The 576,716-nt window shown below is 39.8% G+C and overlaps 3 protein-coding genes, 1 long non-coding RNA gene, 2 other non-coding genes and 1 pseudogene across 9 annotated transcripts; 4 read left to right on the forward strand and 3 right to left on the reverse strand.

The window, feature by feature from the left end:
* Nucleotides 1-1,917: 1,917 nt before the first annotated feature.
* On the reverse strand, nt 1,918-10,091 carry BMP15 (bone morphogenetic protein 15). Of its 3 annotated transcripts, XM_086388759.1 has the most exons (3): nt 9,957-10,091; nt 9,302-9,491; nt 1,918-3,856 (listed from the first exon to the last, which is right to left on the reverse strand). In XM_086388759.1, exons 2-3 carry the CDS (start codon nt 9,420-9,422, stop codon nt 3,000-3,002), a joined length of 978 nt encoding a protein of 325 aa, XP_086244885.1. In that variant the 5' UTR covers nt 9,423-9,491; nt 9,957-10,091; the 3' UTR covers nt 1,918-2,999. The 3 variants fall into 3 exon arrangements, with proteins under 3 accessions (XP_086244885.1, XP_086244886.1, XP_086244884.1); XM_086388760.1 differs by lacking the exon at nt 9,302-9,491 and having other exon boundaries at nt 9,957-10,065; XM_086388758.1 differs by lacking the exon at nt 9,957-10,091 and having other exon boundaries at nt 9,302-9,921.
* Nucleotides 10,092-10,291: 200 nt separating this feature from the next.
* Nucleotides 10,292-90,424, forward strand: LOC147340377 (uncharacterized). Its single transcript, XR_015159390.1, has 2 exons — nt 10,292-10,770; nt 86,985-90,424. It is a non-coding gene; the product is annotated as an uncharacterized LOC147340377 (long non-coding RNA).
* Nucleotides 90,425-140,551: 50,127 nt separating this feature from the next.
* On the forward strand, nt 140,552-409,538 carry SHROOM4 (shroom family member 4). Its single transcript, XM_086388761.1, is given in 12 exon segments — nt 140,552-140,949; nt 273,053-273,204; nt 357,987-358,121; nt 360,421-362,908; nt 370,010-370,071; nt 394,147-394,959; nt 399,218-399,409; nt 399,411-399,648; nt 399,650-399,744; nt 400,254-400,434; nt 404,293-404,562; nt 405,449-409,538. Coding segments are annotated over 12 exon segments (5,013 nt in total). The 5' UTR covers nt 140,552-140,832; the 3' UTR covers nt 405,719-409,538.
* Nucleotides 322,807-322,879, forward strand: TRNAG-UCC (transfer RNA glycine (anticodon UCC)). The gene has a single exon. It is a non-coding gene; the product is annotated as a tRNA-Gly (tRNA).
* LOC147340380 (U6 spliceosomal RNA) lies at nt 344,334-344,436 on the reverse strand. The gene has a single exon (XR_015159967.1). It is a non-coding gene; the product is annotated as a U6 spliceosomal RNA (small nuclear RNA).
* A 47,823-nt stretch (nt 409,539-457,361) lies between the features above and the next one.
* LOC147340381 (V-type proton ATPase subunit D pseudogene) lies at nt 457,362-458,157 on the reverse strand (annotated as a pseudogene). Its single transcript, XR_015159391.1, has one exon. The product of XR_015159391.1 is annotated as a V-type proton ATPase subunit D pseudogene (transcript).
* A 55,708-nt stretch (nt 458,158-513,865) lies between these two features.
* LOC147340382 (histone H2B type 1-H-like) lies at nt 513,866-514,246 on the forward strand. The gene has a single exon (XM_086390170.1). It carries the CDS (start codon nt 513,866-513,868, stop codon nt 514,244-514,246), a length of 381 nt encoding a protein of 126 aa, XP_086246296.1.
* The last annotated feature ends 62,470 nt before the right edge of the window (nt 514,247-576,716 follow it).

Here is a 576,716-nt window from a genome sequence, read left to right on the forward strand (position 1 = left end):
AGACTTAACTGAAGACATTTGAAAAGTTTTACAGAATTAGGCACCAAATATTTGGTGAAACTGAAGATAAGTTTCACCTGCTCCCCGACTTTGTCCAGAATTGGACAAAATATACTACCTAGGTAAATGCAACAGAGCTCCAGGGTCAGAAACAAGCTCAAATACCTGCTCCTTAGGCACTGACACATTGAATAGAGTTCAAGCCTATTCAGTGGGGGAGCTGGGACAAGGTGGACTTTACTCTCTGCTTTCTATTTCTGGACCAAGTAAGTATTTCTCTCCACCCACTTTGGCAGACAGACTGCCATCCATACATCCTCCTTCACTAGCAAGCATATCTCCTTTCTCCCAAAGGTTTGAGGTATAGATCTCTTACTTTGGACTTGAGAAAAAGTGCTGATTTGAAAGCAATGTTTCAAAAGAAAAGAATCTGTAACATCAATCACAACTGATTCCATCTTGCTAGTATTTTCCTTGTATATTCTGACAGCTCAGGGCTTAATGGATAATAGGGCCAATTAACCCTGCTGCTGCTGCTGCTGCGTCGCTTCAGTCGTGTCCAACTCCGAGCGACCCCATAGACGGCAGCCACTAGGCTCCCCCATCCCTGGGATTCTCCAGGCAAGAACACTGGAGTGGGTTGCCATTTCCTTCTCCAATGCATGAAAGTGAAAAGTGAAAGTTAAGTCGTGTCTGACTCTTAGCGACCCCATGGATTGCAGCCCACCAGGCTCCCCCATCCATGGGATTTTCCAGGCAAGAGTACTGGAGTGGGGTGCCATTGCCTTCTCCGAATTAACCCTGAGCCCTCCATAAACAGATTAAGTTTCAGACATATTCAGAAATCAAGGCTAGGAGATCATGATTTCCTGAAAATTCCAAAGAACACTGAGATGTTGAATTCAGAATCTGGTCCTGGGACCGAGGTCTGCATTCAGGCCTGTTAGGTATTTGTGCCTATCCCAGCTGGGTTGCAGAAATCACTGGCCTGGAAGCCAACATTTACTCTCCCATTTTAACTCACAGACTAACAATCCCAAGAACTGCCTTACTCAAGAACACAGCTGTCACATTCTAATTTGAATCATGATTTTGAAATAACGAGGCACAAAAATTCACCCTGCTTTATATACAAAGTTTATCTTTTATTGCATCTATTCCAGTGGAAAATGAGATATGTGAACATTGAAATATTCCATGTTAGGAAGAATGCATCCCTCACAAAAAAAGTGTGACTGTCCGATGCTTGTATCCATCAAGGACCAGTCTCCAATAATAAGGAAATGGGTAAAACACAGTTGAAACTCTCAAAAGAAGCTTCATCTTTTGGCAACAAGCACAGTTACACTAGAGTGTCTTCAAGGAAAGCAAACAACGCTGTGAGCACAGATAGTGAGATCCTACCTGAGTCACGGGTATCAGGAGGGGCTTTGAGATGAAGAGAAATACCTGAGCTGATTCCTAAAGATACAGTAAAGAAGGTAGATGGACAAAAGGATGTTAAGGAATAACCCATCAGGCAGAATAAAATTTATATATTTATAGACATGTAAGATATTTCATTTAATTGGAACCAATTATTGAGAATAGAGTGGTAAAAATAAGTTAATGTATGATAGGTAAAAAAGAGATAGGGATATATGTTTGGCAAATATTTCAATATATGAAACCACCCTAAATCTGTCTCATTTCATTGACAACAACCATAAGATTAGTCAGTTGGGCAGGGGAAATGCCTTACTGGGCTACTTCAGTCCCTTTGGTGAGAGCTGATTGTTAGCAGTGCTGCCTTCAGGGAGAACTCCAACTACATGCTGGGGGATTGGGGTTGAGTTCCTGGCCATAGCCTAGGGAATAAAGGAAATAAATTCCTTCCACCCACTGTCTCCCAATTTCCCAAACATTCAAGACTCTCTATAACAACAAAAATGATTTATTTGCAACACAACCCGGTCCCCATTACTTCAATACAGCACAGGAATAGAAGAGAGTCACAGTGCAAGCATTATTTAGTCCAAGGCAGAACTCCATGCCTCCCAATACAGCAAGCCTGTCTCCCCCAGAGACCCATGCTCAGAGCCCAGCTGAACACACAAACAAGCAAGCCCAGTATGAAGTCAGCCCCAGGTCTCAGCACATTTCACCCTTCCCCCACTGCCCTATTAACCTTCCTAACTGCAGCCTTCTATGCCTTCCACTCCCAACCAGGCCAACTCTCAGGCTCTGAGCCACCAGCAAGCTTTCTCTGTAGGATTATTAACAAGGGTTTAAGGATTACCTAAAATGAGAAAATACCCTGTGAAATCTATTGTTCCAGAGAAAATTTAAAATGACTCCCCCATATATAATTCTAATCAACAATGACAACTCTTCATTTTTTCACTATAGATATAAGAGGTTTTGAAATGATTGTCATCTCTGCTCCATTCACATTTCCCTACTGGCTTTATTAACGGCTGCTCTCTTCACAGCAGGATAATAAAGGGATCATCCCAGGCATTTCTGCCAGGTTCAGAGCCTGAGAGGAAAAACCCTGATGGCTTAGAAAAAGATTCCCTTCTGTTTCCTTCAAAAGATTTCTAGGGAGATTACTGCTTAAAAGTTTCCTAGTCCATCTAAGAAACAGTTTTAGATTTAGAGGGAAATCCAAACACAGAAGCAAGCGGTCTCTTCAATTAGGTAATAGTTTCTAGGATTCAGGAGGCAAGGAAGAGGAGTATAAAATCTCAAGTTGCTGTCTTCACCCCAAACCTTCTAGATCCTCAGAAGACAGACTAGTGGTCAAAACATACTGATATTTGGCATCAGAACTGTTTTTATAAAGTGAGACACTCATAAATAGGGGAAGAAGACTTAAAGTACAATGCTGAAGGCAAGGAATAGAATCTACAGAATGGGTAGAGCACTTGGGTTGAGCACTTTCAGATTTAACAATATTTGTTTACTATAAATCCTTTTCTAATTTCTTGGGCAAACCTGATCTATCTGTACCTTTGCTGTCACCTGCATGTACAGGACTGGGCAATCATACCCTCATACTCCTTGTACAAGATACTCCCATTTGCCTCAATCAGAAGGATGCTAATGGGAACATACTTATAAGGGACACAGGAAGGCTGAGGGACACTCTGATCCACCAGCTCATTGACAAGGTTCTGGATGATGGCATGATTGGGAGAATTGAGACCATAGTGTAGTACCCGAGGACATACTCCCTTACAGTAGTTTGGGGTATAGAGATGGGGAGCGATGATCCAGTGATCCCAGCCCAGCTGCTGGAAGCTGACTTGAAAAGGGTGGAGGGAACACAGATTACTTTCAGGCCCGTCATGCTCCCTGGAGGGGCCAGGAACTTCAGATGCAATACTGCCTGCTTGACGAGCCCTCCTCAAGAGAAGAGAAGGGTCTTTTTCTGTAAACTCTTTCAGGCCTTTAGGGAGAGGTTTGGTCTTCTGAACACTCTGAGTGTCATTGAAATACAGTAACAAGAAGACAGTGTCCAATGATGAAGTGCCATGCCACCAGAACTCACGAACCTCACTACCTCTTGGCTGCTGACACACGAAGCGGAGTCGTAGAACCCTGCGCCCCTTGTGATTCCAGAGCTTTTGCCCAACATGTTCCATGATATCCATCTCTGTCCAAGCTTTGGGCAACAGGGAAGGCTTTGAGGAGCCTCTTCCTGAAGAAGGAAAGTGATTGGTTGGGCTTTTCTGGACCCAGGGCTCCACATGGCAGGAGAGGTGGGAATGAGTTAGGTGAAGTTGATGGCGGTAAACCACAGTGGCTCTGACTAGTTGGTATGCTACCCGGTTTGGTCTCAGAGGAAAGTCCAGGGTCTGTATGTGCCAGGAGCCTGTATTAGTAAGAGGGAACAAGAGCAAAGCGTTAGCTTCTTACCTCCTAGCCTTAGTCTCCCTAACAGACCGGCTCAGTACAAACTGACAAGCAGCCCTGAAATGAATTTAAGATCATAATAGTGATCTATTGAGCACTTATATAATGTATTAGATGCTTTACATGCATTAGCTCTTGAATCCACAATAGCCTTATGAGATAGTTGTTATTCCCATTTTGCAGACAAGGAAACTGAAGCTCAGAGAAGCTATGCCAGAGGACACACAAGCCAGTGTTTGTTAGAATGAAGATTTGAGTCCAGGTCTTTTTCCCTTAAGATGACAAATTGTGGCTCATTTTTAGATCACTCATAGTCCTAGGTGGAGAAAAACACTTCAAATACAGAACTGTCTGTATATATTGTATTATTTAGTTGACTATTAAAAAGGTGACCAATTAAGAGGGTCATTGAAACATATGAATTAATAATAAATCCTCATGCTATATCACTATATAGTGGCAGCTTTAGGGTGACAGTCCAATATTGGGGGGTATGGTCTGCTATCGCTTCAAATCTGGGTTGGAGATGCCACGGAATAATTTTTTCTAGTTGGGACAGGTGTTTACTACTTTTGCTTTCTATTTGAATTTCTTCTTGAGCAGCTATTCCATTATTGGGCAGGTTCTCCCTTAATCCTCAGTCTCCCCCTTTTCCATTTCTTACCGGCAATGATTCTTCGTTTACCCCATTCATTGTAAATACCGTATTCAACAAGGCCCAGTCATATAAATGACCTCAGCTAAGAAGTCTACTTAAAAGCTGCATCTTTTGAAAGTGAAAGTCGCTCAGCCGTGTCCGACTCTTTGCGACCCCATGGACTATACAGTCCATGGAATTCTCCAGGCCAGAATACTGGAGTGGGTAGCCTTTCCCTTCTCCAGGAATCGAACCCAGGTCTCTCGCATCGCAGGCGGATTCGTTACCAGCTGAACTACAAAGTGATTGTTTTAATCTAAACCGTGACGCTGACACCTAGTGGCCAAAGCATTGAAAAGTGGGACCTGCAGTGCTCTGACCTTCTGCGCCCTCTCCGGGCAAAGGTCAAGAGCAACGATTACAAAAACCAGGCATAGCAAGAAAAACCCTTCTGTCATCTTCAGCTATCACTAACCATCAGTTCAGTTCAGTCGCTCAGTCGTGTCCGACTCTTTGTGACCCCATGAACCAAAACACACCAGGCCTCTCTGTCCATCACGAACTCCCGGAGTTCACCCAAACCCATGTCCATTGAGTCAGTGATGCCATCCAACCATCTCAGCCTCTGTTGTCCCCTTCTCCTCCCGCCTCCAATCTTTCCCAGCATCAGGGTCATCTCAAATGAGTCAGCTCTTCACATCAGGTGGCCAACGTACTGGAGTTTCAGCTTCAACATCAGTCCTTCCAATGAACACCCAGGACTGATCTCCCCCAGGATGGACTGGTTGGATCTCTCAAGAGTCTTCTCCAACACCACAGTCCAAAAGCATCAATGCTTCGGCGCTCAGCTTTCTTTATAGTCCAACTCTCACATCCATACATGACTACTGGAAAAACCATAGCCTTGACTAGATGGACCTTTGTTGGCAAAATAACGTCTCTGCTTTTTAATATGCTGTCTAGGTTGGTCATAACTTTCCTTCCAAGGAGCAAGTGAGTTTTTTTTTTTTTTAAATTTCATGGCTGCAATCACCATCTGCAGTGATTTTGGAGCCCAGAAAAATAAAGTCTGTCGCTGTTTCCCCATCTACTTTCCATGAAGTGATGGGACCAGATGCCATGATCTTAGTTTTCTGAATGTTGAGCTTTAAGCCAATTTTTTTCACTCTCCTCTTTCACTTTCATCAAGAGGCTCTTTAGTTCTTCACTTTCTGCCATAAGGGTGGTATCATCTGCATATCTGAGGTTATTGATATTTCTCCCAGCAATCTTGATTCCAGCTTGTGCTTCTTCCAGCCCAGCATTTCTCATGATATACTCTACATATAATTTAAATAAGCAGGGTGACAATATACAGCCTTGACGTGCTCCTTTTCCTATTTGGAACCAGTCTGTTTTTCCATGTCCAGTCACTAACCATGGCCATGCTAATTTACATATTATCTACCTAATCTTCCTTCTCCACTGAATCCATGACCCTGGAATTCAGTAAGCTTGGGATGTTCAACATAGAAGCTCTTGAATGTTTTGATGCATCAGGATTTTAGTTATGTATCCAAGTTTCAGGTGCAAAATTCGTAATCATAATTTATCATAATTCAACATCTGTGTACACTACAGAGTGATCACCACCACAAGCTTAGTTACCATCATCTGTTACCACACAATTAACTCCCTTCACCTATTTCGCTCACTCTCCAACCCTGGTTACCTGCTGGTAAACACTAATCTGATCTGTTTCTGAGTTTTTAATTTTTGTTTTTCATTTATTTTGTTTTTATATTCCACATATGAGTGAAACCATACTTCAAAGTGAAGTCACTCAGTCGTGTCCAACTCTCTGCAACCCCATGACTGTAGCCTACCAGGCTCCTCCATCCATGGGATTTTCCAGGCAAGAATACTGGAGTGGGTTGCCATTTCCTTCTCCAGTACCATACTCCAAGTTTTTTTAAAAGTTCAGGTTCCAACTCATGCTTAATACACCCTCAAGTTTGGGGCACTTGGATATCATTCAGACAGAGCTCAAGCCAGGCTTGTAATTGCTTTCTCAAGTTACTCCATACTCCCATCCTGTAATAATCTTTCCAAGACACCCACCCATACATCTGCCCCACCCTGCCTGAAAAGGAATCTAAACCGAATCTCTAGCAGGCAGTCTGGTTAGGAACTGCCCTTTCCTTTCAGACCCTGACATCACATATTTCCTGAAGCAGGGTGGGGTTGCTAAGGATCAGGGCCAGGAAGGGTCTGCTCAGAACTTTTCAGGGAAATGTCTGACTCACACATCCTGTGCGATTGAACCTGGAATAGCTCTCAAAGCAAGCTTGATTCAGCTGGATCATCTCCTGATGGAATGATCAGACCCAACTCTCTTGTCATCCATTTCTGGATCCTTTCCAGAGTCCCTAGATACCAGTATGTCCCACAGTCAGACCAAGATACTGGCCTAATTCTAGACATTCTACTTTCTAGCCTCATATCATCTGTACAGAATTGATTTATGCAGCTTATGAATGAAATCCAGATTCCTTGTAATGACCACTGCATCCCTGAGTCTCATCAGTCTCATATCCCACCACTCTCTACAATCTCACTAGGCTCCAACCATCCTGATCTTCCTTCTATTCTTCAAGTACTTGTTTCCACCTTTCAGCCTTTGTACGTGTTGTTCCCTCTGCCTAGATCAGACTTCTCTCTTCTCTTCTCATGCCAAGCTTCTTACCTTACAGACCTCAGCTCAAATGTCACCTCTTCAAACATGCCTTCACTGACAATCCCATGCAAAGGGAAGATTTCTTTGCTATTCTCTATCAGAACCACCTATTTCATTCTTTGGTAGCATTTACCACAATTTACAACTATCCATGTTTACTTACTTGTCTCACCCAGAGAACCATACCTATCTTGATCACATCCCAACACCTAGAACAACGCCTAGCACTTAGCAGTTGCCAAATAAATACTTGGTGAGTGAATCTCCAACCACATCAAGTTATCTTTTTCCTCAGTCAGAATGCACTTCCCTCCCTGTATCCATAGTCTCTTTACTCCTTCTGCAAAGTCTGGCTCAAATGCCACCTCTCCAATGAGGCCTTTCAACTATTTCAGCATTTCCCTCTCCTTTCCCTAAGCAGCAACCCATTTCTTCTTGGAGTCCCAGGAATCCTACTGCTTATCCTTTTCAAAGCATTTGCTGTGCTGTACCACCATTATGTTATTACTTATATATCCATTCTACTATAGTGGGGGCTCCTAGAGCAGTTATTTGCCTTCTCATACCCAACCCAAACACAGTGCTTGGTGCTCAATTAAAGTCTGTTAAGCAGTCAGCACAGCAGGATAATTAAAAGCACAGGCTCTGAAGCCTGAAAGCCTGGGTTAGAAACCCAGCTCTATTAATTACTAGCTGTGTTACACTGAGCTTCATTTTCTTCACCTATATAATGGGTATATTCATAGTATTCCATAGTGGAGCAGTAGTAAAGAATCCTCTTGCCAATGCAGGAAACACAGAAGATGTGGGTTTGATCCCTGGGTTGGGAAGATCCCCTGGAGGAGGAAATGGCAACCCACTCCAATACTCTTGCCTGGAAAGTTCCATGGACAAAGGAGCCTGGCAGGTATAGTCCATGGGGTCGCAAAGAGTCAGACACAACTGAGCTCGCACACACAACTACTTCATACGATATTGGGGAGGATTAAGGAAGACAATGTTTGTAAAATTACTGTGCCTAATGCCTGGCATATGGTAAGCACACACTAAAGTTTAGCTTAGGGGAATAGTGGTTGTTTTACTTGGAGGAGGGAGGTAAATCATGTCTGTTGTCATCTCTGAGACTAGCAAAGGCTTAAGATTAATTTCGCCAGGTTCCCAAGATTTCCTTGAGATTGATGGCTTTCTTCATTCCCTAGAGAACCCTGCACTGCATAAGCCCACTACTGCCCTAGATCAGTGTCTAATGAAGATGTTTAAAGCAGAAGGGAACCATGAGGGAAACAAAGAAAATTCCAAAATACATTTGGTAATTTGGTACCACAAACCCAAACTAGCAACATAGTCTAAACAGAAAAACTGCTTCGTATACCAGGATATCAGGGTATGACATTCAGAACACTTAAGTAGTTATGGACAGACTATAAAACAAGACGGACTTGAAGCTCAACTCCTGCCTCTGCCACCCCATCCTTGCGACCTCTGCAAGTTATTTAACTTCGCTCTCTGCTTCCCTTTTCTTTAAAAATTAGGCTAAGCCTTTCAGGACAGCTAAGCAGAGTCCCTATCATTAAGGATTAAATAACAGACTCTCAGGTGTGAGCCTGTTTCTGTCCTTTCTGAGGCCTTGTAAATTTCCCCAACTCAACATCCTGTACCTTTTGTCTTCTAAGAATAAAACAACACAAACAGCCCTCCACAGAACATGAGTATTTCTCAATTATAATTTTCAGTAATATAATAAGCATTAAGACTTTCTTTGAAAGCTAGGAGCTGAGACATCACTCAGTTGCCCTGGGGCCTGAGAGAAAGTCTCAGGTAGACCCCAAGGCAATCTGTTCTTAAATTGGAGCCCTAAAGGGAAGCAAATTTGGAGCCAGGTTCTCCCAAGGGTGTCATCTTTTGAAAATCAAGAAACCAAGCCCAAGAAAACCACCCACCCTGTAGGCAATGCGAAGCCTGACAGAAAACTGACAGATCCACTTTTTTCTACACTATTCTTCCCCATTTTTCTCTCCCCCGCACCAGAACAATATAGTATGATAACTCACCTCTGAGAGGCCTTGCTACACTAGCCAGCGGCCTCACCAGCCTCACCATGGTGGCCCCAACGGTGCGGTTTTCCCTAGGGTGTCCACTTGCGTCAGCTGAACGCTGGTACAACTCCAGCATATACCGTAAGGGATGCCCTAAGATCCGAGGCTTCCTCTGCTGCTTGCCAGGGGCTTCTTCCAGCAGCTCCTGAATCAGGGGCAAGGTAGGGGCCTCAGGCAGGTGGGCAATAGAGGGCTGCCCTACCTGTGTCATTTGGACCCTATGTTCCATAAAAAGCACCAGTCCCCAAAGAAGAAGGATTCTAAGGATGCTCAGAAGGACCATCTTGAAAAGCTTGGTGTTCAGCAACATGTTCTGGTAAAAGCCCAAAGGATACCACTTTAAACCTTTCCTTTTACATGGGTAACAGCATCCAGGCTCCACTACCACAAAAGATAGAGCAAGGAAAAATGAAAGGCTGGCAGGCAGGTCCTATGTTTCTTCCTCTGGTAGGATCTCCTGAACCAAAAAGAGGTTTTCTAAATTGTCCTCTTTGCATCAAATAAACAGAAACAGCAGGTGGGACAAGGCAGCGTGCCCATCCTGCGCTCCAGAGCTGGGAACAAGATCGTATTTAAAAGGAGAGGCCCATTCCAGGACCTGCTCCCTTACCTTATCCACTAGATGAAAAGAAGCAGCCCTAGCCTGCTCTGCTTCACAGCTTTAAAGGTAGTCTCTTAATCAGTCCTTAAAGGACCAGAGGCCTCCTGTTCCCACCCCACTTCCATGCAATGCTTTTCCTAATGTGGCATTTCCCAAAATGTGGTCTGCTAAGGACTTGCAGTGGAACTATTTGAGGGGATTGTTAAGAATTTGGGCTTCTGGGTCCAGACAAAAACATGGACTTTCTGAGCGTAAGTGCCAGAAATCTGAATCTTAAGTCCTCCAAGATGTTCGTATGAGTACTAAAACGTGGGAACCTCTCTGTGAGTATGGCTGCTGGAGCTTGAAGAAGATGCCCGAACAGTGGTTTTCAATCTTGACTCTATACTGGGACCACGTGGGGAGTTTTAACTATTATGGATGCCTGCGTACCATCCCTAGAGATTCTGATGGAGTCAGTATGGGGTATTACCAGGGCATCAGGAGTTCTTAAAGTTCTGCAGGTGATTTTAATGTGCAGCCAAGTTTGAGAACTCTGACTTAGAATTTTCTGGTTTTTCCATGGAAGGTGTTGAGATTTTGTGTGGGTTTCATCAGAGAAGCACAGGGCAGTGGGAGCTGAATCTATGAAACTTGGTTAGGAGCTAACCTAGCTTGGCTGGTTACTGGAGGCATCAGGGCTGAACCAGTTAGTTAAGGCTACCCCAGACCAGGATTCTGCAGAAAAATGGTAGGTGTAGTCCTGGCCCTGTCCAAGAAGAAGCAGTTTCCTGGATCTCTAAGAAGGTGGGACATTAGGTCAAGACATGGCTCTTTGGAACAGGTACGGACTTTGTAAGCAACGGACCTGTGTTTGGATTGTTATTGATACTGTTTCTTATTAGCAGTCATTTAAGCTCTCCAAAGCAAATCTCTTCATTTCCCTGAGCCTCAGTCTCCTCACCTATAAAATAGAGATAACATGTTTTAATCCCACAGCTTGTTGTGAAGATACAAGGAAATAATCTGTATTCATCTCAACAAAACCTAATTAGACATACATGGTTACATGCTGGAAATTATTTCTTCCCTTCTCTGTTTTTTTCCAACTAGGCCTTGGTCTCTGGTATGTATTGTAAAACAAAAGATATGGGTCCCCTAGGTCTCAACTCAAATCCCAAGTCAACAACCTATTAGCTGGTGACCTCTAACAAGATTACTCCCAGTAATCTGTAATGAGTAATGAGTTTCTTCGTTTGTACCGCCAGCTCCTGCAGAGAGTTGTTGTGAGTGTTGTATTGTGTACATTGTTATTGTATACAATGATATACAAGTAAGGGATATAAGCAGATGATTCACAATAGGCAAAACCTGAATGGCCAAAACATGAAAAGATGTAAAAGAAATCAGAAAAATGTAATTTAAAACCACATAAGATACAACTTCACATCTAGGATTGGTAACATATCAGAAGTCTGATGTTATTAAATTCAGGTTAGGATGTAGAATGCAGGTAACTTTCTTACAGCCCTGATGGGAATGTGATTGGGTACAGTTGTTTTAGAGAGCAATCTGGCATTATCTCTAGTGAGTTTGAAAATGTGCAATTCAGGCATTGCTACTATTGCTAGAACAGTAGCTTTTAGACACTTTTGTCTGATTCACAGGAATAAATACACTTTACATCCAACCCACTATAAACACAAGCACACACGTGCATGCACACACACATATACCTGAAGTAAACATTTCCTTAAACAATTATTATCTTTACATGTTAGGAGGGATACTATATCATGATGAGTAAGAACATGGCTCTAGAGTCAAAATCCTAAATTCAGACTCCAGCTCTACCATTCATTAGCTTGACCTTGGGCAAGTTATTCAACTTCTCTGTGCCTCAGTTTCCTCATGTGTGAAATAGAAACTGTAGCCTCTCTCTGCTTCAGTTTTCTAATATATATGTACAATGAGGTTAATCAAAAGACAACTCACAGGATTGTTGTGTTAAATGAGTTAATACATGTAATGGACTTAAAAGAGTGACTGGCACAAAGTAAATACTAGACACAGGTTAATTATTATTACATTTAATGCAAGTTGTGCTCTCCAGAAAGCTGGGCTCACCTTGAAATGACCTGTTATGAGCTGTGGAGAGGCAGCCCAGAAGTTTCTCTGTCTTCCATGTCCACACCACTTCTCCCTTCTTTCTTACCCCTTCTCTGCCTCCTAACATTCTCTTTGGCCCCTGACCTCTGTCTGTTACCAATTAAACTTCCTATTTTCTATCCAACATAACTCAATAAAAGTACAAGTTGTCAGAACAACTAGTAAAGTGTTCATAGCCAGTTTTCTTTGATGTTTCTCTGGTATTTGAGTGGAATTATATTCATCAAGAACATTTTTCTGCCATAATAGTGAGATTTTGATTCAGGATCAAAAGAAGTAAAGAGACAATATATTACCCTGGAAAGAACATGATTTGGGTTAGAATTCCTGGTTGTGCTATTTTTTTCTGTTGCTCAACCTCTCTCAATCTCAGCTTTCTTTTTTTAAAAAAAGATTTATTGATGTATTTATCGGCTGTGGTGGGTCTTCATTGCTGCACTTGCGCTTTCTCTAGTTGTGGCAAGTGGGGGCTACTCTTCATTGTGGTGCCCTGGCTCCTCATCGTAGTGGCTTCCTTGTTGTGGAGCACAGGCTCTAGGCACACAGTCCTTGATAGTTGCAGTGCATGGCCTCAGTAGTTGTGACTATCGGGCTCGGTTGCTCCGTGGCATATGGAATCTTGCAGGACCAGGGTTTGAACTGGTGTCCCTTGCATTGTAAGGCAGATTCTTAACCACTGGACCACCAGGGAAGCCCTATCTCAGCTTTCTTAGCTGTAAATTGGGGATATTCTTTAGGAGTGTGGTGAGATTTAAATGAGATAATGTGTACAAACTATTAGCATATCAGACAGTCAGTTCAGTCGCTCAGTCGTGTCCGACTCCTTGCGACCCCATGAACTGCAGCACGCCAGGCCTCCCTGTCCATCACCAACTCCCAGAGTCCACCCAAACCCATGTCCATTGTGTTGGTGATGCCATCCAACCATCTCGTCCTCTGTCATCCCCTTCTCCTCCTGCCCTCAATCTTTCCCAGCATCAGGGTCTTTTCAAATGAGTCAGCTTTCTGCATCAGGTGGCCAAAGTACTGGAGTTTCAGCTTCAACATCAGTCCTTCCAATGAACACCCAGGACTGATCTCCTTTAGGGTGGACTGGTTGGATCTCCTTGCAATCCAAGGGATTCTCAAGAGTCTTCTCCAACACACACAGTTCAAAAGCATCAATTCTTTGGCGCTCAGCTTTCTTTATAGTCCAACTCTCACATCCATACATGACTACTGGAAAAACCATAGCTTTGACTAGACGGACCTCTGTTGGCAAAGTAATGTTTCTGCTTTTTAATATGCTGTCTAGGTTGGTCATAACTTTCCTTGCAAGGAGCAAGCGTCTTTTAATTCCATGGCTGCAATCACCATCTGGAGTGATTTTGGAGCCCAGAAAAATAAAGTCTGTCACTGTTTCCCCATCTATTTACCATGAAGTGATGGGACCAGATGCCGTGATCTTAGTTTTCTGAATGTTGAGCTTTAAGCCAACTTTTTCACTCTCCTCTTTCACTTTCATCAAGAGGCTCTTTAGTTCTTCTTCACTTTCTGCCATAAGGGTGGTGTTATCTGCATGTCTGAGGTTATTGATATTTCTCCTGGCATATAGACACTCTTAAATAAATGGTAAAATTTACCATTAATAGCCTATGATTTTAAACTGTGTGTAAAGTGTTCCTGACTGAAGGAAATATCCACTTAGCATCCTCCTAAAGTTCACCTTAATTTTTATTCCATCCCTCTACTCACCAGGGCTTCAGGAGACTTGCCCGGTTGAAAAGGTCAGCTTTCTTATTTTCAGAACTTCCTATTTCTCATTTCAGAAAAAGATCCCAAAACTAACTCCTTTCCTATGACCAGAATTGAAAGAAGTTGACATGATTATTTCCTGGAAATATTGCCTGGTGGGCCTGATACATGCTATTGCCCTAATCCCCCAGAAGAGGGCAGGAACTGTCTTTCTAGCCTTTATGGTTGGAGTGTTGAGTTGGAGTGGAGGGACAGGTTATAGGCAACTAGAACAGATCTACTAAAGGATATTTAGAAGGTCTTTCTGCTTTAGAAAAAGTAATATGTGAAAACATTAATTATGTAAATTGAACAGTTTAGGAGGTGATTATTGACATAACAAAAAGGGTTCTTTGAAACAACAAAATGGGTCACCTCAAATTGCTCTGAGCAACAAGAAACATTAATGTACAGTATGGGTTAACTTTTCAAACTATAATGTGCTGGACTGGTAAGAGGCATAAAAATTTACAAAATTTTACATGAATTATGCATGTTACAGGCATATGTTCTAGACACTACTAGACCCCAGTAGTACAGAAATTAATAAGACAAGTCCTCTGTCTTTCACACTCCTAGTACTATGCTAGGCACTGAGATAGGTTGAGGTACACCAAAATAAAACAGGTAGTTTCTATCTCAAGAAGATAACAACTTTAATAGAGACATAAAAGATAGGATATATTTCCCATAACCATGATATTTCCTCTAAGTAGTCTTCTGAGTTCTTAAAAAAATTACCTATTTTCTAGATGTTATGTTAAAAAAATCATTTTCCTTAAAACAAAGAGTATCATATATTTTATAGAAATCTTTATTAATTTGGCATTAGACTATATCCTTTTGCATATTATATCTTATTTTTATCTTCATATCAACTCTGTGAGTTAAGCATTATATTCCCATTTATAGGTAAGGAAGTTTATCAGACAAGAAAACTCGTCCAAGGTTGTACAGTTCTTAAATGGTGGAATACATTGGGATTTGGATCCAACTAAGAGGAGACTTCGGAGAAGGCAATGGCACCCCACTCCAGTACTCTTGCCTGGAAAATCCCATGGATGGAGGAGCCTGGTGGGCTGCAGTCCATGGGGTTGCTAAGAGTCGGACACAACTGAGCGACGTCACCTTCACTTTTCACTTTGATGCGTTGGAGAAGGAAATGGCAACCCACTCCAGTGTTCTTGCCTGGAGAATCCCAGGGATGGGGGAGCCTGGTGGGCTGCCGTCTATGGGGTCGCACAGAGTCCGACATGACTGAAGCAACTTAGCAGCAGCAGTAGCAGCAGCAGCAAGAGGAGACTTGAGTCCCTCTCTTTGTATCTTATAGGTTGCTATATAAACTGTCAACTAGTATTTAGCACCTTAAGAAGACTCAGTTTCCCTGTAAGATAATCCCACATGGATTCCTGAGTATAGAATTTTGACTCTTATTGTTGCTTATGAACCATATGACTCCCAGACAACCAGAAGATTATGTTTTCTTTTAGCTAAGCATGACACATTCTGAAGGTCTGTTTGGCATCAGAGATACCTGCTATTTTTGGAGTTTTTGGTCATTTTTGGATAATCAAGGCATCAGTAACCAATGGACCACATTCTCATCCTATCAGTTTAGTTCAATTGCTCAGTCATGTCCAGCTCTTTGCAACCACATGGACTGAAGCAGGCCAGGCTTCCCTGTCCATCACCAACTCCTGGAGTTTGCTCAAACTCACGTCCATCAAGTTGGTTATGCCATACAAACATCTCATCCTCTGTTATCCCCTTATCCTCCTGCCTTCAATCTTTCCCAGCATCTGGGTCTTTTCCAATGAGTCGGTTGTTCGAATCAGGTGGCCAAATGATTGGAGCTACAGCTTCAGCATGGGTCCTTCCAAAGAATATTCAGGACTGATTTCCTTTAGGATTGACTGATTTGATCTCTTTACACCCCAAGGGACTCTCAAGACACTAACACCACAGTTCAAAAGCATCAATTCTTTGGCACTCAGCTCACATCCATACATGACTACTGAAAAAATCATAGCATTGACTAGATGGACCTTTGTTGACAAAGTACTGTCTCTGCCTTTTAATATGCTGTCTAGGTTTGTCATAGCTTTTCTTTGAAGGAGCAAGCGTCTTTTAATTTCATGACTGCAGTCACCATCTGCAGTAATTTTGGAGCCCAAGAAAATAAAGTCTTTCACTGTTTCCATTCTTTCCCCATCTATTTGCCATGAAGTAAAGGGACCAGATGCCATGACCTTCATTTCTTGAATGTTGAGTTTTAAGCCAGCTTTTTCACTCTCCTCTTTCACTTTAATCATAGTGTCATGTGCATATCTGAGGTTATTGATATTTCTCCCGGCAGTCTTGATTCCAGCTTGTGCTTCATCCAGCCTGGAATTTAACATGATGTACTCTGCATATAAATTAAATAAGCACAGTGACAATATACAGCCTGGATGAACTCCTTTCCCAAATTTTTTTAATTTTTTAATTTATTTTTTATTGAAGGATAATTACTTTACAGAATTTTTTTTTTGTTTTCTCTCATACCTCAACATGAATCAGCCATAGGTATACATATATCCCCTCCCTTTTGAACCTCCCTCCCATCTCCTTCCCAATCCTACCCCTCTAGGTTGATACAGAGCCCCTGTTTGAGTTTCCTGAGCCATACAGCAAATTCCCGTTGGCCATCTATTTCACATATGGTAATGTAAGTTTCCATGTTACTCTTTCCATAAATCTCACCCTCTCCTCCCCTCTCTCCATGTCCATAAGTGTATTCTCTCTATGTCTGTTTCTCCGTTGCTGCCCAGTAAATAAATTCTTCAGAACCATTTTTCTAGATTCCATATATATGCATTAGAATATGATATTTATCTTTCTTTTTCTGGCTCACTTCACTCTGTATAATAGGTTCTAGGTTCATCCACCTCATCAGAACAGACTCAAATGTGTTCCTTTTTATGGCTGAGTAATACTTTGCCAACAAAGGTCCATCTAGCCAAGGCTGTGGTTTTTCCAGTAGTCATGTATGAATGTGAGAGTTGGACTGTGAAGAAGGCTGAGTGCCAAAGAATTGATGCTTTTGAACTGTGGTGTTGGAGAAGACTCTTGAGAGTCCCTTGGACTGCAAGGAGATCCAACCAGTCCATCCTAAAGGAGATCAGTCCTGGGTGTTCTTTGGAAGGAATGATACTAAAGCTGAAACTCCAATACTTTGGCCACCTCATATGAAGAGTTGACTCACTGGAAAAGACTCTGATGCTGGGAGAGGTTGGGGGCAGGAGCAGAAGGGGATGACAGAGGATGAGATGGCTGGATGGCATCACCGACTCGATGGACATGAGTTTGAGTGAACTCCAGGAGTTGGTGATGGACAGGGAGGCCTGACGTGCTGCAATTCATGGGGTCGCAAAGAATCAGACACGACTGAGTGACTGAACTGAACTGAATATTCCATTGTGTATATGCACCAATACTTCTTTATCCATTTATCTGTTGATGGGCATCTAGGTTGCTTCCATGTTCTACCTATCATAAATAGTGCTACGATGAACAATGGGATACATGTGTCTTTTTCAACCCTGGTTTCCTCAGGGTATATGCCTAGGAGTGGGATTGCTGGGTCATATGGTGGTGTTTTATTCCTAGTTTTTTTAAGAATCTCCATACCGTCTTCCATAGTGGCTGTATCAATTTACATTCCCACCAAAAGTGCAAGGGTGTTCCCTTTCCTCCACACCCTCTCCAGCATTTATTGTTTGTAGACTTTTTGTTGAAGGCCATTCTGACTGGTGTGAGGTGATATCTCATTGTGGTTTTGATTTGCATATCTCTAATAATAAGCAATGTTGAGCATCTTTTCATGTGTTTGCTAGCCATCTGTATGTCTTTGGAGAAATGTCTAGGTCTTTTCTCCACTTTTTGATTGGGTTGTTTGTTTTCCTGGTATTGAATTGTATGAGCTGCTTGTATATTTTGGAAATTAATCTTTTGTCAGTTGTTTCATTTGCTATTATTTTCACCCATTATTAGGGTTTTCTTTTCACCTTGCTTATAGTTTCCTTTGCTGTGCAAAAGCTTTTAAGTTTAATCAGGACCCACTTATTTACTTTTCTTTTTATTTCCATTACTCTAAGAGGTGGGTCATAGAGGATCTTGCTTTGATTTATGTCACTGAGTGTTTTCCTCTAAGAGTTTTATAGTTTCTTGTCTTACATTTAGGTCTTTAATCCATTTTGAGTTTATCTTTGTATATGGTATTAGGAAGTATTCTAATTTAATTCTTTTACATGTAGCCAGTACCATTCTGGAGGAGGCAATGGCACCCCACTCCAGTACTCTTGCCTGGAAAATCCCATGGATGGAGGAGCCTGGTAGGCTGCAGTCCATGGGGTCACTACGAATCGGACACGAATGAGCAACTTCATTTTCACTTTCAGGCATTGGAGAAGGAAATGGCAATCCACTCCAGTGTTCTTGCCTGGAGAATCCCAGGGAAGGGGGAGCCTGGTGGGCTACCGTCTATGGGGTCGCACAGAGTTGGACACAACTGAAGTGACTTAGCAGCAGCAGCAGCAGCAGCAGTACCATACTGTCTTGATGACGGCAGCTTTGTAGTATAATCTGATGTCAGGAAGGTTGATTCCTCCCTCCCAATTCTTCTTTCTCAAGACTGCTTTGGCTATTTGGGGTCTTTTGTGTTTCCTTATGAATTGTGAAATTTTTTGTTCTAGTTCTGTGAAAAAATGCCATTGGTAATTTGATAGGGATCACATTGAATCTGTAGATTGTGTTTGGTAGTATAGTCCTTTTCACAATATAGATTCTTCCTATCCAGGAACATGGAATATCTCTCCATCTGTTTATGTCATCTTTGATTTCTTTTATCAATGTCTTATAATTTTCTGTGTACAGTTCTTTTGTCTCCTTAGGTAAGTTTATTCCTAGATATTTAATTCTTTTTGTTGTAATGGTGAGTGGGATTGATTCCTTAATTTCTCTTTCTGATTTTTCATTTTTAGTATATAGAAATGCAAGTGATTTCTGTGTATTGATTTTGTATCCTGTAACTTTGCTAAATTCACTGATTAGTTCTAGTAATTTTCTGATAATATCTTTAGGGTTTTCTATGTACAGTATCATGTCATCTGCAAACAGTGAGAGCTTTACTTCTTCTTTTCTGATCTGGATTCCTTTTATTTCTTTTTATTCTCTGATTGCTGAAGCTAGGACTTCCAGAACTATGTTGAATGATATTGGTGAAAGTGCACACCCTTGTCTTATTCCTGATCTTATGGGGAATGCTTTCAGTTTCTCACCATTGAGAATAATGTTTGCTGTAAGCTTATCATATACAGCCTTTACTGTGTTGAGGTAGATTCCTTCTATGTCCATTTTTTAAAGAGGTTTAATCATAAATGGGTACTGAACTTTGTCAAAGGCTTTTTCTGCATCTCTTGAGATTATCATATGGTTTTTATTTTTCAATTTGTTAATATGGTATATCATAGGGATTGATTTGCATATATTGAAGAATCCTTGCATTCCTGGAATAAACCCAACTTGAGCATGGTGTATGAGCTTTTTGATGTGTTGCTGAATTCTGTTTGCTAAAATTCTGTTGAGGATTTTTGCATCTATGTTCATCAGTGATATTGGCCTGAAGTTTTCTTTTTTGTGTGTTGTCTTTGTCTGGTTTTGGTATCAGGGTGATGGTGGCCTCATAGAATGAGTTTGGAAGTGTTCCCTCCTCTGCAATTTTTTGAAAGAGTTTTAAGCTTCCCTTGTAGCTCAGTTGGTAAAAAATCTGCCTGCAGTGCGGGAGACCCAGGTTCGATCCCTGGGTTGGGAAGATCCCCTGGAAAAGAAAATGGCAACCCACTCCAGTATCCTTGCCTGGGAAATCTCATAGACAGAGAAGCCTGGTGGGCTGCAGTTCATGGGGTCCCAAAGAGTTGGGCATGACTGAGCAACTAACACTTACTTAATTACTTACTTAGAAGGATAGGCATTCTCTAAATGTTTGATAGAATTTTCCTGTGAGGCCATCTGGTCCTGGGCTTTTGTTTTGGGGTAGATTTTTTATCACAGCTTCAATTTCAGTGCTTATAATTGGGTTGTTCATAATTTCTATTTCTTCCTGGTTCAGTCTTGGAAGATTGGACTTTTTTAAGAATCTGTCCATTTCTTCCAGGTTATTCATTTTATTGCCATATAGTTGTTCATAATAGTCTCTTGTAATCCTTTGTATTTCTGCATTGTATGTTGTAACCTCTCCTTTTTCATTTCTAATTTTGTTGATTTGATTCTTCTCTCTTTTTTTCTTGATGAGTCTGGCTAAAGGTTTGTCAATTTTATCTTCTCAAAGAACCAGCTTTTAGCTTTGTTAATCTTTACTATTGTTTCTTTCATTTCTTTTTCATTTATTTCTGCTCGGATCTTTATGATTTCTTTCCTTCTACTAATTTTGCAGGTTTTCTGTTCTTCTTTTTCAAATTGTTTTGGGTGTAAAGTTAGGCTGTCTATTCAATATTTTTCTTGTTTCTTGAGGTAGGATTGTATTGCTATAAACTTCCCTCTTAGAACTGCTTTTGCTGCATCCCATAGATTTTGAGTTGTCATGTTTTCATTGTCATTTGTTTCTAGGAAATTTTTTATTTCCCTTTTGGTTTCTTCAGTTACCTGTTGGTTATTTAGAAACATGTTGTTTAATCTCCATGTGTTTGTATTTCTTACAGTTATTTTCTTGTAATTGATATCTAGTCTCATAGCGTTGTGGTCAGAGAAGATGCTTGATGTGATTTCAATTTTCTTAAATTTACTGAGGTTTCATTTGTGACCCAAGATGTGGTCTGTCCTGGAGAATGTTCCATGTGCACTTGAGAAGAAGGTATATTCTTCTGCATTTGGATGGAATGTCCTGATGATATCAATGAGATCCATCTCATCTAATGTATCATTTAAAACTTGTGTTTCCTTATTAATTTTCTGTTTTGATGTTCTGTCCATTGGTGTGAGTGGGGTGTTTAAGTCTTCTACTATTGTGTTCCTGTCAATTTCTCCTTTTATGTCTGTTAGTGTTTGTCTTATGTATTGAGACTCTCCTATGTTGGGTGCATAGATATTTATAATTGTTGTGTCTTCCTCTTGCATTGATCCCTTGATCATTATGTAATGTCCTTCCTTATCTCTTGTAACCTTCTTTATTTTAAGGTCTATTTTGTCTGATATGAGGACTGCTACTCCAGGTTTGTTTGCTTCCCATTTGCGTGGAATATATTTTTCCTTTCTCTTACTTTCAGCCTATATGTGTCTTGAGGTCTAAAGTGGGTTTCTTGTAGGCAGCATATATATGGGTCTTCTTTTTGTATCCATGCAGCCAGTCTGTGTCTTTTGGTTGGAGCGTTTAATCTATTACATTTAAAGTAATTATTTATATATATGTTCATATTGCCATTTTCTTAATTGTTTGTGGTTGATTTTGTAGATCTTTTTTCTTCTGTTGTATTTCTTGACTAAGTCGCTTTAACATTTGTGGTAGAGCTGGTTTGATGGTACTGAATTCTCTTAACTTTTGCTTGTCTGAAAAGCTTTTTATTTCTCCATAAATTTTGAATGAGATCCTTGCCAGGCACAGTAATCTTGATTGTAGATTTTTCCCTTTCAGTACTTTAAATATATCCTGCCATTCCCTTCTGGCCTGCAGAGTTTCTGCTGAAAGATCAGCTGTAAGCGTGTGGGGTTTCCCTTGTATGTTACCTGTTGCTTCTCCCTTGCTGCTTTTAATATTCTTTCTTTGTGTTTAGTCTTTGTTAGTTTGATTAGTATGTGTCTTGCCATGTTCTCCTTGGCTTTATCCTATATGGGACTCTTTGTGCCTCTTGTATTTGATTGACTATTTCTTTTTCCATGTTGGGGAAATTTTTAACTATAATCTCTTCAAAAATTTTCTCATACCCTTTTTTTTTCTCTTCTTCTTCTGGGACCCCTATTATTTGAATATTGGTGCATTTGATATTGTCCCAGAGGTCTCTGAGACTATGCTCAGTTCTTTTCATTATTTTTACTTTATTCTCCTCTTCAGAAGTTATTTCCACCATTTTATCTTCCAGCTCACTGATTTGTTCTTCTGCTTCAGATATTCTGCTATTGATTCCTGCTACAGTTTTTTGTTTGTTTGTTTGTTTTAATTTCAGTAGTTGTGTTGTTTGTCTCTGCATGTTTATTCTTTAATTCTTCTAGGTCTTTGTTAATTGATTCTTTCATTTTCTCCATTTTGCTTTCAAGGTTTTTGATCACCTTTGCTATCATTATTCTGAATTCTTTTTCAGGTAGTTTGCCTATTTCCTCTTCATTTTTTGGACTTCTGTGTTTCTAGTTTGTTCCTTCATTTGTGTAGTATTTCTCTGCCTTTTCATTATTTTTTTTAACTTATTGTGTTTGAGGTCTCCTTTTTCCAGGCTTCAAGGTTGAATTCTTTCTTCTTTTTGGTTTCTCCCTCTAAGGTTGGTCCAGTGGTTTGTGTAAGCTTCTTATAGGGTGAGATGTGCTGAGTTTTTGTTTGTTTGTTTGTTTTTCTTCTGATAGGCAAGGCTGAGTGAGGTGGTAATCCTGTCTGCTGATGATTTGGTTTGTATTTTTGTTTCGTTTTATGTTTAGATGAGGCATCCTGCACAGGGTGCTATTGGTGGTTGGATAATGCCAGGTTTTGTATTCCAGTGGCTTCCTTTGTGTGAGTTCTCACTATTTGATACCCCCTAGCATTAGTTCTCTGGTAGTCAAGGGTCTTGGAGCCATTGCTCCCACTCCAAAGGCTCAGGGCTTGATCTTGCATTTTGCAGGAGTCTATATATTCTTTTCTGCTGGACAGGTACTCCTGTCCACTCTCAGCTGGTGTTCTGCATGTACTTCTGTGTCTGAAGGTGTATTCCTGATGTATCCATGGAGAGAGAGATATTCCATGTCCACGTACTCCTCCGCCATCTTGCTCCTCTCCTTTCCTAATTTTTAACCAGTTCATTGTTCCATGTCTGGTTCTAACTGTTACTTCTTGACCTGCATACATATTTCTCAGGAGTCAGGTAAGGAGGTCTGGTATTCCTATCTCTTTAAGAATTGTCCATAGTTTGTTGTAATCCACAAAGTCAAAGGCTTTAACATAGTCAGTGAAGCAGAAATAGATGTTTTTCTGGAATTCTCTTGCATTTTCTATGATCCAGCAGATGTTGGCAATTTGATATATGGTTCCTCTGCCTTTTCTAAATCCAGTTTGAACATCTAGAAGTTCTTGGTTCAAGTACTGTTGAAGCCTAGCTTGGAGAATTTTGAGCATTACTTTGCTAGCATGAGAAATTAGTTCAATTGTGTGATAGTTTGAACATTCTTTAGCATTGTCTTTCTTTGGGATTAGAATGAAAACTGACTTTTTCCAGTCCTGTGGCCACTGCTGAGTTTTCCAAATTTGCTAGCATATTGAGGGTAGCACTCTAACAGCATCATCTTTTAGGATTTGAAATAGCTCAGCTGTAATTCCATCACCTCTACTAGCTTTGTTTGTAGTGATGCTTCCAAAGGCCCACTTGACTTTGCATTCCAGGATGTTGGGCTCTAGGTGAGTGATCACATCTTTGTGATCTGGATCATTAAGATCTTTTTTTATATAGTTCTTCTGTGTATTCTTGCCACCTCTTCTTAATATCTTCTGCTTCTGTTAGGTCCATACCATTTCTGTCCTTTCTTGTACCCATCTTTGCATGAAAGGTTCCCTTGGTCTCTCTAATTTTCTCGAAGAGATCTCTAGTCTTTCCCATTCTATTGTTTTCCTCTATTTCTTTGCATTGATCCCTTAGAAAGGCTTTGTTATCTCTCTTTGCTATTCTTTGGAACTCTGCATTGTGATGGATATAGCTTTCCATTTTTCCTTTGCATTTCACTTCTCTTCTTTCCTCAGCTATTTGTAAGACCCCCTCAGACAACCATTTTGCCTTTTTGCATGTTTTTTCTTGGGAATGGTTTTGATCACAGCCTCTGGACAATGTTATGAACCTCTGTCCATAGATCTAAGTCCATAGTTCTTCATGCACTCGACCAGATGTAATCCCTTGAATCTATTTGTCACTTCCACTGTATAATCATAAGGGATTTGATTTACGTCATACCTGAATGGTCTAGTGGTTTTCCCTACTTTCAACGTAAGTCTGAATTTTGCAATAAGGAGTTCATGATCTGAGCCACAGTCAGCTCCCAGTCTTGTTTTTGCTGCCTGTATAGAGCTTCTCCATCTTCGGCTGAAAAAAATATAATCCGTCTGATCATGTCCATGTGTAGAGTCATCTCTTGTGTTATGTTGGTGGAAGAGGGCATTTGCTATGACCAGCACATTTTCTTGGTAAAATTCTATTAGCCTGCTTCATTTTTTACACCATGGCCAAACTTGCCTGTTACTGCAGGTTTCTCTTGACTTCCTACTTTTGCATTCCAGTCCCCTATGATGAAAAGTACATCATTTATTTGGTGTTAGTTCTAGAAGGTCTTGTAGGTCTTCATAGAACCATTCAACTTAAGCTTTTTCGGAATTAGTGTTTGGGGCATAGACTTGGATTACTGTGGTGTTGAATGGTTTGCCTTGGAAGTGAACTGAGATCATTCTGTCATTTTCGAGATTGCACTCAAGTACTGCATTTGGGGCTCTTTTTGACTATGAGGTTTACTCCAAACCATGCTGTGTAGGGCCACCTAAGACATATGGGTCATGGTGGAGAGTTCTGACAAAATGTGGTTCACTGGAGAAGAGAATGGCAAACCACTTCAGTATTCTTGCATTGAGAACCCCATGAACAGTATGAAAAAGCAAAAAGAAGAAGTTTGGCCTTAGAGTACAAAATGAAGGAAGGCAAATGCTCACAGAGTTTTGTCAAGAAGACACACTAGTCATAGCAAATACCCTTCTCAAACAACACAAGACATGACTCTACATGTGGACATCACCAGATAGTCAACACTGAAATCAGATTGATTATATTATTTGCAGTCAAAGATGGAGAAGCTCTATACAGTCAGAAAAAAAAGACCTAGAGCTGATGGTGATTCATCAGTTCCTTATTTCAAAATTCAGGCTTAAATTGAAGAAAGTAGGGGAAACCACTGGGATATTCAGGTATGACCTAAGTCAAATCCATTATGATAATACAGTGGAAGTGATTAATAGATTCAGGGGATTAGATCTGATAGAGTGCCTGAAAAACTGTGGATGGAGGTTCGTAACATTGTTCTTGAGGCAGTGACAAAAACCTTCCCAAAGAAAAAGGAATGCAAGAAGGCAAAGTGGTTATCTGAGGAGGATTTACAAAGCTGAGGAAAGAAGAGAAGTGAAAGGAAAGGGAGAAAGGGAAAGATTTATACAACTGAATGTGGAGTTCCAGAGAATACTGAGGAGAGATAAGAAGGTCTTTAATGAACAATACAAAGAAGTAGAGGAAAACAATAGAATGGAAAAGACTAGAAATCCTTCAAGAAAATTGGAGATACCAAGGGAACATTTCACGCAAGTATGGGCATGATAAAGGACAGAAATGGTAAGGAACTATTAGAAGCAGAAGAGATGAAGAAGAGGTGGCAAGAATACACAAAAGATCTATAAAAGAAAGGTCTTAATGACCCAGATAACCATGATGGTGTGGTCACTCAGATAGAGCCAGACATCCTGGAATGTAAAGTCAAGTGGGCCTTAGCAAACATTACTATGGACAAAGCTAGCAGAGGTGAAGGCACTTCCAGCTGAGCTATTTCAAATCCTAAAAGGTGATGCTGTTAAAGTGTTGCATTCAGTATGTCAACAAATTTGGAAATGTCAGCAGTGGCCACAGGACTGGAAAAGGTCAGTTTTCATTCCAAACTCAAGGAAGGGCAATGCCAAAGAATGTTCAAACTACCATACAATTGCACTCATTTCACATGCTAGCAACATTATGCTCAAAATCCTTCAAGCTAGGCTTCAACAGTATGTAAACCAAGAATTTCCAGAAGTACAAGCTGGATTTTGAAGAGGCAGAGGAACCAGAGATCAAATTGCCAACATTAATGGAATCATGGAGAAAGCAAGGGAGTTCCTGAAAAAAATCTACTTCTGCATCATTGACTATGGTAAAGCCTTTGACTGTGTGGATCACAATAAACTGTGGACAGTTCTTAGAGAGATGGGAATATCAGACCATCTTACCTATCTCCTGAGAAACCTGTATGTGGCTCAAAAAAGCAACAGTTAGAACAGAACATGGAACTATGGACTGGTTCAAAATTGGAAAAGGAGTATAACAAGCCTTTATATCATCACCCTGCTCATTTAACTTATATGCAGAGTATGTCATGTGAAATGCCAGGCTGGATGAATCACAGGCTTGAATCAAGATTGCCAGGAGAAATATCAACAACCTCAGATATGCAGATCATACCAGTCTAATGGCAGAAAGCAAAGAGAACTAAAGAGCCTCTTGATGAGGTTGAAAGAGGAGAGTGAGTAAGCTGGCTTGAAACTCAACATTCAAATAAGATCATGGCATCTTGGTCCCATCAATTCATGGCAAATAGAAGGGGGAAAATGTGAAAGCAATGACTGATTTTATTTTCTTGGGCTCAAAAATCACTGCAGATGATAAGTGCAGCCATGAAAATAAAGATGGTTGCTCCTCAGAAGAAAAGCTACGACAAACCTAGACAGCATATTAAAAAGCAGAGATACTACTTGTTAACAAAGCTCTATACAGTCAAAGCTATGGTTTTTCCAGTAGTCATATATAGATGTGAAAGTTGGAACATAATGAAGGCTGAGCACCGAAGAGTTGATGTTTTCAAACTGTGGTGCTGGAGAAGACTCTTGAGAGTCTCTTGGATAGCAAGGAGATCAAACAAGTCAGTCCTAAAGGAAATCAACCCTGAATGAATTTGGAAGGACTGATGCTGAAACTGAAGCTTCAAAGTTTTGGTCACCTGATGTGAAGAGCTGACTCATTGGAAAAAACCCTGATGTTGGGAAAGATTGAAGGCAAAAGGAGAAGTGGGCAGCAGAGGATGAGATGGTTAGATAGCATCACCAACTCAAAGGACATGAATTTGAGCAATCTCCAGGACATAGTGGAGGACAGAAGAGCATAGCATTCTGCAATCCATGGGGTTGGACATGAGTTAGCAACTGGAGAACAACAGCAACAGAAATTCTCCACCAACAAGTATGAGAGCTAATATATAGATTCAGTAAATTGCAGGGTACAGGATTAATATACAGAAATCTGTTCCTTTTATATACAGAAATAATGAACCATCAGAAAGAGAAAACAAGAAAACAATCTTACTTAAGATCACATCAGAAAGGGTAAAATACCTAGGGATAAATTTTACTATGGAGGTGAAATACCTATATTCTGAAAACTACTTTGATGAAGACATTTAACCATAAAGCTCCTAGAAGAAAACATATGCAGAACACTATTTGACATAAATTTTAGCGATATTTTCTGGATCAATCTCCTAAGGCAAAAAAAAAAAAAAAAAAAGCAAAAATAGACAAATGGAATCTAATCAGACTTAGCATAGCACAAGAAACCATTGAGAAAATGAAAAGACAACCCATGGAATGGAAGAATATATTTTGCCAATGATATGACCAATAGGGGGTTAATGCCCAAAATATATAACCAGCTCATAAAAATATTAAAATACCAAAATGTCAAAAAAGCCAAAAGTGAAATTGAAAGTGAAAGTTGCTCAGTCGTGACCGACTCTTTGTGACCCCATGGACTGTAGCCCATCAGGTTCCTTTCTCCATGGAATCCTCCAGGCAAGAATACTGGAGTGGGTAGCCATTCCCTTCTCCAGGGGATCTTCCCAACCCAGGGGAAAAAACCAAACAATGTTATTAAAAGATGGCAAAAGACCTAAATAGGCATTTTGCAAAGAAAGCATACAAATGACCAATAGGCACATGGAAAAATACTCAACATCGCTAGTTATCAGAAAAATGCAAATTAATACCACAGTAAAATAATCACACCTGTCAAAATGGCTATCATCAAAAAGAACACAAATAATAAATGTTGATGAGGATGTGGAGAAAAGGGAAACTTACTACACTGTCGGAATGTAAATTGGTTTAGCCACTGTAGAAAACAGTATGGAGTTTTCCTCAAGAAACTAAAAATAGAACTACAATATGACCCAGCAATTCCACTTCTGGGTATATATCAGAAGAAAAACAAAAACACTAATTTAAAAATACATGCACTCCATGTATGTACAATGTTCATAGCAGAAGTATTCCCAATAGCCAGGACATGGAAGCAACCTGAATGTCTATCAGCAGGTGAATGGATAAAGAAGAGTTTATACACACACACACGCACACACACACACACACACGCACACACACACACACACACACACACACACAATGGGCTATTACTCAGCCATATAAAAAGAATGGAATTCTACTATTTCCAAAAATATGGACGGACTTAGTAGCAGCAGCAGCAGAGAGTATTGCACTTGGTATAATAAGTCAAAGAAAGACAAATAGCCTGTTATCACTTATGTGTGAAATCTAGAAAATAAAGCAAATGTATATAATAAAACAGAAGCAGAGTCTCAGATATAGAGAACAAAGAAGTGGTTACCACTGGGGAAAGGGAAAGAGGAAGGGGCAATATAAGGGTGGCAGATTTAGAGATACAAACCTCTATGTATAAAATAAATAAGCGACAAGGGTATATTGTATGGCACAGGGAAATATAACCATTATTTTGTAAAAACTTTAATGGAATATAATATATAAAATTATTGTATACCTGAAACTAAAATAATATTGTAAATCAGGTATGCTTCAATTAAAAAAAAGAAAAAGAAAAGCTGGTATAAATCCCCGGGGAGAGGCCTTGGGCCAAAAAAAAAAGAATAAGGGAGTATAACATCCAGCTCCAACTTGGGAAATGGTTTTAGAAGTGTTTAGTATCGTGCATCGAACCTGGACTGGCGACTCGTTTCATACATGATATTATACATGTTTCAATGCCATTCTCCCAAATCTCCCCACCCTCTCCCTCTCCCACAGAGTCCATAAGACTGATCTATACATCAGTGTCTCTTTTGCTGTCTCGTACACAGGGTTATTGTTACCATCTTTCTAAATTCCATATATATGCGTTAGTATACTGTATTGGTGTTTTTCTTTCTGGCTTACTTCACTCTGTATAATAGGTTCTAGTTTCATCCATCTCATTAGAACTGATTCAAATGTATTCTTTTTAATGGCTGAGTAATACTCCATTGTGTATATGTACCACAGCTTATCCATTCATCTGCTGATGGGCATCTAGGTTGATTCCATGTCCTGGCTATTATAAACAGTGCTGCGATGAACATTGGGATACACGTGTCTCTTTCCCTTCTGGTTTCCTCAGTGTATATGCCCAGCAGTGGGATTGCTGGATCATAAGGCAGTTCTATTTCCAGTTTTTTAAGGAATCTCCACACTGTTCTCCATAGTGGCTGTACTAGTTTGCATTCCCACCAACAGTGTAAGAGGGTTCCCTTTTCTCCACACCCTCTCCAGCATTTATTGCTTGTAGACTTTTGGATTGCAGCCATTCTGACTGGCGTGAAATGGTACCTTATAGTGGTTTTGATTTGCATTTCTCCGATAATGAGTGATGTTGAGCATCTTTTCAAGTGTTTGTTAGCCATCTGTATGTCTTCTTTGGAGAAATGTCTATTTAGTTCTTTGGCCTATTTTTTGATTGAGTCATTTATTTTTCTGGAGTTGAGCTGTAGGAGTTGCTTGTATATTTTTGAGATTAGTTGTTTGTCAGTTGCTTCATTTGCTATTATTTTCTCCCATTCTGAAGGCTACCTTTTAACCTTGCTAATAGTTTCCTTTGTTGTGCAGAAGCTTTTAAGTTTAATTAGGTCCCATTTGTTTATTTTTGCTTTTATTTCCAATATTCTGGGAGGTGGGTCATAGAGGATCCTATGGGGAGGGAGGAGGGAGGAGGGTTCAGGATGGGGAACACAGGTATACCTGTGGCGGATTCATTTCTATATTTGGCAAAACTAATACAATATTGTAAAGTTTAAAAATAAAATAAAATTTAAAAAAAAGTGTTTAGGAACTTTGTTGAGAATTTCACTGAATTGTCAGAAACAGATGTCAATCTTTCAGACTATCCACTCATCAGATACTGAAACATGCCACCCAATTTCAGATGGCCTTTCTTCTTCATTTTAAAAACATATTTATTTATTTGTTTTATTTGGCTGTGTTGGGTCTTAGTTGAGGTGCATGCGCTTAGCAGTTGCAGTGAATGTCTAGTTGCCCCATAGCATATGGGAGCTTAGTTCCCCCACCAGAGATTGAACATGTGTCCTCTGCATTGAAAGGCAGACTCTTAACCACTGGACCACCAGGGAAGTCCTGGCCTTTCTTCTTTAGTAGGAGAATATATGCTGTATGAGAAAAACCTGTACTTTCACTCATTCATATCTATATTCACTGAATGAATATTTATTAACTACATGCTAAGTTAGTTCTCAGTGTGGAGGACACAGATGAGAACAATACTTGTAGTGTCCCTGTACTCATGGAATTTACAGTCAAGTAGGGGAGATAGATAGTATGTAGACAACCTCAAAAGATAAATATTTCAAATTGTAATGGAGTGCTATGAGAAAAATTATGGACTCCCAGGAAACATAATTCAGGGAGAGGGAAAGGTGTGATTTGTTGTTGTTGTTCAGTTGCTAAGTTGCGTCTGACTCTTTGTGACCTCATGGACTGCAGCATACGAAGTTTCCCTGTCCTTCATTATCTTCCAGAATCTGCTCAAATTCATGTCCATTCAGTCGGTAATCCCATCCAACCATCTCATTCTCTGCTGCCCCCTTTTCTTCCTGCCCTCAATCTTCCCCAGCATCAGGGTCTTTTCCAATAAGTCAGCTCTTCACATCAGGTGGCCAAAGTATTGGAGCTTTAGCTTTAGCATCAGTCCTTCCAATGAGTATTCAGGGTTGATTTCCTTTAGGACTGACTGGTTTGATTTCCTTGCTGTCCAAGGGACCCTCAAGAATCTTCTCCAGCACCACAGTTCAAAAGCATCATTTCTTCAACACTCAGCCTTCCTTATGGCCCAACACTCACATCTGTACATGACTACTGGAAAAACTGTAGCTTTGACTATATGGACATTTGTTGGCAAAGTGATGTCTCTGCTTTTTAACAGGCTGTCTAGGTTTGTTATAGCTTTCCTTCTGAGGAGCAAGCATTTTTTAATTTCATGGCTTCAGTCACCATCCACAGTGATTTTGGAGCCCAAGGAAATAAAGTCTCTCACTATTTCCATTGTTTCCCCTTCTATTTGCCATGAAGTAATGGGACAGGATGCCATGATTTCAGTTTTTTGAATGTTGAGTTTTAAGCTAGCTTTTTCACTCTTTTCTTTCACCCTCATCAGAGGTTCTTTAGTTCCTCTTCACTTTCTGCCATTAGGGTGGTGTTATCTGCATATCTGAGGTTGTTTTGTTATTTCTCCTAGCAATCTTGATTCCAGCTTGTAAGTCATCCAGCCCAGCATTCCATATGATGTACTCTGCATATAAGTTAAATAAGCAGGGTGTCAATATACAGCCTTGATATACTCCTTTCCCAATTTTGAACCAGTTTGTTGTTCCATATCCAGTTCTAACTGTTGCTTCTTGACCCACATGCAGGTTTCTCAGGAGACAGGTGAGGTGGTTTTGTACTCTCATCTCTTTAAGAATATCCAGTTTTTTAAGACCCACACAGTCAAAGGCTTTAGCATAGTCATTGAAGCAGAAGTAGATGTGATGTGTGTGATGGAAGAGCCAATTTAGTCAGATGGGTTCAGGAATATTTATGCAAGGAAATGACATTCAAGTTGAGACATAAAGCTTAAGTAGGAATTCATCAATGGCACCCCACTCCAGTACTCTTGCCTGGAAAATCCCATGGATGGAGGAGCCTGGAAGGCTGCAGTCCATGGGGTTGCTAAGGGTCAGACACGACTGAGCAACTTCACTTTCACTTTTCACTTTCATGCATTGGAGAAGGAAACAGCAACCCACTCCAGTGTTCTTGCCTGGAGAATCCCAGGGACAGCGGAGCCTGTTGGGCTGCTGTCTATGGTGTTGCACAGAGTCAGACACGACTAAAGTGACTTAGCAGCAGCAGCAGCAGGAGTTCATCAGGTAAAAATTCATGGAAAGGATGTTCCAGGAAAGAGGTTTCATAAATATAAAGAGTTTGAGGCAAAAACAAAATAAAACCCACCCAGGTGTCCTGGAAGAATGGAAAGAAGGCAAGTTTGGCATGAACACAGAACATAAAATGAGGCCAGAGAATTCAGCAGGGATCAAACCATACAGCCACCATTTAGACTATAACAATTATTTTGTATTTAGGAAAGGAAGCTCTCAAGAATAGTTGAATTCTGGTATGCATCACTGGAGGAATGGTGGTCTTTTTAGCAAGTTTGAAAAAGAGGGAAGATGAGTTTGGTTTTGGATGAGTTTGATTTCAGATGTACATCAAGTAAGTGATTGGATATATTATTTTGAAGTTTAAAAGTGAAGTCCAGAAATACTGGGAGTTGTTGGCATATATGTTATTATTGATGACATGGGAATGGTTGAGTTCATCTGGAGGAGAAAGCACAGTATGAGAAAAGGCAAGGGTCTAGAGTGAAACTTAGATGATTCCAACATTGTGATATAGAGTAGAGGTTAAGAGGGTAAAACATGCAGGAAGAGAGCCAGGGGAAGGCTGGACTCAGAAGCTAAAGAAAAAGTTTCAAGAAGGAAGTGATTAACTATATTGAATTATGCACTGTATTGAATTAAGAAAAGAATATGAGAACAAACAAGTGACCATCAGATTTAGCATTAAAGTTATTGATAACCTTAGTCAGAGCTGTATTTGGTCAAGTAATGGTAGCATTAACCTGATTGTATCAGGGTGGGGAGTGAGTAGGAGGTGAGACAATAAACAAGTGAGACTAGAAATACCTTTCAGAAGTGTGGTTGCAAAGGAGGAAAAAGAGATAAAGTGATAGCTAGAGGAATGTGTGGGATCCAGGAAGTTTGTTTTGTTTTGTTTTGTTTTTTAATGGGTGATGCTAAGTTTTTTTTAATGGGAGAAACTCGTAACTGCTGATGGGAAAGTATCATGTACCAACTCTATTTTTCAGGCTCCAAGGACTATAAATTAGTCAAGGTCAGGTCATAGATAGAATGCTTGGGCCCACTGCCAACAAAAGCAGAATCCCTTGGGGTGTCCTGAGCAGACACAACTGTACTACTCTCAGCTGCTTTTAAGTAAGCTATAATTTAATTTTTCTGATGACCCTTATAAAAGGAGAGGGATTTTCTGGTAACTTTTATAGGCTAAGGACCTGTTAATACATTTGTTTGATATCTTGAAGCTGTCTTTAGTTTTTCTCAACATTATCCACACTGTGACTACTTGAGTAATTTTTCTAAAACATACATCTGATCATCTCACTGTCCTGCTTAATGTCTTTCAACTGTTCTCCACTACCTTCAAGATAAAGTCCTAAACTCCTCAGAATGAAAAGCAAGGCACTTTCTGATCTGACCTGTAACTATTTCTCAGGTCTCATCTATATTCTCATGCACATTTGCATCCTGCATGTCTGCTAAGTTGCTTCAGTTGTGTCTGACTCTTTTTGACTCCATGGACTATAGACGACCAGGCTCCTCTGTCCATGGGATTCTCCAGGCAAGAATACTGGAGTGGGTTGCCATTCCCTCCTCCAGGGGATCTTCCCAACCCAAGGATTAAACCTGTGTCTCCTGCATTGCAGGCAGATTCCTTACTGCTGAGCCACCAGGGAAGACCCACATTTGCATCCTACACTTCATTTAAGTTCAAGAACTTACAGTTCTTAGAATCAGGCAAGCTCTTCCTTAAACCGCCCCCCCCCATATTTTTGCATGCTGTTCCCCTTGCCTAGAATGTCTTAAGCTGAGGTGTTTGACCAAAAAAAAAAAGAAAGAAAGAAAGAAAGTTAAATGAATAAGTAAGTGAATGATTGTGTTTGCCTGTTTCCTTGGCCATTTTTGAGAGTGGCTACATGGCTGTACATGGTCATAAGTAGGGTATTTATTGGGGGAAGTCAGAGTATATTTACATGGTAGGATTTCAAGATATCACTGAGTTCCTCACTGTATTAAACCATCACTCCTGTTAGCTTCCCTAGTGGCTCAGACAGTAAAGAGACTTCCTGCAATGCAGGAGACCCGGGTTCAATCCCTGGGTGGGGAAGACCCCCTGGAGAAGGGAATCGCAACCTACTCCAGTATTCTTGCCTGGAAAATCCCATGGACAGAGGATCCTGGGGGGCCCCAATCCATGGGGTTGCCAAGAATTGGACATGACCAAGCGACTAACACTCACTCACTCACCTGTTAGCTTATCACTGGAACTTATCCCATGAGTTTTGTTTCCCTGAGCAAGGGTTTGGTATTACTCAAAGTCTCTGAGGAAAGGAGGAGTGCTAAAAAAGAAAAAGGGGGCCAGAAAGAGAAATTGAAAGTGGAAGGGAGCTGATGGGAAAAGTTAATAGTAACACTTTGCCCAGAACTGATATTGTGATGGCACTGGAGCAGAAACAAGCCAATCTGAAATATAACCAAGAGCAGGGGGAAAAAATGACTTAAAGCCTAAAAAAAACTTTGAGCAATTTTAATTATCCTGTTGTTGACCTAGAAAAGGCAGATTGAATCACGTATACTCCCAATCCCATATGCCCAGGGTAGAGAACTAAGTGGGATGTAGCAGGGAGTTGGGGCTATTTCCAGAGATAGATCATTTTCAGTAGAGCCCTTGGGCTTGATAAGGACAGACATGGGTGGATTAGGATCCCCTAGCATAAACCAAGTCCATAAGACAAACAGATTAAAAAAAAAAAAAATCTCAGTTTTTTCCTAGTACCCATGGAGGGACAAAAGTCTGGCTCACAGATATCATAAAACCTTGTGAAAGATGAAGATACCTCCTCCTCTGGCCATTTTCAGACCTACCCTAAAGGAAATCAAACTCACCCAGTCTACCAGGCTCTCCTTGGATGGCTAGGATTGATGTTTATGGGAGGCCAATATCCCAGGTCAAAAGATGTCTACCCTTTTCCAAGAACCTGGACTAGACTAGGAAGGGAGGAATAAGAAAATCAAATTAAGCTCCATTGTACTTTTCCCCTATACTCTAACTCCCTACCAACTAAGAATAATTTTCTTCCATGGGTGAATTTTGTTAGTTCTTTGAAGAAACAGGAAGTTGGAGAACTGGATAAGAGACAAAGCTTGGGAAACATAGGATACAAATGAGCCTGGTAAATAAAATTCCCATAGAAGTTATCAAAGGGTAGTGGAAAGAATATGGACCTTGGACTCATTTTGTTCAAATTCCCCTTTGCCAACTTATCAGGTACATAACCTTAGGAAAGTCCCTCAATGAGCCTCAGCTTCCCACCTGTAAAACGAAACTAATAGTACCAGCTTTGCCCATATGAAGATTGAAGCCCTGGTGCCTAGGTGATAGTCAGTCAATGTTAGTTAAATTTCCCCTATTTGTGGAAAATGGTGGAGTGGTGAATCATGACCTGAGGGATAAGAATTTTGAAATCCTGAGGTCTGGGTTGAGCAGATCTTATAGACTGTGTATGTAGAGGGGAGGGTCATTGCATGGATGAAGTACACCTCTAGCTGGCAACTATTGTCTGGATACTTTTATGGGTAAGCTGAGTTTGGGGGTATTATGTAAGTGGATGATGTAATAGGCCCTGTGATATCATAAAATCTGGGTTTCTCACTCTGTCTGGCTCAGCTTAGCTTTGTTGAGTTGTCTTGCATAAGCCACTATGTTTTCCCAATTCTAATCACTTTCTCTTCCCTCGTACCCTCACTCCCACCATCAAATCAAGATGTTATACAGAGTAATTATTATTTACAAACTATGAAGCTCTGAATACTCTGTGTGTAAGGAGAAAAGAGGGTAAAATTGAGAGAGAAAGGAAAAAGAGAAAGCGAGGCAGGGTGTCATCAGAGGAAGAAGGTGGTCTAGACAGGTGCTCTGGAAAGATGTTTTGCATAAGAAGGGATGTGGTTTGGCATTTAACATATGAAACTGGAGACCAGAAGTCATAACTATTTCTTCATCAAGAGTGTAATTTTATTGATTGACTCATTAGGAAGATTTTGCTTTCAGCCATGTAAGATAGAAGTTGAGAATATGAGATTATATTGCTTGACATGGACATTTTTACAGGATTGGTAGGAGTTTGTGGTATGCGTATGAGTTTGTGGGAAGGACTGGAAAATACTATTTGCCATGCAATCAACTGAGTGATTTTTAAAAATTGATCAGTCGCTTATGTAAGGAACTCTACAGTAAATAGCCATATTAAACATGCTTTTCTCTCTCCCCTTATACTCCCTAGAGATGTATTTCTGTCTCTCTCCTTCCTTTTGCCATCAAATTTCTGACTTCATAATACATAATTCTGAACTATTTGCTTTTTAAATTAACTAATTAATTTATTTTGGGCTGTGTCATGTCTTAGTTGTGGCATGTGGGATCTTTCGTTCCAGCACACAGGCTTCTCTCTAGTTGTGGCCTGGGGACTCAGTAGTTGTGGTGCATGGGCTTAGTTGCTCCACAGCATGAGAGATCTTAGTTCCCGACCAGGGATTGAATCTGTGTCCCGTGCATTGGAAGGTGAATTCTCAATGACTGGGCCACCATGGAAGTCCCTCTATACTGACTTCTAATCCTGTGATTCAAACAATACTATTAATATTATCTCAGATGTTTCAACAACCTTCACATTGTGCAAATCTCTGTTCTCTTTTTTTGTGATCCTCTAATATTGCTGATTTCTTCCTCTTTGAAATTTCCTTTTCTTCCCCCTAGGCTTCTATGAGCCAGCACATATCAGGTTCTCTTATTATCTTTCTGAGAGCTCTTTCTCTGCTTCTCAAGGCATCATTTTCTGCCCCCTTGGCCCACTCAGAGCAAATTTTCCTCATGACTCTCTTCCCAATTATCTTCTCTTTCTGCAGACTCTTTGCCATCACATTTTCACAGCATCAGCTATCTCCTCTGAGTGAGTTTGATCTCCTTATCTCAATCTCAAGCTCCAGTTAGTATTTTTGCCAGCTGGGCATCTCTGCCTGAATTTCCTGATGTCATCTGCTACTCTGGTCCTAACAACACATATCTACTTTCCCGAGCCAGTTCTCCATCATGTATTCCCTTCTTTTATTGCACCAACACTTTTCTCTGCCAAAAAACCCAATCAATTCAGTCATTCTTGACTCCTGTCTCTCCTTTAGCCTTCAAATTTGGTCTCCACATTTCTATTGATTCTACTTCTCAAAAGTATCTTTTTTTTTCCATAGCACCGTTCTTTATTTTCTATTTTTTATTTTATTTTTAATTTCAGCTTTGTTGAGGGATTGACAAATGAAATCATGAGATAATTAAAGTATATGTGGTAATGATTATATATATATATATATATATATATATATATATATACACACACACACATTGTAAAAGGATTCCCCCATCTAGTGATGGCACATCCATCACTCTGCAAACTCACATATTTATCTTTTTTGGTGAGAATATTTAAGGTCTACTCTTTTAGTGAATTTTTATTATATAGTATGGTGTTGTCAACTTTTAGTCACCATGCTGTACATTTAATCATCAGACCTTATTCATCTTGTAGATGAAAGTTTCTACCTTTTCACCAACTTTCCCTATTTCCCCCACCCTCCAGTGCCTAGAAACTACTTTTCTATTCTCTCTTTCTGAGTTTGACTTTTTATTTTAGATTCCATGTATTAACCTCTTTATTACTATATCACGATGTGCTTTTTCTCTTGTTACATTCTTTTTTTTTTTAAATCTGTTTATTTACTTGGCTGTGACAGGCCTTAGTTACAGCATGTGGGGTCTTCATTGAATCGTGTGGAATCTTTCCTTGAAGCACATGGACTCTCTAGTTGTGGCTGAAATAGTGCAAGGGCTCAGTAGTTGCGGTGTGTGGGCTTAGTTGCTCGGTGGCAACTTAGGTATCTTAAACCCATTCCTTCTTTGCCATTCCCATTGCCACAACTCTAAGTCTGAATCTCATACTTCTCCCCCAAATAATTAAAATAACCTCTTTACACATTTCATTACTGTTACATATACTCATTTCTTCGACAAACATATATTGAGTCAGTTAACAACATGCTGGGTGCTGGGTATACATGTATCTGATCTCAAGAACATGCAGTTTAGTAGGGAAGACAGATATTCAAAAAGGAAATAAACACACAGAGATAAGTGTCAGACTAGATGTAAATACAGGAAACTGTGGGACACAGAAGGACAGTTCCTAAACCAGACTGCAGGGTTAAGGAAAGCTTCACAGAGAGTTTATCTAGCACAGGAGGATTAATGGGGTATTCTAAGCAGAGGGATAAACATGATCAGAATCATGGGAGTGAGAACACACTTTGGGGAAATTTGTGTAACTTATTAGAGATTACTAGTTATGCACCAAGAGAGGTGGGTCAGGATGCTAGATTTATTGGCAGGGATCAGATCATGAAAGGTCTAGTATCCCTGCTGAGGAGTTTAGAGAGTTTGGGAATCTCAAAATATTTTAATCAAGAGAAGAACAGCATCTATTTGCACTTGAAGAAGTTTTCCCTGGCAGTAGCGTGCAGGCTAAATTAGATGAAGGAAATTTCAATGCAAATCCTAGTAATAATAATTAGAATCCAGAAAAATACACTTGGAAAAATAATCAGCAAATAATTAAGAAAGTTGTACAAAGGGCCAATTAATAAGTATCAAGGAGGGTGACTGTTGGTAAAATAATTCCATGGTTAAACCACTGTGATGGTCAACTTTGTGTCAACTGAATTCCCATACATTTGGTCAAACATTATTCTGGGTGTGTTTGTGAGGGTGTTTCTGGGTAAGAATTATGTTTGAATTGGTGAAAGTCATTCTGCTGCTGCTGCTGCTAAGTCGCTTCAGTCGTGTCTGACTCTGTGCGACCCCAGAGACGGCAACCCACCAGGCTCCCCGTCCCTTGTGATTCCCCAGGCAAGAATATTGGAGTGGGTTGCCATTTCCTTCTCCAGTGCATAAAAGTGAAAGTGAAGTCGCTCAGTCATGTCTGACTCCCTGCGACCCCATGGACTGCAGCCTACCAGGCTCCTCCATCCATGGGATTTTCCAGGCAAGAGTACTGGAGTGGGGTGCCATTGCAAGTCATTCAGTCGTATGCAACTCTTTGTGACCCCATGGACTATAGCCTGCCAGGCTCCTCTGTTCATGGAATTCTCCAGGTCAGAATACTGGAGTGGGTAGCTATTCCCTTCTCCAGGGCATCTTCCCAACCCAAGGACTGAACCCAGGTCTCTTGCATTGCAGGCAGATTCTTTACCACTTGAGCCACCAGGGTTGAATTAGTAAGCCAGATTGTTTTCCCTGATATGGGTTGGCCTATCCAATCTGTTGAAGGCCTGAATAGAACAAAAAAATGCTGATTCTTCTGTGAATAATAGGGAACTCTTCCTGCTTGAGTACTTGAGATAGGACATAGATATTTTCCTGACTTTGGACTCAAACTAAAAAATCAATATGTGGAGAGGGGGTGGTGGTCTTGAGCCTGCTGGTTCACAAACTGGAACTTACACCCTTGGTTATCCTGGTTCTCAGGTCTTTGGCCTAGGATTGGGTCTACACCATCAGCTCTCCTGGGTCTCCAGCTTGCCTATGACAGATCTTGGGATATCTCAGACTCCATGAGCATTTAATATAATTCCTTACAATAAGTTATATATATAAATATCCTATTCTCTCTCTTTCTCTGGAGAACATTTTTAATACAGATTTTGGTAACTATAAGTAGAGTGCTGATATAACGAGTGCCTAAAAATGTGGATCAAGGTAAATTGGAAGTGGTCAAACAGGAGATGGAAAGAGAGAACACTGACATTTTAGGAATCAGTGAACTAAAATGGACCGGAAAGGGCAAATTTAATTCAGATGATTATATCTACTACTGTTGACAAGAATCCCTTAGAAGAAATGGAGTAGCCCTCATAGTCAACAAAAGAGTCCAAAAGGCAATATTTGGGTGCAATCTCAAAAATGAAAGAATGATCTCAGTTTGCTTCCAAGGCAAACCATTTAATATCACAGTAATCCAAGTCTTTGCCCCAACCACTAACGCTGAAGAAGATGAAGTTGAATGGTTCTATGAAGACCTACAACACCTTCTAGAACTAGTACCAAAAAAAGATATCCTTTTCATCATGGGGGACTGGAATGCAAAAGTAGAAAGTCAAGAGATACCTGGAGTAACAGGCAAGTTTGGCCTTGGAATACAAAATGAAGCAGGGAAAAGGCTAACAATTTTGCCAAGAGAACACACCAGTCATAGCCAACACCCTCTTCCAACAACACAAGAGACAACTGTACACATTGACATCACCAGATGGTCAATACAAAAACCAGATTGATTGTATTCTTTGCACCTAAAGATGAAGAAGCTCTATACAGTCAGCAAAAACAAGGCTGGTAGCTAACTGTGGCTCATAACATAAACTCCTTATTGCAAAATTCAGGCTTAAATTGAAGAAAGTATGGAAAACCACTAAGCCAATCAGCTATTTCAAATCCTAAAAGATGATGTTGTTAAAGTGCTGCACTCAATATGCCAGCAAATATGGAAAACTCAGCAGTGGCCACAGGACTGGAAAAGGTCAGTTTTCATTCCAATCCCAAAGAATGGTAATGCCAAAGAATGTTCAAACTACCACACAATTGCACTCATTTCACATGCCTGTAAAGAAACCCTTAAAATTCTCCAAGCTAAGCTTCAACAGTACATGAACTAAGAACTTCCAGATGTTCAAGCTGAACTTAGAAAAGGCAGAGGAACCAGAGATCTAATTGCCAACATCTATTGGATCATAGAAAAAGCAAGAGAATTCCAGAAAAGCATCTACTTCTGCTTCATTGACTATACTAAAGCCTTTGACTGTGTATATCACAACAAACTGTGAAAACAGAGACTTCTTAAAAAGATGGGAATACCAGGCCACCTTACCTGCCTCCTGAGAAACCTGTATGCGGGTCAAGAAGCAACAGTTAGATCTGGACATGGAACAACAGACTGGTTCCAAATTGGGAAAGGAATACATCAAGACTGTATATTGTCACCCTGCTTATTTAACTTATATGCAAAGAACATCATGAGAATGTGGGGCTGTATGAATCACAAGCTGGAATCAAGATCACTGGGAGAAATATCAATAACCTCAGATATCCAGATTACACCACCGTTACGGCAGAAAGTGAAGAGGAACTAAAGAGCCTCTTGATGAAAGTGAAAGAGGAGAGTGAAAAAGCTGGCTTAAAACTCAACATTCAAGAAATGAAGGTCATGGCATCTGGTCCCTTTACTTCATGGCAAATAGATGGGGAAAGAATGGAAACAGTGACAGACTTTATTTTCTTGGGCTCCAAAATCACTGCAGATGGTGATTGAAGCCATGAAATTAAAAGACGCTTGCTCATTGGAAGGAAAGTTATGACCAACCTAGACAGCAGATACATCGCTTTGCCAACAAAGAGCTGTCTAGTCAAAGCTATGTTTTTCCCAGTAGTCATGTATGGATATGAAAGTTGGACCATAAAGAAGGCTGAGCGCTGGGGAACTGATGCTTTTGAAATTTGGGTGTTGTTGAAGACTCTTCAGAGTCCTTTGGACTGCAAGGAGATCAAACCAGTCAATCCTAAAGGAAATCAATCCTGAATATTCATTGGCGGGACTGATGCTGAGGCTGAAACTCCAGTACTTTGGCCACCTGATGCGAAGGGCTGACTCACTGGAAAAGACTCTGACACTAGGAAAGATTGAAGGCAGGAGGAGAAGGGGATGACAGAGGATGAGATGATTGGATGGCTTCACCTACTCAATGGACATGCGTTTGATCAAGCTCCAGGAGACAGTGAACGACAGGGAATCCTGGCATGCTGCGGTCCATGGGATTACAAAGAGTCAGACACGAATGAGCAACTGAACAACAACAAAAAGATGTGGAAGTGGCTTCAAAATTCGGTAATGGGTAGAGGCTGGAAGAGTGTTGAGGTACATGCTGGAAATACAGATGTTAAAGGAGATTTTAATGAGATCTCAGGCAGAAATGAAAAGCAGGCTATTGGCAATTGGGGGAACAGTGATCTGGTTTTAATGTGGCAATGAACTTGAGTGAATTGTGTTCTAATGTTTTGTGGAAGGTAGAAATTGAAAGTGATAAAATCAAATATTTAGCAGAGGAGATTTCTGAGCAAAGTATTGAAGATACAGCTTGGATCCTCTTTTATTTTTATAGTAAAATGTGAAAGGAGAAAGATGAATTTAAGAAGGAATTGTTAGTCAAAAAGGAAGCTGAACCTTGAGATTTTGAAAACATTTAGTGTATGCATATTGCAGAAAATGAGAAAGCTTGTTTTGAAGAGAACAGTAAGGGTGTGGCTGACCAAACATTTGATAAGGAGATCATGGGCACACTCAGAAATTTGATCTGATCTGCTGAGCCATGTGGGCAGAAGCCAGGAAGAGTGATGAGATTACACCAATAGAAACACTGCCAGGTGGACCTAAAGAGGACAGAAAAAGTGAACTGAAGGAAGGCTGTCAGACTTCTTAAGTCCCGCAGGACCAGAACACAGAACTCTTTGGCTTGAAACATGCACTATTCTTCAAGAAAAGAGAAAAAATGGTTCTGAATGTGATTCAGAGACCACCAGGACTACCTCTTTGGTTTCAGAGTGATGTTGTACCCTCAGTGCAAACAAGCCATATGACCTTTGACTAGAGCCACAGGCACAGGGCTGCCTGGAGCCTTGGGGTGGGATTGCCACCTCTGTGGGTCCAGAAGGTGGGGCTTTGAGCCAAAGAGGATCATTTTCTAAACAACATTTAATGAATTTGCCTTGCTAGGTATTGAACTCACTTGGAACCCTTTACTCCTATCTTCTTTCCTACTTCTGTCTTTTGGAGTGAGAATGTGTATCCTTTGTTCTTTCCATCACTCTATTTCAGAAACATATAACTTGCCTGGTTTCACAGGTTCACAGCTGGAAAGGAATTTTGCCTCATGATCAATTGTACCTTGAGTCTTACCCATACCATATTTAGATGACTTTTAGATGAGACTTTAGACTTTAGAGTGATACTAGAATGTACTAAGTCTTTGGGGGCTTTCAGGATGGAATGAATATATTATGCATGCAATAAGGATAGGAATTTTGGGGGAAAGCAATAGAATGCTTTGAATTGATTTGTGTCTCCCCCAAATTCATATGTGGAAGCCCTAATCCTCTGTGAGACTTCATTGGAGATAGAATTTTTGTTGTTGTTTTTCAGTTGTTCAGTCAAGTCTGATTCTTTGCAACACCATACATACCACAATTCACTGTCCCTTACTATCTCCTGGAGTTTGCTCAAACTTATGTCCACTGAGTTGGTGATGCCATCGAACCATCTCATCCTCTGTTGCCCCCTTCTCCTCCTGCCCTCAATTTTTTGTAGCATCAGAGTCTTTTCCAATGAGTCAGTTCTCTGCATCAGGTGGCCAAGTATTGGAGCTTCAGCATCAGTCTTTCAAATGAATATTCAGGATTGATTTCCTTTAGGATTGACTAGCTTAATCTCATTACAGTCCAAGGGGCTCTCAAGTCTTCTCTAGCACCACAGTTCAAAAGCATCAATTCTCTGGTGCTCAGCCTTCTTAATGGTCAAACTCTAACATCCGTGCATGACTACTGGAAAAACCATGGCTTTAATTATATGGACCATTGTCAGCAAAGTGATGTCTCTGCCTTTTAATATACTGTATAGGTTTGTCATAGCTTTTCTTCCAAGGAGCAAGCATCTTTTAATTTCATGGCTGCAGTCACCATCTGCAGTGATTTTGGAGCCCATGAAAATAAAATCTGTCACTGTTTCAACTTTCCCCCTTCCATTTGCCGTTGAGTGATGGGACCAGATGCCATGATCTTAGTTTTTTGAATGTTGAGTTTCAAGCCAGCTTTTTCATTCTCCTCTTTCACCCTCATCAGAAAATCTTTAGTTCCTCTTTGCCTTTTACCACTAGAGTGATATTATCTGCATATCTGAAGTTGCTGATATTTCTCCTGGCAGTCTTGATTCCAGCTTGTGATTCATCTAGCCTGGGATTTCACATAATGTACTTTGCATATAAGTTATATAAGCAGGGTGACAGTATACAGCCTTGACATACTCCTTTCCCAATTCTGAACCAGTCCATTGTTTACATACAGGTTTCTCAGGAGGCAGGTAAAGTGGTCTGGTATTCCCATCTCTTTAAGAATTTTCCAGTTTGTTGTGATCCACACAGTCAAAGGCTTTAGCATAGACAATGAAGCAGAAGTAGATGTTCTGTAATTCTATTGCTTTTCCAATGATCCAACAGATGTCGGCAGTTAGATCTCTGGTTCCTCTGCCTTTTCTAAAACCAGCTTGAACATCTGAAAGTTCTCAGCTCATGTATTGTTGAAGCCTATCTTGAAGGATTTTGAACATTACCTTGCTAGCATGTGAAATTAATTGTGTGGTAGTTTGAACATTCTTTGGCATTACCTTTCTTTGGGATTGGAATGAAAACTGACCTTTTCCAGTCCTGTGGCCACTGCTGAGTTTTCCAAATATGCTGGCATATTGAATGCAGCACTTTCACAGCATCATCTTTTAGGATTTGAAATAGCTCAGCTAGAATTCCATCACTTACACCAGCTTTGTTCATAGTAATGCTTCTTAAGGCCCACTTGACTTCACACTCTAGTATATCTGGTTCTAGGTAAGTGACCACACTGTCGTGGTTATCCAGGTCATTAAGACCTTCCTTGCATAGTTCTTCTGTGTATTCTTACCACCTCTTCTTAATCTCTTGCTTCTGTTAGGCCCTTACTATTTCTGTCCTTTTGTCCTTTATTGTGCCCATATTTGCGTGAAATGTTCCTTTGGTATCTCCAACTTTCTTGAAGAGATCTCTAGTCTTCCTCATTCTATTGTTTTCCTCTATTTCTTTTCATTGTTAAGAAGGACTTCTTATCTCTCCATACTGTCCTCTGAAACTCTGTTTTCAGTTTGGTATATCTTTATCTTTTTCCTTTACTTTTTGCTTCTCTTTTTTCACAGCTCTTTGTAAGGCTTCCTCAGACAACCACTTTGCCTTCTTGCATTTCCTTTTCTTTGGGATGGTTTTGGTTACCACCTCCTGAAGAATGTTGCAAACCTCAACAATAGTTCTTAGTTCTTCAGGCACTCTGTCTATCAGATCTAATCCCTTGAATCTATTCATCACCTCCACTGTATACTCATAAGGGATTTGATTTAGGTCATATCTGAATGGCCTAGTAGTTTTCCCTACTTTCTTCAATTTAAGTCTGAATATTGCCTTCAGGAGTTCATAATTTGAGCCATAGTCAGCTCCTGATCTTGTTTTTGCTGACTGTATAGAACTTCTCTATCTTCATCTCAAAGAATATAATCAATCTGCTTTCAGTATTAAAAAGATAAAATCTTTAAGTAGGTGAGTAAGGCTACATGAGGTTATAAGAGTGGGGCCCTGATCTGATAGAACTGGTGTCCTTAGAAAAGAAGCTGAATCACCAGAGATACAGCTCTCCACTATGTGAGGACACAGGGAGAAGGCTGCTGTCTGCAAATCAGGAGCAGAGCTCTCACTGAAAACTGAATTCTGCCACGACCTTGATCTTTGACTTTTCTATCTCCAGAACTGTGAGAAAATAAATTCCTTTTGTTTAGGCCACCTGTCTGATATATATATTTTTTTATTGTAGAGTGACCAGACTGACCCTGATTGCTGCATTGCTTGACTTCAAGACCCTATTTTACCATTTACTAACTGGGTGAACTGGGAGAACTGACTTGGCTATCCTGGTCCTTTAGTTTCCTCACCTCTCACATACAGTTTCATGTTTCTACACAGGTTTTATAACTATAATTTTAAATTTGAAGAGCCCTTACCATGTTGTTGAGTTTCAGGTATTTTCTGTATTTTTACTATTATAAAAATATTCACACATTTAACTTTTTCTTTCTATTGAATTACCCCGTTAGGATTGACTCTCAGAAGTAAGATTACTAGGTCAAAAAATATAAGTATTTTTATTGATTATGCATATTGCTCAATTGCTTCCCAAAAGGACCAAACCATTATGGACTGATTTAATAGGTATCAAAAACTTCCTATTTATTATTTCACTTTACATTTCCTGTTATTACTGATCTTGAACTTGTCCCCACATGTTTATTCACTTTTTACATTTCTTCTTTTGTGAATTATTTTCATGTTCTTTGTCTACTTTTCTAGTACATTCTTGATATTGCTATACATATAGGTATTACTCTTTTTCTGTTGTATTTTATGTACATATTTCCTTAACTATTTCTTTACTTTTTAGTTTTGTTCCTTTTCTCTATAAAGAAGATCTTAAATATATAGTAAATTCTATTGAGCTCTACTTCTGTAATTTTTAAAAACTGAATTAAAAATTTGAAATCATTCCAAAGGATATCTAAAAATTATTCCAATTCTTTTTTCAAAGTTTCTTATGATTGAATTTTTAAAAGTATACCTTAAATTTACTTCTGTGTACTTAAGATGTAAATCTAATATTTTCTTTCCTGCTTGTTCAATTATTATCCTAATACCAATAATTAAATATCCTTTCCACACACCATCAGTATGTATTTTTCACTTCATCATACAGGCAAATACTTTAATAATTATTAATATCAGATCAGATCAGATCAGATCAGTCACTCAGTCATGTCCGACTCTTTGCGACCCCATGAATTGCAGCACGCCAGGCCTCCCTGTCCATTACCAACTCCCAGAGTTCACCCAGACTCACGTCCATCGAGTCAGGGATGCCATCCAGCCATCTCATCCTCTGTTGTCCCCTCTCCTCCTGCCCCCAATCCCTCCCAGCATCAGAGTCTTCTCCAATGAGTCAACTCTTCACATGAGGTGGCCAAAGTACTGGAGTTTCAGCTTTAGCATCATTCCTTCCAAAGAAATCCCAGGGCTGATCTCCTTCAGAATGGACTGGTTGGATCTCCTTGCAGTCCAAGGGACTCTCAAGAGTCTTCTCCAACACCACACTTCAAAAGCATCAATTCTTCAGCCCTCAGCCTTCTTCACAGTCCAACTCTCACATCCATACATGACCACAGGAAAAACCATAGCCTTGACTAGACGAACCTTTGTTGGCAAAGTAATGTCTCTGTTTTTGAATATGCTATCTAGGTTGGTCATAACTTTCCTTCCAAGGAGTTGCGTCTTTTAATTTCATGGCTGCAGTCACCATCTGTAGTGATTTTGGAGCCCAGAAAAATAAAGTTTGACACTGTTTCCACTGTTTCCCCATCTATTTCCCATGAAGTGATACGGTCTATTGATCTGTATTTGGATAAGCACCACTGCCTTTCCATTATTGTTACTTTATAAGAAGTTTTAAAATCTTGTGGGAAGCCTACCTTTACCCATTATTGTTCTGCCTTTCCAGTTTTCTTTGATATTATTTCCTATTTATTTTCTCAGTAATATTTTAGAAGTCATCCAGAGTAATAGATTGGATCATGGTCCCAGTGCTTTCTTTTACATTCTCTTCCTCTAGGTGCTCAATAAACATTTGTGAAATTAAAAGATAGAAGAAATTATATAGCGTGGTGTTTGCTGAAGGATTCCAAGATAAAAACAAGTTTCTATCTGCTTCTCCAAACCCCTTACACTTCGAAAAAACACTTAGAATCTAGAATGTGTATTTGAGAAACCCTACTCTGCTGTTGGAGATTACTGTTTGCTCATGCACTCAACAAATACTTATGGAGTACCTATTTTATCCTAACGTTGTTCTAGGTACAGGGGGTAAAGCAAATGAACAAAAGAGACAAATAAATTAATATATTATGGAAGCCATTTATATATTGGTCTTCCCTGGTAGCTCAGCTGGAAAGAATCCACCTGCAATGCAGGAGACTCCAGTACCCACTCCAGTATTCTGGCCTGGAGAACTCCATGGACTGCATAGTCCATGGGGTCGCAAAGAGTCAGACACAACTGAGAGACTTTCACTTTCATTTTCTTTCTTTTATTTTTATACAGTACATGAATTGACCCAATGGCCAGGCTCCTCTGTCCATGGGATTTCCCAGCAAGAATACTGAGATGGATTGTCATCTCCTTCTCCAGAGGATCCTCCCACCCCAGGGATCAAACCTGTGTCACTTTCACCTCCTGTATTAGCAGGCAGATTTTTTTTTACCACTGCGCCACCTGGGAAGCCCCAAAATAAATAAATACACATGCACAAATAAATAATAAAGCATAAAATAAATATATAATATTAAAATAAGTAGCCATATAAAATAAATAAGAAATATGAAATACAATATCTGGTTGATATAGATGCTCTAAAGTAAATCAGGGTGAGGACACAGAGAGCATCTGGGGTAGGGATAACCTTAGAAGGGACAAAGATTTCTCTGAAAAGGTGCCATTGGGCTAAGACCTTAATGATAAGAGTCAGGCTTGAGAAGCCCTGAGAAGAGCATTCTAGTCAGAGGGACTAGCAAGCATAAGTATTCTTAGGGATACATTTTATGCTTAAGGAGGAAAGGATAGCTATTGCGATAGAGTGGCACAGACAAGAGAAAGACTGGCAGCAGATGTTGCTCAGGTCTGGGTTCCTCTTTGACTCCCTAGTCTGAGCTTCTCTTTTGATGACAAGCTTGCTGAGCTTGAGTGAGGAAAGTCCTGGGGAAAGGCTGGTTTTTTTCCATGGTTATTAACCATCCAGCCAAACTATATTACAATTGTCATGACTAGCCCCCTCAAGTCATGTTTGCAAGTCAGCATCTGGAGAGTTATTGGCTTGGAACTATCAGGCCTTGGATCACCAGCCTTTCCTCTGTTCTAGAAGAGGCAGAATCAAGCATTGCTATCCATCATTAAAAAGTCTGCAAATAATAAATGCTGATGAGGTTGTGAAGAAAAGAGAACTCTTGTACACTGCTGGTGGGAATGTAAATTGGTAGAGCCATTGTAGAAAACAGCATGGAGTTTCCTCAAAAAACTAAAAACAGAACTACCATATGACCCAGCAAGTCCATTCCTGGGTATATATGCTAAACAAAACCCCACTAATTCAAAAAGATACATGCACCCCAATGTTCATAGCAACATTATATACAATAGCCAAGATATAGAAGCAACCTATATCTTGGGCTGCTCTGGTGGCTCAGATGGTAAAGAATCCACCTGCAATGTGGGAGACCTGGGTTTGATCCCTGGGTTGGGAAGATCCCCTGGAGGAAGGCATGGCAACCCACTCCAGTATTCTTGCCTGGAGAATTTCATGGACTGAGGATCCTGGATAGGCTACAGTCCATGGGGTTGCAAAGAGTCAGGGACATGACTGAGCAACTAAGCACACAGAAGCAACCTAAATATCTAACAGCAGATGAATGGATAAAGAAGATGTGAGATATATATATATATATATCTCACATCTTCTTTAGTATGTATATATACTAATATATATATATATATTAGTATACATACATACATATATACAGTGCAATATTACTCAGCCATAAAAAAAGGAAAGTAATTTTGCCATCTGCAACAAGATGGATAGACCTGGAGAGTATCAATGCTTAGTGAAAAAAGTCAAGAAGAGAAACATAAATATTCCGTAACCTCTTATATGTGGAAGCTAAAAAATAAGGCAAACCAATTTGTATAACAAAACAGAAAAAGACTAATACACACAGAGAACAAACTAGTGGTTACCAAAGGGGAGAGGGAAGGGGCAGGGGAAGGCTAGGGGTATGCGATTAAGAGATACAAAGTACTATGTATAAAATAGAGAAGATAAAAAGATATATTTACAGCACAGGGAAATATAACCATTGTTTTGTAATAACTTTAAATGGAGTGTAATCTATAAAAACATTGACTCACAATGTTGTACACCTGAAACTAAATAATGTTGTAAATCAACTGTACTACAATAAAAAAAAAAGTAAGTTATCTGGGAGAATCAATAATTTGGTTGCCCCCAAATTATTTCTATGAGCCTAGATAGAAAAAAACAGTGAAACTAGTTGTAACTGTTTTGCTCAGAGTGACTAGTTATCAGCTACACATGGTCTTTGAGAAATCAACTTCAGATCTCAGAGTTGATTCTCTTCCTATGGCTGAGCGACTAAACAAGAAGAAGAAGAAATGAATAACACACTGTGTAGCATAGAAGTAGCTTGTTGATTTTTCTATCTAGCCTCATTTGTCTCTATCCACCTCCTTATCCTGCCACATTTGTTCTTCCCACCAGCACCCCTACACACACACTTGCTATTCCGGAAATACTACACTGTTTATAGACTCTGAATTCTCTCAGAATCCCCAGGCCTCCATCTTTGCACATCCTGATTTCTCTGCATCAGTTCGGTTCAGTTGCTCAGTTGTGTCCAACTCTTTGCAACCCCATGGACTGTAGTATGCCAGGCTTCCTGTCCATCACCAACTCCCAGAGCTTGCTCAAACTCATGTCCATCAAGTCAGTGATGCCATCCAACCATCTCATCCTCTGTCATCCCCTTCTCCTCCTGCCTTCAATCTTTCCTAGCATCAGTCTTTTCCAGTGAGTTGGCTCTTCACATCAGGTGGCCAGAATATTAAAGTTTCAGCTTCAGCATCAGTCCTGCCAATGAACATTCAGGACCAATTTCCTTTAGGACGGACTGGTTGGATTTCCCTGTAGTCCGAGGGACTCTCAAGAGTCTTCTCCAACACCACAGTTCAAAAGCATTAATTCTTCAGTGCTCAGCTTTCTTTATAGTCCAACTCTCACATCTATACATGGCTACTGGTAAAACCATAGCTTTGACTAGATGGACCTTTGTCGGCTAAGTAATGTCTCTCCTTTTTAATGTGCTGTCTAGATTGGTCATACCTTTTCTTCCAAGGAGCAAGTGTCTTTTAATTTCATGGCTGCAGTCACCATCTGCAGTGATTTTGGAGCCCAAGAAAATAAAGTCTGTCACTGTTTCCATTGTTTCCCCATCTATTTGCTGTGAAATGATGGCATCAGAAGCCATGAGCTTAGTTTTTTTAATGTTGAGTTTTAAGCCAGCTTTTTCACTCTCCTCTTTCACTTTCATCAAGAGGCTCTTTAGTTTTTTTTTTTTTTTTTTTTAGTTCTTCACTTTCTGCCATAGGGGTGGCGTCATCTGCATATCTGAGGTTACTGATATTTCTCCTAGCAATCTTGATTCCAGCTTGTGTTTCATCCAGCCCAGCATTTCACATGATATACTCTGCATATAAGTTAAATAGGCACAGTGACAATATACAGCCTTGACATACTCCTTTCCCAATTTGGAACCAGTCTGTTTTTCCATGTCTGGTTCTAACTGTTGCTTCTTGGTCTGCATACATATTTCTCAGGAGGCAGGTAGGGTGGTCTGGTATTACCATCTCTTGTAGAATTTTCCACACTTGTTGCATTTCTCTGCATGGCATTCTCTATTGCCACCTTTCAAACCCTTAATAATCTTTTAGAAGAAGCTGAAGACATGGTACGTTCTGAAATAAGGCTGCCTGAATTTTTTTAATTAATTTATTTTTTTATCGAAGCATAATTGCTTTACAGAACTTTGCTGTTTTCTGTCAAACCTCAACATGATTCAGCCATAAGTATACATATATCCTCTCCCTTTTGAAACTCCTTCCTGAATTTAAGTTCCAGTTCTGTTTATTAGCTGTGTGGCTTCAGGCAAATTATCTAACATATCTGAGTCTCTGTTCCTCCATCTGTAAAACAAGGCTAATAAAAGTATCTACCTAATGGGCTTTTTATCCAGATTAGATGAGTTAATAAATTTAAATTGTTTACAAGCATATTTGGTACACAGTAACCTCTCATTGCCTGGAGAAACATCAATAACCTCAGATATGCAGATGACACCACCCTTATGGAAGAAAGTGAAAAGGAACTAAAAAGCCTCTTGAAGAAAGTGAAAGAGGAGAGTGGAAAAGTTGGCTTAAAGCTCAACATTCAGAAAACTAAGATCATGGCATCTGGTCCCATCACTTCATGGGAAATAGATGGGGAAACAGTGGAAACAGTGTCAAACTTTATTTTGGGGGGCTCCAAAATCACTGCAGATGGTGATTTCAGCCATGAAATTAAAAGACGCTTGCTCCTTGGAAGGAAATTTATGACCAACCTAGAAAGCATGTTCAAAAGCAGAGACATTACTTTGCCAACAAAGGTCCGTCTAGTCAAGGCTATGGTTTTTCCAGTGGTCATGTATGGATGTGAGAGTTGGACTGTGAAGAAAGCTGAGTGCCGAAGAATTGATGCTTTTGAACTGTGGTGCTGGAGAAGACTCTTGAGAGTCCCTTGGACTGCAAGGAGATCCAACCAGTTCATTCTAAAGGAGATTAGTCCTGGGTGTTCTTTGGAAGGACTGATGCTAAAGCTGAAACTCCAATACTTTGGCCACCTCATGCGAAGAGTTGACTCATTGGAAAAGACCTTGATGGTGGGAGGGATTGGGGGCAGGAGGAGAAGGGGACAACAGAGGATGAGATGGCTGGATGGCATCACTGACTCGATGGACATGACTTTGAGTGAACTCTGGGAGTTGGTGATGGACAAGGAGGCCTGGCCTGCTGCGATTCATGGGGTCCAAGAGTTGGACACGACTGAGCAACTGAACTAAACTGAACCTCTCAATGGAAGAGTTTGCTGTTATAATTTAAATCTTAGCATCAATACTACCTTATATATATGCTGGGGTCACAAATGGGCAGTTTGCAGGCTATATTTTACTAGGATCACATGGTGTTTACATTTTTTATTACAAAACTCACTTTGTTATTGTTTAGTCAATAGGTCATGTCTGATTCTTTTGTGACCCCATGGATTATAGCCCATCAGGCTCCTCTGTCCATGGAATTTCCCAGGCAAGAAAACTGGAGTCTGTTGCCATTTCCTTCTCCAGAGAATCTTCATGACCCAGGGACCAAACCCCCATCTCCTGATTTGGCAGCTTCCCTGGTGGCTTAGATGGCAAAGCATCTGCCCGCAATGCAGGAGACCTGGGTTCGATCCCAGGGTTGGAAAGATCCCCTGGAGAAGGAAATGGCAACCCACTCTAGTACTCTTGCCTGGAAAATCCCATGGATGGAGGAGCCTGGTCGGCTACAATCCATGGGGTTGCAGAGTCGGACACGACTGAGCAATTTCACTTTCACTTTCTTTACTACTGAGCCATCAGGGAAGCACACTATACCCTCTAGTTTAGTAGAAATTCTACTACTCCCTGTATCCACCTGTTTTATTAATTTGCCTAGTCTTGGAAGCTTTGGGTTTGAAATCTTTTGTAAGCACACCTCTTTTCTGATGCCCTTGGACAGAATCCCATGGGTTCAGTGCATACCTCCTTTAAAGCAGTTCTACAAATAAGTTCATTTGTATCACTTTTTTTTAGATTTCACATATAAGTGATGTCATATGATATTTGTCTTTCTCTGTTTGAGTTACTTCACTTATTATGATAATCTATAGGCCCATCCATGTTGCTACAAATGGCATTATTTCATTCTTTTTAATGGCTGAGTTATATTCCAGTGTATATGTATACTACATATTCTTTATCCTTTCATCTATCAATGAACATTTAGGTTACATCTTATCTTAGCCATTTACCAAAGGGGAACATGGGGTGGGGAGGGATACATTAGGATTTAGGGATTAACATATACATATATAAAATAGATAATCAATAAGGACCTACTGTATAGCACAGGGAACTCAATTCAATATTCTGTAAAAACCTATCTAGGAAAAGAACCTGAAAAAGAATGGATATATGTATATGTATAACTGAATCATGGGCTTCCCAAGTGGCTCAGTGGTAAAGAATCCACCTGCCAATGCAGGAAATGCAGGTTCAATCTCTGGGTAGGGAGATCCCCTGGAGAAGGAAATGGCAACCCACTTTAGTATTCTTGCCTAGAAAATCCCATGGACAGAGGAGACTGATGGGCTATAGTCCATGGGGTTGCAAAACAGTTGGACATGATCTAGTGACTAAACAAAAACAACCGCAAATAACTGAATCACTTAGCTATACACCTGAAACTAACACATAGTAAGTCAACTATACTGCAATATAAAATAAAAATTAAACTTAAAAAATAAATAAATTACATGTGCTATAAATTAATGTCTGACTTAATCAAGATTATAATAGGTTATACTAATTTTGTGTGGTATATTTGTATTTAATGATTCTTAATCACAGCGGGTAAGTACATGTATAGTGGGGAAATTGTGAAAGCACAGGTGCTAGTCTTCAAATGACTCTGTAGCACTGATTTCCAATTATAAAAATTTATTTTAGATGATCAAATTAGTAGTAGAGGGAAATTTTACAGTGCTAACTTGGGAATTTCCCCCTACACCTGAGTTTTAATGTCACAAGTTATTAATTACCTAGAATATAGTTTAGATGTATTTTTCTGTAAGACTGTTTAAAAGAACTGCAGGGCTACTGATAGTATCTCACACAATCACCACTGTGCAATAAGCCAGATAGTATAATAAACTTACGTTGTTATTCCAAACAAACATAAAAGCTGTTCTACAGCCTTTGATTATTTTCTTGTTTGAGTCTTCACTGTGAACTTCTTGAGCAAAGGGATCTCAGTATTGCTAGTACCTACATGGCTCTGGTGGTAAAGAACCCGCCTGCCAGTGCGGGAGACATAAGACATGTGAGTTCAATCCCTGGGTTGGGAAGATCCTCTGGAGAAGGGAATGGCAGCCCAATCCAGTATTCTTTCCTGGAGAATCCCATGGAGAGAGGAGCCTGACGGGCTGCAGTCTGTGGCGTCACAAAGAGCTGGACATGACTGAGGTGACTTGGCATGCATGCATCCAAAATAGTGCCTTAAACAAAGAATTGCTCAATAAACATTTATCGTGTGGCTGACTGGGTGAATGAGATGAATAGTTGATGTAGACCCTATTGTCACTTAAGAACAGGCTTCTGGAGAGAGTTATGGGGTTTCTTTGCAGGCAAACCTAAACTTAAGAAGCCATTTACAGAGAGCTTTCTGGTCCTGGCTGACTGATTTAAAGAGTTCTCTTTAACTTCTTTCCTCCAAGGCCTTATCTTCTTTGATAGATAATGGAATCAAATATTTGCATGGCAAATAGAAGGGGAAACGGTGGAAGTAGTGACAGATTTCCTCTTCTTGGACTCCAAAATCACTGCGGATGGTGACTGCAGCCATGAAATCACAAGACGACTTCTTCTTGGCAGGAAAGCTATGACAAGCCTAGACAGTATTGAAAAGCAGAGACATTACTCTGCCAACAAAGGTCTGTATAGTAAAGGCTGTGGTCTTCCCAGTGGTCATGTACAGTGGTGAGAACTGGACTGTAAAGAAAGCAGAATGCCAAAGAATTGATGCCTTCAAACTCTGGTGCTGGAGAAGACTCCTCAAAGTCCCTTGGACAGCAAGGAAATTAAACCAGTCAGTCTTAACGGAGATCAACCCTGAACATTCACTGGAAGGGCTGATGCTGAAGCTGTTGCTCCAGTAGTTTTGGTCATCTGATGTGAGCAGATGACTCACTGGAAAAGTCTCTGATGCTGGGAAAGATTGAGGGCAGAAGAAGAGGGCGTCAGAGGATGAGATGGTTGGACAGCATCACCAATGCAATGAACGTGAACTTGGACAAACTCCAGGAGATGGTGAGGGACAGGGAGGCCCCACGTGCTGCAGTCCAAAGAGTCAGACACAACTGGGCAACTGAACAACAACAATAATGGTATAAAACTAGTGGGACTTAGCCACAAAGGCAAAAGAGGCAAAACACAGTGCAACTCCCTATGCCTTTATAAATAACTTGGAATTTGTCAGAATAAGAGGCGTCTTCTAAAATGAAAGGGCATGAATCCTTTATTGGAAGACCACAAGCTCAGGTTTTGCACAAAATTGTCCCAAAACAACATTCCATCTTTAAAAGTGATTAATTGTTTTTTCCAAGTTAAGAAAGTAGGGATGTGTCCATCCATCAGTTGGTTAAGACCCCAGAACCTAGGTCTCTGTGCTTAGAAAATGGACCTTTAATAGTTGTACATACATTTGGGAGTAGTAGGACTGGATGCCATGCATCCCTAATTGTAACAGCATGATTCAGTGGAAAGATCACTGGATTTCAGACAAAGCTAGGTTGGAGTCTATGGCAAACAGACATTAAGATGGCAACCATAATCTCAATTTCTATCACTCACATACCTGTGTAATCATCTCTCTTTGAGTGGGAATGTAACCTATAATTTGCTCCTAACCAATAGAATATGGCAAAGGTGAGGGAATATTTATTCATGATTACATTGCATGATACAGTTGTCCCTCAGTATCTGTGGAAGAGTGATTCCAGGACTGCCTGCAGATATCAAAATCTGAGGATGCTCAAGTCCCTTACACAAAATGGTATAGTTTTGGTACAAAACCTGTATAATCCTCTTGTATACTTTAAATCATCTGTAGATTACTACTTATAATAAATAAGAAAATATAAATTCTATGTAAATAGTTGTGAATACAATGTCAATATTAATAATTACCAAGCACAACAAATTCAAGTTTTGCTTTTTGGAAGTTTCTGGAACTTTTTTCCTAATAATTTTTGATCCATGGATGTGGAGCCTACAGATACAGAGGGCCAACTGCATATGACACCACCCTGGTAGCTGACTTGTTCTCTTCTTCTTGACTTTGAGGAACAAGCTACCATGATTCCTACAGTCACAAGGAACTGAATGCTGCCAACAACCACACAGGTGGGGAAGTAGATTGTCCCTTAGTTGAGCCTCCAGATAAGAACTCAGCCCTGGCCAGCACTTTGATTGTGGCCTTGCAAGACCCTGAGCAGAGAATTAATTTAAGCCCTTCTGAACAGACTTTCAACAAAATTAGTTATGAAATAATAAATATTTGGAATTTTAAGCTGCTAAGTTTGTGGTGTGTGCATGCTAAATTGCTTAAGTAGTGTCCAACTGTTTGGAACCCTATGGATCCAGGCTTCTCTGTCCATGGGATTCTCCAGGCAAGAATACTGGAGTGGATTGCCATGCTCTCCTCAGGGGATCTTCCTGACCCAGGGATCGAACCCATGTCTCCTACATCTCCTGCATTGCTAGGCTTGTTTGTTAGCACTAGCGCCATCTGGGAAGCCCTAAGTTTGTAGTGAAAGTATTAACATTCAGTTCTGTCCAACTCTTTGCAACCCCATGGACTATAGCCCACCAGACTCTTCTGTGCATGGAATTCTCCAGACAAGAATACTTGAGTGGGTTGCCATTCCTTTCTCCAGGGGATCTTCCTGACTCAGAGATGGAACCTGAGTCTCCTGCATTTCAGGCAGATTCTTGTGTTTTTTTTTTTTTTTAATTTAAATTTATTTATTTTAATTAGAGGCTAATTACTTTACAATATTGTATTGGTTTTGCCATACATCAACATGAATCTGCCACGGGTGTACACATGTTCCCCATCCTGAACTCCCCTCCCACCTCCCTCCTCATACCATTCCTCTGGGTCATCCCAGTGCACCAGACCCAAGCATCCTGTATCCTGCATCGAACCTGGACTGGTGATTCGTTTCTTATATGATATTATACATGTTTCAATGCCATTCTCCCAAATCATGCCCCCCACACAGAGTCCAAAAGACTGTTCTATACATCTTTGTCTCTTTTGCTGTCTCGCATATAGGGTTATCGTTACCATCTTTCTAAATTCCATATATATGCATTAGTATACTGTATTGGTGTTTTTCTTTCTGGCTTACTTCACTCTGTATAATAGGCTCCAGTTTCATCCACCTCATTAGAACTGATTCTTTACCATCTGAGGCACTAGGGAAGCCCAGGTTTGTGGTAACTTGTTACAAAGCATAGCAAACCAATAATGAGTCATAGTTCCACCATTAGCTGCGTAGCTCTGGGCGTGCGCCTTCCTCTCTCTTTGCCTCGGTTTGCTCATCTATAAAATAAGAAATGATAACCATGCAAATGCTTGCCCCATCTCCTTTTGAGGGGGACTTTAGAAGCCAATGAATGTGGGAGTTCTTTGTAAATCATAAAGCCCTATACAAATGTGAGGAATGCCTATTGTTTTTCTTCCCAGCCTCTCCAGAGCCTAGCAGCTCAAGTAGGTGACCTTGAGAAAAAGAGAAGATTGGAAACAAATAACCAAAAAACTACAGTGGCCTTAACATTGACACTGGCTTGTCTGACCCATGTTGGAATATATGATTTAATGAAAAAGAATCCCTGTGGGTAGATTGAAACATCCTAACTGTTTGGAAGACATCCTAGCTAGATCCTTAAGATGTCTGGCTCCTTGTCTTCAGACTGTCCAGCAGCCAGGTGGACAGTCCTTTTTCCATCCTTTTTCTCTCTACCCCCTCCCATTCCCAGATTCTCACTTTACAGACATCAGTTCTAAAAGCCATTGTACAATAACCTTATTGCTTCTAGATCACTGCCTGAGGATGTGGAGGTTATATAGGGATGTGATGACCTGCTGGGTGGAGCAGAAGGCTGCTGACAACTGAGGGAGAGTAGAGTTCCTTTCAAAACAGACCAGTAGTTCATATGTTTGTTTACAGTTATTCAGCCTTGTGAGCCTGAGCTAGCGAAAAAGGTTTGCTGCTGAGGGCACTACACGACATGCACAGGTTGATCACCCAGCCTGCTCTTCCTTGAAATAGCAGAAATGTAGGTGTTAATCAACCACCTCTTCAGATACCCTGCTCCAAATTCATTCTGCCACATAGCTTTCATGGTATAATGTATGGCATTCAAGACCATGAATGATCTCGTTCCTGCCTGTTTTTTCTTGGTCCTCCTTCCGAAGCATCTTCTGGCTCTTCCTCAGACGCTGGTTTAGAATCTTCTCTTAGCCATTAGGTCTCTACCATAGAACAGAGAAAGCACCACTAACAATAACAACAACAATATGAACATCTAACACATTATGTGCTGGGAACCTTCCTAACTTTATTGTATATATTAATCCACTCATCACCATGACAAACCTAATAAGGAATGTACTGATATTTTTACCTGTTTTATGGATGAGGATATCAAGGTGCAGGTCCCCACTGCTAATGTGTAGTGGTGTGATTTGAACCCAGATACACTGAGCAAGAGAGCTATGCTATGGTTTGCTTTTTGTTTATTTGTTTGTTTCTCCCATCAGCCTGCGTGTTCCTTATGAGCAGCAATTTTGTGCCTAGTGCTTAGTACAATGTTTGTCACATAGTCGTGCTTAAAAGATGTTTATTGGATGAGAGGATGAACAAATACACAGAGAAAAGAACACAGAATTTGGAGTCAGAAAGCCTAGTGTCCAGCTTAGTATCTATCATCTAACAGTTTTGTGGATTTGAGCAAGTGAGTTAACCTTTCAAACTTCCAAAGTCCACATAGCATTGTGTTTATACATGTGGACTCTGAACCAGGATACCTCTGCTCAGAATGAGGCACTACCACTTACCATCTGTATGATCTTAAGCAAATCCCTTAGCCTTTCTGGGCCTCAGTTTCCTAAACTTTAAAATTAGAAAATTGTAGTAACAATGTCACAGGTTGTTGTGAGGAAAATATGAGTTAATACATACAAAGTGCTTAGAACACTGCCTGGGACATAGCAAGTGCTTGATACATGTTGGTCATTAATGTTATCACGCTTTCATATTTTCCCTTATGAAGATGGAGATGAGAATATTTATCTCACAAGGTTGTTTTAAGGATCATATGAGGCAAGATGTGGAAATACCCGTCATCTTAATAGCGCAGTGTAGCTACTACAACTAAACTTAGAAGTTCAGGCCCTGAAGCTCAGTTTCTATGTAGCTTAATTTTACACTCACAGGCAAAGTGGCAATCCCCCAAAAGTTGGGTAAATACTCTAGTGTTGATTCTGCCGGTGGTAAGGGGCCTACAACTCCCAGATTATGTGTGAGCATGGTGTTATATAAATAGAGACCTTCCCTCGTGTAAGTTGTAGGCCACAAAGTCTTCCGAATATGTGACATTTACCCCTAAAAGAGGCCAGGAGGTGGTCAGAGTTTGGCAGAAAGAGTGATATGACAAGAATAAAGGACTGTTAGGTCTTAAGAAAAGTTTCCACCCTCTGCACTGTCTCCCCTGAGACAAGAGAGTGACTAAGGCACAGAGCAAATGAGGGGCTTGTGTTAGATGAATGTGTTACAGTCCAGGCTACACACTGTCAACTCTGGACGCCATGAGTGAGAGAGAGAAGTGGGGAAGAGGATAAGGACTCAAGCAGTGGTCCAGCAACCCTGGTTCCCAAGAAGAAAGGGAATAGGGAGGAAAATAACCAAACACTGCTCTAAAATATCTTGGGCCCAAGAAGATGATTGCAGTTTACACATACTAAGGTTCCCAGAGACAAGGGTGGCTAGATTTTGCTCAAGCTGTGACCCTCTTTGGCTTGCCTAGGACAAGGGCCTCATCCACTTAGCCTTACTAAGAGAAAGAGGGATATAATAACTTCAAGTGAGAAAAATGCATTTTTTAACGGTGAGGGGAAAGTAGAGTGTCTGGAAAAATCTCCATTTGGGTTGTTGGAGCCCCTTAATGCTGGCAGCTGCTGACTGAGGTTTGAGTGGGAGGGTACAAAGGAAAGGGAAGGGAGGGAGAGATTTATGCCTGGACTGGACTGAGGGACTGGTCTAAGGAAGGCTGGGTTAAGTATAAGTACAATGCCTGGACTGGAACCAGAGGGACAACAGTGAGTGAAGGTTGCAGACATTTTTTCCCGTGTAGAACCTGGAGCAGATCTTTTAACATTTTCTTTTCCCTTTGTAATGCCTATAGTGACTAGAATAGGGATGGCCACACAAACAGCTGACTGAATGTTTAATAGAGGAGGGGCTGCTGAGGGAGGCCTTTAGTAAGGTTTGGAAAGCATAGGAGACCTCAGACTGGACGTCAGGGCTCTGCTATACATATGCAATTTTTTTTTCCTTTTAAAATAAACTTTTATTTATTTTTTTAATATAAATGTATTTCTTTTAATTGGACGTTAATTGCTTTACAGTATTGTATTGGTTTTGCCATACATCAACATGAATCCGCCACGGGTGTACACGTGTTCCCCATCCTGAAGCCCCCTCCCACCTCCCTCCCCATACCATCCCTCTGGGTCATCCCAGTGCACCAGTCCCAAGCATCCTGTATCATGCATCGAACCTGGACTGGTGATTCATTTCATATATGATATTATACATGTTTCAATGTCATTCTCCCAAATCATCCCACCCTCTCCCTCTCCCACAGAGTCCAAAAGACTGTTCTATACATCTGTGTCTCTTTTGCTGTCTCGCATACAGGGTTATTGTTACCATCTTTCTAAATTCCATATATATGCGTTAGTATACTGTATTGGTGTTTTTCTTTCTGGCTTACTTCACTCTGTATAATAGGCTCCAGTTTCATCCGCCTCATTAGAACTGATTCAAATATATTCTTTTTAATGGCAGAGTAATACTCCATTGTGTATATGTACCACAGCTTTCTTATCCACTCACCTGCTGATGGACATCTAGGTTGCTTCCATGTCCTGGCTATTATAAACAGTGCTGCAATGAACATTGGGGTACACGTGTCTCTTTCAATTCTGGTTTCCTCGGTGTGTATGCCCAGTAGTGGGATTGCTGGGTAATAAGGCAGTTCTATTTCCAGTTTTTTAAGGAATCTCCACACAATTTTAATGTGGTTTCTACAAAAATATACAGCTCCAGCTATGTGGCTAGCTGCTTGACTGCCTTGTACTGCATCCACTGCTCAGTACTGGATTTTAATCGGGATTTCCTAAGCACTTCATTGGGACCTAGTCTCAGGAGACGGGGATTATAGTAGATAAAAAAGGTTAAGACAGTCTTTGTTCTCTAGCTGGAAAGATAAACTCATGTGTCCCATTATAAAACGTATCAAAAGGCCAAATGAGTGAGCTCAGAGACCCTGGAAGGTGAAAATGACTGAGCTGCTTGACCTTGAAGAATTATTAGATTAGTGAAAGGAGAAAAGGGAAAAGGCAAGAATGGAAGGGAAGAGAAACTCCAGGCAGGGGAGCAACTTGAGTAAAGGTTTGGGGGTAGGAATGAGCATAGTGTCTATTCCAGATACACAATCCTCATGTGATAGAACATATGACCTGTATTCAAGACATTTCTTCTACTCTTTAATCAAACACAGGTTTGGCTATGTAGATAGATGTACAGATGTTAGATGATAGATAGATGACAGATAGATAGATAGATAGTAAGTAATCCTGGGCCAATAAACAGAACCATGTTTAATTATTCTAGGTTGGCCATTAATTCACTATATACTAAATCAGTAATCCATTATGACTTTGGACACATCATTTATTCTCTGTGGCCTCTGCTCTCTGCTCTACAACAGAATGGGGGCAGGCACCCAGACTCTTTAACGAAAGAGATTCACCCTCTTACTAGCCTCTCCCTCACCCACACACCCTTTATAATGCTGTATACTCCCAGGAACCCAGAGAATAACTGTGAAGTGAACAATGTTTCCCAGATATAATCAGAAGCAATGACACCAAGAGCCAAAGCCCATGACAGCCTGAGTCATTTTTAATCTCCTGCTCCTGGGATTAAACTTTAGATTCAAGGCACTGGGCAGAGGAAGGGGCCCCAATGTGGACATGGTGCCCTGGCTGTGGCAGGAGAAGCAGCCCTGTGGCTTTGGGAGGCAGAGGTTTCAGTCTCCCACCTTGAACCTCAAAGGCTCCCCTTGGCCACCCAGGAAACAGGTGGGGCTGAAGTTGGGCAAGCAAGAAACAGCTGAACCAAGGCACCCATGTGTGAGGTACAGAAGGGTCCACTTCATCTGTCCTCCTCCCTCCAGGCCCTCATCAGACTTGGGCTAGAACATTTTTCAGCTCACCTGCTCCCACCTCTACCTGGTGGAGGACTCACCTTCTCTGCCTTCCTGCCAAGCATCCTCACCCAGTTTCCAAGTGAACTGGGGCAGACCTGGAAGCTTCTTGTCTCAGCTGGTGCAGGATTCTGCTTGACAGAAAGTTCTTCCTGCTGGTAAGCCAATCTTGCTCCCCTGTAACTTCCTTCCACACATCCATGTTCTGCCCTCAGGACAACCAACCAGACAGGACTGCTCCTTGTTCTCAGGAACTGTCCTTCACATATTTGAACACAGCTATAGCTGCCATTCTTGCTCCCTAGCCAGGCTTCTCTTTCCCTCTCTCTCTCACAGAGTTTTAGTGATATATAATTAACATACTTTATGATTTTTTTCATCCATTTAAAGTATACAGCTCAATTGTTTTCATTGTCTAGTTGCTCAGTCGTGTCCAACTCTTTGTGACCATGTGGACTGGAGCTTCCCAGGCCCCTCTGTCCATGAGATTCCCCAGGCAAGAATACTGGAGTGGGTTGCCATTCCCTTCTCCAGGGTGTCTTCCTGACCCAGGGATTGAAAACACATCTCCTGTATTAACAGGTGGATTCTTTATCGCTGAGCCACCAAGGCAGCCTGTACAATGCCATACTTTTAGTTTATTCACAAGGCTGGGCAACCATCACCACAATCAAAAAGAAATCTTGCACCTACTATCAGCCCATTTCTCCCCAGCACCTGAAGCCTAGGCAGCCATTAATTTACTTCATGTCTCTATCAATTTGTCTATTCTGGAAATTTTTTATAAATGAAGTTGGAAACATGGGTTTGATTCATACTCTATGAAATTTTGGGTAACTCACTTGACCTCTCTATGACTCAATTTTTCCAGCATAAAAATAGTAATATTCATTTTAACTTCATAGATTAATAATGAGGCTTAACTGAGCTAATGAATATAAAACACCTAATAGAGAGTATGCTTTTATTACTGCTTTTTACAAAGTGAATTTCCGTATCATTGCTCTCACCTTCAACTGATATGTTCTCATTGGAATGGAGCAGAGCAGGACTTAGAGTGATAATGTAAATATTTAGGTGATATTCAATACATTTAGCAGCCCATTAAAGCGTGACCCATCAGAGTGACCTCAGCACTAAAGCAGGTCCTATATATAGGCTTTCTGTTGAACTGTGCACTAACTCACTGATTTCTGAACTATGGAAAGGTCAAGGGTTCGGGGGATTATTAGGGTAACAGAAGAGACACTTGGCAGCTTCTGTGGTACTACTGTTTACCAATCAGGGTGGAAGGATTTCAATATTTTAACAACTGCTATGGCTATCCAGAGGCTTCCCAGGTGGTGCTAGTGGTAAAGAACCTGCCTGCCAATGCAGGAGACAAGTGAGGGTTCGATCCCTGGGTCAGGCAGATCCCCTGGAGGAGGGCATGGTGACACACTCCAGTGTTCTCTCCTGGAGAATCCTATGGACAGAGAAGCCTGGCGAGCTATGGCCCATAGCGATACAAAGAACTGGACATGACTGAAGCAACTTAGCACGTATGTATGGCTATCCCATTGTGTACTGGCTGGAGGTTGGGCCTGAGCAGGATCATCATCTTCCTTGCTGTGGACACTGTACTTCTCACTACTGTATCCTCACCACTTTTTAATAACCACCTCATGCTGCACTGAGAATTGAGATTGAAGCCCTTAAACCTTTTCTATTCAGGCTGCTGCTAAGCTCTCTCATCCCTTAACAACCTCTACTAGATCATGTTTTGAATCTAAGTTAAGAATCTTAGATTTACAAATGTGATTCACTTTGATCATTAAGCTCCTTGACTTCAACTTCATACCCAACCTTCTAGAGGGGCTTCAAGGCTGCCATGCAGGCAGGGCTGGCAATGGCAATAATGACCCCTGGCCCCCACATTTTTTCCTTGGCTCCTCAGAAGTGGAAAGGGCTCTGTTAAGCTTTGCTCTTGACCACGAATTTAGAATATACTACACATTGTGAGAAGAGGAGATGGCTTGAAGAAGGAGGAAATGGAAAGACTATACAAAAAAAATCAAAACTCCAGTCTGAATAGAGATGTGGCAACACCAGACCAATTTCAGTCCCAAGCAGGTCTCCAGGTGGAGGATGATCTGGGAGCAGCACCCAGGAAGGAGTCTTCCAAAGTACAGAAAGAAAGAGCCTCAGGCCAAGTAGAGACATTCCAGGAAATCTAACTGAGAAGAAGAGGAAGGTAAATAGAACAATGACCCCCAAATGAGGACAGCAAATAGGCTTCTGGTCCAATGGTAGTGTGTGAAGTAATGAGTGTCAGGGGCAGATAAATGGGGTAGAAGTGGTATCTAGAACTTCTTTCCTGGAACCCAGACTAGCAAGATATTTCCAATTTCATTACTTGTAAGGTTGCTTTTTGCTATCTGTCTGACTGACCTCTTGGTGGTGGTGAAAGTGGGGAGAGAGAGGGCAGCTAGTATAAACAGCTGGGGCATAGCTCTATCTAGGTTGTGGACAGATAATCTAAGGGTCCGATGGGGTGATGAGTGCAGCCTGTCTAATGAGGAAAGCGGAATCTCTTTCCAGCTAGGCAGTCGGTGTGCTGAGAAGTTTAGTTGGCATCTGGGGACTGGAAAAAGAAAATGTATCTCCTCAGAAGTCAGTGTAGCAGCTTGGAAGAGAAGAGGGAGGGTAGAATTTCAGCTTCATTTCTTGCTCAGCTCTGGTGGCTGAGTGTTGCAGGGTTGGGAGCAATTGAAGGGACCATAAGATGCTCTGTATGGGCCTCCAAATGTATGCTCACTGATGCTAACACCTACTCATGAAATGTCTCTTGAATTATGCTAGGAAGACTTGCTAATGAAAACTCTGACCTATTTAACAAGGCAAAGGTGTCTTTCCAGTGTGAAACCCCCAAATGTAGATTGGATATTTTTCTCCAGAAGACAGGGCTAGGAATCTCCACCCACAAGGCTAGATCTCTCTTCTATTTTGTTTGCTTTCATAATGTTGTGATTAACAGCAGTCTCACCTGGGTTCAAATTCTAGCCCTGCCACTTACTGTTACCTTCACGTCTCTGTGACTCAGTTTCCTCATCTGTAGAATAGGTATAATGAGAAAATCTTTCTCTTAGTGTTATTGAGAGGAATCACATTGTAGATCATACACAATTAGAGCAGAGCTTATCATGTATTAATAATTCAACATATGTGATGATTTGGATTCTGACTCATGATCTGACTTAGTCATAGCCCTTCTTGCTTTACATCTTCTGTAAATATCCCTAACTAAGCCACTTAAAAAACAAGGTTGGCACAAAGAGGGATCTCCTTTTTCCTTCTTACCAGCTTCCCACTCAGTTCTCCAGCCAATCTGAATACATGGTATATACCTGTATATATCCTGCAGTTACTGTGGTCTCACCTCTCACCTCTACTGTGTTGTTCTAGGACCACTCCTCTCATCCTCTATTCCCCTATATTACCACAGACTTGATCCCCTGGGAAGCTGCTCCTTCTATCTTTTCTCCTTTCCTGTCTGCCTTTTTCTTCCCCTACATCCATCCAATCCATCCAGTCATATAAGCCAGATATCTAAGAGAATAATCCTAGATTAAGAGTCAGAAAACTTTTCCTGTAAAGAGTCAGATGGTAAGTATTTTAGGCTGTGAGGGCTAGATATAGTCTCTGTCACAATTACTCAAGTCTGTCATTGTTGTACGAAAGCAGCCTTAGACAATGCTTAAACCAATGGGTGTAACTGTATTCCAATAAAACTTTATTTATAAACACAGGCAATGGGCCAGATCTGGCCTGTGGGCTATAGCTTGAGGATAAGAATCCTTGCAGCGCATTATTTTATGAGTAAAATCCAGTCTCTTTTCCAATTCATTAAAAAAATATCTCAAATCTGTTCACTTCTTGCAAACTACCTCCACCCTGGACCAAGCCACTGTCATTTCTTCCCTAGACCATTCATTGTAGGAGCCTCCTGTTTTGTTTCTCTGATTCCAATCTTGTTCCCCTACAGTTCATTCTTCACTTGACAGCCAGAGTGTTCCCTTAAATTTAATCATGTTACCCTTCTAATTAAAATCATTCAATAATTTCACACTTTTCTTAGGATAAAGATCCAGATCCTTACTATGGTTTATATCATGCTGCATGATCTGACCCTGCCTATCTTTGTAGATTTTTCACCTACCACTTCCTTCCTATTCACTATGCCTGAGTCACCTGGCCTTCTTTTAGTTCTTCAAACATGCCAAACTCTTATATCCTAGGGCCTTTACATTAGCTGTTTCCTGTACTAAAATTCTGCTTCCTCCTCACCCCTCCACCTCTGTTAATCCATGCTTAATTAATGGCTATTTATCCATCAACCCTCAACCCAAAGGCCATTTTCTTTGGAAAGTCTTCCCTAGTCATTCCCAGACTACAATAAGCTTGATATTAATACAATTTCAGAACTCCCCATAATTTTCCTTCCTATAATACATCCCAGTTTCTAATTAAGCAGTGGTTTGTATGATTGTTTGAGTAAAACCTATCTTCCTTACTAAGGTATAAGCTTCATGGCAGCAGAGATTGGGCCTGTCTTGTTGATTATACAGATGTAGCCTTTATATTATGTTGATGAAACCAGAAGGGAAAGAGACACGTGTACCCCAATGTTCATCACAGCACTGTTTATAATAGCCAGGACATGGAAGCAACCTAGATGTCCATCAGCAGATGAATGGATAAGAAAGCTGTGGTACATATACACAATGGAGTATTACTCAGCCATTAAAAAGAATACATTTGAATCAGTTCTAATGAGGTGGATGAAACTGGAGCCTATTATACAGAGTGAAGTAAGCCAGAAAGAAAAACACCAATACAGTATACTAACGCATATATATGGAATTTAGAAAGATGGTAACAATAACCCTGTGTATGAGACAGCAAAAGAGACAATGATGTATAGAACAGTCTTATGGACCCTGTGGGAGAAAGAGATGGTGGGGAGATTTGGGAGAATGGCATTGAAACATGTAAAATATCATGTATGAAACGAGTTGCCAGTCCAGGTTCCATGCACGATACTGGATGCCTGGGGCTAGTGCACTGGGACGACCCAGAGGGATGGTATGGGGAGGGAGGAGGGAGGAGGGTTCAGGATGGGGAACACATGTATACCTGTGGCGGATTCATTTTGATATTTGGCAAAACTAATACAATTATGTAAAGTTTAAAAATAAAATAAAATTAAAAAAAAAAGAAAAAATAATTGCAGTTTCGGGTCATGAATTTTAAATCATTATAACTAGGTTCAAACACATCTTTATTCATCAAAATAGGAACCATTACAATCAACACATTTTTGCCAACGAGAAATAAGTTTGTTTATTCCTGCAGTGCAAAACTCTGAGCTTCAGGATTCAACAAACTCTTGGAAAGCATTTTCTGCCTTCTGCTGGTTGTTGAAGCGTTTTCCCTGTGAAAAGTTGTCAATATGCTTAAAGAAGTGGTAGTATGTTGGTGAGAGGTCAGGTGAGTATGGCAGATGAGGCAAAACTTCATAGCCCGATTCGTTCAACTTTTGAAGCCTTGGTTGTGTGATGTGCAGTCAGTTGTTGTCTGGCAGAAAAATTGGGCCCTTTCTGTTGACCAATGACAGCTGCAAGCATTGAAGTTTTAGTGCACCTCATTGATTTGCTGAGCATACTTCTCAGATGTGATGGTTCTGCTGGGATTCAGGAAGCTATAGTGGATCAGACTGGCAGCAGACCACCCAACAGTGACCATGACCTTTTTTTTTTTGGTGCAAGTTCAGCTTTGGGAAGTGCTTTGGAGCTTCTTCTCTGTCCAACCACTGAGTCGGTCATTACTGGTTATTATATAAAGTCAACTTTTCTTCACACGTCACAATACGATCAAGAAATAGTTCATTGTTGTTGCATAGAATAAGAGAAAACAACACTTCAAAACAATGATATTTTTGATTTTGGGTCAGCTCATGAGCGGAGAAGGCAATGGCACCCCACTCCAGTACTCTTGCCTGGAAAATCCCATGGACATAGGAGCCTGGTAGGCTGCAGTCCATGGGGTCGCTAAGAGTCGGACACGACTGAGCGACTTCACTTTCACTTTTCACTTTCATGCATTGGAGAAGGAAATGGAAACCCACTCCAGTGTTCTTGCCTGGAGAATCCCAGGGATGGGGGAGCCTGGTGGGCTGCTGTCTATGGGGTCGCACAGAGTCAGACACGGCTGAAGTACCTTAGCAGTAGCAGTAGCAGTAGCAGCTCATGAGGCACCCACTTACTGAGCTTTTTTATTTTCCAATTTGCTTCAAATGCCAAATGACCATACAATGGTCAACATTGAGTTCTTTGGCAACTTGTGTAGTTTTAAGAGGATTAGCTTCGATGATTGCTCTCAACTGGCCATTGTCAACTTCTGATGGCTCGCAACTGGACTCCTCATCTTTAAGGCTCCAGTCTTCTTTGCAAAACTTCTTGAACCACCACTGCACTGTTACATTTGCTAGCAGTTCCTGGTCCAAATGCGTTGTTGACCTTTCAAGTCGTCTCTGCTGTTTTATGACACATTTGAACTCAAATAAAATCACTTGAATTTGCTTTTTGTTTAACATCACTTCTATACTATAAAATAAATATAAAATAAACAGCAAGTAATAAGTCATTAGCAAAAAAAAAATCGAGAAATGGTCATTAAAATGTATATAACATAACCACATTTATTTAAGAATGTATTTCAATATCCAACAACAAAGTTCAACAATGCAAAACCGCAATTATTTTTGCACCAACCTAATGAAACTGTTTCCATTTTTTAAAAAAACTATGTTGTTGAGGTGTAATTGGCATATAATAAACTACATGTCTTAAAATATACAATTTAATGAATTCTGATGTATGTATATGTCATGAAACCATCCCTGCCATCAGCATAATGCTTATAACCATCACCCCCCAAAATTTCCTCTTACTCCTTTGTATCCTGTTCCTTCCCAGGTAATCATTAACCTGACACAATTATTTCTGACACAGTAAGTTGGCTTGAATTTTTAAATTTTTATTTTTCACAACTAGGATATTATTTTTACTGTTGTCATTTTTTCTCATCCAATTCACCACCTCCTCTCCCCACCCTTTTATTGTGGTAAAATATATATAGCATAAAATTTTCCATTTTAACCATTTAAAAATGCACAATTCAGTGGCATTAATTACATTCACAATGTTATGCAATCATCACCAGTGTTGTTGTTGTTATTCAGTCACCCAGTCACTCTTTGCAACCCTGTGGACTGCAGCATTCCAGGCCTCCCTGTCCCTCACCGTCTCCTGAAATTTGCCCAAGTTCATGTCCATTGCATTGGCGATGCCTTCCAACCATCTCATCCTCTCCTGCCCTAAATTTTTCCCAGCATCAGGGATTTTTCCAGTGAGTCAGCTGTTTGCATCATGTGACCAAAATACTGGATCTTCAGCTTCAACATCAGTCCTTCCAAAGAGTATTCAGGGTTGATTTCCTTTAGGATTGACAGGTTTGATCTTCTTGCTACTCAAGGGATCCTCAGGACTCTTCTCCAGCACCACAGTTTGAAGGAATCAATTATTTGGCACTCTGCATTCTTTATGGTCCAGTTCTCACAACCATAGGTGACCACCAGGAGGACCATAGCCTTAACTATACAGACCTTTGTTAGCAGGCTGATGCCTCTGCTTTTCAACACACTATCTAGGGTTGTCCTAGCTTTCCTGCCAAGAAGCAATCGTGTTTTGATTTCGTGGCTGCAGTCACCATCCGCAGTGATTTTAGAGCCCAAGAAGAGGAAATCTGTCATTTCTTTTACCTTTTCCCTTTCTATTTTCCATGAAGTAATGGGGCCAGATGCCATGATCTTAGTTGTTTTAGTATTTAGTTTTAAGCCGACTTTTTCATTCTTCTCCTTCACCCTCATCAAGAGGTTCTTTAGTTCCTCTTCACTTTCTGCCATTAGAGTGGTATCATCCACAAATCTGAGCTTGTTGATATTTCTCCTGCCTATCTTGACTCCAGCTTGTAACTCATCCAGCCCAGCATTTCTCATGATGTGCTCAATGTAGAGGTTAAATAAATAGGGTGACAACAGACAGCCCTGTCACACTCCTTTCTCAATCCTGAACCAATCAGTTGCTCCATATACAGGGTTCTAACTGTTGCTTTTGACCTGCATACAGGTTTATCAGGAGACAGGTAAGATTGTCTGGTATTTCCATCTCTTTAAAGGATCACTACCAAACAAAGCTAGTGGAGGTGATGGAATTTCAGTTGAGCTATTTCAAATACTGAAAGATGATGCTGTGAAAGTGCGGCACTCAATATGCCAGCAAATTTGGAAAACTCAGCAGTGGCCACAGGACTGGAAAAGGTTAGTTTTCATTCCAATCCCAAAAAAAGGCAATGCCAAAGAATGCTCAAACTACCACACAATTGCACTCATCTCACACGCTAGTAAAGTAATGCTCAAAATTCTCCAAGCCAGGCTTCAGCAATACGTGAACTGTGAACTTCCAGATGTTCGAGCTGGTTTTAGAAAAGGCAGAGGAACCAGAGATCAAATTGCCAACATCCGTTGGATCATCAAAAAAGCAAGAGAGTTCGAGAAAAACATCTATTTCTGCTTTATTGACAATGCCAACGCCTTTGACTGTGTGGACCACAATAAATCGTGGAAAATTCTGAAAGAGATGGGAATACCAGACCACCTGCCCTGCCTCTTGAGAAATCTGTATGCAGGTCAGGAAGCAACGGTTAGAACTGGATATGGAACAACAGATTGGTTCCAAATAGGAAAAAAGTACATCAAGACTGTATATTATCACCCTGCTTATTTAATTTATATGCAGAGTACATCATGAGAAACGCTGGGCTGGAAGAAGCACAAGCTGGAATCAAGATTGCCAGGAGAAATATCAATAACCTCAGATATGCAGATGACACCACCCTTATGGCAGAAAGTGAAGAGGAATTAAAAGCCTCTTGATGAAACTGAAAGAGGAGAGTGAAAAAGTTGGCTTAAAGCTCAACATTCAGAAAACTAAGATCATGGCATCTGGTCCCACCACTTCATGGGAAATAGATGGGGAAACAGTGTCAGACTTTATTTTGGGGGGCTCCCAAATCACTGCAGATGGTGACTGCAGCTGTGAAATTAAAAGACGCTTACTCCTTGGAAGGAAAGTTATGACCAACCTAGATAGCATATTCAAAAGCAGAGATATTACTTTGCCAACAGAGGTCCCTCTGGTCAAGGCTGTGGTTTTTCCAGTGGTCACATATGGATGTGAGAGTTGGACTGTGAAGAAAGCTGAGTGCCAAAGAATTGATGCTTTTGAACTGTGGTGTTGGAGAAGACTCTTGAGAGTCCCTTGGACTGCAAGGACATCCAACCAGTCCATTCTGAAGGAGATCAGCCCTGGGATTTCTTTGGAAGGAATGATGCTGAAGCTGAAACTCCAATACTTAGGCCACCTCATGCGAAGAGTTGACTCACTGGAAAAGACTCTGATGCTGGGAGGGATTGGGGGCAGGAGGAGAAGGGGACGACAGAGGATGAGATGGCTGGATGGCATCACTGACTCGATGGACATGAGTTTGAGTGAACTCTGGGAGTTGGTGATGGACAGGGAGGCTTGGCGTGCTGCAATTCATGGGGTCACAAGGAGTCGGACATAACTGAGTGACTGAACTGAACTGATGTTCCTATTGCCATTTTCTTATTTCTTTGTGATTGATTTTGTAGCTCTTTTTACTTCTCTTGTATTTCTTGACTGTATGTCCCTTTAACATTTGTTGTAAACCTGGTTCAGTGGTACTGAATTCTCTTAGCTTTTGCTTTTCTTGACTGTATGTCCCTTTAACATTTGTTGTAAACCTGGTTCAGTGGTACTGAATTCTCTTAGCTTTTGCTTTTCTGAAAAGCTTTTTATTTCTCCTTCAATTTTGAATGAGATCGTTTCCAGGTACAGTAATCTTGGTTGTAGATTTTTTCCCTTTCAGTACTTTAAATATATCCTGCCATTCCATTCTGGCCTGCATAATTTCTGTTGAAAGATCAGCTGTTAAGCATATGGGCTTTTCTTGTATGTTATTTGTTGCTTCTCCCTTGCTGCTTTTAATACTCTTTCTTTGAGTTTAGTCTTTGTTAGTTTGATTAGTGTGTTTTGGCCTGTTTCTCCTTGGGTTTATCCTGTATGGGACTCTTTCTGCCTCTTGGACTTGATTGAAAATTTCCTTTTCCATGCTGGGGAAGTTTTCAACTATAATCTCTTCAAAAATTTTCTCATACCCTTTGTTTTTCTCTTCTCCTTCTGGGGCCCCAATAATTCAAATATTGGTGCATTTGGTATTGTCCCAGATGGCTCTAAGACTATACTCTGTTCTTTTCATTCTTTTTACTTTATTTTGCTCTACAGCAGTTATTTCCACCATTTTATCTTCCAGTTCACTGATTCAATCATCTGCTTCAGATATTCTGCTACTGATTCCTTCTAGAGTATTTTTAATTTCAGTTATTGTGTTGTTTGTCTCTGTACATTTATTCTTTAATTCTTCTAAGTTTTTTTTCTGTATTTATTTATAAATTTATTTATTTTAATTGGAGGCTAATTACTTTATAATATGGTAGTGGTTTTTGCCATACATTGACATGAATCAGCCATGGGTTTACATGTGTTCCCCATCCTGAACCCCCCTTGCACCTCCCTCCCCATCCCATCCCTCTGGGCCATCCTAGTGCAACAGCCCTGAGCACCCTGTCTCATGCATCGAACCTAGACTAGAGATCTGTTTCACATATGATAAAATACATGTTTCAATGCTATTCTCTCAGATCATCCCACCCTTGCCTTCTCCCACAAAGTCCAAAAGACTGTTCTATATATCTGTGTCTCATTTGTTGTCTCGCATATAAGGTTATTGTTACCATTTTTCTAGATTCCATATATATGCGTCAGTATACTGCATTAGTGTTTTTCTTTCTGGCTTACTTCACTCTGTATAATAGGCTCCAGCTTCATCCACCTCATTAGAACTGATTCAAATGTATTCTTTTTAATGGCTGAGTAATACTCCATTCTGTATATGTACCACAGCTTTCTTATCCATTCATCTGCTGATGGACATCTAGGTTGCTTCCATGTCCTGGCTATTATACACAGTGCTGTGATGAACATTGGGGTACACGTGTCTTTTCAGTTCTGGTTTCCTTGGTGTGTATGCCCAGCAGTGGGATTTCTGGATCATATGGCAGTTCTATTTCCAGTTTTTTAAGGAATCTCCACACTGTTCTCCATAGTGGCTGTACTAGTTTGCATTCCCACCAACAGTGTAAGAGGGTTCCCTTTTCTCCAAACCCTCTCCAGCATTTATTGCTTGTAGACTTTTGGATAGCAGCCGTTCTGACTGGCATGAGATGGTACCTCATTGTGGCTTTGATTTGCATTTCTCTGATAACGAATGAGGTTGAGCATCTTTTTGTGTGTTTGTTAGCCAGCTGTATGTCTTATTTGGAGAAATGTCTGTTTAGTTCTTTGGCCCACTTTTTGATTGGGTCGTTAATTTTTCTGGAATTGAGCTGCAGGAGTTTCTTGTATATTTTTGAGATTAATTCTTTTTCAGTTGCTTCGTTTGCTATTATTTTCTCCCATTCTGAAGGCTGTCTTTTCACCTCGCTTATAGTTTCCTTCGTTGTGCAAAAGCTTTTAATTTTAATTAGGTCCCATTTGTTTATTTTTGCTTTTATTTCCATTACTCTGGGAGGTGAGTCATAGAGGATCCTGCTGTGATTTATGTCGGGGAGTGTTTTGCCTATGTTTTCCTCTAATAGTTTTATAGTTTCTTGTCTTATGTTTATATCTTTTATCCATTTTGAGTTTATTTTTGTGTATTTGATTAGAAAGTGTTCTAGTTTCATTCTTTTACAAGTGGTTGACCAGTTTTCCCAGCACCACTTGTTAAAGAGATTGTATTTTCTCCGTTGTACATTCTTGCCTCCTTTGTCAAAGATAAGGTGTCCATAGGTACGTGGATTTATCTCTGGGCATTCTATCTTATACCATTGATCTATATTTCTGTCTTTGTGCCAGTACCATACTGTCTTGACACTGTAGCTTTGTAGTAGAGCCTGAAGTCAGGCAGGTTGATTCCTCCAGTTTCATTTTTCTTTCTCAAGATTGCTTTAGCTATTCGAGGTTTTTTGTATTTCCATACAAATTGGGAATTTATTTGTTGTAGTTCTGTGAAAAATACCGTTGGTAGCTTGATAGGGATTGCATTGAGTCTATTGATTGCTTTGGGTAGTATACTCAATTTCACTATATTGATTCTTCCAATCCATGAACACGGTATATTTCTCCATCTATTTGTGTCCTCTTTGATTTCTTTCATCAGTGTTTTATAGTTTTCTATATATCAGTCTTTTGTTTCTATAGGTAGATATATTCCTAAGTATTTTATTCTTTTCGTTGCAATGGTGAATGGAATTGTTTCCTTAATTTCTCTTTCTGTTTTCTCATTGTTTGTGTATAGGAATGCAAGGGATTTCTGTGTGTTAATTTGATATCCTGCAATTTTGCTATATTCATTGATTAGCTCTAGTAATTTTCTGGTGGAGTCTTTAGGGTTTTCTATGTAGAGGATCATGTCATCTACAAACAGTGAGAGTTTTATTTCTTCTTTTCCAACTTGGATTCCTTTTATTTCTTTTTCTGCTCTGATTGCTGTGGCTAAAACTTCCAGAACTATGTTGAATAGTAGTGGTGAGAGTGGGCACCCTTGTGTTGTTCCTGACTTTAGGGGAAATGCTTTCAATTTTTCAACATTGAGAATAATGTTTGCTGTGGGCTTGTCACATATAGCTTTTATTTTGTTGAGGTATATTCCTTCTATTCCAGCTTTCTGGAGAGTTTTTTTTATCACAAATGGATATTGAATGTTGTCAAAGGCTTTCTCCTCATCTATTGAGATAATCATATGGTTTTCATCTTTCAATTTGTTAATATGGTGTATTACATTGATTGATTTGCAGATATTAAAGAATCCTTGCATTTCTGGGATAAAGCCCACTTGGCCATGATGTATGATCTTTTTAATATGTTGTTGGATTCTGTTTGCTAGAATTTTGTTAAGGATCTTTGCATCTATGTTCATCAGTGATATTGGCCTGTAGTTTTCTTATTTTGTGGCATCTTTGTCTGCTTTTGGTATTAGGGTGATGGTGGCCTCATAGAATGAGTTTGGAAGTTTACCTTCCTCTGCAATTTTCTGGAAGAGTTTGATTAATACAGGTGTTAGCTCTTCTCTATATCTTTGGTAGAATTCATCTGTGAAGCCATCTGGCCCTGGGCTTTTGTTTGCTGTAAGATTTCTGATTACACTTTTGATTTCCATGCTGGTGATGGGTTTGTTAAGATTTTCTATTTCTTCCTGGCTCAGTTTTGGAATGTTGTACTTTTCTAAGAATTTTTCCATTTCTTCCAAGTTGTCCATTTTAGTGGCATATAGTTGCTGATATTAGTCTCTTATGATCCTTTGTATTTTTGTGTTGTCTGTTGTGATTTCTCCATTTTCATTTCTAATTTTGTTGATTTGATTCTTCTCCCTTTGTTTCTTGATGAGTCTGTCTAATGGTTTGTCAATTTTATTTATCTTCTCAAGGAACCAGCTTATAGGTTTGTTGATATTTCCTATGGTCACTTTTGTTTCTTTTGCATTTATTTCTACCCTAGTTTTTAAGATTTCTTTCCTTCTACTAACACTGGGGTTCTTCATTTCCTCCTTTTATAGTTGCTTTAGGTGTAGAGTTAGGCTGTTTATTTGACTTTTTTCTTGTTTCTTTAAGTAAGCCTGTATTGCTATGAACCTTCCCCTTAGCACGCTTTTACAGTGTCCCATAGGTTTTGGGTTGTTGTGTTTTCATTTTCATTTGTTTCTATGCATATTTTAATTTCTTTTTTGATTTCTTCTGTGATTTGCTGGTTATTCAGCAGCATGTTGTTTAGCCTCCATATGTTGGAATTTTTAATAGTTTTTCTCCTGTAATTGATATCTAATCTTACTTCATTGTGGTCAGAAAAGATGATTGGAATTATTTCATTTTTTTGAATTTACCAAGGCTAGATTTATGGCCCAGGATGTGAACTATCCTGGAGAAGGTTCCATGTGCACTTGAGAAAATGGTGAAATTCATTGTTTTGGAGTGAAATATCCTACAGGTATCAGTTAGGTCTTACTGTGTATTGTGTCATTTAAAGTTTGTATTTCCTTGTTGATTTTCTGTTTAGTTGATCTAGCCATAGATGTGAGTGGTATATTAAAGTCTCCCACTATTATTGTGTTATTGTTAATTTCCCCTTACATACTTGTTAGCATTTGGCTTACATATTGTGGTACTCCTATGTTGGGTGCACATATATTTATAATTGTAATATCTTCTTCTTGAATTGATCCTTTGATCATTATGCAGTGTCCTTCTTTGTCTCTTTTCATGGCCTTTATATTAAAGTCTATTTTTTCTGATGAGTATTGCTACTCCTGCTTTCTTTTGGTCTCCATTTGTGTGAAATATCTTTTTCCAGCCATTCAGTCTGTATGTGTCCCTTTTTTGAGGTGGGTCTCTTGTAGACAACTTATACAGGAATCTTGTTTTTGTATCCATTCAGCCAGTCTTTGTCTTTTGGTTGGGACAGTCAACCCACTTACATTTAAGGTAATTATTAATAAGTATGGTCCCATTGCCATTTACTTTATTGTTTTGGGTTCAATTTTATACACCCTTCCTTTGTTTCATGTGTTTGGAAGATCCTTTACATTTGTGAAGAGCTGGTTCGGTGATGCTGAATTCTCTTAGCTTTTGCTTGTCTCTAAAGCTTTTGACTTCTCCTTCATATTTGAATAAGTTCCTTGCTGGGTACAGTAATCTGGGTTGTAGGTTTTTCCCTTTCATGGCTTTAAGTATGTCCTGCCATTCCCTTCTGGCCTGAAGAGTTTTTATTGAAAGATCAGCTGTTATCCTTATGGGAATCTCCTTGTGTGTTATTTGTTGTTTTTCCCTTGCTGCTTTTAATATTTGTTCTCTGTGTTTAATCTTTGTTAACTTGATTAATATGTGTCTTGGGGTGTTTCGCCTTGGGTTTATACTGTTTTGGACTCTCTGGGTTTCTTGGACTTTGGTGACTATTTTCTTCCCCATTTTAGGTAAGTTTTCAACTATTACCTCCTTGAGTAATTTTTTATGACCTTTCTTTTTGTCTTCTTCTTCTGGGACTCCTATGATTCGAATGTTGGGGCGTTTCACATTGTCCCAGAGGTCCCTGAGGTTGTCCTCATTTCTTTTAATTCTTTTTTCTTTTTTCCTCTCTACCTCATTTATTTCTACCATTCTTCTACCTCACTTATCCTACCTTCTGCCTCCATTATTCTACTGTTGGTTCCCTTCAGAGTGTTTTTGATCTCATTTATTGCATTATTCATTATTGATTGATTCTTTATTTCTTCTAGGTCCTTGTTACACATTTCTTGCATCTTCTCAATCCTTGTTTCCAGGCTATTCATCTGTAACTCCATTTTGTTTTCAAGATTTTCGATCATTTTTACTATCATTATTCTGAATTCTTATTCTGGTAGACTGCATATCTCTTCCTCTTTTCTTTGGTTTGGTGGGCATTTATCATATTCCTTTACCTGCTGAGTATTTCTCTGTCTTTTCATCTTGTTTAGACTGCTGTGTTTGGGGTGGCCTTTCTGTATTCTGGCAGTTTGTGGTTCCTCTTTATTGTGGAGGTTCCTCCCTGTGGGTGGGGTTGGACGAGTGGCTTGTCAAGGTTACCTGGTTAGGGAAGCTTGCGTCGGTGTTCTGGTGGGTGGAGCTGGATTTCTTCTCTCTGGAGTGCAATGAAGTGTCCAGTAGTGAGTTTTGAGATATCTGTGGGTTTGGTGTGACTTTGGGCAGCCTGTATATTGAAGCTCAGGGCTATGTTCCTGCGTTGCTGGAGAATTTGCGTGGTATGTCTTGCTCTGGAACTTGTTGGCTCTTGGGTGATCTTTGGTTTCAGTGTAGGTATGGAGGCTTTTGGATGAGCTCTTATCAATTAATGTTCCCTGAAGTCAGGAGTTCTCTGGTGTTCTCAAGTTTTGGGTTTAATCCTCCTGCCTCTGGTTTTCAGTCTTATTCTTAGTGTAGCCCCAAGTCTTCTCCATCCATACAGCACTGATGATAAAACATCTAGGTTAATGGTGAAAAGATTCTCCACAGTGAGGGACACCCAGAGAGGTTCAGAGTTACATGGAGAAAAGAAGAGGGAGGAGGGAGATAGAGGTGGCCAGGAGGAAATGAGGGGGAAATCAAAAGGGGAGAGAACAATCTAGACAGTAAACAATTCCCTATGTGCTGTCCACAGTTTGGAACCTTCAGAGAGGTTCATGGAGTTACATAGAGAAGAGAAGAGGGAGGAAGGAGATAGAGGTGAGCAGGAGGAGAAAAGGTGGAATCAAAAGGGGACAGATAGATCTAGGCTGTATTCTGTTCCCTAAGTGTTCTCCACAGCCCAGAACACACACAGAGATTCACAGAGTTGGGTTGAGAAGAGAAGGGGAGGGAGGAGATAGAGGTGACCTGGGGGAGAAATAGGAGAGTCAGTAGGGGGAGAGAGTAATCAAGCCAGTAATCACACTCCTAAGTAAAAATCATACTGAAGATTGGATTCTTAAATGTATAAAATTGATAACAAATATGATAAATCAAAGATGAAAAATCTAGAGTAGATGTTAGACTCTCAAAAATACAATATTAAAAAAAGATCACAAAAAGTATAAGAAATATATGTGAAGTTTGCTTTAAAAATAGGGGGGTTTTTTGCAAGGTAATAATAGGTTATAAAAATGGAAATTAAAGGAGTAATAGAGGACTTACAAAAAGGAAAAAATTAAAAAAATTTTTTTAAATGATAATAAAAATGTATCTAGGAATCTCTCTGGTGCTGTTGCAGGTAGTGTGGAGTCAGTTCAGTTTCAGATAGTTCCTTATTCCAGCTTATATTTCTCATGATTTATGCTGCTGCTGCTGCTGCTTCTGATAAGTCACTTCAGTCGTGTCCGACTCTGTGTGACCCCATAGATGGCAGCCCACCAGCCTCCTCTGTCCCTGGGATTCTCAAGGCATTAGTAGTGGAGTAGGGTGCCATCGCCTTCTCCGCTCATGATCTATAGGCCCCTTCCAATGTAGTCAGTGTTAACTCCAGGGAATTTAATCTGTTGCACCTGTCACTTCCTAAGCGGTTCCCTCTGTTTATTTGTCTTCTGTTTGCAGGTCTCTTCAGTGGCTAATTTCTGCCCTGACACAAGGGGGCGAAGGTGGTCTCTTGTTTAGGCTCACTTGTTCAGTCATGCTGTGGGGAAGGAGGAACACTGTAAACAAATATCACTGGCGTGTGTGGGGAGTGCTCACAGTGTATGGACCACACTGGGTTTGCCCCTGCTCACGGAGTGTGTGCTTTCCCAGTCTACACTGCTTAGGCTCCAGGTTGCTCTGCAGGGAGCGGGCCCAGGTCTAAGCCACTCAGGTTCAGGTTCTCAGGTACTCCACAAAGGCACAGACTCAGGTGGGCCTGCGTTTTTTGCCCTTCTCCAGTCCGAGCAGCTCAGGTGACCAGGTGCTTGGTGAGTGCACTCTCCCTAGGTGAGGTGCGTCTTATTGCCTCCCCCGTCCCAGCCACTCAGTTTCCAGGGTGCACCCGTCTCAGGTGTGCTGTGTATCTCTTCTGGGGAGCTGATCTCTGGCTGTGACCCTCCCGGTGGATGTCAACCATCCAGAATCTCAGAAAGTCTTGGTCAGAAACTGGAAGCCTGTTTGCAGTTTGGTAGGGGATGCCCTCTCGGGGCTGAGTTTGCCCCTTTCCAGCTCCGGCTGGCACCTGCCTGCCCCCTGCCTCCGGCGGGGGATGGGCCTGTCTACAGCCTGCTAACTCTCCTCCCATATTCGCTCAGTCCTTTGTTCTGCGAGCGGGCTGGCAGTGCCTTCAGTTCAGTTCAGTTCAGTTGCTCAGTCGTGTCCGACTCTGCGACCCAATGAATTGCAGCATGCCAGGCCTCCCCGTCCATGACCAACTCCCGGAGTTCACTCAAACTCATGTCCATCGAGTTGGTGATGCCATCCAGCCATCTCATCCTGTGTCATCCCCTTTTCCTCCTGCCCCCAATCCCTCCCAGCATCAGAGGCTTTTCCAATGAGTCAACTCTTTGCATGAGGTGGCCAAAGTATTGGAGTTTCAGCTTTACCATCATTCCTTCCAAAGAACACCCAGGACTGATCTCCTTTAGAATGGACTGGTTGGATGTCCTTGCAGTCCAAGGGACCCTCAAGAGTCTTCTCTAACACCACAGTTCAAAAGCATCAATTCTTTGGCGCTCAGCTTTCTTCATAGTCCAACTCTCACATTCATACATGACAAGTGGAAAAACCATAGCCTTGACTAGACGGACCTTTGTTGGCAAAGTAACGTCTCTGCTTTTTATTGTTTTTATTTAATTTTTTTAATTTTTTAATTTTTTTACTTTATAATATTGTATTGGTTCTGCCACACATCGACATGAATCCACCACGGGCGTACAGTATATTAATGCATATATATGGAATTTAGAAAGATGGTAATGATAACCCTGTATGTGAGACAGCAAAAGAGACCCAGATGTCTCTGGTTTTTAATATGCTATCTAGGTTGGTCATAACTTTCCTTCCAAGGAGTAAGTGTCTTTTAATTTCATGGCTGCAGTCACCATCTGCAGTGATTTTGGAGCCCAAAAAAATAAAGTCTGACACTGTTTCCACTGTTTCCCCATCAGGGGATAGTTCTCTCTCTCTCTCTCTCTCTCTCTCTCTCTCTCTCTCTCTCTCTCTCTTTTTCTGTCTCTCTCTCTGGCTATCCCAAAGTTAAGGTTGCTATCTCAGGTTAGCTCCCTCAGATTTTCCTTGGGGCATTCAGGCCTGGTCCTTACCCTAAGCAATGCAACCCGCTCCTCCCCATTCAGCCCCTGCTTACTGGTGATAGATGCAAGCGTCTGGGGTACTTCTGTGCTGGGAGTTGCCATTAGGCACGCGTAATCTGTGGGTTTTATTTATTTATTTTTCCTCCCAGTTATGTTGCCCTCTGAGATTCCAAAACTCCCCACAGACCCACCGGTGAGAAGGTTTCCTGGTGTTTGGAAACTTCTCTTTTAAGACTCCCTTCCCGGGACGGATCTCCATCCCTAACTCTTTTGTCTCTTTATCTTTTATATTTTGTCCTATGTCCTTTCGAAAACAATGGGCTGCTTTTCTGGGTGCCTGATGTCCTCTGCCAGTGTTCAGAAGTTGTTTTGTGGAGTTTGCTCAGCGTTCAAATGTTCTTTCAATAAATTTGTGGGGGAGAAAGTGGTCTCCGCTTCCTATTCTTCTGCCATCTTAGTCTCACCCCTCTTCTAGGTCTTTGTTAATTGATTCTTGCATTTTCTCATCTTGTTTCAAGGTTTTTGATCATCTTTACTATCATTATTCTGAATTCTTTTTCAGGTAGTTTGCCTATTTCCTCTTCATTTATTTGGGCTTCTGTGTTTCTAGTTTGTTCCTTCATTTGTGCAGTATTTCTCTGCATTTTTATTATTATTTTTAACTTATTGTGCTTGAGATCTCCTTTTCCCAGGCCTCAAGGCTGAATTTTTTCTATATTTTGGTTTCTGCCCTCCTAAGTTTGGTGCAATGGTTCGTGTAAGCTTGCTATATCAAGCTTTGTGCTGAGTTGTTTTGTTTGTTTGTTTCTTTGTTTTTCCTCTGATAGGCAAGGCTGAGTGATGTGGTAATCCTGTCTACTGATGATTGGGTTTGTGTTTTTTTGTTTGTTGTTTGGATGAGGCATCCTACACAGGGTGCTACTGGTGGTTGGGTAATGCCAGGTCTTGTATTCAAGTGTTTTCCTTTGTGGGAGTTCTCACTATTTGATATTCCCTAGGGTTAGTTCTCCGGAGAAGGCGATGGCACCCCACTCCAGTACTCTTGCCTGGAAAATCCATGGATGGAGGAGCCTGGTAGGCTGCAGTCCCTGGGGTCGCTAAAAGTCAGACACGACTGAGCAACTTCACTTTCACTTTTCACTTTCATGCATTGGAGAAGGAAATGGCAACCCACTCCATTGTTCTTGCCTGGAGTATCCTAGGGACAGCAGAGCCTGGTGGGCTGCCGTCTATGGGGTCACACAGAGTCGGACACGACTGAAGTGACTTAGCATCAGCAGCAGCAGGGTTAGTTCTCTGGTAGTCTAGGGTCTTGGAATCAGTGTGCCTACTCCAAAGGCTCAGGGTTTGATCTCTGGTCAGGAATGAAGATTCCACAAGAGGTTTGTTATGGCATTAAGTGAGATTAAAACAAATACGAGACACCCAAGATGAACCCCAGACAAATGGCAGTTACAAAATCAGGCAAACAATAAATAAAATAATGGAATATACACATATACATATACACCCATAAGCAAAGTCAAAACAGTCCAACAAAAATAAAGTACAATAGATTGACCCAGTGAACCGAGAAAACAAAAAATTATATCTACCAGTTAAGAACAAAACTAAAGCACAAACTGGAAAACAAAATGAAAGCAAATTGTTAAGAGGGAAATAAAGCAATTAAAACAAAACTAACAAATATGTTGAGAGGAAAGGAAAGTAAGAAAAGAAAGAATAGATATGCAAAGTTAAATAGAAATAGATAAAGAAGATTTATATACATTAAAGATTAACTGCAAGGGGAAAAGAACAGTAGGAAAAGTGAACAAAGGAATAAATATAGAAAAAAATATAAAGTTTTAAAAAGTTAAAAATTAAAATTGAAAAAAGAGAAAAGAAAAAAGGTAGATGAAAGAAAGAAAAAGAAAAACTCCACAGAACTGTCAAAAGCCCAGAAGTTGATAACAATAAAAAGTATGATTAAAGAAAAGCTCTAAAGTGCAATTAGTTTTCATAGTACCAACAAAATTGACAACTACAATGGGGGGTGTAGGGAAACAAGGAAAAAAAACAAACAAACAAAAAGAAAAAGAAATCCAAAAGAAACTGCAGAACAAGTCAAAACACAAGAATAATAAATGTTTCTCTTGAGTTACTGCTGTCAGGATCCTTTCCCTCGCTGGGAGTCACAGTCCACCTCACCTCCCTAGGATGCCCTCCAACACTGTGCTGGTCTCTGGACCTGCTGTGGGGGCAGCTCAGATTCTAATCTGGTCCTACTCCTGTATGTTCTTCCCTCCAACGTCCACAGCTATCAGAACTAGTGTGTTTTCTTTTGTGGGAGCTCTCAATGGCCTTTTATATATTCCATAGACACAGAGTCTGCCTAGTTGATCGTGCAGATTTAATCTGAAGATTGTACTGCTGGTGGGAAGGTTTTGGGACTTCTTCCTTTGCCGCACTGCACCTGGGTTTCAATTGTGGTTTTAATTCTACCTCTGCATGTGGGTCGTCCACTGGGATTGCTCCTGAGGCTGCCCTGGAGGATTGGGTCTGCCCTGTGAGGGCCAGGTGCAGAGGTGGTGCCGCTGCTTGGGTTGCAGAGGTTCTGGCAGCACCAGGTACTCAGGGGAGTTGGTGGCTAGGGCAGCAGGAAATATTGTGCTCTAGAAGGGTATGGCAACCAGTATTTGCCAATACACTCCCTATTTTTGCCTGGAGAACTCCCATGACAGAGAAGCCTGGCCGAACTCAGTCCACAGGTTTGCAAAGAGTTGAACACGAAGGAAGCAGCCCTACATGCATAGACACAAGACTTTTTTTGCCTGTAGCAGCTCTGCCCCAGTGAGGGTTGAGCATGAAGATGGCACAGCTGCTTGGGTCACAGGGACTCTGGCAGTGCCTAGTGTGCAGGGACATGGACTGCCTCAGCCACAGGAGTTATGGCCCTATCAGAGTCTTTTTTCTAGCCTCTGTTACTTGGTGATCCGAAGTCCTCTTTGGCTAGTCTTTCTCTGTAGCTCTGCCCGTTCAGGCACTTAGAGGTCCTTCTGGGGTCCTTCTATGTTGTTTGGTGCATCAAGCACATAGAGGGGCCCCCTTGGCTGGAGTCCTACTCTGTAGATCAGCACATCAGGCACTTAAAGGGGGACCCTGGGTGGGATCCTACTCTGTAGTTCTGTGCATCAGCCACCTAAGGGAGCACCCTGAGTGGGTTCCTACTCTGTATCTCAGTGTGTCAGGTCGTTGATGGGCCAGCTTCTCTGTTGTTCAGCTGCCAATGTTGATGGGTGGGGAGAAAGAGGCTATGGTGATGGCTCCACCCCCTATATGTGACGCAGCAGTATCGCCTTGCTTCCATAGCTGCCTGGCTTTCATCCACAGATATTTCCCACCACAGTCTTATCCCTCACATTCCCTCAGTCCATCTCTATGCAGTCAATAGCAGCCCTAGCCCTGGGATTGCTCCACAATCCCTAAACTCCAGCTCCCAGCTGCCGTGCCTTCTAGGGGACCTGAATCCCTGTCCAGAGTACATATGGCTGTGGCAAGGACTATATAATTGTCATTCCATTTAGGCTGCCACAGATCAGCTGTTTCACTCTCAGCCTTAAATGTTTCTCCTCTAACTCAGACAATTGCCCTGATATGGGAATTGGACCCCTGCTTCAGTTCCCCCACCTGCCAAGGATAGGTTGAGTCCTAATAACACTCCTGTTTTTCCCCTTAGTTCCTTCATCCCACCGAGTTTTGTGTTGTTCTGTATATTCTTTTCTGTTGGTCAGGGACTCCTCTCTGCTCTCAGCTGGTGTTCTGCATTGACTCTTTTTGATTATAGGTATTTACAGCTATAAATTTCTCCTAATCACTGTCTTTGATGCATCCCATAAATTTTGGTATATTGTGTGTGTGTTCACTGAAGTGTCTGTTCTTTAGCTTGTGTTCAGCTAGTATTTTCGCAGAGATTTCCTTGAATGACCACAGATTAAAACAAATACCTCTTTCAAACTTTGCAAACTGGTTTTTAGCTAAGCTTGCACAAAGCCTAGGTATCAGCCCAAAGGGAAAGTTTAGGGTTTTCTCAAGTCTTTTCTGAGCTTATGTCTTGCCTTAGGCATGTATGTGGCCTTTTAGATTCCCCTGCACGCATGGTGCTTTTGAATGTCCTAATTTCCCAAAGAAACTCTCCTCAGTATATGTTCCCATGCTTTAGACCAATCTATTGTCTGTTTTGAAAGTTATCTTTTGCTCCAGGTATCTGTGGGTTCTTACTTGAGCTTGCTGTGTTTTCAAGAAGTTTCCAAGGCTTTTTCAGCCTGAGTTTCAAGTTAGATGAGATAGAGATGAGCATCTTGTGTCAGTCTTTCAGGTAACCCCAGTCAGGTTAAAACAGACATGCTCAATAATTTGTAAGCTCTTGTCTTCTTCTGGAACTAGGGACCAGTATCCCACACTGGCAATATGGGCTAAAAATGCTGCTTCTCTGGGGAGGAGTTGAGAGAAGGGCAAGTAAAAGTACCACAAAGATCTCTTACTACTTTGAAGTTGTGTTTTGTTGATTAAGCATTTGACTGGTTGTTGTAAACCCTTGACTGTTTGCCACAGTTCTCAGAAAGTTGGTTCTATTTTACTTGCTTTTGGATGTTTCTGAGGGAGCACAGAACTCCTACAAAATCACTCCAGGTGATTCTGAGGCAAGATGAATTTTAAGAACTTATGTGGCCCAAAAGATGTGGCTCAGATTCCTGGGGCATAGTAACTGGGGCTTTGGCATCTCCGTGTTAGGATTCTTTGTGAAATTCAGACCAGGAGTCAAGCAGTAAGTTGACTTCCACTCATATTACCCTTTTCTACTCCCAAACAGGACAGTCACAGCCGCTCCACCCTGGCTTTATAGCCCTGATACTAGTACACTTTTTACCTAGGTGAATCAAAGTCTGAGTAAAGCCAGACCATGTATGGATGGACACATGAAAACTAGGACTTGATCTTGGCCTAATCCCACTCTATAGAGTCTCTTCAAGAAAATTAGAGGTACCAAGGGAACTTTTCATGCAAAGATGGGTATAATAAAGGACAAAAGTGGTATGGACCTAACAGAAGCAGAAGATATTAAGAAGAGGTGGAAACAATACACAAAAGAACTCTACAAAAAAGATCTTCATGACCCAGATAACAGGTGTGATCACTCACCCAAAGCTAGACATCCTGGAACATGAAGTCAAGTGGGCCTCAGGAAGCATCACTACAAGCAAAGCTAGTGGAGACAATGGAATTCCAGTTGTGTTATTTCAAATCCTGAAAGATGATGCTGTGAAAGTGCTGTACTCAGTGTACCAGCAAATTTGGAAAACTCAGTGGTGGCCACAGGACTGGAAAAGGTCAGCTTTCATTCCAATCCCAAAGAAAGGCAATGCCAAAGAATGCTCCAACTACTGCACAATAGCACTCATCTCACACACTAGCAAAGTAATGCTCAAAATTCTCCAAGCCAGGCTTCAACAGTATGTGTACCATGAGCTTCCAGATGTTCAAGCTGGATTTAGAAAAGGCAGAGGAATGAGAGATCAAATTGCCAACATCTGCTGGATCATCAAAAAAGCAAGAGAGTTCCAGAAAAACATCTATTTCTGCTTTATTGACTACGCCAAAGCCCTTGACTTGTGGATCACAACAAACTGTGGAAAATTCTTAAAGAGATGGGAATACTAGACCACCTCACCTGCCTCCTGAGAAATCTGTATACAGGTCAGGAATCAACGGTTAGAACCAGACATGGAACAACAGACTGGTTCCAAATTGGGAAAGGAGTGTGTCAAGGCTGTATATTGTCACCCTGCTTATTTAACTCATATGCAGAGTACATCATGTGAAATGCCAGGCTGGATGAAGCACAAGCTAGAATCAACATTGCCAGGAGAAATATCAATAACCTCAGATATGCAGATGACACCACCCTTATGGCAGAAAGTGAAAAGGAACAAAAGAGCCTCTTGATGAAAGTGAAAGAGGAGAGTGAAAATGTTGGCTTAAAACTCAACATTAAAAAACTTAGCTCATGGCTTCTAGTCCCATCACTTCATGGCAAATAGATGGGGAAAGAATGGAAACAGTGGCTGACTTTATTTTTGGGGTCTCCAAAATCACTGCAGATGGTGACTGCAGCCATGAAATTAGAAGATGCTTGCTCCTTGGAAGAAAAGCTATGACCAACCTAGATAGCATATTAAAAGCAGAGACATTATTTTGCTGACAAAGGTCCATCTAGTCAAAGCTATGGTTTTTCTCAGTAGTCATGTATAGATGTGAGAGTTGGACTTTAAAGAAAGTTGAGTGCCAAAGAATTGATGCTTTTGAACTGTGGTATTGGAGAAGACTCTTGAGAGTCCCTTGGACTGCAAGGAGATCCAACCAGTCCATCCCAAAGGAAATCAGTCCTGAATATTCACTGGAAGGACTGATGCTGAAGCTGAAACTCCAATACTTTGGCCACCTGATGCGAAGAACTGACTCATTTGAAAAGACCCTGATGCTGGGAAAGATTGAAGGAGGGAGGAGAAGGGGACGACAGAGTGGCATCACCGACTCGACAGACATGAGTTTGAGCAAGCTCTGGGAGTTGGCGATGGACAGGGAAGCCTGGTGTGCTGCAGTCCATGGGGTTGCAAAGAGTTAGACATGATTGAGTGACTGAATTGAACTAAACTGAATAGAGTCAAGGTTACTACTGGACTTAATAGCCATGCAAAAGGCCATAGACCCAAAATTTGGCTACTGAAGGAAATTCAAATGAATCTGCAATAAAAGATGTTCTGGGGGCAGTGGAAGCTCCTGAATTTTCATGTGGGAAAAGCTTGAATAATTGTTCTATTTGTAAATGCTAAGGGTGAACAAAAAATAGGAACTTTGTTCTGAAACTGTGTTTGTGTAGTATAGAGTGTATTTTTTTCCTCTGGGAGCTTTAGGAGTGACTAGAGGAGATTTTGAGTTTAAAGCCAGCCTTACCTCTGTCCTGATGCCAAGCCAGGTGAAGTTTTCTTGGCCAGTAATGAGTAATCATTTGCAGAAATGGACTTGAGAATGTGGTGGAAAAGACCAGTCCTATGAGACAGCAGAAATTTCCAGGTTCACTGTCTAGGGTCAGTGTCCTCATCCTCCATGAGAGTATAGATTAATAGCCTAAGCTGGAGTCACCAGACTCAAAGGCATGCACACCCAGTCCTCTGCACTCACGTGCTCCCCTTAGAGTCTGCATACCGCACCCTGCACACATGCTATGAGCCGAGACACTGCATGAGTCTACTCTAAAACAACAACAGCAAAGCATTTATTTCCAAAAAAGGGACAAGGTCACAAGAAAAAGCCTATAATAATTAACTAAGTCAATGGAAAACTCATTTAAAAAAAATACCCCCCATGGAGGCTTAGGACAAAACAACAGCCTAGTGAATGTTTGGTTACAGTGTATAGCTACTTATTTTGCCCTTGATACACTGCTGTGATTTTTCAGCTTCTTCTGCCAATCTTGCTCAATACAAGTGGTTCAAAGATTAAAGTCCAGGTATGTGAATAGCCCTACTTGTAGCTTTGATGTGTGGGCTCTTCTGAGCCCTGTACCCTGTGTTGATTTTTGTCATTTTTACCCTGGAAAAAGAAATAAAAAGTACACCAGTTAGAATCTAGCAGGAAAACAGAGACTGTATCAAGTGTCTAACAGATGACATTTAAAGAGGGAACAAAGTGGGAGGGCTGAGAGACCAGAGAGGAGAAAGCAAGGCAACCCAGATGTTAGCCATAGTAGAAACCTGCCTATCATCCCAAGGACTGCAAAAGGACAGGGAGGAAGCAGTGTTACTATTGCCTGGGTGCCAAGTTCATTTTAGAGGCTGCCAATTGAGAGAAGGTTCCTCAGCAGAAACTAGAACTTAGGAAGAGATGTAGCTACAGTCAAGAGGCCACTTGAATTAGAAAACACTGTGCTTTTAAATCTTTTGTTGAACTTCCCTTCTCCCATTTGTTGCAGTTTTGGTGATACAGTCATACATAGTACTCTGCTCAAGTCTGTACATGGCATGGATGGGTATGTGATAAATGGCATACCAAACAAATCCTCTCTCAGTAATTGCAATCTTGAGTTCAAGGACAGAAAACAGTTGGAACTGTTTCCGCCATATGGTGGTATCTTGAAAAGGTCACACATCCATTCCTGTCTACCTGGATGCCCAGAAACACTCTAATTTGTATTTTGTTTTATTTTCCCCAAAACCTCTGTCAAATCTTCCATTAAAATCCTTTATGTGTTCACATTTGCTTAAGTTGCTTTCCTGATAGCTCAGTTGGTAAAGAAAACAGACCTGCAATGCAGGAGACCCCAGTTCAATCCCTGAGTTGGGAAGATCTGCTGGAGAAGGGAAAGGCTACCCACTCCAGTATTCTGGCCTGGAGAATTCCATGGACTGTATAGTCCATGGGGTCACAAAGAGTCAGACACAACTGAGCGACTTTCACTTGCTTAAGTCTGGCAATTTTTTTTTTTAATTTTTTATTCCTTTATTTCTCATGTGTTCCCCATCCTGAACCCTCTTCCCTCCTCCCTCCCCATACCATCCCTCTGGGTCGTCCCAGTGCACCAGCCCCAAGCATCCAGCATCGTGCATTGAACCTGAACTGGCATCTCGTTTCATACATGACATTTCACATGTTTCAATGCCATTCTCCCAAATCTTCCCACCCTCTCCCTCTCCCACAGAGTCCATAAGTCTGGCAATTTTTAACTATGATGCTTGCCTATACATCAAGTCCTTGTTTCCAATATTCAGAATGCCCTTCCATGGTTCCTTAGTCTTAAGAGTGTCTCAGTTCAGTTCAGTAGTTCAGTCATGTCCTACTCTTTGTGACCTCATGGACTGTAGCACAGCAGGCTTCCCTGTCATCACCAACTCCTGGAGCTTGCTCAAACTCATGTCCATCAAGTCGATGATGCCATCCAACCATCTCATCCTCTGTACCCTTCTCCTCCTGTCTTCAAGAGTGTCTGCTGCTGCTGCTAAGTCACTTCAGTCATGTCCAACTCTGTGTGACCCCATAGACGTCAGCCCACCAGGCTCTCCTGCCCCTGGGATTCTCCAGGCAAGAACACTGGAGTGGGTTGCCATTTCCTTCTCCAATACACAAAAGTGAAAAAGTGAAAGTGAAGTCGCTCAGTCGTGTCCAAATCTTAGTGACCCCATGGACTACAGCCTACCAGGCTCCTCCATCCATGGGATTTTCCAGGCAAGAGTACTGGTCAAGAGTGTCTACTCATCATTTAATACCAACTCACATGTTTTTGGAGAAGGCAATGGCACCCCACTCCAGTACTCTTGCCTGGAAAATCCCATGGGTGGAGGAGCCTGGAAGGCTGCAGTCTATGGGGTCGCTGAGGGTCAGACACGACTGAGCGACTTCACTTTTACTTTTCACTTTCATGCACTGGAGAAGGAAATGGCAACCCACTCCAGTGTTCTTGCCTGGAGAATCCCACGGACAGGGGAGCCTGGTGGGCTACCGTCTATGGGGTCTCACAGAGTCAGACACGACTGAAGTGACTTAACAGCTTAGCAGCAAATGTTTTTTATTATGTGAAAATGTCCCCAGGCCTCACTCTTCTTAGAAAACTTTAGTTGCTTACTGCTCTCATTTTCTGTAGCATTCTATGCTGCTGCTGCTGCGTCGCTTCAGTCGTGGCCAACTCTATGCTACCCCATAGACGGCAGCTGACCAAGCTCCCCCATCCCTGAGATTCTCCAGGCAAGAACACTGGAGTGGGTTGCATTCTATACATATTTCCACTTCAGCACTTATCATAGTATCTGATTATTCCATATTTACTTGTCTGTCTCCCTTTCAGACTGTGAGGTTCTTAAGAACAGTCTCAGGATTCTCAATACCTAGCTGCTTGGCCGGAGAAGGCAATGGCACCCTACTCCAGTACTCTTGCCTGGAAAATCCCATGGATGGAGGAGCTATGGTTTCGCACAGAGTCAGACACAACTGAAGTGACTCAGCAGCAGCAGCAGCTGCTTGGCACATAGTAAATGCTTGACAAAAGCTTCTTGAATGCGTGAATAAGTGAAGAGATAAAGTTGCCAGCCTATCTCCACTGATTACAGTGGAAACCAAATTTTTTTCCTTCTTTGCTTTTAAAAGGGTATGGAACTCATGGCTTTAAGGGCTTTAAGGGAATAAATTAGTTCAATACATGTTCCTAAGAATAGATATAAAGAGATACTTTTGTGGCTTAGCTGGTAAAGAATCCGCCTGCAATGCGGGAGACCTGGGTTCGATCCCTGGGTTGGGAAGATCCCCTGGAGAAGGGAAAGGTACCCACTCCAGTAATCTGGCCTGGAGAATTCTGTGGACTGTATAGTCATGGGGTTGCAAAGAGTCGGACATGACTGAGTGACTTGCACTTTATAAAGACGAGATAGAAGAGAGAGACAGAGAGAGAAAGGGAGGGAGGAAAAGTGAGAGGGAGGGAGAAGAATGAGAATGAGAAGAAGGCAGTGAGGAGTAACAACAAATTACATGGCTGTACAAGGAGATTCTGTTTGGGGTTCAGAGATATTGAGAGAGGTCTTAGTGTGCCACTTGAGATGATGGCCATCAGATTCCCTAGAGATTTAAGGGAGGTAAGTCCAGTGGTATGCTGGTAAATATTTAACAACTAGTTCTCGGGGGTGGGGGGATGGGAGAGGAATACCTTAATTTGTAGCATATGCCGAAGCTCCAATACTTTGGCCACCTGATGAGAAGAGCCAACTCATTAGAAAAGACCCTGATGCTGGGAAAGAATGAAGGCAGGAGGAGAAGGAACAACAGAGGATGAGATGGTTAGATGGCATCACTGACTCAATGCACGTGAATTTGAGCAAATTCTGGGATATGGTGAAGGACAGGGAAGACTGGCATGCTGCAGTCTGTGGGGCTGGAAATAGTCTGAGTGACTGAACTGAACTGAAGTACTCCCACCATGGCCAAATTGAAGCTACCAATGTGGCGTGACTGAATGCAGAGTTGAGAAGAGATGTTCTGTAGTATACCATGATATCGTATTTCCACCATATAGATACAGCAGCTATAAATAACTTTGAAATCACAGATCATAAAAAATATAGTAAAATAATTAATGAATAATGAGAATTTATTACCCTTCTTTAAATGTGCATGCTTGCTCAGTCACTCAGTCGTGTCCGACTCTTTGTGACTCAACCCCATGGACTGTAGCCCGCCAGGCTCCTCTGTACATGGGATTCTCCAGGCAAGAATACTGGAGTGGGTTGTCCTTTCCTACTCCAGGGGATCTTCCTGACCCAGGGATAAAACCCATGTCTCTTGTGTCTCCTGCATTGGCAGGTGGATTCTTTACCACCGTGCCACTTGGGAAGCCCCTTCTCTAAATGTAAATTTATATATATTTTTTAACTTGTGTAATTGATTGATATAATTTTTAATGATGACTGAGTTTAACCACTTCCTTGCAAAGTTCCTGAAAATTTAACTATGGGCTCTCATGAGCAGATGTGAGGCAGTAGCACAGTACTGTGGGTAACTCTATCCTTGGGCTACCTAGGATTCAGAGAAGCCCAAATAGGCAGAAATATACCAAAGTGAGATAATGGATGTTGGTCAACTGTCATTGTAGTGTAATGGATAGGATCAAGCCTGCTAGGTTGAAAAGTGCTGGATACTGAGGCAGCAAATCTATAAACACTGGTTTCCTGGTACCCAGAGGAGAAACTATACTTAGTAGCTCCAAATACTACATAGTTTCAAAATGGAATACCTCCAATTCATTGTATAATCTGCCTTATTGCTGAAATTTATCTTTATCACTGAGATAGAGGCAGTGAGCAAAACAATGTGTTCTGTTGAGACCATCTACTGAATATCCTGGAACTGAGATGGTGCATATAGAGCTATGTTGAGGGCTATGCTCTCTGAAATTTGTGCAACCAATAGTTTGGCCTTTCTCCTAAAGTATTCAGTTCATAAAGAATCCCCTTTTACTCAAATAAGAAAAATGTATTTGGATTGCCTAGATACTGGTTCAGATTTTATGCATGAAAATAAAAGGTGGTACCATTTAGAGTCTGCCAAGAAAGTCTCAGCTTCACAAACTCAGATTGTCTCTTTGCAGTGAATTGGGCGTATTTGTGGTTCCTCACTTCAATACTGTATTTTCAGTCTTCCTTAAACCTTGGGTTCCACTTTTACAGGACATTTTCAATACCTTTGAAATGAACAAGGAGGAAATACAACTCAACATCTGGTATCGTAATTACAAAAACATCTACTATGATGGCTCAGTGGGTAAAGAATCTCCCTGCAATGCAGGAGACACAGGAAACACACGTTCGATCCTTGGGTTGGGAAGATCCCCTGGAGGAGGGCATGGCAACCTACTCCAGTGTACTTGCCTGGAGAATCCCCAGTGACAGAGGAGCCTGGTGGGCTACAGTCCACGGGGTTGCAAAGAGTTAGACAGGACTGAGCAACTAAGCACAGCACATGTGCTTAACATACTATATATATCCATCATCTCATGTAAGTTTCAAAAAAAAAAAAAAAATCCTGACAAATGGGTATTATTGTTTCTTTTTTTACAAATGAAGAAATTACAATGGATAAGAAAGCTATTGTACATATACACAATGGAGTATTACTCAGCCATTAAAAAGAATACATTTGAATCAGTTCTAATGAGGTGGATGAAACTGGAGCCTATTATACAGAGTGAAGTAAGCCAGAAGGAAAAACATAAATACAGTATACTAACACATATATATGGAATTTAGAAAGATGGTAACAATAACCCAGTGTACAAAACAGCAAAAGAGACACTGATGTATAGAACAGTCTTATGGACTCTGTGGGAGAGGGAGAGGGAGAGGGTGGGAAGATTTGGGAGAATGACATTGAAACATGTAAAATATCATGTAAGAAACGAGTTGCCAGTCCAGGTTCGATGCACGATACTGGATGCTTGGGGCTAGTGCACTGGGACGACCCAGAGGGATGGTATGGGGAGGGAGGAGGGAGGAGGGTTCAGGATGGGGAACACATGTATACCTGTGGCGGATTCATTTTGATATTTGGCAAAACTAATACAATTATGTAAAGTTTAAAAATAAAATTAAAAAAAAAAGAAATTACAAATCAGTAAGGCAAAGTACCTTGCCCAAGGTCACATAGCTCATCAGAGCAATACTGGGGTCTGAAGCCAGGTGTGTCTCATGGGCTTTCCATTACACCCTGCTGTCTGAAGTAGTGTTTCTCCACTAGAGAAGATACTGGTGGGGCCAGGGGGTATGCACAGCGTCAAAGATAAGTAGAAAAGCATATGTCTTTCTTGAGAGTCACATGGGAATTCTGAACTCTGGTCCATAACGTGGAAGCAACCTAGATGTCCATCAGTAGACAAATGGATAAGAAAGCTGTGGTACATATACACAATGGAGTATTACTCAGCCATTAAAAAGAATACATTTGAATCAGTTCTAATGGGGTGGATGAAACTGGAGCCTATTATACAGAGTGAAGTAAGCCAGAAAGAAAAACACCAATACAGTATACCAATGCATATATATGGAATTTAGGAAGATGGTAATGATAACCCTTTATGCAAGACAGCAAAAGAGACACAGATGTATAGAACAGTCTTTTGGACTCTGTGGGAGAGGGTAAGGGTGGGATGATTTGGGAGAATGGCATTGTAACATGTATAATATCATATAAGAAACGAATCGCCAGTCCAGGTTCGATGCAGCATACAGGAAGCTTAGAGCTGGTGCACTGGGATGACCCAGAGGGATGGTACGGGGAGGGAGGTGGGAGGGGGGTTCAGTATTGGGAACACGTGTACACCGTGGTGAATTCATGTTGATGTATGGCAAAACCAATACAATATTGTAAAGTAGTTAGCCTCCAATTACAATAAGTAAATTTAAAGATTAAAAAAAATAAAATAAAAGTAATTAATTGCCCTGCCTCCTTATATCAAACATATGGCTAATCTTAAAACAACTTGAAACCAATATTTCCTTTTAAAAGTTGGTACTTCAGGGCAGCTTTTAAATAAAGTTATTAAATAAAACAATACATCTTTGTTCTCTTTTTCTTGTTCTTATTTGTTTTCCTTGCCATACTTTGGAAAGCTTTTCCTGGCAGTTTAGCCTGCACCTCTTGTTCGGCATAAAAATCTCTTTAGTCTTCATCTCAGCTGTCAGACCAGGTTGCCTTCCTATTTTATCTCTCCCTCTTTCAGCCTGAAAGAACACCTTACGTGAAGGCAAAGAGGTAGGAGAGAAAGACTAACAGTGATGTCCCTCCTCTAACATGTCTCCTTTCCTTCCATGAGTAACATCAAGTGCCTCACTACATTTACCTCAGTCATACAGTTTTATAGCCATTTTGCCTGGGCAGTTTTTTCATGTGTGTGTGTGTGTTTCCTCCTTCCCTATTAGCATTCACTCCGCATTCCATCCTTCCCCAAGAGCATCTCAGCAGAGAGTTGCTTACATACATCGTGGCTACCAACATTTAGCAGTTTAGGTTATTGCTAATTTCTTAGCTGGTTCCCTTTAGAAACCCCTTAATAGTGGACATATTAACAAACTGCTCCACAAAACTGACAGAGACCATATCTATTCCATCTTAACTAAAGAATTTGAATAATATTTGAACTGAAAATTAAACCAGTTTTATTACAAGGGCCCATCCTACCTTCCTTTTCATTCCTGCTCTTTTCTTCCCAGCATCTCCCCTTTTGCAGCCCTGTCAGGAGCCCAGGATCCACTCCCTCCCCTTAACCACCAATAAAAGAAAACTGACTGGAAGCATGTGGACTAGTGGTTCTAAACCCTGGTTGAATAATGGAATCATTTGCAAACTTTTAGAACTATTATTATTTGATTGTCTAGGATGGAGGTTGGGCATCAGTATTGTTTCATAGCTTCCTAGATGATGATTCTAATCCTATTCTCTGGGCCTGTCTTCCTTGCCCCACCTTTTTCACTATTAAAATTCATTCTCATCTATCAATTGCTTGGGAAAAGGTTTAATAAATTCATCTGAAATAAGGCATTGATAACTTATAAAACTTAATGGGCTAGATGCCAGTGAGACGTTTCATTTTGTTTATGAAAAGATAAAAAGAACCAACTCTGGTGGCCTAAATTTAGGCTTATGGGAGATATTTGGATTGAAAAAGTTTCCCAGCCCCCAAATCATATTATATAGGTTAGTGTCTTGCATGTTTTCCTCTCTCACACACAAAATATCCATTACAAACCTAACTAAAATGAGAGAACTGAATTTTAAAAATCAATGAATAATGGTAATTGATTTTCAATATTTCACAAAGACACATACCCAGATAAATAATGACTGGAGTTAAACATCCATCTATATCCCTTCGGTTTCTTTGCTTACCTATATTTTGATTAAAAAAAAACAATTCACAAATTAAAGTTGTTAGGAATGGTAGTGAGTATTTGCTGGCTCTGGCAGATAGTTTTGGATATTCATGTTCAGACAGAACACTAACCTAGAAATTATGAAATGATTTCTCACTACAGGCTACATTCAGCACCCCATCAGACAGGGAGATGATAAGCATTTACACTGGAAAGCTGAAAAGGTGGATGTTTCAACTTGGAAGATAGTAGCAAATTAATCTAATCCTTTATTTGATTGAATTAAGCTCTGAAAGATATTTTTTTCACATTTTATTACAGCATTTTTACATGCTGATTTTAATATATGCCGAATTTCTTTCTCCAATAAGTGAAGCTTATCCAAGTCAAACTCTTAGTGACTGAAACATTTGTATCACATTTAAGTCATCTAAAGAAATCCTGATACCATAAAATGGTAATATTTAAGCTCTGAAGTGAAAAGCTCAGGCTGTTCAAAATGCAAAATATCATGCTGAGATATACCACTTGAACTATTCTATTGAAATACTACAGATTGTCTTTGGTATTATCACTGTTATGAAGAAATACTTTGTTTCATTCCTCAAAAATCTTGAGAGTTTATCTTTGTTGAAGATAGACTTCTACATACTGCCCATTTCTTCACTTAGCATCATGAAAAAAGAACACTCAATGGGAAGTTGCTGTTCAGTCGCTCAGTCATGTCTGATTCTTTGCTACCCCATGGACTGCAGCACGCCAGGCTTCCCCATCCTTCACCATCTCCCAGAGTTTGCTCAAACTCATATCAATTGAGTTGGTGATGCCATCCAACCATCTCATACTCTGTCATCTCCTTCTCCTCCTGCCTTCAATCTTTCCCAGCATCAGGGTCTTTTCTAATGAGTCAGCTCTTCATATCAGATGATCAAAGTATTGGAGCTTCAGTTCCAATGGGAGGTATCTTATCATAATTCCAATATTGACCCTCATTTTCAACAGTGAATCAAAAAAAAATCAAGACATATATTATTGACCACTAATTTTATTTGAATACTTGTAAGTATGAATTGACATTCAGGTGCAACTTCTTTTATTCATATGGCTGCAGGATCCTTTCCTGTGGCATGCATACCTGCTGCTTTGTCAATATTGATTTTAGCCTTATTTTTTTTCAGTTATTATCACACATTACAAAATGATCTTTATGTAAATGAATATTAAGACTATACTTTCAGGGATCATTTCTATAGTTCAGATGAATATTATCTTCTCTTGAAGGCTGGTATTTCAGTGATTAATGGAACAAAAATTCAGCGGCCTTTTCTTGAATATGTATATCAAGAACTTGCACTGTGTCATCAAATAATATTATGCAACGTATGATAGTAACAAAAGGCTTATGCCAAAAGTTTATTCTCAACGTTTATGAATATAATAGTTGCCACAGACTTTGTGGTTAGTGTTATAAGTATCTTAGAAAAGAATGTTGAATGCAGTGCATATGTTCTAAGCAGAGCAATTTTTTTGATGCCATTGTAATTTGGGCCTCTTACCTTGTTAGTAATAATATTCATCAATCTAGTATTAGAAAGTATTATTTTATGCCATTTCTGGAAACATGACTGGTTACCAGAGTGGTCCCTGTGCTTTCCAAGAAACTGTTATGAAGGCTATGGTGGTGTCAGTGGATCAAGTTTAATAACACTATGATCTCCACACAACAAAAGCCAGTGTTCAAATAGCCATTGTTTTAAATTCCTCTTTCCTGATTTCTGCTGCTACATTAGCAGAAATGTTTTTTTTTAATCTTAGAAAAGCCACATATTAATTCTATTAATCATGAAAAAGTAGCAATGTAAATTAAAAGCTTTTTTGACTGTTATATAAAATCATCATATTTTCACATTTACTTGTCCTAATGCATTGATTTTCACATTGTATATTTATACCAAAATCAAGTTCATTATTTATGTTTTTAATATTACCTTGAGAGGTGGCACTAGTGGTAAAGAACCCACCTGCCAATGCAGGACACATAAGAGATGTGGGTTCAATTCCTGGGTCTGGAAGATCCTCTGCAGAAGGAAATGGTAACCCACTCCAGTGTTCTTGCCTGGAAAATCCCATGGACAGAGAAGCCTGGCGGACTACAGTCCATGGGGTCACAAAGAGTCGGACACAACTGAAGCAACTTAGCATGTTGAACTACTGTGGTTTTTCATCACTGATTTTGTACTAGAATGAACCACTTTTGAGCCATTAATAATTTGGAAGATTAGAGAGAAAATGCAAAAAATGGTAATGTGGAAACATGCAAAATTAAGAATATAACCAATAACATGACAAATGACATGACACAAACATCTTGTTAGCTATATGTTAGCTGACATGAACCAATTACTGAATTCTTTGTAGTATATGAGCAGTTTCACCTATTAACACCACATTGAGATATCTAGGGAAAAAATATGGTTAGTCAGGTTTAACCCTGAATACTCATTGGAAAGACTGATGCTGAAGCTGAAGCTCCAAAACTTTGGCCGCCTGATATGAAGAACTGACTCATTGGAAAAGACCTGGATGCTGGGAAAGACTGAGGGCAAGAGGAGAAGGGGAAGACAGAGGATGAGATGGTTGGATGGATTCACCAACTCAACGGACATGAGCTTGAGCAAACTCTGGGAGATAGTGAAGGATAAGGAAGCCTGGTGTGCTGTAGTCCATGGGGTCACAAAGAGTCAGATACACCTGAGTGACTGAACAACAACAACAACCTTGCCATTATGTCCCATGAGCTCTGGCACAGAATGTAAATACGTTCCATTACCACGAAGAAAACCAACATACACATGGGGGAAATGAGTCTTAGAGAGGCAAAGTGACTTATTCAAAGTTTCACAAGTATGAATCAAACCCAAGCTGCACAAGTTGGGCAATTAGCTGCCTTATTTAGTCATCAAGATAAGCATCATCTCCTTTGGCATTGATAGGGAGTGGTTGAAAGAGATGGGGGTATTTAGTTTGGGAAGGAGAAGCCTGGCTAGGGAGCAAGAATGGCAGCTGTAGCTGTGTTCAAATATGTGAAGGACAATTCCTGAGAACAAGGAGCAGTCCTGTCTGGTTGGTTGTCCTGAGGGCAGAACATGGGTGTATGGAAGGAAGTTATAGGGGAGCAAGATTGGCTCACCAGCAGGAAGAACTTTCTGTCAAGTGGAATCCTATGACAGCTGAGGCAAGGAACTTCCAGGTCTGCCCCAGTTCACTTGGAAACTGGGTAAGGATGCTTGGCAGGAAGGCAGAGAAGGTGAGTCCTCCACCAGGTAGAGGTGGGAGCAGGTGAGCTGAAAAATGTTCTAGCCCAAGTCTGATGAGGGCCTGGAGGGAGGAGGACAGATGAAGTGGGATAGGTGGACCCTTCTGTACCTCACACATGGGTGCCTTGGTTCAGCTGTTTCTTGCTTGCCCAGCTTCAGTGCTGCCTGTTTCCTGGGTGGCCAAGGGGAGCCTTTGAGGTTCAAGGCGGGAGACTGAAACCTCTGCCTCCCAAAGACACAGGGCTGCTTCTCCTGCCACAGCCAGGGCACCATGTCCACATTGGGGCCCCTTCCTCTGCCCAGTGCCTTGAATCTAAAGTTTAATCCCAGGAGCAGGAGATTAGAAGTGACTCAGGGCACTATCTGCACTTGGCAGCCAACACTGGAGAAATGTGAACAGCTGAGAGGACTTACCTTAACCCTTGGCCATTCTCAAACCACAAGATACCTTCTACTTGAAAACCTTCTAGCTTACCTCTACCAAATCAGAAAGTTGCAATCCCCATATCCAGTGACTCCACATTAGCTTTAAGTATAAATGAAGCAGCAACAGAACAGCATGACTTAGGATGAGGTGAAGAAGACAGGTATTACTGGATTACAATTTATTCAAAGCTTCCTTGGTGGCTCAGACAGTAAAGAATCAGCCTGCAATGTAGGAGAACCAGGTTTGATCCCTGGGTTGGGAATATCCCCTGGAGAAGGGAATAGCTACCCACTCCAGTATTCTTGCCTGGAGAATCCCCATTGACAGAGGAGTCTGGCGGGCCACAGGCCATGGGGTCTCAAAGAATCAGACAGGACTGAATGACTTTAGTAGTGCTATCAGCACACTTTTCAAAGGTCAATGGTAGAAGATTTTAGAGACTTATTTAAACCATCTTTTTGCAATACTATTGTATTATCTATGGCTTCCCTGGTGACTCAGATGGTAAAGAAACCACCTGCAATGCAGGAGAACTGGGTTTGATCCCTAGGTTTGGAAGATCCCCTGGAGAAGGGAATAGCTACTCACTCCAGTGTTCTTGCCTGGAGAATCCCCATTGATAGAGGAGCCTCGCAGGCCACAGTCCATGTGGTCATAAAGAGTTGGACATGACTGAGCAACTAAGCACAGCATAGAGTACACATGGTACTATCTATAGGCAGAAGGAGAAGAGGGTTTCAGAGGATGAGATGGCTGGATGGCATCACTGATGCAATGGACATGAACTTGGGCAAACTCCGGGAGATGGTGAGGGACAGGGAGGCCTGGCGTGCTGCAGTCCATGGGGTCGCAAAGAGTCAGATACGACTGTGCAACTGAACAACAACATAGTACTATCAGTATGCCTAATTATATTTGACAAGAGGATCTCAAGGAATTCAAGAATTCTCTATGTCAGTGCTAGGGGTGGACACAGACTAGATGGCTAAGAGTGTTCTCCTAGGCCCAGGACTGATATACAGCTGGTATGCACTGTGATTAAAATTCTCTGGGGTTAAAATATTAAAATACTTCTGTACTGGCTTGTAAATAGCACTGCCCCAAGCCTCCCAGATGGCACTAGTGGTAAAGAACCCACCTGCCAATGCAGGAGACATAAAAGATGCCAGTTTGATCCCTGCATTGGGAAGATTCCCCTGGAGAAAGAAATGGCAACTCACTCCAATATTCTTGCCTGGATAACTCCATGGACAGAGGAGCCTGGCAGGCTACAGTCCATAGAGTCACAAAGAGTTGGGCTTGACTGAAGCGGCTTAATACACACAAGCCTCTCAAGTACCCCATTGGCCCTGGCCACTTGAGCCTCCCCCTCCCTAGGCTCCTGCCATGCCTTCCTACAATCTAGGAACTATGGGGAAATGACTCACATGCAGGGGGCCTTCCAGATTCAGCTCCTGCTGAGACCAAAGATAGTTAGATATCTTAAAATATTACCCCTGATTAAGTCTCAGGTCTTTGGGAGAGGGGACATGAGACTTAGGGTCAAATACTCCAATGGTGAGAAGCCAAATTTGGAAAAATTTTAGTGTAATATATATATATATATATATATATATATATATATACATATATATATATACATATATATATATATACACACACACACACACACACTATATAGAGAGCAAATTTGGGTGCTAAGAAAGAGTCAGTGAAGGGCTGGGTTCTAATTCCCAACACCATGACCCTTAAGCTCTTTGTAACAAAATAGATTCAGTGTTATAAAGCTTAATAATATGTCCTAAGAGCTTCTGATGAAGGACAAGAAAGGTTTTCTTCAAATCATAAGTTGGGATTTGTCAATTACTATTATTGTTCTTCTGATAGTTCTGAGTACCAGTTTTTTTCATAATGCAATGATCATCCTTGAAATACCTGTCACATTAATAATATCAGCTAACATTTACTAAGCACTTACTCACCCAGACACTATTCTAAGCACTTTATATGTAGTGTCTAATTTAATACAACTATTCAGGTAGACTGGCTTCCCTGGTGGCTCAAATGGTTAAGAATCTGCCTGTAATACAGGAGACTCAAGTTCTATCCCTGGGTTGAGAAGATCCCTTGGAGAAGTGGATGGCTACTCACGCCAGTATTCTTGCCTGGAGAATCCCATGGAGAGAGGAGCCTGGTGGGCTACAGTCCATAGGGTCAAAAAGAGTTGGACATGAGTTAGTGACTAAGCACACACACATTCAGATAGATTCACTATAGTCACCATTTGATGTTGAAGAAACTGAAATCCAGGCATTATTTAACTTGTCCAGTGGGAGACCTGGGTTAAATCCCTGGGTTGGGAAGATCCCCTGAAGAACGGAAAGGCTACCCACTCCAGTATTCTGGCCTGGAGACTTCCATGAACTGTATAGTTCATGGTGTCGCAGAGTCAGACACAACTAATTTCACTTTCACTTTCAAGTCATTCAGCTTGTAAGTGGCTGAGCAAGGTTTTCAACTGAGGGAGTCTGACTTCTGAGCCCACATGCCTACCCACTATGCTATATTGTGTATCAACCGAGCCCACTACACCTAATTTAATCCTGCAACATCAACCTTAAGATAGGCATTATCACCCTCATTCTACAGACAAGGAAACTGAAGCTCAGAGATAAAACCACTTGCCCATGTTCACCCTGTCAATTATGATCAGAATTGCAGCTCCAACTCAAGTCTTTTATGCCAAAGGCTGTGAATTCTTGCCTCATGTGCTTTCCCATCTCCCAAATAATTTCCTTTCCTCTAGCACATTTATTCTTCCCTAGCTTTATGTTCTCATGGTCATCTTCAATTTACTAGATTAGTAATTCCTTTCTTGGTAGCCCTGGTAACTTTCAGCCTTTAATATTGACCATATAACTAGTCTATAACCTGCTGCTGCTAAGTCGCTTCAGTCGTGTCCGACTCTGTGCAACCCCATAGACGGCAGCCCATCAGGCTCCACTGTCCCTGGGATTCTCCAGCCAAGAACACTGGAGTGGGTTGCCATTTCCTTCTCCACTGCATGAAAGTGAAGTCGTTCAGTCGTGTCCAACTCTTCACAACCCCGTGGACTGCAGCCTACCAGGCTCCTCCGTCCATGGGATTTTTCCAGGCAAGAATACTGGAGTGTGATGCCGTTGCCTTCTCCAAGTCTATAACCTACTCCTCATTAAAATGTCCTCTCAGATTTAATGTCCATTGACCTTCACAGGAAGCAATTTTTACTGTGATGGTTGCAAAATGATTTTCTGACTCTAGCACTCTCATTTTCCAAAACATGCACAGCTGAAATCACAAAGTTAACCCTCTAATTACTTCCTGAGCCAGTCAAGCAAACTTTTTTAATGACCTCTGTTTGGGCTGCAACTACAGATACCTGATTCATTCATACCTAGAGAGTAAAGACATTTGATGATCTCACATAGCAAGAAGTATGGAACATAACCAAGTAAATTCCCAGGTTGCTTAATTCAGCAATTCAGTGATGTCATCAAAGACCCAGGATCAGAGGTCAGCTGCCCAGAGGAGACACATGACACACCTGAGATTGCACTCCCACAGCGCACCCAGGAAACCAACTGGCTGGGACCGGGGAGATGATTAAGATGCACAGCCCACCTGGGACAGTGTGCTTGCCAAGCACCTGGTCACCTGAGCTCCTCAGACCTGCTGCTATTGCTACTGCTACTGCTATGGAGAAGGCAAAGGGCACAAAACACAAGCCCACCCAAGTCTGTGCCTTTGTGGAGTACCTGAGAACCTGAACCTGAGCAACTTAGACCTGGGAAGTGCACAAAACTCAGGGCCCACTTTGGACAGTTCCCCTGCAGAGCAACCTGAAGCCTGAGCAGTGTAGACCAGGAAAGCACACTGGGAAAGTGCCAATGAGCTGGGGCAAACCCATTGTGGTCCATACACTGCAAGTACTCCCCACACACACCAGTGATATTTGTTTGCAATGTTCCTCCCTCCCCACAGCACAACTGAACAAGTGAGCCTAAATAAGTGACTGCCTTTGCCCCCTTGTGTCAGGGTGGAAATTAGACACTGAAGAGACTTGCAAACAGAGGAAGCCAAAATAAACAAAGAAGAGGGAACCGCTCTGGAAGTGACAGGTGCAGTAGATTAAAACCCTGTAGTTACATTGACTAAACGTTGGAAGGGGCCTATAGACCTTGAGAAGAAGTATAAGCTGGAACAAGGAACTATCTGAAACTGAAATGACCCCACACTGCCCTCAACAACTCCAGAGAAATTCCTACATGTATTCTTATTATTATCATTTTTAAAATTTTAAGTTCTCTATTATTCCTTTAATTTTCCTCTTTATAACCTACTATTACCTTGCAAAAAAAGACCCTACTTTTAAAGCAAACTTCATATATATATTTTATAATTTTTGTGACTTTGTTTTGTTTTTTTCATATTGTATTTTTGAGAGTCTAACCTCTACTCTAGATTTTTAATCTTTGCTTTTTGGTTATCAATTTTATACCTTTAAGAATCTAATCTTCAGTACCATTTTTACTTAGGGGTGTGATTACTGGCTTGATTGCTCTCTCCCCTTTTGACTGTCCCTTTTCTCCCCAAGGTCTCCTCTATCTCCTCCCTCCCCCTTCTCTTCTCTACTTAACTCTATGAATCTCTCTGGGTGTTCCAGGCTGTGGAGAGCACATAGGGAATTGATTACTGGCTACACAGCTCTTCTCATCTTGGTCACCTCTATTTCCCTCCTCCCTCTTCTATTCTCCATGTAACTCTGTGAACCTCTCCAGGTGTCCCTCACTGTGGAGAATCTTTTCACCATTAACATAGATGTTTTATCATCTGTGCTGTATGGATTGAGAAGTCTTGAGGCTACTGTAAGAATAAGACTGAAAGCCAGAGGCAGTAGGCTTAAATCCAAAACTTGAGGACACCAGAAAACTCCTGATTCCAGGGAACATTGATCAACATGAGCTCATCCAAAAACCTCCATACCTACACTGAAACCAAGCTCTACCCAAGAGCCAACAAGTTCCAGAGCAGGACATACCATGTTAATTCTCCAGCAATGCAGAAACTTATTCCTGAGCATTAAAACACAGGCTGCTCAAAGTCACACCAAACCCACAGACACCTCAAAACTCACTACTGGACACTTCATTGCACTCCAGAGAGAAGAGATCCAGATCCACCCACCAGAACAACAATGCAAGCTTCCCTAACCAGGAAACCTTGACAAGACATTAGTCCAATCCCACCCACAGGGAGCAGGCTCCACAATAAAGGGGAACCACAAACTCCCAGTGAACATAAAGGGCATCCCAAATATAGCAATGTAAACAAAATGAAAAGGTAGAGAATGTAAGGAGCATGATAAATGCCCACCACACCAAACAGAAGATGAGGAGATAGGGAGTCCATGTGAAAAATAATTCAGAATAATGATAGTAAAGATGATCCAAAATCTTGAAAACAAAATAGAGTTACAGATAAATAGACTAGAGACAAGGATTGAGAAGATGCAAGAAATGTTTAACAAGGACCTAGAAGAAATTTTAAAAAGTCAATCAATAATGAATAATGCAATAACTGAGATCAAAAGCACTCTGGAGGGAATCAACAGTAGAATAACTGAGGCAGAAGATAGGATAAGTGAGGTGGAAGATAGAATGGTAGAAATAAATGAAGCAGAGAGGAAAAAAATTAAAAGAAATGATGACAACCTCAGAGACCACTGGGACATGTTAAACAGCCCAACATTCGAATCATAGGAGTCCCAGAAGAAGAAGACAAAAAGAAAGGCCTTGAGAAAATGCTTGAGGAGATAATAGTTGAAAACTTCCCTAAAATGGGGAAGGAAATAGCTACCCAAGTCCAAGAAACCCAGAGAGTCCAAAACAGGATAAACCCAAGGTGAAACACCCCAAGACACACATAAAACAAATTAATGAAGATCAAACACAAAGGGAAAATATTAAAAGCAGTAAGGGAAAAACAACAAATAACACACAAGGGGATTCCCATAAGGACAACAGCTGATCTTTCAATGGAAACTCTTCAGGCCAGGAGGGAATGGCAGGACATACTTAAAGTAATGAAAGAGAAAAACATACTACCCAGATTACTGTACCCAGCAAGGATCTCTTTCAAATATGAAGGAGAAATCAAAAGCTTTACAGACAAGCAAAAGCTCAGAGAATTCAGTACCACCAAACAAGTTCTTCAACAAATGCTAAAGGATCTTCTCTAGACAGGAAACACAGAAAAGGTGTATAAAGTCGAACCCAAAACAACAAAGTAAATGGCAACGGGATCATACTTACCAATAATTACCTTAAATGTAAATGGGTTGAATGTCCCAACCAAGACAAAGACTGGCTGAATGGATAAAAAAACAAGACCCCTATATACACTGTCTACAAGAGACCCACCGCAAACCAAGGGATACATACAGGCTGAAAGTGAAGGGCTGGAAAAAGATATTTCACGCAAATGGAGATGAAAAGAAAGCAGGAGTAGCAATACTCATATCAGATAAAATAGACTTTGAAATAAAGGCTGTGAAAAGAGACAAAGAAGGACACTACATAATGATCAAGGATCAATCCAAGAAGAAGATACAACAATTATAAATATATATGCACCCAACATAGGAGCACTGCAATATGTAAGGCAAATGCTAACAAGTTTGAAAGGGGAAATTAACAATAACACAATAATAGTGGGAGACTTTAATACACCACTCACACCTATGGGTAGAGCAACTAAACAGAAAACTAGCAAGGAAACACAAACTTTAAATGATGCAATGGACCAGTTAGATCTAGTTGATATCTATAGGACATTTCACCCCAAAACAATGAATTTCACCTTTTTCTCAAGTGCACAGGGAACATTCTCCAGGATGGATTACATCCTGAGCCATAAATCTAGCCTTGGTAAATTCAAAAAAATAATTAACATTTCAAGCATCTTTTCTGATTACAATGCAATAAGATTAGATGTCAACTACAGAAAAAAAAGATTAAAAATACAAACATATGGAAGCTAAACAACACGCTTCTATATAACCAACAAATCACAGAAGAAATTAAAAAATAAATCAAATTATGCATAGAAATGAATGACAATGAAAACATGACAACCCAAAACCTATGGGATTCAGTAAAAGCAGTGCTAAGGGGAAGGTTCATAGCAATATAAGCTTACCTCAAGAAACAAGAGAAAAATCAAATAAATAACCTAACTCTACACCTAAAGCAACTAGAAGCAGAAGAAATGAAGAACCCCAGGGTTAGTAGAAGGAAAGAAATCTTAAAAATTAGGGTAGAAATAAATGCAAAAGAAACAAAAGACACCATAGGAAAAATCAACAAAGCTATAAGCTGGTTCTTTGAGAAGATAAATAAAATAGACAAACCATTAGCCAGACTCATCAAGAATCAAAGGGAGAAGAATCAAATCAACAAAATTAGAAATGAAAATGGAGAAATCACAACAGACAACACAGAAATACAAAGATCATAAGACACTACTATCAGCAACTATATGCCAATAAAATGGACAACTTGGAAGAAATGGAAAAATTCTTAGAAAAGTATGAACCAGGAAGCAATAGAAAATCTTAACAGACACATCACCAGCATGGAAATCGAAACTGTAATCAGAAATCTTCTAACAAACAAAAGCCCAGGACCAGATGGCTTCACAGGTGAATTCTACCAAAAATTTAGAGAAGAGTTAACACCTATCCTACTAAAACTCTTCCAGAAAATTGCAGAAGAAGGTAAACTGCCAAACTCATTCTATGAGGCCACCATCACCGTAATACCAAAACCAAAGATGCCACAAAAAAAGAAAACTACAGGCCAATACCACTAATGAACATAGATGCAAAAATCCTTAACAAAATTCTAGCAAACAGAATCCAACAATCATTCTAATAAAAGATCATACATCATGGCCAAGTGGGCTTTATCCCAGGGATGCAAGGATTCTTCACTATTCACAGATCAATCAATGTGATACACCACATTAAGAAATTGAAACATAAAAACCATATGATTATCTCAGTAGATGCAGAGAAAGCATTTGACAAAATTCAACATCCATTTATGATTAAAAAAAAAACCTTCAGAAAGCAAGCATAGAAGGAACATACCTCAACATAATAAAAGCCATATATGACAAACCCACAGCAAACATTATCCTCAATGGTGAAAAATTGAAAGCATTTCCCCTAAAGTCAGGAACAAGACAAGGGTGCCCACTCTCACCACTACTATTCAACATAGTTTTGGAAGCTTTAGCCACAGCAATCAGAGAAGAAAAATAAATGAAGGAATCTATATTGGAAAAGAAGAAGTAAAACTCTCACTGTTTGCAGATGACATGATCCTCTACATAGAAAACCCTAAAGGCTCCACCAGAAAATTACTAGAGTTAATCAATGAATATAGTAAAGTTGCAGGATATAAAATTAACATGCAGAAATCCCTTGCATTCCTATACATGAACAATGAGAAAACAGAAAGAGAAATTAAGGAAACAATTCCATTCACCATTGCAATGAAAAGAATAAAATACTTAGGAATAAATCTACCTAAAGAAACAAAAGACCTATATATAGAAAACTATAAAACACTGATGAGAGATGATACAAATAGATGGAGAAATATACCATGTTCATGGATCGGAAGAATCAATGTAGTGAAAATGAGTATACTACCCAAAACAATCAATAGATTCAATGCAATCCCTATCAAGCTACCAACGGTATTTTTCAGAGAACTAGAACAAATAATTCCCCAATTTGTATAGAAATACAAAAAACCTCGAATAGCCAAAGCAATCTTGAGAAAGAAGAATGGAACTGGAGGATCAACCTGCCTAACTTCAGACTATACTACAAAGCTACAGTCATCAAGACAGTATGGTACTGTCATCAGACAGTATGGTGCTTGCAAAAAGACAGAAATATAGATCAATGGAACAAAATAGGAAGCCCAGAGATAAATCCACGCACCTGTGGACACCTTATCTTTGACAAAGGAGGCAATAATATGTAATGGAGAAAAGACAATCTTTTTAACAAGTGGTGCTGGGAAAACTGGTCAACCACTTGTAAAAGAATGAAATTAGAACACTTTCTAACACCATACACAAAAAATAAACTCAAAAAGGATTAAAGATCTAAATATAAGACCAGAAACTATAAAACTCCTAGAGGAAAACACAGGCAAAACCTCTCTGACATAGCAGGATCCTCTATGACCCTTTATTTGGGTCCATGCTCTGGACCCACCCCCCAGAGCAATGGAAATAAAAGCAAAAATAAAAAAATGGGACCCAATTAAACTTAAAAGCTTTTGCACAACGAAGGAAACCATAAGTAAGGTGAAAAGACAGCCTTCCTAATGGGAGAAAATAATAGCAAATGAAGCAACTGACAAAGAATTAATCTCAAAAATATGCAAGCAGCCCCTACAGCTCAATTCCAGAAAAATAAGTGACCCAATCAAAAAATGGGCCAAAGAACTAAACAGACATTTCTCCAAAGAAGACATACAGATGGCTAACAGACATATGAAAAGATGCTCAACATCACTCATTATCAGAGAAATGCAAATCAAAACCACATTGAAGTATCATCTCAAGCCGGCAGAATGGCTGCTCTCCAAAAGTCTACAAACAATAAATGTTGGAGAGGGTGCAGAGAAAAAGGAACCCTCTTACATTGTTGGTGGGAATGCAAACTAGTATAGCCACTATGGTGAACAGTGTGGAGATTCCTTAAAAAGCTGGAAATAGAACTGCCATATTACCCAGCAATCCCACTGCTGGGCATACACACTGAGGAAACCAGAATTGAAAGAGACATGTGTACCCCAATGTTCATTGCAGCACTGTTTACAATAGCTAGGACATGGAAGCAACCTAGATGTCCGTCAGCAGACGAATGGATAAAAAAACTGTGGTACATATACACAATGGAATATTATTCAGCTTTAAAAAGAACACATTTGAATAAGTTCTAATGAAGTAGATGAAACTGGAGCCTATTATACAGAGTGAAGTAAGCCAGAAAGAAAAACACCAATACAGTATATTAACACATATATATGGAATTTAGAAAGATGGTAATTATGACCCTATATGCGAGACAGCAAAACAGACAGAGATGTAAAGAATAGACTTTTTGGCTCTGTGGGAGAAGGCCAGGGTGGAATGATTTGAGAGAAAAGCATTGAAACATGTATATTACCATATGTGAAATAGATCACCAGTCCAGGTTCGAAGCATGAGACAGAGCGCTCTGGGCCAGTGCACTGGGATGGCCCTGAGAGATGGGATGGGGAGGGAGGTAGGAGGGGGGGTCCAGGATGGGGAACACATGTACACCCTTGGCTGATTCATGTCAATGTATGGCAAAAACCACTAAATATTGTAAAGTAATTAGACTCCAATTAAAATAAATAAATAATTAAAAAAAAAAGTCCCTGGCTCTTTCTATATTTATGTTCTACCATCCTGAGAGTGTAGTAATGTCTCTCCTTTCTTCTATAGCACATATTGTATAAAATTGAAACAGTACAGAGATGACATGGCCCCATATGAAGATCCTTGAATTCATGAAGCATGCTATTTTTTTCAAATAACTCTCTTTTAATTGGGGTGTCCTCAATATCCTTTTTTTTTCTTTTCCAAGTTGTGTCTAATGGTAATTTGTCTTTTTTTATTTTTTTTTAATTGGAGGCTAATTACTTTACAATATTGTATTGGTTTTGCCATACATCAACAGGAAAAGGCAATGGCACCCCACTCCAGTACTCTTGCCTGAAAAATCCCATGGATGGAGAAGTCTGGTGGGCTGCAGTCCATGGGGTCACTAATAGTCAGACACGACTGAGCAACTTCCCTTTCACTTTTCACTTTTCATGCACTGGAGAAGGAAATGGCAACCCACTCCAGTGTTCTTGCCTGGAGAATCCCAGGGATGGCGGGGCCTGGTGGGCTGCCGTCTCTGGAGTCGCACAGAGTCGGACACGACTGAAGCAACTTAGCAGCAGCATACATCAACATGAAATATCCTTTTAAAAAATTACAACCCCATCTCTTTATTCCATCTCTCCCTTCCCTGTTTCACTTTTTCCTTATCACTTATCATCATCCACCATGTAATATATTTTATTTGTTTCTTCTCCCCCACATTAAAATGTAAATACCAAGAAGGCAGAGTTTTTGGTCTGTTTTGCTCACTCTTACATCCCCAGTAATGAGAACATTCCCAGCACATAGGACGCACTCAATAAGTATTAATTGAGTTAATAAGTGACCACAAGATGATTGCTACAGCATTAACATCACATCCTTAACAACATTCTAAGGGGAAAAGAGACATGAGACAAAGATGTTGTTTTCTTTCAAGGCTTGTAATTTTATCAGAGAAACCCCACAGCAGACTTTTCTTAAGTTCTCATTAGCTAGAACTGGTCATATGCCCATCAGTAGGTCTCACTAGGCAAATAGGAATGGGATTCCCATGATTGGCTTAAACCAATAATGACACATTTCATAGGGCTGGGCAAAGAACAACTCTGGGTTCTTCCTTGAGCATATGAAGTGAGCATGTAAGGTTGTCATTTGAGCAACTTATAATGTTTGGCCTAGTAGCTGCACATACTCAAGAATGTCATCTAATCCCTGTTTTCCTATCTTTCCCCCATATCTGGGAAAGCCCTCTTCTATCAGGTCAGCTCCCATTGGACCTTTCTGTCATTCAATTCAGCACACGTAGCATCTAGATCTTGATCTCTAATACCATTTCCCACTAAAAGAAGTCAGAACTCTTTAGAGAAATGGATGATTCCAGACCTGGAACAGAGTAATTACAAGGTAAGCCTGAAACATCTCATTATGCCAGAAACTAAGAAAGTGCTCAAGAAAACAATTGGAGACATACCACAAGGATACAGGAACTGTATGTTGAAAGGGTTCCCACTGTCTAAACTTGGAACAATTTAGGCACCAAAATAATTAAGAACAGTAATGAATTATAAACCATTGATCAAAAATAGGAATCCATGAGTGGGTTCATGCTTACAGTTGAATACTGAGGATTGACTAGTAAATGTGGAGGAAGTGCTAGAGTTGGAAAAAACCATCATTTTGCAACCATCATGGTAAAGATTGGTTTAGGCAGGGATCAATGGATACAAAATATGGGGACATTTTAATGAGGAGCAGTTTATTTGCAGGTTATTATTGTGTCTTCCTACAGATGCAAGAGAATAAATAGTAACTATACAATGAAATGATTGGGCAACATCTTAGTGTGGGTGCCTCCATGTACAATTCCCTAAGAAGGACAGAGCATCACCTATGTGATATTCTAGCCTGGAATATATAACCTGAACCTAACTGTGAGGAAACATCAGGCAACTACAATCAGCAATATTATACACTTTTAAAAAAGCATAGGATGGAAAAGAGCATATTCTTCAAAAATACTAATATCATAAAATACATACAAAGAAGTGCTGTATAAATGTTCTAAATCAAAAAAAAGAGTAAAATGACTTGATAGCTAAATTCAGTACCCGGTCCTAGACTTGATCCGGTACCGGCAAAAATTTTAAAATAAAAGCTATACATAGCAACCAATTGACACAATTAGAATATGGAATATCTCATATATGAATATGGAAAGTAGATGATATTAAATGTGTGATATCAAAATCATATTGATGTTAATGACATTGATAACTGTGCTGTGGTTATGTAAGAGAATACTGAAGTGTTTATGAGGAAAAGGGTCATGATATATGCAACATGCTCTCAAATGGTTCAGGAAAAATCAGCTATGACATATAGATAGATAAAGAGCTGATAAATGATAGAGCAAGCAAATGATAAAGCAAATGGGCAAAAATGTAAGCAATAGGTTAATCTGAGTAAAGGATATTTGAGTCTTCTTGGTATAATTCTTATTCTTACAGTTTTTCTATAACTTTGAAAACATATCCAAATAAAATATTAAAAAATACAGCTCATGGTCCATCCCATCCTGTTTAGAAGCCTTTCCTACTTAGTTTTGTGAAGGCTCTCAGGGCTCCAGAATAGCGAAGGTTGTCACCTGGGGATCTACATGTTTTGGCCAATGTGAACTCATCACAATTATTCATGGCAGCTCTTCCAGGAGAATAATTACTCAACGAACCTTTACTGTCTTCCAGGCATTGTGTTATGTATACGCTGGGATAAAAGGTGACTAAGCCAACTTCTTGCCCTCGAGAAGTTCACAAATGGGCACATAATCTATGTGTCAAGTACTATAATTAGAGGAATGCAGAGGTTCTAGGAGACACTAGAAGAAAGAGAGCTTATTCAGCTGGGGGTGGGGATCAGAGGTAGCATAGGCATGTGGAAAGGTCAGGGAATGTTTCCCAGATAAGATTCTTGGGTTAAGCCTTAAAGAGGTTAGCCTGTAGACAGTGAGAATGAAGGAAGGACGTTCTTGGCACACGGAAATGAATGAAAGAAGTAGGATAGTATTTAAGAACACAGACTCTAGAACTGTGCTACCTGGGCTGAGATCCTGAATCTGCCACTTATTAACTGCATGACCTTGGGTAAATGAGTTAGCCTTTCTCTGTCTCAGTTTCTTCATCTGTCACATAAGGATAATGTCACTATCTACTACAATGGATAGTTGCTGATGATTAAATTTTAAGAAGTGATATGCCTGGGCCACAACCTAGCACATACATAGGTGCCAAATAAATATGAGCTCAGTTTTTGTTCCTTTCAGGAAGCAAGAATTTTCAGTCAGTAGACTGCAGAGTTCATGACAGGGAAGGTGGAGAGAAAGGAGGGCAGAGGTAATGCCAAACTAAGAAATTCATACTTTAGCCTAAAGGCAATGGAAAGTTATTGGAAAGTTTTAATAATTTCATCTAACTTGTGATTTAGAAAGGTCCTTCTGGCTTGGAGAATGAAGCAGGATAAGAATGGAGGCAAGAAAGCCAGTGAAGAGGTCATTGTATCAGTTCAGATGACAGGAGGTGAAAATCTTGGATAGGGTAGTGAGGCAATGTTATTGATGAGGGAACATTCGAGAGACTCCATGGGAGTAGAAGTCAAGGTTAACTCTCAGATGCCTTATTTGAGCACCAAGATGGATAAAGACTCTGTCCTCTGTGATAGAAAAGAGAGAAAGAACAAGGTTTGGGAGGTAGGGGACAAAGATAATGAGTTCAGTTTTCACCACAGTAGCCTGAAGGGCCAGTGGGACATCCAAGTGGGGAAATCTATTCAAAGATAAGATATAAAGGCTGGGATTTGCCATTGCTTAAAACTCACAAGGCAAATTCTACCCTTTTCTACTTGTGTGGCCTTGAACTAAGTATATGTCTTTGCCAAGTCACCTTTTCCTCCATTAGAAAAGTATTGCAATGATTAAAATGCCATAGTATAAGTGAAAAGCACTCTTTATTGAATTACCAAGTATGATACAAATGCCAGATATTTTTCTCTTGGAGGGAGCTAACACAGAGAAAGGGGCTCCTCTGGTGGCTCAGACAGTAAAGAATCCGCCTGCAATGCAGGAGACCCGGGTTCGATCCTTGGGTTGGGAAGATCTCCTGGAGAAGAAAATGACAACCCACTCCAGTATTCTTACTGGGAAATCCCATGAACAGAGGAGCCTGGCAGACTATAGTCCATGGGGTCACAAAGAGTCAGACACGACTGAAGCAATCGAGCACTTAACTAACACAGAGTAAAAGATTTACATTTTAGATTATCTTTTGGTGAAACTTTTCCTCTCTAGGGCAATAAAAAAAGTTTCAAGAATATAGAGGAACAGACCTGTCCTAAGGACCTCTTAGGACCTCTGTCCTAAGCCTGGGTCTTTCTCCCCTCCTATTTTATATAAAATAGAAATAGATCAGAAACTTGAAAATAAATCCTCAATGGACTGAAAGAAACCAAAATTGAAATAAGGGACTATGGAGGCCAAAACTTAAGGTAGAATTCAAGCATTCTGGTGGTGCTTCATCTGTATTGAGATCTGGCCAGCTTCCAGACACAATAGCAACAACTCAGACCCTGACTAGAGACAGCCTTGCAAGGCCTTTTGCAAAGTGCTTTGTTCTTATCTACCCTAACGGGGAGGTAGGTGTGGTTTAGAACTACAGGAGCCATACAACAGGTAATCTAATTCTCTGTACCACAAACTTTCTCTGCAAATCCTTAGGGACTTGTCTGCAAAAACAAAACAAAACAAAACAAACGTACCCTTGGTCCAATGGCCTTGCTCATAATTTTCCTATGGAAGTCCTCACAAGCCCCCAGATTCTTTTAGAACAGCAGATATGGTATTAGCTATTCAAGCTATAAAACTGTCCTCATTTGTAGAATGTGGGAGTATACAGTCTCCCTGGGAAGAGAGTACACAGTCTTTCTATTAAGTTCAGCTTGTCAGAGATTTACTTATTAACAATGTTTTATTGGGCTGGCATTCATGTTGCATCCCCAGATCTTGTGGCCCTGATCTTTGAGTCAATCATCTTTGAATCTTAGGCCCAATAAATATACCAATTTCTCAAAATCTCTGTTATTCTCTGTGGGGGATAATGAGGAACTTTATTTTCCTCACTTGTAAAGTAGAAACATTAATACTTACCTTACAGGTTTATTGTGAGGACTAAATGAGATTATACATTGAAAATGCCAGCCCTCCATATTCATTCAAAAATATTTACTGAGAACCTACTATATGACGTGCTTAGTTGCTGAGTCATGTCCAACTCTTTGGGACCCAATGGACTGTAGCCCTGCAGGCTCCTCTGTCCATGGGGATTCTCCAGGCAAGAATACTGGAGTGGGTTGCCATGCCCTCCTCTAGGATCTTCCCAACCCAGGGATCAAACCCAGGTCTCCAGCATTGTAGATGGATTCTTTACTGTCTGAGACACCAGGGAAGCCCATATGCTAGACACTGCTGTATGCATTGAGGATGAAGCAATGAACAAAGACACTTATTACTACCTTCACAGAGGTTATACTTTAGTGGAAGGAGTCTAATCACAAACAACTAAATAAATAAAATCTATAATATGACAGATGATGATAAGAGCTATGAAGAAAAATAAAGTAGAATAGGGGGCTAGTGAGTGCCAGTCAGAGGTGAAGATCATCACGCACAGGAGGTCCTTTATAAATGGTAGCTATTTCTAAGTCTCTTTGGTCTTTACACCTCTAGCATTACTTGGATACACAACCTAAGTGCTTGTAACAGTTCAAAGACACATATGAAAACATAACTATGGACAGAGACTCACTAGATTTTAGGAGTGTGAAGAATAACAAGGCATGATCCATAGCCATGTGGATCATTTCAACATGCTATAAGTGACTAGACATGGGATGAGGAGGACAGAGTGTAGAGGAGAGTCAATTAGCAGAGTAAAGGGTCAGGAAAGGCTTTCTGGAGGTATTGATGTCTAGATGACACTTAAAGGTTGAGAGGCAAGAAATTTAAAAGGGTGAACTTGGCAGAAGAAATGATACTGGCAAAGTCATGAGGACCATAGACTAGTGAGATGAGTAAGAAGGAGCTGTGTGAAGTTCAGGGGATAGAGAGTGAAAGGAGATGAAGCCAGAGAAGTAGGTACAAGTCGGGAGGACATGGAGAGTCAGGTTGTGGACATCACTTAGAAGAAAATTATGGAACAACTGTAAGTTCTTTGGTAGAGAAATCATAGGGTCAGATTTGCATGTTAGCAAGATTATTTTGTAGAAAAAAAAGTACAAGAAAAGGGATCATGCTGGCTGCAGTTTGTAAGCTAGATCACAAGAAAGTCAAAACTAAAGGCAGAGCATCCAGATAGGACTCTACTAGAATAGTCCATGTTGGAGAGAATGAGAACTTGAATGACAGGAGACAGAGAGGAAGTGATAGATTTCAAAAGCATTTAGTAAGGCCTTAGTGGCTGATTCGATTAAGAATGAAAAATCAAGGTGACTCCCAAGTTTCTGGCTTGGGTTGATGCTAGTGCTCTGATGGGAAGTACACAATGAAGGATGGATTTCCAAGGGAAAGATGATGGATTTCCAAGGGAAAGATGATGAATTCCATTTTGGATCCTCCAAACCTTATTCAATAGCTTATTCTCGAAAAGTACTCTTTAGAGACTTGGTATACTTTAAGGTTTTGTCATCAGGCATAGCTGGGTCCTGACTATAATGTGGGAATAATAATAAAAATTTACCTCATAGCATGATAATGAAGTGAAGTTGCTCAGTCGTGTCTGACTCTTTGCGACCCCATGGACTGTAGCCCACCAGGCTGCTCCATCCGTGGAATTTTCCAGGCAAGAGTACTGGAGTGGATTGCCATTTCCTTCTCCAAAATATTTATTTGAGCCCCTTTTTTTGGGGGTGGGGTGCAAGAATACTGGAGTGGGTTGCCATTCCCTTCTCCAGGAGATCTTCCTGACCCAGGGATTGAACCTGGGTCTCCCACACTGTAGGCAGACGCTTTACCGCCTGAGCCACCACATGATAAGGAAGACATAATGATATAACAAAAGAATTGCTTAGCACAATGCTGACACATAGTATGGATTCAGTACTAGCAATTATTATTAACATCTTTCTTTTGTGGGCTCAGATCCCACCTCCCACTTCTACTCAACTCCTAAGTTTGCTTTTAAGGTTTTCTAGCTGACTTGTCTCTGACCTCTTAGCATATTCCTTTGGGGGCTGCCCCATGAATTTCTACAATCTGCATTAATCATCCTGTTTACTTTCTAGTTTCTTTATTGTTTTGAAAAGAGCTTCGTCTTTATTCTGCACATGTTTTCCCTGCTGAGTCACCATCTTGGGCTCCCCTTGACCTTCAGATCACTATGATTCATACTGCTTGCTTAGAAGGAATTTTTTAACAGGTATGCCTCTCCAGGCACCAATCTACTTGGTATCAGCATGAGCATTAAATACCCCCTTTATCATCTAATAATTTTGTTACTAGATGAGACTACCCAGTGCAGCAATTTTTTGATGACAGCTACCATATATTTAGCACCTATTATGCCAGGAGCTTGAAATTTATTCTCCCATTTCATATCTATGAACCTTATAAGGTAGGTACTAGTACTATCCCTGGAGAAGGCAATGGCACCCCACTCCAGTACTCTTGCCTGGAAAATCCCATGGACGGAGGAGCCTGGTAGGCTGCAGTCCAAGGGGTCGCTAAGAGTCGGACACGACTGAGCAACTTCACTTTCACTTTTCACTTTCATGCATTGGAGAAGGAAATGGCAACCCACTCCAGTACTCTTGCCTGGAGAATCCCAGGGACGGGGGAGCCTGGTGGGCTGCCATCTATGGGGTCACACAGAATCGGACACGACTGAAGTGACTTAGCAGCAGCAGTACTATCCCAATTTTTTAGCCAGAAATGAACATTTATTTAGCATTTACATGATACCCAGTACTACATTAAGCCCTTTGCATATGCATATTTAATTCTCACACCAAAATGTAAGTACCATTATTAGCCCCAGTATTCAAATGAACAAACCAAGCAAGTTAAAGTAACATGCTTAAAACCACACAGCTGATAGTGACAACTTGGGGATGGAAATATGAGTGTATTTGCTCCTGTGTCCTGCTGCAAGCCATAATGGGACAAGAAAAGGAAAGGCTTGGGAGTGGGAACCAGACTGAGTATGCATATTTGATAGGATGAATAGGTATGGCTACTGTATGTCTTTGTATTGAAAGACAAAATTGTGTGTTTCTCAGTTGGCTTTACTTGTAAGGTGATGATCAGGAAATTGAATTAAGGGGGCTGGCATTTGAAATACTTTCTCTGGCTCCTTTGCATTTCCCACCTTCTACTCAAACACACATTAAAACTTCTGAAGTCAATAATCAAAGACATATGTATACCTATGGCTGATTCATGTTGATGTATGGCAGAAACCAACACAATATTGTAAAGCAATTATTCTCCAATTGAGGTAGAGGGGAAGAGACTATTATTCAACCCATTATCCTAATGCAAGAACTTTCATTTTCTATAGTAGTTTCTAAGTTGTGTCCATATAAAGACAGTTGGACCTGGTTGTATCTATTTTGTATTTTGCTTTATTCATTTAACATTATAGAGTTAATGTTTTATCTTTCCTATGTCATTTACTGATGAGTCCTAATGTACATCAAGTTGTTCAACATTAAGATCATTTCCAGTTTCTCATTAGTAAAAATTATACTGTATTGAAAATATTTGTGCCTATAGACTTGTGTTTCCCTTCTGCTGAAGTCTGTCCTTAGGATAGAACCCCCAGAGGGACTGCAGTGTCAAAGGCCAGGAACATAATTATGGCTCTTAATGCAAATTACTGAATTGCTTTCCCAAAGAATCAGACCTATTTGCATTGAAGTTGTGAGAGTGCAAGCTCATCACTGGTATATGAGTCTTTTTTCTATTTTTCTTTCTGTGTTTTTAGTTGAGTCTTAACCTTTATTATTTCTTTGATTAGCTATATATTCAAAATAGTGAGAAGGTGGCAAGAAAATAAAAATTACCAATGAGGAATGAAACAACTGGCCACAATTTAAAATCCCTTTCAGATGTATTTGTGTCCATGAAGATTTGCCAGCAGGCTGGTATTTCAGTCATTTTCAGATCCATTTTTCCATAATGAGATGACAGGTAGAAATATGGCCAACCTGGCAGGAGTCCCAGTTGGCAAGGTTAGATGGAGAGTGGGAGGGACATCAGCCAGTGTTGAGGGACCTGGTGGGTGGCACATGTAACCAGGACACAGAAGACAGAATCACAGTTTAAGGAAGAACTAAAATCATCATCAGCATCAAAATTTCTTCCATTGTGTAATTAACCTGGTAGTGCCTCCCTTATACAGAAACTCATTTGTGGTCATACTAAGTAGCATCAAGAAGCCGTGCCGGCAACAAAGTAGGAAAGTCCAGATCTACTGCCCCTAGGAACAATATAGAGACAGAATGATAACAACTCTTATTCAGAGCTCCTGCCTCATGTTCAGTACTGTATGAAATGTTTCCTCCAGCTTATCTCTAATCCTTACAACAACCCTATGAGTTGGGTGCAATTAAGCTGATTTTTACTGATGAGGAACCTAAGGCTTGGGGACGTTGAGTTGGCAGGCAGCATGAAAAGGTAGTTAATAGCATGAGTTCTAGGGCAAGAGGGTCTAGGTCAGAAACCTGCATTTCCCATTTACTAGTTATGTGATCTTAGACACATTAGTTCTCTGCCCTTCAGTTTCTTCTATATACTGGTAGAAGATGGTAATAAAAGAAGAGCCTTGTTTGCAAGGATTGAAGGAAACAATATATGAAAAGTGCTTTGAACAGTGATTGCCACAGAATAAGCATCCCCAAAAGTCTGACCTGTGATCATTGCTATTACCCAAGATGCCACAGTTAGTAAGAGGGACGCTTGGATTCTGGCCCAGATTTGCTGGCCTCCAAATCTCATGCTCCTTTCATTAAATCAAAGAACCCACTTAGCACTAGTGTATGATCCCTGGGTTGGGAAGATCCCCTGGAGAAGGGAAAGGCTACTGACTCCAATATTCTGGCCTAGAGAATTCCACGGACTGTATAGTCCATGGGGTTGCAAAGAGTTGGACAAGACTGAGCAACTTTCACTTTCATGTTAGTAAACTCTGTTTAGTCACCCAAATTGTTTGCTTGTAGTCTGATTCTCCTAGGAGCCACCCGCAGTGGCAATGTAAAGATTTGAGTCATCTCCTAGCTCTTGTGGAACACCAATTATTCCCAAAGGGAAAAGGTCACTAAGAGAGTGAAGATCATAGGTTCTATGTCCAAATATAACTCTTCCAGGGCTGAGACAAGCTTCTATTCTATACTTTTTTTTTGAAAACCTAGAAGTTGTGTTCACATTCAATTTTAAATTCCTAACCAAGTGCTTTGCATCAGGCCAAGTATAATGGTTAAAGTGATATTCAAGTAGAGAGGACCTTCTGTGAATGCTAATGATAATAGTTAACACTTACTAAAGACATTAAAGTGTTCTGGGTACTATTATCACCTCCTCACCATTTCTACATTTAATCGGCACAACAACCCTCTATGGTAGGTACTATTCTTGCTTAACAGAAGAGGAAAGTAGACACAGTGGTTAAGTAAACTGACAGGTCACTTAACTAGTAAATGTAAGTGCTTAGATTTTAATCTGGGCCCTAGAGCCCACACATACAATCACTATACACTACCAGTCCCCAACATTTTGGCACCAGGGACCAGTTTTGTGGAAGACAGTTTTTCCATAGACCTGGCCAGGGCAGGGGGGGAGGGGGCGGATGGGAGGCGGGGAGGGTTGGATGGTTTCAGGATGATTCAAGTACATTACATTCATTGTATTTATTTCTGTTATTATCATACCAGCTCCACCTCAGATCATTGGGCATTAGTTCCCCAAGACTGGGGACCGCTGCTATACACTACTCTCTCTCATTAATGGTAAAAGGCTAATAGGGGCTAACCTTAATCTCTAGCATAGTGCCTGACACATAGAAGGCATTTATAACATAATTTTGAATGAACCATTCATTGTTTATGTCCCCTTGCCATGCAACCCAGTAATAATTGTGCAATTAATTAAATAAATTAGTCATATTATTAATTTGCCTAATTATCAAATTGTGTGCCTGGATTAGCCTTCAGTAGGGCTTCATGTAATTTAATCATCTGTTCAAAATGCACTGCAAAGTCATTGGTTCATCCTTCATTGGTTGAGAAAACCTACTAGAAGCAAAGTCCCGATACTATCTTCTGGGATACAGAGATAAATAGACATAGGAACTCACAGTCTAGTGCAGGAGACAGACATATATGCAAATACAAATGATACCGTCTGATCAGAGCATTGAAATGGAGAGGAATATGAGAGGACAGAAGAGGAAAACTAAGGATGAACATATAGTGCTTCTGCTGCCCAACATGTTTTCTTCTGATAACAGAGCTCATTCCACCTAAATGGATACATTACCCAAGGCTGGTATGATGATTAATTTTAAATGTCAGCTTCACTGGGATGAGGGATACCAAGACAGGTGATAAAACATTATTTCTGGGAATGTTTATGAGGGTGTCTCCAGACACCTGAATCAGAAGACTGAATAAAGATCACCCTCATGTATGCCAGTGGGCATCATCCAACCTGTTGAGGAACTGAATAGAACAAAAAGAGAGGAAGGACGGATTTGTTCTTTGCTTGATCTGTCCTTGGACATTGGCACTCCTGGTTCCTAGACCATCAGAGTCAGACTGAATCACACTACCAGCTTTCCTGGTTCTCCAGCTTGCAAGTGGCAAATTAGGGAAATTCTCAGCCTCCCTAACTGTATTCCTATAGAAAACAAACAAACAAAAAGAATTGTTCTATTTCTCTGGAGAGCCCTCATTAATACATCTGGCTGATCAGAGAATTCTGTTTCTCTGGCTGTTATTAGTTCAAGGATAGACTCAATTCAGGAGCTTTTGCTGGGACTATTGATAAAGTGGGTCTGTGTTTCTACTGGGGTTGCTAAATGGTAAGATGCAAATCTCTAGCTCTTGGTGGCTATCTTGGCCACCATGTAGAGAAGGCCTGTGTGAGAACTGAGTCGATATAGAAGAGATCAGAGCCAAGAAATAGAAACATAGCTGATGATGTCATTTGAGCACCTGGATCTAGCTATGCCTAAAATCATCCCTGTGCTTTTCTATTAGTATCAATAACCCTTTTCTTTTTTCTAAAGCTTATTTGTACTGTGTTTCTGTCACTTGCATGCAAAAGAGTTGCGACTGATACAAACATACATCTAGACTCTGTGTATATGCCAGAGTATGCACACATATACAGTGGTGTGTTGGTTAGTTAGGAAAGGTTTACTGGAGGAAATAAGGCCTGAGCTAAATCTTGTGTTGGTAGGAGCTACCTAATGGAGAAGGAAATGGCAACTCACTCCTGTATTCTTGCCTGGAGAATCCCATGGACAGAGGAGCCTGGTAGGCCAAGGTCTATGAGAGTTGGACATGACTGAAGCGACTAAGCATGCTGCTGCTGCTGCTGCTAAGTCACTTCAGTTGTGTCCGACTCTGTGCGCCCCCATAGACGGCAGCCTACCAGGCTCCTCTGACCATGGGATTTTCCAGGCAAGAGTACTGGAGTGGGTTGCCATTGTCTTCTCTGACTAAGCATGCAGGAGCTACCTAAAGCTAAGAGAAATGTATTTTAGACAGAAAGACAGCATGAGTAAAAATATGGAAGTAAGAAACACTGCAAAATGAGGGAGGTGGGGATATTGTAAGCAGTTTGGCATGGTTGAATAATTGAGTGAGAGTCAGAAGAGGAAGTAACAAAGCTGGAGAGCAAGGCAGGGGCCAATTTGTGGAGCACCTGGAATACCATGTTAAGAAGATGGTAATCTGTGTTCCTTATATTCCTTTTCTATAGCTCAGCAGAGTTTTTCATTGTTTCTCTTTGTTATCAGTTCTCCAGTAACATGTACCAACAAAGAATATCAAAGTAGAAAGCTTTCTAGGCTTGGAGTCTAGTCAATCTCGGGATCCGCTTTGGATTCTGAATCACCAGAGGAGCCTCTTTGTGATGTCCTATTTGTTGAGCGTTCTATGGGAGGCAATCATTATCTTCCATTCCATGATTAAGAGATATATTAAGACACTAACCAGAATGTTCCTTCCTTATGACAAAAGTGCCTTTGGTCTTCTAAGCCCAGGGCTATAATTTCAGTGATGATTGAGCATCAACTATATTCATGCCCTGTGCAAGACATTGGGGAGCATATTGAAGAATCAGGCATGGTTCCTGCCCTCAAAGAATATCCAGCACAAGGGAGGAAACAATTACAATAAAATATCATCAGGGCCACAGTGGAGTAATATAAAGGGAGCAGTGGGAACATCAAGAAAGAATACCTTGATCAAAGAAGATATCTTCTGCCAGTGTGACCTTTGAACTGACTTGAAGTGGTAGTAGAGGTTTTCCAGATGCTCAAGGATAGAGTGGAGGGTATTCCAGGCAGGAAAAAAGTTTGTGAAAGGGCCTAGAGGTACAAGAGAACAGATTGTGCTTAAGGTGACTGCCCATAATTTGGTACTTCTATAGGTCTAAGTGTGTGTTGTGCAGGGAGGTTGGCAGAGAGTTTTGGGTGGAAGAGGGGAGAGCAGTATGTAGTGAGGAGCCACAAAAGAAGGATCTTAGTCAAGAGACTTAGATTTTATTCTGTAAACAATGGAGAGTCATTGAAAAAAAAATGAACAGAGGTGTTACATACAGTTTGTGTTTTAGAAAGAGCATCCTGGTTACAAAGTCCTGCAAAGCAGAGAATGAATTCAAGGCATCTGGGTAGAACTGCATCAGGGAGCCCAGTTAGGAATCTATTCTAATGGTCTAGTTATAAGATGATGATGGAATGCCAGTGGGCATGGAGAGAAATAGATGGATATGATAACTATTTTAGGACTATAAATGACATATCTTGATGGTTGAGTGGATGTCAGTGGTTGGGAAGAAAAAGGGAAAAGTATGCTATCCAGGTTTCTGAAGTTTAACTGAAACCAGTGAAAGAAAACACACTGAAAATTCCCCCAGTATTAGAACATCAGGTAATTGTCAGGTTCCTGACAGTTGTTCCAGAATTTAGGAATTCCTTTCTTTATCAATTTGAGTTGCCAGACTCTGAGAGAAAGGAGCCAGGCATTCCCAAATTTGAACATGAGTCCTTATGTGTGGCTTTGTTCATATATCTATATAGGTGAAAGGGTGGATGTATATACATCTAGGCACACATACACATGCCTGGGACTACCTTTCCTAAGAAAATATTTGGATAAAGTCATTTTTTTTCTGAAGTCCATCTGACATTTGTGGACAAAGGCAACTGGTTATTCTTTCCTCTTTGTGCTAGGTCATTCTAAGATTTAAGTTAAAGCAAAACAGTTTCCTTTTAGCCAATACTTAATAGATAGCATTCATTTCTACTTACTTTAGAGTAAAAATAATCTATCAAAGAAAAGAAGGATATCTATATCTATATTTTTACTGTTAACTATATGTATACTTCCCCAGAACTTCATGAAGACCGTAGTGGGGGTTTTGTTTTGCCCAAATGCCCATTGCATTGGTATACCTTCTCTGCTACTGTAGGAGGGTAAAATGATGGAAACTATTCAAAAGTAAAAAGGCTGGAATTTGTGTATATGTGTATGTGTGACTTTTTTTTCTTTCCAATGGCTGAAGTAATTAAGATAAGAGCTTGATATGCACCAAAATTTTGTTTTATTGATGACTAAGGAGTAACAAATGGCTCACAGAAAACAGCATTTGAGAACTAGAAACAAATGGTTAACAAACAGCTCAAAGCATGCCTTGGACCCTGTCCAAGCTGGGTACCAAGAAGAGGCCATCTTCAAGCCCACATTTTGGATCTGAGCATTCATCTGATTTTCATATCCTTGATATGGAGTCAATCCCTGGCTAAAACTTCTGTAGAGCAACAGTAAACATCTATCACAGCTCAGCTGAACCTCTACTAGATGACTGATTTCCCCAAGGGCAAATTGAAGGTTTCCAGTTGGGCTGACATTACTGTGAGCTTAGAACACAAACAAACCAACTCCTGCTCCAACAAGCCTTCCCAGAAAACACCAACCACAGCAGATAGCAGCCTGGTACACACACACACATACACACACACACACGCACACAAACTGTCTAGATTTGTCAGCTCAAGAAGGAAGAAATTCTAAATCTATAGTCTCAAACAGAACACGAAGTCAAGATACTGAGATTCCATGACATAACTGGTATGTTTCTAAATGGGTAAAAGCATGGGTTGAACCAAATGGCAATAGAAGGATTTTTTTTTTTTTTATAAAGTTACCCAAGGAGAAAGCGAAATATATTTCTCCAGAGGCATGTACTCACCAGCATTTATTTAACAAAAGTAGTGACTAATATTACAATAGCTTAAAACAGGCCTCTATCATAATATCTTTCCCTAGCCCTAGGCAAAATTCCCCAGGAATCAAACTCTTTTTGTCCTTTGTTGCAACACTCACGTCCCACTCCTCGCCCCCCACCCCACATAACATATACACTATTTGAGGTATACTGGAGGGAGGATCTTGCTATCATTTTCATGTAATCTGTATATGAATAATACCAGCCACATTAGACTTTTTCCCCCTCTCCAATAATGATTATCATTGCCATAGATCTCTTCTCTGTGTTGTTGTTGTTCAGTTGCTAAGTCAAGTCCAACTCTTCGAAACCCCATAGACTGTAGCACTCCAGGCTCCTCTGTCCTCTACTATCTCCCAGAGTTTGCTCAAATTCATGTCTATTGAGTCCATAATGCTATCTAACCATCTCATCCTCTGTAGCCCCTTCTCCTTCTGCCTTCAATCTTTCCCAGCATCAGGGTTTTTCCCAATGAGTCAGTTCTTCACATCAGGCCAAAGTATTGGAGCTTCAGCATCAGTCCTTCCAATAAATATGCAGGCTTGATTTCCTTTAGAATTGACTAGTTTGATCTCCTTGCTGTCCAGGGAACTCTCAAGAGTCTTCTCCAGCACCACAGTTGAAAACATCATTTCTTTGGCCCTCAGCCTTCTTTATGGACCAACTTTCACATCTATACATAACTACTGGGAAAACCATAGCTCGGACTATATGAACCTTTGTCAGCAAAATGATGTTTTTGCTTTTCAATACACTGTCTAGGTTTGTCATAGCTTTCCTTCCAAGGAGAAAACATCTTTTAATTTCATAAATGAAATTAAATTTCATCTTTAAAAAAAATTCATCTTTTAATTTCACTGCAGTCACTCTGTCTGCAGTGATTTAGGAGCCCAAGAAAATAAAATTTGTCACTGTTTTAACTTTTCCCCTTCTATTTGTCATGAAGTGATGGGACAAGATGCCATGATGTTAGTTTTTTGAATGCTGAGTTTCAAGCCAACTTTTTCACTTTCCTCTTTAATCGTCATCAAGAGGCTCTTTAATTCCTCTTCACTTTCTGCCATAAGGGTGGTATCATCTGCATATCTGAGGTTTTTGATATTTCTCCTAGCAAACTTTTTTTTAAAATAAAACAAAGATGAATGTTTTTAATGATAAAAGGTACAGTTCACAAAGATAGACATCATAAACCATTAGACACCTAACAACAAAGAAACAAAGATACATAAAACAAAAATCAAAAGAAATATAAGGGAAAAGAAAAATATACATAATCATAATGAGACATATTAACATTTCTCTGAGAATATTTTATCAAGTGCAGAAAAAATAATAGGAGTACCTTGAATGATATCATTAATAATTTAAACATAATAGATTTATATTATATTAATTTATATTAATCTTATATCCTACACAAATATATTTAAAATTTTGTATCCCACACATTGTTATTAGATGTCCATAGGGCATTTAGAATAACCAGCAAATCTCCTGGCAATCTTGATTTCAGCTTGTGATTCATCTAGCTCGACATTTATATGATGTACTCTGCATATAAGGTAAATAAGCAGGGTGACATTATACAGCCTTACAGACTTCTTTCCCAATTTTGAACCAGTCTACTGTTCCGTGTCCAGTTCTAACCGTTGCTTCTTGTCCTACATACAGGTTTCTCAGGAGACAGGTAAGGTAGTCTGGTATTCCAATCTCTTTAAGAATTTTCCATAGTTTGTCATGGTGAAGAGGCTTATGTAATTCAATGAAGCTATGAACCATGTCATGCAGAGCCACCCAAGACAGACAGGTTATAATAAAGAGTTCTGATAGAACGTGGTCCAGTAGAGAAGGAAATGGCAACCTACTCCAGTATTCTGGCCTGGAGAACCCCATGGGCAGTATGAAAAGGCAAAGATATGATGCTGGAAGATGAGCCACCACCCCCGCCCCCAGATTGGAAAGTGATGAATATGCTACTTGGGAAGAGCAGAGGGCAATTACTAATAGCTCCAGTAAGAAGGAAGCGACTGGGCCAAAGTGAGAACAGTGCTCAGCTGTGGGTGTGTCTCGTGATGAAAGTAAAGTCTGATGCTGTAAAAAACAATATTGCATAGGAACCTGGGGTGTTGGGTCCATGTGTGTGCTCAGTCACCCAGTCATGTCTGACTCTAGCCCACCAGGCTCCTCTGCCCATGCAATTTTCCATGCAAGAATACTGGAGTGGGGTGCCATTTTCTACTCCAGGGTATCTTTCCAACCCAGGGATCGAACACACATCTCTGCCTTGGCAGGTGGATTCTTTACCACTGACGTCACTCATGAATCAAGGTAAATTGGATGTGGTCAAGCAGGAGATTAGGAAGATTGAACATCAACATCAACATTAGGAATTAGTGAACTAAAATGGACAAGAATGGGCAAATTTAATTCAGATGACCATTATTTCTACTACTGTGGGCAAGAATCCCTTAGAAGAAATGGAGTAGCCCTCATAGTAAACAAGAGTCTGAAATGCAGTGCTTGGTGCAATCTCAAAAACAACAAAATGTTCTCGATTCGTTTCCAGGGCAAACCATTTAACATCACAGGAATCCAAGTCTATGCCCCAGTCTCTGATACTGAAGAAGCTGAAGTTGACTGGTTCTATGAAGACCTACAAAATCTTCTAGAATGAACACCAAAAAAATATGTCCTTTTCTTCACAGGGAATTAGAATGCAAAAGTAGGAAGTCAAGAGATACTCAGAATAACAGGCAAGCTTGGCCTTGGAGTACAAAATGAAGTAGGGCGAAGGCTAACAGAGTTTTGTCAAGAGAGCACACTGCTCATAACAAACACCCTTTTCCAACAACACTCCTCTGTGAGAAACAGCTGAAAGAGCCAAGGTAATTGTTGGGCAGGGTGGGGATAAATGAAGAGAGGGCTTTATAAATCAAAGTAGAATAGTCCAATAGATACAATTGATGAGATTAAAAATGAACACGTTTTGATATCATTTATGAAATAGTCTTGTTTCATTAAAAAATGCTCCAAGTCTCCCTTTGCCTGTGAGTCAACTAGCCCAGGAATATTCTGGGCCCACCAATAATTTTTTTTTCCAAGGAAGCATGGAGAGATGATTAGTAAAGAAGGAATCTATTCTCCCTTTGGTTTCACCTGTAAAAAATGTGACTCTAATTTTGACTCTTACCTTATTTTTCCCAATGGAGTGATGAAATTAAAAAGATGATGATAAAATGTGCTGAGTATCTTAGAAATATGTGCCATAGTACACTAGATAACAATCACAAAACACAGGTTAGATTTCTCTAATAGGATCATTTGCCAATGAGAAATGGGAGCTTTCCTGCTGCTGCTGCTGCTGCTAAGTCGCATCAGTCATGTCCGACTCTGTGTGACCCCATAGATGGCAGCCAAGCAGGCTCCATTGTCCCTGGGATTCTCTAGGCAAGAACACTGGAGTGGGTTGCCATTTCCTTCTCCAATCCATGAAAGTGAAAAGTGAAAGTGAAGTCGCTCAGTCGTGTCCGACTCTTCATGACCCCATGGACTGCAGCCCACCAGGCTCCTCCGTCCATGGGATTTTCCAGGCAAGAGTACTAGAGTAGGTCGCCATGAGCTTCTCTAGTCTGTAAATAATCTTCCAACAGTCTGTGAGCCAGCACAGAAAGGGTTTCTGAAATAGTGACTGCTAGCACACAGACAGGAAGTCTGTGACTCCAGAACAGAAGGAAATGGGAAAAAAACGGAATTAAGTAGTTTTTTGAGGTAGAGCCTGCTTCTATGGCAGAAGGTAGAGCCTGCTTCAAGGACCATTATGATCACCATAGGAAGGTGGCCCTCAAAGCCATGTTCAAAGAACACATCTTCATTCTCTCTCCCTCTCTCTCTTCCCTGCACATACTCAGATACGATCTCCCTTGAGGACTATATGCAACTTGGGTGTAACACCCACATACCTTTCTTGCTATATATATGTGGAGAAGGCAATGGCACCCCACTCTAGTACTCTTCCCCGAGGCACCTAGGCAATGTGAGCTGCATTCAGAAACAGGTCCATATAGACATTCAGAAGAGAACATGGAATAGCTAGCTAACTGACCCAGGACACACAAATTGCATAAAATGAGTTGAGTAGGTATATTTGGGGGGTAGTGGTGAATATTAACATTCTCATCCACACTCAAGTTTAGAACCAATTGAGAGACACAGGAAGCAGAGAGGCAGAGATTTAAAATATCTGTTTACTACTGTTAAAAGCTGATTAGAGAACCTGGGAATATGTAGACATCCATAATAGACTTCTTCATACCCTCTTCACTTAGCTCAACAGAATAGACAACTCACCCAAAGGTGGGGAAAGAGGCCAAGAAAGTTATTCTAATAGAAGCACTTCCAAAGGGAAATATGAAGAGAGCAGAATGGAAGATTCCAAACCATTCCCTCACCTGCAGAAGAGGGGAATATGACAGAGACACTATTAATAAAGTTATCATAGGATACTTCTCCAGCCTCCCTGCCTTGAAATCCTGGTTTTACCACTTCCTGTCTTAGTTTCCTCACTTGGAAAGCAGTTACTAAAACCTACTTTGCAGGGTCTTTGTAATCTTTGCCAAAAATATATGAAAAACTGTGTTGAATGGTATCTAGCAGTTAGCAATTGTTTTCTGAATGTAAGGTAAATTGGCAGGTAAAGAACCCGTCTGTCAATGTAGGAGATGTAAGAGACTTGGGTTTAATTCCTGGGTCAGGAAGATCCCCTGGAATAAGGCAAGGCAACCCACATGAGTACTCTTGCCTGGAGAATCCCATGGACAGAGAAGCCTGATGAACTACAGTCTGTGGAGCCACAAAGAGTTGGGCATGACTGAAGAGACTTAGCATGAATGAATACCAAGTTTTCTGTTGAAACATTGTTTTAATGAATATGTAAGCTCTTTAAAAGAACTGTTATGGTCAGATGACACTATAGACTTAATGCAATCCCTACCAAAATTCCAATGGCATTTTTCAAAAAAAATAGAAAAGAAATCCTAAAATTGGTATGGAACCACAAAAGACACCAGACAGTTAAAGCAATCTTGGGAAAGAAGAACAAAGCTAGAAGCACTATAGTTCCTGATTTCAAAATATATTACAAAGCTAGGTGCTGTGTGCTGTACTAAGTCGCTTCAGTCATGTTCAACTCTTTACAACCTTATGGACTGTAGCCCACCGGGCTCCTCTGTACATGGGATTCTCCAGGAAAGAATACTGGAGTGGGTTACCCATGCCCTTCTCCAGGGGATCTTTCTGACCCAGGAATTGAACCCAAGTCTCTTACATCTCCTGCATTGGCAAGCAGGTTCTTTACCACTAGTGCCACCTGGAAAGTCATAGTAATCAAAACAATAGGATACTAGCATAAAAAACAGACACATAAACCAGTGGAAGAAAATAGAGAGCCCATAAATAAACTCCTGCATAGACTTTCAACCAATATTTGACAAGGGCAATGAGAACATCCAATAGGCAAAGGATAATTTCTTCAACAAATGATATTGGGAAGACTGGATATCCACATGCAAAAGAATGAATCCGTACCCCTACCTTATGCCATTCACAAAAATTAACTCAAAATGGATTAAAGACTTAAATATAAGACCTGAAATTGTAAAACTAAGAGAAGAAAACACAGGGAAAATTTTCATGATGTTGGTCTTGGCAACAATTTCTTGGACATGACACCAAAAGCATAGGAAGCAGAAGCAAAAATAAATATATGGGACTACATCAAACTAAAAAACTTCTGTACAGAAAGCAAAACAAACAAAAACAACAACAAAAACTGTAGACAAGGCAACCTATAGAATGGGAGAAAATATTTGAAAACCATATATCTGATAAGGAGTTAATATTCAAAATCTATAAGGAAATTATACAACTCAGTAGCAAAGAAGAAAAAGAAAAAAGAAAAAGTAAATAACTAGATTAAAAATGGGCAAAGGATTTGAATTTTTCCAAAGAATATATACAAATGTCCAACAGGTTTATGAAAAACACAGCTCACTAATCATCAGGGAAATGCAATGCCTTTCACATCACACCTGTTAGAATGACCATTATTTTTAAAAAAATCATATTAACCATTGTTGGCAAGGGAGTTGAAAAATTGGAATCATTGTACATTGTTCGTGTGAATGTAAAACAGTGCAGCCAGCATGGAATACAGTATAAAAGTTCTTCAAAAACTTAAAAATAGAACAACCATGTGATCTAGAAATCCTACAACTGGGTATTTATCCAGAAGAATTTAAATCAGGATCTTAAAGAGATGTTTGCACTCCCAAGTTCATTGCATCATTATTCACAAGGGCCAAGAGGTGGAAACAGCTAAATGCCCATTGACCAATGAATGGATAAAGAAGATGTGAGATATATGAATATATATATGAATACATATGTGTGTGTGTGTATATATATATATATATATAATGGAATATTATTCAGTCTTTGAAAAGGAAATACTGTCATACTACAATGTGAATAGACATTGAGAACTTTGCTAAGTGAAATAGGCTCATCACTAAAGGGCAGCTACTTTATGACTCCACTTATATGAAAAATCTGAAACAGTCAAGTTCATAGAATCAGAGTGAAACAGTGGTTGCTGAGGGCTGAGGAGAGGTGGGAATGGATGCTACTGTTCAATGGGTCCAACGTTTCAGTCATGCAAAGTGAAAATATTCTAGAAATCTGCTGTACAACATTGTGCATGCAAATGATACTTTACTGTACACTTAAAATTTTGTTCAGAGGGTAGACTTCATATGTGCTTTTGACACAACAGAAAAAAATCTGATCTTTTACTAGAGCAAGAATTCTGAAGCTAAGGTTTATAAGCCTTGCTGCTGCTGCTAAGATGCTAAGTCACTTCAGTTGTGTCTGACTCTGTGCGACCCCATAGACCACAGCCCACCAGGCTCCCCCATCCCTGGGATTCTCCAGGCAAGAACACTGGAGTGGGTTGCCATTTCCTTCTTCAATGCATGAAAGTTAAAAGTGAAAGTGAAGTCGCTCAGCCGTGTCCGACTCTTAGCGACCCCGTGGACTGTAGCTCACCAGGCTCCTCCATCCATGGGATTTTCCAGGCAAGAGTACTGGAATGGGGTGCCATTGCCTTCTCTGCTATAAGCCTTAGCACAAACTATATACAACATGGGATGATCATGTATAGATTTCTAGGAATTTCTAGGGGAGATTGTGCATAGCTTTCCCTAGACTCTCAAAAGAATCTTAATTTAGAAAGGAGCTAGAGGCACTGCTTTGAGGAAAATTGTATTCAAATTGAGCTAAAAAGTAAAAAAGTTCAGAGAATAATTGCTATTTCAGTCTCCTTCCTTCCGAAAAGGTAAACTGGTCAATAGATTTCTAAAGAAGAAAAGACTCTTGTGAGGATTTTTTTTAAACTTCTCTTTCTTGTTTCTGCTGAAGGAGTTTTGCCCACCTCCCCTGTCTGCTTCTTTTTAGATCCTTTGTGATCCTTCTTGACTTTTAAATACTAGAATGATTTTAAAAATACCATAATCCAAGATTTCATCTTAATCTTCCTTTTCCTATCATTCTATCATTCCTACCATATATCCCTGCATGAGATTATCCACTCCAAATGGCTTCAACCATAATCCAAGTGTGTTTTATCAATCACTATTCCTTGCTTGATATGTGGTTTCCTATTTCTACCTGCCTACTGGACTTTCCAGGCTTCCCTGATGGCTCAGCAGTAAAGAATCTACCTACCAATGCAGGAGACATGGGTTCAATCCCTGGGTTGGGAAGATCCCCTAGAGAAGGAAATGGCAACTCACTCCAGTATTCTTGCCTGGGAAATCCCATGGACAAAGGAGCCTGGTTGGCTAGAGTCCGTGGGGTCACAAAAGAGTTGGACATAACTTAGAGACTAAACAACCAAAAAAAACCAAACTGGACTTTCTATGTTTTTACCCAAAGGCAATTTAATGTATTTTAGAGTGAATTTATTACCTGTCCATTGACCGCATCGCACACAGACACACACACACAGAAATACACCCCTGGTCTCTTCATTGCTTTATTTTCACATGGTTCATCTCCATCATTAAGGCTTCGTTTGCACATATACTATGTTTAACCGCTTGCCAGGAAGTAATCCCAGAATTTTTAAAACTGTAGAGGAACTTAAGAAATCAAGTAGCACAATCTTTTCCATTTATAGAGAGGGGCAGTCATCTGCTTAATATCATACAGCAATTTAATGGCAGAACCAGCTTAAAATCCAGGCATCTCACATTCTACCCAGTATCCTTTCCACTACATAATCATGCTCCCACAAACTGTGGAAAGAATGAGATCCCTGCTACTAGAAGGGATTTTTAAAATATACTCTATTTATTTATTTTTGGTTGCAATGGGTCTTTGTTGCTGTGCACGGGCTTCTCTAGTTGTGGTGAGCAGGGGCTGCTCTTCATTGTAGTGCATGGGCTTCTCATTGTGGTGGCTTCTCTTGTCGTGGAGCACAGGCTCTTAGGTAGGTGCGTGGGCTTCAGTAGTTGCAGCACCTGGGCTCAGCAGTTGTGGCTCAGGGGCTTAATTGCTCTACAGCCTCATATGGAATCTTCCCAGACCAGTGATTAAACCAGTGTCTCCTGCATTGGCAGGCAGATTCTTATCCACTGTACCACCAGGGAAGTCCTAGCAGTGATTTTTATCAGTAAAGAAGATTATCTGTCCATCTGATGTTCAAAATGGCTACTTATGTGATGTTTTTCACCAGGGATTAGATAATTTATGTTCTTTTGCTGTAATAATGGAAAGGATAAACTGAAGAGTGCTGCAAGACAGCATGGAGTAAGCCTTGCAATGAAGATAGACTGGTTAAAGGCCAGCTCAGTGCTTGCTTTCATAATAATGTTGTGAGGATTTTGACTTTTTCCTTGCCAAAGTGTTTTCATATGTATTATTTCATTTTAGTCTTCAATAGACCTGGGAGGGATGGAGGTCAGGACTTATTAGTTGATGTTTACAGATGAATAAAATGAGACTGAAAACAGTTCAGTGATTTGCCCAAGATGACCCATTTAGTTAGTGTCAAGGCCAGGGCTCAGATGTGTGTCTCCTGCTTCCTAATCTTCTTTCTTTTAGTCTAGACACATAATTCTAGTAGACCTTGAGTGATAACTACAGACCCCGTGAACTGAAATTTATGGATTTCAATATGCTGAAACTGAAACATGCTAAGTTCTAATCAAGTGACAATCATGGAGATAGAAGTCTTAAAAAGAAGGGAAAAAAGCTCAGTTGCAAGGTGGAACAGAGCAAATGAGTGTTATGTCATAGGCTGACATGTGATCCAGAATCAACAAACCCAGCTGCCATTTTCTCAAATTTTCTGCTTTCTAGTGGGAGAAATGCAAACCAAAGAAAAAAAAAGTGAACATGATTGAAATGATTTTTGCAGGTCTAAAAATCTTAAAGATTGAAGGTGGTTCCCCATGTGAATCATCTTTAAAGATTCTTTATTTTTTTAAAAAAAATATTGGAGTATTGTTGATTTACAATGTTGTGTTAGTTTCTGCTGTACAGCAAAGTGAATCAGTTATACACATCTAAGGAATTTTCAAAAGCAGGTTATAAACATCAAAAACTGCAGTTTTATTAAAGAAAAGTCAGGTCAGCATCATATAATGACAATCCAGGAGACAAAGAAGAAACGATTGGGGGAGGGAGGAGAGCCTGTGAGAGAAATTTCAGTGGCCTGAAGAGGCACACACAGGCTGAAGTGTGTTGAAGAGGGTGTGACAGGTGAGGAAATGCAAGCAAAGAGTGACAACCTTGTCTGCAGAAAGCTGACTGTGGAAGGAAGGGTGTCATGGTGTGTGTTCTTGACGATGAAGAAGAAAGTGCATAAGAAGGCATCAAGAGACTGAACAAGCAAGAACCTTGGAGGGTCCTATGGAGGAGCCACGACTGAGTTGTCAAAACTTTCCTTGCTACTGCGAAGCTCTTTAAAAACTCACTGCCTGAATGTGGCTCCAGAGAAAACGTCTCAGAGAGGGGTGGTAACTGTGTCCAGGTGAAGACTGAGAAATCAGCCCAAGATTTGATAATAAATTCAAATATTGTGGAGACTACTAGCGTGGGTATTTGTTTGGTCAGTTCTAAAAGCTCGGCTCTTAAGTTTAATTAGGTCCCATTTGTTTATTTTTGCTTTTATTTCCAATATTCTGGGAGGTGGGTCATAGAGGATCCTGCTGTGATGTATGTCAGAGAGTGTTTTGCCTATGTTCTCCTCTAGGAGTTTTATAGTTTCTGGTCTTACGTTGAGATCTTTAATCCATTTTGAGTTTATTTTTGTATATGGTGTTAGAAAGTGTTCTAGTTTCATTCTTTTACAAGTGGTTAACCAGATTTCCCAGCACCACTTGTTAAAGAGATTGTCTTTAATCCATTGTATATTCTTGCCTCCTTTGTCAAAGATAAGGTGTCCATATGTGCGTGGATTTATCTCTGGGCTTTCTATTTTGTTCCATTGATCTATATTTCTGTCTTTGTGCCAGTACCATACTGTCTTGATAACTGTGGCTTTGTAGTAGAGCCTGAAGTCAGGTAGGTTGATTCCTCCAGTTCCATTTTTCTTTCTCAAGATCGCTTTGGCTATTCGAGGTTTTTTGTATTTCCATACAAATTGTGAAATTATTTGTTCTAGCTCTGTGAAGAATACTGTTGGTAGCTTGATAGGGATTGCATTGAATCTATAAATTGCTTTGGGTAGTATACTCATTTTCACTATATTGATTCTTCCAATCCATGAACATGGTATGTTTCTCCATCTATTAGTGTCCTCTTTGATTTCTTTCACCAGTGTTTTATAGTTTTCTATATATAGGTCTTTAGTTTCTTTAGGTAGATATATTCCTAAGTATTTTATTCTTTTCGTTGCAATGGTGAATGGAATTGTTTCCTTAATTTCTCTTTCTGTTTTCTCATTATTAGTGTATAGGAATGCAAGGGATTTCTGTGTGTTGATTTTATATCCTGCAACTTTACTATAATCATTGATTAGTTCTAGTAATTTTCTGGTGGAGTCTTTAGGGTTTTCTATGTAGAGGATCATGTCATCTGCAAATAGTGAGAGTTTTACTTCTTCTTTTCCAACTTGGATTCCTTTTATTTCTTTTTCTGCTCTGATTGCTGTGGCCAAAACTTCCAAAACTATGTTGAATAGTAATGGTGAAAGTGGGCACCCTTGTCTTGTTCCTGACTTTAGAGGAAAGGTGAAAAGACAGCCTTCAGAATGGGAGAAAATAATAGCAAATGAAGCAACCGACAAACAACTAATCTCAAAAATATACAAGCAACTCCTACAGCTCAACTCCAGAAAAATAAATGACCCAATCAAAAAATGGGCCAAAGATCTAAATAGACATTTCTCCAAAGAAGACATACAGATGGCTAACAAACACATGAAAAGATGCTCAACATCACTCATTATCAGAGAAATGCAAATCAAAACCACTATGAGATACCATTTCACACCAGTCAGAATGGCTGCGATCCAAAAGTCTACAAATAATAAATGCTGGAGAGGGTGTGGAGAAAAGGGAACCCTCTTACACTGTTGGTGGGAATGCAAACTAGTACAGCCACTATGGAGAACAGTGTGGAGATTCCTTAAAAAACTGGAAATAGAACTGCCTTATGATCCAGCAATTCCACTGCTGGGCATACACACTGAGGAAACCAGAAGGGAAAGAGACACGTGTACCCCAATGTTCATCGCAGCACTGTTTATAATAGCCAAGACATGGAAGCAACCTAGATGTCCATCAGCAGATGAATGGATAAGAAAGCTGTGGTACATATACACAATGGAGTATTACTCAGCCATTAAAAAGAATACATTTGAATCAGTTCTAATGAGGTGGATGAAACTGGAGCCTATTATACAGAGTGAAGTAAGCCAGAAGGAAAAACACCAATACAGTATACTAACGCATATATATGGAATTTAGAAAGATGGTAACGATAACCCTGTGTACGAGACAGCAAAAGAGACACTGATGTATAGAACAGGCTTATGGACTCTGTGGGAGAGGGAGAGGGTGGGAAGATTTGGGAGAATGGCATTGAAACATGTGAAATGTCATGTATGAAACGAGATGCCAGTCCAGGTTCAATGCACGATGCTGGATGCTTGGGGCTGGTGCACTGGGACGACCCAGAGGGATGGTATGGGGAGGGAGGAGGGAGGAGGGTTCAGGATGGGGAACACATGAGAAATAAAGGAATAAAAAATTAAAAAAAAATAAATAAAATAAAAGATAAAAAAAAAAAATAAAAGCTCGGCTCAGACACTACAGCCTCAAGGTTGAACAGATGAGCAGAGATGTTCTGGCCGTTGTCTAAAAGCCGATTCTTCCAAAAGGAACAACATTGTTAATTGACCAGCTTATCAATGGATGCTCTTTCCTGTAGGTTTCTTTAGAAGTGAAAACAATACTGCTAGTCATAAAGTTTGCTGATTCCTGGCTTGGTCATCTCAGTGGGGCAAGTGCAAGGCCGTGCCAGAAACTCCAGATGACTGGAATATACACAAGCACAGTGCTACCCATAAACCATAAACGCCAGCGCTGAGCCAGGGTGCGGCTGAGCCTGGGCAGGGGGCATCCTCAAAGTGCTTCTTTATTTAAACTATGCTCCAGGGCAATGTTTCATAATGACCCCACACACCTAGCTCGCACACACAGAGCAGCCTACTCACACAGCCCCACTGTGTTCCCTGGCGTGCTTGCTTGACTTTCCATCCCTCTAGGCAAGATCCACAAATTAGCAGCTTTGTAACCCTCCCAGGACCCGGTTCTCGGGGCCTTCAGAAGAAAAAGGCAGTCAGAGAAATATGAACGCGCTAATCGGGAAACCAGCATTTCAGCCCACTCAGCCACGCGGGCCATCTACACTAACGACTTTCACCTCCCCTGGCCTTGGCTGGCTGGAGGGGCGGGGAACTAGGCAGTAAGGAGGAGGACCAAAGCGGGGGGGCGGGGGGGAAGCTGCTTGAATGAAACAATGTAACAATTGATGTGAAGCCTCGCCTCACTCCCACTCCCCAGCGCTCTTATAGGCGAGGTCCCACTGACTGACCCTCCCCATTGCTCCGTTTTCTTGTCCATTACGCACTATCCTTCCGCCTCTCCTTTTCTTTTCTTTTTTCCTCCTTCTCCTCCCCCCTCCCCCTCTCTCCAGCTCCGTGTCATTTCCTCCTTGCGCTCTCTCTCTGCCCGAGCGTCTCCAGCCAGGAGAGTAGGCGGAGCTGGGCGGTGAGGGGTGGCGTAGCGCTGGAGGGCGATGGTGGCGGAGCCGCTGGGGGCGGAGGCAACGTAGCCCCCGCAGAAAAGGAGTCCCGCCGCGACTGAGCCGAGCGGAGGATGGAGAACCGGCCTGGGTCCTTCCAGTACGTCCCTGTGCAGCTGCAAGGGGGGGCGCCCTGGGGCTTCACCCTTAAGGGGGGTCTGGAACATTGCGAACCGCTCACGGTGTCTAAGGTAAGAACTGGCTGCTCTGTCTGAGCAGTGCCCAACTTTGAATGGGCGAGCGGGTGTTCAGGCTGCCGCGGGACGCGGCCCTCAGACCAACTTTGAAACTTGGCCGGAGTTGGGGATGAAAGCCCGCTCCCCCCGTCTCCCCCCACCATGGAGCATTAGCTGCACTGGGGGTCTGGCCACCAGCCCCGGCGCAGACACTCCTTCGGGGTGGCGGGAGCGCGGGATGAGAGTGCGGCCGGTCCGAGGCTAGAGTCCCGCGCGCAGACACCCCCGAGAGGGCTCGGGGGCCGCTTCTGCTCCCCAACGTCTGGCGGCTTGCTTCCCTCCGTTGGAGCTGGAGGAAGTGGTAGCTGTTGGGAGTTGCTCCTTGGAAGTTCCCGCGCCCTTGTGGCACAGCGAGGGGCTGGAGGGACAGGCAAGGCGGCTTGGCAGCTTTCTTTGCGGTGTCTGCTCCTGGATCGACCGCCAGGCCATCCCGCCTGGGCAGATTACTGGGCGAGGGTCCGGTGTGGGAACAGAGATGAGGCGTCGGTGGCTTTCGTCAGCCTCACTTCCCACGGCCGGACGCGCGCACATCCATTCAGCCGGCGGGGCGTTGCGGCTTGGGCTCGGCCTTTCCTTCCCACCAGAGTCCTGCCCCAGCGCCGGCGAGATTTCCTGCACGTTGAGGAGCGTGGAGGAAACTTTTGCGCCATGGAGCGCAGCTGTGTTGGAGCTGCCGCCGCTGCCGCCAGAGTTTGTTTGTTTTAGGAGGCTGTGGTCTGCTGGAAGCCAAGTTGCAGCTGAGGACAGGGGAGAGGTGCTCTCCCGAGCTTTCCAGAACCCCCCTGAGCAAGCCACCCCCGAGTAGGGGTGAGGGTAGTGGGTGGGGGCCGCCGGGGCTGTAACTAGGAAGAGAGATTTGCAGGACGACTCACCTTGAGGCACCAGATGGCCAAGGGAGTGAACTTCACGAACTTTATTCTGATTTTTTTGTTTGTTTTAAGATTGTTTTTGTTTCTCTGAAAAGCCCTTCCCCTTCCAACCCGCTCAAATTGCAGTTGAGGTGGAAAACGTGAATTTGTGCTGGAGACAGAAAGATGTGGTTTCTCTGTGGGTAACAAATGTCACTTTATTGTTTTAGCTTCTTAACGTAGGTCACATCTCAGGAGAGGGAGGCGAATGCCCCCCGCCACACCCCTGCAGAAACCTGTGCCCTTTTGCCAGGCACCAAATTGCTGGTTAACTTATTAGTGTAGGGGGTTCTTCAGGCCTTGAGGCCACACTCTTAGCAATCCTGGGGAGTTGTCACGGGGTGTGCCTATCACCTTGAGCTGCCTGAGGTATGCTGAGGCAAAACTTTGAGGAGCTGTCAGGGAAAACTGAAATCTTTAGCTTCTCCAAACACCTATAACAGCCTATAAAGGCACCCCTTTTCCTCATACTAGTCATTTATTTCTAACCAGCCTAAGATGACTTTGTCACCTACTGGCATGTCACCCCCCACTCCAGTATTCTCTGGAGGGAGTAATAAGCCTTTTTTTTTTTTTTAATTTGAACAGTCTCAAACAACCCCTTTGAGGAGGGGAATCCTGGCCTTCAGGACTTTCTTCTAATCAAACTCCTCCTCTCCCTCCATTCCACCAAGGTCAGAACAGTCTATGTAGCCCTCCATGGTCTGGCAGTTCCTCCCTTTCTTTCCTCCCTTTCCTAACACTACTTGCAGACTTCCCAGTCTGCCCAGACAACCTGCCTTGGAGAGGTCATTCTCCACCTCTGCCCAGGGCTCACCCATCCTAAGAGGCACCACAGAGAGTGGTTGCTGCTGTGCCCTGGGTTGTTTTGTGAGCCAGCACAAACATGGCAGGGGGTGTTACTAAGCACAGGGCAGCCAACAATTTGTGGTCTACCTGGGGGATTATTTGAGGGTAGATGAGGCTTTCCTTGGCCAAGCTGTTGAGGAAGTGACTCGTGTGTTGAGAGGCAGGGTGCCTTTTACTGATTCCCTTTCTGCTGAAGGTACGCTTGACCCCTGTTATATATGAAGGGTCATTATTACACATATTTGGTTATGCAGGGGGTAAAATCATTTCTCCCATATATTCCAAATGGCTTGAATCCTTACAGTAAAAGCCAGCTATATATATAACCTAGTTTGTTGTTGTTGTTTAGTGGCTAAGTTTTGTCTGACTCTTGCACCCCCATGGACTGTAGCCCCCCAGGCTCCTCTGTCCATGAGATTTCCCAGGCAAGAATACTGGAATGGGTTGCCATTTCCTTCTCCAGGGATCAAACCCATGTCTCCTACATTGGCAGGTGGATTCTTTTCACTGAGCCACCTGGGAAGCCCATATAACCTGGTTGTGTGTTACTCAGTCATGTCTGATTCTCTGTGACCTTACGGACTGTAGCCTGCCAGGCTCCTCTGTCCATGGGATTCTCCAGGCAAGAATACTGGAGTGGTTTGCTATTTTCTTCTCTAGGGGATCTTCACAATCCAGGGATCGCATTACAGGCAAATTATTTACTGTGTGAGCCACCAGGGAAGCCCATATAACCTGGTTAGCCCTATATTTAAAGGGGCCATGGCAGTTTTGTAAAGTTCAGTGGTTACCTGTATTTTTTTTTCTTGCCTAGATAGTATGTGGCATAGTTCATTAATCCCCTTTTAATTTTCCTCCCTTTATGCTTCAGAACGATACAGCTTTCTTCTTGGAAATAGACTCAGTCTGCACACGTTGGTGGGGATGGGATAGAAGGGTATAGAAAGAGAACTGTATTGGCAGATTGAAAACTTGGGTTCTAATTCTTGCTCTGCCATTCACTAGCACCAGGATCCTGGGTACTTCACTTGCCCTCCCTGGGTTTAGATGTCTCCATGTCTACTGTGAGGTTCAAGTCTTTAAGTAAGACTGTGACAGTCTAGTAGCCAGTCTTTTCTGCTGTGCTAGCTTTGACCCTTTTCATCCTAGAAGGGTTTCTGACTGAGGAAGATGACACTTTGTTCTATTTGCACGCAGTGTTACTGTTTTATAGTGTATTTCCACATCTCTTTTTTTCATTAGCCTTCTACAGCCACCAGGTGAGACAGTCAAGGAAGGTTGTGGAGAAACTGATGGAAAAACTGAGGCTGTGATGCACTGACTGGCATGCATAGGTATGTCATATGGTGAGTCAGTGGTAGGCTCCAAATCTATCATATGTTCTACTACTTGGAGAATTTCTTTGTTAAAAATTTTTATTTTTCATTGAAGTACAGTTGATTTGGGGCTTCACAGGTGGTGCTAGTGGTAAAGAATCCTCCTGCAATGCAGGAGACACAACAGACGTGGGTTTGATCCTTGGGTCAGGAAGATTCCCTAGAGTAAGAAATGGCAACCCACTGCAGTATTCTTGCCTGAGAAATCCCATGGTCAGAGGAGCCTGGCAGGCTGCAGTCCATGGGGTCTCAAAGAGTCAGACACGACTGAACACTCTGCAATAGTATAGTATAGTTGATTTACAATTTTGTGTTAGTTTCAGGTATACAGCATAGTGATTCTTTTGTTTTAGGTTATATTCCATTATAGATTATTACAACATAATGAGCATAATTCCCTGTGCTATATAGTACATCCTTGTAGCTTATCTATTTTATGTATAGTAGTTTGTATCTGTTAGTCTCGTACTCCTAATTTGCCCCCACCTCCCTATCCACTTTGGTAACCATGAGTTTGTTCTCTGTGTCTGTCAGTTTGTTTCTGTTTTGTATATAGATTCATTTGTATTATTTTTTAGATTCCACATATATATGATATATAGTATTTGCTTTTGACTATTTCACTAAGCATAATAGTCTCTAGGTCCATGCATGTAGCTGCAAATGGCAATATATCATTCTTTTTTATGGCTGAATAGTATTGCATGCGCGCGCGCGCGCGCACACACACACACACACACACACCCCACATCTTTATCCATTTACCTGTTGATGGAAACTTGGGTTGCTTCCATATTTGGCTATTGTAAATAGTGGTGCTATGAACACTGGTGTGTGTGTATCTTTTCGAATTAATTTTTGTTTTTTCCAGCTGTATACCCAGGATTGAAATTGCTGGGTTATATGGTAGTTCTATTTTTAGTTTTTAAAGGATCCTCTATGCTATTTTCCATAGTGGCTACACAGATTTACATTCTCACCAACAGGGTACAAGGGTTCCCTTTTCTCCACACCCTCTACTTGGAGAGTTTCTTGATTTTTCTGGTGGTACTGCAGTTTGTGAAGAGACATGGGGCAATACCACTGAGGAGTGTATTCAGTCTTGGCAGCCTCCCACCCCATTGACCCTTTGCATGCCAGCCTGTGGTTCCATAGTAGGTGAGGACTGGGATGCAGACACTCCCTGGTGGAGTCTAGGCTCGGGAAATAGGAGAGGACTGTTTTGGTCACTCCAATCCACTTATGATGATCTCAGGTCAGGCAGATACAGAGGTAAGGTACCAGAACCATGGTGAGAAATATTGGAGAACTTCCTTTGGTGTCATGGGAAAAAACCCAAAAGAAATTTAGATCTGGTGTGGCATATATGCTTGGAGATAGCTTGTGGAACAGGTGGAGACATCTTGGGAGTGGAGGAGTTTGAGGAAATGTGATAAGTGGGAAAAGAGTGCATAGAGTGTGAAAGTATATTTCATAATTGTTATGGGGGAACATTTGGATCAGGAAATGATCAAGTTGAGGAAGTCATCAATTTCTATATGCTCCAGTGATATCCCTGAAGGAGGGAATCACCTGTCAAAGTTGTGGAGACTGATATAGTCTTAACTTCTCTTCACTTCTTTTAACAGTTAAGTGACAAAGAAGAAATGTTTAAAAAAAGACAAACAGCAACCCCTCCCCCTAACAACTATTATTATTGATTATCCTGGACATTAAGGAATGGTTTGTGATTTCCTCATACATTGTGGTGTTTCTAAAGAAACATGACCCACTAGAGAATTGGGCCCATGCCTTTGGTTAGCATCTTATACCTTATTGACCCAGGGAGCCTGTCTGAAAGAAGTGGAGATTCTCTTCTAATCAGATTTGACTATTTGGGCTGTTTGCTACCTAGGGCTCTCCCTTTGCCCCCTCTACAGTGTAGACAGTCATCCATGAATTAGGCTCCATGTGCTGGAAAGGTCCACTTTGGGGGATGGGTGACCTTTTCAAGGTTCTGGTGCCAGTGATTATGCATCAAATAGGGCTTCTCAGAGGTCTCAGAGATTCAAACTGTATCCTCCTGTGGTGTGTGTATGTGAAAGAGAGAGAGAGAGTTACTAAGCTGTATTGTAAGATTCCTATACTCATTTTGAGTTCTTGGAAATGTGCCCTGAGGTTGGCTGAGGGTGGAGACCAGTGGGGGATGTAGGAAAAGGAGGAGGAGGAGAATTGGGGAGGAGGACAAGACATGGCAGAAACAGACTCATCCTATGTATTTGCCATCTTCCTGGTCCATTTTTGTGACAGTCTCTATCTGGCACAGTAATGGAAGTGGCCACTAGTTACTTACTGTTCTGAAACAAAGTAGGGTCAGGTGGGGCAGTAGCCTGGAGGAAAAAGAAGTTTCACCTCCTCCGCTTAGTGTGCACTGATGTATTATTTTATCCTCTTTGGACCCAAGATTTCTATATGCAACATGGGGATAGCCATACCTGCGCCATCTTTATTAGCACAGATGAGGTGAGAATAAATTGGGCAAACCTTAATACTGTGTGGCATCCTTAGCCTAGGAAGAGGGCAGGGCATGCTCTTTAAGTTTTTAGTCTCTCCTTCATCCCCACTGAAGCACACAAAGTGGCAGCTGAGATTTCAAGAGGATGCGGATCAAGTCAGATTGAGGCCTGGCTGCGATTTGGCTGCAACTTTGAGTTCTTGTTGGGTGCACAGGTAGTGTTATGTGAGAAGTGATAGTTCTGTGAAACCTTCTTAGTTACGTTGCAGGCCAGGACCACCCCCAGACCAGGACTTGGCATTCACAAAGGGACCTTCATGAGGTCTGCTTCTTTGTGAGCTTAGTACACCCTGGTTACTTAGATGAATCCCTTCCTCATCTCTGCTTCTAGAATCAACAAAGATGTCTACTGCCTCAGCTCCCCAACTGCTCCTCTCTCTCAGAAAGTAGGCTTTTGGGTACATGGGGTAGGAATCCATCCAAAGGAAAACAAATCAGGTTGGTGAAAAGTAGTAAAGCAAAGAAAGTGGGTGATATGTCTGCTAACCTTTGGCTGAGCTTTGGCTACACACTGCTTTGGGGCCTGCTGGGCTGTTATAATACAACTGGTAACCTATTGTGATCCACACGTGTGCTCCCTGAAGTGAAAAAAAGGCCAAGCCTGTTAGAGGCTTTTCCTTCTCTAAAACCTCAGACAGAGAAAATTCAGCTCCAGCTGGAAGACACTTGAACATTGCCTTTAAACAGAATTCAAATGATTTTGCCTCATGCTCTCTCCTATCTCCTCCTAGGACTTGTTTTTAAGAGAAAAGAGAAACTCAGATTTGAGGTTGGTGTTTATGGAATGATTATCTAGAGGGAACATCACAGTTTTTATAGTTAGGCTCCTTCAGAACGAGAGGGCAAAAAGATGCTGACCTGTCTAAGAAAAGTTAATGAAGAACAGCAGAGATTAAGTCAAGGGCTACCCTCACTAGCCACACACTCTCCTGCACCCCCACCAAAGGGCAGACTAAACTGAGGCCTACTAACTGAATACTGTTCTTTGAGGTGGCTGGAATCACAGATTCTCAAAGTGAGGCGGGTTTTGTGGAAGTCACCTGGTCTCAGTTGATCCATGAGTCTCCTATGCAGTATCCCTGAGCTTGTTCTCCTCTGGTCATGGGGGAGCTCATTTCCTTCTTAGCCAGTCCTATTCAGTGTTTAAAAAAAAAAAAAAAAAAAAAAAGGTTTTGACTGTAGACAGCTTTTTCTCATGTCAGGCTGCAATCATTCTCCATCTGCCTACTCTCTGTGGGTTCTAGTTTTGCCTTCTGAGACCACAAAGAGCAAGTTATCTGACTTAGGACAACCTTTGGGAGGTCTGAAGACAAAGACTATGTCCCTTTGTCTCAGTTTTCTAGGCTAAAGAGCCTTAGCTCTTTTAGCTGTTCTCTATGGGATCTGAGATCCAGCCTCCTGCTCCCACTCTGGATACACTCCAGCCTGGCCATATTCCTCTTGAGTTAGGGAGCCCACAGCTGAATGCAGTAAGTGAGGAGCGTCTGACTGAAGTTGAGTAGGACCATTCTTTAAAACAACTGAAGACTACTTTGGTTCTTTCTGGCATCCATGCCATATGAAGACTCTGTATCAAGCAAAGTGTTCTAGTGGAAGTATCTATGCTGCTGCTAAGCGACACCTGTCCAAGGCCTCTACATAGGCACCTACATGGGGACAACTACGTAAGAGATTTGGGAGGGGCACATCTCTCACTGTGTATTTAGAATTGTCCCTAGCCCTGTCCCTAGCCCAGGTCAGCCTTAGAAAAAGTGTTCTAAGGGACATGATAGAGAAGGCATAAGCCCTGACTTCCAGGAGCATATATGTTTCTACAAAGAGTTACAGCCAAGGAATTTGTATAATAGAAGAAGGAAGTGGTATTTGGTCAAAAATCAGACCTCCAGAACATCAGATTGTTTGATCTTTAACCAGTTGCTGGCTTTGAATTTGTAGGAATAAACTCTATGAACTTAATTTTCCCCTTGTGGAACAAATAGGTGTGTTTGAGATTGAAGATGCTGACCGTACGTGACATACAAGAAGCCTCCAATTTACAGAAACCCTGGGTAGGAATTTAGACACGGCAGTCTCTAACCCTGTTAGGTTTTTATTTCTGTGCACATTGTCATTGGCACTGGTTGCAAATCTGCTATTGTTGCTGCTATTCCTCTGTTCTGAGGTCTTCTGGCTGTACCTGGAATACCCAGGGGAGTCACTCCTGCTGAAGGTCTTGCATCCACAGTCTCGTTGCCGCCCCTTCTCCATGTCCTCACATCTACCAGATTGTCACCTGAGTTGAGCAAATGTCTTTTCTTGGTACTAAACTCCTGATGGGGGAGTGTATTGAAATGGAGCTTAATCCTCATTATCACTGAAGGATGAGAGGCTTGGAGAAGAGAGTTAAAGTCTAGGAAACATGTCCCTCTAACACAGTTATTGATAGTTGCCACGTTCAGAACATTTCTGGAGAGGGCTCTTTGGTCCAGAGTATATCCTTGATGAAATCACAGAACCTAACCACCATTTTATAATATTCTATCTACAGGGAACTGCATTCAAATCTCCAAATAAGCTTGCTTATTTACAATTTTAGTCTGTCTACAGGGAACTGCATTCAGAATTTCAAATAAGCTTGCTTATTTACAAAGGTAATCTTGAAAAACAATGTGGAAGTCAGGGGTAACAAGTGCTCTAGGTATTTCTGTCACACAGATCTAAGTGGGTTTGGGGTTTCTACTACTCTCACTGCCCAGGTGCTCATAGCCTTCGTGCTGGGGCCAGGATTTGTGTGTACATGCAGTGTTTGCATTGTTAAATCTCTCTGAAACTGAACTTCACAGGTTTACCTGAGTTATCTTGTAATCAGCAAGTGACCCTTTTTTATTAGTTATGTGGGTACCTAGATCACTTTCACTGTTTCTGTGGGGGCAGTTCTTTGTTTCCTGATGCTTCCCTGAAATACCTGCTTTAGACAGACTTCAAATAAGTCATTAATGAAAAAGTTGAGGTATTATATTTCCCTGCTAAAGAGTGTGCTGTAAGAACTGGGAATGGGATAGATGTTTGTCTCTTCACACCCCTTCACCCCATCTAGTATAAACAGGCCAAATGGAAAGATTGTCTTAGGCATTAGTTTTCCAAGGGATGATTTGTTCTTCCTCACATCACACTGGCATGTTTGCTTGGGCACATAGCCATCCTGGCTGGGCACCAAAATTGCAAAGATCAAGATGACTTGGTTTCTCAGAGACTAACTGCCCCCACCCCCGCAAGCCCCACTTTGACTTCATCTCTACTCCCTCCTCTTTCAGTGAAAGTCCATGACTGTGCCATGCCACAGAACGAACACTGCTTGGTAGCAACAGAGACACATTTTCCATGCATCTAGGCTACCCTTCTTTCATGTCCGGCCTTTGGTTTGCAGTCCCCACCTCCAGCACCAAGTTGCTTGAGGCCTACATGTGGGACTGTCTCACTCAAGTGCCACTGCTTCTTTGTTCATTCATTGGCTTCCCTGCTCACTGTCCAAAACCCAGCTTGTTTTTTTTTTTTTTTTTTTTTTCTTTTTTGGTCACAGTGGGCCCTTCTAGTCTGCTGTACCAGCTCTGTCCCTCTTGGCTCAGCCATGCATCTGGTGTGTGTGGGGGGAGGGGAGAGAAGTTCAGCATTAAGGCTGATAAAGTTTGACAACACTCAGCAAATTGGTAGCTGGGTCAGGGGGAACTTTTCTCACGCTGTGTCTCTATCCTGTTTCAGTGGAGGACCAGACCTCTGTTCCATTCCTGATACTCTCTTATCAACTCACTGAGTAATCTTGGCATGTTACTTCACCTCTCTGTACTCTCCTGTTTCTTCTCAGCCTCTCTGTGGGGCAAGCTTCTGCCTTATTGAAGGGATGCTATGGGCTCCAGGATCTTCTCTCAGAGTTTAGGCTGTGGAGGTGTTAAGGCTGACTGACATTAGGCAGTTCATCCAGGGCTTTGCTTTCCTCTACACTCCTACTTCCTATCTTTCCACAAATGGCTGTTTCCTGGTATGTTCTCAGGGACGACATGTCTCATGGTCTGTTAACTTTCACTCAAGTCTTTTAATGTTACATCTGTGAGGAATGCAGGAGGTGGGACTAATTTGACAGGATCAACGGTTAAGCCCAGTGATGGACAGACTCTTTGTGGTGTCTTCTGGCTTCCACTCTAATGCCACTTAGCAGATTCCCAGCTGTATGGTCTTCTCTCTTCCTGAGTCCCTGGCAGGGAAGTTTTGAGTGGTTCTCCTATACTGCCTTTCATGGTCCATCAGAAATTAATTTTTCTTTGGGGGGAGGACGTTGGGGGTAAGATGAGGTAAAGCTGGGAGGAAAGCTGGTTCAACTAGTTATTCTGGAAAGGTGTTAGAGTCTCATGGCTTCTGCCCCATCTTTGCTTATGAGAGGATGACAAGCTAAAGCCTTGTCTTTGTTGGGCTGCCTTGTTGCTTTCCATTTATGTGTGTATGTGTGTGTGTTTAATATAAGTGAAAGCTCCTCTACAAACTTCTGTAGGTAGGCTGTTTTTGATGTCATCTTATCTGACTGAGAGGGTGACTGATGACATTTTGGAGCCTCGGAGGTAACTATGAGGTCTTGACTCGCATGTTCTTTGAAGGACTTGACTGAGAGTTTGGAGCTCTGTGTTAATTAGAAATTGTAATCAGGGAGTAGCAAGGCAACAGGCAGAAAGTGGACCAGGCAAGAATCTGGATGCACTACTTGTGTGCTTGTGCCTCACTGGATGGAGGGAATGCTATTTGGTTGTGTCTCAGCAACCTCTTGAAACAAAATGGGCAATCCAGGCCTAGTATGATAGGATAGGAGACGTAGTGGACCTGCTGTGTGGGAAATACTGGTACTTTTAGGAGTTTTACGTATATTCTTATCTAATTTTACAATAACTCTTTGAGGTAGATATTGATCTCCCCATAAGTGATAGACTCCACATGGATAAACTGACCTTCAAATTGACTTCTGTCTGACTCCACATCGCAAGCTATTTTCATAAGTAAAAGAAAGAGAAGAAGAACTAGGTAAGAGTATGATGGGGGAAGCTGGGAAAAGAGAGAAAGAAAAATTAAAGAAATGTAATCTGCTGCAAAAACTGGTAATGTTACCGATATATGCCCCTCAGGGGTCAGGGTCAAAGGAAAGGTATTGTTTTATTTTGTTCTAAATCTCAAATCAGGGTAAGAAGTATAAGCTTGGATTCAGAAGACCCTAAGTTCAGTCTTCGATTTGCCATTCAATATTTGTGCATCAATGGGCATGTCATTTTCCTTTCTGTGTCTCCATTTCCTCACCTGCAAAACAAAATAATAAAATTCACACTTTTTTCCAGTAGGGAGGGAGATTGAGTTTATCCTTTTTTTTTTTTTTTTTTTGAGTTTATCCTTTACCTCATATAAATACTAGATGTGTATGCGATTTAAGAAGAAAGGAAAAGCATTCCACAGATGTCCCTTATTAAACAGAAATTTTCTTAGGGGAATTCTGAACTTAAACAATGAAGTGTATGAAGTTACCAAATCTTTGGAAGTTGTATGAAATGGCAGGACATCTTTAATGCAATGTTTGCTGCTGGCAGACATTGGAATACCAGACATGATTTCTGGCTAATGTTTGAAGAGACAGCAGTTTGAAAGGTGATGCTAAGCCTTGTTTGGCTCCTACCTAAGAGCTCTCAATTAAGCCTCCAATCAATCAATCAGTCCGCCAGTCAACACATATTTGTTGAGTACTTTGTAAAGTGCTAGAGAATACAAGAGAGAGTCACCATGGAAGACCTGTTCCATAGAAATGACTGTTTTGTTGAAGAGGAACATTACTGCAAGCCTAGGGAACAAAAACCTTACTTTAAGTGCTGAAACCATGGGCTAGGTTCTAAGAGCAACATTTTCAAAAACTTTATTGAAGTATAGTTGATTTACGATGTGTTAATTTCTACTGTACAGCAAAGTGATTCAGTTGTATGTATACATACATTCTTTTCATATTCTTTTCCATTATGGTTTATCACAGGATATTGATTATAGTTCCCTGTGCTATACAGTAGAAGCTTGTTGTTTATCCATTCTGTATATAATAGCTTGCATCTGTTCCCCACCCACCTCCTCCTTGGCAACCACAAGTCTGTTCTCTATGTCTGTAGGTAAGAGCAACATTTGTTCAGTGAGAAGAGATTTCATTGTAGGCTGATGTGGTTGGAAGCTTTGTGGAAAAAGGAAGAATTGAAGCTAGGTCTTGAGGGCTATATAGGATTTAGGTAGGCTGGGGAGGAAGAAAGGCATTCATTCTAGTTAGTACAAGTGCTGCATGTTCTAAGGACACAGACAAGTGACAGGCTGGTTGGTTCACCCTACAGTGAACTAACAGTATGAGCTCCTCAAGATCTGGGTATGTGTGGTTTGTTCATTTATTCACTTGTTAAAGCATCACTATGAACAAAGCTAGTGGAGGTGATGGAATTCCAGTTGAGCTGTTTCAAATCCTGAAAGATGATGCTGTGAAAGTGTTGCACTAAATATGCCAGCAAATTTGGAAAACTCAGCAGTGGCCATAGGACTGGAAAAGGTCAGTTTTCATTCCAATCCCAAAGAAAGGCAATGCCAAAGAATGCTCAAACTAACACACAATTGCACTCATTTCCCATGCTAGTAAAGTAATGCTCAAAGTTCTCCAAGCCAGGCTTCAGCAATATGTGAACTGTGAACTTCCAGATGTTCAAACTGGTTTTAGAAAAGGTAGAGGAACCAGGCATCAAATTGCCAACATCTGCTGGATCATCGAAAAAGCAAGAAAGTTCCAGAAAAACAGCTATATCTGCTTTATTGACTATGCCAAAGCCTTTGACTGTGTGGATCACAATAAACTGTGGAAAATTCTGAAAGAGATGGGAATACCAGACCACCTAACCTGCCTCTTGAGAAACCTATATGCAGAACAGGAAGCAACAGTTAGAACTGGACATGGAACAACAGACTGGTTCCAAATAGGAAAAGGAGTACATCAAGGCTGTATATTGTCACCCTGCTTATTTAACTTATATGCAGAGTACATCATGAGAAACACTGGGCTGGAAGAAGCACAAGCTGGAATCAAGATTGCCGGGAAAAATATCAATAACCTCAGATATGCAGATGACACCACCCTTATGGCAGAAAGTGAAGAGGAACTAAAAAGGTGTTGATGAAAGTGAAAGAGGAGAGTGAAAAAGTTGGCTTGAAGCTCAACATTCAGAAAACTAAGATCATGGCGTCTGGTCCCATCACTTCATTGGAGATGGATGGGGAAACAGTGGAAACAGTGTCAGACTTTATTTTTGGGGGCTCCAAAATCACTGCAGATGGTGACTGCAGCCATGAAATTAAAAGACGCTTGCTCCTTGGAAGGAAAGTTATGACCAACCTAGATAGCATATTCAAAAGCAGAGATATTACTTTGCCAACAAAGGTCCATCTAGTCAAGGCTATGGTTTTCCCAGTGGTCATGTATGGATGTGAGAGCTGGACTATGAAGAAAGCTGAGCACCGAAGAATTGATGCTTTTGAACTGTGGTGTTGGAGAAGACTAAAGTCCCTTGGACTTCAAGGAGGTCCAACCAGTCCATCCTGAAGAAGATCAGTCTCTTGGAGGGACTGATGCTGAAGCTGAAACTCCAGTACTTTGGCCACCTCATGCGAAGAGTTGACTCATTTGAAAAGACCCTGATGCTGGGAGGGATTGGGGGCAGGAGGAGAAGGGGACGACAGAGGATGAGATGGCTGGATGGCATCACTGACTTGATGGACATGAGTTTGAGTGAACTCCGGGAGTTGGTGATGGACAGGGAGGCCTGGTGTGCTGCGATTCATGGGGTCGCAAAGAGTCAGACACGACTGAGTGACTGAACTGAACTGAATTCATGCATTAAATTTATCGAGTGCCTGTTGTAGGAGCTGAGCTATTCTTCCTATGGCCTGTGAAACCAGCACAGAGCCCCATAAATGCCACTTTTATTTGTTTTCTATTAATATTTTCATAGTACATATCTTGAGCCAGGCACTGGTTTTCTATCTTAATACATATTAGCTCCTTTATCAACCCCGTTTTTACAGATGAGGAAATTGAGGCACAGAGAGGTTAAATAACTTGCACACTGTCTTACTGCTTGTGTGCCTGGATAAGTGTATCAGTGGAGATATGCTTGATTGTTATCGAGTAATGAGATATAAAGGTGAATGGATTTGAGTCAGTTATTCTGAAGCACCCAGAACATCAGGCTGTGGGGTGGACTCAGGTTGGAAGTACATACCCATTTTGTTGTTTTTTTTTGGAAGACTACTGTTAATGTGTTAAAAATAAAGCACCTAACACAGTACCACAGCCGTATATGTGCTTCCACGAGGAAAGACCTACACTGAACAACTGGAGGGGGCAGTTTAAAGGATCAGTCATCTTGGCAACATGTTGACTGTTGTTAATACATTAGCAAGTTGCCAGAGGTAGTGGTAATATATAACATTGGAATCTGAAGAAATGAGGGAGAGGCAGGAGTTGAGATGAATCCAATATTTCTAATCTAAAAGGCTCTTGGTGGTGATGGAGGTTGGGAGGGCTAACTGGGTTTAGTTCAGTTTTGGATCTTCTGAGACCTTAGGATTATCGAGGTAAGGTGTTCCATAGGCAGTTCAGGAAAAATAAAAGTTTATTTAAGGCCACTGGTCAGTTAAAACAACAAATTATTGTTTCAGGAACATAATGATTAACACAGATGATTTACTAATCTGCTGATTGTTGTGGAAATCAGTGAATTGCCAGACAATCTCATGCCCCAGCAGACATCGGAACAGGCCAGCATTGTTATTTAATGGGCTTTTCTGGTCATAGTTTGGTCTTGCTATCTCCAATCTGCAGGCTGCCTAGTCACCTGAGGTATTACTGGCTGCAGTTCTTTCTGCCTAACCGAGTGTTTTCAAGTGATGGGGAAGTCCAACAATCGAACAAATAAAAAAGAGAAGAAACTCAAAATATGAAAATTCAGACAGGAATTTGGAAATGTTAAAAGGTTTGAGGCTGTTAAAAAACATCAGTTGTCTTGCCAACTTGTTTAAGGATTGTTTTCTGTATATGAAAAGTAAAATGTGTGGGCTTGATAAGGCAAACTCCACTGGAGTTTCAAGTCTGGATTGCATTTTTGGTGTCAGTAGTTTTATGCTGTCTACATAGTGGAGTATTATTAATCTGTGAATATCATTGTTCATATTTCTGCAGTAGCAAGGGATCTTTGAAAAAACATTATTAAACTTGCAAGTATGATTTGTTTTCAGTGGTGTCTTCACTGTACTTTCATCCTGAGTTTTACATTAAAATAAAAAGGAGATAGGGATTTATTTCACAAATTCATTGCTGCAAATCTGGCTAGAAAACATCACTGTATTAAGAGACTTTTGCATATTTGGAATGATTATCTAACCCGATGCCCTGTATCCTTACAGAAAATTCTCAGGAAAAGTTAACTTTGTGTACAGGTGGGTGTGCCAGTCCCTTGCCTACCTCCATTCTTCTTAGATTTGCTTTCTATAACTGTAATTTTTTTTTTTTTTTTGCTTTTCTGTGTGATGAAAAACTGAAATTCAGAATGTTGTAAAGATGCTTGTGCCATGGAACTTGGTCTCTTCACTCTCCTTTCCTCCCTCGTAGACAAAACTCATTTCATGGTAAAAATCTAATGGGCACATGGGTTCCTTTACCTAACTCTTCTCTCTGGCCGGGTGAAATAGCTTGTAATTTATATTTGAAACTGATTGGAATATCTAACTGCTGGGGGTATTTTTGTGACTACCCAAGTGCTCTGGCTTTTACAAGAGCCAGCTTGCCAGTTTCTCTCTGCTGTATGAGGTCTGGTGGGAGGATGATATTCTCCCTCTCTGGATGTAAAGGGTTAAATATGTAATTTTCATGTTTTCCCGTGCCTTTGGCTGGAGAAATGCACAGTGTTCTGAAACCTGCCCAGGCCCTGCACATACTGTATCTGCTTAAAGAAGGCTTTGGCTCTTAGCCCTTCTCAGCTGCATTAGGGTTCAGGTTTCATCTTTCTCCCCTTCCAGCCACTAATAAAAGCCAAAAGAATTAAGGATCAGGGAGAGTTAGTTCCCACTGCTAAGACCCAGGTGGGGCCCTTCCACATCCCATCCCATCTTCTAGGTTAGAGCTCTAATTCAGGGCTGAGCTCTAGTCTAAGCCTGTATGTGACAGCGATCTGGAACAGGCCGCAGAAAAGCACTTGACGATCAGGTTTTGCCTTGTGCTGGCATATCTCTCTCTCCCTCTCTCTCTCTCCCCTCCCTCTCTCTCTCTCCCCATCTCCCCGCTCCCTTTCTCCCTATCTCCTATCTCCCTCTTTCCCCATGCAGCAACTCTATTGGAATCTTAGAAGAGATGAGGGGTCAAGCCAACCAATGCTATTACAGAGATGGAAATGATGTATCATTGTTCTTTTCTTCTAAACTAGGAGTTTGGGATGAAGCTTCTGCTTTTTTTTTTTTTTTTAAAGTCCCTGACCCAACCTCAGTACAACATTAGGAATCTCATTCAGAATAAGAAATGTCATTGATATTTCACCCAACTTAAAAGAGATGCATAATAATGAGCTCTAAAATAGTGAGCTCAGTCAGAGAGGGCAACTTTGAAGGAGGATTTTGTAAGAACTGGGATAGGCAGGAAGAAGCTTCCTTCTGGAACAACTACACTATTGTAGTTGCCTCCTCAATGGTTTCCCTCCCTTTGATCACCCCCTCCCACTTAAAATTATTTACTGTTTCCCTATTACCTCCAAAATAGAGCCCAAACTACTTTAGCCTGATGTAGGGACTATTGTCCACTGGGCTCAAGTTTTACTTTCTAGCACTCCTTCCAGGACACAGATTTTCAGGCAGAGTGATTTCCTTTCCAAACCCCACCCCCAACACAGCCAGGAAGTTCTGGCCTCCAAATTTCTCATCCTGATGTTCCTTGAGTGACTTACTGGCCACTCAGAAGACCTACTCCCCTCCACTTCCTTTCGGGCCTAACCTTCAAGCCCTACTCAAGGGCATCATTTCAGTCTGCTTTTGGTGAGGAAAGTCTCTCCCTTTTTGAAATCCTGGACCTCTGATTTTCTAGTAGAAATCTTTGACTGCCCTGTGTCCAGTTTGCTAGACCCAAATCTTCTAGAGGACAATGGCTATGTCCCCTGTATCTTTACTGTTCTCAGCACAGAGCAGAGTAGACTCTCCATAATGTTTGCTGAAAGAGTCAAGTAAAACTTTTGTACTAAATAACAGGTTATGTCCCCCTTTCTTCTCCTCATTCCAAATGAGAAAGAGGAAATGACTTGAAGAGCTGGATATACTAGCTGAGTTTTCCAGTCTCTCTGTGACACCTAGTAACTGGGGTGAGCCTTGGATCACACAAACACACACATGAACTCAGGACAGAGGGAACAAATAGAAGGAAATAGTGGTACATGTGAACATGGAGAGGAATCCCAGACACAACCCTGGATGAGAAGGGAGAGGGCAGCCGTGGAGGCTAGGGCCATCTAACTGCTTGTCCAAGACCTGCCTGCAGTTGGGTTTGCTACGGTTGGGTTTCTTGCCACTGCAGCTCGTGTGCGTGAACTGTGTTCCTGAGGCTCGCCTGTGGGAGCGGCCTGCTGGCTGATGATTACAGCATTCCCTTGCTGTTGGGAAACGTTGCTGTGAGACTCTTAAAACAGCAGCCACCCCTCTTGTTGCTATGTGTTCAGGGAGGGTCGACTGTGAGTCTTTGGCCTGACTCAAGTGTTTCATTGCTTCAACTGAAAGGAGATAGCTTTATGTGAACCTACTCTGTGTGTGTTTGTGTGTGTGTGTATTTTCACTTTTGCTTAAGCAAGCCCTAACGCGTTCTGTCTGACTAGCCTTGGATATGAGTCACCGTCTGGTATTTATACCCAGTGCCTTTTCTCACTGTTTTATTCAAAGCTGAGAATGCTGAAAAGAGCCAAAAGGAACCTTCTCCATCCTCCTTCCTAATGGGGGTCTCATCTAATTGGCAGCTGTTTCTGTGGAAGCCAATTAGGTTATGTTAAGGCACTAAAGGAAACACATTGAAGCTCACACTGGCACTACTGTGACAGTTTAAAATACACTGTGGGGCCTTCTCTTAATTTGGTCCTGCCCAGACTATAGTTGGAGAGTTTGGTCTCTGGAGCAAAGTTTAGGAACAGGCCTCCAAAGGGACCCCCCCCAGGGAAATGTTTGTCCTTATCAGGATCACATAGTAAGTTTGCAAGGAGTACAAGAATCTGAGAAAGTCTTAGAGGAGGTAATTCAGTCTTTGCAGGCATTGGTGGGAGAAACAGAATGTTAGCATGCTCCTCACTGCTGTTCCCATTAAGGTTCTTCCAAAGTTGACAGTTTTGTCTTGGGAGCGTGCTCCTAGAGTGTGGGAATGGTAACCCCATCAGGGCCACTGTTGTTATCAAAAGGACAGGGCCTCAGAGAGGAAGGACATGACTTCTAGCATGGTTATTTGGAGGCCAGGCAGCCAGTAAATCATTTGAGAATGAATTAAAAGTTCAAAGGGCAGGCAGGAATGCTTTGGGTGACCTCATAGGTGCTTGAAAAATCAAAGGGATAGCTGGTGTGCTTTTATTTTTTGAGGGCTGGTTCGAAGAAGCAAGGGAATAGAAGTACACAGTAGGAAATTGGCTTTCTGTTTTCATGTGCTTGGGAGCCTTAACTCTGGGCTAGGGATGATCAAAGCTACCATGATTAAATGCCAATTACGTTCTGGGAATTTTATGTGCACAATCTCTAATCTTCTCATCATTTCTCTAAATTAACTGATAGAACTCCTGTTCTACATATGAAAAAAAAAGAGGCTCAGAGAGGCCAAACAACATTCTCAAAGTAACAAGGCCAGAAAGTGGTAGAGCTGTGGTTTGAACCCAAATTGGCCTGACCACAAATTCTATGCTTATCCCACTGTAGTTTGGAATTTTGTTTCAAATCCTCTTTTTGTGCCTCATGTTCTCTAATACCAATATTAACTATTACTCTGCCTATGTCTTGTGTACCATAGCATTGGAGAAGTGGGGGGTCATACAGACCAGTCATTCCCAAGCTTTCCTAGGAAGTTTTTAAATATGTGGATTACACTCCTAGGATTAAATAATACAGTGTATGAGATATACTTAATAGTGTCCCTATTCTGTGCTGTGCTTAGTCGCTCAGTTGTGTCTGACTCTTTGCAACCTCATGGAGTGTAGCCACCCCACCCCCCTAGGCTCCTCTGTCCATGGGAATTCTCCAGGCAAGAATACTGGAGTGGATTGCCATGCCCTCCTCCAGGGGATCTTCCCGACCCAAGGATCAAACCCAGGTTTCCCGCCTTGCAGGTGGTTTCTTTACTGTCTGAGCCACCAGGGAAGCCCAAGAGCACTGGGGTGGGTAGCCTATCCCTTCTCCTGGGGATCTTCCCGACCCAAGAATTGAACCGGGGCCTCCTGCATTGCAGGCGGATTCTTTAGTAGCTAAGCTACCAGGGAAGCTCCCATCCCTATTCTAAGAGACAGAAATTACAGTTTAGAGAGTTTCCATAATCCACTGGACCAGTAAGTAGCAGAGCTGGTATTCAAATTTCGGATTTTAAAGTGACTATTCTTCGTAATGTCCATGGTGCCTCTCACTCTGGGACAAGGTAAGTGATAAACAGAAAACTCTTCAACTGTCTGATAGTGTCTACTTGAACAATCTTTCTCTTTTTAAATCTCAAACCCCAATATATCTAAAGTGGAACTTGTTATCTTCCCCTTGCCAAACAGGCTCTGTCCTTGGCCTCCTGCCTCCCAGTCAGCTAGCACTGAAATCTTGGAGTCACTGCTTATTCACCCCCTATATCCAATCCATCACCACGTACTGTCAGTCCTTCTTCCTTCAAAATAGCCCTCTTATCTACTCCCTTCCTTTCAATTCCTGCGACTCCCACCCTCTTCCAAGCCCTTATTTATTTCTGGACTTCTGGATTCCTGGCTAGCTTTCCCACCTCTAGGCTCACCCATTTAAATTTTACCCTCTAAGTCACTTCCTCTATCTGAGAATTTTAATTTCCCTATCTGTACAGAGAATAAGCTGAACTGACAGGTTGATCTCTGCAGTTCTTTCCAGCTCTGACATTCTAGACGAGCAAATTATCATTGACACTCCTGTACTGCCCTCTCACTTGAATAGTTGCTCTGGCTCCATTCTCCTAGCCTTGCATAAATCTTTCCTCCATATTGTTCCTAGAGTCTTTATGTGAAATCAACTTACAGTTGAAAGAGGCATTTCAAGTTGGCCAACACTCACCCACTGCCTGACTACCATTTATGAGGCCCTTGAATTTGGCTGACCAGGCTGTGCCTGAACCCTTCTGCTAATAGTAAAAACTTTCTCATGAGTCAGCCCTTTGCATTGTTGGGTAGCTACAGTTGTAAAATTCTCCTACCACAAATTGACAACAGTTAATTGGCTTTTGTGACACTCTGTTATTCAAAAACTTTCTTCAGTTTTGTTTAAGTACCAACCCTTCAAATTTGGCAACCCAAGTTCTCTATAATATGGTTCTACCTTCTCTCCTAGCCTTACATCCTCTATACTCCCTTTGTATTTCTTCCAAATAAAAAAAATGGCTAATATTTATTGCACACTTACTGGATGCTAGACACTGTTCTCAGTCATTTTGCATGTTTTATCTTATTTAATCCATATAGCAACTATATAAATTCCTATTGTTCTCCCCCATTTTGCAGAGGAGGAAAATGAGGCATATAGAAATTTGAAACATGTATAATATCATGTATGAAACGAGTCACCAGTCCAGGTTCGATGCATGATACTGGATGCTTGGGGCTGGTGCACTGGGACGACCCAGAGGGAGGGTATGGGGAGGGAGGAGGGTTCAGGATGGGGAACACAGGTATACCTGTGGCGGATTCATTTCGATATTTGTCAAAACTAATACAATTATGTAAAGTTTAAAAATAAAATAAAATTAAAAAAAAAAAAGAATTGTAAATGTTTTACCCAGAGTCTCACAGCTAGGACTTCCCAGGTGGCACTAGTGGCAAAGAACCCTCCTGCCAATGCAAGAGACATAAGAGACGTGGGTTCCATCCCTGGATTGGGAAGATCCCCTGGAGAAGGGCGTGGCAACCCACTCCAATATTCTTGCCTGGAGAATCCCATGGACAGAGGACCCTGACGGGCTACAGTCCATAGGGTCGCAAAGAGCCGGACACACTGAGTGACTTAGCACACACACACACACAGCTAGTAAATAGTAGAGCTAGGATGTTAATCCAGAAAGGCTGTCGAGAACACATGTCCGTAATCCCTGCCATACACAGTAAGCCCCAAATATGACAACTCACAATTTCCTATACATACTTATTGCTTTGTTCATCATCTTCTTTCAGTGTCTTCCTAGTCCTACCTACCTGACTAAATCTTGCCTATTCTTTGAGGCCCAACAGAAATTATGCTTGCTTTTTGGTGCCATTCTACTCTTACATCCCTCCATTCTTCTCCATTTTTCTTCCCACAAAATCTTTACAGTTTTCTTTACCTCTCTGCTAGAGCTCACCATGTTCTTTCTAATTAGCAGTGTGAACCTGTTTTATATTACTTGTGGAGATTTTTTTCATATTTTAAGTTTATATGAATCTTTGCTTTCTGAATCTGATTTCTTTCTTAGGCTCAAAATTTAATTTCTCTCATTGCCCTGTGATTTGTACATTTGTTCCCAAGTACCATTAGTGACTGGGACAAGAAAGCCAAACAGTTCAAGCATTGCCATCTGTAGTAATATTGTATAGTATGTATTGCATAGTTATTTACATATGTATTATTTTATATATACATTTATAAAATGCAATATAAAATTTATATATTTATAATTTCATATTATAATATTAATTACATATTGTGATATTAAATATTTATTTTAACTAAGAGCTGAATGAAGAACAACCTAAAAATGAAGGAGGAATTTTCTTAGAGCCTCTGTCCCCAAATATGACTGCCTTAATATTTATTACTTCTCATTTTCCCTCTTCCTAGCCCTTAATATTTATTGCTGTGCTATCTACAAACTAATATAAATTTTGCTTTTTTACATCAATGGATACGTAGATAGAAGGATAGATACTTTACTGCTTAATCTAGAGATTATGAATGTGTGTGTGTGTGTGTGTGTGTGAAATTTAGGGGGAGTAGGTGGTGGTAGTTGTTGGCTGGTTGGACATAGGTGGTTCTTTGGGAATAGAAAGGTTCTTTGCCTTCTGTGCTAAGAAAAAATCCTTAATTTTTCCCCACAGTTTTATTGAGATATGATTGACAAGCAAAGTTGCACATATTTGGAGTGTGCAATGTGATGATTTGATACACTTTTTTTTTGGTGAGAACCCTTAAGATCTACTCTCTCAGCAAATTGTATCTATGCGATACAGTATTATTAACTATAGTCACAATGCTGTACATTAGATTCTTAGAACTCATTCATCTTATAACTGAAAGTTTGAACCGCTTGACCAACATCCCATTTCCTGCACCCCGTATCCCCTGTCAATGACCATTCTACTCTCTGTTTCTATGAGTTTGACTTTTATTTTTAGATACTACATGTAAATGATACGAGGCGGAATTTGTCTTTCTTTGTCTGGCTTGTTTCACTTGGTATAATGCCCTCCAAGTTCATCCATGTTCTCATGACACTTTGTTTATCCATTTATGTCAATGAACATTTAGGTTGTTTCCATATCTTAGGTATTGTGATTAATGCTTCAGTGAACATGGAAGTGCAGATACGCTATGAAATATTGACCATATTTCTTTCAGATATATTCCCAGAAGTGGAGGCCATCTGGTAGTTCTGTTTTTACTTTTTCTGAGGAACTTCCACAATGTTTCTGTAATGGCTGCACCAATTTGTATTCCCACTAACAGTACCCAAGGGTTCCTGTTTCTCCACATCATTGCCAACATTCGCTATTTCTTGTCATACGTTTTCATGTAATCTGCTGGTCCTTTGTATTTTAGGTCTTTTGCCCATTTTTACCTGGATTGTTTTTTGTTTTTCTATTGAGTTGTTTGAATTCCTTATAAATTTTAGATATTAACCCATTATCAGGTATATGGTTTGCAAATATTTTCTCCTCTGTAGATTGCTTTTTAACTTTGTTGATTATTCTCTTTGCTGTGCAGAAGCTTTTTAGTTTGATATAATCCCACTTGTTTAGTGTTGCTTTTGCTGCCTGTCCTTTTGGTGTCATTTCCATGAAATCATTGCCAAAACCAATGTCATGAAGCTTTTCCCCTGTGTTTTCTTCCAGGAATTTTATGGTTTCAGGATTTACATTTATGTCTTAATGCATTTGGAGTCTATTTTTGGGAGTGGTATAAGATAAGGATTCAGTTTCATTCTTTTGCATGTGAATATTAAGTTTTCCCAATGGCATTTATCAAAGAGGCTATCCGTTCCCTGTTGTATGTTCTTGACACCCTGTCAAAAATCAGTTGACTGGATGTGCATGGATTTATTTCTGAGCTCTCTATTCTATTCTGTTGGTCTGTGTTTTTATGTCAGCATCGTACTGTTTGGACTACTGTAGCTCCATAATATAATTTGAAATCAGGAAGTACAATGCCTCTAGTTTTGTTTTTCTTTCTCAAGATTGCTTTTGTTATTTAGGATCTTTTGTAGTTCCATATGAATTTTAGGAGTTGTTTTTTCTATTTCTGTGAAAAATTCCACTGGAATTTTGATAGAATCGCATTCAGTTTGTAGGTTGCTTTGGATAGTTTAAATGAGTTATCAATATTAATTCGTACAGTCTAAAAACGTGGTATATCTTTCCATTTGTGTCTTTAATTTCTTTTATTTTCTGTTCTTGATATTCAGCTTAGTTACTCCTTTTTTAAAAAATTGAAGCATATTTGATTTATACTATTTTGTTAGTTTGATGTATACAACAAAGTGATATACATATATATGTTTCAGATTATTTTTCATTATAGGTTATTACAAGATACTGAATATAGTTTCCTGTGCTATGTAGTAGGTCCTTGTTGTTTACCTATTTTATATATAGCTGGAGGAGGAAATGGCAACCCACTCTAGTGTTCTTGCCTGGAGAATCCCAGGGACGGCGGAGCCTGGTGGGCTGCCGTGTATAGGGTCGCACAGAGTCGGACATGACTGAAGCGACTTAGCAGCAGCATGTATCTGTTAAACCTGTAATCCTAATTTATTCCTCCCCTCTTTTCCCCTTTGGTAACCATAAGTTTGTTTTCTATGTCTGTGAGTTTCTGTTTTATAAATAAGTTCATCTGTATTATTTTTTAGATTCTGCATATAAGTAATATCACATGATATTTGTCATTCTCTGACTTATTTCACTTACTGTGATATTCTCTAGGTCCATCTGTGTTGCTGCAGATGGCAATATTTCATTCTTTTTATTGCTGAGTAATAGTTTATTATATATGTATACACACACACACACACATACACACACACATTTCTATGTTGAGTAGAAGTCTTGAGAGTGAGGAACCTTGTCATGTTCCTGATCTTAGAGGATAAGCTTTTAGCTTAATATTTATTACTTCTGATCTTCCTTCCTGCTTACCCTTAACATTTATTACTTCTGATCTTCCTTCTTGCTTACCCTTAACATTTATTGCTATGTTATCTTCAAACTAATATGAATTTGATTTTTCACATCAATGTATGGATAGATACTTCAAGGCACTTGAACTTGTAAAATTTAGTGTGTATAAGAGTGTGTGTAAAAATGGACTTAGAGGGAAAGAAAGGTAGTGGTGGTGAGAGAGTCACTGAGGGGGTGATTCTTTTTGGATTAGAAAATTTGCTTGTCTTCTGTGCTAATAAAGCCCCTTTAAGGCGCTGCTTCCTACGGAACTTTCTCCTCCCCCTCCCCTCCTGTTTTCTTTCTTCCCTATGCTCTTCTCTATTTCTGTCCTTCTTTTGCTAGTATTTGTGGTCTCCCATTTGTATTTTGTAAATGACTTCCATCTGAAGAAACTTTAAATTTATCTGCTTGAGTGAGATATGCCTATCTAGCATGTTATACAAGAACATGATTTACTATCCAGAAAGGGCTTCCCTTGTGGCTCAGCTGGTAAAGGATGCACCTGCAATGCGGGAGACCTGGGTTCAATCCCTGGGTTGGGAAGATCCCCTGGAGAAGGGAAAGGTACCCACTCCAGTATTCTGGCCTAAAGAATTCCATGGACTGTATAGTCCATGGGGTTGCAAAGAGTGGGACACAATTGGCTGACTTCACTTTTACTTTCTTTCAAGACAAATTCAGTGTGTAACACATTGTTCTCTAAAGGATCAGGATACTTTTGCTAATTCCCTGTGTGTACCAATTTAATTAGATTTCAGAAGTCAGAAAACTTTATGCAGTTCCAGTTGCAGTGTTCTAGTTCACTGAGCATTAACTAGAAATCACTAGTGGGCACTTTAAAAAAAAGTCTGTTGATGGATTGGCTGGTATTTTAACATGAATATAAGCAACCTAACCTAAGGATCTCTTAGTGGGTTTTGCAAAGTAAAAGAATGGGCTCTTGATATCTCTCTCTGGCCACAATATCTTTGTCAACCCCCACTATATTCCTATACACTTTGCATAAGGCCCCTTTTCTTCTCCCTTCATATATTCCATCAGACTCTTTAAGGGCATCATAGACTGGTTGTGATTATTACTGAACCATATGGGAAACACATGTCTTCTTTTATTCTTCTTCTACTTTCTTGAATTATGGTTATGTCTCCATAAATAAATTTTAAAAAACCCCTAAAACTAGTTTTTAACTATTGAACAACTTATTAGTAAGTTCAGTTCAGTTCTGTCACTTAGTCATATCCAACTCTTTGCGACACCATGGACTGCAGCATGCCAGGCTTCCCTGTCCATCACCAACTCCTGGCGCTTACTCAAACTCATGTCCATCGGGTCGGTGATGCCATCCAACCATCTCATCCTCTGTCATCCCCCTCTCCTCCCACCTTCAATCTTTCCCAGCATCAGGGTCTTTTCAAATGAGTCAGTTCTTTGCATCAGGTGGCCAAATTATTGGAATTTCAGCTTCAGTATCCGTCCTTCCAAAGTAGCCCAGTCTTAATTACATCTTTTGTTTCTGTAATATGTTCTGAAGGAGGATGATACTAGTTATTACAGTATGTATTAGTGTGCAGCCTTGATGACCTCTTATTGTTTTGACTAACAATCTTCTGGATTAGAAGAGTCTGGGAGTTATTATTTAGACTCATTTTCCATACTGCGTAAAGCTTGGCTATGAAATAAGTATACTTATTTTTATTTGTTTGGGAAATCAATTCCTATTATACAGGTGTTTTTTTTTTTTTAATCTAGTTATTTATTTTTGGCTGTGCTAGGTCTTTTTGCTGTGCATAGCTTTCTGTAGTGGCAGCAAGCAGGGCTACTTTCTAGTTCCATTGTGATGCACGGGCTTCTCATTGCAGTGGCTTCTCTTGTTGCAGAGTATAGGCTCTAGGGAAAGGGCTCCAATAGTTCTGGCTCATGGACTTAGTTGCTGCACAGCATGTGGGATCTTAGTTGCTAGACCAGGGATCAAATCTGTGTCCGCTGCATTGGCAGGCAGATTCTCAACCATTGGGCCACAAGGGAAGTCCCTACAAGTGTTCTAACTATTTTGTTGAGGAAATTTTGATTGATTTTATATTTTACACCTTTATTAGAGATACCAAGGGAACTTTTCATGTAAAGATGAGCACAATAAAGGACAAAAATGGTATGGACATAACAGAAGCAGAAGATATTAAGAAAAGGTGGCAACAATACACAGAAGAACTAAACAAAAAAGATCTTCATGAACCAGATAACCACGATGGTATGATCACTTATCTAGAGCCAGAAATCGTGGAATGCAAAGTCAAGTGGGCCTTAGGAAGCATCACTATGAACAAAGCTAGTGGAGGTGATGGAATTCCAGTTGAGCTGTTTCAAATCCTAAAAGATGATGCTGTAAAAGTGCTGCAATCAATATGCCAGCAAATGTGGAAAACTCAGCAGTGCCCACAGGACTGGAAAAGGTCAGTTTTCATCCCAATCCCAAAGAAAGGCAATGCCAAAGAATGTTCAAGCTACTGCACAATTGCACTCATCTCACACGCTAGCAAAGTAATGCTCAAAATTCCCCAAGCCAGGCTTTAACAGTACTTGAACCAAAAACTGCCAGATGTTCAAGCTGGTTTTAGAAAAGGCAGAGGAACCAGAGATCAAATTGCCAACATCTGCCGGACCATCAAAAAAGCATAAGAGTTCCAGGAAAAATCTACTTTTGCTTTATTCACTTTGCCAAAGCCTTTGACTGTGTGGATCACAACAAACTATGGAAAATTCTCAGAGAGATGCGAATACCAGACCACCTGACCTGCCTCCTGAGAAATCTGTATGCAGGTCAAGAAGCAACAGTTAGAACCATACAGGGAACAACAGGCTGGTTCCAAATTGGGAAAGGAGTATGCTGGTAAGTCACTTCAGTCGTGTGCGACCCCATAGACGGCAGCCCACCAGGCTCTCCCGTCCCTGGGATTCTCCAGGCAAGAACACTGGAGTGGGTTGCCATGAAAATGAAAAGTGAAAGTGAAGTCGTTCAGTCATGTCCGACTCTTCGCGACCCCATGGACTGCAGCCCACCAGGCTCCTCCATCCATGGGATTTTCCAGGCAAGAGTGCTGGAGTGGGGTGCCATTGGGCTGTATATTGTCACCCTGCTTATTTAACTTATATGCAGAGTACATCATGCAAAATGCCAGGCTGGATGAAGCACAAGCTGGAATCAAGATTGCCAGGAGAAATATGAATACACAGATGACACTGTCCTTATGGCAGAAAGCAAAGAAGAACTAAAGAACCTCTTGATGAAAGTAAAAGAGGAGAGTGAAAAAGTTGGCTCAAAACTCAACATTCAGAAAACTAAGGTCATGGCATCTGGTCCCATCACTTTATGGCAAATAGATGAGTAAACACTGGAAGCTGTGACAGACTTTATTTTTGGGGGCTCCAAAATCACTGCAGATGGTGATTGCAGCCATGAAATTAAAAGACACTTGCTCCTTGGAAGGAAAGTTACGACCAACCTAGACAGCATATTAAAAAGCAGAGACATTACTTTACCAACAAAGGTCTGTCTAGTCAAAGCTATGGGTTTTCCAGTAGTCATGTATGGATGTGAAAGTTGGACCATAAAGAAAGCTGAGCGCCAAATAATTGATGCTTTTGAACTGTGATGTTGGAGAAGACTCTTGAGAGTCCCTTGCACTGCAAGGAGATCCAACCAGTCAATCCTAAAGGAAATCAGTCCTGAATATTTATTTGAAAGACTGATGCTGAAGCTGAAACTCCAATACTTTGGCCACGTGATACGAATAACTGGCTCGTTTGAAAAGATCCTGATTCTGGAAAAGATTCAAGGCAGGAGGAGAAGGGGATGACAGAGGCTGAGATGGTTGGACGGCATCACTGACTCGATGGACACGAGTTTGAGTAAGCTCCAGGAGTTGATGAAGGACAGGGAAGCCTGGCGTGCTGCAGTCTATGGGGTCTCAAAGAGTTGGACACAACTGAATGACTAAACTGAACTGAAATTATACATGTGTAAATGCATATACCATTTGATGAGTTTTGACAATGCCCAAGAAACTATCACCATAATAATGTTAATAAACATATGCATCACCCCAGAATTTTCTTTGTGCCCCTTCAGTATCTACCCCAGAACTCCCAGGTAACTGCTTTCTATCACTATAGGTTAGTTGGCATTTTCTAGAATTTTATATCAACAGAATCATTTAGTATGTACTTTTTGTCTGTCTTCTTTCTCTCAGCATAAATATTTCTATGTTTTTCCATATTCTTACATGGATCAACAGTTTCTTTTTATTGCTGAGTATTATTCCAATGCATGATTGTATTGCAGTTTGCTTATCCATTCAGTTGTTGAACATTTGGATTGTTTCTGGTTATTATGAATAGTTAGCTATTATGAAGAAAACTGCTATATGTATAAGTCTTTGTGTAAACATAAACTTTTATTTTTCTTGGTTAAATCTACAAGTGAAATGACTGTCATATGGTAGGTATATTTTTATTATTTTTAAAAGCTACCAAGTTATTTTCTAAAGTGGTTGAAAATATCTTACACCAGCAGTGTAACAGAGTTCCATTCCATACCAACACTTACTATGGTCATTTAGAAAAATCTACCCATTCTAGTAAGTGTGTACTGGTATTTCTTTGTAGTCTTAGTCTGTGATTTTTGATAGTTAGTGGTATTGAGCATCTTTTCGTGCACTTACTTGCCATATCTTCTTTAGTAAAAGTCACTCAGTCATGTCTGACTCTTTGCGACCCCATGGACTATACAGTCCATGGAATTCTCCAGGCCAGAATACTGAAGTGGGTAGCCTTTCCCTTCTCCAGGGAATCTTCCCAACCCAGGGATTGAACCGGGGTCTCCTGCATTGCAGGCGGATTCTTTACCAACTGAGCTATCAGGGAATTTTGCCCATTGTTACTGGTTTTTCTCTTCTGATACTGAGTTGTAAGAGTTCTTTATATATTCTAGATACAAGTCATTTGATAGGTATATGTGATCTGCAAATACTTTCTCCCAGTCTGTTATTTGTCTTTCCATTTGTAAAAGGGTTTTTTAAAAAGATGTCTATATCTCTGTCTCCATCTCTTTCTAGATCTCTCTCTCCATACTAGTGGGTGTGAAGTTATATCTCATTCTGTTTCTAATTTGTGTTTCCTTTAATGACTAATGATACTGAGCAGCATTTTTTCATGTGCTTTTTGACCATTTGTATATCTTTGAAGAAATGTCTATTAAATCATGTAAACATTTTTTTTATTTTTTTAATAAATTTATTTTAATTGGAGGTTAATTACTTTACAATATTGTATTGGTTTTGCCATACATCAACATGAATCTGCCACAGGTGTAAAGGTTTTAATTTTGATAAAGTCCAGTTTAATTATTTTTTTTAATTTTATTTTATTTTTAAACTTTACAATATTGTATTAGTTTTGCCAAATATCGAAATGAATCCACCACAGGTATACCTGTGTTCCCCATCCTGAACCCTTCTCCCTCCTCCCTCCCCATACCCTCCCTCTGGGTTGTCCCAGTGCAACTAGAAAACGAAGAAATGAAGAACCCCAGGGTTAGTAGAAGGAAAGAAATCTTAAAAATTAGGGCAGAAATAAATGCAAAAGAAACAAAAGAGACCATAGCAAAAATCAACAAAGCCAAAAGCTGGTTCTTTGAAAGGATAAATAAAATTGACAAACCATTAGCCAGACTCATCAAGAAACAAAGGGAGAAAAATCAAATCAATAAAATTGGAAATGAAAATGGAGAGATCACAACAGACAACACAGAAATACAAAGGATCATAAGAGACTACTATCAGCAATTATATGCCAATAAAATGGACAACGTAGAAGAAATGGACAAATTCTTAGAAAAGTACAACTTTCCAAAACTGGACCAGGAAGAAATAGAAAATCTTAACAGACCCATCACAAGCACAGAAATTGAAACTGTAATCAAAAATCTTCCAGCAAACAAAAGCCCAGGTCCAGACGGCTTCACAGCTGAATTCTACCAAAAATTTAGAGAAGAGCTAACACCTATCCTGCTCAAACTCTTCCAGAAAATTGCAGAGGAAGGTAAACTTCCAAACTCATTCTATGAGGCCACCATCACCCTAATACCAAAACCTGACAAAGACCCCACAAAAAAAGAAAACTACAGGCCAATATCACTGATGAACATAGATGCAAAAATCCTTAACAAAATTCTAGCAATCAGAATCCAAGAACACATTAAAAAGATCATACACCATGACCAAGTGGGCTTTATCCCAGGGATGCAAGGATTCTTCAATATCCGCAAATCAATCAATGTAATACACCACATTAACAAATTGAAAAATAAAAACCATATGATTATCTCAATAGATGCAGAGAAAGCCTTTGACAAAATTCAACATCCATTTATGATAAGAACTCTCCAGAAAGCAGGAATGAAGGAACATACCTCAACATAATAAAAGCTATATATGACAAACCCACAGCAAACATTATCCTCAATGGTGAAAAATTGAAAGCATTTCCTCTAAAGTCAGGAACAAGACAAGGGTGCCCACTTTCACCATTACTGTTCAACATAGTTTTGGAAGTTTTGGCCACAGCAATCAGAGCAGAAAAAGAAATAAAAGGAATCCAAATTGGAAAAGAAGAAGTAAAACTCTCACTATTTACTATTACCAGTTTAATTATTTTTAAAAACATTTATAGTTTCAGCTTTTTCTGCTCTGTTTAAGAAGTCTTTGCCTTACGCAATGTAACTATGATTTCTCTGGTATATTTTCTTTTATAAGTTATATAGTTTAAGCTCTTGTACTTGGGTCTAGGATCCATTTTGGGTTAATTTTTGTTGTGTGAGGTAACAGCTGAGAGTTTTTGGTTTGCTCTTTGTTTTTATTTGTTTTGCATGTGAACATCCAATTGTTCCAGTAACATTTGTTCAAAGATTATCCTTCTATTTAATAGCTTCAGTACCTCTATCAAAAATCAATTGACTTTATACACATGAACACTTTAATATGTTATCTTTGACCTATACGTTTTTCTTTATGCCAAAGCCACATTGTTTTGATTAATATATATTTATAATGTCTTGTTGGAGAAGGCAATGGCACCCCACTTCAGTACTCTTGCTTGGAAAATCCCATGGACGGAGGAGCCTGGTAGGCTGAAGTCCATGGGGTCGCTAAGAGTCGGACAGGACTGAGCAACTTCACTTTCACTTTTCACTTTCATGCATTGAAGAAGGAAATGGCAACCCACTCCAGTGTTCTTGCCGGGAGAATCCCATGGACAGAGGAGCCTGGCGGGATACAGTACATAGAATTGCACAGAGTCAGACACAAGTGAAGCGATTTAGCACAAGTGAAGCGATTTAGCAGAACTGAAGCGATTTAGAACTTTCTACCTAACTGATCATATCATCTATAAGTTAAAATGATTTCACTTCTCTTCCTAACAATAACTAGCAGTGTGCAAGTTAGATATGTTATGTAACTTCTCTTAAAACTCAGTTTCCTCATCACTAATATGGAGATCATAGTAGTACCTATTTCTAGGGTTTTTGTGAGAATTAAATGAGATAATGTTACTAGTACAGGACTTGGCAGAATGTAACTCCTAAATGTTCATCTTCTGGGCCCTCCTCCTAGCCAACATCCTTAGTAAGTGATGTTCTCCAAATATTAATTTCCTTTTAAAATATTTGTTATCAATTACTTTATCCAAATCTAAAAACAAACTTGTCAGACTGTTCTAAACTTTGTACATAATAATAATTTCTATGTATTATATATATAATAATACATATAACATTTATAGTATACATCTTCAGTTCAGTCACTCAGTCGTGTCCGACTCTTTGTGACCCCATGAATTGCAGTACGCCAGGCCTCCCTGTCCATCACCAACTCCCGGATTAATATTTCTATGTATTATACATAATATAAACTATGTAATATATTTTCTAAGTATACTAATTGATGAACTTGGACTTTGTTTATTGGCTATAAATTTACCATTTTAAGCCTTTTCCTGGACTCTCTTCAGCTTGATGCTGTTGTCCCTGAGATGTGATGACCAGACCTGTACACAGTTATCCCAGATGAGGGTAAATCTATAGGAAGGAACTGAGGGCAGAGTAAGGTGAGGGAATGAGGGAAGGGAACATCTAATTTTTTTTTTCTATTCCTGACATGCTTAGACCAATACTTATTTTGACTGAAAGAACAAATTAGGCTGGTGTCAGTCTACAGTAAACTGTCTACAGTGAATTCCGGATCTCTTATTATTCAGAGCTGATAGTTTAGAGCCCGTATTCCTAGAGGCAAAACCCTATACTACCAAAAAAAATCATAAAAATCATTAATTACCTTATACTTTTCCCTTTTGAGACTGTATTTAGAGTAGTTGGGAGGCCTCTTGGTCTCTCAGCATACAAGTATAAGTATCCCGGGTCAGACAAAAGCCTCCTTAGGAGTGTCCAACCACCCTCATCATTGCACTCCCATCCCTGTCCCTCTAACCAAGAGCACTCACTGGAAATATATGAATATTTATAGAGTTGCCTGCCTGTGCTCCCTGCCGCTCTTTAACTTGCAGTGGACTTCATCTCTATTTACATGACCAGTGTGGAGCAAAATTAAGAATTTTTGTTTAGAAAAATGGAGATAAGATGTCTATATCAGATTGACCTTTCATGTTAATCTCCTATTATCATCGTAGTCTAAATTAGAACAGAAAGATGTAGAATGAAGGAAAATTTGCAGCTTAACTCAGTATAGTTTGATGAGCCTTCTGCCAGAGAAGAGAATATATACCTGAGTGATTTCAAATTAATTCTAATAGTTGGAAGGGTGGGAGGTGTAGGTGGTGATAAGGAGAGGAGAATTATGCGCAGGTGCAAGTTCAATTTGGGACTTTACTGTGGGGAGGATCAGAGGAATCCTAGTAGCCTGGCTATTTAAGTTCCCCAGTGATTCTGCACATACATAGGCAGGCCCCTATCTGTCTTCTAACTTATTCTACCCCAAACTGCTTATGCATTCAGTGAAGCAAAGTTTGGCATCTCTTATGTGTGAAAGGCTCCTTCTAAAACTTTGGTAATTTCTTTTTCTGCCTATCTGTTTTTTTCTTTTTTGGGAGTGGCGCATTGTTTGTTATTGGTTTAGCAAACTATTTGAGATAATTATTCAATTCATCTCAAGTACAGAATTAGAAATGGAGAGCATCTATGGTCCCTGACTTCACAGCACTTTATCCCATCCCACTCCACCTTCACCAGATTTTTAGTTTATGTAAAGCAAAATAACCCTATAGTCCACAGTTGAAATTATTACTTACATGATCTTACTTTGACTACTTACTTTGGGCAAGTTCCTAGTGTTCTTTAGGCCTCATTTCCTCCATCTGTTGTAAATAGGTAAAACTAAGTTTGCTAAGGACCCTGGCAGCCTCATTCTGATCCTAACTTTTGTTTTCCCTTCATGAATGTGATATGGGGCTTAATAAATTATTTAGAATGCTAGCAATTTAATTTTCAGATTAAAACAATTTTTAACTACCCATTTGACTCTTAACTCTGTTGGGAGTTTTAGCTTCAAAGACACTGGTATCTTAGTATTATTATAAGATATGTGTTCTTGAAAAGAGATCAAGTGAGTTAGAGATTAAATAGCTGGATCTATTTGGGGTTGGCACTTTAATATTTGTCTCTGTAGCTGTGTGTGTGTGTGTGTGTGTGTGCGCGTGCGCACACGCTCAGTCAAGTCTCACTCTGCGATTCCATGGACTGTAGCCTGTCAGGCTCCTGTGTCTATGAAACCCTCTGAGGACAGTCTCCTGAGCTGCCACTGGCCAGTATGGTGCTTTTATGTCAGTTACAGAATGATGCTCCTTTATTCATGGGACATTCAGCTCTGTGGAAAGGCACCAGGCTTGCCAAGTGGAACCCAGGTTTCGATTTATTCCCTTTGCTTGGGAACCTTATGCAGTGCTTGGATGCTATGCAATTTCATTAATAGCACTTTTTGTAATATCCTTTTCAGGTAGGACTCAATTTTTCTTGTTTTTCTAACTCTTTAAAATTGAGTTTTCCATATATCAAAATGAATCTGCCACAGGTATACATGTGTTCCCCATCCAAAACCAATACAATATTGTAAAGTTAAAAAAAATAAAATTAAAAAAAATAAAATTGAGTTTTCCAATCAGATCTTATCACTGCAGACACAGACTCAATTTCAACTGCAGCATCCTTTGAGGCTGCCATGCAATCTTTGGTTCTTCTTATTTGCTTTCTTACCCTTTGCCTGGAGTACCATATTGTTGATCCTAGGTCCCATGACCTCTGCCTACTTGTTGATTAGCTTTTAAAAATTATCTTATTCATTTAGGTGGCTAATGTTCACTCACCTGTATGCACAGAGAATTCTGTGTCTGTTTTCCTGCTCTTGTTTACACAGGGCTGATTCTGTACTCTTTTACATACTTCCTTACCCAAAGGATTTATTACTAAGCAGCCATGCAAAGAGGTCCTCACCCATGTGTCAAACACCATATTGGGAGCTTGCTATATCTTTGGCCTCTGGGCCTTTTCTCTTTACAAGATGCTGTCACTGCTATGAGTTTGGAATACTCCCCAAGGCCCTCACTTGCCCTGCCCCCTTGCAGTCTTTTCAACAGGAGGGGAGCAGTACACTACTTTCCTAGATTTGGCCCTAATCTCAGGCATTATCTTCCTCTGACTTCTCTTAAGAACAGTGTGTGGTTTGCCTTAAGTACTGGTGGTGGTGATCATGGTCACCATGTGAATTCCTGGGTAGCAGTATCCAGGACAGGAATGTTGCAGACACATTGTGGGCCTCTCTCATCTTTCTATGTGTTTCAAATTCTCTGATTCCCACATAGAAATAACTGTACCTAAATTCCTGTCAAGGGATAGTTCAGGTAACTGGGGATACAGACAAGTTTTCATTACCCATTTCTTTGCCTGGAATACTGAGGGAGAAATCCCAGATGACTGCCTTTGGCTTAACCTTCACAAAATATCTGCTTTGTATTTAGGTCACTGAGTACAATATCCATAATACTATTTTAATTATTCAATCAGTGAACCTGTGAACTCTTGCAAAGCTAGATCTTTTCCAAAGTCCGGGTACTCCAAACAGTCAAGCCGTAAACTTTTACCTCATTCTTTATTATCTCTTAAACCCATCAACTCTTTCTTTATTCTATTGCCTTCAAAGGCCCCTGCTTATACACATTAGAGAACATGGACTCTGAAATCCTTCAGGTCTGAATTCAAATTTAACTGTTTAAACTCTACCTTCTATAAAAGAAGACTACTATCAATCTCACTGAAGAGTTGTGAGAATTTAGAATGACTATCCATGCTAAATTCCCAGCACACACTCCATCAGGGAAATACTTCTGTAGTTACGATTGTTAATGGCCTAAATTTTGAAATAATTATCATTCTAAGGCAATATTTGTAATACCTAAAACTTATATAATGGTAACTTGGACCTCCCTGCTGGTTCAGTGGTTAAGAATCCACCTGCAATATAGGGAACACAAGTTCAGTCCCTGCTCTGGGAAGATTTCACATGTTGTGTGGCAACTAAGCCTGTGAGTCACAACTGCTCAGCCCGTGCTTTAGAGCCCATGAGCCACAACTACTGACCCCGAGTGCCACAACCACTGAAGCCCACACACTTTAGAGCTGGCATGCTGGAACAAGAGAAGCCACCACAACGAGAAGCCCATGCACCACAACTAGAGGGTAGCCTCTGCTCACTGCAAGTAGAGAAATCCCACAGAGCAGTGAAGACCAGTGCAGCCAAGAATAAAAGTTAAACAAACAAACAAACATATATAGTGGTAACTGTGGTAGATGCTGTTTAAGCACTTCCTAATGTTTCACTCAGTTAATTCTCAAAATCTTTTGAATATTTATTCAGTTCAGTTCAGTCACTCAGTCGTGTCCGACTCTTTGTGACCCCATGAATCGCAGCACACCAGGCCTCCCTGTCCATCACCAACTCCTGGAGTTCACTCAAACTCATGTCCATCGAGTTGGTGATGCTGTCCAGCCATCTCATCCTCTGTCATCCCCTTCTTCTCCTGCCCCCAATCCCTCCCAGCATCAGAGTCTTTTCCAATGAGTCAACTCTTCGCATGAGGTGGCCAAAGTACTGGAGTTTCAGCTTTAGCATCAGTCCTTCCAATGAACACCCAGTACTGGTCTCCCTTAGAATGGACTGGTTGGACCTCCTTGCAGTCCAAGGATCTCTCAAGAGTCTTCTCCAGCACCACAGTTCAAAAGCATCAATTCTTCGACACTCAGCTTTCTTCACAGTCCAACTCTCACATCCATACATGACCACTGGGAAAACCATAGCCTTGACTAGACAAACCTTTGTTGGCAAAGTAATGTCTCTGCTTTTGAATATGGTATCTAGGTTGGTCATAACTTTCTTTCCAAGGAGTAAGCGTCTTTTAATTTCATGGCTGCAGTCACCATCTGCAGTGATTTTGGAGGCCCCAAAAATAAAGTCTGACACTGTTTCCACTGTTTCCCCATCTATTTCCCATGAATTAATGGGACCAGATGCCATGATCTTCGTTTTCTGAATGTTGAGCTTTAAGCCAACTATTTCACTCTTGTCTTTCATTTTCAAGAGGCTTTTTAGTTCCTCTTCACTTTCTGCCATAAGGATGGTGTCATCTGCATATCTGAGGTTATTGTTATTTCTCCTGGCAGTCTTGATTCCAGCTTGTATTTCATCCAGCCCAGTGTTTCTCATGATGTACTCTGCATATAAGTTAAATAAGCAGGGTGACAATATACAGCCTTGGTATATTCCTTTCCCAATTTGGAACCAGCCTGTTGTTCGCTTTATGGTTCTAACTGTTGCTTCCTGACCTGCATACAGATTTCTCAGGAGGCAGGTAAGGTGGTCTGGTATTCCCATTCTCTGTCAAAATTTTCCACAGTTTCTTGTGATCTACACAGTCAAAGGCTTTGGCATAGTCAATAAAACAGAAGTAGATGTTTTTATGGAATTCTCTTGCTTTTTCTATGATTTAACGGATGTTGGCAATTTGACCTGGTTCCTCTGCTTGTCTAAACCCAGCTTGAACACCTGGAAGTTCACGGTTCACTTAGTGTTAAAGCCTGGCTTGGCGAATTTTGAGCATTATTTTCTAGTGTGTGAGATGAGTGCAATTGTGCAATAGTTTGAACATTCTTTGGCATTGCCTTCTTTGGGATTGGAATGAAAATTGGCCTTTCCCAGTACTGTGGACACTGTTGAGTTTCCCAAATTTGCTGGCATGTTGAATGCAGTTTAAAAGCACCATCTTTTAGGATTTGAAATAGCTCTACTGGAATTCCATCACCTCCACTAGTTTTTCTCGTAGTGATATTTCCTAAGGCCAATTTCACTTTGCATTCCAGGATGTCTGGCTCTAGGGGAGTGATCACACCATTGTGGTTATCTGGTTCATGAAAATCTTTTTTTGTATAGTTCTGTGTATTCTTGCCACCTCTTCTTAATATCTTCTGCTTCTGTTAGGTCCATACCATTTCTGTCCTTTATTGTGCCCATCTTTGCATGAAATGTTCCCTTGGTATCTCTTATTTTTCTTGAAGAGATCACTAGTCTTTCCTGTTCTATTGTTCTCCTCTATTTGTTTGCACTGATCACTGAGGAAAGGTTTCTTATCTCTCCTTGCAATTCTTTGGAACTGTGCATTCAGATGGGTATATCTTTCCTTTTCTCCTTTGCCTTTAGCTTCTCTTCTTTTCTCAGCTATTTGTAAGTCCTCCTCAGACAACCATTTTGCCTTTTTGCATTTCTTTTTCTTAGGGAGGGTTTTGATCACTGCCTCCTGTACAGTGTCACAAACCTCTGTCCATAGTTTTTCAGGCACTCTGTCTATCAGATCTAATCCCTTGAATCTATTTGCCACTTCCACTGTATAATTGTAAGGAATTTGATTTGGGTCATACTTGAATGGTCTAGTGGTTTTACCTAATTTCTTCAAGTTAAGTCTGAATTTGGCAATAAGGAGTTCATGATCTGAGCCACAGTCAGCTCCTGGTCTTGTTTTTGTTAACTGTATAGAGCTTCTCCATCTTCGGCTGCAAAGAATATAATCAATCGGATTTCAGTATTGACCATCTGGTGGTGTCCATGTGTAGAGTCATCTCTTGTGTTGTTGGAAGAGGGTATTTGCTATGACCAGTGCATTCTCTTGGGAAAACTGTTAGCCTTTGCCCTGCTTCATTTTGTACTCCAAGGACAAATTTGCCTGTTACTCCAGGTTTCTCTTGACTTCCTACTTTTGCATTCCAGTCCCATATGATGAAAAGGACATCTTTTTTGGGTGTTAGTTCTAGAAGGTCTTGTAGGTCTTGATAGAACCATTCAGCTTCTTCAGCATTACTGGTTCGGACATAGACTTGGATTACTTTGTTATTGAATGGTTTGTCTTGCAAACGAAAAGCTGGAAAGTAGTGGAGCCAGATTTTTGATCTCAGGCTGGCAACTTCATATCTCATGTTCTTAACCATTGTGCCGTATTAAATACATTTGACCACAGTAAGTTTTAAATATGGCCTTTAAAGCTATTTTGAGTTGACGATCAGTTACTGAGGACCTCCTGGATTATAGGAGTTGAGACAAAGGAAAAATGTAACAACATTTTTTTTTCTGATAAGTTTTTTCCTAAAATTTGTCTTCTGTCAAAATTAATTGAAGAAAATATTATCCTTCAATTCCACTTTAATTTTTAAAAATTTTATTGGAGTATATTTGATTTACAATGTTATATTAGTTGGTATATAGCAAAGTGATTCATTTATACATATACATACATTCGTTCTTTTGCAGATAATTTTCCCTTATAGGTTATGTGAGTTAGTACTTTTTGAATAGTCTTACCATCCAAGAAAAGAGATGGGCAAACACATGTGAGAGAGGCATAAGCACAGCTTGGAAAGAGTAAATGAATCCTTCAGTTAATTATAGCTGTCAGCACTTCACTTTACTTTTACAGCTTTAGGGCCTCCTTGGCCAGTGCATCTCAGACATTACTGTGTATACAGATCACCTGGATACTCTTAGATGCAGACTTTGATTCAATAGGTCTGGCTGAAGCCAGAGATTCTGCCTGTCTAAAAACTCCTCAGTGAGGCTGATGATACTGGTTCAGAGACCACACTTTAAGTAGAAGGCTATGACACATCAAGGGTCTACTGTGTAATAATACCATACTTTCTAGTTAAGCAAAGACCTGTTGAAGACTTTTAAGCTGATTACATTGGGACTAGTATGATAGTTGGAGAATGTCATAGAAAAATTGATTTAAAAATTGGTGTGATATGCGAAGAGTGCCTGGGAACCTGTGGGAGTCTGAGCTAAGGATTAATAGAGTCTGAAAGGTGATTCTTGGTGCTTTGTGGGGGGTGGATAGTGGGGGCCAGAGTCCAGAGGACATCCAGCTCTGAGACTAGTGTGGTAATTCAGACAATGAGACGGTAAAGGCCTGGAGTGTGATTATGGCAGTGGAAATGGGCAGGAAGAGACAGATTGGCTCCAAGAGAGATTGATTTCTGCAAACCACCAAAAATTTAGCACCCTTAGAATCTCCTCAGTAATAGCTCAGAAGTGAAGAGTACTCTAATGTTTGAAAAATCACTTCCATGTCCATTATCTCATTTCATCAGCACAGCAACTATGGGAGATTAGTAGCTACTTTCACCCCCATTTTAGAAAGAAAACTGAGATAATGTAGCAGCAACTTAAACTATGTCTGAGAAAAGGCAAAGCTAATTGCCAGAGAAAAGACCCTGTGAAAAGGGTCACAATTATTCATCTTGTTTTTATAAATTGATTTTTTTCTCATTAAGAGTAATATATTTTGATTATAAGAGTAATATATATTTGAGGTCATACTACATGGCTGTATTGTCTGTATTCTTACCTCAAATTCTTCCACTTAACTTATTATGGCTGTTTTTCCTTGTCATTAGGAACTTTTTAAAAACTTATTTTAGATTACTGTGTAGTAAAGCCCCATATGGATGTATTATAATTTAATTTACTACTTACTTGTAATCGACCTTTTAGATTTCCTTTTTTTTTTTTTTTTTTTTGGCTATTATAAATAACATTGTGGAGACCATCTTTGCACATATATCTTGGTCCAAGAATCTGATAATTTACTTAAAAACTCTTTAAGAAGTCTTCTACTGAGTTACAACTGGCTGATTTAATGATTGATAAATGATTGGGTCAGCCTAGGGCTTGAGGAGTTACCTAAGCATCTCTCATTGTCTCAGATGGCATAGTGAGTTCTTACTGGGCTACCAGATTCAGGAAATCATTCTGCTGTCATCATCGAGCTTGGCTCTCCTCATGGTGGTCCATTCTGTGCTGGGGTTGAAGTGTGACAGTGGGGAGAAATGAAATAGAAGGCCTAACTCTTGCCTGCAAGGGGTTTATCAGCTTTTTGGGGACAGACACATGTGGGATACTTAAGGAACAGATCAAATCAAAACACCAGTGTGTGTAGCTTGAAAGTATGTAGAGAAAACCAGATACATTTATGCCATTATAGGTGATTTTGTTTTCTTCTTTTTGCTTATCTCTATTTTCTGCCATATCTATATGGAAGAGTTGGGAAGGAGTGTCATATGGATCTGGAGGCTGAGTTGAACTGAAATTCTGTCAGTTACTTCTTGTGTAACCTCAGACAGGTTATTGAACCTCTCCATGCCTAATTTTTCATCTGTGGATTGTCGATAATAATAAAATTTATATGCAGATTTTCTGATATGAAGAAACAATCTAAACTAGTAAGTGCTTAGTCCTGTATTTGGTGTACAGTAATGCTGATTGCTACATAATAACTACTATGTAATGTTATTATTAATAGTCGGGCACAACTGAGCGACTGAACTGATTAATATATTGGTATTATTTAAATAAAATTTAAAATATATAGGCAATTATATATGTATGTGTGTATGCATCTGTATATTCTGTTTTAAATATAACTATATACACACATCTATATTTATAATTATATTTAGAAAGAATAAAATAGGAATATCAGGAAGCCTATAAATCCAGTTTTGATTGGCTCTAGTTCAGGAAAGAAGCTTTTCTTAGGTCACCAAGGCAAAGTTGCTGTTGCCTCCCCCTCCTGCCACCACCAGTATTGGGTCCTTGGCTTCTTAACTGTGCAGGACTGGCACTGTTCAGTAGGATCTGTTGAAAGACTACAAGTTGTGGAACCACAAGTTCAAAGCATAGAAGATATATTTTCTAGCCATGTAATTGTTGTTTAGTCGCTAAGTTGTGTCCAACTCTTTTGGGACCCCAGGCTCCTCCGTCCATGAGATTTCCCAGGCAAGAATACTGAAGCGGGTTGCCATTTCCTTTCCCAGGAAATCTTCCCAACCCAGGGATCAAACCCACATCTCCTGTGTTGGCAGGCAGATTCTTCATCACTGAACTGCCTGGGAAGCCCAGCCATGTAATTACACTGAGTAATTTCTGTGAAGCAACTCCCTGTGTTTCAATTTCCTCATCTGTTAGATGGCAATCATTCTTAGGTCACAGGATTGTTGTAGGGACAATTAAATTGAGTAATAATGGTTGTGTTTGGTCCATGGTTGAGTACCAATTCTTTCCTTTTCCTTTCTTTTCTCATTGGAATTTCTGCCTGGCTTTTGCAACACCATACCCTTCACCTCTTCTCCTGGCCTGGACTAGACACCACCTCCCTCACATCTTACACCTCAACAAGACTTTGGCTCCTAAATCAAGACTTTGGCTTGTTCTCCTTTTTTTTTGTCACCCATTGTCAGATGTTGGTCTCATAACTTAAGTAAGTTAAAAATGTCCTTTTTTACTAGCTATTCAGAATTTTGCTTCCCAGACTGTTTCTTCAACCTCCCTTTTACCTTCCCTTGTCAGCATGTCATTTATTTCTCTTTACTTGCCTCAGACTTACCCCACCTCCAGGTCAGTAGAGGTGGGGATTGGGGTTTTCCCATGATTAAAGCCAAACATTTTTCCAGGTTTGGAGTCCTTGCTCTGGCACTGTTCCTAAAAACTGAACTGTCTACTGGTTAACACCCACCTCCCCTGGCTCCATTCTCTGTATTCACACCTAGAGTTCTTTTCTCCTGAGTATGATCTTTAATCCAAACTGGGTCTGCCTCTGGTTTGGCCTGCTTGGTGTTGATTTTTTTCTTTTCTTTCATTCTTTTTTTTTTTTTTTTTTTGTGCTTCTGGACCAATAGGCACATTGCTGCAGTAGGAAAAAAAAAAAAAAAAAACCTTAAATCCACCGACTTTCCTACTCAAAGCCCAGTATCAGCTATTCCTAAGGAACTAGGCTGCTAGTTACTGCAGTTAACCACTGCATAGCCCTAAACATGTTCTAGGCCCAAATGGGTATTTTTCTCTGCTCTCTGGACCTAGCATTTTTGAGATGCCAACCAAGTATCCAAGAACTTGGAGCAGATCCAAAGCTGAAGTTTCAGGAGAGCATTGGCACTGCCTGTTTACAGGTACCTCAGTAAGAGTACTGGGAAGCAAGAGAGGAAAAAGAAAAATATATCTACATAGGGAGGGTGATTTAAGATGTGAGGGTCAATTTGCGAAATGATTATAAGACAGGATTACATTTTGCCAAAATGATGTTGAAGAGATCAGCCTTTTGTGGGTTTATTTTCAATTGTCCTTTGTATAATTCATATGTAGAATCCAGGGCCAACCAATAGTTTTCCTCTTGACATGTAAGCTTCTTTCCTTTTACCAGATCAAAGTTTTAGAACCTTTAGTGTTTGCCTTTATGCCTTGGCTGCTAGGAAAGTTGGAACAAATTTGAGTTTTCAATGAAGCATATATCAACAAAAGGTTTCCTTCTTTTTAAATATAATTACCTCCACCTCTGTTTTTTTAAACCTCTTAATTTTATGGTCCTGTGATATAAGAATTTTTATTGTAAGGTACTTCAAATATTTTTGGATATATGTAGTGCTTCCCTGGGAGAAGGCAATGACACCCCACTCCAGTACTCTTGCCTGAAAAATCCCATGGACGGAGGAGCCTGGTAGGCTGCAGTCCATGGTGTCGCAAAGAGTCGGGCATGACTGAGCGACTTCACTTTCACTTTTTACTTTCATGCACTGGAGAAGGAGATGGCAACCCACTCCAGTGTTCTTGCCTGGAGAATCCCAAGGACGGCAGAGCCTGGTGGGCTGCTGTCTATGGGGTCGCACAGAGTCAGACACGATGGAAGTGACTTAGCAGCAGCAGCAGGGCTTCCCTGATGGCTTAATGGGTAAAAGAATCTACCTGCAATGCAGGAGACACAAGAGACTTGGGTTTGATCCCTGGGTCAGGAAGATCCCCTGGAGGAGGGCCTGGCAACCCACTCCAGTATTCTTTCCTGCAGAAATCCATGAACAGAGGAGCCTAGAAGGCTACAGTCCATGGGGTTGAAAAGAGTCAGACACGACCTAGTGTCTAACACACAGAGGCACACACACATACACACACACACCTGGTTGGAAGGTCTTGTCATCATTGGTTTTTTTTTTTTTTTCTTCTTCTTTTGCAGTCCTAGAAAGTATTAAAAAGTATAAGGGAGATTCCTCAGTCTTCTTTGAGTGGGGCAACAGACCTTAATGGGAGAAACACCCCTGAAAGCTTAGCTTAGGTGGAGACAGGGAGCTGTGCATGGTCTTTGGCGTTTTGCTTTTCAGGAGCTCTGTTCTCTACTCCCAAGTTGGTCTTTTATGAAATTAGATGCAGGTGGTTCAGGTGAAAAATAGCACATTTTGGACACTTTTAATGACTGCTATTGCTACCTGACACCATTCTAAAACACTGGGGAGGCTGAGTTCAGTCTTCTTCAGCATGAACTTTGTAATATGCAATGATGGGGAACTGGGGTCCTAGCTTCCTGTATCACCTCCAGAAATGCAGTCATGAGTCCTCAGTTTGGGAACTCAAGGAGACAAGTGACATTCAGTTAGCACCTTGTTGGCCTGCACCAGTACAAGGAGCTTGTTCTGTAGACTAGGCTTTCTTGTCTGTTCAGTTCAGTTTAGTCGCTCAGTCGTGTCTGATCTTTGTGATGCCATGAACCACAGCATGCCAGGCCTCCTTGTCCATCGCCAATTCCCGAAGTCCACCCAAACCCATGTCCATTGTGTCAGTGATACCATCCAACCATCTCATCCTCTGTCGTCCCCTTCTCCTCCTGCCCTCAATCTTTCCCAGCATCAAGGTCTTTTCCAATGAGTCAGCTCTCCGCATCAGGTGGCCAAAGTATTGGAGTTTCAGCTTCAACATCAGTCCTTCCAATGAACACCCAGGACTAATCTCCTTTAGGACAGACTGGTTGGATCTTCTTGCAGTCCAAGGGACTCTCAAGAGTCTTTCCAAGACCACAATTCAAATGCATCAATTCTTCTGCACTCAGCTTTCTTTATAGTCCAACTCTCACATCCATACATGACCACTGGAAAAACCATAGCCTTGACTAGATGGACCTTTGTTGACAAAGTAATGTCTCTGCTTTTGAATATGCTGTCTACGTTAGTCATAGCTTTCCTTCCAAGGAGTAAGCGTCTTTTAATTTCATGGCTGCAATCACCATCTGCAGTGATTTTGGAGCCCAGAAAAATAAAGTCAACCACTGTTTCCACTGTTTCCCCATTTATTTGCCATGAAGTGATGGGACCAGATGCCATGATCTTAGTTTTCTGAATGTTGAGCTTTAAGCCAACTTTTTCACTCTCCTCCTTCACTTTCATCAAGAGGCTCTTTAGTTCCTCTTCACTTTCTACCATAAGGGTGGTATCATCTGCATATCTGAGGTTATTAATATTTCTCCCGGCAATCTTGATTCCAGCTTGTGTTTCTTCTAGTCCAGCATTTCTCATGATGTACTCTGCATATAAGTTACATAAGCAGGGTGACAATATACAGCCTTGATGTACTCCTTTTCCTATTTGGAACCAGTCTGTTGTTTCATGTCCAGTTCTAACTGTTGCTTCCTGACCTGTATACAGGTATCTCAAGAGGCAGGTCAGGTGGTCTGGTATTCCCATCTCTTTCAGAATTTTCTACAGTTTATTGTGATCCACACAGTCAAAGGCTTTGGCATAGTCAATAAAGCAGAAATAGCTGTTTTTCTGGAACTCTCTTGCTTTTTTGATGATCCAGCGGATGTTGACAATTTGATCTCTGGTTCCTCTGCCTTTTCTAAAACCAGCTTGAACATCTGGAAGTTCATGGTTCACATATTGCTGAAGCCTGGCTTGGAGAATTTTGAGCCTTACTTTACTAGCGTGTGAGATGAGTGCCATTGTGTGGTAGTTTGAGCATTCTTTGGCATTGCCCTTCTTTGGGATTGGAATGAAAATTGACTTTTTCCAGTCCTGTGGCCACTGCTGAGTTTTTCAAATTTGCTGACATATTGAGTGTAGCACTTTCACACCATCATCTTTTAGGATTTGAAATAGCTCAATAGCTAGGTGTATCCTACCTCAAATGAGAGACAGCACTGCCTCAGGGGACAGGTATCACCACTATCAGGTTAATTTTCCTAAAGCCCCATTTTGATAGTTTCACTTTTCTTCTCAGCACTCTTCCTTGGATCTGCCTCATGCGCATCCCTTTTGATCCATCTTGCTCATTGTGCCCTGGTTATTCCTTTTAGCTAAAACCTACTTTATTTACCAGAAAGGAAGTACCTCTCACAAAGTTGTACAAGGAGATGTGGTGTCAGTCAGACCTGAGTTTAAACTTTGGTTTTGTCACACTGAAGCAGAAGGGGCTGACGCTTTCTGAACCTCATTTACTCATCTGTAAGATAAGGTCAAGTGTACTTCTCTGATAGGGAAGCTTCTTCTTGTGAAGCTTAGTATATTAAGGCAAGATCTATCATTTACTGGGCATATATTAATAATCTTCGTATCATCATTATTAACTCATGTGCCCTTTAAGACAGGTAGCAAAAATGCCACAAAAGACAGAAAACATCATGTATTATTGGAGATTCCCCTGAAAACTCCTTGTATTGCAATAACACCACATCTATGTATAGAATCCTAGACAGTAATTCTTTAAAGTGTGTGAGTCTCTGATCTGGACTAAAGAAAGGACTAGGATCTTATTCTCTTATTGGCTTTGAAGAAGCAAACTTCCATGAATATGACTTACCTATGAAGAAGGCCATATGACAAGCAAATGAAGGCAGTCTATAGCTGACAACCAGCAAGACTCCAAGAGCCTACAAGGAACTGAATCCTGTCAACAGTCACATGAGCTTGGAAGCAGATTCTTTCCTAGTTGAGCCTCAGATGAGACCTTAGCCCTGACCAACACCTTGATTAAAGCCTTACAAGCAATGCAGCTAAGCCATGCCTGGAAAGTGACCCACAGAAACTGAGAGATAATAAGTGTGTGTTGTGTCAAGCCAAAAGAAAAAAAAAAGAACAAATGGAAAGTGTTTATAGAGTTGTCTGCATATTCAAACCATTTTATCTCTGTGATGACCATTACATCTCTAGTAGTAAATAAGGGAATCTGTGGAAATTCTACAGATTTTGTTTGTTGGATTTATTTCATGTTTTTAATATTAAACCTTTACCTAAATCCAAGTTAACAGAATTCTGATTTTGCACATATATGTTATATGTAAAGTACTTAGCTCAGTTTCCACCACTACCAGTAAGGACTTAACAAAATGTTAGCTGCTATTTTCCTTAGTAGTAACAGTAATAGTAATACTAATAAGATATGTGACAGCACTCAACACAGAGCCTGGTACATAGTCATTGCTCATTAATGTCAACTGGTTTTGGGTGATTGAATTCATATATTTACTATTCTTTTAAAGGATAGTAAAGGAGGATTTGGCACCTGCTTCTTGTCTTTCCAAGTTTCCTGTTATGGCCCCTTGGCCATCGGTCACATTTCATCCTGAAGTTTGTGCTGAAGTAATTCTGAAGGCCCAGAGTCTGTCTTATTCATCTTTGTACCCCTACAGTTCCCGGCACATGATAGGTACTCAGTGAAGGAATAGGTGGATGGAGGAAGCCAGGGTTTGACTTAAGCAAAGACTCTCCTTGCCTTTGTGAGATTTTAGGGGCCAGACTTCAATTTGGGCTACTACTGCTTTTCCTGGACTTCTGGCACCAGGCCTTGCTGGTTCTGTATATTCTTGAAACCTCGCTCTGAGCTGGAAGCAGTTTTATACTCTTAATGGAGTCTCTCTGACATAAGTACTCAAAAATATAAAATCTGGCTTTGGTACATTGAGTACTTCAAGAGAGAAATAGCCCTTCAAGAGAGAAATAGAAGGAAGGCGATAGAACAGCGAGTAAGACCATGAGGTTTAGTCAAGAGGAAACCTTAGTTCAAATCCTAGTTTTGTCACTTCTAGCTATGTGACCTTGGGAAGTCCTTTAAACTTTCTAAGCCTCAGACTCCTCATATGTAAGGTGGGTGACAGTATTACATACCTCCTGAAATTATTATGAGGGTTAAAATACAGTGTGTGTGTGTTTGAAGCTTTGGTGTATAATAACTACTCAATAAATGGTAGCTGCTGTTGTTGCATACCGTATTTTCTCTCCTGTTCAAAATGAACATAGCTTTTTTTTCCCATGTCATCAAGAATAATACTGTTTGTTGCTTTAATATTAATTTAAAAGATATACACACATTTAAAGAAGAAAATTAAAGTTATATTCTACCACTTAGAGATAACCAGATTGATAGGTGTATGTATATTTCACACTTAATTTTTCTGTTTATATGCACATATTAAAAATGAGGTCCTAGAATATATAGTTTTGTAGCCCACTTTTTTATACCTGATAATACATTACAGAAATCTTTTCTAGTCTGTGTAATCATTTTAATGGCTTTACAATATCACACTTTATGACTTGATGAATATTATAAATGTTTTAATCAGAACCACATTAATGTAATTCACTTCTAATGCTTTGCTGTTATAAACTGTACTCTGGTGGCCATTTGTATACATATATTGTCACACACTTGTCTATTTTATTAAGAGATATAGAAGAAGCAGAATTGCTAGGTCAGGCAGAATACACTTTAAATATCATCTCCTTCATTAACTACAACACAGACTAGATTAATTTGTATTAAATGGAATAATGAATGGCAGGAAGCTTTTAGTGTTGGAGGTGTGGCAGACTGATGACTTTAGGGACTGGAGAGAGGAGAAGGCTCGATTTCTCTCGGATTCCCATGAAACACACCTATAGGAACATGCATGCATAAGTGGGTGGTTACTGTTTATCCTAGAGGATCTATACCTTACTCCCTCTCCCAAACTTTAAAGATGAAGAAAGCCTCTTGTAATCCTAAATTGGAACAATAGCTTTTAAATATGGCTCTTTTAACCAAATGTCCAGACCTGTTTATTTGCAATCTTTAATTCTAGGAAAGCACTAGAATAAAAAAGGTCTCCCAAACTAGCTCTGCTCTGAGTTCTGCTACACTCTTGAGAACCAAGCCTGAGGGCCTGGCGACTTTATTTGTGTGTCTGGGGGTGGGGTGGGGAGTGTGGGGGTTATTGGGGAGAAAAACTTTTTACTTTTTTGAAGGCAAGGCTGGCATAAAAATAGTGAAATAAATGCCATTTGCAGCAAATGCCATTTGCAGCAAGATTATCATACTAAGTGAAGTTAGTCAGAAAAAGAAAAATACCATATGATATCACTTATGTGTGGAATCTTAAAAAATCATACAAATGAATTTATTTACAAAACAGAAACTGACTCAGACTTTGAACACAAATTTATGGTTATCAAAGAGGAAAGTGGGGGAGGGATAAATTAGGAGGTTAGGATTAACATATACAGTCCCTTGGACTGCAAGGAGATCCAACCAGTCCATCCTAAAGGAGATCAGTCCTGGGTGTTCATTGGAAGGACTGATGTTGAAGCTGAAACTCCAATACTTTGGCCACCTGATGAGAAGAGCTGACTCATTTGAAAAGACTCTAATGCTGGGAAGGATTGAGGGCAGAAGGAGAAGGGGACGATGGAGGATGAGATGGTTGGATGGCATCACTGACTCAATGGACATGGGTTTGGGTGGACTCCGGGAGTTGGTGATGGACAGGGAGGCCTGGTGTGCTGCGGTTCATGGGGTCGCAAAGAGTGGACGCGACTGAGCGACTGAACTGAACTGAACTACTATGTATAAAATAGATAAATAACAAAGACCTGTATAGCACAGGGAACTATACTCAACATCTTATAATAACCTATAATGAAAAAGAATCTGAAGAAGGGTATATGTGTGTGTGTTTGTGTGTATGAACTTGCCAGGTGGTGCTAGTGGAAAAGAACCTGCCTGCCAGTGCAGGCGAAAGAGATGTGGGTTTGATCCCTGGGTCCAGAAGATCCCCTGGAGGAGGTCATGGTAACCCACTCCAGTATTCGTGCCTGGAGAATCCCATGAACAGAGGAGCCTGGCAGACTACAGTCCATAGGGTCGCAAAGAGTCAGACACGACTGAAGCAACATATATATATATATATATATATATATATAATTATGTATGTATAATAATTACATATATTATATACATATATATATCACTTTGCTGTACAACTGAAACTAGTGCAACATTGTAAATTAACTATACTTCAATTTAAATATGATTTAATAAAAAGGCAAGGCTGATTTGGTCGGTGCCTAGCTTAAGGATCTCTTGGTCATACCTTCATTGGAGAAACTCAGCTTTCCAGCCAGCCTGACATTCCACAGAGCTCAGGCAAACCTAGATATACTAACTCACCCAACCACTCCTGGCTCCCTGTTTTTCTAGCAGCCAGAGTGCCTCTTGAGTGTAACTTTATTATAAGAATTGTTGAGTAGGGGAAGTGTGTGTTGAGAAGTCTTGAATCTGGATCTCCTCATCTAAAAGCCTGAATTCTCTCTGACTTCAAAGGCTGGGCATTCATCCAGGAATGATGCTCTTGGCCTCTGCAAGAGGGTGGGGCCAGGTGTGAGAATACAAACAGACTGTGGGGGCCTGTACGAGGGTAAAAGGCAGCAAGAGAATATGTGACCATGGTGGGGAGCAGATGCCTGTGTACTTGTCTAGCCTGTACCTTATAAAGAGTGCTTCTTGAAGGAATGTTTTCAATGATGCCTGTCAGAGATCTTGGGCTCTTTGAACCTTGAAATCTGAATTGGGTGATGTTTGCCATAAGCAATAATGAGCATGGAAATGATTTATTCTGGGACCTTGACTATATTACTATGAAATCACTGGGGCCTATTGATCCTCAACTGTTTCCTGAGTTCTTGCTACAAATCCATTCTCTCCAATTCCACCAAATCAGTTGTCACTACTGGCTCTGTGTGTGCTGCTTTCTCAAAAAGCAGTACTCTGTGGGTATTTTGGACTTACTCTTTTTCCTTTCTACCCAGGTCTCCAGCTCACTGAGCTGTGAACTTTCACCACCCCTCCCCAATCTGTTTACTTTCTCTTCTGACTGTAAGCAAGCCTGTGTACATACCTTTTCGTGTGTTCACATGCATTTCTGGGTATGCATGCTTGGCTCCCTAAGGTTATTTGTAAGTCTGTTTGGATATGGATAAGCCTTCTTGTCATTAAAGGGATCTCATCTGTGTGTATCTCATCAGGAACCCTGACTGTGTGTGCAGTACAGGCAGGATGTTATTGGCCCCTCTTTCGGACAAGCAGGCTTGAGTGAGACCTTAATTGAATTATGAACAGGGACCTTATCTCATAGTGTTGGGGAAGAGATGGAAGATTACACTGGCTCTGTAAGAGAATATCTTTATTTTTTTCTAGAGCTTGCGGGGGTAGAGTCAATGACTAATGCAGGGTCTAGGGGGAGGAAGGGAGATGGAGGGAGAGGGAGAAGGGGAGAAATACTACAATTAAGTTAAAACAAAGATTCTTTGTTCTGTTCAGGAAAAATGTGGGGTTTGAGATGTGCAGGTGGGCTTAAGAAAAGTGAGGTTTTGAATGGCTCATGTGTGTCCCATCCCCTCTAGACAGCCCTTTGAAGGTTCAGTCTTCCTTATTTTTGCATTTCCTTTCTGGGTCTTGTACAACACAGACATTTAATAGTGAATGGATTATTAAGGCAGAAGGATAGACTCCTAGGCTTCTGAGACTGTCGATGGCCCTACAGAGTCCGACATAACTCCCCAGGAAGGAAGGCTTGAGCCAGGGAGGTCTTATTTCCAGAACTGCCCCTAGACAAGTGTCCCGTCCTCCCCACTTATGAAGTAATTGGCAGAATGGCTAGAACAAGTGAATGATTGTGCCATAATTAGTTTATAACCTGAGGGCATGCCAGTTTGTAGCCCTGCCAGTCTGCTAGCTGCCACCAGTACAGATATGCCTCATAAAAGTGCAAGCAACAAAGCTATGGTACTATTCCCTGAGCTTGCTAAGCCAAATGACTCAGGCCTATGAACTGAGGGTAACTGAGCTAGTACGTTAACATTCCCTGAATGCTGCTGCTGCTGCTAAGTCACTCCAGTTGTGTCCGACTCTGTGCGACCCCATAGACGGCAGCCCACCAGGCTCTCCCGTCCCTGGGATTCTCCAGGCAAGAACACTGGAGTGGCTTGCCATTTCCTTCTCCAATGCATAAAAGTGGAAAGTGAAAGTGAAGTTGCTCAGTCGTGTCCGACTCTTAGCGACCCATGGACTGCAGCCTACCAGGCTCCTCCGTCCATGGGATTTTCCAGGCAAGAGTACTGGAGTGGGGTGCCATTGCCTTCTCTGCCCTGAACACTGACCTTTTATATTTTCATTTTATACAAAAGTAACCTTTATTTCTTACATTTGTTAATCTTTGTTTTAACCTAGTTGTAATATTTCTCCCCCTCTCCTTCTCTCTCCATCTCCCTTCCTCCCCCTTCCCTCCTCTACTTTCCTTCCTCCTCCTTTGTTTTGGAAGGAGGAGCACAATGAGGCTAGGGCAGGGCAGAGTATCTGGCCTATACTGTGACAAGAATTGAAATAATTTCCTTCTGATATGCTTAAGAAATGGCTCAGTCAGTATCTCCTGCGGGTGTCTCACCCTCCTGGCCTGCTGCTGGTATGATTGTTGTCTAAATATTCTCTTCCAGTGTCCTAAGAGTTCAAGAAACCCAACTTTGGTCATGAGAAATCTATCAACTTGGCAATATAAGTCATATAAATGTGTACCAGAGTGTCACTGCCAGATGTCAGCAGATCTGGATTCTGAAAGTGGGTTTTAATTCTGCAGTTCCATAAACTCTTCAGTCTTTTCCTGACTATCAACCTGCATTGTATTTTTATTTCAGAGGCTCAACATATGGGAATCTTTGGATCAATTAAAGTTGAATTAAGAGTGTTCAGTCTCTCAGTCATGTCTGACTCTTTGCGACCCCATGAACCACAGCACGCCAGGCCTCCCTGTCCATCACCAACTCCCGGAGTCCACCCAAACTCATGTCCATTGAATCGGTGATGCCATCCAACCATCTCATCCTCTGTCATCCCCTTCTCCTCCTGCCCTCAATCTTTCCCAGCATCAGGCTCTTTTCAAATGAATCAGCTGTTCGCATCAGGTGGCCAAAGTATTAAGAGTGTACAAAGTATTTGTTGCTGGCCAAAGCATTAAGCAGCTCATGTTCCTAGGTAGTGGAAAAGATGTACAGATTCACTAATACAGCTTCCATGGGTTTCTTTGGTGGCTCAGTGGTAAAGAATCCACTTGCAATACCAGAGACCATCTACAATGTGGGAGATGCAGATTCAATCCCTGAGTCAGGAAGATCCCCTGGAGAAGGAAATGGTAGCCCACTCCAGTATTCTTGCTTGGGAGATCCCATGGACAGAGGAGCCTGGTGGGCTACAGTCCCTGGAGGTCACAAGTGTGAGACATGACTTGGCAACTAAACCACCACCACTGATACTACTTCCATATGTAAGAAATAAAGCAGTTTGCAGAATGACCAAAATTAAGGAATGGCTCCCATTCAGGGATTATTTTCAGAACTATTAGGATGTTTTTTTTTTCTATCACACAAGCAGAATTAACACCCCTGGCCCCATCCAGGGAACAGACCCAAGGTGGGTAATTCTTCGTTTTTTTTTTTTTATCTTCATTTCATCACAGCCAAGTTTTCACACCTTCAGTTTCTTCTGAGTGTTCTGTTTAGTTGGTTGTCATGGTCAAAATGAAGATGTCATTCTCTTTTAACATTGTCAGCAATCACCTTTTTCACCAAAACGTTCTTATTTCTATTTATCTTGAATTGCCTTTAATGTGTCTATTCACTTCTTTCATAGGCCTGGTCTAGATCTTTCACAGAAGGGCTCTAATATGTTTATGTTAGGGCTTGTATTTGGTTCTTGCATTGATTTCAGATTTGAAGGCTAATCATATGTGGCCTTAAAACCTATGACTCACAGAGAACTGATATTTGTTTTAACAAATTAGTTTGAGATTGGGTCTTTGAGAAATGTTTGAAATTGGGTCTTTGATGATAAATATGACTGTAATTTTCATATGTTTGTGAAATTCAAGCACATTATTATTTCAAAGCAGTAGTAAGCTGTAATAAAACCAAAGAAACCAAAAGTTTAAGTAAATGTATTTTAGTTAATAATAGGCATATGAGCATGACTCTTAATAAATGATTTTGCTATTACTTGTCCCCAAGTTTCTCTTTAATCATAACATGGCCACATGTATTCTCAAGACTTATAATTTATAGAGTTTAAGGCTATCTTTCCTGATCAGAGGTATTTCCATATGAAAATATTTGTAGTATGAACTGAAAGAGTTCTGTTCAAAAACAGTGTTCATGAAATGCAAACAGTTTTACTGAAGGCTCTGTAATTAAGGCAAAACCATTTGCAATAATGCCTCACTTCTCCTGAAGCCCAGAACATAGCCTGGACCTCAGTAATAAGTTAAGGAAAGAAGAAGGCTTTGAGATCTTGAAACAGCTGTTACAAAGCCCATGGTACAGGGAAAGAGGCCCTCATCCCTTTACTTCAGAGAGACTCACTGATCCTTAATTTAGTGGGAACCTCTCATTCCCTCGGTTATAGCAGAACACAAGCAGTAAATTAGTATTGGGGGTAGCAGCTACATAGGTTTCTGGAGGTAGTTTACCCTAGAAATAGGCACAATGACAGTTGAGTGAGTACCTAACAACCGAGATAGAAAGATTACATAAAGAAAGATCTGGCAATACGGAATAGGTAGATAGCCTTCTGCACAAAAATATAAGATTGTGGTATTCTGTTGTATTAATATGCCAGATTTTGTTTAGCCATTCTATTATAATTGGGGATTAAACTTATTTAAAATTTTCAGTCTTATAAAAAGTGGTACAATAAATGGTTTCTGTACAAATTGCATTTCTTCTGTTCAGAGTTATTGCTTTCTGATATGTTACTAAACATATAATAACCAGGTCAAAGGTATGAGTTATTTTATAGCTGTTGCCTGTTGCCAGACTGTACTCCCAAAAGATTAAACTGTATGTCTGTTTTCTCACAGCCCTGCAGTCCTGAATGCTATCATTTTTAATATTTTTGCTAGTTTAATAGGTATATATGTATACTCTCTGGAGAAGGGAATGGCAACCCACTCCAGTACTCTTGCCTGGAAAATCCCATGGATGGAGGGGCCCGATGGGCTGCATTCCATGGAGTCGCTAGGAGTCGGACACAACTGAGCGACTTCACTTTATTTTTTCACTTTCATGCATTGGAGAAGGAAATGGCGACCCACTCCAGTGTTCTTGCCTGGAGAATCCCAGGGACGGGGGAGCCTGATGGGCTGCCGTCTATGGGGTTGCACAGAGTCGGACACGACTGAAGTGACTTAGCTTTATGTATACTCTCCATTTGTTTTAATTTTTATTTATTTAATGAAGCTTTCCATTTCTTAATGTCATAATTTGCCATCTCTTTCCTTATTCATTTTCTTTGAGTGTTGATCAAGAAAAATCTATTGACCTACATTTTTATCCATTCCTTATATTTTGGATAGTTCAACTTTATCAGTTATATTTGTCACATATTTTTCCAATTTTGTTGCTTTCATTTTTATGTGTGCTTTATTATATTTCACTATGCAAAAGTGTTCTTTTTCACATTTATGTATTCAGATCCATTCATCCTGTCTCTGATGTTCCTTTCATTTTTCAATATTCAGAAATTTACCACTCCTCCACAGCTGGGACAAATATGTGATTCTGTCCTCCCACTCCCCCAGGGTGTTTTTTCTTTTTTGTGTTTAATTCTTGGACCCATCTGGAATTTATTGAAGTGTATGGTATGAGGTATGGATCTAAAGTAAAATCTCCATACTGATATCCAAATGTTTTAGCAATTCAATTTGGCAAATATTTCTTGAACTCCTCCTATGTGCTAAACATTGTGCTAAGTACCACAGGAAAGTTTTTTAAAAATGAGGCAAAGCCCATGCTTTCCAAATGTGTTATCTTTTGTCTGTGTCTGTCTCGTGCTCTTCCTGTTTCTCTGAAGAATGGAAGGGTGGCAGTGGCAGTAATAAGGTAGATGTTTAAATATATTATAACAAAGCACAAGGAAGACTGATACAGGTATTATTAGAGATGTTAAAAGCCAGAAGCTGTGGGAATATAAAGATCTGAGAGATTCCACCTGAGACAAGGAAAGGGCTCAGAGTAGAGGTGACATTTAAGAAGGGCTCACATGGAAGGATTTTATTTATTAAAAAAACACATACTGAATATCTGTTCTGCTATGCCTCATGCTGGTGCTAGGGCTAGAGGTGAGATGACCTAATCCCTGACCTCAAGAAACTCTCAGACTAGCAAGACATGGTGTGGATAAAGGAAACATACTAGGAGGAGGTAGTAGAAAGGGAAACTAATGTGGTTGGAGAAAATTATAAGTTGGGGAATAGTGGAGATTGAGACTGCAAAGTTAAGGTTGGGGCCTCAAATCTCAAGAAGAGGCATTGATTCTTCCTTTGTTTTGGCATGGAAAAAGGTTTAGAGGTATGAAGGTGCCATGATCAGAGTGAATTTCTGGGCCAGTCAATTTCATTGGGAAGGCTGTTATTTCTTTGAACTGTTCTCTGAAATATGAGTGAGGTAAATGTGTGCACCACTTTGATATTTGGACTCCCTGGCAGTATCACGTCTACCCTTTACAGTGTCTATCAATATGTGTGATACCATTATACAATTGACAGTTTGTGATATCATTCTGATATATTGCAGGTGGTTCCTTTTTAGTAATCCTTTATTCTGTCTTTCAAGTAGCTAGGATCACTTGCTTCTTAAGTTATTTAGAAGACATTTTAGAGTGAGTCCCTTATGATGGCTATAATGAAGTGTCTGATGCTTGAAGGAATAAAGTTCAGTTATCGGGAAGATTTGGTTATGGGAAAACAGCTCCTTCCCAACTTCTGCTGGAAAAACAAGGGGCTATGAAACACAAAATTAACTTAAATGCAACTGCTCACATGAACATATACCTAATTAATTTGAGAAATGTTTTATTTCTTGTTGTGGGCACGAAGACTACAGTGTTGAAATTAAACTATTGATAAGTTGATCCAATCCATCTACAAATTTAAAAATGGATTGTTTTCCAGAGGCTAAGAAAAATCTTAATTAGAGGCTTGAAAATTAGTGGTTTGGAAGTAGAACTTCCAGAGAGGCTGTGAGGAGCTTAACGGATCTTCTTCCCAGTGAAAAACCACGTAATTGATGAAAATGATCAAAACCAACCATTTAAGTTCTCTGGAAGTTGACCTAGAGGAATTCAAAATATTGAGAAGCATTTATTCAAGGAAATCTAAATTTCACTAAGAACTATGGGAGCCTAGTTGTCACATCTCTCCCACCCAGCTCCATGCTATGGATGCTTTACTCTGGACAATTGTAGCCAAAATATGGGGCTACCTTTACTCTTCACTCCCAGTCACAGGGCAATTGTTTCATCTCAGTGGGGACAGGCTACCAACATCTCTTTTCCCACACACTCAGTTTCAAGTTGTGGAAGCTCTGTTTTGGGCTGACATGGGCAAGGAGCCTGGGGTCTCCCACCCTAGGTCCCATGTATAGGGCAGAGGTTCCATGATAGAAGATGCAACCATAGAAGACCATAGGCAATCAGCCTCCCCCAGGTCCTGCTTGGAGAGTGGAGGTTGTTCCATAAAAGGAAGGGCATACCAAGAAGATGGGGGCTCCCACCTCTACCTTCCAGCTCTTGCTGGATATCACCCAGGGAAAATCGGGTTGTCACTACACCTTCACCCCAGGGAAACAGTATAGAAATTATGCACAGGGGTTTAGGCAAGACTGGAGGGTCAGCACCCCAGCTCTGTTAAGGGGTCTGGTTTTATTTGGAACAGAGTGTAGAGGCACACCATCCTGAAGGTGTTGTCAAAAATAATAGAGATCTTTGTGTTGAACAATTAGTAGAAGGCTAATCTTTCCATGAAAGTAGGAGCAACAGATGAGATGGCAGACCAGCCAGAAGTTTAATTGAACCAGAGAGAAAGAGAGCTAAAAAGAGCCCTGTTAAAGTCATACTTATCCCTGGGGGTTGGAGAGAAGGCTGAGTACGTATGCTACATTGTGTTCCTTCAGAAGCAACCAGAGTGGGCACTTGAGAGCTACTAGACACTTCCTGAATGTGGAGCTGACTTAAAAGCATTTCCCAAGCAACACAGAGATCCATCAGCAAATTCTGAAGCCTTACGGTCTCAAGGGACATAAGCATGACCTCTGATCAATCAATAGCTAAACACTGAACTCCTTGACCCGGGAGCAAGTCTGAGGTAGTTAAAAACAAGCAAACAACCTATTATACAGAGTGAAGTAAGCCATAAAGAAAAACACCAATACAGTATACTAACGCATATATATGGAATTTAGAAAGATGGTAACAATAACCCTGTACGAGACAGCAAAAGAGACACTGATGTATAGATCAGTCTTATGGACTCTGTGGGAGAGGGAGGGGGTGGGGAGATTTGGGAGAATGGCATTGAAACATGTATAATATCATGTATGAAACGAGTCGCCAGTCCAGGTTCGATGCACGATACTGGATGCTTGGGGCTGGTGCACTGGGACGACCCAGAGGGAGGGTATGAGGAGGGAGGAGGGTTCAGGATAGGGAACACAGGTATACCTGTGGCGAATTCATTTCGATGCTTGGCAAAACTAATACAATATTGTAAAGTTTAAAAAATAAAATAAAATTAAAAATAAAAAAAACAAACAAAGAGGAAAAATTGAGCAGTAAGATCAGAGGTTACACAATGCAAAGGAGTTAGACTTTACAAACTTAATTCAGGCAAGCCACCAGACAACAAGGCCTGTGGTGGCAGTGATGGTGGTGAGACTAGTCAGAATATAGAATTGATGCACAATATTATTTAAAGTGTTCAGTTTTCAACAAAAATTACAACAGATGAAAAGAAACAGTGTGACCATTGTATAAGGGGAAAGCAGGCAATAGAGATTACCTTTTTTGGGGTGGAACACTTAACAGACAAACACAAACACTTCAAAATAGCTATTATAAATATTTTTGGAGAACTAAAGGAGTCAATTTAAAAAATGATGAAAGGAAGATATAACAATGAGTCATCAAAGAAAGAATATTAGTAAAGGGATATAAATTATATTTTAAAAAGCAATGACATGAAAATTCTGGAGTTGAAAAGTACAATAACAGAAATGAAAAACTTATCAGAAAGGAAGAAGATAGAATTAGTGAACTTGAAGTTAAAGCATTAGAGATTATACAATTTTAAGAACAGAAAAAAAAAAAAACATGAAAGAAAATGAACAGAGCCTGAGAAATCTATGGGACATTATTAAGTACACCAACATACTCATCATGGGAGTACCAGAATGAGAGGAGGGTGAATGGAGTAGGAAAAAATTGAAGATACAGGGGGTGAAAACTTGCAAAAACATTGTGAAAAACATTAGTCTGCACCTGTAAAAACAAGCAAGGTCTATACCTAGGCATATCATAGTTAAAATGTTGAAAGCCAAAGGGAAAATCATGGGAAAAGAAAGAGAAAAAAAGACTCATCATGTATAAGTGAACCTCAATAGGATCAGTAGCTGACTTTTCATCAGATGAAATGGAGACTAGAGGCAGAGGGATGACATATTCAAAGTGCCTTGTTCAGTCACTCAGTCTTGTGTGACTCTTTGCAACTCCATGGACTGCAGCATACCAGGCTTCCCTGTCCTTCAGCATCTCCCAGAGTTTGCTCAAACTCATATCCATTGAGTTGGTGATGCCATCCAACCATGTCATCCTCTGTCATCCCCTTCTCCTCCTGCCTTCAATCTTTCCCAGCATCAGGGTCTTTTCCAATGAGTTGGCTCTTCACATTAGGTAGCCAAAGTATTGGAGCTTCAGCTTCTGCATCATTCTTTCCAATGAGTATTCAGGGTTGATTTTCTTTAGGATTGACTGGTTGATCTCAAAGTGCTTAAAGGGGAAAAAAGAAAACGAGTCCTATGTGCAGCAAAGCTTCCAGAAATGTAGGCAAAATTAAGACATTACCTGATAAGCAGGAATGGAGAGAATTCATTGATAACAGACTGGCCTTACAAGAAATATTAAAGGAAGTTCTTTAGGCAGAAAGGAAGCAACATCACACAGTAATTCAAATCCACGTGAAAAACAGAGTGCTGGTAAAGGTAATTGTGTAGTAACATAAAAACAGTGTAACTACATATTTCTTCTCATCTGTCCTTAATTCATTTAAAAAACAATAGCATTCAAGAATCTGTATAATTGAATCTTGGGGCCTGTAGTATATGGAAATATACTTAACAATGACAGCACAAAGTAGCAGGGAGAAGTGATAGTAGAGCAAGAAGTAGTACCAGAGAGTACCTCAAATCCATAGGAAGAAACAAAGAGTATCAGTTCAGTTCAGTTGCTCAGTTGTGTCCGACTGTTTGCGACCCCATGAACCGCAGCACACCAGGCCTCCCTGTCCATCACCAACTCCCAGAGTCCACCCAAACCCATGTCCATCGAGTCGGTGATGCCATCCAACCATCTCATCCTCTGTCATCCCCTTCTCCTGCCCTCAATCTTCCCCAGCATCAGGGTCTTTTCAAATGAGTCAGCTCTTCTCATCAGGTAGCCAAAGTATTGGAGTTTCAGCTTCAGCATCAGTCCCTCCAATGAACACCCAGGACTGATCTCCTTTAGGATGGACTGGTTGGATCTTCTTGCAGTCCAAGGGACTCTCAAGAGTCTTCTCCAACACCACAGTTCAAAAGCATCAATTCTTCTGCGCTCAGCTTTCTTTATAGTCCAACTCTCATATCCATACATGACTACTGGAAAAATCATAGCCTTGACTAGACAGACTTTTGTTGACACAGTAATGTCTCTGCTTTTCAATATTCTGTCTAGGTTGGTCATAACTAAAGTTCAATTAAAAAAAAACTTTATATAGTTTTCCCTAGTTAATTCTAATAGCATGATTATTTAAAGAAACAATTATAACACTGATGTTGGGTTTGTAAAGTATATAATCATATATGGCATTAACAATACAAAGGAGGAGATAGGGGATAGAGCCACAATGAAGCAATTTGTTAATATTTTATTGGAATTAAGTTAATATAAAACCTGAGTATGATAAGTTATGGTGTATATTGTAATCCCTAGAGCAACAAATAACATAAATTTAAGAAATAAAGTGAAAAAGTAATTTAGAAGATACATTAGGAAATATCCATTTTCCAGTGGTGGCATAAATTAAAAAAATTATTATCTCACATTCTGGGGGCCAGAAGTTGAAGATTAAGGTGTCAACAGGTCAGGTTTCTCCTGAGGCTTCTCTCTTTGGATTTTAGATGGCCCTGTTTTTATTATTCTCACATAGTCTTTCCTCTGTACACATGCATGCCTTTGTTGTCTCTGTGTACAGATTTCCTACTCTTATTTATTTTAATTGGAGGCTAATTACTTTACAATATTGTAGTGGTTTTTGCTATACATTGACATGAATCTGCCACGGGCGTACATGTGTTCCCCATCCTGAAACCCCCACCCACCTCCCACCCCATCCCATCCCTCAGGGTCATTCCAGTCTACCAGCCCTGAGCACCCTGCCTCATGCATCAAACCTGGACTGGCAATCCATTTCACATATGATAATATACATGTTTCAATGCTGTTCTTTGAAATCATCCCACCCTCACCTTCTCCCACAGAGTCCAACAGTCTGTTCTTTACATCTGTGTCTCTTTTGCTGTCTCACATATAGGGTCGTCATTTACACTGAATTAGGACCCAACCCAATGGCATCATTTTAACCTAATTACCTCTTTTAAAGGCCTTACATCCAAATTCAGTCATATTCTGAGGTACTTGGAGTTAGGCCTTCAATGTATGAATTTTGGGTTGACACAGTTCATCCTATAAAAATTGACAAACCTTTAAGTATGTTGATTGAGAAAAAGAAGAATGAAATTACTGATATCAAGAATGATAAGGATATTAACACATATATATGGAATTTAAAAGACAGTAATGATGACCCTATATGCAAGACAGCAAAAGAGACACAGATGTAAATAACAGACTTTTGGACTATGTGAGAGAAGGCGAGGGTGGGACGATATGAGAGAATAGCATTGAAACATGTATATTACCATATGTAAAACAGATGACCAATGAAAGTTCTATGCATGAAGCAGGGCACCCAAAGCTGGTGCTCTGGGACAACCCAGAGGGATGGGGTGGGGAGGGAGGTGGGAGGGGGCTTCAGGATGGGGGGACACATGTACTCCCAAGGCTGATTCATGTCAATGTATGGCAAAAACCACCACGATATTGTAATTAGCCTCCAATTAAAGAAATTAATTTAAATATAAAATGAAAAAAATATAATAGTACAAACCATCCTGTGTACCCTTACCTAGCATGTGAGGTGACTAAATGGTGAAATCTTATATAACTGTATATAATATAAGAGTATAATATTGTAATTATATTTATATTATCTTTATAATATAAATATATATAATATTTATAGATACTATTATTATATAATTATATGTTATTATATTACATGATTATATATAATAATAATATATAATTATATTATAATGTAAGATTTCACTAACTGGTGAAATCTTATATAACTGTAATATAATAGTAAAGCCAGGAAACTGACATTGGCTCATTGCTGTTAACCAGCCTACAGACCTTAATTTGTTTTCATTTTTCAGTTAATAAAGGTTAAATTTTTTAACTAAAAAAAAATGAATGATGAGGGAGCATCACTATTGAACTTACAAAAAAGTGAATAAAGATTATAAGAGAAAACTATGAAGAGCTGTGTGCTAAGATATTTGGTAACTTAGATGAAATGGAAAAATTATTAGAAAAATTAAAATTGTCACAGCTACACAAGAAGAAATAGAAAATCTGAATAGTCTTATAACAACTGAAGAGATTGGATTAGTATTCTAAAATCTTCCCCAAAATAAAAGCCCAGGCCCACATAGCTTCACTGGTAAAGTCTACCAAATATTTAAAAAAGAGTTAATACCAACCCTTCACAAACTCTTCCAGAAAATAGAAGAGGGAACAAATCCAATGCATTCTACAAGTATTGCCTTGATTCAAAAGCCAAAGAAATCACAAGAAAAGCAAACTAGAGATCAATATTCCTTATGTAAAAGTCCAGGACAAAATACTTGCAAACTGAATCCAACAGCATACAAAAAGGATTATACATCATGACCAAGTGAGATTTATCCTAAGAATGCAAGGGTGGTTTAGCATCCAAAAATGAGTTGATACAAACATTGCATTCATAGAATAAAGTAGAAAAAGAACATGATCAATTTAATAGATGCAGAAAAAGCATTTGGTGAAAATCAACACCCATTTGTGATAAAAACTCTCAACAAATTAGGAAGAGAAAGAAACTCAAGGTGATAAAGGGCTCAGTCATGTCCGACTCTTAGTGACCCCATGGACTTCAGCCTACCAGGCTCCTCCATCCATAGGATTTTCCAGGCAAGAGTACTGGAGTGGGTTGCCATTGCCTTCTCTGAGAAAACCCTACAAGTAACATCATATTTGATAGAGAAAGACTAAGTGTTTTCCTTTTAAGATGAGAAGAAGATGAGGATGTCTGCCCTCACCAGTTATGTTTGGCATATTACTGGAGCTTCTTGTCAGGGCAACCAGAGAATAAAAGGTAAATCTGTCTCCATTTGTAGATAACATGAACTTATATATAGATAACTCCAAGGAATGTGCTAAAAAAACTACTAGAAGTAGTAAAAGAGACACTGATGTATAGAACAGTCTTATGGACTCTATGGGAGAGGGAGAGGGTGGGAAGATTTGGGAGAATGGCATTGAAACATGTAAAATATCATGTATGAAACGAGATGCCGGTCCAGGTTCGATGCACAATACTGGATGCTTGGGGCTAGTGCACTGGGACGACCCAGAGGGATGGTATGGGGAGGGAGGAGGGAGGAGGGTTCAGGATGGGGAACACATGTATACCTGTGGTGGATTCATTTTGATATTTGGCAAAACTAATATAATTATATAAAGTTTAAAAATAAAATCAAATTAAAAAAGAATATTTCAAAAAAAACTACTAGAAGTAATAAACAAATTCATTATGTTTGCAGAATACAACATCATCGTTAAAAGATACTTGTATTTCTGTACAGTAACAATGGACAATCTGAAAATGAAATTTTGAAAAACTTCCATTTATAATAGCACCAAAAAATAAAATAATTAGGAATATATTTGACAAAATACAAGACTTATACACTGAAAACTATAAAATATTAGTGAAAGCAATGAAATAAGACCTAAATAAATAGGACGATATCCCATGTTCATGAATTAGAAGACAGTATTGTTAAGATGTCAGTACTCACCAAATGGGTCTACTGAGTCAACAAAATCTCAGATGACTTTTTCTCTCTTTTTTTTATTTTTGCAGAAAATGGCAAGCTGATCTTAAAATTCACATAAAAATACAAAAGACCCAGAATAGCCAGAATAATTTTGAAAAGATGGAATTTGGAGGGCCTATAATTACTCATTGCAAAACTTACTACAAAGCCATGGTAGTCAAGTCAATATGGTACTGGCATAAGGACAGATATATAGATTAATGGAGATTGGTGGAGATCCCAGAAATAAGCCCTTATTACATTTTTTACCAATTGATTCTTGACAAAATTTCCAAGAAAGTTCAAAGGGAAGAAATGATGCTTAGCTAATAGAATTTAGCCAATAGGATTGATTAAAATTGGTATTTAGCCAGTAAGCTGTCTGCATGCAAAATAATGAATTTGGTCCTAGACCTCACACCATACACAAAGAATTAACTCAAAATGTATAATAGGCTTAAGTATAAGACCTTAAACTATAAAACTCTTCGAAGAGAACATTGAAGTAAATCTTCATGATCTTGAGTTCCACAAAGATTTTTAGATGTGATATAAAAGCAGAACTGATAGAAGAAAAAAATGATAAATTAGGCTTAAACAAAATTAAGCTTTTTTCATTTTAAAAGATGCCATCATGAAATTGAAATGTCACCCCAAAGTCTGGGAGAATATGCTCTAAATGGTATATTTATAAAGTATTTGGATTCAAACTATATAAAGGCCTCTTACAACTCAGTACTAAAAAGACAAGTTACCCATTAAAAATTAGGATAAGGATTTGAATACCTTTTTTTCCAAAGAAAATGTATGTATTTTCCAAAGGGGCCAGTAGAATGCAAATAGATACTCAGCATCCCATGTCTAGGGAAATGAAAATCAGAACCTCAATGAGATAATGTTTCTTGCTCTTAGAATGGCTATAATAATTGTTTAAAAATACAATAACAGCTGTTGGTAAGGATGTGGAGAAGTCGGAACTCTCTCATACATTGTTATTGAGAATGCAAAATGATACAGTTCTTAGGAAAATAGTTTAGCAGTTCTGCAAAACGTTAAAACATGAAATTTCCATATGAATCAATAGTTTTATTCCTAGATACCTATTTTTTTGTTGTTATTCAGCTGCTAAGCTGTGTCTGACTTTGTGACCCAATGAGAAATGAAAATCTGTTTACATCAAAACTTGTATGTGAATGTTCATAATATCATTATTCACACTGTCCCAAACACCCTAAATATCCATCCAATGATGAATAGATAAATAAGATATGGTATATCCATACAATGGAATATTGTGCAGCAATGAAAAGAAATGAAGCACTCTTATATGTCACTATATGAATAACCAAAATATGATACTTAATGGAAGAAGTCAGACACATAAGGCTAAATTGTATGATTCCATTTATATGGAGTGTTTTTTAATTAATTTAATTGGAGGCTAATTATTTTATAATATTGTAGTGGTTTTTGCCATATATTGACATGAATCAGCCATGGGTGTACATGTGTCCCCCATCCTGAACCCCCCATCCCATCCCTCAGGGTCATCCCAGTGCACAGCTCTGAGCGTCCTGTCTCATGCATCGAACCTGGACTGGTGATCTATTTCACATATAGTAATATACATGTTTCAATGCTATTCTCTAAAATCCCACCCTCGCCTTCTCCCACGGAGTCCAAAAGTCTGTTCTTTACATCTGTGTCTCTTGCTGTCTCGCATATAGCGTCATCGTTACCATCTTTCTAAATTCCTACATGGAGTGTTTTTTCTTAAGCAAATCTATAAAGACAGTTAATTGGTGGTTGCCTAGGGCGGGAATGGGGACTGACTGACTGACTAAATGGCTCAAGGGTTTTTAGGATGATGGACATTCTAAAGTTACATTGAGGTGATAGTTGTACAACTCTGTAAATATGCTAAAATACATTAAATTGTACATTTAAATGGGTGGGTTTTGTCATATGTAAGTTATATATCAACAAAGCTGTTAAAAATGCAGTGATGAGAAAATAATAATGTGATGATTTTTATAAAGGATAAGTTCATGAAAACAAATTATAAAATCTATTCCCAGATAAAACTATAACTCCCCAATTTTTATTCCTATTACCTTTTCAGGACCTTGTTCCATTTGTCAGTTTCCTCCATGTGCCCCTTCTGTACCTTTCCATGGATCTCTTTGGATTCTGTATCCCACTTTTTCACTTGCCTTGAGCCTATTTACCCTTCCAGAACTTCTTTCTCTCCGAGCATTATGGTTTGTGCTCTCATCTGTCTCCTACATCTCTCATCTTCATCTTTTCTCTGAGGCTTTATTTCACTTCCAAATCGTGAGTATTTTTCTCAGACTGCTGGTTCTATTTCTTTGATGAAAAGTGGCAGATAATATCTCCTGGGATTATGCATTTGACAGATGTTTACTAAGTACCTGCTGTGTACTTGACCCTGTGATGATACTTGTGGTGGCTTATGTTGCTGATCTTTATACTTGGGGAACAATAAGAATTTTTAATGTGGCACATAAAATATTCTGTGTAGAATTTCTAAACAGATATATTTATGGCAGTATTTGTTCAACCTACTGAAAGGTCTCTGTTTCAAAATTTGAAGTGTATAATTGCCTTCTCTTAGTCCCTGAGCTGTCCCTGTGTCTTGGGGTTTAAGCCAGTGGTGTGCTGGTAAACAGGATCTCCAGGGACATTAAATAAATAAAATGTGATTTGTATAAATTGTGATTTCCATACTGGGTATACTGCCACCATGGTCAGTTTCAAGTTATTAACATGATATTGAATGCAGAGTTGGGAAACTAGCCAGTCTGAGCCTTCTGGGAGGCAATTGCTTAGTCCTAATCCCAAGAATAGCTTTCATGCTATCCCTGAACTACTACTCAACTTAGTTGGAAGGACTTTGGGAAGAAGAGAATTAATGGTTCTGGAATACCAATTCTGTGCTCTTTATATACTCCTCATAACCCTGTGAGGGAGATACCCCTTTCATAGGTGAGTAGATGGAGACTCAGAGAGTTAAAATGGTCTTCCCAAAGCCTCACAGTATACTGCAAAGCTAGGATTTGAATCCTGATTATTTTTATGACAAATCCCATGCTAATTTCATCATACCATGGTACCTCCTATGGCAAAACTACCACTGTTAAGGGGAGAGAATGAGACAATGTATTTTTCTAGTGGTAGTGCCACTAGAAACTATATAATGTTCACCTTCTGAGGACTGGACATAAGCATATCTCCTGAAGTGCATTTTGCTTGCTAGAGGATGTTAGGGTAATCTCTCTGTGGGCAGCAGGGAAAGTGGTGAAGACCTTGGTGTGGGGTAACTTCTTATCCCTTTGACTTATTTGAACTAAGGGTAACTTCTTATCCCTTTGACTTATTTGAACTAAGGAGGGACTGAATTGAATAGCCAGGAGTTCTTGACTTCCAGGGGAGTGGTAGAGAGATGCTGAAGCAGCACACAATTCTTTTGGGCATCAGGTGAGACCTAGAACTGTCCATTTGAGAGGTCACTGCCTTCCCTGGGGAGAAGGCAATGGCACCCCACTCCAGTACTCTTGCCTGGAAAATCCCGTGGATGGAGGAGCCTGGAAGGCTGCAGTCCATGGGGTCGCTGAGGGTCGGACACGACTGAACGACTTCACTTTCACTTTTCACTTTCATGCATTAGAGAAGGAAATGGCAACCCTTTCCAGTGTTCTTGCCTGGAGAATCCCGGGGACGGGGGAGCCTGGTGGGCTGCCATCTGTGGGGTTGCACAGAGTCGAACATGACTGAAGCGACTTAGCAGCAGCAGCAGCCATCCCTGGAGGTAGTGGTTTTCAAATCAAATTGGAATATAAGTGATTGAATCAATTTTCTGAAAACAAATCTATGCCTAATTTTTTATTAGAAATAAAACTCCATAACAGCAGGGATATTTGTCTATTTCGTATATTGTTAGATCCCTGTTATCTAGAACAGTGCTTGACAGTCAATATGTTGGGTGGATAAATGGATGATTTGCCCCCAGGCCTTCAGCTCTTTTCCAGACCTGGCTACTGCTTGAAAGTAAGTTTTTCTTCCTCAGAGATTTCTAAGAGATCAACACTGGGGCTCCTCACATTTTTCCCTGCTAAAGATCTCATTAGTTATTATGTAAAGACAAATGATGTCACATGGTGATGAGATGCTTTAGGAAGTCCTCTTCACTGTCTTTGGGTGGAATAGCTACCAATCATTGAGTGTTTATGGTATGTTCCCACCAGGGTTCCCTGGTGGCTCAGATGGTAAAGAATCTGCCTGCAATGCAGGATTCAACCCCTGGGTTGGGAAGATCCCTTGGATGTGGGGAGCGAGCTCTGCCCCTGGCAAAGGTCATGAGGAAGGAGGCTTGACATATGCAAAGGCGGGATCAAGCCTCAGGAGTCTCCCTGGAAATTCTCGAGCAATCTACCCCCAAAACCAGAGTCTGCCTACTTTCTGCTTTGTGCTTTCACCTACACCTCTGACTTTACGGGGGGCTGTCCCCCACTACCTCTCTCTGAAAAAAGAGTTAGCTTACAGCTCCAGTTAATAATTCCTGGGTGTGACAGTGTTTCAACCTACAAACTCCCTTGGAAGTCCTCTAGCCTGCCTGAATAGGTTTTTCCGGCCACATGTGATTGCTCAGAGCCTCCAAACTGTGAGAGGCATGAGATGTTCTAAACTGTCTAAATACAGATTCCTTTGAGTAGTTAAAAGATTGATTAGAAATTGTATTGGTGAAGGGATTTTCACTTGTTGGGCCAATGTTTGCTGCTAAGTCTCCATATCCCTTACCTGCTGTGTCCCTGGCAGTGTATTGATTAATATAATTGGTGTAAATAGTAGCTTTAATGTTTGTAATCTGGGACCCTTGAGTTAATTCTTTTTCTTGTTATAGCCCACCACACCTTTGCTCTGTAGGAATGCAACTTTATCTAATGCTTTTGGAGGGTGGCGCTTGACTTATCACCTTTAGAGAAAAATAAGTTTTCTGAAGAAAGGGTCTTAAAATGTTAACAGGCCTCCGGGCCAGAAAATGATGCAAATCACCTAAGCTTTTGCATATGATAAGTTTGCAGGAAGAAAGCCTGGCTTGCTGCATGACTCTACCCCTTCCCCCATTATCCTCTGTGCATAACTTAAGGTATAAAAACTACTTTGGAAAATAAAGTGCGGGCCTTGTTCACCGAAACTTGGTCTCACCATGTCGTTCTTTCTCTCACCTTCTGGCTGAATTATTCAGCCTCTTTTCTCCACTGAATTTCCTCACTGAGCTATCCTTATTTCAGCCTCTTTTCTCCACTGAATTTCCTCACTGAGCTATCCTTATTCTATTACTCTTTATATCCTTAATTAACGTTTAATTAAGCAGTTGTTTCCTGATCCTCGCCAACGCCGTCCCCACTTTGAATTCCCTGGATCAGCCGGGGTGGTCCCCGGCACTTGGAGAAGAACATGGCTACCCACTCCAGTATTCTTGCCTGGAGAATCCCATGGACAGAGGAGCCTGGCAGGCTATAGTCCATGGGGTCACAAAGAGTGACTGGGACACTAACAAACATAAAAACGGTATGCTATGTAGAGAGATAAATGTTTTACGTGCGTTAACACATTAAATCCAATACAGTATACTAACGCATATATATAGAATTTAGAAAGATGGTAACAATAACCCTGTGTACGAGACAGCAAAAGAGACACTGATGTATAGATCAGTCTTATGGACTCTGTGGGAGAGGGAGAGGGAGAGGGTGGGGAGATTTGGGAGAATGGCATTGAAACATGTATAATATCATGTATGAAACGAGTCGCCAGTCCAGGTTCAATGCACGATACTGGATGCTTGGGGCTGGTGCACTGGGATGACCCAGAGGGAGGGTATGGGGAGGGAGGAGGGAGGAGGGTTCAGGATGGGGAACACAGGTATACCTGTGGCGGATTCATTTTGATATTTGGCAAAACTAATACAATATTGTAAAGTTTAAAAATAAAATAAAATAAAAAAAAAAATCCTCATAATGACCTTGTGAAAGAGACACTTAATTAGGTCCACTTTATGAATGAGGAAATGAAGGCCTGGAGAGTTTACATAGATTGCACCACAAGGCTATACCGTTAGTATGAGGAAGAGCCAGGAGTCAACCCCAATTTTCCACAACAATTAATCCTATACTTGCTCTAATATACTACAATGCCTCTTTTTCTGTGTTACTAATCATTCATTGATTCAGGGAACGTTTATTAAGTCCCATGCTCTGTTGTATGCCAGACACTTAGACCTTCTGAAGGGAAAGGGAATCTTCCTCTGCTGAAATGTCATTAGAACACTTACATTTTCTAACACCGTTTTCCCCTATTTCCCATAACTATGATCCCTAGTAATTTGGAGCTAACAAGAGACATCAAGTAACTTTACCTTTCCTCTTCCCAAATGCTTCAGGAAGTTCCCTTGGTTAAGAGTATCTTATTTAGCCCCAAAAGATGAATAGAATCTCAAACAGTGGTTTTAAAAACTGTATCATAGCCAACTCCCAAAGATTTTCTTTTGGCTTTCCATACTTGAGATGCTCCCCCTAAAATGTTTACCTTATATCAAGTAAGTTAGGGCCATATAAATACAGCCTTTCATTTTAAGACTGTTCTTTCAAAAATGCTAAATCTATTTAATGCTAGTTAAAGGGGCCAAAGGGGCTTTAAAGGGTCACATAAGGAGTCCCAGCAATGCAAGTTCTGCCTCTTAGGATTGGAGACTCAGAAGGAGATGCCTCTTAGGATTGGAGACTCAGAAGGAGATTGAAAGGGATTGGATTAAACCCAGGGTTGAACCAACCATTCCTTGATACTTCTGTTAAAGTTCTTGTTCCTTTTGCTGTTGTTTTGTTCTTCAACAGACATTTATAGAATGTCAACTATGTGGCAGGCCTGGTTCTAGGCTAGCGCTGTCCAATATAAATATAATGAGAGCTATGTATATGCCATTGTAAGTGTTCAAGTCACATTAAAAAAGTAAAAAGAAATAGGTGACAGAATTCCCTGGTTTCCCAGTGGTTAGAACTCTTGTTCTTTCACTGCCAGGGCCCAAGTTCAGTCCCTAGTCAGGTAACTAATATTCCACAAACTGTGCAGTATAGCCCCCCCACCAAAAAAAAATAGGCAAGATAAATGTTAATAATAATATGGACCTAGAGGTTATCATACTAAGTGAAGTAAGTCAGACAAAGAAAAAAACATGATATCACTTATTTGTGGAATCTAAAAAAAGATACAAATGAACTTATTTACTGAACAAAACAGACACACATAGAAAATAAACTTACAGTTACCAAAGAGTAAAGAGGGGGAGGGATAAATTAGGATTTTGGAATTAACATATACATATTACTATATATAAAATAAACAACACGGACCTATTGTATAGCACAGGGAACTGTAATCAATATCTTCTAATAATCTATAATGGGGAAGAATATGAAAAAGATTGTCTATATTCTTTTTCACTAAATCACTTTGCTGTACACCTGAAACATTGTAAATCAACTATACTTCAATTTAAAAATTGGGAAAAATTTAATCACTGTTTAACCCAGTATATCCAAAATGTTTGCATTTCAACATGTAATCAGTATAAAATGCTATTAATGATATGTATGGCAATCTTGTTTGCTTATTAAGATTTTGAAGTCTGGTGTGTGTATTATACTTACAAACACAGTTCAGACTAGTCATGTTTAAGTGCTTGATAGTCACGTCTGACTAGTGGGTAGTTGGTGGACAGGACAAATCAGTGTTAGGCCTTGCTGTCAGGAATACTGGAATGTATTAGATACCTTTCTGCGAGGTGTTGAGGAAAGGCACATCAGTGGGAATGAGCCTGATAATTTGTTCAGCAGAAAGCTATTCTTTCAATTATTACCTACATGGAATGCAAATCACGAGGTTAGAACCTCATGTATATATTTAACATTAACAGTTCTTTAAATTCCTTCTACATCTCCTCCACTACTTCTGGGAGAGTAACTCTCTTAAAGAACAACATCTTTTGATTCTGCAAACATTCTTCAAGGTAGGGAGGTCCCAGACCTCTGGAGAGTGGCCATGAATTTAGGCAGAAAGTGATTTAAGGTGGGAATTTCAGAGTCATCAAAGAAGAAGCCTCTGGTATTCAAGACCTTCAAGTGAGCCAGGGAAAGTACCAGCAAAGAACTACCTACTAGCCTGGAAATTCTCTCTTTTCTCTGTACTCTACCTTCCCCCATTACTCAGTTTCTTCTCCCAGGACAGTCCATCTCTCAGGGGCTCCCTGTTTGTCCTCTGTTCTCTGGAGTATGTATAACTGTTTGTGTGAGAGTGTGCAGTCATGTGTGTGGCTGTGTGTGGGAATGTGTCTGTGCTGTTATGATTCAGCTGTGAAAGGGATGGATGGGTGAGTTTACGGCCCCAGTAGTGTATCTAGGAATAATCAAGTAAAAAGAATTTTCCTAGATTTTGTCCTCTCAGAAGGAGACACAAATTAATGGAGGTTCTGAATTAGGTGCTGAGCTCACCTGACAGTTTGTAGCTACAGACTCTCCCTGTCGTTGCAGAGGCTATCTGGCACAAAGGAGGATTCAAAACTGGAACTGGATTTTTCTCCTTTGGAAAACAGTATTTTTAATCTGTTTTCTCACACAAAGGGCTTTCGGAGTTATCTTAGCTTTTAGATAATCTTCCTTGATTGGTGACTTAGAAATGTGTTTTTAAAGCCCTTTGGAGAAGGCAGGTTTCTTTTTTTTTTTTAACCTTTCAGGGTGGAAAGAAAAGAAGGGGTGAGAAGGTAGTACTTTTCAGGTGGAGCCGTTGCAGCAGGCCTTAAGCCACATCAGGGATTCCCTTAGACTGCTTGTAAAGGCAATCAAGCTAATGGGGTTAATCATCTGAAAAGTAAGACAGGTGGCCATCTCCTGTTCTGAAATAGAACAGTCACAGATTAGCTGTTATCTGCTTTCCCCAGGGAGAAGATGTGGCTCTAAGCCAGTGTATCAAAAGAGAAGAAAAAAGGCATATTCCTTAGGATTAAGGTGTGGGTCAGATTTACCCTGTCTGCTCTATCAGAATAGGAAGTGCTTGAGGGACCATATTTCCCAGAGGGCTTAGTCTGCTATTGAAGAACCATGTGCAGCCAGGAGTGACTAAACCTGGGTTTAAAGCTAGATGGTGATCAAAACAAGGAATCTTTGTAAATATTGGGCACAAAAAGTATGGAATAAAATGTTTATCCTCTCTTTTTAGTCAAGATTTACTAAATACCTTATCAGAACACCCTGTATTATCTTTATCTTCCCAGATATAGGAATAGTATAGATTAAAGGGGAAAGTAACTTTTACTTAAAGAAATGTGCCAAGCACTTTACATATTATTAAGGCCATCCTATGGGGTAGATAGCATCTTCCCTACTTTATCAATGAGGGGACTAATACCTCTAAGACTTATGTGGCTTATAGCCAGTGAGGGGGAATTCAGACTTGGATATGGCTTATTTCACAGCTTATTCTTCCCACTGCCCTACACTGCTGTCTTAAACCTTACTGTTTAGCCAAGGAGACATGACATCTATTCTCAAAAAACAATTAGAGAAAAGAAAGTTCCATGGTAATGATAAGCAGTAATAATTTAAAGTAGAGACAGCATATCTTTAACATGATCAGGAACAGTTCTAAGGTCAGAACAGACTTTGTACTTCCCTAATGGTATTGCTTAGTTTCATGTTGGGTAGTAGGAAAAGTGAACAAAGAATTGTCAACAATACAGCCCAATATTACTAAAGAAAATGACTATGGTCACCCTCCTCCAAACCACCTCAAAAACAAACTGATCCAAAATTTAACAATGAACCCCAGCTCTGCTTGGTATACAGAATATCATTGGCTCCTTAGCTAACATTATTTTACCATAGTGATAGAGAAACATCCTTTTTGGTAGGGCTAGGTCTGAGTTACCCCAGTGAGTGAAGAAATGCTAGTTCTCTATTGTTCCCCCAAGAGGTATAGCTGAGCATTCAATGCCTGATATTCTTGAAGATAAAAAGTTGTATTATTTTATTCTGTTATCATATCAATCCACATAACAACTTCACAGTTGATCAAAGCAGTAGTACCACATAAGTCCATCTATATTCTGAACTATGTTGGTTTTGTTAAAAGCCCATAATCATAGAGTCCATGATTTCAGTTAGAGTGATAGAATTCTCTCATTGCCTCATAAGTGTTAACAAAACCAGCTGTCTTGTTACAAATGAATAAAGAAAGAAGAGTTCAAATAACAGTGCTTCCAAAAATACATTCTTCTATATGTGTCTTTATGAAATCTTGGGTGAAGATAATGAAGGCAAGTTTTAAATTTCATCTCCTTTTTGTTGAGCAAGAAAGACTCTTACTGTTGTATATGGGTGGTATATTAAATGGCGTCTTAATGGCTTGACAAATCTAATGGCCAATCTCTTCTAGTAACCCATTTCAGAACAGTCTTAACCAAGCTGTGGTTAGACAGCTTTTATTAAATGCCCAGTACTTTACTACTACTGTCTACCATTTTCCAACCTGATCATTTGCTTGAGGGTGATGAGGGATGATGATGAACATTATAAGGTTTCTTCCCTTATAGTCCTTAAAATCAACTGAGGTCAGTGCAGTTAGAAATAATTCAGAGACTTGACTGCTTCAGAAGAGGTGTAATCATAAAAACAGGACCTCTTTGAACCACATTAAGAAGGAAGCTACTGACAAATTCAGAAATTCATCCCTTTAGGAAGGGCAATGAGGATTCCTGACTGAAACCCTTTGTACACTTTCCCATGGAGAAGCATTGGCCTTTAGTAGCTGATGTTGGCCAGGCACGCTGGCACATGTGGCACTCCTTTCTGATCTCTCAGTATTAGAGTCTCATTGCAGATAGATCAGGGTGTAGGCCTTCCCTTCCTGGAAGTGTTGCCTAGAAGAGGCCAAAATAATGAGGCGGCTTCCTGCTCTTCTTGGTGGCTTATGACAGCTTGAAGTCCCTAAGAAATGTCTTTGTTGTCCAAGACCAGTTCACTATGGCTTTGATAATCCTCAAGAGATAGATGATGGAGGTCTTCTAAAACTAGATTTCTAGTGGCGGGGCATAGCCGAGTCTGGAGTTAGCAATAGAAGGCAGTTCAGGATATCAACAATTGTAAGCTTGCTGAAAGTCTACTTTTATTTTTTTATTTAGTTTTTATTTTATATTTGGGTATAGTTGATTTACAATGTTGTATTAGTTTCAGGTGTACAGCAAAGTGATTATATCTATTCTTTTTCAGATTCTTTTCCCATCTAGTTTATTATAGAATATTGAATAGAGTTCCCTGTGCCATATAATAGGTCCTTGTTGATTATCTATTTTATATATAGTAGTAAGTACATGTTAATCCCCAAAAGTCTCGTTTTAGAGAGAATCTCCCTGTAGCAACAATATGAAGAATAATGTTCCCCACACTTTGTATGCCCTAACTAATCCATATCTGACAATATTCTTCAAGTACACCAACAATATCTTTTCTACCACGTTGTCTTTGCACATGTTGTACCCTTCTTAGAATATCCCCATCTTCTTTTCATATAGTAAACTCTCAACCATTCTTCAAGGTACAGCACAAATGATATATTCTCTGTATATCTTTCCCTTATTCTGACCTTACCAGTTCTGTGGTCCCAGAGCCTTTTGTATAGATCTCTATTCTAGTACTGCTCATACCAGGGAGTAAATCATCTATGAGGAGATCTCTGATCTTTTCAAAGGTGAGAATTGTATCTTACTATCTGTTATCTCCATTAGCTAGAACAGAGACTGGCATGCAGCAGGCTGAACCAGGTAAATGCTGATTAAGTAACTGAATTATTTATCCAGATGTGGCTGGGGTTGCATATTTCTGAATACCATCGTCAGTAGGCTTTATTTGATATCATACCCTGTGTATGTATATTTCAGGGACTTCTTATTTAAAGAAATTATTAAACTTTTTGACCCTTTTTGTTTGTTTCTTTGAGGGAAAGGTACATTTGTAGCCTTCAAGTGAATTGGTCCAATGCCCAGATTCCAGTGGAACACCACGGGCTCCCTCTTGTGAGCCAGTCTCAGAATTTCTCCTCTAATTAATTTTTTAGGAGGTCGGTGGACAAGTAGCTCTTAGTAGAGTTGTTCTAATAGTTGGAATGCTTTGGCTTCTAAGTGTTGTGTACTTAGAAACATTAAGATCTTCACTTGACAAGGGTAACGAGGCCATTCTAGGAATCTTTGTTGTTGTTTTTGTTCAGTCTCTAAGTCGAGTCTGACTCTTTGTGACCCCATGGACTGCAGCATGCCAGGCTTCCTGTCCATCACCAACTCCTGGAGCTTGTTCAAACTCATGTCCATTGAATCCATGATGCCATCCAACCATCTCATCCTCTGTCGTCCCCTTCTCCTGCCTTCAATCTTTCCCAGCATCAGGGTCTTTTCCAATGAGTCAGTTCTTCCATCAGATGGCTAACGTATTAAAGTTTCAGCTTCAGCATGAGTCCTTTCAATGAGTATTCAGGACTGATTTCCTCTAGGATTAATTGGTTTGTTCTTCTTGCTGTCCAAGGACTCTCAAGAGTCTTCTCCAACACCACGGTTCAAAAGCATCACTTCTTTAGCACTCAGTCTTCTTTATGGTGCAGCCCTCATCACATCCATACATGACTACTGGAAAAACCATAGCTTTGACTATATGGACCTTTGTTGGCAGAGTGATGTCTCTGCTTTTTTAATATGCTGTCTAGTTTTGTCATTTTTGAATCTTTACCAGCTCAAAAATCTGAGCACCCTGGAGTTACAAGGCTTCCTGGAGGTCATCTTTGTAACCTAATCTCACAAATCAGCTAGTGACAGTTTTGAGTTGCTTACCATTCTGGAGGTTTCTCTGTCTTTTATAAGATTATTCCTTTTAAGGAACTGAAATATCCCTCCAACTGGTCCATACAAAATAGTTTGTACCTTCGCAATAACTAACTGCCTTTTGGGCAGTTAATGACAATGTTGGATTCCTCATGACATATTTTATATATTCAGTATTTTTCAACATTTTTGAGCACCTTCCTAGTGCTGGGCACCCTGGTCTAATCTTCTCTGGGTCTCTCAACTGTTTGCCATATGTCAAGTTCCTCTGAACTACTTATATAGATAATTTCCACCTTGTCACGGGCTCAGAAGTTTGTATCTTGTTACATATTATTCTTGTTAAATGCTTTCCATTGTTTCACCAAGTCCAGATCTTTAAAATCCCATCATATGTGAGAACTACCATGTTCTAGGTGAGTCTGCTATTTTAGATCATCAGTATAAGTTCCTAGTTACTGGACTTTGAAATAGTACCTCTCTTGAAACAGTATGATGTAGTTAAATTGGAGGGCATCAGGTATTCAATTTATTTAACCTGAGACTATTGGAGTGCCAGGTCTCCTTCCTTCATAGGGTTATTGTCAGGGTTCATGATACTATCTCTTAAGCAAGCATTAAGCCCTGTGTCTGAACACTTAGTGGGTACACAATGGAAGTTAATGTCCCTCTCTTCCTTCCAGCCTTGTCCTGCCTACTACTGCCCTCTACTGAGGAGAGTTGGTAACTGCTTTGAACTTGAATTTCTGGTTTGAGCCAAGTAGCTCTGTTCCATTCCATCTCTTTTTAGCCCTGTAAGGAATAGGCAGTTTACATGAGATACAACACAAACTGGTGAACCAGATTCAATTTTGTGAATTAGTCCTTGTAAAAATATTGCAGTAGGTATCTTTGCCAATTTCTGACATAGCAAAACTGAATTAGAGTTTTATATTGCATGGATAGCTAACCATTGGTGAGATTTTTTTTAAGTATTACAAGATCCAAAGGTACTAATCATGGACGTTTGGAATATATAACCCAATTTGTGTTGTTCATTGTCATGGAAATAGTTAAAATCACAGCCTGAATCAATTTCATTCACAATTTTTCTGGATAGTATGATTTCCATGTTCTTTTTGAGGGAGGAACATTTATATGAATTGGTACTTTTAATTCCCGACAGGATGATGTAGGTTTGTGTAAGAACAATAAAAATACAGGACCCAAGAGGTTCTTAGTGCCACACTGGTGAAAGGCCATATCATTAGATTTCTCTTCCATGAGAGGATTTTGGGGTGTGGAGGGAGATCCTTATGCCTGGCAATCAGACATTATAGTAAAAGGTAGTGAACAAAGGGCATTCTTGGTGTCAGATCTGAGTTTCAATATCACCTCTGCGCCATTCACTAGGTATATGATCTAGACGAGTCTGTTGACCTCACCTTACCTCAGCTTTATCTTGTGTAAAATGGGGAACAATTATATCAACCTTGAGGACTTATTGTGAGTATCATAAATGAGATAAACAGTTCTGTACCACTTAGCACAGTGCTTGGCATACAGAAGGCAAGCAACAAATCATTGCTCTTAGGATCGATTCCAGTTAATAGCGGTTAAGCACCTTGGAGTGCAGTATCATTTCCCTAGTGGAGAGTGAAAGGAGCAATATCATGTACATGATACAGGGACTTAGTTCCTGGGTTCACATAGAATCTGAGCCACCCTGGATGCTTCAGATTCTGTTAGAAGTTTATAGTCGTTCTCCCGAAGGGCAATGGGAATTCACTGGGTTGCTTAATAGCCATTGGTGCCATGTGAGCAAAAACAGTGAGAAGAATTCTGGGGAGTAAGGTGCTACTTGGCTCTGGCCAGGTATTAATATTTTAATATTAATATTAAATGCAAGTATTAATATTTGGATTTACTGACCCACACAGGAGTGAAATGCTGCTGCCATTTTGGGGTTCTATAAACATATATTCATGAATCTGGTGAGCCAGTCACCAGAGCTCCCTTTTGAGAGGAGGGAGGTTGCTGGAATCTTTGTTTCCTGTTGAGGAATCTTGCCCTAGAGACAAAAAGAAAACCCTAAACTGTTCTCACAAGAAGAGAACAATCTGGCTTAGGAGGGTTCCTTAGTAAAGGATAAACTTCGCCATCAACCAGCTTTGTAAATGAAAAACAGGCACACCAATTAATCTATGGTGATAGAAAGATGATCAGCCTGTGAGGGAGCCAGGAAAGGGTATGTGGTGGTTCACAGGGCAGAAGGAAACTTTTGGGATTAATGAGTTTTGACATATATATGTTCACTATCTTAATTATAGTTACGGTGCATACGCTCATCTAATAATGTACTTTAAATATGTACAGTTTAAAGTATTTCAACTATATCTTAATAAGGCTTTTATTTAAACCCAGTGCCTATAATACCTGGCATGTAGTGTTGTTCGTTGTTCAGTCTCTCAGTTGGTTGTGTCTGACTCTTTGTGACCCCATGGACTCAGCACACAAGGCTTCCCTATTCTTCACCATCTCCCAGAATTTGCTCAAACTCATGTCCATTGAGACGGTGATGCCATCCAACAATTTTATCCTCTGTCATCTCCTTCTCCTGCTCTCAATCTTTCCCAGCATCTGGGTCTTGTAGTCAGCTCTTCACATCTGGTGGCCAAAGTATTGGAGCTTCAGCATCAGTCCTTCCAATGAATATTCAGGGTTTGTTTCCTTTAGGATGGACTAGTTGGATCTCTTTGCAGTCCCGGGGACTCTCAAGAGTCTTCTCCAGAACCACAATTCGAAGGCATCAGTTCTTCAGTGCTCAGCCTCCTTATGGTCCAACTGTTGCATCCATACACAACTACTGGAAAAACCATAGCTTTGACTAGACAGACCTTTGTAGGCAAAGTAATGTCTCTGCTTTTTAACACGCTGTCTAGGTTTGTCAATGCATTTCTTCCAAGGAACAAGCATCTTTTAATTTCATGGCTGAAGTCACCATCTGCAGTGATTTTGAAGCCCAAGAAAATAAAGTCTCTTACTGTTTCCATTGTTTCCCCATCTATTTGCCATGAAGTGATGGGACCAGATATCATGATCTTATTTTTTTTTTTTTTTGAACACATAAATGTTATTTCTTTACTTCGTCACCTAAGGAAGAAAAAATGTCTAAGTGGATTTTCCTCAAATATTCCAGTAATACAAATTTTTATTCAGTACAAATACAAAATATTTTAACTTATAGAGATAATGAAAAAAAATTTTTTCTTTTTTTTTTTTCAATTTTAATTTAAAAAAATTATACATGTGTTCCCCATCCTGAACCCTCCTCCCTCCTCCCTCCCCATACCATCCCTCAATGTTGAGTTTTAAGCCAACTTTTTCACTCTCTTCTTTGACTTTCATCAAGAGGCTGTTTAGTTCTTCTTCACTTTCTGCCATCAGGGTGGTGTCATCTGTGTATCTGAGGTTATTGATATTTTTCCCGACAGTCTTTATTCCAGCTTGTGCTTCATCCAGCCCAGCATTTCACATGATATACTCTGCATATAAGTTAAATAAGCAGGGTGACAATATACAGTCTTGACGTACTCCTTTCCTAATTTGGAACCAACCTATTATTGGTTCTTGACCTGCATACAGATTTCTCAGGAGATAGGTAAGGTGGTCTGGTATTCCCATCTCTTGAAGAATTTTCCACAGTTTGTCGTGATCCACAACACAGTCAAAAGCTTTGGTATACTCAATAAAGCAAAATTAGATGTTTTTTTCTGGAATTCTCTTGCTTTTTCTATGATCCAACGAATGTTGACAATTTGATCTCTGGTTCATCTGCCTTTTCTAAATCAGCTTGAACATCTAGAAGTTCACAGTTCATGTTCTATTGAAACCTGGCTTGGAGAATTTTGAGCATTACTTTGCTAGCATGTGAGACGAGGGCAATTGTGTGGTAGTTTGAACACACTATTCTTTGGGGTCACCTTTCTTTGGGATTGGAATGAAAACAGACCTTTTCAAAAAAGTCCATAAAAATTCATAAAATTCATAGCCCCAGTCTAATCACAAAGAAAATATCACACAAATACCAGTGGAGGAACATTCTACAAAATACCTAACCAGCACTCCTCAAAAATGTCAAGGTTGTTAAATACAAGGGGAGTCTGAAAAACCATCAAGAAAAAGAATAGCCTAAAGAGATGTGCCAACTAAATGTAATGTTGTATGTAATGTAATGTTGGCATCCTGGAACAAAAAAAAAGGATATTAGGTAAACAATAACAAAATCTTGAATGTCATGGACTTAAGGTATCAATAATGGTATCTGTATTGATTAGGTATCAATATTGATTAATTTTAGTTATTACAAGTGTATCATATTAATGATACATGTGAATAATAGGGGACATTGTGTGGAGGACATTGTGTGGAGGGAATCTTGTGCTATCTTTGCAGTTTATATATCTAAACTACTCTAAAGTGAAAGTTTAAAAGGAAATAGCACTAACATCATACTTAATGATGATAAGCTTTCTCATTAAGATCAGAAACAGGGCAAAGATGTCCTCTTTCACCTCTCCTTTTCAACATTGTACTAGAAGTCCTAGATAATGCAGTAAAACAATGCTGCTGCTGCTGCTAAGTCGCTTCAGTCGTGTCCGACTCTGTGCGACCCCATCCCTGGGATTCTCCAGGCAAGAACACTGGAGTGGGTTGCCATTTCCTTCTCCAATGCATGAAAGTGAAAAGTGAAAGTGAAGTCGCTCAGTCGTGTCCGACCCTTAGCGACCCCATGGACTGCTGCCTACCAGGCTCCTCTGTCCATGGGAGTTTCCAGGCAAGAGAACTGGAGTGGGGTGCCATTGCCTTCTCCAAGTAAAACAATGAAAAGCATATTTTGGGATGGAAGAAATAAAACTATTTGTCAATGACATGGTGGTCTATGTCAAAAATCTGAAAGAAGGGACAAAACAACTTGAAGTGAATAAGCAATAATAGCAAAGTTGCAGGACACAAGGTTAATGTAGAAAAGTACATCACTTTCCTATATACAAGCAATGAACAAGTGAAACTTGAAATTAAAAACATATCATTTATATTTGAAATACTTAGGTATAAATCAAACAAAATATATGCACAAACTATATGAGGAAAACCACAAAAAGTCCAACGAGTGAAATTTAAGAACTGAATAAATGGATAGATATTCCATGTTTGTGGACAGAAAGATGCAATATTGTCGAGTCATTTCTTTTCAAATTGATATATAGATTCAATGCAATCTCAGTCAAAATCCCAGCAGATTTCTTAGTGGATATCAGCAAATTAATTCTAAAGTTTATTTGGAGAGGCAATAGACCCAGGATAATCAGCACAATATTGAAGGACAAGAACAAAGTTGGAGAACTGACACTACTTGACATTAAGATTTACTACAAAAGTAATCAAGAAAGTATGGTATTTGCAAAAGAATAGAAAAATAGAGCAATGAAACAGAATGAAGAGCACAGAAATAGTCCAATATAAATATAGCCCACTGTTTCTTGACAAAGGAGCAAAGGTAATACAATGGAGCAAAGGTGGTCCTTTCAACAAATGGTGTTGGAATGACTGCACATCCACAAGCAAAAAATAACAATAATAAGACAAAAACCTTATACCCTCCACAAAAATTAACTCAAAATAGATCATAGACTTAATGGGGAATATAAAAATATAAAAGTCTTAGGAGATAGGAGAAAACCTCAAAGACTCTGGGTAAGGTGATGGATTTTTTAATAAAACACCAAAGGCATGATCCATGAAAGAAATAGTTTATAAGCTGGACTTCATCAAAATTAAAAAATTCTGCACTGCAAAGACACTGAGAATGAGAAAACAAGCCACCAGCCTGGGAGAAAATATTTTCAAAAAACATCTTTATCCATTCATCTGTCAATGGATACTTAGGTTGCTTCCATATCTTGTAAATAATGTAAATAATGCTGCAGTGAACTTGGGGCAGAGGGTTCAGATATCTTTTCAAATTAGTATCTCTAGTTTCTTTGAATAAATATCCACAAGTGGAATGGCTGGATCATATGATAGATCTAGTTTTAATATTCTAGGAAATGGCTGGATCATATGATAGATCTAGTTTTAATATTCTAGGAACCTCCATACCTCCATAGTGGCCAAACAAATTTACATTTATACCAACAGTGCACAAGGGTTCCCTTTTCTCCACATCTCCTCCAACACTTGCTTCTTAGCTTTTTTAATAGTAGTGGGTTGCAAAGAATTGGACACTACTGAGTGACTATCACTCACTCACTCATTCTGATAGGTATGAGATGATATCTCAAGGTGGTTTTTATTTGCATTTTTATTTGATTGGTTACATTAAGCATCTTTTCATGTGCCTGCTGGCTATACGCCATCCTTGGAAAAATGTTTCTGCAGATCCCCTACTCATTTTATAATCAGGTTTTTTTTTTTAATGAAGTTGTGTGATTTCTTTATATATTTTGAATATTAAACACTCGTGGGATATTTTATTTATAAATATCTCCTCCCATTCAGTAGACTGCCTATTTGTTTTGCTGGTAATTTCCTTCACTGTGCAAAGGCTTTTTAGTTTAATATAGTCCCATTTATTTATTTTTGCTTTGTTGCCTTTGGCCTGAAGAGACAGACTTTAAAAAAAAATTTCCAAGACTTATAACAAAGAGCATGGTCTATGATTTCTTTAGCATCTTTTATGGTTTCAGGTCTTAAATTTAAGTCTTTAATCCATTTTGAGTTTAGTTTTGAATTTTGTAAGAAAGTGCCCCTTTTTCATTATTTTGCATGTAGCTGTCCAGTTTCACAACACCATTTTTTTCTTTTTTTTTTTAAATTTTATTTTATTTTTAAACTTTACATAATTAGTTTTGCCAAATATCAAAATGAATCCACCACAAGTATACATGTGTTCCCCATCCTGAACCCTCCTTCCTCCTCCCTCCCCATACCATCCCTCTGGGTCGTCCCAGTGCACTAGCCCCAAGCATCCAGTATCGTGCATCGAACCTGGACTGGCATCTCGTTTCATACATGATATTTTACATGTTTCAATGCCATTCTCCCAAATCTTCCCACCCTCTCCCTCTCCCACAGAGTCCATAAGACTGTTCTATACATCAGTATCTCTTTTGCTGTCTCGTACACAGGGTTATTGTTACCATCTTTCTAAATTCCATATATATGCGTTATTATACTGTATTGGTGTTTTTCCTTCTGGCTTACTTCACTCTGTATAATAGGCTCCAGTTTCATCCACCTCATTAGAACTGATTCAAATGTATTCTTTTTAATGGCTGAGTAATACTCCATTGTGTATATGTACCACAGCTTTCTTATCCATTCATCTGCTGATGGACATCTAGGTTGCTTCCATGTCTTGGCTATTATAAACAGTGCTGCGATGAACACTGAGGTACACGTGTCTCGTTTCCTCAGGGTGTATGCCCAGCAGTGGGATTGCTGGATCATAAGGCAGTTCTATTTCCAGTTTTTTAAGGAATCTCCACACTGTTCTCCATAGTGGCTGTACTAGTTTGCATTCCCACCAACAGTGTAAGAGGGTTCCCTTTTCTCCACACCCTCTCCAGCATTTATTATTTGTAGACTTTTGAATTGCAGCCATTCTGACTGGTGTGAAATGGTACCTCATAGTGGTTTTGATTTGCATTTCTCTGATAATGAGTGATGTTGAGCATCTTTTCATGTGTTTGTTAGCCATCTGTATGTCTTCTTTGGAGAAATGTCTATTTAGTTCTTTGGCCCATTTTTTGATTGGGTCATTTATTTTTCTGGAGTTGAGCTGTGGGAGTTGCTTGTATATTTTTGAGATTAGTTGTTTGTCAGTTGCTTCATTTGCTATTATTTTCCCCCATTCTGAAGGCTGTCTTTTCACCTTGCTAATAGTTTCCTTTGTGGTGCAGAAGCTTTTAAGGTTAATTAGGTCCCATTTGTTTATTTTTGCTTTTATTTCCAATATTCTGGGAGGTGGGTCATAGAGGATCCTGCTGTGATGTATGTCAGAGAATATTTTGCCTATGTTCTCCTCTAGGAGTTTTATAGTTTCTGGTCTTACGTTGAGATCTTTAATCCATTTTGAGTTTATTTTTGTGTATGGTGTTAGAAAGTATTCTAGTTTCATTCTTTTACAAGTGGTTGACCAGATTTCCCAGCACCACTTGTTAAAGAGATTGTCTTTAATCCATTGTATATTCTTGCCTCCTTTGTCAAAGATAAGGTGTCCATATGTGCGTGGATTTATCTCTGGGCTTTCTATTTTGTTCCATTGATCTATATTTCTGTCTTTGTGCCAGTACCATACTGTCTTGATAACTGTGGCTTTGTAGTAGAGCCTGAAGTCAGGTAGGTTGATTCCTCCAGTTCCATTCTTCTTTCTCAAGATCGCTTTGGCTATTCGAGGTTTTTTGTATTTCCATACAAATTGTGAAATTATTTGTTCTAGCTCTGTGAAGAATGCTGTTGGTAGCTTGATAGGGATTGCATTGAATCTATAAATTGCTTTGGGTAGTATACTCATTTTCACTATGTTGATTCTTCCAATCCATGAACATGGTATGTTTCTCCATCTATTAGTGTCCTCTTTGATTTCTTTCACCAGTGTTTTATAGTTTTCTATATATAGGTCTTTGGTTTCTTTAGGTAGATATATTCCTAAGTATTTTATTCTTTCCGTTGCAATGGTGAATGGAATTGTTTCCTTAATTTATCTTTCAGTTTTCTCATTATTAGTGTATAGGAATACAAGGGATTTCTGTGTGTTGATTTTATATCCTGCAACTTTACTATAGTCATTGATTAGTTCTAGTAATTTTCTGGTGGAGTCTTTAGGGTTTTCTATGTAGAGGATCATGTCATCTGCAAATAGTGAGAGTTTTACTTCTTCTTTTCCAATTTGGATTCCTTTTATTTCTTTTTCTGCTCTAATTGCTGTGGCCAAAACTTCCAAAACTATGTTGAATAGTAATGGTGAAAGCGAGCACCCTTGTCTTGTTCCTGCCTTTAGAGGAAATGCTTTCAATTTTTCACCATTGAGGATAATGTTTGCTGTGGGTTTGTCATATATAGCTTTTATTATGTTGAGGTATGTTCCTTCTATTCCTGCTTTCTGGAGAGTTTTTATCATAAATGGGTGTTGAATTTTGTCAAAGGCTTTCTCTGCATCTATTGAGATAATCATATGGTTTTTATTTTTCAATTTGTTAATGTGGTGTATTACATTGATTGATTTGCAGATATTGAAGAATCCTTGCATCCCTGGGATAAAGCCCACTTGGTCATGGTGTATGATCTTTTTAATGTGTTCTTGAATTCTGATTGCTAGAATTTTGTTAAGGATTTTTGCATCTATGTTCATCAGTGATATTGGCCTGTAGTTTTCTTTTTTTGTGGGATCTTTGTCAGGTTTTGGTATTAGGGTGATGGTGGCCTCATAGAATGAGTTTGGAAGTTTACCTTCCTCTGCAATTTCCTGGAAGAGTTTGAGCAGGATAGGTGTTAGCTCTTCTCTAAATTTTTGGTAGAATTCAGCTGTGAAGCCGTCTGGACCTGGGCTTTTGTTTGCTGGAAGATTTTTGATTACAGTTCCAATTTCCGTGCTTGTGATGGGTCTGTTAAGATTTTCTATTTCTTCCTGGTCCAGTTTTGGAAAGTTGTACTTTTCTAAGAATTTGTCCATTTCTTCCACATTGTCCATTTTATTGGCATATAATTGTTGATAGTAGTCTCTTATGATCCTTTGTATTTCTGTGTTGTCTGTTGTGATCTCTGCATTTTCATTTCTAATTTTATTGATTTGATTTTTCTCCCTTTGTTTCTTGATGAGTCTGGCTAATGGTTTGTCAATTTTATTTATCCTTTCAAAGAACCAGCTTTTGGCTTTGTTGATTTTTGCTATGGTCTCTTTTGTTTCTTTTGCATTTATTTCTGCTCTAATTTTTAAGATTTCTTTCCTTCTACTAACCCTGGGGTTCTTCATTTCTTCCTTTTCTAGTTGCTTTAGGTGTAGAGTTAGGTTATTTATTTGACTTTTTTCTTGTTTCTTGAGGTGTGCCTGTATTGCTATGAACTTTCCCCTTAGGACTGCTTTTACCGTGCCCCACAGGTTTTGTGTTGTTGTGTTTTCATTTTCATTCATTTCTATGCAAACTTTGATTTCTTTCTTGATTTCTTCTGTGATTTGTTGGTTATTCAGCAGCGTGTTGTTCAGCCTCCATATGTTGGAATTTTTAATAGTTTTTCTCTTGTAGTTGAGATCTAATCTTACTGCATTGTGGTCAGAAAAGATGCTTGGAATGATTTCTATTTTTTTTGAATTTACCAAGGCTAGCTTTATGGCCCAGGATGTGATCTATCCTGGAGAAGGTTCCATGTGCACTTGAGAAAAAGGTGAAATTCATTGTTTTGGGATGAAATGTCCTATAGATATCAATTAGGTCTAACTGGTCTATTGTATCGTTTAAAGTTTGTGTTTCCTTGTTACTTTTCTGTTTAGTTGATCTATCCATAGGTGTGAGTGGGGTATTAAAGTCTCCCACTATTATTGTGTTATTGTTAATGTCTCCTTTCATACTTGTTAGCATTTGTCTTACATACTGCGGTGCTCCTGTGTTGGGTGCATATATATTTATAATTGTTATATCTTCTTCTTGGATTGATCCTTTGATCATTATGTAGTGACCATCTTTGTCTCTTTTCACAGCCTTTGTTTTAAACTCTATTTTATCTGATATGAGTATTGCTACTCCTGCTTTCTTTTGGTCCCTATTTGCATGGAAAATCTTTTTCCAGCCCTTCACTTTCAGTCTGTGTGTGTCCCCTGTTTTGAGGTGCGTTTCTTGTAGACAACATATGTAGGGGTCTTGTTTTTGTATCCATTCAGCCAGTCTTTGTCTTTTGGTTGGGGCATTCAACCCATTTACGTTTAAGGTAATTACTGATAAGTATGATCCCGTTGCCATTTACTTTATTGTTTGGGGTTCGAATTTATACACCGTTTTTGTGTTTCCTGTCTAGAGAATATCCTTTAGAATTTGTTAGAGAGCTGGTTTGGTGGTGCAGAATTCTCTCAGCTCTTGCTTGTCTGAAAAGCTTTTGATTTCTCCTTCATACTTGAATGAGATCCTTGCTGGGTACAATAATCTGGGCTGTAGGTTATTTTCTTTCATCATTTTAAGTATGTCTTGCCATTCCCTCCTGGCTGGAAGAGTTTCTATTGAAAGACCAGCTGTTATCCTTATGGGAATTCCCTTGTGTGTTATTTGTTGTTTTTTCCTTGCTGCTCTTAATATTTGTTCTTTGTGTTTGATCTTTGTTAATTTGATTAATATGTGTCTTGGGGTGTTTTGCCTTGGGTTTATCCTGTTTGGGACTCTCTGGGTTTCTTGGACTTGGGTGATTATGTCCTTCCCCATTTTAGGGAAATTTTCAACTATTATCTCCTCAAGTATTTTCTCATGGTCTTTCTTTTTGTCTTCTTCTTCTGGAACCCCTATGATTCGAATGTTGTAGCATTTAATATTGTCCTGGAGCTCTCTGAGATTGTCCTTATTTCTTTTAATTCGTTTTTCTTTTATCCTCTCTGATTCATTTATTTCTACCATTCTATCTTCTAATTCATTAATCCTATCTTCTGCCTCTGTTATTCTACTATTTGTTGCCTCCATAGTGTTTTTAATTTCATTTATTGCATTATTCATTATATATTGACTTTTTTTTATTTCTTCTAGGTCCTTGTTAAACCTTTCTTGCATCTTCTCAATCCTTGTCTCCAGGCTATTTATCTGTGATTCCATTTTAATTTCAAGATTTTGGATCAATTTCACTATCATTATTCGGAATTCTTTATCAGGTAGATTCCCTATCTCTTCCTCTTTTGTTTGGTTTGGTGGGCATTTATCCTGTTCCTTTATCTGCTGGGTATGTCTCTTCATCTTGTTTAAATTGCTGAGTTTAGGGTGTCCTTTCTGTATTCTGGCAGTTTGTGGAGTTCTCTTTATTGTGGCGTTTCCTCGCTGTGTGTGGGTTTGTACAGGTGGCTTGTCAAGGTTTCCTGGTTAGGGAAGCTTGTGTCGGTGTTCTGGTGGGTAGAGCTGTATTTCTTCTCTCTGGAATGCAATGAAATGTCCAGTAATGAGTTATGAGATGTCTATGGTTTTGGGGTGACTTTGGGCAGCCTGTATCTTGAGGCTCAGGGCTGTGTTCCTTTGTTGCTGGAGAATTTGCTTGGTATGTCTTGCCCTGGAACTTGTTGGCCCTTGTGTAGTGCTTGGTTTCAGTGTTGGTATGGAGGCATTTGATGAGCTCCTGTCAATTAATGTTCCTTGGAGGCAGGAGTTCCCTGGAGTCAGGGTTTGGACTTAAGCCTCTTGCTTCTAGTTATCGGTTTTATTTTTACAGTAGTTTCAAAACTTCTCCTTCTATACAGAACCATTGATAAAACATCTACATTAAAGATGAAAAGTTTCTCTACTGTGAGGGTCACTCAGAGAGGTTCACAGCGTTACATGGAAAAGAGAAGAGGGAGGAGGGAGTTAGAGGTGACCCAAATGAGATGAGGTGGAATCAATAGTGGAGAGAGTGGGCTAGCCAGTAGTCACTTCCTTATGTGCACTCCACAACTGGACCACTCAGAGATGTTCACGGAGTTATACAGAGAAGAGAAGAAGGAGGAAGGAGACAGAGGTGGCCAGAAGGATAAAAGGGGTGAATGAAAAGGAGGGAGATAGATCCAGCCAGTAATCAGTTCCCTATGTGTTCTCCACCATCTGGAACACACAGAAATTCACAGAATTGGGTAGAGTAGAGAGGGGTTAGGGAGGAGACACAGGCGACCTGGTGGAGAAAAAGGAGAGTCCAAAGGGAGAGAGAGCAGTCAAGCCAGTAATCTCGCTCCCTAGTGAAAAATGGGTCCTGAAGATTGGGTTCTTAAAGGTACAAAATTGGTAACAAATACATAGAGGCAAAAATTAAAAATCTAGAGTAGAGTTTGGAATTTCAAAAATATGATGTTAAAGAAAAGAAGAAGGAAAAGAAAGAAAAAACAAACAAAGTAAAACAAACAAGGTTGTGAAAATTATAAAGAAAATACAGGTACAAAATTGATAACTAATACCAAAAAGCAAAAATTAAAAATCTAGAGTAGAGTTTGGAATTTCAAAAATACAATGTTAAAAAAAAGGAAGAAGAAAAATAAAGAGAGAAAACAAACAAACAAACAAAAACAAACAATGTCGCAAAACTTATAAAGAAAATACAGGTACAAAATTGATACAAATACCAAAAAGAATAAATTAAAAATCTAGAGTAGAGTTTGGAATTTCAGATATACAATGTTATATAAAAGAAGAAGAGAAAGAAGGAGAGAGAAAAAAAAAGTCACAGAAATTATAAAAAAACTATAGGTACAAAATTGATAGCATATACCAAAAAGCTAAAATTAAAAATCTAGAGTAGAGTTTGGAATTTCAAAAATACAATGTTAAAGAAAAGAAGAAAAAAAAGGTCAAAAAATTATAAAATATATATATATGAAGTTTGCTGAAGAAGAAAAAAATAGGGTCTTTTTTTTTGCAAAGTAATAGGTTATAAAAGTGAAAATTAAAGGAACAATAGAGGACTTAAATTTTTTTTTTATTAAAAAAAAAGAAAGAAAGAATGATCATAAAAATAGTAAAAATATATCAAGACTTTCTCTGGTTTTGTTGTGAGTATTGTGGGTTCAGTTCATTTTTGGCTAGTTCCTTGGTCCAACTTATATTTCTCAAGATCTATAGGCCCCTTCCTATGTAGCCTGTAGTAACCACAGGGTTTTAATCTCCGAGGCATTTCCCTCTGTTATAACTTCTTCTGTTTGCTGGTCTCTTCAGTGTCTAGTTTCCGCCCTGACACAAAGGGGACGGTGGAGGACACTTTTTTTTTTTTTTTAGGCTCACTTGTTCAGTCGCGCTGTGGGGAGGGAGGGAGGGATGCTGCAAACAAATAACACTGGCGTGCGCTCGCAGTGCCTCAGCCACACTGGGTCTGTCCCCGCTCACGGCGCATATAGCCTCCCTGCCCACACTGCTCGGGCTCTAGGTTGTTCCGCCGGGAACAATCCGAGGCTGGCCCTGGGCTGCGTGTACCTCCCAGGTCCAAGCCGCTCAGGTTCAGGCACTCGGGTAGTCCTCAGAGGCGCAGACTCAGTTGGGCCTGCGTTTTGTGCTCTTCCCAGGTCCGAGCAGCTCAGGTGATGAGGTGTTTGGCGAGTGCCAGTGCTGCAACTTATCGCCTCCCCGCCACTCGGTTATCTGGGTGTAAAACCGGCGCACCTTCTCAGGCAGATGTTGACTGTCCAGACCCCCAAGAAGTTTTAGTTAGCAAAGAAGCCTGCTTACAGTTTTATAGATAATGTCTCTCTGGGGCTGCTATTGCCCCCTTCCGGTTCTGGCTGCCTGTCACCGGAGGGGGAAGGTCTGCAGCTGGCTATCTCTGTTCAGTCCTTTGTTCCGTGCGCGGGCCTGGTGGGACAACACCATTTATTGAAGATACTGCCTTTTTCTTACTGTATATTCTTGCATCCTTTGTTTTAAATTAACTGCCCATATAAGTGTGGGTTCATTTCTGGGCTCTATTGAGGTCCATTTATCTGTCTGTCTGGTTTTGTGCCAGTACCATACTGTTTTAATTACTATGGTTCTGTAATATAGTTTGAAATCAGGAAGCATGATACCTCCTGTTTTTATTATTCTTTCTTAAGATAGTTTTGGCTATTAGAGGTCTTTTGATTTTACATACAAAGTTTAGAATTCCTTGTCTAATTCTGTGAGAAATGTCACTGGTATTTTGATAAGGAATGCATTAAATCTGTAGATTGCCTTAGGTAGCCTGGTAATTTTAATAATATAAATTCTCCCAAGCCATGAACATGATATATCTTTCCAAGTATCTGTGTCATCTTAAATCACTTTCATCAGTGCTTTATCATTTTCTGAGTATAGGTCATTTACCTTCTTAGATTTATTCCCAGGTATTTAATTTTTTTATACAATTGTGAATAGGATTATTTTCTTAATTTTTATTTCTGCTAGTTTATTTTAGTGTATAGAAAAGCAGCAGGTTCCTGTATATTAATTTTGCACCCTACAACTTTACCAAATTTATTAATGAGTTCTAGTAGTTTTGGTGGTATCTTTATGATTTTCTATGTATAGTATCATGTCATCTGTAAACAGTGACAGTTCTTTATTTCCAGTTTTGATTCTTTTTATTACTTTTTCTTGTCTGATTGCTGTGACTATGACTTCCAATACTATATTGAATAAAAGAGGCAAGGGTGGGCATTCTTGTTCCTGATCTTAGAGGAAATGCTTTCAGTTTTTCACCATTGAGTATGATGTTAGCTGTGGGACCTTTATTATGTTGAGATATGTTCCTTCTAGGGGATTCTTTAGGGGCTCAGTGGTAAAGAATCCACCTGTAGTGCAGGAGATACGGGTTCCATCCCTGGGTCGGGAAGATCCCCTGGAAAAAGAAATGACAACCCACTCCAGTATTCTGGCATAGGAAGTCCCATGGACAGAGAAGCCTGGTGAGCAATGATCCATAGGGTTGTAAAAAGTTGGACACGACTTAGCAACTGAAAAACAACAATGTTCCTTCGATACCTACTTCCTTGAGAGTTGTTATCATAAATTTTGGATTTTTTCAAAAGAATTTTCTGCATCTATTGAGATGATCATATGATTTTTACTCTTCAGTTTGTTAGTGTGGTATATCATATTGATTGATTTGTGGATATTATAGAAAAGAACTAGCTGAATATTCATTTCATTCATTCATATATATTTAATGTTAATTCTAAAATACATGTTGAATTGCATGTACTCTGTTTAGCCAAAATAATCTTGAAGAAGAAGAACAAAGTTGGAGGACTCACACCTCTTAAATACAAATTTAGTAATCAATTAGTATAATAAGACAATGTGGTACTGGCATAAGGAAAGACATATATAAATAAATAGATACTCTTAGATATCTGCCTAAAAGAAATGAAAACATTTATCTATGCAAAAACTTGTATGTTTCATATTCTTAGCAGCATCATTCCTAATAGTCAAAATTTAGAAATGTTCCAAATGTCCATTAATGGTGACAGAATAAACAAAACATGATACATCCATAAAATGGCATCCTCTTTGGTAATAAGGCTTTCTTATCTCTTCTTGCTATTCTTTGGAACTCTGCATTCAGATGCTTATATCTTTCCTTTTCTGCTTTGCTTTTCGCTTCTCTTCTTTTCACAGCTATTTATAAGGCCTCCCCAGACAGCCATTTTGCTTTTTTGCATTTCTTTTCCATGGGGATGGTCTTGATCCCTGTCTCCTGTACAATGTCACGGACCTCATTCCATAGTTCATCAGGCACTCTATCTATCAGATCTAGGCCCTTAAATCTATTTCTCACTTCCGCTGTATAATCATAAGGGATTTTATTTAGGTCATACCTGAATGGTCTAGTGGTTTTTCCTACTTTCTTCAATTTCAGTCTGAATTTGGCAATAAGGAGTTCATGATCTGAGCCACAGTCAGCTCCTGGTCTTGTTTTGGTTGACTGTATAGAGCTTCTCCATCTTTGGCTGCAAAGAATATAATCAATCTGATCTCGGTGTGGACCATCTGGTGATGTCCATGTGTAGAGTCTTCTCTTGTGTTGTTGGAAGAGGGTGTTTGCTATGACCAGTGAATTTTCTTGGCAAAACTCTATTAGTCTTTGCCCTGCTTCATTCCATATTCCAACGCCAAATTTGCCTGTTACTCTAGGTGTTTCTTGACTTCCTACTTTTGCATTCCCGTCCCCTATAATGAAAAGGACATCTTTTTTGAGTGTTAGTTCTAAAAGGTCTTGTAGGTCTTCATAGAACCATTCAACTTCAGCTTCTTCAGCATTACTGGTTGGGGCATAGACTTGGATTACCGTGATATTGAATGGTTTGCCTTGGAAACGAACAGAGATGTCTCTGTCGTTTTTGAGATTGCATCCAAGTACTGTATTTCGGAATCCTTTGTTGACCATGATGGCTATTCCATTTCTTTTGAGGGACTCCTGCCTGCAGTAGTAGATATAATGGTCATCTGAGTTAAATTCACCCATTCCAGTCCATTTCAGTTTGCTGATCCCTAGAATGTCTACATTCACTCTTGCCATCTCTTGTTGGACCACTTCCAATTTGCTTTGATTCATGGACCTGACATTCCAGGTTCCTATGCAATATTGCTCTTTACAGCATCGGACCTTGCTTCTATCACCAGTCATATCCACAGCTGGGTATTGTTTTTGCTTTGGCTCCATCCCTTCATTCATTCTTGAGTTATTTCCCCACTGAACTCCAGTAGCATATTGGGCCCCTATGACCTGGGGAGTTCCTCTTTCAGGATCCTATCATTTTGCCTTTTCATACTGTTCATGGGGTTCTCAAGGCAAGAATACTGAAGTGGTTTACCATTCCCTTCTCCAGTGGACCACATTCTGTCAGAAATTTCAAGAAAATTAGAGATACCAAGGGGACATTTCATGCAAAGATGGGCTCGATAAAGGACAGAAATGGTATGGACCTAACAGAAGCAGAAGATATTAAGAAGAGGTGGCAAGAATACACAGAAGAACTGTACGAAAAAGATCTTCACGACCCAGATAATCACGATGGTGTGATCACTGACCTAGAGCCAGACATCCTCGAATGTGAAGTCAAGTGGGCCTTAGAAAGCATCACTACGAACAAAGCTAGTGGAGGTGATGGAATTCCAGTTGAGCTATTCCAAATCCTGAAAGATGATGCTGTGAAAGTGCTGCACTCAATATGCTAGCAAATTTGGAAAACTCAACAATGGCCACAGGACTGGAACAGGTCAGTTTTCATTCCAATCCCAAAGAAAGGCAATGCCAAAGAATGCTCAAACTACCTCACAATTGTGCTCATCTCACACGCTAGTAAAGTAATGCTCAAAATTCTCCAAGCCAGGCTTCAGCAATACGTGAACTGTGAACTTCCTGATGTTCAAGCTGGTTTTAGAAAAGACAGAGGAACCAGAGATCAAATTGCCAACATCCACTGGATCATCAAAAAAGCAAGAGTGTTCCAGAAAAACATCTATTTCTGCTTTATTGGCTATGCCAAAGCCTTTGACTGTGTGGATCACAATAAACTGAGGAAAATTCTGAAAGAGCTGGGAATACCAGACCACCTGACCTGCCTCTTGAGAAATCTCTATGCAGGTCAGGAAGCAACAGTTAGAACTGGACATGGAACAACAGACTGGTTCCAAATAGGAAAAGGAGTACGTCAAGGCTGTATATTGTCACCCTGCTTATTTAACTTATATGCAGAGTACATCATGAGAAACGCTGGGCTGCAAGAAGCACAAGCTGAATCAAGATTGCTGGGAGAAATATCAATAACCTCAGATATGCAGATGACACCATCCTTAGGGCAGAAAGTGAAGAGGAACTAAAAAGCCTCTTGATGAAAGTGAAAGTGGAGAGTGAAAAAGTTGGCTTAAAGCTCAACATTCAGAAAACGAAGATCATGGCATCCGGTCCCATCACTTCATGGCAAATAGATGGGGAAACAGTGGAAACAGTGGCAGACTTTATTTTTCGGGGCTCCCAAATCACTGCAGTTGGTGACTGCAGCCATGAAATTAAAAGACGCTTACTCCTTGGAAGGAAAGTTATGACCAACCTAGATAGTATATTCAAAAGCAGAGACATTACTTTGCCAACAAAGGTCCGTCTAGTCAAGGCTATGGTTTTTTCTGTGGTCATGTATGGATGTGAGAGTTGGACTGTGAAGAAGGCTGAGCGCTGAAGAATTGATGCTTTTGAACTGTGGTGTGGGAGAAGACTCTTGAGAGTCCCTTGGACTGCAAGGAGATCCAACCAGTCCATTCTGAAGGAGATCAGCCCTGGGAATTCTTTGGAGGGAATGATGCTGAAGCTGAAACTCCAGTACTTTGGCCACCTCATGTGAAGAGTTGACTCATTGGAAAGACTCTGATGTTGGGAAAGATTGAAGGTAGGAGGAGAAGGGGACGATATAGGATGAGATGGTTGGATGGCATCACTGACTCAATGGACATGAGTTTGAGTAAGCTCTGGGAGTTGGTGATGGACAGGGAGGCCTGGCGTGCTGCAATTCATGGAGTCGCGAAGAGTCAGACACGACTGAGCGACTGAACTGAACTGACTTGGTGATAAAGAGTATTTAAGTACTGATAAATGCCACAACATGGATGAACCTTGAAAACATGCTAAGTGAAAGAAACCAGGCAGAAAAGACCTTATATTTTATGATTCTGCTTATAAGAAAGGCAAATCTAAAGAGACAAAGTGATTAGTGGTTACCTACGGTTGGGGGTAGGAACATGGACTGACTTAATATGAGCTCAGAGTTTCTAATTAGATGTGGTGATGATTGCACAACTCTATAAATGTGCTAAAAACCTTTGCAGTATACTTAAAATGGATGGATTTTATGGTCTGATAATTTTGTGGCATATACATTTATTTCAACAAAGCTTTTCATTAAAAATTATAAATAGTTATTCCCCTAAATGCTATATATTGTCAGAAGACTTTGGATAAGACTTGTCATTATATCTCAAGGGAAATGATATTAATAGAAAGGGAGTGAGATGAAAAATAAAACCTGTTTTCCTGGTATTTTTTATTGAAATCTAGTTGATTTACAATGTTGTATTGTTTCAGGTGTACAACAAAAATGGTTCATATATATATATAGATATATATATAGATATATATATATCTTTTTAAGATTCTTTTCCTTTATAGATCATTATGAAATATTGAGTATAGTTCTCAGTGCTGTACAGTAGGTCCTTGTTGGTTATCTATTTTCTCCTACTCTTTTTTATGCAATTGGAATTTCAAGAATGAAGTTGTCCATGAGCAGAAATCTACTGTTCTTAGACTGGGAGAGATGTTCACGTGACCCAGCTTCTTATCTAGGCTGTATTTCAGAATTGTAGAGTTATATAGAGAGGGAAGCCTGGGAGGTTTTTGTAAGATTCTCCAGTTCTGCCTTTACCTATAAAGTGCTTTTGGTTCATTTTAGTGATTTAATTTCCATTGTTAATAGGGAGAACCCACACCTTGTGGGTTGTGCTGGTGCTATAGCAGCTGCTGATGGATGACCAGAGCAAAATCAATCAGAGTGCTGATTGCAGAGGAGCCAAGGGTTGCATCTGGCCTGCATGTTAGAGAGCATATCCCTCATGTAGGCTTTTGCCTGACTTATGTACATTTATCCTAGCTGAAACCCCACTGCCATCCCTCCACAGCCACATTCCCTGGCCTTCCCTGAACAGTGCTGTGGGCCCCCTCCCTCCTCTGGAATTTTAAAGAAAGATCTTTTCAGCATTGCTTTGAAATTTCATTTTCTCTCCCCCTCTGCTACTACTTAACTCAAGGACAGAGGAAATAGCTGCAGTCCAGAAACACACATAATAAAAAAAGAAGGCAAAGAAAGAAAGAGAAGTCCCAAACCCGTCCCAAATCTTTAAGAAAACAATTCCCATAGGATTTGGTTTTGAATTGCCATGCAGTGTGGGGAATGTGAAACATGTGCTCATCAGAGCCCTTTCTGCTTGGAGCCTACCTGACTTCTCTCCTCCCTCCCCAGCTGGCTGGGCTAGGCTAACCCAGAGGAGCTACAAAGCTGCCAGCTCAGAAGATGGAGACAAATGGCAAGGCCCCAAAGGACAAAATAAGACTGTTACTAGTTTTGAGGCAAAAGCAAGAGATGCAGTGTTCAAGGGCTGTGGGGGTAGATGCTGCAAAGCCTGGAATCCACACTTTGAAGTTAGACTGTGGCTGACTTGCAGTGACTTTGCTCGAGGCAGCATTTTCTGATCTGGGCCTCCATTTGCTTTACCACCTGACTGTCACCTTGACTATTACCACGCTTTCCTGACTTGGTCTCCCTGCAGCCAGTCAGTGCCTCTTCTGAACTGTCTGCCTACATGGTTGCCTCACTGCTCAGAGATATGATCTCTACTCCCTTTCATTTAGTTTTTCTCATCTCCTCCAAGAGAAAAACACAATCTTTAACATGATAGATGAGATCCTTTATAAACTAACCTCAACTGCTCTAGCCTCATGTTTCATCACCCGTACTTATTCTCAAGTAACCCCACAAACTATTTACCTTTTTCCTGAAGGCATTTTTTTTTCTTTCCTTCATCAGCCCCTTCGCATCTGCTAGTCCTTCAGCCAGGAATGAATACCCTTTTCCTCTTTTTCTCCATTACATGATCTCTCACCCATCATTTGAGACCATGTGCTTACTGGGAGTGGTTTTCAGCTTTTTTCTTGTTGCCAGAGCTCACTGAATATACCACAGGAAGGCAGTGTGATGCAATGGAAAGAACCCAGACTATTAAGTCAGCCAGACTGTGTGATAATGGGTAAACAACTTAATTTCTTCTGAACTTCAGTTTCCTCACCTGTAAAATGGGAATGTACAAAGTAGTTGATGTTTATACGTGCCAAGCACAGTACCTAGTATGTGATAGTGCCAGGTACTTGGGCAATGTCGCATGTTATAAAAGAGATGATAGAAAAATCATTCCTTCATCCTCAGTTAGGATTCTATGGAGGCATTTCCCTCTCGGCAAAATAGTGGGTGGTGTTCTCTGAGACTAGCTTTACCTAGTTGACTTCTTGAGGCTTTCCTGTCTTTGGCCACTCTAATGTCTAAACGGTGTTTTTCAAGTATCCTGCTTTCTTGGGATCAGTTATCAGCCGCCTTCCCATTCATGTCCCTTGGAAATTTAAATGGGCAGGTATGAGAGGGGAGGGGTGACATTTTAGTATCTCTTTCTTCTCCTCCTCATGTCCTAGTCTTGTCCTCAAGCCTCAAAGAGATTGTCGAGCAGTCACTCCATGTTGGCTTCATTCTTTCCTGCAACGTTCTCCCTGGGCTTTTTTTCTGCAATTGGGATTTCAGAAATTAAATTGTCCATGAATAGGAATCTACTGTTCTCCAATTGAGATGGACATACATATGAGCCCGTTTCTCATCTGGACTCTATTTCAGAAATGTATACAAGATGTCAAAAATATACCACTTGGAACGAGAGCAATATTTATTTTTTTAAAAAAATAGAGGGAAAAAAGTTGCCTTGCTTCAATTCCTACTGGAATGTAAAATAACTATGTGCTGATGCTGCACTTTGACAGCATTGATTTAGTTCTCCTCAGGGTCACTGGATGAGCGGTGCATGGACACACACACATTCAGAGTGTTTTGTTGTGAACTGGGAATTTCAGGCATTCTGATGCTAGAGCAGGGCTTTACTGGATCCAGTCATTCATTAACAATGCTTTATTAAGTGTTCCCTTGTGTGCCAAGCCTTGCGCTACGCAGGGAGAAGAAAAGAAGCCAGGGAACCAGAAGTTACAGATGGAGAAATCTTCTAGAACACAGTAGGGGAGAATAAAGGAAGCATTAAGGCAATAATACAAAGTAAATTTTAAAGGAGAACGGGTTGAAGTTACTGAACTGGAGTCCCAGGACAGATTTCCTGGAGGGGATGGCGAGACTTGAGCAGGGCCCTGGAGGATAGGGTTGGAGACTCTGAGTCACTTGAAGTACTCTCTTAGCAATGCACATTAGAATTAGTATTTGTTTGCAGAATGTGGGAGCAAGAATGCTCAGTAATTATTCTGAAGGAGGCTACATAGAAAGCTGAGAGGCAGAAGAACAGAACAGGAACAAGAGGCAGAAGGCATCTTAGTCCTAGTGGTACCACTGGGCAAGTCCTTTCTCTCTGAACCTCAGTTTCCCAATCTATACAATGGAACTAAATGATACCAGTCTTACCCACCTCCCAGGACAATTGTTAAGAAAGGAAATGAGATAATTGTGTGACTGTGCTTGGAAATGTAGAAAGGATAGTTGGTATTATGAAGGTAGATGTTTATATTGCCTTCATTCTCCTGTAGCTGGAACTAGGATGACCTCAGTATTTGAATGCATTTTTCTTGGCAGGCCTCTTACCTGTCACAATTATAGCCTGCCTGCCACTAGTTGAGTGTGTATACTTTAAACAGGGTCTTTCATACAAGTATACGTGTGTGTATGTATGTATTCATAAGCTTACACTGGGCTAGGATATTCAGAGAAGGCAGTGGTACCCCACTCCAGTACTCTTGCCTGGAAAATCCCATGGACAGAGGAGCCTGGTAGGCTGCAGTCCATGGGGTCGCTGAGAGTCGAACAGACTGAGCGACTTCACTTTCACTTTTCACTTTCATGCATTGGAGAAGGAAATGGAAACCCACTCCGATGTTCTTGCCTGGAGAATCCCAGGGATGGGGGAGCCTGGTGAGCTGCCATCTATGGGGTCGCACAGAGTTGGACACGACTGAAGTGACTTAGCAGCAGCATTAGCAGCAGCAGGGCTAGGATATTAGAGCCAAGACAGCATAAAGACTGGAGAACACTTAGGAACAAAAGTGATATATAGAGATGGGGATTTGTGCAAACATCTTTTAGCCAGCTTGAAGAAATGCATGCCTGTTTTCCATGGGCATGACAGGGCATGTAAGCCCTGTCATCTATTTTCCTTGGTGTATTGCAAAGCCTTTCTCTTTTTCTCCCTGATTGCAGGCTGCCTCAATATAGTTCATACTGCTGCTAAAGTGCTCTTTCCACCCACCATGGAATTCATGGGGTCCTTGGTGCCCATAAAGTAACATACATGTTCATTCACATGACATTGAAGCAGGGCACTGAAATATCCACAATTCAGTTCAGTTCAGTTCAGTCGCTCAGTCATGTCCGACTCTGCAACTGTATGAACTGCAGCACGCCAGGCTTCCCTGTCCATCACCAACTCCCGGAGTATACTCAAACTCATGTCCATAGAGTCGGTGATGCCATCCAACCATCTCATTCTCTGTCATCCCCTTCTCTTCCTGCCCTCAATCTTTACCAGCATCAGGGTCTTTTCAAGTGAGTCAGCTCTTCGCATCAGGTGGCTAAAGTATTGGAGTTTCAGCTTCAACATCAGTCCTTCCAATGAATATTCAGGACTGATCTCCTTTAGGATGGGCTGGTTGTATCTCCTTGCAGTCTGAGGGACTCTCAAGAGTCTTCACCAACACCACAGTTCAAAAGCATCAATTCTTCAGTGTTCAGCTTTCTTTATAGTCCAACTCTCACATCCATACGTGACTACTGGGAAAACCATAGTTTTGACTAGATGGACTTTTGTTGGCAAAGTAATGTCTCTGCTTTTTAATATACTATGTATGTTGGTCATAGCTTTTCTTCCAAGGAGTAAGTGTCTTTTAATTTCATGGCTGCAGTCAACATCTGCAGTGATTTTGGAGCTCCCAAAAATAAAGTCTGTCGCTGTTTCCATTGTTTCCCCATCTATTTGCCATAAAGTGATGGTACTGGAATAGCCACACCTCTTGTTAATATTGTGGGATATTTTAATACCAGCTTTTCTTCTTTGTTCCCTCAAGACCTCTCCTTCTGCCCTTTTCCCCACTCCTGGGCCCTTTTTAACCTCCTCAAAGCCCAGCATCTAAAGAGATAGTACCCAGCATAGCAGGAAGCCTAGAGGACAGTGTTTTGTACATTGATCTACATCAGTTCTACTTGGTCAGTGCTCCTGCTGTTCTCCTTTTTAAATATTTTGAGGATTATCTCTGCATTCATGGTTCATTTCATCCAAGCTCATTTTTTTCTGGCCTCATCTCTCACAAGTTCTCCCCACAGATGGCAATAACACTGAAATTCTCATATTCTATATCTGATACAACTGTTTCTCTCAAATATACTAGAAACTTCTTGAGGGCAGAGACAGTGATTCCATCACATAATTTCAAAGCCCAGCTCAGGATCCAATACATAGTAGACACTCAATACGTGCTTGTTTCTTAACATAGAGAATACTGGTAGATGGAACCACTCTGTTTGTAATCCTGTAAATTACTCCAGGGTCCAGACCTGAAGTTGGTGCAAGGCACTTTTCTGGTCTTACTACATCCTTCCTGAATAGTATTCACATTTTTAGTGTCCCTGAATTGGAGGGGAAGAGAAAATACTATTTCCATTCTTTTACTATGAAATGGAAATATTTCAAAGGTGTTTCTTAACCACACAAAGAATGCTTAATAGAATTGAGACATAAAGTCACATCTCTGGAACTTTCACTTACACACAGCGCTATAAAGTCCTTTGGGATTTTGGGGTGAAAACTGCTGCCCAGCTGTGAGTAATTGTAGATTGCTGCCTTCTGGGTAGGTGTTGGCTTGAAACCTCTCTAAGGGGGCATGAGGCCTTCCTCCAGCACTACCAGGGAAGACACCAGTTTGTGGGGATGAAGGTAGAGAATACATTACATCTCTCTCGATTTGGTTGCCAGCTTCTGTCTCATTAGCATGTTTTCAAAATTGGCGGTCCCTTGAGCAACAAGCTAACTTTTGTTTCAGGAACCTTTCTGACACTCTGAGTTCCATCTTCCCCACCCCAACAAGAATAGTCCACTGTAAAAAAAAAAAAGAAAAAAAAAAGAATAGTCCACTGCAGCCAGCTAAACTGTGAGGACTATAGGGAAGACCAAGCTGGGAAAATGGCTGGACCCCGTCTTCAAAGAACTTAGTGTTCCTTTGGAAGCAGACCTCTTCCATCAGGTATGACTTAGGCTGCAAGTAACTGAAACTGACTCTAACTGGAAATTATCTCACATAACAGGAAGTCCAGGGAAACTGTAGGCATCAGGATGGGTTGATTCAACTGCTCATAATGACTGTCAGCAGGTACTTGGTTTACTTTGTTCTTATCCAACAGGAAAGAGAAGAATATAATAGCTAGGAAGTCCAGGAAACCGTGTTGGTGCCCAACATTCTCAATTCCATCTATATAGATAGTAAAGAACATGAACACTGGAGAACAGTAGGGTAGATTCAGAGTACACACTGAGTTCACATTAGCTGTGTGGTCTTGCACAAGCCCATTAACTGCTGTGTGAGCACGTTCCCTTATGTGTCAAACGGCAATTGTTATATCTGACTTGCTTCCTAACAAGCTCATGATGGGGAGGGATCATGTGACATAAGATAAAGCATTTGGTAAGCCAAATACAGTACCATAAGACTGTTAAAAATTACTTTTATCGGACAAGATGTACATGGAATACCTACTGTGCACAAGGTACTGTTAGATTACAAAGTTAAAATAAAATTCAGTTAATACCCTCAAGTTCCCCCAGAGTCCAACAAACATCTACTAAACACCTGTAGGTGCTGAGGAAACAGATAAGAGAAATACATAGTCTCTGCCCTCTGGGAGTTCCCAGTAGGGCAAAGGAGACAGACCCATGGACAGACATCTTCAGTGCAATGTGGTAAGTGCATGGGACAGTAGAGGTGTGTACAGAGAGCTCTGGGGAGTCATAGGAATTATTAATCTATCCAGGCTGTACAGGGAAGGGATAGGATTAGTGTCAGGAGCTTATAAAACAATAAGAAGATAAGAAAAGAACCATTTGGCACAAGCACGCACGCACGTGCGTGCACATACACACACAAACACACACACACACATTTATTTATTTAACAAAGCCCCCAAACAGCTTTCTTACTTTATACTTGAGGAGCAAACTAAGGAGTAGAGTCTGTAGAAAACAATGAGTAAACAATGGGGTGATGAATTCTTTCCTCCTTCATCTCCATATGTTGTGGTTAACCCACATATGCTCCCTAGAGGTTCTAATCCACATCTGCAGTCTGAAACTTAAGCATCTCCATGGACCTCAAAATGTCATGGAACACTGACCCACACTGATAGAACAATATCCTCCTAAGTTGCTTCATGATAATAGCATATCCTCTGAGAGTTGCAGAAGGTTGGACCCCTAATCACTGGGTATGTGTATCAGCTTTTTCAGAAAAGATTATTTGTAGAGTCTCACATATGCTATCATTAAAAATTACAATTCTCTCTCCTATGTTGCTGTCTTAATATACCTTAAACTAAAACTGTATTCAGAAATGGTTTATGGACATTTTAAAAACAATAAAATATTCTTTAAATATAAAGTGATCTTTGTTTTTTTCACATGCTGTTTTCATCAACCTTAACAGTTCCTTGAACCTGCTAGTTGTGCTGCTAGGAGAGAGCATGCAAAGTCTTAGAATCTACTCCTTGTCTTTCTGTCTGACTTACTTCACTTAGTATGACAATCTCTATATCCATTCATGTTGCAGAAAATGGCATTATTTCATTATTTTTAATGAGGAAGACAAATGTCATGATATTGCTTATATGTGGAATCTAAAAAAAAATGATACAAAGAAAGTTATTTACAAAATAGAAACAGACCCACAGACAGAAAACAAACTATGGTTACCAAAGGAGAAGGTGGGGAGGGATAAATTAGGAGTATGGGATTAACAGATATACACTAGTATATATAAATTAAACAACAAAGACTTACTGTATATCTTTCCTCTAATGGAAAACAATCTGAAAAAGAAGTATATATATATAACTGAATCACTTTGCTGTACACCTGAAACGAACATTGTAAATTAACTATACTTCAGTAAAAAGAAAAAATTTTAAAGTATCTAATCCTTCAGAGTTAGATGTTGAATCTCAGTGACAAAGTGTTACTTGTCACCACTTTCTTGTGTAGAGAGATTTGCTGCTCAAAGCTTTCTGCTTCCTAAAATGCCTTAGTTAGAGCCTGATTGGATTTGACCACTAGAAAGTAGACTGCAGTTCTGGTGCCTAGTTTCCTGTGCTTCAGAGGCTCACAAAATACCTCCCTGGACAGCTTCGCAGGCCTGGGTTTCTGTTCTTTGGCTGACTCTGTGCTTTATTACCTCCTGAAGTACTTAGCCACTGCCTGTTCTTAAGTTACTCCCCCAAGCCCAAAGTTTGACAGTACTTTCCTGGGGGACACAGCCAGCCTCCCTATTGCCCCATCCCAGCTGAAGGACTCAAAAAAGCCAGAAGCAACCACTTGCATGGGACTGGCCTTGGAAATGGAATGGCTCACCTTTCTCACACCAATGTATGAAGGAGAGGATCTATATTGAGGGGAAGAATGCTGAGTGAATCCTTCCAGAAAATGAATATAAAAGCAAGAAGGGGTGGGCATGTTCTCCAAATGGTAGGGCTCTTTATTATGTTGGGAATCATCCCAGAGCTGGAAAAGATGCCAGAGCTCTGGTAGAGGGTGAGCCCATGGGCTAATAATCAACATTTTGACCTTGGGTTCAAATGGATGTGGCAGAGTAACCTTAGACCACATTGCAACATCTATCTTTTCTTTAAATTTTACTTTATACTCCTGTCCCCCCAAAATTGCTTTCTAGTTTTTGTTTATTCATTTGCAAAAGGGAGTTTGCAAACCCATAACATCTAGTCAAGGGATTGGTTAAAACATTCGAGTTTTGTACAAACACTATAATCTAAGGTCTTGGTCCAAGCTGCAAACAATTTCCAAGAAACAAAAAGTGCACAGCAAGTGAATTGAAGCTAACATAAAAGGATTTCCAAGGATGAGACCTTGTGGATCCCACAGGGTAGAGCAATAAGAAGCACTTCTTTGTGAGTTCCCTGCTCAATATAGCTCTAGTTAAATGCTCACCAATGTAATTCCACCAATAACCATTCTGTGAGGAAGGTGTTATTATTCTCCCCATTGAACAGATAAGAAGGCAAGTTTCAGAGAGGTGACTTGCCAAGGTCAAACTCTGCGGCTAAATGGTAGAGCCAGGATTTGAACTCATGCCTAACACACAGTGAAGTCTCATCTCATGCATATTGTTTGTGGAATGAGTAAATTAATGAAATCTTTTTGACAGTATATCCAGGAGCAGTTTTGGGGCCTGTTAGTATGTTTCTGACATTTTATAACAGAGCTTTTCAAACATACAGAAAGAATTGAAGGAATTTTACATTGCACATTCATTTACCTATTATTATCATATGTGCTTGTACTCAGTCACTCAGTCATGTCTGACTTTTTGCAACCCCATGGCCTGTAGGCCACCAGGCTCATTATCATATACCCATCTATTGTTGATATGTTATACTTATTTGATCACATATATGTTCATTTATTGATTTCATCTATCCATCCGTCAGCCCCCATTATTTTCTGATGCACTTCAAAGTAAATTGAAGACATCAGTACAGGTCTCTATAAACATTTCAGCATACATATCATTTATCCTTGTTTATGTTTCTTCTTTTGAGGTAATATTTACATACAGTAAGATATACAAATCTTCAGCATACCATTGAGTGAGTTTTGACAGACCCCGCACCTGTGTATCCCAGACCCCATCAATATATAGAACGTTATCATCAACATAATTTTTCTCAAGTATGCTGCTTTTAATTGTGCTATACAACTTCCTCAATTCCATTGAAAGCCAGACGTCAATGATTCTAACTGGGAGGCTGTGTTGAGATTGCTTTTCCTCACTGACCGTTGCTCTGGGGGTGAACCAGGTGGCACTTAACAGGATTTGGTCCTCAGGGCCCTTCACTTTGATAAATTTCACCTGGAAGCACTTCTCCTTAACTTTATCAGTTTAAACTGAAGTGAAACAATTAATTTGTTTTATTTTATTGTAATTTAATGTCAGTAATGTATAAGGGCCTGCTCTTTTCAACAGGGACTCTTTCATCTGTGTTTGTTTAAAGTAAAAATAATGCTGCTAAAGATAAAATCTTCCTGGCTTGGACCTCAAAGTGAGCTCCAGTTAGTTCATTGAAACTCACACGAGGGCTAAGAGATGAAATATACACAGAACACCCAAAAGAGTGTGTGTGTGCCTGAGCAGGCTTTAAATGAGAAACCCAAAGGGCCTTTGCCCTATTTGAAAAGGGCATATTGGAACAGATAAGCAGGGTTACCTCCTCAAAACCTTGGCTTAAAGTAATTTGGTTTGTAGTAAGAGTCAGGCTATTTTATGATCTGGGGATTGTGAAAAGGATTTAGGCTGAATTAGCAGAGATACTGATGGGCCTCCCAAATATTGCCTGTGGTTTTGGTCCTTTTGGTTAATGGTACTGTTGCTGGTGGGCAATGGGATGATCACCACTAGGATTTCTGATTCAGGAATTTTCAGAGTTTAGAGTTTATCAGAATTACCCTGAGGGATTGAAACACAGATGATTGCGACCCACCTTCAGAATTTGATATTCAGCATACCTCAGGTGGGTTCTGAAAATTTACACTTCTAACAGGCTCCCAGGAGACCCTGCTGCTGCTGGTTCGGGGACCACACTTTGAGGACCACTGCTTGAATGAATGAATGAGTAGGACCTCTTATATTGATACAAAACTACATTTTCTCCCTGTATAACCTTATGGTATTATTGATGTTGAACACTATAAATAAGAACAGGCTCTCACTCCCTACACTACATTACCATGTATGGTATGCTTGTTCCTACTTAGTTTTAGAGTTGGAGGAGGGGATACTAGAGAAGATATACACACTACTTCTTTCTCCGACCTGCACAGCAGGAATTTCACTTTGTACTGGGCTTATTATGACTCTGGCTTTTCCACAGTCCTAACTGATCTTGCTGCAGACAAGGAAAGAACCAGGCCTCAAACCACATGGCACAGTTTTCATTCCCTCCTGTGTCAGGACCTTTAGAGATAATATGTGGCTGTGGGGACCATGTGTCCCAGATTTCCAAAGATAGCTCTGATTTCACATATTCTGTCCTCTTGTCCCCATAAATATAATTGTCAGACCATGTCCCGCTTTGGGCTCAGAAAATATTGTTCCCATATGCATGGCTTAGGGGCCCTGGGGAGCCAAAAGCAAGTCTTCCCTTTCTTTCTTGAGATTGTGAAGGTCAGGGCACAAAGAGGCTCATAGAAAAGGCTAAAGGGTTGGGGTGAATCTAAACATCTGAGATCAGCAACAAGCTGCTTGTTGCTTTTTTTCCCTCCAAGCATCTCTCAGTGATCTCTGTTACAGATCCTTGAATGTTACGATATGAGATTTCGAGTGCCTAGAGGGACTGAACTGGGCCTCTGACTGCCTCTCTCTCCTCCCCACCCCCCAACCGGAAGGACCACACAGAAATAGCCCAGACAGAAGAGCCACTCCAAAAAAGGAAATTCCACATCCTTCATTGACTGACCACTCAGTCTAATATTTACCTACTTTCTCTGGAAGGAAGTTCTTCCTTCTTGCTAACATCAGTCTCCCTCATTGTGATTTCAGTTTCTTTTCTCTTGTTTTGCTTTCAGTCAAAATTGAGAACAGCTGGTCCTCACTCTCTACATTCTTTATGTGCTTAAAAGTCATATTAAACCGTCCTTCCTGGGCCCAGGTTTAACCATCCTTGGAGCTCCTTTATCCTCCTGCATGTATCTGACTTGCCAACCGTTTAATCATCTTTGCCACGGGGAAGTGGCTTAGGCAGTTTGGACCAACAGTGCAGCAAAGCCTAAAGCTTTATGGCTTGTGCTAATGGGCATGCTAAATGTTTAGTAGAGACTATTTTAGAGCATGCAGTTGTGAACAATTTAAAGTGGACTATACATGGAACCCATTTCCTCTCCCAGCTCCCCCAACAGGGCCTCCCCTTAGCAGCTGAAATGAGTTAGTGGCAATCAGCACAGAGTAGGAATCCTGTGGTTTCTGCCCTTCCCTCCTGCTGGTTCTATGACAGCTAGTCTCTAAAAATAAGCTTTCTCCTTAGTATGGCCAGTAAATGTGACTTTGGAATCAGCTGGGCGAAGAGTCTAGGAATCATGTTAGCCAAAGATCAGGGGGTGCTAGTGCTGAAGCTCCATGTGGGGTTTAGGAGAGGCTGGGGGTGAGGGCTGGGGTTAACAGGGATCTGTGAGAGACTAGATCCAGAATGTTTGCTGTCTACAGGATGATTGCACCTCAGGGTTGGACATGCCTTTTTTTGCAAGTTTGCAGAGGACTTGTCTTGGCCTTTTGTTTGTGTGCTTGGCCTCTGTCCACTCGACCAACTCTGAAAGTGATACCAGAAATCTTTGGCAGAATCCCAGCCTCATTCCTGTTTGGTTCCTAAAGTAGAGGAGAGTAACTTGCCACACGGTTCTCTGGGTTACCTACCTTCAGTGGGATGCATTACTGAGCTGTTCATGTGGTGTGGGAAGGCTGTTGTCTTAGGTCACGCTGCAGGATGGGTTCAGGGCCTCTGCTGATCAGAATGAAATACATCTAGCTGATGGTGCTGCAGAAGAAAAGCATAGGGCCAACTGATATTTGTCCTATTCTCATCTTCTTACTGTGGGCTCCTCCTTTTTAATAAAACCTTAAAGGCTCTCCTCTTCATAAACACTAGCCAGGCAGTTTGTCACAGCGAAACTATAGGAGCAGTTAATGTACCCAGCCATAAAGAAGGAATAGAAAGAGACAGAGATGGAAAAAAAAGGTTTCATTTGTATGAGGGTGTCATTGAAGACTTCATCAGGTGGGAGTGGGGAGAACTGTTTGATTGAAGCATTAGCTACCTTGGCACTAAGCCAAGGCAAATTTCCAGAGAACCACTAAACTCTTTGTAATTCTGTGTAATTCACAGCAGCCACAGGTAATCTGAATCAGACTCGACAAAACTTCCCTATCACTTATTATCCATTAGTGATGAATGCATACTACGGATGTTTAAACTTTTTAAAAGTCATATCATGGTGGCCACATTTTCTAAAATCCAAATCAGGAAACCTAGCTTCACAAATTTTTTTTTCAGATTTATGAATATGTTTATATGGAAAACCTCACAAAGGTATAAATCCTAAATTCCACTTAAATACTGAACAAATGGCCTTTAAGGAAGGAACTATAGTCACTGTGAAACTGGGTCAGGGTTCTCATTCAAACATTGGTGAGGGTCTCCCACACACACCTTTTTAAGGATCTGAGGAATTGGTTAATTAAGCACTAAATCAAATTAGAATATGGTTTATGCCTATCATCTGAATTTGCTCTTAAAATTCTCAGGGATGGTAGACTGAAAGAGCCTGTTGTAATTTCTTTAACACAGGAAGGTGGAGTAGATGTTACTTTGAATTCCCAGATGTCGGGAGCAGTTAAATCTCTTTAGTGTTCATGGTCTCTTTGTGAGGGCTTGTGTGTGTTTTAAATTAACTTCCTAAGGCTGGGAGCATTGCAAACTAAAGAGAATCGTATATGGATACAAGGTATTGTTGCCATGCACCTAAGTTTACTTAAAAGCTTCATTCCTCCCACCAAATTAGCATTCACCTCTGAGCACTCATCACAAAGAGGAGATGTTTAACTCAAAGAACAATTATTCTGGAATATTCTGAGCCAATAATAATGATGTTTTTTAAAGGCTTGGAAAACTAAAGTACCTCTTTAGTCAGAACTCTTTGAGTTTCTAGTTAAGGATCATGAATAAAAATCTACCCATGGAAAACATGGGCTTTGTCACAATCTTGAGGAAGAAAATATTTGAAGCCTAATCGTGGGCTTTCCTGGTGGCTCAGATGGTAAAGAATCTGCCTGAAATGCAGGAGACCTGGGTTCAATCCCTGGGTCGGGAAGATCCCCTGGAGAAGGAAATGGCAACCCACTCCAGTATTCTTGCCTGGAGAATCCCATGGACAGAGAAGCCTGGAGGGGTCCATGGGGTCGCAAAGAGTTGGGCACGACTGAGTGACTAACACTACTAGATTTTCTATCTTGGGCAAGGTGTGTAACATCCCTGAACCTCAGTTATATGATAAGAAAAGTTAAAATAATGTTACTTGTCTGCTGTTGCTAAGTCGCTTCAGTCGTGTCCGACTCTGTGCGACCCCAGAGACAGCAGCCCACCAGGCTCCGCCGTCCCTGGGATTCTCCAGGCAAGAACACTGGAGTGGGTTGCCATTACCTTCTCCAGTGCATGAAAGTGAAAAGTGAAAGTAAAGTCACTCAGTCGTGTCCGACTCTTAGCGACCCCATGGACTGCAGCCTACCAGGCTCCTCTGTCCATGGGATTTTCCAGGCAAGAGTACTGGAGTGGGTTGCCATTGCCTTCTCCGGTTACTTGTCTAGAATCAGGCAAATGAACGGAATGATATTCTGCTGCTGTTGTTCAGTCACTCAATTGTATCTAACTCTTTGCAACCCCATGGACTGTAGCATGCCAGGCTTCCCTGTCCTTTACCATCCCCCAGAGTTTGCTCAAACTCGTGTTCATTGAGTCAATGATGCTATCCAACCATCTCATCCTCTGTTGCCTCCTTTTCCTGCCCTTAATCTTTCCCAGCATCAGGGTATTTTTCCAATGAATCAGCTCTTCACATCAGGTAGCCAAAGTATTGGATCTTCAGCATCAGTCTTTCCAATGAATATTTAGGGTTGATTTTCTTTAGATTGACTGGTTTGATCTCCTTGCAATCCAAGGGATTCTCAAGCATCTTCTCCAGCACCACAATTCAAAAGCATCAATTCTTCAATGCTTAGCCTTCTTTTTTTCCAATTAATTATTTTAATTGGAGGATAATTATTTCACAATACTGTGATGGTTTTTGCCATACATCAGCATGAATTGGCCACAGCTATACATGTGTCCCGCCAATCCTGAACCCTCCTCCCACCTCTCTCCCCACCCTGTTCTGGGTTGTCCCAGAGCACTGGCTTTGGGTGCCCTGCTTCATGCATCAAACTTGCACTGGTCATCTATTTTACATATGGTAGTATATATGTTTCAGTGCTATTCTCTCAAATCATCCCACCCTCGCCTTCTCCCTCCGAGTCCAAAAGTCTGTTCTTCATATCTATGTCTCTTTACTGGCCTGCATGTAGGATTGTCAGTACTGTCTTTCTAAATTCCATGAGTGAGAGAGTGAGTGAAGTCTCTCAGTCGTGTCCGACTCTTTGCGACCGCATGGACTGCAGCCTACCAGGTTCCTCCCTCCATGGGATTCTCCAGGCAAGTGTACTGGAGTGGGTTGCCATTTCCTTCTCCAGGGGATCTTCCCAACCCAGGGTTCGAACCTGGGTCTCCTGCATTGCAGGCAGATGCTTTAACCTCTGAGCCACCAAATACAGGGCTTCCCTGGTGGCTCAGCAGTAAAGAATCTGCCTTCAGTGCAGGAGACCCAGGTTCAGTCCCTGGGTCAGGAAGATCCCCTGGAAAAGGAAATGGCAACTCACTTTAGTACTCATGACTAGAGAATCCCATGGACAGAGGAAACTTGCAGGCTGCAGTCCATAGGGTTGCACAGAGTTGGACATGACTGAAGTGAGTAAGTAGAAGCAGCATGCGTTAATATACAGTGTTTGTCTTTCTCTTTCTGACTTACTTCACTCTGTATAATAGGCTCCAGGTTCATCCATCTCATTAGAACTGACTCAAATGCTTTCCTTTTTATAGCTGAGTAATATTCCATTGTGTATATGTACCACAACTTCCTTATCCATTCATCTGCCTATGGCTATCTAGGTTTCTTCCACGTCCTAGCTATTGTAAATAGTGCTGCAGTGAACATTGAGGTATGTGTGTCTCTTTCAGTTCTTGTTTCCTTGGGGTGTATGCCCAGGAGCAGGAGTGCTGGGTCATATGGCAGCTCTATTCCCAGTTTTTTATGGACCAGTTCTCACATGACTACTGGAAAAACCATAGCTTTCACTATATGGATCTTTGTTGGCAAAATGACATCTCTACTTTTAATACATTGTTTAGGTTTGTCACAGCTTTCCTTCCATAGAGCAAGTGTCTTTTAGTTTCATATCCTGAGGTCCTTTCTAATTTTAATTTCAACAAAAATTTATTGAACAAACACTATGATCAATACAGACTTTTATTTTCCTAGGTCCAGTAATAGGACTGTGAAAAGACATTGTCTGACTATCTCCCATTATAATGCAAGTATCCTAACAAATGTCAACATATATAGGAATAAATAAAATAATGCAAAATGATAAATTCTATGAAGAAAATAAAACAAGTAATATGATGGAGGGGGCTTCCCAGGTGGCTCTAGTGGTAAAGAACATGCCTGCTAATGCAGGAGACTTAAGAGACCCAGTTTTGATCCCTGGGTTGGGAAGATCCCCTAGAGGAGAGCATGGCAACCCACTCCAGTATTCTTGCCTGGAGAATCCCATGGACAGAGGAGCCTGGCAAGCCTCAGTCCATCGGGTCGCAAAGAGTCAGACATGACTGAAGTGATTTAGCACGCACACATACAGTGTGATGGAAAATGATGGCAGTTGGGGTGGAGGAAACAGAGGAGTCTACTTGATATTTGTGGTCAGGGAAGGCCTTCTTAGGCCTTGTGGTATTTGAGCTGATACCTGAATGATGGGATGCTACATAAAGATCTAAACAAGAATGTTCTCAAATGGTCCTGAGGTGAGGATAGACTTGACCTCTCTGAAGAACAGAAAATTTGGTATGGTCTCACTATATGTAGGAAATGAGGCCAAAAAGGCAGTCATAGCCAGATTGTGTAGGGCTTTTTACACTATAAAAGAATATATATTTTTAAATTTACACTGTATTTACACTATAAGAATCATTCCTTGGTCTCTCTGTCTGATTCAATTAGTAAACATAAGTGCCAGATGTTAATGATAGCGGTACTTGATATTTACCCATAAGAAATGCAGGAAAAGGCACAGGGGTAGGGGGTTTAAAACAGAGAACAAAGCCTAAATGCTCAGGAAAGAGAGAGGTATGGATGGAAGAGTGTATGTACACAGGGAGAATGACTGAGGAGGGATGGAGAAAGTTTGGAGGGAGGAAGAAAAGCTCCAGAGTAACCTTGACTATGAGGAATATCCTCAGTGCCTAGGTTTGTGTAATCTGTGGTCTGAAGAAGTCAACCGTTATAGGGGAAGGGGTAGGGATCTGCCCTTGTGTGTAAGATTAAAGAAGTGAGTGAGTGAGTAGGGACAGGAAGTAAAAGTCTGTTTTTCTTTTCATCGAGCCTTAACCTGAAAAGCAAGTCTGCTAACTAGGAGAAAAGCTTCACACTGCTTTACCCTTATTGATTCCTCAGACCTTGAACTCAAATGCCCATCATTTCCTCCTTATTTTCTTTCCCAAGAAATCTTGGTATTGCAAAGGAAAATGTGCTCTGATATGAGTCCCTACCCAACACTAGGGGCTTCCCTGGCGGCTCAGTTGGTAAAGAATTTGCAATGCAGGAGACCTCGGTTCAATCTGGGGTCTGGGTTGGGAAGATCCCCTGGAGAAGGGAATGGCAACCCACTCCAGTACTCTTGCCTGGAGGATCCCATGGACAGAGAAGCCTGGCAGGCTACAGTCCATGGAGTCGCAAAGAGTGAGACATGGCTGAGCGATACACATCCAACACTAACACACAAACAATTGAGTACATTTCCTCTCCCTTTTGATTTTTTCACTTGTGGAAACTCAGTTTTGTTTTCTGTTATTTGATGCATTTCGGTGAGCCAGAGAGTGATGGTATGTCACTTCTCAGTCACCACACAAATAAGACAGTATCTTGGAACTAAACAGTATAATGGCTTACTTGTTACCAGCATTGTAGCACTATGTGAAAGCAGCAGCAAGTGTGCCAGTTTAAGTTAAAATGGGATCTATCCTAGGGTCAGTAAAGAATAGTATTGTTGTTAACCTTTGCAATGTCCACCTGGGTAGGTTATTTCCATGGGAGTTGTTTGCTTTGTTAGCAATTATGTACAAGGATGGGAGGAAATTAAATGCCTGTTTCCCTCACTCTTTATCTGATACTGTTCTGAGAGCTAAGTGAAGACCCAAGAATCAAATCACTGCTGCAGGACGGCACCTGGGCAGAGGCAGTGTTCTGGGAGCGGAATGCAGAGGCCCAGCTGTGGACAATAGAAAGTAAGCCCCCCAACCCCTTGGTCCACATCTGGTAGAGGGCATGTGGGTTCCTAGGAAGCTGGATAAGTGGGTTCCAGGCAGTAGAGCAGGCCTAGTGGTTTTCAGAGGCAGCCTTTTGTCCCTTCCCTGAAGGGTGTTAGTCCTTTGGTCTTTTTCCAGTCATAAATGACTAATGTTGGGTATGTGGACTCTTTAGAAACTGTCTTTAGCTTTTTTCATAATGGGTTATAAATAAAAGGCTTCAGGGAATCATAAATAAGTTATTGAATGAAACTGGCTTTGGTATGGTTCAGACTCCGGATAGCTAATCATGTCCTCCTCTTGGGTTGGAAGGCTATATCTAACCCATTTGCATTCAGCTAGAAAGTTAAAAGGACACTATTGACCAAGTTGAAGAATAGTTTTTAAATCAAAAGTAGCTTGGTACTAGAGAAAGATTATATTAATCCAAGTAGAATTATTTCCATTTCTGTGTAGTAATCTGGTAATTAAAGTAACACTCATTTATTTTTAATTTGGGCAGTTCTTATAAGCATTTATGCACAGTTCATAAATGCCAATAAGTTAATGCGTCCTATTTACAGTATTTTTTTAATCTTATGTGGTATATAAAAGACTATTGGTCTTTTCAGTCCCCTAGGCTCAGCCACTAGTTTTGCACTCCATGCTCTCTTGATGCTAGGGGGAGTCATCAAGGACTTTAAGTTTTAGACTATTAAAACCCTGTACAAGGGAACTTATATCATGGTTGTATATAGTGAACTCTTTTGCTGGCAACTGCTTCTAGAAATCAGGAACAAAGTCTTTAACCTGCTGCCATATCCATTTGTTGAGCTTTTGATCTTTTTCCACCTCAGCCCTCCCTGAACTCTCTCTACCACGTCAGCTTTGCAAGGTTCTTTCTCACTTGTACCACTGAAATTCATAGCTTATTAGACAGCTAAGAAGCATAGGTAATACAGTAGGAAGCAGTAATGTTATCTGAAGAAGAGATCCTTGCCAGTGTGACAATGGCCTGACCTAAAGTTCTGCTTCTCAGAGTGGGTAGCAGGAATCCTAACCTGAACCATGACAAAGAAACACACCTGAGATAGACAGGAGAAACAAAGGTGGATGGCTCCAAGATTAGATAAGGGATTGATTCTGGTTTTATGATATATCAACATAGAAATTGGTTGGTGATTTAAACTTTTCATCTTTACTAGTTGACAGGTAAAGAAAACAAAGTGCTTGTCTTCAACATTATTTCCTACTGGAATCACCTACTTTATTGGAAGGGGGTGGGTGGGTGGGAGGTAGAGCAGATGAATACTATCTCAAAGCCCAGAGGAACAATGGGCAAATTCATAAGTTTTAGCCCTATCATAAAGGCTTACTCTTTAAGTGAAATACTTTTGCCTTGATTAAAGCTATGAGTATGTGGATATAGTGCCCAGTCCTTAGGTCCTACCTCAAAAAGTATAATCTGTATAGTGTAGAGTTCTTAAAAGTATCTCTTAAATTAAAGAATAAGTGATATATATATATATATATACACACACACACACATATATGAAACTTATTTGAGGTTGGCAAATTTTGGGGGCAGGATACAAAAAGCAATGATCATAAAAATACAGTATTGGAGTTCTTCAAAATAAAAAATATATTCATTTTAGATGTCACTATATATATAAATTCACATATCTCAGTGACTTTTAGATGTATATATATTTCCCATGTAATCAGTTCCCAGATTAACATGTAAAACATTTCCAGCACCTCCAAAAGTTATGCTCATGTGCTTTCATAGTCAGTACACCCTCTCAGAGGTAACTACAAATCTTTTTATCACCATAGATTAGTTTTGTCTGTTCTTGTTCTTTAAATAAAATAGAATCATACAGTGTTTCTTTTAATCTGGTCTGTTTTGCTCAATGTAATATTTTTGATAGGCATCCACTTCATTGCATGTATCAGTAGTTTGCTCTTTTTTTTGTTGCTAGGCAGTATGCTAATTTGTGTATAGGTATGTCTTGATGGGTCATTCTTGCATGCATGCGTGCTAAGTCACTCAGTCATATCCAACTCTTTGCAACCCCATGGACTGTAGCCTGCCAGGCTCCTCTGTTCATGGAATTCTCCAGGCAAGAATACTGGAGTGGGTTGCCATTTCCTCCTCCAGGAGAGCTTCCTGACCCAGGGATCAAATCTGAGTCTCTCATGTCTCCTGCATTGGCACCACCTGGGAAGCCCCAGGGTCATTCTTATTTTTTGTCTATTGTAAATAAAGCCACTATGAACAATCAAGTCTCTTTTTGTGGACACATACACTGCTTTCTCTTAGGTACACTTGGATGTACAATTTCTTGGTCCTAGATTAGATATACAGATTTCCAAAGTGGTTGTACAATTTTATACTCCAACCAGCAATGTGGAGTTCATATTGCTGTACATATATTTTTAGTGAAGTTCCTGTTCAAGTCTTTTGCCAGTTGTCAATTGGTTGTCTTTTTCTTATTGATTTTCTGAATATAAATCCTTTGTCAGATATATGCATTATGAATATGTTTCCAGTCTGTGGCTTGTCTCTCCACATTTTTAGTGACATTTTAAGGAACATATTTTTATTTTGATGAACTCCAATATAACACTGTATCTTTTATGATTATTGCTTTTTTGTATCCTGCCTAAAAAATTTTGCCCTCCTCAGGGTCATAAAGATATTCTGTGTTTTCCTTTAAAAGCTTTATAGTTTTAGCCCTCTCATTGAAGTCTGGCCAAATTTTTTTTAGTACAAATTTACATCACTGAAAATGTTTTGAGCACATGTCTCCAATGTACATTATTTTATTTAGGATGATACAATATACCACCACCAATATTAAATACTGATAAGGCTTATTTTTTAATTAGATAAGCATAAATGTAATCAGAACTTCCATTATCACCCTTTCCAGTAGATCATTTGTGTCTAGCCTGGGACATATAAATCCATCCTACAGACTACTGTCCTAAACCACCAAAAACTAAATAACATTTTTGACAAACACTGATAACATTAAATGTCAGCAAAAGATTTCAGTGTCAACAAATGGCTAGAGTTGACAAAGTGTGAACAGGATCCCAATAAGCATATTTGCTGATAATGTAAGAAACTCTGAGTTTGCTCTTGCACAGTGATTTTTTTTCCTTCCTTACCTGACTTACGGAGACAGCAGGACTGATTGACTTAGTAGGAGGAACAAAGACCAACTTGCTTTTGTTTGCTGATGTAGGATACGGTGCACTTAACTCCCTACCCCTTTCCTCATCATCAAGTTCTTAGAGCTGAGCTTGGCTCTGGATTGAGTTTTTGCAAAGATGTTTAGAATTTGACGGGATAATCCCTCGGGGAAATTTAATGATTTGGAGCATTGAGAGCTTTCCTTATGAGGATTAGTAAAATAGATGGCAGTTAAGCAGCTTGGGAGGAACGAGTTGTCTGTAAAGATTGGTCATAATCTAGGGCACAGTTCCCTTGGTCCAAGGTCAGGAGAGCCAGTGGTTCTGATCCACAGAACTTTACATTCTGGGGCAGCCCCTTGTAGGATTCTTAGTTGGTAAGGGAAAGAATATCTTCTTTGGTGTCCACCTCCTCAATCTGGTTCCATATAGGAATTACTACTTAGAACCATGCCTATTTACATCTTTTTAGTTGGTTGATGTTATTTAATTCTCATTTATTTAAGAGAGGGGCTTTTGTTTTCTGTTTTGCCTTTGGGGAAGCTGGGGTAAGGTAGGGAAGTTTAAATTAGAAGTGACAGTTCCTTGTTTTTCAAATTTAGACTACTTTGGAGTTTGGGAGGAATTTTGAAGGGAGAGAGTGACAACCTAGAGGGATGGGAAGTAAGAGGGAGGTTCAAGAGGGAGGGGATGTATGTATGCCTATGGCTGATTCACATTGATGTATGGCAGAAACTAACATAATATTATAAAATAAGTATCCTCCAATTAAAAATTAAAAAAAAAGAAACAAGTTAGGGCAGGTAGTTTGTCTGCAGCCCAGACTGTTGAAAGCCATGGAAAATAGGCTGCGGAGATTTCAAACCCTGCATCTCCCTTCTCCAGGTCACTCTGATTGATTCCTCCTAGCATGAGCAGATTCTAGGGGATACCAATGGGGTAAGAGAGGGAAGATCAGAAACATCCCCAACTTGTGGTCTGCTCAAGTCAAACTTAGTTTCAGAATAAGCACAGACTTTATCTATAATTTGATGATCCATTCCTGATAGCTAAATTTCTCAAAGCCAGATTATCTCCATCTCTACGTTTTCTCTCTATTGATTACACAGAAAAGGCCAAATTGCTGAATTGGTGTCTGGAGTGTTACTCAAATGGAAACGGCAATGGCACCCCACTCCAGTACTCTTGCCTGGAAAATCCCATGGATGGAGGAGCCTGGTAGGCTGCAGTCCATGGGGTCACTAAGAGTTGGACACAACTGAGCGACTTCACTTTCACTTTTCACTTTCATGCATTGGAGAAGGAAATGGCAACCCACTCCAGTGTTCTTGCCTGGAGAATCCCAAGGATGGCGGAGCCTGGTGGGCTGCCGTCTGTGGGATCACACAGAGTCGGACACGACTGAAGTGACTTAGCAGCAGCAGCAGCAGCAGTGTTACTCAAAACTTGAAAATCTTTACAAAAGTTATAAAAAGACATTCAGAGAATATACCTTTCTTTTTGATGCACTGTGTCTTAGTTGTGGCATCTTTCAGCAAGGAATGCTGGCTCTTCTTGTGGCATGTGGCTCAGTAGTTGCAGCTCGTGGGCTTAGTTGTCCTGCAGCATGTGGAATCTTAGTTCCTTGACCAGGAATCGAACCCCATGTCCCCTGCACTGGAAGGCAGATTTTTAACCACTAGACTACCAGGGAAGTCCCAGAGGATATACTTATTTTTTAAAGCCATATAGTTACTATTGGGCTTCCCTGGTGGCTCAGGTGGGATAGCGTCTGCCTGCAGTATGGGAGACCTGGGTTTGATCCCTGGGTCAGGAAGATCTCCTGGAGAAGGAAATGGCAACCAATTTCAGTACTCTTGCCTGGAAAATCCCATGGATGGAGGAGCCTGGTAGACTACAGTCCATAGGTTTGCAAAGACTGACACAACTGAGTGACTTCACTTTCACTTTCATAGTTACTGTATTCTGAGTGGACCTTTTCCATTTATGTAGTTCAAAAAAGTTAATTCACACAATTAGCTATGTTGTTTGCCTTCTTAGACAGTAGACAAGCTGGTGGAGGTAGGAGAATGGCCAGGTACAGTGGTCCCTAACCCCTGTGGATACCAAAATCTATGGAAGCTCAAGAATCTTACAGTTCACCCTCCCTTTAATATATGATTTTGCATCCATGAATTCAACCAACCAGGTGAACCTGTGAGTTCAGGACTGTGGTATAATCTGGCTAGAAGCCCTAGAACTGGACAGTGAAGTTTCAGTTAATTGCCTAGTTTTTCCAATAAATATTTCATAGCAAGCAGAGGTATTCACAATTATGCCATTGACTTTTTAAAAAACTTTGTATTTTGAATTGGGCTACAGCCAATTAACAATGTGATAGTTTCAGGTGAGCAGTAAAGGGACTCATCCATACATATACATGTATCCATTCTACTTCAAACTCCCCTCCCATCCATGCTGGCATATAACATTGAGTAGAGTTACATGTGCTACGGAGTTGGTTACCCATTTTAAATATAGAAGCGTGTACATGTCCATCCCAAGCTCCTTAACTATCCCTTACCCCTTTTATTCCCAACTGCGACTGTAAGTTTGCTCTCTAAGTTTGTGTGTCTCTTTCTATTTTGTAAATTCATTTGTATCATTTCTTTTTAGATTCCTCATATAAGAGATGTTGTACAATATCTGTCCTTCTCTGTCTGACTTACTTCACTCAGTATGACACTGTGGAGTGTCACATTCAAGCAACCATCCATGTTGCTGAAAATTGAATTATTTCCTTTTTCTACTGGCTGAGTAGTATTCCATTGTATATATGTACCACATCTTCTTTATTCATTCCTCTGTTGATGGACATTTAGGTTCATGTCTATCATGTCTTGGCTATTGTAAACTGTGTTATAATGAATATTAGGGTGCAAGAATCCTTTTCGATCATGTTTTTCTCCAGATATATGCCCAGGAGTGGAATTGCAAGGTCATATAGTAGCTCTATTTTTAGCTTTTTAAGGAACCTCCATACTGTTCTCCATAGTGGCTGTACCAATTTACATTCCCACCAACAATGTAGGAGGGTTCCCTTCTCTCCACATCCTCTCCAGCATTTATTATTTGTGGTGTGAGGTGATTTCTCATTGTAGTTTTGATTTGCATTTCTCTAATAATTAGCTATGTTAAACATCTTTTCGTGTGCCTCTTGGCCATCTCTATGTCCTCTTTGGAGAAATGCCTATTCAGGTCTTCTGCCCATTTTTTGATTGGGTTGTTTGCTTTGATGCTGTTAAGCATCATGAGCTGTTTGTAAATTTTGGAGACTAATCCTTGTCAGTCACATCATTTGCAAGTATTTTCTCCTGGGCTGTCTTTTTGCTTTGTTTATTGTTTTCTTTGTTGTGAAAAAGCTCTTGAGTTTAAGTGGATCCCATTTGTTTATTTTTGTTTTTATTTCCATTATTCTGGGAAACAGATTGAAAAAGACGTTGCTGTGATTATGTCAATGTTCTACCATGTTTTCCTCTAGGAGTTTTATAGTGTCCAGTCTCACATTTAGATCTTTAACCCATTTTGAGCTTATTTTTGTGTATAGTGTTAAATAATGATCTAATTTCATTTTTTTTTACAAGTAGCTGCCCAGTTTTCCTAGCACCATTCATTGAAGAGACAGTCTTTGCAAAATTGTGTGTCTTCCCTCCTTTGTCATAGATTGACCATAGGTGCATGGGTTCATTTCTGGGTTTTCTATCCTGTTCTATTGATCTATTTTTTGTGCCAGTACCATACTATTTTGATGACTGTAGCTTTGTAGTATAGTCTGAAGTCAGGGAGCCTAATTCTTCCAGCTCCATTTTTCTTTCTCAAGATTGCTTTGACTATTTGGGGTCTTTTGTGTCTCCATACAAATTTTAAGACTTTTTTGTTCTAGTTCTGTGAAAAATGCCATTGGTAATTTGATAGAGATTGCATTGAATCTGTAGATTGTCTTGTGCAGTATAAGCATTTTGAGAATATTGATTCTTTCAATAAATGAACATGGTATATCTTTCCATCTATTTGTGTCGTCTTCAATTTCTTTCATCAACGTCTTATAGTTTTCAGAGTACACATATTTTGTCACCTTATTAGGTGGGTCTGTGCATGCTATGTTACTTCAGTTGTGTCTGGCTCTTTGCAACTCCATAGACTGTAACCCGCCAGGCTTCTCTGTCCCTGGGATTCTCCATGCAAGAATACTGGAATGGGTTTCCATGCCCTCCTCCAGGGGATTTTCTTGACTTAGGGATCAAACCCATGTCTCTTACATCTGCTGCATTGGCAGATAGGTTCTTTACCACTTGCACCACATGGGAAGACTAAGCTTTCACTTTTGGGCTTGCCTGGTGGCTCAGATGGTAAAGAATCTGCCTACAATGGAGGAGACCTGGGTTCAAGCCATGGGTTGGAAAGATCCAATCCATGGGTTGGAAGACGGCATGGCAACCCACTCCAGTATTCTTGCCTGGAGAACTCCATGGACAGACAAGCCTGGTGGCTTATAGTCCATGGGGTTGCAAAAGGTTGGACATGACTGAGTGATTAACAGTTTCACTTTAGGTAGGTTTATTCCTAGGTATTTTATTCTTTTTGATGTGATGGTAAATGGAATTTTCTTAAATTTCTCTTTCTGATCTTTCGTTGTTACTGTATAGAAAAACAACAGATTTCTGTATATTAATTGTATAACCTGCAACTTTACCAAATTCATGATGAGTTATAGTCGTTTTCTGGTAGCATGTTTAGGATCTTCTATGTATAGTATCATGTCATCTGCAAATAGTGACAGTTTAACTTCTTTTCCAATTTGGATTCCCTTTATTTTTTTTTTTTTCTTCTCTGATTGCTTTAGCTAGGACTACCAAAACTATGTTGAATAAAAGTGGGCAGAGTGGACATCTTTTTCTTGTTTCTGATCCTAGAGGTAATGCTTTCCACTTTTCATCATTGAGTGTGATGTTAGCTGTAGGTTTGTTGTATGTGGCCTTTATTATGTTGAAGTATGTTCCCTCTATGCCCACATTGTGGAGAGTATTTTTTTTTTTATCACAAATGGGTGCTGAATTTTGTCAGAAGCTTTACTGTTTGTATTGAAATGATCATATAGTTTTTATTTTTCAATTTATTGATGTAGTATATCACATTATTGATTTGTGGATATTGAAAAATCCTTGTATCAGTGGATACATTCTAGCTGATTATGGTGATTGATATATTTAATGTATTGTTGGATTCAGATTGCTAGTATTTTGTTGAGGATTTTTGTGTCTATGTTCATCAGTGATATTGCCTTAATTTTATTTTTGTGTGTGGTATCTTTGTCTGGTTTTGGTATCAGGGTGAATGAGTTTGAAAGTTTTCCTTCCTCTGCAATTTTTTGGAACATTTTCAGAAGGATAGGTGTTAACTCTTCTCTAAATGTTTCGAAGAATTCACTTGTGAAGTCATCAGGTCCAGGACTTTTCGTTTGTCGGGAGTTTATAATCAGAGTTTCAGTTTCAATGCTCGTGATTATTCTGTTCATATTTTCTAATTCTTCCTGGTTCAGTCTTGGGAGACAGTACCTTTCTAAGAATGTGTCCATTTCTTCCAGGTTGTCCATTTTATTTGCATACACTTTCTCATAGCAGTTTCTTATGATCCTTTGTATTTCTGTGGGGTCAGTTGTAACTTCTCCTTTTTCATTTCTAATGTTATTGATTTGAGTCTTCTCCCTTATTTTTTCTTGATGAGTGTGGCTAAAGGTTTGTTAATTTTGTTTATCTTTTCAAAGAACAAGCTTTTAGTTTCTTTGATATTTACAATTGTTTTCTTTGTCTTTATTTCATTTATTTCTACTCTGATTTTTATGATTTCTTTCTACTAACTTTAGGTTTTGTTTGTTCATCTTCCTCTAGTTTTTTAGGTGTAAGGTTAGGTTGTTTACTTGAGATTTTTCTTGTTTCCTGAGGTAAGATCGTATTGCTACAAACTTCCCTCTTAGAACTGCTTTTGCTGCATCCCATAGGTTTTGAATTATTGTGCTTTCATTTTCATTTTTCTCTAGGTATTGTTTTATTTCCTCTATGATTTCTTCAGTGATCCATTGGTTGTTTAGTAACATATTGTTTAACTGCCACATGTTTGTATTTTTTTATAGTTTTATTTCTTATAGTTAATTTCTAGTCTCATTGCATTGTGATCAGAAAAGATGCTTTATGTGATTTCAATGTTCTTAAATTTACCAAGGTTCACCTTGTGGCCCAGCATGTGGCCAATCCTGGAGAATGTTCCATGTATACTTGAGAAGAATGTGTAGTCTGCTGCTTTTGGATGGAATGCTCTATAAATATCAATTACTCCACCCGGTTTAATGTGTCAGTTAAGGCCTGTGTTTCCTTATTAATTTTCTTTTTTTTTTGGTGGGGGTACCCTACCTGTCTGTAAGAAACTGCAAGAAGGTTAAAATGTCTCTCCTGCAGAAATTTCCAGGTGAAGAATGCCACTACTGTGCCCGTAGATGGGAGATTATGCATAAATTAGCACTAGTTCTGGGGGAGTTAAAATCAGTCACCATTCATCTTTGAGCAAAATTGTGTAGCCATGATTCCCAGGCATCCCCTGAGACCTTCCTGGGTATTCTATACCCTGCCTCTAGGTAGAGGTGATGGAGGAAAATCTGAAGCTGTACCACATGCTGAAGTCCTTATTAATTTTCTATCTGTATGATCTGTCCATTGATGAAAGTGGGGTGTTAAAGTTCCTCACTGTTATTGTATTACTTTCAATTTCTCCATTTGTGGTTGTTAGTATTTACCTTACATATTGAGGTACTCCATGTAGGTGCATATATATTTGTAACTGTTCTGTCTTCATCTTGGATTAAATCCTTGATTATTATGTAGTGTCCTTCTTTATCTCTTATAACAGTCTTTGTTTTAAAGTCCATTTTGTCTGATAGGAGTATTGCTACTCCAGCTTTCTTTGATTTCCATTTGCATGGAATACCTTCTGCCATCCCCTTACTTTCAGTCTGTAAGTGTCCCCAGATCTGAGGTGGGTATATAGTAGATAGCATATATTCAAGTCTAGTTTTTGTATACACTCAGCCAGTCTATGTCGTTTGGTTGGTGCATTTAATCCACTTAGATTTAAGGCAATTACTGATACGTATAATCATATTGCTGTTGTTATTGTTTAGTCTCTAAGTCATGTCCAACTCTTTTGCAATCCCATGGACTGAGCCCACCAGGCTCCTCCGCCAATGATCATATTACTATTTTCTTAATTGTTTTGAATTTATTTCTCTGTTGCTCTTTTCATTTTCTTGTGTTTCCTGCCTAGAGAAGTTCCTTTAGCATTTGTTGTAAAGCAGGTTTGGTAGTGCTATATTCTCTTCACTTTTGCTTGTCTGGAAAGCCTTTGATTTCTCCATGAAACCTGAACAAGACTCTTGTTGGGTAGAGTATTCATGGTTGTGGGTACTTCCTTTTCAGAACTATATATCATGCCATTCCCTTCTGGCTTGTAGAGTTTCTGTTGATAAATCAACTGATAACTTTATGGGAGTTCCCTTGTATGTTATTTGTCATTTCTTCCTGGTTGCTTTTAATATTTTATCTTTCTCTTTAATTTTTGTCAGTTTGATTACTATGTCTTGGTGTATTCCTCCTTGGGTTTATCCTACCTGGACCTCTCTGACTATTATTTCCTTTCCCATGTTATGGAAATTTTCAACTACTAGCTCTTCAAATATTTTCTCGAGTCCCTTTTCTCTCTCTTCTCCTTCTGGGATCCCTGTAATATGAATGTTGGTGTGTTTAATGTTGTCCCAGACTTCTCTTAGGCTGTCTTCATTTCTTTTCATTATTTTTTCTATATTCTGTTTTGTGGCAGTAATTTCTACCATTCTGTCTTCCAGGTCACTTATCTGTTTTTCTGCCTCAGTTATTCTGCTATTGATTCCTTCTACTATATTGTTCATTTCTGTTTGCTTGTTCTTTGGTTATTCTAGGTTTTTGGTAAACATTTTTTGCATCTTTTCCATTCTTTTTCCAAGTTCCTAGATCATCTTCACCATCATTATTCTGAATTCTTTTTCTAGAAGTTTGCCTATTTCCACTTCACTTAATCGTTTTTTCTGGGGTTTTATCTTGTTCCTTCATCTGAGATATAATCCTCTGCCTTTTCGTTTTAATTAACTTGCTGTAATTGTGGTTTTCATTCTGGAGGCTACAGGATTGTAGTTCTTCTTGCTTCTTCTGATTGCCCTCTTATGGATGAGGCTATTTTAGAGGCTTGTGCAAGGTTCCTGATGGGGAGAGTGATGGTAGGAAAAACTGAGTCTTGCTTTGGCGGGCAGGGCTGTGCTCACTAATACCATAATGTCTGCTGATGAGTGGGACTCCATGCCCTCCCTGTCAGTGGTTTGGCCTGAGGTGACCCAGTCCTAGGGTCTACAGGCTGTATGTTAGGGCTAATGGTGACCTCCAAGAGGGCTCATGTCAAAGGGCACCTCCCAGAACTGCTGTTGGCAGTGCCCCTGTCCCTGCGGCAAGCCGCCACTGACTCATGCCTCACAGGAGACACTCCAACACCAGCAGGTATATCTGGTTCAGTCTATTATGAAGTCACTCTTCCTTACCCGTCAGTCCTGATACACACAAGATTTTGTTTATGCCCTCCAAGAGTGGAGCCTCTGTTTCCCCTAGTCTTGTGGAGGTCCTGCAATTGAATCCTGTTGGCCTTCAAAGTCAGATCCCCTGGCAATTTCTACTCCCTTTGCCAGATCCTCAGGTTGGAAACCCTGATATGGGGCTCAGAATCTTCATAATAGTGGTAGAACTTCTTTGGTATTACTCTCCAGTTTGTGGGTTGCCTACCCTACAGATATGGGATTTGATTTTATTGTTATTGTGCCCCTTCTACTGTCTCATTGTGTCTTCTCCTTTGTCTTTGGACATGGGGTATCTTTTTTGGTCGGTTCCAGCATCCTTCTGTCACTGGTTGTTCAATGGCTAGTTGCAATCTCAGTGTTCTCACAGGAGGAGGTGAGCACATGTCCTTCTATTCCACCATCTTGAACCAATCATCATTGACTTTTAATACTGCTCTTACACTATAGTAATAAGGATTCAGTACCTGCTGGTTATTGTTAATGATGATGTTTTTCCTGCTGACACATTTTTTCCACAAGATAAATCTGGTTTAACTTTTCTTTCTTTCACTTTCTCATATTTCCTCATTTAGTCAAAAGACTTAACCAAGTATCTGCCGTGTGTGTGCTTAGTCATTCAGTCATGTCCAATACTTTGCAACCCCGTGGACTATAGCCCACCAGAGTCCTCTGTCCATGGAGTTTCCAGGCAAGAATACTAGAGTGGGTTGCCATTTCTTACTCCAGGGGATCTTCCTGATTTAGGAGTGGAACCCTCATCTCCTGCATTGGCAGGGAGATTCTTTACCACCCCCCGGGAAGCCCAAGTATCTGCTAATATCTTTTGTTTAATATAAAAGCTACTAGAAAGCCAGTAAATACTGTTAAGTCCATTTTGTTTGTCTTTACTCTCAAGAAGCCAATTTGTCACTTTGTTGACAGATATTAGAGCACTTCATGCTTCATGGATTCATCAAAAATTTCCAGTTCACCAGCTCATTAGCACAAAATAGGGCTTCAAGAGTCTATTTCTCTCAGTGTCCCAGCTGTGCTTTTACAAATGTTCCAACCTTGATGGACCACTCTGAAACAATGGATAAAGACCACAGGGAAATGAGAGATGGATGTTGATTAGTCAGTTTCATAGGAGTGAAACATGAGTGAAGGCAAAACACAGTGGGATTATCTGTGTCAGCAGAATGATAATGCATGACTTTGCTAACTGTACACAGGTCACTGAATGTCAGAGATCCACAGGTCCTCAGAGGTCATCTAGTCAGACCCCCCACTTTTTAACCAATAAGGGTAGAAGAGGCCAAAGGAGGGGAAAGAGACTTGTCCAACGTCAACCAGGCTTCCCCGGTGGCTCAGTGGTAAAGAATCCACCTGTCGATGCAAAAGATGCAGGAGACACAAGTTCAATCCCTGGGTCAGGGAGATGGCCTGGAGGAGGAAATGGCAGCCCCACTTCAGAATTCTTGTCTGGGAGATCCTATGGACAGAGGAGCCTAGTAGGCTACAGTCCATAAGGTCGCAAAGAGTCAGCCACAACTGAGTGAACACACACACACACACACACACACACACAAGGTCTGTCATCCCTTCCCAACTTTCCAAACACCAGCCAGCTTTTGGCCATTTGACTATGCAATCAGTTTTCAATTATTTGAGCCACTCACTGCTAGCCCAATGATCACTTAAATATTCCAAAGTGACACATAAGTTAACCATTGTTTACACTGGGCTTTGTAAAGATGTGTGTTTATTACTGACATTCCAGTGTGTATGGGTACAATCTGAGAATTCACCACACTTCAAATGAAAGAAAGAAAGAAACCCTGAAGGGCTGATTCAGGAAGAGCTGGAAAATTGACTAGCCATATTGAATGGATAGCATCAAATGATGCTATACAGCCCCTCAAGCAGAACATGTTATTCCAAACATGTTTGTTGATTCACACCTCTCCTGTACCCCAACCAGTTATAAGTTGCACTGTAGGAAGGGAAAAACAATATCTTTTATAGAAGAATATACATATTATTTTTTCTCCCTTTCTTCTTCTTTCCCTTCTCTTTCCTTTTCATTGTTTTTCCTTGCTAGAAAAAATGAACAGCTGCTTTATCTTTTATATAAACAAATATGTGGTTGAGCCATTGACCTGGAGAACTGGTTGTCAGGATGCCAAACAATAAATGGAAAACATGCTGGATCCCATGAATATAGAGGTGGAGGAAGGAGAAGGAAGACCAGTGAGCAATACTTTTTACTAGAATCCAAAAGTCAGGAGGAGTAAGAAGGAATCTGTTGTATAGCTCAGTGAATTCCCTGGGTCCGGGAAGGAGCTAGTTTGGAGTATAGTCCAAGGGCTCTTGAACCAAATGGAGTTTCATTTCCTGATCTGGCCCTGTCTGTACTTTGGGGTTGTGCTGAATGCTCATAATTTTCTGGTTTGTTGTCTGCAAATCCTCACACTTGGGCTAAAATGGAATTATTATTATTCATGTTCTGAAGATGATGCTGCTGATGACTGAGAAAGGGCATGAAACAGAAAAAGTGGCATGAACAATTGGCTTGAGGCTACATTCCAAGAAAGAGTCCCTGCAAGGATTCAGATGGTGGCAGGCAGAGTGGCAGTAGGGAATGAAAAATGCCTGAGCTTTTGATGCAGCCATAATTAAGCATTTTGGTTTAAGAGGTACCCCCCTTTCATTTTCTCATCTAGAATAAACAAATCTTGTTGATGTAACAAAGTGCTTAATAAACCCGAGGTGGTACTTAATATCAATACATACTGAAGGAAAGACTTGCTATGGTTAATGGTAATATGGATAATTGAGTTATATGAATTTAAAAATAGGTAGAGTAAATTAAGACTAATGTACATCAACAGGAAAAATCTATTAGTATTCATTAGTTAGACTCCTGTTTATGGTTCTTTGTTAGCCTAAGGAAGCCCTTTCCGATAACTAATGCCTGTTGAAAATCCTGCCTAATAACTTTCCATGGATGCCAAAGGAATGAGTCATTCACATAGAACTTCTGACATTCAAATATAGCATTTTGCTTCTTTTTCTTTTTTTGGCAGCAGTGACTGTGAAGTAATAATAATGATGACAATGGAAATAAGAGATCCTAATTAATTTGCTGAGAGTTGTTCCCCATTTACCAATATTGGCTTGTTTTGTCTTAAGTGGTGGCCCAGGTACTAGACAAAGGTATATATATATTCAATGTCACTTGGCTAACCTATGATTTGTCAGACAAAGGTTAATTTAAAAAAATGTTGGATTAGCAGCAATAAATTTAATAACAGTCTGTGATTTAAGTCAGAACTTCAGTTTATTTGATGGGATTTTTTAAATCCTGAATTAACATTTTTCTCTGAGCTCAGGAGGTCTCATCTGCCAAACTGCACATGAGCCGGCCAACCAAAAGCTCATCAATATTCTAACTTACACAGTATGGGGATAGATTGGAGCGATGCTATAAAAGACTGAAAGAAAGATTGGAACAAGAAATGTAAAAATACCTGCAGCAAAAACCAGTCCTTAGTTGTCCAGTTTCGAACCTGACTTTCCCTAATAATTATATGGTTTAATCATCTTCAACTTTTTCTTGCCCCCGAGAGAAACAAACAAACAAACAAACAAACATCTCTTCTTGATTCCATTCATAGGTTGGACCTGTTTTCACCCGCCCATCTCCATGGACGTATGAACTTTAGATGGTAATCCACCCCTGAATCTGGGAGCTATGTGTGCCTCATTCATTTCTGTATCTTTAGCAGTTAGCATGTTGTCCCTTGCATACAAAAACTTTACCAAAAATTAACCAAAAACTTTAGAATAGATTAAAGGATGGATGAGATGACTCCTATCACCAGGATGGAATTAATGTTCCCATAGGTAGAACTCACCTCTGTGATAGAAAAAATGTTACATACAAAGGTAGATGTAAATAAGGATCCTTAGGGGACATTCTGCTTTGCTTTCACCTACTCCAGTGGCTGTTAGTTCTTCCTTTGGTTTCAATGCCCACCTCCCAGCCTCACTACATTCCTGCCAAGATTGCCCTTGACCAATGGAAATTCTGTAGGCTGTGGTGGAACAGTTAATACCTATATTCCCGTTTTGCCCAGTGCCCACTGTGTGACAGACACTGGAAGCACTGTGCTAGGCGCTTGTTGAAGAGGTATTGATAAATGACCTTTGTATATTTTACGATTCCATTCACAGAAGGTTGAGCTGGAAGCCACCTTCAAAGTCTTCAGAGTCAACCCCCTTGCTGCAATAATCAGAGCTCACATTCATTGAGAACTTACTGCCCCCAGACATTTCATATACTAATGGCCCTGTGAAGTAGGGACGCTTATTTTCTGTATTTCTCATTTGGGGCCATTGATACATGGAGATGTTAGGTAACTTCCTTGGGGTCACACAGCTAGGAAATACTAGAGCCAAGACTCATGCTCAAGTTTGTCAGACTTCAGAGCCTACTGAGAGAAAAAAACTTGCCAAAAGTCATTTTGAGCCTAGTTCTTCTGGCCCTAATTTGTTTTCACGGATTGCTACTCTATGCTCACACACTGAGGTTTCTTAAAATATCATTTTGTTATTTGGAATCACATGTCTCCCCAAATGGACTGTGGATTCCTCCAGGGCAGATATTGCATTGTATCTGTGGTGCCTTCTCCCTTGAGGGCATGCCCAGGCTTTGCTTTCAGTAAATAATGGACTGTGACCAGCTTCTTAGCTGTTCTTTCGAGCATCTTGGTGTCATCCCCCAGGACTTCTTGTGGCTCAGAGGTTGGGAGGAGCCAGGAAGTAGAATTTTGGGGAAGGAGTCACCTCACCACCTGCTTTCTATTTTGTTCTCTACAATACAGATCGAAGATGGAGGCAAGGCAGCCTTGTCCCAGAAGATGAGGACTGGTGATGAGCTGGTGAATATCAATGGCACTCCATTGTACGGCTCCCGCCAAGAGGCTCTCATCCTCATCAAAGGCTCCTTCCGGACCCTCAAGCTGATTGTCAGGAGGTAAGGTACAGGGAGATTTGCTGTAAAGTACAAGGGTCACTGAAACCGCTTGGTTGGTAATAAAGCCTCAATAGAGGTATGTCTATCAATATCAAGGAAAGAGGTGTTTCACATGAACAGAATTTTGCAGACAACTGAAGCAGAATGGCATAAGAGAAAGGGCCTTTGGTTCAAATCCTAGTACTGTCACATGCTACCCATGTTATCTTGGATAAATTTATTTTACCTCTGTAGGACTTAAGAATCCTTATTTGCCTTTGAGAGAACTAAATGACTCATTACACACCAAGGACCTATCTGAACTACTGTTTTTCCATCTACTCCTTCACATGAAGCTGCCACTGCTGAAACACATATATTTAAAGAGACCCTATTCCCAGCATGGTAGGCCCTCTGGAGGCTGTGGCAAAGTCTAAGATGAGAAGCCTGCCCTTGAGGAGTATGCAGTCTAACAGGGTAGAAAAGACACACGTATGACAAATTAATTAGCAATACATTTTTTAAGAAAACCATAAAGGAGATTCCAGAAGATAAGGGTGATTGTCAAATGAATTGCTGACCGAAATTGCTGTTAGAGTTCAAGAGAAAGAAAAGGCACTTCAGAAGAGATGATTAGAGTAAGATTTCATTGAGAAGGTGAAATCTTAACTAAAAGATGGGTAGAATTTGATCAGAAACCATCAGGAGGGGAAAAGCTTTCCAGGTAAGTAGAGTGGCATACCAGGGGCTTCCCTGGTAGCTCAACTGGTAAAGAATCCGCCTGCAATGCAGGAGACCCCAGTTTGATTCCCAGGTCAGGAAGATCCCCTGGAGAAGGGTATGGCAACCCACTCCAGTATTCTTGCCTGGAGAATCCCCATGGACAGAGGAGCCTGGTGGGCTACAGTCCATGGGGTTGCAAAGATTCGGACATGACTGAGTGACTAAGCACACACACAGTGGCATAAGGAGGAGGAAAATAAGGACAGTCATTCTATTGTTGTCAAAGCATCTGCCTATTGGTGAGGTTTCCATTGGTCTCCCTTTCATTTTGCTGCTGTATATTTGTTTTGTACTACTGGAGTTCATACTTCTCCCCTTCTGTGTGTTTCCTTTATCTTATACATGTCCCCAAGCTTTTCCATCTTAATTATTTTTATTAGAAAAAAATTTAAGTGTCTTCCTGCAGTCATACTTCCCCTTCTGGCTTCTGCCCCATCTTCTTTTAATTCATATCCAGAAGGAGAGTCTATACTCACTGTTTCCTCTTACTTACCATTTAGCTTTCCACCCGGTGCAGTCTGAATTTGACCCCCAGAAGTCCACTGAAACTGCTCTCTTTCTCTCTCTCTCTTTATATACACACACATGCACACACACACACACACACATGTATGTGTGTGTGTATATATAAATGTATGTATGTATATATGAAACCTCCTAGTTGTCAAAGTCAATGGGTTATTTCCAGTCTTCATTGTATATAACTTACATTTGGAATGTGACGTTGTTGCTCTGGATTATGCCCTTCTTTGTGAAACTTTACTTTCTTGCTTTCAAGATATTCTATTGCTTTCTATTTCTACCTCTCTGTTCATTTTCTAAATGAGGTTCCTCTACCACCTGCTCTTCCTCTGCCCATCCCTTTTAAATGCTGGTGTTTCCCCTAGTTCTATCCTTTCTATTTTCATTAATATACCATGGAAAAATCTCACCTGATCCCCGAGTTTCAACTATCATCTATATGTTGATGACTATATCTCTTATGCCCCAGACCCCTGTGGCCAACTTCCTACTGGACATTTATACTTAGATTTCTCAGAAGCATTTCACACAAAACATGCTCAAAACCTAATACATCATCTTCTTCTCACAAGCTCCTGATCTCAGTGACTGGGACCACCAGACCCTTAGTAAACCAAGCCATTGTTTATTTCCTCCATTTTTCTCCTGCTCTATGTCCAAATGATCTCAGTTAGTAAAGATGAAAATATATAGGATCCCACTGATTTATTATATTATTAAAGCCTGCTGGTCCTTAAGATTAAGCCATGCCTGCTCATGTACCTGGTGGCACTAATGGTAAAAACCTACTGGCCAGTGCAGGAGACATAAGAGATGCAGGTTCGATCCCTGGGTCGGGAAGATCCCTTGGAAGAGAGCATGGCAACCCACTCCAATGTTCTTGCCTGGAATTTCATGGACAGAGGAACCTAATGGGCTACAGTCCATGAGGTCGCAAAGAGCTAGACAAAAGTTGCTAAAGCAACTTAGCATATATGCATGTCCATGTACCTAGGTAAAAAGTAATGTGTAAAATAATGTCTTATACACTAGACACACTGTCACTGTCTTGGATAGGTCATGATTTAGGTTTTAAATAAGGCTTCTTGAAGGAGCAGCTTGGTGAATTTGAAAGTTTTTTTTTAATTTATTTTTAATTAGAGGATAATTGCTTTACAATATTGTGTTGGTTTCCGCCATACAACAACATGAATCAGCTATAAGTATACATATGTTCCCTCCCTCTTGAACCTCCCCCCCACCTCCCACCCCATCCCAGCCCTCTTAGTTTGTCACAGAGCATCAGATTTGAGCTGCATGCATCATACAGCAAATTCCCACTGATTATCTATTTGACTATGGTAATGTATATCTTTCAATGCTGCTATCTCAATTAGTCCCATCCTCTGCTTCCCTCTCTGTGTCATTTTGGAGTCAGACAGACACATGTATGCTGTTTCCTTGTTCTGTCACATGGGAAATAATAGTTCCTATGTAATAGCATTATTGTGATGATTAAATGAAGCAATTTATGTAAAATGCCTTTATCATAATGGGTTCTCTGAACTTCAGCCCCACTCCTTTCCCTAGGATATAAAGGAAGCATAATTGGAGTAACCAACCACCATTATGAAATAAGGAGAGCAACAAACTGTATTGTGCTTTGCAAACTAACCTTCAGAGACAAGATTTGCTGGGAAACCATTAGGAATAAAAAGATCTGACAGGAAATAAAGACCCTTGTGAAATACTGGTTATACAGAGATATCAACACTTAGAAAGAGTATAGACATGATCTGCAGCAGTGGCTTCTGATCCAGTCATAAGAATGAGAGTTTTCAGGTGTGTCAATCACTTATCCTCCATTGATGAGTTTTATGTCTTCATTCTCCCTGCTGTGGTGACATCTGCCACTGCTAGTCACTTGGAATAGCTATAATTATGGCCTTGGAAATGGTGGGACCCTTTGGTTTTCATGGTGTGGCAGGTCCTATGGCTCCCTAAGCCTACATTTTCTATCCTTTCAGCCTCCTTTCAACCCCTGTTGGAAGAAGCTTTCAGTAACATAATTTATTAGGCGATGCTGCCCTCTTGTGGAAAACTTCACTTTCACCTATGTACTACCCTGGGGATGCTTTAGGACATTTATTCCTTCTTTTCCTTAGTCGAAGTTATTCTTCTAATTTATGAAAGAGCTCTTGGCACATAAATGAAATATCTCCTTGAAATTTAATATTTACCCTAGTATTTTATACTAAGGTGGAAAGTCTTTGTTTGAGTAAAACAATCAACTGACAAAGATTCAGCACTGAGGTTTAAGTCCAGACGTGAGTTTTGGGGATGGATATAAAGGAGGAACTTTAGGAAATGGCTTATTCTGAAAAGCCAGCCCAGCTCTTCCTCCTATATTGCATTTTAGATAATGGTTAATGAAGTCAGAAATCTAGGTGTTGCCCTCAGTGCTCCTCTCTTGCCTCAACCCACTTCAATTCAAGTTATACCAAGTCTTGAGTATTCTACTTGCTGGAAGCCTCTCTGTAGCTCTTAACTTAATCCAGTTGTTCATAATTTATTATCTGTGCTGGCTTAGTCACTCAGTCATGTCTGACTCTTTGTGACCCCATGGACTGTAGCCTGCCAGGCTCCTCTGTCCATGGGGATTCTCCAGGCAAGAATACTGGAGTGGGTTGTGATGCCCTTCTCCAGGGGATCTTCCCAACCAAGGAATCGGACCCAGGTCTCCTGCATTGCAGGCAGATTCTTTACCACCTGAGCCACGAGGGAAGCCCAAGGATACTGGAATGGGTAGCCTATCCTTTCTCCAGGGCACCTTCCTGACCCACGAGTTGAACCAGTGTCTCCTGCATTGCGGGCAGATTCTTTACCAGCTGAGCTACCATGGAAGTCCCATTTCTTATCTGGACCATTGTAATAATCTCACTGGCTTCTCATCCTTTAGTCTCACCTTCTTCCAATCATTCCATTCTCCAAATAGACATCTAATCATGTCACTTATATATTTATGGAAAAAAACAAGACCAATAACTATATAATCATAATTGTCCCAACAGATTCATTTTACATTGATAGAAAATGCAAGCTATGTTAAGGATTTGTATTCATGAACCATTTTTTGGAAAAAAGAAGTACCTAAATATATGAAGAAAATAACCTGCAAAACAAGAAGAAAAATTATAAAAATGTCTATATGGGAGACTTTAACATAATTTAGCTATAACAGATAAAGTAGACCTAAAATATATATTTCAAGGACTTTAAAACCATAATTCATAAGGCCAAATTAATGTCAAAAATTACATTTTATGGACAGTGTTTTCAAATATTCTGATAACATTTAAAAATGATCATATGGGGGGAGGAGCCAAGATGGCGGAGGAGTAGGACAGGGAGAACACTTTCTCCCCCACAAATTCATCAAAAGAGCATTTAAACGTCGAGTAAATTCCACAAAACAACTTCTGAATGCCGGCAGAGGACATCAGGCACCCAGAAAAGCAATCCAACTCTTCGAAAGGAGGTAGGAAAAAATATAAAAGACAAAAAAAGAGACAAAAGAGGGAGGGACGGAGCTCCGTCCCGGGAAGGGAGTCTTAAAAAGAGAGAAGTTTCCAAACACCAGGAAACCTTCTCACTGCTGAATCTGTGCCGAGCTTTGGAAGCACAGAGGGCAACATAACAGGAAGAAAAAATAAATAAACAATTAAAACTCGAAGATTGCGAGTCCTACGGTAACTCCCCCAGTGGAGAAGCAGCGCAGACGCCTGCAGGCGCCATTAACAAGCGGGGGCTGGGCAGGGAGGCGCAGCGCGGGCTGCATCGCTTAGAGTAAGAATCTGGCCTGAATACCCTGAGCACTATCTGAGCGAAATAATTTGGGCTAACAAACCAGACTGTGGGATATCTACTACGCGAAAAGCCAGCCCCAACCTAAGACCGCCAGGCCCGCGCACGGAACAAAGAATTGAACAGAGATAGCCGGCTGCAGACCTTCCCCCTCCGGTGATAGGCAGCCAGAGCCGGAAGGGGGCAATCGCAGCCCCAGAGAGACATTATGTATAAAACTGTAAGCAGGCTTCTTTGCTAACTAAAACTTCTTGGGGGTCTGGACGGTTAACATCTGCCTAAGAAGGTGCGCCGGTTTTGCGCCCAGATAACCGAGTGGCGGGGAGGCGATAAGTCGCAGCATTGGCGCTCGCCAAACACCTCATCACTTGAGCTGCTCGGACCTGGGAAGAGCACAATACTCAGGCCCAACTGAGTCTGCGCCTCTGAGGACTATCCGAGTGCCTGAACCTGAGCGGCTTGGACCTGGGAGGTACATGCAACCCAGGGCCAGCCTCGGACTGTTCCCGGCGGAACAACCTAGAGCCCGAGCAGTGTGGGCAGGGAGGCTACACGCGCAGTGAGCGGGGGCAGACCCAGTGTGGCTGAGGCACTGCGAGCGCACGCCAGTGTTATTTGCTTGCAGCATCCCTCCCTCCCTCCCCACAGCGCGACTGAACAAAGAGAAGAAATACAGTTCCACCCATCAGAACACTGACACAAGCTTCCCTAACCAGGAAACCTTGACAAGCCACCTGTACAAACCCACACACAGTGAGGAATAGCCACAATAAAGAGAACTCCACAAACTGCCAGAATACAGAAAGGACACCCCATACTCAGCAATTTAAACAAGATGAAGAGACAGAGGAATAGCCAGCAGATAAAGGAACAGGATAAATGCCCACCAAACCAAACAAAAGAGGAAGAGATAGGGAATCTACCTGATAAAGAATTCCGAATAATGATAGTGAAATTGATCCAAAATCTAGAAATTAAAATGGAATCACAGATAAATAGCTTGGAGACAAGGATTGAGAAGATGCAAGAAAGGTTTAACAAGGACCTAGAAGAAATAAAAAAGAGTCAATATACAATGAATAATGCAATAAATGAAATTAAAAACACTCTGGAGGCAACAAATAGTAGAATAACAGAGGCAGAAGATAGGATTAGTGAATTAGAAGATAGAATGGTAGAAATAAATGAATCAGAGAGAATAAAAGAAAAACGAATTAAAAGAAATGAGGACAATCTCAGAGACCTCCAGGATAATATTAAACACTACAACATTCGAATCATAGGGGTACCAGAAGAAGAAGACAAAAAGAAAGACCATGAGAAAATACTTGAGGAGATAATAGTTGAAAACTTCCCTAAACTGGGGAAGGAAATAATCACCCAAGTCCAAGAAACCCAGAGAATCCCAAACAGGATAAACCCAAGGCGAAACACCCCAAGACACATATTACTCAAATTAACAAAGATCAAACACAAAGAACAAATATTAAAAGCAGCAAGGGAAAAACAACAAATAACACACAAGGGAATTCCCATAAGGATAACAGCTGATCTTTCAATAGAAACTCTTCAAGCCAGGAGGGAATGGCAAGACATACTTAAAATGATGAAAGAAAATAACCTACAGCCCAGTTTATTGTACCCAGCAAGGATTTCATTCAAGTATGAAGGAGAAATCAAAAGCTTCTCAGATAAGCAAAAGCTGAGAGAATTCTGCACCACCAAACCAGCTCTACAACAAATACTAAAGGATATTCTCTAGACAGGAAACACAAAAATGGTGTATAAATTCGAACCCCAAACAATAAAGTAAATGGCAACGGGATCATACTTATCAGTAATTACCTTAAACGTAAATGGGTTGAATGCCCCAACCAAAAGACAAAGACTGGCTGAATGGATACAAAAACAAGACCCCTACATATGTTGTCTACAGGAGACCCACCTCAAAACAGGGGACACATACAGACTGAAAGTGAAGGGCTGGAAAAAGATTTTCCATGCAAATAGGGACCAAAAGAAAGCAGGAGTAGCAATACTTATATCAGATAAAATAGACTTTAAAACAAAGGCTGTGAAAAGAGACAAAGAAGGTCACTACATAATGATCAAAGGATCAATCCAAGAAGAAGATATAACAATTATAAATATATATGCACCCAACATGGGAGCACCGCAGTATGTAAGACAAATGCTAACAAGTATGAAAGGAGACATTAACAATAACACAATAATAGTGGGAGACTTTAATACCCCACTCACACCTATGGATAGATCAACTAAACAGAAAATTAACAAGGAAACACAAACTTTAAACGATACAATAGACCAGTTAGACCTAATTGATATCTATAGGACATTTCATCCCAAAACAATGAATTTCACCTTTTTCTCAAGCGCACATGGAACCTTCTCCAGGATAGATCACATCCTGGGCCATAAAGCTAGCCTTGGTAAATTCAAAAAAATAGAAATCATTCCAAGCATCTTTTCTGACCACAATGCAGTAAGATTAGATCTCAATTATAGGAGAAAAACTATTAAAAATTCCAACATATGGAGGCTGAACAACACCCTGCTGAATAACCAACAAATCACAGAAGAAATCAAAAAAGAAATCAAAATTTGCATAGAAACGAATGAAAATGAAAACACAACAACCCAAAACCTGTGGGACACAGTAAAAGCAGTCCTAAGGGGAAAGTTCATAGCAATACAGGCACACCTCAAGAAACAAGAAAAAAGTCAAATAAATAACCTAACTCTACAACTCAAACAACTAGAAAAGGAAGAAATGAAGAACCCCAGGGTTAGTAGAAGGAAAGAAATCTTAAAAATTAGAGCAGAAATAAATGCAAAAGAAACAAAAGAGACCATAGCAAAAATCAACAAAGCCAAAAGCTGGTTCTTTGAAAGGATAAATAAAATTGACAAACCATTAGCCAGACTCATCAAGAAACAAAGGGAGAAAAATCAAATCAATAAAATTAGAAATGACAGTGGAGAGATCACAACAGACAATATAGAAATACAAAGGATCATAAGAGACTATTATCAACAATTATATGCCAATAAAATGGACAACGAGGAAGAAATGGACAAATTCTTAGAAAAGTACAACTTTCCAAAACTCGACCAGGAAGAAATAGAAAACCTTAACAGACCCATCACAAGCATGGAAATTGAAACTGTAATCAAAAATCTTCCAGCAAACAAAAGCCCAGGTCCAGACGGCTTCACAGCTGAATTCTACCAAAAATTTAGAGAAGAGCTAACACCTATCCTGCTCAAACTCTTCCAGAAAATTGCAGAGGAAGATAAACTTCCAAACTCATTCTATGAGGCCACCATCACCCTAATACCAAAACCTGACAAAGATGCCACAAAAAAAGAAAACTATAGGCCAATATCACTGATGAACATAGATGCAAAAATCCTAAACAAAATTCTAGCAATCAGAATCCAACAACACATTAAAAAGATCATACACCATGACCAAGTGGGCTTTATCCCAGGGATGCAAGGATTCTTCAATATCCGCAAATCAATCAATGTAATACACCACATTAACAAATTGAAAAACAAAAACCATATGATTATCTCAATAGATGCAGAGAAAGCCTTTGACAAAATTCAACACCCATTTATGATAAAAACTCTTCAGAAAGCAGGAATAGAAGGAACATACCTCAACATAATAAAAGCTATATATGACAAACCCACAGCAAACATTATCCTTAATGGTGAAAAATTGAAAGCATTTCCTCTAAAGTCAGGAACAAAACAAGGGTGCCCACTTTCACCATTACTATTCAACATAGTTTTGGAAGTTTTGGCTACAGCAATCAGAGCAGAAAAAGAAATAAAAGGAATCCAAATTGGAAAAGAAGAAGTAAAACTCTCACTATTTGCAGATGACATGATCCTCTACATAGAAAACCCTAAAGACTCCACCAGAAAATTACTAGAACTAATCAATGATTATAGTAAAGTTGCAGGATATAAAATCAACACACAGAAATCCCTTGCATTCCTATACACTAATAATGAGAAAACAGAAAGAGAAATTAAGGAAACAATTCCATTCACCATTGCAACGAAGAGAATAAAATACTTAGGAATATATCTACCTAAAGAAACTAAAGACCTATATATAGAAAACTATAAAACACTGGTGAAAGAAATCAAAGAGGACACTAATAGATGGAGAAATATACCATGTTCATGGATTGGAAGAATCAATATAGTGAAAATGAGTATACTACCCAAAGCAATTTATAGATTCAATGCAATCCCTATCAAGCTACCAACAGTATTCTTCACAGAGCTAGAACAAATAATTTCACAATTTGTATGGAAATACAAAAAACCTCGAATAGCCAAAGCGATCTTGAGAAAGAAAAATGGAACTGGAGGAATCAACCTACCTGACTTCAGGCTCTACTACAAAGCCACAGTTATCAAGACAGTATGGTACTGGCACAAAGACAGAAATATAGATCAATGGAACAAAATAGAAAGCCCAGAGATAAATCCACGCACATATGGACACCTTATCTTTGACAAAGGAGGCAAGAATATACAGTGGATTAAAGACAATCTCTTTAACAAGTGGTGCTGGGAAATCTGGTCAACCACTTGTAAAAGAATGAAACTAGAACACTTTCTAACACCATATACAAAAATAAACTCAAAATGGATTAAAGATCTCAATATAAGACCAGAAACTATAAAACTCCTAGAGGAGAACATAGGCAAAACACTCTCTGACATACATCACAGCAGGATCCTCTATGACCCACCTCCCAGAATATTGGAAATAAAAGCAAAAATAAACAAATGGGACCTAATTAAACTTAAAAGCTTCTGCACATCAAAGGAAACTATTAGCAAGGTGAAAAGACAGCCTTCAGAATGGGAGAAAATAATAGCAAATGAAGCAACCGACAAACAACTAATCTCAAAAATATACAAGCAACTCCTACAGCTCAACTCCAGAAAAATAAATGACCCAATCAAAAAATGGGCCAAAGATCTAAATAGACATTTCTCCAAAGAAGACATACAGATGGCTAACAAACACTTGAAAAGATGTTCAACATCACTCTTTATCAGAGAAATGCAAATCAAAACCACTATGAGGTACCATTTCACACCAGTCAGAATGGCTGCGATCCAAAAGTCTACAAATAATAAATGCTGGAGAGGGTGTGGAGAAAAGGGAACCCTCTTGCACTGTTGGTGGGAATGCAAATTAGTACAGCCACTATGGAGAACAGTGTGGAGATTCCTTAAAAAACTGGAAATAGAACTGCCTTATGATCCAGCAATCCCACTGCTGGGCATACACACTGAGGAAACCAGAAGGGAAAGAGACACGTGTACCCCAATGTTCATCGCAGCACTGTTTATAATAGCTAGGACATGGAAGCAACCTAGATGTCCATCAGCAGATGAATGGATAAGAAAGCTGTGGTACATATACACAATGGAGTATTACTCAGCCATTAAAAAGAATACATTTGAATCAGTTCTAATGAGGTGGATGAAACTGGAGACTATTATACAGAGTGAAGTAAGCCAGAAGGAAAAACATAAATACAGTATACTAACGCATGTATATGGAATTTAGAAAGATGGTAACGATAACCCTGTGTACGAGACAGCAAAAGAGACACTGATGTATAGAACAGTCTTATGGACTCTGTGGGAGAGGGTGGGAAGATTTGGGAGAATGTCATTGAAACATGTGAAATGTCATGTATGAAACGAGATGCCAGTCCAGGTTCAGTGCACGATGCTGGATGCTTGGGGCTGGTGCGCTGGGAAGGCCCAGGGGGATGGTATGGGGAGGTTGGGAGGGAGGAGGGTTCAGGATGGGGAGCATGTGATTTTTTTTTTAAAAATAAAATTAAAATTAAAAAAAAAAATGATCATATGATATGCCACAAAGAAAACCTTTGCAAATTCTCACAAGTAGAAATCACACTTTCTCTGTTCTCTGATGATACTGTAAAACTTTTATAAACTTGAAAACAGATTTAAACAGAAGTCTTGGAGGTGATCCTGAGATGGCAGAAGAATAGGACGGGGAGACCACTTTCTCCTCCACAAATTCATTGAAAAAATATTTGAACGCTGAGCAAATTCCACAAAACAACTTCTGAATGCTGGCAAAGGACATCAGGCACCCAGAAACGCAGCCCATTCTCTTTGAAAGGAGGTAGGACTAAATATAAAAGACAAAAAGAGAGGCAAAAGAGTTAGGGACAGAGACCCATCCCGGGAAGGGAGTCTTAAAAGAGGAGAAGTTTCCAAACACCAGGAAACCCTCTCACCGGCAAGTCTGTGGGGAGTTTTGGAAACTCAGAGGGTAACATAACCGTGAGGAAAAAATAAAGAAGTAAATAAAACCCACAGATTACGTGCCTAATGGCAACTCCCAGCAGAGAAGTAGCCCAGACACTTGCGTCAACCACCAGCAAGCGGGGGCTGGACAGGGACGTGCAGGCTGCACTGTGTTGGGTACAGATGGGGCCTGAATAATACCCTGAGGGCAATCTGAGGGAGCTAACGTGAGATATCAACCCAGCAGAGAAGTAGCCCAGACGCTTGCGTCAACCACCAGCAAGCGGGGGCTGGACAGGGACGTGCAGGCTGCACTGTGTTGGGTACAGATGGGGCCTGAATAATACCCTGAGGGCAATCTGAGGGAGCTAATGTGAGATAGCAACCCAAACTCTGGTCTAGAGAGAGAGAGAGGGAGGGAGGGAGGGAGAGGGAGGAGAGAGAGAGAACTATCCCGCAAAAAGCCCTAACCTAAGGCACTGCCCGGCCAGCTCTCAGAACAAAGGACTGAGCAATACCAGAGGAGAGCTAGCTGGCTGCGGACTGGCCCATCCCCCGCCAGAGGCAGGGAGGCATGCGGGGGGCAGCCAGAGCTGGAAAGGGGCAATCTCGGCCCCAGAGACAGCATCCTCTACCAAACTGCGATCAGGCTCCCAGTTACTAACCAAGACCTGGGATTCTGGATGGTTGACATCTGCTGGGAGGGTCGCAGCCAGAGATCAGCTCCCCAGAAGAGACACACGGCACACCTGAGAAGGCGCACCCTCTGCACACCCAGAAAACTGAGCAGCTGGGACAGGGGAGGTGATAAGATGCAACCCCCCCCCCCACCCCGGAGGAGAGTGCTTGCCAAGCACCTGGTCGCCTGAGCTGCTCGGACCTAGGAAGGGCACAAAACACAGGCCCAACCGAGTCTTCGCCTTTGTGGAGTGCCTGAGAACCTGAACCTGAACGGCTTAGACCTGGGAAGTGCATGCAACCCAGGGCCTACCTCAGAAAGTTCCCCTGCAGAGCAACCTGGAGACTGTGCAGTGTAGTCTGGGAAAGCACACACGCCATGAGTGGGGGCAAACCCAGTGCAACCGAGACACTGTGAGCACTCCCCACACATGCCAGTGATATTTGTTTGCAGTGTTCCTCCCTCCCCACAGCACGACTGAACAAGTGAGCCTAAATAAGTGACTACTTTCGCCCCCTCATGTCAGGGCAGAAATTAGACACTGAAGAGACCTACAAACAGAAGAAGCCAAAATAAACAGAGGGAACCACTTTGGAAGTGACAAGAGCAACAGATTAAAACCCCGTAGTTAGTTAGCACTGAATACATTGGAAGGGGCCTATAGATATTGAGAAGTATAAGATGGAACAAGGAACTATCTGAAACTGAACTGACCCCACACTGCCCTCAACAGCTCCAGAGAAATTCCTAGATATATTTTTACTATTATAATATTTTAATTAAAAATTTTTTTTTACTTTTAAGTCCTCTATTAATCCTTTAATTTTCATTTTTATAACCTACTATTACCTTGCAAAAAAACCCCCTATTTTTAAAGCAAACTTCATATATATTTCTTATAATTTTTGTGATTTTGCTTTGTTCTTCTAATAGTGTATCTTTGAGGCTAACCTCTATACTAGATTTTTAACCTGTGCATTTTGGTATTTGTTACCAATTTTGTACCTTTAAGAATTCAAACTTCAGTACCCATTTTTACTTATGAGTGTGATTACTGGGTTGACTACTCTCTCCCCCTTTTGATTCTCCTTTTTTTCACCCAGGTCACCTCTATCTCCTCCTTCTCCCTTCTCTTCTCTACCCAATGATGTGAATCTCTTTGTGTGTTCCGGGCTGTGGAGAATACTTAGGGAACTGATTATTGGCTAGATCTGTCTCTCTCCTTTTGATTCCTACTTTTCTCTACCTGGTCACCTCTATCTCCTTCCTCCCTGTTCTCTTCCCTATGTAACTCCACGAACATCTCTGAGGGTTCCAGACTGTGGAGAGCACATAGGGAATTGATTACTGGCTAGATTGTTCTCCCCCCTTTTAATTCCCCCTTTTCTCCTACTGGTCACTGCTATCTCCCTCTTCCCTCTTCTCTTCTCCATGTAACTCTGTGAACTTCTCTGGGTGTCCCTCACTGTCCCTCACCCTTACTGGGTGTCCCTCTTTTCACCATTAACCTAGATGTTTTATCATCGGTGCTGTATAGATGGAGAAATCTTGAGGCTACTGTAAGAATAAGACTGAAAACCAGAGGCAGGAGGCTTAAGTCCAAATCCTGAGAACACCAGAGAACTCCTGACTCCAGGGAACATTAACTGATAAGAGCTCATCCAAAAGCCACCATACCTACACTGAAACCAAGAGCCACCCAAGAGCCAACAAGTTCCAGAGCAAGACATACCATGCAAATTCTCCAGCAACACAGGAACATAGGCCTGAGCTTCAATATATAGGCTGCCCAAAGTCACACCAAACCCATAGACATCTCAAAACTCACTATGGGACACTTCATTGCACTCCAGAGAGAAGAGATCCAGTTCCACCCACCAGAAACCCGATGCAAACTTCCCTAACCAGAAAACCTTGACAAGCTACTCATCCAATGCAACCCACAGGGAGGAACCTCCACAATACAGAGGAATGACAAACTACCAGAATAAAGCCACCCCAAACATAGCAATCTAAACAAGATGAAAAGGCAGAGAAATACTCAGCAGGTAAAGGAATATGATAAACGCCCACCAAACCAAACAAAAGAGGAGGAGATAGGGAGTCTACCTGAAAAGAATTCAGAATAATGATAGTAAAGATGATCCAAAATCTTGAAAACAAAATAGAGTTACAGATGAATATCCTGGAGACAAGGATTGAAAAGATGCAAGAAATGTGTAACAAGGGCCTAGAAGAAATAAAAAAGAGTCGATCAATTATGAATAATGCAACAAATGAGATCAAAAACACTCTGGAGGGAATCAACAGTAGAAAAACACAGGCAGAAGATAGGATAAATGAGGTAGAAGATAGAACAGTAGAAATAAATGAAGCATAGAGGAAAAAAGAAAAAAGAATGAAAAGAAATGAGGACAACCTCAGGGACCTCTGGGACAATGTGAAATGCCCCGACATTCGAATCATAAGAGTCCCAGAAGAAGAAGACAAAAAGAAAGGCCATGAGAAAATACTTGAGATAATAGCTGAAAACTTCCCTAAAATGGGGAAGGAAATAGTCACCCAAGTCCAAGAAACCTAGAGAGTCCCAAACAGGATAAACCCAAGGTGAAACACCCCAAGACACATATAAAACAAATTAACAAAGATCAAACACAAAGAACAAATATTAAAAGTAGCAAGGGAAAAACAACAAATAACACACAAGGGGATTCCCATAAGGATAACAGCTGATCTTTCAGTAGAAACTGTTCAAGCCAGAAGGGAATGGCAGGACATACTTAAAGTGATGAAAGAGAAAAACATACAACCCAGATTACTATACCCAGCAAGGATCTCATTCAAATATGAAGGAGAAGTCAAAAGCTTTAAAGACAAGCAAAAGCTGAAAGAATTCAGGACCAACAAACCAGCTCTCTAACAAATGCTAAAGGATCTTCTCTAGACAGGAAACACAGAAAGTGTGTATAAACTAAACCCAAAACAACAAAGTAAATGGCAACAGGATCATACTTATCAATAATTACCTTAAATGTAAATGGGTTGAATTCCCCAACCAAAAGACAAAGACTGGCTGAATGGATACAAAAACAAGACCCCTGTATATGCTGCCTACAAGAGACCCACCTCAAAAAAAAGAGACACATACAGACTGAAAGTGAAGGGGTGGAAAAAGATATTTCAGGCAAATGGAGATGAAAAGAAAGCAGGAGTAGCAATACTCATATCAGATAAAATAGAGTTTAAAATAAAGGCCGTGAAAAGAGACAAAGAAGGACACTACATAATGATCAAAGGATCAATCCAAGAAGAAGATATTACAATTATAAATATATAAGCACCCAACATAGGAGCACCACAATATGTAAGGCAAATGCTAACAAGTTTGAAAGGGGAAATTAACAATAACACAATAATAGTGGGAGACTTTAATACCCCTTTCACACCTATGGATAGATCAACTAAACAGAAAATTAACAAGGAAACAAACTTTAAATGATACAATGGACCAGTTAGACCTAATTAATATCTATAGGACATTTCACCCCAAAACAATGAATTGCATCTTTTTCTCAAGTGTACACAAAACCTTCTCCAGGTTCAATCACATTCTGGGCCATAAATCTAGCTTTGGTAAATTCAAAAAAAATTGAAATCATTCCAAGCATCTTTTCTGACAACAATGCAGTAAGATTAGATGTCAATTACAGGAAAAAATCTATTAAAAATTCCAACATATGGAGGCTAAACAACACGCTTCTGAATAACCAACAAATCACAGAAGAAATCAAAAAAGAAATCAAAATATGCATAGAAATGAAGGAAAATGAAAATGCAACAAACCAAACCTATGGGATACTGTAAAAGCAGTGCTAAGGGGAAGGATCATAGAGATACAGGCTTACCTCAAGAAACAATAAAAAATCAAATAAATGACCTAACTCTACACCTAAAGCAACTAGCAAAGGAAGAAGTGAAGAAATTCAGTGTTAGTAGAAGGAAAGAAGTCTTAAAAATTAGGGCAGAAATAAATGCAAAAGAAGCAAGAGACCATAGCAAAAATCAACAAAGCTAAAAGCTGGTTCTTTGAGAAGATAAATAAAATTGACAAACCATTAGCCAGACTCATCAAGAAACAAAGGGAGAAGAATCAAATCAACAAAATTAGAAATGAAAATGGAGAAATCACAACAGACAATACAGAAATATAAAGGATCATAAGAGACTACTATCAGCAACTATATGCCAATAAATGGACAACTTGGAAGAAATGGACACATTCTTAGAAAAGTACAACTTTCCAAAACTGAACCAGGAAGAAATAGAAAATCTTAACAGACCCATCACAAGCACAGAAATTGAAACTGTAATCAGAACTCTTCCAGCAAACAAAAGCCCAGGACCAGACGGCTTCACAGCTAAATTCTACCAAAAATTTAGAGAAGACATAATACCTATCCTACTCAAACTCTTCCAGAAAATTGCGTAGGAAAGTAAACTTCCAAACTCATTCTATGAGGCCACCATCACCCTAATACCAAAACCTGAAAAAGATGCCATAAAAAAGAAAACTACAGGCCAATATCACTGATGAACATAGATGCAAAGATCCTTAACAAAATTCTAGCAAACAGAATCCAACAACATATTAAAAAGATCATACATCATGACCAAGTGAGATTTATCTCAGGGATGCAAGGATTCTTCAATATCCACAAATCAATCAATGTAATACACCACATTAACAAATTGAAAAATAAAAACCATATGATTATCTCAATAGATGCAGAGAAAGCGTTTGACAAAAGTCAACATCCATTTATGACAAAAACCCTCCAGAAAGCAGGAATAGAAGGAACATACCTCAACATAATAAAAGCTATATATGACAAACCCACAGCAAACAATATCCTCAATGGTGAAAAACTGAACGCATTTCCCCTAAAGTCAGGAACAAGACAAGGGTGCCCACTCTCACCTCTACTATTCAACATAGTTTTGGCCACAGCCATCAGAGCAGAAAAAGAAGTAAAAGGAACCCGAATTTGAAAAGAAGTAAAACTCTCACTGTTTGCAGATGACATGATCCTCTACATAGAAAACCCTAAAGACTCCACCAGAAAATTACTAGACCTAATCAATGAATATAGTAAAATTGAAGGATATAAAATTAACACACAGAAATCCCTTGCATTCCTATACACTAACAATGAGAAAACAGAAAGAGAAATTAAGGAAACAATTCCAATTACCATTGCAATGAAAAGAATAAAATACTTAGGAAGATATCTACCTAAAGAAACAAAAGACCTATATATAGAGAACTATAAAACACTAATGAAAGAAATCAAAGAGGACACAGATAGATGGAGAAATATACCATGTTCCTGGATTGGAAGAATCATAGTGAAAATGTGTATACTACCCAAAGGAATCTATAGATTCAATGCAATCTCTATCAAGCTACCAAGGGTATTTTTCAGAGAACTAGATCAAATAATTTCACAATTTGTATGGAAATACAAAAAACTTCGAATAGCCAAAGAATCTTGAGAAAGAAGAATGGAACTGGAGGAATCAACCTGACTGACTTCAGGCTATACTACAAAGCTACAGTCATCAAGACAGTATGGTACTGGCACAAAGATAGAAATATAGATCAATGAAACAAAATAGAAAGCCCAGGATAAATCCATGCACCTATGGACACCTTATCTTTGACAAAGGAGGCAAGAATGTACAATGGATTAAAGACAATCTCTTTAACAAGTGGTGCTGGGAAAACTGGTCAACCACTTGTAAAAGAATGAAACTAGAACACTTTCTAACACCATACACAAAAATAAACTCAAAATGAATTAAAGATCTAAACGTAAGACCAGAAACTATAAAACTCCTAGAGGAAAACACAAGCAAAACACTCCCCGACATAAATCACAGCAGGATCCTCTATGACCCACCTCCCAGAGTAATGGAAATAAAAGCAAAAATAAACAAATGGGACCTAATTAACCTTAAAAGCTTCTGCACAACAAATGAAACTATAAGCAAGGTGAAAAGACAGCCTTCAGAATGGGAGAAAATAATAGCAAACGAAGCAACTGACAAAGAATTAATCTCAAAAATATACAAGCAACTCCTGCAGCTAATTCCAGAAAAATAAACGACCCAATCAAAAAATGGGCCGAAGAACTAAACAAACATTTCTCCAAAGAAGACATACAGATGGCTAACAAATACACAAAAAGATGTTCAACATCACTCATTATCAGGAAATGGAAATCAAAACCACAATGAGGTACCATCTCACCCCAGTCAGAGGGCTGCTATCCAAAAGTCTACAAACAATAAATGCTGGAGAGGGTGTGGAGAAAAGGGAACCCTCTTACACTCTTGGTGGGGATACAAACTAGTACAGCCACTATGGAGAACGGTGTGGAGATTCCTTAAAAAACTGGAAATAGAATTGCCATATGACCCAGCAATCCCGCTGCTGGGCATATACACTGAGGAAACCAGAATTGAAAGAGACACGTGTACCCCAATGTTCATCACAGCACTGTTTATAATAGCCAGGACATGGAAGCAACCTAGATGCCCATCCAGAGATGAATGGATAAGAAAGCTGTGGTACATATACACAATGGAATATTACTCAGCCATTAAAAAGAATACATTTGAATCAGTTCTAATGTGGTGGATGAAACTGGAGTGTATTATACAGAATGAAGTAAGTCATAAAGAAAAGCAGCAATACAGTATACTAATGCATATATATGGAATTTAAAAAGACGGTAATGATAACCCTATATGCAAGACAGCAAAAGAGGCACAGATGTATAGAATAGTCTTTTGGACTCTGTGGGAGAAGGCGAGGGTGGGATGATGTGAGAAAATATCATTGAAACATGAATATTATCATATGTGAAACAGATCACCAGTCCAGGTTCGAGGGATGAGACAGGGTGCTTGGGGCTGGTGCACTGGGATGACCTGGAGGGATGGGATCAGAAGGGAGGTGGGAGTTCATTTAGGATGGGGAACACATGTACACCCATGGGTGATTCATGTCATTGTATGGCAAAACCACTATAATATTGTAAAGTATTTGGCCTCTAATTAAAATAAATTAATTAAAATTTAAAAATAAATAAACAGAAGTCTTCAACTACATGAATATTTCAGAACACATTTATATGCAAGTATTAACTCAAAGAAGCCCTGACAGACTAATAAAAAATAACAAAAATGAAATCATGAGTTATTAAATCTTTCAGAGCCATGTTCAGAAGTAAATTCATAACCTTAAATATTTCATTATTAAAAATAAATGAAATCATGTTACTAAGAATCCAATATAATACAAAGTCAAGGAGTAAGCTTTTTTAATGGGGGGATGAATTAAGTAGATAAGCCTCTAGCAAATTTAATCAAGAAAACAAAGATAAATTATAAATAAAAATTTAAATTATAAATGGAGTATAACAAGAAATAAAGTATTTCTTAAATCATAGGACACTATTAAATTGAACTACTATAAATTTGAAAATCTCAGAGAAATTAAAAAGATCTAATAAAATGTTAAATTATAAGCATTACTGAAAAGTTGCAAACTAAATAGACCTATAATTGTAGAAACATTGAAGACAATTATCAAAGAGAAACTTCTAAAAATACTTAAGGTCAGATGTATTTATCTGTGAGTTCTTTCAAACTTTCTAGGAATAGCCAAATTCAATTCTATAGCAGTGTTATACAATTGAAAATCTTGCAGTTATTCACATTCGTTTTGAAGGTAGCATCACTCTGATACTAATGCTTGATAAACTGCTCCAAAAAGAACATTCTATCCAGTTTGTGAATTCTGATGCAAAACCTATGAATGAAATTCTATCAAATCTAGTTCAGTAATGTTGGACAATAACAATACATTGCAATTGTTAAAAGATAATTTTTGAGAAGGTAAAATCTTAACTCTCATAGTGATAGATAAACATGTATTAAACATTTTTATTTAATATTAATGAGGAAATTGTAAGGTGTTATTCCCAGTTCAAAAGATAAGCCAAAGAAGCACAAATTTAATTTGAAACCAACACTAGATCTCAACAATAAGGAGCTATGAGGAGAAATATATTCCATTCACGATAGCAACCAAACAATATAATTCTTACGAATGACTTTAATAGGAAATACATGTGAAAGAAAGAGGTTGTATATGCTGGAAATTACAAAATTGTACAGAAAGAGAAAATACATGGTTATCACATGGGTAAAGTTTCAGTGCACTGTTGTAATATTAACTTATAAGGTCTGGTCCCATTACTTCATGGGAAATAGATGGGGAAACAGTGTCAGACTTTATTTTTGGGGGCTCCAAAATCACTGCAGATGGTGACTGTAGCCATGAAATTAAAAGACGCTTACTCCTTGGAAGGAAAGTTACGACCAACCTAGATAGCATATTCAAAAGCAGAGACATTACTTTGCCAACAAAGGTCCGTCTAGTCAAGGCTATGGTTTTTCCAGTGGTCATGTGTGGATGCGAGAGTTGGACTGTGAAGAAAGCTGAGTGCTGAAGAATTGATGCTTTTGAACTGTGGTGTTGGAGAAGACTCTTGAGAGTCCCTTGGACTGCAAGGACATCCAGCCAGTCCATTCTAAAGGAGATCAGCCCTGGGAGTTCTTTGGAAGGAATGATGCTAAAGCTGAAACTCCAATACTTTGGCCACCTCATATAAAGAGTTGACTCATTGGAAAAGACTCTGATGCTGGGAGGGATTGGGGGCAGGAGGAGAAGGGGACGACAGAGGATGAGATGGCTGGATGGCATCACCGACTCGATGGACATGAGTCTGAGTGAACTCCAGGAGATGGTGATGGACAGGGAGGCCTGGCGTGCTGCGATTCATGGGGTCACAGAGTCGGACACGACTGAGTGACTGAACTGAACTGAAGAGTGTTTTTTAACATGTATTTTTAAATGATTGGGGAAAAGAAACAAAGGACAAATAAGCTTTCATAACATGTGAAAATCATATGAAACTCGCATTTCTTTGTCCATAAAGCTTTATTGGAACAGAACCATGCCTATTCATTTACATATTGTCTATAACTGCTTTTATACTACGATGGCACAGCTCAGTAGTTGTGACAGAAACTCTATGACCTAAAATATATTTATTATTACTCTCTTTATAGAGAAAAATGTACTGACCCCTAGACTAGAATAACCATGAGAGGAGGGGCTGCTCCATATTCATTGTTGTGTCCCCAGCACCTGGTACACTTTATGGTACATAAGAAAGACTAAGAATTTTTTTTACACATCCTGATGTAGGGGAGTAGAGAATGTATGTAATTGGTCCACTTGATAGTTTTCATGGTCACCTAAGTTGATATATGAGATTGTGTCCAGTCCTTTTTGAGTATAGTTATTTGTGATCTTGTTTTTAACTGATCAACTCTAGGTACATTGATCAGAAAAAAAAAAAAAATTCTAGTTTTTTTTTTTCCCCTGCACACCTGATGTTCAGATCTTATACCAACATGGTTAGTAAAATGATCTATCATATTTGGGGGCTTTATGCCACCTGCCAACCTCCCTAGTTGATCTTTCTCTGTTGTGATTATACCCCTGCCATCTACAATTAAATGGAAGGGAATATATCCCTTCACTGTTCATCTGAAACTATCACAACATTGTTAATTGGCAAAGTGAAAGTGTTAATCGCTCAGTCGTGTCCGACTCTTTGTGACCCCATGGACTGTAGTCCACCAGGTTCCTCTGTCCACGGGATTTCCTAGACAGATTTTTTTACCATCTGAGCCACCACAGAAGCCCTCAATACAAAATGTTTTTGGTGTTAATAAAGATTACATTAATAAATGGACAATCTAGGTTGCTTCCATGTCCTGGCTATTATAAACAGTGCTGCAATGAACATTGGGGTACATGTGTCTCTTTCAATTCTGGTTTCCTCGGTGTGTATGCCCAGCAGTGGGATTGCTGGGTCGTATGGCAATTCTATTTCCAGTTTTTTAAGGAATCTCCACACTGTTCTCCATAGTGGCTGTACTAGTTTGCATTCCCACCAACAGTGTAAAAGGGTTCCCTTTTCTCCACATCCTCTCCAGCATTTATTGCTTGTAGACTTTTGGATTGCAGCCATTCTGACTGGCGTGAAATGGTACCTCATTGTGGTTTTGATTTGCATTTCTATGATAATGAGTGATGTTGAGCATCTTTTTATGTGTTTGTTAGCCATGTGTATGTCTTCTTTGGAGAAATGTCTATTTAGTTCTTTGGCCTATTTTGTCCATCAGCAGATGAATGGATAAGAAAGCTGTGGTACATATACACAATGGAGTATTACTCAGCCATTAAAAAGAATACATTTGAATCAGTTCTAAGGAGGTGGATGAAACTGGAGCATATTATACAGAGTGAAGTAAGCCAGAAAGAAAAACACCAATACAGTATACTAACACATATATATGGAATTTAGAAAGATGGTAACAACAACCCTGTATGTGAGACAGCAAAAGAGACACAGATGTATAGAACAGTCTTTTGGACTCTGTAGAGGGGGGTGATTTGGGAGAATGGCATTAAAACATGTATAATATAAGAAATGAATCACCAGTCCAGGTTCGATGCAGGATACAGGAAGCTTGGGGCTGGTGCACTGGGATGACCCAGAGGGATGGTATGGGGAGGGAGGTGGGAGAGGGGTTCAGGATGGGGAACACGTGTACGCCCATGGCAGATGCATGTTGATATATGGCAAAACCAATACAATACTGTAAAATTAAAAAATAAATTTAAAAAATGCAATCTGAAAAAAATTTTGAAAAAAATAAATGGAAGGGGTTAAACTGTTAAAACTCATTAAAATTGTGTTAGTCTTGTTATATATTAATATATCAGGGATAGGAGAAGCCTCACAGTTGACACAGTGTTAGAGAAGTCCTGGAAAGGCAAGAGATAGCATAAGTATGAAAGTACTTTCATAGAGCAGGGATTGGTAAACTGTAGTCTGTGGCAAAATCTGGTCTACCACCTGTTTTTATAAAGTTTTATTGGAACACAGCCGTGTTTATTGATCTACATGTTGCATTTAAACCACAATGGCAAGGTTGAGTATTTCCTTTGGAGAACATATGGCCCTCAAAGTTCAAAATATTTACTGCCTAGCTGTTTATAGAAAAAAGTTTGCTGACTCTTGGTATAAAGCATTCTCTAAAAAGAAGACCTTGAGATTCTATCTAAAGGTTAAAAGGACTGAAAGAAAACCATTAGTGTGTACAAGTGAGACTGAATTTAAAAAATCACAGAATGTTTAAGCCAACAATATGAGGCCAATTGATGAATTCTTGAGATTCAATTACTCTTTAGAGTTTTGGTGATGATGTGGCTGGTATAAGGCAAAATGAACAGCATTTATATGTGTCTGCTTGCTTGCTTCCTCTTATTCAAACGATGTATATAGTACTATATATAAAACAAACAACATGGACCTACTATATATAGCACAGGGACCTATATTCAATATCTTATAATAACCTAATATATAAAAGAATCTGAAAAAATATATGTATATATATATATGTGTGTGTGTGTGTGTGTGCATTTGTGTGTGTCTGAACCACTTTGCTGTATACCAGAAACTAACACAACATTGTAAATACTTCAATAAAAAATATATTTATTGAATGCTTCTGTAATCTAAATACTGGGCTAACTGCTGGGGACAGCATAAAGAAGAAAACAGACACATTCCCTGCCCATATGGAGCTTATAGTCTATTCTGTTTGACGCTGGCATGACATTGAACAAATTTACATAACTTGTTTTAGCCATTCTTATTCCTCCTGTATAATGAGAATACTAATGCCTCTTGTAAGATTGTTTTAAGGATTAAATGAGATTTTATATATATATATATATATTTTTCCCCCAAATCATTCAAAGAATATTTATTGAGTGCCAACTATGTGCTAGGCATTACTCTAGGTATTGGTCATATAGCAGTTAATACAGCAGACTTAAAGAGAAAATTTTGCCCTCAAGGAAATTGCATTTTAGTCAAATATATGAAAGTACCTGAAACAAAGTAGGCATTTGATAACTGTTCTTTTCCTTTACCTGAGTAAATAAAAGGAAGGCAGTGCTTATCCTTCAGTACTGATTTTAGCAGGGACTACAATAGTGGTTAAAACTTCATTATACATATTTCCTTTTAATAGCTAGCACTTTTGACAGCATATTCAGTGTATTATTATCAATCATAATCGTCAAATAATCATTAGGTTAGATAGCACAATTTGTGAAAACAACTAGTTCCAGATTGGTTTATTTCTCATTCCTTAAATTTGCCTTTTTGCCTTTTCTATGCTGTTCCTTGACTTGGAAAGTTTTTCACCCCTCCCTGCTGAACCAAAGCCTGGCCATACATTGAAGTCAAGCTGTAATCAAAAGAAAATGTACTGTCAGAGCTAAAAGGGGTCTCTCTAATCACGATATTCAGTGACCCCATTTTATAGGTGAAAAAAAAACTGATGCCTAGCACAGGAAAAGACTCTTAAGTTCACATAGCTCGGAAGTGACAGAGGTAGGACTAAACCAGCAGCTTCTGCTTACCAGTCAAGCATTCTTTCCACCATTTCTGAGATGTCTCACATTTGCTATCTCCTCTAGGAATCCTTCCTGCACTTGAGGGAAACATACTCTTCCTGCACCCAAAGTACATTCATGATCCTATCCTTTACCTTATCTTTTCCCTCTGCTAACTCTTTTATGAATTGATCTACATCCAAGTGTTTCACCTCTCTCTTAGATGCAGGAGACTGCCAGATCCCTCTGCCCAGCTTTACCTTCTTTTTGAGCTGCAGATTTCTATTCCAAAGTGTGTATTAACCTGTACCCAACTTCCCTGCCTAATATCTCTATTTCAGACCATGGCATATATCCCACCCCTGGAAGTCAGGCTCACAACTATAGAATTCTCTTCATTCCCTCTTTTATCCCTAATTGTCATCAAGTCTTTTCTGAGCTTCTTCTGCAGTGTTTCTAGTATCCAACTCATCTATCTCCTTTGCCTTCTTCCTGCTACTGCCAGATACTCATTACCTCTTGTCTGGATGTACTCCAGCCCATTTTCTGCAGTTCTGCCAAATAAATCTCCCTAAAGCACATCTCTGTAATCATTTCAATCAGCAGTAATTGTGCTTTGGGTAAGCCTTATGAGTTATGAGATCTCCATTGTGTTTAGCCTGGATCATGTCATTCCCTTTCTCAAAAAAAAAAAAAAAAAAAAAAAAGCCTCAATAACCTCCAAAATTAAGTCCAGCCACTTCTTTCCAGTGTTGAAGACCTTGTATGCTATGCTGTGCTAAGTCACTTCAGTCGTGTCTGACTCTGTGCGACCCCATAGATGGCAGCTCACCCGGCTCCCCCATCCCTGGGATTCTCCAGGCAAGAACACTGGAGTGGGTTGCCATTTCCTTCTCCAATGCATGAAAGTGAAAAGTGAAAGTGAAGTCGCTCAGTCGTGTCCGACTCTTAGTGACCCCATGGATTGCAGCCTAACAGGCTCCTCTGTCCATGGGATTTTCCAAGCAAGAGTACTGGAGTGGGGTTCCATTGCTTTAATAACACTAAATGACTCTTTTCTTTCTATCCTTATCTCCCTGAAATTCAAGGGATATGCATTTTAAAAAGTTTGTCTTCTTTGTTGTTCAGTTGCTGAGTTGTGTCCAACTCTTTGTGACCCCATGGATTGCAGCAGGCCAAGCTCCTCTGTCCTCCACTATCTCCCAGTTTGCTCAAATTCATGTCTAGTGAGTCAGTGATGCTTTCCAACATTTCCCCCTCTGCTGCCCCCTTCTTCTTTTGCCTTAAATCTTTTCCAGCATCAGGGATTTTGCCAACGAGTTGGCTCTTCACATCAGGTGGCCAAACATTGGAGCGTCAGCAGCAGTCCTTCCAATGAGTATTCAGAGTTGATTTTCTTTAGGATTGACTGGTTTGATCTCCTTGCAGTCCAAGGGACTCTCAAGAGTCTTCTCCAGCACCATAATTCAAAAGAATCAATTCTTTGGCACTCAGCCTTCCTTATGGTCCAAATTTCACATCCATACATGCCTACTGGAAAAACCATAGTTTGACTATGCCAACTTTTTTTGGCAAAATGATGTCTCTGCTTTTTAAAATGATGTCTAAGTTTGTCATAGCTTTCCTTCCAAGAAGCAAGCATCTTTTCACTTCATGGTAGCAGTCACTGTCCACAGTGAGTTTGGAGCCCAAGAAAATAAAATCTCTTACTGTTTCCACTTTTTCCCCTTCTAGTTGCCATGAAGTGATGGGACCAGATGCCATGATTTTAGTTTAGTTTTTTTTTTTTTTTTTAATGTTGACTTCCAAGCCAGCTTTTTCACTCTCCTCTTTCAGCCTCATCAAGAAGATCTTTAGTTCCTCTTCACTTTTTGCCATTAGAGTGATATCATCTGCATATCTGAAGTTGTTGATATTTCTCCCAGCAATCTTGATTCCAGCTTGTGATTCATGCGAGCACTTTGCATGATGTACTCTGCATATAAGTTAAATAAGCAGGGTGACGATATACAGCCTTGTTGTACTCCTTTCCCACTTTTTAACCAGTCGTTCCATGTCTGGTTCTAACTGTTGCTTCTTGACCTGTGTGTAGGTTTCTCACCATACAGGTAAAGTGGTCTGGTCTCTACGAATTTTCCACAATTTGTTGTGATTCATACAGTCAAAGGCTTTAGTGTGGTCAATGAAGCAGAAGTAGATGTTTTTCTGGAATTCCCTTGCTTTATTTATGATGTAATGAATGTTGGCAACTTGATCTCTGGTTCCTGTGCCTCTTTGAAACCCAGCTTGTACATCTGGCACTTCTCAGTTCATGTACTGCTGAAGCCTAGCTTAAAATATTTTGAGTATAACCTTACTAGTATGTGAAAGGAATGCCATTGTATGGTAGTTTGTACATTCTTTGGCATTTCCCTTCTTTGGGATTATAATGAAAACTGACCTTTTCCAGTCCTGTTTCCACTGCTGGGTTTTCCAAATTTGCTGACATGAGTGCAGCATTTCAACAGCATCATATTTTAGTACTTTAAATAGCTCAGCTATAATTCCATCACTTCCACTAGCTTTATTCATGGTAATGCTTGCTAAGGCCCACCTGACTTCACATTCTAGGATGTCTGATTCTAGGTGAGTGACCACACCATTGTGGTTATCCAGGTCATTAAGACCTTTTTTTGTATAGTTCCTCTGAGTATTCTGGCTACCTCTTCTTCATCTCTTCTTTTGTTAGGTCCTTACTGTTTCTGTCCTTTATTGTGCTCATCCTTGCATGAAATACTCCCTTAATATTTCCTATTTTATTGAAGAGATCTCTAGTTTTCCCCATTCTATTGTTTTCCTGTTTCTTTACATTGTTCATTTAAGAAGACCTTCTTTTTTAATTTTTTTAATTAATTTTAATTTTAATTTTAATTAATTTAATTTAATTTTAATTAATAAAATTTTAATTAATTTTATTAAAAAAAATTTTTTTAGGATTTATTTTCTTTACTTTACAATATTCTTATCTCTCCTTATTATTCTCTGGAACTCTGCATTCAGTTGGGTACATCTTTCCCTTTCTCCTTTGCCTTTTGCTTCTCTTCTTTCCTCAGATATTTGTAAAGCCTCCTCATACAACCACTTTGCCTTCTTGCATTTCCTTTTCTTTGAGATAGTTTTAGTCACTGCCTCCTGTACAATGTTGTGAACCTTTGTCCATAGTTCTTCCCGCACTCTTATCTACCAGATATAATCCCTTGTATCTATTTGTCACCTCCACTGTAAAATCATAAGGGGTTTGATTTAGGTCATACCTTAATTGGCTAGTGGTTTTCCCTACTTTCTTCAATTTAAGCCTTAATTTTGCAATAAGGAGCTCATGATCTGAGCCACGGTCAGCTTGTTTTTGCTGACTGTATAGAGCTTCTCCATCTTTGGCGGCAAAGAATATAATCTACCTGATTTTCCACGTGCAGTGTCATCTCTTGGGTTGTGGGAAAAGGTATTTTCTATTACCAGTGTGTTCTCTTGACAAAACTGTTAGTGTTTTCCCTGCTTCATTTTGTACTCCAAGGCCAAACTGGCCTGTAGTTCTGGGTATCTCTTGATTTCCTACTTTTGTGGTCCAGTCCCCTGTGATGAAAAAGACATCTTTATGGTATTACTTCTAGAAGGTCTTGTATGTCTTCATAGAACCATTCAATTTCAGCTTCTTTGGCATCAGTGGTTGGGGTACAGACTTGGATTACTGTGATGTTGAATGGTTTGCCTTGGCAATGACCAAAGGTCATTCTGTTGTTTTTGAGGTTGCACCCAAATACTGCATTTCAGATTCTTGTGTTGACTATGAAGGCTACTCCATTTTTTCTAAGAGATTCTTACCCACAGTAGTAGATATACTGGTCATCTGAATTAAATTCGCCCATTCCTGTCCATTTTATTAATAGTTTACTGAGTCCTAAGATGTCAGTGTTCACTCTTGCCATTTCCTGCTTGACCACGTCTAATTTACCTTGATTCATGGACCTAACATTCCAGGTTCCTATTCAATATTGTTCTTTATAGCATCGGACCTTACTTTCACCACCAGACACATGCACAACTGAGCATGTTTCCACTTTGACCCAGCCATTTCATTCATTCTTTCTGGAGCTATTAGTAGTTGCCCTCTGCTCTTCCCCAGTAGCGTATTGGACACCTTCTCACCTTGGGGGACTCATTTTCTGCTATCATATCTTTTTGCCTTTCATACTGTTCATGGGGTTCTTGCAGCAAGAATACTGGAATGGGTCACCTTTTCCTTCTCCAGTGGACCACATTTTGTTAGAACTCTTCACTGTGACCTATTCATCTTGGGTGGCCCTGTATGGCATAGCTCATAGTTTCATTGAGTTACACAAGCCTCTTTGCCATGACAAAGCTGTGATCCACAAAGTGGATCTTTTCACTTGGAGACACCCAGTTCTTGTGTTCTGGTCCTCATTCCCCTCTACTTCCTAGAGAATTTTTTTTCTTTAATTCCCACTTTCTTTTTTATACATACAGTCACCCTGTTATCGTTCTCTTTGCCTTGGGTCCATCCTCTGTGTCTGAAAACCAGTTCAGGTTTTTCCCATCTTGAAAATAACCTTTGTCAGACCTATTTTATCTTTAGATATTACTCTTTTCTCGTTCATGCTAAACTACCTTGAAAAGTTGTCTACACTCACTATTGCTACTCTGCCACCTTTCATTGACAAGCATAACTCATAAGAATCTAGTTGTCCCCCACTACATTCCTCTAGTGACTGTGACTGATATTACCAGTGACCTGTTAGTTATTTAAAGTAATGGTCTTTTTTTCCATTCTTATCTTCCTCCACTTCTGCATTAGTGTGCTAGGGCTGCCATAATGAAGTACCACAAGCTGAGTTCCTTAAAAAACAGAGATTCTTTCACAGTTACGGAGACCAGAAATCTGAAATCAAGGTGTTAACAGGGCCTTTCTCTTTCTGAATGCTCTAGTAAAGAATCCTTCCTTGCTTCTTCCTGGCTTCTGGTGGTTGCCAGCAACTCTTGGCATTTCTTGGCTTTTAGACACATCACTCTAGTCTCTGCCTCCTTCTGTACATAGAATTTCCCCTTTGTGTCTGTGTCTGCATGGCCTTCTTATAAGGATACCATTTATTGGATTTACAGCTAACCTTAATCTTGTATAACCATATATTAACTAGTTATATCTGCAAAGGCCCTATTTCCAAATATGGTTGCACTTTAAGGTTCTGAGTGGACATACATTTGTGGGGGGAAGCAACCCATTACAGCCTCTCCTCAGTACCTAACACTGTTGAACACTGCTTCCTTCTCAAAATTTCCTCTTCCTTTGGCTCTGGCAACACTGTATTTCCCCTAGTTTTTCTTTGGTTTCTCTTTTCTATTCCTCCACTTTCCCCTTAAGTATTGTATTCTCCAAAATTCTATACAATGTTCTCTACTTTTCTCACACTATAAAATCTGAGTGATTTTTAATTCATTCTCATTCTATTCTGTACTTCTCTCTTATGTATCCTATTGCTTTCTGGATATTTGTATGCCCCCACATACTTCTCTGGAGAAGGCAATGGCACCCCACTCCAGTACTGTTGCCTAGAAAATCCCATGGATGGAGGAGCCTGGTAGGCTGCAGTCCGTGGGGTCGCTAAGAGTCAGACACGACTGAGCGACTTCACTTTCGCTTTTCACTTTCATGCATTGGAGAAGGAAATGGCAACCCACTCCAGTGTTCTTGCCTGGAGAATCCCAGGGACGGGGGAGCCTGGTGGGCTGCAGTCTATGAGGTTGCACAGAGTCGGACACGACTGAAGCAACTTAGCAGCAGCAGCAGCAGCAACATACTTCTCAAAAATTCCACATGTATGTATCAAACTTACCAACCTCTACCTCCAACACCTGATGAAATCTTCTCCTCTTATGTACCTCTATATACAATGGGTAAACAGTTTCCAGTGAATTCATTTTTCTCAACTATTGGCTTCTGTATCTAATTGACCAAGGCTTGGCAGTTTTTACCTACTGAAAATTTATCACATTTCTCCTTACTTATGTGTTCACTGCAATAGTCCCCCAGCTGGTTTATTTTATCTTCAGTTTTTCCATACTCTACCCCCTCCCCCGCTGCCCCCGAATTGAATCTGTTCTCCATAGTACAATGAGTCTTCTTTTTAAATGTGAATCTGGTCATGAAAACCTAACTCACCATAACACTTCAAAGTTCCCTATTTGTTTAAGATAAAATTCAAAGTCCTTAATTTTATTGAACAAGGCCCTTTAGAACATAACCCTTTTAATCTCCATACAAGCTTCCACTCTATGGAATGCCCAGGCTATGCCCAACTTCCCAACTATAACATCATCTCTCATATCTCTGTCTTTTCACATTCTGCTCCTTCTTCCTATCATGATGACTGCTCCCTTCACTTGTTTGCTTAGCTAACTCAAGATTTAGCCAAGGCTTTAACACTTGTAAGATGCTTTCCTTAGCTGTTTCATCCCTGAACCGTATTAAGTTTTCCTCCCATAAACAATACTCTCTGATTTCTTCCATCTAGAACTGCTTATTCTATATTGTAGAAGCATATTTACTCATCGATTTCCCTCTGTAGATTTTGGGTGGTGTCCATGTGTTATTTATCCTTGTATCTTTAACACAGCCATCATAGTGCCTAGCAGGAATACAAGTTCGATACTCATTGAATAGCTAATTGAATCAAATGAGTTTATGCCAGGCAAGGTCAATCAGGGTTACTGGAGTGAGGATTAAAGGCTGAGAACCCCAGGGATGTTGGGTTGTCAGACCTCCAAATGTTAATATCTGAAAATTGAGATGGTGAGTTCAAGAAAATAAATATGAGTCAAAGATGAGTCTAAAGTTTCTTGCATAATAGGGTACATGGAGTTGTAAGAACTAGGATTTATTGAGTCCCTACTAGACACTAAGCATTTAATTCAGTATTTTATATACATGATATCAGAAGGAAGGAAAATAAAGAGCTTAGTTCTAGACCTGCAGAGATTGAAGCATCTATAAGACCTCTTAATAGAAATGTTCAGCAGACAACTGTAACTATAATTCTTGGGTATGGGAAAGAAAGAAAGACTCAATCATTAGATTGAGAATTAGTTGGGTAGATGGTAATTGAAGTCATAGGTCAGGTGGGAGGGATCTTACAAAAAAGGTAGCATAGAGGAGAAGGGAAGAGGACTGGACAAAATCCTGGGGAATGTATATCTAAGAGCTAAGCACAGGGAGAGGAACTCTTCCTTTGTCCTTCCGTCTCTCCTTCTCTTCCTTCCTTCCTTTAACAGACAAATATCTACTAGGGCCATCTTCTGGGCCAGGCACTCTTATAGGAACTGGGAATATAGCAAAGGGAAAAACAATTCTTTCTTTCATGAAGCTGATATTCTAGTGGGGTAGAGAAAGTAGACAATGATTACAAACAAGTAAATATATTATCTGATATTAGTTTTGGGCTTCCCTGATAGCTCAGTTGATAAAGAAGCTGTCTGCAATGCAGGAGACCCTGGTTTTGATTCCTGGGTCGGGAAGATCCACTGGAGAAGGGATAGGCTACCCACTCCAGTATTATTGGGCTTCCCTTGTGGCTCAGCTAGTAAAGAATCCTCCTGCAATGCGGGAGACCTGAGTTCAATCCCTGGGTTGGGAAGATCCCCCAGAGAAGGGAAAGGCTACCCTATCCAGTATTCTTGCCTAGAGAATCCCATGAACTGTATAGTCCATGGGGTTGCAAAGAGTCGGACATGACTGAGCAACGTTCACTTCACTTAATATCAGTTTGTGATAAGTTCTATAAAGGAAAACAAAGGAGTATAAGAGCATATAAAATGACTGAGGGTGGGTATGATGGTGGCAGAGGAGGCTTTAGCTAGTTCAAGGAAGGCTTCTCTGAAGATATTTGAACTAAGAAGTAAATGATGAGAGAGAGGCAGCCATATGAATATCTTGGGAGAAGAGCATTCCCAGCAGAAGGATATCAAGTGTAAAGACCCTTAAATGGGAAAATGCATGGTGTATTCAGAGATCATAAAGAAAGCTTTTGAAACTGGAGTGTAGTAAGCAAAAAGATGCATAAAAGGAGATGAAGTTGAAGAGGCAGTCAGGGACACAATCACATAGGGCTTTGTAAGCTTTGGTAAGGAGTTCAGATTTATTCTAATTGCAAAGTGAACCTGTTCTATGCAGAACAGCACTGTGATTTGTTTTGAACTCGGAGATGAACACCCTGGCTGCTGTATGGAAAACAGACTGTAGGGGGCAGAAAGGAAGCAGGGAAATTTGTTAAGAGTATAATTGATTCAGGCAAGAGATGGTTATGTCTTAGCTCAAATTTTAGTAGTGAAGATAGTGAAAAGTAGTTTGGATGTGGAATTTGTTTTAGAGTTGCTAATTGATTAGGGGTAAGTTGGGCAATGTTATGGTATAGAGAGAGAGAGAGAGAGTGTGTGTGTGTGTGTGTGTGTGAGAGTGCACAGGTGCGCTCAGTCATGTCCGACTCTGTGACCCCATAGAGGGTAAGCTCACCAGTCTCCTCTATCCATGAAATTTTCCAGGCAGGAATACTGGCGTGGGTTGCTAGGTCCTCCTCCAGGGGATCTCCCTGACCCAAGTATCAAACCCAGGTTTCCTGCATCTCTTGCATTGGCAGGCAGATTCTTTACCACTGTGCCACCTGGGAAGTCTATGGAGTGGGTAGGTAAGGAATAAAAGATTCCCTGGTTTTAGCCTGAAAATCAAGGTGGGAAGACTGAGGTGGGAATGACTGGAAAAGGAATGTTTGGTGAGTGGTAAGAAGAAATAGGAGATAAATAGCTTGGTTTTGTACATGTTAAGTTAAAGATTTCCATTGGGTAGCCACATGCTAATATTTACTAAGAAATTAGATGAATCAAAAATGTCAATGTTAAATATTTAAATTATCACCCTCTGATAAAGCTTTGAGACTAGATGAAACCTCTAAGGGGTTAAGTGTAGACAGCAAAGAGTCCTTGGACTGAGCCTTGGGGTACTTCAATATTTAGAGGTAGGACAGATGATCAGTCCCCCAAAAGCTGAGACATGGCCAGTGTGGTAGGAGAAAACCAAAACAAGGTGGTGTCGGCAATCCAAGTGATGAAACTGATTAAAGAAAGAGGGAGTAGTCAGCTGTGTCAAATGTTAATGAGACATTGATTCTGAGAATTGACTTGATTGTGGCAACATGGAAGTGATTGGTAACTTTAACAATGGAATGCTGGAGATAAAAGCCTGAATGGATTGTTTCATGAAAGAATGGGAAGTGATGATAACAAGTTTTCCTAGGAGTTAAGCTGTGAAGGGGTACAGAAAAGTGGAATATTAACTGGGAGGCAATTGGAATCAAGACTGGGAGGTTTAGTACTAAATATCTGACTGCTAATGGGATAATCCAGTAGTGAGGGGAAAATAAGTGGTGTAGAAAAGAAGGGATAATTTCAGCAGCAAAAGCCTTGGGAGGTCAGATTAGTAGGGGATTGAACTTTGATTAAAAAAGTAAGGATCATGATCTATATTAAGAAGAGGTTTGACTTCCCTGGTGGCTCAGACAGTAAAGAATCTTCCTGCAATGCAGAAGATCTGGATTCGATCCCTGGGTTGGGAAGATGCCCTGGAGAAGGAAATGGCAACTCACTCCAGTGTTCTTGTATGAGAAATCCCATGGACAGAGGAGCCTGGTGGGCTACAGTCCATGGGGTCGCAAAGAGTCGGACACAACTGAGTGACTAGTAGATGAAACATGGAACATGTCAAGATAGGTTGGTAATGAAGTGATGGAAAGATGAGGATGTTCTCTTTTCAGTACTACTCTTTTTAAATCAAAATAAGAGGAAGATATCAACTGAGTGTGAGAGGAGAAAGGGGGTGTAAAAGAGAAAGGACAATCAGAGATGTAGGAGCAGGCATTATGGGAGAGTGGTATCATGGAAACTAAGGGCAGGGAGAGGATTTTAAGAATGAGCAGGCCATCAATCAATGGTGTTAAATGCTCTTGCATTCAAATTGTATGAATATTGAGAAGAGGCCATTTGGTTTACTAATTAGATGATTGGTTGACATTGACAGTAAAGACTTTGTTAAAATATTAGGGGCAGAAGCCCAATTTCAGTGAAGGGTAAATGGGACATAAATATATTAGTAAACAACATTCTTTAGAAAAGGAGGTAGGGGATAATACGTTGGAGAGAAAGACCTATTTATCTTTTTTATTAGACTGTGAGTTCTTGAAAAGAAATATGTCAGATTTGCATGGTATACCTAGTGACTTGTACGGGATATAACACTGCTGGTTTTCAATAAAAATTGAGTATGTGAGTGAATGAATGAATTCTGCACCCAGATAGAGTCAACTAAATCCTCTAAGATATTCTTCTGAGAAATTGGATCTGTTTTACTACCCTCAAAACAACTGGTTGGGGAAAAAAAATGGCCAAAGAAGTGCTTCTGTATCCTAGAGAAATAGAATAATCAGTTCAGTTCAGTCATTCAGTCGTGTCTGACTCTTTGCGACCCCATGGACTGCAGCATACCAGGCCTCCATGTCCATCACCAACTCCTGGAGTATACTCAAACTCATGTCCATTGAGTCGGTGATGCCATCCAACCATCTCATCTTCTGTCATCCCCTTCTCCTCCCACCTTCAATCTTTCCCAGCATCAGGGTCTTTTCAAATGAGTCAGTTCTTTGCATCAGGTGGCCAAAGTATTGGAGTTTCAGCTTTAGCATCAGTCTTTCCAATGAATATTCAGGACTGATTTCCTTTAGGATGGACTGGTTGGATCTCCCTGCAGTCCAAGGGACTCTCAAGAGTCTTCTCCAATACCACAGTTCAAAAGCATCAATTCTTTGGCACTCAGCTTTCTTTATAGTCCAGCTCTCACATCCATACATGACCACTGGAAAAACCATAGCCTTGACTAGATGGACCTTTGTTGGCAAAGTAATATCTCTGCTTTTTAATATACTGTCTAGTTTGGTTATAACTTTCCTTCCAAGGAGCAAGTGTCTTTTAATTTCATGGCTGCAGTCACCATCTGCAGTGATTTTGGAGCCCAAGAAAATAAAGTCTGCTTCTGTTTCCACTGTTTCCCATCTATTTGTAAATGAAGTGATGGGACCAGATGCCATGATCTTAGTTTTCTGAATGTTGAGCTTTAAGCCAACTTTTTCACTCTACTCTTTCACTTTCATCAAGAGGCTCTTTAGTTCCTCTTCACTTTCTGCCATAAGGGTGGTGTCATCTGCATATCTGAGGTTATTGATATTTCTCCTGGCAATCTTAATTCCAGCTTGTGCTTCATCCAGCCCAGCGTTTCTCATGATGTACTCTGCATATAAGTTAAATAAGCAGGGTGACAATATACAGCCTTGGAGTACTCTGTTCCCAATTTGGAACCAGCCTGTTGTTCCCTGTATGGTTCTGTCGCTTCCTGACCTGTATACAGATTTCTCCGGAGGCAAGTCAGGTGGTCTGGTATTCCCATCTCTTTCAGAATTTTCCACATTTTGTGGTGATCCACACAGTCAAAGGCTTTGGCATACTCAGTAAAGCAGAAGTAGATGTTTTTTGGAACTCTCTTGCTTTTTCAATGATCCAACGGATGTTGGCAATTTGATCTCTGGTTCCTCTGCCCTTTCTAAAACCAGCTTGAACATCTGGAAGTTTACGGTTCACGTATTGTTGAAGCCTGGCTTGGAGAATTTTGAGCATTACTTTACTAGCGTGTGAGATGAGTGCAGTTGTGTGGTAGTTTGAGCATTCTTTGGCATTGCCTTTCTTTGGGATTGGAATGAAAACTGACCTTTTCCAGTCCTGTGGCCACTGCTGAGTTTTCCAAATTTGCTGGCATATTTAGTGCAACACTTTCACAGCATCATCTTTTAGGATTTGAAACAGAATAATGGAAATAACAAAGGAAGAAATCCAAATGCAATCTGTGATGCCTGGACACCCACACCACTGCCTAGTGTATAAGCAGAGACCTGGAGGGTGTAACCCCAAAACTGCAAGAAATTAGATGATGTTCTCTGCATAGAATAGGAAATACTGAAGTAGCTAGAAGTTGTGACAGGATAGTAAAGTTTTCTCTGCCAGTGTTAGCTTAAGAATCAGCCAGTTCAATCTTGGAGAGGAGAGGGAATAGGGTTTGATAGCCATATAGCTATATTTGAAGGGTATAAATATAGCAACAAATGAGGAATTGCAGAGATTGTGATAAGGGTTGATCAGAGCATAATTAAATGAAGTCAAGACATGGGCTATTTTAGCTAAGTCTCAGTGAAACCATCTTGACACTGAAAATTACTGGATTGTGGGCTAACCGTTGAGAGGAAATAGTGGAAACCCTTCTACTGAGTCATTTAGAATTATTTACAATTAGGCAGGACAATGTAGTTGAGAAATACTGTAACATAATACAAGGAGTGGTTTTGCTCAGTTCCCAGAGGGATGGACTGGATGTGACCTAATAGCTTTTTCCTACACTAATTTAGTTGATTGTGTCAGAGAAAAAACTGGTTGATCATTTTGTTTTCCTGCTGTTGAGTTACTCATACTTGAGCTGACCACAGGGCTATAACAAAGAGAGTGTTCATTGATTAGGCAGATGACAGAATATGGAATGGGGAGGGGGGGCAAACGATAAACTTCTTCAAAACTTAAAGAGTTCATTAGGAACAGGTGAAGCTCCCTAAAGACCTTGTGTTGTTCACCATTGATTTCAGGACACGGATCCAGAGCTTGGAATTTGATGAAGAAATTTCTGATGAGTTAATGAATGGCACCTTGGGCAGAACACTAAGGAACACCAGTATAATACAAACAGTGGACTGATAGATTGAATATGTTCCTTAACATATTTGAATCAGCTTTCTCAGTTTCTTTTCAATGGGTTCTTCTAAGGATGAGCATATAGATAAGATACTTGGCACTTAGCACCTTAAAAAGTATTAGCTTTCTTTCCTTTTTTATTTTTCCAGACTCAGTCTCTCCAGATAAGTCATATTTTGTGTTTATGTTTTACCCCATTGGGAAGAAAAAAATTATATGTTTTCTCTTAAAAATCATAGGTATTGATGTTAAAACAGCTTAGCTTAACATTAACCAACACAGCAGGCAATTTAAGAGCAATTTTTAAAAACAATAAACAGCTAAGGCACTACCAGGTATGATACTCCTTCACTTGCTTTTATCAACCCAACCCCAAATCTTAATGCAAAAATAAAAAAGCTCTTTGGCAACACGTCCTCATCCTTGGGACTTGCTCAGTATCCAAAACACCCAGGGCTGCCTCTCTCCGTGATTAACTATAATTCACACTGTGTTGGTCATAGATAAGCTGTTCCGCTAGCCTTCGCTGTTACAGCTAACCAGTGGAAGGAATTCCAAATTTACCTTTTCCACCTCCTTGCTTCTGGATTTTGTTATATCATTTTTTGGTCCTTCCACACCAGACAGAATTTATAAATAAAAAGAATAGTTTCATTAAAGAAGTAATATCACTAAATGTATAAAAATCTCTTTCTTTCTTTCCCTTAAACAGAAGATTGTTTCTCTCTTTTGTATTTCTTCTCTTCCTTCCACTTTGCTGCTTTTTGAGCTGGATTTAGGAGACATTGGCTTAATGTGGATACAATAACTGGGTTTGACTAATATCCCAGGGCAGCTCACTTCCTTTAGCAACACTGCCTAATACTTTTTTGTCTGAAATGCTCAGTCCAAGGGCTTATATGTCTTGCATAGAACAGAATGTTTTGGACAACATTTAAACATAGTTTTGATCTGAGAGTTAAAGTGATCCTATCATAACAGCTAAAGATGGGTTCAGAAAATTTGTTGATCAAGGAAGTGTGATAAAGTGATTAATGTATAGAAAAGTCATTCTCAGGTGAAGGCTTTGTAAAAGAATCAAGATTATTAAACCTAGAGAAGGTAAAGTTTTCAGACTGTGAGAAATAGCCACTTGCCATGGATGGTTTAAAAAATAAAAAGAAAAATGCCAGCTTAACTCATTCCACAAGCAATTTAATGTTCATGAATGATTTTTGCCTTGTAAATAAGCCATGTGTTGGATTCTTTATATATTTCTTTTGCAACTCAGGAAGACATGATGTAATAATTGCCTTTAAGTATTGAAAGATATTCTCTAGGAGAAAAATCTGCTTTTATAGAATGCTAGGAATTGGGTCCTGTGGTCTCCTCTAACCACCCCCTTTTCCCTGTCAAGCCTAAGACTTCCCTTCAGCCGCTTTATATTTCTTAAAAAAAAAAACAAAAAACACCTACTTTCCCATGCTGTCCATACCAGAAAATACATTCTGTGATACACACAACAGGATGTCTAACTGTTTTCTTTTTCCATTAAGGACAACACAAAAGGAAATGTTATCATTTGTAATAGAAGGAATTTTAGCTAGGTCTTCTAGAGGACTTCCAAATAATTTTCTGTAATCAGTGATAATTTACCAAAGAAAGCTATGGAATTTTATTTACTGACCTCAGCAGATCTTTACCTCCCCAGAGATGCTGTGCTGAGACAGAATAGGAGAAGGGAGTTGGCAGCAATGGCTGAGAAATGGATGAACTACAGCCTTTTCATCTCTTTATTTTATTCAAGCCAGAGTTCTCTAAATGTTAATGCATTGAGGGGAATCTAAACTACTTTTGTGAAGACTGAATGGCAAGCAGTCAGAAAAGAACATTTGGACTTTGCCCCATTAGTTTCTTTTTGTCTTTCACACATATACACATATCTAGCTTCTCAGTCTGTCCTTTCAGTACATAACATAATTTATTACCATGGCTTCAGCTACCTGAATACTGATGACTCTTCCATTTACAACTCTAGCCCAAACTATTTTGTGAATACCAGACTCATATTTTCAGTTGTTGAAGGACATTTTTGTCTAGAAACAAGAGTACCTCAACCTCAACTTGTTGATATCCCCCCTCCACAAACAAGAACCCCTCTTCCTTTCCTGTTCCTTATCTCATGTAATAGTCCTAGTCCCATAAGATAAGACCTAGAGAAACATCTTGATCCCTCCTTTCTCTTAGCTACCCATTTCACTTTTGTCTAATCAGTTACCAAATCCTGTTGATTCTAATAGGTCTTCTTTCATATCTCATGCTTTCAGCCTCTTTAAACATAGTAAACATTTCCTGAACACACAATATCTTATTTTTTTAATTTAATTTTTATTTTATATTTGACTAGAGTTGATTTACAATGTTGTATTAGTTTCAGGTGTACAGCAAAGTGATTCAGAATATATATAGATATATATTTATATATATATATATAATTTTTCAGATTCTGTTCTCATAGAGATTATTACAGAATATTGAGTAGAGTTCCCTGTGCCATACAGTAGGTCCTTGTTTGTTATCTATTTTATATATAGCCTGAGCCCAACGGCTCCTGGACGGGCATGGTGGGCGAGCTCATCAACCGGATGCTTCCCTCTTGCTGCCTCGGCTTTGTCTTTGCTCAAAGCTCAGACGGGAAAGAATCTACCTGCGATGTGGGAGATGCCCTGGAGAAGGGAATGGCTATCCACTCCAATACTCTTGCCTGGAAAATCCCATGGACAGAGGCTACAGTCCATGGGGTTGCGAAGAGTCAGACATGATTGAGCGACTAACAAAGACTTGAGTGAATGAAGGAGACGAGGAGTCAGAACTGGAGGGACTGGACAACTGGAGGAGGTGGAGAAAGCTTCCTGTGGGAGGCAGAGCTAGGAGGGGCAGCCAGGGACTGCACCTCAGGTGTGCTGTGCCCCGGCACTTGCCAGGAGGTGGACTTTGAGGTTGCCCATTGCTCTCGCAAGTCCACTCTTCCAGTAGATGTTTATTGAATGTCTAGTGTGTGCCTGGAGAAGGCACAGGCACCCCACTCCAGTGCTCTTGCCTGGAAAATCCCATGGATGGAGGAGCCTGGTAGGCTGCAGTCCATAGGGTCGCTAAGAGTCGGACACGATGAGCGACTTCCCTTTCACTTTTTACTTTCATGCACTGGAGAAGGAAATGGCAACCCACTCCAGTATTCTTGCCTGGAGAATCCCAGGGGCGGGGGAGCCTGATGGGCTGCCGTCTATGGGGTCGCACAGAGTCGGACACGACTGAAGCGACTTAGCAGCAGCAGTAGCAGCAGTGTGTATATGTTAATCCCAAACTCCTAATTTATCCCTCCCCTGACATTTCCCCAGTGTTATTACATAAATTTGTTTTCAAATATGTGAGTCTGTTTCTGTTTTGGAAATAAGTTCATTTGTATCATTTTTAAAAAAGATTCCACATATAAGTGATATAATAAGATATTTGTCTTTCTCTGGCTGATTCACTTCAGTATCTTCTGACAACTCTTTGCCATTTACAGATATTACTCTTTCAGCTTGGAGTAGTCTCCCATCCCTTCTTTAACTGGTAAGCTCCTACTCATTTTAAAGGGCCCCACTATACATAAGCCATTCCTCATGAGATTTTAACAGGAACTGCATTAAATCTGTGTATGAATTTGGGGAAAAACTGACATCTTTACTACGTTGAGTCTTCTAATCCATGAACACAGTCTGTCTGTTTACTTAGATCTTTGATTTCTTTTATCAGCATTGTTGTCCTTCTTAGCATACAGGTCCTATACAGGTAACTGGTAGATTTACACCTAGTATTTACACCTAGATTTACACCTTTTCCTTTGCAGCCAGTGTAAATAGATGTAAAAAAAAAAATTGCTTCCTCATATCTATTGTTAATGTATAGAAATGCAATTGATTTCTGTGTTGATCTTGTAGGCTTCAAAACTGAACTTAGGAGTTCTAGGAATTTCCTTTGTTTTTCAGATTCCTTGAATTTTCTATGTATGTCATCTATAAATAGGGACAGTTGTATTTCCTCCTTTCCAATTTGAATGTCTTTTTATTGCTTTTACTTACCTTATTGTGCTGGCTATAAATTCCAGTGCTATCTGAGTAAGAGTGGGGAGAGTGGATATCCTTCCCTTGTTTCTTATATTAGAGGAAAAACATTGTCTTCCATTATTAAGTATGATGTTAGCAGTAGGATTTTTATAGATGCTGTTTATTGATTTGATGGAGCTCCCCTTTATTCCATGTTTGCTCAAAGTTATCATAAATGGATATTAGATTTTGTCAAGTGCTTTTTCTATGTGAATATATGAGTTTTCTTCTTTAGCCTGTTGATACGGTATATGAAATTGACTGATTTTTGAAAACTGAACCAGCTTTACATCACTGGAATAAACCCTACTTGGTCACAATATATCATTCTTTTTATATATTGCCAAATTCTATTTTATGATATTTTGTTAAGGATTTTTTTTTATTACAAGTGTCATGAGGTCTGTAGCTTTATAAATCTGTCATTGTCTGGTTTTTATATCATGGTACTACTAGTTTCATAAAATAAATTGAGAAGTATTACATCCTCTTTGATTTTCTAGAAGATACTATGTAGAATTGGCACTGATTCTTTTTTAAGCATTTGGTAGAATTCTCTAGGGAAACTATCTGGGTCTGAGGATTTCTTCAAGGAGAGTTTTTTATTTACAAGTTAAATCTCCTTCATAATTATAGGACTATTCAAATGATCTGTTTCACATTGGGTAAGGTGTGATGCTGCTGCTGCTAAGTCGCTTCAGTCGTGTCCAACTCTGTGCAACCCCATAGACGACAGCCCACCAAAGGTGTGATAGTTTGTCGTATTCAAGAAATTTGTCCATTTCATCTAAATTGTCATATTGATGTTTATAAAGTTGGTCATAGTAGTTCCTTGTTGTCTTTTTTATATCTGTGAAGTCTATAGTGAGAGCCCTTGTTTCAGTCCTGATATTGGTAATTTATATCTTCTCTCTTTTTCCTTTGTCAATCTTTCTAGAAGTTTGTCAATTGTATTATCCTTTTCAAAAAAATCAGCTTTTCCCCCCATTGATTTTCTCCAATTTTAAAATATAAATTTCATTGACTTTTGCTCTTTATTATTTCCTGCTTTTTGCTTGCTTTGGATTTCTTTTTTAATGTATTTTTTAATTGAAGAAAACTTGCTTTACAATGTTGTGTTGGTTTCTTCCATACAACAGTGTAAGTCAGCCATAATTTATACCCCCTCTCTCTTGAGCCTCCCTCCTCTCATCCTATTCCACCCCTCTAGGTCATTAAAGAGCACCAGGCTGGGCTCTCTGTGTTGTATAGCAACTTCTCACCAACTATCTGTTTTATACATGATAGTGTAAAATATGTTGATACTACTTTCTCTATTTGTTCCACACTCTCCTTACCCTACTGTGTCCACAAGTCCATTCTCTATGTCTGTGTCTCCATTCCCTGTAAATAGATTCATCAATACCATTTTTCTAAATTATATATATATATATGTTAATATACAATGTTTTTCTTTTTCTGACTTAGTTCACTTTGTATAACAGGCTCTAGATTCATCTACCTCACTAGAACTGACTCAAATGTGTTCTTTTTATGGCTGAATAATATTCCATTGTATATATGTACCATATCTTCTTTATCCGTCCATCTGTTGATGAATATCTAGGTTGGTTCCATGTTCTAGCTATTGTAAGTAATGCTGCAGTAAACATTGGGGTACATGTGTCTTTTAGAATTGTGACTATCTCAGGGCTTATGCCCAGTAGTGGGATTGCTGTGTCACATGGTAAGATTTATTCCTACTTTTTAAAGGAATCTCCATACTGTTCTCCATAATGATTGTATCAGTTTACATTCCCACCAACAGCATGGGAGGTTTCAGCTTTTATTGTTTGTAGGTTTTTTGATGGTGGCAATTCTCCTTGGTGTGAGGTGATAACTCATTGTACATTTGAATTGCCTTTATCTAATAATAAGTGATGTTGAGCATTTTTCATGTATTTATTAGCCATCTTTATGTCTTCTTTGGAGAAGTTCTTCTGCCCATTTTTTGATTGGGCTGTTTGTTTTTCTGACATTGAGCCTTGGGTTTCTTTTACTTTTCTTTTTCTAGCTTTTTGACATGGGAGTGTAGATAATTTATTTGGCACTTTTTTTTTTTTTACTTTTCAAATATAAGCATTTAATGCTATAAATTTTCCTCAACATGGCTTCATCTGTGTCACACAAATTTTGATATATTGTATTTTCATTTAACTAATGTAATTTGTATTTCTCTGGAGAGTTCCTCTTTGATCCATAGATTACTTAGAAGTGCATTGTTTAGTTTCCATTTGTTTTCTAGTCATTCCTAGTTTAATTTCACTGTGGTCAAGGAATATACTGTATATGGCTTCAGTTCTTTTAAATTTGTTCAGGTTTGTTTTATAGCCCAGGATATAGTCTATCTTGGTATATGTTCAATGAGCACTTGAAAATAATGTGCATCCTACTGTTAGGAGAAGTAGTCTATAAATGTAGATTGGATATTGTTGGTTGATGGTAATGTTGAATTTTTCAATATCCTTAATTATTTTCTGTCCAGTTGTTCTATTAATTGCTTAGAGAGGAGTGCTGAAGTCTCCAAGCTTAACTGTGTATTTCTGTATTTTTCCTTCCAGTTCTATCAGTTTCTGCTCATGAATTTTACATTCTGTTGTTTGATGCACATAGATTTAGGATTATCAATTCATCATGGTGTGTTGACCCTTTTATCATTTGGCAATGTTGTTCTCTTTCTCTAGTAAATTTCTTTGCTCTGAAACCTGCTTTATCTGGTATTAATTAATATAGCCATTCCTTCTTTGTTTTGATTAGTATTTACATATATGTTCCTATTTTTTTACTTTCAACTTCTATTATTTTATTTGAAGTGAGTTTCTTTTGATTGTATGTAGTTGGGTCGTGTGTTTTTATGCAGTCTTCCAATCTCATCTTTCAATTGGCATATTTAGACTATCTAAATTTAGTGTAGTTATTGATGTGTTAGGGCTTAAGTTTAATATTTTATTTAATTTTCTCTTTGTACTCTTTTTTTCTTACCTTACTGTGGATTACTTAAACATTTATTAGAATCCCATTTTTATTTATATCTAGTTTTTAGGTATATCTCTTCATATAGACATTTTAGTGGTTGCTATAGGTATTACACTGTATATACATAAATTATCTGTCTATTAGTGTTGTCATTTTACCATTTTGGGTGAAGTATAGAAAATTTATCTCCTTTTACAACCCTCTATCCTCCCTGATTTATAATAAAATTGTCTTCAATATTTATGCTACATACATTTACAATCATATCAAGCATTGCTGTAATTTTTGTTTCCACCATCAAACAAAATTTAGAAAACTCAAGAGGAAAAGGAAGTCTATTATTTTTACCCATTTTTCATGATGTTTTCTTCCTTCCTGATATTTCAGGATTTCGTCTCTTGTCATTTCCTTTCTTTTAGGGAGCTTCCTTTAGCCATTATTTTACAATAGGCCTGCCAGTGATGAATTCTCTCAGTTTTCCTTCATCTAAGAATGTCTTGATTTCCCCTTCATTACTCAAAGATATTTTTCTCTGGATATAGGGTTCTGGGTTGATAGCTCTTTTCTTCCAGCACTTGAAAAATATTGTGGCACTTCTTTCTGGCTGCATTGATTTATGATGGGAAATCATGTCTTTCAAGTAATTATTCCTAAACAGGTAAGATATTATTTATATCTCTCTGCTTTTAACATTTTCTTTTGTCTTTAGCTGAGACTTTTGGCTAAGATGTGTCTTGGTATGAATTTCTTTGGGTTTATCCTGTTAGAATTTGCTTAGCTTCTTGAATTTCCAGGTTTATGTCTTTTGCCAAATTTGGGGAGTTTTCAGGTACTATTTATTCAAGTAGTTTTTTAGTCCTATTTTTTCTCTCTTCTCTCTTTCTGGGACTCCAGTGCCATTAATGTTAGATATTTCATTATAGTCCCACAAGATCCTAATATTCTCTTTATTTTTTTCAGTCTGTATTCTTTCTGTTGTTTATATTGGATAATTTTTATTGTTCTGTCTTCAAGTTCACTGATTCTTTTGTTCCCTTCATTATGCTATTGAGACTATTCATCTAGATTTTTATTTTGAATATTGTAATTTTAAGTTCCAAAATTTCCATTTGGTTCTTCTTCATATTTTCTATTTCTTTGATAGGAATTTCTATTCTCTCGTTTGTTTCATGCATGTCTATAGTTGCTCATTGAAGCATCTTTATTATGGTCACTTTCTCATTTGATTCTAAGATTTTTAGCATCGTGATATTGGTGTCTATTGATTATCTTTTTAAATTCAGTTTGAAATCTTTCTGTATTCTTTGTATGACAAATGATTTGCAATTTAAATCTGGACATTTTGAGTATTATGTTATGAAATTTTGGGTCATATTTAAACTTCCCATTTTAGCTGGCTTCTTTTGACACCCCTCTGGCGGGGGAAGGAGTTGCTGCCTCCATGCTGGCACGTGGAAGTAAATGTCCAGATTCCCTGTTGGAATGTACTAATACTCGAGGAGGGAGGCCCCTTTCTCCTGCTAAATCTGTCCTTGGTGTTCCCCATGTGGCCTCCTCTGGCACCACAGAGAGCAGAGTGGCCTCCTTACTGCTGGGTGGTAGTGAAAACTCTAACTCTCCATTAGGCCCCCTCTGATACCACCTAGAAGGGAAAAAAGTAGAAGCAGTGACAGATTTTTTTCTTGGGCTCCAAAATCATTGCAGACAGTGACTGCAGCCATGAAATTAAAAGATACTTGCTCCTTGGAAGAAAAACTATGACAAACCTAGACAGCATGTTAAAAAGCAGAGACATCACTTTGCCAACAAAGGTCTGTATAGTCAAACTGTGGTTTTTCTTTAGTCATGTATGTATGTGAGAGTTGGACCATAAAGAAGGCTGAGCACCAAATAATTGATACTTTTGAACTGTGGTGTTGGAGAAGACTCTTTTTTTGTTTTGTTTTGTTTTGTTTTTTTGTTGTTTTTCTTTTATTTTCCAACCCTATGGAAATTTATTTTTTTAATTTTATTTTATTTAACTTTACAATATTGTATTGATTTTGCCATATATCAAAATGAGAGTCCCTTGGACAGCAAGAAAATCAAACCAGTCAATCTTAAAGGAAATCAACCCTGAATATTCATTGGAAGGAATGATGCTGAAGCTAATACTGTGGCCACCTGATGTGAAGAGCTGACTCATTGGAAAAGCCCCTGATTCTGGGAAAGATTGAAGGCAAAAGGAGAAGAGGGAGGCAGAGGATGAGACAGTTAGATGGCATCACCCACTCAGTGGACATGAATTAGAGCAAACTCCAGGAGACAGTGGAGGACAGAGGAGCCTGGGGTGCTACAGTCCATGGGGTCGCAAAGACTCAGACACAACTTAATAACTGAACAAGGATGACACACCTCAGTAGGGAGAGGGAGTTGTTTCTTGTTACCACAGGTTGGAATTACATTCTCTTGCTTCTTACACGATCCCCATTGAAGTTGTGAATAGAGGAGGGCTTGCTACCACTCAGCATGGATGAAAATCCTATCCTAGTATTCAGTCTTTTCTGCTACCACCTTGGCCATGGTGATGTCAGAAAAGATTTCAGTACAGCCTGGCCATAGCAAGCTCTGGGAGTTGGTGATGGATAGGGAAGCCTAGCATGCTGCAGTCCATGGGGTCACAAAAAGTTGGACATGACTGAGCAACTGAACACCTGACCAGGGTGAAGTCTTGGCTCTCCACTTAGCTTTTGTTGGTGTGAGTGGAGATGCTGGTCACAGTTTTTCTGTAGTGTTTGGTTGGAGTAGAGCGGTTATATCTAAAAGTTTTCTGTCTTGTTTGTCTACCCCTAACCTGGTTCTCTGCATAGGAAAAACAGGCTTCTTTTGAGATTTGTTTTGTCTGTGCCCATTTAGCATACCCATTGTTGCTTCTCAGCTCCAAGCCTGGGTTATATAACTCAAAAAGAAAATCCAGGAAACTTATGACTATATTTTCCTTGGGATGAAAGGTCTCTTAGTCAGTCAGCTTTTTCAATATAATAAATGTCTATCAAGGATGTGGAGCAACAGGAACTCTCATTAATTGTTAGTTGGAATGCAAAATGGTATAGCCACTATGGACGATTGTTTGACAGTTTCTTACTAAATATACTCTTACCATAAGATCCAGCTGTCACACTCCTTGGCATTTACCCAAATGAGATTGATACTTGTGTTCACTCAAAAACATGTACATAGATGTTTATAAAAGCTTTATTCATACTTGCCAAAACTTGGAAGCAACCAAGATATCCTTCAGTAGGTGAATGAATAAATAAACCGTGGTATATCTAGACAAGGTGATATTACTCAGTGTTAAATATATTGATACATGAGCTAACAAGCTGTGAAAAGACATGGGAAAATCTTAAATGTGTATTACTAAGTGAACGAAGCTGATCTGAAAAGGCTTACTGTATGACTCCAGCTATATGACATTCTTGAAAAGGCAAAACTATAGAGACAGTTAAAATACCTGTGGTTGTCTAGGGTTACAGGGGAGCAAGGAAGGGATGAAAAGGCAGAACACAGAGGAATTTCAGGGCAGTGAAACTGTTCTGATGATTCTCTAATGTTATAAACAGTGTAATTATGCATTTATCCAGACCCATAGAATGAACAACACCAAGAGTGAACCCTAATGTAAACTATAGACTTTGGGTGATTATATTGTATCAAAGTAGGTTTATCACTTGTAACAAATGTACCCTTTTGGGGAAGAATGTAGATAATGAGGAAGATTACATATGTGTAGGGGCAAGAGGTGTATGGGAAATCTCTGTACCTTCTTATTTTTGCTGTGACTCTATACTAAAAAACAGTCTTTTGTATTTTCTTTCTTTTTAAAAAATTTTATTGGATTTTAGTTGATTTACAATGTTTTGTTAGTTTCAGGTGTACAGCAAAGTGACTGTTATACATATAAAAGTCCAATGTCTTTTTAAAAGTAGCTAAACTAAGCAAACCTTCAGCAACAAAGGTGTTTGTTTTAGCTGATGAAAGAAACATGAATCCTGAAGGCAGTCATTATTTTTCACCAGCCCTTATTATTTAATAGCTTCTTCAAGCCTCAGTCTTAAACTTGGATCCTGATGAGTATGCCAATCCTGGATCTTATTGCAAGTGTCAAGATCTCTTCTGGGGATTTGTCCCTGAACTGCCAGCTCTGGACTTCAGGCCAGTTTCTATTTTGAGTGAAAGCTCCAATCTAGCAAGAGTACATTGATTGCTTTCCAGCTAATCAAAGGGAAAGCATTGGTTTGCTGTTCTGGCATCCTTGTTCAGCTAAAAATGATTATGTCTCTGGCTCCTAATGCAAAGATATATTCTTCCTTCTTTTCCTGTGATGATGGTGCAGAATATCCTTCAATTTTGTTAAGTATAAAGTTAATGTATGCCTTTGAATAGTCTTTGAGGAGTTATACAGGGTATTTTTTTTCTCCCTAGGGGAAACAGCAGAATATTACCTGCCCTCCTCTTTCTCTCAGTCATAAAATTTGTGTGATTTAAATTTACATACAGTGAAAGTTACTTACCTGAGGTTGTACGTCTTTGCACTTCAGAAATAGATTTCTTAAAGTATACTCATGTCCCTTCCAACAGAATGGAACATTTGAAACAAAAATTTAAAACTAGTCTTGGTACATGAATTTTGTATGAAATTAGGAGATTTTTTTCTTGTGATATACTTCCTTCTCTCTCTCTTTGTGTGTCTGTGATTCTTCGCTACTCTGTACTTCTTGAGAGAACCTTGAGGTTTAATAAATAAAAGTTTAAGTAGAGAGAATTCCCTGATGGTCCAGTGGTTAGGACTCTGTGCTTCCACTGCAGGGGGCCTGGGTTTGATCCCTAGTCAGGGAACTAAGAGGCCACAAAAAAAAGGGTAAGTGGAAGAGGGCACTCATGAAGTGATGGAGAGTATAGTTGATCTCTTACATGTGAATCAGTATCACAATTTTGATGACTCTCTCAGAACTGGAAGAATTGCTAGAAGCCTTTTTCCATGCCACAGTAAAAAGAATTTCTTCTTTCCTCCCTGATGCTCATCACGTTAAACACTTGCCATAGCCATTGGTTTGCCATAACTGGACAGGGAAAGTAGCTCTGTGTTGTCTGTGTATTACATCCCAGGATCTGAGTGACTTGCTAGGCTGAGACCTCATGTGATCATGAGAATTTAGTTAGTAATGGCACTGTAACATCTATTGAATTCTCACCAAAATTATATGAAATATATGTTACTTGAGAAAACCAAGGCTCAAAATGGACATGTCAGTTGTCTAAAGCCATATAGCCAACAAGTGCCAGAGCCAGGACTTGAATCTGATCTCTGTGTGTGACTCCAGAATCCATCTCTTTTTCCTGTATTCACATTGCTGTGAATTCCAGTCATGGGGAATCTATCATAGTTCTACAACTCACTGAGATAGTGATGTATCCATTTTCTACCAAGTAGTTCATTTGACAGAGAAGGCAATGGCACCCCACTCCAGTACTCTTGCCTGGAATATCCCATGGATGGAGGAGCCTGGTAGGCTGCAGTCCATGGGGTCGCTAAGAGTCGGATACGACTGAGTGACTTCCCTTTCACTTTTAACTTTCCTGCATTGGAGAAGGAAATGGCAACCCACTCCAGTGTTCTTGCCTGGAGAATCCCAGGGACGGGGGAGCCTGGTGGGCTCCCATCTATGGGGCCGCACAGAGTCGGATACGACTGAAATGACTTAGCAGCAGCAGCAGCAGCAGCAGTTCATTTGAAAATGTTAAGACCAGTAAGGGATGAACTGAGTTCTCCACAGGAATTTGGATTCAGGCTGAAGGGTTTTTCCAAGGTGCTTTCCCACCTAAGTTTGAAGAGATACAATCAGAACTTTCAGATTTAATAGACATACTGTAAATATCAGTTCTGCCCTCCTATCCCAGCACTTACTACAGATCAGATGCTTGGAGATCAGGTGCTTGGAGCTCTCAAATGCATCATGTTATTTAATCATCATAGCTCTATTATGGGAGAAGGCAATGGCACCCCACTCCAGTACTCTTGCCTGCAAAATCCCATGGATGGAGGAGCCTGGTAGGCTGCAGTCCATGGGGTCGCTAAGAGTCGGACATGACTGAGCGACTTCACTTTCACTTCTCACTTTCATGCATTGGAGGAGGAAATGGCAAGCCACTCCAGTGTTCTTGCCTGGAGAATCCCAGGGATGGCGGGGCCTGGTGGGCTGCCATCTATGGGGTTGCACAGAGTCGGACACGACTGAAGCAACTTAGCAGCAGCAGCAGCAGCAGCAGCAGCAGCTCTATTATGAGGTATAGGGATGAACATATCCCCATATTACAGGTGAGGAGACAAAGGTACAAAGAAATGAAGTAACTGACATGTCCATTATCTCATAGTCAGGTCCATCTAACTCCATAGTATTGAAAAAATAATTTGCTCTCTATAATACCTCATTTGGTTCCTACCTACCTATCTATTTTACTTCTGTCTCTGTAACATTTTCAGAAGCTTTAAATTGAATATTTTAGTTGAGATCTTCAAGAAATCCTTGTATGACATTAAAAATCCATAGGCTGTGCGTGCTTTCTCACTTGCCTCACCTTGTTAGTATTATCTTCAGCAGTAAGCTTGCACCTCAGTAGAGCTCAGAGCAAAAGATGTAAGTTGCTCTGAGAGGACAGTCACCCAGGCCTTAGCTGTGCCTTGACCTGGAATGCTTGCTCATCTTGACAGAATAATCTGAGTTAATCAGCTTGTGGATAGGGTGAGAGTTAAGGTTCTAGGTGTGGGTCTGTTTGCAGCTGAACTGATGGGTTTTGGCATCTTAATTAAGGGATTCAATAGCCATCTGCTGGGTGAAGACATCTTCCTTTCTCAACTGAAGCTGGGTCAGTCTCAGTCAGTGGGAAAATGTTGTCATTTGTATTCTGTATTCCTCCTGTTTCTTTGGGTTGTGCTATGTTTAATATAGCGTGCATTAGGAGATATTGAAAAAAGAGTTTTTAATTTAGTCTTTTTCTCCCAATACGTTTAAACTGTTTCCAAAGTGCCTGTGTGTGTGTGTATGTGTGTGTTAGACAAATTTCTCTGAAGAAGTTGACACCTCATTATGTGTAGGTTATTGCATTTGTGGAACAAAAATCTCCCTTAATATATATTTCCCTTGATATATCTATGTGTCATAAAAAATTAATTCACTTGATATGAACGTGTTTTCATTTTGGGACACGACTGAGCAACTGAACTGAACTGAATAGGGAAATATATTCTAGTAGATTAGTTTATAATGTTTCTAAATAATAAATCATAAACACAGTAAAAGAAAACAGCTAAAATGTACATATTTGAGAGTCAATTATATGTTGATTAACCTTATTGCTTTTGCCATAATTCTTACTATTGCCATTTTCCTTTGCTGTCAAAAAATTCATTTTTGGAACATAAAATGCATAATTATGAATGTTAATATAGCACCCTGCTGCATCTCATCTCTCTTTGTGTTATGGCACAAGTTTACTTTGGGGACACACAGATACTTTCTGTCATTATTCATAGTAACTGTTATTAGATGCTAAAGTTGAGATATTCATTATTTACCTGTCTTGTTAGAAGCTATTCTTACATCAAGACTATAGAAAAACCATGTTTATAATTCAACTAAGAAACATAGAAGCCTGTTTAAAAATTAAACAAATTAACCTGTGTTACAGACCACCTGACCTGCCTCTTGAGAAACCTATATACAGGTCAGGAAGCAACAGTTAGAACTGGACATGGAACAACAGACCGGTTCCAAATAGGAAAAGGAGTATGTCAAAGCTGTATATTGTCACTCTGCTTGTTTAACTTATATGCAGAGTACATCATGAGAAATGCTGGGCTGGAGGAAGCACAAGCTGGAATCAAGATTGCCAGGAGAAATAGCAATAACCTCAGATATGCAGATGACACCACCCTTATGGCAGAAAGTGAAAAGGAACTAAAAAACTTCTTGATGAAAGTGAAAGTGGAGAGTGAAAAAGTTGGCTTAAAGCTCAACATTCAGAAAACGAAGATCATGACATCTGGTTCCATCACTTCATGGCAAATAGATGGGGAAACAGTGTCAGACTTTATTTTTTGGGCTCCAAAATCACTGCAGATGGTGACTGAAGCCATGAAATTAAAAGATGCTTACTCCTTGGAAGGAAACTTATGACCAACCTAGAGAGCATATTCAAAAGCAGAGACATTACTTTGCCAACAAAGATCTGTCTAGTCAAGGCTATGGTTTTTCCAGTAGTCGTGTATGGATGTGAGAGTTGGACTGTGAAGAAAGCTGAGCGCCGAAGAATTGATGCTTTTGAACTGTGGTGTGGGAGAAGACTCTTGAGAGTCCCTTGGACTGCAAGGAGATCCAACCAGTCCATTCTGAAGGAGATCAGCCCTGGGATTTCTTTGGAAGGAATGATATTAAAGCTGAAACTCCAGTACTTTGGCCACCTCATGTGAAGAGTTGACTCATTGGAAAAGACTCTGATGCTGGAAGGGATTGGGGGCAGGAGGAGAAGGGGACGGCAGAGGATGAGATGGCTGGATGGCATCACTGACTCGATGGACGTGAGTCTGGGTGAACTCTGGGAGTTGGTGATGGACAGGGAGGCCTGGTGTGCTGCGATTCATGGGGTCGCAAAGAGTCGGACACGACTGAGCGACTGAACTGAACTGATAGAAGATGGAGCAGTGGACTTGGGGGTTCTCATTGCAGGCTCTGAGTACACAGTAGAAATACTGGACAAGTCTTTAACCATCTTATAGTCTTATATTTATGAATAATTCAGGGAAGTGAGTCCTACCTGACAGGAATCCATAAGGATTATTAAATAATCAATATACTTACATTAGTACTTGATACTGGGTACCTAACTAGTGAATGTATACTGTTTTTAATATGACATTTGAAAGTGAAAAAGAAAGACATTTTCTAAACATTTATTCACCAAATATCTCTTTAATTACCAAGTTCTCATATTCATCGATTTAATAAGTGTTTTTGAGTTTGTGTGCTTAGCATATACAGACAGCAAGGAGATCAAACCAGTCAATCCTAAAGGAAATCAACCCTGAATATTCCTTGGAAGGACTGATGCTGAAGCTCCAATACTTTGGCCTCCTGATGTGAAGAGCTGACTCTTTGGAAAAGACCCCGATGCTGGGAAAGATTGAGGGCAGGAGGAGAAGGGGGCAGCAGAGGATGAGATGGTTGGATGGCATCATTGACTCCGTGGACATGAGTTTGAGTAAACTCTGGGTGTTAGTGAAGGACAGGGAACCTGATATGCTGCAGTCCATGGGGTTGCAAAGAGTTGGACACAGCTTAGTGACTGAACAGCAATAAGCAATATGTTAAATAGTGTAGTGGGGCTCACAGCAGGAGTGTGTTCTAGCCATGAACTCTAGTAGAGGGAAAACATATATAGGTAAAATGGTTGAGAAAGGAGGTAGGTGATTGTCAAAATGAGTGATACCAGCAGCAAGTGGTTGTAAAAATTGGAAGAAGAACATCACAAGGAACTTGAACAAAAGAAGGGGAGGTTGGCTCAATTCCTAAACAGAATGTGGTAAGGCATAAAGAGAGGATGGAGAAACTAATACAATTATGTAAAGTTTAAAAATAAAATAAAATTAAAATTACAAAAAAAAATAATAATAATAAAAAAATTAAAAAAAATTTAAAAAAAAAGAGAGAGGATGGAGAGAAATGTGTATGTAGGTTTGAGAAATATTAAGTGAGCCCACCCAGATTAAGATTTATAAAGAGGATCAGTGAGAGGTGAATTTGAACCATCTAATAGAAGGCCCAGAAAAGCAAAGTTTATCTAGTAGGCCATGAGGAGTCATTGCAAGATTGTGAATAGGTGAATAAGAATTGGTATCTGTGGGAAACCAGTAGGGAGGCCATGTGACATGATTGCTTGTATAAAGTAGTGACAGTAGGAATGGACAGGACGAGTTAATAGGGGATATATTTCAAAGCTAGGATGTGGAGACTAATTCAATATAAAAGCCAAAGAAGAGAAGGAAACAATTTACAAGGTTTGAGTTAGTCAGATCTTTAGGGATTTAAGACACAACAAAAAGATAAATTAGGAAGAGCTAGGCTTGATGTCAGTGTTTTTGTTTTGTCTTTAATTTGAGGGGATTGATGGGAGATGTAAACATTCAATTGGCAATTGTAGAGTATAGGTAGAACTGCTGTGGTTTTGGGTTCAGATAAAGACCAGTGATTGTTCTAGACCCATAGAATGTTACTTGTAATCTAAACTAATCTCAGTTATACAGATATCTTCTGGTGGTCACTTCATCTTAAAAAACATCAGCTCTCCTTAATTTTTGTCCTCTTGCAATTACCAGTCTCTTTTCCATCACAGCCAAGCTTCTTAGGCAGTTGAAAAGTATCATTACACTCATTGTCTCCATCTTCTTCCCATTTTCTCACTGCAGTCTGGCTTCTTCCACTACATGACAGTCTTCTCTATAGGACCAAGATGAATTAGTATCCTCCAGATTGAATAAAAACTCAAGGAGCATCTTTTCTTCTTTTCCAGTCAGCAATTTTTCAGTAGCAGAAGGAGTACAATGGAAGGCACATAGCCATTGCTATTTAATAGCGCTGGTGTCAAATCACATATCAGCTGGCTGACCTTCTGTAAATTAGTTAACCAAAATTTTCTCATTTGTAAGATGAGAATAATGATATTTACCTTAAGCCCTTTAAAATAGTTGCTTAATAAATAATGGCCCTATTTAACTTTTTTCTGAAAATTTCTTCTCTTTGATTATGAAATATATCTTTCTCCTAGTTTTTTCCTACTACTTATCTTCAGCTCTCTTTCCTTAATTTGTCACTTGACTATAGGTGTACCCTAGAAGAGTAGTCTTCAAACTTGAATGTGCATTAGAATCCTCTGGAAGGTTTGTTAGGGAACATATTGCTCCCCTCCCCAACCCAAGTTTCTGATCCAGTCAGGGTCTAAGAAATTTTCAGGTAGTGCTGGTCTGAGGACTGAACTTTGAGAACCACTAACCTAGAGTTCTGCCTCAGACCCTCTTTCTCATTCTGTGAACCTTTTTTTGAGAGGCTTCAGATATCACTGATGACTCTCAGATTTCTGTATCCAGAGAAGATCATACTCCTAGACACCAGATTATCATTTTCAACAGCATGTTACTATTTGCCACCAAGATGTCTCCCAAAAACATCATAATCCAACATGCCCAGGTTTATTCTGAAGTATATGTGCTAAGTTGCTTCAGTCATGTCCAACTCTTTTGCTACCCTGTGGACCACAGCCTGCCAGGCTCCTCTGTCCATGAGAGTCTCCCAGCAGCAGTACTGGAGAGGGTTGTCATGCCCTCCTCCAGTGAATCTTCCCAACCCAGGGACTGAATCTGCATCTCTTACATCTCTTGCATTGGCAGGCAGATTCTTTACCAATAGTGCCACCTGGGAAGCTCATCTAAAGTACATATGGAAATTTAAATATAATACATATATATGATCTATAAGAGTAGTCAAGCAAAGTCTGAAAAGGAAGAGTAATAAGGGAGAAAGGGACCAGTCCTGTTGAAACATATTATAAAACTACAGTAATTAAAACAGTTTGGTACTAGCACATGAATAGACAGATCAGTGGACCATAATTGAGTCTAGTAATTGATCCAAAGGCACAGTTTAGTGTATGGTTTTTAATATATGATTTTATTAGTAAATATTGAAGGTCTTTCTAAGCACAACACAAAGGAAACCATAAAGGAGAACATTGTTAAATTTGACTACATGAAAGTTAAAATTTACAGTACCACAAAAATACATAAACAGAATCCAAAGACAAAAATCTGAGAAGGATTTGTATCTGATATGAGAAATGGCTGGTTCCCTGTATATATAAAGAGCTCTTGAGACCGAGAATCACTTAGAAAAATATCAACAAACCATTATTTTAAAAATAGGAAAAAAAAAAGAAACTAAACAACCAGTCCAGGAAAAAAGAAAAGTGGCTTATAAAATAAATAGATACTCAACAACACTCATAATTAAAGAAATATAGGTTAATTTAATCAATAATTCTCACCTTAACACCAATACAACTTTCACTAATCAGAATGGCAAAAATCAGAACATGTAATACATATTTTTTGACAAGCATGTAGAGAAATGTGTACTCTTACACCTTAATACATACCTTGCTACTCAAAGTGTGATCCTAGGACCAGCAGTATCTGCATAAACTGAGAGCTTGTTACAAATTCAGCCCTATCCCAGACCTACTAAATCAGAATCTGCATTTTAATGAGTTCCCAAAGTGATTTGTTTGCACATGAAAGTTTGAAAAGCACTGCTCTAAAATATTGTTGGTGGAAAAGCAAATTAACATAACTTCTTTGGATTTCGGGAGACTTTATCACAATTAAACATTCATATGCTCTGAACCAGAGCTCCACTTACAGGAATTTATCTAACAGATATAATCATATATGTGTGTGTGAAGAGTTGTTCAAAAATATTCATTGCGACATTAAAAAAATTAGAAACAAACTTAATATTCATTAATTGAGTAATGGTTAAATAAAGTATGAAAATTCACACAAGTACAATAGTAAGTGGTTATTAAAAATTTGTGAAAAACTACATGCAGGTACAAAATTATCTCCTACATATATTGTTAAACACAAACAGCAAGATCTTGAACAGTACTCTAGTATGCTTTTTTGTGTGTCCTGTTATTATAATAGCTATTTTACAGATAATGTAAGTGAGGCAGAGATGTTGAATAACTAGTCCAAGGGCACACTGTAGCAGTGGCAGATTCAAATCTAGACAGTCTCATTCCAGAGCTTATGTTCTTAAAACTATGTCATACTATGCCTAGGGATAAACAAGAAACTGTTAATGATGGTTTCTCCCAGAGTATGGGGAACTCATTTTTCATCGTATATGCCTTTGTACTGTTTGAGTGGTTTACCTTTCACAAATATTGCTTTTAGTTCAGTTCAGTTGCTCAATTGTGTCCGACTCTTTGTGACCCCATGGACTGCAGCACGCAAGGCTTCCCTGTCCAACACCAGTTCCCAGAGCTTGCTCAAACTCATGTCCATCTAGTCAGTGGTGTGTTCCAACCATTTCATCCTCTATCATCCCCTTCTCCTCCTAACTTCAATCTTTCCCAGCATCAGGGTCTATTCCAATGGGTCAGTCCTTCACATCAGGTGGCCAAAGTATTGGAGCTTCAGCTTCAAATTCAATCCTTCCAATGAATATTCAGGACTGATTTCCTTTAGGATTGACTGGTTTGATCTCCTTGCTGTCCAAGGGATTCTGAAGAGTCTTCTCCAACACCACAGTTCAAAAGCATCCATTCTTCGGCGCTCAGCTTTCTTTATGGTTCAACTCTCACATCCATATATGACTACTGAAAAACCATAGTTTTCACTGGATGTACTTTTGTCAGCAAAGTAATGTCTCTGCTTTTTAATATGCTGTATAGGTTTGTCAGAGCTTTTCTTCCAAGGAGCAAGCATCTTTTAATTTCATGGCTGCAGTCACCATCTGCAGTGCTTTTGGAGCCCAAGAAAATAAAGTCTGTCACTGTTTCCATTGTTTCCCCATCTATTTCCATGAAGTGAAGGGACTGGATGCCATGATCTTGGTTTTTTGAATGTTGAGTTTTAAGCTAGCTTTTTCACTCTCCTCTTTCACTTTCATCAAGAGACTTTTTAGTTCCTCTTCACTTTCTTCCATAAGGGTGGTGTCATCTGCATATTTGAGGTTATTGATATTTCTCCCAGTAATCTTGATTCCAGCTAGTGCTTCATCCAATCCAGCATTTCTCATGATGTACTCTGCATAAAAGTTAAATAAATAAGGTGACAATATACAGCCTTGACATACTCCTTTCCCAGTTTGGAACCATTCTGTTATTCTATGTCCAGTTCTAACTGTTGCTTCTTGACCTGCATACAGATTTCTCGGGAGGCAGGTAAGGTGGTCTGGTATTCCCATCTCTTGAAGAATTTTCTGCAGTTTGTTGTGATCTACACAGTCAAAGGCTTTAGCGTACTCAATCAAGCAGAAGTAGATGTTTTTCTGAAATTCTCTTGCATTTTCTCTGATCCAGCAGATGTTGGCAGTTTGATCTCTGGTTCCGCTGCCTTATCTAAATCCAGCTTGCACATCTGGAAGTTCTCAGTTCACGTACTGTTGAACCCTAGCTTGGCGAATTTTCAGCATTACTTTGCTGACACGTGAGATGAGTGCAGTTGTGTGGTAGTTTAAACATTCTTTGGCATTGCCTTTATTTGGGATTAGAATGAAAACTGAACTTTTCCAGTCCTGTGGCCACTGCTGAGTTTTCCAAATTTGCTGGCATGTTGAAAGCAGCACTTTCACAGCATCATCTTTTAGGATTTTAAATAGCTCAGCTGGAATTCCATCACCTCCACTACCTTTGTTTGTGGTGATGCTTCCTAAGGCCCACTTGACTTCACATGCCAGGAAGTCTGGCTCTAGGTGAGTGATCACACCATCCTGGTTACCTGTGTCATGAAGATCTTTTTTTGTATAGCTCTTCTGTGTACTCTAGCCACCTCTTCTTAATATCTTCTGCTTCTGTTAGGTCCATACCGTTTCTGTTCTATATTGAGCCCATCTTTGCATGAAATGTTCCCTTGGTATCTCTAATTTTCTTAAAGAGTTGTATAGTCTTTCCCATTCTATTGTTCTCCTCTATTTCTTTGCATTGATCACTTAGGAAGACATTCTTATCTCTCTTTGCTATTCTTTGGAACTCTACATTCAGATGGATATATCTTTCGTTTTCTCCCTTAGCTTTCATTTCTCTTCTTTTCTCAGCTATTTGTAAGGCTTCCCCAGACAACCATTTTGCCCTTTTCCATTTCTTCTTCTTGGGAATGATTTTGATCCCTCCCTCCTGTACAATGTTATGAACCTCCGACCATAGTTCCTCAGGTACTCTATCTTTAAAAATATAAAAACTTAAAACTCAACTTGTCCAAAACTGGACTAATTTCCCTCCCTACTCTTCTTGGTGACAGACTCAGTCATTTGCTGAAGTGAGATATCTGTACACACTCTGGACCCCTTCCTTTATCTCTCACATTTGTCCAACTTGGAACCAAGATTTATTGGTTTTACCTCCTATACCATTCTCAGACAAGACTCAAATCTGCCTTACCACTCTATCCCTGAATCATGGATCATGTTGGACTATAACATTCATTTCCTAACTGGTCCACCTGCTTCTTTCTCCCTAAAAAAAAAATGCTAGCAGATGCATCTTTCAAAAATACAAATCTGACCCTGACATTATCATGCTTAGAGTTTTTCACTTGGCTCCTCAGTGCCTGTGGGGAAAGTCAAAATTCATTAGCATGGCAACCTGGATCTTCTATGTTTTGTTCAGCCTGCCTCTCTAGATTTACCTCCTACCACCCCTCCTCATACACTCTACCTTCAGAACAGTATGTTTTTCTCAAATTTCCTTGATTTTTACAAGCTACTCTTATAGAAGTACTTTTCATCTTGGTCAATTCCTACCCTTTCTTCAGGACCAGACCTCATGTTTGACCTCCTTTATGTAAGTTTCTCTGGTTTCAGGCTCTTGTTGTTGTTTAATCACTAAGTTATGTTCAACTCTTTGTGACTCTGTTGACTGTAGCCCACCAGGTTTCTCTGTCCATGGGATTTCCCAGGCAAGAATACTGGAGTAGGTTGGCATTTCCTTCTCCAGGGGATCTTCCCAACTCAGGGATCCAACCTGTGTCTCCTGCATTGGCAGGTGGATTCTTTACCATTGAGCCACCAGGAAGACCCTGCAAGCTATTAGATATTATGTATTCTGTGCTAGGCAGGTCAGGATACCCAAAAGTCCCATGACCTCTCAGTTTCCCATAGGAAAGAGCTGCTTCTCTAGCTCTTCCCCTCAACTAGTTCAGTCTTCTCCCCATGTTTCCCATAGGCCCCAGAACTCTTCTGGTTCACCTAGGACATCTGGGAGACTTTCCCTTTTAGTCTCAATTTTAGATTCGTCATGCCCCCTCTTCCGATCCTTCTGTCTTTAGGCAAGGGAGATTAGAATAGTGGTTAAGAATATGGACTCTGGAGCCAGGCTGCCTGAGTTTGAATACCATCTCTGTGACTTTGTAGATCTGTGATCTTGGGCAAGTTACTCTATCTCTCCAGGCCTCTAATTTTCCTCTCTGAATAATGGAGATGACAATAGTAGCACCTGCTTTGTAGGATAGTTACGAGTATTAAGTGTTTTAATATTTGTAATACATAATAAACACTGTAAGTGCTTTGGAGATAAAAAAGCCTAAAATGTGAGGTGAAAGAATCTTCTCAGATTGACATAGAAGGCAAGCCTTTTTCCCTCCTGGAGCTGTTTTCTACTAAAGATAGCTCGTTAGTATTAGGAACAAGTATATATGAGTCAGCAAGAACCCCCATCCCTTTTCAAGTCTCCTGTACTTCTGGCTTGTTTCCCCAAATGGATGACAGATTGAAAGCTTCTTGAGGGCAAGGATCATAGTGCAGACTTTTTAGATTCCTTGTGTGTGTGTGCTAAATTGCTTCAGTCATGTCTGACTTTTTGTGACACTATGGACTGTAGCCTGCCAGGCTTTTCTGTCCATGGGATTCTCCAGGCAAGAGTACTGAAGTGGGTTGCAATGCCCTCCTTCAGGGGATCTTCCAAACCCAGGGATCGAACCCACATCTCTTATGTCTCCTGCATTGGCAGGTGGGTTCTTTACCACTAGTACCACCTGTGAAGCCCTTTAGACTCCTGAAGATCCCCTGGAGGAGGGCATAGCAACCCCCTCCAGTGTTCTTGCCTGGAGAATCCCATGGACAGAGGAGCCTGGTGGGCTATGGTCCATAGAGTCACAAAGAGTCGGACACAACTGAAGTAACTTCGCATGCACACATGCACAAACAAATAATAGACACAGGATTTATTTCCATCACTCTTACAATTAAACCCCAAATCCTTACAATAACCCATTCACCTGGCCCCTGGCTCCTTCCCCAACCTTATTTCCTACCTCTCTTTGTCTTGTTTTTTCTGCTCCAACCACACAGGCTTTCATGCTGTTTTTGGACCATGACAAGCTGATCCTGTCTCAGGACCACTGCTCTGGCTGATGCCTCTGCCTAGAACATTTTCCCTCAGTATTTTCTTGGCTCCTTCCGTGACTTTGTTTATTAATACTTTTGTTGTTCAAGTATCACCTCCTAACAGAAGCCTTCCCTGACCACACACTCTAAAATAGAATTGGCCTTCACATAGATAGACCTGCCAGTTTATCCCTTACCCTGCTTTCTCTATCTTCATAGCACTTATCACTACCTGTCATATTCTATATTTATAGAGTTGAGTTCCATGGAGACTATTTTGTGTGTTTTATTGATTGGTTTGTCCCCAGCATCTTGAATGGTGCTGTCTTGGCTCTCAATAACTAACGAATGAATCGATGAATAAATAAATGAATGAATTCAATGCAAGTGCCTTATAGAAGGGGAAATACAACCAATTCTGTTCACTCCTAGCGTCTTGAAAATTTTATAATTCTCAGTCCATGGTTTTGTCTTTCTGCTTCAGCATTTTCAAATTAAATCCATATCTATGTATGAGTTTTGTTTCAATTTGACGAAAATCACCTTGACAAAAGTTAAAATCCAATATATGTCAAGTCCAGTTCTCCAAAGAGTAACTGATTTGTTTGTTCTCCATCTCATGGCGGGGAGGAATATACATGACTTTGTGTGTATGTGTGTGTATGTGAGAGAGAGAAAGAATGAACAGTTACCTGCAGTGAGGAAATTGGGTGTCCAGGTTCCCCAGAAGGAAAATAATTTTGTTTCAATTGCTGTATATTTTTTCTCAGTTGTTGCTTCCAAATCCATTAAAAAAAACCCAACCGAAATACAAAGAGATGAAAAGCCTGATGAACTAGAGGTTTGTAAACATAAATACATCAGATCAGGGAATTTCCCAGGGGCTCATGCAGAGCATTGTAAAACCATATGAAAGCTTTATGAAGAGAAACTTCAGCAGAGGAGATAGATATATGGCAGCTGCTTGCCAGCTCATGTCTCCACTCAACAATGGAAGTTGCGATGTGGGAACTGCCCTTTTGGTTCTGGGATGTGCCTCACCATGAAGCAGAATGTTCCTGCCCCTGGAGCCCAAATTCTGTTCAAGCAGATACCCTCTATTGTATACATAGCCACTAGCTATGTGTACAACTGCCGCTGGCAGTTGAAGGGAGGTTCCCAGACTGCCTTGGAAGACAAGACCCCAACATAAGTAAAAGCAGCAGCAGCCAGTATTTTGAAGAAGCCATTTGAAAATCTGTTTAAAATGTATGGTAGCATTTTTTTTTAGAGTGATGGGTCTCAAACTTGAGCACGAATCAGAATCACTTGGAGGGCTTGCTAAAATTCAAATGGCTGGGCTCCACTCTCAGAGTTTCTAACTCAAAAAGTTTGGAGTAGGGCCCCAGAATTTTATTTCCTTCAATTTCCCAGGTGATGCTGATGCTTCTATATGTGACAAACTTTGAAAACTATTGTTTAGGAAAAAACAGAAATTTTGAAGTAAATAATTTGGATTCAAGCCTTGTATGATTTTACCTCTGAACCTGACATGGAGGTTCTTCTTTTCTAACATGGAGTTTATAAGGTTCTTGTAAGAATTAAATGGACTGGTGTCCATGAAAGTTCTTTGGGAACTATAAATATTAGCAGTTATGGCTTCACAAATAGTACTTGGCTGCCACCCCCATCATCTTTTCCTGTGCTTTGTCACCTCTCTACCCGACTTTGTCCTATCAAGTTCATCAGGCATCTAGAAAGAAACCAAAGTCAAGAAGGTCCTAAGTAGTAAAATGATTTTAACCCAATGAGTATGGCCATGATGCTGACTTTGACTTGATCTTCTTTTCCTTCTAACTGGCCTCTTCTCAACTTGCTCCTGTTCTTCCAGCTCTGGCCACATCTCACAGCAGAGAACAGCAACTAGTGCTGATATTGGGGTAAAAAAATGTCAGGTAGAATTTTTTTTCTTTTACTTAATAGAATAAGCAGAGGAATCTACTTCCAAACAGGAAAGTATTTGTTGGGGAAACCATCTTGCTAGGTTGGTGGGCTCTGAGCTGATTTCCCTAAGGGCAAAATCCAGATGTTTAAAAGAGTTAAGTGGGATCATAAGTATAATTGCAGATTCCTAACTTAAGAATGTGTCAGACAGCTGTATTAGACAGTTGCCAGGGTAAATGATATGTCTGTATATGAGGGAGTCCTTTTTCTTTGGAAACCTTTTCTCATTTAAAAGTAATACACATGTTATGTACACAATTTTGAAATTTTCTAAAATTATAAAGAATGAAAATATCCCTTAATTCTGACACACAGAGATACTTAATGGTAAGATATTAGTAATTTTCATCTAGCCTTTTAAAAATTTTTATTTATTTGGCTGTGATGGATCTTCACTGTAGCATGTGAACTCCTGATGGTGGCATGAGGGATCTAGTTCCCCTACCAGGGATCAAAACCAGGCCCTGTGCATTGGGAGCTCGGAATCTTAGCACTGGACCACCAGGGACATGCCCATACAGGCTTTTAATATGTGTATGCTTGTACATGAATATATGCATATGGATATTTGTTTTTTGAGTTGGGCTGATACAACATACAGGTTTGCATACTGTTTTTCCTCTTTTGTAATAGCAGACTATGGGCTTCCCTGGTGGCTTAGCAGTATGGAATCTGCCTGCCTTAATTTCTCTTTCTGTTTTTCAATTGTTAGTGTATAGGAATGCAAGGGATATCTGTGTACTAATTTTATATCCAACAACCTTACTATATTCATTAAATCAGTTCAGTTACTCAGTTGTGTCTGACTCTTTGCAACCCCATGGACTGCAGCATGCCAGGCCTCACTGTCCATCACCAACTCCCAGAACTTGCTCAAACTCATGTCCATTGAGTCAGTGATGCCATCCAACCATCTCATCCTCTGTTGTCCCCTTCTCCTTCTGCCTTCAGTCTTTCCCAGAATCAGGGTCTTTTCCAATCAGTCAGTGCTTCACATTAGGTGGCCAAAGTATTGGAGCTTCAGCTTCAATATCAGTCCTTTCAATAAATATTCAGGACTGATTTCCTTTAGGATTGACTGCAGTCCAAGGGACTCTCCAGAGTCTTTTCCAACACCACAGTTCAAAAGCATCAATTCTTTGGTGCTCAGCTTTCTTTATGGTCCAACTTTCACATCCATATGTGATTACTGGAAAAACCATAGCTTTGACTAGACGGACCTTTGTCAGCAAAGTAATTTCTCTGCTTTTTAATATGCATCTAAGTTTATCAGAGCTTTTCTTCCAAGGAGCAAGTATCTTTTAATTTCAAGGCTGCAGTCACCATCTGCAGTGCTTTTGGAGCTCCCCAAAATAAAATCTGTCACTGTTTCCATTGTTTCCAAATCTATTTCCCATGAAGTGATGGGACCAGATGCCATGATCTTGGTTTTTTGAATGTTGAGTTTTAAGCTAGCTTTTTCACTCACCTCTTTCACTTTCATCAAGAGGCTCTTCAGTTCCTCTTCACTTTCTTCCATAAGGGTGGTATCATCTGCGTATCTAAGGTTATTTATATTTCTCCCAGTAATCTTGATTCCAGCTTGTGCTTCATTCAATACAGCATTTGGCATGAGGTACTCTACATATAAGTTAAATAAGCAAGGTGACAATATACAGCCTTGACATACTCCTTTCTTGATTTGGAACCAGTCTCTTGTTCCATGTCGGTTCTAACTGTTGCTTCTTGACCTGCATACAGATTTCTCAGGAAGCATATAAGGTGATCTGGTATTCTCATCTCTTTAAGAATTTTCCAGTTTGTTGTGATCCACACAGTCCAAGGCTTTGGCGTGGTCAGTAAAGCAGAAATAGATGTTTTTCTGGAACTCTCTTGCTTTTTCAATGATCCAGCAAATGTTGGCAATTTGATCTCTGGTTCCTCTGCCTTTTTTAAATCCAGCCTGAGCATCTGGAAGTTCTTTATTCACATACTGTTGAAGCCTGGTTTGGAGAATTTTCAGCATTACTTTGCTAGTATGTGAGATGAATATGATTGTGTAGTAGTTTGAACATTCTTTGGCATTGCCTTTCTTTGGGATTGGAATGAAAACTGACATTTTTTCAGTCCTGTGGCCACTGCTGAGTTTTCCAAATTTGCTGGCATATTGAGTGCAGCACTTTCACAGCTTCATCTTTTAGGATTTGAAATATTTCAGCTGGAATTCTGTCACCTCCACTAGCTTTGTTCATAGTAATGCTTCCTAAGGTGCACTTGACTTCGCTCTCCAGGATATCTGGCTCTAGGTGAATGATCACATCATCTCGGTTATCTAGGTCATTAAAATCATCTTTGTATAATTCTTCTGTGTGTTCTAGCCACCTTTTCTTAATTTGTTCTGCCTCTGTTAGAGCCGTACTCTTTCTGTCCTCTTGTTAGAGCCGTACTCTTTCTGTCCTTTATTGTGCCCATCTTTGCATGAAATGTTCCCTTGGTATCTCTAATTTTCTTGAAGAGATCTCTAGTCTTTCCCATCCTATTGTTTTCCTCTATTTCTTTGCATTGATCACTGAGGAAGGCTTTCTCATCCCTCCTTGGTATCCTTTGGAACTCTACATTCATTGATTAGCTCTAATAATTTTCTGGTGTTATCTTTAGGGTTTCCTATGTAGAGGACCATGTCATCTGCAAACAGTGAGAGTTTTACTTCTTCTTTTCCAATCTAGATTCCCTTTATTTCTTTTTCTTCTCTGATTCCTGTGGCTAGGACTTCCAAAACTATGTTCAATAGTAGCAGTGAGAGTGGGCACACTTGTCTTGTTCCTGATTTTATAGGAAATGCTTTCAGTTTTTCACCACTGTGGATAATGTTTGCTGTGGGTTTGTCGTTTATAGCTTTTATTATGTTGAAGTATGTTCCTTCTATGCCTGCTTCCTGGAGAGTTTTTATCATAAATGGGTATTGAATTTTGTCAAAGGTTGTCTGCATCTATTGAGAATATCATATGTTTTTAATCTTTCAGTTTATTAATATGGTTATCACACTGATTGATTTTTGAATATTGAAGAATCCTTGCATCCCTGGAATAAAGCCCACTTGGTCATGATGTAAAATCTTTTAAATATGTTGTTGGATTCTGTTTGCTATAATTTTGTTGAGGATTTTTGCATCCATGTTCATCAGTGATATTGGCCTGTTGTTTTCTTTTTTTGTGCCATCTTTGTCTGGTTTTGGTATGAGGGTGATGGTGGACTTATAGAATGAGTTTGGGAGTTTGCCTTCCTCTGCACTTTTCTGTAAGAGTTTGAGTAGGATAGGTGTGGCTCTTCTCTAAATTTTTGGAAGAATCCACCTCTGAAGCCATCTTGTCCTGGGGAAACAATCCCATTCACCATTGCAATGAAAAGAATAAAATACTTAGGAATAAATTTACCTAAAGAAACAAAGGAACCATAGATATAAAACTATAAAACACTGATGAAAGAAATCAAAGATGACACAAATAGATGGAGAAATATACCATGTTCATGGACTGGAAAAATCAATATAGTGAAAATGAGTATACTACACAAAAATAAACTCAAAATGGATTAAAGATCTAAATGTAAGGCCAGAAACTATAAAACTCTTAGAAGAAAACATAGGCAGAACACTCTCTGACATAAATCACAGCAAGATCCTCTATGACCCACTTCCCAGAGTAAAAGAAATAAAAATAAACAAATGGTACCTAATTAAACTTAAAAACTTTTGCACAATGAAGAAAGCTATAAGCAAGGTGAAAAGGCAGCCTTCAGAATGGGAGAAAACAATAGCAAACAAAATAATTGACAAAGAATTAATCTCCAAAATATACAAGCAACTCATGCAGCTCAATACCAGAAAAACAACCAACCCAATCAAAAAGTGGGCAAAAGAACTAAACAGACATTTCTCCTAAGAAGACATACAGATGGCTAATAAACACATGAAAAGATGCTCAACATCACTCATTATTAGAGAAATGTAAATCAAAACCACAATGAGGTATCATTTCACGCAGGTCAGAATGGCCACCATCAAAAAGTCTACAAACAATAAATACTGGAGAGGGTTTGGAGAAAAGGGAACCTTCTTACACTGTTGGTGGGAATGCATACTGGTGCAGCCACTATGGAGAACCGTGTGGAGATTCCTTTAAAAAAAAAACTGGAAATAGAACTGCCATATGACCCAGCAGTCCCGCTGCTGGGCATACACAGTGAGTAAACCAGAATTGAAAGAGATACATGTACCCCAATGTTCATTGAAGCACTGCTTACAATAGCTAGGACATGAAAGCAACCTAGATGTCCATCAGCAGATTAATGGATAAGGAAGTTGTGGTACATATACACAATGGAATGTTACTCAGCTAGGAAAAGGAACACATCTGAGTCAGTTCTAATGATTTGGATGAAACTGGAACCTATTATACAGATTGAAGTAAGTCAGAAAGAGAAACACCAATACTGTATATTAACATATATATATAGAATTTAGAAAAACAGTAATGATAACCCTATATGCAAGGCAGCAAAAGAGACACAGATGTAAAGAACAGGCTTTTTGACTCTGTGGGAGAAGGTGTGGGTGTGATGATTTGAGAGAATAGCATTTTAACATGTATATAACCATATGTAAAATAGATGACCAGTGCAAGTTTGATGCATGAAGCAGGGCACTCAGAGCCGGTGCTCTGGGACAACCCAGAGGGATGGAGTGGGGAGGGAGGTGGTGGTGGGGGCGATGTTTCAGGATGGAGGGGCACATGTGCACCTGTGGCTGATTCATGTTGATATATGGCAAAAACCATCCCAATATTGTAAAGTAATTATCCTCCAATTAAAATAAATTAACTTAAAAAAAGATATGCACCAATAGGAACAGACATGGAGACAGAGATAGAGATGGAGTTAGAGACACTGATATAGAGAAATAGAAACAGAGATATGCAATATACAGAAGTCCTCAAAATAACTTTTGTTTTGTACATGAATAAAGACATTCTAAAAGAATGGCTGGAATATGGTTGGCAGCCTATAAATATTTATTGAATGAATAAATAATGTCTTATTTATGTAAGAAAATTTAGGGAAACAGAAGCACATTTAAATATTTCACTTTCTATAGTTCTATTCTGGGTAAGTGTTTGAAATTAAAAGTTCAATCATATACTCAAAGGGGTATAAAAACGTTTCTCAAATTAACAAAGAAGAAAAGAATCTGGCTGCAATGCAGGAGATGCAGGTTCTATACCTGGATTGGGAAGATCCTCTGGAGAAGGAAATGGCAACCCATTCCAATATTCTTGCCTTGAGAATCCCATGGACAGAGGAGCCTGGTGGGCTACAGTTGATGGGGTCACAAAGAGTCAGACACGACTGAGCAACTAAAGAACAACACAACTATGGTAGACTATTGTTCCTTCATGTAGATACACAGTACTTCACCTAACTTCCAAAATTTTGAACAGTTCAGTTCAGTTCAGTCACTCAGTCGTGTCCGACTCTTTGTGACCCCATGAATCGCAGCATGCTAGGCCTCCCTGTTCATCACCAACTCCTGGAGTTCACTCAGACTCACATCCATCGAGTCAGTGATGCCATCCAGCCATCTCATCCTCTGTCGTCCCCTTCTCCTCCTGCCCCCAATCCCTCCCAGCATCAGAGTCTTTTCCAATGAGTCAACTCTTCGCATGAGGTGGCCAAAGTACTGGAGTTTCAGCTTTAGCATCATTACTTCCAAAGAACACCCAGGGCTGATCTCCTTCAGAATGGACTGGTTGGATCTCCTTGCAGTCCAAGGGACTCTCAAGAGTCTTCTCCAACACCACAGTTCAAAAGCATCAATTCTTCGGCGCTCAGCTTTCTTCACAGTCCAACTCTCACATCCATACATGACTACTGGAAAAACCATAGCCTTGACTAGATGGAACTTTGTTGGAAAAATAATGTCTCTGCTTTTAAATATGCTGTCTAGGTTGGTCATAACTTTCCTTCCAAGGAGTAAGTGTCTTTTAATTTCATGGCTGCAGTCACCATCTGCAGTGAGTTTGGAGCCCCCCAAAATAAAGTCTGACACTGTTTCCACTGTTTCCCCATCTATTTGCCATGAAGTGATGGGACCAGATGTCATGATCTTAGTTTTCTGAATGTTGAGCTTTAAGTCAACTTTTTCACTCTCCTCTTTCACTTTCATCAAGAGGCTTTTTAGTTCCTCTTCACTTTCTGCCATAAGGGTGGTGTCATCTGCATATCTTGGAGAAGGCAATGGCACCCCACTCCAGCACTCTTGCCTGGAAAATCCCATGGATGGAGGAGCCTGGTGGGCTGCAGTCCATGGGGTTGCTAAGAGTCAGACACGACTGAGCGACTTCACTTTCACTTTTTCACTTTCATGCGTTGGAGAAGGAAATGGCAACCCACTCCAGTGTTCTTGCCTGGAGAATCCCAGGGGCAGGAGAGCCTGGTGGGCTGCCGTCTATGGGGTCACACAGGGTCGGACACGACTGAAGTGACTTAGCAGCAGCAGCATCTGAATATCTGAGGTTATTGATATTTCTCCCGGCAATCTTGATTCCAGCTTGTGCTTCTTCCAGCCCAGCGTTTCTCATGATGTACTCTGCATATAAGTTGAATAAGCAGGGTGACAATATACAGCCTTGATGTACTCCTTTTCCTGTTAGAACAGTTAGGATATTCCTAATTTTACATTATAAATAACCCTGCAGCTGTTGACACTTCATGTACATAAATCAATATATTTATTTCTAATTGCTCTCTTAGGATAGAATCCTTGGAATGGAAAGATTAGATTAAAGGGTAGGAACATTTTTTAAATTTTATTTATTTATTTTAATTGAAGGACAATTATTTTGCAGTATTGTGATGGTTTTTGCCATACATCAGTATGACTCAGCCATAGGCATACACATGTCCCCTTCTTCCTGAACCTCCTCACACCTCCCTCCCCACGCCATCCCTCTAGGTTGTCACAGAACTCCGGCTTTGGGTGCCCTGCCTCATACATCAAACATTTTTAAAAACAAATATAATCTACCAACCATAAAATTAATTACTTTCAAGTGTGGAATTAAGTGGGTTTTAGTATGTTCACAAGGTTGTATAGCCACCACCACTCTCTAATTCTAGAAAAAAATATGCAGTGCTTCACAAATTTGCTGTCATCCCTGTGGGACAGCCATGCTGATCTTCTCTATATTGTTCTGATTTTAGTATACGTCAGCTAAAGCAAACACAGTAGGAACATTTTTATGTCTCTTGATAACATATGGCAAGTTTCCTTGAGGCAAATGTATACCCAATCCATTCCCATCCAGCAGTTTATAAGAATACTTCTTTACCTGCAACTTTGCTGACAGTTTTTAAAAATATATTGCCAATATCATTGAAAATTGCATTTTATTGTTTTGTCTTTTTGATTAGCTCTTCTTCCTCTTTAGCTGTTCTGTAGAGATATGTCATCCACTCTATTTCCTTTGCATGCATATACTGTGGGCAGCCACATGCACTCGGCTGCCCCCTCTCTGTGGATAATGACCACATGTCCATACCCTACCCTAACCTCTTTCTAGCACTACAGCCCAGATATCAGGCTGCTTGTGGGGCATGACTATCTACATTAGACAGCATATCAAACATGCTCATGTCTAAAGTCGAACTCGTGTCTCTGGTTCTCAACTTCCCAATCTAGATAGTGATACCGCTAGCTGTTTCATGGCCGTCTTAACTTCTCTTTCCTCCATATTTAATTAGTAATCCAAGTTTCTTGATTCTGTCTCTTATGTCCTTTCTCACATCCTTTCATTCTGCTCCACTCTCACTGTCACCTCTCCAGTTCTACCTTTTATTAAGTCTATGGCACTAGCCTACTCACTTCACTATTCTTTCAGTATTTATCCACATAATTCATCCTACATGTGGCTATGAGAATAACCTTCCTAACATACTGCTTTTACCATCTCTTTCATCCTATTCTGGAACCTCCAAAGCCTCTGTCTTGCCTGTTGGTAAAGTAAATGTTAGGATAAACACTTAAGGCTCACCATGTTGTTGCATCATTCTAATTTTATTTCCTGTATGCCTTAGAAAAACTCTATGTTCTTCCTTCAGTATATTCCTGCTCTTCCCACTCTTGTTTTTACAAAACACCTCGCATGACCTCTTTCCCAGTCTCCTCCTGTTGAAATTATCCTGAGTTTTCAAAATTAGAGGCTCTGCAAAATCTTCCTTGATTCAACTATCTGTGCTTTCTCCTTTGTTTCCTCCGTGACTGTCTGGTTTTAGACACCACCAATTTTATAGCATTTTCAACAAAAAAAATAAGAAAACTTGCTTAATAATGTTTTTATTACATGAATGGTTTTAAATTTTTATTGAAGTATAGTTGATTTACAATATATCATGTTAGTTTCAGGTGTACAGCAAAGTGATTTGGAGATATATAAAGATATATAATATTCTTTCTAAAAATTATTTTCCATTATAGGTTATATAACATATTGAATATAGTCCCCAGTAAAGTAAAACCCTTGTTCTTTTTTTACACTCTCATTTTGTTAGCATTTCCTTTATGACACGATATTCTACTCTGTTTAGTTACATCGATTTTTTTTAATTAATTTATTTTTTTATTGAAGGATAATTGCTTTACAGATTTTTGCTGTTTTCTGTCAAACCTCAACATGAATCAGCCATAGGTATACATATATCCCCTCCCTTTTGAAATTCCCTCCCATCTCCCTCCCCATCCCACCCCTCTAGGTTGATAAATTCAAACAGAGCCCGTTTGAATTTCCTGAGCCATACAGCAAATTCCTGTTGGCTATTTTACATATGGTAATGTAAGTTTCCATGTTATTCTTTCCATACATCTCACCCTCTCCTCCCCTCTCCCCTTGTCCATAAGTCTATTCTCTATGTCTGTTTCTCCATTGTTGCCCTGTAAATAAATTCTTCAGTACCATTTTTCTAGAGTCCATATATATGTGTTAGAATATAGTATTTATCCTTCTCTTTCTTAGTCACTTCACTCTGTATGATAGGTTCTGGTTCATCCACCTCATTAGAATGGACTCAAATGTGTTCCTTTTTATGGCTGAGTAATATTCCATTGTATATATGTACCACAACTTATTTATCCATTCATATGTTGATGGACATCTAGGTTGCTTCCATGTTCTAGCTATTGTAAATAGTGCTGCAGTGAACAATGGGATACATGTGTCTCTTTCAGTTTTTGTTTCCTTAGGGTATATGCATAGGAGTGGGATTGCTGGGTCATATTGTGGTTTTATTCCTAGTTTTTTAAGCAATCTCCATACCTTTTTCCATGGTGGCTCTATCAATTTACATTCCCACCAATAGTGCAAGAGCATTCCCTTTTCTCCACACCCTCTCCAGAATTTATTGTTTGTAGACTTTTTGATGAGGGCCATTCTGACCAGTGTGAGGTGATATCTCATTGTAGTTTTGATTTGCATTTCTCTAATAATGAGTGATGTTGAGCAGCTTTTCATGTGTTAGACATCTGATTTCTTCTTTGGAGAAATATCTGTTTAGGTCTTTTTTTCACTTTTTGATTGGGTTGTTTGTTTTTCTGATATTGAGTTGTATGAGCTGCTTATATATTTTGGAAATTAATCCTTTGTCAGTTGTTTCATTTGCTATTATTTTCTCCCATTCCAAGGGTTGTCTTTTCACTGTGCTTATAGTTTCCTTTGCTGTGCAAAAGCTTTTAAGTTTAATCAGGTCCCACTTGTTTACTTTTGTTTTTATTTCCATTACACTAGGAGGTTTGTCATAGAGGATCTTGCTTTGATTTATGTCATCGACTGTTCTGCCTGTGTTTTCCTCTAAGAGTTTTATAGTTTCTGGTCTTACATTTAGGTCTTTAATCCATTTTGAGTTTATCTTTGTGTATGGTGTTAGGAGGTGTTCTAATTTCATTCTTTTACATGCAACTGTCCAGTTTTCCCAGCACCATTTATGGGAGAGGCTGTCTTTGCCCCATTGTATATTCTTGCCTCCTTTGTCAAAAATAAGGTACCCATAGGTGCATGGGTTTATTTCTGGGCTTTCTATCTTGTTCCATTGGTCTATATTTCTGTTTTTGTGCCAGTCCATATTGTCTTGATGACTGTAGCTTTGTAGTATAATATGAACTCAGAAAGGTTGATTCTTCCAGCTCCATTCTTCTTTTTCAAGACTGCTTTGGCTATTCGGGGTCTTTCGTGTTTCCATAAGAATTGTGAAATTTTTTGTTCTACCTCTGTGAAAAATGCCATTGGTAATTTGATAGGGATCACATTGAATCTGTAGACTGTGTTTGGTAGTATAGTCATTTTCACAATATTGATTCTTTCTACCCAGGAACATGGAATATCTCTCCATCTGTTTTTGTCATCTTTGCTTTCTTTCATCAGTGTCTTATAATTTTCTGTGTACAGTTCTTTTGTCTCCTTAAGTAAGTTTATTCCTAGATATTTAATTCTTTTTGTTGCAATGGTAAATGGGATTGATTCCTTAATTTCTCTTTCTGAGTGTTTTATTGTTAGTATATAGAATAGTTACATAGGTATTTTTATTCATTCCCTGGTGATGATGGTTTAGTTGCTAAGTCATATCCAACTGTTGCAACCCCCTGGACTATAGCCCACCAGGCTCCTCCGTCCACAGGATTCTCCAGGCAAGAATACTGGAGTGGGTTGGCATTTCCTTCTCCAGGGAATCTTCCCAACCCAAGGATTGAACCCATGTCTCCTGAATTACAGGCAGGTTCTTTACTGTCTGAGCCACCAGGGAAGCCCCATATTGACCCCCCCTACCACACTATAAATTTCTTGAGCACAGGAATCATATCTTCTTCATTTTGGCATGTTTCATAGTACCTCTCCAAGCACCTTAAATGTAGATAGGAGTTCCATAAATGCTTGAATAAAAGAATGATAAAGACTGCTAACTTTTTTTTTAAGAACTACTAATGACTCAGTTTCGGGAATGAATTCTGTGCTAAGAAGTTACAGATGCCAGGCAACTCTGATGGCATGACTTCTTCTTTATCCCTCACTCTCCACATCCAATCCATCAATGAATATTGTCAACTCTACCTCCAAGATATCTGTAATCAAACCTCTCTTCTCTACCCCTACTACTTCTTCCCTAGAACAAATCACCATTATCTCTTACCTATAAAAGCCTTTTTAAACTGGTTCCCTCACTTCTACTCTTGCCCTGCCTAAATCTATCAGCCTAGTGAGATCTTTATAAAACTTAGATCATTGTCACCTTCTTAACAATCTCCAGTAGCGTATTTCCCACTACATTGGAAATAAAACCCAAACTTCCTACCTTGACCTTGAAAACTCTGTGATCTGGCCTTCGCACTTCCCCAGCCTCATGTCCCTGTACTCTCTACCTTGCTCACCATGTTCCAGCTCTGCTGAGCACTGATTCTCATTGTCATGTTTGCTCAAAGGAGAATGAGTAGGTTCTCTTGGTTCTATTGAGGTTCTCACTGCTACTGGACATTGTCTTTGGGCTTCATGCATTTAGTAGTGGAGATGATTTAGGGAGTGGCCAGAAGCAATTCTAAAGGGTTTTGAGACTTGACTTTGGGCAAAATCTTTGTGGAGTTCATCATTTTCCTGAAAATTGGTACTCCAATACTGAGTTGGAGATATTTGGCTTAAAATGAAAAGAAAGGAAATCTTGTATTATTCCTGCATTCATTCCCAAGGGATGCTGTGGTATTACTGATAGAAACTAAGGCTGGAGGACAAACATCCTCCACCTTCTTTATCACTCTGGGTGTTGGTTTAGGAAATTGGGCATCATAGCAGAAGCTGACTCAACAGATGCTATTCTGTGAACCTGTCGTCATTTTCCCTGTGTGCTCATATGAAGGCGCCCTCAGCCCTCTGGTGTTACACCCTTAGCTTTTATATGTACAGGGAAGAGAAAAAAACTCTCTTTCATTATTCAGATTCTTGACTTGCTCCCCTTGCTCCTAGAAGCTGCGAAATATGCACCATCCACCTCCTTGCCTTTGGGATCATTGACAAGAAACAGTCTATGATGGGTATGTTTTATCTGCCTCTACATAGATATGTAAACTAGAATATGTTTCACAGCCAAGTCTGAAAGAGAATTCTAAGTACTGTGTTTCTAAACTACTAAGCATTTTTCTAGCCCCTAATATTTGCAGAGCTCTCCCACTTCTTTCATATGGTTGCCTCCCTCCAACCTCCTTTAGAAAAATAGGTGTCCCCATGTTTTAAAGATTCTAATGTGAAAAAATGGAGAAATGAAAGCGCAAAGTCAAGTGTAAAGGCCCTAACCAAATGAGGGTATTACTCTTTACTTTCATACTTGGAAAGCCAAAAGACACCCCTTGACACACATCACAGCATTTGAGGGAGTCTTTACTCCCAACCCAGCATTCCCTTCCTTTCTTATTCACTACCCTGGGCTTCTTTTTAGCCTTGAATGTATCCTGAGGTAGAGGGTAGAGAGGCAGGGGATTCAGCAGATTTCTATGAAAGAACTTGACCTGGCTATTCCAAGAGGGGAGGGGAAGTAGAAGAAGTGGGGAAGGTGGAAGGGCAGAACTGGGTACCAAAAGTCCCCTCTACATAAAGTACCTATATCTCAGATGACCAAAATTATAGCTTCCCAACTGACAAGAAAGGTCTTGTCTTAAAGTTCTCTTTAAACTCATACATATGTATATATACACACATATACATAGATATACACATACTTACCCATACATGCACATGCATACATGCATACTTACCCATACATACACTTTCACACATTTACATACATATACATGTTCGTCCTTGGTTGGGTCTGTATAAGGAAGGTCTCCAGATCAGCAGGGTCATCCAGCTAACAGTGTGAGGTTGTGAGGAGGCCTTCAGAGATCTGTATCCCTTCATGGTGATCAAGCGGCTTTTGCCTCCTTCTGCCAGATAAACAAGCCATGCATTGTTTTGTCCACTGGCTGTGGACAAAACAGGCTTCCCTTCCTGCTGAGCAGGCCAGAATGAGTTTGAATTCCTTCATGTGGGGCAGGTAGAATGTGCTGGGAGGGGCGGAGGAGGCTGGAAGAGCCATAGAAAGTCAACAGAGCTAATCAAGGACACCACTTTGTGCTTCTCCTTATCTAAACACTTTCAGAAGAGGAAAGAACCTGTGGTAGGTTATGACCCAGACCTCAGGCTAAGCATAACCCCAAGCAACAGGGGCTGTATTTTCCTTCTTGCCCTGGGTTGGATCAGAGCCAGGGTTCTCTTTTTGCTTACCCCCTGCCTTCCTCCCTCCAAGTAGTTCTTGAGGGGTCTGCTGAGAGCTAGGCTCGGAGACCAGTAGTTGTGTTGGAAGGTATTGGGGTGGCAGCCCTCTAGAGCAGCTAGAGAGTGACTCCTTCTAAAATTGGTCCACTTCCCTCCCCTCACCTCTCACAACAGCCTTTACAAGGGAGCCTTTCTGACAGATCTGTCATTTCCACCTGCATGTGCCCACCCTCCTTGCTCCAGGCCAGGTTCTTATCCTCTGAGTGCTTGGAAAAGATACAGTCATCTTTACCTTCCCCTGAACAGAGGAGGTGATGCTTGCTCATGTTGTCTGGAACTTAGCTCTGCTAAGTGAGAAGTTACCCCCTTTATCCCAACCCCACATCCCAGTCTCTCCTTTCTAAATCCTAAACTGGCCAAACTGCTGAAATTCCTCTCTTATTATCCTCTCCACAAGGATTTCTTGAGTATATACTGCCTGTGTCCATCTGTCCATCATATCACCTCTTCTGGTGACTTCCCAACTCTCATACTCCCATCCTGCCTCCCTACCTAAGGCAATCCCCAAAACATGCTTGCACCTCTAGTCAAAACTTCCTCAACCCATCTGACCACTGACAGGGCCAGGCTGCTATCACATTTGTTATTCTTTATTTCATTAGGAAATGGGGGTCAGGGAAGCATTTTTATGGACTGAGTTACAGAGTGGAAGGAGAAAGGCACTTGGTGACCAGATTTGGGAAGGCTAGGTACCCAGGCCTGAGTAATGGGATTAGAAGTGACTATTTATTCTGATGCTGTTTCAGAGCAGGGGTTATTCCCTAGTGTTGTGCTATTGCTAAAGGTACTGTATTCCCTAGTGTATTGTCAGAATGTGGTTATTATACCACCAACATCACCATCACTCTAGAGCTTCTTAGAAAGTCAGAATCTGGAGCCTACTCTAGATCTACTGAATCAAAATCTGATTCAAGATGGCCAGGTGATTAGTCTGGCCACTGAAGTTTGAGAAGTGCTACTCTAGAGAGTTAGCCTTGATTTTTGAACCTTCTCTTAATTAGTCCTCTTGCATTCCTCTTCATTTGGCTTGAAGAAATTCTTTTTCTTGCCACTAATAGTACCTTATCCATTATTATTTTGGGTCAAGGATGATATTAATAATGGATATCATTTACTGAATGCCTTTTGTGTGCCAGGCATACATTGAAGATGAGGAAATTGAGTCTCTGTGACATGCCCAAAACCAAACAATTAGTGTGTAAAAGCTGAATCTTCAACCCAGATCTGCAGGCATACTAAATCCCCAAACTCCCACCTTACAGGACTTCTGATTACCAGAGGAGGGTCTGTGGGCTTACTTGGATGGCACCTGCCTTTTATAGGCACATGTAAACAAAATTCCTTTCAAACTTCCCCAGGAGGTCCAGAGGGCAGAGCAGGTAAGGGGCCACTTGGCATGGTTTCCCCAGAGAGGAAGGGCCCTTGGATATTTCTTGGTCTGAGGAAGCTCACATAAGCTCTCTCAGGCCAGAAATGGCTGAAATTGAGACCAGAGGCCAAAGGAAACTGGCCTGGAGATCCTGGAGTATTATGAAGGGAAAAATCCCAACTCTGAATCCCCAAGAAGAATTAAATTCTGATGCTTGAGCTTGGGCTTAGGGTATGTAATAAACTTCTGTGGGGCTTCTCTGGGTCCTGGCTGTTGCATAGGTCAGTGAGACATCATGTGGACCCTCAGCCTGGGGCTGGGGACTGTTGCCTCAGAGTGTGCCATATAGTTGGAGAGGTTGTTTGTGACAATGGGCTTTAATGTTTTATTTTGCAGAGAGGAAACAGAAGCCCAGACAGGGGGAGTAAATTGCCAGAGGTCAGAGTAAAGTCATGGCAGAGGCAGGGATGCTGACTCCAAGCAGCACTGTTATGGAGTTAGAGTCTCTGGTGTGAAATGCAGTTTCCTCTGGGTCTGCTCAGATGCCCATAGGATGGGCAGACTCTGAAAATACGGTCCAGAACGGTTTGTGAATCTTTCTGTCTCAACAGGATATTCATTCTGGGAGATCTCTAGGTTCCTTGCCCCCAGCTACGTAAAACCAGCTGTAGTGCTACTTTCTTGGCTGGACCTGGAGGCTGCTGGGCCTGGCTGATCTGGGTTTTCCTTTTCTGGGGCTCAGAGGACCTGCGGAGATGGCTGGGTGGAGTCAACTCAGTCCAGGAAGCACAGGAATTCTTTTAAGTGTATGTGTCTGGGGTATTTTTCTCTCTCACTTGCGTGTATTTAAAAAAAAATTTTTAGACACCCACTTTATCTTTCCCAAACATCATTTCCTTGCTCCTTTCCTGAGTTCTAGCAGTGGCTGGGGGCCCAGCTTCCTTATTGGCCTCTGAGCTATGTAAGGGGGTGGGCCAGAGCTCAGAGGAGGCTGGAGTAGGGAACAGGAGGGCTGTTTGTGCTGCTGGAACTGCCTTTCATCCTTCCCTTTGCCACCAGGGTGCTGGCTACTTTCTGGAGCAGCGTCTTCACTCCTATCCAGCTCTTGACATTGGCCCTCATTCCCTAAGGTGGTGGCCTCCTCTAGGCCCAACCAGGCTGATGGCCATACCTTGCCTTCGGTGCTACTCCTTTCTGTTTTTGGAATTGGGACCTGACTGTGCCTGAGCCCCTTGGAGCACACTCAGGGACTTGGGCTGATGGCCCCTTCTCTCACGAGGTTTTAAAGGAAGGCAAATGAGTCTCAACTAAGGGAGGATCCAGCCTGCAGAAAGAAGCCCCAGGGGCTGGCTGGAGGGGTTTTGAGGACCGTCTGAGCTGGCTGGATACCTAGCCCTCTCCTAAGCTATCTCCCCATCCTGGACAACTTCCATGGTAGGTACTACTGGTAGCCATGGCCATCATGGCTGTTACCCTTCTTCCCCCTTCTGCTTTCTTTCTTCAATATCCCTTTCTTTTTCCTTCCTAAGAAAGGAATTTGGGGTAATGAATGATGTGTGTGTGTGTGTGTGTGCTCAGTCATGTCCTACTCTGCAATCCCATGGACAATAGCCTGCCAGGCTCCTCTGTCCATGGAATTTCCAGGCAAAAATACCGAAGTAGGTTGCCATTTCCTACTCCAGAGGATCTTCGTGACCCAGGGATCTAACCCATGTCTCCTGCATCTCCTGCGCTGGCAGGCAAATTCTTTACCACTGTACCACCTGGGAAGCCCCAGTGAATGATAGTGTGTTTAATAATAGTGCCTTGGGAGAAAGGGTAGGAGACTGTTGCCTCTATAGCTAGATTGGTGGTTGGCATCTTCTTTTACCTCTTTGCTTATTTCTTCTCATCCTCTTTCCCCACTGCCTAAGGAGGGAATGGTTTAAACTTTAGGACTACCGAGACTTTCCTTTTCTGACTGCTTCTTGAGGGAATACCTAGGAGAAGGCTCAGGTATATAAGCTCTTTGAGATAGATCCCTCTTTGGGGAGGTAGGGGCATGTGGTACCCTAACAAGTGTTGGAGGACCAGAGCCTCATTCTCAATTCCTGGTTACTAGCTGTGTGTTCTTGGCAAAGCAGTTCAGCTCTCTGTGTCTCTGTTTCTGCATCCCATGAAGGGCATAATAATGGTGCTTACTGATAAGGTTGGAGTGAGGATTGAATCAGCTAATGCATGTAAAGTGCTCAGTGCCAGGTACATCTTAAGTGTCCAGTAAATTGTCCCTGTTATTTTTTTTTAAGTTAATAGTATATTAGGCACTATGTGGAGTGATTTCACACGTGGGACTGCATTTAATCCAGACTTTAAATCATGAGTAAGATTTGTTGATTGTCTCCATTTTACCGGTAAAGAATTACAACTCAGAGAATGACTGTGCCTCCAGTCACACAGCTAGGATTAGAATATGAGTGTGAACTCAATCCAAATCTAGGGCTCTTTAGGAATAATAATAGACCAAGTATTAGACCCTATAGATGGTGTCCTTTCCTTTCCCAATCTAGGATTAGAAGGCTCCTGTTCTGACTGCAGTTCTTGCACTGGGGTTTTCCTCTCTGTAGCTTGTGCTTTTCTCTCAGTGTTCTCAAAGCCTCCACTTTCTTGCTTCTATCTCCTTTAAGGTTGTTTCCTACTCCTGGAGAAACCCTAGAGAGAGTAGGAGGCTTTGTAAGCTACCTTTCAAAGTATGGCAAGGGTGATGCTAGTGGAACCCTGACAGTGGATGGGTAAATCTGGGTGGAAGGATTCTTGAACTATCAAGAAGGCTAAGTCTGAGCCGACAACTCTTATTACAGTACCCTCTCCTTATTGACCATATGCTATACATCAGTATGTGTCCCAGAAACTTTGACAGTGTTCTGCCTCATCCCCATAGTAACATAACCAGGTAAGGATTATTGTTTTTTGTTTTTTGTTTTTTCTGATAATAAAACCGAAGCTCAGATGGGTTAAGTGACTAACACAGAATCACACATCCAAAGTGGTAGAGTTAGGCTATGAACCTAGTAGATCTGACTCATTTGTCTTTGTCTTATCACCTTTGGGCTTGATATAGTTCATAGGATGAGAGTAATGTACATGAAATGATGATGATCAATATCAAACATTATTTTTGATGGGCTAAATTGTGGGGACTAGATTACTAAGGACAAGCTCCATGGAGTAGACATTACTTGAGTAGTACCTTGAAGAACAGGTGGGACTTAGAGTACCAAAATGGGAGGGGGCATTCCAGGCAGAGGGAACAGTCACAGTCATAACTGAAACTCTGTTCTAGGCAGTTGACAAGCACTGTATCATTTGAACATTACAACCCTATTAATTAGGTACTATCATCACCATCTTACTGTCATGGCAGCTAGACCTCTGAGAAGCAGAGCTTGTAAGTGGTGGAGCTGGGATTTTAATCAATGTCCAATTCCAGGGCTTGTGTTAGATGCTACTAGAAAACCAAAAGCAAAGGCACAAAGCTGGTTGCAGAGTGTGATTGGAGCAGAGACATGAGAGGTTAGGTTGGGTGGGTAAAGATAGCTTAGAAAGGGCTTTGAAAGTCAGGTCCAACTGGTGAAGATTCTTGAATAGTAGAGTACCACAATCCAATTGGTATTTGACATATGATCTAAAAGCAGCGACTGGAGGTAAAACCAGGTGAGACTGGCTGCCAGACTAACACAGTATTTTGGTTGCAAAATGTTAAAGGCCTGGACTAGAACAGGAGCTGTGGGTGACAGGTTCTGTGGAGAAGTATGGTTATGTAGAATAGTCTCAGTGAGAATGGTATGGGTGTGGGGAGAGAGAGAAAGAGGCCAAGCCAAAGAGATATTGTAAAAGAAGCTTCAGTAGAACTTTATAAGGGATTGGATGGTTGGAAAAAAGGTGGTATCAAGGCTGATTGCCCACATTTTAAACCCTGGACTCAGAACTTCAAAAATGCTGGATATGGAAGAAGAGCCCCAAATAAGAGAGGTGCCCAGATCTCCACTGTATCCTCAGTGCCTGGAACTGTGCTACATAGTTAGATACACATGGTACGTAGCATCTACTCGTACATAGTACTTCTACGAGATGCTTTATAAATAGTTGTTAATGGATGGCTCCTGGGTAACAGCCACTGGAGAGATTTCTAGCAACATGGTTTTGTGTGTGAAACTCTGGAGCAGACACCTTCCCCAAGGTCTTCTAGTGCCTTCAGCCTCCCTGCTGGCACTCTGAAATCCATAATAGAACAGTGGTTAAATATGTGGCCCTCACTTCCTCTCCTTCCCATAAATTTTCACTGCCACAGCTGATCTGTGGCTCTGGTTCCTGACCTTTGGCGAGCATCTTCCACTGCCCTTCCTTTTATATCTCCTTCTCTGTGTCTGGCCTGTTACCACTCAACACATGTTTTCCCCAGCAAGGCCATTTTCCTCAGGACTACTTTTTCAGGCCTTAGCCCTCTAGAGCTCTGCCTTGCTGGGATTTTCTGTATTTCTGCCAGGATAAGGGGCATTCCCTGCGAATATGGATTCAGCTCTAGTCTCTCTACTGCTGCTCCTGGGAGGTAGAGAGCTGATTTATCCCACTCTATAACAAGCATGTTGAAAACCAGGGGCCTTATCTTAGTCAACTCTGCTTCCTCACTGTCTAGTATGGAACCTGCCACAGTAATTGAATGAAAAAATTAGTAAATAAACTATCATCTGTTTATCTTTCTGTCCTCTCCTTTATTTATCATCTGTTTCTCTTACTCTGTCATCTTGTTCTCTGTCATCCATTTCTCCCTGTATAGTTCCCTGTACTCTTTCTCAGACTTCTCCATTTCTGTCATTTGTTTATATCTGTACCATCTCTTCCCTCTTATCTGTTATTTACCTGGCCCATCTGATATCTGTCTTTCTCTTCTTGTTTCTTCTCCTCTCCTCACCTCTCCTACTCTGTCCTCTCCTCTCTTCTCCCTTCCCCTTCCCTCTCCTTCCTTCCCTCTCTCTCTCTTCTTCCCCCTGCCCTCTTCCTTTCCCCCCCTCTCTTATTCTTGTCCTCCCCACTTTCTCTCCCTCTCTCTCTCCCTCTCTCATATCAATCTTCTCTTTATCCTCTGGCACTACCTGTGCCCCACTCTTGTTCTTCCCCACTAGCAAGGGTGACTTCTATTCATGTGAAATATACCAGAGCACAGGGACGGGTCCTGAAGAAGCCTGTCAGTGCAAGAGCTGTGGCTGCAGCCTCCCGCACTGGACAGGTACTGTGGTTGCATCCAGGGCCTTGGCCTCAGACCTGTTTCTCTTTATTCACCCCTGCCCTGAAAGCCAGTCTTCCCTGTTAGCCTAGTACCATGCCATCTATCACGTTGTCCTATTCTCCCTGGCTGAAATGGGGGTTTCTTGCCAAACCTCTACCTACAGACTTAGCAGCCTCACCTCTGTGGCCATCTTGTCCTTCCCTCTCTCAGTGCCTTTACCAGTAAGTTCTCAGGAACAAAGCCTATGCTTGATTGATCTCTGTATCCCAAGAGGTATGCACAGATGGTACACAGTACACAGACAACAAATGTTTATCAAATTGAATGAGCCCAAAACTGGAGAATTGGCAGTCAGTTGGTGTTGACTTGTTCAAGCTTCTCAATGATTTACCTATTCCTTTCTTAGAGAAAAATGGGAAGATTGGCTACATTTATTTTTTTTTTTTCAGAGAAAACTTAGAGTGGGCACACTGTTCATTGAGCAACAGTACTCACATATTCCACAAATATTTATTGAGCATCTACTATGTGTCTGGCATTGCTGTACATGCTTGGGATATACCCATGACCAAAAGAGCCCTATGACTCTCAAATTCTGAATGTCCACGGATTGTCTTTGGGGTGAAGGAGATTTGAGTTCTGGGAGCTGAGGGGGTAGCTGCTAAGATTTCTACACCAGTTCCTTGCAAGATGTGCTACTTCATTTAAGGGAAAGAGGGGGTGGGGGCGGAAGCTGCCTGGGAAGTGATTTCAGCTCTGGTTCCCTAAGTTGACTTCCTGTGCTTTTTTGCTGTAGGAGAAACGCCCCTGTCAGTAGGCCGCACTCATGGCATGTGGCCAAGCTGCTGGAGGGATGCCCTGAAGCGGCCACCACCATGCATTTCCCTTCTGAAGCCTTCAGCTTGTCCTGGCATTCCGGCTGTAACACAAGGTGAGTCTGGAACCTTCCCTTCAAGACAGGCTGGAGGCTAGACCACCCGGCCACGCAGGAGTGCTCTAGTCCCCGTTGGAGGCTATAGAGCCCAGAGTGCTATCCGGGAAAATGAAGGGGGGTGGGGCAGTCCAGAGGGCCTGGCTTCCGGTCGTCAGCTATTGCTAACTCTCTGTGACTTTGGGACAGTCCCTTTCCTTTTAGAAAATGTTTCCTTGAAATATTTCACATGGCTTGAAGACACCTCTCTTTCCTGTTCTTCACCTTATTTCCTTTGCAATCTCTTTCCCTGGCTCCCCCATCATCCTAGTCTCTGTTGTCAGTGACCCCGTGACTGGATTCTGGTCCTCTTCTCTAGCTATAGTGACTCACAGTGACCTCATCTAGTGTTTCTCATCCAACTCTGTCACACAACCAAAGCCTTCAGAATGGGGACCTCCCTGAATAACAGGGTCCACCTGCAATAAGGATCTCTCAATTTAGGGAGCTACCCAGCAAATGCAGAGAACTTTTTAAGCAAGCCCAGAGCCAGCAAAGCTGCTAGCTTAAGCTGCCTTTTCCCTTCCACAGCAAGATCTTACTGCCGAGAAGGAATTTCTGTTAATGAGGCTCAGGGAAGCTAAGGGTTGAGTTTAGCTTAGGTATCTTTATATGATATCGGAAGCCAGGGGCTCAGGGCAGAGGCAGGGGCAGTTTTGTTCTGAAAGGATACACAGAAACACATTCTGAGCTTGGCTTCTGTTTAAATGGGGGTGTGGCTGTTTTCAGCAGGAAGGGTGGTGGGGTGGATAGCAAATCTCCCTGCCAACAAGGAATTGATGGATTCTTAGCCCAGAGGTCAAGTAAGCGGAGTGGCTAAGGGGCAAGGCGGTGAGAAAGAATTAGAAGAGGCTAACCTGGAGGATCTTGTGGGTGCCTGCCACTGCTCAGCTCTGGCGTTCAGAACTATGGCCTTTCTGAGCCACCTGCAACCTCTGGGGTTCTAGTGACAGGGAGTTACTGGCATGACTTGGCTCAGTTTGGCTTTGTGTGTGGGAAATGGTACTTAAAATTCAAGATTGTGTTTGATCCTAGTACCGTCATTGGTCTCCCAAGTTTGGCTTTGCTGTGGGGGAAGAGGGCAGCCTGGGTGGGCAGGGGCCACTATAATGTCAATAGTCATAGTAGAGGGGATGCTGATAACAATACTCATGAAAACAACAATCAAGAGAGGTGCTACTCTCAACCAGGTGTTGAACCCTCACTAGGCGCCTAGAGCTTCACTTTTATTATCTGATATCACCCGCAAAGCAACCCTCTGGTACAGATACCACTATCATTTCCATTTAACAGACAGTGTAGCAGAAGAGCCAGGACATTAGACTCACAGAGGCCCGGGTTCAAAATCCAGCTCTGCTTCTTTAGCAGCTGTATGAGCTTGTCATTTTACTTTCCCCCTCTAAGCTTTGGTTTTCTCACTTGTCAAGTGGAGATAATAATCTCTCCCCTTCAGTTTGAAACGAGACATTAGAAAGTGTCTGGCACATCATAGGTCCTTGGTAAACAGTGAGGAATACTATTATCAAGAAAAGAACAGGGGAATGCTAAAACTGTGGCCCTGTGTGGGCTGTGAACGAGAGCTGGGTAATCTTGAGAAAATTACTCCCTCACAATCACTTCCCTTTGTAGGGCTTGCTTGACACCAGTAGTTCTCGAAAGTGTGGTCCCTGAACCAACAGCTGTAGCATCACCCAGAAAACTGTCAGAAGTAAAAATTCTCAGGATCCACCCAGACCTAAAACTCTGGGCATGAGGCCTAGTCACTTGTGTTTCTTTGAACCCTCTGGATGATTCTGATGCATGATCAAATTTGAGAACCACTGATTTACAAAATAGGCTGACTGAAATTAAATTAGCCCTTTAGGGCCCCTCTCAAATGCTAATCGTCAGTGCTTGTTTCTCCAAGCAGAGAGCCGAGAGCTGGCTCCCAGGAGACAGCAACAGGCCAGAAGCAATTCTAGACTCACTTAAGGCAGAGAAACAGAGGACTACCCCTAGTGAGTTCTTGCACTGTTAGTCTTTGGATCTTGCCCTATTCTTCCTCCACGTATCGTCTTGCCTCCCATTTTACCACATTTCTGTGGCATCCCCAGCGTCCTTCTCTTCCCATTTCCCTTCCTTCCTCTTTTGCCGTATCTCCCTCTCCTTTGTGGCATGGGTGCCTCTGGGTTGCCTTGCCTTCTCCTGTGGCAGGGATGGCCAAGGTGGGGAAGTAATCTGGTGACGTGGCTAACTAACCGGTGTGTCCTGTGTCTTGCAGTGACGTGTGTGTGCAGTGGTGTCCACTCTCCCGGCACTGCAGCACTGAGAAAAGCAGCTCCATTGGCAGTATGGAGAGCCTGGAGCAACCAGGCCAAGCCACCTATGAGGGCCATCTTTTGCCCATTGACCAGAGCACATACCCCAACCAGCGTGATTCAGCCTATAGCTCCTTCTCAGCCAGCTCAAATGCCTCTGACTGTGCCCTTTCCCTCAGGCCAGAGGAGCCAGCCTCTGTGGACTGTATCATGCAAGGCCCAGGGCCAACTAAAGCCCCTAATAGTCACCCTAATGTGGTCGAGACCTCAGGAGGTGGCTGGCGCACCAGTGGGGGTCACCTGACTGCTAGCTCCCAGATGTCATCCTGTCCTCAGGAGGTCTCCCACTCAGAGCCTGCCAAGGCTGCCAGGGGTCCCCCTCAACCTCCAGTGAGGCGAGACAGTCTTCAGGCCTCCAGAGCCCAACTCTTCAATGGAGAGCAGTGCAGGGCTTCTGAGCTTATAGATTCCTTGCAACAGAAGGAGAAACCTAGTTTGGACACCATGCTATCCCCAAGGAACCCTAATAGGTTCTGCTGCCTCAGCGGGCAAGACCAAGTGACAAATGAAGGCCATCAGAACTGTGAGCTCAGCCAACCTCCTGAATCTAACCAGAAGGGCTCTGAGAATCTACCGATGGAGGCCTCAGCCAAAGCTGTTGGAGTCCCAAAAGCATGTGACAAAACTTCCAGCATAGGTTCCAGCCCACTCAACCAGGCTTCAGCAGAGCTAGCTAAGACTTCTTCTTTTGGCAGCTCTCCACACCTCACAGGACCCACAGGGCATCGCCATAGTGCCCCTGAACAGCTGCTGGTGTCCCACTTGCAGCGTGTGCACCTTGATACTAGGGACAGCAGGGGGACAGAGCTCCAAGCTGGGCAGGATGGGCAGGAGTGGACCGTATCCCCTTTGCACATGCACAGTAGCCACACAAGCAAGAAAAGCCCATGTGCCCCTGCAGGAGGAACCCAGGACCAGCCGAGCAAAGACAGAAAGACCAAGCCAGTGGATGATAGACCTCTGGGTTCAGGTCATCAGAGCCCAAGCAGTTCCCCACATGGAGAGGCTGACGGACACCATCCAGAAAAAGGCTTCCAGGATCCAAACAGAGCAAGCAGAGCTGATAGTGAACTGGTCAGCCAGCAGTCCTCTGGCTCCCTTGCTCAACAAACCAGGGACTGTTCTTCAACCTCTAAAGTAGCTGGCAGCACAGAGGCAACTGAGGAAGGGGACAGTGAGCCCAAGGAGTGTGGCCGGGTGGGCAGTAAGCGAAATGGAGGGTTCCGGGGCCGCTCGATCCAAAACCGGCGGAAGAGCGAACGTTTTGCTACCAATCTACGTAATGAAATTCAGAGGAGGAAGGCCCAGCTCCAGAAAGGCAAGAGTCCCTTGTCACAGCTGTGTTACACCAAGGAGCCAGTGGAAGAGACCGAGGAGACCCTGGAAAGTCCTCCACTTCCTTCCTCTAACTCAGCCCTTCTATCTTCATATAAAAAACCACCAAGCCCCAGAGACAAGCTCTTCAACAAGAGCATGATACTCAGGGCTAGGTCTTCAGAGTGCCTCAGTCAAGCCCCTGAGGGTCAAGAATCTAGGATTGGCTTGGAGGGACGAGTGAGTCCTGGCCAGAGATCTGGCCAGTCCTCTTTGAGCCCAAACACCTGGTGGAAAGCATCTGACCCATCCTCGTCAGACTCTGAAAAAACAAACGTTCACCATGGAGTCTGTGGAGGTCACTGGAGATGGTCACCAGAGCACAACCTGCAGCCACATGTGGCACTAGCCATGGAAGGCCCTTCCAACCCAGGTGACAAGGAATTGAAAGTGTCTACTGTCCAAGCTGGGGAGGAAGCCATCCTCTTGCCCTTTGCAGACAGAAGAAAGTTCTTTGAAGAGAGTAGCAAATCCTTATCTACATCTCATTTGCCAGGTTTAACCACTCATAACAAGACTTTTACCCAGAGACCAAAACCTATTGACCAAAGCTTTCAGCCAATGAGCTCCAGCTATAGAGAATTGAGGCGCCATCCCATAGACCAATCATATCACTCCACAGACCAACCCTATCATGCCACAGACCAATCATATCATTCCATATCACCCCTTCAGTCAGAAACTCCCACTTACACAGAATGTTATGCAAGCAAAGGTCTAGAACAATCCATGTGCTGTAAGCCACTACACTGTGGTGATTTTGATTACCACAGGACGTGCTCTTACTCCTGCAATGTCCAGGGAGCTGTAGTCCATGACCCTTGCATTTATTGTTCTGGGGAAATCTGTCCTGCTTTGCGAAAGAGAAATATGATTCCAAACTGCTACAATTGCCGGTGCCACCATCACCAGTGCATCCGGTGTTCAGCTTGCTGTCATAATCCCCAGCATGGTACCCTCGAGGACAGCAGCTTGAAACCTGGCAACACTTGGAAACCCAGGAAGCCGACAGTGCAGGTAAGGACTTGGTTCTTGGATGGATGAGCTTCATTATTCTCTTTGCAAAGAGAAAGCTAGGTAAATAATTTGAAATATAACAATTATAATGCCTTAAAATTATATAGTGCTGGGTCCACCAGCTGGTATCTTACTAACTTTGGGCAAGAAATCATCATTTTTAGAGGTAGAAGAAAATAACTTTGCTTCACAAAGCCAACAGAAGTGGGCTTTATATCCTGACTGTATAATTGGTATCAGAGTGACCTTTTGCAAGTCATCCAACCACCAAGAGTTGCAGTTATGTGATTTTTTAAAGGGAAAAAGAATTTTTACCTCATCAAATGGCCAGTGCTAAATAAAGTCTTATTACCTCATCTTTAAATTGGAGGAAAATAATGGCTGCCTTATGAATTAGTTGGGTGGATCAAATGAGTTTGTGTAACAGAGTGCCAGGCCCAGTACCTGATACAAAACAGCATGTACAGTAAGTCCCCTACATACAAATGAATTCCACTCTGAGAGTGTGTTCATAAGTCCACCCAAGTTAGCCTAGGTACTTAACTAACACAATCAGCTATATAGTATTGCACTGTAATAGGTTTATAATACTTTTCACACAAATAATACATAAAAAAACAAATAAAAAAATAAAAAATAAACATTTTTAATCTTACAGCTCAGTACCTTGAAAAGTACAGGAGTACAGTACAACAGCTGGCATACAGGGGCTGGCATCGAGTGAACAGGCAAGAGTTACTGCCTGGAGGTGGGAGATGGTAGAGCTGAAGGATCGTCAGCAGTAGGAGATGGAGGGGAAGCTATAATTTCACTCACGCCTGACGTTGATGGCACAGATTCTGGTTCCTTGCTGGATTCAATTCTATCTACCATCTTGAAAAAAACAGTTCAGTGATGTCTAGTAGTAGCTCTTTTATTTTCGTCATAGATGACCTGGTAGCCCTAGATTGCATTCTGAATGCCTGCTGCAACCTTTGTTTCATTCTACATTCTACATTCAGGTCCTGTGCTTCAAAAACTAACAGTGCCTCCTCAAATAAAGAAAATCCCTCTGGCGTTTCCTACATCGTGTATCTCTTCAGTTATTCTTCCTCTTGTCACTCTGCTCTCTCAGTTACTTTCACTTTTGTTCCCATCATTACTGCTTGGCACTTCTTAGCAGTACTGCTTTTATGCTTGCTTCTGGAAATCCTGTGCTTGAAATAAAGATACTGTACTACTGTACTCTACACAGTACTGTACCGTAAAGTACAGAAAAGCACAACCACTCGTAGAGGATGCATGCACCTGACAATGTACACCAGACATGTGAACTGACTTACATGATTGGACATGCGAACATGGTATTTGCATCTTTGAAACTTGAATGTCCGTATGTAGGGGACTTACTGTATTGCCTTTCATTTCCTGCTTTAAAACTATTTGGAGCTGTAAAATTTGCAAATGTCTCCCAGGTTTTGCTTCCAGAGGTCTGACTTTTCTGAGAGCAGAAATCCTTTCCCTTTGCTCCAGTATGAAGAAGAGACCCAGGTCTAAATTGGCTGTAACTATACACCCTAGTTATGATCTACATCCCTAATACAAGCCACCACCATCCCCCATGGTATTTCTAGGACTTCCCATGCCACTGCCTGCTTTAAAACTATTTGGAGCTGTAAAATTTGCAAATGTCTCCCAGGTTTTGCTTCCAGAGGTCTGACTTTTCTGAGAGCAGAAATCCTTTCCCTTTGCTCCAGTATGAAGAAGAGACCCAGGTCTAAATTGGCTGTAACTATACACCCTAGTTATGATCTACATCCCTAATACAAGCCACCACCATCCCCCATGGTATTTCTAGGACTTCCCATGCCACTGCCTGCTTTAAAACTATTTGGAGCTGTAAAATTTGCAAATGTCTCCCAGGTTTTGCTTCCAGAGGTCTGACTTTTCTGCTCTTCTGAAGGACAAATCCTTTCCCTTTGCTCCAGTCTGAAGAAGAGACCCAGGTCTAAATTAGCTGTAACTATATACCCTAGTTATGATCTACATCCCTAACACAAGCCACCACCATCCCCCATGGTATTTCTAGGACTTCCCATGCCACTGCCAGCTCACTGCCAGACTACTTCCCCATAGCTTTCCTAGTGCCACCTTTTGGCTGGTGCATTCAAACCAGAAGTTAATTCCTGTGTTGAACTGTTGATGCATAGACTGACACTTCTGAATGACTTAGCATATGTAATTGCTCAGTACATATTCTTTGTTGAAACAAGGGAATTCCCTGGTGGTTCTGTGGCTTGAACTTGCACTTCCACTGCAGAGGGCAAAGGTTTGATTCATGGCCGGGGTACTAAGATCTTGTATGCTGCCTATGGCACAGCCAAATAAAAAAGGAAAAAGAAAGACACTTAGGGGTAAAAGAAGCCTTACACAAGAGAGTATGTACTCTACTATCCCTTCATATAAAGTTATAAAACAGCTAATCTATAGGAAAAAAATTTCAAAACAGTGGTTGCCTGTGGGAGGTGTCACAGAGATTACCTGGGAAAGAGCATGAGGAAATTGTTGTGTGATGATCTATATCTTGAAAAGAGAAAAAAAAAAAAAAAAAGAAAAGAGAGTTACACAGGTGTATACATTTTCCCAAACTCAGCAGATGTATACTTAATGTTCGTGCATTTACTGAAAGTAAATTTTGCCTAAAATATTGTAAACAAATATAGAACTTTATTTAATGGATATGTATGCTTGAGTTTTTGAAATGCATTGATCTATGCAGCTTATTTTCTAGTTTTCAGCATATAGGTGTTACACATATTTGTTATATTTATCTCTTAAGATTGCATGTTTCAATGCCATTGTAAATAATATTGTTTTCTTAAGATCAAATTAAAATTCTTTACTACCATATAGAAATGCTATTTAATTTTGTATATTGGCCTTGTATCCTGCAACCTTGCCAAACTCACTTTTCTTGGTAGATTTTAAAAGATTTTCTACAATCATGTCATCTGCAAATGGTTTTGTCTTCATTTCCACTGTGTATGGCTTTTCTAGGAGAAGGGGTCCTATTGCACTCCCTAAGACCTTCAATACAGTGTTTAGTAGAAGTGGTGAGAGCAGATACTGTTGCTTTGTTCCCAATTTTTTATTATTAAGTTTGATGTTAACTGTAGATTTTTTGGTAGGTGCAGGTTGAAAATATTCCCTTTTATTCCTAGTTTATTGTGTTAGCTTTTATCAAGTGTGGATGTTGGATTTGTTTTTTCAAATACTTTTTCTGTATCTATAGAGATGATCATATAGTTTTTCTCTTTTAATCAATTGATATAGTGAATTACAGTGATTGATTTTTAAATATTTATGATTTATTTGGCTGCATTGGGTCCTAGTTACAGCATGCAAGGTCATCTGTTGTGGCCCTTGGGCTCTTCCTTGTGGTGCTTGGGCTTCTCTCTAGTTGTGGTGCATGCTCAGTAGCTGTGGCGCATGGGCTTAGTTGCCCCAAGGCATGTGATATCTTGGTGCCCTGACCAGGAATTGACCTCCCGTCCTCTGCATTGGAAGGCAGATTCTTAACCACTCCCCACCAGGGAAGTCCTACATTGATTGATTTTTGAAACAAGAACTAGCCTAGCACTGCCAGAATAAATCCCACTTGGTTATGACATCTTAGCCTTTTTATATGTTACCAGATTTGGTTTGCTAATAGTTTGTTAAGGTTTTTTTTTGTTTGTTTGTTTATGCATTGATGTTTCAGGGATTTTAGTCTATAGTTTTCTCATGATGTCCATGTCTGGTTTATATATCTAGATATTGACCTTACCAAATCAGTTGGGAAATGTTTTCTTCTCTCCTATTTTCAAGAAGAGTTTGTATAGAATTGGCTTTTTTTTTTCCCTTGCATGTTTGTTAGAATTCATCATTGAAGACATGTGTGCCTAGAGTTTTCTTTGTGGAAAGATTTTTAATGACAACGTCAATTTATTTAATAGATACAGAGTTATTTGTGCTATCTATTTCTTCTTGAATGAGCTTTGGTAGTTTGCCTTTCAAGGAATTTGTTGATTTCATTTAAGTTTTCAAATGTATGGGGTAAAGTACTTTGAAATGCATAAAGAATTTAAGATGAATTTGTGGATGGATAACAGAACAAATAGATATGTAATAGGGTAAACATAGTAAAATACTAATTGTAAAATCTATACAATGGTGGATATACAGATATTCATTGTAAACTTGCTCAACTTTTCTATATGTTGGAAAATATTCATAATAAAATGTAGGGGGGAAAAGGAGAGGAAATATGAAATAGTGGTTTAAGGGCTTGATGGTAGAACCAGACTACCTGGGTTTGAATTCTTAAGCATTCCCATCTAAAAAATGGGAATAATAATAGTACCTATTTCATACATTGGTTGAGAGGATTAAATGATGTAACATATACAAGGCACTTAGAACAGTGACTGCCAGATAGTAATTATCTTTTAAGGGTGAGTTATTATCTTTTAAAATAAAGGGAGATTTGGGCTTACCTTGAGAAATTTTTGCCAAAAGAAGGATCTGCAAGTAGACAGTGGAGGAAAAGGGTTAATGTTGGGGGTGGGGTACACAGAAGATGGTTGCAGAATTGTCAGCCAGTAACTCCATGAAGGAAAGCAGTGAAATTTGCACATTGTAGTAGCTGGCAGCAGCAATACAGGTGTGCCTGTGCCCATCCATGCCTCTTCTTTTATATTCTGAGGGAAGGACATATTGGTCTCCTAATGTCTGTTAGATGAGCTAAGTAGGTCTGCTTAGACGCTAGGCTTTTAGACATATGGATGGCCATCCACGAGGCATTTTGTGCCCATTTCTACCCCTGCCAGCTGAACCACCTTCCCCTCAGACATGGGAAAAACTTTTAGCATGGGTTAGGATTCCCCAGCTTAGCTGGCTAGGTAGTTGTAATGGTGGCTATCTGAAGTAGGATTGAGATCCTGCTCGTTATGCCCCCTGGACGTGGTTGGGAAGCTAACTGGCTCCTATTCGGTGCTGTTAAGAAAACTGAAATCAGCACACATCTAAATCTTTCATGCTTCATGCCAGTTAGTTTTGCATATATATAAAATTATTTCATTTAGCAATTATATGAGATATGTTATAATAGGACCCCATTTTCCAGCTAAGAAAGCTGAGGTCACACATCTTACAAGTGGTGAAGCCAGGATTTAAACAACATAATGATTACCAACATTTGAGTGTCTACTGTGTACCAGGTGCTGTTCTAGGTGCTTTACAGGTATCAACTCACATGGTTGTCAAAGCAATCAAGAAATAGACAGTGTTATTATTATGATCACTATTAAATAGCTTGAGAAAATGAGCTAAGATAAACTGCTGTGTAGTCTGCCTGAGGTCACACACAGTGTGGGATTTGAATCCATGTAGTGTAGCCTCCAAGGCCAGGCTCCAAGTTGTGCTACGCTGCCTCTCCATAAGCTGATTGCAAAGCCCATGCCCTCTCCAGTCTGGCAGGATGCCTTCTAGCAGTACAACTTCACTCAGGCACCAAGTTCCTACCATAATCAATCCTCATCCGCAACAAGTCGTGGAGATAACTGCCTCTTTGATTCAAAGAGTGCATACAATTTACAGCAACCTAAGTGGCTCAGCGGGGAAAATAATGTAAGGTGATACTGGGGACTTGGGGGATTGAGAGTTGGGACAGGACTTTGTTTGCTTTGGACACTGCTATTTTCTGAGCACTCCCCATAGGGCTAGACAGGGAATGGACAGGAAATCCTGGCTCCCACTGTGGCCGAATGAGTAATACTGTCTTTGAAAGCAGGGACATCTCACAAGGGCGTCAGGCACAATCTGAAGTTGAACAAGTGGTTTTTGCTGCTCTAACTTGACAGGTACAGGCAGAGAGACTGTTCTGGTTATGTGAAAGCTGTGAAACCTCATCTATTCTATGGCCACTAAGATCCCTAGCCTCCTACATGCCAAGTGCTGTACTAGGCATTCTCTGCACACATCCCATTTTATCCTCACTCCTGGGAACCCAGCAAGGCTAGATAGCACAGTCCTTATTTTCCAGATAGGAAGTTTGAGGTCCTGGGAGGTGACATAGCTGCTCTCAAACAAAAAATATCTTAACCAGGATGACTGACAACCACATCTTACCTACACAAGGTAGTAAAATTTTTTTGCTGAGGCAAAGGTAATAAAAGCTTGAACAGGACCAATAATCGCATTGGGGAGAGAGACTTTGGAAGGTCAGTGAGGTTTAGGAAAAATTGCATTCCCAACGGAATAAGTTCTGAGTCTCTAGGTAGAAGGTATGGAATGCTGAAATTAGAGAGGATGTCAAAGGCAAGTTTTCATTAGGCTTGGAACTAGGATAGAAGGCAGGGACATTTCTACAAATGGCATATGCAGCTTGGGCTGCAGGGAAAGAATGCTTGGGCAAAGCCCTTATGGATAAAATGCCCAGGGTGAAAAGTCTGCTCCTGTAATATGGGGAATGTGGCACCCAGCACACATGTTCCCCAGAAATGAGCCCACCTCAGCCCCTTTCAGCAGGTCTGGGAGGAGGAGGAAGGGCCCCTACGGTACTGGGGTTGGCTGGCATGCATGTTCTCTAGCTGCCTCCCCCAGGACAGGGTTGCGGCAGCAGGAGCTTTAGTTCTCAAAGTCATCTTAAGGGCTGCAACGTCCAAGAAGATGCTTTCTTTGGTGGAAGAGGCTAGAGGAATGAGCAGGTCCACTGGGAAGAGCAAATAAAAAGATCTTTGCAAGAGCCAGAACAAACAGCAAGCATGCTAAACTGGTTTTTAACATGGTTTGGGAGGGGAGTAGAGAAAAAGGGTAACTCAGAGTTTCTAGATCACACTGAGGTCTCTGAGTGCTATCTTAGACTCTGCATGGCCCCAGCAGTGCAGAAGGCCTCCTGACAGAAAGGCAGCCCTCTAGGTACATAGTTCTCTACCCTGCATAGGAGAGTAAAAGGAATCAGCTGGTGGGGGGCAGCGGTGGCACCTGGCCTTGGACAGGCTCCTGACCGATTCACAGTTTTGAAGCCATCTAGATTACCTGGCTGTTCAGAGCTCCCTAACTTATCAGAATTTTGCTTTGCAGGAATTTCCTGGGGACAAATGGAAACCAATAACAGGAAACAGGAAGACCAGCCAGTCAGGGAGGTAAGTTGACCACTCATGGAGTTGGGTAAGTTAGTACCTCTGAGGTTTCCGTGGAAATTGATAAGGTTTTCTATTTGCTGTGTTTCCTTTGAGGAACCTGGTCTGGTGTCAATACCAAGGGGTTGACGTATAGATGGAATCCAGCCTGCCTCCCAGGCAGCTGGGCTATAGACCAAACTGACTGGTAGCACATTTTGGAATACATCATAGTCAGGAGTGTTGCAGGACATTATGCTTATCAGCTCAGAGGCCTGAGGCAAGTGCCCAGGCACAAGGACGTGGGGACTAGACCATGCTGAAACATAGATGGGAAGGCATAAACTATGCTTACCTTCCCAGTGGCCACTGGGTGATTGGAGGAGCCAGAGAGGAGGCAAGGCTGTCCAGCTACTGCTGTGCCTTTGCTTCAGAGTGTTTCTTGTGTTCTGCCACCTTTCTTTTTATAGGACTCATTGAGAGCTTCAGGTCTACTCATTAAAAATCCAAGGCAGAGCCTGATAACGATAGGTTAGAATTGCTGAAGAAGGTAGAAACATTTTTACAAATGGTGTATGTAGCTTGGGCTGGAGGGGAAAGAGGTGCTTGGGCAGAGCCCTTAATAATGCCTTTAATAATTTATACTAATTTAATAATTTAATAAAAGGCAGAGCCCTTAATAATGTCCAGAGTAGAGACTCTGCTCCTGTAATGTGGGGAACATGGCACCTGGCACTCATACTCCGAAGAGATGAGCCCACCTATCATAGTGATCACGACAAGGAGACAATTACCTCCTCCAGGGTCCTCTCCCATCAGCCTGGTTGGAACCCCTTTTTTGTGACGTTTCTCTTCTATCCAGTGATATACTTTTCAGCCAGTTCTTCTCCAGGACAGTATTAGATATTCAACACAACCCCTTTCCTCAAAGAGCTCACAGTCTAGTAAGGGTACTCGGTCACATCTGACTCTTTGTGACCCTATGGACTGTAGCCCACCAGGCTCCTCTGTCCAAGGGATTCTCCAGGCGAGAATACTGGAGTGGGTTGCCATTTCCTTCTCCAAGGAATCTTCCCAACCCAAGGATCGAACCCACGTCTCCTGTATCTCCTGCATTGCAGGCATATTCTTTACCCGCTGAGCCATTGGGGAAGCCAAAATTATATTTACTCAAACTCCACAAATGAAGGACAGGCAGGGAAGATGGCTTTTAGCTGTGCCTCTGTGGGGGCACCTAGGGAGAGGACTAGAATCTGGGTCTCTTGATCTCTGAAAATCCCAGGGTTCTTTCCAGGGCTCCACATTATCCCCTGTGACTTGGTAGTCAGGCAGAAATAATTTTGGTTTTCTTCTGACTCCAAAATCTGGGAAACCTATCAGTTTTCCAGTTGGCAATGGAAAGAGAGGAAGTCAACATTTATTGATCATCTACTAAGTGTCATTCATTGGGTTGGATCTTCTTATACCCATAATCTCCACAAAATCTCCAATTTCTACAACAGTTAATTGTACTACCTGTTGTATAGATGAGGTCTAAAGAGGTTATATAACTTAGCTGAGGTTACACAGCTAGTTAAGTGATGGAGCCAGGACTCAGACCCAGGTTGGTCTGGTCCCAAAGTGCATGCTTTTTCCATTATAACTGCTTCAATCAAGATCCCAGAGGAAACCCTTCAAATGGACCCCTCATCATAATTTCTCAGGAATCTGAGGCCTGGGTGGGAATACTATGGGATTCTGTGGCTGGTCTTGATTCCTCACTATAGGCTGATTTGTACCACGTTCTTGGTGAACTTTCACCATGGTCTGGTGGGTCTGCTGAGTTTCCCATATTAGACTGAGACTGTCGAGAAAGGAGACCACCCCTTGGTCATGGATGCCTCCATGCCTAGCACAGTGCCTGACACAGAGAAGCTGCTTGAGATATTTTTGTCATTTGCCTACCAAATGAAGAAACAGAGCCTCTTCCACCATTGAAAGGGTGAAATGACACAAAAATAATAATGCTGACTTAACATTTCTTGAGCACAGTGCTCGATTCTAGGCACCATTCAAAGCACTTTGGAAATATTAAATATACCATAACCTTAAGGGGTATATACTATTAATTGGAGAGCCAATTGACAGAAGAAACTGAAGCACGCACAGATAAAATCATTTGCGTAATGTCCCACAGCTAGACCCCGGTTGTTGTTTTTCAGTCGCTAAGTCATGTCTGACTTTTTGTCACCCCATGGACTGCAGCACACCAGGCTTTCCTGTCTTTCACTCTCACCCAGAGTTTGCTCAAACTCATGCCCATTGAGTTGGTGATGCCATCCAACCATCTCATTCTCTGTCTCCCCATTCTCCTCCTGCCTTCAATCTTTCCCAGCTTGAGGGTGTTTTCCAGTGTGTTGGCTCTTTGCATTAGGTGGCCAAAGTACTGGAGCTTCAGACCAGGTAATCTAACTTTAGAGACACTATACTATGCTATGGTGCTTCTCCAAAATGGCTGTCTTACTAATCAGCCAGTCAAATAAGAGGATTTTATTTAAAACCTGGTGTGTGTAATGCCTGTTTTGAAGTAAGCAGGGAAATATTAGAGAAAAGCATCAGGAAGCATAATGTCTGCTCATCCCTAGCTTGAGCAAGGAAGACTAATCTATACAAAGTTAAGTAGCAGTAATGATAAATTACCATTTGCAAGACAACCTAGGTGCCACCAGCTAAGTTATACATACTCTGTTTTATCTTCCCCAAAACTCTGTCAGATAGGCATTGTTATAGGGCGTTGGTTCTCAAACTTGAGTGTGCATTAGAAATACCTGGAGGAGTTATTAAAAAAAAACTGGGATAGATGGTAGTTCCCACCCCACCCCCAGGGAGTGTGATTCAGTAGGTATGGAGCATGGCTTAAAATGTGCATTTCTAACAAGCTCCCCAGGTGATGCTGATGCAGCTGGTTCTGGGATCACATTTTGAGAACCATTGACTCAGATAAAGAATCTGAGGTTCACTGGTGCTAAGTAACTTATTCAAGGTCTCACAGCTATTAAAGGAACAGGCCAGGTCTTCAACTCAAGCCAGTAGCTATAAGGTGAAAAGTGGTTTAAACAAACAAGAAAAGCCTGACACATTATAACAGGCCAATACATGTGAAGTATCATTGTGCCCTATTTAAGTTCATTGGGGGTTAAGAAAACTGAAGGCTGGAGTCTAAAGAAGGAAAGGACCAGAGAGGACACTAAGCAGGCTGTATTGCAGGAATAAACCCTGCTGGTTGTTAAGCTTTCTGGCCTTGAAGTCAGTCTGTGTGCTAAGTTGCTTCAGTCTGACTGAAGTTGCCTCATATCTGACCCTTTGGGACCCTCTGAACTGTAGCCCACCAGGCTCCTCTGTCCATGGGACTTCCCAGGCAAGAATACTGAAGTGGGTTGCCATTTCCTTCTCCAGGGGATCTTCCTGACCCAGGGATTGAACCTGTGTCTCTTATATCTCCTGCATTGGCAGACAGATTCTTTACCTGGGAAGCCACCTGGGAAGCCCTTTGAAGTCAGTCTGCATGGGTTCAAATCCAGGCGTTCTGTTCTCTAGCTCTGTGAACTTCGCACATGGCTTTCTCTCCATGCCCCCACAACCTTTCACTCCATCCATTGGTTTCCTTATTTCTGAAATGGGCTAAGAGTACTTACCTTCTATGACTGTTGTGTGGATTAATTGAGTTAGTATATGTAAAGCATTTAGGACAAAATATGGCACCATAAACCTTCAGTAAATGTTAGTTGTAAAGAGGAGGAGGATGAGGAGCAGCAGCAGCAACAGTAACAGTAGAGAAGAAGGGTCAAGAGTGAAGTATTGTGCCCGGATAGTTAGGCCTTGAAAACTAGATAGGATGGCAAATATGGAGGCAATTGAAGATTATTGGTCAGGTAAGTGACATGGTAAATATGGCACTTTAGATAATTTGGCAGCATTTGCAGCCTAGATAGGTTGGAAGGAGACCAGGTTGGGGCAGTGATCCAGACATGAAAGAGTGTGCCCCTGTATTGGGAACGTAGGGTACAATAGAAATAGAGAAGAAGGGACAGATAAATATGTGTGATATTTGGGGGGGGGGGGCGTTTATTGTGAAAGCAATAGTACAGGAAATTAAAAACAGAATAAAAGGTATCCTAATTCTTACTACCCTAACACCCTGATTGTTTTCATTTCCCTGCCAGTCTTTATCTATAGGTATAGAGGATTGGCAGGGGTCTCATGATTATAATAACTGTGTAGATATAATTTTGTGTGTCCTGCTTCTCTTGTTTCACTAGGCATTTCTTGGTAAACAGTTTTTCCTGTTGCCATAAAGGCTTCCTCAGTAGTTATATATTTTAATGGCTGCATAATATTTCACCAGCTTAATGTGCTCTAATTTGCTTAATCATTCCCAAATTGGTGGATAATTAGGTTTTTTTCCAATTTCTTGCTATTATAAAGTAATGCTGCTGAAAAATTTTGAGCAGCTATAACCTTTTTCTAATTTTGAATTATCTCATTAAAAACAATTATACAGAGTTGCGATTACTAGTTAATAGAAAATGAACATTCTTATTGTTCTTGATTTATTTCCCAAACTGCTTTCCCTGAAGGTGTTTTACTCTGCCATTAGCAGTATATGAGAATACCAGTTTCCTGTAAAATTTGCCATCATGGAAAATTTTCTAATGAAGTAGGTTTAAATGGTACCTATTTTAATTTTAATTTGCTTACTTGTATTATTCTGTTTTGAAAATTTTTCATGTATTTAATATTTGCATTGCTTCCCATGTGAATTGTTGGTCCAGATTATTTGCTCACAAATACATGACAACTTTTGAGGGTAAAAAAAAAAAAAAAAAAAGTAGAAAGAACTCAGTGATTGGAATTTGGGAAGAAAGGAGTTAAGCTAAAAAATAATTCTGAGCCCCAGTGACTTGGAGAAAATTAATGATATATTGGGGGCAGGTGAGAAGGGGACCTGATTTGGTAGAAATGACAAGTTTGAGTTGGGATATGTTGAATTTAAAGTTAGCGAGGAAGACAGGGAAATGCTTTTGAGCAGACTTGTTGATCACCTGGCCAACGAGAGTAGGATGAAGAAGAACAGCCAGCAAAGGAGATTGAAGGAGCAGGCATCTGGAGTGGTAAGAAAGAGAAGTATGCCAGGGCACCATCACAGAAGATAAGGAGAGGACTGCTATTGGCTTTGGCAGTTTGGACTCACAAGTGAGCTTCAAGAAAGCAAACTTAGTAAAATGGTGGGCATAGAAACTAGAAGGGATGATGGTCTATAAAGGGAATGCATAGAGAAGAAATGCACACAGCTTTACACATCCTAAATTCACCCGTTTTAAGTGTACAATTCAGTGAATTTTGGTTAATTTGAAAATAGAAGTGTTAGTTGCTCAGTTGTATCCAACTCTTGGGACCCCATGGCTCCTCTGTCCATGGAATTTTCCAAACAAGAATACTAGAGGGTGCAGCCATTCCCTTCTCCAGAAGATGTTCCTGACTCAGGGATCGAACACTATGTAACCATCACCACAATCCAATTTTAGAACATGCCCATCTCCCTAAAAAGATCCCTTTTGCTCAATTCTGAAGTAAAAGTTAAGTGTTAGTCACTCAGTTGTGTCTGACTCTTTGCAACCCCATGGACTGTAGCCCACCAGGCTCCTCTGTCCATGGGATTCTACAGGCAACAATACTAGAGTGCGTAGCCATTCCCTTCTCCAGAGGATCTTCCTGACCCAGGGATTGAACCCAGGTCTTCTGCATTGCAGGCAGATTTCTTACCATCTGAGCCACCAGGAAAACCCCTTGCTCATTTCTAGTGACTCTCTATTCCCAACCTCAGCCTCAAGCAACCACTAATGATTCCATTTATATGAAATGTAGAGGATAGGCAAATTCATAGAGATACAAAGTAGATTAGTATGTTGGTTGAGCCTGGTTGCTTGAGCCTGAGGTTAGAAATAGAGAGTGATTGCTCATTTCTAGTCACTGTCTATTCCCAATCTCAGCATCAAGCAACCACTAATCTACTTTCAGTCTCTATTAATTTGCCTATCCTGTATATTTCATATAAATGGAATCATATAATATATGGGCTTTTGTGTCTGGCTTCTTTCACCTAGCATGCATTAGAAGTTCATCTTTAGTATAGCATGTAACAGTATTTCATACTCTCTTTTTTTCCAAATATTTCATTGTATGGACATACCACATTTTATTTATCCATTCATATATTAATGGACATTGGATTGTTTCCACTTTTTAGCTACTGTGAATAATGCTGCCATGACTGTTCACATACAAATTTCTATGTGGACAGCTGTTTTAAATTCTCTTGAGTATTTAGGAGTAGAATTTCTGGGCCATATGATAACTCTGTTAACTTTTTAAGGAACTGCCTGTTTTCCAAAGTAGCTGTACCATTTTACACTTCCAACAACAAAATAGGAGGGTTTCAGTTTCTTTTCATTAGTTTTAATGAAATGATTATATGTTACTGTGTGATTTGAAAAATAGTTTAAAATAAGAGTGCTTGAAAAGACATATCTTCATGTGAGAAATATCAATAACTTCAGATAAGACAGATGACACCACCCTTATGGCAGAAAGTAAAGAGGAACTAAAGAGCCTCTTGATGAAGGGGAGAGGAGAGTGAAAAAGCTGGCTTAAAACTCAACATTCAGAAAACTAAGATCATGGCATCCGGTCCCATCACTTCATGACAAATAGGTGGGCAAACAATGGAAACAGTGACAGACTTTATTTTCTTGTGCTCCAACATCACTGCAGATGGTGAGTGCAGCCATGACATTAAAAGACACTTGCTCCTTGGAAGGAAAGTTATGACCAACCTAGAGAGCATATTAAAAAGCAAGACATTACTTTGCCAACAAAGGTCCATCTAGTCAAACCTATGGTTTTTCCATTAGTCATGTATAGATGTGAGAGTTGGACCATAAAGAAAGCTGATTGCCAAAGAATTGATGCTTTTGAACTGTGGTGTTGGAGAAGACTCTTGAGAGTCCCTTGGACTGCAAGGAGATCAAATCAGTCAATCCTAAAGGAAATCAATCCTAAATATTCATTGGAAGGACTGATGCTGAAGTTGAATCTCCAATACTTTGGCAACCTGATGCAAAGAGCTGACTCATTAGAAAACACCCTGATGCTGGGGAGGCTTGAAGGTAGGAGGAGAAGTGGACAACAGAGGATGAGATGGCTGGATGGCTGGATGGCATCACGAACTCAATGCACATGAGTTTGAACAAGCTCCGGGAGTTGGTGATGGACAGGAAGCCTGGCATGCTGCAGTCCATGGGGTCACAAAGAGTTGGACATAACTGAGCTACTGAACTGAACTGAAAAGACATTTATACATTTAAAACTATCTAAAAAGAAGTTGGCTAAGAAAAGGAAGGAGAGAAATGGGGTGGTAGTTAGAGAGGGAAGAAAGGTTTAGGTTAGTGGTTCTCAAAATGTAGTCCTAGGGCTTCCCTGGTGGTCTAGTGGTTAAGAATCTGCCTGCCAACGCAAGGGACATGGGTTCTTTCCCTGATCCTGGAGGATCCCACATGCCACAGAGCAACTAAGCCCATGTGCCATCACTACTGAGCCCGTATTCCCTAGAGCCTGTGCCCTGCAACAAGAGAAGCCACTGCAATGAGAAGTCTGCCCAATGCAACTAGAGAGTAGCCCCCCTCACCATAAGTAGAGAAAGCCCTCGGGCAGCAGCAAAGACCGAGCACAGCCAAAAATTAATTAATTAATTAATTAACTAAAAAATGTAGTCCTAGGACCAACACCCTCAGTATCACCTAAGAACTGAAGTAGAAAGGAAAATTATTGGCCCCTACCCAGATCAACTGAATCAGAAACTGGGGCAACATGGCCCAGAGATGTGTGTTTTACAAGCCCTCCAGGCAATTCCGATATAAGCTAAATATGAGAACTTCCAATTTAAGTGAACTTTTGATCAGGATTTGGGAAATTGGCTTAAGTTTAAAAACAGAAAGGGGAGGTCAAAGGAAAGGTCATATTGATGCTGAATATGGAGCTGGCAGATCATAGTTTATGATCTCAAGGAAGATGAGAAGGCCTAGGAAAGGTCAAGGGCAAAGATGACATTTAAAGAGAAATTCTGATGGAGCTTCCAATTACCTTCCCCAGACTACACACACATTTCTAACTTTTCTTATGTCACTTCTACCCCACTTCAGTACTCTTGCCTGGAAAATCCCATGGATGGAGGAGCCTGGTGGGCTACAGTCCATGGGGTCGCGAAGAGTCACACACAGCTGAGCGACTTCACTTTCACTTTTCACTTTCATGCATTGGAGAGGGAAATGGCAACCCACTCCAGTGTTCTTGCCTGGAGAATCCCAGGGACGGGGGAGCCTGATGGGCTGCCATCTATGGGGTTGCACAGAGTCGGACACAACTGAAGTGACTTAGCAGCAGCAGTAGCAGCATGTCACTTCTGTCACAACTAGAATGATGAGTATAGGTGGGAAAATTAAATGTATATTCTTGAGCCACTCTGCCTGGAAGCCTGCAACAAAATTTAATTCCAGGTAGTTGTGCTCTTGGTTGTCTCCCTCCACTGTTATTTAGTTTGTGTGCAGAGAATGCAAATGCATTTTAATATTAGCAGGAGGGGAAAAAATTGGTGAGTAGCTCTGCTGGGAGGAAAAGGTACATAAATGTGAAGTATTTAATAGCTCAAAGAAATTATTTTATGGATTACCTCTCTTGGTTTTCTGTACTTACAATTGCCTCCTGTGGTCTTTTCCATTTTTCCACTTTGCACAGACCTTTAAAATGTGTAGGGTGTATATACACATATATAGCCACAGTTAATCCTCACAGCAACTCTGTGTGGTTAAGCCTTATTTTCCCGATTTGACTGATAAGGAAGCTAAGACTAAGGAAAGGTATTGCTATACTATTATTAATAACAACAACAAAGGTATACTATCTAACATTTATTAAGTGTTTATTGTATATCAGGCACTGCTATAAGCATTTTCATGTGAATTATTTTATTTATTACTAACCATGACCCTATAAGATAGTTACCTTTTACTGACACAGTTTTAAAGGTGAAACTTATTCACAGATAGATTAAAGTCACTTGCCTAAGGTCAAACAAGCATCTGACTCCAGAGCCCATTACTTCTGGAATTATACAGCAAGAACATGACTAAATTGGAGCATTACCCAGGTTTTTCAGTTCTAGGCCTAGGGCTCTCTTCCTTCTTTTTATCATACCACATCATAAGCAGAGTGCGGACCATCCAGTACACATTTCCTGTTTGCCAATTGAGTGAAAGAAAATGGGTAATTGAGAATTGAATCTCATTTCATTAGGTAGAGTACACTTTTCAGGAAGGCTTTACCAGCTAAGAAGAATGAAACCTTCAGAGGCAAGAAAGGATTTGTCAAAGAGCATGACAAAATGAATTTAAATACTTGGGTATTAATTTAATCCTGGCCACACAAAACTTATTCAAGGAAAATCAAGAAACTCTAATGGGAGAAATAAAGACATGAATAAATGCATAGCTATTCTCTGCTTCAATTTGGGAAGACTAATACAGTAATGATTACAATACTCCCTAAGTTAATATATAGATTTAATACACTACCAATTAGAGTCACTGTGGGATACTTTATAGAACTTGTTAAATTCATAGTGAAATTTATCTGAAAGAAAAAGTGGGCAGGAAGACCAAAGAATACATTTATATAAAGAGGTAATGGTGGTAGACTTACCCTATCAGATTTTAAAGTTTGCCATAAAGTGACAGTTATTAAAACCATATGATAGTGGGTTGAAAAAATGTCAAACAGTGAAATTAAATAAAAAAGAGAGATTCTAGGAACAGATTCTAAGACTACAGAGCACATTGGAGGCAACTGTGAACTGCAGAAAGCAATCATCTTTCTTCAGTAAATGTTGGGAACTGTAGGTATCAATATGGAGAATAATTAACTTAGAGCTGCAGCACATACAATACTCTATAGTATAAATTTCAGAAAGCAGACCAGTGGAATAGCATATTCATTCCAGTTATGGATGGAAGATAAATTTGTGCCTATTAAATGGAGGATATCATCAGAGACAAGATGGATGATTGTTATATAAAAGTTGGGGAAAGAAACTTTTGTACAACAAAATGTAATAAAAAGCTAAATAAGAGAATGAGAAAAATGTCTGGGGTCAGCATCACAGATAACAGTTGACTGTCCAAAAAATATAAAGAATGGATACAGATTATAGAAGGTCAGCTTTCAGATTCAGCTTCATAAGGGACAAAGAAAATAAACAGCCAATTTACACTTGAGGAAATAAAGACAGTAAAATCATTGCATGGAAAAGTACAACCTCTGTACCAATTAAACAAGTACAAATAAAAACAACTTCAAGGTATCACAATCAGCTTATTAAATTATCAACAGTTGATTGAAATTATAAATAGAAATTACAAAACCCTATCTTGACAAGACTTGAGGAAACAGTATGTGTTTCATGGAGCAGTATAAATTAGTTCAGTTTTCTTAAAAGACAGTCTAGAAATATGTGACAAGAGTTATAAAACTGTACATACTCCTTGATCTAGCATGCCCCCCAAGGAAGTAACCTAAAAAGGGAAAAGTAACTTGTTTAAAGATATTTGTAGTAGTGCTATTTATAATCATGGAAAAGATTTACCAATGTAATATATCATGTTGGTATAGAATATAGCCATTAACTATGATGGGTATCCAAATATTGGGTCTTGCACAGATTTGACTACTTGTAATAATATTAACAACAAAAAAGGCTAAATTCTAAACCATGTTGAATCTGATAGTAGCCATGTACAAAGAAGATTCAGAAAGGCATCTGGTAAAATGTAAACAGCTGGAGCTGAATGCATGTGGTGTTCTTTGGGTACATGTCAACTTGCTAGAATTCATAACAAAAAAGAAAATCTGAAGAAGAGGCAACCCACATTGGTTTGATGTAGGCCTGCAAAGTTAAAGATCAAGGGCTTTGGAAAAATCCCTGTACCAATGACAGATAGTGTTATTTAGCAGCCATGCTTGATCTCTCAGCTAGAATTTGTTTTGCTAGAATTCTCCATCAACTAGCATTTCTGCTTATCTGTCTTGACTTTTCTGAGGCAGTACATCACCAGACCTCTGTGAATCTTCAAATTTGTCACCATCACTACAACATAGAACCTCTCCCTCCACTCCCACTAATGAACATTTTATTATCTGACTTAGAGCCATTACTTTCTCAAGACCTTTACATTTGCTCTTCACTTCCATCATCAGCACTAGTTGGCAAGTAGTTTGCATTACAGAGAAGCATTTTTTCTCTCTACCAGGGTTACTGTGCACCTGTGTACCTTGATAGCAAATAGAGACCCATCAAGCCACATTAACATGCGAATGCCAAGTGGTTGACTAGCCTCCCTCCTTTGCTTGGTGACTTGCCCTGCAAACCAGTATTATAATACCTTGCAAGTCAAATTCATACCCTTTGCATAATGATAAGTTACTACACTTCATGGACCTTTAGGGTTACTCTTAAAGGGTTAAAACCTCAAATGGTATATACATGCATGCCAAAGAACTACTCTATAATAATAATTGCCGTTCATAATTCAGCACCCAGATTGCCTTTTAAACTATTGGAGATAAAATTATGTTCTTTGTAACTTTGGTATTAAATCTATCCCCCTGTCTTTGAAATTCAGTACCTTAACACCTGGTATCAGAGAAGGCAATGGCACCCCACTCCAGTACTCTTGCCTGGGGAATCCCATGGACGGAGGAGCCTGGTAGGCTACAGTCCATGGGGTTGCAAAGAGTCAGACACGACTGAGCGACTTCACTTTCACTTTTCACTTTCATGCATTGGAGAAGGAAATGGCAACCCACTCCAGTGTTCTTGCCTGGAGAATCCCAGGGACAGTGGAGCCTGGTGGGCTGCCGTCTATGGGGTCGCACAGAGTCGGACGCAACTGACACAACTTAGCAGCAGCAGCAGCAGCAACACCTGGTATACATGGGCATTCAAATATACAAAAATTGCTCTCTCCCTCTGGCACATCCATTGTTTAACAGTGGTGGGGCACTGAATTTCCTTAAATAGCATCAAGATTCCCAGAGCTTTGTGGACCTCCAGTATACTCATTTTATTTTGTAAATCTTCATCCCACTTGTCACATGGGTGGTATGTATATAGTTAATTAAAATTCCTTTTTGTTTTAAGAGTTTTTAAAAATGGGTTTATACCTCTTAAGATACCCTAGTAAGTTGGGAACCTGGAAAATAATGACTGATTAAAGCAGTGTATCTCAAAGTATGATTTGGGAGCAGCAGTACCATCATCATTCTGAAAATTGTTAAAAATTAAATTTCTACACCTTGCCCTAGATTTACCAAATCAGAAATTCTGGGGATAGGATTGAGCCACCTGTGTTTTAATAAGCCTTCCAGGTGATTCTGATGCATGTTTAAGTGTCAGAACCACTGGCTATTAGAGAATAGAGCCTCAATAACCTCAGGCAGCCTGATCTTCTGTTAAATTGTGCTGGTGGATATCAAACCCTCCTGACATCTCAACAATACATTATGTGCACTTAAAATGTCTTTTATTAAATCTTTTGAGAAGGTTATGAGAATGCTGAAGAGTCAGCATGTTGTGCTGGCATAAACCATGGGCATTGGAGTCAGATGGACCTTGGTTGTAACTTCTCCTGGCTGCTTACGTTGTTTAACCTCCCTGAGTCTCATTTCTAACATGGGCAAGAGAATGCTCAAGCCACAAGATTGTCTCAAGGATGAAATGAGATCAAGTCTCTTAACTGTCCAGCCCTGTGCCTGACACATGATGGACTTTGAGTAAACAAGAGCGATCGCTACCCTCCGTTAGCACCATGTTTGTGACACTACATAGAATTCAGAGGAATAATGGGAAAACCTTCTTGAAAACTCCAAGCTGGGGTCATTGGAGAGAGGGATCTAAGCTTCACCCAAGATAGCCACAATAAAGCAAGGACTTCTCAGATCTCTTCAAAGGACACTTTGCACCAGACTCCTGGGAGCTGTATCATGCCAGAGCAAATCATGCCACTTGTGTTTGCTGTTACCAGACTAATTGTTCCTTACTTGAAGTTCTGTGGCCCCAGAGGTAGAGAAGGGTGGCAACAATAAGCGTTTTGGGCCCTTCTCCCTCCCTGTGTACCCTCCTTGTGTCTCACTTCCTGGATCTTGCAAATATTTCCTTCAGCAATAAGCTGGGAGTGGCTGTTTCTCTTGGAGCAGTCGTATCTTTTAGCTCCTGAGAAAGGGGGAAGGGGAGATGGAGCTGGAACTGTGCCATCTCGCGGCTGAGATCCTGGAATGCCAAGCTATTGTGGTGAGGTTAAAAATAAAAATTCCAAACAAGAAAGCTTCAAAAGGCCAAAGGAGGCAGGGGGAGACTTTTTCAGCCTCTGCAAATATTAGTTTTCATTTTCAATTACTATGAACCCCTCCCCAAAGAAGATTGTAACAAAAGGGGAAAATCTATTTATCAGAAGCACAGTCTACCAGTGCCAAGAGGAAAAGAGAATAACAGCCCAGGACTTGGCACATGATTTGCTTTTGTTTTTGAGATGTAGTCTCCTTGGCTGGTGTCAGCAAAGCCCTTTCTCAGACTTAGCTTCCATGCTTCCTCCCCTCTCTTCAGCAAGGAGCCAAAGTCTTTGAGAACACCTTGTGATGAATGTAGTGCGAGTACCTTTTGCCTCACTCCAGGAGTCCTTGCTTCAGTGTGATTGTCCCTTGGAGCCAAATAAGGCAAGTTCCAGTCCAGACACTACTACTACTCAGTAGCTGGTAAAATTAATTTCCCTTTCTAAGCTTCAGGATCCTCATTTTCAAACTGGCAGTAATGGCATAGTTACTTCAGTGAGCTTGTGTGAAAAGTAATAGAAATACATAGGCAGAAGTGCCTACAACAGTGCCTGACACATAGCAAGCAATAAGTAAGAAACCATAGTTCTTTTTCCTTAATGAAGTTCCTTATCCTCCACTCTAGGGAAGAATCCTTACTTGTTCGCAAAGAAAACTGTAGATTTCTATGCATATAGGGCCTCTAGAGAACACTGTTCTTGGTTTGAGCCTGAAACACTTCAGTGGAAGCCTCCCATTCACCAGTCTAGGGCTTCCCAGGTGGCACTAGTGGTAAAGAACTCACTTGCCAATGCAGGAGATGTAAGAGACTCAGGTCATGATCAAACCCATGTTCGATCCCTGAGTCAGGAAGATCTGCTGGAGAAGGGAATGGCAACCCACTCCAGTATTCTTGCCTGGAGCATCCTATGGACAGAGGAGCCTGGCGGGCTATGGTTCATGGGGTTGCAAAGAGTCGGGCAGGACTGATGTGACTTAGCATACATGCATTCATCAGTCTACTTCAGTTGTTAGTGCCTGGAAAGCAAGGACTATGGGTTTGGCTCCCCTTAGATCTGGTCATCTTGCACAGTGTAATACTGAATGACAGCTTGGAATGACATATATACACATTGGCCCAGCTGATCTCTTTGAGGGCAGTCCTTACCCTTTTCTGGAGTCTTGCCTATTTCTGCTCCCCTCATGTAAGTGACTCTAAAAGGTTTAGGCTGCCCTTATACAGACCATGTTGGTGGGAGGGATGTGCTTTTCAAATTCGAATTTATGCAGAGAATAGCAATGTCCAGGTTGCCTTGCTGGAGCCCCATGCCACGGATAGTGTTATAGTGCCATGGATTGGGTCACTGAATGTCCCTACAAGAGTGTGCTCTTTTCTTCCAACTGGTTCTGGAGTTGGCTACTTAGAGGTAAATTCTGTAAGGCTGACATAACTGATTAATGCCTAAACAAAAAACAACTTAGAATATATAGTCTTATTGTTCTTCACACTGCTTTTAAGCCTAAACTTGGCTTTTATTCTTTCTCCTTTTTAAGTAGTTGAGAAGAGTGAGTAAATGAACCTATGGTTAAAATCCTTGTTAATCTAGTGCCTCCTGGCTCAGCAACCATGTATCTGAGCTAAGACCCAAGTTCTCTTTGTTTCTTGGCTATTGAGTAGGGCTGAACATTAACCAGAGGATGGTGCAGTTCAACTCTCTTGATAAGAACAAGGAGTAGGGCTGAAGCATACAGAAGTGAAGGTTGTACACTGCACAGTTTGTATAATCATTTGCAGGGACCCTGAGTAAGTGACTTCACTCTAACAATAAGTATCCTAGTCATATCCGACTCTTTGTGACTCCATAGACTGTTCCCTGCCAGGCTCCTCTGTTCATGGAATTCTCCAGGCAAGAATAGCATTCAGTTCAGTTCAGTCACTCAGTCGTGGCTGACTCTTTGCGACCTCATGAATCACAGCATGCCAGGCCTCCATGTCCATCACCAACTCCCGGAGTTCACTCAAACTCACGTCCATCGAGTCGGTGATGCCATCCAGCCATCTCATCCTCTGCCGTCCCCTTCTCCTCCTGCCCCCAATCCCTCCCAGCATCAGAGTCTTTTCCAATGAGTCAACTCTTCACATGAGGTGGCCAAAGTACTGGAGTTTCAGCTTTAGCATCATTACTTCCAAAGAACACCCAGGACTGATCTCTTTTAGAATGGACTGGTAGGATCTCCTTGCATTCCAAGGCACTCTCAAGAGTCTTCTCCAACACCACAGTTCAAAAGCATCAATTCTTCAGCACTCAGCTTTCTTCACAGTCCAACTCTCACATCCATACATGACTACTATAAAACCCATAGCCTTGACAAGACGGACCTTTGTTGGCAAAGTAATGTCTCTGCTTTTTAATATGCTATCTAGGTTGGTCATAACTTTCCTCCCAAGGAGTAAGCATCTTTTAATTTCACGGCTGCAATCATCATCTGCAGTGATTTTGGAGCCCCCAAAAATAAAGTCTGACATTGTTTCCACTGTTTCTCCATCTATTTGCCATGAAGTGATGGGACTGGATGCCATGATCTTCATTTTCTGAATGTTGAGCTTTAAGCCAACATTTTCACTCTCCACTTTCACTTTCATCAAGAGGCTTTTTAGTTCCTCTTCGCTTTCTGTCATAAGGGTGGTGTCATCTGCATATCTGAGGTTATTGATATATCTCCCAGCAATCTTGATTCCAGCTTGTGCTTCTTCCAGCCCAGCATTTCTCATGATGTACTCTGCATAGAAGTTAAATAAGCAGGGTGACAATATACAGCCTTGATGTACTCCTTTTCCTATTTGGAACCAGTCTGTTGTTCCATGTCCAGTTCTAACTGTTGCTTTCTGACCTGCATATAGGTTTCTCAAGAGGCAGGTCAGGTGGTCTGGTATTCCCATCTTTATCAGAATTTTCCACAGTTTATTGTGATCCACACAGTCAAAGGCTTTGGCATAGTCAATAAAGCAGAAATAGATATTTTTCTGGAACTCTCTTGCTTTTTCCATCATCCAGCGGATGTTGGCAATTTGATCTCTGGTTCCTCTGCCTTTACTAAATCCAGCTTGAAGATCTGGAAGTTCACAGTTCATGTATTGCTGAAGCCTGGCTTGGAGAATTTTGAGCATTACTTTACAAGCGTGTGAGATGAGTGCAATTGTGCTGTAGTTTGAGCATTCTTTGGCATTGCCTTTCTTTGGGATTGGAATGAAAACTGACCTTTTCCAGTCTTGTGACCACTGCTGAGTTTTCCAAATGTGCTGACATATTGAGTGCAGCACTTTCACAGCATCATCTTTCAGGATTTGGAATAGCTCAACTGGAATTCCATCACCTCCACTAGCTTTGTTCGTAGTGATGCTTTCTAAGGCCCACTTGACTTCACATTCCAGGATGTCTGGTTCTAGGTCAGTGATCACACCATCGTGATTATCTTGGTCGTGAAGATCTTTTTTGTACAGTTCTTCTGTGTATTCTTGCCACCTCTTAATATCTTCTGCTTCTGTTAGGTCCATACCATTTCTGTCCTTTATCGAGCCCATCTTTCCATGAAATGTTCGTGGTTCTGTCATTTATGAATCACCTTTGCATGTACCTAGCATCATTGCTAGATCCTTTTTATATGGTTAATCCTCACAGCAGCTTTGTAAGATAGATATTTTACTAAAACTGAGATAGATAAATTTTGCTCAAGGTCACAAAACTTTTGGGCTCTGGAGACAGATTTTTAAATTTTACTGGAAGTCAGACTCAAGTCTTTCTAAACACTGTGTTCTTTCCAGTCTGCTTTGTTGTCTTCCCTGTGCCCTGGGAAGGAAAGAGTGGTAAATTTAATGACTATCACAGAACAGGGTTATTTCTCACCAGAGCTACAGGACATTGACCCCACCAGAACCTTTGGAGATGTTGCTTTCACCACCTGCATCTCATAAGATCTAGATTGGAGATGAAGGTGGGGAAAAGTGGGAGAGGCAAAGACAGAAGGTAGGAATGTGTGTGCTGAGGGTTGGGGCACATACTATATAGATGGGAAGCCAGCCTAACTGTAACAAGTAACTCTATCCCCAAACCTCTTCCCCCAAACCACAACACTCTCATCTTTTTCACCCTGGATCTTTGTAGAAACAAAGATACTATAGAAATAGTATGACCCCTGAAATATTGATATTAGAATCCCTTGGGGCAGTTGTTTATAGATTCCTGAGGTATTAAATCTCAATTTTTAGAGGTGGAGCTGAGGAATTTGCATGTTAAACAACATCTTCAGGTAATTCCAATTAAGAGCTACTTTCATTAGGAGCAACTGCCCCAGACCAATGGTTTCCAACTTTTTGGATCATGCACCCTTCTCAGAAAGGGTCTTTTGAACCTTTAATATGTGTTGGTAGTTTATTAATAAATTCCTTATATCTGCTAATGTTCTAGTATTTCTGTTTTACATGCAAAATGGTGAGTTTTGCATTAGTATTCTTCGATGAAAATAATCTCTGGTTTTCCTTTATGTATGTTCTAGTCGCTGGGTTTTGGTGTTGATGTTATACAGGATTCTTTTCATCTCCCTTTATTCTCTAGATTCCAAAATCTAGAAAGGGTAAATAGCATATGGGTTGTCTGATGCTTAAGATTGGTAGAATTAACACTGGTGGCTCAGACAGTAAAGAATCTGCCTGCAATGCAGGAGACCTGCGTTCGATTCCTGCGTCAAGAAGATCCCCTGGGGAAGGGAATGACTACCCACTCCAGTATTGTATTGTTGTCTGGAGAATTCCATGGACAGAGGAGCCTGGTGGGCTACAGTCCATGGGGTTGCAAAGAGCTGGGCACGACTGAGTGACTAGCACTTTTACTTTCTTTCAGAATTAACACAAGACCATGGGAGTATAGGGCTTCCCTTGTGGCTCAGCTGGTAAAGAATCCGCCTGCAGTGTGGGAGACCTGGGTTTGATTCCTGGGGTGGGAAGATCCCCTAGAGAAGGGAAAGGCTACCCAGTCCAGTATTCTGGCCTAGAGAATTCCATGGAATGTACAGTCCATGGGGTCGCAAAGAGTCAGACATAACTGAGCGACTTTCACTTCACTCACATGAGAGTATGCTATCTTTTGGTCAAATTTATCAATTTTTTTTTCCCTATGGTAACTGGTGGTTTAGATATTTTCATTTTTCTGGAATCAGTTTTGGTAATTTTTGTTTTTTTAGAAAACTTCTAAGTTTTCAAATTTGTTTTCATAAAGTAGATCAAAGTGTTCTCTTACTGTTTTCATTTAGTCTGTAGCTGTGGTTATTTGTCCATTTCTAATTTTGTGCATTTAGGGTTTTTAATTAGCAAGTGGATAATCTGTTTTATGGTTTTTTCTTTTAAAGAAAGTTGTTGGCTTTAATTATTAGTTCTAACATTTGTTTTCTAGTGTATTAATTTCTGCCACTAGATTTATTTGCTTAGTTCTATTTTTGTGTCTCTTAACCTTCTTTTGTTGAAAGCATAATTCATTTATTTTGTTTTTATGTATTAATGTAAGTATTTAAGACTATCATTTTTTTAACCATTGCTTTAATCATCCATATTCTCTTACTTCTGATATTTTCATTATTGTTATTTTCTAGGTAGTCTACAATTTTAGATTGTCTCCTTTTTTACTAGAGTGGAGGATATTTTCTCCCTTTCATTTTCTATGTGCTAGAAATAATTGTTTTTCATTAATTTTTAATGTTATTGTATTGTGACTAGATACAAGTCTGTGTGTATTAGTCGCTCAGTCATGTCTGACTCTTTGTGACCCCATGGACTGTAGCCAGCCAGGCTTATCTATCCATGGGATTCTCCAGGCAAGAGTACTGGAGTGGGTTGCCATTTCCTTCTCCAGGGGATCTTTCCTCCTCAGGGATAGAAACTGGGTCTCCTGTATTGCAGGCAAATTCTTTACTGCCTGAGCTACAGTAGTAGCTCTTCTACTTCTACTTTTTGGTTTTATATGTAGTCAATAAAAAAATTTTTTAATGGGCCCTTAAAAAGAAAGTCGAGTCTGTTTTTGGTATATGAAGAAATTTAGATTTTTTTTCATTACTTTTTGACTATCATATCTGTCATCAGCTGAAACAGTCTCATATTTTGTTTCTGCTTTTTTCTACCTATACATTTTCTATATTTTTGCTTTATGAATTTTGATGCTATATTACTTGGTACATAAAGATTCAGGATAATTAGATTTTGTCTTTTTTAATCGTTAATATTATAGTGTCCTTCTTTGTCTTGTTTATTACTTTTTGCTTTTACTTCAACATTTTAAAAATTATATGAGTGTCATGGCCCCTGGAATTTTTTTAATTACCTCATTTATTAAATATTTATGAATGCCTACTATGTGCCAGGCACTAGGTATCAGATGAATGACACACACAAGATCTCTGCCCTTGTGGGAATGTATGCTCTGAGAAAAACAAAACAGAAAAAGGATAATTAAGGATAAGTTGTCTCTATTTTAGATTAGGTGGTCAGGAAAGACCTGTCCGCCCGATAGCATTTATCATCCTTTTACTTCACACTCACCGTCTTGTTTGTTTGCTTCCTGACCAGGGGAAATGGCAGGTGGAACAGTTTGTACACAAGGAATTTTTATAATCTTAAGAAGCTAGAGGTGGGCTAAGGTCCAAATGAGAAGAGAATGGGGAATGTGTGGCTATGAATTTCTGATCCACATGAAGGATGAGCTAGCCAGGATGGGGACTGGAAATGAGGGGAGTGAAGGAGATTTTGCTTTCCATTCTGTCTCATTTTGGCCACCATTATGTGTATTATTATTTTTAAGGAAATATTTTCAGGCTCCAACATGACTACTGAATGGGTATTCTGTCTGATGGTTTAATTCAACTGTTGGAATTTCCTGTCAGGAGGCAGTACTTAGCATGATGCTGATTGCTCACAGGCTAAAGCAGGAAACCAGATCTTCTGGCTTAGAGAGTTTAACTCTTCAAACTCTGAGACTAAAGAGATGTCCTTTGCTTTGGTCATTCTTTATTACACTGAAGTTTGACTTTTTATACATATTTAAGTAAACCTAGACTTCTTTTCCTTGGATATACTTTTCTATTACAAGATGAGAATTTCTTATTTCACCTCACAAGTGACAGATTTTAAGTTTTCTGATAGTTTTTTTCTTATAAGTATATAATATATACATATATAACACATATATTAACATTTTATACACACACACCCCCTTAACTCTTGAATCTGGAATTTATTTTGATATATAATATATGGTACAGCTTCAAATAACACTGCTTCTCTGCTATTGTCTCAAAAATATATTAATACATCTTTATCTTCTTGTTATGGAAGGTGAATTATACATTTTTATAGTTTGATATTAAATATGTCTCTGGACTTTCAATTCCATTCTATTAATCAGTAAAACACTGTTTTAATTACAATTGCTTTATATTATGCTTAATGCCTTACTTAGCTCCCATTCTTCTGTAGCAAAGTATACATTTCATTATACAGTAGTCCTCCCTTATCTGTGGGGGATACATTCCAGGACCCTCAGTGGATACCTGAAAACACGGATAGTGCTGAGCCCTATATATACTATGTTTTTTCCTATACATATATACCTATGATAAAGTTTAATTGGGTGGTGTGTGTTAGTCACTCAGTTGTGTCCAACACTTTGAGACTCCCACTACAGCCTGCCAGGCTCCTCCGTCCATGGAATTCTCCAGGCAAGAATACTGGAGTGGGTAGCCATTTCCTTCTCCAAGGGGAATTAGGCAGAGTAAGGGATTGACAATAATAATTAATAATACAATAGAACATTATAGACATATTCTACAATAAAAGTTATGTGAATTCTCTCTCCTTGATCAACTTCCCAACTCTGCCAGAAACATGGCAGTGGCTTCTTCATTGGCAGATGCAGCCTTTCCAGTAACTTTTATGTTTTTCAGTACAAACCTATTCCTGAGTCTTTATAACCATCCCTTACTTACAATAGTCACTTATTTCAGGGAATCCCTTGCTGAAGTCTTCATATAGGCTTCGTGTTTTCTGGTGTAACACGTTGCTGTCAGCCGGAACATGTTCTCCATTTATGTCTTGCATCCACAAATGTAATGCCTTTTCATCTTAACTAAACCCTTCTCCTGCACTGTGGCCACAACTTTTGCACTTTGAGGTATGATAGCAGAATGAGCACAGGTTTTTTTCCTCTCATAATTTGACAGATAGAAGATTCATTCTTACTATAGATCTTAGCAACCTCAGCATTTGTTCCCTTTCTTTATTAAGTCAAGAACTTTCACCTTTTCACTTAAAGGAAGATCTTTATGGTTTCTCTTTGGCAGATCTAAATTGCCAGCATCACTACTCTTGGGCCTTAGGGCCATTATTAAGTAAAATAAGGGTTACTTCTACACAAGCACTGTGATACTGTGACAGTCCATCTGATAACCTAGATAGCTACTAAGTGGCTAATGGGTGGGATCCACTGGACAAAGGGATGATTTACATCCTGGACAGGATGGAGCAGGACAGATAGAGATTTCATCACACTACTCAGAATAGCACACAATTTAAAAGTTTTAGTTGTTTATTTTGGGAATTTTACATTTACTGTTTTTTGGACTGTGGTTGAATATAGGTAACTGAAGCCATGGAAAATGAAACAGTGGATAAACGGGGATTGTTGTATCTTTCTTTATTTTGCAACTTAACAAAAAGCATTCTACAGTTAAAAATTCCTGTTGAAAATTCTGTTTAGAATTGCATTAGAAGGGTATATTTAAAATCCAAAATAGCAGATACTTCTGAATGGCCTGCTTGATGTTTTTTGGCACGAGAATATGGACAGAAAGTATACATGCCAAATTCATGATATAGCTTGCACGTAGAGAGGCAGCAGGGTTATAGAAGTAGGGGGTGAAACAAAGGGGTATTATTTATTTATTTTAAAAATTCATGGGGAATTCCCTGGTGGTCCAGTGGTTAAGACTCTGCCTTCCAATGCAAGGGACATGAGTTCAATCCCTGGTCAGGGAACAGAGATCCCACATGCTGCACTGTATGGTCAAAGCAATAAATGAATAAAATTTAAAAACTAAAAATCATGAAACATAGATGGCAACATATTAAAATATCTTAATTCTGGGAAGTAGGTGGGGATATTTATTGTAGCAATCTCTGTATGTTTTAAAACATTTGAAATGTTTCACAGTTAAAACAAAAACAAATGTAGCAGGATAACTACACTTGCAAGCCCCAGAACACAGCACATTCAATCTGAGTGAGTGGGGTGGTGTGTATATCCAGACTTTGGAGCAAGACTCTCCATGTTTAAATCTAGAAGCAACCTAGATGTCCATCAGCAGATGAATGGATAAGAAAGCTATGGTACATATACACAATGGAGTATTACTCAGCCATTAAAAAGAATACATTTGAATCAGTTCTAATGAGGTGGATGAAACTGGAGCCTATTATACAGAGTGAAGTAAGCCAGAAGGAAAAACACCAATACAGTATACTAACGCATATATATGGAATTTAGAAAGATGGTAACGATAACCCTGTATACGAGACAGCAAAAGAGACACTGATGTATAGAACAGTCTTATGGACTCTGTGGGAGAGGGAGAGGGTGGGAAGATTTGGGAGAATGGCATTGAAACATGTAAAATATCATGTATGAAACGAGATGCCAGTCCAGGTTCAATGCATGATACTGGATGCTTGGGGCTGGTGCACTGGGACGACCCAGAGGGATGGTATGGGGAGGGAGGAGGGAGGAGGGTTCAGGATGGGGAACACATGTATACCTGTGGTGGATTCATTTTGATATTTGGCAAAACTAATACAATTATGTAAAGTTTAAAAATAAAATTAATTAAAAAAAATAAAATAAAATAAAATAGGGGAAAAAAAAAAAATCCTAGTTCTGCCACTTACTGCTAATAGCTCTGTGACCCAGAGCAACGACTGGGTTATAATTGTAATAGATACTTCCTAGACTTGTTGTGAGGATTAAAGAAGTTAAGACATGGAAATCGCTTAAAACCATGTCTGGCACCTAGATGTTAGCTATCAATGTTATATATCATATATTAGTATTACTAATATTTTTTTAATCCCTCATTTTTTTAAATTTTATTTTATTTAACTTTACAATATTGTATTGGTTTTGCCATATATCAAAATGAATCTGCCACAGGTATACATGTGTTCCCCATCCTGAACCCTCCTCCCTCCTCTCTCCCCATACCATCCCTCTGGGTTGTCTCAGTGCACCAGCCCCAAGCATCCAGTATCGTGCATCGAACCTAGACTGGCGACTCGTTTCATATATGATATTATACATGTTTCAATGCCATTCTCCCAAATCATCCCACCTTCTCCCTTATATGGAATTTAGAAAGATGGTAACAATAACCCTGTATACGAGACAGCAAAAGAGACACTGATGTACAGAACAGTATTACTAATATTATTACATTTACTACCTATATTATATTGTTTTGTTGCCATTTTAAAATTTACATAAATGAGGTTATCTAAAGTTATGGGACCATCTGCAGTGTGCTTGTTTTATCCAGCCTTCATCTGCTGTTTTGCAGGGAAATGGCTCATTCCAAGGCTAGCTTTTCATGGGCAACCCCATTCCATCCTTGCCTTGAGAACCCAGCACTGGACTTGTCAAACTACCGAGCAGTCTCTTCTCTTGACCTCCTTGGAGACTTTAAGCACTCCTCCAAAAAAACAGAGGAAACCTCCGTTTATGAAGAGGAGAGCTCCCTAGCCTCCATGCCTCGCCCGCTGCGCAGCCGTGCCTTCTCAGAAAGCCACATCACCCTGGATCCTCAGAGTTCCCAGGTCTGGGAGCAGCATAGGAAGGAGCTCTTCAACAAAGTTGATGAGACCCAGCCAGATGCTCTGGGTGCCAGGAAGAAGGCCTTTCCTCCTCCTCGTCCTCCTCCTCCCAACTGGGAGAAGTACAGGCTCTTCCGTGCAGCCCAGCAACAGCAACAGCAGCAAAAGCAGCAGCAGCAAGAGGAGGAAGAAGAGGAGGAGGAGGAAGAGGAAGAAGAAGAGGAGGAAGGGGTAGAGGAGGAGGAAGAAGAGGAGGAAGCGGGGGAGGAGGAGGAGCTGCCACCCCAGTATTTCAGTTCAGAAACCACTGGTTCTGGTGCCCTCCATCCTGAGGAGGTTCTGGAGCAGCCCCAGCTTCCGGCCTTTGGCCACCTGGAGGCCCCGAGGCAGGGCTCACAAAGCCTCCCAGCAGAGCCAGAATCCTTTGCTCTGCGTTCCAGTGATTTCCTGCCTCCAGTAAGGGGCCACTTGGGATCTCAAGCTGAAAAGGCTCAACCCCCTTGTTATTATGGCATTGGTGGGCTTTGGAGGACATCAGAGCAGGAGACCACTGATTCCAAGTAAGTGCTTATGAAAGACACTAGGTCCCTGAAGAGGGGGCAGCATGAGTTTGAATTCCATCTCCACCATTTGCCAGCTGTATGACCTTCGACTGGTCAATTAAACTATTCCCAGTCTCATTTTTTCTCACCTGGAAAATGGGCATGATTCTACCTATTTCACGTGGTTCTTGTGAGAATGAGGATAATCCACGTAAAGGACATAGCCCCATGCTTAGCACATAGTAGGTGCTCAGTAGGTGGCTCAGACGATAAAGAATCTGCCTGCAGTGCAGGAGACCCAGGTTTGATCTCTGTGTCAGGAAGATCCCCTGAAGAAGGGCATGGCTACCCACTCCAGTATTCTTGTGTGGAGAATCCCATGGGGTCACAAAGAGTCAGAGTGACTAACTGAGTGACTAACCCTATCCTAAATAGCACTATTGAGATACTGTATTTATTTTTTCTAGTTTGTCTTTAAGGTACTCATCAGTTTCTGGCCCCTGAGGGAGAAGGCATTAAACCTTTGTTGCCTTTTCCAGAAGCCTGGTTCAAGTCCTCTTCTGCCTTTTCTTTTGCTTGCTCTCTAGAATAAATCGCCAGCTCACAACCTGACTGCCTGGGCTTCTAAACTCTTCCCCTGTGCCCAGTATCAAAGGTGTTCCTGGAGTTGACCATTCCTTACAACAGCCAAAGGCATTCTTTTCACCTTCCACTTTATTCATCACCCCACCCTTACTTCCTCTGCCTCTTTCCTCTGAAGCATTTGCTTCAGCAAGCAAATGGTACTACCAAAAGTGGTAGTTGACAGAGTTAGCTGTCTGGGCAGAGAGGCTGAAGCAGGAGTGTAGTCTGACTGGAGAACTGTTCCCTTCACCGTGCCCATGCTCAGCAGCATGCCCCACACTGTGTGGTTGTCCTCTGTGCTCCAAAACAAGAGCTTTGACTTTCAGTTCTGCTAGTCCTCCTGCAGAGAGCTCCACCCACTCTCTGCAGGAGGTGGGGATAAGGGGCAGGTGTCTATCCTTTAAGTGCTTTCCTTAAATAACATTACAGAAGGAACTTGCCTGAGTTTTGTTGCTATTAGAAGTACCTTGTTATTGTGTCTTTTACTGATGGACAAATCTGTTACTTGATTATCTGGAGCTGCTGCTGCTAAGTCGCTTCAGTCGTGTTGGACTCTGTGCAACCCCATAGACGGCAGCCCACCAGGCTCCACTGTCCCTGGGATTCTCCAGGCAAGAACACTGGAGTGGGTGGCCATTTCCTTCTCCATTGCATGAAAGTGAAAAGTGAAAGTGAAGTCGCTCAGTCGTGTCTGACTCCTAGCAACCCCATGGACTTCAGCCTACTAGGCTCCTCCATCCATGGGATTTTCCAGGCAAGAGTCCTGGAGTGGGTTGCCATTGCCTTCTCCATATCTGGAGCTAGCTAAGAAGTTTTCCAGCCTCACATGCCACAAGCCCAGCACTTACAGGGCCTGGCTCCCAGACATGGAGATCTCTTATCAGATCTCTAATGGCTCTTTCTCAAGTTGCCCATCTTTCTGAAAGCATTCTTATTGTAATTAGAGAGCATCATGGAGTTTCCATGATCTATAGTGAACTTTGTTATGAGTAAGAAATAAAGTTTTATCATTTTAACCCAATGAGATTTCTAGGTTGTTTATTTATTACAACAGTGATGTAGCCCAAAGTTAATAATACAACACAGATGGGGTTTTGATCCTGAACCCAAGTTCTAGTATTGACCACTTGATTCCCCATCTCACTGATTATGATAGAAATTGCAGCTCCTTGAATACCTAAGGCTACTCTTAAAATCCTGTGCTCTAGGTCTTCTAATAATTTTATAAGTACCTAATATTCTATTAAACCCCATTCTTTGAAAATACACAAAAGAAAGCTTTGTGGAAAGTGACTGTGGATTGTTATCTATCACAGCAGGGAAAAGGTAAGCCAACATAGCACATAATCGACACTTAATATTTTGGAAGAGGGAATGAATAAATGAATGAATGAATATGTATTAAGCATATGCTATATGCCAGACACTGCTTGTCATTTTAAATCTATTATTTCATTGAATCCTCCCAATGACCCTATGAGCCCTTATCCTTATTTGATGAATAATGAAACTAAAGCTGAGTAAAATAAGGGACTACTTAACTCTGAATTACACAGAAAAGACTCAAAGCCAGATCTGACTCTAAAAATCTATGCTTCTTTTCCCATTCTGGGCAGCCCCTCTCAGGGAGCTCTGGTTCCTGCAGTAGCCAGGCCTTCACTTAGATCTCATGTCTCCTAGAAGGCAATGTGCACCAGAGGTAGTAAAGCCCCAGGCTTACCCCTTCCAGCCTCCTAGTCCTTCCTCTTCTATGTACTTCCGTTCACTGTGGCACCTTGTCCAGAGAGAAGGAAATTGCTAGTACTAGGGATTTTATAACTTAGTCTACAGATTTGTTTTTGCTTAATGACTGTGGGATGTGAGGGGAAACATTTGCACAAAAACCTGGCTTATGGTGGCAACAAATCAATTATATACGCTTCTTTGAGTGATGGAGATTTAAGGAACATCATTCCCAACATAGCTAATATTTCATTGCCTGTTCTCTGTGTGCCAAGTATTGTTCTAAGCACTTTTGCGTATTGACTGACTTAATCTTCACAACAAACCTATGAAATAGATACCATTAGTCTCCTACATTTTTTTAGATGAGGAAAGTGAGGCACAGGGATATAAAGTAAGTTGCAGAAGATCATAAGTAGCCAGAACCCAGATTGTCTGGCTCACTGTGCCCACTGCATCACCCCGGGAACTCCTCAAGAAGATCCTATTCCAGACCCTCAGAGAGCACAGAGTTCTACCCAGCAGGAAGTTTTTAAGGTTTTATAAGAGAAAGTAGTACTAAGGGCAAGTAGATGTGTAATATTTTGAATCTAAAATGTAAAAAAAAAAAAAAAAAAAAAAAAGACATCCTGATTTCAGCCAAGTTAAACTAGAGTATCTCTATAACCCACATACTCTTTTGTTAAAAAATGTCAGGATACACATAGAAGCAGGTGAGTGGAATTATCGAGTGTTGGTTAAATCTAATAACTGATTCAAGTACAGGTATAGTTTGCTTTATGGATTCTGTGCATTTCTTCTCAGTAGTCTGGAGAAGGAATCTGCTTTTCATATCAAATTTTGTTATCAAAGTCAGATTATGATCTTATAGATTTCCAATAACCTTTGCCCTATTAATGGAGTGAATGAGGAAAGGAGCCTAGAACATAGTGCCTGATATGATACACTATAATATAGTACAGGGCCATGTCTGCTAGGGAACTGAGTCACATCCACTTTCAAAATTTTTCTCCAGTTTTATTGACATATAATTGATGTATAGCTGCATTCTTTAAAAAAATAAAACTTCTGTGCTTGCTTTCAGTATTTCATAACTCTCAACTCACACACATGCCCTAAATATTTTTCTTATATAATTCTTTTAGGAATTCCCTAAGTTCATACATTCATATTCCCTCTAGAACATTCTCTCTTCTCTGCTAACATATAATCCAGCCAGAAAATTCCTTACATGCAGGGTTTTATATGACGTCAAGTTGTCCCTTTGGCAGTATAATATAGTGGCTAAAAGCACAGATTCTGGAGTTAGGTCACCTGGGTCTAAATTTTGAATTTGCCATCTACTGTCTGATGACCCCGGGAAAGTCACTTTACCTCTCAGTGCCTCATGTTCCTTATCTGTAAAATGGTTGTCCTGAACATTACATTTTATATCTATATTTACACACACACACACACACACACACACACGTCTTAGGACAGCTCCTGGGCATAGTAAGCACTATGTGAATATTAGCTAGTAGCAGTCTTATCCATGCTATTAGCTTAAAAACCTACACATAAAATGAATACCTAGGATGAGAAATATTGGCATGCCTAAATTTCTTTTGTATGATGAATTAGGAGACAGCATAGTGTGAATCAGTAAATAGCTGTGGAGCCTTTTACCCATTATTTTTGACCTTTATCTAAGAGCTGCAAATAGCTGCAAAAATGACTAATGAGTGTCTCCTATTTTTCCTTTCAAACTGCTAGAGGTTAGTGAAGGGGCAGTGACACAGACAGGTGGAGGGTAGCGGTGGCTGGGAGGCAGCAAGAACATAGTGGGTATGGGTCTCCCCCTTACATAAACCATAGATGGAATTATTTGCCTCTCCATTACTGAACCCTAACACTGAAGCATTTCTTCTCATTTCTTTCCTCACATCAGACCAGAAGCTTTGATGGCGGAAGAGTCCAAATCCAAACCAGCATGGAGCCAGAGCTACTTCTTTCCTGAGGAGCAGTTCTCTTTCATGGGCTGGGGCTCAGATAAGCAGCACCTCAACCCTTCAGGCTTCAGTGAACCCAAGACAACAGGGTTTGCTATTACACTTGTCAAGTCCATGGGCACCACTTGTTTTATTCCCATTTTATTCTGCAGCCATGGAAGAGGCTGGGGCCATTGGGGATATACCAGAAGTGAAGAGATGTTATCTCTTCTCAGGCCAAAGACCTGCGCCACATCAGGCAATCTCAGAAGAGCTCACGAGAGATGTTGTACACCATGACAAGTCTCTGGCAGGGGTACTAAACCCAGCCTCCAACATGGTGACAATTGCTGAGGTCCTGGGTGACCTCTTTGCTGTGGGAGAACTGCAGTGTGTGTGTGTGGGGGGGGGGTTATTTCCAGCAGGAGTGGCACCGCCAAGAAAGAAGAAATGATGAGGGTGTCCAGGAAAGCCATGGGATGCTTTTGTAAGCCAGCAGACTAGATAGACCTGGGGGTGGGCTGGCATCCAGGATGGGTAGGAGGGAGGCCAACAGTCTTAAAGGATGAATAGCTAAGGTCTCAGACATGTTCTTACCATGTAGCCCCTTCCTAGGGACCCATATATTGAGACCATGAACCAAGGAGAATCATTGATGATCAGAAACCCAGAACTTCAGGAGACTATTTTTTTCTGGATTTTAGTAGAGTATTAATGATGAAACCCATTGATCGCTAAAGAAGTCTCACTAGCTGTGGAAGTCAGGGATGTAGAAATAGCCCTCTCATTTCTTCAAGTTGGCCTTAACTTGGCTTCTGGAAAAAGCCTTCATATGGCCTGTTTATGTTTGAACAGGCCCTCCTAGTCCATTATTTCCTTATTTTACAACTCTTTGGTGAACCTGGGTCCCATTTTACAAATGGAGAAATAAAGAAGCAGAAAGGTTAGCAGATTCTCAACAGAGGTACTCAAATGTTCATTTTTTTGTTTCCACAGACAAGATTTTCAGCACTTCTCACCTCCTCAGGGGGCCCCAGGGATCCCTACCTCTTATTCAGCTTATTACAATATTTCTGTGGCCAAAGCAGAGCTGTTGAACAAGTTGAAAGACCAACCTGAGATGTTAGAGATTGGCCTAGGAGAGGAGGAAATTGACCACGAACTGGCTCAAAAAAAGGTGATGTTTTTGGCATGCCTTAGAGGTTTTCACCATTTGCTTGAGTGTGGCTAGAGGTTGACCTGCCTTCTACCTTCTCCAGAATATCTTGGTGCATTCCTATATCTTCAGTATAGAAATCAAATAGCCTCTCTGGGTTTCTCACAAATGCAGCTCCAGTCTCTTTTTGATCTAGGCAATAGCAATAATAATAATACAGTAACCATCATCATCATCATCACCACAGTGTTGCTCAAATCCTAAAAACAACTCTACAAGGTAGGCATTACTGTGTTCTTTTTACCAGTTGAGAGGACCAGGCTACCCAGAGTTACAGACTAAGGGTAAATCCAGGACTCGGAGTCAGTGCTCTCTGACTTTCTACTCTGAAATAAGCAAGCCTTGTTAAATAACTTGTTATCCAAGGCACATCTGAAGTTTTGCTAGTGAGCTCTAACCAGTGGCAGCAATTGATTGTATTCTCTATAACTTTCTGGAGGAGAGAACAGACTGACCAAGAAAGAAAAGAAAAAAAAAATTATAGGCCAGTCAACTTTAATATTTATTTGCAAGTATAATCAATTATCTCTTAAAAATACTAGAATAGATAAATGGAGATGATGTTGTTGTTCTGAAGCCTCCCCTTTCTTCCTCTAAGTACCCCTAGCGTGGGTTTCTAATCAAATTCCTGGAATCACTTTGCCCTCCCTGCACTTACCCCTTTTATTTCATAAGCAAATAGGGTTTCCATGGCAACCTCAAAGGCCCAATTTACTACTTGGTAGACATCTGAGCTCAATGTAAATTGCTCTTCTGCCCATATTTATTATGAAGGACACAACCTGTACAAAAGCTCAAGGCCATTTGCAAGAGACCCCCACCACTTTCCAATCTGAAGCAAAGGGTCAGGGAAAGAATAGGAGACATGGTGGAATCAAAGTTTTATTGATTCAGATGCCTGCTTCCTTGGATTCCATGTTTCCTGAGCATGACAAGGCTCCTCCTGGCTTAGCCAGGACCTTTTTATTAGGAGCAAGCCTAATAAATGTCTGACGAGGAGAAGCAAGAAATGATCAGAAATGGCAAAGCACAGAACAGCAGATAGTGAATTGAAGTGATTGTGGGTGGACTAGGACAGTTTTTGTCTCTGAAGAAAATAGGTGAGGAAGGTCACCAATCTGCAATATCCCAGAACAGTCACTCAGCTCTAGCTGGTCTGTGATGACTCCACAGCTCTATCCACTACACTTTCCCTAGAGTTGAAGTTCAGGTTGCAAAGCCAAGTGCTGAGAAACAAAGGGCTGTGTCCACTTTCATCACTCAGGTCTATGGAACCAAAGAGCTGGGGTTGGGTAGGTGATTTTCCAAGTTGATCATTTGGCCCCCAGCCTTCCCTTGTCCTTGGCATTGAGTTTTGTTTGGGAAATTAGAGGGTGTGGATATAACAGAGCCTCTTGGCATCTAATTGTGTTGCCTGATTCATATCATTGATCCTTAATTCCCAGTGGGTTTTGAAATTTTCCCTAAATGTCTACCTGTTACATTTTACACTAAGATAATGGTGATCTCCTGACTTTTGACCGCTTCTGAAATATGACAACTGGCCCAGACCCAGAGCAGGCTCTCTTGTCCTTTGTCACCTTGGACATCTCTAAATAAATGACTAGAAAGGAATATGCTCTAGATAACTACAGGCCTATGGTCTGAGAGTTCCTGGCCAGGAAGAGTACACTGAAGCATATTTCCTATATACAAGACAATATTCTAAGCATGTAGCATGTATTAATTATGTTATGTATTTCATTCACATAACAACACTATGAGTTAGTAATACTGTTACTCCATCTTTTAGATGGTAAAATTGAGGCACATAGAAGTTGAGTAATTTGCTCAAGTTCACAGCACTATTTTGTGTCAGAGCTGGAGTTCAAACCCATGTAGTCTGGCATCAGAGTCCTTGCCCTTAACTATAATGTGATACTGACTGCAAAGGCTGGGGGCAACCTGGGACAGGTCTATTCTTGTAAGGACCTTGCAGCTAGACAGGTTGCATTAGCTCAGAGTGCCTGGTGATTGTGGTGGCAGTTGCAGTAGGAGTAGCAGTAACAGCATCAATAAATATGTATCGAGCACTTAATGTACCAGGCACTATACTAAGTATTTTACTTCTATGATCTCATCTAACACTTACAACAATGGAGGGTTGGGGGCAGGAGACATACTTCTCCAATTTATAGATGAGAAAACAGAAGTCGTAGTAGGATTGGGTATCTTGTCCAAGGTTACACAGTTTGGAGGAGGTGGAATTGAAAACCAGATGTCTATAACTCCAAAACACCAGTCTACCACACTACCTTCCCATAAGTGCAGTTCCACAACTGGTTACACCTATAGGGAGACAAATCAGAAGACACATATAGTGCTTCCCTTGAGAAACTTAGCCAGTAGTAGGAGAGGGATCAGATGCACACACAGAAAACAAAAAGTGAACAACTTCAAATTACACTCTCAAGGGTTCTCATTTCAAAAGACTGAAGAGTGTAGAAAAGAAAAAGATAATTGAGACAGGAGTTATGGGGACAGGAGCTTCCAGTAGGGAGAGTGGGTCAGAGCTGGGCTCTAAAGAAAGAATGGGAATAGCCAAAGTAAAGGAAGAGATAAAGAGCTGGCAGAACTTCATAAGCAAATCAGGAACATAAGAGTGATTGTTGTGAACACGTGAGGAGCTAATCCTCAGAGGTTCTGAGGAGTGAGATAATAATAGATATAATAATAGCTGAATAATAATAGCAGCTGCTTTTATTGAGTACTCAGTCTGTGCTAAACCTTTGGCATGCATTATGTCACTGAACCCTTATTACAATTCAGTGAAATAGGTACTACAGTTACCCCCATACTACAGATGAAATAAAACTCCATAAAGAAATTCACCTAAGGACTTCCCTGGCACCCCAGTGGTTAGGACTCCATGCTTCTATTTCAGGGGGCACAAGTTTGATTCTTGGTCAAGGAACTAAGATCCTGCATGCTGTGTGGTATAGCCAAAAGAGAGAGAGAGAGAGAGAGAAAGGAAGGATGGGAAGATTTGGGAGAGTGACATTGAAACATGTAGAATATCATGTAAGAAACGAGTTGCCAATCCAGGTTCGATGCGCGATACTGGATGCTTGGGGCTGGTGCACTGGGACGACCCAGAGGGATGGTGTGGGGAGGGAGGAGGGAGGAGGGTTCAGGATGGGGAACACATGTATGCCTGTGGCGGATTCATTTGATATTTGGCAAAACTAATACAATTATGTAAAGTTTAAAAATAAAATAAAATTAAAAAAAAAAAAAGAAATGCACCTAAGGTCACATAGCTAGGAAGTGGCAGAGCTAGCAGTCAAACTTAGTCATTGTGACTCCAGAACTCCAGTCTTAACCAAAAAGCCTCAGAAGTCAAGCTGAGTGGGGGAAGATCTAGTGCAGTGCCATCAACATCAGAGGTACTAAAATGGAGTCAAGGAGAATTAAGGAAGCACAGGGAAATACTTGATGGCAGTGCTTTTCCAACCTATGCTCTCACAGACATTCCTTTTTATATTTAACAAACAGCAAGTATTTAGTGAATTACATTTGGCAAATGAGAATTAGCCGGTGGGTACCACTCATCTAACACCAAGAAGTTTGGTGGTGACAGAGATTCCTGGCAGACCTGAAGGGATGGGGGAAAAGGCACCCGTCCAGAAAACTGAAATTGCTCATGACTCTCAGGTTTCCTTTGTTTCCAATGACGAGGGTAGAGCCCACCATCTGTGACTTGAATCTCAAAACAGATGTTCCAGGCACAGATCTGTTTCTGTCAGTCCCCATTCTCATCCTTTGCTTTATTTCTCCTAGGTACAGCTTATTGAAAGCATTGGCAGAAAACTCTCTGTCCTGCGGGAGGCCCAGCGAGGACTGCTGGAAGACATCACTGCCAATTCTGCCCTTGGGGAGGAGGTGGAGGCCAACCTAAAAGCCCTCTGCAAATCCAATGAGTTTGAAAAATACCGTTTATTTATCGGGGACCTGGACAAAGTAGTCAACCTGTTGCTGTCACTCTCTGGTCGGCTGGCACGGGTGGAGAATGCTCTCAACAGCATCGATTCAGACGCCAACCAGGAGAAGGTAGGGTTGAGGTCTCCAGGGTATGGATGAAAGGAAGTGCCATATGCTTCTTCCCAGGACTTCTCCTTTCAGGTTTGGCTAGTCTGGGAGGCAGTAGATCGTAGTGTGAAGAATATAGGCACTGGCTTTTAAGTGGAAATTCTGGCTTTAGCACTAATTAACTGTGTGATTGTGGGCAAAGTCACCTAACCTCATCCTGTCTCCATCTCTTCAAAAGTGGGATGACCCTACTACCTATCTCATGAGGTTGTGTGACTTGAATTAGGTAATCTATGTTAATAATTTAAAACAGAACCTAGAACAAGGTAATACTGAATCAGTGCTAGCTGCCAGTGATAGTAATAATAGTATCAAGTAGTTGAGATTAGGAGGCTGTCTGTTTCATAGGTTGGAGCATTCTATGTACATTCTTAAACCCAAACTGCATTACCTCTTCCTGTCCAAGTGGATTTTAGATACAAATTTGAATCCACAGTAAAAGGCACATATGCTTTTGCATACACACATGGATACATCCTCTCACACTCACAAACTATTTTGAAAACCATCATCACAGTGATGGTTTTTTACCAGATGGAACATGTGCCAGCTGGCTTTGTCAGAGCCTTCCTCCACCCCAACCCCAGTGGTGGTCCACAGAGTAAAAACAGTTTAGGGATGGAAAACAGTGGTCACACATCCCCCTGTCCAGAATTGCTGTTGTGTTTATCCTCCCCTTGCTACAGAAAGGAAAGTCTTTTGCATGAAGGTGGCCTTCAGGGCAGGAAATCTAGACCTGGTGACTGAGCAGAGGGGCTAGTGGGTTTGTGGGAGCATCCTTCGTAGAGTACTGCATTGATGAGATAACTGGATTGGGATGGCCCTTATTGGTCTTCTGCTTCCCCAGTTGGTGCTGATAGAGAAGAAGCAGCAGCTGACAGGGCAGTTGGCAGATGCCAAGGAGCTGAAGGAGCATGTGGACCGTCGGGAGAAGTTGGTGTTTGGCATGGTCTCCCGTTACCTGCCTCAGGACCAGCTCCAAGATTACCAGCACTTTGTGAAGATGAAATCTGCTCTCATCATTGAACAGCGAGAGCTGGAAGAGAAGATCAAGCTCGGGGAAGAACAGCTCAAATGTCTCAGGGAGAGCCTGCTCCTGGGGCCCAGTAATTTCTAATTTCTACCAGCAGACTGCCTATACCATCCCTGCCCCACCACAGTGGGAAGTGCTTTCAGTCCTTGTTAGCAGTTTATTAGCAAATTAGATAGCAGTTAGTTAGCAGTTTGTTCCATATTCTCTCACTGCCCCTTAACCTAGTGGTATTCCCAACCAGCTAAGAAGTCCTGGGGAGGCCCCAAGCTTCTACCTGAGAGAGAGCAGAAGCAAGAAGTAGGAGCTGAAGCAAAGTGTGATCATACAACCACACTCGCCTTCTCAGGTTGTATGGCCAAGTACTCACCCCACAACAGAACCAACAAAGTGCCTTCCTTCTTCTTTGTACTAGGATACCAGGAGCATCCTGCACTCACCACCCACCCAGACTTTGAAGTCTCAGAGAGCAGTTGCCCGTGCAGCTCCACTCTGTCCCAAGGCTTGTGGCCCAGACATTTCCCAGGGAGATCTGACTGTCTTGAGGACTTTACCTACCACCAGCTTTAGGGTCTCACTGCAGCTTTGCAGCAGGAAGCACAGACAGATAGATGACCTTTAACAGAACGTGAGCAAAAGTTGAGAATCCCCAGGTACCCTGCTAGAAGGAGCTATGCTTAAACAAGCTGGCTCTACTCCCACCTTCCACAGCATCTAACTGAGGGGTAGGAGGCCTATTGTTAGCCCTGGCTAGTGTGGCCCTCCCCTTGTACTAAGGCTTTGACTTACCACTTGAGGTTTCATCTTGCCTTTACATTACTGGGGGTTCCAAGTGCCTATCCTAAAGGCATCACACTATGGGGAATAGCTCTACTAAAGCTGACTTCTCGATACATGTTTTATTATTGGGGGAGAGGGGATTGTTATATTTTAAATTGCCTTTGGATTTTATTTATTTTTATGTCTTTATTATTTTTTTCTTTTTTAAACTAATAAGGTAAGAGGGGAGTTGGAGAGGGGGAAGTTAGCTGAGAAAGAAAGTATTTTCCGCAGATCAGCCTTAATCCACCATCGCTAGGTAAGTGGGCACCAAGGCCTTGAATTCTTCCCACCATAGCGGACAAGAGTCTGAGGGAGGAGTTCTCACTTCCAACTCAGAGCTATGGCCTGGCCCTATATTTCCCTTGAAGTCTGGATGACCATGAGCTTAGAGTTCCCCAATAGGCTTCAATTTTTTCTTGCTTACTTTTTCTTGAAACCAAAGAAAGGGACAAAGGTTCACTCATTTCTCTGCCATTTCCAAGCTGAGGAAGGCGTAGAGGTGAGCTCAGGAAGAGCTCCTCTATCTGTTGTTTTCTTAGCCTGTGGCCTGGCTCAAGGAAGCGAAATTCATTGATAGCTGGAAGCTCCAGCCAGGGCCAGCCCCTCAGAACAAGTTATAATCCAGGATCTTAGGCACACAAATAATGAATGCTGCTCCTATGGTGAAGGTCCTATCACCAGTAGCCAGTTTCTATCCTGGAAAAGCCCCCAGGTGAGTGATGGCAGGAAAGGAAATGTGGCCAAACTCTGCCCTGTTATCCAGCTCAGTTACCTGTTCTTTGTTAACTGGGGCCCATGCTTGATATTGTACAATGCTGCTCAGACAGCCCAGGCGTCACTTCTAGTCACTGCTGAGTTCCTCCGGGTCCTTGGAGGTTAACTGTAGCAGCAGAGGTGCCTCGTTCAACCAAAGAATTTGCCAAGGAACTCTGCTGCTGCTACAAATACTGGTTGCTAGCTTCTGTTTCCTCTTCATTGTATTTGGAAACAATGGAAGAATCCTTGCCAGCAGGGTGTCCTGGGGGAGGGGGGACCTGAAGTACACTGTTGCTGTCAGAACCACTGTTAAAATATCAACCTGCCATTCTCCCATCAAGTGGAGGATTATACTTTATTCAGGATGGCTGATGGCTTATGAAAAGGCTAGGTTTATCTAAGCCAAGGTTGAGGAATATGGAGGAGTACTTCGAGTAGAAGCTGTGATTGCCATCTTTTTTCTTTTTAACAGGCTCTTAGACAAAGAGTGAGCAGGCTGAGACGTCCTGCTACTGGGGCAATGAGGCCATTGTATCCCATCTTTCTAAGATTTTTTTTTTTAGCCAGAACAACTTTTTGGGAATAGAGCCCAGGGAAAAGAGTGGCCACTTACATGGACACCATGACATGGTCTGGGCTTTTGTAGTCAGCATTAGAGTGCTGTGTGCTGTGCCTAGTTGTGTCTGACTCCTTGTGACCCCATGGACTGTAGCCCACCAGGCTCCTCTGTCCCTGGGATTTCCCAGGCAAGAACACTGGAGTAGGTTGCCATTTCCTTCTCCACAGCATTAGAATGATTGTACCTTAAATGTACCTTAAGTATATCAGACTAAAGTGGAGTTGGAGAAGACTCTTGAGAGTCCCTTGGACTTCAAGGAGATCCAACCAGTCCATCCTAAAGGAAATCAGCCCCGAATATTCATTGGAAGGGCTGATGCTGAAGCTGAAACTCCAACACTCTGGCCACCTGATGCGAAGAACTAACTCATTGGAAAAGACCCTGATGCTGGGAAAGATTGAAGGCGGGAGGAGAAGGGGACGACAGAGGATGAGATGGTTGGATGGCATCACTGACTCAATGGACATGAGTTTGAGTAAACTCTGGGAGTTGGTGATAGACAGGGAGGCCTGGCGTGCTGCAGTCCATGGGTTGCAGAGTCGGACACAACTGAGCGACTGAACTGAACTGAAAAAATACCATTGACTCTGGTTGTTTGTGTCCCTTATCCCACCTCCAGTTATTCTAAAATTGGAATCAGAGCACAAGAATGCTTTCTTCACACAGAGAGTCAATTTCCAAAGCACTTAATAAAAGAATCCCCAAACTGTATTGAGCAGTGAAGCTTGGCAGACAAAGGTGAACTACCAGACAGGCACAGATGCCCCACACTGCTGATGTGGCAGGCTCATTGTGGTGATAGCACTACAAAGTTGCCAGTATTTCTTGAGATGCAGTGTCTCTTGCCTATTCTCATTTCTTGGGCTCAGGCCTCCACCTGCCAGGAAGTAGCAGTTTGGAAGGCAGGCTGAGGAACTTCTCTAAAGACAGAGTTATTGGTCTTGACTTCTGCCTTCTCCTTTCAAATACCCATAGAGGCCACAGTGGATAATGGGTAAGTACAGTGGTTGAAATACAGAGAGAAATCAGTGTAAGGGGCTCTGGGTAATTGAGTCTCCTTGAGTCCTACCAGCTGCAAACTCAGCCAGGGAAGAGCAGTAAATACTCAAGGGGAACCCAAGAGAAAGGACAGAGACACTGAAAATAAAGCCCCAGAAAGGGAGAGAAAGAGACTGGAAGCCAAGGAACAGAGAGAGTGAAAAGATGAAAAGCCACTTTCAAGGGCCAGATTCAGGTTCTGTTCTCCATTTCACCTGATGTGCCCCAAAGCTGCCAAGGGGCACCAGAGCCTCAGCCTTAACTTCAGTCTCCCTAAAGGTGCTCTTCTGCCAGTAGCAGGCCCCAAATGGAGGAAGCTAGGCGCATTTTTAGACTACTTCCTCCTGTCTGGGGTTTGGTGTCTCCCACCGTTTTTGCCAAAGGAGTTGTCTATGCCGGTAATATTTCTGTAACAGCATATTATATTCTTTGCAAATTAGTAGGTCTTTAGAGGGGGGTGGGGCAGGGGCAATTTCTGTAGAAAAAGAACAAGTGTTTGTTGTACAACTGTTGGGGGGGGCATCTATCCCATGTGAAGCTATTATTTTTCTGAATCTTATTGTTTCTGCATTTGTGTCCTCCACCAATCCCTTCTTGGCTGACATTGATAATGCCTGCCAGATTGTCATCAAGGGTCATGCTTCAATAAAAGGTGCTAAGGACACAAAAAAATAATTCTCATGTGTTTTGACTAAGGTGATGGAAATTCCCTAGCATTCTGCTGAAAAGTGTTGGAAAGGAATTTGGTCACCTATCCATAGTCCTTCATAGATAACCATATGATCAGAGCCTTACCCACAGTCCTAAACCCTTACCCTGGCCCCTCAGGGATAGCACTGATACTTCACCATCTGTTATCCCCAGTACAATAATTGAAAATTCATGAAGAGTCAACAATAGGCATGATCTCAAGTGTAGACTGCAGCAGTATACAGAGTCCAGTTCTGGAGTCAATCCTGATCAGAGGTGAACCAATTTGTAAACCTCCTCCAATCCTGAATTCTGTCTACTAGTATCATCTGACTTCTACCTGATAATTTGGTCTCATACCTTTACTCTTAGTTGCTGATCAGTTCTCCAAGATAACCTCAAAATTCAGACCCAAATGCACTCCAGGCAGGTCCTGTGATACTGAAAAGCTTACTTGCACCTCCTCCCATCTGTATATTATTCATATCCCAACTGATCTCGGCAGTGGAGTGGAAAGAGCCCAGTTTGGGCATTAGAATGAACTGTGTTCTAATCCTGATTTTGCCACTTCTATGAATCTGGCTTATTTGCTCAGCTTCTGAGTTCATTTTCTTATCTATAAAATGGAAACTGTAATATGTATCTTACAGGACTGCTGTGGCTTAAAAATAAGAAATGATAGCCACCAGCTATGGAGAGATTGTTAGAAAGGCAGGATCCCAGTTTGCATTCAAAACCCACTGACAATAGTCTACATTTTAACTAGACTCCCAGGAGATTCATGTGCATATTAAAAGATGAGAAGCACTGACTTATCACAAACAGGCTCAGTAAATAGTAACTATCATTCTAGTCATTATTTATTCAACTCATTATTTTCTAATCCAGACATATCCTTGCTTTTCTCATACTTCTCACAACTGCCTGCCTATATGAATTTAGCAAGGTTGCAGCATACAAGATTGATATATAAAATCACTTCTGTTTCTGTACACTAGCAATGAACAATCTGAAAACAATTCCATTAATAGTTGCATCAAAAAGAATAAAATATTTAATACATTTAACAAAAGTATAAGAATTTTATACTAAAAGCTAAGAACATTGTTGACAGACATTTTAAAAATCTAAATAAATATAAATATATAAACCCTATGTTTATGGATTGGAAGACAATATTATATCACAGTACCACTCATATTGACCTACAGATTCAGTGCAAGCATTGTATTGAATGCTTTTGAGAATTCTTTTGAGAATCCTAGCTGGCTTCTTTGCATAAATGGAAAAGTCAAACCTAAAATTCATTCGGAATTGCAAGGGACCCAGAATAGTCAAGACAGTCTTTAAAAATAACAAAGCTGGAGGACTCACACTTCTCAATTTCAAAATCAAATCTCACCACAGAGCTACAGTAATCAAGATAGTATGATATATGCACAAAGATAGACATATAAAGAAATAGAATAATATTGAGAGTATAGAAATAAATCCTCATATTGATGATCAGTTAATTTTCAATAGTGGTGCCGAGACAATAGAATTCTTGGAGAAAGAATAGTCAACAGATGATGCAGGGACAACTAGATATCCACATGGACAAGAATGAAGTTGAATCTCTTCCTTACACCATACAGCAAAATTAACTTGAAATGGATTATAAAACTCAATGTAAGTATTAAAACTATAAAATCCTTAGAAGAAAACATAGAAATAAATCTTTCTGGCTTTGGGTTAGGCAATGATTACTTAGGTAAAACCCCAAAAGCACAAGTGACAAAAATATCAATAAGTTGGAGTATATAAAAATTTAAAACATTTTTGCTGCAAACAATACCATCAAGAAAGTGCAAAGACAGTCCACATAACTGGAAAATTATATAATATTGGGCTTTTATTCAGAACATGTAAAGAACTCTTATGACTCAAAAATAACCAATTAAAAATGGGCAGACTTGTTTTTTTATCAAAATAGACATTCCTCCGAAGAATATATGTAAATGATCAGTAAGCACATAGGAAAATTCTCAAAGCTAAGGAACCATAAATCAAAACCACAATGATATACCAATTCATACCTAGTATGATGACTATAATAAAGTCTAACAAGTGTTGGTGAGGATATGAAGAAATTGAAACCCATACATTGCTTCTGGGTAAAATGTAAAGTGATGTGGCCATGCTGGAAAGTAATTTGCCAGTTTCTTTTAATGTTAAACATAGAGTTTCCATATGACATAGCAATACCACTCTTCGGCATACACCCAAGAGAATTGAAAACAGGCATTCAAACAAAAATATGTACACAGATCTTCAAAGCAGCATTATTCATAACAGCCAAAATGTAGAAACAACCTAAATGTCTATCAACTGACAAAGGGGTAAACATTGGTGGGTTATTATTCAGCCATAAAAAGGAATGAGGTACTGACATCTGCCACAACATGGATGAACTTTGAAAATGTTATGCTAAGTGAAGGAAGCCAGTCACAAAAGGTCACATATTATGTGATTCCATTTATATGAAATGTCTAGAATAAGCAAATCTACAGAGGCAGAAAACAGATTAGTGGTGACCAAGGGCTGGTGGGATGGGAGAAATGAGTGCATGGAGTTTCTTTTGAGGGTGATAAAACTATCCTAAAATTGGATTGCCATCAAGGTTACCCAACTCTGTGAATATGCCATAAACCATTTAATTGTACACTTTAAAGGAGTGAACTGTATGGTATATGAATTATTTCTCAAAAGTGTTCTTTTTTTAATTTTTGACTGTTTCTATCAGTCTCATTCCTATTGACAAAAATCTGAATTGATGGTAAGCATGTAGTTCATGTCTGAGCCTGAAAGATACAATTTTCATACCATTTTTATTTTAAGAGGGAACTTATTACACCCTTTCCCTTGCAGACTTGGCAGACCCAGCAACACAAGGAGTAAGAGTAGTCTCAGCTCTGTCTCGTGACTTCAGTATGAATAATAGGTATGGGACCTATAGAAGAGGGCAATCTTTCTCGATAAGGAGTATAGCAGAATGAATAAGGACTTCAGCTCTTTCGGCAAATAAATCAGGTTTTAGATCCCGACTCCACCAACTTACTATGTTACCTATACAACTTACTTGACCCCTCTCAAGCTTCATCTCTAAAAGGGGGCTAATAAAAAGTACCACCTCAAAGTGTTATGAAGATTAAATGAGAGAATCCATATGAAGCACCCAAAATAATGCCTTCTATACAGTAAGTATTCAATAAACATTAGCTGCTAGATTTATTATTTTTATTGAGGTGAGTTTGAAGCAAAACAATATAAAGAAAAGTAAGGGCTTCCCTGTAGCTCAGATGGTAGAGAGTCTGTCTGCAAGGCAGGAGACCCAGGTTCAATCCCTGGATTGGGAAGATCCCCTGGAAAATGGAATGGTTACCCTCTCCAGTATTCTTGCCTGGAGAATTCCATGGGCAGAGGAGCCTAGCTACAATCCATGGGGTCGCAAAGAGTCGGACATGACTGAGCAACTAACACAATTCAAGGCACCCTCAGCTTTGGAATCAGACTGCTCTGTTAATGTGACCTGGGAAAGTCACTTCATTTATGGAGATTTAGCTCCTCCTCTGTAATAAAGATAATAATTCTTCTCTAGGGAGGCGGTTTAAAGCCTTGGCATGGGACCCCACACCACCTGGTTTTGAATACTGTCTCCACCACTTACAAGCTGTGTGACCTTGAGCATATTTACCTTCTCTGTGTCTGGGTATCCTCTTCTGTCCACTGGAGGTAACAAAAATACTTATACTTCCTTGGGTTGATGTGAAGAAATACTGAATTAATCCATGTAAAGTGCCTTGTACTTCTCTGGTGGCTTAGATGGTAAAGTGTCTGCCTACAATGTGGGAGACTCAGGTTCAGTCCCTGGGTTGGGAAGATCTACTACAGAAGGAAATGGCAACCCACTCCAGTATTCTGGCCTGGAAAATCCCATGGACGGAGGAACCTGGTAGGCTATAGTCCATGGGGTCGCAAAGAGTTGGACAAGACTGAGCAACTTCACTTTCTTTCTTTCTTTCCTTAAAGTGCCCAGAACAGTGTCTAGCATGGAGTAAGTACTCCAATGTTAATGGTGTTATAAAGCTAAAGTAGAAAACATATGAGATCCTTGGTAAAGCTAGGTATGTAGTAGGTCCTCAGTAAAAGGTGGTTCCCTTCCTCACCCATCCTGCTCTGTGCACCAGGTCAAGATTTCCTTGGACTAGCAGAGAAAATGTTTCAGACTAAGAAGATCTTCATAGTAAGTGAGAATTTTCTGGCTGGCTCAATATTACCATCTACTGGGAACAATGTCATCTCTAAGCTGCCTGCAAGATGACCACCTGTATTCCTCAGAACATACCCCATTCAGAGCAGCAAGGAAAGAATTCTTTTGCCTGTGGACTACTTGGGCTCCAATTTGAGGATGGCTTAGGAATATCTACTTCTCCTCAAAATTTCTCTAGATTTGGCATAAATGTAAATGTAATTGAGTTCCCTATCCTAGGATAGGCACTTTTACATATCTGCCACTATTTTTTCCTATCTAGATATACAATTTTTAAACAAAAATTCTCATTTAATCTACAACATGTCTGTGGCTTTTAAATACTTGATTTTTATTCAGAAGTGAACAAAATAGGTAAATTGTCCATCTTCATGAGGCTTCCATACTAATGAGACAATTCCATAATACTTTATATATAGAAATACATACACATAGTCATTTCTTTTTACCATGATGTTGTTGTTCAATCGATCAGTCATGTCTAACTCTTTGTGACCCCATGGACTGCAGCATGCCAGGCTTCCCTGTCCTTCATCATCTTCTGGAGCTTGCTCAAACTCATGTCCATTGAGTCAGTGATGGCATCCAACCATCTTATCCCGTTTTCCCCTTCTTCTCCTGCTTTCAATCTTTCCTAGCATCAGGGTCTTTTCCAGTGAGTCATCTCTTCACATCAGGTGGCCAAAATATTGGAGCTTCAGCTTCAGCATCAGTCCTTCCAAATGAATATCCAGGATTGATTTCCTTTAGGATTGACTAGTTTGGTCTCCTTGCAGTCCAAGGGACTCTCAAGAGTCTTCTCTAACACCACAGTTCAAAAGCATCAATTATCTGGTGATCAGCTTTCTTTATGGTCCAACTCTCACAGCTATACATGACCACTGGAAAAACCATAGCTTTGACTATATGGACCTTTGTTGGAAAAGTAATGTCTCTGGTTTTTAACATGCTATCTAGGTTTGTCAGAGCTTTTCTTCCAAGGAGCAAGCGTCTTTTAATTTCATGACTGCAGTCACCATCTGCAGTGATTTTGAAGCCCAAGAAAATAAAGTTTGTCACTGTTTCCATTGTTCCCCATCCATTTGCCATGCCATGAAGTGATGGGACCAGATGCCATGATCTTCATTTTTTGAATGTTGAGTTTTAAGCCAGCTTTTCACTCTTCTCTTTTACCTTCGTCGAGGCTCTTCAGTTCTTCTTTGCTTTCTGCCATAAGGGTGGTGCCATCTGCATATCTGAAGTTATCAATATTTCTCCCTGCTATCTTGATTCCAGTTTGTGCTTCATCCAGCCCAGAATTTCTCATGATGAACTCTGCACATAATTTAAATAATCAGGGTGACAATATACAGTCTTGATGTACTCCTTTCCCAACTTTGAACCAGTCTGTTGTTCCATGTCTGGTTCTAACTGTTGCTTCTTGACCTGCATACAGGTTTCTCAGGAGGCAGGTAAGGTGGTCTGGTATTCCCATCTCTTTAAGAATTTTCCACAGTTTGTTGTGATCCACAGAGTAAGGCAAAACAACTTTTTTTTCCTGGATTCCATGGCTATTAACAATAGGCTAATAAATTCATGACTTTTTGCTACTGAAATAACTAAAATATTTTTATGTTACTTTTTGGCAGCAATATTCTTATTTTCTCACTGAATGGAATTTGTAATGGGATTTTTATTTTTTAATATTTATTTATTTTTGGCTGCTGTGGGTCTTTGTTGCTGCATGTGGGCTTTCTCTGGCTGTGGCAAGCCGGGGCTTCTCTCTAGTTGTGGTGCTTGGGCTTTTCACTAGGGTGGCTTCTCTTGTTGCAGAGCACAGGCTCTAGAGCACAGGCTCAGTAGTTGTTACACACGGGCTTAGTTGCCCCAAGGCATATGAAATCTTCCTGGACCAGGGATCAAACCCATGTACCTTGCATTGGCAGATGGATTCTTAACCTCTGGACCACTTGGGAAGTCCTATAATGGGTTTTTTTAAAAATGCTTAGCAAAAGGATAGCAAACCACTATCCCGGAAGAAGTTGATTTAGGGATGGTTTAGACAGAAAGGCTAAATTCCACTATTAATAAAGATAACTAACATATCACATAGAAAGTGAAAGTGAAGTTGCTCAGTTGTGTCTGACTCTTTGCGACCCCATGGCCTGTAGCCTACCAGACTTCTTGGTCCAGGGGATTTTCCAGGCAAGAATACTGGAGTGGGTTACCATTTCCTTCTCCAAACATATCACATGGAACTAGTGCCTATTTTGTGCATGGTTCAAACATAGCCACTGACTAAAGGTTTCTTGACAAAAGCTTCTCTCCTACTGGGCAATGTAAAAATCTTAAAAGATCTGTTTGTCAACTAAGTTTCTTAAATATGTCCCTTCACCCTGGATTTGCTCACTGCTGCTAACTGAATAAAATAACAAGGTTTGAATTCCCATTTTCCTCCCAGCTACTGATTTTCCATCTGAAAAGGATAATTAATGGAACTCACTTCCTTAGGTACTGAGTTGTTCATATTTTTTGCAGAGGAAATAATTTGGGAAAAGGCCATGAGTGATAAATCTTTCCAACTTGAAAATGCATTAGGTTAAATGTGAATAAGTCAAAGTGCTGGAAAAAATAATCTGATTTGTCCACATTTTTTAGTTTAAGAAAAGTAAAATAGCAGAACAAACCATTAGATACAACAAATGATAAATTATAATTGAATGAAATCTCTTATTTGGGCTAAGCTTAAAGAGCTACTGTTTAGAAGTCTCATACATGACTATATACTTAAACACCTTTTACAAATAGGAAAACTTCCTTTTTCTTTCAAAAGGAGGCCATGGTAAGAGTGAGGAGAGGCAAATAGAGAAGAGTAATGAAACTGTGGATAAATTAGATAATGCAATGCATTTAGGGCATAACTTTGGTCACTTTTGCACAGTCTGATATTAAGTAAGTCTGTTGTAAGAATCAGACAAATTCAATTTTGACAAAGCATAGTCTAAACCATGTCTGTTACAGAACAATCTGAAAATGAGAAAAATCACATGTTTTCTGGACCTTGCTGTAATGGCAATCAGACCCTTAGACCTAGAGCCATCTCTGCCCTCCCTCTGAGACCAAGTGTTCCTTTGTCGGGTCTGTGGAGGGGATACTTTTGTGGTTATTAAAGAAGTAATATCCTTCTTGGCTCCAGACTCTGAGTATAAGGTGCATGTAACACTTCTCCACACCAGGCTCCCAAATGGCATACATGGCCAGGTTCTTCTAACTGACCTCACTGCCCACAGGATAAAGTCCTGACTCACTGCATACATGGCTATTTGTGATTTATCTCCTGTGAATCTATCTCTTCTCCAGCTAGGACTCCTGACACCTCCTCATATTCATTGTCAGCTCTATCTAATTCTCCAAACATGTCATGCAGTCTCATCCCTCTGTATTTTCCAAGAGACATGTTCCTCTCCCTGAAAATCTCTCCCCTGACTTCCCCCAAGTAACTAATTTCAGCTTGTCCTTTGATGTCAACTCAGATTTCACCTTTTTCAAAAGTATCCCTTTATTATACTATAAGAAAATTTTTATGCTTTCTGTCTTTTACTTTAGGCTGTGGGCTTCTTGAGAGCAAGAAGTAACTTATACCACTAATATTGATGACAGTGGCTCTGCTTCTGTTGCTGCTAAGTCACTTCAGTTGTGTCCGACTCTGTGTGACCCCATAGACGGCAGCCCACCAGGCTCCCCCATCCCTGGGATTCTCCAGGCAAGAACACTGGAGTGGTTGCCATTTCCTTCTCCAATGCATGAAAGTGAAAAGTGAAAGTGAAGACGCTCAGTCGTGTCTGACTCTTAGTGACCCCATGGACCACAGCCTACCAGGCTCCTCTGTCCATGGGATTGTCCAGGCAAGAGTACTGGAGTGGGGTGCCATTGCCTTCTCTGACAGCGGCCCTAGCTCATTGTAAACACTTCAGAAATACAGGGTAGTGATGTTTTATGAGAGTGAGGCATTCCTGAAGACTTTACTGTGAGCCTCATATTCTGGAAATATACTGGCTTCTCCACCTCAACACAATTATTAAATATTGGAGTGTCTTAAAACCTGATGCCAGCCTCTCTTGTTTTCTCACTACATTCTCTCGTCCCTCTTGTGTTCTCACTTCCCCTCTCTTCCATCAGAAGATTCATCCATCCCATCATTACAGTTTACCTCCCATATAAAGCTGCCTAAATTTGTATCTCTAGCTTAGATCTTCTCTTAGTTCCGAAGTTTTATATCTATCTGGATGGCTCAATGACATTTTAAACCCCATGTATGAAACTGAATGTAACCTTTCCCTCACCAGACTGATTGCCTCAAGTGTTCTCTATATTTCAGTGAATGATACCCCTATCCAATCAATCAGGAAAGCCAGTCCTCTTAGATCATCTTGGACATCCTACCTGCTCTCACTCCTTCCACATGGAATCCATCACAATGTGCTATCAGTTTTGTCTCCTAATTATGTATCAAATCTATTCACTTCTTTTTAAAATTAATTTATTTTTTAACTGAAGGATAATTGCTTTACAGAATTTTGCTGTTTTCTGTCAAACGTCAACATGAATCAGCCATAGGTATACATATACCCGTCCCTTTTGAACCTCCCTCCCATCTCCCTCCCCATCTCACCCCTTTAGGATGTTACAGAGCTCCTGTTTGAGTTTACTGAGACATACAGAAAATTCCCATTGGTATTTATTTTACATATGGTAATGTAAGTTTCCATGTTACTCTCAACATATATCTCACTCTCTGCTCCCTTCTCCCCATGTCCTTAAGTCTATTCTCTGTGTCTATTTCTCCACTGATGCCCTGCAAATAAATTCTTCAGTACCATTTTTGTAGATTCTGTATATATGCATTCACTTCAGTGCAGTTCAGTCACTCAGTCATGTGCAACACTTTGCGACTCCTAGAACCAAAGCGTGCCAGGCCTCCCTGTCCATCACCAACTCCCGGAGTCCACCCAAACCTATGTCCATTGAGTCAGTGATGCCATCCAACCAGCTCATCCTCTTTCGTCCCCTTCTCTTCGTGCCCTCAATCTTTCCCAGCATCAAGGTCTTTTCCAGTGAGTCAACTCTTCGCATATGGTGGCCAAAGTATTGGAGTTTCAGTTTCAACATCAGTCCTACCAATGAACACCCAGGACTGGTCTCCTATAGGATGGACTGGTTGGATCTCCTTGCAGTCCAAGGGATTCTCAAGAGTCTTCTACAACACCACAGTTCAAAAGCATCAATTCGTCAGTGCTCAGCTTTCTTTATAGTCCAACTCTCACATCCATACATGACTACTGGAAAAACCATAGCCCTGACTAGATGGACCATTGGTGAAAAAGTAATGTCTCTGCTTTTTAATATGCTATCTAGGTTGGTCATAACTTTCCTTCCAAGGAGTAAGCGTCTTTTAATTTCATGGCTGCAATCACCGTCCACAGTGATTTTGGAGCTCAAAAAAATAAAATCAGCCACTGTTTTCACTGTTTCCCCATCTATTTTCCATGAAGTGATGGGACCAGATGCTATGATCTTAGTTTTCTGGATGTTGAGCTTTAAGCCAACTTTTTCACTTTCCTCTTTCACTTTCATCAAGAAGCTCTTTAGTTCTTCTTCACTTTCTGCCATATGGTTGGTGTCATCTGTGTGTCTGAAGTTATTGATATTTCTCCTGGCAATCTTGATTCCAGCTTATGCTTCTTCCAGCCCAGTGTTTCTCTGATGTACTCTGCATAGAAGTTAAATAAGCAGGGTGACAATATACAGCCTTGACGTACTCCTTTTCCTATTTGGAACCAGTCTGTTGTTCCATGTCCAGTTCTAACTGTTGCTTCCTGACCTGCATATAGGTTTCTCAAGAGGCAGGTAGGTGGTCTGGTATTCCCATCTCTTTCAGAATTTTCCACAGTTTATTGTGATCCACACAGTCAAAGGCTTTGGCACAGTCAATAAAGCAGAAATAGATGTTTTTCTGGAACTCTTGCTTTTTTGATGATCCAGCGGATGTTGGCAATTTGATCTCTGGTTCCTCTGCCTTTCCTAAAACCAGCTTGAACATCTGGAAGTTCACAGTTCACATGTTGTTGAAGCCTGGCTTGAAGAATTTTAATCATGACTTTACTAGCGTATGAGATGAGTGCAATTGTGCAGTAGCTTGAGCATTCTTTGGCATTGCCTTTCTTTGGGATTGGAATGAAAGCTGACCTTTTCCAGTCCTGTGGCCACTGCTGAGTTTTCCAAATTTGCTGGCATATTGAGTGCAGCACTTTCACAGCATCATCTTTCAGGATTTGAAATAGCTCAACTGGAATTCCATCACCTCCACTAGCTTTGTTCGTGGTGATGCTTCCTAGGGCCCACTTGACTACACATTCCAGGATGTCTGGCTCTAGGTGAGAGATCACACCATCGTGATTATCTGGGTCAAGAAGATCTTTTTTGTACAGTTCTGTGTATTCTTGCCATCTCTTCTTAATATCTTCTGCTTCTGTTAGGTCCCTACCATTTCTGTCCTTTATTGAGCCCATCTTTGCAGGAAATGTTCCCTTGGTATCTCTAATTTTCTTGAAGAGATCTCTAGTCTTTCCCATTCTGTTGTTTTCCTCTATTTCTTTGCATTGATTGCTGAGGAAGGCCTTCTTATCTCTCCTTGCTATTCTTTGGAACTCTGCATACAAATGAGTATATCTTTCCTTTTCTCCTTTGCTTTTTGCTTCCCTTCTTTTCACAGCTATTTATAAAGCCTCCTCAGACAGCCATTTTGCTCTTTTCCATTTCTTTTTCTTGGGGATGGTCTTGATTCCTGTCTCCTGTACAATGTCACAAACCTCCGTCCATAGTTCATCAGGCACTCTGTCTATCAGATCTAGTCCCTTAAATCTATTTGTCACTTCCACTGTATAGTCATAAGGGATTTGATTTAGGTCATACCTGAATGTTCTAGTGGTTTTCCCCATATTCTTCAATTCAAGTCTGAATTTGGCAATAAGGAGTTCATGATTTGAGCCACAGTCAGCTCCTTGTCTTGTTTTTTGCTGACTGTATAGAGCTTCTCCATCTTTGGCTGCAAAGAATATAATCAATCTGATTTCAGTGTCAACCATCGTGTGATGTCCATGTGTAAATTCTTCTCTTGTGTTGTTGGAAGAGGGTGTTTGCTTTGACCAGTGTGTTCTCTTGGCAGAACTCTATTAGCCTTTGCCCTGCTTCATTCTGTACTCCAAGGTCAAATTTGCCTGTTACTCCAGGTGTTTCTTGACTTCCTACTTTTGCATTCCAGTCCCCTATAATGAAAAGGACATCTTTTTTGGGTGTTAGTTCTAGAAGGTCTTGTAGATCTTCATAGAACCATTCATCTTCAGCTACTTCAGTGTTACTGGCTGGGGCATAGACTTGGATTACCGTGATATTGAATGGTTTGCCTTGGAAACAAACAGAGATCATTCTGTCGTTTTTGAGATTGCATCCAAGTACTGCATTTCGGACTCTTTTGTTGACCATGATGGCTACTTCATTTCTTCTAAGGGATTCCTGCCCACAGAAGTAGATATAATGGTTATCTGAGTTAAATTCACCCATTCCAGTCCATCTTAGTTTGCTGATTCCTAGAATGTTGATGTTCACTCTTGTCATCTCCTGTTTGACCACTTCCAATTTGCCTTGATGCATGGACCTAACATTCCAGGTTCCTATGCAATATTGCTCTTTATAGCATCAGACCTTGCTTCTCTCACCAGTCCTATCCACAACTGGGTGTTGTTTTTGCTTTGGCTTCATCCCTTCATTCTTTCTGGAGTTATTTCTCCACTGGTCTCCAGTAGCATATTGGGCACCTACCAACCTGGGGAGTTCATCTTTCAGTGTCCTATCTTTTTGCCTTTGCATACTGTTCATATATGCATTTATATATGACATTTATCTTTCTCTTTCTGACTTACTTCACTCTGACTAATAGGCTCTAGGTTCATCTACCTCATTAGAACTGACTCAAATGCATTCCTTTTATGGCTGAGTGGTATTCCATTGTGTATGTGTACCACAATTTCTTTATCCATTCATCTGTCAATGAACATCTAGTTTGCTTCCATGTTCTAGGTATTATAAATAGTGCTGCAATGAACAATGGGATACATGTGTCTTTTTCAATTTGGTTTCCTCAGGGTATATGCCTAGGAGAGGGATTGCTGGGTGATATGGTGGCTTTATTCCTAGCTTTTGAAGTATCTCCATACCATCTTCCATAGTGGCTGTATCAATTTACATTCCCACAAACAGTGCAAGAGTGTTCCCTTTACCCCACACACTCTCCAGCATTTATTGTTTGTCGACTTTTTGATGGTGGCCATTCTTAACAGTGTGAGGTGATATCTCATTGTAGTTTAGATTTGCATTTCTCAATAATGAGCAATGTTGAGCATCTTTTCATGTGCTTGTTAGCCATCTGTATGTCTTCTTTGGCGAGATGTCTGTTCAGTGGTGAGATGTCTGTTTAGGTCTTTTCCCCACTTTTTGATTGGGTTGTTTGTTTTTCTGGTATTGAGTTGTATGAGCTGCTTGTATATTTTGGAAATTAATCCTTTGTCAGTTGTTTCATTTGCTATTATTTTCTCCCATTCCAAGGGTTGTCTTTTCACCTTGCTTATAGTTTCCTTTGCTGTGCAAAAGCTTTTAAGTTTAATCAGGTCCCACTTGTTTACTTTTGTTTTTATTTCCATTACTTTAGGAGGTTGGTCATAGAGGATCTTGCTTTGATTTACGTCATTGACTATTCTGCCTATGATTTCCTCTAAGAGTTTTATAGTTTCTGGTCTTACATTTAGGTATTTAATTGATTTTGAGTTTATCTTTGTGTATGGTGTTAGGAGGTGTTCTAATTTCATTCTTTTACATGTAGCTGTCCAGTTTTCCCAGCACCATTTATGGAAGATGCTGTCTTTGCCCCCCATTGTATATTCTTGCCTCCTTTGTCAAAAATAAGGTACCCATAGGTGCATGGGTTTATTTCTGGGCTTTCTATCTTGTTCCATTGGTCTATATTTCTGTTTTTGTGCCAGTACCATACTGTCTTGATGACTGTAGCTTTGTAGTATAATCTGAAGTCAAGAAGGTTGATTCCTCCAGCTCCATTCTTCTTTCTCAAGACTGCTTTAGCTATTCGGGGTCTTTCGTGTTTCCATATGAATTGTGAAATTTTTTGTTCTACCTCTGTGAAAAATACTGTTGATAATTTGATAGGGATCACATTGAATTTGTAGATTGTGTTTGGTAGTATAGTCATTTTCACAATATTGATTCTTTCTACCCAGGAACACGTAATATCTCTCCATCTGTTTATGTTGTTTTTTATTTCTTTCATCAGTGTCTTATAATTTTCTGTATACATTTCTTTTGTCTCCTTAAGTAAGTTTATTCCTAGATATTTTATTATTTTTGTTGCAGTGGTGAATGGTATTGATTCCTTAATTTCTCTTGCTGATTTTTCATTGTTAGTATATAGAAATGCAAGTGATTTCTGTGTATTGATTTTGTATCCTGCAACTTTGCTAAATTCACTGATTAGCTCTGGTAATTTTCTGATACTATCTTTAGGGTTTTCTATGTACAGTACCATGTCATCTGCAAACAGTGAGAGCTTTACTTCTTCTTTTCCAATCTGGATTCCTTTATTTCTTTTTCTTCTTTGATTGCTGTAGCTAGGACTTCCAAAACTATATTGAGTAATAGTGGTGAGATTGGACACCCTTGTCTTGTTCCTGATCTTAGGGGGAATGCTTTCAGTTTTTCACCATTGAGAATAATATTTGCTGTAGGCTTATCATATATGGCTTTTACTATGTTGAGGTAGGTTCCTTCAATGCCCATTTTTTGAAGAGCTTTAATCATAAATGGATGCTGAATTTTGTCAAAGGCTTTTTCTGCATCGATTGATATTATCATATGATTTTTATCTTTCAATTTGTTAATGTGGTGTATCACACTGATTGATTTGTGTATACTGAAGAATGCTTGCATCCTTGGAATAAACCCAACTTGATCATGGTGTATGAGCTTTTTAATGTGTTGCTGAATTCTGTTTGCTAAAATTCTGTTGAGGATTTTTGCATCTATGTTCATCAGTGATATTGGCCTGTAGTGTGTGTGTGTGTGTGTGTGTGTTGTCTTTGTCTGGTTTTGGTATCAAGGTGATGGCAGCCTTGTAGGATGAGTTTGGAAGTGTCCCTTCCTCTGTAATTTTTTGAAAGAGTTTTAGAAAGATAGACATTATCTCTTCTCTAAATGTTTGATAGAATTCTCCTGTGAAGCCATCTGGTCCTGGGCTTTTGTTTTTTGGGAGATTTTTTTTTTATCACATCTTCAATTTCAGTGATTGTAATTGGGTTGTTCATAATTTCTATTTCTTCCTGGTTTGGTCTTGGAAGACTGAACCTTTCTAAGAATCTGTCCGTTTCTTCCAGGTTATCCATTTTATTGCCATTTAGTTGTTCAACATTCACAAAACTAAGATCATGGCATCTGATCCCATCACTTCATGGGAAATAGATGGGGAAACAGTGAAAACAGTGTCAGACTTTATTTTTTGGGGCTCCAAAATCACTACAGATGGTGATTGCAGCCATGAAATTAAAAGATGCTTACTCTTTGGAAGGAAAGTTATGACCAACCTAGATAGCATATTAAAAAGCAGAGACCTTACTTTGCCAACAAAGGCCCATCTAGTCAAGACTATGGTTTTTCCAGTGATCATGTATGGATGTGAGAGTCGGATGGTGAAGAAAGCTGAGCGCCAAAGAATTGATGCTTTTGAACTGTGGTGTTGGAGAAGACTCTTGAGAGTCCCCTGGACTGCAAGGAGGTCCAACCAGTCCATCCTAAAGGAGACCAGTCCTGGGTGTTCATTGGAAGAACGGATTCTGAGGCTGAAACTCCAATACTTTGGCCACCTCATGCAAAGAGCATCAGGAAAATACCCTGATGCTGGGAGGGATTGGGGGCAGAAGGAGAAGGGGACGACAGAGGATGAGATGGCTGGATGGCATCACCGACTCGAAGCACATGAGTTTGGGTGAACCCCGGGAGTTGGTGATGGACAGGGAGGCCTGGCGTGCTGCAATTCATTGGGTTGCAAAGAGTCGGACACGACTGAGCGACTGAACTGAACTGAACTGAATAGTCTCTTATAATCCTTTGTATTTCTGCATTTTCTGCTGTAACCTCTCCTTTTTCATTTCTAATTTTGTTGATTTGATTCTTCTTTTTTCCTTGATGAGTCTGGCTAAAAGTTTGTCAATTTTGTTTATCTTCTCAGAGAACCAGCTTTTAGTTTTATTAATTTTTACTATCGTTTCTTTCATTTCTTTTTCATTTATTTGTGCTCAGATATTTATGATTTCTTTCCTTCTAATAATTTTGGGGTTTTTTTGTTGTTGTTGTTGTTCTTCTTTTTCCAGTTGTTTTAGGTGTAAAGTTAGGTTGTCTGTTCGATGTTTTCCCTTTTTCTTGAGGTAGGATTGTATTGCTATAAACTTCCTTCTTAGAACGTCTTTTGCTGTATCCCATAGGTTTTGTCATGTTTTCACTGTCATTTGTTTCTAGAAATTTTTTTATTTCCCTTTTGATTTTTAAGTAACCTGTTGGTTATTTAGAAACGTATTGTGTAATCTCCATGTGTTTGTGTTTTTTACAGTTTTTTTTTTCTTGTAATTGATATTTAGTCTCATAGCATTGTGGTTGGAAAAGATGCTTGATACAATTTCAATTTACTGAGGTTTTATTTGTGACCCAAGATGTGGTCTATCCTGGAGAATGTTCCATGTGCACTTGAGAAGAAGGTGTATTCTTCTGCATTTGGATGAAATGTCCTGCAGATATCAATGAGATCCATCTCATCTAATGTATCATTTAAGACCTGTGTTTCCTTATTAATTTTCTGTTTTGATGATCTGTCCATTGGTGTGAGTGGGGTGTTAAATTCTCCTACTATTACTGTGTTACTGTCAATTTCTCCTTTTATGTCTGTTAGTGTTTGTCTTATGTATTGAGGTGCTCCTATGTTGGGTGCATAGATAGTTACAATTGTTATGTCTTCCTCTTGGATTGATCCTTTGATCATTATGTAGTTGTTCTTCCTTATCTCTTGTAATCTTTATTTTAAGGTCTATTTTGTCTGATATGTGGATTGCTACTCCAGCTTTCTTTTGCTTCCCATTTGCATGGAATATATTTTTCCATCTTCTCACTTTCAGTCTATCTGTATGTGTCTTTAGGTCTGAAGTAGGTTTCTTGTAGAAAGCATATATATGGGTCTTGTTTTTTTTTTTTTTAATTCATTCATCCAGTCTGTGTTTTTTGATTGGAGCATTTAATCCATTTACTTTTAAAGTAATTGTTCATATATATGTTCCTGTTGCCATTTTCTTAACTGTTTGAGGGTTGATTTTGTAGATAATATTCTTGTCTTGTATTTCTTGACTATATACGTCCCTTTAACATTTGTTGTAAAGCTGGTTTGATGGTACTGAATTCTCTTAACTTTTGCTTGTCTGAAAAACTTTTCATTTCTCCATCAATTTTGAATGAGATCCTTCCCAGGTACAGTAATCTTGGTTGTTTTTCCCTTCCAGTACTTTAAATATATCCTGCCATTCCCTTCTGACCTGCAGAGTTTCTGCTGAAAGAACAGCTGGCAAACCTATGGAGTTTCCTTTGTATGTTACTTGTTGCTTTTCCCTTGCTGCTTTTAATATTCTTTCTTTGTGTTTAATCTTTGTTAGTTTGATTAGTATGTGTCTTGGTGTGTTTCTCCTTGTGTTTATCCTATACGGGACACTGCACCTCTTGGACTTGATTGATTATTTCCTTTTCCATGTTGGGGAAATTTCCAAAAATAATCTCTTCAAAAATTTTCTCATACCCCTTCTTTTTCTCCTCTTCCCTATAATTCAAATGTTGGTGCATTTGATACTGTCCCAGAGGTCTCTGAGACTATCCTCAGTTCTTTTCATTCTTTTTGCTTTATTCTGCTCTTCAGAAGTTATTTCCATTTTGTCTTCCAGCTGACTGCTTTGTTCTGCTTCAGATATTCTACTACTGATCCCTTCTAGAGTATTTTTAATTTAAGTAATTGTGTTGTTTGTCTGTGTGGTTATTCTTTAATGCTTCTACATCTTTGTTAATTGATTCTTGCATTTTTTCCATTCTGTTTTCGAGGTTTTTGATCATCTTTACTCTCATTATTCTGAATTCTTTTTTCTTTCTCACGTAGTTTGCCTATTTCCTCTTCATTTATTTGGACTTATGTGTTTGTAGTTTGTTCCTTCATTTGTATAGCATTTCTCTGCCTTTTCATTATTATTTTTTTTAACTTATTGTGTTTGAAGTCTCCTTTTCCCATGCTTCAAGGTTGAATTCTTTCTTCCTTTTTATTTTTGCCCTCCTAAGTTTGGTCCAGTGGTTTGTAGAAGCTTCATATAGGGTGAGATCTGTGCTGAGTTTGTTTTTTTTGTTTTTCCTCTGGTGGGCAAGGCTGAGTAAGGTTGTAATCCTGTCTGTTGATGATTTTGTTTGTATTTTCTGTTTGTTTGTGTTTGGATGAGGCATTCTGCACAGGGTGCTACTGGTGGTTGGGTGATGCCAGGTCTTGTATTCAGGTGGTTCCCTCTGAGGGAATTCTCTCTATTTGATACTCCCTAGGGTTAGTTGTCTAGTAGTCTAGGGTGTTGGAATCAGTGTTCCCACTCCAAAGACTCAGGGCTTGATCTCTGGTCAGGAACAAAGATTCCACAAGTGGTTTATTATGGCATTAAGTGAAATTAAATACCCAAAAATGAGAAACCCAAGATGAACCCCAGACAAATGGCAGTATGGCAGCCTGATTTACAAAATCAGGCAAATAATAATTAAAATAATGGAATATACGGCTACGGCTAAGTCACTTCAGTTGTGTCCGACTCTGTGCGACCCCATAGACAGCAGCCCACCAGGCTCCCCCATCCCTGGGATTCTCCAGGCAAGAACACTGGAGTACATATATACATATACCCCCATAAGCAAAATCAAAACAGTTCAACAAAATTAAAGTGCAATAGATTGACCTGGTGAACAAAGGAAACCAAAAATTACATCTACCAGTTAAGAACAAAACTAAGCACAAACTGGAAAACAAAACTAAATCAAGGTGCCAAGTGGGGAATAAAGCAATGAAAACAAAACTAACAAATATGTTGAGAGGAAAGGACAGAAAGAAAAGAAAGAATAGATATGCAAAGTTAAATAGAGGTAGATAAATAAGATTTGTATATGTTAAGGATTAACTGAAAGGGGAAAAGAAGAGTAGGAAACAAAGGAATAAATGTAGAAAAAGAATAATAGTTTTTAAAAATTTAAAAAAGAGAAAAAGAAGAAAGAAAGAAAAAGAAAACTCCACAGAACTGCAAAAGCCCAACGTAGAGGCAGAGGTTTATAACAACAATAAAAAATGTGACTGAGGGAAAAAAAAGCTCAAAAGCTTAGAGTCTTTTCTTGAGCCTCTGGTAGCTTGTAATCAGAAGGCCTCTTTGGCCAGTCTTTCTCCATTGCTCTGCCCATTCAGGCACTTAGAGGGCTCCCTTGCCTGGGGTCCTTTTCTGTCCTACTGGCTTGGGTCTTACACTGTAGATCAGCACGTCAGGCACTTAAAGGGACACCCTGGGTGGGGTCCTACTCTGTAGTTCAGTGCCTCAGCTACTTGATGGGCCAACCTCTCTATTGTTCAGCTGCTGAGGCAAGTTTTGCGTGGTTCTGTACATTCTTTTCTGCTGGTCAGGTACTTCTGTCCACTCTCAGCTGGTGTTCTGCATGTACTTCTGTGTCTGCAGTTGTATTCCTGATGTATCCATGGAGAGATATGTACTCCATGTCCACCTACTCCTCCGCCATCTTGTTCTCCTCCCATTCACTTCTATTTCCATAACTATTGCCTTCTAACCTACAGTATTAGCCTGCTGGCTGTTCTCCATATATCATGTCTTGCCCGCTATAGTCTATTCTTCATGCTGTACACAGAGAAATTTTGCCAAAATTGAAATATGACTCTTTGACCTCTTCTCTTGCTTAAGTCATTTAAACAGATTCCAAATCCAGACCCATCACCAATGAAACTGCATGCTCCAGTGTCTAAGGACACATCACTTTGGCCTCATTATCTGGCCAAATCTGATTCATTTATGGCTTTGGCTTTTTTTCCTCCAGGATATTGAGATATAGTTGACATAAAACATTGTGTAAGTTTAGGGTGTACAATGTGATTATTTGATTTGGTGTTGTTCAGCTGCCAACCTGTTCTTCACAATCCCTTGGACTGCAGCACGCCAGGCTTTCCTGTCCCTCACCGTCTCCTGGAGCTTGCCCAAGCTCATATCCATTGAATCGGTGATGCCATCCCACCATCTCATCCGCTATCACCTTCTCCTTCTGTCTTCAGTCTTTCCCAGCATCAGGGTCTTTTCCAATAAGTGAACTACTAGAGGTTCAAAAAAAGACTCTGATAGGGCCATGACTCCTGCAGTGGAAGCAGTCTGTGTCCCTGCACATTTGACACCACCAGAGTCCTGGCAACCCAAGCAGCTGCACCACCTTCATGCTCAACCCTCACTGGGGCAGAGCTGCCACAGGCCAAACAAACAAACAAACAAAGTCTTGCATCTATGCACTCAGGGTCGCTTTGGTCCTGTTCAACTCTTTGTGGCCCTGTGGACTGTGGCCTGTCAGGCTTCTCTGTTAGGGCAGTTCGCCAGGCAAGAATACTGGAATGTATTGGCCAACACTGGTTGCCATACCCTTCTAGAACACTATATTTGCTGCTGCTCTAGTTCCCAACTCCCATGAGTACCTGGTGCTGCCAGAACCCCTGTGACCCAGGCAGCTGCACCACCTCCACACCTGGTCCTCCCTGGGGCAGACCCAAGTCCTCCAGGGCAGCCTCAGGAGCAAACCCCAGTGGACGACCCACATGTAGAGGTGGAAATAAAATCACAGTTGAAACCTGGGGGCAGTGTGTCTAAGGAAGAAGACCCAAAACCTTCCCACCAGCTATACAGCTGCAGATTAAATCCACATGATCAACTAGGCAGACTCTGTGTCTATGGAATATATAAAAGGACATTGAGAGCTCCCACAAAAGAAAACACACTAGTTCTGATAGCTGTGGACATTGGAGGCAAAAACACACAGAAGTCGGACCAGATTAGAACCTGAGCTGCCCCCACAGCAGGTCCAGAGACCAGCACAGTGTTGGAGGACATCTTAGGGAGGTGAGGTGAACTATGACTCCCAGCGAGGGAAAGGACTCTGATAGCAGTGACTCAAGAAAAATATATATTATTCTTATGTTTTGACATGTTCTAAATATTCTTTTGGATTTTTTTTTTTTTTACTTTTTTCTTTTTTTCCCCCTCTGCTGTAGTTGTCTATTTATTGGCACTATGAAATCTAATGCATCAAGTGGTCAAAGTATTTGAGCTTCAGCATCAGTCCTTCTAGTGAATATCCAGGGTTGATTTCTTTTAAGATTGGCTGGTTTGATCTCCTTGCTGTCCAAGGGACTCTCAACAGTCTTCTCCAGCACCACAGTTCGAAAGCATCAATTCTTTGGTACTCAGCCTTCTTTATGGTCCAACTTTTACATCCATACATGACTACTGGAAAAACCATAGCCATGACTATATGGACCTCTGTCAGCAAATTGATGGTTTTGCTTTTTAATACACTGTCTAGGTGTGTTATAGCTTTCCTTCCAAGGAGCAAGTGTCTTTTAATTTCATGGCTGCAGTCACCATCTGGAGTGATTTTAGAGCCCAAGAAGAGGAAATCTGTCACTACCTCCACCTTTTCCCCTTGAATTTGGATGAAGTGTTAGGACCCAATGCCATGATCTTAGTTCTTTTTTTTTAATATTTAATTTAAGCCAGCTTTTTCACTCTACTCCTCATCAAGAGGGTGTTTGGTTCCTCTTCGCTTTCTGCCATTAGTCATATCATCTGCATATCTGAGATTGTTGTTATTTCTCCCAGCAATCTTGATTCCAGCTTGTAACTCATCCAGCCCAGTATTTCACATGATGTGCTCTGTGTATAAGTTAAATAAACAGGGTGACAATAAACAACCTTGTCATACTCCTTTCTCAATCCTGACCAAGTCAGTTGTGTCATACAAGGTTCTAACTGTTGCTTCTTGACCCGCATACGAGTTCTTTAAGAGTTTTCCACAGTTTGTTATTATCCACACAGTCAAAGGCTTTAGCATAGTCAATGAAACAGAAGTGGATGTTTTTCTGTAATTCCCTTGCTTTGTGTATGATCCAGTGAATGTTGGCAATTTGATCTCTGATTATTTGATACACATACATATTGTGAAATATTTACCACAATAAGGTTAGTTAAAACAATGTTGATCTCATATGATTACCATTTTGTTCTTGTTGTTATGGTGAAAGCATAGTTTCGTAGCAACTTTCAAGTATATGATCCAGTCTTGTTAGCTGTAGTCACTGTGCTGTGCCTTAGATTCCCAGAACTTATTCATCTTATAACTGAAAGTTTATGCCCTTTGACCAACATCTTCTCACTTCTCCAACTCCCCACCCCTGGAAGCCACCATTTTACTCTTTATTTCTGTTAGTTTGATGTTTTTAGATTTTATATATGTGAGACCATACAGCATTTGTCTTTCTGTGACTGATTTTTTTCATGTGGTGTAATGCCCTCAAGATCTACTCACTCTGTGGCAAATGAAAGGTTTCCTTTTTTGGCTGAATAATATTTCATTATATATTATATATGTGTTTATGTGTGTGTGTGTGTTATTGTCTGTGCAATATCCAGAGCAATTAGGCAAAAAAAAAGAAAAAGAAATAAAAAGCATTCAATTTGGAAAGGAAGGAGTAAAATTGTCTCTACATGCAGATGACATAATGTTGTATATAGAAAATGCTATATATGTGTGTGTGTGTGTGTATAATTTTGTTTATCCATCCAGCAATGAACACAAGTTTTTTTCCATGTCTTGACTATTATAAATGATGCTGCAGTAAAACATGGGAGTGCAGCTGTCTCTACAGGATAGTATTTCATTTCTTTTGAAAATATACTTAGAAGTGGGGTTGCTGGATCATATGGTAGTTCTATTTTTAATTTTTCAAGGAGTCTTCATACTGTTTTTCATAGTGACTGTACCAACTCACATTCCTACCAACAGTGCATTAAGGTTCTCTATTCTCCATGTCTTTACCAGCATTTGTCATCTCTTGTGTTTTTGGTAATAAGTCATCCTAACAGACTTAAGTTGATATTTCATTATGCTTTTGATTTTTATTTCCCTCATGGTTAGTGATGCTGAGCCACTTTAAATTCACTTGTTGACTGTATATCTTTTTTTAAGAAATGTCTATTCAAGTCCCCACTCCAGTACTCTTGCCTGGAAAATCCCAAGGATGGAGGAGCCTGGTGGGCTGCAGTCCATGGGGTCGCTAAGAGTCAGACATGACTGAGCGACTTCACTTTCACTTTTCACTTTCATGCATTGGAGAAGGAAATGGCAACCCACTCCAGTGTTCTTGCCTGGAGAATCCCAGGGACGGGGGAGCCTGGTAGGCTGAGGTCTATGGGGTTGCACAGAGTCGGACATGACTGAAGCGACTTAGCAGCAGCATTCAAATCCCCAGCCTGTTTTTTTTTTTTTTTCATGTTGCATGTAAAATTTAATTAGAAAATTCATAGTTCACAAGAGTACATATATTTTGTTGATAGCTCATGAGGACATTATCATAAACTTACTTAAGATACAGAACAAAATTCACAGCTTGACATTTAGTACTATAAAATTTTAAGGTGAATCCACGGATATTTTTGTTAATAAGGTACACTTGAAACAATGCAGACTACCAATGAACTGATGTTTTGTTGTATAACCAAGATCTGTTGGTTTTACAATATGTCTAGTAATCAATCACTTCACCAATAATTTCAATGAGAGATCCAGTTGAAAAGACCACTGACATATACTTCTGGGGGGACAGTTAAAATAAGAAGCACTAGCAGCTTTGATTTCCATTTTCATGAATACATACAAGACAGATCTGTATTTTTACAGTTAAAAGTTATTCAAAAAGTCAAGCCCTGAAGTATTTCTTCCCCTAAGAGAATAGTTCTGATGTGAAAACTTTGTTTAAAAAAAAGAGAGAGAGAGAGAGGTAGTATGTGAAAGTATTTTTACTTAAAATGTTGAACCCCTACACCGCTCGTAATATAAATGAAATGTAACCTTCTACTTACTAACATTTTGCCATTCAAGAGTTAAGCTTGTAAAACTCAACAGAATGTTAAACCTGGAATGCCATTAAAAAATAATGGTTAAATAAGTGGAAGAATTTCTATGAATTCAACAAAAAGTACACTGTGTTACATAACATTGTGCAGTTAATGGTTTAGTGATAATGTTTAGTGGTACAATGTGAACAAAATACGTTGAAGTATTCTGAGTCAAGTGATCTTCATTTAATCAACTTTACTTCATATACTTTTACCATATAAAATATCCTTCAAAACGGAGTCATTCAATTCTTCATTGTTTTACTAGCACACAATTGTTATAAGGTATCCATTCTAGCCCTACCATAAAATTAATCAATAAATAACTCTGAGCGCAACATCTGTAAGCCAGGGAACTCGTGTAGTTCATACTATTCTTAGTCTTTATATACAAGCTACGGTAGTGCCTGTGCACCTCATACAACGAAACCAGGCAAGGAACGAAAAGTTAGCAGCCTTACTCTTACCTAGTTCTAAGTGGATGCATCAGAAAGTAATAAATAGCCTCTTAACATTAATCAAGATACACTCTACCTGTCAAAGGTGAATACTACATGCTTTCCATAAAGTGTAGGCAGTGTTCCTACAAACCCCACTAAGGAAAACCCAAAACTTTCATATAAAAAGTGCACAAGGCTGTCCTGTGTATAAAAATCTCTTAGTTTGGGTGTTTTTTTTTTTTTTTTAATGAAAATCATTCACACTACTCAAACACATTAAAAGGGTATAAAAGCAGACCAACAAAATACACAAACAAGAAAGGAATGATTTTCAATGAGATTCGGAATGAGGACAAGAAGACATGGGAGAGAGTCTCCCACATCAGCAGGGGCGATGGAACTGCCTTTCACGACATCTAAGGGATGCCTGAATGGAAGCCTGTTTTTTAACTGGACTGCTTGGATTTTGGCTATTGAGTTATATGAGTTTCTTATATATTTTGGCTATTAATCCATCATCAGATATATGGCTTGCAAATATTTTCTCCCACTGCTTTTCATTTTGTTGAGTGTTTCTTTTGCTGTGCAGAAGCCTTTTAGTTTGATGTAGTCCCGCTTCTTTATTTTTGCTTTTGTTGCCTTTGCTTTTGGTGTCAAAAAAAAAAAAAAAATCATTGTCATGACTGATGTCAAGGAAATTACGACCTGTGTTTTCCTCTAGAATTTTTATGGTTTCAGGTCATACATTCAAGTCCTTAATACCCTTTGAGTTATTTTTGTGAGTAGTGTAAGATAGAGGTATCCAATTTCATAGTTCTGCATGTGAATATCCAGTTTTCCAGCAATATTTATTGAAGAGGCTATTCTTTCCCCATTGATTATTCTTGTGTTTCTTGTCAAATATTAGTTGACCATATATGCATGTATTTATTTCTGGGCTCTTGATTCTGTTTCATTGGTCTACATGTATGTTTTTATGCCAATACCATACAGTTTTGATTACTACTACAGTTTTGTATTACAAAACTACTATAGTTTTGTGTAAAGGAAATCAGTCCTGAATATTCCTTGGAAGGACTGATGCTGAAGCTGAAACTCCAATACTTGGGCCACCTGATGAGAAGAACTGCCTAATTGGAAAAGAATCTGATGCTGGGAAAGATTGAAGGCAGGTGGAAAAGGGGATGACAGAGGATGAGATGGTTAGATGGCATCACCAACTCGATGGACATGAGCTTGAGCAAGCTCCAGGAGTTGGTGATGGACAGGGAAGCCTGGCATGCTGCAGTCCATGGGTCGCAAATAGTCAGACATGACTGAGTGACAGAACTGACTGACAGTTTTGTGATATAGTTGAAAATCAGGATGTGTGATGTCTCTAGCTTTGTTCCTTTTCAAAATTGCTTTGGATTCTGGGGACCTTTCATGGTTCCATATTGCAGTCCAGTCTGCCTGTGATGCAGGAGACCTGAGTTCAATTTCTAGGTCGGGAAGGTCCTCTGGAGAAGGAAATGGCAACCTACTCCAGTATTCTTGCCTGGAGAATCCCATGGACAGAGGAGCCTGGCAGGCTACAGTCCATGGGGTCACAAAAGTCAGGCACAACTTAGCAAATAAACCGCCACATGGTTCGTATTAGGATTGCTTTTTCTATTTCTGTGAAAAAATTCCACTTGGAATTTTGATAGGGATTGTGTTGAATTTGTAGAGGGTTTGGGGTAGTATATCAATAACCTCAGATATACAGATGATACCACCCTTATGGCAGAAAGTGAAGAGGAACTAAAAAGCCTGTTGATGAAAGTGAAAGTGGAGAGTGAAAAAGTTGGCTTAAAGCTCAACATTCAGAAAACGAAACGAAGATCATGGCATCTGGTCCCATCACTTCATGGGAAATAGACGGGGAAACAGTGGAAACAGTGTCAGACTTTATTTTTTGGGGCTCCAAAATCACTGCAGATGGCAACTGCAGCCATGAAATTAAAAGACGCTTACTCCTTGGAAGGAAAGTTATGACCAACCTAGATAGTATATTCAAAAGCAGAGACATTACTTTGCCAACAAAGGTCCATCTAGTCAAGACTATGGTTTTTCCTGTGGTCATGTATGGATGTGAGAGCTGGACTGTGAAGAAGGCTGAGCGCCAAAGAATTGATGTTTTCGAACTGTGGTGTTGGAGAAGACTCTTGAGAGTCCCTTGGACTGCAAGGAGATCCAACCAGTCCATTCTGAAGGAGATCAGCCCTGGTATGTCTTTGGAAGGAATGATGCTAAAACTGAAACTCCAGTACTTTGGCCACCTCATGCGAAGAGTTGACTCATTGGAAAAGACTCTGATGGTGGGAGGGATTGGGGGCAGGAGGAGAAGGGGACGACAGAGGATGAGATGGCTGGATGGCATCACTGACTCGATGGACGTGAGTCTGGGTGAACTCCGGGAGTTGGTGATGGACAGGGAGGCCTGGCGTGCTGTGATTCATGGGGTCACAAAGAGTCGGACACGACTGAGTGACTGAACTGAACTGAACTGGGGTAGTATGGACATTTTAACAATATTAATTCTTCTGATATGAACATGGGACATCATTTCATTTGTGTCTTTTTCAATTGAGAAATTGAATGTCTTACAGATTTTGGTATATAAATATTTCACCTCCTTGGTTAAGTTTATTCCTAAATATTTTATTGTTTTTGATGCTACTGTAAATGGGATTATTTTCTTTCTTTTTTTAAATTGTTATTATATTGAAGCACAACTGATTTTACATGTTGATTTTATATCCTGAAATTTTACTGAATTTGTTTTATTAGTTCAAACAGCTTTTAGTGGGGTCTTTAGGATTTTCTATGTACAACATTACATCATCTGCAAACAGAGAGAGTTTTGCTCTTTCCTTTCCAAAATGAATGCCTTTTATTACTTTTTTTGCCTAATTGCTCTGGCTAGGGCTTCCTGTATTTTGTTGAATAGAAGTGGTGAGAGTGGGCACCCTTGTTCCTAACTTTAAAGGGAAAAGCTTTCCACTTTTTCACCAATGAGTAATAATGTTAGCTGTGAGTTTTTAATATATGGCTTTTACTGTGTTAAGGTATGTCCCTTCTATACCCAATTTGTTGAGAGCTCTTTTATCATGAAAGGATGTTTAACTTTTTCAAATTCTTGTTTTGCCTCTGTTGAGATAATCATATGATTTTTGCATTTTATTCTATTAATGTGGTGTGTCACATTTATTAATTTGTATATGTTGAGCTATCCTTACATGTCAGGGCTAAATCTCACCTGATCATGGTGTATAATCCTCTCAATATGCTGTTGGATTTGATTTGATAGTATTTTGTTGAAAATTTTTACACCTATATTCATTAGGGATATTAGTTTGTAGTTGCTTTCTTTGTAGTATCCTTATCTGGCTTATCATGATGCAGAGTATATCATGAGAAACGCTTGGCTGGAGGAACCACAAGCTGGAATCAAGATTGCCAAGAGAAATATCAATAACCTCAGATATGCCGATGACACCACCCTTATGGCAGAAAGTGAAGAAGAACTAAAGAGCTTCTTGATGAAAGTGAAAGAGGAGAGTGAAAAAGTGGGCTTAAAGCTCAACATTCAGAAAACGAACATCATGGCATCTGGTTCCATCACTTCATGGCAAATAGACAGGGAAACAGTGGAAACAGTGGAAACAGTGGCTGACTTTATTTTTCTGGGCTCCAAAAGCACTGTGGATGGTGATTGCAGCCATGAAATTAAAAGACGCTTACTCCTTGGAAGGAAAGTTATGACCAACCTAGACAGCATATTAAAAAGCAGAGACATTACTTTGCCAACAAAGGTCCATCTAGTCAAGGCTATGGTCATGTATGGATGTGAGAGTTGGACTGTAAAGAAAGCTGAGCACCGAAGAATTGATGCTTTTGAACTGTGGTGTTGGAGAAGACTCTTGAGAGTCCCTTGGACTGTAAGGTCTCATTTTAAGATCCAACCAGTCCGTCCTAAAAGAGATCAGTCCTGAGTGTTCATTGGAAGGACTGATGTTGAAGCTGAAACTCCAATGCTTTGGCCACGAGATGTGAAGAGCTGACTCATTTGAAAAGACCCTGATGCTGGGAAAAATTGAGGGCAGGAGGAAAAGGGGACGAGAGGATGAGATGGTTGGATGGCATCACCGATTTAATGGACATGGGTTTGGCTGGACTCTGGGAGTTGGTGATGGACAGGGAGGCCTGGTGTGCTGCAGTTCATGGAGTTGCAAAGAGTCAGACACGACTGAGTGATTGAAATGAACTGAACTATCTGGCTTTGGTTATCAGTGTAATGCTGGCCTCAAAATGAGTTTGAGAGTGTTTCCTCTTCTCAATTATTTGGAAGAGTTTGAGAAGAGTCAGCATTAATTCTTTTTTAAATGTTTGGTCGATTTCACCCACACGAGGCCACCTGGTGCTGGGTTTTTCTTTATCAGAAGGTTTTTGATTACTGATTCAATCTCCTTACTTGTTATTGGTCTGTTCAGATTTTCTATTTCTTTATGATTCAGATTTGGTAGGTTGTATCTTTCTAGGAATTTATCCTTTTTTTTCTAGGTAATCCAATTTGTTAGCATATAGTTAGTTATTCATAGTAGTCTCTTTTTACCCTTTTTAATGTTTGTCCTTTCATTTATAATTTTATTTATTTAAGTCATCTTTCATTTTTTATTAGTAAGTTTAGCTAAAAGTTTATCAGTTTTGTTTATCTTTTTAAAAGCCCAACTCTTGGTTTTGTTATTTTTTCTATTGTTTTTCTCATTCTCTACTTATTTTTGCTATGATCTTTGTTATCTACTTACTTCTGCTAAATTTGGCCTTAATTTGTTTTTGTTCTTCTAGTTCCATGAGGTTATTTATTTGAGATCTTTCTTTTTTCTTAATGTAGGCATTATAACCATCAACTTTCCTTTTACTACTGCTCTTGCTTCAACCTAAGTTTTGGTGGTTGTGTTTCCATTTTCATTTATTTCAAGATATTTTTGATTCCCCTTTTGATTTCATCTTTGACTTGTTGATTGTCTAGGAGTGTGTTTTTAATTTCCACATGTTTGTGAATTTTCCAGTTTTCCTTCTTTTATTGATTTCTAATTTATCATGTGGTCAGAAAAGATACTTGATATGCTTTCAGTCTTTTTAAATTTCTTGAGACTTGTTTTGTGACATATGATATATCCTGGAGAATGTGCTGTGTACATTTTAGAAGAATGTGTGTTATGCAGGTGTTAGAATGTTTTGTGTATGTCTTTAGGTTCATTTGGTCTAAAGCATAGTTCGAGTCTAATGTTTCCAGGTTGATTTTCTATCTGGGTGATCTAGATCCATTATTGAAACTGGGATATTGAAGTTCCTATTGTCACATTATTGTCTGTTACTCCCTTCAAAAATGCTTAGTATGTTTAGGTGCTCTGATGTTGGGTGCATATATATTTATAATTGTCAACCTCTTCATGAATTGAGCCTTTCATCATGGCCTTCTTTGTTTCATTACAATTTTTGACTTAAAGTCTGTTTTGTCTAGCGAATGAAATTTTTCCATTTGCACCAACGTGGATGGACTTGGGGGGCATTATGCTAGGCGAGATAAGTAATACAGAGAAAGACAAATACTGTATGATATCACTTATAGGTGGAACCTAAAAGATACAAGGCCATGTACACACTGCTATATTTAAAATGGATAACCAAAAAAACCTACTGTATAGCACACGGAACTCTGTTCAATGATATGTGCAGCCTTGATGGGAGGGAAGTTTGGAGGAGAATGGGTACATGTATATGTATGGCTGAGTCCCTTCACTGTTCACCTGAAACTACCACAACATTGTTAATTGGCTAAGCTCTAATACAAATTTTTTTGGTGTTAACAAAATTTTAAAAATACAACAAACTATCAAATAAAACAAACAAACAAAAAGCAGACTCACAAATGTAGAGAAAAAATAAGTGGTTACCAGTGGGGAGAGGGAAGGAAAGGGGGACAATAGAGGGGTAGAGGGAAAAAAGGATTATGGGATTATATGAAATCATGTGTGTGAAATATACAAATTGTAAAGAATTTTAGAATTTTAAAAATCTTTTATTCAATAAAAAAATAAAGTCTGTTTTGTCTGATATAAGTATAGTACCCCTGCTCTCTTTTGGTTTTCGTTTCTGTGGAATATCTTTTTCATCCCTTCACTTTAAGCCTATGTGTGTCCTTGAAGCTGAAGTAAGTCTCCTATAGGCAACATATAGATGAGCCTTATTTTTATTTAATCATTAAGTCACCTTCTGCCTTTTGATTGAAGAATTTAATCTATTTATATTCAAAGTAATTATTGATAGGTAATAACTTACTATCAAAATCTTATTTTTTTATTATTTTTTTTTTTACTTTACAATATTGTATTGGTTTTGCCATACATCAACATACATCTGCCACGGGTGTACACGTGTATTGTTTTCTGACTGTTTTAAAGTTCCTTTGCTCCTTTTCTCTTCCCTTACTGTCTTCCTTTGTGAACTGATAATTTTCCACAATAGTGTACTTTGACTTCCTTCTTTTTATCTTGTGTTCATCTATTATTCATAGAATTTTATTTTGCAGTTACCTCAATGCTTACTGGAAATACTTTTTTTTTTGTATAACAGTATATTTAAATTAATAACAACTTAATATTGATTGTATACAAAAACTCTACCCTTTTGCACCCCATTTTATTGTTGATGTCCAAATTTACATGTTTTTATACCATGTAGTCATTAAAAGATTTTTGTAGCTATTTATAATACTTTTGTCCTTTAATTTTTATACTAAATTTATGTGGTCAACATAGGACCATATTACAGTATTGTTGTTGTTGTTCAGTCCCTCAGTCATGTCCAATTCTGACCCCATGGACTACAGCATGCCAGGCTTCCCTGTCCTTCACTATCTCCCAGTTTGCTCAAACTCATGTCCATTGAATTGATCATGCCATCCAACCATCTCACCCTCTGTTGCCCCCTTTTCCTCCTGCCTTCAATCTTTCCCAGTATCAGAGTCTTTTCCAGTAAGTCATCTCTGCATCAGGTGGCCAAAGTATTGGAGCTTCAGCTTCAGTATTTGTCTTTCCAATGAATATTCAAGGTTGATTTCCTTTAAGATTGACTGGTTTGATCTCCTTGCTATCCAAGGGACTCTCAAGAGTCTTCTCCAGCACCACAATTCAAAAGCATCGATTCTTCAGCACTCAGTCTCATTTATGGTTCAACTCTCACATCCATATAAGACCACTGGAAAAACCATAGCTTTGACTATATGGATTTTATCTGCAAAGTGATGTCTCTGCTTTTGAATACTCTAAGTTTAGCATAACTTTTCTTCCAAGGAGCAAGTGTCTTTATAATTTCATGGCTGCAGTCACGGTCCATAATGATTTTGGAGCCCAATAAAATTAAGTATGTCACTGTTTCCATTTCCCCCCTATCTGTTTGCCATGAAGTGATGGGACCAGATGCCATGATCTTAGTTTTTTGAATGTTGAGTTTTAAGCCTGCCTTTTCACTCTCCATTTTTACCTTCATCAAGAGCCTCTTTAGTTCCTCTTTGTTTTCTGCCATTAGGGTGATATCATCTGCATATCTGAGGTTATTGATATTTCTCCTAGCAATCTTGATTCCAGCTTGTGATTCATCCAGCCTGGCATTTCACATGAAGTACTCTGCATATAAGTTAAATAAGCAGGGTGGCAATATACAGCCTTGACGTACTCCTTTCCCAATTTTGAACCCAGTCTGTTGTTCCATATCCAGTTCTAACTGTTGCTTCTTGACCTGCATACAGTTTCTCACAAGGCAGGTAAAGTGGTCTCGTATTCCCATCTTTTTAAGAATTTTCCAGTTTGTTGTGATCCACACAAAGTCTTTAGTGTAGTCATAAGCAGAAATAGATGTTTTCTGGAATTTCTCTTGCAAAACTATGATCCAATGTTGGCAATTTGATCTTTGGTTCCTCTGCCTTTTCTAAATCCAGCTTGTACATCTGGAAGTTCTCAGTTCACATACTGTTGAAGCCTAGCTTGAAGGATTTTTGAGCATTACATTGCTAGCATGTGAAATAAGCACAGTTGTGTGGTAGTTTGAACATTTTTTTGGAATTGCCTTTTTTAAGGATTTAAATGAAAACTGACCTTTTCCAGTCCTGTAGCCACTGCTGAGTTTTCCAAATTTGCTGACATTGAGTGCAGCATTTTAATAGCATCATCTTTTAGGATTTGAAATAGTTTAGCTGGAATTCCATCACCTCTACTAGCTTTTCTGTTGTAATGCTTCCTAAGGCACACTTGACTTCACACTCCAGGATATCTGGCTCTAAGTGAGTGACCACACCATCATATTACAGTAGTAGCGTATTCTAAATCAGACTACATACTTAATATTACCAGTTTGTTATATATTTTCTTATGTTCTCATATTACTCATTATCATCCTTTCATTTCAGTTTGAAGAACTCCTTTTCGCATTTCCTGTAAGGCAATTTCTGGTGGTTATGAGCTCCCTCACCTTTTGATTTTTGTGGAAGTCTTTATCTCGTCTTCATTTCTGAAAGCAACATTGCTAGGTAAAGTCATCCTGGTTGGCAGATTTTGCTTTCAGCACTTTGAGTATATAATCTCATTATCTCCTGATCTGCAATGTTTCTGCTGGATTCCCTTGTATGAGATTTTTTTTAGATTGCTCTTTTTAAAATTTCTTCTGTATTTGATTTTAGACAATTTTATTATAATGTTTCTTAGAAAAGATTGTTTTGGAATGATATTATTGAGTGGCCTCCTAGCTTTATGAATTTGAATATCCAAATCTGTCCAGATTTGGGAACTTCTCAGCCATTATTTATTTAAACTTTCTCCTTCTCTTCTCCTGCTGAGATTCCAATGATGCCATAGATTGTTTCTTTTAATGGTGTCCCATAAACCCTGTACACATTTTTCATTCTTTTTTTCCTTTTGTCTCAATAATTTCAAATGATCTGTCTTTAAGCTCATTGATCTGTTTGGTCCAATCTGATGATGATGCTCTCTATTGAATTCTTCAGTTCAGTCATTTTATCTTCAGCTTCAAAATTTTTGTTGTTCTTCTTTATAATTTCTGTCTCTTTGTTGGACTTTGTATCTTGTTTTTGTATTTTTTCCTGATTTTGTTAAATTGTTTATCTGTGTTCCCTCAGCATCTTTAGAAAAATTATTTTGAATTCTTTGTCTGGCAATTCACATAGCTCCATTTCTTTGAGGTCGGTTACTGGAAGTCTAGTATGTTCCTTTGCTGGTATCACATTTCTCTGATTCTTTGTGATCCCTGTAGTCTTGCATAGGTTCCTGTACATTTGAAGACACAGTCACCCTTTCCAGGCTTTATGGACTGACTTAGGTAAGGAATGGCCTTCACTCACAAGTAGGGCATGATGGGACATGATATGACCCTGGATCTAGTGGTGTAGGGCCCAAGTGCAGGGGCATGTGTGGCTCCAGGTCTGAGGGTAGTCATGATGTCAGCTCAATATTCTGGGGTCCACAGCATCAATAAATGTGTGGTGAGAACTTGGTGGGTTTCAGTGGCTACAAGGGTTGGTGGGGTCCTCAGCTCTACCTCCAGATCTAGCAGCTAGGGACCAGGAGAGGCAGTGGTGGTAGCTGGAGCTGATGGCATGCCCATGCTTAGCTATGGGGGCCAGCTTCAGGTTCCTGTATAGTGGGAGGGGCTGCTTACAGACATACACAGTGGTCGGGGCCAGGACCAACAAAGGGCTTGGGCCAACTGTTTATTTACTGGCAACCATGGAATACCTGGTGATCAGCATGCACTCCTGTTGCTATAGAGTCTCCTCATGAGTGCATACATAGCAGTGGAGGCTGGGGGAGGGAATCAGGTAGAGTTATACAGGTGCACAAATGGAGAAGCTAGCAGTAGCTGAGATCAGTGTTTCAGGCTAAAAACAGGAGACAGCCAGGTCCACAGCAGTTTCAGGGGCCTTGTTTGTTGGCACACACTATAGCAGCTACAGGATCTCCACATGGTTATATGCACGACAGTGGATTCAGGTGATGAGAGTCAGACCAGGAACATGCAGATGTATAGATAGGGGACAAGGGGAAGCTAGCTGCAGGTGAGCCCATTGGTGCTAGCTAGTGACCAAAGCTAAACCTATAAGCAGCCATAAGGACCTTGACTACAGGATCCTGAATTGGGCACAGGCATCACAGTAGAGACCAGTGATGAGAGGCAGGCTGGTGGTGTGCAAGTACACAGCTAGAGGGACTAGCCCCAAGCACTCACATAGCAGTTAGGGACAGTCACAGGGATCTAGGCTGGTGTCACATGGCTAAAGAGGCCTGGGCTGGCTACTAGTGTAGATCTCAGGCTCCAGTAGGAGCAGGGGGCAGAAGGAGCTAAGAGGGTCTTGTGTAGCTGGCATCTGTGATTCCAAATATCGTGGGTCAAAAAATGGTGAAATCTGCATGAGATCCACACGGATTGTGCTGACCACTGGTTTCTTTAGTGCAAAAGCTGCTGGGTCCTCTACAGAGCAGGTCACTGGGAAACATGAACCCTCCTGCTTCATAGCTCATACTGGTAGCCCTGCTTCCTTCCTTGTTCCTTACCACTTCTATATGCTTCAGCTTTGCTAGTCTCTGGGTGAGAAAAACCTGAAAAGGGTCCTCCATTTGGTGCCTTGAAAGGCAGGGGAAGCTGGTCAGTCAGCCCTACTCTCCCTTTCCTGGCAATGGAACTCTTTCTAGCTGGGGAGTTACTTCTTGGCACTGAGTAATGTCAGGTTGGGGGATAGGATGATGAAGGCAAAATGAAGCTGTTCTTCCTTCTCTTTGTGTGGTTATTCTTAGTTTTCTTGTTCTGTTGTGTTGCTAAAGTTTCTTAAGTGGACTCTTGTGGTCTCCCAGAGCTGTTTCTATTTACGAATAGCTGTGTAATTGTTAATATTTGTGGGAATACAGAGGCTTAGTCTCCTACTTCACCATCTTGATGATATCACTCCTTAGCTTTGGCTTTGATATCTGAAGACCAAGTAGCCGATATATTCTTCAATTTTGAATTAATTAGCTTTTGTAGCAGCAACAAACAATCTCTAAATTTCAGTGGCTTACAACAACAAACATTCCCTATGATTCTCAATGAGGGCTAATGGTTAATTACAGCTTTGCTGTTTGGCTAGGTTCAGGTGGCCTCATTAATCTTCTCATTTGGTGACCCAAACTAAAGGAACTGCCACACCCCTTTGGCCCACTCTTCTCTTGTTGAAAGTCTTAAGCTTGAAAGAGACAGAGCCAAACCATGAAAGGATGTTTAAACCTTTTCTGATATGAGGTATACCATATCCACTGTATTATCTATTGTTATATGATAAATTATAAAAAAACTTAGTGGCTTACAACAACACATTTATTGTCTCACATTTCCTGTGGGTCAGGAGTCTGGACATTGCTTAGCTGGGTCCACTGCTTAAAGGTTTTACCAGCTACTGCTGACTGTCAGCGGAAGGCTACCTTCATCTCCTAAAGGTTGCCCTCAATTCCTAGAGGCTACCCACGGTTCCAGTGCATTTGCAGTTCCTAGAGGACTCTCCATAGTTCCTTGCATTGTGACAACCGAGCTAACAACTTCACGAAGCTAGCAAGAAGAGTCTCTAAAGTAATTCTCCTAGCAAGACTAGATCTTATATCATGTCATATAATCACGGAAGTGACATTTCACCACTTTTGACATATTTTATCAGTTAGAGGCATGTTACAAGTCCAATCTGCACTCAGGGGGTAGAGATTGCAAAAGGGCATGAACACCAGGAGGTGAGGATCATGGAGACCATTCTAGAGTCTATACACCACATTTACTTACATTCTGTTGACTGAAGTTAGTCACATGGCTGGCCGATCCCCAAAACAATAGGGTAGTAAGGTGTAATCTTCCTAGAGAGTGGGGCTTCAAGCCAGGAGGGAATGGCAAGACATACTTAAAATGATGAAAGAAAATAACCTACAGCCCAGATTATTATACCCAGCAAGGATCTCATTCAAGTAGGAATAAATAATTTTGAATATATAATACAATCTTCCAAAAACTTCTGGCATTCTTAAGCTGTATATAATCAATAACACTATGATCAGCTGTCATATTCATTAGCATAATAATGATAGTAATATGAACAAGGGAAGTCAGTAGGACTTATTGTTAATATCTTAACATTCACTTTAAAACATAGACAAGCATTTTAGATGGAACTTGAAGATAAAATATTGTTATATATTCTTTATGTTTCAATTCTTTCCATCAGTTGAAGAATAAATGTATATTATGGCAAAAGCAAAATATAACAAAAATGGATGCTGATTGTAACACCTGTTAGTTTTACCTTTATAAAGATTAACTTTCAAATAGTTAAACAGAGAAGTATATTGGTAATTAATACAAATTTTGAGGTTATCACTAGACAACCTTAAGAAGAACAATATTTCAGTTTTGAGCTAAAATTCTTTTAAAATGTTAAGTAACAGAGATCTAAATTATAATCTATAATCTATAATCTATATTATAGATTATATCTATAGATTATAATATATATATATAGATATCTATTATATCTATATATATTTATATATATCTATAGATCTATCTATAGATCTATAGATTATAATATCTATATTATATTATAGATTGCTGCTGCTGCTAAGTTGCTTCAGTCGTGTTCGACTCTGTGCGACCCCATAGACGGCAGCCCACCAGGCTCCCCCGTCCCTGGGATTCTCCAGGCAAGAACACTGGAGTGGGTTGCCATTTCCTTCTCCAATGCATGAAAATGAAAAGTGAAAGTGAAGTTGCTCAGTTGCGTCCGACTGTTAGTGACCCCATGGACTGCAGTCTACCAGGCTCCTCCATCCATGGGATTTTCCAGGCAAAAGTACTGGAGTGGGGTGCCACTGCCTTCTCCAGTCTTATAGATTATATCTATATAATCTATAATATATAATCTATATTATAATTCTAAACCGTAGACTTGTTTGAGGTATTAGCATTCATAATAATATAACCCGGGTCTCCCGCGTTGTAGACAGATGCTTTACCGTCTGAGCCACCAGGGAATACTACTAGCTAAATTTGCAGTTGCTCGCTCTCCATTGCTGAATTGCAAGAAGCAACCTGCCATGATTCCTAAAGCAACAAGAAAAAGAATTCTGCTAATAACTGGACTAAGCTTGGAAGTGGCACCTTCTCTAGTTGATCCTCTAGAGACCAGTTTTGGCTAAGGCTTTTATTGTAGTCTTACTGAGAACCCAGATAAAGTTTGCCTGGATTCTTGATACATAGAAACTTTGAGATAATAAATGCATGCTGTTTTAAGTCATTAAGTTGTAGTGGCATCATAAATTAATATATATTCTCCACAGCACTTCAGCCCCTGTAACATGTACTCAACCATCTCATTCTTTTATATGCCACCTGTTCTACTTGGAATTTTCCTCCACCTTCTTCATTTAACTTTCGCCTGTTTAACTCTTTTGGGTTTTAGTTTAATTATCATTTCCTTTGGAACAATTTCTTTAAACTCCACTTTTGAGATTTACCTTCCTTGAAAAATCAGAGGTGGCAAAGTTGACATACTGGTTTTAAGCCATCCTTATAAGATGTAAACAATTCCCATGCAAGATTTTTTTTTCTTGAAAGAAGGATGAAATTAATAACTAAAAATTAAGTATGTACTTAGAGGTATTTTGTTTATTATTATGAATGCTAATACCTCAAACAAGTCTACGGTTTAGAATTATAATATAGATTATATATTATAGATTATATAGATATAATCTATAAGACTGGAGAAGGCAGTGGCACCCCACTCCAGTACTTTTGCCTGGAAAATCCCATGGATGGAGGAGCCTGGTAGACTGCAGTCCATGGGGTCACTAACAGTCGGACGCAACTGAGCAACTTCACTTTCACTTTTCATTTTCATGCATTGGAGAAGGAAATGGCAACCCACTCCAGTGTTCTTGCCTGGAGAATCCCAGGGACGGGGGAGCCTGGTGGGCTGCCGTCTATGGGGTCGCACAGAGTCGAACACGACTGAAGCAACTTAGCAGCAGCAGCAATCTATAATATAATATAGATATTATAATCTATAGATCTATAGATAGATCTATAGATATATATAAATATATATTTTCCATTCCTGGGTCGGGAAGATCCACTGGAGAAAGAAATGGCAATCCACTCCAGTACTATTGCCTGGAAAATCCCATGGACAGAGGAGCCTGGTAGGCTACACAGTCCATGGGGTCGCAAAGAGTCAGACACGACTGAGCGACTTCACTTTCCTTTTCCTATGGCCAAGATGGCAGGGTCGGAAGATGCTGAGCTCACCTCCTTCCACGGACATACCAAAATTACAACTATTTATGGAGCAACTATCTGTGATAACTAAAGCCTAGCATAAAATATTTTCCACAACTAAATATATAAAGAAGGAACCACAGTGAGAATGGTGGAAGAAAAAATATAATCAGGACCCACACCTAGGTAGGCAACCCCAAAATGGGAGGATAATGACAATTACAGAGGTTCTCCTCAAGGAGTGAGAAGTCTGAGCCCCACATTAGGCTATTCAGCCTGGGGGATCCTGCCTTGGAAGATAAGCCCCTAAATTTCTGGCTTTGAAGGCCAGTGGGGCTTGCATATGGGAGAGCTGGAGAGCTATAAGAAACAGAGACTCTCTTATTAAAAGGCATATGAAAATTCTAACATGCTCAAAGTGCCAGCACAGAGGAAGTAATTTGAAAGTAACCAAGGTCAGAAACATTTGTCAATCTTGGAGAACCTGGAGAGACAGGTGGCAACTGGGACTCCCTCTGCAAGCATAGATACTAGGAAACTCATTCTACCATGAGGACACTGGTGCTGGCAAGCATAATTTTAGAGTTCTCTCTAACCTAAGAGCACCAGGAACATATTCACCCACTAGCAGGTTGCCACAAAACCCGTGACAAACAGACCCCACAGCCAGCCACCCTGTGTCCCAAGCCCTGCCTACTAGCAATCCTGGCACGAACACCAGGACCCACTGGGCCAGAGAACAAGCCATGCTGGGACCTAGCCCTGCCCACTAGTGGGTTGGCAGCCCCCATTTAAGGCAGGGCCTGGCAGCCAAATAGGCCAGGGGTCAGTCCCACCTACCAGTGCACACACAGTAATCAGGCCCACCATAACAGAGCTCCCCAACCAACTCACATGGGGACATATGTGAACACATAGAACACAGAGCTCTGCTCACCAAAGGGGAATGCACAGCTAGGCCACATAGGATGTCTCCTACGTAAGGCCAGTTCTTCAAGATCAGGGAATGTAACTGACAAACCTAATATATAGAAATAAACACAAAGGATTAGGCAAAATGAGGAGACAAAGAAATATGTTCCAAACTAAGCAATCTGAATTCAACAATACATTAAAAAGATCATACACTATGATCAAGTGGGATTTGTTCCAGGGATGTAAGGATGGCTCAGTATCCACAAATCAATCAATGTGATATACCACATTAAAAATTGAAGAGCAAAAATAATATAATAATCTCTATAGGTGCAGAAAAGATTTGACATAATTCAATATCCATTTATGATAAAAATTCTCCACAAAGTGGGTATAGAGGGAACATACCTCAATATAATAAATCTACAGCTAACATCAGCCTCAGAGGTGAAAAGCTGAAAGCATTTCCTCTAAGATTGGGAATGTTTCAAGGATACACTCTCTCACTACTGTTTTCAACATAGTATTGGAAATCCTAGCCATAGTAATCAAACAAGAAAAAGAAACAAAAGGAATACCAAACTGGAAATAAAGTCATACTGTCACTATTTGCAGATGACAATGATGCTACATGTAGAAAACCCCAAACATTCTGCCAAAAAACTATTAGACTAATAAGTGAATTTAGTAAAGTTGCAAGACACAAAATTAACATATAGAAATCTGTTGTGTTTCTCTAGACTAATAAAAAACTATCAGAAATAAAAACTAAGAAAACCAATACCATTTATAATTTCATCAAAAATAATAAAATACCTAAGAATAAATCCAACCAGTGAGGCAAAAGACTTGTACTCAGAAAAAATAAGACATTGATAAAAGAAATTAAAGATGACATAAATGAAAAGATATAGCGTGCTCATGGATTGGAAGACTTAGTATTGCTAAAATGACCATACTTACCAAGGCAATCTATAGATTCAATGCAATCCCTATCAAAAAACAATGTCATTTTTCATGGAACTAGAATAAACCTACAGCTAGCATCAGCCTCTAAAATTTGTATGGAAACACAGTAGACCCCACATAGCCAAAATAATTTTGAGAAAGAAGAGTAAAGCTGGAAGAAACATGCTTCCTGATTTCAAACTATATTTCAAAGCTATAGCAATCAAAACAGTATGGTACTGACATAAAAACAGACACATAGATCAATGTAAAAGAACAGAGAGCCCAGAAATGAACCCACATGTATATGGCCAATTAATCTATGACAGATGAGGTAGGAATATACAATGGGGAAAGACTGCCTCTTCAAAAAATGGTGTTTGGAAAATTGGACAGCTACATGCAAAAGATTCAAACTGGACATCTTTCTCATACCATAAATAAAGGTAAACTAAATGAATTAAGGACTTATATGTAGGACCTGAAACCATAAAATGGTTTTTGAAAACATGAAAACCATAAAATGCCTAGAAGAAAACATAGGCAGTATGCACTTTGACATCAATCTTAGCAATATATTTTTTGATTTCTCTCCTCAGGCAAGGGGCAAAAGCAAAAATGAACAAAAGGGACTATAACAAACTGAAACTCTTTTGCAAAATGAAGGAAACTATCAACAAAATGAAATGGCAGCCTAATGAATGGGAAAAGATATTTGCAAATGATATATTTAATAAGGGGCTAGTGCCTAAAATATACAAAGAACTCATATAACACAGTATCAACATAACAAACAACCCAATTAAAAAGTTGGCAGAGGACTTGAATAGTCCTTTTCCCAAATAGGACATACAGATGACTAAAAGACATAAAATATGCAATATCACCAATCATCATGGAAATGCAAATCAAAACTGAAAGGCAGTATGACCTCATATCTGTCAGAATCATCATCATCATCAACTATCATCAAAGAGACAAGAGATAAGAAGTTTAGGTGAAGATGTGGAGAAAAGGGTACTCTCATGCATTCTTGGTGGGAATGTAAAGTGGTGTAACCACTATGGAGAACAGTGTGGAGGTTTGTCAATAATTAAAGATAGATCTATCATACAATCCATCAATTCTACTTCTGGGTATTTACCCAAAGAAAACAAAATCCACTTACTCAAAAAGATACTGTACACATACGCCAGTGTCAGTGCAGCACTATTTACAATATGAAGATATGGAAGCAAACTAAGAACCCATCAATGGATAAAATGGACTATTACCTAGCCATTAAAAAGAACAAAATCTTGCCATCTGCCACAACACTGATGGGCCTAGAGGGAATTTTACTAAGTGAAATAAGTCATACAGAGAAAGACAAATACCACATTATTTCACTTATATGAGAAATAAAAAAGTAAAACAAATGAACAAACAGAACAGAAACAGAGATACAGAAAGTACACTGGTGGCTGCCAGAGGGGAGGAAAGTGGAGAGATGAGTGAAATAGGTGAGAGATACTAAGTACAAACTTTCACTTATAAAATAAATGTCATGGGGATATAATGTACAGTGTAGGGAATATAGTAAATAATAGTGTAATAACTTTGCATGCTGACAGATGATAACTAGACCTATCATGGTGATCATTTTGTAATATATAAAAAATCAAAACATTGTGTTGTACACCTGAAGCTAGTGCAATATCATGTCAATTATCTATCAATTCAAAAAAATAAAAATAAATAAAACAAGCCAACTAGCAAGACAGAGTCTTACATAATGCCGTATATTCACAGGATCGACATCTCATCACCTTTGCCATCTTCTGTTGGTTAAAACCATGGCATCTGTTCTGCCCACGTTCATGGGGAAGGAGATTACACAGAAATATGAATACTAGGTGATAGGACTCTTAAGGGGTTACCTCAAAACCTGTTCACCCCAGAGAGACATGGTGGTTCCAAGTAGGTGGTAGAGGCTCACTTAATTCAGTCTGGACAAATGCTGCTTGGCCAGGTATCAAAAACATTTAGCCAAAGCTGAGGCCAAACTCCTAAATCCTCATATATTGAAATTCTTGTATACAAGAGTAAATTTGAAATTATATCAAAGAATTAACCGTAAATTTATTGTTAAAGTATTAGTAATCAATTTTTTTAAAGTTTATCATTATAATCTGGGAACAACATTTCTAAGCAGTATCACACTGCCTACCATACTGTTGAAACTCTCCTTCATGACATTTTTTGGCCACAATGTTACATTTATTTGTATGACTAGTTGATTAATATTTGAGTATTATGCTGAATTCTAATCTCCAGAAGAATAGGAGCCAGTGTCCAGTTTTGCTTATAGCAGTACTTTTGGTGTAATAGGGTTCTCCCCCATGTCTCCCTTACTCCTACTACCTATCCTCACCCCTCATGGCAAGGGAGATTGTTAGCATCATAAAAGTGCATTAAAATTATTCCATCTGAAGTGATCATTAAATAGCGAGAGGCGTTTATGAACAAGGAAGTTCACTTTAAGCTTTTAATAATTGTGAAAATTTTGGAAGCAATCTAAATGCCCAACAATAGAGGAATTATTATAACATGGTTCATTTAATCCATGCAGAAAGAATATAAGCTATTCTTTCCTTTATTAGGTGGTTACCCTTTCCAGATATACAGAATATGAACGAGATTGCTGCCCAAGCAGCACCATCTGCACTTTCTAGTAACGGTGTAGTGAAATGTTCATGTACTTTGGAGTTGAACGTACCTAAGTTTAAACTCCAATTTTACCAATCTTGGATGGCCAAATGGAGGTCTATGTATCCTGAATGAGGTTTGTCTAAAGCAGCGGTTTTCAAACTGTGGTTCTTGAAGGAGCAACAGTAGCGTCACCTGGGAACATGATAGAAATGCAAGTTTTCTACTCTCAACACAGACACACTGAATCAGAACCTATAGGGGTGGGGCCCAGCACACGTTTTAACAAGCTTTCCAAGTGATTCTGAGTCATCTCAAGTGTGAGACCCCAAATTCAAGTCACATTTGTTTTACCGGTCCCTTCTTGATTATATTGGTCTTCAACCACAAGGTGGCAACCTCTGTCTAAAATCCAATGGGTTGACCAATGGTTACAGTATGGTTGACATTGGTCTAGCCACCTTACTGTCCAAAATGTAGTAAGTATTAATAGTAATGTGATATAGGGATGTATGAGAGAAGTGGGAGATCAGAGAAAAAGCAAAGAGGTGGAATGAAGAATAGGGATGGAGGGGGCTTTATCTTTGCTCTTAATATTGCAAGTTAACTAGGATGAAGAAGTGGTGGCAATGGAGTCAGGGTTCCTGGTATCAGGTTATTTTCCATCTAACAATTCAGCTCATTCTGGGTCCAAAACTACGCACATGAATGTTGGAGAGTTTGTGGACAGCAAATTTCATCCACACTTTTCGTCCTTTAATACACAGACACTACTCAAAGGCAAGTACCTCGCCACACCATCACCTACACTCTTCCTATAGTTATACTCTAATCATGAATTCCTTATCCACTTCTCATTACTGTTTCTCACTTTTAAAATTTTTCTATAGTTCTCCCTGGAATTCCATTGCACAGAATAGCAAGCTCAGACTGTGAAAATGTTCTTTGTTGCCCTTATTTATTTATCTCTCCTTAACTGTGACTTAGTACTCCCCTGAAGATTGTGCTTTCCACGTATCCCTCTCTGGTAAAATCTGTTAATTTATGATTCCCCAGAAATCATATGGTTTGATAAAGAGGATAGAGAATGATAAATTCCAACAACAGAAGTCTCAAAGAAGGATAAGATTTCTCATTTCTGGCAATGGGATCCATGCAGGCATGTCACCCAGCACCTTAGATTCTCAGTTCTGTTAGCTGCCTCAATTCCATTTCACTTGAGCCACTGTCACCCATGACCACACAGTGGATTTTTCAACACCTATACAAAATCCACATTGGAAATCCTTTTTCACTCAGTTATCTTTTTCTTCTTTCCTGTTTTCTATAGGATAGATGGAATTTTCATTTCCCGGTTTAGAAGTTATGCATCCTACCTTTGTTCTTATTGTGGTTTCCCTTAACACCTGGGTTTATTTACTCCTTTAATTTATCAGTATATTTTCCTCTTAACAATACAAGTATTTGAAAATGTTTTTATGTCTTTTGGTTCTATCACACCTACTCCATCATTCTGATAATGTTTAAAACTTGAGTTCTGGGTTACTAGGGATATACTTTTTCTTTCTGCTCAGTATTTTTAATTTTTCACATCAGCAATAAACTATATCACGATATTTAATCATCCCTACTTTTCATATTTCTTGAAGCATCTCTTTTTTTTTCTTATTTGAAGACTTCCTCCAAAATTGTCTTCAACAAGGATCTTTGTGTGACAAGACTTCTGAGACATTGTATGCCCCCAAATATATTTATTATTCTACTATATCTAAATGAAAAATGACTGGATATAAAATTATAGGTTAAAACATGATAGATCCAGTCTCTTAAAAGTATGACTTGATTGTAATATTTAACTTTGCTAATAATAAGTCTGTTATAAATTTACTTCTTTCCTTTGTAGAGAATTTTATTTTTTGTATATGGTAGCCTTGAGAAGTCTTTGCTATTATTAAGTTCAATTTTTATGTGTGTATGTGTACATACATATACATATACAGGTTTCACCTTATCTCTCTTGGTCTGTGTCAGCCACAGAGTTTTTGAGGAGTGGGGGAAAGAGAACCAGATACTATAGAACCTGTTGATCATTCCCATTTGCTGCTATGATCAAGGCTTCATCTTGATACTCTTTGAAATAAGCAGCACTATTGAGGATCCAGTGTTCCCAGGTAGTAATCTACCAGCCTTGGGGATTTGAAAGGGATGGAAGAGAGTGATACCAATACCCACACCTATTTTTAAGTACTCAAGCAACCAAGCAGGGCTTTTTTTGCTGCCTGATATACTCTAATATGTCCACAAAAACTGTTAACTGTGGTTTGGGATGTTTCTGTTGATTCCTATTATGAAGGTAGATAATGTAGGTACCATGGCAATTAGAGGAAATAGAAGAGTGAAACATAAAAAGCTTTTATTAAACATCCTCTCAGTATTGTCTCCAACTATCCTCTATTTTAGATTGCAAAAACCACAGCCATGCAGATTGAAGTCACATAAACAAATGGCTTTTATTCTTAGCTGGGCCCGGCCCCACTCAGTTATCTCTTTGTCAGCTTCCTCTCCCATTTGTTCAGTGCCTATTCAAATCTGCACCACACTCTTCAAGCCCCTCCAGTCCCTCTTCTTTTCAGCAACAGACTGAGAAACCACACCTTACACAAGACCAGAGTTACTCTCTCATACGTGAATGCCAGTCCTGGAGCATAATATAGAACACAGTGAAAATTATACTTCCAGTTGTGTTAGACAGGCCCTGGAAGGACTTTGAATCCTATGTCAAAGGAAAAGGAAGACAGTGAAATGACAAGAATGGAAAATCATAGGCCACTCTCTGTATGCTGTGAATATATCACTCAGGAGTGAAGCAGAAATCAAGACATTCTCAGACAAAGGAAAACTAAGAATTTTTCATCTGTAGGCCTAGGCTGTGCCTAAAGGAAGTTCTTGATGCATAAAAGAAATATTTTAAAAAGGAATCTTGGCACATCAGAAAGGAAGAAAGAGCAATGGAAGAACAGAATTATAGGTAAATGTAATAAACTTTCATTCTCTTCTTGACTTTTCTGAATCATGTTTGATAGTTGAAATAAAAATTATAATATTGTCTGATATGAGTCTCAAGGTATATAGAGGAAATAGTTGATAAAATTATATTATGAATGGGAGAAGGTTATTAAATTTAAAGGGAAATGCTTCCCAGGTGGTGCTAGTGGTAAAAAGTCCACCTGCCAATGCAGGAGACATGGGTTCGACCCCTGGGTTGGGAAGATCCCTTGGAATAGGAAATGGCAATCCACTCCAGTACTCTTACCTGGAAAATTCCATGGACAGAGGAGCCTGGCGGGCTATAGTCCATGAGGCTGCAAAGAACTGGACATGACTGAGCACTGAGCACACACACACACACACACACACACCTCACTGGAACTAATAAAATGTCTACACAGCCTATAGACTTTGATAAGTTATATAATATGTAATATGTATAGTATTATGTAATATCTACAGCAACCACTTTAAAAATTTATATGAAGAAATGCACTAAAAAAGGACACTAGCTAATTCAAAATGAAATTCTAAAAAATCTTGAAGTAACCCATAGGAAAGCATGAAAAAGAAAACAAAGAGTGGAGAGAATAAAAAGAACATGAACCACTCCCACCAAGCTCACACAATGAAGGACTTAAGCCCTAACATATCAATAGTTAAATTAATTGTAAACTATCTAGGGACTTTGATCAGACAAGATGGCAGAGACTCATTTCTCCCTGCCTCTCTCTGTTAACAACTATAATATGACACAAGAAGCAAACATAGGAGGACTCTGAATGATAGAGGAAAGTAGACTGCTCAAGACCCCAGTCCTGGAGAAAAGATATGGCAGATGGGCATCTTACAACTCCTCACTCAGCAATAGAAGGCAACCAAGCCTGGCATCTCCTGACCCGAACATATTGGATGAAGGTGGCTCAGGTAGGTTCATGTTTTATCCAGATTAAATGGGTATTTTATGATGACAACTCCAGTCAGGCCCAGTGGCAATGGTAAGGGTTATCAAGTGGGAACTTAAAAAACAAAACGTGGCCAGGGAAAATAATCTTTACTTCTGTGGGTCAGAAAGTTTCTTCTCTAACCTAAAGATGACCAGTGGCACCAGCAGGGGTGATACCACCACCACAAGTGACCCAGTTTGGAAAGCATTCTCTCTCTCTTTTTTTTTTTTTTCATTTTTAAATCATTTTACTGTTTATACCATAGTCACATTTGAATTAGCAGAACTGTTCCCATGACAGACCAGACAGAAACCTGTTATTCAAGGAAAAAAAATAAGTGAAGGCTTTCCTAAAGCTTAAGGAGAGATGTCCCATAGTTACTAACACAAGAATGGCTTGTAGCAATCTCAGACAATGGTGCCAAGGTGTGTGAGCAGGTAGAAACAAAGGGTGCTCCAGAGTAGCTGGCCTATGAATGTGTGTTGGCCTAAGACCACTGCTGCTTCCTAAAGAGATTTTCTTATTATGTTTGGCAAGCAGATGACTTGTAACAGATGTATAACTGAAGTAGGGTGACACTTCTGCAGCAATAATTCTACAGGTTTTGGGACAGGTTCTACAAATTTCATTGGTGATTAATTGTTGCATAATTATGATTCTGAAAAGGTAGATCCCATAAACAGACATCCAGGGAAATTTTACAACTGGTAAAATTCTTAAGCCAAAAAATAAATAGCCACACATAACAAACCTACACACCATAAATTAAAATGGTGACATGTTAGGCCTTCTGAAAGAACCAGAGCAGGAAAGCTTATTCAAACAGAAAATCTTCATCCTTCTTTTCAACCAGGAGATTAGCAGGCTCTATCACCTCTTTGGCTGCCCTCCGTTGCTCCAAGTCCTTATCAGACTTTTCCTTGAGAATCTTTTTCTTCTCCTGAATTTTCCTTAACCTGTAGAACTCCTCTTGCTCTCTCTCATCCAGCTCTGTGATAATATAAGCAAGGGTATGTTCAATCCGGGGAATGATGACATGTTCTATAGCATTTACATGCCTGTCAGTTATCTTAATAGCTTCATCCAAAGTAACAAAGGAAGTCTGCAGTGAAGCCAGTTCCACCAGTAGTTCCACTGCTTTGGCATAATTCCTCTTCAGTTTAGCCAACTGTTCCCCACCTCCGGCTAAACCAGTCAGTTCATAATTGTCAGTTCCTTCATGATAATGTTCAAATACTGGCAATGTCACACCTGCTACATTATCTTTCTTTGCTCTAATCTTCACTTGGGCCTTATTTACATTTTGGATAACTGTGGTGCTGAAGTCCCCTGCTGTGAACTTGGCCTCAGCAAGTGAAAAAGCAACCTCTCTCATCACTTCACCCATCAACATTTTAGTCTCTATTATCTTCTTAAGGATATGTCGAAATCAAAGAGTTAAGGATCAGATTTTTTCTTCAGGAGGTTTCGACCTGTCTGTGCTCCTTTTAACTGAGCCTTCATGATGGTCTGTGCCCTTCGTGAGGGAAAGATTTCAATTCAGTCTTTGCCCGACATTCTGACGATGATTGTTCTGCTTGGGTCCCTGGACGGGCAACCGTGGCTGCAACAACTCAGCCACTGAGTCTTTCTCTACCTGGAAAGCATTCTTTGTATTTTGTAGTTGAAGACTCCGTTTGCTCACCTAGGAACACTGATAGATCTGACAGCACTGGAAGTGGGGAAACCCACTACCACAAGAAGCAAAATTCAAGAAACAGAAGTAGTGTGCTCCTTATATAAAATATCCTGAAAAAGACAAATTATTAGAGAAGAAAGTAGTTTTGCCTGGGATTGGAGATAGGAGCAGGGCCTGACTACAAAGGGATTCAAGAAATTAGGACTGGGGGATGGTGGTAAATATTCAAAAACAGGATTTGGTGGTGGCCGCATAACACTATGAATGTACTAAAAACACTGAAAGGTATACTTACAATAGCTGAATTTTATGGTATGTAAATTATACTTCAATAAAACTTTTTAAAAATTCACAGGTAACTAAAACTAGAAAGAACTTCTTTAACCTAATGACAAGCATCTATAGATATAATCATACTTAATATAAAAGACTGAATACTTTTCCCTTAAGACCATGGAAAAGACAAGCATCCTTATTTTTACCACTCATGTTTAATACCATATTGGAAGTCCTAACTGGTGTGAAAATGCAGGAAAAAATAAAAGGTATACGGAATATAAAGGAAGAAACAAAATTATCTCTATTCAAAGATAACATGATTTTCTATGTAGAAAATTTCATGGAAATTACAAAAAAGCTAGTAGAACTAATATATGAGTTTAACAAGGTCTCTGGGAGCTCAGCTGGTGAATCTGCCCAAAATGCAGGAGACCCTGATTCGATTCCTGGGTCAGGAAGATCCCCTGGAAAAGGGATAGGCTACCTACTCCAGTATTCTTGGGCTTCCCTGGTGGCTCAGATGGTAAAGAATCCACCTGCAGTGTAGGAGACCTGGGTTCGATCCCTGGGTTGGGAATTCCCAATACCCTGGAGGAGGGCATGGCAACCCACTCCAGTATTCTTACCTGGAGAATCCCATGGACAGAGGAGCCTGGCAGGCTATAGTCCATGGGGTTGCAAAGAGTCAGACACGACTGACGACTAAGCACAGCACAGCACACCAATGAACAACCAGATGTCAGATGTTTTTTAAAAAACAGTATAATTTACAATTGTACCAGAAAAAATGAAATAGGTAAAAAAAGAAACTAACAAACTATGTTTAGGATATGTACACTGAAAGCTACAAAACATTTAAGAAAAATATCAAATAAAAACTAAATAAATGGATATATGAACCATATCCATGGATTGGAAAACTCAGTATTGTTAAGAGGTCAATTCTCCCCCAAACTTGTTCTATGGATTCATTGCAAACCCAATTAAAATCCCAATGGGATTTTTTCTAGATATTAATAATATAATTCTTAAATTCGTATAGAAAAGTAAGGAAACAAAAATAGCTGAAACAATTTTGAAAAAGAACAAAGTTGAAGAACTCACAATATCTTGTTTCAAGTATTAACTATTAAGCTATGGTAATGAAAACAGTGTGGTATTTGGAGGAATCAGTCTATCCAATGTTAAGGCTAACTATATACCCATAAAAATCAAGGTAATTATTGCATTGGCACATATATAGATCAATGGAAAAAATACCCGAACTAGAAATAGTTCAATACAAGTAGAGTCAACTTATGTTTCACAAAGATGCAAAGGCGATTTAATGGAAAAGATAGTCTTTTTGACAAATGGTGCTGGAACATTTGGATATCCACATATTTTAAAAAAGAACCTTGATCTGTACCTCACACTTTATATAAACATGAACTCAAATGGATCATAAACCTAAAATTTTAATGTAAAATTATGACTCTTAAAAGAAAAAAATGAGAGAAAAATTTTGTGACATTTGATTAGACCAAGAGGTTCTTATATACCACACCAAAAACACATGCTATTAAAGAAAAAATTGGTGAGCTGGAACTCATCAAAATTAAAAACTTCTGCTCTGTAAAGAACACTGTTAAGAGAATAAAAAGACAAGCCACAGAAAATATTTGTAAAACTGATATCTGGGAAAAGACTTTTGTCCAAAATATATTAGGAATTCTTAAAACTCATTAATAAGAAAACAACACAATTTAAAAATGGACAAAACAGCAAATACCTCACCAAAGAAGATATTCAGATGGCTAATAAGCATATGAAAAGATGCTCAAATGATATGTTTGTCAAGAAATTGCAAATTAAAACAACAATGAGATATAACTACATGCCTATTAGAATAGATATAATCCCTGATAATACCAATTGCTAGTGAGGACAAGGAGCAACATGTGCTCTTGTTAATTGCTGGTGGGAATGTAAAATGGTACTCAGCCACTTTGGGTAACAGTTTGGCAGTTTCTTACAATGTTAAACTTAGTCTGATCACACAGTTCAGCAATCTTGTTCATAAATATTTACCCAACTGATTTGAGAATTTATGTCCACACAAAATCCTGCATGCAAATGTTTATAGCAGCTTTATACATAATTTCAAAAATTTTTAACAACTAAGATGTCCTTCCAGGTAAATGGATAAACAAACTGCAGAACATCCATACTATAGAACACTATTCAGCAATTAAAAGGATTAAGCTATTAACTTATACAATGGCATGGATAAATCTTAAATGCATATTGCTAAGTGAAAAACCCAGAGAAAGCTATTAGTCTATTTATATGACATTCTGAAAATGTGAAGACTATAGAGACTGAAAACAGATGAGTGTGCCAGGGGTTTAGGGAGGAGCAAGATTGACTGGGTGAATCACAAAGGATATATTAGGGCCATGAAACTACGCTATATAATACTGTACTGGTAGATATACTGCCCATTTGACAAAATCTATATGTTACAAAATAAAAAGTAAACCTGAATGTATGCAAATTAAAAAATCAACTAGGAAATTGGGACTCTCAGGATGGAATGTAGACTGTGACAAAATTATTTAACTGTGTTACAAAAGTATGACACAACCTCACTGAAGGGGATGGGGAAAGGATGTTCTAACCTAAGAAACTGAAAATTACTAGACTACACACTGTAGGAATAATAATAAAAGTAACTTTACATAAGCACTTAACCACAGGTTGTTTTTCACAAGGGTACAGGCTAACAATTCTAAAACCGCATGTATACCAGAATTTCAACAAATAAACGGACAGCAGACAATATAAGCCAGGTTTCTTACTGTTGGAATAGGAGGTTATAGATAAACAAGAGAGAAAGGCTAAAATGAACCATGTAGTACTCTGTTAATATCAGAGACATCAGTATAAACTCATATTTAACTTAATATAGACACTGACATAGAAATCACTGTTGTTGTTCACTCAGTCATGTCCAACTCTGCGATCCCATGGACTGCAGCACGCCAGGCTTCCCTGTCCATCATGATCTCCCGGAGTTTGCTCAAACTCATGTCCATTGAGTTGGTGATGCCATCCAACCATCTCATCCTCTATCATCCCCTTCTCCTCCCGCCTTCAATCTTTCCCACCATCAGGGTCTTTTCCAATGAGTCAGCTCTTTGCATCAAATGGTCAAAGTATTGGAGTTTCAGCTTCAACATCAGGCCTTCCAATGAATATTCAAGATTGATTTCCTTTAGGATTGATTGATTTGATCTCCTTGCATTCCAAGGCACTCCAAAGAGTCTTCACCAACACCAGTTTGAATGCATCAATTCTTCGGCATTCAGCCTTTTTTATGCTCCAACTCTCATATCCATACATGACTACTGGAAAAAACCATAGCTTTGATTGTACAGACCTTTGTCAGCAAAGTAGTCTCTGCTTTTTAATACGCTGTCTAGGTTTATCATAGCTTTTCGTCTAAAGAGCAAGCATCTTTTGCTTGCTCCTTGGAAGAAAAATCATTGTAGAAATATGTGTATACATAGGTTAGTCTACATACATATATTCCCTAGCTCTGTCCACTGAAAAGGCCTAGAAACAATGATACCCTAGTAGCAACAAGTACACCCAGCACCCAGATCTTGGTTTTTAATGCCATTTTCCAGTAAAAGAAACAAAAGATACTTGCAGAAATGGATGATTCTAGGACAGGCGTCTTGGAGCACCAGAAAGTAAGTCCTCAAAAAAGCCACAATGATGGAGGTATATCAAAGGGACATAAGCACCAAATGAAAGAGCTCCCAAAGGCCAAAGCTGGAACAATTTGAGCAACAAAATAAAATAGATTATCTTTCTATATAATAATTATATATTTCTATATAATTTTATAAATAAAATAGATTATATATATTTTGGATTATAACCCAAAGTACAAAATCAATATCCATAAATCCATACTGATATAAGTGACTGAATAAACAAATAAATGGAAGAAGACAAATATTCCATGCATAAGAATTCAAAATAATTTCTGTAGCTACTCTGCCCCCAAGGAAGAGGTACATAACTCCCCTCTCTAAGTATGGGCTGTGTATCATGACTTCCAAAGACTATGGTACAGAATAGAGGAAAAAATTAACTTTACAGTGGAGAAACCTGACAAACACTACCTCAGTCAGGTAATCAAGGTTGACATCAAATGCTATATGTCATGTTCACACTATTTACCCTTGGTAAGATGTTATGAGAAAGACACTTTATCTCTGTGGTCTCCCTCCAAAAACCAATAATTTCTGCAAAATTATAAGAAAAACATGAGACAAATCCCAGGTGAGAAAGATCTTTTAAAATATCTGACCAGTACTCTTTAAAGCTCTCAAGATCATAAAAAAAAAGAAAATCTGAGAAACTGTCACAACTAAGAGGAACCTATAGAGAAACGACATCTAAATGAAATGTGGTATCCAAAATGTCATCATGGAACAAAAAAGGATATTAGGTAAAATCTAAGGAAATCTGAATAAAGTAATAACTTTATTTAATAATACTGTGTCACCACTGGATCATTAATTTTAACAAATGTTCCTTACTAATAATATGTTAATACTAGGGGAAACTGGGTATGGGATATATGAGAGCTATGTACTATCTTGGCAAATTTTCTATGAAGGTGCTTGGCAAAGTGAAAACAAGTCTCAATATAAATAGTTACTAGGGAAATGAAAACTAAAACCACATTGAGATACCTCTATACACCTATCAGAAAGGCTAATTTTTAAAAAAATCTAACATTATCATGTGCTGTCAAGGACCAAAGCAACTGGAATTATTATACGTTGTTAGTGAGAATGAAAAATGGTACAGTAACTTTGAAAAACTATTTGGCAATTTCTTTTAAACACACACTTACCACAAAACCCACAAACACCACTTCTGGACAATTGCTTAAGTGAAATGAAAACTTAACTTCTCACAAAAATCTGTATATAAATATTTGTTGTAGATTTATTCTTAATTGCCAAAACTAGAAACAACTCAACTATTTCTCAAACAATAAATGGATTAACAGTAGCACATCAATATGATGGAATATCATTCATTAATAAAAAGGGAACTATTGATACATAAAAGAAACCAGACTTAAATGGCTACATAGGATTCCATATATATATAATGTTCTGGAAAAGGCACAACTATAAGACTGGAGAATGTATCCATTAGTGACAGAGGTTAAGGGTTGGGGAGGAAGTTTTAATTACAAAAGAGAAGTTTAAAGATATTTTGGGAGGTAATGGAATTGCTCTGTGTGTTCACTGTGGTGATGGTTAGACACTATTATGCATTTGTCTAAATTCTTAACTGAACACCAAAAAGAGAAACATTAACATATCTACATTTAAAATAAAACCTAAAACTCAATTAGAGTTGGCCCTCTGTATCCACAGTTCCCCATCCACAGATTCATCCAATCATGGATTGTGTACTATTGTTATTTTTGTGTGCTTATTTGTTCCTTTTTATTAAAGTATAGTTGATTTACCATATTAGTCTCATCTATAGCATAATAATTTATTATTTTGCAGATTCTACTCCATTATGGGTTATTACAAGATAATATCTATAATTATTTGTGCTATACAGTATATCATTATTGCTTCTCTATTTTATACACAGTAGTTTTACCTGTTAATACCTTACACCTAATTTGTCCTTCCTCCTTTCCCTCTCCCCTTTGGTACAAGTTTATTTTCTGTTATCTGTGAGCCTTTTTCTGTTTTGTATATACATTCACTTATATTATTTTTTAGATTCCACATAAAAGTAATATCATACAGTATTTGACATTTCATTGAGTACAATATCCTCTAGGTACATTTATATTGCTACAAGTGTTACAATTTCATTTTTTATTGCTGAGTAATATTCCATTGTATATATATATATATATATATATATATATATATATAGCGCATCTCTTAAGCCAATTGGCTGTTGATGGGCACTTGGATTGCTTCCATATCTGGGCTATTTTAAATAGTGCTGCTATGAACACTGGAGTGCATTTATCTTTTTAAGTTAATGTTTTTGGCTTTTCTGGATATATACCCAGGAGTGGAATTGTTGGATCATATGGTAGTTCTATTTTTGGTTTTTAGAGGAAACTCCAACTTTCTTTCATAGTGGTAGCACCAATTTACATTCCCACCAATACTGTTCAAGAGTTCCCTTTTTTCCCACATTCTTTATAACACTTGTTATTTGTGGACTTCTTTTTTTTTTCCATTTTAAAAAATTAATTTTTTTTTACTGAAGGAAAATTGCTTTACAGAATTTTTCTGTTTTCTGTCAAACCTCAACATGAATCAGCCATAGGTATACATATGTCCTCTCCCTTTTGAAACTCCCTCCCATCTCCCTCCCCATCCCACCCCTCTAGGTTGATACAGAGCCCCCCTGTTTGAGTTTCCTGAGCCATACAGCAAATTCCCATTGGCTATCTATTTTACATATGGTAATGTAAGTTTCCATGTTACTCTCTCCATACATCTCACCCTCCTGTCCCCTCTCCCCATGTTCATAAGTCTATTCTCTATGTCTGTTTCTCCATTGTTGCCCTGTAAATAAATTCTTCAGTACCATTTTTCTAGTCCATATATATGTGTTAGAATATGGTATTTATCTTTCTGACTCACTTCACTCTGTATGATAGGTTCTAGATTCATCCACCTCATTCGAATGGACTCAAAGGCATTCATTTTTATGGCTGAGTAATATTCCATTGTATATATATACCACAACTTCTTTATCCATTCATCTGTTGATGGACATCTAGGTTGCTTCCATGTTCTAGCTATTGTAAATAGTGCTACAATGAACAATGGGATATGTGTGTCTCTTTCAATTTTGGTTTTCCTCAGGGCATATGCCTAGGAGCGGGATTGCTGAGTCATATGGTGGTTTTATTCCTAGTTTTTTAAGGAATCTCCATACTGTCTTCCATAGCGGCTGTATCAATTTACATTCCCACCAACATTGCAAGAGTGTTTCCTTTTCTCCACACCCTTTCCAGCATTTATTGTTTGTAGACTTTTGATGATGGCCATTCTGATCGGTGTGAGGTGATATCTCATTGTAGTTTTGACTTGCATTCCATTCTCACAGATGTGGGTTGGTACCTCATTGTTTTGATTTGCTTTTCTTTAGTGATTTCTTTTTAACATTGAGTCTTATGACCTGTGTGTATATTCTGAATATTAACCCATTGTTAGTCAAGGTACTTGCAAATATTTTCCCCCATTTCTGTAGGTTGTTGTTTTATTTTGTTGATGGTTTCCTTTGCCGTGCAAAAGCTTTTAAGTTAATTAGGTTCCGTTTGCTTATTTTTTCTTTTACCTATTTTGCCTTAGGAGGCCAATCCAAAAAAAATCACTATGATTTATGTCAAACAGTGGTCTACCCAGGTTCTCTTCTAGGGGTTTTATGCATTTTGTTATATTTAGTTCCTTAAACCATTTTGAGTTTGTTTTTATATATGGTATGAGATAACATCCTAATCTCATTGTTTTACATATGAGTGTCCAGTTTTCCCAGTACCACTTGTTAAAGAGTCAGCCTTTTCATATATATGCTCAATTCAGTTCAGTCGCTCAGTCGTGTCTGACTCTTTGCGACCCCATGAATTGCAGCATGCCAGGCCTCCCTGTCCATCACCAACTCCCGGAGTTTACCCAAACTCATGTCCATTGAGTCAGTGATGCCATCCAGCCATCTCATCCTCTGTCATCCCATTCTCTTCCTGCCCCCAATCCCTCCAAGCATCAGGGTCTTTTCCAAAGAGTCAACTCTTTGCATGAGGTGGCCAAAGTACTGGAGTTTCAGCCTCAGCATCAGCCCTTCCAATGAACACCCAGGACTGTTCTCCTTTAGGATGGACAGGTTGGATCTCCTTGCAGTCCAAGAGACTCTCAAGAGTCTTCTCCAACACCACAGTTCAAAAGCATCAATTCTTCAACTCTCAGCCTTCTTCACAGTCCAACTCTCACATCCATACATGACCACTGGAAAAACCATAGCCTTGACTAGACAGACCTTTGTTGGCAAAGTAATGTCTCTGCTTTTTAATATGCTATCTAGGGTGGTCATAACTTTCCTTCCAAGGAGTAAGTGTCTTTTAATTTCATGGCTGCAGTCACCATCTGCAGTGATTTTGGAGCCCAAAAAAACAAAGTCTGATACTGTTTCCACTGTTTCCCCAACTGTTTCCCATGAAGTGATGGGACCAGATGCCATGATCTTCGTTTTCTGAATGTTGAGCTTTAAGCCAACTTTTTCACTCTCCTCTTTCACTTTCATCAAGAGGCGTTTTAGTTCCTCTTCACTTTCTGCCATAAGGGTGGTGTCACTACTATGTATAAAATATATAACTAATGAGAACCTACTGTATAAGCACAGTGATTTAAATGGAATGGAAATCTGAAAAAGAGTGGATATACATATACATATGACTAATTCACATTGTTCTACAGCAAGAAATTAATACAACATTGTAAATCAACAACACTCCAATTAAAATTAATAAATAAAAAATGTACTGCCTTTTTCCCATTGTATATGCTTACTTTGCCTGGAAAATCGCATGGATGGAGGAGCCTGGTAGGCTGCAGTCCATGGGGCCGCTAAGAGTCAGAGACGACTGAGTGACTTCACTTTCACTTTTCACTTTCATGCACTGGAGAAGGAAATGGCAACCCACTCCAGTGTTCTTGCCTGGAGAATCCCAGGGACGGGGCAGCCTGGTGGGCTGCCGTCTATGGGGTCACACAGAGTCGGACACGACTGAGGTGACTTAGCAGCAGCAGCAGCATGCTTACTTTTCTATCATAGATTAATTGACCATAGGTGTGTAGGTTTATTTCTGGGCTGTCTATTCAGTTCCATTGATCTGTGTGTCTGTTTTTGTGTCAGTAACATGCTGTCTTGATTACTATAGTCTAAAGTCTGGGATAATTATACCTCAAGCTTTGTTCTTTCTCAAGAGGGCTCAGGGTCTTTTGTGGTTCCATTTGACATTTAAGATTATTTATTCTAGTTCTGTGAAAAATGTCATGGGTATTTTCATAGGGATGGCATTAAATCTGTAACTTGTTTTGGGTAGTATGTCCATTTTAACAATATTAATTCTTCTAATCCAATAGCATGGGATATCTATTCATTTCTTTGTATCATCTTCAATTTCCTTCATCACTGTTTTATAGTTTATAAAACTATATTTATAGAGTATAAATCTTTCATCCACAATTAAGCTTGTGTGTTAGTCAGTCAGTCCGACTCTATGTGTTCCCATGGACTGTAGCCTGCCAGCCTCCTCTGCCTATGGAATTCTCCAGGCAAGAATGCTGGAGTGAGTAGCCATTCCCTTCTCCAGGGGATCTTCCCAACCCAGGGATCAAACCCAGGTCTCCTGCATTGCAGTAGCCACCAGGGAAGCTTATCCCTAGGTATTTGGTTAGCCAAAAAGTTAATTTTGGTTAGCCAAAAAGTTCATTCAGGGTTTTTTTTTTTTTTGATAATGTCTTATGGAAAAACCAAATGAACTTTTGGGCAACCCAGTATTTTATTCTTTTTCATGCAATTTTAAATGAGACTGAATTTTTTTTTTTTTTTGGTTTCTTTTTCTGATATTTCATTATAGTGTGTAGAAATATAATAGATTTCTTTACATTAATCTTGTATCCTGAAACTTCACTGAGTTCTAATAATTTAGGGGTGGAGATTTTAAGGTTGTCTATATAGAGTATCATGTCATCTGAAAATAGTGACAGTTTTAACTCTTCCCTTCCCATGTGGAAAGTTTTTTCTGTCTTTCTTCTCTGATTACTGTAGTTAGGACTTCCAGTACTATGTTAAAAGTGGCAGGAGTGGGCATTCTTGTCTTGAATTTACAGGAAAAGTTGTCAGCTTTTCACTGTTGAGTGTGATGTTGGCTGTGGGTTTGAATAAATGCCCTTTAATAGGTTGTGATAGGTTCCTTCTATATGCTCTTTGATGAGGGTTTTTATCAAGAATGGATGTTAAATTTTGTCAAATGTTTTTTATGCATCTATTGAGATGGTCATGTGATTTTTATCCTTCCTTTTGTTAATGTGGTTTATGACATTAATTGATTTCAGGATATTGAACCATCCTTATGATCCTTGAATAAATCCAGCTTGAAAACGGTGTATGATCCTTTTTATATATTATTAGGTTCAGCTTGCTAATATTCTGTTGATTGTTTTTGTATATATATTCATCCAAGATATTGACCTGTAATTTTCTTTTTGTAGTGTCTTTATCTGGTTTGGTATCATGGTAATGGTGTCCTCATAGAATGAATTTGGGAATGTTCCCTTCTCTTTAATTTTTTGGAATAGTTTGAGAAGGATAGGTATTATTTCTTCTTTGTATGTTTGGTAGAATTCCTCTATGAAGCCATCTGGCCCTGAAATTTTGTTTGCTAGGAGTTTTATTATTATGATTATTATTACAAATTCAATTTCACTTCTAGTGATCAGTTTGTTCAAATTATCTGTTGCTTCTTTATTCTGTTGTGGCAGACTGTATGTTTCTAGAAATTTGTCTCTTATTTCTAGGTTGTCCAATTTGTTGGCATACAACTGTTCATAGTGTTCTCATGATTCTTTTTTTTTTTTTTGTATCTCTATGGTATTGGTGTTACTTTTCCTTTTTCATTCCTAATTTTGCTTATTTTTGTCTTCTGCTTGGTGAGACTGGGTAAAGGTTTATCAATTTTGGTTATCTTTTCAAAAATCAGCTCTTTGTTTCATTTTTCTATTTAAAAATGTTCTATTTTATTTCTTTCCACTCTGATCTTTACTATATTCTTCCTGTTCACTTTGGGCTTTGTTCTTTATTTTCTGATTCTTTTAGGTGGTATGTTAGGTTTTATATTTAAAATTTTTATTGTTTCTTGAGGAAAGCCTGTATTGCTATAAACTTCCCTCTTAGAACTCTTTGTGTAGCATTTCCCCAACTTTTTGGAAAGTTATGTTTCCATTTTTATTTGTCTCAAGGTATTTTCTGAGTTTCTCTTTGATTTATTGACACATTTTTTTTTTAGTAATACATTGTTTACTCTCTGCTTTGTTATTTTCCTATTTGTCTGTTGTTGATTTCTAGTTTCATATCATTGTGTCAGAAAATATGCTTGATAAAATTGCTATCCTCTTGAATTTGTTGAGGCTTGTTTTGTGACCCAGTATGCAATCTATCCTGGAGACAATTTCAGGTGCACTTGAAAAGAACATGTATTCTATTGTTGTTGGATATAATGTTCTATTGTGAAAGTGAAAGTCACTCAGTCATGTCCGACTCTTTGTGAACCCATGGACTATATAGTCCATGGCATTCTCCAGTCCAGAATACTGGAGTGGGTAGCCTTTCCCTTCTCCAGGGGATCTTCCCAACCCAGGGATCGAACCCAGGTCTCCTGCATTACAGGCAGATTCTTTACCAACTGAGCCACAAGGGAAGCCGAAGAATACTGGAGTTGGAATATCCAAGAATCAAACTGGGGTCTCCTGCATTGCAGGCAGGTAATGTTCTGTAGATGTCTATTAAGTCCAACTAGTCTGTTTTGTCATTTAAGACCACTGTTGCCTTATTGATGTTCAGTCTGGATGATCTGTCCAGTCATGTAAGAGGGGTATTAAATCCCCCTACTATTATTGTCAGATTCTCCCTTTATGTCTGTTAGTATTTGCTTTTTATAATTACAAATTCCTGTATTTTGGTACATATATATTAACAAATGCAACATCCTCCTTTTGTTTTGATCCCTTTATCATTATATAGTACCTTTCTTTGTCTTTTGTTACAGCCTTTGTTCTAAAGTATATTTTGTCTGATATGAGTATTGCTATGCTTATTTTCTTATCATTTATATTTGCATGAAATATCTTTTTCCACACCCTCACTTTCAGTCTGGGCATGTCTTTAGTTCTAAAGTGAATCTCTTGTAGGTAGCATATTGAGGGTCTTATTTTTTCTATCCAATCACTCACCATAGTTGGAGCATTTGGCTCACTGATATCTAAAATAATAATTGATAGGTATGTATTTATTGCCACTTTATTGTTTTTCCAATTGTTTCTGTATTGTTTTTCCAATCTTTTCTGTTCTTTCTTTTTGTTTCTTCCATTGTGGTTTGATTATTTTCTGTAGTAGTATGCTTGCATTCCTTTCTTTTTGGTTTTGTGTATCTATTGCAGGTTTTTGATTTATGGTTGCCATTGGGGTTCATATAAGTTGACCCATAATTTTATTTACTTGATTTAAACTATGTCATTTAGCTTCAAATATATTCTAAAAGATTATTTTCATTCCCTTCCCCCATATTTTGTGTTTGTGATGTCATAGTTTACATCTTCATGCTTATTATTCCTTTACTGTTTATTTTAGTTACAGTTGCTTTTTACTATTTTTTGTCTTTCAATTTGCATAGTGGGTTATTTAGGTGATCTTTAATCCTTACTGTACATTTGCCTTTCCTATTGGGATTTTCCATTTCCTATAGATTCTTGCTTCTTTTCCATTTAGGAAAGACCCTTCAACATTTCTTTTATGGAAGGTTTAGTATGGGTGAATTATTTTAGTTTTTGCTTGTCTGAGAAGTTCTTTATCTCTCCTTCTATTCTAAATGATCATCTTGTTGGGTAGAGTATCCTAGGTTTCAGGGTTGTTATTTTTTTTTTTCTTTCAGTCTTTTGAATATATCATGCCACTTCTTTCTGGCCTGCAAAGTGTCTGCATAGAAATCAGCTAATATCCTTATTGGTGTTCTTTTGTATATGACTCTGTTTTCCTCTCACTGCCTTTAGTATTCTCTCTTTAATTTTGCTATTTTAATAATTATACATCTTGGCGTGTGTCTGTTTGGGTTCATCTTGTTTGAGACCCTCTGTTGATTCCTGTACCTGGATATCTATTTCCTTCTTTAGCTTTGGGAAATTTCAGCCATAATTTTTCAAGTACATTTTCAATACCCTTCTCTCTCTCTTTCCTTCTGGAACCCCTATAATGCAAATGTAAACATGTTTAATGTTATCCCAGGGATCTCATATGTTGCTTTCATTTGTTCTCATTTGTCTTTCTGTCTGCTAGTCTGGTTGGGTGATTTCCATTATTCTATCTTCCAGGTCACTTACACATTCTTCTGTCTGCTTCTATAGTGTTATTTTGATTTTGTCTTTTTTTTTTTTTTTTGGTATTTTATATTTATTTGTTAAAATGACCTCTGTTTAGATCACTTCTCTTCCCAATTCAGTAAGCATTTTTTATTACCAATGTTTTGAATTCTTTATCTGGTAAGTTGTTTTTCCATTTTATTATTTATTTTTCAGGGGTTTTCTCTTGCACTTTCAAATGAAAGTTGTTTCTCTGCCTTTTCATTGTACTTATTTTTCTCTGTCTCTGTGAATTTAGGTGAAACAGTTACCTATTGTGGTCTTGAATGGGTGTTCTTATGTGGGCATGTACTTACGCAGACTTCAAGTGCCCAATGCCTTTCTTGGGAGGGACGGATTTGTTGTGGATGTCAGTCATGTCTTTCTTCAGGGTATTCTGGCAGATACCACCTTGGTAGGGAGTGGAGTTGGTGATGGAGAAGCTAGAGCCTACCAAAGGTGTATAGAAGGACTTTCTCTCTGCTCAGTGGCTATCACCACCCTTTCAGGGGTGGAATCTGCTCCCAAGTCACTGGAGCAAAAGTCCTGAGGGTCAGGGTCAAGCTGGCACTGTTCCCTTTAAGTGTGTGTTTTTCTTTCTCCTCATACTGGGACCTTTGCCCAAAGGAGGGGCGTACTAAAGCCAGTGGGATTGTATGCTTACAGAGGTGTGATGCTCTCCCTCTGTAGGTGAATATGACTGTGTCAGATGCAGCACACAGACACGTCTTTTCCCTAGTTGTGGCCAGTCTAATGCTGCTCTGTGGCTTGGAGTGAGTTTGGCTTGTGCTGGGGTGCACTGAGATGCTTGTGGGAAATCCAGCCACTGCACTGCCATCATAAGTCAGGGCTCCTTCTGGGGTACCATTTGAGTAAGTACCAACAATGGCTGCTGTGTCCCACCTGAGTTATATCCTGGGCCCCCAGGTCACCTCTGCATCCCTAGATATAGTATTTTCCAGGTCCTGGACACCCTGGATCCAGTGCCAAGCTGTGATGTGGAGTGAGTGGGACTATAGCATTCACTCAGCTCAAGGTAGGGAGTGTGGTGAGGTGGCAGTTGCTAAAGCAGAACTCTCTCCACCCTGCTGGTGGCACACCAGCACTTGCACACTCCTCACAAGTAAAGCCTAGGTATCTCTAGCCTTTCTATCTATCCCAGAAGTTTTCCAAGCAGCCAAGGGAGCTTGTCTCCTATATGTAGGACCACGGTACTGGGACAGGCAGTCTGTGGCTGAACCTGCCCATTCCCCAGGGAGTGTTAGGCTGAGAAATATCCCTTTTCCTCTGAGTTCCCTCTCAGGGGCACAGGTCCCAAATCAATGCTTTTCTTCTCATCCTACCCTATTGCCTGTGTATTTTTCTTAAAATCTTGGTTGTACAGGAATCCTTCTAATTTCTGGTTAGTTTTCTGTAGTTTTCTGTGAGATTTGTTCCACACATCAACATATTTTTGATGTGTTTGTTGCAGGGAGGTGAATTCCACATCCTAGTCTGCCATTTTGATCTCCCTGTAGATTGTTAGCTTCCCTCATAGCTCAGTCTTTAGTAAAGAATCTGCCTGCAATACAGGAGACCCAGGTTCAATTCCTGGCTTGGGAAGATTCCCTGGTGAAGGAAATGGCAATCCACTCCAGTATTTTTGGCTGAAAAATCCCATGGACAGAGGAACCTGGCAGGCAAGAATTGGACACGACTTAGTAACTAAACCACCACCACCTGGATTGTGTACTTTTTGTAATCTATGGTTGAATCCATGGATTATAAATGTGAAACACATGTATATAGAGGGCTGACTATGGGACTTGAGTATCTGTGGCTTTTAATATCCACAGTGGGTCCTGGAGCCAATGAGCCCCCAGATACTGAGGGAGGACTGTATATTTCTACATTCCATTAACAAAGAGTTAGAAAACAAAATTCTTATAAGACATCTCTACAATAGAATCAAAAACTGTTCTGGACACAGTAGCAAATCTAGCAAATTATGTGCAATAACACTTTAGGAAAAATTATGAAAATTAATTGGGATACATTGCTTTGACTGAACACATATATATAATACATATATATATATATATGTGTGTGTGTGTGTGTGTGTGTGTATAAAATTCCCAATACGATGATGTTAAGAAGTGAGGGCCTTTGGGAAGCAATTAGGTAATGAGAATATAGCTATAATGAATGGGATTAGGGCTTATTAAGGAGGTCACAGAGATCCCATTTACCATTGCATCAGAAAGAATAAAATACCTAAGAATAAAACCACCTAGGAAGGCAAAACAACCATACCCTGAAACTATAAAATGTTGACGAAAAAAATTGAAAATGAAACAAACAAAAGGGAAGATATACTGTGTTCTTGTATTGGAAGAATCAATATTTTAAAAATGTCTATATTACCCAAGACAATCTACAGATTCAAGCAATTCCTATAAAATTACCAATGGCATATTTGAAAGAATTGGAATAAAAAATTTAAATTTGTATGGAAACACAAAAGACCCTGAGCAGCCAAAACAATCTTGAAAAAGAAAAATGGAGCTGTAAGAATCAGGCTTCTTGACTTTGGATTATACCACAAAGCTATAGTAACCAAAAGAGCATGGTACTGGTACAAAAACAGAAATACAGATTGATGGAACAGAATATAAAACTCAGAAATAAAGCCACGTAATATGGTCTATTAATCTTTGACAAAAGAGACAAAGATATACAATAGAGAAAAGATAGTCTCTCTAATAAGTGGTATGGAAAAACTGAACCTGTAAAAAATCAAGTTAGAACATTCTCTAACACCATACATAAAAATAAACTCAAAATGGATTAAATACCCAAATGTAGGACCAGATACTATAAAACTTCGAGAAAAACAGAACATTCTTTGACATAAACTGCAGCAATAGCTTTTTGGACCTGTCTCCTAGAGCAATGGAAATAGAAGCAAAAATAAATAAGTGGGACCTAATTAAATTTAAAAGCTTTTGTACAGCAAAGAAAATCATAAACAAAACAAAAAAACAACCTGCAGATTTGGAGAAAATATTTTCAAATAATGTAGCTGACAAGAGATTAATCTCCAAAATATATTAACAGCTCATACAGTTCAAGATCCAAAAAACCAAACAGCCCAATCAGAAATGGGCAGAAGATCTAAAAACACATTTCCCCAAAGAATACATAGAGATGACCAAAAGGCATATGAAATGAGTTCAACATCATTAGATTATTAGAGAATTGCAATTACTAGAATTATTAGAGAAATGCAAATTGAAACTAGAGTTAAATATCACTTTACACCAGTCAGAAGGGCCAACATCAAAGAGTCTACAAATATTAATAATAAATGCTATAAAGGGTGTGGAGAAAAAGGGACTCTCCTACACTGTTGGTAGAAATATAACTTGGTACAGCCAATATGGAGAACAGTATGGAGGTTCCTTTAAAAACTAGAAATAGAGCTTCCATATAGTCCTGCAATCCTGCTCCTGGGCCTATATCCAGAGAAAAAAATAATTCAAAAAATACATGCACTGCAATGTTCATAGCAGCACTATTTACAATAGCCAAGACATGGAAGCAACCTAAGTGTCCATCAACAGATGAGTGGATAAAGAAGATGCGGTACATATACACAATGGAATATTTCTCAGCCATAAAAAAGAATGAAATTATGCCATTTGCAGCAACATGGATGGATCTAGAAATTATCATACTAAGTGAAGTAAGCCAGATAGAGAAAGACAAATATCTTATGATGTCACTTATATGTGAAATCTTAAAAAAAATGATACAAATGAGCTTATTTACAAAACAGAAATAGACACACAGACATACGAAACAAATTTATGCTTACCAAAGGATTAGGGGAGGAAAAATTAGGAATTTGAGATTAATGGATACACATTACTATATGTAAAATAGATAACCAACAAGGGCAGGAAACTATACTCAAAATTTTGTAATAATGTATAATGGAAGAGAATATATAAAAAAAAAAAAACTATACCAAGATACCAAGATTTGTTATAGATCTATTGTCATAAGGAAGTGCAGTATTGGCACAAGTAAACCAATGAGACACACTAGAACATACCAAAGCACTCTCAAGTATGTGGATACTTGTTTTTATAACAAAATGGTACTAGAAAGGAATGGATAAAAGAAGATTTTTTGATAAATGGTGCTGAGACAATGGGACATCTATATGGTAGACAAAACTAAATGGAACCCTATTTCAAACCAACACCAGGTATTGGTTTATAATCGAACCTATAGATTATAGAACTAAAAAGCAAGTGCCAAAACTACAAAACTTTGAAAATTATGTATGAAAATATCTTCATACCCTTGGAATAGGGAGAAAATATTTACAAAACATGAAATAGGACTTATAGCTAACATTTTTTTTAAATTTCATGTACATTGATAAGAGACAGACAGCCCCTAGAAAAATTAGGAAAAGGCTTGAAAAGTCACTTGACAAAGAAGGAAATCCAAATGATCAATAATCATAAAATATACCCATTTGTAAATATAAAATTTTAAATATGACAAATGCCAAATATAGAAAAGGGTATGAATCAATAGTAACTTTTATACACTATTGGTGGGAATGTAAACTGATACAAGCACTTTGTAAAACAGTTTGGTATCATCATTTAAAATACTATGACCCAATGGGTATATCCTCAGTAATGAACAGAACAGAAATGTGTGAATATATACACAAATGATATGAAACTTTATTCATAAAAGCCTAAAGCTAGACACAATCTAAATTCTCGATGGCCAATACACACATGAAAAGATGTTCAACATCACTCATTATTAGAGAAATGCAAATCAAAACTACAATGAGTTATCACCTCACATCAATCAGAATGGCCATTATCAAAAAATCTACAAACAAGAAATGCTGGAGAGGATGTGTAGAAAAGAGGAACTGTCCTGCACTGTTGGTGGTAATGTAAATTGATATAGCTACTATGGAGAACAGTATGGAGATTCTGTTAAAAATGAGGAATAAAACTACCATATTACCCAGCAATCCCACTACTGGGCCATAAAACCTGAGAAAACCACAAAGCAAAAAGACACATGTACCCCAATGTCCATTGCAGTGCTATTTACAATAGCCAAGGCATGGAAACAATCTAGATATCCGTCAACAAATGAATGTATAAAGAAAATGTGGTACATATATACAATGGAATATTACTCAGCCATAAAAAGGAATGAATTTAGTCAATTATAGTGAGGTGGATGAACCTAGAGCCTGTTATACAGAATGAAGTAAGTCAGAAACAGAAATACAGACACTATATATCAACACATATATATGTAATCTAGAAAAGTAGTACTGATGAACCTATTTACAGGTAAGGAATAGAGACATAGACATAGAGAATGGACTTGAGGACACAGTGAGAGAAGGAGAGAATAGGAGGAATGGACAAAGTAGCATTGATATATATATGTGTAAAATAGGTAGCTAGTGGGAAGCTGCTATATAACACAGGGAGCCCAACCTGGTTAGAGGGGTGGGATGGGAATGGAGAAGGAGGCTCAAGAGGGAAGGCATATATGTATAATATATATATATATATGTATAATATGTATAATCATAGCTGATTCACATTGTTGTATGGCAGACACCAACACAACATTGTAAAGCAATTATCCTCCAATTTAAAATAAATAAATTCCCTTCAATGTGGAGTGATTTTTTTTTCTGATTTATACAATAAACTATCGTGCCTCTGCAAAGACAAAAATATGATAGTACATGAAACAACATAGATAAATCTCACAAATATAATCCAGTCATAAATTTCAAGACAAACAAAGTTTAACCACAGTGTTTAAGGATATATACCCAGGTGGTGAAGGTATAAACAGATGGTAAAAAGTCACATCATATTTAACTTTTAGCAGGGTGGAGGGGTGTGTGATAGGAAGGAACCAAGGCAGGATGCCCTTTCTGGGTGCTGACAGTTTTTTTCTTATCTCAAGTGATGGTTATATTAATACATGTGTATTTATTTTGTCATAATTCATTGAGTAATATACTCATGATTAATGTATGATACTTACATTTCAATATTTAAAAAATCTTTAAAAACAAAGAATGGAGGCTATCTGACAAACTGTCTCAGCTTGCCACCCCCTCCCCCCACTTGCTGGTCAATGCATCTGTGTGTATGCTCATCCTTGCCTTTTTCCCTCTAGCCTCAAAGATATGGCATCTCTTCTGTCTCCTCTAAGCCACTTTGCAACTAAATTACCCTCTTTCTCCAACATCTTTGACTTATCAATCCACTGTTACATCCTATCACCCCACTCCAGTACTCTTGCCTGGAAAATCCCATGGATGGAGGAGCCTGGAAGGCTGCAGTCCATGGGGTCGCTGAGGGTTGGACACGACTGAGCGACTTCCCTTTCACTTTTCACTTTCATGCATTGGAGAAGGAAATGGCAACCCACTCCAGTGTTCTTCCCTGGAGAATCCCAGGCACGGGGGAGCCTGGTGGGCTGCCATCTATAGGGTCGCACAGAGTCGGACACGACTGAAGTGACTTTAGCAGCTACATCCTATAAATATGCTAAAGCAATCTAGTATGCCCCCACATTTTTCTTTCCTTCTTCTTTTTCCCCTTCCACCTCCCTTTCTCTTTTCAAAGGTTAATTTACACACACACACACTCTCTGTCTCTCCATTTCGTTCTTCAATCAATTGAAATCTGGTTTCCACACTTTGTCTCACTGCCCTCTCTCTTTAAGTTCAGCAATGACCTTCCTTACAATCGTCATTGGCTGTTTCAGGTGTCATCTTTTTGGCCCTTTCTATTGTATTTTATATTAGTAATCAAATTCATTGAAATCCTCTCCTCTTCTGGCTTCCAGGACATTGCTGTTTCCCAGATTTCCTTTTGCTTATGTTACTATTACTAAGAAGAAGCATATTTTATAGTTAACAATCATGTATCTTTTTTTCCTGTGTCCTCAGCAACTTTCTAAGCATTTACATATATTAACTTATTCCTCATACAACCCTATAAAATAGATAATGTTGCTATCATCTTTTTACAAGTAAAGGAATGGAGGCACCTAAGGTCATCAAGATAAGTGGCAGGGGGAGAATTTGAACCTAGGTAGTCTGGATCCAAAATTTGTTCTCTTCACTTTTACCTCTCCTGCATACACAGTTGCAATTGAGGGCTTTCTTTCTTCTTTTATTTAACTGTTGATGTTCCCTGGAATTTATCCTCAACCCTCTGCTCCCTTCACTCTAAAAGTTCTCTTTAGCTAATCTTGTCCACTCTCAGGATTTAAAAAACCATCTATACGCCAATGAACCCCAAATCTTACCAACAACCCTGACTTCTCTTTGGGATTGGCCTCGTGTATCCTGTGGGAGATGATATACACTTAGAAGGGTCTGGTTCAGTTGCAAAGTTGTGTTCAACTTTTTATGACCCCATGGACTGAAGCATGCCAGGCCTCCCTGTCCCTCACTATCTCCTGGAGGGTACGGCACTTGGATTAATACTCTGTTGTCACTACCTTGAATTCTTAATTCTTGAAAGAGTGGATCTACATTTTCATTTTGCAGTGGAACTTGCAAACTATGTTGCTGTTTCTGGCTAAGCTTATGATATATATTCAATTACCTAATGGACAGCTCCACCTTTCTCTCCAGATCTACACACATGTCCTTCAAATACCAACCTTACTAATATTTTATCTGATACCCTAACTTCAGTTGATGGTAACAGCCAGTCATCCAACCCAGAAACTTGAGAACCATCCTTAATTTCTCCTTGTAACTTCATCCAAACCTGCCAAGACCTGCCACCGTAACTTGCTACCTTTTCTTTGAATCATCTTCTCCTTTTCATCACTGTTGCCCTAGTTCAGACTCTCATTTTCTTTTGTCTAGAATATTGCAATGATTCTCTTTAAACCCATCTTTCCTGATGCTGCCAAGCAGGGCTGCCACACTGTATAACTCCAGGTAACATTATTCACAATGTGCAATGTAGTAGCCCTAATAACAAGACTGAATTTTCTTAAATGCAAATCCGTCAGTTCAGTTCAGTTCAGTCACTCAGTCATGTCCAACTCTTTGCGACCCCATGAACTACAGCATGCCAGGCCTCCCTGTCCATCACCAACTCCCGGAGTCCACCCAAACCCATGTCCATTGAGTCAGTGATGCCATCCAACCAGCTCATCCTCTGTCATCCCCTTCTCCTCCTGCCCTCAATCTTTCTCAGCATCAGGGTCTTTTCAAATGAGTCAGCTTTCCGCATCAGGTGGCCAAAGTACTGGAGTTTCAGCTTCAACATCAGTCACTCCAATGAACACCCAGGACTAATCTCCTTTAGGATGGACTGGTTGGATCTCCTTGCAGTCCAAGGGACTGTCAAGAGTCTTCTCCAACACCACAGTTCAAAAGCTTCAATTCTTCAGTGCTCAGTTTTCTTTATAGTCCAACTCTCACATCCATACATGACTACTGGAAAAATCATAACTTCGACTAGATGGACCTTTGTTGGCAAAATAATGCCTCTGCTTTTGAATATGCTGTCTAGGTTGGTCATAACTTTCCTTCCAAGGAGCAAGCATCTTTTAATTTCATGGCTACAATCACCATCCACAGTGATTTTGGAACCCAGAAAAATAAAGTCAACCACTGTTTCCACTGTTTCCCCATCTATTTGCCATGAAGTGATGGGACCGGATGCCATGATCTTCATTTTCTGAATGTTGAGCTTTAAGCCAACTTTTTCACTCTCCTCTTTCACTTTCATCAAGAAGCTCTTTAGTTCTTCAATTTCTGCCATAAGGGTGGTGTCATCTGCATATCTGAGGTTATTGATATTTCTCCTGGCAATCTTGATTCCAGCTTGTGCTTCATCCAACCCAGCATTTCTCATGATGTGCTCTGCATATAAGTTAAATAAGCAGGGTGACAATATACAGCCTTGCTGTATTCCTTTTCCTATTTGGAACCAGTCTGTTGTTCCATGTCCAGTTCTAACTGTTGCTTCCTGACCTGCATACAGGTTTCTCAAGAAGCAGGTCAGGTGGTCTGGTATTCCCATCTCCTTCAGAATTTTCCACAGTTTCTTGTGATCCACACAGTCAAAGGCTTTGGCATAGCCAATAAAGCAGAAATAGATGTTTTTCTGGAACTCTCTTGCTTTTTCCATGATCCAGCGGATGTTGGCAATTTGATCTCTGGTTCCTCTGCCTTTTCTAAAACCAGCTTGAACATCTGGAAGTTCACAGTTCACATATTGCTGAAGCCTGGCTTTAAGAATTTTGAGCATTACTTTACTAGCGTGTGAGATGAGTGCAATTGTGCGGTAGTTTGAGCATTCTTTGGCATTGCCTTTCTTTGGGATTGGAATGAAAATTGACCTTTTCCAGTCCTGTGGCCACTGCTGAGTTTTCCAAATGTGCTGGCATATTGAGTGCAGCACTTTCACAGCATCATCTTTCAGGATTTGAAATAGCTCAACTGGAATTCCATCACCTCCACTAGCTTTGTTTGTAGTGATGCTTCCTAAGGCCCACCTGACTTCACATTCCAGGATATCCAGCTCTAGGTGAGTGTGAGTGATCACACCTTCCTGGTTATCTGGGTCATGAAGATCTTTTTTGTACAGTTCTTCTGTGTATACTTTGTTAATACCCTACTTAAAACTCTTCAATGGCACCTCAGTTACTACAGGATAAATTCCAAACTCCTTAGCATTCCAATCAAGCATGATCCCAGCCTCAAAAATCTCTCCTGTCCTTCATTTCACATTATATCAATCAAGGTAAACTGGAAATGATCAAACAGGAGATGGCAAGAGTGAACATCGACATTTTAGGAATCAGTGACCTAAAGTGGACAGGAACAGACGAATTTAATTCAGATGACCATTATATCTACTACTGTGGGCAAGAATCCCTTAGAAGAAATGGAGTAGCCCTCATAGTCAACAAAAAAGTCCAAATGCAGAACTTGAGTGCAGTCTCAAAAATGACAGAATGATCTCGGTTCATTTCCAAGGCAAACCATTCAATATCACAGTAATCCAAGTCTATGCCCCAACCACTAATGATGAAGTTGAACAGTTCTATGAAGACCTAAAATTTTTCTAGAACTAACATCAAAAATGTTAGAAGATAACATCAAAAACGCCAAAGAATTGATGCTTTTGAACTATGGTGTTGGAGAAGACTCTTGAGAGTCCCTTGGACTGCAAGGAGATCCAACCAGTCCATTCTGAAGGAGATCAGCCCTGGGATTTCTTTGGAAGGAGTGATGCTAAAGCTGAAACTCCGGTACTTTGGCCACCTCATGTGAAAAGACTCTGATGCTAGGAGGGATTGGGGGCAGGAGGAGAAGGGGACGGCAGAGGATGAGATGGCTGGATGGAATCACTGACTCAATTGACGTGAGTCTGAGTGAATTCCAGGAGTTGGTGAGGGACAGGGACGCCTGGCGTGCTGCGATTCATGGGTTCACAAAGAGTCAGACACAACTGAGTGACTGAACTGAACTGAACTGAACTGAACATCAAAAAAAGATGTCCTTTCATCATAGGGGACTGGAATGCAAAAGTAGGAAGTTAAGAGATACATGGAGTAACAGGCAAGTTTGGCCTTGAAGTACAAAATGAAGCAGGAAAAAGGCTAAAAGACTTTTGTTAAGAGAACACACTGGTCATACCAAACACCCTCTGCCAACAACACAAGAGATGACTCTACATATGGACATCACCAGATGGTCAATACCCAAAATCAAATTGATTATATTCTTTGTAGCCAAAGATGATGAAGCTCTATACAGTCAGCAAAAACAAAACCAAGAGCAGACTGTGGCTCAGATCATAAACTTATTGCAAGATTCAAACTTAAATTGAAGAATGTATGGAAAACCACTAGGCCATTTGGGTATGACCTAAATCAAATCCCTTATGATTATACAGTGGAAGTGACAGATTCAAGGGATTGGATTTGATAGACAGAGTGCCTGAAGAACTATGGAAGGAGGTTCTTAAGATTCTACAGCAGACAGTGATCAAAAATGCATAAAAGCAAAATGGTTGTCTGAGGAGATCTTACAAATAGCTGAGAAAAGAAGAGAAGCAAAAGGTAAATGAGAAAAGGAAATATATACCCATCTGAATGCAGATCTCCAAAGAATAGCAAGGAGAGATAAGAAAGCCTTCCTAAGCAAAAAATGCAAAGAAATAGAGGAGAACAATAGAATAGGTAAGATTAGAGCTCTCTTCAAGAAAATTAGAAATACCAAGGAAACATTTCATACAAAAGTGGGCACAATAAAGGACATAAATGATATGGACCTAACAGAAGCAGAAGATAATAAGGAGAGGTGGCAAGAATATATGGAAGAACTATACAAAAAAGATATTAATGACTAGGATATCCATGATGATATGATCACTCACTTAGAACCAGACATCCTTGAGTGTGAAGTCAAGTGGGCCTTAGGAAGCATCACTACGAACACAGCTAGTGGATGTGATGGAATTCCAGCTGAGCCATTTCAAATCCTAAAAGATGGTACTGTTAAAGTGCTGCACGGAATATGCCAGCAAATTTGGAAAACTCAGCAGTGGCCACAGGACTGGAAAGAGTCAGTTTTCATTCCAATCCCAAAGAAGAGCAACACCAAAGAATGTTCAAACTACAGCACAATTGCACTTATTTTACATGCTAGCAAAGTGATGCTCAAAATCCTTCAAGCTAGGCTTCTATGGTATATGAACTGAGAACTTCCAGATGCACAAGCTGGATTTAGAAAAGGCATGGGAACCAAATTGTGAACATCCATTGGATCACAGAAAAAGAGAATTCCAAAAAAATATCTATTTCTGCTTCATTGACTATGCCAAAGCCTTTGACTGTGTAGACCACAGCAAACTGTGGAAAATTCATAGAGATGGGAATACCAGACCACCTTACCTGCATCATGAAGAACCTGTAGGCAGGTCAAGAAGCAACAGTTAGAACTGGTCATGGAACAATGGACTGGTTCCATATTGGGAAGGGAGTATGTCAAGGCTATATACTGTCACCATGCTTATTTAACTTATATACAGAATACATTATGAGAAATGCCAGGCTGGATGAAGCACAACCTGGAATCAAGATTGCCAGGAGAAATATCAATAACCTCAGATATGCAGATGACACCACCCTTATGGCAGAAAGCTAAGAGGAGTTAAAGAGCCTCTTCATGAAGGTGAAAGAGGAGAGTGAAAAAGCTGGCTTAAAACTCAATATTCAAAAAACGAAGGTCATGGTATCCAGTCCCATCACTTCATGGCAAATAGATGGGGAAACAGTGTAAACAGTGACAGACTTTATTTTCTTGGGCTCCAAAATCACTCTGGATGGTGACTGTAGCCATGAAATTAAAAGACACTTGCTTCTTGGAAGAAAGGCTATGATAAACCCAGACAGCATATTAAAAAGCAGAGATGTTACTTTGCCTACAAAGAGACATCTTGTCAAAGCTATGGTTTTTCCAGTACTCATGTATGGATATGAAAGTTGGACCATAAAGAAGGCTGAGCACTGAAGCATTGATGCCTTTGAACTGTGGTCCTGGAGAGGACTCTTGAGAGTCCCTTGGACAGCAAGGAGATCAAACCAGTCAATCCTAAAAGAAATCAACCCTGAATATTCATTGGAAGGACTGATGATGAAGCTGAAGCTCCAATACTTTGTCCATCTGATTCAAAGAGTTGACTCATTGGAAAAGACCCTGATGCTGGAAAAGATTGAAGGCAGGAGAAGAAGGGGACGACAAAGGATGAGATGGTTGGATGGCATTGTGGACTCAATGGACATTAGTTTGAGCAAACTCCAGTAGATGGTGAAGGACAGGGAAGCCTGGTGTGCAGCAGTCCATGGAGTCACAAAGAGCCAGACATTACTGAGTGACTGAACAATAATAACAAATACTTGGTATTTCCTGTTCACACCATGCTTTTTTCTCTTCCTGGAATGTCTTTTCCTCAGCCTTAATTTTCTTAATCCTTTTCATCTGGGTAATTTTACAGTATTACTGCTTCAGAGCTCAGTCAGTTCAAACAATATCATTTAGGAAGCTTAGTCTGAAACTCAACCCTCAACCACAGGCTGCTCTAGGTATCCCTCCCTCTATCATAGCACTTGTAACACTCTATGATCATTGCTTGTTTATAGTCCCCTCCTCTGAGTATAGGTGATGTAGTGGTAAAGAATCCACCTGCCAATTCAGGAGATGCAGATGACACAAGAGACATGGGTTTCATCCCTGGGTCGGGATAATCCCCTGGAGTAGGAAATGGCAACTTACTACAGTATTCTTGCCTGGAAAATTCAATGGAGAGAGGAGCCTGGTGGGCTACAGTCCATGGGATTGCAAAGAGTTGGTTGTGACTGAGCGCGCGCGCGCACACACACACACACCTTTCAGTATAAGCTCCTTTAGAGCCAACACTCAGTGTCCTCAGCACCTAGCAAAGTGCCAAGCCAGACAGAATTGACCCAAGCAAAAGACAAACTCTACACTAACCTCAGGGTAGGAAAATTTTTTTCAGAAATCCTATTAAACTATTTAAAATGGCAAAGAGTATGCATGTAACCCTGTTAAAGAGGATGAAAATGATAAATATATCCAGGTCCTATATGAAGCTAGTATGCAGGATTTCAGTCATACTGATTGTGAAAATATTGAAATATTTTTATACTAGCCAGTAAATAGCTATTTAATACTGAGGCTCTCCAACTCCTTCCGCTGCTCTTCCAGGCCTTCCCCTAAGATGCTGCCAGATTTATCCATGATCCAGCACTAATGTCTCTTTTGATTGATTATTGTCCATGCTAAAAAATATTTTGAATATTATATCTAAATTTACTCTTCCTCAATTGTGCAGCACTTCCTCCAACAGCATTTTTGGCTTTCCTTTTTATTTCATGATCCTTGGGACCCTGGCATAGATTCTAAGCCAAACAATCATCCACTGGAAAGAGTAAACTACAATCTAAACAGATATTTAGCATTATCAGGACTGACATTTATCAAGCTTTCCCTGCAATTGGATCACCCTCTTTTTTTGCAAATTAAATTTTTATGTGTATGGCAGGGCAATATACTACTAAGTTAATTTCCAAATAGCTTTCTCTTTTTCTTTTCAGTGGAATATATTAATAAACAAACCATGGAACCAGGAGGTTTGGAGCAAATCTAAGGTTGAAGCATATCTAACAAGCTCCCAGGTGATACACATACACACTGAACTCTCATCTAAATTCATCGTGGAGATGAGATTAGTTGCCAAGATGGAGAGGGGACCTACTATCCTGAAAGACGAACGATGAGATCTTTGTTGCTAGAGCCTGATTACCAGGTCCTTCCTGGACTGCCTAAACCTAAGATTCTGATATAATTGAAAGGAGGTGAAAGGATCCCACAAAGCAATTGATATTGGACTTCTGGCCAATACTGCTGAGTGGGAATTCAAATAGGACACATTAATTTCTCTAACTTAATCTGCATAGATTTTATTGCACTTTTAAAAATGGATATTGCACTTTTATTTAAAAAGAGTATGAGATGGTTGAATGGCATCTCTGATTCAATGGACATGAACTTGGGCAAACTCCAGGAGATGGTGAGGGACAGGGATGCCTGGCGTGCTGCAGTCTATGGGGTAGCAAAGAGTTGGACACAACTTGGCAACTGAACAATGAAAAATGGATATATATGACATTTCATCTAATAAGCCTAATACATAAGTTACAAACCAATATTGTTTTAGCTGCTAAACGTAATACTAACTCTGAAGTTACACTAAATTCTGCAATAAATCTTCAGGTCTGTATACCTCAAAGTTGCTCAAAAATGAAACTTTCAAAATTGTACTTATACTAGAAAGCATCTGTATTCAAAGTTATCCCAACAGCAAGAGTAACATAAGATGAAGCAAGACCACAGTTACAATAAAATTCTATTTTTTTTAATTTTACAAATCAGAGCATTGATTTTATTTTAATTAAGCATTTAAAACATGAGTTGTGTTATTTTTCATTAGACTTTTAATTTGAGATAATTATAGTCCCATGGAGTTGTGAGAAATAATCCAGAGAGATCCTGTGGACCCTTCATTCAGTTTCCCCCAATGGTAACTATATTACAGTACCACAACCATGATATTGACATTGATACAATCCACTGATCTCATTCAAATTTATCCAGCATTACTTGTACTCATTTAAGTGTGTACTTAGTTCTACACAATTTATCACTTTTTGTGTATCCACATCATAGTCAAGATACAGAACAGTTCCATCACTGCAAGAATCTCTTGTTTTGCCCTTTTATAACCATACGCACTTCCCTCTGACAACCCTCCCCAGAACCAAAACTCTTAAGTCCTGACAACTGTAAACTGTTGACAATTTCTATAATTTTGTCATTTAAAATTTCTTCCATAAATGGAATCATATTGTACATAACTTTTGGGGATTGGCTTTTTTATTTAGCATGATTACCTGGAGATATCTTTTTTCTATTAATATATTTTTCAGTTTGCATTTTGTTATTTTTTATAACTTCTATTTCCTTGCTGAGATTTTCTATTTTTTCATTTGTTTCTAGCATGTTCATAATTGCTCATAGAAACATCTTTATAATGGCTTCTTTAACATCTTTGTCAGATAATTCCAACATATGATTCATCTCTGTGTTGGCGTCATTTGATTGTCTTTTCCTTTTAAAGTTATTTTCCTGGTTCTTTGTATGACAGGTGATTTTTAAATGTATTCTATAAATTTTGGCTATTGTGTTAGGGAAGTCTGCTGCTGCTGCTGCTGCTGCTGCTGCTGCTGCTGCTGCTAAATTGCTTCAGTCGTGTCCGACTCTGTGCGACCCCGTAGACAGCAGCCCATTAGGCTCCTCTGTCCCTGGGATTGTCCAGGCAAGAACACTGGAGTGGGTTGCCATTTCCTTCTCCAATGCATGAAAGTGAAAAGTGAAAGTGAAGTCACTCAGTCATGTCCAACTCTCAGCGACCCCATGGACTGCAGCCCACCAGGCTCCTCCGTCCATGGGACTCTTCAGGCAAGAGTACTGGAGTGGGGTGCCATTCTAGTCCTATGCAAATCCTCCATTTTATCAGGCAGTCTACTTGTTTAGGTTTAGCACATAGGTCCTGGCCAATTTTTGTTTGCCATGATTCCAATAACAGTTTAATCTTCAGAGCCTTTGCTGTGCTTTGACTGGCTTGGATTAACTGGTACCTGATGCACTCCAAGTGGTCTGTGCTGGTTTAGCTAGTGGAGGCAAAATTTTCTTCTCTAGTCTAGATTGTGTGGTGCCTCTAAGGGGAGAAAGGAAGTCTCCATGACGAAGAACACTCTGCACTTGGGCCACTTGTGACTGCATTTCTCCACCCAGGACAGCCTGGCCAGTCTATGTGGGGGAGGGGATTCTTAGGACCATGAGTGCAAACAACTTTCTTAGCTGGGTCACTTGCTCTAGAGGGGTCCCACTTTCATAAGACTCCCTGGCCTCCCAGTACCCCTCAGTAGGGAAGGGCATCTCAAGGACTACAGAACAAAGGGGTGTATTTCCAGGATTTATAGTTGTACCTAGTAGGGAAGAGCAGAGAGCAATGTTTCTATGCCATCTTATCTGGACCAGAAGCCCTCTTGTTTCTCTTTTATGCTACTTAAGATGTCTTAGTATTGAACTAATCTTTCTTTTTCTAAATTGTATAGAGCATTTTTAAAAATATTGTTCTTGCTCTACATTTAAGAAACTTAACATCATCTCTCACCTCTACAGCCAACTGGGTTATTCACCAATAAATTAACTGAGATAGTCACTGGTGTTTTATTTAATATTATCACTTAGGAAAACATTTTCTTGTTGTGTAACATAAATACAGAAAAATAAACAAATCTTAAGTTTACACACCAGCAAATTACCACAAAATGCTCATATTAATATAGTGTTTCTTTAGACTAAAAATAATCTGGATATCTATTTCATAAAAATGTGAACACACTTAACACTACTAAACTGCACACTTAAAATGATTAAGATGGTAAATTTTATATGTCTTTTTTTTTTTTTACCAGATTTTTAAAAAGGAATCTGGAGGAACAAAACACCTAAATTCTGAATAATGCCAACAATGCCTCCAAACTCACAGCCTAGCAGGGGTTTAGCAGGAGCAAATTCCTAGTATATAGACCCTATGTCTTCAGCTCCTTTTTCCTTCTACATATTCAGGAAAACAATTATTGATGACTTTCACCTATGAAAGAAAATAAAGAAATGTGGCATCTGTTTGTTATACCTTAAGTGTTGTGGGAAAAGCAAAGCACAATTGTTCTAGCTGAAATCAGTTTGGTATAGTAGCCCTGAACTTTTCACTACACAGTCATCCTGTCATCAGTGTGTGTATGTATATGAATGTTACTCAGCTGTGTCTGACTCTTTTCAACCCCATGGACTGTAGCCTGCCAGGCTCCTCTGTCCATGGAATTCTCCAGGCAAGAATACTGGAATGGGTTGTCATTCCCTTCTCCAGGGGGTCTTCTCGACCCAGGGATTGAACCCAGGTCTCCTGCATTGCAGCCAGATTCTTTACCATCTAAGCCATCAGTACTGTTGTGCAAATTAAGTGAAATAAAATAGGTGAATGGTTTTCTACATGGTGTGCATACTCAGTTGCTCAGTCATGTCTGAATCTTTGCAACTGTGTGGACTGTAGCCTGTCAGGATTCTCTGTCCATGGAATTTTCCAGGCAAGAATACTGGAGTGGGTTGCCATTTTCCTACTCCAGGCAGGTGTTGAATATGGAGACAAATGAGAGGGCAATATAGACCCATAAACAAATGCTGATAACATCCCTTAAAAGGAAAACCAAGGAAGAATAGTCAAGGGGTAGGACTTAATCTGTGTGCCAAGCATCATGAATAGTGATTTATAAATGATATTCCATTTAACCTTCTACAATTAATGCTAAGGAACCACTAATTTTCCCACTTGACAAATGAAAAATCTTAATCTCAGAAAGATTAGGACAACTAGGCCCATGGACACACAGCTAAAAAAAAAAAAGTAACAGAACCAGGATTTGAATATCTTCTCTCCAGCTTACAAAGCCAAGCTTGTCCAAAGAATAAGGCTCAAACCCATTTTAATGGAGTGCAATAATCCAGCTCCAGCAGATCCTCCCAGCTCTCTCTCTCCACATTTCCCTGTGTATTTCATGCTCTCAACTGAATAATCCATCTCTTATCCTCTCCCCCTTAACCAATCACTACACATTTACATGCTATTGTTTCTCACTTCTATTATTTATTCATAATGCCCTCAACTTGGCATCCTCTCCCTCTCATATTTGCATGGCTAAATCACCTCTTCTTGGAAATCTTCTCAAGTCTCCATTGTCCCTGTCTCCTTAACCTGCCCATCCTCATATGTTTCCACTATGCATTTTGCTTATTTATATTGAATTGCCATTGTACATTTACTTTTTTCTCATTATCTAGGGATACATTTATTACAAAGGCATTTGACAAAAATTTTTCTTGTATATTTATATCTATGTGAGCTCTTGAAGGCACAAACCACTTCTTATTCATCTGTATTATGTCTAATATGTTTCTTGGCACATACTTGTTATCCAATAAATATTTGTTCAGTGATTAAATGATTGAGTGAACAGATAAATGCCTCTAAACAGTGTTCTTCCTCTTCAGCCATTCATCTATCTTGTTCTGAATTTTTGAACCATATTCTTGTGCCAACCACCTTTATGTTTATTATTTACTGAATTTTTTCTTTAACTCAAGTCACTTTTCAATATTTTAAATCAACCTAGCCTTATTCTAAGCAATCATGGGCTAAATATATACACATAAAATATGTTGTTGGTATTCAGTCACCAAGTCATGTCCAACTCTTCACGACCCCATGAACCACAGCACACCAGGCTTCCCTGTCCCTCACCATATACATATATATATATATATACACACACAATTACCAGGTGAGCCACAAGGGAAGTCCAATCTCCAATACATATTTCAATTACATTAAAATGACTACTGAAAAAATTTTGGTGCTTATCCATTTACCTCCTAGATCATCTTGTAACCTCCAGAGGTACACATACCATGCTAAGGAAATAATTACCTAATGTCACTGCTGTTGTTGCGTGCAGCCTGGATCTGATCGGCAAAGGAAGCTGAAGAGGTAAATGGCAGTGGGATACCTTTGTGTTATATCACCAGGGCAGGTGACTGAGTCAATACTGAGACTATCTTGGTTACAGCAGGAAATCCCCAAACTGCAGCAGATGCCTATGATACTGTTTGACTAGTCTTTGGAGTATGGCATTCTAGACCCCAGGATACATATGTGGTTCAAGGGGTTCAGCCCAGCTATATCTGGCCCCATCATGATGCACCTGGCTCTGTTAAAATTGAGTTCTGTGTTCTATGTTCTATGTTCTATGTTCTATGTTCTATGTTCTATGTTCAAGCCTTCCCTGGGTGGTACACACTGTATATAGTACTATATGTGAGACAGTATAGCCTATTGCTGACTCCTCACTGGATGACCTGGAACAAATTTTCTGAACTTATTAATAATTTTCTCACCTATAAAATGTATATGTTATATATATGCCTCAATTGTTCTCAATCCTGACTATACATTATAATTACCTGGGGATATTTTTTTTAATAGTTTTTGACAAAAATTTTTATTTAATTGGTGCATTGAAGCTTGGACCCTGATACAGTTTTTCAAGTTCTTCAATGTGCAACTAAGGTTTAAAATCACTGAGTTCACTGGATAAATAAAGAATTTAAAAAGCACCTGGAACACAATAAATATGCTAGAAATGTAAGATATTATTAGTGTTATAATTATTACTAATAGGCTTATTCATTGGTTATCCTTTCTAGTTTTCATCTGGTAGCCTATAATCTGCCTTACTCTGAAAAGCCTACACATCCCCCACCCCAAAGAACAGGCCAGCTGTTTGAATCATGTTTTCTCATGATGACTTTGAATGTCATCCTCTGCTCTTCTAGCACAACTTCTGTGACTGGGACCATATGTGTTCCACACACCCTGGTTGAAGCCACTCATGACTAAGTTTGTGGGTAATTATTAACTACACCCCCATGGCTTGCTTCTCTGTAGAATGAGATAGAGTGGGTGGCCATGGCAATCACCATAGTCAGTTTCTTCTCTAGCCCTCCCTCTTATCCAGGAACATCAGGGTACAAAAGAATGAGCTGTTCTTCTAGCTTAGTAATGGGACGGGAAAAGGGGATGAGGCCAGCTGTATGCATGTGAGTCGCATATAAGCTGCGTGTGAAACCCAGGTGAGTTTTTTGTTATGGAGTGTTTTTTTCCCCGCTTTTCTCCCATACCATCAGTGACTGAAGCTGGTTTTGAACCTAAGGAAGGCTGCTAATGTGGCTACTTGTTAATGATCACCCTAAAAGCAATAGTTAGTGTTTATTGAATGCCATGCACTGTGTCGAAGTGCTTATATAATCATCCTATTTAGTCTCCAGAGCAACTCTTGGAGGAAGTGTCTATTTTTATTATCTTCATTTTCAAATAAGAAAACTAAGAGGCCCAGAGAGATGAAGTAACTTGCCCCAAGGTAGAAGGTGAAAAGTAGCCCAAGAAATCTGGCTGTGGAGACTGGGCTTTTACCCCGATTTCTGAATTTAGTCCTAGAGGTGCAAAAGACCTGAGAGATCTCCCAATCCAACCCTCTTGTATTATCAATGGGGAAACGAAGAACTAACTAGGGAAAGGGACTTTTTCCTGAACAATGGATATCTTTTAAGAAAATTCATTTAATGAATACTTATTGAACTCTAATGCCAGGCCCTGTGTTGGGTGCTAGAGATAACACAGTTGTTGTTGTTGTTGTTGTTGTTGTTGTTGTTTTTAAAGCAAAAGTCCTTGCCCTAATGAAGCTGATACTGTAGGGGAGAAACAGTCTTTAAACAAACTAGTGAAAAGTAGTATATTAGAAGTTGACAAGTACTACATGCTTCTCTCGTGGCTCAGACAGTAAAGAATCCACCTGCAATGCAGGAGACCCAGGGTCAGTCCCTGGGTTGGGAAGATCCCCTGGAGAAGGGAATGGCTACCCACTCCAGCATTCTTGCCTGGGAAATCCCATGGACCAACGATCCTGGCAGGCTACAGTCCATGGGGTTGCAAAGGGTTGGATATGATTGAGCGACTTAAGCATACACAAATGCCCATGCACATGAAAAATAAAACATAGAAGAGGCAAATGGAGTATGGGGTGATTGCAAATTTAAATAGAGCAGTCAGGGAAGAGCTCACTGAAAAGGGGTATTATTTTAATTATGATCTGAAGAAGGTGAGGGAGTAAATTATTTGAATATTTGAGAGAAGATTTTTCCAGGCAGAGAAAACAGCTAGTGCAAAGTCCCTGTGGTAGGGGCATGCTTGTTTATGTCCAAGGACCAGCAAGGAAGCAAGTGTGGCTGGAGCAGAGTGACTATGAGGCAAAGCAGTGGGACCTGATACTGTAGAGATGAAGAGGGGACAAATCAGGCAGGGATGTATAAGCCATTACAAGACCTTTGACTTTTATTCTGAATGAGATAAAAAGTCATTGCAGAATTTGAAACAGAGGAGTGATGTGATCTGACTTGATAATTGAAAGTCTCCCTCTGGCTTCTGTAAGGAAAATGGAGAGGCAAATACAGAGACTAAAGGGAGTGAATGGTGGCTTAAAACAAGGTGGTAGTGGTGAAAAGGATAAAAACATGGTCAATTTTTGAGAAAATTTGAAGGTAAACCCAGTTGTAAAGGAAGCATAGCTGTGAAGTGTGAGAGAAAGAGAAAAATCAAGAATGTCTGGCTCAGACTCCCCCATAACACTCCCTGTTGGGCCCAAGAATTTCTTTGGCCAAGCAGCTGCCATTACTTCTCATTCTTTCTCCCTGTCTCAGTTTTAATACAACTTCTAGAATACTCTGGAGAGTCTACTGGCCTCTTGGAGAATTACAGGAAAGAGATGAAACCACAGAATTATTGAGTCACTATAGTGAAGGTGCCCTATCCTGATTCAAATTACCTGCCCCAAAACCACTGCAAGAAAACAGAATATACTGAAATTTGAGACCATTTTCAGTCTTTTGCCTGCTGGATAAGGCAGTCATTATGGCCTGAAAAGGAAATGGTGTGATTTCCCTCACCCTTCGTGCAGAAGGTCAGCAAAGGCCTACGTGACAGCCTGCAGGCAGAACGTCAGGGAGAGGAACACTCTACACCAGTTAGAGGTCATCTTTAAGAAGTGCCTCAGGTCCCATGGCAGATATTTGGAATCCAGAAGGGGGAAAATTCTTTAGTTTTCTATTTTAGGTAACAGCTCTACATTCAGATATTTTCAGACACATGAAAAGTAAGAGGCTTTGCTTCTTCTCCCCTCCCTGATCTTTTGAGTCCTGACTATCAGGATTTACAGTTTCAAGATGCTTGAGAATAGCAGCTAATTCTAGTCATGCTTTCAATTATGCACCTCTAACAACTGCATTTCCAGGAAGATATTAGGCAAGTCAAGAGTTTCCTTAGGAGATCCACAAAATAAAATAATACTTCATTAGAGAGGAAAGAGAGTGTATGAAGAAATAAGGAGAAGTCGAGTCCCACCTGGATCTCTGGACAATGTGTTTCCACAGTTATTCACTGCTATCTTCCCAAAACTGGACTAGGGTAGTTAAAAGGGGCAGGGCAATCTCCAGAGTCTAACAGTGACATATAGATCAATATCAAGAAGAGAAGTTGAGCTATAGCTTCCTTATTTCTAGTTGTCCTCAACCCATTGGTAACTCCCCAGAGAGAGCACTACTCCCTAGGAATGGTGGGTACACATGTGGGGCAGTTTCCCTAGCTCAAGCCTGTCTTTGGTCATACTTGCCAACTGGAAGGCATCAGGAACCCAAGGCTATAGGTTTCTCAGTAGTCTGAGGGACAAGCTACCGGGAAAAGAAATTATTATTTTAAGTGAATATTTTCACTAGAAATTCTACATTGATGGGCTTTGAGGAATCACTAACTAAAAAAACTTTAAAACATTTATTACAAAAGCTCTGCTGTACACTGTACCAGTCATAAAGTAATAGATAGCCTCCATTGATGGTGACCTACTCTGTGCTGGACACATTATAAATTGTTATTCATTAATCTTCACAGCAAGCTTACAGAATTAGCACGGACATACCAATCTGAAAGGTGAGGAAATGGAGGCCACTGACTTTATCCTATGCCACACAGCTTATCAATGGCAGATTCAGGGTTCAAAGCTGGGTCGGCCATGCTTATTATATAATTGTTGCAATGTCTCTAGAATATAAAATCCTTTGAGGTTGGCTCCCTATTTACCTATCAAATTCTTCTATCTCACGGCTATCCCATTTGGGCTTCTATCCGCACACACCCTCATGAAAATATCTTGCACAATCCGGGAGGTAAGTAGGGTATTATTTAAGACTGTAAGCTCTAGAACCAGGTTGTCTGGATTCATGCCATTTTGGCCACTTTCCTGTTGTGTGGACTCAGTTTCCTAATCTGTAAAATTGGAATAATAATAGTCTCTACTTCATAGGCTTGTTTCAAGGATTAAATGAGATAGTGCACATAAAGCTCTTAGAATGGTGTTTGGCATAGAGTAAAAATTCTCTAAGTATTACGTAGTATTATTCTTGGCTCTGGGCCTTTCTTATTTCTGTTACATTTTCTTTGAAGAGTTCCCATCCTCTTCTTTCCAGGTACTTCTCAACTAACCTTCAAAGCCCAGCTCAAACCCCACATCCTCCAAGATTTCTTTGACCATCACAACTTTCCAGTACTTAATGTCTGGACATATCACCCACTCTCTGTTCACAGTCCCTAGCCTATGCTTTGAACCTAGAAGGTACTCAGTAAGTCCCTTTGGAGATGCATAAATGTGTGAATAAAGCAGTCATGTGCTAGCTGTTTTCCTTTTTGGTGAAAACTCTTCCCAGCTGCCTTCCCCACTCCTGCCCAATTAAGCAATGCAGACATTCCTGTTCTTTTATAGCTTAGCTTAACAAGACTTGGATTTCAGGGTAGGATTTTTTTGCCCAGGCAACTTGTTCACTTCTCACTCTCTGCCTGGTCTCTAGGAGACAGATTAACCTAACTTGATAACATTTCGTCTTCCTGACTAGGTGCCTTAGCTATATAGTGAGAAAAGTGTATATTTCCTCCTTTTTTTTTTTTTTTAAACTGTCCTGAGGATTTGAGGGGATTATGGGGGATTCTGATTTGAGGTTTTGAAGTTTCTCTTCCAAATCCAATTCATGCCACTCTGTACTTATTCTACCAGGGTGATCGCATCAATTCACATAATTTTAATTTCCACCTCTCTGTTAATGGCTGCCATGAAGTGTTGTGCTGGTAAATATTTAACCATGGGTTCTCTGAGGGAAAAGAAAAACTTCCTGATTTATAGTGTTTGCTAATTTCCATTGCGTAAATACCTCCAGAATGTTGGGTTTCAAGTTACCAGCAGAACATCACTGAATAGAGAGATGGAAAGAGATACAAGATAGCATACCATCATATAACATTTCCACCATACAAACACAAAAATATAAATAATCTCAAGAGCATAGAAAAAAATAAGAAGTGGTGAGTTTTTAGTTTTTACTTTTTTAATAAATTTAATAAGTTTATATAATTTAAATTTCAATAACTATTATATTTAATATCCAGCTCACTAAATCTCTGAAGATTTAGCAGTCTCTTACGATCCATTACAAGCCAGCTCCAGCCCACCACTGATCACATGTGATGGTCTCCCAAGCGATGGTCTCCCAAGCATATGTCTGCAGCCTAGATCACTTTCCTCAATTCCACACCTGTGTACACAATCTAGATTTCACCTCTACATGGATGTTCAACAGATCTCTAACACATCTCAACAACTGTAGAAAGTGAAAATGAAGTCGCTCAGTCATGCCTGACTCTTTTCAACCCCATGGACTGTAGCCTACCAGGCTCCTTCATCCATGGGATTTTCCAGGCAAGAATACTGGAGTGGGTTGCCATTTCCTTCTCTAGTCAACAACTGTATTCTCCATCAATTCTCACTGTCCAAAGTCTACTTCACATTTTGTCTTCCCTGTCTCAGAAAATGGTACCACTAGCCACCAATCACCCAAGTCAGAAACCTGGGAATCATCTTTGACTTCTCTCTCTTTCCCACTCCAGTACTCTTGCCTGGGAAATCCCATGGATGGAGGAACATGGTAGGCTACAGTCCATGGGGTCGCAAAGAGTCAGACACGATTGAGTGACTTCACTTTATCACTTTAAGTTACTCAAATATCCCTGGGCCTTGTCAATCCTAACTTTTTGGCCCTTCCCCCTGCTATTGCCTTAGTTTAGGCTTCTTCATCTCATGCCTAGAACATGACAACAATCTCCCAACTGGTCTACCTGAATTTCCACCATATCTCCCTAGTAATCTATCCTACACAAAATGACTAGAATGAAATTCAAAACTCACCATGTCAATAACAAGCTTAAAACTCCTCAGTGGAGATTGACTTCCAACAATGGCAATGTGAGGAGCTCCACTCACCACTCCTCAGTGAAACTGGTGAAAAGTATTTTGGAAATAATAAATCTCTGGAAATGGTCCTAAGAGCAAACAGCAAATGAAGAAACATCTGTTCAAGAAAAGCTGCAAAAAATCAGTTAAAATGGTAAGAATCTGTGGTGTTTGAACCAAGACCACATCCTCCATCCCCATTTTAGTGCAAGTTGGGTAACTGCACTCCAAACTTCTGCAGCTGATAACACAGGGTTCCTTCTCCCCAGCTCCCAATCAGAGGGTTTTCTTCCCATGAGAAGCAAGACTTCAGCATTTCTCATCCTGTCCTCAGCTACACATTGCTAAGCCTAAGTCCTGGGTGACTGTGCTCAAGAGGTGGTGTCTCACTTCTTCCACTCAGCCTCCACTCATGGCATGGAGACTCAGCCTTAATGAGCCATGCTGAGAATACTGGGGCCCTCATTGTCCTTTCCCTGCCTCTGCTGCTGCTGCTGCTAAGTCACTTTAGTCGTGTCCGACTCTGTGTGACCCTATGGACAGCAGCCCACCAGGCTCCCCTGTTCCTCCATGGCAGGAGAGGAAAGCCAAGAGGACTTCAGGTTACGAAGTGCCGCCTCCCCCGCCCCCACCACCAGAAAATTAGCTCCTGGAGTGGGAATATTGCTCAGAGAGAGGACTGCCATTTCCTCATCCAGCTCCAGAGCATTGGCTCCGGGATTTTACCTGGGGGGCAGGGGAGAGAAGCAACCATAAAACAGATAGATCCTAATCTCTTACCAAAGGAACTGATTCTATTTGCAACAGATCTTGAAGATGTACAAACTTAAGGAAACTCTCAAGAGTGGTGGAGGTTGCAGTGAAAAGCAATTGAGAGGATTGGGAGGTGTTCAAGGATTTTAATAAAGATACAGTCTAGGCTGTGGGCAGGCTAGTTTACAAGAGAGAACTTGGGAATAATTCAGCTTGAGGAGCCCTCTTAGGGTCAGAACGAATATCAAACACTGAACTCAGAAACTATTGCTTCTTAGAAAATGAAAATCCTGGAGTTTAAAAATATAATAATTGAACTTCTTGCTTCTGTTCCTCATAAGGAGCTAGGAACGTTGCCACTCCATTCTAACAACAAGTAAAAAGCTGAACAGATCAAAGCATCAACAAATCTTCTTGAATCCATGAGAGAAAAGAAGACACAAGGCAAACTGCTACTGTTAAGATTAGAGACAGACAGCCAAATAAGGATTATCATAGATTACTTCAGAAGAAACTTACCAGCAGAAACCACCACGGGAACCAGTGCCAGGGGGTTGGAACTGTAATTGACAGTTTTCTGGAGTCTAAATGCAGAAAACTCTGAAAAACTTAAAAACTCCATAGCAACCCAGCTGTGGTAGAGTCCCAGAGTACTTTGGGATTTACCTCCAGGAGCTCAATCAGTTTCCATAGTAAGTACTAGAGAAAAATCCCCTTAGGCTTCCAGCAGAGGAAGGGAAAAAGAACCATTTTGAGGTACTCCAGAGAACTGCTCTTAACAAGGGCTGCCGTCAGGGAAACCTTATTAATCAGAGTAACCTGCTAGAGTATTATCAGAACGTTCCAGTGGAAGAGAAATATCCAAATCTAGCTGTCTCTAGTCATGCTCTCCCACTGAGGGGGAGAGAAAAAGACTGAGAAACACTCATGAAGTTCCAAATCCAGAGGTATATGCATACTAAAATACTAGAACCTACTCATAGAACTATAGAATGTTTCCCATACCCACACTTCACCTCTACATTAATAAAGGCCCATTTGCAACGTATTTTAACCTTGTATATTTTGTTCAGCTATCAAGAAAAAAATTATAAGGCAAGTCAAAAATTAAAAACACAGTTTGAAGAAACACACCAAGCAACAGAACCAGATATGGCAAAGGTGTTGGAATTACCAGACAGAGAATTTAAAGCAACTGCAATGAATATGCTAAGGGCTTTAATTGATGAAGTAGACAGCATGCAAGAACACATGATCAATGCAAACACAGGGATAGAAATCCCAGAAAAAGAATAAAAATGAAATTCTAAAGATAAGAAAACACTATAACAAAAACAAAGAATTCCTTTGATAGGCCTCTTACTAGATTAGATATGGGTAAAAAGGGGATGTCTATGCTAGAAGATATACCAATCAGATCAGATCAGATCAGATCAGTCGCTCAGTGATGTCCGACTCTTTGGGACCCCATGAATCGCAGCACGCCAGGCCTCCCTGTCCATCACCAACTCCCAGAGTTCACTGAGACTCACGTCCATCGAGTCAGTGATGCCATCCAGCCATCTCATCCTCTGTCATCCCCTTCTCCTCCTGCCCCCAATCCCTCCCAGCATCAGAGTCTTTTCCAATGAGTCAACTCTTCGCATCAGGTGGCCAAAGTACTGGAGTTTCAGCTTTAGCATCATTCCTTCCAAAGAAATCCCAGGGCTGATCTCCTTCAGAATGGACTGGTTGGATCTCCTTGCAGTCCAAGGGACTCTCAAGAGTCTTCTCCAACACCACAGTTCAAAAGCATCAATTCTTCAACTCTCAGCCTTCTTCACAGTCCAACTCTCACATCTATGCATGACCACAGGAAAAACCATAGCCTTGACTAGACGGACCTTTGTTGGCAAAGTAATGTCTCTGCTTTTGAATATTCTATCTAGGTTGGTCATAACTTTCCTTCCAAGGAGTAAGCGTCTTTTAATTTCATGGCTGCAGTCACCATCTGCAGTGATTTTGGAGCCCAAAAAAATAAAGTCTGACACTGTTTCCACTGTTTCCCCATCTATTTCCCATGAAGTGATGGGACCAGATGCCATGATCTTCGTTTTCTGAATGTTGAGCTTTAAGCCAACTTTTTCACTCTCCACTTTCACTTTCATCAAGAGGGTTTTTAGTTCCTCTTCACTTTCTGCCATAAGGGTGGTGTCATCTGCAAATCCTCAAAAACCTAAAAGAAAACAAAGATTAAAAAAAAAAAAAAGATATCCAAGGACTAAGAAAACCTTCCAAACTAGAATCATATGGAGAAGGAAGACAGGAATTAAAGAAATATTTGAAACAATAATGACTGAAAATTTATGCAAATTAATGTCAGACACCAAACCGTAGATGCAGGAAGCTCAAAGAATACCCAGCAGGTTAAATATCCAAAAAGCAATACCTAAGTATATCATTTTCAAGTTACAAAATGTAAAACATAAAGAAAAATCCTAAAATAAGCCAAAGGGGGAGAAAACACCTTACCTATAGAGGAATAAAGATAAGAATTATATCCAGTTTCTCTTTAGAACCATACAAGTAAGATGAGAGTGGAATGTAATATTTAAAGTATTGAGAGAAAGTAACTACTAACCTAAAATTCTGTACCCAACAAAATTATTCTTCAAAAGTGAAGGAGAAATAAAGACTTTCTCAGACAAAGAAAAATTGAGGGAATTTGTTACTAGTAGACCTGCTGCTGCTGCTGAGTCACTTCAGTCGTGTCCAACTCTATGCAACCCCATAGACGGCAGCCTACCAGGCTCCCTCGTCCCCAGGATTCTCCAGGCAAGAACACTGTAGTGGGTTGCCATTTCCTTCTCCAATGCATGAAAGTGAAAAGTGAAAGTGAAGTCACTCAGTCGTGTCCAACCCTCAAAGACCCCATGGACTGCAGCCTACCAGGCTCCTCCGTCCATGGGATTTTCCAGGCAAGAGTACTGGAGTGGGGTGTCATTGCCTTCTCCAACTAGTAGACCTACTTTTCAAGAAATGTTAAAAGATGTTCTATGGAGAGAAAGTAAATAATATAGGTCAAAATCTTGAATCTACAGGAAGAAAGAAAAAGTATCAAAGAAGAAATAAAGATAAAATTAAAAGTTTTATTTTTCTTAGTTGAGCTAACAGGTAACAGTTTATTCAAAATAAAAATAGATACAGTGTATAAATAATATATGCTTATAGATATTTTATATATATTTAAGTATACTTATATATAAAATGAATAACAAGAATGATACAAGAGATAAGAAGAAGGAGCAAGGATTGTTTTGGTATTATAAGGTACACTACCTTTGAAGAGGTACAATGTTATTTGAAAATACACTTGGATTAGTTACAAATGTATGTTGAAAATTCTAAAGTGTTAATCACTCAGTTATGTCCAACTCTTTGCGATCCCATGAACTGTAGCCCACCAGGCTCCTCTGTCCATGGAATTCTTCAGGCAAGCATACTGGAGTGGTTAGCCATTCCCTTCTCCTGGGGATTTTCCCTACCCAGGGATCAAACCCAGGTCTCCTGCATTGCGGCAGATTTTTTATCATTTGAACCACTAGGAAGCCCTGCAAATTCTAGGACAACCACTAAAAATGTATAACTGAGTGCTCAATTAAAACAACAAAAGGCAAAACAGAGTGAAAGACAATATGAACAAAGAACATACTGATTCTATATCTTGGCTATTGTAAATAATGCTGAAAAGAACATTGAAGAGCATATAACTTTAGGAATTAGTGGTTTTGTTTTGTTTTGTTTTGTTTTTGAAATACCAAAGAAGTAAGTTTGCTTGTATTCTTAACTGAGACACTCCAAACTATTTTCCATGTAGCTGCACCAATTTACAATCCCAACAGTGCATGAGGGTTCCCTTTTCTCCATATACAAATCCTTGTATTTATTGTCTTTTTGATGATAGCAATTCTGACAAATGTGAGGTGATATCTCATTGTGGTTTTAATTTGCATTTCCATGTTGATTATTAATGTTGAGCATTTTTCCTGTGTCTGTTGTACATCTGTGTGTCTTTTTTTCAATGTCTATTAAGTTTCTCTATTTTTTACTAGTTTTTTTTTTTATGTTGAGTTGTGTGGATTCTTTGTATACTTTGGATATTAAGCCCTAATCAGATATGCCTTTTTCAAACATCTTCTCCCATTAAGTAGGTTGCATTTTCATTTTGTTGACAGTTTCCTTCACAGTGTGAAAGGTTTTTAGTTTGACTAGGTCCCATTTTTTAAATATTTGCTCTTGTTTCCCTTATCTGAGGAGACATAGGCAAAAAAAATATTGCTAAGACAGATGCCAAAGAGCATACTGTCTATGTTTTCTTCTAGGATTTTTATAGTTTCATGTCTTACATGTTTTACATTTAAGTCTTTAGTCCATTTTGAGTTCATTTTTATGTATGGTGTTATAAAGCAAACTGATTCTTTTATGGGCTTCTCTGGTGGCTCAGCTGGTAAGGAATCCACCTGCAATGTGGGAGACCTTCCCTGGGTTGGGAAGATCCTCTGGAAAAGGGAATGGCTACTCACTCCAGTATTCTGGCCTGGAAAATTCCATGGACTATATAGTCCAAGGGGGTCACAAAAAGTTGGATATGATATATGTAGCTGTCCAGTTTTTCCAGCACCACTTGTGTTTTCTCTATTATTTATTCCTGCCTCATTTGTCATAGATTAATTGATCATAGGTGTATGGGGTTATTTCTGGGCTTTCTATTTGGTTCCATTTATCTATGTATCTGTTTTTGTGCCAATACTGTACTGTTTTGATTACTATAACTTTGTAGTATATTTTGAAATCATGGAGTGTGAGACCACCTTTGTTCTTCTTTCTCAAGAATTTTTGGTTATCAAGGGTCTCTAATGTTGTACTATTTGTGGCCATTCTGTGAAAAAAAAATGCCTTTGGTATTTTGATAGAGATTACATTGAATCTATAGATTGCCTTGAGTAGTGTGGTCATTTTAACAATATCAATACTTTCAATCCATGAGCACAGTGTATCTATCCATTTGTTTGTATGACCTTCAACTTCTTTCACCAGCGTCTTATAAAGTTTTCTGAGTACAAATCTGCTTTGCATAGATTTATTCCTAGGTATTTTATTCTTTTGGTGCAATTATAAATGAGATCATTTTCTTAACTTCTCTTAAATTATCTTTCTGATAATTTACTGTTAGTCTAAAGAAACACAAAAAATTTATATTAAATTGTGTCCTACAGTATTACTTAAATTATTTATTAGTTCTAATAATGTTTTGGTGGCATCTTTAAGATTTTATATAGTAAGTTTAGTGTCATGTCATCTGTAAACAGTGACAGTTTTGCTTTTTCCATTAATATTTAGATTCCTTTTATTTTTTTTTTCCTGTCTGATTGATGTTGTGAGGACTTCAAATACTATGTTGAGAAAAAATAGCTAGAGTGGGCAACCTTGTTTTGTTCCCGATTATAGAGAAAATGCTGTCAGCTTTTCACCACTGGGTATGATGTCTGTTAGCTTGTCATATGCGGCATTAATTATGTTGAGATATGCTTCCCCTCTGGCTCAGCTGGTAAAGAATCCTCCTGCAATGAGGGAGACCTGGGTTCAATCCCTGGGCTGGGAAGATCCCCTGGAGAAAGGAATGGCTACCCACTCCAGTATTCTGGCCTGGAGAATTCCATGAATGGTATAGTCCATGGGATCGCAAAAAATCGGACGCAACTGAGTGACTTTCACTTTCATGTTACCTCTATAACCACTTTGTTAATAGTTATTATCATAAATGGATGTTGAATTTTGTCAAAAGTTTATCTATTGATATTATTATATAATTTTTCTTCTATTTGTAAATGTTGTGTATCACACCAATTGTTTTGCAGATATTCAACCAGATTTGAAACATTGGGATAAATCCCACTTGATCATGGTGTATGATCCTTTTCATGTACTGTTGAATTTGGATTGCTAATACTGTAAGTTCCCTACACATGGAAGAGTTTCATTCTGAGAGTGCAATTTGTTTGAAAGTGCAGCAAAGTTAGCCTAGATACTCAGCTAACACAATCAGCTATATAGTATTGGACTGTAACAGGTTTATAATACTTTTCACACAAATGATACATTAAAAACAAACAAAAAATAAAGAAAACACTTTTAATCTTATAGTATAGTACCTTGAAAAGTACAGGAGTACAGTACAACAGCTGGCATACAGGGGCCAGCATCAAGTGAACAAACAAGAAGAGTTACTGACTGGAGGAGGGAGAGGAGGTAGGAGATGGTAGAGCTTAAGGATTGTCAGGAATAAGAGACAGAAGGCAAGCTGTAATTTCATTCATAACTGATGTTGATGACACAGGTTCTGGTTCCCTGCTGGTTTCAATTCTATCTACCTTCTTGAAAAAATGATCCAGTGATTTCTGGGTAGTAGCCCTTTTTTTCTCATCATAGATGACACGGTAGCACTGGATTGCATTCTGAACAGCTGTCCTGTGCCTCAAAAACTAACAATGCATCCCCAAACAAAAAAATCCCCTGCTATTTCCTGAATTGTGACTCTCTTTGGTTCCTCAGTTACTACTTCTTCCTGATTTTCTTTGTCCTTTCTCTGGGCCTTCAGTTACATCACATCTTCATTAGCAAGCTCCTCATGTTGCACAGCAAAGAGTTCAATGTTAAGGAACGAGCAACATCTACCATCTTTTCACCTCACTCCACTCTCTCAATTATTTTCACTTTTGTTTCTATCATTATCACTTGATGCTTCTTAGCAGTACTGACTATTACTACATCACCACTGCTTTTATGCTTGCTTCTGGATATCCTGGGTCTGAAATAAAGATACTCTACTACTGTATTCTACACAATACTTTACAGTAAAGTGCATAAAGGCACAACCACTTGAGGAGGATGCATGCACATGACAATGTATGCCAGACATGTGAACCAACTTACATCATTGGACATGTGAACGCACATTCACATCTTTGAAAGTTCACAACTTGAAGGTTTATATGTAGGGGACTTTTTTCTGACTTGTTTTTCTGAGGATTTTTGCATCTGTATTCATCAGAGAAAAGTTACAACCAATATTGACCTGTAATTTTCTTTCCTTATGGTATCTTTACCTGGTTTTGACATCAGTGTGACATGGCCCATGTAGAATGAGGTCAGAAATATTCCTTCCTCTTACATTTTTTGAAATAATTTCAGAAGGGTTTATGTTAACTCTTCTTTAAATGTATGGAAGAATTCAATCATGAAATGGTCTGGTTCAGGACTTTTATTTACTGGGAATATTGTTTTATTCCAGATTCAATTTCATTACATATAATTGTTGATAGTTCCTATTTTTTCCTCAGTCTGAGGGAGGTTATACATTTGTAGAAAGTGTCCCCTTTTTTTGATTGTCCATTTTATTGGCATATAATTGTTCTTAAGAATCTCTTACAATCCTTTGCATTTCTGTAATACCAGTTGTAACTTCTCTCTCTGATTTTATTTATTTGTGTCTTCTCTCTTTTTCCTTGATGAGTCTGGCTAAAGGTTTATCAATTTTGTCTATCTTTACAGAGAACCAGATTTCAGTTTCATTGATCTTTTCTACGTTGTTTTTAGTTCTATTTCATTTATTTCCGCTCTGATCCTTATTATTTTTTTTTCCTACTAAGTTTAGGTTTTGTTTGTTGCTCTTCTTAGAGTTCCTCAATGTGTAAGGTTAGATGATTTATTTCAGATTTTTCTTATTTCCTGAGGTAGGCTTGTGTCACTGCAATTTCCTTTTAAAGATTCTTCCCTTGCATTCCATAGGTTTTTGGATTATTGTGTTTCTCTTTTAATTTGTTGCCGGATATTTTTTTATTTCCTCTTTGACTTCCTCAGTGGTGCATTGGTTGTTTAGTAGCATATTGTTTAGCCTTCACATGTCTTCAGTCAGTTCAGTCGCTCAGTTGTGTTTGAATCTTTACCACCCCTTGGATTACAGGCTTCTCTGTCTATCACCAACTCCCAGACCTTGTTCAAACTCACGTCCATCAAATTGGTGATGTCATCCAACCATCTCATCCTCTGTCGTCCCCTTCTCCTCCTGCCTTCAATCTTTCCCAGCATCAGGATCCTTATCAATGAGTCAGTTCTTCATATCAGGTGGCCAAAGTATAGGAGCTGCAGCTTCAGCATTATTCCTTCCAATAATATGCAGGGTTGATTTCCTTTAGGATTGATTGATTTGATCTCCTTGCAGTCCAAGGGACTGTCAAGAGTCTTCCCGAATGCCACAGTCAAAAGCATCAATTTTTTTGGTGCTCAGCAGTATTTATGGCCCAACTCTCACATCCATACATGACTACTGGAAAAACCATAGCTGTAACTATATGGACCTCTGTCGGCAAAGTAATGTCTGTGTTTTTTAATGTGCTATCTAGGTTGGTCATAGCTTTTCTTCCAAGGATCAAAAGTCTTTTAAATTCATGGCTTCAGTCACCATCTGCAGTATTTTGGAGCCCAAGAAACTAAAGTCTGTCACTGTTTCCATTGTTTCCCCATCTATTTGCCATGAAGTGATGGGACCAGATGCCATGATCTTCGTTTTTTGAATTTTGAGTTCTAAGCCAGCTTTTTCACTCTCCTCTTTCACTTTCATCAGGAGGATCTTTAGTTCTTCTTTGCTTTATGCCATAAGTGTGGTGTCATCTGCATATCTGAGGTTATTGATATTTCTCCTGGCAATCTTGATTCCAGCTTGTGTTTCATCCATTTTGACATTTTCTATAATGTACTCTGCATATAAGTTAAATAAGCAAGGTGACAATATACAGCTGTGACGTACTCCTTTCCCAATTTGGAACCAGTCTGTTGTTCCATGTCCAGTTCTGTTTCTTCTTCATCTGCACACAGATTTCTCAGGAGGCAGGTAAGGTGGTCTGGTATTCCCATCTCTTTAGGAATGTTCCACAGTTTGTTGTGATCTACAGAGCCAAAGGCTTTAGTATAGTCAATGAAGCAGAAATAGATGTTTTTCTGAATTTTTCTTTTTCTATGATACAACAAATGTTGGCAATTTGATCTCTGGTTCCTCTGCCTTTTCTAATTCCAACTTGAAATCTGGAAGTTCTCCATTCACATATTATTGAAGCCTAGCTTGGAGAATTTTGAGCATTACTTTGCTAGTGTGTGAGATAAGTACAACTGTGCAGTAGTTCGAACATTCTTTGAGATTGCCTTTCTCTGGAATTGGAATGAAAACTGACCTTTTCCAATCCTGTGGCCACTGCTGAGTTTTCCAAATTTGCTGGTATATTGAGTGCAGCACTTTCACAGCATCATATTTAGGACTTAAAATAGCTCAACTGGAATTCCATCACCTCCACTAGCTTTGTTCATAGTGATGCTTCCTAAGGCCCACTCAACTTTGCACTCCAGGATGTCTGGCTCTAGGTGAGTGATAACACCATTGTGGCTATCTGAGTCATTAAGATCTTTTTTAAAATAGTTTTTCTGTATATTCTTGCCACTCTTCTTAATATCTTCTGCTTCTCTTAGGTCCATACTATTTCTTTCCTTTATTGTGCCATCTTTGCTTGAAATGTTCCCTTGGTATCTCTAATTTTCTTGAAGAGATCTCTAGTCTTTCCCATTCTATAGTTTTCCTCTATTTGTTTGCATTGATCATTTGGGAAAGCTTTCTTATCTCTCCTTGCTATTCTTTGGAACTCTACATTCATTTGCATATATCTTTCCTTTTCTTCTTTGCCTTTTACATCTCTCCTTTTCTCAGCTATTTGTAAAGCCTCCTCAAACAACCATTTTGCCTTTTTTGCATTTCTTCTTCTTGGGGAAGGTTTTGATCACCACCTCCTGTACAATATTATGAATATCTGCCCATAGTTCTTCAGGCCCTCTATCTATCAGATCTAATCCCTTGAATTGATTTGTCACTTCCACTGTATAATCATAAGGGATTTGTTTTAGGTCATACCTGAGTGGTCTAGTGGTTTTCCCTACTTTCTCTAAGTCTGAATTTGCAATAAGGAGTTCATGATCTGAGCCACAGTCAGCTCCCAGTCTTGTTTTTGCCGAATATATAGAGCTTCTCCATCTTCAGCTACAAAGAATATAATCAATCTGATTTTTGTATTGACCATCTGGTGATATCCATGTGTAGAGTCATCTCTTGCGTTGTTGGAAGGGGGTGTTTGGTATGACCAGTGCGTTCTCTTGGCAAAAGTCTTTTAGCCTTTGCCCTGCTTATTTTGTACTCCAAGGCCAAACTTGCCTGTTACTCCAGGTATTTCTTGACTTCCTACATTCCAGTCCCCTATGATGAAAAGGACATCTTTTTTTTTTTGGTGTTAGTTCTAGAAGGTCTTTAAGTCACATGTCTTAGTCATGTGCAATTTTTTTCTTGTGGTTGATTTCCACTTGCATACTGTTGTTGTTGGAAAAATTCTTGAATGGTTTCAATTTTATTAGATTTGAGGCTTGTTTTGAGCCTAGTATGTGATCTATCCTAGACAGTGTTCCTTGTGCACTTGAAAATAATGTATATTCTTCTCCTTTGGGATGGAATGTCCTATATGTATATTAAATGCATCAGTCTAACATCATTTAAGGCATTTCCATATTGATTTTCTATCTGGATGATCTATTCAGGATGTAAATGAGATGTTAATGTCTCCTGCTAATATTGTGTTAATGTCAACTTCTCCCATTAAGTCTGTTAATATTTGGTCTATATATTTAGTTTTTCCTATTTTGGTTACATACATATTTATAAATGTTATATCTTCTTATTGGATTGAAGTTTTTATCATTATTTAATGTCTTTCTTTGTCTCTTGTTACAACTTTTGTTGTAAATCTATTTTATCTTATATAAGTATTGCTACTTCAGCTTTCATTTTGTTTCCATTTGCATGAAATACCTTTTTCTATCTCCTCACTTTCAGTGTATGTACGTACTTAGATCTGAAATGAGTCTCTTGTAGACAGCATTTATATGTCTTGTTTTTAATCCATTCAGCCATTACCTGTATTCAATTGAAGTATTTTGTCCATTTACATTTAAATTAATTCTTGATAGGTATATAGATGCTGTCATTTTGTTAACTATTTTCTGGTTTTTTGGTAGTGTTTTTGTTATTCTCTTCTCTATGACTTGATAACTAACTTTGGTATATGTTTGGATTCCTTTCTCCTCTTTGTGCATAGGTTTTTGGTTTGCAGGAGCCCTGAGGTTTATACATGTTGTTGCTGTTCTGTTGCTCAATCATGTCAGAATCTTTGCCACCCCGTGGACTGCAGTGTGCCAGGCTTCCCTGTCCTTCACTATCTCCCAGAGATTGCTCAAACTCATGTCTATTGAGTCGATGGTGCCATCCAACCATCTCATCGTCGTCCCCTTCTCCTCCTGCCTTCAATCTTTCCCAGCATCAGGGTCTTTTCCAATGAGTCAGCTCTTCACATCAGGTGGCCAAAGTATTGGAACTTCAGATTCAGCATCAATCCTTCCAATGAATATTCAGGTTTTATTTCCTTTAGGATTGACTGGTTTTGTCTCCTTGAAGTTCATTTAAGTTTATGTACTGTTGAAGCCTAGCTTGAAGGATTTTTGAGAATTACCTTGTTATTATGTGAAATAAGCACAATTGTACAGTAGTTTGAACATTCTTTTACATTGCCTTTCTTTGGGATTGGAATGAAAACTGACCTTTTCCAGTCCTGTGGTCACTGCTGAGGTTTCCAAATTTGCTAACATATTGAGTGTGGTACTGTAACAGCATCATCTTTTAAGATTTGAAATAGCTCAGCTGGAATTCCATCACCTCCACTAAATCAACTAACAGGAAGGGATCACAGCCTCATGCATCAGCAGAAAATTGGATTAAAGATTTACTGAGCATGTCTCTGCCCACCAGAGTAAGACCCAGGTTTCCCCACGGCCAGTCCCTCCCATCAGGAAGCTTGCACAAGCCTCTTATCCATCTTATCCATCAGAAGACGGATGGAAGAAGCAAGAGCTATAATCCCACAGCCTCCAGAATGAAAACCACAATCACAGAAAGCTAACCAAATTGATCACATGGATCACAGCCTTGTGTGGCTTAATGAAGCTATGAGCCATGCCATGCAGAGCCACCAAATACAGATGGGTCATGGTGGAGAGTTCTGTTGTTCACTGGAGAAGGAAATGGCACAGTATGATTCCTTCTGTTGTATTTTTAATTTCGGTTATTGTATTCTTGAGCTGTTTGGTTCTTCTTTATATTTTTTAGTCTTTGTTAAATTTCTATGTTCATTCATTCTTTTCCTGAATTCATTGATCATCTTTACAATCATTAACTTGAACTCTTTATTGTGTTGATTGCTTATCTCCACTTGGCTTTATTCTTCTGGGATTTTGTCTTGTTCCTTTGTTCTGAACCAATTTTTCTGTCATCTCATTTTGCCTAAGTTCCTGTGTTTATTTCTATGTGTTATGGAGGTTTGGTTACATTTACTGATCTTAGAGAAATGGACTTATGTAGGATATGTTCTACTGCACTCAGAAGCATACTTCCTTCTGGTCACCAAAGTTGTATGCTCTAAGGGTACCATCTATGTGGGCCCTTATGTGTTAGTGGAGCCATCTACTGTGGGTAGACAGATGGGTGTGGCTGGTCCCTGGCCCAGTTGGCTTTCAGGCCTGCCTCATGCTGGGCTGCCTGCTTGATGGTGGGCACGGCCAAGTCCTGGTGCATCTGGTTGTGTAGACAAGTAGAACTGGGAGCTAGGTGGCTCCAAGGCCAAGGGGGCCCAGGGCTGGTACCAGCCCCCAGTGCTAATAGGCTAGAGGAAGGACTCCAGAGCTATCATTGTCAGCACCAGTGTCTTTGTGGTAGAATGAGCTCCCCAAAATGGCTTCCAAGTATCTGTGTCTCCAAGGTAAGTCCCAGTAGCCTCCTGCCCTTCAGGAGACACCAAGATCAGCAAGTGTGTATAACTCATATTCCTTTCAAATTATTGCTGCTGTACTGGGACTTGGAATGTGTAAGAGTTTGCATGTGCCATTGAAGAGCAGAGTATCAGTTTCCTACAGCCCTTCAGCTCTCCTGTACAGAAACCTATTGGCCTTCAAAGCCAGACATTCTGAGGACTGTCTTCCTAGTGTAGGATCCTGAGTCTGGAGAGCATGATGTGGGGTTTGGACCACTTGCTCCTTGGATAGAATTTCTGCAATTGTAATTATACTCCCTTTTTTGTGGGTCATTGACCCAGAGGTGTGGGTCTTGACTATACTCCATCTATACCCCTTCCTCCTGTCTTGTTATGGATTAAAGCTTTACTGAGCAAGGCAAGCCCACCAGAGCAAGACCCAGTTTTTCCCATTGCCAGTCCCTCCTATCAAAAGGCTTATGCAAGCCTCTTAGCCTCATCCATCAGAGGGCAAACAGAAGAAGAAAGAAGAAGCACAGTCTCACAGTGGCTAAAATAAAAACCATATTACAGAAAGTTAATCATGATGAAAAAGCAGAAAGTTATTGGACAAGATAAAATCCCAGAAAAACAAATAAATGAAGTAGAGATAAGCAACCGTCCAGAAAAAGAATTCAGAATAATGATAGTGAAGATGATCCAGTATCTCAGGAAAAGAATGGAGGTAAAGATTGAGAAGATAAAATAAATGTTTACCAAAGGCCTAGAAGAACTAAAGAACAAACAAAGAGAGATACACTAGATACAAACTAGACACAAGCAGATATACTAGAAGGAATCAATAGCAGAATAACTGAGGCAGAAGAATGGATAAATGACCTGGAGGACAGAATAGTGTAAATCACTGCCATAGAACAGAATGTAGAAAAAAAAAAGAATGGAAAGAAACAAAGACAGCCTAAGAGACCCTTGGGACAACATTAAGCACACCAACATTTCACATTATAGAGGTCCCAGAAGAAGAGAGAAAGGACCTGAGGAAATATTTGTAGAGATAATAGCTTAAAACTTCCCTAACATGGGAAAGGAAATTAGTCAGCCAAGTCCAGGAAGCACAGAGAGTCCCAGGAAGAATAAACCCAAGGAGGAACACACTGAGACACATAGTAATCAAACAGACAAAAATTAAAGACTGATAAAATATTAAAAGAAACAAGGGAAAAACAACAAATAACATACTAGGGAACTCCCATCAGGCTATCAGCTGATTTCTCAACAGAAACTCTACAAGCCAGAAGAGAATGGATTTAAATTATATATTTAAAGTGATGAAAGGGAAGAACCTACAACCAAGAATACTCTACCCAGCAAGATTCTCTTTCAGATTTGATAGAGAAATCAGAAGCTTTCCAGACAAGCAAAAATTAAGAGAATTAAGCACCACCAAACCAGCTTTATGACAAATACTAAAGGAACTTCTCTAGGCAGGGAACACAAAAGAAGGGAAAGACCTACAGAAAATAAACCCAAAACAACTAACAAAATGGTAATAGGATCATACATATTGATGCTACCTTAAATGTAAATGGATTAAATACACCAACCAAAAGACATAGACTGACTGGGTGGATGAAAACATGTGCATGTATGCACTTTAACTTACCACATCACTCTGCTTGACTCCCCAAATTGTGTGTAATTGTTTTACATTGTTAAGTTAACCATGTTCCCATTATGGCTTGCAATTGTAATTCTCTTTTATTTTTTGTCTGGCTACTGATTGTGAAAACTGATAAATATCTTTTATTATTATGATTATATAACTATTACTCACTTAATACCATTGTATCATGATTGATCAACAGAAAAATAATAGAACTGTATATTGCCAAAAATAGAAAAACCTGCAATCACTTTTTAAATTCCAGATGCGTATCAGAATTATCTTGAAATTTTTTTTTAAAATACAAATGCTTGGGTGTTGCTTTTTTCCTCCAAAGCTCCAAATGTTTCTAATGAAAACAACTAGGCTATATGATGAGCTTTTACTTTTATCTAGTTTGTTTCACTTTTTCTAGTTCATATTCAGTGCTCCCATTTCATTTAGTTTACGTTCTCTAATTTCTCCATCTCTTCTTTTTTTGATGTTCTTTCTCAAGTTTTTATCAAGTGTAGTGGAAAAGCTTTTGTATACATATATATAAATATGTGTGCTTCTCTGGTGGCTCAGAGGTTAAAGCATATAATATATACTTTAGAGAACATGAATTTTTGTCTATCTAAAAAATTATGACATTTTGATTTCACTTGTTTGAATTAGTATGAATAGAATGCTAGATTTTTAATTGAAAAATAGATATGCAACAAGCAACAAAGATAGACTGTATAGCTTAGGGAACTATAGTCAATATCTTGTGATAATCTATGATGGAAAATAATTTCAAACATAATCTATGTGTATTTGTATAACTGAATCACCTCGCTGTGCACCTGAATCATTGTAAGTCAACTATACTTCAATAAAATATATATTTTAAAAAATAGAAAAAGTAAGTGGATGGAAAAAATTATACCATGCTAACACTAACTAGCGCTTCTGCACAGCAGAAGAAATGATCAACAAAATGAAACGACAACCTATGGAATGGGAAAAATTATTTGTAAGCCATATATTTGAAGATCTTTCTGTGTTGTTTGGTATTGTCATTATAGACATGCCTGAACCGGCTAGGTCTGCTCCTGCCCCTAAAAAGGGCTCTAAAAAAGCTATGACCAAGGCCCAGAAGAAGGACGGCAAGAAGTGCAAGAGCAGCCGCAAGGAGAGCTACTCCGTGTATGTGTACAAGGTGCTGAAGCAAGTCCATCCGGACACCGGCATCTCGTCCAAGGCCATGGGAATCATGAACTCCTTCGTCAATGACATTTTCGAGTGTATCGCTGGTGAGGCATCGTGCCTGGCACATTACAACAAGCACTCGACTATCACATCCAGGGAGATCCAGACTGCCATGCTCTTGCTGCTACCTGGGGAGCTGGCCAAGCATGCTGTGCCTGAGGGCACTAAGGCTGTCACCAAGTATACCAGCTCCAAGTAAATATGCCTAGCCGCTGTTAATGGAGAAGGCAATGGCACCCCACTCCAGTACTCTTGCCTGGAAAAATCCCATGGATGGAGGGCCTGGTGGGCTGTAGTCCATGGGGTCGCTAAGAGTTGGACACGACTGAGCGACTTCACTTTTCACTTTTTTTTTTCACTTAATATCCAAAAAATATAAAGAACTCAAACAACTCAACAGCAAAAACCCTAACAATCCAATTAAAAATGGGCATAGGACATGAAAAGACATTTTTCCAAGGAGACATGCAAATGGCCAACAAGTACATGAATAGATATTCAATATCACTAATCACTGGGAAGTGCAAATCAAAAGTACAATGAGGTATCACTTCATGCCTGTTGGAATGGCTTGCATCAAAAAACAGAGTTATTAAACCTGGTGAGGATGTAGAGAAAAGGAAGCCCTATAGCACTCTTGGTGTGATTGTAAAGTGTTATAGACATTTTGGGGGAAAAAATATAGAGCTTTCTCAAAAAATTAAAAATAGAACACCACATAACCCAATAATTCCACTTCTTCATATATATCCAAAGAAAATGAAAACTATATCAAAGAGATATATGCACACTTATGTTCACAGCAGCATTATTTATAATAGCCAAAATATGGAAACAGCCTTAGTGTCCATCAACAGATAAATGGATAAAGAAGTTGCTATACACACACACACACACACACACATACACACACACACACACACACACACACACATGATGGATTATTCATCCACAGAAAGAAGGAAATCCTGCCATATGTGACAACATGGATGGACTTTGAGAGCATTATGCTAAGTCAGACAAAGAAGGACAGATACTATATAATTTTACTTATATGCGGAACCAAAAGAAAAAAACACGCATAGGAAAAGAGGTCAGATTTGTAGTTACCATTGGCAGGAGGCAGAAGAGGTAGAATTGGAGGAAGATGGTCAAGGGAACAAACTTCCAGTTATAAGAGAAATAAGTACTAAGGATATAATTTGCAATATGGTGTACAGTGTAGAACACTGCTGTATGGTACATATGAAAGTTGTCAAGAGTGTAAATCCTAAAAGTTGTCATCCTAAAAAAATGTTTTTTTTTCATTTTGTTCTTTTTGTGTATCTATATGAGATGATGTATGTTAACTAAACTTACTGGGCCAATTATTTCACAATACAGTAGCCCCATCCTTATCCATGGGGTATACTATTCCAATATCCCCAATGGATGTTTGAAACCATGGATAGTACTGAAACCTATATATACCATGAATTTTCCTATACATACATATGATAAAACTCCAGGAGATAGTGAGGGGCATGGAGGCCTGGAATGCTACCTTCCATGGGTTTGCAAAAAGTCAGACACAACTTAATGACTGAACAACAAAACCATATGCTAAAGCTGAATTTATAAATTAGGCACAGTAAAAGATAAACAAAAATAACTACTTATAAAATAGAACAATTGTAACAACTTTCATGGCAAATAAAAGGAGAAAAGGTGGAATCAGTGACAGACTGGGCTCTAAAATCACTGTGGACGGTGACTACAGCCATGAAATTAGAAGATGATTGCTTCTTGGCAGAAAAGCTATGACAAACCTAGACAGTGTGTTAAAAAGCAAAAACATCACTTTGCAAACAAAGGTCCATATAGTCAAGGCTATGGCATTTCCTGTAGTCACATTAGGTTCATGAGAGCTGGACTGTGAAGAAGGCAGAGCACCAAAGAATTGATGCTTTCAAACTGTGGTGCTGGAGAAGACTCCTTAGAGTCCCTTGGACAGCAAGGAGATCAACCAGTCCATCCTAAAGGAAATCAGTGCTGAATATTCATTGGAAGGACTGTTGCTGAACCTGAAGCTCCAGTACCTGGTCACCAGATGTGAGCAGCTGACTCGTTGGAAGAGACACTGATGCTGGGAAAGATTGAAGGCAGAAGGAGAATAGGGTGTCAGAGAATGAGATGGCTGGATGACATTATTGATGCAATGGACATGAACTTGGGCAAACTCTGGAAGATGGTGAAGGACAGAGAGGTCCGGCATGCTGCAGTTCATGGAGTTACAAAGAGTTGGCCATTATTGGGTGACTGAACAACTGCAACAACAATACAGTAAAAGTTATGTGACTGGTCTCACTCTCTTTTTCCTCTCTGAAAATATCTTGATGTATAAATTTAATGCCTTTTCCATCTTAACTGCACATTTATGCACTATCGCCATAAATTTTGCAGTTCAATGTATGACAGCAAAACTAGCATGAATTTCCTTTTTCTTCACAATTTCATGAATAGAAGAATTGTTCTTACCGTAGATCTTAGCAACTTCAGCATATGATTTTTTTTCTTTCCTTATAAAGTCAAGAACTTTTACCTTTTCACTTAAAGGAAGCACTTTATAACTTGTCTTTGGCATATCCAAATTGCTAGCATCACTATTCTTGTCCTTTGGGGCCATTATTAAATAAAATAAGGCTTACTTTGGGGCTCCAAAATCACTGCAGATGGTGGTTGCAGCCATGAAATTAAAAGACGCTTTCTCCTTGGAAGAAAAGCGATGACAAACATAGACAGCATATTAAAAAGCAGAGACATTACTTTGCCAACAAAGGTCCGTCTAGTCAAAGCTATGGTTTTTCCAGTAGTCATGTATGGGTTTGAGAGTTGAACCATAAAGAAAGCTGAGCTCAAGAGAACTGATGCTTTTGAACTGTGGTGTTGAGAAGACTCTTGGAGATATCCTTGGACCGCAAGGATATCCAACCAGTCGATCCTAAAGGAAATCAGTCCTGAATATTCATTGGAAGGACTGGTGCTGAAGCTGAAACTCCAATACTTTGGCCACTTGATGTGAAGAACTGACTCATTGGAAAAGACCCTGATGCTGGAAAAGATTGAAGGTGGGAGGAGAAGGCGACAACAGAGGATGAGATGGTTCGATGGCATCACCGACTCAATGGACATGAGTTTGAGTATATTCCGGGAGTTGGTGATGGACAGGGAGGCCTGGCATGCTGCAGTCCATGGTGTCGCAAAGAGTCAGACATGACTGAGCGACTGAACTGAACTGAATTGAATGCAAGCACTGTGATTACCTCAACAGTGGACTGGATAATTGAGAAGGTGACTAAATGACCAACAGACAGAATACACTGGACAAAGGGATGATTCATGTCCCAGGCATGAGGAAGCTGTATGGTGCTTCAGACAAATGGATTATATGTGTGTATGTATGTATGTATGTATGTATGTATGTGTGTGTGTGTGTATATAATGGAATATTACTCAGCCAAAAAAAAAAATGAAATTCTGCCACTTGCAGCAGTGAGGATGTACTTAGAGTAATTAGTGAAATTAGTCATATAGAGAAAGACATACTTTATGTTATCACCTACTGTGGAATTTAAAATATAAAACAAATATATATAGCAAAACAGAAATAGATTCAAAGAGAAGACAAACTAGTGGTTACCAGTGGAGAGAGGGAAGGGTGGAGGGGTAAGACAAAGGTATGGAGATAAGAGATACAAACTACTATATATAAGATAGATAAGCAACAATATATATAGTATACTGTATAATACAATATATATTATATAATACAATATAGTATATTGTATAATATAACATTTATACTATAACATGTAATATATTTTATAATATAATAATATTATGTATGTATATACAATATGTAATATTGTATAATACAGCCATTATCTTGTAATAACTTTTAATGGAGTATAATCTATGAAAATACTGAATCACTATGCTGTACACATGAAACTAATATAATATTGCAAAGCAACTATGGTGGTTTAGTCACTAAGTTGTGTCCAACTCTTATGACCGCATGGACTGCAGCCTACCAGACTACTCTGTCCATGGGATTCTCCAAGCAATAATACTGGAGTGGGTTGCCATTTACTTCTCCAGGGGATCTTCCCAACCCAGGGATTGAACCTAGGACTCCTGCATTGTAAACAGATTCTTACTGACTTGAACTATGAGGGAAGCCCTAAAGCAACCATACTTGAATGTTAAAAATTTATCATGCTACTTAGAATTTAAAACTTAAAAATTTTAACTTCATGAATTATATATTTCTGGAATTTTCTACTTAATATTTTCTGTATACAATTGACCACAGGTAACTGAAACCATAGAAAGCAAATCTGCAGGAGGGGGCCCTAAGATGGCAGAGGAATAGGACGGGGAGACCACTTTCTCCCCCACAAATTCATCAAAAGAACATTTGAAAGCTGAGCAAATTCCACAAAACAACTTCTGAATGCTGGCACAGGACATCAGGCACCCAGAAAGGTAGCCCATTGTCTTCAAAAGGAGGTAGGACAAAATATAAAAGATAAAAAGAGAGACAAAAGAGGTAGGGACAGAGATCCATCCAGGGAAAGATCCAGCAGAGAAGCAGCCCAGATGCTCGTATCCACCACTAGTGAGCAGGGGCTGGACAGGGAGGCGCGGGCTGCACTGCTTAGGCTAAGGACCGGGCCTAAATGCCCCAAGGGCAATCTGAGGGAATTATCGTGAGATAGCAGCCCAGACTGTGGGATAGCCAGAGAGAGAGAGAGGAAAAAAAAAAGAGATAGAGAGAGAACTATTCAGCGAAAAGCCCTAACCTAAGACACTTCCAGGCCCACTCACAGAACAAAGGACTGAGCAGAGCTAGCCAGCTTCTGACGAGCCCACCCCCCTGCCGGAGACAGGCAGGTAGGGGCAGCCAGAGCCATGATGGGGCAATCACGGCCCCAGAGAGGCATCCTCTACCAAACTACAAGCAGGCTTCATTGCAAACCAAGACTTCTTGGGATTCTGGATGGTGGACATCTGCCGGGAAGGTCGCAGCCAGAGATCAGCTCCCCAGGAAAGACACAGGGCACACCTGAGAAGGCGTGCCCATTGTACACCCAGAAAACCGAGCGGCTGGGATGGGGGAGGTGATACGACACACCCCCCACCTGCGGGTGCACTCGCCAAGCACCTGGTCACCTGAGCTGCTTGGAGCCAGGAAAGGCACAAAACGCAGGCCCAACCAAGTCTGCGCCTTTGTGGAGTACCCAAGAACCTGAACCTGAGCAACTTAGACCTGGGAAGTGCACGCAACCCAGGGCTCGCCTCAGACAGTTCCTGGCAGAGCAACCTAGAGCCTGAGAAGTGTAGACCATGAAAGCACACATGCCGTGAGTGGAGGCAAACCCAGTGTGGCTGTAACACTGCAGAACACTCCCCCCACACACCAGTGATATTTGTTTGCAGTGTTCCTCCCTCCCCACTTCACAACTGAACAACTGAGCCTAAAAAAGTGACCACCATCGCCCCCTTGTGTCAGGGCAGAAATTAGACACTAAAGAGACCAGCAAACAGAAGAAGCTAAAATAGAGGGAACCACTTTGGAAGTGACAGGTGCAACAGATTAAAACCCTGTAGTTAGCACCGACTACATAGGAAGGGGCCAATAGATCTTGAGAAGTATAAGCCGGATCAAGGAACTATCTGAAAATGATCAATCCCACACTATCCACAACAGCTCCAGAGAAATTCAAAGATATATTCTTACTATTATCATTTTTTTAAATAAAAAAATTATTAAGTCCTTTATTGCTCCTTTAATTTTCATTTTTATAACCTACTATTACCTTGAAAAAAAAAGGACCTGATTTTTAAAGCAAACTTCATATATATATTTTATAATTCTTGTGACTTTGTTTTTTTTTTTTTAATATTATATTTTTGAGAATATAACCTCTATACTAGATTTTTAATCTTTGCTTTTTGGTATTTGTTATCAATTTTGTACCTTTAAAAACCCAGTCTTCAGAACTGATTTTTACTTGGGGGTGAGATTACTGGCTTGATTGCTCTCTCTCCCTTTTGACTCTCCTTTTTCTCCACCAGGTTGCTTCTATTTCCTCCCTCCCCCTTCTCTTCTCTACCCAACTCTGTGAATCTCTTTGTGTGTTCCAGGCTGTGGAGAACACTTAGGGAACTGATTAATGGCTGGATCTGTCTCTCTCCTTTTGATTCCCCCTTTTCTCCTCTTGGCCATCTCTGTCTCCTTCCTCCCTCTTCTCTTCTTTGTGTAACTCCATGAACATTTCTGAGGGGTCAAGACTATGCAGAGCACATAGGGAAGTGATTACTGGCTAGCTTGCTCTCTCCCTCTTTGATTCCTCCTCTTCTCCTCCTGGTCACCTCTATCTCCCTCCTCCCTCTTCTCTTATCCATGTAACTCTGTGTACCCCTCCAGATGTCCCTCACTATGGAGAAACTTTTCATCATTAACCTAGATATTTTATCATCAGTGCTGCATAAATGGAGAAGTCTTGAGGCTAATGTAAGAAGAAGACTAAAAGACAGAGTCAGGAGGCTTAAGTCCAAAACCTGAGAACACCAGAGAACTCCTGACTCCAGGGAACATTAATTGATAAGAGCTCATCAAAAGCCTCTATGCTGCTGCTAAGTCGCTTCAGTTGTGTCCGACCCCATGTGACCCCATAGATGGCAGCCCATACCTACACTGAAACCAAGCACCACCCAAGAGCCAACAAGTTCCAGAGCAAGACATACCATGCAAATTCTCCAGCAACACAGGAACATAGCCCTGAGCTTCACTATACAGGCTGCCTGAAGTCACACCAAATCCACTGACATATCAAAACTCACTACTAGACACTTCATTGCACTCCAGAGAGAAGAAATCCAGCTCCACCTACCAGAACACCGACACAAGCTTCCCTAACCAGGAAACATTGACAAGCCACCAGTCCAACTCCACCCACAGATAGGAACCTCCACAATAAACAGAAACCACAAACTGCCAAAATACAGAAAGCCCACCCCAAACACAGCAATATAAACAAGACGAAAAGGCAGAGAAATACTCAGCAGGTAAAGAAATGGGATAAATGTCCACGAAACCAAACAAAAGAGGAAGAAATAGGGAATCTACCTGATAAAGAATTCAGAATAATGATAGTGAAAATGATCTAAAATTTTCAAAACAAAATGGAGTTACAGATAAATAGCCTGGAGACAAGGATTGAGAAGATGCAAGAAATGTTTAACAAGGACCTAGAAGAGATAAAAAAGAGTCAAAATATAATGAATAATGCAATAAATGAGATCAAAAACACTCTGGAGGGAAACAACATTAGATAACAGAGGCAGAAGATAGGATAAGTGAGGTAGAAGATAGAATGGTAGAAATAAATGAAGCAGAGAGGGAAAAAGAAAAAAGAATTAAAAGAAACGAGGACAATCTCAGAGACCTCTGGGACAATGTTAAACGTTGGAATATTCAAGTCATAGGAGTCCCAGAAGAAGACAAAAAGAAAGACAATGAGAAAATACTTGAGGAGATAATAGTTGAAAACTTCTCTAAAACAGGGAAGGAAATAATCACCCAGGTCCAAGAAACCCAGAGAGTCCCAAACAGGATAAACCCAAGGTGAAACACCCCAAGACACATATTAATCAAATTAACAAAGATCAAACACAAAGAACAAATATTAAAAGCAGCAAGGGAAAAACAACAAATAACACACAAGGGGATTCCCATAAGGATAACAGCTGATCTTTCAATAGAAACTCTTTAAGCCAGAAGGGAATGGCAGGACATACTTAAAGTGATGACAGAGAAAAACCTATAACCCAGATTACTATACCCAGTAAGGATCTCATTCAAATATGAAGGATAAATCAAAAGCTTTACAGACAAGCAAAAGCTGAGAGAATTCAGCACCACCAAACCAGCTCTCCAACAAATGCTAAAGGATCTTCTCTAGACAGGAAACACAGAAAGGGTGTATAAACTCAAACCCAAAACAACAAAGTAAATGGTGACAGGATCATACTTATCAATAATTACCTTAAATGTAAATGGGTTGAATGGCCCAACCAAAAGACAAAGACTGGCTGAATGGATACAAAAACAAGACCCCTATATATGTTACCTACAAGAAAGTGAAAGTGAAAGTGAAAGTAAAGTCACTCAGTCCTGTCCAACTCTTTGTGACCCTATGGACTATAGTCCACCAGGCTTTTCTTTCCACGGGATTCTCCAGGCAAGAGTACTGGAGTGGGTTGCCATTTCCTTCTCCAGGGGATCTTCATGACCCAGGGATCGAACTCAGGTCTCCCACATTCCAGGCAGACACTTAAACCTCTGAGCCACCAGGGAAGCCCGTCTCTATCTACAAGAGACCCACCTCAAACCAAGGGACACATACAGACTGAAAGTGAAGGGCTGGAAAAAGGTATTCCATGGAAATAGAAACCAAAAAAAGCAAGAGTAGCAATACTCAGAAAAAATAGACTTTAAAATAAAGGCTATGAAAAGAGACAAAGAAGGACACTACATAATGATCAAAGGATCAATCCAAGAAGAAGATATAACAATTATAAGTATAAATGCACCCAACATAGGAGCACCACACTATGTAAGACAAATGCTAACAAGTGAAGGGGGAAATTAACAATAACACAATAATAGTGGGAGACTTTAATACCCCACTCACATCTATGGATAGATCAACTAAACAGAAAATTAACAAGGAAACACAAACTTTAAATAATGCAATAGACCAGGTATACCTAATTGATATCTATAGGACATTTCACCCCAAAACAATGAATTTCACCTTTTTCTCAAGCGCACATGGAACCTTCTCCAGGATAGATCACATCCTGGGCCATAAATCTAGCCTTAGTAAAAAAAATTTTTTTTTAAAAATGAAGTCACTCCAAGCATCTTTTCTGACCACAATGCAGTAAGATTAGATGTCAATTACAGGAGAAAAACTATTAAAAACTCCAACATATGGAGGCTGAACAACACGCTGCTGAATAACCAACAAATCAAAAAAGAAATCAAAATATGCATAGAAATGAATGAAAATGAAAACACAACAACCCAAAAACTATGGGACACTGTAAAAGCAATGCTAAGGGGAAGGTTCATAGCAACACAGGCTTACCTCAAGAAACAAGTTCAGTTCAGTCACTCAGTCACGTCCAACCTTTTGCAACCCCATAAACCGCAGCACAGCAGTCCTCCTTATCCATCACCAACTCCTGGAGTCCACCCAAACCCATGTCCATTGAGTCAGTGATGCCATCCAACCATCTCACCCTCTGTCATTCCCTTCTCCCTCTGCCCTCAATCTTTCCCAGCATCAGGGTCTTTTCCAATGAGTCAGCTCTTCATATCAGTTGGCCAAAGTATTGGAGTTTCAGCTTTAGTGTCAGTCCTTCCAATGAACATCCAGGACTGATCTCCTTTAGGATGGACTGGTTGGATCTCCTTGCAGTCCAAAGGACTCTCAAGAGTCTTCTCCAACACCACAATTCAAAAGCATCAGTTCTTCTGTGCTCAGATTTCTTTATAGTCAAACTCTCACATCCATACATGACCACTGGAAAAACCATAGCCTTGACTAGATGGACCTTTGTTGGCAAAGTAATGTCTCTGCTTTTTAATATGTTGTCCAGGTTGGTCATAACTTTCCTTCCAAGGAGTAAGTGTTTTTTAATTTCATGGCTGCAATCACCATCTGCAAGAAATAAGAAAAAAGTCAAATAAGTAACCTAACTCTACACCTAAAGCAACTAGGAAAGGAAGAAATGAAGAACCCCAGGGTTAGTAGAAGGAACAAAATCTTAAAAATTGAGGCAGAAATAAATGCAAAAGAAACAAAAGAGGCCATAGCAAAAATCAACAAAGCTAAAAGCTGGTTCTTTGAGAAGATAAATAAAATTGACAAACCATTGGCCAGACTCATCAGGAAACAAAGGGAGAAGAATCAAATCAATAAAATTAGAAATGAAAATGGAGAAATCACAACAGACAACACAGAAATACAAAGGATCATAAGAGACTTCTATCAGCAACTATATGCCAATAAAATGGACAGCTTGAAGGAAATGGACAAATTCTTAGAAAAGTACAACTTTCCAAAACGGAACCAGGAAGAAATAGAAAATCTTAACAGACCCATCACAAGCATGGAAATTGAAACTGTAATCAGAAATCTTCCAGCAAATAAAAGCCCAGGACCAGACGGATTCACAGCTGAATTCTACCAAAAATTTAAAGAGCTAATGCCTATCACACTCAAACTCTTCCAGAAAATTGCAGAGGAAGGTAAACTTCCAAACTCATTCTATGAGGCCACCATCACCCTAATATCAAAACCTGACAAAGATGCCACAAAAAAAGAAAACTACAGGCCAATACCACTGATGAATATAGATGCAAAAATCCTTAACAAAATTCTAGCTAACAGAATCCAACAACATATTAAAAAGATCATACATCATGACCAAGTGGGCTTTATCCCAGGGATGCAAGGATTCTTCAATATCCACAAATCAATCAATGTAATACACCACATTAACAAATTGAAAGATAAAAACCACATGATTATCTCAATAGATGCAGAGAAAGCCTTTGACAAAAGTCAACATCCATTTATGATAAAAACCCTCCAGAAATCAGGCATAGAAGGAACATACCTCAACATAATAAAAGCTATATATGACAAACCCACAGCAAACATTATCCTCAGTGGTGAAAAATTGAAAGCATTTCCCCTAAAGGCAGTAACAAGACAAAGGTGCCCACTCTCACCACTAATATTCAACATAGTTTTGGAAGTTTGGGCCAAAGCAATCAGAGCAGAAAAAAAAATAAATAAAAGGACTCCAGATTGGAAAAGAAGAAGTAAAACTCTCACTGTTTGCAGATGACATGATCCTCTACATAGAAAACCCTACAGCCTACCAGAAAATTTCTAGAGCTAATCAATGAATATAGTAAAGTTGCAGGATATGAAATTAACACACAGAAATCCATTGAATTCCTATGCACTAACAATGAGAAAACAGAAAGAGAAATTAAGGAAACAATTCCATTCACAAATGCAACTAAAAGAATAAAATACTTAGGAATATATCTACCCAAAGAAACAAAAGACCTATATATCAGTTCAGTTCAGTTCAGTTCAGTCACTCAGTCGTGTCCGACTCTTTGTGACCCCATGAATCACAGCACGCCAGGCCTCCCTGTCCATCACCATCTCCTGGAGTTCACTGAGACTCACATCCATCGAGTCAGTGATGCCATCCAGCCATCTCATCCTCTGTTGTCCCCTTCTCCTCCTGTCCCCAATCCCTCCCAGCATCAGAGTCTTTTCCAATGAGTCAACTCTTCGCATGAGATGGCCAAAGTACTAGAGTTTCAGCTTTAGCATATATAGAAAACTATAAAACACTAGTGAAAGAAATCAAAGCGGACACAAATAGATGGAGAAATATACCGTGTTCATGGATCAGAAGAATCAATATAGTGAAAATGAATATACTATCCAAAGCCATCTATAGATTCAGTGCAATCCCTATCAAGCTACCAAAGGTATTTTTCAGAAAACTAGAACAAATAAGTTCACAATTTGTATGGAACTACAAAGAAACTTCGAACAGCCAAAGCAATCTTGAGAAAAAGAATGGAACTGGAGGAATCAACCTGCCTGACTTCAGTCTCTACTACAAAGCCACAGTCATCAAGACAGTATGATACTGGCACAAAGACAGAAATATAGATCAATGGAACAAAATAGAAAGCCCAGAGATAAATCCATGCACCTATGGACACCTTATCTTTGACAAAGGAGACAAGAATATACAATGGAGAAAAGACAATCTCTTTAACAAGTGGTGCTGGTAAAACTGGTCAGTCACTCGTAAAACAATGAAACTAGAACACTTTCTAACACCATACACAAAAATAAACTCAAAATGGATTAAAAATCTAAATGTAAGACCAGAAACTATAAAACTCCTAGAGGAAAACATAGGCAAAACACTCTCTGACATAAATCACAGCAGGATCCTCTATGACCCACCTCCCAGAATATTGAAAATAAAAGCAAAAATAAACATATGGGACCTAATTAAACTTAAAAACTTTTGCATAACGAAGGAAACTAAGCAAGGTGAAAAGACAGCCTTCAGAATGGGAGAAAATAATAGCAAACAAAGCAATGGACAAAGAATTAATCTCAAAAATATACAAGCAACTCCTGCAGCTCAATTCCAGAAAAATAAACGACCCAATCAAAAAGTGGGCCAAAGAACAACAGACAGTTCTCCAAAGAAGACAGAGAGACGGCTAACAAACATATGAAAAGATGTTCAACATCACTCATTATCAGAGAAATGCAAATCAAAACCACAAGAGGTACCACTTCATGCTGGTCAGAATGGCTGCTATCCAAAAGTCTACAAGCAATAAATGCTGGAGCAGGTGTGGAGAAAAGGGAACCCTCTTACACTGTTGGTGGGAATGCAAACTAGTACAGCCACTATGGAGAACAGTGTGGACATTTCTTTAAAAACTGGAAATAGAATTGCCTTATGACCCAGCAATTCCACTGTTGAACATACACACCGAGGAAACCAGAATTAAAAGAGACACGTGTACCCCAATGTTCATCGCAGCAATGTTTATAATAGCCAGGACTTGGAATCAACCTAGATGTCCATCAGCAGATCAATGGATAATAAAGCTGAGGTACATATACACAATGGAGTATTACTCAGCTATTAAAAAGAATATATTTGAATCAGTTCTAATGAGGTGGATGAAACTGGAGCCTATTATATAGACTGAAGTAAGCCAGAAAGAAAAACACCAATACAGTATACTAACACATAGATATGTAATATAGAAAATGGTAACGATAACCGCATATGTGAGACAGCAATAGAGACACAGATGTATAGAACAGTCTTACGGACTCTGTGGGAGAGGGCGAGGGTGGAATGATTTGGGAGAATGGCATTGAAACATGTATATTATCATATGTGAAATGGATCACCAGTCCAGGTTCGAGGGATGAGACAGGGTGCTAGGGGCTGGTGCACTGGGATGACCCAGAGGGATGGGATGGGGAGGGAGGTGGGAGGCGGGGTTCAGGATGGGGAACACATGTGCATCTGTGGCAAATCCATGTCAATGTATGGCAAAACCACTACAATATTATAAAGTAATTAGCCTCCAATTAAAACAATAAATTTATATTAAAAAACAAATATCAAGAGAAAAAAGAAAGCAAATCTGCAGATAATTGGGGTTACTATGTATGCAAATCAAATTATTTTGTTGTACATCTTAAACTTATATAATGGTATATGTCAATTATATCTCAATAATACTGAAACAAATGTAAACCCCCTCTGCCAATGAGCATTGTCACCAAATTTCTTTCCTCTTTAAATAGATTAAAATTTTTTTCTCATATTTGACTTTTTTGTCTATTTTATTCCCTAGCACCAACTGATCTCTATATCTAAGCAATTTTATTTCTTTCTGTTCTATTCCTTTCTCTCCAGTCCCATCATTATTGTATCTTTCTTTACCTTTAGCAGCTTAGGCTTGACCTTTTGCAGTAGTCTTCCAACTGCTCTATCTCCATCCTTCTCTGCCCTGTTACCAGTTCCGACTACCTAATGAAGATTACTCAAACAAAAATGTAGTTACATTTACCAGATGACATGCACAAGAATGTTTATAGCAGTACATTTGTGATAGCTCTAAACTCTGTACAACATACCAATAATAGAATGAATACATATATATTCTTCTATAGGCATACAATGCACTGCTTACGAAAATGAATAATCTAAACCTGCAAACAATAAACAGATGGACAGAGAAAAAATTTGATCAAAAGCTACAGAAAAAAACATTAAATGGTATGCTATATAATTCCATTTATATAAAGTTCAGTAACAGGCAAAATTAATATATAATGATCAAAGTAGTATAGTGGTTTTCATTGGTCAGTAATAGTGACTGGAAAGGGAACAGGAGGTCTTTGAGAGCTGGGGAAGGGGAAAGAGAATGTTCTGCTTCTTTATGAGTTTCAGTTGCATGGGTAGTTTCAGTATGTGATTATTTATTACCTTATTATCCATGTGCTTTTCTGTATGCACATTATAATTTAATAAAAATGTTTAGAAAATAACAAAATTATGGAGCCAATAAATCTTTAAATGAATCTGATTCACTCTTTTTCCGAACTTGGTACAATAGAATGAGCACAAGCTTTTGGCATCTGACAGGCCTAAATTAGAATATGAACTCTTCCAGATAATTGTATACAATCTTGGACATATCAGTTCATCAATCCTCAGTTTTCTCATCTGTAAATTGGGAGTAATAACATCTTCCTTGACTAATATTCCACTGTATGGATGTACCACAGTTCATTCATTAAGTCACCTACTGAAAGACATCTAGGTTGCTTCCAAGTTTTTGGAAGTTATGAATAAAACTGCTATAAACATCTCGATGCAGGTTTTGGTGGGAAATAGAATTTCAACTCCTTTGAATAAATAGCAAGGGGTAAGATTGATATATTAAGAGTATATTGAGATTTGTGAGAAATCACCAAGCTGTCTTCCAAACTGGCTATACTATTTTGCTTTCCCACCAGCAATGAATGAGAATTCCTGATGCTCCACATCTTCTCCAGCATTTGGCATTTTCAGTGTTCTGGATTTTGGACATTGCAATAGGTGTATAGTGGTTTCTCCTTGTTTTAATTTGTATTTTTCTGGTGGCATATGATGTGAAGTATACTTTTATATGCTTATTTGCCATCTGTTTATATTCTTTGAAGAGGTATCTGTTAAGATCTTCATCCCATATTTTAATCAAATTGTTTTATTGATGAGTTTTAAGAGTTCTTTGTACATTTTAGATATTTCTCAGGAGCTTTTAACTCTCAAGATAGTCCACACTGAAACTCTAGAAATTCACTGAAATGATCATTTAGGTCTTCCTCCCATTTCCTTGCTCCAGCAGTTTCTGCTCCTTGTAAGCTGTGTTCCTCTGTAAGTCTCTGTCTCTCCAGATTTGAGTACAGCAGTTTGTTCTATTACCTCAACTCTCTGATAAATCTAAGACAAATAATTGATTTTAAGTTTGTTTAACTCTTACTGTGAAGGTCAGAGTGACCATTCCTAAGTTATTTGCATGTTGGAACTGAAACCAGAAGTTCTCTGTTCAAGCATTTTTATAATACACGCTTTGTTGTTTGCTGTTGTTTAGTCACTAAGTCATGTCCAACTCTTTGTGACCCCATGGACTGTAGCCTGCCAGGCTCCTCTGTCCATGGGATTCCCCAGGTAAGAATACTGGAGTGGGTTGCCATTTCCTTCTCCAGGGGGTCTTCCTGACCCAGGGATCAAACCAGGTCTCCTGCACTGCAGGTGGATTCTTTTTACCAGCGAGCCACCAGGGAAGCCAATGTTTGTGCCATCTTGTTTGCTTCTTTTCCTACATGAGTTGAGATTTTCATCATTCTTTGTATGTTAGTAATTTGGGATTACAATTTGGACATTTTAACTACTCTGTTGTGGGACCTTAGAATTTGTTTAAATCCTCTAGAAAAGATTAATATTTTGTTTCAGCAGACACTTGACCTTGTTTAGCTCAAGCCACAATTTCCAACCTACTTTTTGTAGGCTGTGGTTCCAACGTCAGTTTAGTTTTCAAAGTTTTTGCAGTGCTATTTGGATCTGTCCTGTATGTGCACCACCCAGTGGTCAATCTAGAACCTGGACTGCCGTCTGTCCATTATCTCAGTTCTCAAAATCTGTGTGATGCTAATGGAGATAAAACCCATGCATGAACAAGTCAGGATTTTTGTCCAAGAATTCAAAAACATTTTTATGGGATCATTTTCACATATTCCTTCTCTGCTATCTCTCTAGTGCTTTCTGGTTTCCTGGGTCTCCCCTTTTCTGTCCTCCGTCCCCAAACTGCCCACTTGTGTGATTGTGCTGCACCCGGAGTCAAATCAACAGGAGAACTGAGGGCATGTAGAATAATCAATGGAATTTGGCCTGGCTTTCTTAGCATCACAGCTCCACTGAACAGAGCAGAAATTTTCTTTTTTTCATAGATTTGGATCCTTTGGTTTTGTGTTGCCATTCACATTCACTGCTACTTAATCTGCTACTGAGGAGTCACTTGTAGGCTGGGGCATGAGAAAATGGAGAAAAAGGAAAAAAAAAAGAACCAAGGGATTTCTTCTTCTCTCTGAGTTCTAAGAGTTCCTATTTTCTTTCGTTGATCCAGGAGTAGAATGTTTTTTTCCCTATTATTTTTCTCTGTCTTTACTATAGTGCTCACTTTTAGGTTTTGAGTTGCACTGACTTTAGGTCAGAATATTCCAGAAGAGGAAAAATAGTAAATTTGAAGTTAGTTCAGTGTTACTTTGATTTCTGTCAGTCTTCCTCTGTTTATATTTACTTTTCACAGTTCTAAAATAACTGCATATGAATTCTTTCCAGGTTTTATAGTTATACTCAACTGGAGAGAATGGCTGGGCATATATTTCTTCAATCTACCTGGAATCAGAACTCCTTCAGGAAAATTTTTGAAGCATAAATCAGATTATGTCACTCCCCTATTCTCAATCCATCACACTTACAATAAACTTGAAACACATACTTCCATCTAGTTTTCAAGAAAGCAATGTAGGAACAAACAGCAACTTCATTTTATTTATATCAATATCAACCCCTGTCAATGAAGAGATTATTAACAAATATGAATTCTTGCTGTTATATAATACACCCTCTGATTTCAAGAAAGGGGAAGAGAGAAACAAATAATAGTAAAACCAAATGAAAATAACAGAAATGAGACAAGAACTTTCCCAAGGAGAAACAGCTATCTGCTGAATATGTGAGCTCAAATGTAAATCTATGAAATTTCAACAGAAAAAGAGCCTTGTGACTTAAAGTGCTCTTATAAAGCCTCATGGAGGTGATAACACTTGCAAGAACCTCATTCATTCAGCAAATATTTATTGAGAAATTTTTGTGTGCTAGCACTCACTCTGACATTTCTTTTTTATATAATTCTCCCCTTTGGCTTTTGGATGTCTTGACTTATTTAATCATAATGTTTTAAGCACTCAGAGGCTGTTTATGAAATAAAACATTAGAATTAGTGTTTGAGAACATAAGCTAAATATTATATAAGGTATCCCAAGTATTAAGCATAGTGTTTGGCATGAGAAAAACTCTTAATACATAATAGCTGCTGTTATTGAGACCTAGTATAAATAAATATACATTAAATATATCCCAGGCAATGCCTTTAAGGTTAATTATTATTCAAATACATGGAAAAATGAGATGGTATATTGTATATGTTGCAGTGAAAGGGAGACTGTAGAGGGAACATGAAAGAGGGCATGGGTGCAGAAAAATTGAATTCGTAGCAAGAGACTGGTGAAATACGCCACTCTGTTTTAAATGAAAACTTTGCAAAAGATAATAATGGGGTCAGAAGATTAAGGGCCTTGGGTATTGGGCCTAGGATTCTTAACTCTATCCCATGGTGAGTAAAATGACAATGAAGAAACACCTTGACTTCAAAAAACAAACAAACAAAAAGGAACAAGTGCAACAAACATCAATGCAAAAGAGTTACAAGTATCAGATCAGATCAGATTAGTCACTCAGTTGTGTCTGACTCTTTGGGACCCCATGAATCGCAGCACGCCAGGCCTCCCTGTCCATCACCAACTCCCGGAGTTCACTCAGACTCACGTCCATCGAGTCAGTGATGCCATCCAGCCATCTCATCCTCTGTCGTCCCCTTCTCCTCCTGCCCCCAATCCCTCCCAGCATCAGAGTCTTTTCCAATGAGTCAACTCTTTGCATGAGGTGGCCAAAGTACTGGAGTTTCAGCTTTAGCATCATTCCTTCCAAAGAACACCCAGGGCTGACCTCCTTCAGAATAGACTGGTTGGATCTCCTTGCAGTCCAAGGGACTCTCAAGAGTCTTCTCCAACACCACAGTTCAAAAGCATCAGTTCTTCAGTCGTCAGCTTTCTTCACAGTCCAACTCTCACATCCATACATGACCACTGGAAAAACCATAGCTTTGACTAGACGGACCTTTGTTGGCAAAGTAATGTCTCTGCTTTACAATATGCTCTCTAGGTTGGTCATAACTTTCCTTCCAAGGAGTAAGCGTCTTTTCATTTCATGGCTGCAGTCACCATCTCCAGTGATTTTGGAGCCCAAAAAAATAAAGTCTGACACTGTCTCCACTGTTTCCCCATCTATTTCCCATGAAGCGATGGGACCAGATGCCATGATCTTAGTTTTCTGAATGTTGAGCTTTAAGCCAACTTTTTCAATCTTCTCTTTCACTTTCATCAAGAGGCTTTTTAGTTCCTCTTAACTTTCTGCCATAAGGGTGGTGTCATCTGCATATCTGAGGTTATTGACATTTCTCCCGGCAATCTTGATTCCAGCTTGTGCTTCGTCCAGCATTTAAGTTATATGTGCTTCTCATATAAGTTAAATAAGCAGGGTGACAATATACAGCCTTGATGTACTCCTTTTCCTATTTGGAACCAGTCTGTTGTTCCATGTCCAGTTCTAACTGTTGCTTCCTGACCTGCATATAGGTTTCTCAAGAAGCAGGTCAGGTGGTCTGGTATTCCCATCTCTTTCAGAATTTTCCACAGTTTATTGTGATCCACGTAGTCAAAGGCTTTGGCATAGTCAATAAAGCAGAAATAGATGTTTTTCTGGAACTCTCTTGCTTTTTCAATGATACAGCAGATGTTGGCAATTTGATCTCTGGTTCCTTTGCCTTTTCTAAAACCAGCTTGAACATCTGGAAGTTCATGGTTCACGTATTGCTGAAGCCTGGCTTGGAGAATTTTGAACATTACTTTACTAGCGTGTGAGATGAGTGCAATTGTGCAGTAGTTTGAGCATTCTTTGGCATTGTCTTTCTTTGGGATTGGAATGAAAACTGACCTTTTCCAGTCCTGTGGCAACTGCTGAGTTTTCCAAATTTGCTCGCAGGTATTACCTAATAGATTTAAAGGCCTAGATCTGATAGATAGAGTGCCTGATGAACTATGGACTTCATGACATTGTACAGGAGACAGGGATCAAGACCATCCCCGTGGAAAAGAAATGCAAAAAAGCAAAATGGCTGTCTGGGGAGGCCTTACAAATAGCTGTGAAAATAAGAGAAGCGAAAAGCAAAGGAGAAAAGGAAAGATATAAGCATCTGAATGCAAAGGTCCAAAGGATAGCAAGAAGAGATAAGAAAGCCTTCCTCATCAATCAGTACAAAGAAATAGAGGAAAACAACAGAATGGGAAAGACTAGAGATCTCTTCAAGAAAATTAGAGATACAAAGGGTACGTTTCATGCAAAGATGGGCTCGATAAAGGACAGAAATGGTATGGACCTAACAGAAGCAGAAGATATTAAGAAGAGGTGGCAAGAATACACAGAAGAACTGTACAAAAGAGATCTTCATGACCCAGATAATCACAATGGTGTGATCACTGACCTAGAGCCAGACATCCTGGAATGTGAAGTCAAGTGGGCCTTAGAAAGCATTACTACGAACAAAGCTAGTGGAGGTGATGGAATTCTAGTTGAGCTATTTCAAATCCTGAAAGATGATGCTGTGAAAGTGCTGCACTCTTTTAGCTGTAATTGATTGTTATTATAAAGGAACACTCTTGATGTTGTAGTTAGGTGTGAGAGGAAGGGAAATATTCTATAACCCTAAGATTGGATGCCATTTTTTAGTGGGCTTGTGTTTTTACACAATTTGGTGATCTCTCATTATTTTATTGAATTTTCAAATCCATTAACATTGAATATTATTATTGAGAGATTGGATTTGTGTCTCTTGTTTTACTTTTGGTTTCCTGTATGCCTCATGTCTTTTCTGTCCTCTTTTAATGCCTTTTTTTTGCATTGAGTGAGTATTCTTAGTGAAACATTTTAGTATCATTAATGATTTTTTCACTATGTATTCTTAGTCATATTCTTACTGGTTTCTCTAGGAATGGCCACATACCTCTTAACTTATCAGAATCTACTTTAGAATTATACTAACTTAATTCCAGTATGTGGAGTAGAAAATGGCAACCCAGTCCAGTATTCTTGCCTGGGAAATCCTGTGGAAAGAGGAGCCTGGTGGGCTACAGTCCATGGGATTGGAAAGAGTCGGGCACAACTGACTAACTAAACAACAAATTCCAGTATGATGTAGAAACTTTATTCCTATAAACCTGTATCTTCTCCTCTTTTGTGCTATTCTGGGCTTCCCAGGTGGCTCAGTGGTAAAGAATCCGTCTGCCAATGTAGGAGATGTGGATTCAATCCCTGGGTTGGGAAGATTCCCTGGAGGAGGAAATGGCAACTCATTCCAGTATTCTTGCCTGGAAAATCCCATAGACAGAGGAGGATGGCAGGCTATGGTCCACAGGGTCACAAAGAGTCAGACACGACTTAATGACTGAGTACACACATACATATCTACATATAATAAAACCAATATATATTGTTTTAATTATCATATTGTATAAATTTATATACTTGAAAGAAACTCAGAGAAGAAAGAACAGCTAGTATATTTTATACAGTTTATTATAGTAACCTTTTTAATTAACTATTTTCAGTTGTCTTTATTTCTTTCTGTGCATTCAAGCTACCATCTGGTGTCCTTTTCTTACTCCAAATCAGCTTTTTCCTGCCTGCATCCTTTGCCCTTTTATTATCAAATGGATTACATTCTATATGTCATAGGCTCAAAATATGATTGCTTTTTAAAATATCAACTAACCAACATATAAGCTTTATTGGGCAATTCCTGTGTACTAGAACATATTGGGATAAGAAAAATTCCTCTAAGATCTTATGTCATATGCAAAAGGCAGCAGATCTACAATGAGAGGGATTTGGGGTAAGATGCTAGGGCTATCTGTACATAGATATTAGACGGCAAGGATGATTAATGAAGAACAATATCCACAAGCAGCAAAATATTACTGTCCACTTTGCTACAAAAGACTGTTCAAAAAGAAAGATCTTTGTGGTGAGCAAAGTACAAAGTTAAGCAAAGCAATAGTCTCAAGAATCCTACACTGAGCATGGGCTCAGAAATTTGTGGATCCTGAGCTTATTTGGCCTCCTTGTCCATGTAGTTCTTCCAGAATTCAATTAAAAAAAAAAAAAACCTACATTCAACCTGTCATGATGCCATAGAGTTATTACTTTCTTTAAGGTAAAGATGGAGAATATCTGTTTATTCTTATCAGCATAAGTGACACTTGTGTTTGCAGAGGACTCAAACTCCCCTGTTTGGGAGGTAACTTTGATGGGGTTGTGACTTGCTCTCCTCAGGTGTCTCCTGCACACGTGGGACTGACTTACAGTGAGGAGCATGTACCTCAAGGGCATTTCAGCACACCTTACTGACTGTAGGAGGTACAGGAAGAGTTGTTAGCACCAGGCTTCATTGCTGCAAGGCAGTTCTCCCTCTGGATTTGCTTTAGATAACATTTGTTTCCCAGGTAAAACAGAAGTATTGGAATAGTGCCTTACCTTGGTCTGGTAGTCTTGACTCCTGCTGAAATAAGCTTAGGACAGAAGGAGAGTCTTTGACATTCAAGTATATTCAATGGTGTAAGAAAATCACTGGAGTATTACCTAGAAATATCATGGGCCCATAACAATTTCATACATGCAAGTGTCCCATAGCTCATTTGATACAGTCTGTATGTTTCTCATGTCATTGAATGGCTTTAGGTCACTTTAGGCTTCCTCGCTGTAATTTATTTAGTCCTTGATCTGCTACTAGGTTTGTGTATGATCTTGCCAGCATGTTGGGGTGGGATATGTGGTTGCAAGCTGATGTTTAAGACTTTGCATATCTGTTGAAAAATTTGCTTTTAAATTGACTATACTGTTATAATTTTTTACAAAATTACCTTTATAAGTGTTCATTTCTTTCTTATGGATTTTAATTACTATCTGGTGTGTCACTTGCTTTCAGCCTGAGGAAGTTTCTTTAGTATTTCTTGCAAATCATGTCTGCTAACAACAAGTTCTCCCAGGTTTTGCTGATCTGAGAATGTCTTTATTTCTTCTTCCTTTCTGAAAGATACTTTTACTACTTACAGTTGATCCTTGAACAATGCAGGAGTTAGGGGTGCAACCTTCCTTGTAGTCAAAAATCTTTATATAACTTAAAGTCAGTTTTCTTGATATGTGATTCTTTTATATCTGTAGATACAGAGGAACCTTGGATACAGAGGAACCACATATTTGCACCCTTGGGTTCAATCAACTGTAGACTGTGTAGTATGACAGTATTGACTACTGAAAAAAATTATGTAAAAGTGCACTGACACAGTTCAAACTCTTTCTGTTGAAAGGTCAACTGTATCAGACACTTGCTTGGCAGACTTTTTACCTCTTTTAAGATGTCATGTCACTGCTTCCTGGCCTCTATTGTTTCTGATGAGAAGCCATTTATCCATCTTATTGTGTCATCCTTGAACATAATGAATCAATTTTTTTCTCACTGATTTCAAGATTTTCTCTTTGTTGTCTTTCAGCATTTTGACTATTGATATGTTTGTATGTGGATCTTCTTAAATTTATTCTTCTTGGACTTTATTGATCTTCTTGCATATGTAGATTAAGATTTTCGATCAATTTGGGAAAATTTCAACCAATATTTTGATGTACTTTCCTGTTCATTTCTCTCTCTCTTCTCCTTCTGGTATTCCCACCACGCATATATTGGTATACTGAATGAGGTCCCATATTTATCTGAATCCCTATTCAATTGTTTTTTGCTCTTTTTCCTCTATGTTCAGATTGCCTAATATTTTAAATATATCTTCAAGTTCACTGATTTTTTTCTTTCTTTTGCCCACTCAGATAGATCTATTGTTGAGCCCTGTTACTGACTTTTTTCATTTTGGTTATTGTACTTTTCAAATCTAGAAATTTGTTTTGATTCTTTTTTATAATTTATCTATTTTGTAAGATATGTCATCATACTTCTACCTAGTTGAACAGAACATCTTTATAATGAGTCTGTGCCTACTTAGTCAATATCCAGGTCCCCTCAAAGGCAGTTTCCATTGCATGCTTTTTTCCTGTATATGAATCATACTCTTCTGTTTCTTTGTATGTCCCAATTTTTTGTTAAAATGGAAATTTTAGATAATATATTAAAACAGTTCTGGATATAGATTCCTTCTCTTCCATTTAGGTTTTTATTGCTTGATTGTTTGTTTGTTTTGTGATTTAGTCAGACTATTTCAGTGAAGTCTATTTCTCCCTTGATACAGAGCTTCTGTTGCTCGTCAGAGGGTACAGCCTTAGACATGCACAGTTTTCCTGCCCACCAGGAATGACTGTAGTTTTAATCTGTCTCTCTTTGACTATCTCTCTCCCTGGTGTTCTTATTAAACTTGTGGCTAATCTGCTCCTATTAGTATTATACCCAGCTGTTGGCCTCTGTTAATTGTTCATGATTGCTCTATAGTTTTCAAGAATGCTTTGCAGCATAAATTGCTCCACGGTCTGATCTAACTGTAGTTGCATTCCTTGGCAGAGATACAGTGTTGCCAGTCTTTTAGGCTTGCTCAGATCTGCTTCTGGGAAGAAATTTTGCATTATAGATCAGGAGCTGGTGGGTGGAGTGGGAATAAGAAATGGGAAACCTGTTAGGCACTAGATACTCCACCTAGATCCTCCCTCTAGTCAGTGGTGTATGTGTGTGTGTGCCTGAGTATGCAGGAGGCACTGATACATGCAGGAGGCACTGGTGTCACCCCCAATTGCTGACACAATGTAGTATGCATTTTTGCAGTCAAGAACTGCAGAAGATAGGATCTGCAATGTTCACTGGTCACTGATTCTACCTGGAATAGGTCTTCCTCCCTGGAAATCTTGGCATTGTGGGAGCTATGACTCAATACCAAGTGCTTTGAAACAGCTCTCTCATAAGACAGAGCTCTGCTGGAAAGAGGGACTATTTTCTTCATCAGCTGCCCTGCCCTGCCTGGATTCTCCATATATCCTGGGAGTTGGGGTGGGGAACAGGTACATCCTGGCTACTGCCACCTATTGTATATAGATCTTCCACGTAACAGAGCTATGGAAAATGAATTGCTGAAGTTTACCAACTTCCAAAAGCACACAAAATAGCTTATCCATCCCAGGGGTCTGGGGAGATGAGAATCGTCACTTGGCAGCAGAGACTGTTGAAATAGTTCTGCATGACAGAGCTGCCAGGGATGCCTGCAATATCTGCCTCAAAAGCCCTGACTTCTTTCCACTATTCTTGTTTTTATATATTTTTAAAATAAAACCAATACAATATTGTAAAGTTAAAAAATAAAATAAAATAAACATTTCTCAACTTTGTTAAGACCTTTGATCAATCTCCAGAGGCTTTGATAATTTTGCCAGCTTACTAAGTGTTTTTCTGAGGGAGAAATTTCCTTCAGCTCCATAGCCATTCTGGAAGTTGGAAGATCGTCCTTTTCCCTTTTATAACCACTCGTGTACAGTGAGTAGTTTACACTTAGCCTCTCCACTTCCTCATTACTTTCCCTCCTCAACCTACTAAAGTCGGGCTCCTGCCCCTACTATTCCCATGTGGTAGGAATAGTATCTAATACCATGTTTCCTGGTAATCTCCTCTCAGTCAAATCAATGGACACTTTTCAGTTCTAATTATACCTGCAACTCTTAGCAGAATCTGACTTATTGGACCAATCCCCTTTTGAAACTCTCTCCAATGTTAGTTTTTGTAATGTTTTTCACTCCTGAGTCTCCTACTTTTCCAACTATGCTTTGATATTCTTTCAGACTCTTCTTTATTTACCTTCTTCTCAAATGAAGAGTTTTCCAAGACTCTCCTTCTTGTTATTGCTTCTTCCTCTATAAACTCTCCTTTGGAAAGTAAATTCACCCTCTTTGTTTCAAGTACTTCTGATAATAAAGTGCCTCCCAAATCTACATGTATATTATCTTGCCTGGAACTTAATACTTGTGTATCCAAAAGCCTGCTGAAAATCTTCACACTGATGTTTCCTGAGCTCTTCAAATTCAACATCTATGAAACAAGCCTTATCGTCTATCTCCCCTGAAACCTGTTCCTTCTTCTGTATTTTAATTTTCAATAAATTGCTCCATATCCACAAACTCCTCAGTACAGAAACCAGTAAGTCATCCTTAATTGCTTCCCTTTGCTCCCCAGCAATCCAATCAAGTAACCAAGTCCCATTAATTTTATCCTTTTTAAAATATGTACACATGTACACCCATGGTTGATTAATGTCAATGTATGGCAAAAATCACCACAATATTATAAAGTAATTAGCCTTCAATTAAAATAAATAAATTAATTTTTAAAAACTCTCAGATTTTATCTTTAAAACTCTCAGATTTATTCTTTCGTCTCTGGTCTTTCTGCCCCTGCCTTAACTTGGCAACCATCATGTATAGCCTTTACCTAATGGTCTCCATGTTCTAGTCCAACCCCAGTGCCTCCCCATTCTTGATACAGCAGCCAGAATGAGGTATCTATAATATATATAAATGATGTTATTCTTATTGTTGTTCAGTCACTAAGTTGTGTCTGACCCCATGGACTGCAGCTTCCCAATCCTTCACTATCTCCCAAGGTTTGCTCAAACTCATGTCCATTGAATTGGTGATGCTATCCAATCATCTCATTCTCTGTTGTCCCCTTCTCCTCCAGTTCTCAATCTTTCCCAGCATCAGGGTCTTTTCCAGTGAGTCATCTCTTTGCATCAGGTGGTGAAAATATTCGAGTTTCAATATCAGCATCAGTCCTTCCAATGAATATTCAGGGTTGATTTCCTTTAGGGTTGACTTCTTTGATCTCCTTGCAGTCCAAAGGACTCTCAAGAGTCTTGTCCACACCACAATTCAAAAGCATAAATTCTTCAGAGCCCAGCCTTCTATAAAGAAGGAGGACCATAAGGTCCAGCTCTCACATCCATTCATGACTACTGGAAAAACCATGGCTTTAAATATATGGACCTTTGTCAGCAAAGTGATGTCTCTGCTTTTTAATATGCTGTCTAGGTTTTGATAGTTTTCCTTTCAAGGAACAAGTGTCTTAATTGCATGGCTGCAGTCAACATTCACAGTGATTTTGGAGCCCAAGAAAATAAAATCTGTCACTGCTTCCACTTTTCCCACTTCTATTTGCCATGAAGTGATGGGACCAGATGCCATGATCTTAGTTTTTTGAATGTTGAGTTTTAAGCCAGTTTTTTTCACTCTCCTTTCACCCTTATCAAGAGTCTCTTTAGTTCCTCTTTGCTTTCTGCCATTAGAATGGTATCATTTGCATATCTGAGGTTGTTGATATTTCTCCCAGCAATCTTGATTTCAGCCCATGATTCATCCAATCCAGCATTTCTCATGATATATTCTACATATAAGTTAAATAAGCAGGGTGACAATACACAGCCTTGACATACTCCTTTCCCAATTTTGAACCAGTCTGTTGTTGCATGTCTGGTTCTGTTGCTTCCTGACCTGCATACAGGTTTCTCAGGAGACAGATAAGGCGGTCTGGTATTCCTGTCTCTTTAAGAATTTTTCACAATTTGTTGTACTCCATACAAAGACCTTAGCATAGTCAATGAAGCACAAGTAGATGTTATTTCTGGAATTCCCTTGTTTTCTCTATGATACAACGAGTGTTGGCAATTTGATCTCTTGTTCCTCTGCCTTTTCTAAATCCAGGTTGTGCATCTGGAAGTTCTCAGTTCATGTACTGCTGAAGCCTAGCTTGAATGATTTTGAGCATTACCTTGCTAGTATGTGAAATTAAGAAATTGTACAGTAGTTTGAACATTCTTTGGCATTGCCTTTCTTCGTGGTTGGAATGAAAAACAACCTTTTCCAGTCTTGTGATCACTGCTAAAAAATTCTATGACAGCTCCTCATCACCAGAAGGATAACATTCAAATGTTTTATGTTCTATAAAGCCCTACATGACCTTACCCCTGACCACTTATCTGATTGTATCTCTTACCAATTTCTGCCTTCCTCCATCTCTTCCAATCATATATCCAAAGTTACCAGATATTCTGTTAATGAACATCTTTCTTACTTTAGATTAAGTCTCCATTTCTCATGATAACAATTCCAACCAGTTCATGATCTCTTTGTGTTACTCAGCAAATGAACCAGGCTTTTGGTTGCTTTCTGATCTTCTCAGAAGCTCTTTAAAAAGTTAGAGTACCCTACCTACATATCTTCACTGCCTGACAATGTCTATAAATTCTTTAAAATTCATCCCAAAACCAACTCTTTCGTGAGGCCATCCTTGATATGCCTATACTAAATTAGGCATTGTCTCCTTCACTAGGCCTGTAGGTTTCAAGTGTAGTGTTCATCACTGTATCATGAGTCCTAGCACAGTGCCTACTCTAACCGAAGTTAAAGTGAAGGTGAAAGTTACTCAGTCATGTCTGACTCTTTGCAACCCCATGGACTATATAGTCCATGGAATTCTCTAGGCCAGAATACTGAAATGGGTAGCCTTTCCCACTCCAGGGGATCTTCCCAACCCAGGGATCAAACCCAGGTCTCCCACGTTGCATGCGGATTCTTTACCAGCTGAGCCACAAGGGAAGCCCAAGAATACTGGAGTGGGTAGCTTGTCCCTTCTCCAGCGGATCTTCCTGGCCCAGGAATCAAACTGGGGTCTCTTGCATTGCAGGCAGATTCTAGCCTAAGTGGTCTGTAAATGTTTCTTAAGTACATGAGTGATGGTTACCACTTAGATACTCTACCATTGTTTTTTTTTTTTTTTTTTTACATGTTAGTGCAACACTTTCAATAACCCTGCACAATTTGTAGTATTATTATTTCTTTTTTGTACATGACGAAACTGAGGCACAGAGAAGCAAAGCCCTTGTCTAAGATCATATGGCTGATCAGTGGCAGTAACTGAATTGTAGCTCAGTTCTTCAGCACTCTGAAGCTTACACTTGATAAACTTCTGGAGTTAACCACAGGCTGGGGATATAGTGAGTAGTATAAACAAAGGTGCAGAATTGAGAAGATAGAATACATATATGGGAAACAGTAAAGAGTTCGGCTAGTTTATAGATTTATAGAACCTGGCATGATAGGAAGAGATCTGAATGTAGATAGCTTCAAATGCTAAACAAAGAAGCATGGACTCATTTAGCAGACATATATAAGAGTGACATGCTGAATGTGTCCTTTTGAGAATATTAATCAAGTGTCACTGTGCAAGACGGATTTGAAGCCAAGAAATTGGAGGACAGGAAACAAGTCAGGGCTGTTGACGTTGCTCAGCAATCTTGTTCCTCAGCACGTCCCTCTGTCTTTCCTCTCAACATATTCCAAGCTCTTAAATACATTTATTCAGCCCCTTACCTGCCCCATTGCTTGCACTTTCAGCAACTGACCTTTTTGAGATGAGTTAAAGGACTTCGGTAGGAACGCCTTCCATTCTTGACTTTCTCCTGCCGAATTTATCTCTAGCTTGTCCCTATCTATTTTTCTTAGTAATGATAGCTACCATTTTGAGCACTTACTATCTCATGCAATCCTTGAAACTACACTGTGAGAAAGGTTTAGTTATCCTCAGTTAATAACTGAGAAAATTGAGGCCTGGAGTGGTTCAGTGCTTGGCAAGTTCATCCAGATAGCAAGTGGCTGATTTGGGATTTAAACCTAGGGCTATCTGATTCTAAGATCACCGTATTACTACTACGGAATGGGAGTGAAAGGTATACCGCTCTCCTCTTGGGCTCCATTCTTTCCATCTCCTTTCACCTACAAAGGGGGTCTTTTCCAACAGCTATTCCGTTTTTCTCCAGTAAACTGAACCTCTATTTCTGCAGACTTTTCCCTCTCAGTGAATACATACCCTAAATTCTCATGCACTAAAAAACAATATCAAGCCAACAAAAGAGTTCATTTAACCCATTTTTCCCCTATAAACATCATCCTAGTTCATATTCTTCATTCCATGTGCTGTAAATATTTGTCTACCCTGTCTCTACTTCCTCACCTCCTACCCTGGAATCTGGTCTCAGTTTCTACCACTACACGATATCACTTTTGCTAAAGCCACCAAATTGACAAATTTTACTTCAGTCCTTATATTACCTAATCTCTCCGTTTCAGTCTTTTCTCCTTGTTCCACTGTGTCCTCTGTTATTAACTTTCACACCATCACTTTACTTCAGGTCCCCATCATTGCTTGTCTGCATAAACCTTTCTCCACTTTTATCATCTCTCAGATGGATTCATTCTCCACACTGGCCATAAGACTGAGTTTTCTAAAATGTAAATCTAACCATATCATTGCCCTGCTTAAAATCCTTCAATTCAAATAAAAACCTACACAGTTCATTATACATGACCCTTATAGAATTATGGTCCTTCGTCAACATTTAGCTTCATCTTTCTCCTCTCTTTCCTGCATACTCTGTTTTCCAGCCATATTTAATGTCTTTTTTTTTTCATTCCCTGATGCCTTTCATGTGCTTTGCTTCCTTTTTTCCACACATTTCTTTTCCCTGATCACTAAACTCCTCTTCCTTTAAGAGTCAGTTCAAATGTAGTTTCCTTTGTTCTATCTGACCTGCCTGCCTGCAATTTCTCCACTCCTATCTTTTCACATGTCTCAATCCATCAGACACAGTTTGTTGCTTTGTGCTCTGTTTCAAAACAGGACCTTTAATAGCAGTAACAGATTCCAATAACAATCATTATTATGTTCCTCAAAGACAAAAACTGTGTCACAAACATTGCTGTATCTTCAATGCCTGGTACAGAGCAGATGCTCAATGAATGTTGAATTTAAAGAATGAATTGTATGTGTGTATATATATATAATTTATATGTAAAATAAATGTCCAATATATAAAAATAACAGAGATCCAGTCAATGATAGCAACCATAGGAATATAACAGAAGAGAGAATTGACCTTGACTGGGTATGGAAAAGAGATGAACAAAACATCAAAGGTAATTGGAAATGTTGGTATCAATGGCAGAGAATGGAAAGTTAATAGGATTGAAGCATACATGATGATTGCCGAATTAAGGCAGGGGCAGAAAGACTAGAGACAAAAGAATAAATCTGAGAGTTATTTGAAGGATAAAATTAATGTGACTTGGTGACTTGATTGAATTGCTGGGGAGCAAAGGAGAACAACTAAGGATGACTTACTCTGCACTGGAATGCTGAAATGGGATTGGTTATATTAAAGGTAAACCTGATACATCCAGCTAGCAATTCAGACCACTGGAAATAGAGGGACAAATCTTGGGAAAGAAATTGAGATTTCCAATACAGAACCTGAAAATAGACTTCTCATATAGAAAACAGATGTCAAGGGCTTTTCTGGTAGCTCAGTGGTAAAGAATCCACCTGCCACTGTGGGGAACACAGGTTTGATCCCTGGTCTGGGAAGGTACCACATGCAGCGGAGCAACTAGGCCCATGTGCCACAACTATTGAGCCTGTGCTCTACAGCTTAGGGGCCACAACTACTGAGCTCACATGCCACAACTACTGAAAACTGTGTCCTAGACCCGTTGCTCTGCAACAAGAGAAGCCACCACAATGAGAAGCCTGCATACCACAACTAGAGAATAGCCCCTGCTCTCTGTAACTAGAGAAGAGCCTGTGCAGCAACGAAGACCCAGAGCAGTGAAAAATAAATAAGCAAACAAATAAACAGAATTACTTTTTTAAAAAAGAAAACTGATGTCACAACTGGAATTGGTTTGATTGAAATTTCCCTCTGTCACCTTATCTCCCACAGATTTGGGGAAGATAGTTATTAAGACCTTCCTATTTATAAGCTAGGACCAGATTACTTTGGTTGCATGTATGTGATTGAATGAGTGATGAGGATAGACATCTAGGTTCCCTTTCAGTCACCCATTTATTCAACAAGTGCCTACTTTCTATCAGACTCTGTGCTGGGTACTGGTCTTAACAAGACAGATTAAGTGCCTGCCTTCATGTGATACACGGGATTGTGAATAAGGCACCATAAAACAAGTAATCACGTAGATGTATATAAAAGAGATATGTATGGCAAAACCACTGCAATATTGTAAAGCAATTAGCCTCCAATTAAAATGAATAAATTTATAAAAATAAAATTAAAAAAATAAAATATCAGAGTTAGAACAACAAAAAAGAAATATAATAGAAAATTATGAAAACTATGATGACATGAAAGTAGAGAATAACTAGGGGAATTCCCCAAGAATTCTTTGAGGAAGTGATACTTGAGACCTTAATTCTCATCAACTTCCTCAGTGGTCAGCTACTTAGAAATAAGGCAAAAACCATAAATTAGGAATCATTTAATGTCAGGGAGGCCAGTGGCACATTCAACTGATCCTCTCAACCTCACTCCCATGCATATACACACCACCACCACCATTGTCCTCATCCCCACAAATCTGCCCAGCTGTAGCTTCAGAGAAGCAAAGACTGTTGGAATCAAGGGATAGGATGTGCTTTGTGGTGGCTAGTCTCCAAAAATGACCCCCAGCGAACCATACTTCCCAGTGTTCACACCTTTGCATAGCTCCCATCCCACACTGATTTTGAGCTGGCACTGTGACTCATTTTCACCAATAGTATGTAGCAGAAATGATGTTTTGTAACCTCTGAAGTCAGGTCTTAAGGGATCTGAAGTTTCTGTTTTCGCCACTTAGTACTCTCCTTCTTGAATCCAACTGTCTTGCTATGAGGCAGCCCAAGCAGTCTTGTGAAGAGGGCTGAATGAAGGAAAACCAAGCCCTCAGCCAACAGTCCAGATGATTTCTCAGACAACAGTTAGTAATGTGAATGAGATCATTTTGGACCTTCTAGTCATCCCAGAGGGCTTCCCAGGTGGCACTAGTGGTAAAGAGCCTGCCTGCCTATGCAGGAGACTTTAGAGACAAAGGTTCAATCCCTGGGTTGGAAAGATCCCCTGGAAGAGGGCACATCAACCCACTCCAGTATTCTTGCCAGGAGAATCCCATGGAGAGAGGAGCCTGGTGGGCTACAGTCCATAGGGTCGCAAAGAGTCGGACATAACTGAAGCAACTTAGTACAGCACAGCACAGTCATCCCAGCATCTCAACTGACAGCACATGAAACAAAACTGCCATGTCAACACTGCAGAATAATGAAATTTAAGAAACCATTATTCTTTTAAGCCACTAAATTTTGCAGCAGTGATTGAAATAAGTCCTAACATCCATGAAAGACCAAAAGAAAGATAATATGTTAAACCAAAGGAGCATAAGTTCTTTTTTTGTGACTTTTTAGTCTTTGTTTATTTTGCATTTTCCAACCTTTTTCCTTTTATAAATATCAGTAATTTCTTTTGTAATTATAAAAAATAAACTTTCTAAGAATTTTAAAGTAGAAGCATGCTGGGATGATTTGGGTGTAGCCTTTGTCAGAGGATTGAGTGGTCAACTTGGTATTGAATAGATGACTGCCCACACAGTGCTCTTGCTGACTCTCCATTGATTGCATCAGTGTTTTTTACCTAGTCAGAGCAGTATCGGTAAAGTATCTTCCTGACTCATGAATCCAGTCCACAATTAGGGGTTGAATAAAAGGCACTCCAAACTTATTTGGAGATTAAGGAGTAGAACGGAGTAAAGCAAGGAAATACATCAATAACATAGAAAAACCACATCATGTAGCTAAAAGAGGTTGAAAGGTTTGGGGTCTTGGGTAGAGAATAACTGGACATTTCCGGAAATAGTTGAAACCCTGCTATTGGGAGAAAAGTCTGCAGCAGAACTTTAAGTATGTTAACAGAACTCTTGTCTTTCTCAATCCTCACCTTCCTGTTGCTGATTTCTTCGGCAAGAGGCATGCAGATAATGCAGGTAAACTTCAACTTGCCAAATAAGCAGATGAAAATGACAGCTGTCCAACTGATACTCTCTATCAGATAAGAACTCTTCCTTCTCTTGTCAGAAAGACATCCCAGTTGGCACCTAGAAACTTTATGGCAGCAAAACAATGTAGATTAATTGGACACAAAAATGCATTTTCATGTCACTTGCCACAAAAGCAACGAGTTGAAAATTGCTATTTCAGCTTTTAAAAAGACATTTTTAAAAAACTTTCTTCAGATTTACCCCTTTGGCAAAGACAGCTAAGTTTTAAATCTTTCCTCCTCTGTTATTCCATTCAATTAGCAGGTGACAATCCCTTTCCATCCAATATGTTGATTAAATTTGCATCAACTTATTCAAACTCAGTCAACCAGCAACTTAGGTGACAGTCTTCTCTTCAGTATGTAAAATGTAGCATAAACAGATATTCACAGTTTGATTATAAATATTTCTGCTTCGAAAACACAAAAAAATGTCGTTTATTGCCTGCCTCCAAATTAGGAATAAGCTAAATCAAAACCAAGTTCAACATTCAAAATAAAACCAAGGTTATTATGAAACAGCAGAATGAGAGAAGAAATGCTTTAACAATTTCAAGATAAATCATCAGTCTCAAATTTGTGGTTTAGTTAAAAAAGCTTTGCCAAATCCTACTTGTTGAAAGAAACAGCCAAAAAAAATGGACAAAGGGATGTGATTAGTCAGTTCCCTTCTTGTACCTTGATAGTGTGGGTGTTGGACTGTGCATGAGCTGAAGGTGCAAGAAAATGAACTCAACAGTAAAACGCATTCTGCTTCTTAATCAACTATAGTTTGATCACCTCCTTTTTATCTTATACTAGAGTTACAAAATAAAAAGAGTTCTGGTTCAGGAAAACACTCTGTATGAAAATCAAGGTCTGTAGAAGTAAGATACCTTCCTTCAGTGACACCTAGAAAGGCTGGCTGGTAAGAAGGTGACTGAGGGATGAGAACTTTGAGAAAATGTGGATTTTGAAATTGATGACGAAAGCTTTAAAACATGACCAGCCACTTCAGGAGCTGGGTATATAGGAAAGGGGCTTTGTTCTAGGTGATTCTGTAGACAGCATCTGAGGAACCTACAATATTTAGAATTTTACATAAAGGGCCTTGTTTATTGAGTCATCAGAAGAGATGTAAGAAAAAGTTCTGGTTTTGAATGAACAGCGGTATTCATTCATTGATTTATTCAAAGCATATTTATTGTGTTACTACTTCATATTATGCCTTGTTATAAGTTCTGGGGATATAGCAGTGAACAAAACAATGTCTTTGCTCTCACAGAACCTGAATTTTAGCAATTAAATTGAAAATGGCAGTACACAAAATTTTTAAATGCTTGTTAAGAGCAGGATTCATTTGTGAGTGATGTCTATAATTTCACTTGTACAACCTGTGCCTGACTCTTGAACTGACTTAAATTCCCTCATTGGTGTCTATATATCAACATCAGGGAGCCACACTGCACCCCCCAAGAATCTTCCCTTTCTGCTTCAGCTCGTGACTTCCCATCCTTCAACCTCCTGTGGTTGACTTTTAGAGGGTTCTGGATGCATTAAGAATGTTAACTCCACATTATGGAATAGAACCTGCAGCTTGTTCCAGCCTCAAAGGAAGGTCCTAAGTGTCCCAGTCTATTGGCTGAAGCTCATACTAGATAAGAGAAAGTAGTGAGAGTGAAAGTAGGCCAGAAGGTAGGGGATGGATCTGGAAAAGGAAATGGCAACCCACTCCAGTATTCTTGCCCGGAGAATCTCATGGACAGAGGAGCCTGGTGGACTACAGTCCATGGGGTCGCAAAGAGTCAAACATGACTGAGCAACTAACAATTTCACTTTCTTTCACTTTCCCTTGTTAGTACTCTCAACCAAATTGAACACAGGATAATACACAGTTCTTCATATCTGTGTACGAAAATCATTACCTTCTCCTCCACATTATGGTCTCTTCTTTTCCTGTACTCCCAAACTCAATGAATAAATAATACCAACACCCACCTATCTGCATCAGGTGAAAAACCTAGGAAATTTCCTTTGACACATCCTACCTCTTCATTCCCACTTTATTCAACAAATCCTATAAGCCCAACCTGGCAAACATATTCTGAATTCACCTACTTCTCTCCTGCCATAGATACCTCCACTGCCTCCTCCATAGTCCAAGCCATCATCTCTCATCTGACTACCACAATATCCTCCCACATGCATACTTGCCACCTTCAACCAATCCACGCTGCAGTCAGAGTGACCTTTACAGAAAGCCAATTGGGTTGTGATACACACGTTTAACTACTCAGTGGTTTCCCACTGCTTTTAGAAAACAGAACTTCTTAACATGGCCTTCCATGGCTTGACCCCTACTGTATCTCCAACCACACCTCAAAACATACATCCCCTATTCTCTACAATCAGTCACACTAGCCTTCTTTCAGACCTTCTTCCTTCCCATGTCTCAGTTGCCATGGGGGTCTTTGAATACACTGTTCCTTCAGCCTAAAATGTTCTTTTTCTTCACCCACTTGGTTCTTATTCATTCTCAAATCTCTACTACATAGCAATTCCCCTAAGAAGCCTTACTTGATCTGCCAGTCTCAATTAGGCCCTCATAATTATTCTCTCACAGCATGTGGAAGTCTTTCTTCCCAGTACATTTCAAAGTCGGACCTTTAGGTTTGCCTAAGTGATTATTTAATTGATGTCTATCTCCCTCATTAGACTGTAAGCTGGGAGAAGGGGCAGGGATTGTATTTGTTGTGCTTCCCATTGTATCACTGATGCTTAGCACAGTAGGAAACATACAGTGAGTGCTCAATAGAAATTTGAATCCAGTCTCCTTTATCCCTTGCATTCCAGACATACTAGCGTCCTTTCTATTCCACTAACCTGTTCTTTGAACACTCTCATGCAGGAGCTTTGGCACGTTCTGCTCTTATACCTGTAAAACTCTTCCTCCAGCTCACTTTCCTAATTGTTCAGGTCTATGCTCAAATATTTTCTTTTTGAGCAAATATCTGTGGGGTGAACCCTTGCATAAAGTGTTACTATAGGTGATGGTAAGGATCATTAACATAGTCCCAGTGGAATATAAACTTCATGAGAGCAGAGATTTGGATCTACTTTTTTCCACTGATATATCCCCAACTCTTAGAACAGCACCAGAAATACAATTGGTACTCAACAAATATATGCTGAAAAAAATGGGTTATTCCAAGCACCTAACAAAACTTGCCTATATTATGCAATAAGACAATTTGAAAGACCACTGAAAAATGAAATCATTGGAAAATTAGTGGGAAGCCATCTGAAACAATTTGTGTGAGGAAGAAATGTTGGAATATTTACCTGTTTCTTAGAGATTCCATTAATGAGGGACACAATTTGAGGTCTCTCAGAGAGTGAGGTTTAGGTATGAAGAATTTCTCAGCTTCTATTCTCTTCCTCCCAGAATTGCCTAACATTGACTTATTTATTTGACAAGTTATTCTCATAAGGATTAGTCTGATTTTCCTAACTACTATACAGTGTAAACTCCTTGAGACAAGTGAGTATATTTCCCTTTTCTCTAGGAAAGACTCAATAGTTGCCCAACTCAATAGTTGCCCCATTTAGGAAGATGCTTCTGAAGCATCCTTTTTGCTTCTGCTTGAACTAATGCTCCTTTACCTTTTCCCCTCCTTTTCCAGAAATACTGGAAGTTGTGGGGAGAGAAGAATGGAGCTGTAATTATTACTACAAAAAAAAAAAAAAAAACTTCTGACTGCTCTCAGTTTAATAAGAATACTGTTTTTTTTTTTTTCACATATGATCAAACTAGTATATTGCAGAAATAGAATAGAGATGTATTTCTTAATATAGTTAAGAGAAATACAGCATCTTCTCAATGGATCCAAAAGATAATGGACTTATATCTAAAATCATTTGCTGGAAACAAGTGATAGAACCAAATCACAACTCTATACCGCAAGCTTCATAATTCATATAATTGAGAGAGGGAACTGTAGGACTCATCTAATCAGTGTCATTGGGTCCTGAGTATGGTTCAAACATCAGAAACAAAATACAGAGTATGCTAAAAGAAAGTTTTCAGTTTTCCTGAGGTTACTTACTAACAAACCTAAGATTTTCTTTATTTGCTCTTCCATGAGATGTGTGTACATCCTTTCAAGTTTCTTAAACAGAATATAACAAAATAATAACTATGGACTGCAAATAGCCAGACTTTGAACTTCTTGGGTGAATATGACCTCAAACTATCCCTAACTATTCCTTCTAATTATTTCAACATCAAGAGGGAAAGCAGTGGATGTCTTTTCCTTTATTTGTATAAAGCATTGCCAGGCTGTCTTTATAGAGCTGACAGGCTCTACACCTAGAAAAAGAACCAAACACCACAACATACGCCATTCAAAGTCTTCAACCTACCAGGCCCATTTACAATGGTCCTAATGTGTGGGTATGAAAAATGTGCCAGGCAGGGGCCTGTCTTGGCTCTGTGAATTGATTCTTGGTAACTTTCAATCTCCTGTAGAGATGACCCCCTCCACATGCGAGTCAACTCTAAGCCTGTTCTGACACATGAGACACATACCAGAATGCCCCCGACTAGATGGATGAGGGAACGTCAGAATGTGTAAGCAGGAAAGGGAAATGAACTATGACACCAGAACAATCATATACAACAAGAAACTAACTTCACTATCTTTCATAATTGTCTTTGTTTTGTTTTCTCAAAGGTATCCCTAAAACCAACCTATCTATTATGAACTATCCTGCCTTATGACTCAGTAAGCAGTATCTAGAACCAGGCTGCTTCAATTCAAATTTCAGTTCTTCCACAGGAGCCTTGGGTAAATGGTTTAACTTTTGGTGTCCCTATTTCCTCCTCTAAAATAGGGCGACTAATAGTACCTACTTCCTAGGGTTTCTGTGACAAGAAAATATGTTTATAAGAGACTGTATTAAAAGTGCCTAAGTCATAGGACATTGATATTCAGTAAGGGTAGCTATCATTATTTAACTAACTGGTAGGGTAATTAGCCAGTTGTATCAGCCACTTCATGGGAAATAGATGGGGAAACAGTGCAAACTGTGGCAGACTTTATTTTTCTGGGCTCCAAAATCACTGCAGATGGTGACTGCAGCCATGAAATTGAAAGATGCTTACTCCTTGGAAGGAAAGTTATGACCAACCTAGATAGCGTATTCAAAAGCAGAGACATTACTTTGCCAACAAAGGTTCGTCTAGTCAAGGCTATGGTTTTTCCTGTGGTCATGCATACATGTGAAAGTTGGACTGTGAAGAAGGCTGAGCGCCGAAGAATTGATGCTTTTGAACTGTGGTGTTGGAGAAGATTCTTGAGAGTCCCTTGGACTGCAAGGAGATCCAACCAGTCCATTCTGAAGGAGGTCAGCCCTGGGTGTTCTTTGGAAGGAATGATGCTAAAGCTGAAACTCCAGTACTTTGGCCACCTCATGCAAAGAGTTGACTCATTGGAAAAGACTCTGATGCTGGGAGGGATTGGGGGCAGGAGGAGAAGGGGACGACAGAGGATGAGATGGCTGGATGGCATCACTGACTCGATGGACGTGAGTCTGAGTGAACTCCGGGAGTTGGTGATGGACAGGGAGGCCTGGCGTGCTGTGATTCATGGGGTCGCAAAGAGTCGGACACGACTGAGCGACTGATCTGATCTGATCAGCCAAGACAAACTATGCCTAAACTTTAGATCAGACAGCCATGATTTGTAAACCTATTTCTTTCAGTACACTGACATGTTGCTTGCTTTCCCTTAGCTTTCAAATTAAAAAAAAAAAAAAGGCTTGAGTTCAACTTGTGTCCCTATCACTGTGTGATATTCATTGAGTTACTTAACCTGACTGTCTCACTTTCTTCAATTACAAAAAGAGTATAATAAGAGCACTTTCATGATAAGGTAATGGTGAAGATTAAATGGGCTATTTCACATAAAATTCTTGAGACAATGCCTTCTAGGAAGACTGAGTGGGACAAGGGAAATATTGAAGAAAGCCCAGGGAAGTGAATTTTAACGATGAGGAAACTGGAATACAGAGATTAAGTAGCTTATCTAAAATCTTACAATTAGAAGTGGTATATCCAGGATTTGAGTATAGTCTGAATGTACATTTCCCTCGAGTTTTTTTTCCCCTTCCTTATTGCCCAACTCTCCCTTGCATGAACTTCCTTCTTCAGAGTAGTATAACCACTGGTCCCCAAATGTACCTTTCCCCAGCACACCTTCGTACACACTGCATCCTTTGCTTGAAATGCTGTTTCCCCTTTCTTAGCACTTCTCTTAATCAGATTCTAAGTGAAATTATACCCTGCAAAATGGAGCTGCAGTGACTTGGTCTCCAGCCCACACTGATCTATTTGCCTCTCAACTCTGGAATTCTCAGTGTCTTCATCAAACTGTTGACTTTACTACTAGCGACTAACACTTTTTTTTTTTGCCATGAGAAAAGTACTTTATTAATCTTTCAGAAATACATTAGATTGAATCAATTATAGATCTTTCATTAACATAATTTGATTTTTTTTCATCTTTGCACTATGTAGACTGCAATAAACATAAACCAAACATTTTGAGTAAACCTTTATTTTTTTAATATAAATTTATTTATTACTGAGGTGCCTAGTGTTTGCCCAAGTATCATGCTAAGCAGTTAAATGCATGATCTCATTTAATCCTCCCATAAAGCTCAGAGCTAAGTACTTTGATTAACAGCCTCATTTTATAAATGAAGAAACTGAGGCATAGCAAGGCTAAGTTATTTGTTAATGGCTCATAAATGGAGGATACAGGGTTCCCATTCGGGGTATATAATCCCTAAGACCACACTTTCCCCCACAACATTCCACTGGTTGATGTCCTTAGGCTTCTCTTCACATGTTTCTCTCAGCTCCCTAGCTTAATTCTTAGCTAATTGAGGGGAACAACTGTGTCTTATTTATCTTTATAGTTCCAGTGTGTCTAGTAGCATAGTACTGTCAAGAAAGAGGTATCATAAATATCTATTCAATAAAAATCGGCTTCCAACTTAATCCACAATTTCACCTTGAATACCAAACAGAAACAAACTTAAATCATGTTTATGGATGAAATTAGGCAAGGTAGTGTGGCTTGATCATCAATTTCATTAGTCATTAGTGGCAGGGTGATGTCTGCATATTCTGGAACCTGAGATAAGCTTCTTTTTGTCTTTCTGTCTTTCTTTCATCACTCACTCATTCAATAAACTGTGATAGAGGTAAAATCATACATAAGGTGCTATGGAAGCACAGAGAAAAGAATTGACTGGGTGTAGGGTGGGCAAGGTAAAGGTGTTAGAAAACATTTCTCAGAGATGGTGGCATAGCCCCATTCAGCAGCCACTGCAGTGCCATTTCAATAAATGGATGCATAATAAATGGCAGTAATAATGCCATTACCTAAATAAATAATGGAAATGGAATAGAGTTGGCAGAGATCACTAGATTTTAGAATTCTTAGTGAAAACAAGTTAGAGAAAGGATCTTGAGGCTTAAGGGCATTGGATTTTCCAGGGCTTAAAGCACTGGTTCTTTATAAGAAATAAAAGATGGAGGAATAAAAAAAAATCCCCACGTGCCTCTTATGTGCTGTATATTTGATGTATATTATTTCCTTTAGTACTAGAGTTTTTCTCCCATTTTATAGTAATGATGCTGAAGACAGGAAGTGAAGTGATTTATAAATGATGAAGATCAGTTTAACTTCAGTTTTAGGTCTCTTCATGAATACTGGGAACAAACTCATATAGGCCTTATTAATTATAAAGCATATTTCTTAGGGTGTTACATTTAGTAAGTTGTTTAATTCTCTTAACATCCCATTGAGGTAGGTACTAATATTGCCATGTTATTTTACAGAAAATAAAATTGAAACAGAAGGAAATTAAGCAATTTGCACTAGATCATACAGCAAAAGTGCTTCCCTGATAGTGCAGTTGGTAAAGAATCTGCCTGCAATATAGGAGACCCGGTTCCATTCCCGGGTTGAGAAGATCAGCTGGAGAAGGGATAGGCTACCCACTCCAGTACTCTTGGGCTTCCCTTGTGGCTCAGCTGGTAAAGAATCTACCTGCAATATGGGTGACCTGGGTTTGATCCCTGGGTTGGGAATTCCCTAGAGAAACGAAAGGCTACCCACTCCAGTATTCTGGCCTGGAAAATTCCATGGACTCTATAGTCCATGGGGTTGCAAAGAGTCGGACACGACTGAGAGACTTTCATTCACATAAAGCAAAAAATGATACAGCCAGAATTCAGACGAGATCAGGTGTGTTCAGGGTGGTATGGCCGTAGACTAGAGCCAGAATTCAAACATGAGTCATCTGTCTCTTAAACCATATATACTAGGCTGTTTCCATTATGTTAGGCCTCCTAGTTAGCTAGGAGGATGCATTTGCTTTCCCAATTCTACCAGAGCATTAGCACAATTCTTCCTGTAAAGTTGAGACTAGGATAGGTATAATAGAGAGAAGGAAAAGAGAACTGGGGTCAGCAGGGGAAACCAGCATTTCTTACTACCTCTTTTCTTCCCCTGCTTTACTCTAAGGTCAGAGAAGGGTGGGGTGGGCGACAGCCAAGGGGCACTGAGGTCACAAACTTCTCCCTCACCCTTGTCACTCAATCTAACAAGGGCATAGTCAGTCTTTTTAGGGATACTCCATGATGAACCCCCTCAACCTTATCCTAGAGAAATGCACAATGACTGACACTAGATCCTTACGTTTCTCCTCAGTTTGCCCTATTTTCTACCCAGAGATACCATGCCAAAGAGCATTGGCAGAGTTAACTCATGATGGGGGTGTCCCATTTAAGGAAACTTGAGGGAAAGCACGACATTTTCTAGTTCTGAACTGCAAGGACACAAGGTAAGGAGTGAAAGAATGTTCTGAAAGTGAAAGTCACTCAGTCGTGTCAGACTCTTTGCAACTCCATGGGCTATACAGTCCATGGAATTCTCCAGGCCAGAATACTAGAGTAGGTAGCCTTTCCCTTCTCCCCTGTGAGAAATCACTGTCCTTCCAGCAACAAGCCTGTTGATTTGTTGGATATGGGTTGTCAAAATTAATGTCTTTCCTGACCGCCTCACTATCCAACTTACCTTTCACTTCTGTTGCCTCGGTTTATAACAAAATAGCTGACTATGTGTCATTAACATTTGTCAGGTCACTTTGGTGAATGATTTTCTATAATGTTTTTTAGTTGGTTTTAATAGATAGCCAAGTAGAGCAGACAGGAGGGGCTGGTCCCAACTGTGTCTCCTAAAGGCACTTCCTTTAATGAAGGCTGGGGAAGCCTGGTATGCTGTAGTCCATGGGGTTGCAAAGAGTCAGACACAACTTAGCGACTGAACAACAACAAAAGGCACTTCCATCTGAAACACCAATCGCTCGCTGCATGCCACTCAGTGAAATTCAACTCAGGTTCCCCCACACATTTGGAATTGAGTTCATCATTCCAGAGGCTGATTAAGCTGACCAGGACACCCCAGCTTACAGAAAGGCATACACTAATTGAAGTGGGCACTCTCCAATCCTATCTTGAATAAGAAATGGTGCATATACTTGATCACAACTCCCTTCACAAGTTTCCAATCTGCAAAAGAGTACAGAGAGTGGTTTGTAACAAGCTAGAGAATTACCATTCTAAGTGTTTTTCTGCAGCTTGACTTCATTACATCTTGAATTAAATCAATGTTGTGGCACCCACTCCCAGTAGAGGTGATGAATGGGGGTTAGCTCTGAAGATTTCAGAGAAAGAAAAGAGCTTCTCCAACCTGTAGGCAGAGAAAAGTGTTGGCTGAAACCAAGCCTGAAGCAACTGTTGTGGGAAAAGAAAGGAGGAGAGGAAGGGGGAGGGGAAGGGAGATAAGAAGTGAGAGTGAAGGGTGAGAGTGAGTGGAGTACTGGATAGCAAAGACCAGAGAGAAGGTGAAGGATGCAACAGCTGCTGATCAAGCCCCAGAGCACAGAGCCAATATATATGGGAAGTTTTTTTTTTTTTTTCCTCTGGGAAATAACTAGATCAGGAAGCATATTAAGAACTTCATTGAGCAGAACTGTGGCTACAGCTGCTTGGAGCTATGGATTGGGGAGGGCAAAAGACAAACTTCTAGGTGTGGGAATGACTTGAGGGGGTCAGGGGTAGAAGAGGATACAGAACAGAGGAAAATGCAACAATCTGTAAAAGAATAGAAAAAAAAAACATTAAAGGTGAGATTCAGATGTTGACATTCCCTTTGCTGTTTAGTATCAGAGTCTCCCGGGAGAAGAAAGAATTACACAATCCTCAAGGTGAAAGAAAGACATGTGCAGAATCACTGAAGGGAAGAGAAAACATCAGTAAACCATTCAAATGATGATTTGTTGTCAGGATTAGATACCCAATGATATTAAGTAAATATTCACAAGGAGACTGTGTGGTGGGAACATTAATAATTCACACATTGGGATGCTTTCTGGGGATCTATTTGATACGATTCAAATCTGAGGCATGACAGAATTTGATGTAAGTTGGAAGCCTCAGTGATGGCTGCCTATTGTGGAGTTAGAAGTAAAGCTACAAAGGAAAGAATCAGATGAATTTTAGAACTAAGAAACCAGCTAATTGAATCCTCCCCTTGACAGATAAAGATGCTGTGGTTCATAAAGGAAAGGTATTTGCCTAGTGAATTACTGTGGGCTTTTAGGTCAGGAACAAGTGCTCCCCATACAGTTGATCACTCGTGCTATCTGTGTATGTCTAGAACTGAGGATAATTGGGACAAAGAGACACCAGAGCCAAATGCCATCTCCCACCCCCAAACTCATCTCCAGGAATCAGGAAGTTGATAGATCCAGAAATAGGTGTAAACAAAAGAGAAAAATGCCTGTGAGAAAGGTCTGGCCATCATAGCAAGAAATGGGCTTTCCATCTCATTATCTCAAGTAATTAAATGGAAACAGCACCAAATAACATGCAGTCAAAATGAAACTCTAATATCATTTATAAATTGAAAAGCATTTTTGAGATGCTTTTATGTATTCCATACTATGTAAGTCTGTGAGAGATGTAGGTGAGACATGATGTTTAATTTGCTCTCCCAAAGGAGATCCTATGTGGGTGAGGAAAACAGCTCTAGCAAGTGAATCTGGCTACTAAAGGCCTGGGTTTTCCAGATCAGACCTCATTTAAAATATTCTACTCCATGATCCCGATTGTATATTCATAGTTGCAAAATAAAACATCTTAAACAACTTGGTTTAGAACTTTTGGTCATTCAATTATTCTATCTATCTATCTATCTATCTATATGTTACATATATATATTAGGTGTCTGCTGTGAGGCAAGCATTGCACAAGGTGGCTAGGGATACAGTGATAAACAAGACAAAGTCTCTGGCTTCATGGAACTCATAATCTGGTGAGAGACACAGACAAGTAAACACACCATTATAGACATTGGATAAAGGTTATCACGGAGTGGAACAGTGCTATAGGAACATAAAGGAGGGGACACTTTTATGCTTCTTGGAGGCTGAAAAGAGTTCTGAGAGGTGGTGATAGCTAAGGCAATGACTAAAGGAAAGCAGGAATTAACAAGGCAAAAGAGAGAGTTAGGAAGGAGTGAAAGGCTATTCCTGGCAAAGAAAATAACATGTGCAATGTCCCCAAGGCAAGAAAGCAAAATATGGAAATTACTTAAGGTCAACTAAGTGTCAAATTGTTGGTGTATATCACAAGGTCAGAAAGGGAAAACTAAAGGGTTTTTGAAGGGGAGGGGGTGACAAGTAGGAATGAAGTCTGGGAAAAATTCTAAAATACTGGATATTGGCAAATATAATTTTGACTTTCAAAAAATGGGGGGAAAGGGAGTTCCACAAACTATTAACCAGTATGTCTGTGTTAACCCAGGTCCATATTTCTAAATGTATTGGTAGTTTAAAAACATATTTAAAAAAAATAAGTAGGCTTTACCAAGTGTTAGCCATGACAGGCTAACTTCATTTTCTTTATTTATGGAACTTTTAACTTAGGGAAATGCTACAAGCAGGGCATATCTGTATGCCAGACAGTTTCTCCTGATAATTTTTTCAACAGCTGGAGAAATGAGGGTGGTTGATAGTAGAATTTGATGATTCCCAATAGGGTGAATGAGCATCCCCAAACATGTAAATGAAATCAGATGTGATGGAAAACTTAATAAGGAGGCACAAAAATCTTTCCTCTTAACCAGGCCATAAGTACTCTATAACTAGAATGACCATATAATTTATCATCCAAACTGGAACATTTTGAGAGTGACAGGGGTAATTTTTAACAATTATATCAGTGAAATATGCATGAACCAGGACTGACCCCAGGCAGATCAGGGTATACAGTCCCTGATCTGTAACAATTTACCACATGAACGAATGTACAAATGCATGAATCTCACCTAAGAATACCACTTCTTAAGTCCTTTTAAGTGTGCTATAGTCAGGAGACGGTATCAAGGATCTTTCTGATTCTCCACTGCTGCTTCCCAAGAACTACTCCTCATATAAAAAAAAAATCATTTTTTGGGGTTTATGCTTTCAGCAAGCAGTCAATACCATGCAAAAACCTCCTGGTCATTCTTCCACACTTATTTAAGACTTTGGAACCTACCCCTAGTTTCTTCCTGTCTCATACAAGTTTCAGTGCCATCCTCAGGGGACTTCAATGGTCACTAACCCATTAATCCATGTGGCCTCACAGTTCTTTTTTTCTGCTTTTTTTTTTTTTTAAATTATTTTAATTGGAAGATAATTTCTTTACAGTATTGTGATGGTTTTAGCCATACACCAACATGAATCGGTCACAGGGATACATGTGTCTCCCCCATCCTGATCACCCCCTCCCACTTCCCCCATCCTATTCCTCTGGGTTGTCCCAGAGCACTGGCTTTGGGTGCCCTGCTTCATGAATCAAACTTACACTGGTCATCTATTTTACATGTGGCAATGTACATGTTTCAATGCAGTTCTCTCAAATCATCCCACCTTTGCCTTCTCCCACTGAGTCCAAAAGTCTGTTCTTTACATCTATGTCTCCTTTACTGCCTTGCATGTAGGACTGTTGGTACTGTCTTTCTAAATTCCATACATATGCATTAATATACAGTATTTGTCTTTCTGACTTATTTCACTCTGTGTAATAGATTCTGGTGACCTTCTCTTTTTCTGTTTCAACTGTAACCACACCTTAGACTTTTTTAACACTTGGAACAGTTCCATTTCTGAAACTTGAACTTGAATATCCTATTATCTGACCATGCTTTCCTGTTTCTAACTCTCTTACTCCCTAACTCCTAGGACATCAATTTTTCAGTCTCATTGAAACTTTGTTACTTCCTTTAACCACCATAGAACCCTTGAGCAATAAATTTCACCTCTTTACTGTCCTCTCCCTGACACTGCCTTTCCATCTTGTCCCTCCACTGCACCCTAGCAACCAAACTTTTATAGGGTCACCTGCCCTTTCTTCACCTATCCTAGGCTGAATGTGATAGAGAAAAATCACACAAATCTGATTTTTGTGTGAAAAATCACACAAAAAATCTTGATCTCCAATCTTTGCCTGATCTTCAAATGACCAGAAAATCTTCCCATGCTACCCTAATCAGATTCCTTTTTCAATACCATCGGTGGCTGTTTGAAACTTTCACCAAGTACTTCAAGTCCCAATACATTCAGTAGATGAACTTGCCTCCTATCTACTAAGAAAGCAGAGGTCATCAGGATAGAAATTCTCCCAACTTTATTTCTCTACCTAGAAACTTATCTTCGTCTGCAACTACCCTAACCTTATCCCTCATGCCTCAGAGGAAAAGAGGTATCTCCTTCTAACCAAGGTTTATTTCTCTATCTGTGCCCTTTATCTCATATTTTGCTTCCTCAAGAATGTTGCTCCATTATCTTTTCTCTCTTCTCTACCTTCAACATCTCCTTTTCTACTGAAATGGCCCTTTTCTATGTCTCCAGTGACTACTTGGACAAAGTTTGTTTGTTTTTTCAAAATTTTGTTTAACTTATTTTGAAGTAATTATAGATTCACAGGAAATTACAAAGATATTATAGAGTGGTACCATGTACCCTTCATCCAGTTTTCCCCAATGATCACATCTTAATTATAGTACAAAATCAAAATAAGAAATTGTATTGGTACAATGTGTGTGTGTGCCATTTCATCATATCATGTGGATTCCTGTAATAACCACAGCATCAAGATACAGAACTACACCATCACCATAAGGGTCTTCATCATGCTACTCCTTTACACTCCAAACACCTCCTTACCCCCATTATCCTTAACTCTGGCTAATCATGGAACTGTTTTCCATCTCTATAATTTTGTGATTTTGAAGATGTTATATAAATGGCAAATAGTATGTGACTTTTTGAGATTTGTTTTTTTCACTCAAAACATTTCCTTTGAGATCCATCCAAGTTGTTGAATGGTTCATTCATTTTCATTGCCGAATAGTATTCCATGGTATAAGTATACGATAGTTTACCCATTCATCTGTGTAGGATATTATGATTATTTCCAGTTTGAGGCAATTAAAAACAAAGAATTTTTAAACTATCCTAGAGCCTGTACATTTCCATATAAAATAAAAAATTTGTCTAATGTCTACAAATAATCTTGTTGGGATTTATAAGGACTGCAAAGTATAGCAAAATCAATACAATGTTGTAAAGTAATTAGCCTCTAATTAAAATAAATAAATTTAAATTAAATAAAAACAGTTTAGGGAGAATTGTCATCCTTACTAGGTTGAATCTTCCAATCCATGAACACAGTATATATCTCCATTTAAATATATTTTTAATTCTTTCATCAGTATTTTATAATTTCAACATACAAATCTTATACATGTTTTGTTAGATTTACACCTAAGTGTTTAATTTTTATTTTTGAGTGATATTGTAAATGGTGCATGTGTGCATGCTAAGTTGCCTGTCGTGTCTGACTCTTTTTGACCCTATGGACAGTAGCCTGCCAGGCTCCTCTGTCCATGAGATTCTCCAGGCAAGAATACTGGAGTGAGTTGCCATGCCCTCCTCCAGGGATCTTCCCAATATAGGAATCAAACCTGCATTTCCTGTGTTGGTAAGCAGGTTCTTTACCACTAGCACCACCTGGGAAGCCCACTGTAAATGGTACTGTATTTTAAATTTTGGTTTCTACATGCTCATTGCTGGTGTATAGAAATAAAATTGACTTTTGTAGTTGACTTCAAATCCTATGTATTTGCTGAACTTACTGATTAGTTCCAGGAATTTTATTGCACCTTCCCTGAGATTCAATACTTAAGACAATCATGTCTTCTGGAAATGGAGAAAATTGTATTTCTTCCTTTCCTATCTGTATGCTTTTTATTTCCTTCTTGAACTGGTTAAAACTTCCAGTGCTGTGTTGAATAGCAATGGTGAGAACAAAAATCCTTGCCTTGTTTTAGATCTTAGGAGAACATTCAGTCTTTAACCATTATGTTACCTGTGGATCTTTTGTATATTTTCTTTATCAACATTAGGATGTCTCACTCCATCCTAGTTTGCTGAGAGTTTTTGTTATGAATGAGTGTTGAATTTAGTCTACTGTATTTCTGCATCAATTGATATGAACACCTTATATTTGTCTTTTAGCCTCAGTGTGCTGGATGACATTGCTTGATTAACAAATAATGAAGCCATTTTGAATCCTTGAAATAAACACTTGTCTTTCTGTTAGTGATTTCTAGTTTGATTCTATTGCAGTCATAGAACAAATTCTGTATGATTTCACTTCTTTTAAATTTCTCGAAGTTTGCTTTATAACTCAGGGCATGGATTCTCTTGGTATATGTTCTTTGAGCACTTGGAAAAAATGTGTATGCTGATGTTTTGGAGTAAAATACTGTATAAACATCCTGTTGAGTTCTTCTATAATCCTTGTTAATGTTCTGAAAAGTTGTTCTACTGATTCCTAAGAGAGAATATTTGAAGTCTACAATTATAATTCAGGATTTGTCTATTTCTTCTTTCAGTTTCACCAATTTTTGCTTCAATATTTATGTAGTTTGTTGGTTTGTTTCTATACATTTAAAATTCTTATGTCTTCTTGATGAATTGATCATTTTATCATGACGTAATATTCCTCTTGTAATAATACAAGAGTTTCAAGGAGGGTTTCAAAGAGGCAGAGGAACCAGAGATCAAATTGCCAACATTTGTTGGATCATGGAGAAAGCAAGGGAGTTCCAGAAAAACATTGATTTCTGCTTCAGTGACTACACTAAAGACTTTGACTGTGTGGATCACAACAAACTGTGGAAAATTCTCAAAGAGATGAGATTATGAGACATCCTTACCTGTTTCCTGAGAAATCTGTAGGCCAAGAAGCAACAGTTAGAACTGGGCATGGAACAACTGACTGGTTAAAACTTGGGAAGGGAGTACTACAAGCCTGTATACTGCACCCTGCTTATTTAACTTATATACAGAGTACATCATGTGAAACACTGGCCTGGATGAATCACAAGTTGGAATCAAGATTGCCAGGAGAAATATCAACAACCTCAGATATGCAGATAATACCACTCTAATGGCAGAAAGCAAAGAGCCCCTTGATGAGGGTGAAAGGGGAGAATGAAAAAGCAAAGCCAGCTCAACATAAAGAAACTAACATAAAGAAACTCAACTCAACATAAAGAAACTAAGATCATTGCATCTGGTCCCATCACTTCATGGCAAACAGAAGAGGAAAAAGTGGAAGCAGTGACAGATTTTATTTTCTTGGGCTCCAACATCACTGTGGACAGTGACTGCAGCTATGAAATTAAAAGATGTTTTCTCCTTGGAAGGAAGGCTATGACAAACCTATACAGAGTATTAAAAAGCAGAGACATCACTTTGCCAACAAAGATTCATATAGTCAAAGCTATGGTTTTTCCAGTAGTCATGTAAGGATGTGTCTATAAAGAAGGCTGAGCACCAAAGAATTGATGCTTTCGAATTGTGGTGCTGGAGAAGACTCTTGAGAGTCCCTTGGACAGCAAGGAGATCAAACCAGCCAATCCTAAAGGAAATCAACCCTGAATATTCTTTGGAAGGACTGTTGCTGAAGCTGAAGCTCCAATACTTTGGCAAAGAACCATTGGGGGAAAAAAAAAAACAAAAACCTGACACTGGGAAAGATTGAAAGCAAAAGGAGAAAGCAGCGACAGAGGATGAGATGGGTAGATAGCATCACTTACTCAGTGGACACGGATTTGAGCAAACTCTGGGAGATAGTGGAGGACAGAGGAGCCTAATGTGCTGCAGTTCATGGGGTCCCAAAGAGTCCAACACAATTTAGTGACTGAACAACAACAAATATTCCTCTTTGTTCCTGGTGATTTTTATTTTTTGCTCTGAAATCTGCCTTACATAAATTCAATTTATCCCCTTTTGCTTTCTTCTTTTTTAAAAAGTTATTTGTTTGTTTGTTTGTTTTTGGCTGGGCTGGGTCTTTGTTGCTGCTCAGGCCTTTTTTTTTAGTTGTGGAGAGCTACTCTGTAGTGGCACACTGGGCTTCTCATTATGGTGGCTTCTCTTGTTACAGAACATCGGCTCTAGGGTGAGCAAACTTCAGTAGTTTTGGTTCCCGGTCTCGAGCACGGGCTCAACAGTTGTGGTGCCCAGAGTTAGTTGCTCTGCAGCATGTAAGATCTTCCTGAACCAGGGATCGAAGCCATGTCTCCTACATTGTAGGGCAGATTCTTTACCACTGGGTCACCAGGCAAGCCTCTTGCTTTCTTTTGATTAATGCTTGTATAATATATCTTTTTCCATACTTTTAATTTCATCATATATATATATATATATAAATTATATTTGAGGTGAGTTTCTTGTAGATGGCCTTTAGTTAGAATTTTTTTATTTCAATTCACTCTGTCAATCTCTGTTTTTGAATTGAAATATTTAGACTTCTTGAATTTAATGTAATTATTGATACTAGGGCTCTTAAGCCTACAGTTTTATTTTTAACAAATCTGGTTTTCTGTTATTTGGTTTCTCAGTTCTCTGTTTTTTTCCTTGTGCTGTGCTGTGCTGTGCTGTGCTAATTCACTTCAGTTGTGTCTGACTCTTCATGATCCTGTAGACGATAGCCCACCAGGCTCTTCTGTCCATGGGATTCTCCAGGCAAGATCACTGGAGTGGGTTGCCATGCCATCCTTTAGGGGATCTTCCTGACCCAGGGATCTAAACTGTGTCTCTAAAGTCTCCTGCATTGGCAGGCAGGCTCTTTACCACTAGTAACACCTGGCCTTTCCTCTCTATAATTTATTTGAACTTTTTAGTTTAGTTTTAATTTACTTCTTTGTATAGCATTTGAGTGATTAATCTTAGTTCTCCATTATACATGTATAACAACACATTCTACTGGTGTCAGTGTTTTTCTAGTTACAGTTAAGTATAGAGACCTTACTTCTCTTTATGTTCTTTGCTCTCCTACATTTATAACATAATTGTCTTAAATATCCCCTCTATATACATTGAGTACAGCATCAGTGTTATCATTTTTCTTCAATCATCAAGTATAATTTATAAACTTATGAGAGGGAAAGTGTATTAACTCTCTAGGGCTTCCATAACAAAATACCATAAACTGGGTGATTTAAACAACAAAAATTTGCTTTCTTACAGTTCTGAAGGCTCAAAGTCTAAAACCAAGGCATTTTTTTTGTTTGTTTTTCCAAGGCCTCTCTGCTTAGCTTGTAGGTGGTCATTGTCTTGCTGTGTAGTCACATGATTTTTTCTTTGTTTGTGTGCATGTCTGTGTCCTAAGCTCCTCTTCCTATAAATAAGATCACCAGTCACATTGGATCAGTGTCCACCCATATGACCTTATATTAGCTTAATCATCTCTTTAAAGGTTCCATCTCCAATACAGTCACATGCTGAGGTCCTACAGGTTAAGACATCAACATCTGAATTTTAGAAGTACACCATTCTCTCCGTAACAGAAAGCTTATTGTATTTACCTATATTTTTGCTCTTTTGGCTGTTCTTCCTTCCTTTCTTATGTTTCAAGATCCCTTATTTTATAATTTCTTTTCTGTTTTGAAAACTTTCCTTGCCATTCTTTTAAGGTAAATAGGTCTGCTAGCCCCAGTTTCCTTCCTCTGAGGATGTCTTTATTTCTCCATCGTATCTAAAGGATATTTTACTAGGTATAGAATTCTGATTCAGAAGTTAGCTTTTTTAAGTTCTTAAAAAATCTTGTGCCATTTCCTCCCAACCTTAATGGTTAATTCACTATCATTCTAGTTGTTTTTCTCTTGTAGGAAACACATTATTTTTCTGTTACTTTAAGATTGTTTTTATTTGTCTTTAATTTTCAAATCTTTTACAATGATGTGTCTTGGCACAGATTTCCTGGCATGGATGTTTTGAGTTCACTTACCATCTTGAATCTGTAGGTTTGTGTCTTTTGCCAAATTAGAAGAAATTTCAGCCATTTATTTTTCTCCAAATACTTTTTTAGCCCCACCCTTTTTTCCCTCTCCTTCTGGAACACCAATAACATGGAAGTTAGTGAGGCCTTCTTTGTTTTCAGTCTGTTATTCACACTGGGTATTTTTCTATTGCTCTAATTTCAAGTCCACAGAGTCTTTCCTCTGCCTTCTCTATCCTGATATTAAACCCATCCATTGACTTTTTGAATTTGGTTATTGTTTTGTAAGTTCTAAAATCTCCACTTGCTTCTTCTTTATATCTTTCATTTCTGTGCTGAGAATTTCTATTTCTTTGATAAAAGTTTTTCTTTTTTCATTTATTTCAAGAATGTTTGTAATTACTCACTGAAGCATTTTTATTGACATTTATTTATATTTGTTTTGATAATTGTAACATCTCTTGGTGTCATCTTGCTGTTGGTGTTTTTGTCATTCAAGTGGAGATTACCCTAGTCCTTAGTATGAAGAGTCATTTTTTAAAATTGAAACCTGGACATTTGGGGTATTTTGTTGTGGGACATGGGTTTTTACTTAAACGTTCTGCTTTACAGGTCTTCTTTGATACCACTCTGGTGTGGGAAGGGTGGGTGCTGCCATTACTTCCATGCAAGAATTAAAGTCCAGGTTCTCCATAGGCCTCCACTGATATTTAGGGGGAGCATTGTTAAGAGTCTCAACTCTCCACAAGGCTTCTTCTGACATCACTCCAGCAAGTAGAGGGTGAGGTCTGTCATCACCGCCAGGTGGAAATGAAAGTCCAAGTTCTCCCTGTGATTTTCACTGACATCCTAAAAGGGTGGTCCTATCACCTCTTGGTGAGGATGAAAATCCAAACTTCCCACTCACACTCTCTGACACTTCCCTGGAAGGAGGTGGTGTGGGGTTGGGTACTTTGTTACAGCCTGGTCAGGGTGAAATTCTGCACTCATTTTGTCTTTTCTGACAATGTGGGTGGGGGAGTGGTCCACAGATTTTTCTGTGGTGTTGACTTGGAGTTTTCTATCTTGCTATTTTCCCCCTCTCCTGGTCTTTTGTCTGGAGATAACAAGCTTTTCTAGCCTATTTTTTCCTGTACCTATTGTTGTTGGCTTCTCTAACACCCAAGCTGGGATATATGAAACACAACAGAAATCAGTCCAGTGTCATTCCTTTGGATCCAAAGTTTCTAGCTGGTCTGCCTTCTTCTCTCTACCTAATAGTCTTTTTGTTCATAGAAAATTTCCAGGGTTTTTAGATACATTTAGTGGGTTTTCCAGGTGGTGTAGTCATAAAGAATCCTCCTGCCGTTGCAGGAGATGCAGATCTGATCCCTGGGTCGGGAAGTTCCCGTGGAGTAGGAAATGACAACCCGCTCCAGTATTCTTGCCCGGAAAATTCCATGGACAGAGAAGCCTTGTGGGCTACAGTCCATGGGGTCACAAACAGTTGGACATGACTCAGTGACAGTACGAGCACAAGTGGGCAGAATAAGGAAAACTATGTCTACTCAATCTTACTGGAAGTACGAATCCCATAATTCCAAATAATCATCTTACATCTTTGATTTATTTGACCTCCCTGCAACATTTGACACTGTCAACTACACCTTCCTTCTTGAAATTCTCATATTTTGATTGCTATCCTACTCTCTGCTTTCCTTCAGAATCATCTTGCTGCTCATTCTTAATCAACATTATGGATTTCTTTTCCCCACTCATTTGATAAATTTTGGAGTTTCCCAGGTTCTACATCAGATTTCTAATTTTAGCACTCTATGCTCTATCAAGATTGACTTTCAGACCTATCAAGTTCAGCTTTCTTGGTCAAACTCTCCATGTGTATATCCAGTTGCCTGCAGGGCATAAACAGCGTAAATATCTATGCTGCTGCTGCTGCTAAGTCGCATCAGTCATGTCCGACTCTGTGCGACCCCATAGACGGCAGCCCAACAGGCTCCTCTGTCCCTGGGATTCTCCAGGCAAGAATACTGGAGTGAGTTGCCATTTCCTTCTTCAATGCATGAAAGTGAAAAGTGAAAGTGGAGTCGTTCAGTCATGTCAGACTCTTAGCAACCCCGTGGACTGTAGCCTATCAGGCTCCTCCATCCATGGGGTTCTCCAGGCAAGAGTACTGGAGTGGGTTGCCATTGCCTTCTATAAGTACCAGAAATATAAATACCTATAAGTATCAGAAATTTAACATGTCAAAAACTAAACTCATCATTTTTCACCTGAAACCTGATTTTTTGCTGGTATTCTTGAAGGGGTGGTTAAGGATATAGTGGTTAAACATACATACTCTGTAGCCTAGATTCCCAAAGTTCAATTTATTACTAGCTACATAGATATGGGCAAGTTATTTAATTTTTCAGTGCATCAGCTTCATCATTTGTAATGCGAGATAGTAATTATCTCATAGGTTAAAGGATGGATCATTATGACTTAAAAATTTTCAAAGGCTTTCCCCCTCCTTCAGGATCCAATTCAAAGTCATTATCAGAGTAAATAAAGTTCAGTCCCATGTTTTGACACTTTCCCTGTCATTTCCTCCTCTGACATTGCTCATGCAGTCTGTGCTGTATTAAATTTGTAGTTTTCAGAATGTACCATGTTCTTCCTATCCCTACTGCCTCAAACAGTTTGCCTGCCCTTTTAAAATAAATATTTTCATCTTTTAAGAAACTACTCAAATGCTCAAACTCAAACCCCTGAAGAGCCTTTCTTGATTTCTTTAACACATATGTAAAGTTCCACACACATCAACTCATTTTATTCCTACAATTCCATGGATGGATGATATAATTATCCTCATTTTATTGATAAAGAGAATGAGGCACAGAGGGATCACACAACTAATAAGAGGTTAAGTGAATATATCACTCTAGGCTCATCCCTCCCAAGCCCAAGCTGAGACTTGGTACCCTTTTTATGTGCTTCCATTTAACTCTAAACATGAGATCAACTTAGCATTCATCTATTAGTCTTTAAATTGTCTATTCCTACCACAATACGTAAAGTTATGGGGCTGTTTTTGTATCTCAGCCCTGGCACAGGACCTGGCCCTCTAAATGTTTTCTGAGTGAATGAATGAGATAATGAGTTGAATGAAAAAAAAGTTAACAGGACTGAATGTAAGGGGTTGCCTTTGAGTCCCAAGAACAAGCTATACAATGTAAGATGGGCAGTGTATCTTAACACCAGCCTGTATAAGAACTATATAGATGTGTGGTTTGACAGGTATCCCTATTCCAATCAACAGTAGGGTGTAGCTGTCAAAAAAAGTCTAAAGGAACGGCGACCCTCATTAGCTCAGATTTTCATAACTAGAATCACTGCAACTTGGTTCTGTCCTCATTATGTGCCTTCCTGGCTTAGATAAGGCACAGTAGTACATTTCAAGTCTAAGATGGCATCAGGTGGAGGCTATTTCCGAATTTCAAAAGCATAAAAATGCAAAATGGCTGAGGGCCATTGGAAGATGCCATTAACTTTAAGACCCATTCTGTCTTCAAAGAAGACATCTTAAGGTTAAAACATGAGTATTTGCAGTCTTAGCCCCACCACTTGATGGGACCTAAAAGAGCTTCACTAGCAATCCATTGGCAATGCTAAGTCTAAGCACAAAGCTTTTGTATAACCTCTGAGTTACAGCACTTCCTTAAAACTGATTTCCCTTTTCCCACTTCCTCTCACTTTTTTATATTAGTCCAAGCATTACAACAGGGAGTCTGTCCATCTCTATTTTTTTCTTAAGATTCTATTTCTGTGGTCTTAAGGCCCTACTCCAAACCCAAAGCCCATGGATGAGACTGAACCCAGATCTCTGAACTCCCCAATCCCCAAATGCAATCTATAGTTAATATGGTAATTTTCAGAAGCTCTTGACTTTGAGGACCCCTATAACCTTTGGACTTCTGACTATCAGCTTTTTCTGGTGGCCAAAGCTTGTCTCATCCTTTGGACACAGTGCTTTAGACCCACTGATGGCCCCTCAAAGGCTGGCCTCTGCAGCCCAGTTAGTGTCCACAGTACTGCTTTGCTCCACTATGAAAAACAGTCTCACAGCTGTGACAAGAGCAGGGCCAAAAAGCACTTCATCATGGCTTGAAGCCTGCTGCAGTGTTTAAAGCATATTCGCCACTTGATTATCAGCCTGTGGATCATTTACTTTGTGAATTATCTGTGGTCATTTAGAGCCCTTGTTTGCCCCTCCTCCCAATTGCAGAGGCTGCATCCAGGCGCCTCCACTCCCAACCACCAGGCTCCCCTTCTCCCTTTGCCAACAATTCTTATGTGCTCAGGAAATGCAAACTCATTCTAATATTGGCCCAAGAAAAACAGAATTAGGAACAGCGGTGGCTATACGGAAACTCTTAAATCCATCTCTAAGACAAAAAGAGAGAATTCAGAGCTTATCAATATCAATGATAACCTCAAGTAGTGCATATAATTAAGAGTGGGCTTGATTTTCTGAAGGCATGCTGAGGTACATATAAACATGTAATCTGATGAAACTCATGCAGCAAAAATAGGCACTGTATATATTGTAGCTGTCCAGAGGTAGATCACTTTTGATATCTGGCTGAGAATAGACTAGAAATCAGAGAACTAGATGAAACACCATAGAAAAAGGATGGAGTGGTCTGAAAGCTCATTGCCACTGAAAAATAAAAGATTTATAGATGCTAAAGAGGTAGGAGTAGGGAGATGAAGAACTAACAAATAGGAAAGAAGGGAAAGAAGAAAAAGTGGTGGGAGAAATACTTGTAGATACCCTGGGGATGTTTGATGATAACAATGATGAAGACGGAGAAGAAAATCAGCAGTGCTGACTTTCTGCCTGCTGTTGGTTAGGGTAATGCAGGGGACTCCAGGGTAGTACAGTGTGGAACAACTGTAAGTATGGGGTGGCTCAGGGCTGTCTGCAAGGATGAGCTATAGGTATTTGCATTCATTGTTCAACAGGCTCAAAATAAAAAGGACATCAAAAGATAGGGGAAATAGTTTAAAAAAAGAAGAGAAGAAGAAAAGAAATGATGAGGAAAACCAGAAACTGCAGCCCTAAAGAAGCTGGGAAAAGGACAAAGAGAAGCATATGGCAAAGAGTCAAGCTAAAAAGTACTTAAGGTCCAGCTATTTTAAGAGGTGCCTAAGGTGGAGAGCCAAATGAGACATAACCTTAGTCATCATTGTGCCCTAAATGCCTAGTTCAGTGCCTGGCACATTGTGAGTATTCACAAGGATTTTGTGTGATTTGGGATAGGTATATGTGTGCATGTGCACACAGGTACATATGCATACTCCTGTAGAAAGTTAGGTGCAAGCTAAAGAATAAAATTCTCTTCAGAGATATGACAAACCTAACAGAGTTTATGCCTATCTCTATCTGCATGAATGCTTGATCCTCCAGACCACATCAAGCCTCAATCATGCCCCTCACCACTTGGGACTCTGATTGCCCTGTTTATGGTTCCCATCTTGCTCTGAGAGTCTGATTATACAGGTTGTTGCCTTTTCTGGGTACTCATTGAGCATAGAGATCTGTTGACCACAGCTCTTCCTAAAACAGAACTAGACACATAATAGGTGCTTGAAAAACAGTAGACTGAGTGAATTAACTAAGTAGAAAATCCCAGTATTCTTTAGATAAATCACAGATTGATCTTATTCTCCAAGAAACTGTCTTAAAGTAGAAAGGAACAGCAACTTCCCAGTAATGGTGGCTGAAGGCTGCTTATTGCTTTGGAGAATATATTGGGAATCACAAAACGGTTCTTAGTCAACCTACCTTCCTAGAAGAACCCCTTAATATATTCCTACTGAATGATGACAGCTTTGCTGCCTACAAAATGTAACCTCACATTTTAGGACAAAGGCTAATTTTAAGGCATTTTTATTTTTATTTTTTCACTAAAACAAATAAACTCTGTGTATTATTTTAAAGAGTTTCTAAGGAGTTTCCAAGGATGAATCTTATTTTGCACATAACCAAAAATGTCCTTAGAAATGCCTTAACAGAAATAGGTCTAGGAGATGATAATGACACCTAACACTTGTGAGACACAATCTAGTTTGCAAAGGTTCCTCATATCAATTGTCACATTTAATCCTCACAGCAAGTGTGAGGTACAGTTTATATTACCATTTTATAGATTAAAAAATACTGAACCATAATGGAAAAGAATATATATATATATATATATACACACACACACATACATATATACACACACACACAAACGTATACAAACACACACACACCCAGACGTGTGTGTGTATAACTGAGTAACTTTGTGACTTTGCTCTACAAAAGAAATTAACACAACATTTGTAAATCAGCTATATCGCAATAATTTTTTTAGTGTAAAAAAAAGCTGAGGTTTGGAGAACTGAAGTGACTTGCTGGTAAATGGTAAATGTAGGAATCTGCATTTATTGCAGGGATCAACTCTATCTAGAAACTTTAGCTGCCCAGATCCAGATCCATCTGCAAGAGCAGCTTGTCATGCCCTTCTAATAACTATGATTTAAAGCTCTTTCCTTTGGGAACTCTCTTATCCTATAAGGAGTCAGCCACAGCCTGGTTTATCCCCTCACCCACTAGCCTTCTTTTAGAGGGCCCAGTCTTTGGATGCAGATGAGTGATCTATGTAAGGCCTACCTGGATGCAAACAAACAGGTCACTAACCACTATGAGCCTCATCTCATCTCCATGCAGCAGTTATGAGGATAAAGTGTGACAGTGCACACCAATCTTCCAGCACAGTACTGATAGCAATGACAACAATGGTTGTCCACTATGTGATCAACTATGTTTCATTTTTAAAATATGACACACACACACAGAAATTCATGCTCACAAATGTTCATGCACGCATGTACATACACACAGGTGCACACATTAGTACAGATCCAATGGTGCACACTTTCCAATGGTTTCCAGGGGGTGCAGTTGTTTACATTAAAATAATTCAGAAAACTAAGATCATGGCATCTGGTCCCATCACTTCATGGCAAATAGATGGGGAGACAATGGAAACAATGAAAGACTTTATTGTTTTGGGCTCCAAAGTCACTGCAGATGGTGACTACAACCATGAAAAAGTAGCTTGCTCCTTGGAAGAAAAGCTATGACCAACCTAGACAGCCTTTTAAAAAGCAGAGATGTTCTTTTGCTGACCAAGGTCCATCTAGTTTAAAGCTATGGTTTTTCCAGTAGTCAGGTATGGATGTGAGAGTTGGACTATAAAGAAAACTAAGCACCAAAGAATCGATGCTTTTGAACCATGGTGTTGGAGAAAATTCTTGAGAGTCCCTTGGACTGCCAGGAGATCAAACCAGTCCATCCTAAAGGAAATCAGTCCTGAATATTCATTAGAAGGACTGATGCTGAAGCTGAAACTCCAATACTTTGGCCACCTGATGGAAGAACTGACTCATTGAAAAAGACCCTGATGCTGGGAAAAATTGAAGGCAGGAGGAGAAGGGGATGACAGAGGATGAGATGGTTGGATGACATCACCGACTCGATGGACATGAATTTGAGCAAGCTCTGGGAGTTGGTGATGGACAGGGAAGCCTGGCCTCCTACAGCCCATGGGGTTGCAAAGAGTTGGATTAGACAGAGCAACTAAACTGAACTGAATGTTAAACAATTTATGTTTCATGCATTTTTCTGTGTGTATTCTATATTTCACACACACACAAAGTTGTTTTTTTTTTTTTGTCTGTTGTTTCCAATTGACAAAGTTAAGTATATGCTTGTGGAGATTTTTTATGAAGTATTAAAATGTAGAAAATGATTATAACATAGTGCTTCTGAAATATATAAAAGTAATCAGTTGTCTTTATTATCTCTGGAACAACATGTCACAAATGATAAGACCTCCATTAACTCTGAAAGCCCCATAAAAGGTCTTACTTTGCCCCTTTTTAAATGAAGGCAATAACCTCTAGAAGATCCACAGAGATTGGTTTGGGGTACAAATCTCTGAAAAAAAATTGTGTATGTGTTACTGTCCTCTAGAATCCTGTTGACATTGCATGCATGCTTAGTCACTCAGTCATGTCCGACTCTTTGCGACCCTAAGGACTGTAGCCCACTAGGCTCTTCTCCAGGTGAGAATACTAGAGTGGGTTGCCATTTCCTCTTCCAGGGGATCTTCCTAACCCAGGGATTGAACCTGTGTCTCCTGTATTAGAAGGCAAATTTTTTTTTTTTTTTTTTTTACCACTGAGCCACCTAGGAAGCCCGTTATCTGAAGCCAAATGACTAATTTGCAGCCCACTCCAGTACTCTTGCCTGGCAAATCCCATGGACAGAGGAACCTGGTAGGCTGCAGTCCATTGGGTCGCTAAGAGTCAGACATGACTGAGCGACTTCACTTTCACTTTTCACTTCCATGCATTGGAGAAGGAAATGGCAACCCACTCCAGTGTTCTTGCCTGGAGAATCCCAGGGACAGTGGAGCCTGGTGGGCTGCTGTCTATGGGGTTGCACAGAGTCGGACACGACTGAAGCGACTTAGCAGCAATGACTAATTTGATACAGTGCTGCCATGAAAAAAACAAACACCCAATAATGGTCATCTCACCTCTCTTTCCCAACCTACCCAGGACTAGTTGGGAATATAAGAATGGTGGTAGCTACTGCAGTATTTGTTATTGGATATTTCTTTGACTTAACCAAAGACACTTCATTACCAGTGGCTAATGAAAAGAACCTGATTGCTAAGGAGCAGCTGTACAAAATCTCTTACTGCAGATTCAAACTATAGTAACACAATAAAATGTCACGAAATTATTATCTTCAGTCACCATATCCTCTGCCTCTGTCTTCCTTTCCCTGTATACACCCTCAAGCCTTATTATATGCTGTTTCCTCTGTCTAGAACACTGTCCCCTGTTTTCATCCCAGCTCTTACTTTGCTAACCTATATTCTTGTTGTTGTTGTTCAGTCACTAAGTCATGTCCAAGTCTTTGTGACCTCATGGACTGCAGCAGACCAGGCTTCCTTGTCCTTTACCATTTCCGGGAGTTTGCTCAAATCCATGTCCATTGAGTTGGTGATGCTATCTAATCAACTCATCCTCTACCTCTGCCTTCTCCTTTTGCCCTAAGTCTTTCCCAGAATCAGGGTCTTTTCCAATGAGTCAGCTCTTCACATCAAGTGGCCCAAGTATTGGAACTTCATCTTCAGTAACAGTCCTTCCAATGAATATTCAGGGTTGATTTCCTTTAGGATTGATTGGTTTGATCTCCTTGCTGTCCAAGGGACTTTCAAGAATCTTCTCCAGCTGCTGCTGCTGCTGCTGCTAAGTCACGTCAGTCGTGTCCGACTCTGTGTGACCCCATAGATGGCAGCCCGCCAGGCTCCCCCGTCCCTGGGATTCTCCAGGCAAGAACACTGGAATGGGTTGCCATTTCCTTCTCCAGTGCATGAAAGTAAAAAGTGAAAGTGAAGTCTCTCAGTCATGCCCGATTCTTCGCGACCCCATGGACTGGAGCCTACCAGGCTCCTCCACCCATGGGATTTTCCAGGCAAGAGTACTGGAGTGGGGTGCCATTGCCTTCTCCCATCTTCTCCAGCACCACAGTTCAAAAGCATGAGTTCTTCAGTGCTCAGCCTTCTTTAGAAATGGCAACCCACTCCAGTATTCTTGCCTGGAGAATACCAGGGACAGAGGAGCCTAGTGGGCTGCCATCTATGGGGTTGCACAGAGTCAGACATGACTGAAGTGACTTAGCAGCAGCAGCAGCAGCCTTCTTTATGGTCCAACTCTCACATCCATACATGACTACTAGAAAAACCATAGCTTTGACTATAAGGACCTTTGTTGGCCAAGTGATGTCTTTGCTTTTTAATATGCTGTCTAGGTTTGTCATAACTTTTCTTCCAAGGCTACCCAAGCTAGATTTGATGCCATTCCTCTTTACTCCCATAGCACCCTTTACTATCCCTCTCATAGTCCTGATCACACTAGATTGTACCGGCTTGTTTATGGTCTGGTTTACCATGGTAGTCTCAGCATCCATCACAGATTCTGGCACAGTGGCACAATGAAGGCTATTGAATGAGCAAATGAAAGAA

This window comes from Bos grunniens, chromosome X, assembly GCF_055505025.1.
Source record: "Bos grunniens cultivar Pamir isolate PY7600 chromosome X, Bosgru_T2T1.0, whole genome shotgun sequence".
Taxonomy (NCBI): Eukaryota; Metazoa; Chordata; class Mammalia; order Artiodactyla; family Bovidae; genus Bos; species Bos grunniens.

What these genes read in the sequence shown, in the direction of transcription:
- BMP15 (XM_086388758.1), bottom strand. Translation starts at nt 9,656, where the DNA reads ATGTTGCTGAACACCAAGCTTTTCAAGATGGTCCTTCTGAGCATCCTT. An exon ending in TGTAGCAAGGCCTCTCAGAG is followed by an intron (nt 3,857 to 9,301) that starts GTGAGTTATCAT and finishes TTACTAATACAG; the next exon opens with GCTCCTGGCACATACAGACC.
- LOC147340382 (XM_086390170.1), top strand. Translation starts at nt 513,866, where the DNA reads ATGCCTGAACCGGCTAGGTCTGCTCCTGCCCCTAAAAAGGGCTCTAAA.